This window comes from Sciurus carolinensis, chromosome 18 (assembly GCF_902686445.1).
Source record: "Sciurus carolinensis chromosome 18, mSciCar1.2, whole genome shotgun sequence".
NCBI lineage: Eukaryota > Metazoa > Chordata > Mammalia > Rodentia > Sciuridae > Sciurus > Sciurus carolinensis.
In genome coordinates, this window is record NC_062230.1 from 14,117,316 (window position 1) to 14,686,527 (window position 569,212).

At 50.1% G+C, this 569,212-nt stretch overlaps 6 protein-coding genes across 16 annotated transcripts; 3 read left to right on the forward strand and 3 right to left on the reverse strand.

Moving 5' to 3' along the window:
- Positions 1–1,860: 1,860 nt before the first annotated feature.
- Eif3b (eukaryotic translation initiation factor 3 subunit B) lies at positions 1,861–27,469 on the reverse strand. The gene is made up of 19 exons (XM_047533680.1): positions 26,939–27,469; positions 21,586–21,778; positions 19,629–19,748; positions 19,150–19,207; positions 18,832–18,960; positions 18,236–18,393; positions 13,891–14,022; positions 13,743–13,809; positions 13,277–13,323; positions 11,756–11,966; positions 9,973–10,045; positions 8,353–8,475; positions 6,722–6,800; positions 5,892–6,030; positions 4,275–4,400; positions 3,673–3,750; positions 3,129–3,237; positions 2,852–2,970; positions 1,861–2,358 (listed from the first exon to the last, which is right to left on the reverse strand). Exons 1-18 carry the CDS (start codon positions 27,399–27,401, stop codon positions 2,867–2,869), a joined length of 2,409 nt encoding a protein of 802 aa, XP_047389636.1. The 5' UTR covers positions 27,402–27,469; the 3' UTR covers positions 1,861–2,358; positions 2,852–2,866.
- Positions 27,470–57,667: 30,198 nt separating this feature from the next.
- On the forward strand, positions 57,668–103,117 carry Snx8 (sorting nexin 8). Of its 3 annotated transcripts, none has more exons than XM_047533141.1 (11): positions 57,668–57,768; positions 85,892–86,082; positions 87,448–87,565; positions 89,564–89,685; positions 91,533–91,613; positions 91,840–92,000; positions 92,466–92,598; positions 95,466–95,534; positions 96,649–96,786; positions 97,152–97,301; positions 99,738–103,117. In XM_047533141.1, exons 1-11 carry the CDS (start codon positions 57,687–57,689, stop codon positions 99,846–99,848), a joined length of 1,356 nt encoding a protein of 451 aa, XP_047389097.1. In that variant the 5' UTR covers positions 57,668–57,686; the 3' UTR covers positions 99,849–103,117. The 3 variants fall into 3 exon arrangements, with proteins under 3 accessions (XP_047389097.1, XP_047389098.1, XP_047389099.1); XM_047533142.1 differs by lacking the exon at positions 57,668–57,768 and adding an exon at positions 62,972–63,072; XM_047533143.1 differs by lacking the exon at positions 57,668–57,768 and adding an exon at positions 75,458–75,591.
- On the reverse strand, positions 102,550–113,056 carry Nudt1 (nudix hydrolase 1). The gene is made up of 4 exons (XM_047533145.1): positions 113,018–113,056; positions 111,625–111,790; positions 103,357–103,502; positions 102,550–102,822 (listed from the first exon to the last, which is right to left on the reverse strand). Exons 2-4 carry the CDS (start codon positions 111,774–111,776, stop codon positions 102,650–102,652), a joined length of 471 nt encoding a protein of 156 aa, XP_047389101.1. The 5' UTR covers positions 111,777–111,790; positions 113,018–113,056; the 3' UTR covers positions 102,550–102,649.
- A 27-nt stretch (positions 113,057–113,083) lies between these two features.
- On the forward strand, positions 113,084–117,732 carry Mrm2 (mitochondrial rRNA methyltransferase 2). 2 transcript variants are annotated; one of them, XM_047533144.1, is made up of 3 exons: positions 113,084–113,117; positions 114,890–115,179; positions 117,093–117,732. In XM_047533144.1, exons 1-3 carry the CDS (start codon positions 113,110–113,112, stop codon positions 117,533–117,535), a joined length of 741 nt encoding a protein of 246 aa, XP_047389100.1. In that variant the 5' UTR covers positions 113,084–113,109; the 3' UTR covers positions 117,536–117,732. The 2 variants fall into 2 exon arrangements, 1 of the variants encoding a protein (XP_047389100.1); XR_007106075.1 differs by lacking the exons at positions 113,084–113,117; positions 117,093–117,732 and adding an exon at positions 113,249–113,418 and having other exon boundaries at positions 114,890–115,023.
- A 1,564-nt stretch (positions 117,733–119,296) lies between these two features.
- Positions 119,297–462,880, forward strand: Mad1l1 (mitotic arrest deficient 1 like 1). 4 transcript variants are annotated; one of them, XM_047533482.1, is made up of 18 exons: positions 119,297–119,379; positions 121,959–122,121; positions 125,121–125,261; positions 127,874–128,053; positions 130,726–130,850; positions 131,553–131,634; positions 133,411–133,541; positions 133,651–133,765; positions 135,694–135,755; positions 180,084–180,170; positions 245,315–245,459; positions 294,026–294,166; positions 305,454–305,510; positions 330,219–330,307; positions 349,383–349,473; positions 367,313–367,520; positions 400,688–400,878; positions 462,330–462,880. In XM_047533482.1, exons 2-18 carry the CDS (start codon positions 121,972–121,974, stop codon positions 462,486–462,488), a joined length of 2,154 nt encoding a protein of 717 aa, XP_047389438.1. In that variant the 5' UTR covers positions 119,297–119,379; positions 121,959–121,971; the 3' UTR covers positions 462,489–462,880. The 4 variants fall into 4 exon arrangements, with proteins under 4 accessions (XP_047389438.1, XP_047389440.1, XP_047389439.1 ...); XM_047533483.1 differs by having other exon boundaries at positions 119,326–119,379; positions 121,962–122,121; XM_047533484.1 differs by lacking the exon at positions 180,084–180,170.
- Positions 462,881–501,539: 38,659 nt separating this feature from the next.
- Positions 501,540–565,891, reverse strand: Elfn1 (extracellular leucine rich repeat and fibronectin type III domain containing 1). 5 transcript variants are annotated; one of them, XM_047533667.1, is made up of 3 exons: positions 565,490–565,891; positions 528,750–528,896; positions 501,540–504,694 (listed from the first exon to the last, which is right to left on the reverse strand). In XM_047533667.1, exon 3 carries the CDS (start codon positions 504,401–504,403, stop codon positions 501,917–501,919), a length of 2,487 nt encoding a protein of 828 aa, XP_047389623.1. In that variant the 5' UTR covers positions 504,404–504,694; positions 528,750–528,896; positions 565,490–565,891; the 3' UTR covers positions 501,540–501,916. The 5 variants fall into 5 exon arrangements, with proteins under 5 accessions (XP_047389623.1, XP_047389622.1, XP_047389625.1 ...); XM_047533666.1 differs by having other exon boundaries at positions 501,540–504,697; XM_047533669.1 differs by lacking the exon at positions 565,490–565,891 and adding an exon at positions 565,046–565,155 and having other exon boundaries at positions 501,540–504,697.
- Positions 565,892–569,212: the final 3,321 nt, after the last annotated feature.

A 569,212-nucleotide genomic window follows, 5' to 3' on the forward strand; every position in this document is an offset into this window, starting at 1 on the left:
TGACTTTCAAGTTTCTGATCTATCAGGATGCAATTTTTCCCTTCTCCCACACTGTTAGTCTGCAACCAGGACCTGATTAGAGGCTGCTCGGGCTATATCCAATACTTACACTGTGCTCAGCTTTTCCACTGCAGTCCCTGGGGAGGGCACTGCCTGTGAACCTACCCAGCACAGCAGACACCACCTGCCAGGCCACACAGGTAGCCAGGTTGCAGAATGGCCCAGCCCAAAATCCGGGCAGGTGGTGCAACAGGACAGTGTCTTGCATGCTGATGTAAGTCACAAAGCCAGGGTCTGTGAAGGCCAAATCTGAGCCCACCTTCAGGGTTCATGACTAAAGCTGGACCCCTAGCTAATCAATCCCTCAAGCTCACCATGAGCTCTCAGGCTCTCCTTTTTCATGAACCACTGTGCCGCTTTTGGAAAACCACTGGGTGGTTTGTGTGAGGGCAGAGTTCACATTCAGTCATTTTCCTCTTCTCTTCTTGGTCCAGATACTCTTGCCACACCAATGAGGTGAGAGGAAGATCAACCCTTTAAAAGCCAAGTCCCCCAACCCTCTTTGCTGGAAGTGAAAGCCCCAGCCTGATTCACAAAACAAGGCACTCTTATGACCACCTCTGCTTCATGGAGACAGGACCAAGATGAGGCTTCAGAGGGCCCAGGCCCACCCAACCAGCCCCTGAGCAGTGAGTGTCCTCCTTTGGGATGGGTCAGTTGCTTCCCCTACAAACTGTCACCCAGGGAACTCCATCTCTACTTCAGAAGAGCCAGCACCAGTGTTTCAGAAATTCTTTTATTTACAAATCATGTAAAACAATTACAAATTAAAACAGTGAAAAAAATCTTCAAGTTTTAAAAACCTGTTAATGATAGGACAGTGTGCCTTCTCATTGCTATGAAATTAGAAAAGAGCATTCTAGAGTTTGAAGCACGGAGAGAGAACAGGAATACTATAAAAATGGGTGCTGAGGGGCATGGGATGAAACATGGCAGACACAATTTCGAGACACCAGAGGGGAAGAGGAAGGCTCATGAAGGGAAAGGAACGAAGCCCCCTGCCCAACCCAGGGAAACCCAGTCACCCTGGAGCCTCCACAAAAGGCCACAGATGAGCTTGGGGCACAGCTCCACTGAGGACAGTCAGTGAGGAGCTTGGGGCAAGGCTTCATTTCAATCTCTCAGGAGCGAACTGAGCATCTCAAGTGCAGCACTTTTTCTGTCCCTGCCCTGTAATCAGTCTATCCCACCACCTCAAGCATGCCTTACATTTGCAGATGTCACATGGCTGTGGATCCTAGAAAATCCCTCCCATGTGTCCTGCTATTTTAGCACAACTTTGGGCTCCATGAGATGCAGGGAAGGAGGTTGGAGAGACAGCAATATCACAAGGCACAGATGGGTGGCAGGACACTGCAGAGAAAATGACTAAAACCACAAGGATCTGTTCACTCCCTTCTCAACAGTAAAACTAAATATTCTGAGGATATCACAGTGGCTGAACTGATGCACTCAATACAAACTTTCTAACTTGTCTAACCCCAGAAAGACTAAAGGGTTCTCATCAGGAAAAAGACATGCATTCTGCCCCCCCACCCCACACAGAAATGAAAAAACTGAAGAAACTATTTTGAACCCACTGGACCAACACATGGCTGGAAAGGCAACAGAGCTGGAGGGAGACCGGGTTCTCCGAGCTGGCCACCAAGCTCCCTGCAAGCCAAGTGTATGTGTGGAATGACTGACTGCCAACTCCCCTGTGGGCACCAGGCCTGGCTGCAGACCCTTAGCACTGGGAGAGGGGAATAGAGGCATCAGAGTCAAGACGCTTACCTACATGCAAAGAGGAGAAAAGACAGCTTTTTCATACAGGGTTGCTTTATTTCCACATTCAACCTGCTGAGAGAACCTGCCACACCTGCACTGCGGAGTCCATGGCCATGACGCCGCTGAGCTTGGTGGGACACAGGCAGTGTGCTGTCTCCCTGCCAGTCTCCAGGATGCACCCAACACTGGCCCATGTAGCGAACAGTGAGTCCTTGAACTAAAACCCAGTTCAGCTGCAGGTGGAACCCCCGGAACACCACCGCAGCAGGAGAGGAGACGATAGGAGCACCGCAGCGAGTCTGCTCGGCGAACACTGGTGGTTGACAAAACCCAGATGAGAAAAACCAAAGCAGTGCCTCGAAACCTCCCCACTGTGCACACCAGGGGTTTGAAGGCACAAAAAAGTGTCAGGATGGAAGAATCCCAGGTGCATTCACAGCCCAGAGTGAGAGAAAGCACAGGTGCAGATTCAGAGTTGTGCAGGCTCTCTGCAAAAGGGTGGCCTCTGCTTCAGGGCACGATGTGGTGATGCTGCAACAAAGGAATAGGTGAACCACAGGAGCAGGCACCTCGGTAGCCCCCAGTCAAGACTCCAGCCTTTGAGTCCATGGCCCACTGCAGTTAGCTACATAGCAACAGAGCACAAAATCACTGTGCAGCTTAGTACCTCTGTCCCTAGACAGTCATGAAGCAAGAACAAGAGAGGTCACTAAGCGGTTCTGCCTCAACTGACAATGACTTGCATAGGGAGGTACAACTGCTGTGTTCAACTCTTCTTCCTGTGAGCCCTCCAGAGATGATCAGGCTGAACTCCTGCCTCTTCCCATCAACCTCATTCATAACCCAAGGTGTCTGATGACGCCTTCACCTAACTGGCCAGGCAGCTGTGGTCAGGTCCCTAGAGCAATTCTGAACTTGCTCTCCATGCTGCACACACAAAAGTCCTGGCTGACCCTGAGACCCACTCCACCTTCAACAAAGCACTTTCTAACACGGGACAACAAAGCAACAAGGATGGCCTTACCACACAGTGCTCAGGTCACTCTTGGTTCCCAAGAGGAATCACCTCCTCAGTAACAAAGAACTCAATGGTCTCCTCTTCCCAGTCATCCACGTTGCTGTCCAGCTCGTCAGTGTCCACACCTAAGAGGACAAAGTGTGCTGACCCTGGATGCTCACAGAAAGCTGCGGAAACTACAGCCACAGCCCGGCGTAGGAGAGAGGCACTGCACTAAGGAGTCACACCACCCATGGGTTGGGAAGTCCTCTCCACTTCTGGACACCCTCAGAACCTTTGTTACCTCCTCTCAGTTCCAGACGTTCATTTTTCTGCTTCATGTAGAGTTCTTGGGCCGCTTTTCGGTATTTCCGGAAATCTTCCATCATGGTTCTCCTCCTCTCCACCAATTCCTAAGTACAGTTAGGCGGAAAGTCACAGAATTAACACTCATCTTCATGCTTTAGCTTAACCAAAGTGAAAGCATTCTGCCACAAGTAACCTGCATCTTGTGCAATGTACCCACCACTCCATTTACAGAGAACTCTCCATGCAAGGAACATGTCTGTTCTCAAGGATCTTCCTCTGTCCTTGCTCCCTAAACCCAAACTTGAAAAGTCAGCCAGCAACAGGGCAAAGGTCAAGCATCTGTTCTAGGTGTGGCACCAAGCCCAAAGCTACTGGCCTACACCACTGCCTTGCCCCAGAACAAGTCAGTGTCCAGGGGAGAAGCAGTGCCCTCACCTGTCCCACGGAGACAGACACACCCTCCTCTCCATCCACACTGGTTCCCCCGTGCCATGGAAGCTGCCTTTAGCATTTCTCTCAGTTCTAAGAGTGAGCCTTACCTTTGATGCTTTGGACTGGCTCAAACGGTCCTTCTGTTCAAAGATCTTGGAGTATTTCTTCAGATCCTTTTTAATTTGCTGAAACAAAAAGCAAGTAACTCAGGGTTTAACATTCAAAGCAAGAACCACAAATGCAGCCTTCAAACCTGCCAACATGAAACAACTCCTCAGTGATTTTAGAATACAGCATCTGGGGCACTGAGGCACACTGGTTTCCCTTTCACTTCATCCTGAGTGACCTTTTCCTTGGATTTCTATTTTCCTCTTAGTGTTGGTTGAATACCATTGGCCTACTTCACCACAATTATGTAAATCCCAGAAGTGAATCTTCTAATCCCACAAAGGCTGTTAAAAGCCCCTGGCATCTTTGTCCACCCATCCCAGTTAATGCAGAACTTCCTTAAAACGACCCCAAAATTTATGTTGACAATCCTGAAACTACTCTTTTCCATCTAGTCTCTACTGTTCTTGCATCTCTTCAAAGGACCATCCACAAATATTCTGTTTCTACCCTCCACTACCACCCCAGCAATTGTAGGAAAAAACAATTGTTTTCCTTTAATGCCACAGTTGCTTCCACTGAGCCTGGAGAGACCCCACACCTTTATCTGTTCCTGGCTGAGAAGTGTGGGGGGCCGCGGTCTCCAGAGCAGCTGGCAGAAGCGATCTTTATTATTCTTCTGCAGAAGGCGTCCTTGGAATGTCCACAGCCAGTAAGCATTGTCAACCTACAACACAGTGTGTGCTGTGAGTCACTGCTCCAGCAGGGAAACAAAATACCCTAGAACCTTCACTGCACACAACAGCAACCCCAGCAGCTACACAATGACATTCTGGGTACCTAAGATCCAATAGGGAAAGAAACAAGGGCCCCTCAGCAGGAGTAAACAAGACAGCGAACAAACCAGAGACAGACAAACTGTAGGATGCACTATACAGAGTACTTAAGAAAGCATAAGCCTGTTTATTCCTGCTGCAACATGAAACTTGCACCAGAATGCAAGTCACCTATCACTGGTCACAGTGTGCCAGGATGCAGTATAGAGAGTACTTAAGAAAGCATAAGCCTGTTTATTCCTGCTGCAATATGAAACTTGCACCAGAATGCAAGTCACCTATCACTGGTTACAGTGTGCCAGGATGCAGTATACAGAGTACTTAAGAAAGCATAAGCCTGTTTATTCCTGCTGCAACATGAAACTTGCACCAGAATGCAAGTCACCTATCACTGGTCACAGTGTGCCTGGTCGAGTTTTCATTCCTCAATGCAGGAAGCAGTGCCTTAGCTCATGTGCTGGTGTGACTCCTCACTGTCCCATCACTCTGGAACTAAGTGTTACCTAAAACAGTGGTCAGCAGTTTACAAGGACCTTAAGTAGGTGTGGAGGTGGACCTCACTGTGGTGACAGTTGAACAGGTCTGAACACAGATCATGGGCCAGGCACCCTAATCTGAACAGAGACTGTAACTCAAGATGTTATTCCCAGAGAGATCTGGGAAGTTGGTGTTCCTAACGTGTTGTTGCCTCACTAAACAGAATCACCCTCTTTGACTGCATGGGCTCCATCTGTATCAAGTGGGATAGATGTCAATACGTCAACAAAAGAGAGTCATTAAATATAAACAGAAGTCCTTGGAAGACCTGGCACAATGAACTTGAGAGGTGAGATGTGGGGAATCGGAGATTCTGCAGAGAACTACTTGTGCTCTTGCAGACAGGCCCTGCAGCCAGAAATGCTCCTTGAGAAGTCCTCAGGTTATGGATCTTTTGTGAGACTCTAGAGGAAACTGCTTGGCTGGTATGTACCTCAGCGTAGAGGGTTTGGGTATGTGGGAGGACCTGGATTCCAGCCCCAATATGGGTTAAAAAAAAAAAAGAAATGGCTACTCTCCCCCCAAAAGGTGTGTGAATAACACAATCTCACCCGTCTCCAGAATCCCAGGCCTAGGATAAGATTCTCCCCCAAACAGGCAGATGGTGCTCCTGTACCAGGCTCCACCTTTTCTATAATCCCTGAACCCTTCTTTCACTGACACCAACCTTAGCTCTTCTGTCAAAGACAGATCATTTCAGAAAGTTAAAAACAAGAATCCCAATGTTCTCTGATGAGACTGGGAAAGGAGCTGGTACCAGACTCAGTGCTCTTTCCTTGAGGCCCGGGATGCAAGCTTCACAAGGTTCGTTTGGTTCTGCTACTGAGGTTTCTTAGCCCCCCTACCTTATGGCTCCACCAGGACACAGAGGTGACCACATAGCGCCCAGTTGGATCCCACTCGACGTCAGAGGCCATGTAGTGCTCTGCAATGTTCATGACAGTACAGTCGGAAGTGTCGACAAATGCTAAGGCACCGTTCATACTGCGGAGACAACATAGCAGTCAGACTCCACATAGTCATCCCTGCTTTCCTGCTGTGAGAGGCAGGAGGGTCATGGTGACATGCAGGAACTGGAAGTCAGGTGATCGCTGCTGGTTGTGGAGTTTCGGCACCCCCAAACTTTCACCTCAGCTGTCTCATCGTTGACAAGGAAGTGACCAGAGTAACAATCTCCTAAAGACACTACACTACTGTTTCTAGAGGAAGTGCAACAAGGCTAACCACACTTCCCAAAGTGGTGTAACAACTCTGCAGTGCAGCAGGGGAAATAAGCAACACAATGATATTAACTGAGGCGCAAAATGCTAAATAAACATCTTTACTATTTCTAAACAATCAACTGGTTTGACAGGGAAGTGAGGGAGACATTTAAAAATTCTCATTGCTAAAAGATAATCACACAACTATCTAATTAAACAGTAGTCCTGCTAGGAGATGTGAGGCTTCACATGAGGATAACTAGATTGCTGTGAAGGTCCTTGCTCGATCACAAAAGAATGTTCACACCCATCCATGAAAGTATCTGCCTGGTCTCACCCAAGTCTGGGACAGTGACAGACACAACTGAATGATAGCACTCCATCTCTTAAGCAAGAGACCAGAGGACACAGCTTGCTGCGACCCACAGACCTGGGTCAGGGTGCAGATACAGAAACAGGACCTCTGGACCCACCTCCTCAGACCAGCCAACACGACGAACTGCCCCTGGGGGCTCCAGAAGATCGTGTTTGCCTGCTGCTTGTCGAACACTTCTGAAAGGAGAGAAGGTGCCTGTGAGGCGCCTATGCATGGTTCTACAGCCCAGACACATCACTGCTGCTCTAGGCTAGGTCTGATAAAAATGGACTCATCCAGAATCCACACACACACCATACCGCTGGTCATCTTTGAAAAACTGTTTTAGAAAATCCATCATTTAAGTGCATCTAAGATGTGATTCACACTTTTTAAAAAAAGGAAAATAAAAGAGCACAGGGGTTCTTTGAAGGTACTTTTTTTTCCCAGAAGGCAATTAGTTGAAGAGTTGCCCTTACTGTAAATGTTCATCATCACGGCTCAATATGGAGAGTCCATGGTATCCATCAGATATCAGAGACATGACCCCAAGACCAAAGGTTATTCTAGTGACTCCAATAGCTTCTAGTTGTGTGTTCATAAAACTAGGTTTATCATCTTCCCAACTGTAATCCCAGTTGAGGTTGAGGCAGGAGGATCGAGAGTTCAAAGCCAGCCTCAGCAACTTAGTAAGGTCCTAAGCATCTCAGTGAGACCGTATCTCTAATAAAATATAAAAAAGGGCTAGGGATGTGGCTTGGTGGTTTACTGGCCCTAGGTTCAATCCCTGGTACCAAAATAATAATAATAATAATAATAATAATAATAATAGTAATAGTTTGTAAATAATTAAAAGGGCTGGGAATGTGGCTCAGTAATTAAGTGTCCCTGGGTTCAATCCCTGGTACCCACCCCCAAAAACGAAAGAAAGAAGGTAGACCACACCTATCCTTGTGTCTTTTTAACAAAGAATAAGAAGCCTCCCGGTAGCCTGTAATCGCCCATATTTTTTTAAGTTGTCGATGAGACCTTTATTTATTTATTTACATGTGGTGCTCAAAAATCAAACCCAGTGCCTCACACATGCTAGGCAAGCACTCTACCAGTGAGCCACAAACCAGCCCCTGCCAAATTTTTTTTATATACAAAAGAAAAATACAACCAGTTTTGAAACACACAGCAACTAACCCTAGCAAAAACACTTTAAGCTGTGGCAAACTGAGAACTAGACTTTGCAAAGAATTGTCCTGAGAAGTTACTCCTAGGGCAGAGGAGATAGCTCAGCTGGTAGAGTGCTTGCCTTGCAAGCACAAGGCCCTGAGTTCAATCCCCAGTACCGCAGAAAAAAAAAGAAGTTACTCCTAGGTACAGAAACCCCTTTAAGTCCTGGGATACAGTCATGTGGAGGGTGGTGCCAATGGAGTCCCTAGTGTGCTGACCCCCATGCAAAGCACTAAAAAAGATTCAAGGATGTAATTTTATTCAGACCAATGAAAGAGGATAGGGTCTTAGAAACCCCAAGTTACAACAAAAGCCAGGGGCACAGAAGCCTAGGCTCTGTGGACAAGTTCCCTTCCATAAGTCATCCCTGCCTCGCTAATCCACAGCTGCCTTATTTATATCAAACTCAGAAGGGTGCTCAGAAGGGTGCCTAGGTCAGTCCATCACGTACTCTTGGCAAAAACCAAATCCTATCACCTCTGCTCATTTGTCAAGACAAGGAGGCCCAAAATAGGTCAGGCCACTTACTGATGAGCTCAATCTTCCCATTGCTCTTCACGTGGTAGAAGGAGACAGATATCCGAGGAGCTTCTCCATGTAACACAGCAAACTTGCTGCCATTAGGTTCCCAGGCAAAGGCTATGATGGTTTCTACAACCAATTTAAAAAGTTAGCATCCTCTGTGATCATTTATGAGAACATTCTAATCAGTTAAGATGTTCACTATTCAGAGGCTGGGGTTACGGCTCAGTGGTGGAGTGCTTGCCCAGCATGTGTGAGGCCCTGGGTTCGAGTCCCAGCATCACATATAAATAAATAAAATAAAGGTCCATCAACAACCAAAAAGATATTTAAAAAAAAGATGTTTGCTAATCAACCAGATAAAAGCCCCCCCAAATTCTTATATTTATTTGAAGGCCCACAGAACAAGTGATGACAAGAAAAAGGCAATAGTTCATTACCAGAGTTGAAAAGCAACACACTTAGCTGGACCCAGTGGCACATGCCTGAAGCACTCTAATGCTGAGGCAGAAGGGTCACTTGAGCCCTGGAGTTCCAGGCCAGACTGGGCAACACAAGACTGGTGTAGGCAACAAAAGAAGCTGATCTAATCTGTATGAGATGCTTTAGGTAAAACTCTACCTCTGATCCCAGGAGCTCTTGCTTTCCTAAGAGTCACACCCACAGTGAGACTGGCCAACGTCTGGTAGGCCTGAGGACATCACCTTCCTATACTCACTGCTACACCTGCAGTGACCTTTTTGCCCTAATACAATGGTCACATTTCGCCATTTTCTCATTTCTGTACGTTCTCCGTGGCAAAAAAAAAGAACGTGATAAATTTCCCAGCTAACAGCAAGAAACAGCACTAAATAGTTTCCATGAGTCGAAACCTCTAATCTTAAAAGAGGTAAAGTTAGCTTTGTGAAAATCACAAGTTCAAGGGCAGCCTCAGAAACTTAGTGAGACTGTTACAAAATAAAAAAAAAATTAAAACAAGGACTAAAGGTGTAACTCCATGGTAAAGTACCCCAGGCTTAATACTCAGCAACAAAAAGAAAAAAGGAAATAATCCTCCATACAGCAAGCAACTCATTCAAGAAACCAAAGGAGGAGCTGAAGATTTGGCTCCTTTTGGAGAGCGCTCGCCTAGCATGCCGAAGGACCATGCAGTTCAAATCCCCTGCCTAGAGAATGGGAGGGGGGGAACCAAAGGATACACATGTATCCTTTAAGGTTACAAAAAAACAAAAACAAAAAACTCTTGCCTCTTCTTAGCTCAAGAACAACTTTTGTTTCTAAGATGAGACACATTTTGTGATGTGTCTGAAATGTGGAATGAAAATCCATCCTTCACACATTCTTTTTTAAGTATGAGAACAACTAACCCTTTTGGCTTTGGTGCTACAGATCACAAAGATGTGGGGGGAAAAGTAGGGCAAGTTTTAACCAGCACTTATAAAACCTAAATGCTGTTTTTTATTAAAAAGGACAAAACCACTGTAATTCCATGTGCTCAGGTCTGGAGCTGTCTGTTCAGAGTACATCATCTCACATTGCTCAGGGGGTCAGTTGAATGCTGCAGAAGCCAAGGGCAAAACAGCACAGGAGGCCCACCCCACCACAAGACAGTAAAATGAAGCTTACCCTTCATCTCAACCACATCCACAGGTACCTGTTTCTCTCTCATTCGGAAGATTTCAAAATTTGTGACAACACCCTGAATTGGAAACAAAGGGGGGGTGACATTCTGGAAATTAAAAGCATGAGAAAGATTTAAACCTAGTGAACCACCCCCAAACACCTAATGGGATTAAAATTCTCTCATGAGGAAATGTTCCTGAAGGCTTAGGAGTATAAACTGGCAGTTACAGCAGAACAGTGGAGACGTGCACTGATGCTAACCCAGATTCTACTTCAAGGAAAATGCCCTAAGGGTCATACTCACTGTGGCTTGTCTACTGAAGTTCCCAAATGCCCTAAAGGTTCATCAACAGGGACCAAACTATTCTGATACAGTGGAATAACCTGCACCGGGATCTTCAAGAAGCAGTGTGTTCAAAAGCAGGGCACTACACTACTCACCAGAGCCAACAGCCACAAGTGTATAAAAGGAGTATTACTCAGCCATAAACGAGAATGGATGCTGACACATGCTCATCCATGCCAAAATGGATGAAATGTGAAGATGCCAGGTAAAAAAAAGCCGACAGAAGACCACAGACTGTGTGAAGCATCCAAAACGGGAAAATCCATAGAGCCAGAAGGTAGACTAGCAGGTCCTAGTAAGGAAGGGTATGGAAAGCAACTGCTAATAGGTACTCCGTTTCTTTTCTGAATGAAGATAATGGTCTGGAATTAATAGTGGTGACTGTATGACCTTGTGAATACACTAAAAGCCATTGAACTGGCTTACCACTAAGGATTACCACTAAAAGGCAAGTTTTATCATGTGTTAATTGCATCTTAAGAAAAAAAATTAATAGAAAGGGAAGATGAATAATTCCACTAAAAGGAACACTCAGGTAATTTTTTGATAAGGCAAATAATAAAGTGATGCAAACAAAAAATCTGGGTAAAACACTATGTAAAGAAAATGTTTGTGTTTAAAAATAAAATTATACATTCCTGTCAACTGCCAATGTAGAAAGAGGCTCAGTGTCTGTAGTCTACTGTATTCCTGTGAATGCTAAGCTGAGTGTATTATCTATTAAAAAAAAAAAAAAAAAAAAAACAGGCTTAAAAGACCAAAGGGTACAGTGGTACATGCCAGTAATACCATCGACCCAAGAGGCTAAGGCAGGTGAATCATGAGTTCAAAACTAGCTTCGGCAATTTAGTGAGACCTTGTCTCAAAATAAAATATAGGATGTGGCTCAGAGGTTAAGCACCCCTGGGTTTAACTCCTGATACCATCCCCCTCCCAAAAAAAGACTAAAACCTCCATTTCCCCCAGTGTTTCCACGTCAAAGACAATAAACACAGACCAGAAAGTATTTCATGGAGAAAAGAACTTGTATTTCTCAGATAGACTGTGTCAAGAGTTCTTATACCATGGCATGTCAGCTAACCACTTTCGGTCTCAAGTAGGGCTGAAAATTACCCAAAAATCTGAATAAACATATTCTGCTAACATCCTCCAAATAAAAGAACAGATAGGCCAGGTGCGATGGTACACGCCTATAATCCCAGTGGCTCAGGAGGCTGAGGCAGGAAGATCGCAAGTTCAAAGCTTCAGCAATTTAGCAAGGCCCTAAGCAACTCAGTTAGACCCTATCTCTAAATAAAATAGAAAAAGGGCTGGGGATATGGCTCAGTAGTTGAGTGCCCATGGGTTCATTCCCCAGTAGGGGAAAAAAAAAAAAAAAAAAGAACAGCTTATTTACAACCAAGTGCAAGAAATAACCTGTTCCCTCTCATGTTCACTTACCTGGGTTCCTTTTGGAGTCCTATCTACTTTAACACACAAATAATCTCCGTTTTTTTGCCAATGCAGCTTGCAGTCCACAACATTAAATAGATTCCTAACTCGTATCTCTTGTCTGGTAGGAAGCTGCATCAGGGTTACCCTGGCTGGAATGTCTTTGTCTTCAGGGACCCAAAAGGCTATTATGTTACCACCAGGAGACCAAGAAAAATCTCTGCAGGACAAAGAAAATAAAAATGTTATATAAAGATTAAATGATTATAAAACTGAACAACAGAAGAGAACAGAACTCATTTATTCTATAAAAGCTCTACACTAGCATCCTGACCAGCTAACACTAAACTTATAGCTAGTTCACTGTGCACAGTACTGTTCCAGACTGTTATAGGCACTGTGTGTACAATTTAGCTGTCCTTATGACTCTGAGGTTTTTTTGTTATACTCATTTTGACAAGAAGAGACACACATATTACTAATCCCACTCAAGTACTGCTGCAACAGGGCCAAGTAAAGCCAATTTTAGGCTAATGGATTTAGCCATATGAAAACTAAGTGAATTAAGGCAAATCCCTCTTCCCTATAAATCACTCCATAAGGGGGCTATTGTAACAGATGATCCATGAGTTTGTCTATGCTGAAAAATTTTTTTACATGCAAAATTCTGTTTTATATTTAACGGGAGTCAAGTCCTGATTTTACTTTTAATTATAAGCCCAAATTACACCAAATGGAAAAACAAAAGTAGTTAAGATATGTCAATTCTTGGACCACTGGTAGTTTACAGTGGCAAGAACATTCAGATGAATAAAAACATGAATGCTCGTCTATGACAATGAGAACAAACTGTGGTTCACTGGTGCCTACATACTCCACCTCCCAGATCACTGGACCAATAGGGAAGATCTTTCATCCAATGTTCATCCTTAAGAGGCCAAAGTCTCTGAACCCCAAGAGTCTCCAGTTCAAAGACAGGTACGGTCCAAGACTATTTGGGCTCATTATGTGCACAAGAATGGGAAAATACTGTGAGTAAGAGCAATGGTTTAAAGTGGAAGTCCCAGAAGAGACAACCTATTAGGCTGTCTCCCCTTCCCCTGCTGTTTATAGCATCGAGTGGAGTCCTCCAACTGCCCAAGAATGGAGTGCTAAAGAAGGGGGAGCAAGGCAAGCCAGCTGTGATCCACTATAGGTTTCACTCCCCAAATTCATGTATTGGAAATGTGAATTCCCAAGGGGACAGCATTAGTTGGGGCCTTTGAAAAGTAACTTGGTCAGGAGGGGGGCCCTAGTGAATTAGTTTAGTGCCCTTATAAGAGGCCCCTTCCACAAGGCAAAGTTAGGGAGTAGACATTCATCTATGAGGAAGCCCAGACACCGAATCTTTATGTAGGTCCCTTATCTCAGACATCTAGTCTCCAGACACAAGAAAAATACAGTTCTGTTCTTTGAAGCCACCCAGTCTACAATGTTTTGTCAGAGCAACCAGAGCACACTCACACCAATCTAACAGAAATTTTCACTTACTTTATTCCAGAGATCTTCAAACTCTTCTTGTCCAAAAGACCCATAGACTGCCCAAAACAAACAAACAAGGATTACAGTTGAGTCAGATCATGCCAATGCCTCAATGATATACACAATTTTTTATAAAGGTTCAGAGTTCTCACTGTGAGTCTGCCTGGGGAATAGTGTAAGCATCAAGGGTAACAGGCAGAATAGCAAAACCACTTCCCACCTACCCAGAAGCAAAACACACACACTTCCAAAGCCACTGCCTATAGCACAATAAGTCATGACAGACACCATTCAAGACTTCCATCCAGAACATGAGCAACTGGGAAAGCACAGCACCTGGTATGTGTGTTAAGTTCCGCCCTCTACTCACTACACCAGGTTAAGGAAAAGGCACTATATATCCTTGAGCAAGAGTACTGACAACTTCAAGCAACAGACACCCTAGTCAGTCTTACAGATTCTTAAAATCACTCACAGGAGTTTCATAGATGCTAAGAGTATCAAGCGTCATTCTTGCAAAGAATTTACCATCATGGCTCCACCTAAGGAGAAAAAAGAAGAGCTAGGTTACCTCAATGAAAAAAGAAAAAGCTACACACAGCTTACTCCTCTGGTCTACTCACTTAAAAATAGGCCAATGGGCTGAGCTTTCACAGTGAAATCCTCTTTTTTTGTGCCCAGTAAGGATATCCCAGATGATTATGGCCTGAGGGTCATCCTGAGTGTCCATCAAGGGGCTAAAAGTCACCAGGTATCTGAAAAAGAGGGAGACGGCGTAAACAGCTTATGTGAAGTTTACAACTCGATGTACAATGAGTGTGTGTCCCCCTCCATGGGGCAGAAGGCTGAGTTCCAGCACAGCTATTGGAAGTCACAAGCACAGGACACCCAGAACAAGCAGTCAAGACTTGTAAGAATCAGCATTTTTCCCATATACCACGCTCCCCTGAGAATGCTCTCTGATCCCTCAAAGAGCATTCTCAAAGGGAGGGAGAGAAGACAGCCTCTGCAGGTGTGAGGCATTCATCCACTTTCAGTACCAGTGGTGCAAGAGACCCCAACAATAAGATCCCCACCAAGATCAGCACAGGGCAGACTACTCACACCCCAAATGAGAGTCTGCTTGAGTGGGTTGGCCCAGAGGAAGAAGTAGTATGCGATTCCCATGGCATCTTTAACACTGTTAATTAAGACCAACCAGGTAAGCAAAACACACGGACATGGGGTTCAGAAATTAGGTACACCTCCAAAGGGAATTAAGTATACATCCAAAGGGAAAATCTGTTCCTGGGGTTCCCCCAGCAATTATTCACCTGACTGCTGATTTGTCACAGTCATAGTACCTGGTCCCTGTTCACACACAGTGAAAATCTCCTAACCAGACTGTCCTTTACAACAAGCAGTAGGAAAGCAGGAGTGGTAGGAAAGCAGAAGCAAGCAAGCACAATGAGAAAGACAGGGCAAACATTTTTTTCAGGGTTTTCAAGGACTGCATCTTTTCCTGGTGTGGTTCTGACACCAGATTAATCAGCCATATTAAAAATGATGGCTTGAGGAGCTGGGGTTGTGGTTTAGTGGTAGGGCACTTGCCCAGCACATGTGAGGCATTGAGTTTGATTGTCAGCACCACATTAAAAAAAAAGTTTTATAAAAAAATGTTAAAAAGTGTGACAGCTTTAGTCACCTCTACCATCAGGTATGACATTCTTTAAGGACTTTTTGGACTGTTCTTAAACTACAGCAATCAATGAAGACCTTAACTAAAAATAGACTTTTCCCACTGCAATCTATATAATAAAAGAATCCAACCATCCAAGCATTTTACCAATAATGAATGAAAAACTGTTCAAGTGGATATAGACAAACGTGTAATCAAATTAATTATAACTTAACATGGCAAGTTACAGGAATACAGGTGGAACTAACTGCCTGAAGGAACTGAGAAAGGCTTCACAGGAGATGTATAAAGACTCATACACCTGTATGTCTCAAACTAAATGTCTATCAATTTGAACATACTGCTACTGAAATGAGAAACATCAATTATCTTGTTCCAGACACACTTAAATGTTTAGGAATGAATGGGTACTCTAAATACACTATGTAAAAACTATTTTATCAATTTTAAGAAATATCCATCAGAACTCGGTTTACAGAAAACATAAGACTGAATAAGTTAAATGCTGCCTGAAATAATCAGACTGATTCAGTAGACAAAAAAGTTTTCGGGGTATCTAATTCTGTCTTAACAAGTCAATATGAAAACAAAACCAAACAGGGAAAGATGTCTTCAGAGACACAAGTACCATACACAACATTTACACCTTAACTGGGTCCAGGTACAGAGTTTGCAACTATGTTACTAAGTATGCACTGGTGCTACATGTTATTAAGTAATAATGTTGTTAGATGTCATGGTTTAGATATGTGGTGTCCCCCAAGAGTTCAGGAGTGAGACAATGCAAGAAAGTTTAGAGGTAAAATGACCATGGGTAATGAGAGACTTAACCCAATCAGTGAATTAAGGACCTGATAGGGATTAACTGAGTAGTACCTGTAGGCAGGTAGGGTGTGGCTGGAGAAGGTCCCTGGGGGCATACCTTTGAGGTATATTTTGATTTTGTTGAGTTCTCTCTCTGCTTCTGTGTTGCCGTGTCCTGAGTTGCTTTCCTCCACCACACTCTTCTGCCATGATGTTCTGACTCACCCCAAGTCCCAAGGAATGAAGCCAGCTATCTATGGAGTGAGACCTCTAAAACCATGAGCCCCAAAACAAACCTTTCCTCCTCTAATTGTTCTTATTAGGTCTTTTGGTCATAGCAGCAAAGAAGTTGATGTTAATAACAGAATTGTGGGGGCTGGGGAGATAGCTCAGTCAGCAGAGTGCTTGCCTTGCAAGCATAAGGCCCTGGGTTCGATACCCAGTACCGAAAAACAAAACAAAACAAAACAAAACAAAACAGAATTGCAACTATATAGAAAAATATCTTTATAATATACTGATGAATATTAGATGTCCATTACTTTAAAATATTTTTTAAAACTTTGAATATGGCAACACAAGAAACCATTAAATATAAATAGTTTTTACTACAATTCCTCATACAGTTGGAGTTACCTCTAATCAGAATACCTAAAATCTAAAATGCCCAAAAATCTAAAACTTTTTTTGGGGGTACTGGGGACTGAACTCAGGGGCACTTAAACCACTGAGCCACCCACATCCCAAGCCCTATTTTGTATTTTATTTAGAGACAGGGTCTCACCAAGTTGTTTAGCACCTCACCATTGCTGAGGCTGGCTTCAAACTCTCAATGCTCCTGCCTCAACCTCCCAAGCTGCTGGGATCACAGCCCCGTGTGCCACCGCACCCGGCTCCAAAACATAAAACTTTCTGGGCACCAAAAGAGGAAAATCCCACACCTGATCTCTTGTGACAAGTTGTAGTCCAAATAAAATCACATTGAAAAATGCTATATAAAATTACCTACAGACTATGTGCACAAGGTATACAGGAAACAAATGATTTTCATTTGTTTGGGCTCCAAACCCAAGATATCTCATTATGCATACACAAAAATATTCCAAAACCTGGAAAAAAACAACAAACAACTTTGAAATCTTAAACACTTCTGAACCAGAGCATTTTGGATAAGGTACAACCTAAGGCAGTTTTCTGTGTTAGAACATTTCGACACTAAAAGTGCAAAAGAAAAAAAGGAATGAACTTAGCACAAGCACCAGGACTCCTGGGTGCTCTTAGCAACCCACAGTGAAACAAGCTTGCCTGCTGCAGAAAGTAACAGCTGAACTGCCACACTAAAGGCCAAGAAAAGACTGAGGTGAGCTCTGAGAAGCCTAATAAGGGTTCCTTTAAGCTTTCCTTTCACTCCAGCTTCTGACACAAGCCTCTGCCACATGGACTATCTCAGACATGAGAAAAATTCCATCCTAGGGAAAAGGATCTGCAAAAAAACGATTTAAACCTTGGACTAGATCCTGAACTTATCCTTATATGAGGCATTACCATACCAAAAAAAAAAAAAAAAAAAAATCACACTGAAATATGGTACTCTCTAAAATAAAAAGTCTCAAATCAGTGTTCAATTCCCCAAATTCCTGACATTAGTAACTAACTGCAATGAGCTAAAAGAATTTTCTATTCCTAGGGATGCACATTTAGGGTAGAGATATGTGATACTTCAACTTATTGCAGTACTTCCCTAATTTGCAGGTGATCCATCCAAGACAATCCAGTGGATGCCTAAGGCCTCACACCAAACCACATATATATATTTATCTTTTCTATGCACAGTTATTTATGATAAACTTATAAATAAGACAGTAACAATAAGAATAAAATAAAACTCTAACAGTGTGAAACTACAAATAAGTGGAAAATACTATATTTCCAAATAGTTCAAGTAAAAATGTTTTACATACACATACACATAGAAAACGACAAGGTAATAGTAACAGAATGCTAACTGGAGAATTCCAGTAGAGAAAGTATATAGGAGTTCTTTGTATTCTTCCCACAATTTTCCTTTTTAATTGTGAAATTACCACAAGATAAAAAGGCTTTGAAAATCATTCCTAGAGCTGGACGCACGCCTGTAATCCTAGTAACTGAGAAGGCTGAGGCAGGAGAATTCCAAGTTCAAGGCAGTCACAGCAACTTAGCAAGCAAGGCGCTAAACAACTCAGTGAGACCCTGTCTCTAAATAAAATACAAAATAGGGCTGGAGATGTGGCTCAGAGGGCAAGTGCCTCTGAGTTCAAACCCCTGTACACTCTGCCCCCCAAAATAATAATAATAAAAAATAAATAAATAAAAAGGGCTGGGGATGTGGCTCACTGGTAGAGCACTCCTGGATTCAATCCCAGGTACCCCCCCCCAAAAAAAGAAGTTAGCCATAGAAGGCTAATGAGGTAAAATATAAAAACTGCCTGTTTCTACCAGCTTACCTTTCACAAGGTGAGAAGTCAATGAGCTGAACTCCTTGGTGGCTGAATCTCTGGATTTGCTTGAATTTCTCTCCCCCCCAAAGAGCAATGCCTCTCTGATGAAAGGTTGCCAGGTAAGTGCCCTTAGGAGACCAACGCACATATGTCTCTGTCCATCTCTGTGGAAAAAGGTAGGGTCAGTGAATCTACCATATACTTCTCAGGACTTGTTTCAAAGCTGGAAGAGGAATAAAAGAAGTTGTTCTCAAAGAGTTAACTCAAAGAAAAAGAAACATCACCTGCTCTTCTGTTAATTTCTTTTTTTGAGGGGGAAAACTGGGGATTGAACCCAGGAGCGTCCAGCAAATGAGTCACATCCCAAGTCATTTTTTTACATTTTATTTAGAGACAGGGTCTCACCAAGTTGCTTAGGGCCTTGCTAAGTTGCTGAGGCTGGCTTTGAACTTGCAATGCTCCTGCTTTAGCCTCCCAAGCCCCTGGGACTACAGGCATACACCAAGGTACCCAGCTCTTTTGTTAGTTTCTGATGGAAACAAAGTTCTACTTTGTTAAGGAAATGCAAAAGTAAGTGCCACCCATGGGATGCAAATACACACTGCTCTTTCTTCAATTGAGACAGGGTCCTTCACATCATTCCAGAATATCGATGTACGGTCTCCACTCTCAAAAATCACACTGTACTGATCTCTACATTCTGCCTCTTCCAGCCAGTAACGTAAATTTCCCTTAAAAGAAAAAAAAAAGGGATTTAATGCACTGTGTTAACTTTAATCAAAGAAAAACTCATTCGTAACCATTGCTCCTAGAGAGATGATAACCTCTGTGAACATCTTTAACTGCCACGGAATAAAACTTCAAATCAAGATATCCAGTATTCTTTTTAACTATTTAGATATGGATTTTATACAACTTACCAGGTCTTTGAAAGGCTGTTTCTCTGGAATATCCCATTCGTCACTGATCGTCATATACCTGGAGAACAGACACTGCTGAGCAGCACACACTGATGACTGGGTAGGGTGAGAGAACACAGTGCAAGCCCAGGCAGTGCTGCACCCCTCCCAGCCCACCCCAAAGGTGGGGAAGGGATAAGTGTCTGCTAGTGTTAGCACTGGTTAGGGGAGCTGCTGGACATGAGCATGGTACAGACTCAAGACTTCATTTTGGGGCTGGGGATATAGCTCAGTTGGTAGAGTGCTTGCCTCACAAGTACAAGGCCCTGGGTTCAATCCCCAGCACCACCAAAAAAAAAAAAAAAAAAAAAAAAAAAAAACTGTTCATTTTGTTTAACCAATAAGACATTTATGGCCTGAAAGGCCACTAGCACCCACTGAGGAAGGGTGACTACACAGGCACATTAACATCCATGTTCCACAGTCAAGTCTAAACTTACTTGTCAAAATCGGTGAAGAGGTTGACCCGGAATGTGTGCTGCTTATCAAGCTTATAACCATCAGCATTTTTTACAGCATCCACAGCATGAGCAGGAGACGCATATTCCAGGAAGATATACCTGAAGCGTGAAAGTGAGCAATTTCAGCTTGTGCACTCTATAGCCATACACTGTGGCACAAGCTTGCAGTTCCAGCAACTAAGGAGGCTAAGGCAGGAAGATCACAAGTTTGAAGCCAGCCTCAGCAACTTAGCAAGGCCCTCAGTAACTTAACAAGACCCTGAAAAATAGTCAAAAATAAAAAGAGCTGGGGATGTAGCTCAGGGGTAAAGTGTCCCTGAATTCAATTCAAAAAAAAAAATTAGGCAGTCAAAAGAGAAACCAAGTACAATTGACAGGCCGAATAGTTTCCTCAAAAAGAATGAAATCCTAACTAGAGGATCCAAAGTCTCTACCTTCAAGGTCATAAACTGTAGAAAAATGAGTAAGCTAATACAGAAAATGTTTGGTGGTTTCAAGATGTGTATACCTATGTCAAAACTTATCAAATCTTATACTTTAAAATGATGTTAAGTTTGCTGGGTATCAATTATCTCAATAAAGTTGTTAAAAAAAAAAAGTCTACTATTATGCATGAAATGCAAAATTAGAGGACCTCAGAGGATGTTCACTGTAAGTAAACATACAGCACAGAAACTCCTGGTCAAAAAGGTTATCCTTCAGCCTACTTCCCCAAAACATAAAATGTCAGCAGCATTACCTGTACTTGGTATTTTTTCCAGAAACAAACTATCCTAGGTAGTTTTTAAAACGTCAAAACTTTAATAAAAAAACTGAACTTCATCATCCTCCCATTCCCATAAGATGACTTTGTGCTCTCAAAGGCTGACATTTACACGAAAGATTGGTGGAGAAGATCTGACAAAACTGGGAAGCAGTAAACAAACTCCCCAAAACTGTTGGCAGCAGACACTGGACCACACAGTACATCACCCAGTGAATCAGGGGCAGGCATTCTACAAAGTTCAAAAATCTTGACTCCTGGGTGTAACAGTGATGCACACACTTGCATAGGACACAGGTAGAGGACACAATTGTTAAAACATTATGTTAATCAACAGGAAAATGAGCAAGTCATAAAAGAAAACAGTATCACAGTGTTTAAAATTTGCCAATATGGAGGGATAGGAGTACGGATCAGTAGCAGAGGGCTTGGCCTAGTGTGCTCCAGGCCCTGGGTTCAAGCCCCAACACCACAATAAAATAAAATAAAATGAAGGAATTAGAATACAACTTATCAACATGAAAGATCTAATTTTGATCAGAAAAAGCAAATTACAGAACCATTACTTTTAAAAGACATAGCACTTTTTTCCATAACACTAAGAACTGCTAATTAAGCAGTGACACCACACTTTCATCTCGATTGCAAGAAGCACTGCATTTCAGAGATGTTAAAAAAAAAGGGTTGGTGCTACAGCTCAGTGGTAGAGCACTTGCCTAGCACATGTGAGGCACTGGGTTCGATCTTCGGCACCACATAAAAATACATAAATAAAATAAAGGTGTTGTGTCCATCTACAACTTAAAAAAAATTAAAATGTAGAATAAAGGAATATCGACATAAAACTCCACATGTAAAATTTTCTTGAAACTCTGCCAGCATCCAGATCAGCCAGACCCTTACCCTTGTTACCATTGAGAGGAACAGTGATGGGCTTATCAGCCTGATTCTTCCCAAGTCAGCAGCCAATCCAACAGTCACTTTGTATGTTCCTCCTCCATGATGTCCCCAGGACTAAAATCCAGCTCCTGAGAGTTTCTGGCTGGGGATGGCCTGAGTATGAACCCCCAGTACTGTGGCATGCATTCACAGTGAGCTCCCACAACAGGTTATGATCACATGTGGACACCAAAATACACACATGGCACTTCAATGATAAGCATACAGGCTCACCCTTTTGTCTTTCCATCCTCTTCAGGATAATAATCATTTGTGATTTTCCCAAACTTGGAAAAGATCTTGTGGATGACATTTTTGAGCTTCTCAAGTCGGTCAGGGCCCACCTGAGGAACATTGTCCACTACAATCACTGAATCAATTCCATCTGCTTCCTGGGGACGATCTTTGAGTACATCACCAAGTAATTCTGTTTGAGTAAAAGAATTGTCAAATGACCTTTCTAAAACCAAATGCACATTAATACATTAGCTTACTGAAAAGACTGCCAAGTGGGGACGGGAGGAATCAACGATCTAATCTAAATGCTTTTATTATGAACACACGAAATCATGACCCATCTTGCTTCAAGATTTAAATGTGGAAGAATCACAAAGACTGTACGCCTTTGATTGTGACTATAAATAGTCAAGATCTGTTCAATGATTCTGGCAATAATGGAAGACTTGAAAATAATTTTTAAAAAAATTTTAATAATGCAAAATGCAAACAAGGCAAAAAACTTGGAAGACCTAATACCAGATCTTCCAAAGATCCCTTGATTTCAAAAGGTTTCTAGTAAGATCTGGGCAAAATTCCATTACAGTGTTAACAGCACAGGGCTCTAAAGTGGGATTTTCACAGAAGATTTTATCAAATACACAAATACTGAGGTGCTAGATATATCCACACTTTTGTTTCAATGAATACAAATTACTAGAAAATTGAAGGAGGAAAAAAATATCTCTTTAGTGACCTGAGGTAGAAAATAATTAAAAAGAGAAATAAAGAGGCTGGATTTATAGCTCAGTGGTAGAGCACTTGACTAGCATGTGTGAAGCACTGGGTTTGATTGTCAGCACCACATACAAATAAATAAAGGTCCATCAACAACAAAAAAATAAAAAAATAAAAAAAATTAAAAAAGAAGAGAGAGAGAAATTTGTGAAAACAACACACTACCCCTTCCACCTTCCGGTTCCCAGACCAGTGCCTGCTATCCTATGCAGGTGAGCTATCTGGTCTTACACCAGGGAATCCAATAAGGATTCGCTAGGGACTGCTTGAGTAAGCCCTTCTTACCTTTCTAGTCAGAACCTACCACCAAGCACTATTTGCTAGAGGTGCTCACAGAATCCAGAGAACACTTAATGTTTATAGGTTTGTTATAAAGGATATTACAAAGGATACAGATAAAAGGATGCATAGGGCACAGTCTGTGGGGAGTGGTGCAGAGCTGCCATGCCTTCCACTGAGTGTACCACCCAGTTGCAGGCAACTCCACAGGCCCAGCTTCGTGAAGGCTCTCTGGATTCTGTCCTTTTAGGTTTTTGTGAAGACTTCATTACACAAGCATGACTGATTGGGTTATCAGTCACTAGTAAAGGACTCAACCTTCAGCCCTTCTCCCTACAATTACATAGTTGGGTTTCTCTAGCAACCAGCACCCTCACCTCAAAGTTCCCCAGGAACCCCAGCCAGTAGTCATCTAATTAGCATACAAAAAAACACATTGGAGATCCTAAAGTTATTAAGAGTTGTATGCCAGGAACCAAGAGAGCAAATGCTACTTCCTATTACTTCAATATCTCAACAGCCTCTTGAAAGACAGTACTAAGGGAGACAAGCATTTAAACCAGGAGACTTCAGAACACAAAAAAACCCTGAGAGTTTAATTAGCAATTTTTCTTTCTTAGTAGTACATTTTCAGTTTGGCAAAATGTCTGACAGGGTTGCTGGGAGGCATCAAACATCTACAGACATTAATTCTGTAAGTGCTTAGCATGGTGTGGAAGACAGTAAGTAAGCAGTATGCATCGACTTCCCATGTGCTCCACACATTAACAACTTATTTCCATAACTGCACCACAAACTCAAAAATTTATTACATTCCTGCCACCTGTTTTCAAAACCCAAAACTTCAGTACTCAAATTTCTTAAGAATTAATTCATTTTCATAAAATGGTCAGCAAGAATAAAAGAAAAAGAAGGAAAAATGAGTGTAAAAAGTACTAGGGCAAAAAAAAAAAAAAAGAAGAGAAATAATCACAAACAGGTCCCAAAAAGCAGCCTGGAGCCCACAGACTGTTATTTTGTATGAGTCTTATCTCAGGACCTGAGCCCTTTGGACCATAAAGTTCCAGTGCCAATAAAAATACCTGACTGCCTGCGGAGATGGGCACAAGGGAAGTAAAACTGAGTATCAGACAGAATGAAGCAAACCCCATATTTTTTAAATTTATTTTTTTGTGGTCCTGGGAATTAAACCCAAGGCCAGGCGCATGCTAGGCAAGTACTCTACCACTGGGTTACATGCCCAGCCCCAAATTCTATGTTTTTAATATGCATTCTATATAAACCCTAAACTCAGGTAACTTGCCTAGAAAGCAGTAAATTACTAGGAATTGGAAAATGAAGATACCTTTTAAAGCTGCCATCAAAGCATGCTCATCAGATGAAACCACATCAGCGAAACAGTCAAAATGAGATGAACAGGTGATTTTAAACAACACCTAAAGAATGCCTTCTTATGCATATTTCTAGTTGTTCTGAAAACTATACCCTAATTCTTTATTATACTCAAGAATTTCAACATGCTAAATGTGACAGATGTAATAAAGTATTCCATTCTCAAAAGTTAAAGGCAAATTCTTTCTCCACTTCTGTATGTGCTCTAAATTTTCCACAAAAAAGTTAAAATGTCATTCAAGGAAAAAATATATCTTTAATTTCAAGGGGCAAGCTCCATTATAAACCATTCCTAACTAATTCAAACACTTTTTTCAATGATATTGAAAATCTTACCTTAAAAAAGTAATTGATGGGGGGGGTGTATAGCTCAGTGATAGTGCACACGCAAAACCCTAGGTTCAACCCCAGCATTGCCCCCTGCCCAGTGAAAAGTAGCTGTCACCTGAATTTCAAAAAGACTAAAAGGAAGACCAGGAAAAAAGTTGTAAAGAGGCACCTTGGAGAAACAGCAATGCCAGAAATCTTTACTGTAGAAACTGTAGTGTAACCAAGCGAAATTCAGTGGTTTCAAAACAGAATCAAAAAGACCAATGAGAATGAACAGAAAATAAAAATGGCAATAATTTAAAAAAAAGAAAGCAACTATAGTAGAATCTCTTGGTTACTCTTAAAACATGCTCACCATACAATTAAGAGGCCTGTTAAGCTGGATATGAACTTACAAGGCTTATAATAAAAACCTAAGCTTTTACAAACTATGGCCTCCTTCCCACAAGCTCAAAGCATCTACCTAACCTGTAAAAATCTGCCCTTACCTAGGAAGGGAGTAAATGCAGTAACTATAAAATGGGAGACCTATCTTGATCAGTCTTAGTTATTCCTGGTTCTAGGATTCCCCATCTGGCTCCAGGAAAAAAAAAAAAAGAATTTCAAAACTAAATAGCAAATATTCAGGTAAATAATATTTCATGACTCAAAGAAGATGACATTAGAAGACAGAAATTTTGTTCACATTTTTGAATGGTCAAACACTAAAGGCAGCTCAAATTTTAGCCAGAACAGAAGATAAAGTATGAGACAGGCGTGGTGGCACCTGCCTATAATCCCAGAAGCTTAGGAGACTGAGGCAGGAGGATGGCAAATTCAAAGCCAGCCTCAGCAACTTAGCAAGACCCTGTCTCTAAATAAAATGTAAAAAAAGGGATGGGGATGTGGCTCAGTGGTTGGCACCCCTGGGTTCAATCCCCAATACCCAAAAATAAATAAATAAAAAGTAATCAATTAATTAAAAAAAAAAAAAAATTAAAGTGTGACTGTGGAACAGTGGTGCAGTTGAGGCACTGGCCTGTCATCCCAGCTATTCAGAAGGCAGAAGCAGAAGGATCCCAATTTCAAGGGCAGTCTGGGCAACGTAGGAGACCCTATCTCAAAACAATAAAAAAGAAATAAAAATATAAAAAAGGACTGGGGATATACCTCAAAGATAGAGTATTCCTGGGTTCAATCCCAAGCACCACCAAAAAAAAAAGATTCTAACTCCTCAGGACCAGCAGCCCCTCTTCCCTCTGGACAACACTGTACACATCAGGATCATTCAGGCTCCCAGGAACCCACTGTGACTTCACCCAGCCTAGCTGGCCTTGCACTGTTAAGCACCCCCTGTCAAATCTGAATTAGGTGGTCTTAAAGAATGCTTTAAAAAAAAAATTTGACTGCAAAGTAAATAGTCACAGTTCAAAATGAGCCTATAACCAAAAGTTAGATTAAAAAAACAAAACTAGTGTGTTAAAAAGATCACTAGTCTGGGCAAAAGTCTGGTAAGAATCACCTGAAGAGACACACTTCCTCAGGGGTGAGGGGCAGACTAGATGCTCCCAGTCTTCATAATATGTGGTGTATATTCTGCTTCTCATACTAAAATGTCTTATCTCATCAAAGTGTTAAAAAATAATGGTGACAGTAACTGTTAGTCACTTAAAAGTGTTTAAATTGTAAGTTGACAACACTTGGTTCTCTATATTTCCTTGGGGTACGTATCACTGGCTACATCAACAGTGATGTTCTTGCTCTTCCCACTCTGGTATTAACCTAGTCAATACATACAGAAATTGGTTGATGTGTTCCCAGCTTTAATAATTAAAAATGGCTAAACACACATGATTAGCTATCATCAGAAGTCACTTAAGAGAGCCTTGGCACAGTGGTGCATGACTGTAATCCCAGTGACTGGGAGACAGGATTCCAAGTTCGAGGGCTCAGCCACCTGAGCGAGATCCTGTCTCGAGAGAAAACATTAAAAGGGTTGGGGACGTGGCTCAGTGGTTAAGCACACTTGCGTTCCATCCCTGCTACCTCCCCGCCACCAAAAAAAAATTAAGGAGCAGATTCTTAGGTTGAAAGCTGAAATAATCCCTGTAAAGCCAACCACGGTGGGAAAGGCAAAATATCATCAGAATCTGAAAAATTAATGGTCTGCTCTATATGTTTAAAAAAGAGAAGAACAGAATTTGGCAGGTTCTGCCTAGCACTGTTCTAAATTTGCTTCCGGAGACAACACTTCTGGGGCCTGGAGACAAAGGCACCAAGTTCTGCACCACCTGTCCCTCCGAATCGGCACTCTGAGGTCTGGTTGGTCAGCTCCGGGGTCCTGGACCCGGGAATTGGAGCATTTTGCTTGGCTCTGTCCCAAGTTGCTCCTACTCATATACACCCAGGTCCTAAAAGGTTTCTGGCCCTTCTTTGGAGAGGAGAGAGCAGGGGCCGCACACTCGCTGCACGCAGACAGCAGCTGTAGGCGAGCACCCCTCCCGCCCCGGATGACTATCGCGGACACACTCACCGGATTTGTGCCCGGGCAGCGGAACTAGCCAAAAGGTTCCGCCATGCTCACGCGCCTTACCTTCCTCGCTCACGTCGTCCACAAAGTCCTCGGGGTCGCTGAAGGAGGGCTCGTCCGCCTCGCCGTTCTCCACCACACGCGGTTCAGCCTCGGCCGCGCTGCCCTCGGGTCCGCCAGCCTCCTCCGCCGACGCATGAGCCGGGCCATCAGCAGGCGGGTCGCGGACCTGCTCCGCCAAGGCCGAGGCCTGCGCGGGGGCGGAAAGTTCGGCCTGCGGCGCGGGCTCCTGGGAGGGCGGCGGAGACGCGGTCGGGCCGGGGGCCACCTCCTCCGCTTCGGCCCTCAGCTCGGACTCCCGCCCGGCCGCCGCCTCCTCCTCGGCGTCCTCCACCCGCACCGCCTCGGGTGTGCCAGGCCCCGCCGGCTCCTCTTCCGGCGGCGGCTCGGCGGCCGGCTGCTGCCGCGCGGGCTCGGCCCGCTCTTCGGCCGCCTCGGGCGCCGCCACGTTCTCCGCGTCCTGCATGGGCCCGCGCTGCTCCTCGCCCGGCTCCGCGCCGCGCTTCCGACTCCCAGGCCACCCCGCGCGCCCGCTAGCGCCCAGCCACGTGCGTGCGACAGGGGGCCCAACCAAACTACAGCGGTGGGGGGCGCCCGCACTGTAGTTCTCACCTCAAGCCCGGAGGAACGCAGTTACGAAAGAAAGTGTTCAGAAACGAGCGTAGCACGGTGTCGGTGACAAGAACGTGATATCTCCCGAGTAACACAATCGCATCCAGCAGTCCACACACTAGCCGGAACCTACAACTACCCCATTCTTGAGAGCGGATGGTTTCGCCCAAAATGGCAGCCGCTCCCTTCCTTCTCCCATCCGGCAGCGGGGGAAGACTGAACTATTAGAGGCGCCGAAGGCGGAATCCAGAAATCATTTTAATATGCGGAATTGCATGAAAATATGATGTAACTCAAAAGTCAGTACCATGGAAAACTTTAAGCTCAAGAAACGATTCTGCTTGTGCTATTTTCGTCTTTGAATAGGCAAACTACTTAGCTTACGTGACTAAAACCCCCCTTGTGTGTGTGTTTTAGACTCGTCTACTGACGGGGCAAAAGAACAGACGATTCCAAAATACACAAGGAATTCACGAGAAGCCACGGAAGGCCAACACTACGACTGTCTGGCGCGATATGAAAACGTATGACGGTGGCTGTAGTCACTTATGCCCACCTTTGACGCAGCAGCCAGTACAGGGCATTCGCGGGGTTCTGACAATTACTATGGTTCGGCCCGCCGGAGACCGCCGCCCTCACACGCAGACGAACGCGGTCACGTGGTGGGCGTGGCCGGTCACTCTGGCTGTGTAGTACCCCGCGGAGTGTTTTGAGACCCCACGGGTTGTAGGAAGGGTGTTAGGTATTTGCCTCTGTATCTTTTTTTGCCAGGCTGGAGGGCACCTGCTTGTTGTGTGATATTATTTATTCTAAAAAAGGACCAGGCGCTGCCCAGGGTTGGGAGCAGTTGGTGCTTATGTGGGGGCGCCAGAGTTTCTGCCTAGGAAGATGTGAATTTGGAGGTGTCCCAGGGATTGACCGCATCGCAATGTCTCACGGCTCCGCACTTTTGAAAGTGGTTAAAATGGGTCAGGACCTAGTGTGGTGGTGCATGCCGGTTATCCAAGCTGTTGGGGAGGCCGAGGTCAAAACTTAAATTCAAGGGGAGCCTCAGCAACTTAACCGAGATCCTGTCTCAAAATAAGAAGGGCTGGGCGTCTACCGCAGTGGTAAAGCGCCCCTGGGTTCACCCCCAGCACCAAAATAACAAATGAATACTGATAAATCCATACCAAATTTTATTCTTCCGATGCAGTCAGTATTCATTAGAAGAGAAACCTGCTTGTGCGGCCGGTAAAGGGGAGGAAAGAGCTTCCCTTTGCCCAGTGAGGGCCCCGTGACTTAATTCTTGAAACCACCTGACCCTCAGGCACACAGAAAGAAATGTAGACAGACTTATGATGGACACCATGCATTACAGGAAAAAGAGTGAATATGCAAACAACTAGTAGGTCTGGGAGATGATGAGCTCTCTTTAGGGAGGTGGAAGACTTGTAGGAAACTCAGGAGAGCAAGTGATGTGGGGCAGAAGACTAATAGGCCTTAGAAAAATGAGTGTAGAGTCCTCTTCCTCCTCTTCTGTGATGCTTAATCTTCCCAGGGTTGATGAAACTCCTTGGAGGGAATTTTTGTCATCCAATTCCTCTGTTCTGAGGCAGAAAGGAAGTTTTGGGACCTAAAGACCAGCATTTGTTGGCTTTAACTTGCCTTCAGCTCAAAGTGATCACCAGGCCAAAGAAGCATGTTTGGGGTCATGTTTCTTGAACTCCTCTCAGTTAAGGTCTCTGCCCTCCAGAATTGCCGCTGTGGTTGGGGAGATAGAGTAGACAGGTAAATGTCATAACTTCAGTAGGATAATTGATGAGATACATACTGTTAACTGTGATACCTGAGAGTCATGGAGCTAGTATCCCACTGAGGATCAGAGAGACCTCTCTGTGAAGCACATTCCAGCTGAGACCAAAATGCCAGTGAGGAGCCAGAAATGGAATGATTGGCTTGGGAAGATTGGCACAGAGCTGGGATAGGCTTTCTAGAAGGGGAAAAGGAAATGCAAAGGTCCTGAGGCAATAGGGGAGGAATGTGGCAAAGCTAAAAGGCCTCTCTTGGGGCACAAAGAGAGAGGGGAATAGTGGGGACTGACCTTAGAAAGAGATTGGACCAGAAACCCTAGGGCCTTGCAGAGGTGAGGTTTGCTCTCAGTGGAAGTATTAGGGAAGAGTGGTTTTTCTACACTGTTTGAATTTTTTTACACCAAGTATCAGTCCTTTCAAAATCAGCCAAAGCAAATTAAAAAATGGAAAATGAACACAAGTCAAGAGTAATGCTTTTTCATGCCTCTCTAGCTACTGTTTTATTTTCTGACCTCTGTCATGGGACCTCAGAACTTTCTTTAGAAGTCTGTCAGGTAGGCCCTAGGGTTGCTAGAGCAGCCCCTCCTAGATCTGATTTCTGGAACAAGATTCTCCCAAAAAAGTAATTTTGACAAGAAGTTCTGTGGTGCGTCTCAGACAGCTGCTGCTCCACACTTGGGTCATCATTCAAGTTGCCTTGTACCCCAGAACAGCAAGGCCCAGGCATTGAAAGCCAGTGACATTTAGTAGTACTGTCAGAACTGGGGTGGTCAGTGTTAGAAATACCTGTGTGCCACAAGGAATCAAACACTTGCTCAAAAGTAGCTTGGCAAGGCAAACTTCACTTCTGCAGGAGGGTGTGCTACCAAACCAAGTCTGGCAAGCAAGCACACTTGGGTGGGAGTCTGCCTGTTTTTATCCCTAATGCATCACTGCCCCTTGCTCTGATAGGAGGAGCTCGGCGTTACAAAAAAATTAGCTTTTTTTTTTTTTTTTTTTTTTGCGGTGCTAGGGATTGAACCCACGGCCTCCTGTTTGCGAGGCAAGCACTCTGCCAACTGAGCTATATCCCCAGCCCACAATTGGCTAATTTTAAAATGGAGTGGGGTGGGGGGGATGAAGGAATGCCTACAATTTGGTCTTACAACCCAAGTAAGGCTAAATACTATATATGTATATTTTTTAAAGACTAGTTTCTTTTTTTAGTGTTGATGGACCTTTATTTAATTTTTTTATATGTGGTGCTGAGAATTGAACTCAGTACATGCTAGGCAAGTGCTCTACCACTGAGCTACAACCCCAGCCCCTAAATACTATAGTTTGAAAATGGATCACCAGACTCCTTCTCATAGTGTTGGGACCCCCTGCAGTGTGATCAGTTCTTGTATTCATGTCCCTGTCTTCTTATACCAGTAAGAGTTAAGTCTGGCTTTTGGAATTAAACTATCTAAAGACACAACTTGTTTCTCCCCAGCAGTGGGACAATAACCTGCTACCTTTGCAATAGTGCCATAAACCTCAAGTTATTCCAAAGTTACAAGTTTGTTTAAAATACTATTGAAGCTTGGCATGGTGACACACAACTCTAATCCCAGCAGCTGAGGAGGATGGTAGTTCAAAGCCAGCCTCAGCAACTTAGGGAGATCCTAAACAATTTAGCAAGACCCTGTCTCAAAAAAAAGGCGGGGAGTTGGGCTGGGGATATAGCTCAGTTGGTTCAATCCCATGCACTGCAAAAAAAAAAAAAAAAAAAAAAAAAAAAAAAAAAAAAACAACTGGGGTAGGGGGAGTGCTGGGTATGTGACTGACCCCTGGATCCAATTCCTGGTAACCAAACCCCACCAAAAAAAAAAAAAAAAAAAAAAAAAAAAAAGGTACTATTTAGCTAGGTGACCTTGCCTGTAATCCCAGTGACTGGGGATGCTGAGGCAGAAGGATCACAAGTTAAAAGACAGCCTGAGCAGTTTAGCGAGTCCCTGTATCAAAATAAAAAATAAAAGGAACTGGGATGTAGCTCAGTGGTAAAAAGCATCCCTAGACTTAATTCCAAGTTAATTCCCAAAAATTTGTGCACCTATTTTTGGAGCTGCACTGTTCATAGTAGCCAGAAGAGGGAGCAATCCAGGTGTCCATGGAGAGATCAGTGACTACACAAAATGTGGAATTTACATACAAGGGAATATTATTCAGCCTTAAAAAGGAAGGAAATTCTGCCTATATGGTGGCACTCACCTTTATCCCATTGAGTGGGGAGACTGAGGCAGGAGGATTGCAAGTTTGAGGCTAACCTGGACAATTTAGCAAGACTGTGTCTCAAAATAAAAAATAAAAACGGCTGGGGATGTAGCTCAGTGGAAGAGTGTTTGCCTAGCATGTGTGTGGCCCTGAGTTCAATACCCAGTACCGCAAAAGAAAAAAAAAAAAAAAAACTGACACATGCTATATATATAGTTGACCTTTGAAGACATACTCAGTGAAATAATTCAGTCAGTCATAAAAGGACAAATACTGTAGGTGTCCACTTATATGAGATTCATGGGGACGGCAAGCAGAATGGTAGTGCTGGGAAGGTGGGATGGGGAGTCAGTGTTTAAGGAGGGCAGAGTCTTGATTTAAGAAGGCAAGAAAGTTCTGGAGATGGATGGTGGTGAGGACTATACAACAATGTGAATGTGCTTAATACCAATGATTTTTTTTTTTTTTTTTTGTTACAGGGGATTGAACTCAACCAGTGAGCCACATCCCCAGCCCTATTTTGTATTTTATTTAGAGACAGGGTCTCACTAAGTTGCTTAGTGCCTCACCATTACTGAGGCTGACTTTAAACTCGAAATCCTCGTGCCTCGGCCTCCCGAGCTGCTGGTATTGCAGGCATGTACCACCCTGCCTAGCAATGCCAGTGCACTTATACCATTTTTTTTTTTTTATATCAGCAATTGAACCCAGGGGCACTAAACCACTGAACCATATTACCAGTCCCTTTTTAATTTGAGACGGTCTCGCTAAGTTGCTGAGGCTGACCTCTAACTTGCTATCCTGTCTTAACCTCCCAAGTCACTGGAATTATAGGCATGGATCACCACACCCAGCTGAATTTATACCCTTAAAAGTGGTTAGGATGGCTTTTTAGATGTTTATTTTTTCTGCAGTGCTGAGATCAAACATAGGGCCTGATGCATGCTAAGCATGTGTTTTTCCACTGAATTACAACCCCCAGCCTGAGAATGGTTAATTTTATGTTGCATATCCATTACACCAATAATTTTTTAGAAAAAGAAAAAAATTATCAAAAGCAATAATTTCTGGTGTTAATTCTCTTGCTATCTCACTGGTAACTTTAAGCAGGCCACTGCACTTGAACAGGCCTTGGTGTTTTCCTGGGTGACCTGTGTGGGCTGGATGGGGCCCTTGGGTGTCAGAACTGGGATGGGGGTAGGTAGCAGAAACAGCTCACCTACAGATGGCGATCTTGGCCCAGCCTTCCCAGTTCCAGAAGTAGGAATGTTTTCAACTCTTTTTTTAATTTCTAACATCCTAGGAAGTCAAGAGCTCTCTTTCAGAGAAGCATCTTAGTAATTTCTCCAAGACGTTTTATGTGAGTGGGTCTGTCTTTAAGATCCCAGAGCACGTAGAGGAACAAAGAGGGATGAATGAATCCAAAGGGTCAAATGCCTCATGCAATCTTCTCTCCCCACCTCTAACCAAACTGCCCACCTCTGCCCTTTCCCTCCTGCCCTCAGCTCCAGCTCTGGGTTCCTTGACTTTCTCCGTGTTGATGTTCACATCTTCAAACACAGGAGTGGGTCACAGTTCAGAATCAGACAGGCCTCCTTCAAACCCCAGCTGCTCCCCCCAACATCAAAGGCTTGGGCAAGTTATTGATCTCATCTGAGCCTCAGGTTCCTCAATAATTTGAAAATAATTGAAACAAGATGGGGGGGGTCCCTAAAGGTAGGACCATTCTTCCTTGGTCCTGGCCATTTCCTTGTGTAGCTCAGCCTCAGCTGCCAGGCACTATCTGGGCACTCGGCACATTTCTGCACATTTGATCTTTGGGGCAGGCCTTTGGAGTAGGAGCTTCTGTTACTCCCTATTCTGTGGAGGGCAGCAAACCAATCACCCACTTCAGACGCTGAGTGCACTGCTCCCCTCCACACTCAGCCACTTCTTTCCTAAGAGTGACTTTCACATTGTCCTTCATGAAGAGGGGCGATAAGAATTGGAAAGTGAAGTCAGAGAGGTATCCCCAAGCAGAAGGGAAGAATGGGTGAGTTGAAGAAAAATACACTCCTACGGTGGTGGGCCAAGCACCACTAAGCACTACTGTCAGCCAATAGTGTCCGTGAAGATCAAGATTGCTAAGATTTATTGAGCACCTCTTATGAGCCAGGCACTACCTCATATACATTATAAACATCACCTCATGTCTCTTTAGCATGAAGAAAAGAGCTAAATAGTTTACACCTACATTCTGATTTTTTTTTTAAACCACTTAACCACTGAGCCACATCCCCAGTCCTTCTTAATTTTTATTTTGCAGCAGGTTCTCACTAAATTGTTTAGGGCCTTGCTAAGTTGCTGAGGCTGACTTTGAACTTTTGATCCTCCTGTGTCTCCTGAATTGCTGGGATAACAAGCATGTGCCACAGTACCTGGCTCAGATTTTTAATTTATTTTTTTGGTGCTGGAGATTGAACCCAAGGCCTTATATATGTTAAAAATATGCTCTAACCACTAAGTTACATCCCCAACCCCAAGATTTTAAAAATCAACATTTTGTAATATTTGCTTTGGGGGAGGTGGGGGGAAGTGGGAAGCCCACTTTATATCTCTAAATTCCATTTCTTCCTCTCCTCCCAAGAGAAAGCCATCAGATGCCTATAGATAATATGTTCCTTGGTTTTTGTTTTTTGTTGTTGTTGTTGATATTGTTTTTGGTACCAGGTATTGATTAAACCCAGAGACACTCAACCACTGAGCTACATCCCCAGCCCTTTTTAATTTTTTTCTGAGACAGGGTCTTGCTGATTTGCTGAAGGCCTCGATAAATTGCTGAGGCTGGCTTTGAACTTTCGATCCTCCTGCTTCAGCCCTCCAAGCCACTGGGATTACAGGCATGTGCCACTGCACCTGGCTTGTTTGGTGTTTTTAAGATCTTTATTGCTTTATAGAAGTGTCACAGGAAACAGAAACTGAAGCTCCAAATTTTGGTTCTTGTGTTCCAACAAAACAAAATTTAGGGACTGGGTTTGTAGCTCAGTGGTAGAGCACTTGCCTAGCATGTTGAAGGCAGTGGGTTTGATCCTCAGCACCACATACAAATAAATAAAAGTATTGTGTTCATCCACAACTAAAATAAATTTTTTTGAAGAAAATTTAAAGTCAGACACCAAAAGCTATGCAAGAGAACTTTATTATAAGTAAAGGAAGACTCAAGCAGAGATCACTCTCAAGAGACAGTGAGTTGTCTCTGAGTAGAGAAGACAGAGGAAACAGTGCCATCTCCAAATTGGTTGCTGTTTTACGGTTGCCTTGGGAACTGGGGTTCACCTTCTGCACTCCTTGCCAATCAGGTGTTTAACTCTTCCTTCACATGGAGCAGTGGAATTTTTTACCTTTTTCCAGCTCTGGAAATGTCACAGTGGCCACCTTATTCAGGGGGGCTTAATCTGCAAGTCATTCCTATGTTAATGTGGGTATTGGGGTCAGTGGCCAGAGAGAATTTGCCTTAGTGCACCTGTGTAACTGAGAAACCCCTCTTCTGAGATAATTGAGAAAACTTTGGTCATAAATCCTAGCTTTGTGATGACCCCAGTAGGCCTGTTAAGAGTCAGTCCTCTTAATCTTTCTTTCTTGACATAGGTCTTGAATGGTTCCCTCTGATTCTATTAATTAATTAAAGCATCTATAACGTCAGGGATCTGGAAAGCTGGGCTCTCTGAGGTGTGTTCACTCTCAAGGTTTGTGCATCCGGTGTTTTTCTATAAAGTATTTGGTACGAGTTATTTACTCATTTGCCTTGAAAGGAAGTTGAAGAAAACTTCAAAAGTAACTTAATGAAAACCTGTGACCTTGCCATGCTATTGGTGTGCATTTCTCTGCTCATTACTAACTACTACCTAACAGAAGTTTCCCATCCAGTTCTGAGAAATAATACACTTTGTCCAGTTTTGCTTCATCATGCAAAAACTATAGTATACCACAACCAGCATGTTGACAGGATACAATCCACCATTTTGCTCAGGTTCCCTCCGTTTTCCTTGTCCTCATTTGGATCGTGTTATGTCTTTAAATGGACACAGTGTGGTATACACATCCTTCTGCAGTTTTCTTTTTCACCCAAAATTACATTTTCAAGAAATATCCATCCAGAGTTGGGCATGGTGGCCTATACCTGTATTCCCAGATACTCAGGAGACCGAGGCAGGAGGATTGAAAATGCCAGCCTGGGCAATTAAGCTTTGAAACCCTATCTCAAAATAAAAAGGACTAGGGATGTAGCAGTTGCCTAGCCTAGGCCCTGGGTTCAATCTGCAGTACTGCCAAAAAAGAACAAGAAAAATATTCAAGGGACCCGGAGTGTAGCTTGGTGGTGGAATTCTTGCTCAGCATGCATCATGCCCTGGGTTCCATCCCCAGCACTGCAAAAACAGAAGGAAAGAAAAGATCCACGCATCCTGGTACATGCTGTTCTAGTTTATACATTGTATGAATAAGCCACAATTTATTATTCATTTTGCATTGCCATAAAAATGGGGGGGGTTTGGTGTTATAAATAGTAGTACAGTGAAAAGCCTTGTTTGTCTCTATGAGCTATAGTTTAGAGAACATGACTAGAAATGGAATTTCTGGGTCATAAAATATCTTCATTCCAATTTATTAGACATTAATAAATTGTTCTGCAAAGTGTCTGCACTGATTTGTACTCCCTCCAGCAGTGTCAGAATATTCCTGTTTCTCCTTATCTTCTGTGCCTAATAGTTGTTTGAATTTGCATCTCTCTGATGTAAGTTGATGTCCAATGTAAGCAGAAAATGAAATTAATAAAAACATCTGTAATGTCCAAGAGAGCTGGAAAACCAGGCTCTGAGGTGTGCTGTCATGCCACGGAGTCGGCAGTGATGAGGACACTGTCCCACTGCAGAGTGCTGGTGTCTCTGGTACAGACCCTGGATGCTGGTAAGACTGCCCGTTAGACACTGAGCTTCAGCCACACCAAAGGCCCCTGTGTCTTCAAGGTGAGCCTGGGTGAGTAGGAAGACTCTCCCTCCAACCAAGGGACCTCCTCAAATAGCTGCTCAATGGTCAAAAAATAACAACAAGTATTTTTCTTCCTAATCTCAGTGTTAGTGAGTTTATTGGCCACTCAAATTTCCTTTTCAGTGAATTATCTGTACACATCCTTTACTTCTTTTGGGTGGTTCACCTTTTTCATATTGAAATGTACATATTCTTTATAAATCTGGCTTCTACTTTTCAAATTTATCATATGTGTAAGAAATATATTCTCCCAGTGTGGGCTGATTTCACTTTATTCATGGTGTCTATCACAATTGTGTCATGATGTATTAGCAAACTATCAATACTTATAAGTATCATTATTTTTCTTTATTATTTGCATGCTGCATGCCTCCCTGTTTCAAGCATATGGCTAGATGGATTATTTGGACCCCTTCTTATGCAGAAAACAATCAAAATGCTGGAAAAATGTAAACATTAAAATCAACGAAGGACTGAGCATGATGGCATATACTTGTAATCCCAGCAACTTGGGAGGCTGAGGCAGAGGATCACAAATTCAAGGCCAGTTTTGGCAACTTAGAAAGACCCTGTGTGAAAGTAAAAATAAATAAATAAATAGGGTTGCATGCTCAATCCCCAGTGCCAAAAGGAAGGAAGGGAGAAAAAAAAAATCAGTGAACAGCTGTCAAGATGATAAAGTATTACTAGTCTAAAATCTAAGAGATGGGGCTGCGAGTGTAGCTTAGTGGTAGAGCACTTGCTTAGCTTCCGTGATGCCCTGGGTTTGATCTTCAACATCACAAAAATACAAACATACATAAAATCTAAGGAAAATAAGCATTTGCCAGGCAAGGTGAACGTAAGTTTAAATTTCAAAGTTAAGAAATGAATGGGGGGATTTCAAGACGGCGGACTAGAGGGCGGCTGCATTTCACGTTGCTCCAGGACGCAAGATTCAAAAGAGGAGATAGTGAGAGACTTGGGACCAACTCAAAGCCGCCGGGTGAGTCTCTCCCGTTGGGGAGGCGTCCCGGATGGGGCAGTAGCCCCGAATGCAGGGAACTTTGTGAAGTAGAGTTGCCCGGCGAGACCCCCCTCCCCCCACTGGAGCGGTAAACACGGACAACTGGGATCATTGTAGAGGAGGCGGCTCAGCACAGCGCTTGGACTCGGAGCAACCACTGGGGCTCCGGGCAGCTGCCTGAGGAGGAGCTGCGTGGCGAGCTGTTTGAACAGGTTGCCCGGAGGAAGAGGAGGAGCGCTGCAGGTCGCTTGGTCTAGGAGTGATGCATCAGAGCCACAGGCGGTTGCCAGAGGAGGAGCTGCGTGGCGAGCTGTTTGAACTCAGAACGACTGCTCCTGAACACCGGTGGCCTGCCTGGAGGAGGAGCGCGGTGGGTCGCTTGACCTAAGAGTGACTGCATCAGAGCTACAGGCGGTTGCCAGAGGAGGAGGCGAGTGGTGAGTTGATTGGACTAAAAGCGACCGCTCCTGAACACCGGTGGCCTGCCTGGAGGAGGAGCGTGGTGGGTCACTTGGTCTCGGAGCCACCGCTCCTGAACACCCGGGGGGCTTCCCCGAGGAGGAGGGGGAACAGGGCGGGTCACTTGGACTTGGAGTGACTGCCTAGGGCTACGGGCGGTTGGCGGGAGGAGGAGATGCGAAGTGAGTTGCTTGGACTCCTAGTGACTGGTCAGAAACCCGGTCGCTGTCCGGAGGAGGAGGTGTGTGGTGGGTCTCTGGGTCTCGGAGCTATTGTACGGGGCTCCAGTTGGCGGCTCAGAGGAGGGACTGCATAGCCAGGCGATTAGGTGCAGAGCAGGATCCCAGGAGCTAGGTGGCTTCTTGCTGGAAGAGCCGCACAGAGACACGCCTAGGGGCGGAGCGGAGTTCCAGGGCTGCGGGCAGATTCTCTGGGAGAGGCAGCCTAAGGAGACTCGCCTGCGGAGGGTGAGGCTCCCAGGCCCAGGGCGTAGGTCCGGGCCCCTGGGAACATTGCAGAGGAAGACAGCCCAGCCCAGGTGGTAGTTGTAGATTGAGGGGAACCTCTAGGAGGGCAACTGACCAGCGAGACGTCCCCACCGAGTGAGTCTTCCCTGCTGGGGGAGGTTTTCCCACAGGGACGGTAAAACCAGAGACACAGGCACAAACAGGCCTTGCCTCAGCCCGCAGCCTAGTTCCCCATTGGATGACCATTGGTCAACAAGTGGAGGCACCTCTGCCCACTAGCAGGGAATATACGCCACCTGAGGGTCACCACCCCTAGAGAGGCAGCTTCTTCGTGGAGCTCCGCATAATCAACTTCCTCCAAGACTTCAGGCTACTGAAGGATAAGAGGGGATATACTAGCAATCTTCAGGGACATTATAAGTCGATAGAGGAAATCTGCAATATCTTAATGACCTACTGATTCCTGAACAATATGAGAAAACAAGGGAAGAAAATGCCCCAAACAAATCTAGATGTTACATCAATAAAATCCAACGACAGCATGGCAGAAGAAATGACAGAAAGGGAGTTCAGAATGTACATAATTAAAATGATTAGGGAAGCAAACGATGAGATGAAAGAGCAAATGCAGGCATTGAATGATCGCACCAATCAACAGTTAACAGAGCAAATTCAGGAAGCAAAAGATCATTTCAATAAAGAGTTAGAGATATTGAAAAAAAACCAAACAGAAATCCTTGAAATGAAGGAAACAATAAACCAAATTAAGAACTCCATAGAAAGCATAACCAATAGGATAGAACACCTGGAAGACAGAACTTCAGATATTGAAGACAAAATATTTAACCTTGAAAACAAAGTTGAACAAACAGAGAAGATGGTAAGAAATCATGAACAGAATCTCCAAGAACTATGGGATATCATGAAAAGGCCAAATTTGAGAATTATTGGGATTGAGGAAGGCTTAGAGAAACAAACCAAAGGAATGAACAATCTATTCAATGAAATAATATCAGAAAATTTCCCAAATCTGAAGAATGAAATGGAAAATCAAGTCCAAGAGGCTTATAGGACTCCAAATACACAAAATTACAACAGACCCACACCAAGGCACATTATAATGAAAATACCGAACATACAAAATAAAGACAGAATTTTAAAGGCTGTGAGAGAAAAGATCCAAATTACATTCAGGGGGAAACCAATATGGATATCAGCAGATTTTTCAATCCAGACCCTAAAAGCTAGAAGGGCCTGGAACAATATTTTTCAAGCTCTGAAAGAAAATGGATGCCAACCAAGAATCTTATACCCAGCAAAACTTACCTTCAAATTTGACGATGAAATAAAATCATTCCATGATAAACAAAAGCTAAAAGAATTTACAAAAAGAAAGCCAGCATTACAGAACATTCTCAGCAAAATATTTCATGAGGAAGAGATAAAAAACAAAGAAGCAAATCAGCAAAGGGAGGAATTATCCTAAAGGAACTGTCAAATAAAGGAGGAACCAAGATGTGTCAAAAATTTTAAATATGAACCAAATGACCGGGAATACAAATCATATCTCAATAATAACCCTGAATGTTAATGGCCTGAAATCATCAATCAAAAGACATAGACTGGCAGATTGGATTAAAAAGAAAGATCCAACAATATGTTGCCTGCAAGAGACTCACCTCATAGAAAGAGATACCCATAGACTAAAGGTGAAAGGATGGGGAAAAACATACCATGCACATGGATTCAGCAAAAAAGCTGGAGTATCCATCCTCATTTCAGATAATGTGGACTTCAAGCCAATGTTAGTCAGAAGGGATAAAGAAAGACATTTCATACTGCTTAAGGGAAGCATAAATCAGCAAGATATAACAATCATAAACATCTATGCCCCAAACAGTGGCTCATCCATGTATGTTAAACAAATCCTTCTCAATTTTAGAAACCAAATAGACCATAACACAATAATACTAGGTGATTTTAACACGCCTCTCTCACCACTGGACAGATCTTCCAAACAAAAATTGAGCAAAGAAACCATAGATCTCAATAACACAATCAATAATTTAGACTTAACAGACATTTATAGAATATACCATCCAACCAAGAGCGAATACACTTTCTTCTCAGCAGCACATGGATCCTTCTCTAAAATAGACCATATATTATGCCACAAAGCTAATGTGAGCAAATACAAGAAGATAGAGACACTACCTTGTATTCTATCAGATCATAATGGATTGAAGTTAGAAATAAATGAAAGAGTAAAAAACAGAAACTACTCCAACACCTGGAGATTAAACAATATGCTATTATATGATGAATGGATAACAGAAGATATTAGGAAGGAAATTAAAAAATTCTTAGAGGTAAACGAGAACAAAGAAACATATCAAAATCTCTGGGACACTATGAAAGCAGTACTTAGAGGAAGATTTATTTCATGGAGTGCATTTAATAAAAGAAGTAAAACTCAAAAAATAAACGACCTAACACTACAGCTCAAAGCCCTAGAAAAAGAAGAACAGACCAACACCAAAAGTAGTAGAAGACAGGAAATAGTTAAACTGAGAGCTGAAATCAACGAAATTGAAACAAAAGAAACAATACAAAAAATTGACAAAATAAATAGTTGGTTCTTCGAAAAAATAAACAAAATTGATAAACCTTTAGCCACACTAACAAAGAGAAGACGAGAGAAAACCCAAATCACTAAAATTCGGAATGAACAAGGAAATATCACAACAGACATGACTGAAATACAAAACATAATTAGAAGCTATTTTGAAAATCTATACTCCAACAAAATAGAAAATTTTGAAGACATCAACAGGTTTCTAGAGACATATGAATTGCCTAAACTGAACGAGGAGGACATACACAATTTAAATAGACCAATTTCAAGTAATGAAATAGAAGAAGTCATCAATAGCCTACCAACAAAGAAAAGTCCAGGACCAGATGGGTTCTCAGCCGAGTTCTACAAAACCTTTAAAGAAGAGCTCATTCCAATACTTCTCAAAGTATTCCATAAAATAGAAGAGGAGGGAACCCTCCCAAACTCATTCTATGAAGCCAATATTACCCTGATTCCTAAACCAGACAGAGACACATCAAGGAAAGAAAATTTCAGACCAATATCCTTAATGAACATCGACGCAAAAATTCTCAACAAAATTTTAGCAAATCACATACAAAAACATATTAAAAAGATAGTGCACCATGATCAAGTGGGTTTCATCCCAGGGATGCAAGGTTGGTTCAACATCAGGAAATCAATAAATGTCATTCACCATATCAATAGACTTAAAGTCAAGAATCACATGATTATTTCGATAGATGCAGAAAAAGCATTTGATAAAATACAGCACCCCTTCATGCTCAAAACACTAGAAAAAATAGGGATAGTGGGAACATTCCTTAACATTGTAAAGGCCATCTACACTAAGCCCATGGCTAATATCATTCTAAATGGTGAAAAACTGAAAGCATTCCCTCTAAAAACTGGAACAAGGCAGGGATGCCCTCTTTCACCACTTCTATTCAATATCATCCTTGAAACTCTAGCCAGAGCAATTAGACCAAAGAAATTAAAGGGATACGAATAGGAAAAGAAGAACTCAAACTATCCCTATTTGCTGATGATATGATTGTATACTTAGAGGAACCAGGAAATTCCACCAGAAAACTTTTAGATCTCATAAGTGAATTCAGTAAAGTAGCGGGATATAAGATCAATGCACATAAACCTAAGGCATTTTTATACATAAGCGATGAATCTTCAGAAAGAGAAATCAGGAAAACTACCCCATTCACGATAGCTTCGAAGAAAATAAAATATTTGGGAATCAATCTCACAAAAGAGGTGAAAGACCTCTACAATGAGAACTACAGAACACTAAAGAAAGAAATTAAAGAAAACTTCAGAAGATGGAAAGATCTCCCATGTTCTTGGATAGGAAGAATTAATATTGTCAAAATGTCCATACTACCAAAAGTGCTATACAGATTCAATGCAATTCCAATTAAAATCCCAATGATGTACCTTACAGAAATAGAGCAAGAAATTATGAAATTCATCTGGAAGAATAAAAAACCCAGAATAGCTAAAGCAATCCTCAGTAGAAAGAACGAAGCAGGAGGTATCGCAATACCAGATCTTCAACTATACTACAAAGCAATAGTAATAAAAACGGCATGGTATTGGTACCAAAATAGAAAGGTGGATCAATGGTACAGAATAGAGGACACGGACACAAACCCAAATAAATACAATTTTCTCATACTAGACAAAGGGGCCAAAAATATGCAATGGAGAAAAGATAGCCTCTTCAACAAATGGTGCTGGGAGAATTGGAAATCCATATGCAACAGAATGAAACTAAACCCATATCTCTCACCATACACGAAACTAAACTCAAAATGGATTAAGGATCTCGGAATCAGACCAGAGACCTTGCATCTTATAGAAGAAAAATTAGGTCCAGAGCTTCAACATGTCGGCTTAGGACCAGACTTCCTCAACAGGACTCCCATAGCACAAGAAATAAAAGCAAGAATTAATAACTGGGATAGATTCAAACTAAAAAGTTTTCTCTCAGCAAAGGAAACTATCAGCAATGCGAAGAAAGAGCCTACAGAGTGGGAGAAAATCTTTGCCAATCATACTTCAGATAGAGCACTAATCTCCAGAATCTATAAAGAACTCAAAAAACTCTACACCAAGAATGCAAATAATCCAATCGACAAATGGGCTAAGGAAATGAATAGACACTTCACAGAAGAAGATCTACAAGCAATCAACAAACATATGGAAAAATGTTCAACATCTAGTAATAAGAGAAATGCAAATCAAAACCACCCTAAGATTCCATCTCACCCCAATTAGAATGGCGATTATCAAGAATACATGCAACAACAGGTGTTGGCGAGGATGGGGGGGAAAGGTACACTCATACATTGCTGGTGGAGCTGCAAATTAGTGCAGTCACTCTGGAAAGCAGTATGGAGACTCCTTAGAAAACTTGGAATGGAACCACCATTTGACCCAGCTATCGCACTCCTTGGCCTATACCCAAAGGACTTAAAATCAGCATATTACAGAGATACAGCCACATCAATGTTCATAGCTGCTCAGTTCACAATAGCCAGATTGTGGAACCAACCTAGATGTCCTTCAATTGATGAATGGATAAAGAAACTGTGGTATATATATACAATGGAATATTACTCAGCCATAAAGAATGATAAAATTATGGCATTTGCAGGCAAATGGATGAAACTGGAGAATATCATGCTAAGTGAGATAAGCCAATCTCAAAAAACCAAAGGAAGAATGATATCGCTAATAAGTGGATGATGACACATAATGGGGGGTGAGAGGGGTTAGTGTTGGGGTTGGAGTTGGGTTTAGGGAGGGGGCAGGAATGGAGGAAGGAAGGACTGTATAGAGGGAGGGGAGGGGTGGGAGGGGTGGGGGGGAAGGGAAAAAATGGCAGAATGAATCAAACAACATTACCCTATGTAAATTTATGATTACACAAATGGTATAACTTTACGCCATGTACAGACAGAGAAAGAACATGTATCCCATTTGTTTACAATAATAAAAAAAAAAGAAATGAATGGGGCTGGGGTTGTGGCTCAGTGGTAGAGCACTTGTGTAGCATGTGTGAGGCAGTGGGTTCAATTCTCAGCACCACATAAAAATAAATGAATAAAGTAAAGGTCTATCAACATCTAAAAAATATTTTTAAAAAAAGAAATGAAAATCACCTAACTTGCAAAAGGATATGCCATATAAACATTAGTCATTCACCCTCTCAATAGTTAACGCCAGTGTTTCTAGGTGTCACTGTATTTGAAGCCAGAGGTGTTTGTACCTAGTTTAGTTACCTTGGGTAAGGACAGTCACCCCAGCAAAATTTAGGAAAGTTTGAGAAGGGTGATGTGAAAGGAAGGGAGAAAAAGAGAACCTACTTTCCCATTACAAGTTTTAGAAATTTTTTCACCTATTAGGGTCTCACCGGTTTGAGGATTGCTCCCAAAGCTCACACATTTATCCTGGGAATCTCCCAGTGACCTTCACAGCAGCGTGAGTCAAAACCAGAGAACACCCACGCGTCCACCAGCAGGAGACTGGATGCATCAAACTGACGTATAATGATAAAACATAAAACAGATGATATGGATGATAAAATAAGAACATCTCACATGTCTAATCTAACAGTTGCAGAAAAAAGAGGAAGAATGAAGAAGAGGCAATATTTGAAGAACTTTCGACTGAGAATTTTGTAGAATTGACTTTAAAAAGTCACAAATTCAATAAGATTAATAATCCTAAGTAGAAAAAGGAAATATAAATTGCTACTTTCTAAATATATATTAATTGTCTTTCACCTGAAACAACCTGGTGAAATTGAAGAACACCAGCGTCAGAGAGCGTGTTCTCTGTGTGTGTGTGGAGGGGCACTGGTACAGAACCCAGGGGTGCTGAAATCTGAGCTTCATCGAAGCACTTTTTACTTTTTTTGTTTTGAGATAGGGTCTCACAAAGTTTCTGAGACTGGCCTTGAACTTTTGATCTTCCTTCCTCAGTCCCCTGAGTCTCTGGGATTATAGGTGTGTACAACCACACCCAACCAGGGAGTATCCTAAAAGCCACCAGAGGAACAAGGGCAATTATTTCAAAGAAGCAATTTAGAATGACAGCTGGGTGCGGTGGCCCATGCCTGTAATCCCAGCGGTTGGGGAGGCTTAGATAGGAGGATTGCATTAAAGTCAGCCTCAGCAATGGCAAGGTGCTGAACAACTCAGTCAGACCCTGTCTCTAAATAAAAGGCAAGATAGGATTGTGGATGTGGCTCAGTGGTCAAGTGCCCCTGAGTACCAAAAAAAAAAAAAAAAAAAAGACAGGTGGCATTAACTGCTCAATAGCCACAGTACAGGAATGATATCTTTAATAAAGGGAAAGGAAAACTGCCAGCTAGAATTCTATACCCAGCCAAAGACTCTTTCGGGAATGAGGGTGAGATAAAAATATTCTCAGAAAATCAAAAAGCATGGTGATAGCCATGGGCAAAACCTGACTAATGGAGATTCTAAAAGATGAATATATTTTATTTACAAATTAAGCAATTCCAGGTAGATAGTCTAAAATGAAGAAAGAAATTTTGAATGCGGAAAGTAATAAATAGGTAGAAAAGTCTGAAATCAGCTACATAAATTAAAAATCTCTTATGATTTTTTTCAAGATGTAAATAGCTGAACATGGTAATCCCAGTAATTTGGGAGGTGGAAACGGGAAAATCACAAATTTGAAACCAGCCTTAGCAATTTAGCAAAATCCGTTCAAAATAAAAACTAAAAAAAAAAAAAAAAAAAAAGAAGAAGAAAATCTTGGGGATGTAGCTCAGTGGTAAAGTGTCCCTGGGTTCAATTTCCAGTATATATTATATAATACATTTTATTATGTATATTATGTTTATATGCTTTATTTTATGTGTATGAAATAAAGACAATTAAAATATATGATAAAATATCATATAAGTAGATGAGCTGTAGCTCAGTGGCAGAGCACTTGCCTAGCATGTGTGAGGCACTGGGTTCCATCCTTAGCACCACGTAAAAATAAACAAAATAAAGGCATTCTGTCCATCCACAACTACAAAAAAATTTTTTTTTAAAGTAGAGATGAAAGAAGATAGGAGTATATTTATGGTCCAGGACAGAGGGTGACAAACTATAGCCCATGGACCAAATATGGCTTCCCTTTTGGAAATAAAACTTCATTGGAACACAGCTACGCCCCTTCTCTTTCATACTGTCTCTGGCTTCCTTCCCTCTACCAGGGCAAGGGCTGAATGACTGTGACAGAGGCAGTGTTTCCTGGAAAGGCAAAAATATTATTTGGCTCTTTACAAAAAAAAGTTTCCTGAATTCCGGTTAAGAAGGGTTGGAGTATTTGATGAATTTTAAATTCAGGTTGGAATAACTATCAGAAGCATGGAAACCGAGGGGGAAATAGAATAAAAACAGTCCAAGGCTGGGGATGGTAGAGCGCATGCCTGGCCTTGTGCAAGGCCCTGGGTTCCATCCCCAGTGCTGGATGATCCAAAAGAGGGCAAGAATGGAGGGAAAAAACCCCTGCTTTCCTGCTCTCTTGTCATAGAGCTATTGTCTTTGAAAGTATTATAGTTGAGCATTTTACATTTAGATATAATATAGTCCAGTTGGAACTGTTTGTGTAGGGCATGCAATTATTGGTCTCATGTTTGTTTCTGGATAGCCAGTTGTAGAGCGACGTGTTTCCCAATGAAACTGAAATGCCATCTGATTATACACTACATTACCTGTTCTGGGGTCACTATTCTCTTCTTTTAAAAATATAAATATCTATGTGTTCTTATTTATCTGTTCTTACATATCTCAATTCTGTCTGTTTTAAATACGGCTTAATAATTTCTGATATCTGGGGCTGGAGCTGGAGCTCAGTAGTAGAGCACTGGCCTAGCATGTGTGAGGCACTGGGTTCTATCCTCAGCACCACATAAGAATAAATAAATAAAATAAAGGTATTGGGTCCATTTACAACTAAGAATAAATTTTTAAAAATAATTTCTGATATCTGATAGAGAAAATTCCCCTTATCTTTCTTCAAATTTGCTTTGAATAACCTTGATACTTTACTCTTCCATATGAATTTAAAATTACTTTGGTAATTTCCTGATGATTTTTTTTCTACTGGAATTACATTAATTTTATACAATGGGGACGACTAACTTTTTTTTTTTTGTACCAGGTATTGAACACAGGACGCTTAACCACCGAGCCACATCCCCAGCCCTTTTTTATTTTTGAGACGGGATCTCACTAAATTGCTTAGGGCTTTGATAAGTTGCTGAGGCTGGCTTTGACCTTAAAATCCTCCTGCCTCAGTCTCCCAACAATTGACATTGTTAATATATTGAAGCTTCCTATCTATGAATAAATTTGAGATCCTCATTTCTTTAGATCTTTGTGTCTTTCCATGAAGTTTTGTAATTTCCTTTGTAAAATTTTATCTTGGACTTGGTGTGTAGCTTAGGGGTAGATCACTTGCCTAGGATGCTTGAGGTCCTGGGCTCCATCTCCAGGACTGAAAACACAACAATAAAAAAATTTTAACAGCTTTGATTCATTTTTGTATTTGTAATATGTAATAGATTGTTGTTATTGTGAATGAGATTGTTTTTTACTAATTATTGCTGACATACATGGAAAATATTGATTTTTTTGTATGTTGCTCTTGAATCAAAAAATCCTGGTTAATTTTCTCATTCTAACAGTTTATATTATTTATAGGATTGATCCTGGGTTATCTGGATTAGCAATCTTTTTTCCCTTTTTCTTTTTCTTTCTTTTTTTTTTTTTTTTTGGTACAGGGATTGAACTCAGGGTCACTTTAACACTGAACTACATTCCCAGTTCTTTTTATCTCTTTAAATTTTTAGACAGGGTCTTGCTAAATTGCTTGGGCTTGCCTCAAATTTGTGATCCTCCTGCTTCAGCCTCTGGAGTAGCTGGGATTATAAGTATGTGCTATCATTCCTGGCTCATTGTATTTCCTGCTTCCTGTTATTTATACAATTTTGTACTTGTCTTCTTGCATTAGTTAGATCCTCAAACACAGATTAATAGCGTTCACTATAACGGGCATCCTTTTTTACGTCCTCATTTTAAAGTGAATAATTTGCAGTTTAAGCATTCAATATAATGTTCGCTGTGGGTTAAAAATTTTTTATAGGATATCCTTTAATTGGTTAAGGAAATTCTTTTATATTCCTAAGAGAGTTTTTTGCATGCTTTTTAAAAGAAGTATTAATTTACTGTTCTTTTTCAAACATCTACAAGTGACCCTTGAGCTAATTTTCACTCTTTCATGTTTTCTTTTATGTGCACTTAAGATTAAGCATTTCATTTTAAACAATGATTTGTCCGCTTTCCTTAAATTCAGGTTAGTAGGTTGAGGATGGTGGCGCACACTTGTAATCCCAGTGATTTGGGAGGCTGAGGCAGGTGAATCACAAGTTTAAAGCCAGACTCAGCAGACTCTGTATGAAAATTTTTAAAAAAGGAAAAAAAAAAAAAAAGGACTTGGGGATGTGGCTTAGGGTTAAGTGCTCCTGGGGTCAATCCCTGGTACAAAAAAAAAAAAAAAAAATTCCGGTTAGTAGTACTCTCTTTTTTTAAAAGTAGATTTTTTAATAATTATTTTATTTAGTTTTGTATGTGGTGGTGAGGATCAAACCCAGTGCCTCATGCATGCTAGGCAAGCGCTCCACCACTGAGCCACAATCCTAGCCCATGATTAGTAGTACTTTTACTATCAATTTCAAATTGTCTGCTGTAGATTATTTTACATTTCCATATGTAGAGGAGAATTTGGATAGCAGTTTATTACTTTTTTTTTTTTTTTTCAGTTTCAAGGATTGAACCAGGGGTGCTCAACCCCTGAGCCACATCCCCAGCCCTTTTTCACTTTTTATTTTGGGGCAGAGTCTCACTAAATTGATCAGGGCCTCGTTAAATTGCTGAGGCTGACTTTGAACTCTTGACCCTCCATCCTCAGCCTTCTGGGCCACTGGGATTACAGGTGTGGGCCACCACGCCCTGCTATTACTGATGTGTATGAAGGTGTAATTTACACAAGGGAAGTGCATGGATCTTAAAAGATCTTTGATCTTAAAGATCAAAGAATTTTTAAAGAATTTTTTGGAATGAGACAGTATTATCCTAAGTATACATATATGATTATATGAATGGTGTGAATCTATGTTGTGTACAACCATAGAAATGAAAAATTACACCCCATTTGTGTACAATCAAAATGCAGTCTGTAAAATAAAAATTTAAATTAAAAAATTAAAATAAAATAAATAAAAGAATTTTTTCATTGTTGATGGACCTTTATTTTACTCATTTATTTATATGCCTTTCTGAGGATTGAACCCAGTACCTCACACATTAGGCAAGCGCTCTACCACTGAGCCACAACCCCAGTCCAAGATCAAATAATTTTAATCAGTGCATACACTAGTGTACCTGATATTCTTATCAAGAGAGAACAGATCCCCTGAGTGTGGTGGCTCATGGCTGTAATCTCAGCAACTGGGGAGGTTGAGGAAGTAGGATTGCAAATTCAAGGCTAGCCTCAGCAACTTAGGCCCAATGTAGCTTAGAGAGATATAAATAAATAAATAAATAAATAAATAAATAAATAAATATTCAAAATAAAATATTAAAAGGGCTGGGGATATAGCTCATTGCTAAAGTGCTCCTGGGTTTAATCCCTACTACAAAAAAAAAAAAAAAAAAAAGGGAAAGCGAGAACATCTCCATCTCCATCACCCCCTGAAATTCTCCCCAGGCCCTTGTCCACAATTGGCAACATTATCATTATCTTTCCTTTTTCTGGAACATCATACAGTTTTTCTTGTTGCAGAATTTTATGTAAATGGAACCATTTATTTTATGTCTGACTACTTTCACTTAGCCTGATATTTCTGAGAGTCATCCTTCCTATTGTATGTTCTTTTTTATTGCTGAGTAGTAGCCATTGTATGAATACATAACAATTTGTTTATCCATTTTGCTCTTAATGAGCATCTGGATAGTTTCCAGTCTCTGGTTATTGTAAATGAAGTTGCTGTGCACATACTCCTACAAGTCTTTTTGTGTAAATATGTTTTGTTTCTCTTGGGTATAAAATATGTAAGAGTAGAATTGTTGGTTCATAGGTTAAACAAATGCTTATTTTTATTGGGCATTGACAAATGCTTCCCCAAATGGATGGAACCATTTTATACTTCTCCAAAGGATGTTCCAGAATTATTATTGCTCCAATCATTGTCTTTGGTCTTGTCAGTTTAATAATTGTCCATAATGATTCGTCACTGTGGACTGGAATCTCACTGATGATTTAATTTACATTTTCTTAATAGTGGTATTGATCTGTGAGGTTTCTACTCAAGTTTTTTTGACCACTTTTATTGTTTGTTTGTTTTTGGTACTGGGTGTTTAACCACTGAGCCCCCTTTTATTAAAAAATATTTTTTTAGTTGTTGAAAGACTTTTTTTAAAATTTACTTATTTTGGTGCTGAGGATCGAAGCCAGTGCCTCACACATGCTAGGAAAGCGCTGTACCACTAAGCCACAACCCCAGTCATGCCCCTTTTTTATTTTGAGATGGGATCTTGCTAAGTTGCTTTGGGCCTAAATTACTGAGGCTGGCCTTGAACATGTGATCCTCCTACCTCAGCCTCCCCAGTCACTGGAATTACATCTGTGTACCACCACACCTAGCTGGGTTGTTTGCCTTCTTAATATTAAACTTTAGAATTCCTTATGGGTATACCCTTCTGGATATGTCTTTTATTAGTTATATGGACAACACACATTTTCTGATAGTTTGTGCCTTGTGTTGTCACGTTTTTATTAAGGTCCTTGGAAATTCAGAAGTTTTGAAATTTCTATAAAGTCCAATTTTTCATTTTTTTTCTTTATGGCTCTTGCTTTTTCTTCTCAATTTAATTTTAATTGGCAAATAATAATTGTATGTATTTATGTAGTACTTTGTGATGTTTTGAATGGATACTTAAAAGGCACTTGCCTGAGAAGGTATCTTATAGTTTTTTTTTTTTTTTAAGAGCACTGGATATTGAACCCAGGTCCTCATGCATGCTACATAAGTGCTGTACCACTGAGCTACATCCCAGCCCTTTTTAAAATTATAGTTTAAATTGTTAAATTATAATTTTAATTATGATTTTTAGTTACAAGTTTTCTCTTCTTTTTTTAAAAATATTTTATTTCAGTTGTGGATGGACCTTTATTTTATTTATTTATTTATTTATTTATTTATTTATTTATTTATTTATATGCGGTGCTGAGGATCAAACCCAGGGTGACACACATGCCAGGTAAGTGCTCTACCACTGAGCCACAATTCCAGTCCCTCATTATAATTATGCTGTGGATCCTACTAAGTTTCTCAGGATTGCCTTGAATTTGTGATCCTCCTCAGCTTCCCAATTAGCTAGGGTTGCAGGTATGTACCACATGGCTAATTTCTATTTTCTTTCATTCTTTCTTTTTCTTTTTGTCTTATTTACTTATTTATTTTTGTACTGGAGACCGGGGATTGAACCTAGGGACACTTTACACTGAGCTACATTCTCAGACCTTTTTATTTTTTATTTTGAGACAGGTTCTAGCTAAGTTGCTGAGGTTGGCCTGGAACTTGTGATCCTCCTGCTGGAATTACAGGTGTGTACCACTAGGGCCAGCTGTTCTTACAATGTTTCCATATATGTAATCATTATGGAATGATTCCATTGAACTACACATATCCTCACATAATGTGTGTGTGTGTGTTTTGAAAACATTTAAAAGCTACTCTCTCAAGGTGCGTTGTGTGTGGCTTAGTGGTGGAGCACTTGCTTAGTACTCATGAAGTCCTATGTCCTATCCATAGCCAAAAAAGAAAGAAAAAATTAGAATCTTCCTTGCTTAACAGGTTTAACTATGCACTAGATTATTATTAACTACGGTAATCATGCTTGCAATTGATCTCATGAACTTATTTCTCCTGTATTTCTGACACCATGTACCCCTTAACCCACCCGCAGGGCTGAGGGTATAAAGCAGTGATAGAGCACATTCTTAGCATGCTTGGGCCCACGTTTAATCCACAGAACTCAAATAAGAAAAAAAAAAAAATCAGTTCCCTTCATGTGCACCAGTAGCAATCAACTAATGAGAAAGTCTCATTCACAATAACAATGAATCAAATGTATAGAAAGAATTCTAAAATAAGATAATTTTTTTTTTTTTTTTTTTTTTTTGGGTGCTAGGGATCGAACTCAGGGCCTTATGCTTACAAGGCAAGCACTCTATCAACTGAGCTATCTCCCCAGCCCCTAAAATAAGATAATTTTATGGAGAAAATTATAAAACTTTAAGGAAAGACATAAAAGAAGATCTAAGAGTAGGTATGGTGGTACACTTCTGTAATGCCAGCTCTTTGGGAGACTGAGGCAGGAGGATTGCAAATTCAAGGCCAGCCTCAGCAACTTAGTGAGACCATGTCTCAAAATAAAAAATGAAAAGGGCTGGGAACAGGTTGGGGTTGGGCTGGGGTTGTGGTTCAGTGGTAGAGCGCTTGCCTAGCTCGTGTGAGACACTGAGTTTGATTCTCAGCACCATACATAAATAAGTAAATAAAGATCCATCGATAATGACAAAAATATTTTTTAAAAAAAGGTCTGGGTTTGTGACTGTGCAGTAGAGTGCCCCTTGAGTTCAATCCCCAGTACCTAAAAAAAGGTAGTGGGGGGAGCCTGGGAACATAGCTTAGTGGCAGAGCACTTGCCCTCATGTGTGGGAGGTCCTGGGTTCCATCCCCAGTACTGCAAAATAAAACAAAGAAGCAAAAAAAAACCAAAGAAATGAAGACCTAGAACTTCTTCAAAGATAGGAAGATTCAATGTGTAAAAATGTCAATTATTCCTAAATTGATGTATAAAATTAAGGCAATTTCAGTATCAAATGAGATTTTTAGCTGCGGGTTCAGCAGTTCCCTGAGTACCTGCTGCGTAGTGTTTGATGAAGCTTAGGGGCTACAAATGTTATTAACAAAAGTATTACACTTTTCTCTGGTTTTAGAGTCTCCACTCAATTTGACTTACAGACCCACAGGCAGCTTTCATACCAAAACACCTAAAACAAGAGCTTACAGTTAGAGAAGAATTTCCTGACTGAGAGACTGGAGAGAAATGCTCTTTGCCCCAGGACAAGGCTAAAGCCACAGGGACTGAGATGGTGGCCTCTGGCACCTGGCAGTTTGAATCCCGCATGTGATCTTAGGGTGTTGAACTATTCTGGCCTGTTTGGAAACAATTATTCTACTACTTCATAACTTTATTGGATCAGAGGAGTTTCTAAAGTCACAGCATTCAGAAGAGAGCTCAGGCCACAGGAGACATTCAGTAAATGCGAATTTGGTTAGTGTGGAAATTAGCAAGTGCTGCTCACTGCACATTTCTGACTTTCTGTCTTCCTAGCATGAAGCAGTATTACCCTTCTGGTCCTCTTGCAGTTGGGTGGAAACCTCCAAGAGACTCAGAGGTTTTCCCTTGTCAAAATGTCAGATTTTAAACTGAGAATTGAACCTAGCGGTGCTTAACCACTGAGCCACACCTGCAGTCCTTTTTTAAATTGTATTTTGAGACAGGGTCTTGCTAAATTGCCTAGAGTCTCTCTAAGTTGCTGAGGCTGACTTTAAATTTGCAATCCTCCTTCCCCAGTGTCCCATGCCACTGGGATTACAGGTGTGTGCCGCCACGCCTGTTGAGCATAAGCCCTTGGGCATTTCAATCCACTGAGGTTTGCGGATGTTACTGTGGCATAATAAAACCTCTCCTGACTAGTCCCCTAGTTATAGTTAACATTTCCAGGATGTGCTCCTCAAAGCATCTTCCAATTCTTTTTGAAAGGTGCTTATCAGGACTTGGAAGTTCTTGCATGTTAGAAAGACAACTAATTACAGTCTCTCCTGCATGTCCACGGTGGCGATTGTTGATGTCAGTGTTTTGTATTCCAAATTCTCTTATTTTGCCTTTATCCAGTAGTTCTCACTTTTCTAAATGAAAAACAATAAACCTGACTCAAAAAAAAAAAAAAAAGATGAACAGTCACAATATAAGTGGATTCTAAGCAAGATGTTAAAAGGTTAGAATCTGTCCTTTTTACTGTTCCCTGAATGAAACAAGAGATGGTAGACAATTTCATATTTCAAGGCACATTTCTGAAAGTTTTTTTTTTGGTTTTGTTTTGTTTTTGGTTCTGGGGGTTAACCCAAGAGTGCTCTACCAATGAGCTATGTCTCCAGTCCTTTTTACCTTTTATTTTGAGGCAGGGGTCTTGCTAAATTGCTGACGCTGGTCAACAACTATAGATCCTGCTCAGCTTCCTGGGTTGTTGGAGTTACAGGCTTGCACACTGTGCCAGTCTTTCTGAAGAACTTTCTAACTATTAGAAATATCTGGTTAGAAAGCTCATGACTTGAAGGACTGAACTCCCTCCCCTGGAGGTGTTCAGAATTAGAGCCAACTGCCCTTTCCCCTCTCCATCCAGAGTCCTCCATTTCCAGCTGTTACACTGATTTTGCTCTGTGTGGTATGAGAATTCTGTCATGTTCTGCTTCCTAAGTAAAATGCTTAGGAAATGTTTTGGGAATCAAGCAAACTTTTGAAGCTAGAACATTGGTTTTATTTTTTTTCCCACCTGGGTTGAATCATCTGGGGAGTTTTGTAAGGAAAATCTCAAGCCTTTACTGTACCTCAGAGTCAGCGACCCTTCAGGGAAGAGAGGATATGACTTCTTTACTTCTTCTTTTTTTTTTTTTTTGGTGGTGGTGTTAGAAATTGAACTCAGGACCTCACATGTGCTAGTCAAACACTTAGCACTGAACTACATCCCAGCCCCTTTCTTTTTCTCCTCCTTCCTCCTTCCTCCTCCCTCCTCCCTCCTCCTCCTCCCTCCTCTTCCTCCCCTCCTCCTCCCCTCCTCCTCCTCCTCCCCTCCTCCTCCTCCTCCTCCTTCTTTTTTTTTTGTTTTGAGACAGGGTCTTGATAAATTACTCAGATCGGTCTTGAACTTGTGATGTTCCTGCTGCTACCTCAGCCTCCAAAGTCTTGGATTACAGGTGTGTTCCACAGGACGCAGCTCCACTACCCAGAATGCAGAACCCTGGGTATAACAGGCAGAATGTCCCTCCAGAATTGCTCTTCAGTTATATTCCCCCTCTCACTTGTATCTATGTATGGGGAATCATCTAAGGACTCTTGCTGGGCAGAATCTGTAGGGATCAGCTCCCGGTGAATATTTTTGAATGTTCCCCAGGTGATCAGAATGTGCAGTTAAGTCAAAACCACTTAAGGAGGACATGTGACCATCTGTTAGGGGTGTTAATTGAATATGCTATCATTTTTGAAATATATATATTTTTATAATTGTATAATGCTTTACAGTTTTCAGAGTACCATGAGCTTTTAGAAATTTAATAATGATTTAGAGCTGGATGCAATGCCATGTATCTATGGTCTCAGCTACTACAGAGTCTGAGATAGGAAGAGTACTTGAGTCCAGGAGTTCAAGGCCAGTTTGTGTAACATAACAAGATGAAGTCTCGAAAAAAATTTTTTAATAAAGCTCTTATGATCTAGTGGGAGACAAAGATATGTACCAAATAATACCAGGAAGTCAACAGAGTATGTGTGTGTGGTGCATGGAGTCAGGGAAAGTGCTGAGTATGTCATTTGGAGGCAATAGCTGCTGAAAGGAAGCCCAGGGTGGTGGAAGGAAGTGGCCACAAATGGGGGTGGAGAGTCACAGGATCCTCTGGGGTCCACTGCAACTTGGGAAAACTCTTACATGTTCCTCAGCAGAAGAGGGACTGTACTTTGTAATTTATGGTCAGGAGAGCATCGTTGATTGTACCTGCTTGCTTGGAGGATGTATGTTCTGGTGTGAATAATGGGACAATAATGTGTCTTTTTTTGGGGGGAGGGGTGCTGGGGATTGAACCCAGGGCCTTGTGCTTGCACGGCAAGCACTCTACCGATTGAGCTATCTCCCCAGCCCCCAATAATGTGTCTTAAGAGTGGAGAGAGTTAAAGATCAAAAACTTAAATTTTAAAAAATACTAACATTGTTATCAGACTGAAATGTGATGGTATCTTAAAAAAACTAATGATTAGCCTGGTTGGGGAGGCTGAGGAAGGAGGATTGCAAGTTCAAAGTCAGCCTCAACAATTTATCGAGGCCCTAAGCAACTTCCCCAGACCGTCTCAAAATAAAAAATAAATAAGTGGTTAAGCACTCCCAGGTTCAATCACTGGTACCAAAAACAAAAACAAAAAAACAAAAAACAAAAAACAAAAAAACCCAACCACACAAACAAAAAAACAAAACAAAACAAAAACCAACCAACCAAACAAGCAAAACAAATGATTAAAAAATAATTATATTCAAGCATTTGAGCCTTTTTTGCATAGCAGATATCATTCTAGATACTGGGATGTAGAGGAAAATAAGGATCGAAGTACTGGGAGAGACTGAGACCCTTCCTAGAACCCTGACCAGGGGGTTTGTGGCCAGTTACTGTAACCAACTCCCTTAACTTGGCTAGGCATCACTGTCAGGAGGTGCAAGATCCTTACTTTGAAACAAGGCACTCCCTGATGGAGCCCTACCAATCTCTCCAGCATTCTCCTTTTAGCTCTGTGAGGATTTGGGCTCTTAGAGCTGAGGTCTCCTTTAGGCTCTTGTTAACTAATTCCTCCTTCCTCCAGCACCAGCTTTGACATGGTCCCTGCCCTGACCCTGAATGTACCCACATCCTTGTTCCCCTCTGGGGATAAAACAACTGTTCCACGCAGGCCAGTTGTTGGTCCTCCAGATTAGGACCGAACCAGGGCATGTGCGCGTCCTAGCGCCAGGACCTGCCAGGCCTCCGGGTGGCAGGCGGCCAACCTGAGCGCGCTGCGGAGAAGTTGGGAGGGCGAGTGATTGAGCGAATGACGGTTGCATCAGTGGATGTGTGGGGTTGGCAAATGAGCAGATGGCAGGGTGGTTAAGCGAGGGAATGAACTAGTGGCGAGTTGGGGGGGTGAAGAGCAAGAGCGTCCATGGATGCCATGGATGAGGGCAGGCGGGTGGGTGGGTGAATGGGGAATAAGTGAGCACCAGGTGAGCGGATGACCTGCTGAGTGATCTGGAGTGGCAGAGCGCGAAGGCGGCAAAGAGCTGGAGGGCTGTGGAAACTCGAAGCGGTGCGGGAAACTGCTAGCTGAGAGCTCCGACAGAGGCTGCGGAACTCCAGCCACGCTGGGCCACGTGGCCGAGGCGGGGCCATGAGGCGGGGCAAGGCCTTGCAGGGGCGGTTGATGGGCGGGGTGAGACCGACAAGGGGCGTGGCCACACTGAGCTTGGCGCGACCGGGCGGATCGAAGGCGTGTCCCTCTCGCTTGTGGGCGGGGAGAGCCCGGCGGGGCGGGGCGCGGGAAGGCTGCCGGCGGGCGCGGGAGGAAGTCACGTGGGCGAGCGGGCTCACATGACTGGCCGCGCTATGGACCCGCTGCCTGCGGCGGCATCTGAGGCGGAGGCTGAGGAGGAGGCGGATCCCTTGGCGGCAGGTACGGTGCGGGTGGCTCCCTGTCCTTGGTGCTCCTCCGAGACCCTCTGTGACTGTCGCCGGGCCGCTCGGGTCACTTCCTGCCCGCTCTCCTTCCCGCTCTGGAGAGCGGCGCGCCGCAGCGGGGCCACCTGTCCCGGGCCATACCTGCCAGTCCCTGGCGTCCAGAGCTCTTTACCCCTTGGTGGAGCACAGCCTCGCTCGCCCCGATTGGGGTCCTTTGGGCCGTATCTCCGCGTGCCGCCGCTGGGGAAGGCGACGCTCGCGGTCCTCAGCTCTCGGTCAGCGCTGGGCTGGGGAGGGTTCCGGCGCGGGACCCGGGTTTCTCCTCTGAGCGTGCAGAGGTGCGGCCGGCGTTCCTCTGAGGGATTATGTTCGTGTCTGAGTTTAGCAGGACGACCCTTGTTTTGGATGTCCCTTCCTGTGACCACTTCTCTGTGTAGGCTGCAGGTGGTGCTGGCGGGAGGTACTATCCTTGGCGGGGCGACGTTGGGGGCTCGGCCTGGCCGGCTTTGGCTGAGTGTCACCGAGAAGCTGGTCCAGGTGAGTGAGTTTTGGAGGTTTAGGAGACGGGTTCTTCCCTAGGGGAAGGGCAGGGGGAGCAGCAAGAAAGCCCGGGGAAGAGATGGCGAGACTACATTTGACTTGGGGTCTTTTTAAATTTTTTTTGGTACCAGGGATTAACCCTGGGGCGCTTTAGCACTGAGCCCCAGTTCTTAATTAAAATTTTAATTTTGAGACAGGATCTCGCTAAGTTGTTGAGGCTGACTTTAAACTTGCGGTCCTCCCCAGCCACTGGAATTACACGGGGGCGTAGCCCGGTCAACTAGGGGTCTTTACGTCAGTTAATGGTCAAATGCAGCCTGGCGCGTGTCCTTAATTCCAGCGACTGGGGAGATTGAGGTAGGAGGATCCCAAGTACCAGACCAGCCTCAGAAACTTAGGGAGGACCCTAAGCAACTTAGGGAGACCCTGTCTCAAAGTAAAAAGGGCTGGAGATGTAGTTCAGTGGTAAAGTGTTCCTGCATTCAGCTCCCAGTACTGAAAAAAACAAAACAAAAACCCCTTAAGTCTAGGCCGATCGCCCTGCCAGAATAGCCTTTGGTTATTTTTTTCCTCTCACTCGAGTCTTTGTCAGGGGAAGCATGTGACACCTCTTGATGAGTGTTCATGAGGTCATATGTTGGATCTCAGTGTGGGTCCCCACCTATACCAGGGCCCTAGTCTGGACCCCTGGGGAGGCTGTGCTTGGACTGGACTGGGAGCTTGCTTTTACCTGACTTGTGAGGCCATTCAGTGTCTGCAGGGGAGGTAATTCTGTAATCTCTTTGCAAATAGAGGGAGTGCCATAGGTGTTTCATACTGGACTCACTTAATGACTGCCATTATGGTGTGATTTGCTGATAGCTTGAGCTCTGGACTCCCCTGGAGCTGTTTTCTCTTTGACTTTCCTACAGGTAGTTGTCCTTCCTTGGGGTGGTGGTGATTGTATCAGGAAGGCTCATTTTGTCCACAGCCATGTGGCACTCCACCGTGTACTGCTTCACCACTTACCCAGCATTCTTTTAGTCAATTGGGTCTAAAAGTGGGATTCACAGGCTTTTGGGTCATAGCCTGTCCCTTCATTTCCATTTGATTCCTGGCACTCATCCTGGCAGGGAGGTGAAGTAATACAAACCATTTTTACCTTGGGAAAACTAACCCAAAGGTCTGACTTGCCCAAAGTGGGTAGTGCTATGGAGTGTATCTTGATGGGACCCTGCTGGGTGGACTTGGGTCAGGAAACCTGAGCCTTTGAAAACCAGTGATAATATGCATGTTTCATACTTCGTCAAAGTTCTTTTGATTTCTTACAGAAGTACTTTGTTTTATAGGTGTATAGTTAATTTTCTCTTCTGTGTCTTCTACCTACACCACCAAAGCCACTGATAATATTCATATGTGGACTGTGAGGTCTCCATCTTTGTACAGCCTTTGAGATGGGTAGAAAAGATTGTAGTGTTTAATGTAGTTTTCATTTCTTGAGTCTTACCATGTTATGATTATTTGAAGCGTAAGCTGTGAGTGCTTTTCTTAAAAACATAATGTTTAATTATGCAATACATGGATGAACACATTTTCTTCAGAATAATATAGAACATTGCAGTTCAAGTAAAAGTCCCTCTTCAGTTGCTGTCAACTCCTTCCTTCTCCAGAGAAGTAACTGGAGTTTTCAGTTCAGGATGGATTTTTTCAGTTCTCTTTTTATATTTTATGTGTACTCAGAAATTTATGCTCCTTGCTGGGTGCCATGACACATCTTGTAATCCTAATGACTAGGAAGGCTGAGACAGGAGGATGCAAGTTTGAGACCAGCCTCAGCAACTTAGCAAGACCCTGTCTCAAAATTTAAGAAAAGGGCTGGGGATGTAGCTTGGTAGTAAAGTGCCCCTGGGTTCAATTCCTACTACCATAAAGGAACAAACAAACAAACAAAACAGAACAAAACAAAACAAAACAAAAAAAAAAAAAAAAAAGGAAAAAGAAATACTTGTACATATCTGCCATTTCCTGAAGCTAGTAAATTCATTTTCTGTTGAGTCTATAAAAATTATCACAAACTTAGTGACTTAAGCATCTCACAGTTCTTGAGGTCAGTAGTCTAAAAGAAGTTCCACCAGGCCAAAGTCCAGATGGAATCTGTTTCCTTCCTGCCTTTCCAACTTCCAGAGGCACCTGCATTCCTTGACTGATGGTCCCCTTTCTCCAGCAAAATTGTGCCAAATCTCTCATGCTACCCCTTCTCTGGTTCTCTTCTCTTGTCTACTTTTCCCACTTTTAAGGACTCCTATGATTACATTGGGTCATCTAGTAATCAAGGATAATCTCCCTAATTTCATGTCAGCTGATTAGCAACCTCATTTTCACTGCAACCTGAATTCCCTTTACCCTGCAAACCTAACAGTCACAAGGATTAGGATGTGAACATCTTTGGAATCTGTTATCCTCCCTGCCTTTGGAAGATGCCCTTGGAGAGGACTTTTTCAGTCATTTTTTTTTTTTTTTTTTTTGTGGTGCTGGGGATTCAACCCAGGGCCTTGTACATGTGAGCAAAGCACTCTACCAACTGAGCTATATCCCCAGCCCCCACTCCTTGGTTTTTAAAAAAAAAAATTTTTAAATTTGTGCTGGAGGGGCTGGGGTTGTGACTCAGTGGTAGAGCGCTTGCCTAGCATGTGTGAGGTACTGGGTTTGGTTCTCAGCACTATGTACAAATAAACAAATTAAACAACTAAAAAATTTTAAAAAAATTTGTACTGGAAATTGAACCTAGGGGCACTTTACTACTGATCTACATCCCTAGCCCTTTTTATTTGTATTTGTTTTTAATTTTGTGACAGAGTCTCACTGAGTAGCTGAGGGTGAGTAGCTGAGGGTCTTAATAAGTTTTTCAGGCTGGCCTTCAACTTTCGATCTTCCTGTATTAGCCTACTGAGTCACCGAGATTACCTGCATGGGCTACCACAGCTGACTCCATTGTTGTTCTTACCAATTTGTATCTGAACAGCAATGTATTAAAAGGATCCTTTCCCTGTAATCTCACCAATATTAAATGTCTTTTTTTGGGGGGCGGGGAGTGGTGGGTACTGGGAATTGAACCCAGAGGCGATTGACCACTGAACTACATTCATAGCTCTTTTTATTTTTATTTATTTATTTATTTATTTATTTGGTGCTGGGGATCAAACCCACGGCCTTGTGCTTGCAAGGCAAGCACTCTACCGACTGAGCTATCTCCCCAGCTCTCTTTTTATTTTTATTTTTGATACAGGATCTCACTGAGTTGCTGAGATTACACGAGTGCACCACCAAGCCTAGCTAAATATCATTTAAAAAAAAACTTCCTTTGAATGTAGAAAAAGGTTTTTATTTTTGATTTACTTTGTATTTTATTGATTGAGCACACGGTTAATTTCTTTTTTTTTGTAATATTTTGTTGTCTGGTGTCTCTGACTTGGCTATTTCTCTTTTGCCCATTTTATTACAGGGCTGCCTTTCCCCCTTTATTTGTAGCAGTTCTTTTCCTTGTAAGTAGCTTCACCACATAGCATCCTGTTCTGAGGGTGCAGGGTGAGTCCATTGCAGGACCATTCAGAGTTCTGAAGCTCAGCTGTTGTGACTTAGAATAGAACAAAGAGTGTGGTCTGTGTGCTTGATCATCAGATCTGATCTGCAACTGCATAACACACAAATAAAAATATATGCAAGTTACCACTATGTGTCCTAGCGCTGCTTCCTACAATCCTGCGGACCTAAGTTTTATCTTGAAAATCAGGGAGAATCACGCCTCGCTTGTGTTGGTGTGGCTCTCTTGATGGCATTCCATACATTCCATTCAGCTGGAAGCTGGGGGATCCTTGTATTCTCTGTGGTCAGGTCCCAGGGCTTTGCTGCCACCAAGCTCCTACCCAGCTGGCCTGTCCTTTCCTTCTCCCCCAGGCTCTCACACCCTTGACTTAGAGTTCGTCACCCATACTGTTGTTCCCCTTCTTTGGATGTATATATTTGTCACAATTCATTGGGCTGTCACTTAAGATTTATGTAGTTTACAGTGATTAAATCATGCCTCAAACAACTGTTCATGTTAAGGGAGAAAAACCTGTGCATCCTGCTCCCTGTATTTTACACATTTTTTTTTTTTTTTAAATTGGCAAGGACTTTTTTGTGTTTTTTTTGATTGTAGATGGACACAATACCTTAATTTAATTTAATTAATTTATTTTTATGTGGCGCCGAGGTGCTAGGCAAGTGTTCCTCCACTGGGCCACAGCCTTATTTTACACATTTTTAATTTGAACATCTGATGAACAGAAACTTGTTTTTCTTCACCTCCCTGTATCTAGAATAAATATCGACTGGAAAAGGGGCTTAAATTGTTTTTTTAAATGATTGGATCACATTTTAATTTGGTTACTTGGGTATTTTAAAGTTTGAATTTTTGGTCTTTAACCTGTGCCAGTGCTCCCCCCCCCCCCCCCCACAATTTGCAAGGTAAAATGTGTCCATTTGAAGAAAGAGGAACTAACTGAATCACTATTATGTAGAACCGATTTTGCCAGAATTTGTGGTTAGCAAGAAAATGATGTGTTCTGGGTGGGGGAATTCTGTTTTGGTATTATTTTTCGTTCCTGAGAAAAGTGAAGTACAAAAAGAGATGTTTGCCATCCTGTGTGCCTGGTGGGCAGGTGTTGGATGCAGCTTCCCAGGACCTGCGGTGCTGTCAGGAGCCCAAGGTGCAGACCCCACACAGCCTGGGAGGCTGCAGGTAGGGCCCAGCGGGGCGTTGCTGTCCTCTGAGTCACACTTTCTGTGTTTTTCTTGTGGAACCACTAAAAATCATAATCTGAGTTAAGGGGGAGAAGTTCCTTAAAAAGTGTCTTGGGATACATGTCAGTATCGAACTCTCAGGTGGGGCCCCTGGGGTTCTCCTGGATCCATATGTCATGTGTTCCGTGGTCATGCAGTGGGCGGCTGTTGAAGGCATTTTGCTGTTGGGTTGTGGGTAGGTGTTTGGGGATCTTTTTAGCTCCCTGCATGTTTTGAAGTTTGTGTTCAGCAGATCTAAAGTGAAATGACATGCAGTTTGGTTAGCCCAGGGAAGTTCTGTGTGGACTGGAGGAAGTTGGGGTTTTCTGTGGCTCTGAAGGGCAGTGAGATTTTGCACCCCTACAGTCTTCCAAAGCCTGGTTTGTGCTGGGAAGTGTTGTCTACCAGGAGTCTCACAAATGAGTTGAGGTCAGATGTAGTACAGTTTTATTGCAATATGTGAATTGGTGCTTTGAGAAAATGTCATATAAATGATGTAACCATAAATGCAGCGTTGGTGAGGGCGCCTCAGCCACCCTCCCACCACATTAGCATAGCTGTCCATTCGGTGCCTTTCCTTTCTTCCTGTGGACTTGCTCTGTAGTTCTTGTTCCTGTGTCCTGGATGTACTTTCTTAGTCTGTTCCTTTCAGATGATGATTTTCTGCACTGCTAAGTAGTTTAAATAGAAATTTTCTATTTAATGTCTGCGTAATTATGCAGCAAGGAATGTAATATTTGTATTTCTAAAATGCTGGTGTGATAAAATTTGAGTTAAGATGCTCTTGCCACTTTTTCCAGAAACGGTTCTCCCAGTGAAATCCATATACAAATTGTCCTCACTCTTGCACTTTTTGGTACAAAAGACATAGTCTCCCTCACCTCTCTCTTCCCTGTCCCTCTCCCACCAAACTAATTCCATACCCTAGAGGTGACCATGTTATCAGTTGTGTGCGTTGATTCAGAGTCTTGGCAAACAAAATTATTAGGCTTTTAGAGCTGGAGAGATGTCCTTTGATGACCTGAGAGATGTCCTTTGATGACCTGAGAGATGTTCCCTTCTGTACCTTCTTATATAAATCTGAGACTGGGTCCCCTTCCCCCATAGTGAGGATGTTGAAAAAACATCTGGCACAAAAAATACAAACTGTGAGACTTCAATGTCTGTAACGTCTGAAATAGGGTCTGTTGTGTGGGTGTGCTTACGGGGGTGATTAAACGATAAATGAAAAGCAAAGAAGATGATACCATAAAAATTAGGCCAGTGGTCACATCTGGTAGGAGAAAGAAGGTCTGATCTATAAGGGATGCAGTACAAGAGTGGTTTCTGGGGTGCCAGAGGTTATTATATTTCATGTTGGTTGCACATGGATTTGAAGTATAATTTTGTTCAACTGCCAGTAGAATTTTTTTTTTTTTCATGCTGGTGATTGAACCCAGGGCCTCATTTATGCTAGACTAGAGCTCTACCATTAGACATCATCCCCAGTCTTCCCATAGAAATTTTATACCCCTTTCTGTACGTGTGTAATACGTTTCACGATACAAAGTTTTTTGGGGAAAACTCTAGATGATAAGTAAAGGTAGCTACAAAGGATCCTGTCTCCAGTCTACATTGGAGTTATTTGGAGGGAGATGTGCTTACAATGACATGTGTCTGATTGTATCCTCTGCTCGAATGAATTGTCCCTTGGTTAATGAGCAGGAGTGTCCCTCTGGCTTACACTGTTTGAGGCATTGTGCTTGGTTGGAGCCAGCTGTTTGAGTGGCTCCTGGGGACACTGTAGGCAGGAGGACCCAGACCCTCAGGCCATGGCACCTTTGGGATGCAGGAGGATGGCACACACCTCCCTGCTGTTGAAAGCACCCCCTTTGTGAAAGCCATGTGAAGCAGGCTTGGATGAACGTCAGCTTTGTACAGCGAAGTACCTTCAGCACCAACACTTCCCCTCCAGGCTCCTAGTTCCCAGCTCCAGAGGGGTGCCAGGCACTGCTCTTCTTCCTTAGAGGAGATGAGTAGGCTTGAGTCCTCGAGGCAGGCACTGAGTACGATTTCAGGACTGCGGGTCAGCAGCAAGGGAGAAGGGAGGCTGGGACCCAGTGTGCAGTTTGGGTTTACTGTACTTCCCAGTAGAGATGGGAAAGGAGGGACTCGGACTCTCATGTCAGTTCTGCAGAAGTTTAGTGTTCAGCTGTGATGTGTGTAGGCAGCACCTTCCCCACCCCAGTGCTAGCTAGTGAGTAGGAACACTCCATCTGCTGCCTCCTGGGGTGCCTAGTGAGAGCTGTACCCTCTGCAGCAATGGGAGTTGTTCTGACACCTAACTCTTGGAGACTGACTGAGTGCCACGTGTTGTCCCTGGTTCTGTACCTGGAAAACAGTTTGGGCCTCACCACAGTTGTGAGATGTTGCATCTTGCCCTGCTTTTTTTTTTTTTTTTGCGGTGCTGGGGATTTGAACCCAGGGCCTTGTGCTTGCAAGGCAAGCACTCTACCAACTGAGCTATATCCCAGCCCTCACCCTGCTTTATAGTGAGGAAACTGAGGCATGCTCTGGTCAGTGGCAGTGTCTGGCTGCAGCTGGGGAATGTGCAGATGTTCCCTCCTGGCTGTTGTCACACTGGCCAGCCTCCTGCACCTCACTGTCGTGACTTCCTTTAGCTGCAGTAACCACTCTCGTCAGCTTTTCCTGGCATGGAACTTTGCCCTTCAGCTGGCTCTCCTGATGGTGACATGGTGGCATAGGTCTCTTCTCATCCTTACAGCCTAGGACTTTGTGACATGCATCTCTCTTCTAGGATGGGAATGTGCTTTAACACAAGAAAGTTGTAATGAAGGAGCATGTTAATTCAGGGCAGTTATTGGTCACTGGCCTCTGGGCTTTTGCTGTGTTCTGTGTTCCCTGAAGCACATGGCTCAGTTTGGACAGTGGGGTGCAGGGCAGAGCTGGTGTCCCACTGAGTCACGTGCAGATCTCCTTGAGTAACCAGTTCTCCTGAGCTTTGTGAATTTTGTGAGGCGTAGACTGAGTTTCCTTGTCCTGGTGAGCCTATGTTGGAGTTTTCGGGTATCTAGATGCCAGATAAGGTCGAACTTCTTTGCATAGAAAACTAGGTCTCTAGACTCAGCATAGATTTGGTTGTGGGGAGAAGCTGACTAAGTATTTCTCTTCCTCAGATACCTTTTTCAATTCCTGGCTCCTTAGGGCTGACGTCCTAGGCCTTGGATTCTGTCAGTCATATTCCCTAGGGCAGTGGAAGGTGGGGACCTTGCCCTAGTCCTGTGATTCTTACCGTAGATGGATTCAGTTGGCTCTCTGGGTCAGGTGATTGCTTGGCATTCTAGTAGAGGCACCTAATGTGGTTGCTAAGGCAGATCCCCCACTTTGCCCACACCAGGGTTAAGATATATGATGCTGTCAGATATTTTATAATATTTTCACATGGATGTGAGGAGATGCTAGGAAACCTGAGTCTCTTCCAGACTAATCCATCCAGAGCTAGGAAGAAGGTTTTAAAAAATGACCACCACAACAGAAACAAACCAACAAACTGAAAACTGATTCAATCTTGTTAAGTAGAGGTGAGGATTCTTTTTTGGAACTTTGAACTCCTACTCTGTCAGTTATTCCAAGATTCCCCAAATTGGCCAAAATAATTTTTCTTTAAAACTCTGGAAAATGTCATTGGGCCTTCCCCTGTGTAAACATTCCCAAAATGAGAGGCCTGGAGGGCTTTGAGGCACGGACTGAGGCTGAATGGGTTCTTTCAGAAGCTGCTGTGGGGGTTCATGGAGAAGCCGGGTCTGGAGGCCCATTGCTGTGCCTTTCCCTCAGTCTGAGTCAGCCAGAGTCATCTGGGAGGGAGTTGTTTTCAGCCCTGCCCTTTAGTTTAGTGATGTCTTAGGCACACTAGTGATTTTTCCCTCTTGTGGTCTGGTTGCTCGCACTTCCCTTGGAAAGAATCAGTTTCCTCCCAGCCTGAAAATGGCGTGTGTCCTGCTTATGTATGTGCCTGTGTGTGTATGTGGTTCCTGTGTGCTTCCTTGGGTCTCAGGATACTCCTTGGTCTGTTTGTGATTGTGCTGGGAATTTGGGAGTGGTTTTGTCCTTGATGAGCACACTATGCTGTTGACAGGTCCAGGGGCCCAGTCCTTCTGGGAACACCAACTGTGGTGGCTCGCCTGTCCTTTGATCTGGGTCTGATCTGCAGGCCCATTCACCAGGAAAAGCTTGGGTACTGGCCCCTGTGCTTGATGTGCTTCTGTTTTCTTGTTTGATTCTTGCAGTGAAGTCCCTCATTTTGGAGAGGGGACTACCTGTTGATGTTTGCAGACCAGTGGAGCACATCTGACCTTTGCCCCTGCTCACAGTGGTTTTGGGTGTTGATAAGGCAGTGGATAAGAGATGGAGCCTGTTTTGGTGTCATTGGGTAGATTGGTACAAGTTCTGGCATGGGGCTGTCCAGATGACTATTACTTCGCCCCTGCCTTGGAGCTCACGGGAGGAGCAGGAAGAGGGGGCTAAAGCACCCATCTTGCTCTGTTGCTTAACATTCAGTGACTGCTTCTAGCCCTTGATTTGTAGCTTCATGGACCCGGAGAGGTCCCTGGGGCATGAGTGTGGCCACTCAAAGTGTTTGTGGCAACACTACCCACTGGAATCTGTCTGCATCTGGAACAACCAAAGGATTTCAGAGTAGAGGTGGGTGGTGTTTTCCCCTTTCAAGAGATAACTTCACTTCAAACTTTCCAGCCGTCTTGGTTCTAGGCCTGGTGCTGTGGTAGGAAAATAAATTAGTGTGTGTTCATGAGAACTGGAGAGAAGAGAGTAAATTCATCAAAAAAACAAAAACAAAAACAACAACTTTTTTTGAGATGGGTTCTTGCTGTGTTGCCCATCTCAGATGACCCTCCTGTCTTAGCCTCCTGAGATTCTACAGGTGTGTGTTGGCACGTCTGGCTTATCAAATATTTCCTCCTCCTCTTCTTTTTTTTTTTTTTTTTTTTTTGTACTGGGGATCCAACCTAGCAGTGCTTTACCACTGAGCTACATCCATAGCCCTTTTTATTTTTCAAGAAAAGGCCTTGCTAAGTTGCTGAGGCTGGCCTCAAACTTGCAATCCTCCTGTCTCAGCCTTCTGAGTTGCCGGGATTACAGGTGTGCACCACCACACTGGCTCAAATATTTCCCAACAGCTTTATTGAAATATAGTGCGTGTAGTATACAGTTCACTCATTTGAAGTGTACTCTTCAATGGCTTTTAGTATAATTCACAGAGTTGTTTCACTGTCCATACATTTTAGAACACTTCATTGAGCTCAGAAAGAAAGCCCCTACCCTTTAGCAGTTACCTCTGTTCCTCCCTTCCCCCCATCCCCTGGCAATCACTACTCTTTTTTTTCCCCCCTTGGGATTTGCCTATTCTGGGAATTTCATATAAATAGAATCGTATTATGTATGGGTTTTGGTGGCTGGCTTCTTTCACTCAATATGTTGTCAAGACTCATTCACGTTTAGCCGATGTCAGTGCTGCTTTTTGTGTGTGTGGTACTGGGGATTGAACTCAGAGGTGTCCTACCACTGAGCCACATCCCCCGCCCTTTTTATCCCCCGCCCTTTTTATTTATAGAGTCAGGGTCTCACTGAGTTTCTTAGGGCCTTACTATATTGCTGAGGCTGGCTTTGAACTCGTGATCCTCCTGCCTCAGCGTCCTGAGCTGCTGGAATTACAGGCGCGTGCCACACTTTTCACCTTCTTTCTTTCTTCCCTCCCTCCCTTCCTTCCTTCCTCCCTTCCTTCCTTCCTTCCTTTTTTTGGTACTGAGGATTAGACTCGGCACTTGACCACTGAGCCACATCCCCAGCCCTATTTTGCATCTTATTGCAGGTCTCACTGAGTTGCTTAGTGCCTCCCTTTTTCTGAGGCTGGCTTTGAACTCTGGATCCTCCTGTCTCAGTGTCCTGAGCCTCTGGGATTAGAGGTGTGCACCATTGTGTCCGGCACCTTTTTCTTTTCTTTCTTTCTTTCTTTTTTTTTTTTTTTTTTTTTTTTTTGTGCGGTGCTGAGGATTGAACCCAGGGCTCTGTGCTTGTAAGGCAAAGCACTTTACCAACTGAGCTATCTCCCCAGCCCCCTTTTTCTTTTTTAAGAGTCTTTTTAAAACATTTGTTCTAGGGCTGGGGATATAGCTCAGTTGATAGAGGGCTTGCCTTGCAAGCACAAGATCCTGGGTTCAATCCCCAGCACCGCAAAAAAAAAAAAAAAAAAAAAAAAATCTAATTGTACAGGACAGTAGAATGCATTTTAACACATCATAGATCATTGGGAGTATAACTTCTCATTCTTTTGTTTGTACATAATGTAGAGTTAACACAGGTCATGTAATCACATATGCTTATAGGGTAATAATGTTTGATTTATTCTATCATTCCTACTCCCATGTCCCCTCCTCTCCCTTTGCTCCCCTCTGTCTAAATACCTCTGTTCTCCCCCCACCCCCTTATTGTTTAGCATCCACATACCAGAGAAAACATTTGACCTTTGGTTCTTTGTGATTGGTTTATTTTGCTTTGCATAATATTCTTCAGTTCCATCCCTTTACTGGCAAATGCCATGATTTCATTCTTCCTTAATGCTGAGTAATATTCCATTGTGTATATATACCACAGTTTTTTAATCCATTCATCTGTTAAAGGGCATTTAGGTTGGTTCCATAGTTTAGCTATTGCGAATTAAGCTGCTATAAACATTGATATGGCTGAGTCACTGTAGTATGCTGATTTAAAGTCCTTTGTGTATAAACCTAGAGTGGGATGACTGGGTCAAATGGTGGGTCCATTCCAAGATTTCAGAGGAATCTCCACACTGCTTTCCATAGTGGTTGCACTAATTTGCATTCCCACCAGCAATATATGAGTCTTTTCACCTTCTTTTTAAAAATGTTTTTAAAAAATTTTTTTTGATATTGACAGATCTTTATTTTACTCATTTATTTGTATGTGGTGCTGAGAGTAGGACCCAGTGCCTCACACGTGCCAGGCAAGTGCTCTGCCACTGAGCCACAGCCCCAGCTCCTTTTTTCACCTTCTTGATGGTTTTGTTTGAAGCACAGCAGTTTTTAATTTTGACAAAGTACAACTTATTTTGTCCCATTGTTGTTTGTGCTTTTTGTGTCATATCTAAGAATGCTTTGCCTAACCCGAGGTCATGAGGATTTACTCCTATTTTCCTGCTAAGTGTTTTGTAGATTTAGCTCTTAACATTTAGGTGTATGATGCATTTTTTTTGGTACTGGGCATTGAACTCAGGGACACCTGAGCCCTGAGTCACATCCCCAGCCCTATTTTGTATTTTAGACAGGGTCTTACTGAGTTGTTTAGTGCTTCACCATTGCTGAGGCTGGCTTTGAACTCAGATGCTCTTGCCTCAGCCTCCCGAGCTGCTGGGAATTCAGGCGTGCACCACCATGCCTGGCTTTGATGCATTTTTAATCAGTTCCTGTGTAAGGTTTGAGGTAGGAGCCTGACTTCTTCTTTTTTTTTTTTTTTTAATTAAAATCTTTTTAATTTTTACAGACTGCATTTTGATTCATTGTACATAAATGGCATACAACTTTTCATTTCTATGGTTGTACATGATGCAGATTCACACCATTCATGTAATCAATCATACATATACACAAGGTAATACTGTTTCATTCTACTCTCCTTCTGTCCCCCCACCCCCTCCCACCCCATTTTCCTCTACACCACCCAAACTTCCTTCATTCTTTTCTTCCCCCTACTCCCCCCCCCCCATTATATATTGTCATGCACTTATCAGAGAAAACATTTGGCCTTTGGGTTTTTGGGCTTGGCCTGTTTCACTTAGCATGATATTTTCTGACTTCATCTATTTAGCAGCAAATACCATAATTTTATTCTTTATGGCTGAGTAATATTCCATTGTGTATATGTACCACAGTTTCTTTATCCATTTGTCAATTGAAGGGCATCTCGGTTGTTTCCACAATCTAGATATTGTGAATTGAGCTGCTATGAATATTGATGTGGCTGCATCACTGTAGTATGCTGATTTTACTGACTTCTTTTGCATGTGGGTACCCACTTGTCCATTGTGAAACCTTTTGTGGGTGTGGGCGCTGTGCGCTCCCCCCCCCCTTAGATGGTGAGGGGAAAGCAGAACTCTACATATTTGTATGTTCTGATTTGGGAGAAAGCCATGAATGGCAGATTGAGGAGGCTCAGAAGGGAGACTGAAGCCAGTCATGAGAACATGAAGAAAGAGTGACAGACCTATTAGGCTTGGAAATACCTCCCTGTTGGAGTGGTGTTTGAGCTGAGTGTGGAGGCTGGAAAGGATTTGGTTCAGACATCCTCAGCTAGTAAGTACTGATGCACTCTGAGGGAGCTCATGACGTTAATTGATATTTTGCTTTGAGTTAAGAGCTCTTAAACCATTGCAGAAGACAAGCAGTGTTCTTTTCTCATTTTGTGGGTTAGCTGTCCATGTGGCGTGCTACAGCTTTACATTGTCGTGTTCTTCCTTAGCTAGGTGCGGTGGCGCATGCCTGTAATCCCAGTGACTCAGAAGGCTGAGGCAGGAGGATTGCAAATTGAAAGCCAGCCTCAGCAATTTAGTGAGGTCCTAAGCAAGTGTCATGGAGAAGTGTCATGGAGAAGGTGATGCTGAGCCAAGATCTGAAGGTGGCTATGTGGGGGCAGAGTGTCCTTGGCAGAGGAGACAGCTGGCCATGGCTTCATGACTGGGAGGTGTCTGCTCTTTCTGAGGGACAGTGAGGAAACTCGTGTGACTGAAGAGGTGAAGGAGGGTCCAGCACACAGGATGCATGCTGACTGAAGTGAGAAAAGAACATTTTGGGGGTGGCGGTAGGTTTCTAAAGGCCTGGCTCAAGGTCTGGTCTCCTAGAGAGTATTCTCTGCACCTCTGTGGGAAGCCACGGTTTTATTGTGTCCTTTTAACACCATGAGGATGGCTTCACTAGATTACCAGGGTGGCACCCCTGTGCTTCCCAAAGAGCATTTCTGAGGACGGTCTTGATATTTTTCTATGTGTGATGTGACCTTGTTCCTGTGGACCTACAACAGCCACTCGGGGGCTGGGGGTGTGACTCACTGGTAGAGTGCTTGCCCAGCATGCACAAGGTCCTGGGTTCTACCCACTGTGGGTGGGGGAACGGTCAGGAAAAGCATGCATTGGCAGGGAAACAGATGCGGAATTTTCTCGGAATCTACCCTAAGAGCATAGTTAAAACTTGCCAGGTACTGTGGTGCCTACCTGTAATCCCAGCGCCCTGGGAGGCTGAGGAAGGAGGATCACAGGTTTGAGGTCAGCCCGCAACTTAGTGAGACTCTGTCTCAAGATAAAAATAAAGAGGGCTGGGGTGCAGCTCAGAGGCAGAGCACTCCTGTGTTTAAGCCCTAGTTATCCCCCTCATCCCCCAAAATTAAACACAGCAGTATGTCGTGTGTGAAGCTATTCTTCATGCCAACTTGAGAGAACAGCTGACAGGCGAGTGGCTCAGTGACATTCATCTCAAGTCTCACATGTTTTGCACTTGCCACGGGGACTTGTCCCAACTTCATAGGAATAAGGAGCAGTGGTTGCAATGTAAAAGGCAAGTGGTTGAGATAAAACCAAGAATTCACTGGCCACAACTGTTAGAAGAGGCATTGTCTCCCAGACGTTGGGAAAAGGACAGAAAATGCTGAGCATGTGCCTCATGGTGAGGCAGCTGGCCGCGCGCTGGTGGGAGTGTAAATTGGCTCCGTCACTTTGAAAAACTGGAAATATTTACTAAACTGAACATATGCAAAACCTATGATCCAGCAATTTCACTTTTGGCTGTGCTCTGTGCCCAACAGCAATGCCTGCATATGTCCACCAGGAGATGTGTTAGAATGTTCATAGCAGTGCCAGGAGTCTAGGCAGACACTGGAACCACGCAGGCGCCTGGCCCTGGTGGAATGAACGAATGGTGGTGGCACAGCTGCGCAGCAGACTCCACAGGAACGAGGAGGGGTAGTCTGCAGCTCCGTGCAGTGACTCGATGTCTCCATAAGCCATCTCACTGTGTGGAGAGATCGGAACAGGGATGCTGTGATTCCACTTATGTAGTAGGCAACACATGAGCTGCCTGTGGTGTGAGAAGGCAGTGGTGACTTTGGGGGGGACTGGCCGAAGAGAACATGGCAGTGTTGGGTGTTCGTTTTGGTCACGTTCTTCACTTGGGATCTTTCACTGCTGTGTGCATTAAGGAATCATGGAGCCAGTGGTTTTGGACATGTGGACTTTTCTCTATGTGCACAGTATACAAAGTTTTAAAAACCAGTGGGGGTGGGCTGGGGTTGTGGCTCAGTGGTAGAGGGCTTGCCTGGCATGTGTGAGGCGCTGGGTTCTATCCTCAGCACTGCATATAAACAAACAAACAAATAAAATAAAGGTCCATTGACAACTAAAAGAAAAAATTTTAAAAAATGGAGGTAGTTTTATTTATTTATTTGGTGCCAGTGATTGAACCCAGGGGTGCTTAACCACTGAGCCACACCCCCAGCCCTTTTTTATATTTTATTTAGAGACAGGGTCTCGCTAAGTTGCTTAGGGTCTCACTAAGTTGCTGAGGCTGGCTTTGAACTCGTGATCCTCCTGCCTCAGCCTTCTGAGCTGCTGGGATTTCAGGCATGTGCCACCATGCCCAGCAGTTATTTTTATTACGTGTAATTAAATATAGTATTTGTGTTCATTTGCTGGACATGTATGTGGAGGAGCAGGAGAACCTGCTTGGGAATGCCAGCATCAATTCCGGATGGTGGTCCTTGAATCAGGGAAGGGCCAATGCACATCTATAACATTTTATTGTTTTTTTTGGGGGGGTGGTATGTGACTAATTATTGTTTTCAGTTTGATCTTGGTGCTAGGTACATAGATTCTGGTATTTTCTGTACTTTATGGTTTTTTATTTTTTATTTTTATTCTTTTTAGCTATGCATGACAGTAGAGTGTATTTTGACATATTATACATATTTGGAGTATAACTTCCCTCTCTATGGTTGTACATGATGTGGAGTTTCACTGGTCATGTATTCATATATGAACATAGGAAAGTGAAGTCAGATCCATCCTACTGTCTTTCCTATTTCCATCCCCCTCCCCTCCCTTCATTCCCCTTTGTCTAATCTAGTAAGCTTCTATTCCCCCACCCTTTTGTGAATCAGTATCTGCATATCGGAGAGAACATTTGGCCTTTGGTTTTTTGGGATTGGCTTATTTCACTTAGCATGATAGTCTCCAGCTCCATCCATTTACTGATAAATGTGTACTTTGTTTGAAGTGTTTTACAAAACAAGTGTAAACACATTTAAAAGTCATATAGAGAAAAAGATCCAATGAGGGGAATGTTAATAGTGATTGAATGAAAACTTAAGCATTTTTTTATTCTTTTCACAGAAAATTTAGAGAAATGTGGTTTGGTGGATCTGTGGAAGCATGCTCGGTATTTGAAAAATAGTCCTTACAGCATAATTATAAAGCTTTGTGCATGTGGGAAGTAATAGAAAAATTAATATGGTGTTTACAGATTGTAGGTTACAGTGATTTTTGTTTCAAGTGTCATGTTACATTAAATAAGTTATTAAAAGAAAAATAACCCTTAGGGTCAGCCAACAGAGGTGTTTCAAGTCTGCCACCTGTAGGTGTTCTGCCAGGCCATGGCTAACGTGGGCAATCCCATAGATAGAAGCACTGCTTCTCGCATTTGAGGGGCACCTTGGTGTCCCCCGGCTGAATTCTCGTTTCTGGAGCCGTGGCCATGACAAGGATTGCCTGAAAATACCTGTTAATTTCAGAATGTAGTTTAGTGGAGTTTTCAGTCAAGGGCAGAGTCGGTTTCCCAAGTGCCAGGAGGGCTGTGCACGTTGAAAGCAGCTGACGTCTGCTGGCTCTGAGTCCTTCTATTTCAGTGGGCGGCCTGTGCCCTGGAATGCCGTGCTCATCTTCCCAGTCTTTGCCCAGTCTGGGTGAATAAGTCAAAGCAATGCGTGTGTCTAGGCAAGGTCCCAAATTCCTCTCTGCTTGCCCTGTGACTGTGGTTCTCATGCTGACCATGACCAGCAGCAGCTGCCGTACCTGGACACTTAGGAGAGGAATGCATGTTCTCAGGTCCCACCCAGACCCCCTGGTGAGAAACTTCAGGTAGAGGCAGCCATCTGTGTTTGAAAAAGCCTGCCAGGTGGTTTTGCCACAGGCTGTTTGGAGATTGGAGCCCTGTGACTCCCTGCCATCCCTGGCTGGGCCTCACCTTCGCCATGTTCTGATGAGCTGGCCGCTGAGGTGGACAGCCTCACATAGTCATGGAGCACTCACTGTATTCCACCGGAAGATGCATTCAGTCCAGTAGGACTCTTGCTCCTGCTTGAGAATGCCAGGTGTCTTGCAGTGGTTCTAACAGCACTTTACACGGTGAGGGACTCTCTGCTGGGATGGGGAGAGCCCCCCGAGGGCTGGACTGGGGGAATGGGATGTCTCTGAGTGCTTCATACAGCTCCTCCACTGGGCCAGCATGGAACGGTGTGGGGTCCAGGCTGGGCTGGGGTTGGCCTCTGGGTGATAGAAGCAGGGGCCTGCAGCACACCTGTCCCTGTGTGCTGGGCAGAGGGTCTGCCAGGCTGTTACTTCTGTGTAGGTCAGCATTTATAAAAGGTTTGCGTAAAGGAAGGCATGTGCTGCAGTGTGGTTTATTGGCAGATCCTGTTTGCTTCCTAAAGCTTTGGACTTTGCGATTGCTATCTCAAGATTCTGTTAGAAGAATGTTAGGAAGGAGAGTGTGTGTGGGTGTGGGTGTGTGTGTGTTTGTGTGCGTGTGAGTGTATGTTTGAAGTTTCATTTTTGATTTGTGGATTACTGACTTGGAGAATGACAAAATTTTGGAGCCAGCAGAATCCCAAATGTTGCTTATTGACTGTATCCCTTTGTGTGTTGTGTGGAGTCACAATGGGTTAGTGCTGCCTTGGGGATGACTTGGTTCCCCAACAGCTGCCCAGCACTCTATAGCCCCCAACTCTGACAGTGGTACCCCTGCTCTCAGGGTGCAGTTTTCCCGAGAGGAGCAGAGTGTGAGCCCCATACTTGGCACCTGGACAAGGCATTCACTTGTGGACCAGCCTGGGGAGCCAGATGGCTACTGAAAACCTGCTGTCATGGGCAATACTAAGTTTTTTTTTTTTGTACTGTGGATTGAACACAGGGGTGCTTAACCACATCCCTAACCCTTATTTCTCTTATTTATTTAAATTTTTTTTTTTTTTTTTTTTTTTTTTTTTTAGTTGTAGAGGGATACAATACCTTCTTTTTTTTAAATTTATGTGATGCTGAGAATTGAACCCAGTGCCTACTCATGCGAGGCAAGTATTCTACCACTGAGCTATAGCCCCAGCCCCCTTTTTATTTTTTATTTTGAGAGAGGGTTTCACTAAGTTGTTTAGGACCTTGATAAGTTTCTGAGGTTGGTCTTGAATTTGTGATCCTTTTCTTCAGCCTCCTGAGTCACTGGGATTATAGGTGTGTGGCACTGCATCTGGCCACCAGTACTAAGTTGTTGTTGTTGTTGTTTTGGTACCAGGGCACTCAACCACTGAGTCACATCCTCAGCCCTTTTTTGTATTTTATTCAGAGACAGGGTCTTGCTGAGTTGCTCAGGGCCTTGCTAAGTTGCTGAGGCTGGCTTTGAACTCATGATCCTCCTGCCTCAGCCTCCTAAGCTGCTGGGATTACAGGCGTTTGCCACAGTGCCCAGTTTAGTACTGTTTTAATTGGTGGATTTACAAATTGAATTTCAGCATAATAAATCTGGAAGGAAACCAGAAACATTTATTGAATGTTTTCTTTTTGCTAGTTAATCTACTTCTACAGTCTCATTTAATTCTGAGGTTCTTCTTGTGAGCCAAGAACCCCACAGTAAAGTAGTTTTGTGCCAGAAGGGTTAGAACAGGGAGTGAGTGACATTCAAGGAACCCGTAAGGGGTTGTTGCTGTATCCAAGGTGTGGATGGTCCTGACTGGCCAGGGTGGTGCGTGCACCCTTGTGCCCACATTATGGGTTACCAGGGAGAGCTCGGAAGCAGCTGCTTGCTAGCCCACACAGCTGGGAATTGATGCAAGCTAAATTCTACCCTGTATCTCCTCAAGTCTGATCCTGACCTCTGTCTGTAGCCCACCAGTGTGGGGCCTGGCTGGCTGTTCATCTAGTCTGTCCATCTTAGCTCTGTGGGTCTGGGTTGGTGTATATCCCAAGCGCTGTCTTATGGGGCCACCTGCCTTGAAGAGGGTGTCAATTTGATGTTATTAAAGTACATAATATTTATTCCTGAGAAAACCAGACTCTTCCCCTTTGTGTTTCTGCCCTTTCTGCAGTGTGGCCCATTACATGACACTGCAGCAATTTGAAATGATCATTTTCTCCTTTTTGTTAGATCGTTTTGAAAATACCGGTGTCCTGGTTTAGTGAGTTGATACTTGGAATCATACACTCTTGTGATTGGGCTTGGAACTTTCACAGAGGGTCATTATGACGCTTGAGAACAGTTAGGATTTGGAACAATGCCTTTGCTTTAAAGTGTGTTCTTTGGAGTTCTTTTAGATTCTCATGGGATCAAAGTTCAGATTCTTCACCAGCATGCAATCATTTGGTAATCATTACTGAGTTCACATGCTGTCTTGGAAGATGATCTTATTAGTTACTGTGAAAATTAATGCATGATTAAGATAGAAAACTTTAAAAGATTTTTTTTTTTTTCAACTGGAGGTTGAACCTAGGGGTGCTTTAGTACTGAGCTCCTCCCACAGCCCTTTTTATATTTTTATTTTGAGATAGGATCTCGCTGAGTTGCCCTAGCTGGCCTTGAATTTCTTGCCTGGACCTTCAGAGGAGCTGGGATTATGGGTGTGGCCACTGAACCCAACTTTTTTTTTTTTTTTTTTTTTTTTGGTACCAGGGATTGAACTCAGGGGCCCTCGACCACTGAGCCACATCCTCGGCCCTATTTTGTATTTTATTTAGAGACAGGGTCTCACTGAGTTGCTTAACGCCTTGATTTTGCTGAGTCTGGCTTTGAACTCAAAATCCTCCTGCCTCAGCCTCCTGAGCCGCTGGGATTACAGGCTTGTGCTACTGCACCTGGCCTTGTACCAAACTTTGTAAAAAAACACTTTAATAGAAGACCTCTGGTGCTTTCCCATTATCTTTGTTCTCTTAACTTTTACCTTTCCTCTATTTTTCCATTACTGTCTTCTTTTGTGTTAAGTCTAGAGTATTTTCTAACAGGAAATTTTAATTTTAATTTCCTTGTTTCTTTTCTTTTTTAGTGTTGGGGATGGAACCCAGGGCCCTGTGCATGCTAGGCAAGTGCTCTCTCACCAAGCTGCATCCCCAGCCATTTATTCTCTTATTTCTGTTACTGTATTTATTATTTTCTTAGTTACTGCTCTGGGAGTTTCACTTGACGGTTTATATCAGTCTGGTTGAAGCTGGTACCTGTTTAGCTTCCACCTTGTGGGAAAGCTTTGTTCCTATGTGTTAAGTCGACTTTCTGTCTCTATAACAAATATCTGAAATAACCTATTTATAAAGAGAACAGGTTTATTTTTGCTTACAGATTTGGAGGTTTTGGTCCATGATCAGGTAGATTCATTGCTCTTAAGTCTGGGGGGAAAGCACATCATAATGGGGAGCATGTCACCAAGAAAAACTGTCCACCTTGTGGCTGTGACACAAAAAAGAAAAAGAAGAAAGGACTGGGGTCCCATTCCCGCTACTGGTAGCATGCCCCAGTGACTTGAAGAACTCCCACTAGCCCCCACCTTCTGGTTCCACTCCCTCAGTACCCCCACCCTAGGGAACAAGTCTCTAACATATGGCCTTGGGGGGACATCCCTATCCAAACCAGAGCATCCATCATGGATCCCTTCCTTCTTTCCTTGTCATATAAATTAAGCCTCTGAATGTTGTGTTCAGATTTGTAATTATTTATCATTATGTAGTTGTCTTTTACATCAGCTAGGGACAAAAGTTACAAATGAAAATATGTTCGGGCTGTGTGTGATGGTGTGCTCAGGAGGCTGAGGCAAGAGGATTAAAATTTGGAGGCCAGTCTGGGCAACTTTTACTTTGTCTCGAAATTGGAAAATTAAGAAAAAAAAGGGGGTGGGGTGGGGACGAGGGTGTGGTGGTGCACTCCTGTAATCCCAGTGATTTGGGAGACTTAAGGCAGGAGGATCACAAGTTCAAGGACAGCCTCCTTGAGACTCTAAACAACTAGGTGAGACTAGGTGAGACTCTAAACAACTTAGTGAGATCCTGATTCAGAATAAAAAATAAAAAGGTCTGGGAATGTGTGGCTCAGTGGTAAGGCACCAAAAAGAAAAAAAAAAAAAAAAAAAAAAAAGAAGGGGGAGGTGGTGCCAGGGATGTAGCTCAGTGGTAGTGTTTGCCTAGCATGTGCAGGGTCACGGGGAAGAAAAGACCCCCCCACACTTCGTTGTAGTATTATATTTACCTATGTAGTTACTTTTACTGGTGTACCATATTTCCTCAGGTGGTTCAAGTGGATTCATTTCTTATGGGACATGTCTGTTTGCAGAAAATTCTCGTCAGTGCCTAGTTATCCTGCCATGTCTTCATTGCCCCTCTGACTTTGAAGGGTGGTTTTCCTGACTGCAGCGTTCTTGTTCGACTGCCTTTCAGCACCTTGATTGTCATCCCATTGCCTTTTAGCCCCCATGGTTTCAATGAGAAGTGGCTTCAATGTCAAGAGCTGTGTCCCCCCTGGTGCTTCCAGGAGTCTTAGTCTCTCCCACTGGCTGTAGTGGTTATGTTGTGTTGAGCTGTGATCTTTTGAGTTCATCCTGGTTGGAGTGTTTGAGATGTTGGAGTAGTGGGTTTTTTATTTTTTATTTTTTTTCTGTTAATTTGGGGATATTTTTGTCATTAATCACCCAAGTTTCCTAACTCTGTCTCTCCTTTTGAGTCTCCTCTATAAGTAGCTGGTGTCTTGATGGCATCTCCTCAGGTCTCTGACAACCATTTCTCCTCATCTTTCTTTGTTCTCTTTTCCTTGTGCACCTCAGACTGGATAATCTCAAATGACTTACCTTTGAGTTTGCTGATTCTTTGCTCACTCAAATCTGCCATTGAGCTTCCCTCGTGAATATGTCATTTTATTTATTGAACATTTCAACTCTGGACTTTTTATCTGGTTCTTTTTTATAATGAAAGTTTATTGATATTTTCTATTGATGAGACAGTCATTGTTCTTACACTTTCCCTTAGTTCTTTGGGTGTGGTTTCCTTTAATTCTTTGAGCATGCTTAAAATAACTGAAAAAATGTCCTCGTCTTCTAAGCCCAATGTGGAGGCTTCCTCAAAGATGGTTTGTATTGATTGCTTTCTTCCTGCTGCATTTGGGCATGCTTTCTGCTCATTACATGTCCTATACATTTTTGTTGAAACTGAACATTTAAAATAATATAATGTAGGGCTGGGGAGATAGCTCAGTCGGTAGAGTGCTTGCCTTGCCAGCACAGGGCCTTGGATTTGATCCCCAACATTGTGGGGGGGAGACGAAAAATAAGAAAAATGTGGCAACTCTGGAAACCAGGTTTCCCTCTCCTTAAGGTGTTGTTACTATTTGTTTATTTGTTTAATAAATTTTCCAAACTAATTCTATAAAGTCTTGGAATATTATTCTCCTAGAGTTGCTGTAACAAAGTACCACAACCCGTGTGCCTTAAAATAGCAGAAATTTATTGTCTCACACTTCTGGAGGTCATAAGTCTGAAATCCAGCTGTTGGCAGGGCTGTGGCCCCTCTGATCCTGAAGCAGGGATTCTTCTAGGACCCCTTCAGCTTCCGGGGGCTACTGGCAGTCCTTCGCGTTCCTCAGCTTGTAGACATGGTGCATCCACGTTTGCATGTCTGGCTTGCTCCCCCCTGGGCGCTGCAGTGTGGCTGTGATGTCTTACACAGACTCCATTACATCAGATTAAGGGCCTGCCCTGCTTCAGCATGACCCTCTTTTTAAAATAAATTTTTTTTAGTTGTAGATGAGCAGAATGTCTTTGTGTATTTTTACTTGGTGCTGAGGATTGAACCCAGTGCCTCACACGTGATAGGCAAGTGCTCTGCCACTGAGCTACAACCACAGCCCAGCATGACCTTCTTTTTTCTCATTTATATCAGTAAGCGTACCTTGGGCCACTGCAGGTCTTAGGGTAATTTCTGGGATTCTAAAATAGCCAAGTCTTTCATTAATTTCTGGAATTCTGAAGTAGTGGATTCTGGTCATTTTTACCAGTGTCCTCATTCCTTTAAGGGAGGAGTGGGTTTTGGAGGCCCTTCCTCTGCCATCCTTACGGATGTCACCTGCCTTTTATTTGTGAAGCTTTTCAGAGGTAGCGTTTACATACCATGCGGTTTCCCCACTTAAAGTACACAGTACAGTGGTTTTAGTAAACTCAGTGTGCTTCGTATATTCAGAGCTGTGCAGCCATCGCCGTGATCAATCTTAGAGCTTTTTTGTCATTCTGTAGGAAAGCACTGCAGCAGATTCTCACCACTCCCCCCACCTTCCCTCCCAGTCTGATGCTAGCACTAATATACCTTTTATTTGCATAGATTTACCTTTTCTGGACATATCATATTGATACCTGTAATAATCATCCTGTACCTGACTTTAACGACTGACTTCCTTCATTTGGCATCTCGTTTCTAAGGCTCGTTTTTGCTGCAGTGTGACTCTGTGCTTCATTCTTGTTTAGGGCTGAGAAACATTCCATTGTGTGCATGGGCCACATTTTGTTTATTCCTTGATGAGCATTTTGTTTTTTCCACCTTCTGGCTGTTCTGAATTTTGTTCCTGTGGATACCTGCGTGCAGTCTTTTGAGTGGACATACATGTGGTTCTTTTTCTTGGGCAGTTACCTAGGAGTGGAATTGCTGGATCACACAGTAGCTCTGTATCCAGCATTCTGAGGACCTGCTGACCTTTTTAAATTTATTTTAATTTTATTTTCAAAATTTTTATTAGATCCTAGACTGTTTTGAAGGCTGTGACACCATTTCCACATCTGTCCCAGGTGTGAAGGGTTCCCTTACCCTTACTGGCACTTAATATTGTCTTTTTTTTTTTTTTTTTTTTTCTTTTGTGGTGCTAGGGATTGAGTCTAGGGCTTTATCTGTGCGATGCAAGGACTCTACCTCCTAGCTACATCTCCCAGCTCTTTTTATGCTATTTTGCATTTTGAGATAGGCTTTTGCTAAGTTGCCCGGGCTGACGCTAACTTGATCTTCCTACCTCAGCCTCCTGAGCAGGTGAGATTACCCCTCCTGGAGTTGTTGTTATCCCATGCCTGGTGGTGGTGTCTCTGTCTCTGTGTGTCTCTCTCTCTTTAAAAGAAACCATTTTATTAGCACACAATAAGTTTCTGAAGAGACCTGATGGAAGTGGTAAACAGTGGGGAAAAGAGGAGGCTGTGCCCTGAACATGTGACGAGTCCTGTTTTTTTTTTTTTTTTTTGATTCATTGTACACAAATGGGGTACAACTTTTCCTTTCTCTGGCTGTACACCAGAGTGTTGTAGAGTCGCACTGTTCATGTAATCATACATGTACATAGGGTAATGTTTGTCTCATTCCACCATCTTTCCTTCCTCTCCCCTCATTTCCCTCTACACAAACGAACACTCCTCCATTCTTCCCTTACCGCGCTTATGTATCAGCTTCTGCTTATCAGAGAAAACATTTGACCTTTGGTGTTTTGGGATTGGCTTATTTCACTTAGCATGATATTTTCCAACTTCATCCATTTACCTGCACATGCCATAATTTAATTCTTCTTTATGACTGGGTAATATTCCATTGTGTATATATACCACAGTTTCTTTATCCATTCAGCTATTGAAGCTAGGTTGGTTCCACAATCTAGCTGCTGTGAATTGAGCTGCTATAAACATTGATGTGGCTGCATCACTGTAGTATGCTGATTTTAAGTCCTTTTGCTATAAACTAAGGAGTGGGAGAGCTGGGTCAAATTGTGGGTCCAACCCAGGTTTTCTGAGGAATCTTCATACTGCTTTCCAGAGTGGCTGCACCAGTTTGCATTCCCACCAGCAGTGTATGAGTGTGCCTTTTCCCTCATATCCTTGCCAACACCTGTTGTTGCTTGTATTCTTGATAATCGCCATTCTAATTGGAATGAGATGAAATCTTAGGATAGTTTTGATTTGCATTTCTCTAAGTACTAGAGATGTTGAACATTTTTTCATATATTTGTTGATTGATTGTATATCTTCTGTGAAGTGTCTGCTCAGTTCCTTGGCCCATTTATTGATTGGCTTATTTGTATTTTTGGTGTTAAGTTTTTTGAGTTCTTTAAAAATTCTTGAGATTATTGCTCTATCTGAAGTGCATGTGATAAAGATTTTTTCCCACTCTGTAGGCTCTCTCTTCAAATTATTGTTTCTTTTGCTGAGAAGAAGCTTTTTAGTTTGAATCTATCCCATCCCGTTTATTGATCCTTGATTTTATTTCTTATGCTTTAGGAGTTGTGTTAAGGAAGTCAGGTCCTAAGCTGACATGGTGAAGATTTGGGCCTACTTTCTCTTCTGTTAGGCATAGGGTCTCTGGTCTAATTCCTAGACCTTGATCCATTTTGGTGGTGTCTCTGTAAACCTCTTTAATAGCCATCATGGTGGTGGTAGCTTACTGTGGCTGCCATGTGCATGTCCCTGTTGCTGAACAATGTTGGGCATCTTTTCATGTGCTGTTAGATACCTTTAGAAGAATGTCTGTGTAAACCCTTTACTTGTTGTTAAACTGGGAGGTCGTCTTCTTCAATTAAAAAAAACCAAAAACTGAGTTGTAGAAGTTCTTCATAGAAACAGGTCCAGGTCCAGATACTGTGGTTCCTTACCAGACAAATGATTTCGCAGATACTTTGTCAGATAAAACTACCTTCATGCTGTTTATGTTTCGACTTCCTAAGTTCCTGTTTTTCCACATATTCTATACTCTAGAAAAAAAGGACTTGACTTTTCCCCAGAGATGCCCTACTTTTCAATCCTACAAATTGACCATCATCAAATAGTCATTCAGCAAATGTCTCTTGAGCCATTACTAAGTGCCAGGAGTTCCCAGCCCTCTGGGATTCATCAGATAATATGGCAGATGAGCTCCCCGCCAGGGGAGTGTGTGTTCCAGTTCATGTTCTGTGATCGTGTTCTGTGATCAGGATTGTGTTGGTGCTGTGAGGTGGTCCATGCTCTCCCTGGAGTGTAGCTGTGTGTAGCCTTGGCCTGCAGAGGGGATGCAGGAGCTGCTTGCTTAACAAATAGGTACACTAGGGGACCTTCTGCATTGCTGTGTTCCCTGGAGCAGGTTCTTAGGAAATGCTTGTTGGTTTGTTGACTAAGGATGCTCCAGTCCTTAAGGACTGTACATGTTTTTTTTTTTTTGTTTGTTTGTTTTATTTCTGGGGATTGAACTCCAAGGTGCTTTTACCACTGAATCACATTCCCAGCTCTTTTTTGTTTATTTTTTCTTTTGAGATGGGGCTTCCCTCTACCCCTGAGCCACAACCCCAGCCCAGTTCGGTCACATTTTAAATCCTCAATGCTGAATGATTTCACAGAGGGAAAGAATCCAGTCCCAGTTTTGTTTTAGAACATAACCAGCATCCTGCACTGAAGAGTTGCTTTCAGAAGAAGTCAGTCACGTGGACTGAGTGCTGTGGCGCACCCCTGTGATCCCAGCTATGTGGGAGGCTGAGGCAGGAAGATTGCAAGTGCAAGTCAGCCTGGGCAGTTTAGTGAGAACTGTCTCAAAATAAAAACTAAGAAGGGCTGTTGAGTTCAGAGCTCACTTGCCTGGCGTGTGTGAGGCCCTGGGTTCAGTCCCCCAGTCTCCAGTACAAAAATGAAAAGAAAAGAAAAATCAGCCGTGAAGTGATACCACCGTGAGGTACACAGTCCTACTGGAGTAAGACCTTTCCCCGTTATATTGTCTCTTTATTTAACTGAAAAGAACTTTTTTCTATTCAGAATTCCTTCTGCCTTGAAAATCAAATTGACTTTTTAAAAGCATGATTTCCTTGTGTGTGTGTGTTTTGTTGCAGGCTAGCAGGCCTTATGTTTTTCTGCATTGTGAATAATGTGTATGTGATTTTGTCCCTAAGGATGCTGAAGTTTAGAGCTAATAGTTCTTTGGTTTGTAGGATCAGGATTTCTAGCAATAAGTTAGTGTGTAGTCAACCCCCCTACCCCCGCCACTGGAAATTAACGTGGTTATTTGGCCTGTGAAGATAATGTGCTAATTGTAGAGATATTGGTTCATGTAAAAGTCGTACACCAGTTTCCTTTTCTGAACCTCTTCTTGGCTTGAGGGGAGAGGACGGTTTTTACATATAATTTATAAATATTTCACTTTGTTTTCTGAACCCAAGTTGAAGACTTGATTTGACTGGTCATAGAAATGTGGTCTACTTGCTGATTCACAAGCAGGTGAAGCCTCTTGCAAATTCACAAGGTAGTGAATTTGGGGGCAGAGGCACATGTCCCTCAGTACCAGATCTGTAGCATGAAGAATGAGGTGGCTTGACTGGGGCTGGGTTCCGTCTTTGTGGCCAGAGTCCATGTGCTGAGCCAGCACGGGTGCAGGCCACTCTGATTTCTGAGCAGCAGTCTTTACCTGGCATTTGCCTTTTCTCCTGTAGGCTCACCAGTACCCCAGGTCATTGATCGGAGGGACCCAAACCCCAGTCGAATGCAGATGCCGCAGGGGAACCCGCTGCTGCTGTCCTGTACCCTGCAGGAGCTGCTGGCCAGGGACACTGTGCAGGTGGAGCTCATCCCGGAGAAGAAGGGCCTCTTCCTGAAGCATGTGGAGTATGAGGTTTCCAGCCAGGTAACTGGCAAGTTACGTGTGAGACTGAGTGGGCAAAGGGGATGGAGAGCTAGGGACAGTATCAGGCCAGGGGGTAGGGTAGGGATGGAGTGTGTGCCTGACTCAGAGAATGTCCAAAACCTGACGGCTCAGGCAAGCTGCTGAGCAGGCTTCTGCATGTTGCTGGGCCTGGCTCCATCTCCACCTGGTCCAGTCCCGCCTCACCATCACTGTGCTCTGGAGCCCTGCTTCTTAGGAATCTTACAGTATACGAGCACAAACCCTGGGCAGAAGTGAGTTTGGTGGCAGTTTTGCAATGAATTCCCTGAGGGTTCGAATGTCAGCGCCATAGAGCATAGATCCCAAAGAGTGAATTGAATGTGCAGGAATGATCGTTCTGTGACAGCTGATCCCCTGGAGGAGCACTGCCTCCCTGCTGTGGGTGCTGGGTACCTGAGCTCATCACACACGGGTGTGGCAGCATCTTGGTGCTTGAGTGTCAAGGTCTTTCTGTCCCTTTGCCCGTTGTCTTTTAGGATCTTGGTTCAGTTAGGGTAGAGTTGGGGGTCTACTCGTTGTCCTGGGTTTGAGTGTCTACAACCTATCTTTGGGAGCAGTGGAGTCCGTAGCGTGGGGGGATTTGCTGAGAAGGGCAGGCCTGTGCTGCAGGGGAGAGGGTGGCTGGCACTGTCAGGGCGCCTCTGAACAATCTTCCGAATGTTTTGCTCCAGGAGAGAGGTGAGTCCTGGGACCCAATGGGCTAGTGCCTATTACTGCTGCCTGCTCTTCCGTACATTTAAGAATTGCTAGGGCTGGGGAGATAGCTCAGTCGGTAGAGTGCTTGCCTTGCAAGCACAAGGCCCTGGGTTCGATCCCCAGCACCGCAAAAAAAAAAAAAAAAAAAAAAAAAGAATTGCTGGCTCTGTTTCATTGTTTTGAAGCCTGTGACGAACTGTTCTGCGGCTCCCAGTGCTGCTGCTGAGGGGGAAGATAGAAAGTGGAGTGGCAGGGGTTTCCTCGAGGACCACTTCAAGGACAGCATGGCTCTGGCATTGCCTGGGTCCTCGCCTTCTCGCACAGTCACAAGGCTGAGCTGTGACTGGCGTGGTGCCCTGGAATGAACCAGCTTATCCTGGGTCCACCAGCCTGAGAGCAGGTGCTACCCCCACCTCCAGTGAGCCAGCTGCTGGCCTGCACTTACTTTTTGAACTGCCTCCCATGAGCATGGGTATGAAGAGGCCATTTTGCCCAGGGCCCCCGATTGTGTGTGTAATTGGGAATATTATTTCTGTGGGATCTCTTTGGGGCAGAGGGAGGAGTTGAGGGGAAATGATGACCTGCCATGATTTCTGGTCTCGTCTGAGCACTGATCCCTTTTCTTCATAGCGCTTCAAGTCCTCTGTGTATAGACGGTACAATGACTTTGTGGTCTTCCATGAAATGCTGCTGCACAAGTTCCCATACCGCATGGTGCCAGCCCTTCCACCCAAGAGAGTGCTGGGAGGTAATGCTGGGCACGAGGAGGCCTGGGGTGGTGGGAGTGAGCCCACTCCCAGGATGACACAAGGATGGATTCCTAGAGTGGTTCAGCATGCTGCTCTGGTCTCAAGGAGGGGGCTGGCAGCAGGACTCTACTGCATGTGACCCCCCAGGCTGTCCCAAGCTCATAGTTATTGCCCAAGACCCTGGGTTCAGTCCCTAGCAGTACACACACACACACAACAAAAACAAAAATAAAACAAAAACCCAAACCAGAGTCATAGCTGTGACAGAGACAGCCCAGGTCTGTAGGGAGGGTAACTGGCACACAGCACCCTTGGTGTACTTCAGCCTTTGACTGAATGACTGACGTGGAGGGAAGGCCCTGATGGTGCAAAAGTAAAAGAGGTGACCCTGGGTCTGCTCTTGAAGCTTAGGGTCAGGACTTCAGAGCTCTCAAATCTCAGCAGTTGGATTCTCCTGCTTTGCAAACCCCTGTGGGCCTGAGCGGTGGGTGCCATGGTAGCACTGGGTGAACTTGTGGAAGAGGACGGAGGCAGAGCTAAGGTAGAAAGTCTACTCTGCAGTGTAGAGGACAGAAGTCAGCAGTTGGCTGCACCTGAAGATCGCCTTGGGCTCAGTGGGGGGTCACAGATAACCTGCTGGCCAATTCCTTCTAGATTGGCTGTTTCTTGCAGATTTCCATAACACAGGGATCTGCTGTTTGGTATTCCTGAATCTCTCTGATTGTGCTTCCCACAGCCATTTTCTTAAAGTCTGAATAAAACTTGATGGTAGGTGGGTGCCTGGAGCCAAGCAGTGCATGTCTGCCGTGTCCCGCCTCCCAAAGTGGCAGTGTGCTTGGATGGAGGAAAGCTCAAGCTTCACGTAGTAGTCCAGCTCCCCCGTCCTTAAGTCTCTTAAAATGGACATGAGTACCTTTGTCTCCCGTGGCCTCCCAGTAGCCCAGAGTCTGATAATGTCTACTGGCTCTTCCTGCGCACCGTCGGGCAGACCGTGCTTCTCGTGTTGGGGATATGAGGAATGCCAAGGGCAGCTGAGGCCAGCAGGCGTACTGGGGAAAGTGACGCTTGCTGCGTCCAGCATCAGAGCTGGTTAAGTGCAGCAGGGTTTAGGACTTGGAAGCTGCAGGTGGATGTGTGCTCATGTGAAGTGGCACGTGATGGGCATGTCAGGAGTGGGGCTGCAGTCACATGCGGAAGGCCGAGGAAGCGCAGCCTTCTAGACATCGCACCGTTTTGAGTGAGGGTGGAGGTGGACTTGGCTGACTGTAGTTTTCAATGACTTAGAACATTTTAAAGACCATTTCTACTTGTGGTCAGATTTAAATATCCCTAACACCTTGATATATGTTTGCTTTTTTCCTTGAAGTGAAAATATTTCCCCAAATGAAAGTAGTTAATAATTGGATCCGTCACAGTGAAAATTATAAGTGAGGTGAACTGGAAAACTGAACTGCGCTGATTTATCAGCATTGCAAAAACCCCTCTGTTCATAGAGAGAAGTGCCAGAAAGGGACGTTAGAAGATGCCTTCAATGTAGATGACCAAAGCGAGGAATCAGATTTGGTTCCCAAAAGCCAGGTCTACTTCCAACTGTGGTCCCAGCTTCCCTGTGGTCCCAGCTGCTTGTGAGGCTGAGACAGAGGAGCTCTCGGGCCCCGGAGTTTGAGACCAGCCTGGGCAACACAATAAGACATGTTTCAAAAAAAAAGGAAAAGGAAAAGAAGTAGGCGAGCCCTGGTTGCCAGTAGTGTTGATTAGAACCTGTAGCCCTTGGTTCTCCTTGGCAGTTCTGGACCCGAGTGTGTGGGCGGGGGCACGGACCAGGTGGAGCTCTGACGCTTCTCGCAGTCCCCTGGGTCTGCTGTGGTTGTGCAGACCTGCCCGTTGCTCTTGGCCAGCCATGTGGCTGCTCTGACCCTCTGTTGAGATGCTTGGGAACCTGCTCAGAGTGGGGCTTCTGGTGAATGCTGACTGCGTGGTGACTTTGTGTTCTTCAGCGGACAGGGAATTCATCGAGGGCCGAAGGAGGGCCCTGAAGCGCTTCATTAACCTGGTGGCCCGTCACCCCCCTTTCTCTGAGGACACCATCCTCAAGCTGTTCCTTTCGTTCAGCGGCTCAGTAAGTGTGTCCTCAAGGGTCTTGGTGTGGGCGGGTTCTGAAGTTTCTAAAACTCTTGCTTCCATTTTTGAATCTCTGACTCTCCTCCTGTCTCATTTACCATGTTTGGATGCCTGGGATGCATTCATTTTATTGTGATTGACAATATAAGACTTCTTTTCAAATGACAGGTTGGGTATAATTTTAAAAGGCATCCATGGTTTTGACTTTGAAGGATATATTTTATGGAAATCAGGGGTTCCCAGTATGGTTGCTTTGGGGATTTAGAGCTGATACACAGAAGCCTGGATAAATGGTTTGGAGGGTCTATAGATGTGTATTTTTTTGTTTTGTTTTGTTTTGTTTTGTTTTGTTTTGTTTTTTTGCAGTGCTGGGAATTGAACCCAGGACCTTGTGCTTGCAAGGCAAATACTATACCAACTGAGCTATATCCCCAGCCCTGTAGATGTGAATAAGTATTCACCAAAAAAAAAAAAAAAAAAAGGTATAAGTGGGCTTTGACTAAGGACCGTTGGAGAAATAAGCTGAGTGTCCTCAGTAGAGCTACAGGGTCAGTCCACCTCTGGAAATGGCATCTGTGTATATCCCTGTCAGGAATCGCAGCAGTTTTTTTTTTCTCCAAGCTGTTTTCACTCCATCTCACGGGAGTCCAGAGCTAGAATATAGCTCCTGTGTCCAGTGGAGTAGGAAGAGGGTCCTAACCCTTCCAGAGCAAGGAGGGCTCTATGATTGATCTTCCTTCCGTCCCTCGGGAAGTGAAGTGCCTAGGTTCTCCTTACAGGGAAACCCCTTTATGAACAGGCACTTGGGGGCCCTCTACCTCCTGCCCTTTACCTGCTGAAGGGCAGGGGACATGGGACACAGGGGGAGTCAGCCCAAGTTTTACTTTCTCTGGCTTTTACTTCCTTGAGTGGCAGGAGGGGCCACTAACCTCCTCAGGAAGGCTGCAGGCATTCACTGGTGACCCCGGTGTGATGGTCAACTCGTTTGCCCTCTGCCTCAGCAGAGTGACTTGTGAGTCTCCAGAGTTTGAGTAGAGATCTTGTTTGCCAGCAGAGGAATGCAGCAGGCTGGAAACTGTTGCACTCCAGATGGAGGATGGGGAGGTGGCGTTTAGAGGGGGTGGCACCCCCATTCTGGTGGTGTTACACTCCCTTGTCTCTTGCCTTTCCGTAGATAGGGTGTTTGCTCCTGTGGCCTCTTTGAACCTCAGTTTTCTTTTCTAATAAAAAGATTAAACTTGGACAAATGACCCTTGAGGTACTTCTGACACCCTAGAATTCCTCAGCTCTAACAGCTGTGGATTAACTTTCTCCTATACTTACTGGGTGGCTCCTTATTTTAAGATGTGGCTTTGCCTCTGGTCAGGAGGCCTCTATTCAGAGGCTGGGCTCTGCGTAGAGTGCTGCCCATTCTAGGCCCACCAGTTGTCCCAGACCCTGAGTCCCTGGGCCTGAGGGTCTATTCACAGGAGGAAGAAACCTCAAGTTCCCTCTGCTGCTCCATTTTGGAACCCCTACAGACCACTAAAGGGTCTAATGTCTTGGGGGTTAGTGGCATCCCTAGTTCCCTATTTCTGGAGAGGAACTTTGCTTGGTCATGCTCTTGTCTTTAAATTAGACTTCCTATTGTTAAAATTCAATGAAAGAAAATCTAAGGACAGCAGAGTTTCTGGGATGCTGAGGGGAAGCAAACGCATGGAAGCAGATTTGTCTCAGGAGAGACCATGTCCTCCTCTTCACTGACGTGGGGTCTCTCATGGCATCTTTTGTGCTGATGTGAAGTGCCTAGGTTCACATCAGGTGTGAGGTGTGAGATGAGGTGCAGCTGTCTCTTCCTTCTTGCAGGACGTGCAGAACAAGCTGAAGGAAGCAGCACAGTGTGTTGGAGATGAATTCATGAACTGTAAGCTGGCTGCTAGGGCCAAGGTAGTTTTCTAATTTTGAGTATTTCTTTCCCTCTTTGCCAGAGAGATAGTAATTTTAACATGTAATGGTGCTCGTGCCCTCTGCTTATGCCAGGGATCACACTGAGGCCCACTGTGTGTTCTCATTGCACCCTCTTTGGCTGCTCTGAGATGGGGTTCTGCCTGTCTTACTGGTGAGGCTCCAGCTCTGAGCAGCAGGGCCATAGTCTCTTTCTCTTCGCTGCCAGGATTTCCTTCCATCTGACATCCAGACTCAGTTTGCCGTGAGCCGGGAACTGATTCGAAACATCTACAATAGCTTCTACAAATTGCGCGACAGGGCCGAGAGGATTGCATCGAGGGCCATCGACAATGCTGCTGATCTTCTCATATTTGGGAAGGAGTTGAGGCAGGTGGCCTTTGGGGTTTGTGGGGGTGTCAGGTGGTGATGGGCTCAGGGCAGACCACATTTCCTGTGCTGCCACCCTGACCTGTTTCACTACAGAAGGGAAGAAAGTGGGCTGGGCGAGTGGGGGATCAGGTTTAGGAGAACAAGGTGGGAACTTCAGCCAGAGCAGTGTGTGTCCTGAGTGCTCACCAGTTTCCTAGATGTCATCCCGTTGGCCTTGGGAAGGAGCCGCCTGTGGCTGGCTGCGCTTCCTCCACAGGAATGGCAGGACCCCACACCTCTTGCACACAGACTACCTGGGGTCTTGTTGGGAAGAGAAATGTCTTCTTGCACAGACTGTAGTAGGGCCGAGATCCCACCTTCTTCATTGCCTCCCCAGTGTCCCCACGGACCCCTCCAGGAGCATGGGTCTGAGTGGGACACACAGGTGAGTGTCTCCTATCTTATGTGTTTTGCTTTCCACAGTGCTTTAGGGTCTGACACGACCCCACTGCCCTCCTGGGCCGCTCTGCACCTCAGCACGTGGGGCTCCCTGAAGCAGGCCCTGAAGGGTCTGTCTGTGGAGTTCGCGCTGCTTGCGGACAAAGCTGCGCAGCAGGTGAGTGCACTGGCTCTCCAGGCATCTGTCCCAGGATGTTCTGTGCCTGTGGGTGTGGGGGCTGCCTCAGCCCAGCTTCAAAGGGCCGACTTCTAATGAAGGAGCAGCTGTTTCTGGGTGGGAACTGCCTGTCCCCATCTGTTGTGGGTGGCTCCCCACCAGCAGTTTACTCTTTGGAGAGGGCTGCCAGTGATGGAAACAAATTGGGTTCTGGTCTCTTGAATGTTGGCTCTGCTGAGATTAGAAGATGGCGTCTGTTCTTGCAGTCATAATTAGATGTCGGAGCATGTTTCTGGGTGGGCCAGATAGTTCCGACTGTGCCATCCGAGTCAGCTAGAATTTGACAGAGTAACTCAATTTAGATTAATACTCAGAATAATAACTAAGTGCCCAGCACCCTGAGACACTCCCTCCTTCCACAGTGATGCCCACTTAACTTAAGGAAGTATTTCTGCTGTATGGGCAAGAGCTGTTCTTAGAAATCTGCTAGCCATTGGGGATTAATTTGAAGGTACAGTGTTCATCGTCAAACTTAAAGGTTCACCTGGGGCTTTTATGTTACAAAACTACTGCCTAATTTTGATGGTGAAAGTCATTCTCTACTTTGTGGGGAAATAGTCTTGAAGCTATGGGTGGATTGTTTTGAGTGAATTAATGTCCTTACTAAAGCTTCACTCCCTGCCTGACGCCTGGAGTTCTATTGTCTGTGTGGTGGATCTGCCTGCCAGGGACCTTGGGGCTCTTCTTGCTGGTGGTTGGCACTCAGGTATCCATGATGTTTTTGTGCCCAAGAGGGAATCTGATCTCCTTGCTGGTGCCCAGAGTCCTGGGTTTTCTAATTCCCTTTAGAAACAGGGTTTCAGGTTGTGCAGGTGTCTCTAGATCAGCATGGTGCTGGTTCCTTTCTCAGGTCTGTAGGCATTCATTCTCCAGGTGACGAGGACTGAAAATAAAGTTTCAGTAGTGTGACTGATGGAAAGGTCGGGGGATTTGGAGCAGGCCTGTGCTTTGCATTACCTGTGCCGGGTCTTTGCAGCACTTATGTTGGCTTCTGGGCATCGGCTTTGCCACTAATGAAACACAGGTTGGACTAGGTGGTTCAGACAGCTTAGTGCCTGAGTCTGGTTGCACCTTTCCTCCAAGCTTCTGTGTAAAGCAGCAAGGCTGTTCCAGGTGCAGGGACTCGGGCACCAAGAATCCCTGGGGCTTTGCAGAGCACACGGTGACCTCCAGGTCCCTAAAGAGGGGGAAGGGCCCAGGTGTCCTGATAGGTAGAAGCTTGTAGCCTGAGGTTCTCCTTAGCTCTGTGGCTCTCTGATATGTCATGAACTTTGTTTTGAAATTTAATGTCTGGAGAAGTACTTCTTCCTGAACATTCCTCCCAGTCCTTGGCATTATGTAATTACTGAGTTTTTAGGTGAAACTGGATTAGGCCACCCACCAGGACTTTGATCCGATAAGGCTTAAGATCTCTCTGACCCTTGCTCTACTGTTAAAGGTCTCTTGGCATGATTTTCCCTAATTCCATTTTTACTCATACCAGTTTTATTCTCCGCAGGTCTATTGGGAGACATACATATAGTGTCCTAGCAAGACCAGTGAGACTTGAGGCAGAGGCTGTTTTCTCCATGGTGATGGGATGGTGTGCTTCTCTTAAAGGCATATGCCATGATGATTTGGGGTCTGATGCACTGAACCACAAATGGCAAATGACACGAGCAGGGAGGAACCTTGAATCCCTTTCCTTCTGGACTAGGGAACAGGGCACCTGTGCCCAGCTTGTGTTTCTTTTCCAGGTCTTAAAATCCCATAACACACTTGTTATTTTCCTGGAACTCACTGGCTAGAATCTGGATTGGCTGCAGGTGTGGGAATGAGTGGCCAGAACTAACTGGCTCAGCGGTCCAAGGCTTGGAGGGTGGAATGGGGGTTCCTAGGGTCCCTGAGGTGGCTGCACCTTTCTGCTCCTTGTCCAGTGCTGTTTCCCAAGCCGCCTCCCTCCTGTACCCACCCCCACACCCAGTCTGATGTGCAGCTTCTCTCGCTGCCACAACTGGAATGCTGGAGGCCATAGGCGCGTGCTGGTTGTATTGTATGCCCATGGGCTGCCCTTGTATCCCTGCAGAGTGCTGCTACCTCATGTATGCTGGGAAGTCTCTGGGTAGTGATGGGGCTGTTGGTGCTCACATGTGTCCTCAGGATGCTGTGAATGAGTACGGGGCTGGGCTTTCCCTGTCATTACCAGGAACCCATTCCACTAGCAGGGCCACCCATGCTGCTGTGGGCTCAGTGTGCACCTGTCCACAAAGTCCTGAGCTGAAGCCATGATGTGTTCCTGCTCTGGCCCTTTCTCATCCTGTGTCAGCAGAAGCATGACAATGTCTCTGTTCCTTTATCTCAACTTGGCCCTCTCCCACATGCCCTTCCCACAGCAGCAGCCCCTTTCCCCCGCCTCCCCGGCCTGGGCCTGTGTTCTTCCTGTTGATCGAGCTTGGAGGATGCCCCTTGTTCCCAGCAGTCTCTCCTGATCTTCCCTTTTTGGACACAGCCTCCAATAAAACTATTTTCTGCAGTGCTGGGCAGAGCTGCTGGGGTGGGTGTGGCTGCTGCCTCCTGGTGTACGAGTGTGGGTAAGAGGGGTTCACAGAACCAGAGGAAGACACATTGATGTTGAACAGCTGGAATAGAACTGTGGGAGTCAGAGGTATTTCTGCCTGGTCTTAGGGTGCTGTTGTATAAAAAGGGGGGTCTTCTACAGGGCTGGCTGGTGGCTCTGGGAGGGAGAGCCCACCCAGGCCAGGGTTGGGTGTAAGTTGCTTGGGTGGGTCCTAGGTCCTCTGTTGGTTAACTCATCCCTTGTTTCCTAGGGCAAACAGGAAGAGAATGATGTGGTGGAGAAGTTGAACCTTTTCCTGGATTTGCTCCAGTCCTATAAAGTGAGTCTCAGCCGCTCCTGGGTCAGGGTAGAATTTTTCAGAATGATCTTACGATCTTTCAAGAGTGTGACTCCAAGGGAATGGGAAGAGTTGAGAGCCAGGGCTGCACTTGGGAACCTGGGTGGATCTTCCAGATCTCTGGCGTTTCCTGGGCTGGCTTGGGGCTCCTTGGACCAAGCTCCAGTGGGCTGTCCTGGAGCTGAAAGTGGGAGGATGATTGTCCTGGACAAGAGAAGCCCTGGGAGTGTGTGTGCTTGTGCTGTCTTTTAAGTGTCTGGGGGCCTGGCCCACAAAGAAGGAATTCATGTAAGAGTGGGTGGAGATTCCAGGAATTTGGCTTTGCACAGAGTGGGGAAGCTTTCTAAGTGTGGGAGCATCTGTGGTGGGACAGCTTGTGATGGAGCACCACGTGGAGTCCTTCCTATTGAGGAGCCCAAGGAGAGTGGACCCAGTGCTTATGGGGGATGTTCTAGAACTGATTCCTCTGTTGAATGGGATGGTGTAAGGTGGCCTCTAAAATCCCTGCACTGATTCTATGGCTTCTATTTCTGCAAGGATTCTGATGGGGTTTGTTTAGGGTCTTGCTTATTAATGCCAGTGTGTCTTCCTTTTAGGGCTTCGTGGTCCTCCTACTGGTAGGACACTGGCTTTCTGGAATTGGGTAGTGTCTTGAGGCCCAGAACTGTCCTAGGGTTCTGGACTGTATATTCCCACCTTTAAACTGAGATTCCGTGTGTGGGTTTCAGGTTGGGAACCTGGGGTGGTCTCTGTGGTGGGCCCTCGTGCAAACCTAGTATATCTCAGACTGAATCTGAACGGGGTCTGGCTCCTGAACTGCTCTATTCCTTGACCGTTCCCTGGGCGAGGACTAGTGGGACAACAGGTCTTATGGAAGGGCCTTGGTAGCTTTCGTATTCAGCTGTTTGCTGCCAGTTTGCATGCCCCAGGCTCCCTGTGTCTGGACTCTTCACTGTCCCCTTGTGCTTTTTCCTGGTGGTAGGTGGGAGGACTTAAGATTGGCCATGTGAAAGGGGCTCCAAGGTGTCCCTGGGTTCCGAGTTCCTCTGGGTCAGCTGCTGAGGGCCAGTGGACGAGTGCCCCTCCCTCCTCTTAGGATCTGTGTGAGCGGCATGAGAAAGGTGTGCTGCACAAGCACCAGCGGGCCCTGCACAAGGATGGCCTGATGAAGAGGCAGGCGGTGCTCAACCGCGAGCCCGAGTCGGTGGAGCAGCTAGAGTCCCGTATCCTGGAGGTACGTGAGCACGCTGGCAGGTGGCTGGGCCCGAGATGGCCCTGAGGAGCAGGAGGTGGCAGCCTTCTAGTGGTCCCTCTGGCACCTGGAGCCCATCCTCATGGGCTCTTTTTGGTTGGCTGGATGAGCTTGTGGAATGTTGATGCCCAGAGCTGGGGTGTAGGGGAGGCAGGAAAGCTGCCCCAGGTGCCCAGAATGATGTGCTTCCTGTACATGGTGCTCTGTGTCCCTGACCCTTCATCCCCTGGAGTCTTGCTTCAGTGGTTGCATGGAGGGGGCGGAGCCCCTGGGCTCAGGGCAGACATGGTATGTGGGCAGGGGTGCTCTTCTTCCTGGTGTCTGTAGGAAGACTCTCTTCCTTGCAGCAAGAGAGTGTGATTCAGACCATGGAGCTTCGGAACTACTTCTCCCTGTACTGCCTGCACCAGGAGACGCAGCTCATCCACGCCTACCTGCCCCTCACCTCCCACATCCTTGGGGCCTTCGTTAACTCTCAGATCCAAGGGCACAAGGAGGTGAGGCCTTCCCTGTCCCACCCTTGTCCTGGCCAATGCCCTCCTGTTTCTAGCTGCAGCCCCTGCAGTTAGTGACCTTGGGAAATTATTTAGGACAGTAATGGAGTTGGGATACAGAGGGATGTGGAAACATAGTTCTTGTTCGCATCTACTAATGTCACATGTGGCCAGAATAATTGTAAAATTGTTTTCATGGTTCTTAGTGTGGAGAGGAGCAGAGAGAGAGATCAGAAAAAAATAATTTCTTTCCTTCTGGAAGAACTTGGAAAGTCAGGAAAACATGTCCAGGCCCCAATCCCTACTGTTTGGAGATGACAAGAGGAGGATGATAGGAATCAAATTTGAGGGGTCAAAAACACCGTTACAGGGCTGGATATAGTGGCACATGCCTGTAATCCCAGGAACTTGGGAGGCTGAGGCAGGATGATCATAAGTTTGAAGTGAGCCTCAGCAACTTGGTGAGACTGTCTTAGGATGGAAATTAAAAAAAAAAAAAAAGAAAAAGGAAAAAAAGTCTGGGGATATACCTCAGTGTTGAGCACCCCTTGGTTCAACTCCTTTTGTTTGTTTGTTCAGCAAACAAAAACCCTAAAAGAATCCATTGATTGGACATTTTTTCTGGAACCCCCTGGTCAGCTTCCTTCAGATGTTGGCTTTTTATGTCTTGGAGAAGCAAGACTGAATCATCCTGAGTCATTACAGATTGCAGGGACGCTCAACTGGCATGAGTGATCTGGAGCTATGTGACTCCAGTGTGTGTCTTGGGCCCTCGCTCCCTTCTCAGCCAGTGACGTGTGTCTGTCCTTCTCTAGACAGCCTGGAATACCTGTGGGTCTGCTAAGGCAATAATTAAAACATGACGCTGTCTAGTTCCTCTTTCCTGGTCCCAGCATAGTCCCTGGGCCCCTGCTTTCTGATATCTCTGGCCTGGCTTCCTTCCTTTTCAAGTAACTTTGCTTCTTGCCAGCCCTGGTCCATGAACGCTTCCTAAGAGGAATGTGTCTCCCTGTGGCCACCCCCAGCCCCTGGCAGCAGGGGAGGAGCCCAGGCTCAAAATTTGTAAACCTCGACCTCAAGTTCCTTCTGCACAATTGTTGCAACCTCTTCTGACCTCTGGATTCAGTTTCCTTGTCTGAAAAATGGTGTGAAGTTTGGCCCTGCCATTGTCCTGTGGTTGGCTTGGGTATTGGTGGGTGATGGGCTAAGGCAGCAATTGCTGCTTGGATGCACCTGGCTGGGCTCTGTGGTGTTGGGCACAGCTTGATTGGAGCGTCCTCCTCATCAAAGAATACACAGAAAGGTAGGCCAGTCAGTGAGGAACAGGTCTCACTCTGGCAGAGGCTTGTCAGGCCCTGGGAGAGGAGGCAGGCATCAGTGCTTCTGCATGGAGGGCCAGGAGGCAGCATGTCACAGGAACTCAAACCTGCAGTTCTGAAAGGTCTCTGCAGCTGGTGGGGGAGGTGTGAAACATGGAGATTATCAAACAAGCTGGGAATAATTGTAACTGACCAAGTCAGTGGCCAGTCTAGACTGGAAGCCTTGCCAGACTGTCTGGGTGTTTGTGCATGACGTGGAACAGGGGGTGTAGAGCCTGCTTAGAACTAGAGTTCCTGGTGCTTCTGGTGCCCAGGAGTTTCACAGTACCCTTGAGCCAAAGACAATTTTTATAGTCTGTTGATTGAAGGGCTCAGACAACATCACAGTAGTCTGTGTATTCTGATGAGTGGCATTTCCTGGGAACATCTGAAATGCTCCGGAGGTTTGCTGGGGAGCCTCCTAGCCAAGCGTTGGGAGGAAGCAGCACACACATTAGGAAGCTGACTGCACGACTGAATTGCTGTCCTAGGTCAAGGTGACATCTTGGGTGACCAAGTCTGGGCTTGGACACCTGAGTGGCTGGCGGGGACATCAGTAAGGGAGCATGTGACTGGTGGGGGTACCACACCCATCTGAGTATATTGTCATGACCCAAAACACAGATTTTCTTTATTGGTGTTGCCTCACTCATCCCCATCTTACTGTGCTGAGACTGGAGATGTTGGGTCTAGTGATGATCTCATTAATATGTTCCCAGGGCCACATGCAGATCTGTCATCACATAAGCCCCCACACCAGAAACGTGGGTCTCTACCCCCTGACCAGCCAGGCTTCCCACCTTGTGCTGCTACATCTGGACACAAGAGTGCTTGTCGTCCTGGTGTTTGACCTGCTGGGCCAGTTAGAACAGCGCTGGGAGTGACAGCACTTACATACCATTTTGAGCAGACTTCAGGCCCTTTGGTCTGGTGTGCAGGGGACAGATAGGCCAGCCTGGGACCTCTGTGGAAGAGGGGCTACCATAAGACAGTGGGAAGGGGCCAGTCTACCCTCACTTCCAGAAGCTCTGTGGTGGTGGCCTGGGGGAAGTGTGTGCCCATCCTGTTTCCTTTTCTGCAGATGAGCAAGGTGTGGGATGATCTGAAGCCGAAGCTCAGCTGCCTTTTCGCTGGACCACATAGCGCGCTGACGCCACCACGGTCCCCACAGGACGGCGTGTGTCCTCACTAGCACCTGAGGCTGCAGCACAGTTCCCTGTGGCCTCACTAAAGCCTCTTTCCAAATGCTGTGTCCCTGGCCAATTCCCTTCAGGTGGCCACTGCCACCTGTGGTGCCCTGGTGGGTGAAAGGGAACTCACATCCATCTGAACCTGTGGGTGTGGCTGGCGGTCTCTCTCTTCCCTGGGTGGAGGGTCTGTGCCCCGCAACCCCTGCCCAGCCTGCCCTGTGGCTGCTAGCCCGGTGCTGAGAATGGAAGTTTCTCATGACACCCAGAGCCAGGGTTGCTGAGGCTCATTTTCACACAGCAGATAATGCCTAGAGGAATGTGACGGGGGCTCTAGGTGCTAAAACAGTCCAGAGGGCTGACCTGGGGCAGGGGTCAGCTGAGCAGGGCAGATGGGTAGATGGGACTGTCCCATGGCCAGGCAGCTTTCGGGTGAGCAGATGGCTAGTCAGACAGAGGTCTGAATGTTGACCAGTGTCTGCAGACATTCCAGGCTGGATGCTCACTGATGTAGGTTGCTGGAAGTAGTATTCGATGTTCTAGGGGACATCTGGGGATGTTTTAGTGGGTATCTACAGAGCCCGAGTATGGGGTCAGGTGTCCTCAAACTGCTCCCTCCATGTGGGTGTACATTGTGATCCTGAGTGTAAGACAAAGGCACATTGAGATCTTTGGAGGTGACCGTGGGTGCCTCTGTCTGTCGAAACCGCTCTGTTCTCCTTGTTTTGGGGCATCCAATGTTGGACTCCATGTTGTGGGGCACTGAGACTTTAGGGGTGGGTAGTGGACAGTGTGGAGGAATGTGTTGCCTTCAGCTGGGGCTTTAGGGGGAATATCTGTGTGAGCGGACTTAACCCCTTTTAAAATGATTTCCTTCTTTTGGGTAACTGCAACCCCCACCCCACTCCTGTGCTCCCCCAGGAGACTGGCTATCTCAGGCGACTTCCTTCTTCTGGTGAAGAAAACCATTCTCGGAGACCTGGATTGCTGCTGCTTACACCCCTTCTGTGGTGAAGGTGGAGCCTTCCTTGAGCCCCTGTCCTAGTTGCCCAGGGAGAGGTGTAGAAATTCCTTTCAGTGATGCCCGTTAGACACTGAGGGGCAGGACTCAACCTCCCTGGACGTCCATGCAGCTTGCAGGCCTGGAACAGGGAGCCCCAGCATCCTGTGTACCCTGAGGGTGGGTAGTCCTTATACTCAGGCCAGAGCACAGAGTATTGTGACATGGTGGCTATGGGGATTTGATCTTGTCCCTGCTATGGAAGCAAGTCTTGGTTACTGTGTGGACCTGTGTCACCTGCAGGACTTATTCCTTGACACCAAGACACACATGAGCTGTAACACCTGGCCCTGTTCGTGCTGAGCAGGCCACAAGGCCTCTTCTGTCCTGCCAGGATTCAGGAGCCTGGCCTGTCTGGCTGTGAGACTGAAGGTTGTATGGGGCTGAAGGCCTGTGTCTCCTGACTGGGCAGGGCTGCACTCCTCAAACCAGCCACTGGGACTTCTGGTCCCAAGCCTTCAAGATGAACTTTTCTGAAAATAACTTCACTGGCAGGGACCCTGGGTGAGTGAGAGAGTCCTGGTCACATTCCTGGTGCCTCCTGCTTGGAAGGAGATCTCAGGGTCCTTATGTTGTTTTGGAAATGTGGGCCTATGGGAGGACAGCCTGTCTGCTGTGCTTCAGTGCCCATGCCTCGGGAGCCAGGGTGTAGGGCTGTTTCCTACATGGCGACAGTTCAGTTTGGATGGGCGCTACCTTCCTTCATCTCCTACTCCCAGGAAGAAGATCAGTGGGACAGTGGATACCTGCTAGACCACAGAGGCCATTTTCTGTTTCTCACATGGTCACTTCCAGGTCCTGGGTTGCAGGTGTACTCCCACCTGGGGCGGTAATGGCTACTCCCAGTTCTGGGGTGGAGTTCTTGTGGTGGCAAGGACCAAGGGTTCCTATACATTTCCATGACTGTCCTGCTGCCTCAGCCTGCGTGCCACACTGCAGCCATGCCTGGCCTGGAGGAAGAACTGCTAGGTGTAACTCCTGGGCAAGGGAGGATGGGTGGGATCTTGGCTGCCACCTAAGTTTGGACAGCCTGCATGGCCAGTAGGAGGGTGACTGTGCAAAAAAGGAGCAAGTAAAGCGTTTTTGTCAGGCCCACCTTGCTCCAACCAGCTCACTCAGTGGTAAGGAGCTAGGTTGTCCAGGCCATGCAGAAAGGGAAGATGGACTATAGGTCACCTTGGGGACACCTGGGACTCTGAGCCGATAAATTCAGGATTTTTTCTTAGTGTCTGAGGCCTTTTTTTGTGCTTTGCGTGAGCCAGTCCTATGTATGAAGCACTTTACTCAGCTGCAGGAATCAGTTACTACTACACCCAATAAACTGGAACTGTTTACAGGTGATCTGTGTTTTGTTTTTTGTTTTTATCAATGAACTCAATATGTCTGAAAGTCACAGGTCTTTTGTGCAGTGGTGATCCAGCTCTCTCTCTTGCTGGTGGTCCTAAAGGGGAAAGTGAATGGCCCATCCTCCTGTGGCAGGGCCTGTGACTGTCTCAGTGTCCCCCACCGTAGAAGGTGATGGTAAAAGAACAATATGTTCTCATCTGCCCACAGCCTGCACACTGGGTAGACAGAAGGCCCTCCTTTGTCCCTGTCTCCTCAGCCTAGCAGGGTGGGTCTGGCCCACACTGCTGTCTGACGAAGACTTCAAAAGATGAAGACCTTTATTTTCCTTACCAAACAGAAAAAGTGAGCCCTGACTCTTGGTGCCATGAACGCGGCTGAACTGACAGTCTCGGCTCTGTGCTAGATTTCCTCCACCTCGTGCAGAGAGTAGTCCAGGATGGTGTCCTGACCCTGGAACTTGAAGTACCCCTGAAACTTCTTCTTCTGGAGCAAGAGTGGGAACCAGTAGCTGTCATCAGGCCACATGTCACCAAAGGGGATCTGGTCCAGCTGGAACCATCGAGGGCGCATTTCTGTACCAAGGAGCAGAAAGGAAGTACACCATGTCAAAGCCGATTTAGCCTGACCTGTGAGGAGTTACCCAGCAGGGTTTTACTTGAGTGGTGCTGGGATTGAACTGGGGGCACTCTACACTGACTACATCCCCAGCCTTTCTTTTTATTTTGAAGCGTGTCACTAAGCTGCCCAGCTGTCCTTGAACTTGCAATTGCCCTGCTTCAGCCTCCCAAATTGCTGGGATTAAGGTATGGCCACTGTGCCCAGCTATTGCACAGCAGTTCTGTGTGAGGAATTTAATTTACTTTTGTACTTAATTGTCACGACTCTTTTTCCTGTCTTATAGAGCAAAGAAAAATGGGCTCAGAGCTGCAGGCTGCTGAGCTGTGTGGTGCCTGGGTAGCCAAGGTTCTAAGGCTCAGCCTGTGTTCAGTGCTTCCTTGTGAGATGGGGAAGGTAGGTGGGCCTGAGGCCTTTCTCCTAGCCAACTGAGTGGGACTGGATGCGCTTCTTCCCCTGCTTTGGTGGGGAGCAGGCACCCCAAGGCTCACCGTCGCTTTCCTGGGGCGTCCCCTGCACACTGTCAGTACAGAAGATGTGCACATCCATCAGCTCAGGGGTGCCCACGAACTCGAACACAATGTGGCCCACCTTGTGCAGTGTGTCCACTGTCAGACCACTCTCCTCCTGCAGTTCCCTGCAGGCAGAGGAGACAGGAGGAGGAGGAGGGAGGGTCAGAGCTCGATGACGGCAGGCGAAAGGCCAGGGGAGCCCAGAAGTGGGGTCCATGGGCTGCAGACCCCAGGAGGATGCCATCCAGGTTTAATAGGTCCAAATCTGGCCCAGCCTTGGAATTAACTTGAACTTTAAAAAATTTGGAGTTTGTGGCACATGCCTGTAGTCCCAGAGTCTCAGGAAGTTGAGGCAGGAGGATCACTCGTACCTGGGAGTTAAGAGACCAGTCTGGGCAACATAGTGATATCCCATCTCAAAAAAGAACAAAATCCTCTGGAATTTGGTTCAGGGGCTCTGGGGAGGGGCTGAGAGATGGTAAGGAACTGTTTGGGGAGCATGGGTCTGAGCCACCCTCTGTGGGGTGCTGAATCCCATGAGTGGATGGCAGGGCAGGGCCCACTCCCCTTTCTTCAGACTGAGTCCATGCTCTCTTCTGTGTTGGAACCTTGGAGCCACCAGTGTGGTGATGAGAACACAGGAGCCCTTTGCTCTAGGCCCTTCTCCCTAAGAATGTGCTTCCAGCCTGACACCCTTGCTCTGAGAACACAGAACCAAATCACAGGCTCCGACAGTCTCCTGAAGGAGGGGCTGTTTTCAGTTCTGCCATGGAGCCAGCTCCTCTGGGCAGATCCTATAGGACAAATGCTCTTGGCCTCGCCCTTTGCATCCCCTTCTCAGGACACGTTCCCAGCAGCTCAGCCAGCTGTGCCTGGAGGAGGTGTGAGGGGATTGTCTAACATGGAAGGAGCCCTCTGATTCACTGGATAGAGGCGGAACACCTCCCCGTGAGGGGTTTGGTGCTGCTGATTTAAAAGTATTTTAAAATTACCTGTACACAATCCAGGAAACAGAAAACCCACGAACCTACCACCCAGCAAGACTCGTGTTGCTGTTTCAGTGATTTCCCTTGGGCCTCTCCCTGTACATCTGGGAACCGTGCAGACACAAGGCACGCAGTCTACCTTGCACTTTCCACCCAGTGAGCAAGGAGCATGTAACATTCTGCCCTCGAGGAGCCTGGCCAGTTTTTCAACTGCTGCGTCTTGTGGAGAGTAAATAAAGTTCAACTTTTGGTCATTGTGAAAATGCTGTGCTGAGCACGTAGGTCTGCACACCTTGTACCACCAACCCATACTCAAGTGCACACAGTGCTCAGGCCCTTCAGAAGGCACTTTCCGGAAGTGCTTGGGACCCTGAGGACATATGAAGCTGTGAACTCCACCTGCCCCTCCTGTCATGGAGGCTTGTCTTCCCATTGCCTTGGAGTTATTTAAAAAAATTTTTTTTTTTTTTAGTTATTGATGGATTATTTTATTTTTATGTGGTGCTGAGAATCAAATCCAGTGCCTACGTGCTAGGCAAGTGCTCTACCACCGAGCCACAGCCCCAACCCTGGAGTTACTTTTGTTTCTCTAAAAGTACCATCTGACCATTTATAGCTGTAATAAAGTCTTTTAGCTTTGATCTCCAAGTCGTGTGGGGAACATGGTACTGTCTGTAGTAAGCAGTCGGGGAGCCACTTTGCTCATTTGCAAAACACACACGCATTAGGTTAAGTGGTCCTCTGCTGCCACTGAAAAGACACTACCTTTTGCTTCCAATTCATGTACACAGCCCAGAAATCGGCACATTCGTTGAGATGGTTAATTAAAACTGGACTGGATCTAAAAAAAAAAAATGAGTGTTTTCACTTGGGGTATGTGTACAGTGGCTCCTCAAACGTCATAGAGCCGCAGCAGGGCCTCACCCACTTCTTTGGCAGTAGACTGCCAGTTCTCCCTTTAAAAAGCGTCACCTACTGATGTAATGTTTTGACTGATTTTGGTTAATCCTCCCCCAGTCTGTGGCAGTGCACGAGGTATCAGTAATCTTGGTGACAGAGCTAGGCTTCATTTCACAGGCTGGGATAATTAGACAGATGAAGACGACCCTGTTAGTTTTGCTAAAGAGTCTGCTTGTATCTGTGATGCAGACAGCAGATGGAGAACTGGATGAGCAATGAATTAGACGTAAACACGGAGCAGAAACTGTGCTCTGTGGTGCGGGAGGTGGAGGTGGAAGGCCCCAGGACTTGGCATTAGCAGTTCCCTCCACATGACTCTGCATCCTGGCAGCCGAGGTGGTGTCATTGGGTGCTGGCTACAAAAACTGGCTCACGTCATGCACCACAGCCCAGACCCGAGGCCTAAGGCACTCCAAGTCCCCAATGCCTGCATGCTCCCCAGGCGGAGGAGGGGGCGGTGGGTGATACTGGATGTGATACTTCTGGCTCCCTACCACAGTCGTCCCCATGGGAATGGATAAGCACTTATGCTCACCCCCTGCAGGTGAGGAGGGGGACATGTTCCCAGCTCTGGGACCCGCCTGACAGGGCAGGCAGTGTGTGCAGGAAGCACACAGAAGAATCTTTGGGAGAGGCAGCTGCCAGACACTGAGAGGTCTCCCAAGGAGCAGCTCCATTCAGATGTGCACACAGGGCCCAAGTCAGCCTGGCCAGCTCTGGTGCCTCCTGACCCACACCTGCATTCGAATGTCTGAGGGGCTGCAGCTCTTTGCTCTCCTGCACGCCCCTCTTGCCTCACAGGCAGAGATGGGGCACAAGGGTCTGTCAGATGGTGTCCCTTCCTTCGACTGTGTTCTGCACACTGCACTCTGGGCTGGTGCCCAGAGAGAAACTGCTCAGAGCTAACCAGGGACTCCTAGGAACCAGTGTGGTGCCACAGTCCACAGGGCTGATGGGTCTAAACGGCAGTGTGTGCCCCTTGATGCCGAACCTCTGACCTTAGTCCAAGGGTGAGGCCAGTCTCTGCCTTAATGCAGTCCCTGAAGCACGGGAACCACTCCTACTCTGTGACTACCGGGAGGGTGTTCTCTGCAGGAGCTGTTGCCTCCAGAGGCAGTGCACAATCCTGTGGATGCCAAGTTATGGAAAGGGCTGGGGCAGCTGGGACCCGCCTGGGCCCAGGCAGGTCCTGGGCTGAACAGCTCTGGTACAAATTATGATCCTCGACTACTGAGACAACCTCCACATTGCCACTGGAGAGTGACCCATTTTAGAGGGTAAGTTGGTCTGAACAACAACAGTCATCTATGGTAAGATCAGGACCAGGAACGTGGCCATAGGCTTGCAGGCTGGGTCCCCCATTAAATGGACCAGTAGGCATCCAGTTAGCTTCACTAAGTGTGTATGTCTGCCCTCCCGTCTACTGCCCTATGCCAGTGCTGCATGAGGTGGAAAGGAAGCTGATGTGGTTTGCACTGCACTCTCTTTAGCTGTGACGAAGGTAATGTCAGTGCAGGGGAACATGATCTTTTTAGTAAGTGATGTGCCATCTAGAGAGCTTTGGGTGGGGGGAAACCCGTCTTAACCCCTTGCCTTATCATTTGTAAAAACTCAATTCTGCATGGATTGTAGATTAGGGTCCTAAATTTTTTTTTTTTTTTTGTGGTGCTGGGGATTGAACCCAGGCCCTTGTGCTTGCAAGGCAAGCCCTCTACCAACTGATCTATATCCCCAGCCTCAGGGTTCTAAAATTCTTACGAGAAAACTTAGGTGATTGTCTTCCTAGGCTTGGGATAGGCAGATTACCTCAAAGGAAATAAAAAATTCTAACCATAAAAAATTTGTGAATTGCATTAAAATGATGAACCTCCGTTTATTAAAATATCATTAAGAGGACCTTGGAATCAGACCAGAGACCGTGCATCTTATAGAAGAAAAAGTAGGTCCAAATCTTCAACTTGTTGGCTTAGGATCAGACTTCCTTAACAGGACTCCCATAGCACAAGAAATAAAAGCAAGAATCAATAACTGGGATAGATTCAAACTAAATAGCTTTCTCTCAGCAAAGGAAACTATCAGCAATGTGAAGAGAGAGCCTACAGAGTGGGAGAATATCTTTGCCACTCATACTTCAGATAGAGCACTAATTTCCAGAATATACAAAGAACTCAAAAAACTACACCAAGAATGCAAATAATCCAATCGACAAATGGGCTAAGGATATGAACAGACACTTCACAGAATATCTACAAGCAATCAATAAACATGAAAAAATGTTTACCATCTTTAGTAATAAGAGAAATGCAAATCAAAACTACACTAAGATTTCATCTCACCCCAATTAGAATGGCGATTATCAAGAATACAAGCAACAATAGGTGTTGGAAAGGATGTGGGGAAAAAGGTACACTCATACATTGCTGGTGGGATTGCAAATTAGTGCAGCCACTCTGGAAAGCAGTGTGGAGATTCCTTAGAAAACTTGGAATGGAACCACCATTTGACCCAGCTATCCCACTCCTCGGCCTATACCCAAAGGACTTAAAATCAGCATATTACAGAGATACAGCCACATCAATGTTCATAGCTGCTCAATTCACAATAGCCAGACTGTGGAACCAACCTAGATGCCCTTCAATTGATGAATGAATAAAGAAATTGTGGTATATATATATATATATATATATATACACAATGGAATATTACTCAGTTATAAAGAATAATAAAATTATGGAATTTGCAGGCAAATGGATGAAATTGGAGAATATCATGCTAAGTGAGATAAGCCAATCTCAAAAATCCAAAGGGCAAATGATCTCATTGATAAGCGGATGATGACACATAATGGGGGGTGGGAGGGGGGCAAGAATGGAGGAAGGAGGAACTGTATAGAGAGAAAAGAGGGGTGGGAGGGGTGGGGGGAAGGAAAAAAATAACAATGAATCAAACATCATTACCCTATGTAAATGTATGATTACACAAATGGTATACTGTTACTCCATGTACAAATAGAAACAACATGTATCCCATTTGTTTACCATAAAAATAAATTAAAAAAATATATCATTAAGAATCAAAGAGCAAGCTACAGAGTGGAGGATATTGGCGACACTCCCAGCTGACAAAGTATAGAATGAAGTTGGGTGCAGCGGCTGCGCCCGTAATCCCAGCTACTTGGGAGGTGGAGGCAGGGGAATTATAAGTTTGAGGTCAGCCTAGGCAATCTTAGTGAGACTGTCTCAAAATAAAAAAGGGCTGGGGATGTAGTTCAGTGGTAGAGTACCCTGGGTTTAACCCACACCAGCAAAAAAATTGTGTATAATGAACTGAAAATCAAGAAAAAAGCAACCCAATTAAAGAAGGGCAAAGGCTTAAGTCGACCCTGGAGGACGTGCCAGTGGAGCAGATGCTCAGAGGCTTAACATGAGTCATCAATCAGGGCAAACAACTCACAACGGGATGGCACCACACTTGCAGCATGGTTAAGAAAATAAGTGTTGCTGAGGGCTCCAAGGAACCTGAACTCAACCCCCCCTGGTGGGAGTTTAAATGAGTGCAACTGGCACTACTACAGCTCTACAGCTAGTTTCCCTTCTGAGTGACCTACCCACCAGGAGAGAGTACAGTGGGCACTGGAGGACACGAAGGGGGCTGTTCATGGCAGCACTCCCTGCATGATGGCAGATGCAGCATATTCATGTGCTGGAATACCATACAGCAGTGAGAAGGAACGAGCGCTGCTGCACACACATGTGATGTTGGGACAGAAGCCAGACAATAACAGAGTGCTTCCTAGCTGGGCGAGGCTGTAATCCCAGCAGCACGGGAGGATCACAAATTCAAAGCCAGCCTCAGCAACTTGGTGAGACTCTAAGCAACTTAGCAAAACCCTGTCTCAAAAAGGGCTAGGGATGTGGCTCAGTGGTTAAATGCCTCTGGGTTCATTCCCTGGTACCCCTGACCCCAAAAGAAAAGGGAAAAAAAAAAAAAAAAGGGTTGGGCACAGTGGCCCACGCCTGTAATCCCAGTGTCTCAGGAGGCGGAGGCAGGAGGATCGCAAGTTCAAAGCCAGCCTCAGCAAAAGGGAGGTGCTAAGCAACTCAGACCCTATCTCTAAACAAAATACAAAATAGGGCTGGGGATGTAGCTCAGTGGTCAATTGTCCCTGAGTTCAATCACTAGTAACCACCCCCCACACACAAAAAAAGAAAAACCAGGAAAAAAACTTTGAAACATCTTTAGACCTGGCTTCATGAGAGGCTTCTGGGGAAGGAGCTGGGAAGTGAATAATTAAATATGATTAGAAAGATTCACAGTGCTGAAGGAAAGAAACAGGATGAGGTGTATTGAGAACTGCAGGGTGGGGAGAGGCACCTTCTTAGATGTGAAGACTGAGGAGATGTCTGCCAGGTGAGGAGGACGGCAGTCACTGGCGGATCTGAGGGACAGTGGGGAGAGTCGAAGCCAGGTCCTCGGGGGTGCTTGGTGGACGATACAGGGATTGGGGGCGGATTTTAAAAGCACTGGGAACTGCTGCAGGGTTTAGTGTGCATGTGTGCATGTGTGCATTTGGACACTGGGAAAGGCAGAAGCAGACCAGTTAGGGGGCTGCCGCACCTGTTCAGGTGAGGGGGCTAGTTTGGATGCAGCAGTGGACAGGGAAAGTTACACAGAGAAGAAATAGCATGCTTCCTGTTCCATCCACTTCCTTCCCTGCCTCAAACCCCAGTCTGAGGGAGGGCCACCATCATGACTGGCTTATGGGTCCGAAGTGATTGACTCTCAGGTTTGTCCTTCTAGAAGTGAATATTTACCCAGGGTAGGAAGAAATGATCCTGAGGTTCTAAGAAACAAATCGGCTGTTGAGGGCACCTGCCAGTCTGCTTGCAGCTGGCAGGACAAGGAGCCACCTCTGCCTACCCTCAGTCCTTGCCACCAAAGTCCAGGTCTTTGGGGAGTTCTCCCTGTACCCAGTCATCTACCCTCCATTTTTATCCTGGTCACTTAGGACCCTGGGTGTGGACAGGTCTCTTTCCTGTACACATCTCCTGAGCTCCACAGTGCTCCATAAATCAATGACTTAATGTGCCATCCAGGCAGATCAAGGGCAGTCAGTGGATGGCAAAGGACCGTGTGTCTCTGTCCTCTTTGCACACCCTGTAGGCTACAGGCTGAATGCTAACGCTCACCAGACCCATTTTCTCCTCATCTGTTGTCCAGGCACAGGGTTGGCTGCAGAGCCTGGAAACTGCCAAAATGACACTGAACTTGTCAGCTTGGTGGCAGCCTGGGTCCCAGGCCTAGGCAGGTATACTTTTTTTTTTTTTTGGTGGTACTAGGGATTGAGCCCAGGGGTGCTCTATCACTGAGCAACATCCCCAGCCTTTTAGTCTTTATTTTGGAACAGGGACTTGATAAGTTGCCAAGGCTGGCCTTGAACTTGTGATCCTCCAGCTTTGGCCTCCCAAGTGGCTGGGGTTAGAAGTGTATATTCCTGCACCTGGTTCATGCAGGTCTCTTCAAACTGAAGGCTGTGACCCTGCTGTGCCCTGTGAAATCATATTAGTATATTGCCACCAGTGATTAAAAAAGATCAAATGTCCATGGGTGTCATCATCTTGGTGGCATATGTGCCCTTAGTGTATGTGCTACTGTTTACTGTGGGTTGAAATTCAAAAAAATAAATTAAAGTTGCTGGGCTTCAGCATCCCAGTCTCTCTCCTCTCCAGGGGCCTCCGATATGTATTTGGGCTTTTCCTCTCTCCAGTGGCCTTAAGGGTGCCAGTTATTTTCAGAACAAGAACATGAGCTAAGGTTTGTGCAGGGCTTCACAACACTTGCACTGATGATCTCTTATCCTCACCATTGTGTGAGAACAAGAAGAGCAAAGAGGTTGACCTCTGGAGGATCATGTGATCTTGGGCTCAAACTCTCTAGGCTTCAACTCCCTGCCAAGGGAACCTGGGCACAGGATTGAGACTGTGTGCGAAAGGTTTTAGATAAAAGAAGCCATCAGCTCCTCTGAAGGAGAAAGCCATGTGGCTGAGGAGCCCTGTGCCCACACGGGAGGAAGCCAGGACTGTCCAACTTGAGCCAAACACCCTGAGCAGGGCTCACCTGGGAGAGCACACACATTCAGTACACACTGGCCAGCGGCTCGAACACCCTCCATGCACTTTCTCAGTCTTCCCAACTCTCCTGAGAGGTGAGTACTGCTGTACATGCTCCGGGTCACGGCTCCCAGCAGTGAGGTCGAGGGTGTGGCTCTATAGCTTGAATTCTCGTTCCTGACACTTCTCACCTCTTGGCCCCATCCTCAATGGTCTCTCCTTCTTGTACTTTGCCCCCGAAGCCATTCCAACGGCCAGCCCCAAAGCCCCGCTTCTTCATGCCCAGCAGAACGCGCTGGGGCTGCAGCACCAGCACCAAGGTATAGAGCCTGGAAGCAACCATGGTCCCCTGGGGCTCTGTGAGGAAGGCAAGAGGCCAGAGTCAGCCCTCACTGGGTGTCTGAGAAAAGGGACTAGAGGCTGTTCATGGGTGGGGCTAGACAAGCAGGGGAGGTGGGCTTGTGGCTGGGTTTCCCAGGATGCCAGTGTCCTTTATTCTCACATGGACCTGTGTGTGAACAAGGCTTGGCTTCTAAAGCAGCTCTGATGATGACAGTAAGTGATGGCAACGCCAGCTATCACTTATTAGACAATGATTATATACATCCATATTTCTGTATCTGTGGGGGATTAGTTCTAGGGACCCTTCAGGTACCAAAATCAAAGCATGCTCAAACCACTTAAGTAAAACAATATATCTGCATATAATGATGAACATCCTCCTGTATACTTTGTTATCTCTAGATGACTTATAATACAGAGTGCAATATAAATGGTTTTGCTAATTGTTACACAGTATTCTTTGGGGATTAAAGACAAGTTTGTATATATACAGCACAGAGGCAATTATGTTTTCTGATTATTTTTTGTCCACTGGTTGAATCATCTGGTGCTGAACCCAACGTCACAGAGGGTTAATTATAGTTATTTTCAAAAATTTTCCCTCTTAATAGACCTAACTGCGCTAAGATTTGCATTCAGAAAAGGAAACAAGCTCAGTGAAGCTAAGTTTGATCCCAAGTCAAACAGCAGAGCCAGTAACCAAACCTGGGTCTACTGGATGCCACCATCTAGTGTGCCCACAGCTCCCAGTACTGCCCTAGGTAGTGAATCTAAGGGGTCATCAGGGGCTCCCTAATGCTAGGGGCTGGGGTGCTGGCAGGCTGCTTAGCCACAGGCGGAACTGGAGGTCACTTGTAAACGGAGGTTGTTATCAGGGTTGCAGGCAGTGCACGTGGGGTGAAGGATTCGTTCTTGCAATGAAGTAGGTTTAGCAAATGCTTGTTCCCCAGTCACCCCTTTCAGGGGCTGTGCCGGGTATTGGATCCCGGGTATTGGGGGGTCCTCTCCCCAGCCTACACCTACCAGATCCCTGGGCCCAGTTCACCTCACCCAGGATCCCCCATTTCCCTCCCCTTGCGCTCCTATGTTCCGTCTTGTCTTCCCCTAGGCCCCGCTCCTCTGGTTTTTCCCATCTCTCCGACTCCCGGTCTCCTCCTCTCCCCCACCTCCTCTTTTCTTTGTGTCCCTCGTGCCCGTCTCCCCAGGTCTCTCCCGCTCCCACTCCCCGCAAACCATCCGTACCTGCACGCCAGTCCTGGATCGAGGGGGCGGGGCCTCCACAGGAAGTGGGACTGTGACTTCCGGTGGCGAGCGGAGGTTGCGAGCGGACTCCCATGGCCGGGTGAGCGGGGTGGCGTCTTCAGTCTGTACTAATGGGGTGCCTGCTGCACGCGTGCGGGGAGGCCGGAGTGGTGGGAGCCCTCAGTTTCCCCATCCGAAAGGGGGAACTGGCCCACTCCCGGCTCGGCGTTTGCATCGCGAGTCTGGACGATTAACCCAGCTCGCGGCCCCAGCCTGGGGCTCCGCAGACCTGAACCCCGGCGCGCGGACAAGAGCGCACGACCTGTGCGGAGGCAGGTGGAGGGCTACAGGTAGAGGCTGGAGAGGCAGGTGGGGGCTGCAGGTGGAGGCTGGAGAGGCAGGTGAGAACACTGCAGCCTCTAAAGATGTGGCACAGGGCTTCCAAGAAGCCAGGGGGCCTGTGTAGCTAGAATTTAGCGCATGGGATGGGATTGGAGAGATAGGTGCCCCAAAACAGGCTGACGCCGGGGTTTGTGGGGGAAATCCTCATTTGTGGACCTGTGAAACACCACTATCTTCTTCCCTGCTGCTGAAATTATATCTGGCACCCTGGATGTGTGTGCCATTTTCCCATGAGATTCCCTAAGCCAGTTGAAGCCAGGATTCACTATTCACCCTCCCTGTCCTCACATTTTGTCAGCACACCTTGGTGTTGAAGGAGCTTTGGCCTCAGAGCTGTGGGAACGATAAAAACTTTTTTTTCCTTCAGAGAAATGATCAGAACAGTAAAAAGAAATGTAAGAAATGAACAGTAAGATTGTTTGAGAGTTAAACGAGGGGGAGTTATGTATAACTTCTGCCATGCCAAGCTACTTTTTATGTTTAAAAGCATAACTTTTTTAAAGAATCTTGAAAATTGTCCTTCACACATTCCCCACAGGTTGGGTTCAGTCTTAAGAAATGTGCTGGCCTGACCTGTGCTAGAGGTGACAGGCAGGGACCTGTCTTCATGGGGTTTTCTTGCAGTTTCTCAGAGCATTATGAAAATTTGTGCCAGATAAGAAAGTAATAATTTTCATCATTTTTATCAGTACTGTTAACCAGTACTGGAAAAGTTTGGGTTATCATAAACAAGGTGTTTAATTTTCACAGTGTTTAATTTTCTTCTGAGGATATCTTTAGGGAGAGCACTTCTGGTTGGGCATGATGATGCACGCCTGTTGTCCCAGCAGCTTGGGAGGCTGAGGCAGGAGGATCTCAAGTTCAAAGCCAGCTTCTTCAACATAGTGAGGCCCTAAGCAACTTGGCAATAACCCTGTATCAAAAAAAAAAAAAAAAAAAAAAAAAAAAAAAAAAAAAAATAGGGCTGTCCATGTGACCCAGTGAGTAAGCACCTCTGGATTCAATCCTGGGTACCAAAAGAAAAAAAAAAAAGAAAAGAAAAAACACTTCCCTAGGAAAGGTGCAGCGTCAGTTTGTTCAGCTGCTGTGATTTAGTATGCAGACCAGGTGGCTTAAGCACAGTCATTTAGTCTATCCTAGAGGCTGGAAGTAGGAGTTCAAGGTGTGGGAAGTAAGGACACCAGTCAGATAGGATTAGAACCCACCCCAGTGATCTCATTTTACCTTAATTATCTTCTTAAAGATCATATCTCTAACTACAGTCATGTTCTGAAGTCCTGAGAAATAGGGATTTTGGGGCATGTAATTCAGCTGATGGCACCTCTGTTTGGCGTGTGGGCTTGTCAGTTCACCTATCCTCTTGGGCCTTAGTGCCTCCATTCTGGAAAGGAGTTGAGCCAGGGGCTCCTCCGCACCTGTGACCTGCTGCTCTGTGTGATGCCATCCTCTTCCTCTTTTTTCTCCAACTAGGTACTTGAAGCTGGTGTGTGCTGCCCTTCAGCGTCAGAGCTTCCACACTGCAGGGTGTTACTCTAAGAGCCGGACAGGCGCTGAGCACCTATGGCTGAAGCGCCATTTAAAGGACCCCTTTGTGAAGGCTGCGAAGGTGGAGAGTTATCGCTGTCGAAGTGCCTTCAAGCTTCTGGAGATGAATGAGAGGCATCGGATTCTGTGGCCTGGCCTCCGTGTTTTGGACTGTGGGGCAGCTCCTGGGGCCTGGAGTCAGGTGGCGGTGCAGAGCGTCAATGCCACAGGCAGAGGTGGGACCCCCACACTGCTGTTAGCACTTTCTGATCACAAGTCTGAGGGAATGAGAGTGAGCTGCTCTCTGCTGTGGATGAGTCAGTTGAGCTACTTCCTGAAGGCACATCTGAGTGGATTGATTAGTAGTGATATTGACCTTTTCAAAGTAAAAGACAAAGTGGAAAGGTATAATGAAAATCACTGGAAATTATACCACCTGGATATGACACTAACATATTGGTGTACACCCTTCCAGAATTTTTTGTCTGTGTGCCTACATAGGTACTTTCTTACATTTTGAGAAATTATGCCATGTGTTTTGGAGTCTTTTCACTAATGTTATACTGACATCTATCTATGGCAGTACAGCTGAATCAACCCCAGAGGTTTCTAAGTCCTGTTCCTGAAACCTTAGGGTTTCACGGAGGCCCCAGGGGTGCTACTGCCTCTAGGACCTCAGGAAAGGTTTCATGGCCAAGGCTGATCCGTTCTGGGTCAGCCTGAGAACTCAGCCTTTTTCTTTTTATATTTTAGGGTTTTTGACAAAGATTTTCTTTGTATGGCAGTTCCCATGATTAGGAAAGAGATAAATCATTCATCCATACAGCTTTAAAATGTAATGTTGGGACCTCCTAATAGGGACCTCCTAATGACTGATTTTAGTGATTTCTGTTCCCCTGATTACTTTTTAGAAGTATGAAAATGGCCCAGTTTAATTTGTAGGAAGAAGTGACAGGGCAAAGGATGCATGGGTAATCTGAGCTTTCCTTCCTGTTGTTGCAAAATTGCAACCAAAGCTGTTTACTTTCTGTGGAAACTTCCCAAGGATATAATACATGGGCATGATAAAGGAAAGAAAGGTCAAGAATGTAAAATGAGATGTGAGGTGTCCCACTTTCCTGGGCTGAAAATAGGGTTTTCACCTTTGAAAAGTGAGGTAGTCTTCAAAATTCTAATTTTATCTAGAAATAAAATACACATCCTCCTTGCTCTGAGTTTTATTAAACAGACTGAACTTGAAAATCTGTGACTGTGCCCTTGATTTATCACCACTTAACAACAGAGCTGAGATCCTCTGCAGTGCCCATAGGGATGAGGTACTGGGCATGTGGAGGGGGGCTTTGCATATGGGTACAGCATGGGAAGAGGAGGTGGAGGCTGACAGCGGGAGTAGGCAAGAAGTTTTGTTTCAGGTTAGGTGAAGTTGCCATCTTTTGTTTTATAAAACATCTTGTCTGTTTTATAAGTAGTATCCCTCAAATATGGACAGTTTGTCATTTTTTGTGTCTCATTTTATATCTGTCCTTTCTTCCCAACTCTGGCTTGTTTCCAGTGACTTCTACATTGAAAGGAATTGGCTTAACCTGTAGAATGGATTTAGTGATTTAATCCAGAGGCACTGGTGTATCAGCATCTATTTTGGTTTTTCAAAAAGACCACCAAGGAAGTCAGGCACAGTGGTGCATGTCTGTAATCCTAGAGGCTCAGGAGCCTGAGATGGGAGGATCACAAGTTCAAGGTCAGTCTCAGCAATTTTCTGAGGTCTTGTCTGAAAATAAAAAATCAAAAAGAAAGGGCTGGGATGTCGCTCATGGTAAAGTGCCCCTGACTGAAATCCTCAGTACCAAAAAAAAAAAAAAAAACCCTTCCACAGAGTGAGGTTGAGGTAATGTGCCAAAAGCAGGAGACGGAAGTCCTGGCTGTGGTCTTAGCTGTGCCTGTGATTAAGGATGACTGGCCTCAGTTTCCTCAGCTGCCAGGTGAAGGGCTGCCCACCACCTACTGTGTGTCTACATAGGCTGTTTAAATAGTGGGAGGGCTCCTGTCTACATGTGTGCACATCTATTCTTGGTCAGGGTGTCTTTATTTTGTATTTCTATGGAAAGATTTAGGATGTAAATAAATAACACATCTACTGTTCCCTCTGTAGATCCTAGCTCTCCTGTTGGCTTTGTGCTTGGGGTAGATCTTCTTCACATAACCCCCCTGGAAGGAGCAACTTTTCTGTGCCCTGCTGATGTGACTGACCCGAAAACCTTACAGAAGATCCTTGAACTGCTTCCTGGTGGGAGGGCAGATGTGATTCTGAGTGACATGGCACCCAATGCCACTGGGATCCGGGATCTTGATCACGACAGGCTTATCAGCCTGTGCCTGTCACTTCTGGACATGGCTCCAGATGTTTTGCACCCAGGTGGAACGTTGCTTTGTAAGACGTGGGCTGGAAGTCAAAGCCAGCAGTTTCAGAAGAGATTGACAGAGGAATTCCAGAACACAAGAATTGTAAAACCTGAGGCCAGCAGGAAAGAATCATCAGAAGTGTACCTCTTGGCCAAACAGTACCGCAGAAGAAAGGGCTCTGTGAAGCCATGAGAGGATCTGCCATTCTTAAATGGTCTTAAATGCTGGGTCTTTTTAAATTGTGGGTATAACCTGAGTGCTTTTCTGAGGAGTGACTGGGAGCTTTGCTGTGATCGGGAGATAAGCAGGCCATGTAGGTCTTTGTTTTAAACCAAACAGAGATGACATATTTAAGGGCCATGAAAAATTAAAACCAGACTTCTATATCAGATTTTTTTTTTTTTTTTTTTGTGGTGCTGGGGATCAAACCCAGGGCCTTGTGCTTGCAAGGCAAGCACTCTACTAACTGAGCTATCTCCCCAGCCCATATATCAGATTTTTGAAGAGAAAGTTATCAGGAGAAAGATGTGGAGACTGAAGGATATGATGAGATGGGAGGATGAAAATGACTTTCTGAGACAGAGCCAGACATACCCATAATGTCTCTATGGACCTTTCTCAGCTGATAGACTCTTAGCATATTACAGAGAAGCAGGTGTTCCTTTATGGCTTTCAGAACACAATACATAGGTTCCCAGTTGTTATTTTGGCTATATAGTGTAAAGTAGAAAAATCTGAAATTTCCATCTGGGGATTAATTTCTACCTTCCTGGTGAATAATCTGGAAACACATCCATTCTTAAAGCAGTGAGAACTCCCAGAGCAATTAGGAGAGACATTTGGTATGGATTTATGCACAGGGTGGGTGTGCTTTGGTTTATACTGGAAGTATGTATTGCTGTAATACAGCAGACTCTCAAGAGTATAAATTGCAAAGCCAGCAATGATGTGGTGTGTTCATTTATTTTACTTTTCTAGGAACTACATGTAGCTTTATAAAAGAATATAGATTGCATTATTTTAAGGGATTTCCACGACTTTAAGTTTTGTTTCTGTTTTTCAAAACTCGACTGATTTCTTACAAGCCATTTCATGAAGGGGTGGGTCCCTGAGGAGGGGTGATGCCAGCGGCCAGAGAAAAGACTGGGTGCCCTGGAGCCTGAGTGCTAGATCCTCCTCCAGCCCCCTGAAGTGAGGTGCTGATCAGGTGTTTTGACTTTCCATTTCATTTGTAGTTGTAGTCAGGTAAAATCCACAGCAACTCCCGCTCATCCCCACTGCATTCCCCTCCCGTCCATTTCTTTCCCCAACACACAAACTGGGTCTTGTTACCTCTGGGGAAAGGAAACATAAGTGCAGACCCTTGGAGCAGCACCTACCAGCTGCGGTTGGAGGGAGGTGGGGAGAATTCAGAAATGAGAAAAACACGTTTACGGGTGGAAATGTTCCCATACTCGGGCTCCATCGGATTTTCCCTGCGCTGAAAGCTGTTCAGGCCCGTGCTGCGCACTCTTGAGGGCAGACAGAGCGCTGGGGAGCAGCATAAATACTATGCATTGACGGTGGTCCCGGAGAAGAGGAAAAGAACCAATTTTAATTCAACCAAACTACTAGCAAGATTAGGGGAAGAGTCAAAAATGCAAAGAAGTTTGTCCCTAGGAAGCCACTGTGGGTGCTGCTATTCAGAACATTACGACGCGAGGCGGTGGCCGCAGTACAATCGCGTCCGGTGGGGTGCCAGCGGGCCCGACCGTGCTATGGTCCAGTCTTTTTTTTTTTTTTTTTTTTTTTTTTTTTTTACGAAGATGGGTATGGTCCAGTCTTGCTTCCCTGTCTTCCTCTGCGCTGGCTCCTCGGGTTGGGTGGCTCTGGGTCCGGACGCGGAGCCCAAGGACGTGAGGCGCGCAGACTCGGTTCTTTACGGCAGGCTTCCAGTCGGTCTCGCGAGAGCGCAGGCTCATGTCTCGCGATAAGTGGGCGCGGGCGGAGCGGAGGGAGATCTGAGCGGCGGCGGCAAGCGCAAGCCGACGGCTGAGGTGAGCTGTGGTGGACTGGGCGCGGGGTCGCGGGCGCAGGGTCCTGGGGCGCGCCGGGGGCCGGGCGGCGCGGCGGCGAGGGCTCTGACCCGGGGCTGACCCGCGATCGGCGCGGGTGCCACCCTCTAGGTCCCAGCGCCTTTGAGACCCCACACCCAGTTCTCATCTCTAGAGATTGGGGCGCAGCCCCTGCTGTCCTAGAGGGGTCCGTCGTTCTGTTGGGGTTTGCGCATAGGCCTGCCCTGGAGACCCCTGGTCTGCCTTCGCCACTTCTAGGACGGTCCCCTCTCCTGTTTTTGACGGGGTCTGTGCGCGCTTCGCCCGGGAGATCCTCGCCTGCACTCGCCCCTTAGCCGCTCCTAGTGACCTGGGTCAGTTAGGTCGCAGCTGTTGCTCCCTTGAGCATACAGTGGCGGGAGGCCCCTAGCGATCTAGAACCAGCGTGTGGCCGAGCAGTGGTGGCTGCTGTCCCACTGAGCCGCCCCGGCTGTCTGCACTGGCCGAGCAGTCATAGTCGTTGCTGCTGCTTCTGGAGGCACCGTGTGCCTAAAGTCCTGATGTTGGAGGATAGTGACGGGGATAGTGTGTGTTTAGAGAAGGCAAGATTCACCAGCGCCTCAGGGCAGTGAGTTTCTTGGTCACTTCTTACTTTTAGTTATATTTTTTTGATATTGTAGTTTGAACCTAGGAGCGCTTTGCCACTAAGCTACATCCTCAGCCCATTTCATTTTTTTATTTGAGATAGGATCTCCTTAAGTTGCCGAGGGTCTTGCTGAGTTGCCCAGACTGGCCTCTGCACTTGCAATCCTTCAGGTGCCTGGGGTTACAGGCTTGCACCGTTATGCTTGGATCTTGGTCACATATTTAAATTTTCTCTGCCATCCCTTTTCTGAGGCTGGAATGGTAGTGTGTTCCTGACTCCCAGATCAGGTCTGTCCAGAGCAGTTGGGTTCCATCTCAGGTGGTTGGAAGGTTTGAGCCTCAGTAAAGAGGGTATATGTGGAGCAGCCTGGTTCCAGGAAGTTGAAAATACAGTGTTCTATTCTTTTTAGTATATTAGTGGGTCAGTTCTCAGGGGATGGTCTTTGGAGAAGAGGTTGGAAAGTCTGAGCTTGCAAAATGGATTTAGGCTTGGAGGTAGATCTCTGCTGTTTCTGGCCTGGGTCCTCCATACTCAGAGCAGAGAGCCCGGACTGCCTTGGTGCTCATCCAGTTTTGTTTTGTGGTGTGTATGAGAGGAACACACCCACGCCCTTGTAAGTGGGAAACTTGGAGACAAACTATATTATTAATTTTTTTTTCTAGAGATAGGGTCTTGCTTAGTTGTTCAGGCTGGCCTCAAATTTGAGATCCTCCTTCCTCAGCCTCCTAAGTATCTAAGATTACAGACAACCACTCAAAAAAAAAAAAAATTGAGGGAAATTAACTAGCACTACCCCTTGCTAAGGAGAGAAACAATATTCATCCTTGGGATTTCAAGCCACTTGGTCATAAATGTACCTGGGATGTTCCACACCTCTTGGCTGGTGGCAGCGGGTGCGAGATATAGTAAGCACAGGTGTTGAGGAAGCAGTTCTTTCACACATGGACTTGTGAAATGCTTGCCTTCAGAGCTTCTGATCTTTTCTGTATCTTTTTGTTTTTCCATATTGGGGATTGAACCCAGGGTTGCTTAACCACTGAGTCACATTGGCAGCCTTTTTTATTTTTTATTTTGAGACTGGGTCTTGCTAAGTTGCTGGGGCTGACTTTGAACTTGTGCTCTTCCCATCCCACCCTCCAAAGACTGGGACTATAGGCATGCACCACTGCGCCCAGCTCTTCTGTACTTTTTTGCAGCTTTAGTTTCATCATCTGAAAAATCTCTAAGATTGAATTCACCAACTTGTTTTGAAGATTGAGCATGTAAGCAGAGTGCTGGTCAAATGTGAGGTGACAGTGGACAGTTTACCATTTGGGTGCATGTGGGATGCCTCTCTCTGGGACTTGGTTGAAAGGAGTGATGGCACTTACTGCTATTGCTGTTAATGTGGAGTCATACTCCGCATTCCTGTGCCCACCATTGCCTTCATCATGCTGTTGCATGCTTTGTTTCTGATTTCCCAAAGGCCGCTGGCCTGCTGAGCATCTGCTCTGGAGAGCCGGCTGTCCATTTGGTTTGTAAGCCTATACTCAGATAGTGACTTGGTGGCTTTTCCCCCGCCCCAGTATTGGGCATTGAATCCACGGGCTTGTGCATGCAAGGCAAGCACTTTACTACTGAGCTATATCCCTAGCCCTTTTTATTTTGAGATAAGATCTCACTAAATTGCTGAGACTGGCCTCAGACTTGTGATCATCCAGGCTCGACCGTCTAAGTCATTGGGATTACAGGTATGGCTACTGAGCCTGTTGTTGGCATGCTTTTATGCCTCATATCCTCTTGGTAAATTGGCAGTGTGAACTTTTCTATTTTCTTTGAAGAAAGTAGTTGTGGGCTCTGAGAGGACATGAGGGCAGTGTGCTATCCAAAAGCACTGTGGAGGGTGGCATCTGATGGTGTGTGGGAAGGCTGACTGTGACCATTTTTTGTCTCCCAGAAGGAAGGTGGCCATGGAAGACCTGGGGGAGAATACCACTGTCTTGTCCACCTTGAGATCTCTGAACAACTTCATTTCTCAGCGAGTGGAGGGAGGATCTGGCCTGGATGTGTCCACTTCTGCCCCAGGTTCTCTGCAGATGCAGTACCAGCAGAGCATGCAGGTGAGGGGCATGTGCTGGGTGGGGTCTCTGGTTAAAGACACCTGGGCTCAGGTGGGACCTGTTCAGGTCCCACATAGTTGAGGCAGGTCAGTATTAGGTAGGCCTAGCGGCCAGTTGTGGTCTTCCAGATCTCAACCTGGGCACTCATCATTTGGGGAACTAGTTGGAGACCATGGCCTGCCCTGATCTGTCATGGTTAAAGACCTGTCTCGTTAGCACCCCAGGAGTAGATGTGGTCCTTAACAGAGTATTCATATTGATGGACTCGTGAATACTAATGATAGGATTCAGAAAGGCAATCTGTTCATTTAATTGAGGACAGAACCCAACTGTGTGGGAGCATGGGTGCCAAAATTACCCAGCATGCTGTTCCCCTTGAAGGCGTAACGCAAGGAGGCCATATTGTAACATTGGTCAGCCTAGTGAGAAAGCTAGGGCAATGAGCGGAGGGACTGGATATTCCTGTCTTAGCCTGTGGAGGGCAATTTGCAGATCCTGGTGATTTTTGCAGTTTTTTTTGATTGTAGTTATGTGTCACTCCATTCTAAGTTCTTGGGAATGCTCGCTATGGATACAGTTGTAAAGAGTTCAGGTCTCCTGAAGGACCTTAGGCCCTGGAGAGTCGTGCACTCAGTCCCAGTCTGGGCTGGGACATCTGGGCCCCCAAAGAAAGAAGTGGTGTCTTGGCCTTGCCTGAGCCCTGTCATTGCACTAACCTCCTGGCTGTATAAGCCTCCTCCCTGTCTTCCCTGCTTGTGTCTTTCTTTCCTGTCCACCCTGCATGTGCTCTGGATTCTGTGACCTGTGTCAACTGAGCCAGTGAGGCCCATGTACTGATTGGCAAAAGCGATGGTGTATGTTTGTGCTGGTTTATTCAGTGATGGAATTACTGTTTGTTAGAGCACTAAGTTGTACACTGCCCTTTCTTGGTCTTTATTCTGAGATTAGACCTATTTTCTTTTTTTCGGTAAGAAATATATATTTTTTTGTGGTATTGGGGATTGAACCTGGGGGCCACTCTCTCACTGAGCTACATTCCCAGCCCTTCTTAAATTTTTTTATTTTGAGATGAGGTCTTACCAAGTTGCTGAGGTTGACCTTGAACTTGGAGGTTCTCTGACCTCAACCTCCCAAGTCACTGGGATTATAGGCATGTACCCCAGGAGTAGACTGTGATTTAAATGCTGCGATTTAAAAAAATGGTATAATTTAATTGATGCAGATGTGCAGGAAATTTAGCTTGTCAAAGTCCATGCAATTCTTTAATCAAAATTGAACCTTGGACGTCCTCATTGTTTACTGTTAAGGACTTCCTCAGGTAGGGATCAGTGACCAAGTGCTGTACCTGAGTGAAATAGGTAGTAATCGTGACTGCAGACCTGTCTGGGGCCTGACCTTGGTCATGTCCTTCCCTGGATGCCAGTCATGGTTCTTTTTCTTCCTGTCAGGGCCCCCAAGTTGTATGTGAGCAACCTGAGGACAATCTGGGGAATCTGGAGGCAAAGATTGGGATGGCATGTTTTATCTGCCAAGTTCCTCTCCCCTCTTTAGCTCTTGTTTTAGTTGGAAGGGCATATCATGCACTTTGTCACACCTCAGAATGTTTAAACATGAAGGAAGGTTTAAGTTATTCCTGACACACAACCAATCAAGTGTGCCTGGCACGCTTGGTCCCTGTGTGGTGACAACCCTGTGGTTGGAGGGGTACCTACTTTCTGAGACAGAGTGAGAATGAGAAACCTAGTGAGTGCAAAGGATGGACTTAGGAACCTTCAGATATCAACAGGTGAGAGTTAAAATGAGTTAAATATAATAGTAGAGAAAGAACCCAGGTGGGAGGGCTGGAGGAGAAGCCTTGCTCTAGTCGTGGACCTGCGTGGGGCTGGACACTTTTATTTTGCAGGATGTTCCTGGGCACAGTGGGATGTTTAGCAATATCCCTGGCTTCTGCCCATGTGTATCAGCGGGCAGCCAGGACTACTATTGTCCTTTTGTAACAATCAGAAGTGTCTCCAGACAGTGCTAAATGTCCTGGAGCAAGATTGCCCCCATAGGGGACTATGCTAGCCCAGTGGGTTGCAGACTTTATTGTGCATGTGAGCCTCTTGGGAATGTGTCTAGTAGTGATTCTGATTCAGCTTAAGGTTCTGTGTAGGTTAAGTGTTCAGGAGGTGCTGGGCAGCAAGGCTCTGGCCCCAGTGAAGTCAGTGACTCTGAGAGACTGTTGGCATTCCTCTGGAGCCATTGGAGCCATTGGAGGCTTGAATCACCTGCATGTACCTACGTCTTGTGGGCCTACTTCTAAGATGGCCCCCAAATTTTGGCCCCATGGTAGATGCTAATCTCCTGGTTACTCAATTGAATGCTAAACTTGGTATTGTTGCAGTGGGATTTTGTAGGTCTAATTAAGGTTGCCAATCAGTGGACCTTAACTGAGGGAGGTTCCCTGGGTTTCTGACCTAATCACACAAGTCCCTTAAAAAGATTTGAGGTCAGATGTTAGAGTCAGAAGAGCTGGACTCAGCAGGAGAGGGAAAGGGGCATGTGGTGAGGGAGGTAGGCAGCTTCCAGGTACTGACAGAAAGCAGAGAAACGAATCTTGTCTCCACCTGTGGGCTAGCCAGGGGTTCCTGCCAATTCCCTTGATTTTAGTCTTAAGAGACCTTGATCCAAGAACCCAACCATACGTGTCTGCACTTCTGACCTGTAGAGCCTACAACCTATAAATGGGTGGTGTTTTTAGCTGCTGAGTTTGTGGCTGTTTGTTATACAGCTATAGAAAATGAACATGCCTTCTTTCCTAAAACAAGCTCACTCACTGTCATCTTAAAATTCTTCTCCTTCTGATTTTCTTAAACTTTCCTTGCTTGTTGCTTCACCCATTTCCCACCGGGGGACCCTTGCTGGAGTGGCACTTGGGGAGTGCATTGAACTGAGGAACTTGCCTTGCTTGATGTGGCCTCTGAGCATTTCTTTCTCTTTGGGTGTGACCTGCTCAGTTGGAGGAAAGAGCAGAACAGATCCGTTCGAAGTCCTACCTCATCCAGGTGGAGCGGGAGAAGATGCAGATGGAGCTGAGTCACAAGAGGGCTCGAGTGGAGCTGGAGCGGGCAGCCAACACCAGTGCCAGGAACTACGAGGTGGGTCCAGGCAGGGTTGGTTCAACTGGTCTCAAGAGGCTGGGTGCAATGCCTAAAGGCTGTAAGAAATCAGAGACCAGTCAGGGCAAGTTGTGCATGCGGATTACCAGGGTGTTCCTCCGAGGCTGCCTTTGATGGGTCAGATGTTAGCTGTGCTGGAGAAGGGTGGCTTGATATGGGGACAGCTACAAAGTGGGAAAATCTCTGGCTGTGTTTATTGCTCATTGAGGCCATGGTGCCGGTTTCCACTGGGTCTCTTGGTTTTCTCTTTCCCCTGGAGGAATTGGAATGCAGACTTGGCAGATCTACTAGGTGGTGTGGGGGCAAGACTTAGAATATTACTGGGTTGTATGAATGTCTTTTTTAAAAAAAATATTTTTAATTATAGATGGATACAATACCTTTATTTTATTTACTTCTTTTTATGTGGTGCTGAGGATCAAACCCAGTGCCTCACACGTGCTAGGTCAGCGCTCTACCACTGAGCCACAACTCCAGCCCTTGTGTGAATGTCTTTTTGGGGTAGTTCTAGGGCCTCAGGAAAGTGCCCTACTCTGTCTGCTGTGCTTGCTGTTGGCTTCCCAGGACAGTGGGACAGTGCAGCTTTGCGACTCCAGGAAGGCCAGCACGGGAACCCTCTGTTTGCATTGCTTTGATTAACAGACCTTTGCCAGGTTTTCACTAAGTGCTGATCAGTTGTGGAAAGGCTGCCAAGATTCAGGCAGTGCCCCAGACCAGGGAGTCTCTTGGGCCTTCCTGCCCTGTCTTTGGGGACTGAGTCTGGCCCCATCTTGCCTTGTGTATGTGTGCACACGCTTCCCCATCCCTGTTCAGATAGGTGACCTCCTCCAGGGTATGATGCAAATTGGACTGTTTAAGCCAAGAACGCAGATTCCTGCCTTGGTGTGTTGTCTGGGCTCATGAGCCAAGACTTTGAAGTGCCCTTTGTCTGGGGGAGCAGATGATACCAGGGGCCCTTGGACTGCATGAAATGTGGTGCTAATGGCATGGTCCTGGCTCTCAGGCAGAAGGACAGGCCCTGGAACTACTGGAGTTTCTCTGGGCAAAGTCCCTTGAAGGCAGGGCCTGCTTGGCTGCCCTGGGTCTCCAGTGCCTGGCACAGTTGGTGGTGCCTTGTGGGCACCTGAGAACATTTGAGGAGTTGCTGCAGGGTCTGTGAAGGTCCAGGGGCCCAGGGTGACAAGCTTGGGACTGGCCCTGTTGAACTTGAGCTGCCTTCTTAGAAACGTTTCATGCCCACAGTCATGCCAAGGGGGCCCCAGGAGCCAAGGCAATTAGTTGTTTTCAGATTACCCATTGGAGTCGTGATCTCTACATTGGTTTTTTCAGGGATGGCCAGTGTGGTGGTAGGTTGGTAGGGAGGACAGGCAGTTCTCTTCCTGGAAATATTGATTAGGTGGTGAGACCTAGGGTCTGAAAGGCTGCCTGAGCTCCTCGTCCGTGCTTGGGACTGGCAGCAGTAGTGATCTGTGGGAGGGCCTTGTGCTGACAGAGTAGTTTCTTTATTTTGGGGTGCTGGGATCAGGCCCAGATAGCACTCATATGCTCTACCACGGAACTGTACCCCAGTCCTCTAATGGAAGATTCTTGTTCTGCTTTGCAGAAGGATCCCCTGGCTATTTTGAGGCTGCACTTATAGTTGTGTCCCCTTGAGTCCCCTTGCGGTAGAGAGCAGCCTTTTTTTCCAGAAGGCTTCAACCTTGTGTGTGCTTTTATTAAGCCCTTCCTTGGTTTTGGACTGGAGTGTCCTAGACAAGAGTGGCATAAGCCTTTACTCTAGTAAGACCTGCTGGAAGTTCCTAGTGGCCTAGGAGGGAGCTGGTGCTGGCAGCTTCCTGCCGAATCAGTTGGGGTATGCTAGAAGGCTGGGTGGGTGCTGGATGGCTAGCACTCAACACCTTTCTTCTTAGGATCTGGCTCTTACTTTCTGGTCCTTCTTCACTGTTTGATGGTGAACCCTTCAGGCCCTCATAAGTTGTCACAGTGGCATGTGTCCTAGTTCTGTCCCTTCCTCACCAGCATAAGCAACATGGCCTCCCTGAGGGTAATGGTATGCGGTGGCTCTGAAGGACTGCGTGACCAGGTATACTTGTGGCAGATCTAGCTTTGCTGTAAACTGTTTCTGTTTCCAGACTGACTTCCACCCCTCCTGTCCCTGCTCCGGTCATTGGCTCGTTGGGGAGTGCAGACTCATTTTAATGATGGCATGAGTGCAGTTGGACAAGATCTGCTGGTGCTGCAAAAGCTCAGCTTTTTTCCAAGGTCGATTCTGAATTTTACATTTTCCATGCTCCATCTCATCCCTGCAAAGACGATCATTGTGAGCAGTCAGTGTAATGAGTGTGTGGTGTCATCCATGCTGAGTGCCCTCTGAGGGCCCTGGTTTCTTTCAGTGGGAGCTGTGGCAGCAGCACTGGCAGTGCCACTGGGGTCCCAGGTCTTCACCTGGTTTTGCTGGGGACTTGACTGATGGTTCTGTCCAGCTCTTCCGGGGGCCCGAATGGCCTGTCTGAGCTGGGACTGGAGTGTCCTTGTCCTGACACTCCCTTGGGGTTTCAGCTCACTCTGGCCATGTTCTTCCCTCTCCATAGCGCGAGGTTGACCGCAATCAGGAGCTCCTGGCACGGATTCGGCAGCTTCAGGAGCGGGAGGCTGAGGCTGAGGAGAAGATGCAGGAGCAACTGGAACGCCATAAGCTGTGCAAACAGAGCCTGGATGCTGCCAGCCAGCAGCTGCGGGAACAGGAGGACGGCCTGGCCACGGCCAGCGAGGTAAGCACAGGCCTGCACACAGGCTCTGGGGGTTGCCCTCTTGCCTTCAGCCATTTTCCAACTTCTATCTTGACTGTGGTAGCAACAAGACATCCTTTAAGTGTGCTCCTCACGTGTGCACCTGCAGTTTTTGCATGGTCATAGTCAGTGTAAATAAATTAATTTTCCATTCTGTGGTTTTCAATTAGTAAGTGGAGCCCTTTTTCATTCTTTGTAAATATGAATTTTAGTGGTTGACTAATCCATTTTTGTCATTTTTCCAGTGTTTTGTTTCCTTGTGTTTGCCCTGATATCCCCCTGGCAGATCGCTTTGTGCATGCAGCCTATTTGTTTCTAGCACGTTATTTTGTCTGAACAGAACCGAGGAGTAGGGTGACAGACACTGTCATAGCTCTGTGGTTGTTGCTGCCAGTTGCTGGGTTGTGCTGATAGCCACCATGGAGTATTTGGTGTTGCTGTAGCCTTCCCTATTCACGGATGGTGGTATGTTCTGGAAACACTTTTTTCTTCTTTTCCAGAAGATGTAAGTAGGTGCCTCTGGATTTGCATTTCTTTGATTATCAGCAAAGTCTGTTAGCATCTCCCAACATCAGAGAGTCCCTTTGAACCAGGATGTATATGAACTGTAGTCCCAGGGACAGCCGTGTGCGTTATAGCAACAGCCCGAGCATTGGCGCTGGTGCGTACTGGACTCCTCTGACCTTCCTTGTCCCTTTTCTGTGGTGTTCAAGATCACAAGTGCCGAGAGAAAACAGATGAGAACCGCCTGAGGGGGGGACGCCATGTCACATCATTGGTATTCTGTCTCCGCGTGGCTTTCTCCACTTGATAGATCCTCAGGAGCAGGCTGCAGGTTATTTTTGCCTTGGCAGCGCCGGGGAGCATGTTAAGGTTGTTCCCACATCTGTCTTCTGAAGCGAGTGTTGGCAGGAGCGGAGGCGTGATCAGCTTCCAGAAAAGCTGGCTCCTGCCTTGCACGGGCTGTCCTGTGGGTCCTGGGATCTATGTTCTGGGCCGTGTCGTGTTCTGTGTCCAAAGGAAGCCATACCTACCCTCAGTGAAGGGCAGAAGAGGCAGTCGTGCGTGGGGCCACGTCCTCAGAGAAGCCCTCTCTTATCACTCAGTTCAAAGTCACAAGTCTTCCCTATTGACTTCATTCTCCTATCACAGTGGCCCAGTTTATGTTACTTGCCACTCTGAAGTTCTCCCTTTCATCTTTTTACTTGCCGATGGTTTGACGTCCCCCATGGTATCTGTCTTCCATCAGGGCAGGCTGTCTCTGGTGTAGTGCTTGGTGTGCAGTACATGTTTACTGAACTCCTGAGGTCCTCTTGGAGGATGTGCTCATTGGTTGATGTGTTTTTAATACTTTTCTTTCTTTTCTTTCTTTTTTTTTTTTTTTTTTTTTAGTACTGGGGATTTAACCTTAGGACAATTTAACATAAAGCCACATCCCTTACTCTTTTTATTTTTTGTTTTGATACAGTTGCTTAGTTGCTGAGGGCCTTGCTAAATTGCTGAGGCTGGCCTTGAACTTGTGATCCCTCTGTCTCACCTTCCTGAACTGCTAGTATTATAAGCATGAACCACTGTACCCGGCAGCTGCATTGTTTTTTGAGTCCCAGTCTGATGCTCACTCTTGTGATAGAGTGAACCATGCAGATTGTTGCGTGTGGGGTGCCTGAAGTATGTCTCCCCAGTTGGTCATGCTGTGAATAGTGCCAGTGTATTTTCCTGGGTTGGGTGCAGGTCCCCAGGAAAAAGGAAGGAGTGTTGTGGCTTCTCTGTAGGGGGTGCCGCCTGAGGAGGGACCCCTGTCCCCTACATATCTACTCTGCGTGAGGTGAGGTTGCCAGACCCACTGTCATGCCCTCTGTGTGGGCTCCCTAGGTTTGGATTCAGGCCACGTTCCCCTGTGCTAGTTTGCATGACATAGAAGAGGGCTGGCTTTTTGTGTTGGTATGTCCAGCATGCTCTTCCCTTCAGGAAGCGGGAGGGTGATGGATGAGGTGCTGTCAGAGCTGAGGGTGGTGGTTCCTTCAAGTGACTGTTCCGTGGTGTCAGATGGACTTGTCCCTCCTGGAGGCTGCTGGATGGGCCTTGCTGGCTTTGCTCTGGAACTGTCTCTTTCTGAGTACCATGGCTGTGCCAGCTGGTTCCAGCCCAGCTTGCTGGCCTGGGAGTTCTGCATCCTTACTGATGGTTGGAGTTGCCGTGCGAGGATGGTTAGAGGAAGAATTCTGGGCTGCGAGCATGATGAGAGCCAAAGAGTGGAGGAAGGCTAAGGTGGATGCCTGGTGGCCAGGGACACTGTGGGCATGGTGTAGTGGGCATGGAGGCCACCAGGCGTGAGAGGCTAGGCCCATTCTGGCTAGTGGCAGCTTTGCTCTGGAAACCCCCCCCCCCCAGTAGGACTAACTTTCCTCAAGGGACTGACTGTAACCCAGATCTGTCTGTTAGCTTGTGGGGAGTATGACCCAGGGTCCTGGCCTGGGATCCTTCTGAGAGTATCTGTCTCATCTACTCAGGTGTAGGCTCCCCAGGGGTGGGCTCTGTCCTCTCCCCATGGTAGCAGACCATGACTCTTCCTTTCACTGGATCTTGCTGTGAAGTCATGCATCTGTGCACGGGCTTGGCCTCAGTGTGCTGCCTGGAATTCCTTCTGCTTTCAGACCATCAATGTGTTAAAGGGGCGAGTCTCAGAGCTGCAGTGGAGTGTGATGGACCAGGAGGTGCAGGTGAAGCGCCTGGAGTCTGAGAAGCAGGAGCTGAAGGAGCAGCTCGACCTCCAGCTCAAGTGAGGGGGAAGGGACTTGGGGATGTGGGGCTCTGCCCCTGTGCCTGGCCCTTGAATGCTTTCCTTACCGCAGGACACAGGAGGGACTGATACAGAGGCCCCTGAGCTGGGACTTTGAGTGCAGGATGGGGGTGTGTTAAATGTTTTTGAGCCAGGATGAGGGGCAGCAGCTCCTCCTTCCTGGAGTGGCACACCTTTTTAGAGCAGACTTTCAGAGAAGACGTTATGTTGAGTTAGGATTTGAAGGGCATGCAAGATGTCCCCTGGGGTTGTGTGGGCTGTGGATGGGAAAGGACATTCTAGGCACAGGGGACATGATAAACAAGGTAGATGTGGGACCACCTGGAGGGTGTTGTGGTCAGGAGGCTTTGGGTTCTCTCCCGAGGAGTTGACCCTTCCCTTAGTGTCTGTAGTTTCAGTTCTTTGCTCCTTGGGGCGTGGGGTAATCAGGCCTGAGTGGGTCCTTTCTGGTCCTGGCTGCACCAGGTCTGGGTAACACTGGTGGGGGTGAGCAGTGTGTGGAGAACTCTGTGATGCTGTAGGTGACCAAGGCTCTGCTGCACCATCCAGGTAAGAGCCACTGCAGGGGCTAGTCCAGGACTTGGGGGTACTTTTGTAGTGGGCATGTGGGTCTGTGCCAGGAGCTCAGGTTGAGGGTGTTCTTGAGGTGTTCCTTCATGCCATTTACTCTTCTCCAAACAGGAAATGGCAGGAAGCTAATCAGAAAATTCAGGAACTTCAGACTAGCCAAGAAGCAAGAACAGATCAAGAACAGAAGATTAAGGTGGGTTGCTCTGTGTCAGGCCCTGCCTGTGTCCTACAGGCATCTCAGGGGTGGTCTTAGCCCTCCTGCCACCTGCCATTTGCAACCTTTTCTGAGTTGAGGTGCCCTCTGTAGATGTTGGCCACTGTCCCATCTTCTAGGCACTGTGCTGACTGCCAGGGAGGCCAAGGTGAGTGAGGTAGCCATTTCTGCTCCCAGGAAGCTTGTGTCCTAGTGAAGAAAGGTTCACTAGAAACACGAGGAAAAAGGTGACATTGGAGATGGTATAAAGTAGACCTACAGAGGTTGAAAGCCTGCCCACAGTCACGTGTTGGAGTGTCACTGAGCTGGGTCTCTAAGCCAGGTCCATCGGATGGGCACTCAGACCACATACTTCGCTGTGGATGGTGCTGCTAGAAAGACAATGCTTTGAAATCCCTTCCATGGACTCCTGTAGCCTTTAGAGTAACATCCAGCCTGCAGGAGGCACGCGTCAGTGGCTCCCCATGGCTTTCTGCTGTGCGTGCTTGGTCAGGCCTGTGAGCTTTGCTCCTGCTCTCCTTGACTGACAACTTGCCTGGCACCTCCACTTGGCCCTCACAACTTACCTTCTTGGTTAGCTTCTCCTGGACCTCGTCCTTCCCTCCATGACCCTTAGCTTGCCTCTCAGTGTCTACTTGCCTGCTTTGTATTCTGTGTCACTCTGCCTCTGCCACTTGACTCAGCACCTGGACAGAACTGAACTCAGTGGCACTTATTTATTGAATTATTATTATTTTTTAGTTGTAGATGGACACAATAACTATATTTATTTAATTTTTTATGGGGTGCTGAGGATGGAACCCAGGGCCTCACACATGCTAGGCAAGCACTTCACCACTGAGCCACAACTACAACCCCAGTGGCACTTATTGATAGACTAATTTGGGCCTGATTTTGTACTCAGCCTGTTTGGTCACTTGTCACTAAATGCCAGTGTGCTCCTGTTGAGTCCTAAGGTGACAGATGTTGTAACAGGTCTGTCCTTGCAGTTGAAATGGACTCAGTTGCTGCAGGAATGCCACCAGTGCAGAAGTGACTTCACATGACGAGAAGGTTGTGTCCTTGCTGAGTGTCTTTGGGTCAGGTGTTCGATTTGTTCCTCCTGGAGACCTGAGGGCAGGATAGTGGTGTGGGTGGATGCTGGCACAAGTGGGCAGGGCTAGAGGCAGCTGGTGAGGACACAGCCCAAGTCACATCAGGTGCAACCACAGGAGGAATCTGGGATTGGGGCCTAGACCAGGGAGATTGCCGAGGTCCTGGTCCTGGGACAACTTAACAGAGGAACTTTGTGGTTCCCATGAATATACTTTATATTTTAGAAAAACTTTAGATTTATAACCAAATGGAACAGAGGGTACAGAGAATTTCCAGACCCTTTGTCCCCCCACCCTCATCTCCCGCAGTCAGCATCCCCTGCAAAGTGGGTCATTGCCCCAGTTGACTCAGCTACATTGGCTCCTTATCACCTAGTCCACAGCCTACATCGGGGTTCACCCTTGGTGGGCATGTTCTGGACAGATGCACCCAGATGTGTCCCCCTTTGAAGTGTCATGCAACCCTCTGTGCACGTCCTCCTCCCCTGAGTACCACTGCTCTCTCACTTCCCCATCCTGCTCTCCAGAGTGTCCTGCAGGTGGAATGCACCGCATGTGCCTCTTCAGACTGGCTTCTCACTTAGCAGAGGCTCGTATTTCCTCTGTGTCCCCTGGCTGCTCACTCTCCTTTCCTTTTTTCCTCTCTGCCTGCCTCCATCAGGACCTGGAGCAGAAACTGTGCCTGCAGGAGCAGGATGCGGCCGTGGTGAGGAACATGAAGTCCGAGCTGCTGCGTCTTCCCAGGATGGAGCGGGAGCTGAAGCGGCTGCGGGAGGAGAATGCACACCTGCGGTGAGGAGCCCGGGTGCGGCTGAGCTGCTTCCAGATGCTATTGGGGTTCATGGGGTGGTTTTGTCCCCAGCATGTGTGGCTGTTGGAGTGATGGTTTCTGGCCCTGCAGGGAGATGAGGGAGACCAACGGGCTGCTCACAGAGGAGCTAGAGGGGCTGCAGAGGAGGCTGGGCCGACAGGAGAAGATGCAGGAAGCTCTGGTTGACTTGGAACTGGAGAAGGAGGTAAGGGTCTTAAGTGGGCAAACTGTGCCTATGGGTCTGTCCTCAATCCTCCCGGAGGACCCTGGCCATCTCCATCTCATGCAACAACTGGTCACCTGAAATGTGGTTACTGCCATGGTGGGTGGTAGGAAGAATAATGACCCTCAAGGGGTTCCACATCCTAATCCCAGAACCTGTGAATGCATTTGGTAAGGTTGAATTTGCTATTCAGCTGACCTGCAATGGGGGAGGATCCTGGGTTGTCAAGTAGGCTGTGTAGTCTCAGGGAAGTGGGAGAGGAGGACTTGCCTGCCATTGCTACCTGTGAGGATGGAGGAATGGGATGTGGGCAGCCCTAGAGACTGGAAAAGACAGTAGACAGACTCTCTTGGGAGCCTCTAGAAGGAATCAGCTGGCCCACACCTTAATATTAGCCCAGTGAGAATCCAATTAGATTTTGGGCTAAAGTATAGTAGGAGACTGACCGTATTGAACCCCTGAGTTTGTGCAGTTTAACTCAGTGACTGTAGAAAACTGGCACAGAGGGTGTGCCAAGGAGGAGATGGCACATGGTATCTATGAGTAAGGACATGGTGGAGACCCATGCTGGGTGTTTCCTTCCTGATGTGTCTTTGTAACTTACCAGTGGCGCTGTGTGGGAAAACGCCAGTGTTGGACGTATCAGATCACCTTGTGGTTGGAAGAGGAAACTGAGGGTCAGTGTCCAGTGAGTTTGAACCAGAGCTGAGGCCTCCTGGCTTCTACCTGGAGTCTTTGTCCTTTTTACTGCTTCTCCTCAGTCACTCTGTTGCTGTTCTACCCTAGTTTGCCTGGCATGCACCAAGCCACTGTTCCCCAGACCCATCCCAGAAGGAGTGTCAACGTCTGTCCACCATCTTAACCGTCTTTGTCTGCCCCAAATTGTACTGGCCACTTCCTGACCTGGCATGCACTCTTTGTCCTTTTTGGAGCTTCAAGACAGCTCAGGGCCTGTTTGGGCCACAGAGCACTCTGTGAGCAGCTGCTGTGGCTGCTTGCTGTCAGGGGGGTCTTCCAGGGCGGGCTCCTACTCAGAGGCAGCTTCTGTAGGAGTGTACTGGAAAGACAACTCCCAGGCTAAGTGCTTTTCTCTTTTTTTCTGGACATAGTTATTTTTGAAATTGTTTTAAGATTTGGGGCTTTCGAATCACATTGCCTGTAGTTCAAAGTCCTGCTGTGGGTGCTTGCTGGCTCTTTGACTCTGGGCCAGTTCCTTAACCTGTTTGTCTCTTCATCTGCCTCATGTCAAGTGCTCAGAGCAGGGCCTGGTGCATAGTAACTTCACCAGCATTGATTATAGGAAAGTTAGCAAGCAAGCATGTGCTTGGCACATAGAGGGGATCTGGAAATACTTGATGAATGGTTTATAACAGCATTCCGCTGGTTATGGGAGGAGGAACAGGAGGTCAAGTCCAAGTGGTCCCTTTCTTCCAATTGCTTTAATTACAGAAGGGTAACTTTCTAGGGTTTGGGCCAGAATTGAACAGGCCCACTCCCATAGGGCCTGCTGGCCTCAGTCTGCCATAGGATTGGGGAAAATTTGTCTGTTAGACTGAGTCTATCTGTCTGGGGCTTGACATCCTGAGAGGTACCTGGAAGTCCTTGGGACTCAGCTGCCCAGATCTGCACGCTGGGCACAAGCTACTGCAAAACCTTTGCTCACATTCCTTGTAGCTTGCAGGATTCATGCTCAGATCTATGGGTCCAGGAAGGAATGAGCTGTGTGCTGCATAGCTTAGCAGTTGGGGAGTAGCCTGATTGCTGTGGTGCATCCTTGGAGCAGCCACACATCTGAGCTCAGAGATAAGGGGAACTCCTTCCCTAAGATCTGGGAACTTAGTGTCATGGTCAGTTTTTTGTGACAGTTGTCTGGCAGGTTGTGATGGGGAACCTGGTTGTACCTTTTTCAGAGGCTTCTGGCAAAGCTGCAAAGCTGGGAGAGTCTGGACCAGACCATGGGCTTGGACCTCAGGTAGGTAGGCGCTGTCCTCCATTCCTGTCTCTCTGGGAATTGGCTTCTGTATCCACAGGCAGTCCTGTCTCCTTGTTTGGAGTCCTTTCCAGGTAGGGATGGGAGGGTTGGTCCCATACTGCCTGTGTTTAGGGAGGCATTTTACAGTGGGAGGGAAAGAGGACTGAGGGACTCTTCCTGCTGAAGTCTTACTTATGCCTTCATTGAAAACCAGATGTCTACAGCTGAGCAGGGGCAGCTGTCCAATAGCCCTGCATTGTCAGACTTTGTTAGATGACTCTGTACATGCCGAGGAAATAATTGCTTACGGAGAAATTATTTCTTTTGGGTGATTGTAACCTAGGAGTTTGGGGATGAATTGGATTTAGGGTTAAACTCATGATAGTGGTTATTGTCCTAATTGGGCCCCTGTAGCAACCTCTCTGTCTGGTCTGTGTCAAGCTCATTGCCAGTGAGTGGGTAGAGGGATGCAGAGTGGATTGCAGGTTGGAGCTGCTGGCCATCATGTTCTGACACATAAAAAGGGCAGAGCTGTTCTGTTACCAATCCCATCTGTCTACTGCCCCATCATTCTGGGGACCACTGCTCTTCCTGTATAACACTGACTTTGTGGTCATCTGCCCTTTAGCTGCTATGGCCCCCACAGACTGACTGCCTCCCAGCCTTGGTCCAGCTGCCCACTTCTCAGTTTCCAGTGTGCTCCAAGTCTCAGGGAGAGTGTGGATTGATCCTTTTGGATGAGCCACTGGAGCCCAGAACACAGGCCTGTGGGGTTTAAGGAACCTTTTGTTGTATTTGCTCAGGGGATTGTAAAACTTGCAGTTTCCTGGTTGTCTTTCCTGCTGCTCTGGGAAGTGAGGCCAGGATTGAGACTTACTGAGCTGTCCTTTGCTATAATTACACATTGACTGCTGGCTCTGGAATCTGCCACCTTCTGATTGGCAATGTTGGCTTTAGTTCTGTTACTTGACAATGCCTCTTGATTTTCTTTTTGTCTTGAGAAGTCACAGAGGACAGACTTGACTGCTGTTTCCTCTTGAACTCCACCTGCAGAATCCAGGCTCATGGAGAGCTGACCCAGCAGGGCCTGATGCTCTCTGTTTCCTTCTGTTCTCTGGGCTTGCTAGGTAGCCAAAAGAGTCCCTCCTGCTCCTGGATCTTCTCTAATCAGATGAGACATCTCCATGATTGATTTCTTATAAGGAGATAAGAAGCCCCTTGTGCCTGATTGGCTCTGTTGGAGAGGTCTACCAAATAGCATTCAGTATCAGTCAGACACGTGGAACTGATGTGACTGACTGCCACTCTTAACCAGAATGGCATGGACTTCTGTGGTCAGTTTGGAATATCTAGGTGCTCCTTGAGCCCTTTGGACCATTCCTTCATGTCTTGGGGCCCTGCTTTGCTTTGAGTGTGGCTCGTGTGAGGATGAACTGGTCCTTGGGGGCCACGTGCTGTGTGTGTTGTTCTCCCTGCTGTCCCAGGGCCCTGGCAGTGGTGCCTGTTGCCAAACCTGAGGCTGGGCAGGAAGGAGTGGGCACTGGAGGTCCTCTGTGTCCCCATCTAAGCAAGTAGATCAAACCATTGCTGCTTAACTGATGAGACCCTTACCAGGGGCTATACCACTCTGGGCCCCTCATTAAGAGGGACTGAAAAGGAACACATGTTTCTCCCAACTTAGTGCTTGTGAAGATAGAGCCAAATCACGTCCTTAGGACATGACTCAAGGTGTTACTGTCCGTTTTGGAAGGCAGAGGGGTGCCATTCTCATTGTGGTGGATCCCTTGGTCTCCTGAGATTCCCTTGGTGAGGGCTTTCTGTGTAGGACAAGTCTTCCTCCTGCTTCATGTGTTGTGCCTGGGTCTCCTTAGGGCTGCTCTGGGTGCCTGATATCTTGGAAGCCTCAGTACTACTTGCTTATGTTCATGAACAACCCCAGGGCGGCTGTCTGAGCACCTACCCTCTTGGGGTAGACTTTGAGCTCAAGTGATTTGTGTGCCTTGGTTAGGCATGTCACGAAGGTCTGGCGTGGAGATCAACTGCATTAGATGTGGCCCCTCATCAGAATCACCTGGAGCTTGGGTCCTGGGGTGCAGCTCAGTGTTAGAATGTGCAGTTAGTATGCATGAGGCATTGGGATTGATCCCTGCACCAAAAAAAAAAAAAAAAAAAAAAAAAAATCTCCACTTAAACCGGGTATGGTGATGAGCGCCTGTAGTCCATTAGGCAGGAGGCTAAGGCAGCAGGATCTCTTGAGCCCCTGAGTTTGAGGCCAGTCTGGGCAGCATAGAGACCCTGTGTTTGAAAAAAAAAAAAAAAAAAAGATCTGGAGTTTGGAGAAAGTACAGATTCCTGGGCTGGTTCAGACCTAGTAGGTCAGCATCCCCAAAAACTGGACTTGAGTATTGAGGTGACCTTGAAAAGTGCCATGCTGAGGATTTTGGCTTTCCTTTTTTTGCTTTTCTGGGGAAGCAGATTTTGGGCAGTAATGAGGGCCTTCTGTGCAGGGAGGGTGATGGCAGAGCCTGTACTTCATGAGATGGGAGCTGGTGCTGGGAATGGGCACAGGGGAGCAGGGGAGAGGTGGAACCCAGTGCTATGACTCGGGGTCCCTGCGGAACAATTGTATATTTGTAGGTTTGCGTGTTCATGCAAAGACACACAGGACTCAGTACCAGTTTAGAGACCCTCTACCTGGAAGCCATCCAGGGATCTGAGATGGTCAGCCAGCTCCCACTGACCAGGCAATGAGGAAGCAGACACTTGAGCGTGTGGCAGTGGGTTTTGGTCTCTGACCTTTAGACTGAGGCTCTGCCATGATTTTGGGACACGATTGTCCCTGGCTCTGTGGGTTCTGGCCACCACTAGGTGGCACCACCCCCTTGGCGATCTGACTTTCTTTTTGGAGCCCTGTGGGCACCCTTTGTCGCCTCTCCTTGGGCCATTTGTCCTCCTGTAGGGACTTTCTCATTAACACCAGAGGTCTGACTGACCAGTATGTGAGAGGTCTGTGGTCCAAGTTTCTGCCTGTTCTAGTTGGGCAGTCAGCTGCACTCACCTGTCCCATGCCTGCCCTGTCCTTGACCAGTCTCTCTAGGGGTCTTTAACCTCCTGGGATCTGTGTGCTTCTGGTGCTGAAAGTAGACACTCTCAGCGTGGACTCTCTTCCGAGAACCAAGTTCTGGCTTTCCTGAGATTGTCAGGGAATGTGTGGCTTCAGGCTGTGGCATAACATCAAGTTCCCTACAGTGTAACAGTGGTGACCTTCCCAGTTTGGGATTTTTTTTGTCTGAGAAGCCCAGGGATGGGGCTGGGGCTGTAGCTCAGTGGCAAAGCACTTGCCTAGCATGTGTGAGGTACTGGGTTCGATCCTCAGCACCACATAAAAGTAAAAAATAAAATAAAGACATGCAGTCCATCTATAACTACAAAAAAAAAAATAAATAAATAAAAAGCCCAGGGATATCAGGAGGATGGCTAGATGAGTTGGCTGGAGTGGGTCAGCCAGCGCAAACCATTAGGAAGACAATTTGGGCCAAGGTTCCTTGTCTGTCAGGTGATGATGTGTCCAGTGCACAGGGTCATGGGGTCTGGGAGCAGATGAACCTGTCCATCTTGATGTGTCCAGTGCACAGGGTCACACGGGCTCGGTGCAGATTAGGCTTCCAGACTGAGAGTTCCAGGGAGGGAGGAAATGGCGGTGTGTGTATGATGCTGTGGCAAGGGGTGACAGGGTCCTGTGTATAGGCAGGGGTGGGCTGCACTGGTGCAGGGAAGCCCATGAGCATGGGGCCCTCCTCATTCCCAGCGCTTTGAGAGTTTGCTGAAGGATTCAGCACAGTGTGGGGTGGCAACATGATGAACTTGGTCTTTCAGGAGCTCTGTCTGTCTGGGGAATGACCGGAAGTATGGAAAGTGCACAGTTTGAGACAGCAACCAGGCAGGAGTGCCGGGCCCCTGATGGAATGTGGAGACAGGCTGGTAGGCAAGATGCAGAGAGTGGAGTTCATCCCAGGAACACAAGGGTGCTACTCTTTAGAAAACGATTTTAATAGAATAATTAATAAATTATTTTAATAGAATAATGCTGTTGACACATGAACATCTCAAGATGAACAGAAGTATTTGTGAATACTTAGCATTTATGATTAAAATTCTCAGCAAGCTAGGAAAAGAGGAGAAATTCCATAAGCAGGTAAAAGTCATCTATAAAAAACTACAGTGAATGTAAAATTGATAGACTGACCACTGCCCTGACACTGGGACGAGGCGGGGCTGTCATTGTACTGAATGTCCTCGCTGTGCAATCAGGTAAGAGAAAGAAAAGGTTAGACAGGCTGGATAGAAAAAATGAAACTGTCTCTGTTTGGAGACAACATAATTATTTATGTCAGAAGTCTCAAGGAGTGAATAAAAATCTATCTGGGGCCAGGCAGAGGGAGGCTGAGGCAGGAGGGTTGCAAGTTCAAGGCCACCCCCAGCAACTTAGTAAGATCCTATCTCAAAATAAAAAGTACTGGGGGTGCAGCTCAGAGGTAAAAACACCCCTCAGTTCAATCCCCCATTCTACCCCACCCCCCAAAAAAAGCCGAACCAATTGGCGAGGTTAAGAGGGTCATAGAATGCAGGAACAACATACACAAATAGATTTGATTTGTGTACTAGCAGTAGACTATTGGAAATACTGTTTGTGTTGTATGTTTGTGATAGCATCAAAACCCAATGATGCATGCCTCTAATCTCAGCTACTGCAGAGGCTGAGGCAGGAGGATCTCAGGTTCCAGGCCAGCCTGGGCAATTTAGTGAGACCCTGTCTTTAAAAAAAGGCTGGTGGGGAGAAGTGGGCACTGGGAGTATAGCTCAGTGGTAGAGCACTTGCCTAGCATGTGGGAGGCCCTGGGTTCCATCCCCAGCACTGCAAAACAAACAGTCCACATGTAAAATACTTGGGGATAAATTTAACAGTGTTTAAGATCTGTACTCTGAAACCCATAAGATGCAGCTGACAGTAATTAAAGATGACCTAATAATATCGGAAAATGGAGAGAAACCATAAGAGGAAAAAATAAATTCCCTGTGCTCTCAGCACAGCACTCTGACACCAGCTGTGGTTTTCCACACAGCAAGCAGTCCTCCATGGACACCAGTGAGTGGCCTGCAGTTCAGTTGAGACACTGTCTGCTTGGAGTTAGTGTCAGACTCCCCCAGGTTAAAGGCTCAGGAACCTCCAGGTGTGCAGCTGTCTGGAAGCTCTGGATCCTCGCTGGTATTTTTTTTTTTTTTAATAGTTTTTAGTTGTAGATGGACACCATACCTTTATTTATTTATTTTGTATGGTGTTGAGGATCGAATCCAGTGCCTCACACGTGGTAGGCCAGCGGCTCTGCTACTGAGCTATAACCCCAGCCCTCCTTTTGGATTTTTATGGGGGCTTCCTCTGTAGGCATGACTGATGACATCATTGACCATTGCAGCCAACTCAACCTGCTGCCCCTCTCCTTTTGTGGAGGGTGAGAGTGCCAGCCCTCTCATCCTGCCTTGGTCTTTCTGGTGAAGAGCCTCATTCTGAAGCTTCTTAGGGTTGCCAGTCACCAGCTGTCTCATTAGTATACAAAAGACCATTGTCACTCTGGAGATTTCAAGTGTTTTAGGAACTGTATGACAGGAGATAGAAAGACCAAATATGTTCCACAGCTTCATGAAGTTATCATGTTTGTAGAAGAAACAATATTATTTAAGATGGCAGTTCTCTTGAATTAATCCTTGTATGCAGCACAATCTCAACATACTAATTTCTAAAATTTGTATCGAAACATACAGGACCTATATTAGCCATAACAATTTCAAAAAAGAGCTAGAAGGCTTATACTGGCCAGTTTCAAGACCAGCTACCAGCTGCATTAAGAGAGTGTGGTATTGATGTAAGAATAGACAGGTAAGTCATTGGAATGGACTGGAAAGTTCAGAAATAATTCAGAATACAGTATCAGTAGACTTTTGTTGAAAGTGTCAAGAAAATTTAGTGGGAGATGCTGGGCACAGTGGCGCATGCCTGTAATCCCAGTGACTCAGGAGACTGAGGTAGAAAGATAGCATGTTTAAAGCCAGCCTCAGCAAGTTGCTTAGTGAAGCCCTAAGCAACTTAGCAAGACTGTCTCAAAATAAAAAGGGCTGTGGATGTGACTCAGTGGTTAAGCACCCCTGGGTTCCATCCCTTGTTCCCCACCCCAAGAAAAAGAATTTAAAGGGAGAACAATAATCTTTTTAACAAATGTCTGTAGAACAACAGGGTGTCGGTGTGGATAAGATGTGAACCCTAATGCTCCCTTCATACTGAAAACAGAATTTAACTCAAAGTGGGGCACAGACCTATGCATTAAAGCTAGAACTTCTGGAAGCTTGTATTTGGCAAAGAGTTCTTAGGACATACAGTGCATGAATTATACATGAAAAAATTCGATAAATTAGACTTCATTAAAATTTAAAAACCTCTCAAAACACACAAGAAAGTAGAAAAGCAGATCATGGACTAGGAGAAAATATTTGCAATACATATATCCAACAGAAGACTTGTGTCTAGAACATACAAAGAATACTTACAAATCTATAAGATGACCAGATTAAAAAGGACAAATGACTGAACAGATGCTTCATATGGGGAGATACATGCATGGTAAATAAGGATGGTGGGAAGATGCTCAGCATCATTTGTCATTAGGAGAATACAAATTACTCTTGCTGAAATACCACTACGCACCCAACAGTCTGCCTAAAATTAGAAACACTGGTTTTCCCATCAGTCGGCAGAGATGTGTTATAGCCAGACCTCGTAAATGTTGCTTTTGGAACTAGGAAATGATACAGCCATTTTGGAAATGTTTTGGCAGCATTTTGTACACTTATAACATGACCCAGCAAGTCTACTCCTAGATATTTACCCCAAAGAAGTGAAAGCATGGCTTTATGAAGACTTGTACAAGGGTGTCCTGGAATCTTTGTTCTGCTTGTCAGTAGGAGAGGGGAGAGTGGACCATGGGGTGCCCCACACAGTGGAAGGCCACCAGCAGTGAGGAGCACAGAAGCATGAGTGAGCCTCTGGCTGAGTGAGAGAAGGAACCTCACCTCGGACTATATGGCTGCATTTACTTGCAGTGTTAAAAAGGCAACGCTGACCAGTAGTGACAGAAATCAGGCCAGATTTTTCTTGAGCGCCCCAGGGAGTCTTAGGGTGCTGGAAATACTCTGGCTTAGTGGACGTGGTGGCTGCATGGGCATTTGCAAGTCAGGACTTGTGATGATGCACCTTTAAAAAGGGTGTATCATTGGGTATAAAATAGACCTCCAAGAAACTGATTTCTAAACTGAAAAGCCCTCGGAGGTTACTTGGTCTGGACTAAAGAGAGGATGGAGATGCTGTTTAGAGCCAGCCTTGTTTTGGAAAGGAGTCCTTCCCTTAACTTGTTGAAGACCGTGGCAGCCTGGACCTCCTGGGTGGGCCTTTAGCATCAGCTCCATCAGTCTACCTGGGTCTTTGGGGCTTAGGGCACTAGTACTGTCAAAGTGGCATTGGGCAAGTTGTGGCATTGTGTGAGTCCAGGTGTTGGCTGCAGAAAGGCAATTTTGCATGCCTGACTAAAATCAAAACAGTCGCATGGTAAACCTAAGTGGCTAAAATGAAGAAGTGCCGTGTGGTCTTCACCCCTCACCTCCACCGGTGAGCTCACCCAGGGCTGGCTCTCCTGCCTCTCAGCTTCCTTGTCCTGGGACATTGTGTTCAAGTATGTTCATGGGTACCAATCATACAGTAGAATGCACAGTTACCCAGTTCATCTTGCCAGGTAATTCCTGATAACTATCTTATCTGTCTTTCTAGAAGCATGTGCAGGTACACCTAGCTCTTTATGCATTCCTTCTTTTTCAGTGTTTTTTTTTTTTTTTTTTTTCTGTTTTGTTGTGCATCTTTTTTCACTTAGTTTTTGTATTTCTGTGCCAGCAGTGAGGAGCTATCCAGGATTCCATGGTATGGATAGACTCTCATTTCCTTCAGTCCTCTGTTGAGAGACAGGTTGTTTCCAGGTTTTCCCCCAATCAGCAGCACTGTGTTGGTTGGATAAATTCTTAAAGGCAGAATTTTTAGTTCAAAACATATGCACATTTGAAATTGATAGCTGGTGCCAAATTGCCCTTCAAAACTGCTGTACATTTCAATCATCATATGTGAGTATCATTGCTTAATTGGGGTAGTGTGCTTTCGAAGGTTCTAACAGATTCAGAGCAAGTCACAACAAAGTGAGAGGAGCAGGCATCTTTGGTGGCTTGGCTTTTTAAAAATTTGATTTAGCAATTCTTATTGAGGGGAGAGCCTTATTAAAAAGGCATGGAGTGAGTGTTGGGTCCCTCTGTAGTCAAGCCTCTGCTTTATGGAGAGAACAATTTGCCTGTGGCCAAGATGCCTCTGTGGTTTGGCTCCTGTCCCTGTCCCTTTGTGCCTCAGCCTGGCTTTGTTTCAGATCCGCTGGTGGGCATCATACCTGTCAGTGTGCATGGGGCTTGCTGGGGATTTGGGAGGTTGTGGAGGATGCTGGTGAGGGAAATGGAGGCTCTGAAGCCTGGCAGCTGTGTCTGCCTCAAACTGCTGACCCGTCACCTGGAGTCAGAGTGGAGAACCTGCAAGTGCTGACCTGGACATTTCCCCACAACATTTGTAGCCTGGCCAGGTGTCAAGTTTTGGGGACTGGCTTCCCTGATGTGCAAGACCAATTAGGAGGAGAGCAAAGGGGAGTGCAAGGTCTCCTTCTAAGGAAGGAGCTAATTGACCAGCCTGGATGCTGTCGTTCCCTGATTTGTGTGTTTGTGCTACGTAATTACCAGGGCTTTGGGTTGATTAGTGCAAGGAGCTCTGTTGGTGCTTGAGAAAGTGGGCAAGCTGTTAGGTGTGTTGTCCCATTGTCCCTAATCTTGGCTTGGTTTTCTTTGGGGTGTAGAAGAAGAGGAAAGAGAAATGTTTGACTCCTGGGTGCCTGTGGCCCTTTTCCTTGCTTTTGTTTGGTCTTTATTTCCTAGTTTTTAACCATGAACTTTTCCTGTTGATTCCACAAAATGGAGAGGCAGGGACCCTTCAGGCTCCTCTGTTTGTGATGGGCTCATCTGCACACCCAAGAGCCCCTGGTCCCTCTCCCTGGGTGAGGGCCAGGACTGAGGGCCTTCTGAGCTGGTTGACAGCTCCTCACAGGCTTAGGTGCCTTAAATGTCAGCCTGTTCTCCTGTGGTGGAACAGGCTGCTTTCTGCCTTGAACTTTGGTTTTCTTTAAGTGCTATCCTTTCAGTCCTGAAGTTTGGGACTGCAGGGTAGGGCTTGTCCTCAGAGCCTTGGTGTGTGTCACACAGCAGACACTCAAGTCGTGTTGGGGTGCTTATGTGTTAGGTGTGGTGTAGGCTGGAACCCTCATCTCCCAGTGGGAGGCAGAAAGCAAGGGGAGTCCCGGTGAGGCAGCCCATCTGCTTCTCTGCCCCTTGTGAAGTTTGAGGTGGGTGTTCTCATGACATTGGTGGCCACCCTGATGGGCTGATGGCTTTGAGAGAGGAAGGATAGGGGAGGGCTGCTTTGTTCAGGTTGGGTTGGGCAGGCTGGGATGGGGCTGTCCCCTCTGCCTGTGCTGCACCCCAAACAGGTGTAGTGGCAGTGTTACAATGTAGAAGAGAAGCTGTCCAGGAGAGATGCCACCTGTGACCCAGACAGCTGCATGCTCTGCAGGGTGAGTTCTGCCCTGGAATTGCTTTGTGCTTCTTGCTTTGTTCCTGGCTTTAAGCTCTTTCTGGGACTTTCCTCCATGCTTTAAAGATAGGGCTCTTCTACTGTGTCTGCTTTTAAATTGATATAACAAAATCTAAAGCCAGATGGTGAAAGGATTTATCTCCTTGAGGCTAGGATGATTCCCAGGGGATTACACAGGAGGTGGCAGTGGCATCTCAGGTGTCCAGGTTGGTTTTGCCTCAGCAGGCACCTGCTGGGGTCCTGCCACCTGCTGACTCTTCCTTGTCGGCCAGGAGCTGCAGGGTGCTAAGATTCCTCTGCTCCAGGCAAACATGGAGAGCCTTGGAACCCAGCATGAGGAGAGGTGGTTCACTCAGGGAAGCCGTGTGTAGGTGGGACTATGGGCAGTTGATAGAATGCTGAAGCCAGCAGAGCACAGGCTGGTGCAGGAGTCAAGGCTGCCTGCCCTGTGCCCGTGTAGCTGCTAGCAGCTGTGCGGCCTCAGGCAGGTGCGTTTCGGCTTGGGTTTCCCTTTATGCCCTAAGACCGAGGGTCACTTGGGATCACAGGACCCTGAGCCGTGGTGTCCTTCCTCATGATTCCCGATCACGTACATTAGAAACTACAAGTCCTGCTCATGCTGACCTGCCTGTCCTGACTTCTTGTGCTGTCCTTCCTGGCAAGAAGACATGCTTCCTTGCTGTTGAACCTCCTAGAACCTGGTGCCCAGGTCCTATTCCTCCTGAGCCCTTGTACTGTTTTGCCTGGGAATCAAGTTCTGGTCCTGCTGAGTCAGGCGGGAGGTATGGTGGGGGTTGGAGGGTGGACTGGCCACTGTGCACACTGTGATCTGGCTGGAGAGTGAGAGCTGGTGCAGACTCTCCTTCAAGAAGAGCCCTTTGTGCAGGCATATATCAGGGAGAAGGGGTTTGCATTAACAGCAGTGAAATGAAATTATTGTTTAAATGACAGGCACAGGACCATCTGGGAGGCTGCAGGGCATTGATGGTCTTTCTGTTCTCCACCCTGTTCTTTGTGATGTTTCCACTGGATCTGAGTACAGATGCTGAGGTGTTCACTCATGCGTAAGCACTGCAGCCCTGAGATGCTGCGGGAATCTAGGAAGGAAGTGTAGGCCTTCTGTGTGCAGGCTCTTGCCAGGCATTGGGGCCTGGTGAGGCCATGGGACTCTTTTTTCTAGTGAGGAGCCCTGAGGGTTGAAGAGGAGGTGGATGAGGTGGAGGGAGAGGCACCTGGCTGTAGGGATAGTGGGAAACAGCATGGGCAGGTGTGGAGTAATGGGGTGGAATAGTGAGTACTGTCCCCAGCTCAAGTCAGTTTGCTAAGTCAGTGTCAGGCATGGCCTGGGTGAAGCTTTGCTCTCATGGAGACCTTCTGCCTCCCATCATGCTGGCCAGTGGGAACACTGGGTTTTACAGGGGCTCTGGGGACTTTGTCATCAGTGACCATAGCAGAGTTCTCTGTCTTCCTTCTTCTGGTGCCATTGGACTCTGATTTAAAGTACGTTGCATTCCTGAGCAGGTCAAGCCATCCTGTGTTGGGTTCTTTTTGTGGCCTGGGTGTTTCTGTGTGTAGCCTCCTGCTTTAGTGAGCTTTCTGTCACTGTAACAAATACCTGAGATGAACAGCTTACCAAGAGTAAAGGTTTATCTTGGTTCATAGTTTTATAGGTTCCAGTCTGTGATCATTGGTCCTATTGTTTTGGGCCTGAGGGCAGCACATCATGGTGGGAGCAAATGATGGAGTGAAACCACTCATGCCATTGCTTGGAAGCAAAAGAGATGAAGAGGAAGCGACCAGGGTCCCACAGGTCTCTTCAAGAGCATACCTCCAATGACCTGACCTAAGGCACTTCAGATGGACCCTGCTTCTTATAAAGTTTCCACCCCGACCCCTGCATATAGTGCCACCCTGGGGTCCATACCTTTAACAGAGCCTTTTGGGGGACATTTAAAATCCAAACTATGACACTGCCCTTCCTTGTGTCCTGCATTGAGTTCTTTTTGTGGCCTGCACAGGCAGCCATGCATCCATCTTGGCATTGTAGACTCAGGATGTGGGGGTCATTGGGGTGGCACTTTCAAATTGCCACTCCTGAAGGCTCTGGTGTGTCTGTAGAGGCACAGATGCAACATGTTTTTTCTCCCCTTTGACCATGCTGGGATGGAACCCAGGGCCTGTGCATGTGAGGCAAGTGCTTGACACCAAACTGCACCCCAGCCCAAGAGTCGTGCTTTCTAAGGCACCAAGACAGAGAGGTACCAGAACAAACTGGCACCTCCCTTCTTAGACTTCTGAGATGGTTTGTCATAGTAACTCCGGTGGCATCCAGACAAAACTGAGCCAAAGTGGCAGCTCAGCCACATAGGCAGGGTGTAGTGTGGCTGTGGTCAAGTACAAATTCCTGTTGAAGAAGAGGAGAGGGGCTAATCTGGTGGTCCTTGCAGACCTGAGATCATGGGTATGTAGCAGCCCCTCTCATGTTGTGTCCTGTGCTGGTTTTGCCTTGACTTGCTGCTGTGGTCCCTGTCCCTGCTCTCGTCTAAGGAGAGATTGTGTCTGCAAAGCCACCTCACTCCCAGTCCATGGGGGTCAGGTTCATTGCGTGTGCATTGATTACCATGTTCAGTGCCAGTATGTGATGTAGCAGGTGCTTGGGGGTCAGTCTTGGAGCCTCAGCACTATGGGGCCAGGTCTGGAAGGCACAGTTGCCTTCAGGTCTGGACCCCTTTGTTCAGGTTCTTGCCCAGCGTGATGTTGGGATGCATGCGGGTGGGTGGTGGGTTAGGTTGGATCTTCTGTTGTGAGCCAGGGCTACAGCTGCAGAGGCCACCCTGCAGGACCAGGACTCAGGAACAGGAAGTCATGGGAGGTCCTGCAACTTGTGATGTATCTAGAAGATGCATTGAGAACTTTTTTGATTATTGTGCAGATTTTGTTTTCTCTTAAGAGTAAAATCCCCCAACTTTGGGGGTCCTGCTTTGACAGATCTGTTCTTAGGTGTTTTGGGTGAGGAGTCTTGATCAAGAATGAATTGTGTTGGGGTGCCGTCAGGCTGACACCATACAGGTGTGCTCTGGCCCAGAGGGATGCTGTGTGGAGGACTGTGGACAGGAGACCTGTCTCTTGGTTTCTACATGCACACATCACAGTGTATCTGTCCTTAGTCTGTGAGTGCTGGCATCCTGTGGCCCCTATGTTCTCCTGGTGGCCTGAGCTTCAGGGCAGCTATTCTGTAACTTGGAGTTAGAGAGGGACAAGAGCCTAAAGGAAGCCAGATGGCCTGTGCTTGTTGACTGTACATGGGACACATCTCCAGGGCCCAACTGACAGGTGACCATGAGAGCCTGTGACTCAGCCTTGCTTCGAGTGTCACACAGTGGGCAGGAGGGAAAGCCTCTTTGGCAGGAGTCAGTGTATGCCTCGTGGATCATGTCTGCCTTACAGCCTGGGAGAGGGTCCCAGTGTTTGTGGCCAGCACTCTGGACCCTTGGGGATGAACTTGTGGATGTTGAAAGGACTTTGGTTGCTCTTGGGCCTTCTGCAAGTCATTTATGTATCCTGCTGTTTAGGGACAGCAGAGTGTCTGGTATTTGTTTGCTCAGTAATAGGAATGATGGGCAGGCCTGGGAAGGAACTGGGACTGGGATGAGCAGATGCCCTGGGATAGACTTGGAGGGGTTTGTCGTATGAGTGTGCTTTAGGCCTGAGGACAGGCCTTGTCTTGCCTGCATCTGACTCTGGTTCTGGTTCCTTGACTGTAGGAGGAAGATGGCATCTAAGCATGTGGCATGTGTCATATGTCTACAGAGTGATTGGTAGCTGATGGCTGCTGTGCTTGCCGGTGCCTGTCTCCTGTTGGGGCGACGATAACTCTAGTAGCAATGAACCCTGGGGACATTCCTGGATCCAGCACCTCAGGCAGTCCCTACGTCTCCTTGAATGGACTTTCTTTGTGCCTGTGTTTGGTCTGAAGAGGAATCTTCTTTCCTGTCCTGCTGTTTACCTGCATTGTTGAAAGTGAGAGGTGCTAAAGGTCAGGGAGAGTGAGTGAGCCAAAGTGGGGGGCTATGGCTGTGACTTTTGGAGTTTGAGTAGGAGGGACTGAGACCTAGAATGGTATCTCTGTCCAGCTAGCCCCTGAGTCTGTTAACTTCCTGGGGCACCTTGGCACCCTGACCTCCAGCTCCTCTGGGGCTCTTGGGTGGATTGGAGGGTCAACCTCCTGCATTTATTTATGTAAGTACCTGAGACCTGGTGAACACCACCCACTGCTGCTGCCAGGGGTAGAGAGGTTCCTGCAGGCACAGGGAAGCCCCAGAGCACCTGTGAAATTACCAAGCTGGATCCTGTCTGCCTAAGGCCCTCCACTTCCCTGCCAGGGCCTTCCATGTGGGTCCTGCTCCCACACACAGGTGCTCGTGTGGTAGGGGTAGGTGTCTGAGGGGACAGTGGGGTTTGCCGTCAGGTTGATGTCAAGATTGCATTGTGCTGCCTCACATGATGCATGACCTTCTTTTGTCCACAAAAGAGTTTTTTTTTTTTTTTTGGATTCAGGATGTTGCAGGACTTGTCCTGGATACCGGAGATGCAGCTGCAAGTCAGGGTTTGTTTCTGAGCAAATTATCAGCTGGGGCAATGGTGCCTCCCAGAAGTCATGAGGTTTGAATGCTGGGTGGATGTTCCAGGCAGGATAAGTGGCTTAAGAGACTTGTGTGTTTGGGATATGTCATGTGGTTCCAAATGGTTGTAACCATAGTGCATGTGGAAGTGAATCAGGAAATAGGCAGGGATCCATCCAGAAGGTGATGTTGGTGGCACGGGGATTCTGGGCTTTATCCTGCAGGTGATGGGGATTGATGGAAAGTTCTGACCAGGGAATTTCATGTGTGATGTTTGGACTGAGTCCTTTCCCTGGCTTCTCAGACTGGGGCCTTGCTGCCTGGCGGGGGCCCTGTTGTGGATCCTGGGTTATCCCACTCATTACAGGTGCAGCAACCCTGGTGGCCAGGGGAGGACAGGTGGTGCAGTCAGGGAGCCTTGGTGGCCAGAGCAGTGTGTCAGTGATGGTGAGGACTGAAGATCAAGGTGGGCTGTTTCTGACCATGACTGTCTTGTTTCTTTCCTGTTCCCTCCTGACCACAACTTCTGTTGGTAGAATTGTGGTTTTGGAAACCTCACTTAATTCCCTATCCTTTGTGCATTTGTTTGGGTTCCTGCCACTTGCCAGTCCACGGGGATATGGTGATGAGCCCATCATGGTCCCTGTCCACATAGTAGGAGAAACAACTTTTCTAAATGGCAGGAATGATGGGACTCCTCTGAGGCGTGTGAGTGGAGGAAACTGCAGGGGACAAACTGAGCGAGGCCTGTTGTGTCTTTGCTAGGTTTGATGTTGGTGGGAATGAAGGCCAGGCATTTTCTCTGGTCTGAAACAGGTGTCTTATAGAACACACTGTGTTCATTTGCCAGCAGGTCAGCACCGTTTCCAGTGGTGGTTGCTCTAGCGAGCTGCTGTGTAGCCCATTCCTAATTAGTGTCTACTTGCTCTGCCTCCAACTTGTGGACTAGGTGGGGATAGCTCTGATACTTCATTTGTCAGGAGAGGGACCAGAGGTTCTGAAAGGGACCAACTGGCCCAAGGTCATCCGAGTGTCTTTTGTACCCTTGCTAGGTTGCTTGGCTGGTCTGGAGCATGGTGGGCTCTGCCCTCAGTAACCTCCATCCATCTGCTGGCTGCATGGTGCCATGCAGCTGGTCCTGCGTCTTTGTGGCTGATCAGCCCAATGCTGGCACGTTCAGGCTCCTGCTGGGGGCTGCCCATTCAGTTAGCCTGAGCAGAACTCAGCTCACTGTGGCAGGAAGCCCACCAGCTGATGGCAGCTCCTGCTGACCTGCAGACTCAGCAGCACCTTGGCATGGAGGGCCTTCCAGCCTGCGGGAGGGCTGACCCACCCGCCTTCACTTGGGGTTGAAGGGCCTGGGCTTGTGCCTTCGTACAGGAGGCTGCACTGTTGAGCAAGAGTCAGTCCTCGGGAGAGGAAGCATTTAACTTCTGAGGCAGCAACACAATACTGTCTTGTTTGCAGAGGCGGCTGAGGTAGAAGATTAGCAATTAATTTTTTATTATGTGCACACTCCTCTTCAGTTCCATGGAATCAACAGCCCTCCCACGAGCAAGGAGGGGCAGGCTTCCACCTCGGTTAATTTTTCAGCGCACTGCTGTTTGTCTGCCTCTGAACTGATAGGAATTGTTTACGAGTCTGTGGAAGACATTTAGACACGTAATTCTCTGTATTCCCATTTGCCCCTTCTAGTTTTTACTTTTTCTGTATTGCTAGAGTTTATTGCACTTTGGTCTCGGGAGTATTTTGCCTTTTATTGGGATTGCAATTACAAAATGCAGGTATCAACCATCTTTTAGAATAGACAAGTTATAGCATGTTGGTTTTGGAGTAGTTTCCTATGAATCAAGGCTTACTTTTTTTATTACCTTATAAGAAAATTAGAGTTAAGAAGAGAGTCACTGGTAGCTACTGCTGGTGTTTCTTACTGTTGGGGTGTTTTTATTGTTTACTGCAGCTTAGCTGCAATGTCGTAGACATCCCAGTAGGGGTCGCTACTAAGTTATCTGCAAATGACCCAAGCTTGGTTCTTTAGGTACAAAGACTCTGTGATAGAAGATGTACTTTCCCTTGTTTCATCTATTTAGTAGGTTTGGTTTTCTTTTTGCATTTTTGTAACTGAACAGTTGGTAGCCGTGATGGGAAGGGTTTAGGGCAGGAACTAGCCAGTTTTTGTCTATCAGACTAGGTAGTAAGTTTTCAAGATTGTGTGGGAAATAAGATCTCTGTTGGTTACTCAGCTCTGCCTTTGTAGTGCATATGGGACCACCAGCCCTCTGGTTTTCCCAACTAAGGAGTTTTGTCTGGAAGGTGGGACTTCACACACTGAAACTGGGGTGGCCTAGGACAAAGCAGGATCATTGGTTTTCCTAGTTTAAAAGCCACCATGGACACTGTGTGAGTGGATGTAACTGTAAAACTCTTATGTTTTTGCATGCTGGAGATTGAACCCAGGGGTGCTTTACCTCTGAACTACATCCCCTGCCCTTTTTAAAAAACATTTGCTACAGGTTCTCATTAAGTTGTCCAGACTGTCTTTGAACCTGCAAGCCTCCTGTCTCAGCCTCCTGAGTAACTGACTTAAGGCTACTGTGCCTAGCACTAAAACTTTATTTTTAAAACAGCGCTGGAGGTATTAGCTCAGTGATAGAGCACTTTCCTATCACATGGAAGAGCCTGGGTTTGATCCCCAGTACTGCAAAATAAAGAAAAATAGAACTGTGAGTAAAAAAAAGTCTGTGGTAGATTTGGCTTGAGGGCCAGAGCCTGTTGATTTCTTTCTTTCCTTCTCTTAGCTGGGGAGAGTAGGCTGTCAGGGTGTGTCCTTGCTTGAGAGTGGGTCCAGTGCGGGACTGGTGCCCCCAGCACCTGCTCTGGCTGGAGTCTTGACCTCAGGCAGAGGTCTCATGCAGGGGCCTAGAGTTACCTGAAGGATTCATCACCCTTCCATGAAGAATTCTGAAGGGTAAAACCCTTGTCTGCACTTGAGAAATGCTCATTTCTGTCTTGTCTTTTTCTGATAGCTAAGTTCCCAGGAATGGGTCTGGTGACCATAATCATTCTATTCAACAAATATTTGGAGAGCTTACAGTGTGACGTGGAGTTTGAGTTGCAATAGAGAATAGGAATTTGTGGCTCCTATACTGGCAGCTGACGCAGCACTGTGGTGTGGGACTCTGGGAGCTGAGAGTGGGAGGACCTCCAGGGCTCTGGACCTGGAAAGCCCTTTGGAAGGGAGACATTTCTCCTAGGAGGGGGTGGCTCTTGGAGCTGGGGTGTGCAGTGGCCATCTCACCCCCATGGTTGACAGTGGGTACCTGGAGCGCATGTCCAACTGTGGGGAGGGGCTGGCTGGGAGGCTCTTCCCCACATGCTGGGCAGGTGTTCCTGGGGCTCTTCTGGAAGGTGCAGCTCACCCCATTTCCCTGTCTCTTCCTCCCAGGCCACCTAAGCTCTGTGGCCGAGGGTTGGGGAGAAGAGCTCCAGTCTTCCTGTCCCTCCTGGGTGAATGGAGAGCTTCACGTTTGTCTGTACAGTAAGAATTGCTTTTGTTTCCGTCAAAAACACGAACCAATGTTTGCAGCGTTTCCATTTACTGACAACCCTTGCCAAATTAATTTTATTTAATTATCTCCCAGGGCTAAGCTTGAATACATTTTGTGTTAAATTCACAGTTTTTCCCTTTTCTAAACGAAATGGACTTAATATCCTTGTTAAAATCTGATTAAAACTAAAATTGAGTTTTTTGAAGTCTGATTATCCCATGAAATGGAATTTTTAAACCTAATTATGGGTGGATTTGCATATACTTTTCAGCACCATTGAAAAGAGAGTTGAAATAAATTTATTAATGACATCCTTTTCTCCCGCTTCCTTGGGGCATGACGTTAGTTGGGAACACGAGGGAGACTGGGAGGAAGACTGCTCTTCTCCCCACCCTTCCTTGGGAAGAACTGTTTTTAAGTCTGATTCCTGGAGAATCATGTCCTGAGGAGGTTGAGCTTTTCTTGTTTTCTGTCTCTCTGCTGCCCTGCCAGTGGATGGTTTCTCCTCTTCCCTATTTTCTTGTGTTCAGAACTCTGGTCTTTAATTAAGGAGGGGAAAGGGTACCTGATTGCATCTGAAGGGCTCCTCCAGCCCCAGATAGGACTTGTAACTTACCACTGCTTCTACCCTCATTCTGGATCACATTTGTATTATTAAAAAAAAAAAAAACAGACTCACTCCTTGTGCCATTGTGTGTGATGAACTTGGGATTTCTAGGGTCACAGATGGTTATTTGCTGTGTCACATTTGAAGTCATAGTTCCTGCTCTGCTTTCCTCACTGCTAAGGGAACAGATGGCTTGGCTTTACCTGCCCTCAGCCTGTCCCTTGCTGTAGTTCTTTCTGTCTGAAATTATACAGAAATGGGGTCTTGCAGCATGTTGTCATCCAGTGCATGGTGTTTCCTCAACAGTACTTGCCAGTGTTGTCGCCTGGACCCATGCTTTCTCCTCCTACGCTGAATGGATGTACCATAATTTTTTTTAATCCCCTTTTTTGCTCTTATGATAAAGCTTCTGTGAGTATTTGTGTACATGTCTTTGTACATGTTTTTTTATCTCTTGGAAAAGCACCTAGGAGTGGGACTCCTGGGCAGTTTGGTCAGTGTATTTGCAACTGTGTAAATGTTGCTGAACCCTTTCCAGATGACTGCTCTTCTGTCTTCCCACCAGCGCCTGCATGTCCATGGTCCCCACCCTGGGCCTGTCCTCTCCCTTCTTCAGCTGTTTTGCAGGAGGGAGTGCGTTGCACTGTGGTGTTTCTCCCTGGGCCCTGTGACAGGTCATGCTGAACATCTGGGTGTTATATGACATCTCGCATCTTCTGGCACGTGACTTCTAGTCTTCGGCCTGTGTTCTGGTTGGTAGTGGTTGGAGTATACTCCTGATGGATGGCTCCTGTCTGGTGTGTGGGCAGTGCTTTCTCTCAGGCTGCAGCTTGCCTTTTCATTTGCTTAGTGTCTTTTGAAGAGTAAAGAGTTTTAATTTCATTCAGTCAAATGTATCAGTTCATTTCTTTTGTGGTTTCTGCTTTTTGTGTCTCCTGAACTCAAGCTTCTAGAGACTTTCTAGGTTTAGCTTTTATGTTCATTTTGAGTTAATTTTTGTGTACAATATGATGACAGTTGAGGGTCACTTTTTTCAATGCAGATGTCTTTTACCTCTTTCAATTACTCTGCACCTGATGAAAACCAGCGAGCCACGTGTTCATGGGTCTGTTGGCAGCCTGTTCTTTCTGTTGATCCCTGTGCCTGTCCTTTGCTAGTTCGTGTCATAACAACTGTAACTTAATAGCAATTTAAAAAATAAGCAAGCTAACTTTTGGAGGAAGCCCCTCACCTTTTTTCTTCTCTGTAAAAATGGTTTTGGTACCAGGTATGGTGGCATATACTTGTAATCTCCGTGGCTCGGGAGGCTGAGGTTTGCAGGAGGATTGCAGGTTCAAAGCCAGCCTTATCAACTTAGTGAGACCCTTAGCAACTTATCAAGATTCTGTCTCAAAATAAAGACAACTGGGAATGTGGCTCAGTGGTAAAGCACCCCAGGGTTCAATCCCCAGTACCCCCTACCCCGCCATGGTTTTGGCCATTCTGGGGATTTTGTATTTTCATATAAATCAGCTTTTAATATTTTTTTCTGCATGTTTTTTTCTTTTCTTGCCCTTGTGCACTCACTAAGACCTCCAGTACAAGGACTGGGATGTAACTCAGTAGAAAACACATGCCTGGCACACACAAGGCCCTGGTTTTGATCCCCAGCTCCATAGAGAAAAAGACTTCCAGTACCGTTTTGACCAGAAGTGGCCAGAAGTGGCGAGAATGGTGGTTTTTTGCCTTGTCATGGAAAGTGCTTAGTTTTTTATCAAGTATGATGCTCTTTATCAGGTTGAAGATAATGCCTTTTCCTCCCCATCCCCCCCCCCACATGGTCAAATTCATATAACAAAATCTACTGTCTTGACCATTTTTAAGTTCAGTGGCATTAAGAGCATTCACATTGTTGTGCCACCATTACTGTCATCTAGCCACAGGATTCTTTTCATCTTACAAAACTGAAATTCTAAACACATTAGACTTTAATTCCCCAACTCTGGGCAACTCCTGTTCTGTTTTCTGTCTCTATGACTTTGACCGCTCTAGGGACCTCACAGAAGTGGAATCATAGTATTTGTCCTTTTGTGTCTCTTATTTCATTTAGCATCATGTCCTCAAGGTTCATCTGGGTTGTAGCATGTGTAAGAATTTCTTTCCTTTTTAAGGCAGAAAATAATTCATTGTATGGACATACCGCATTTTTTTGTCTATTCATCTGTCCACGGGCACTTGAGTTGCTTCCATGTTTTAGCTGTTGGGAATAATGATCTGACATGGGTTTGTAAATACCTCTTCAAGATCCTACTTTCAATTCTTGGGTGCATGCCCAGAAGTGGAATTGAGAGATGATGTAGTAATTCTACCTTTTTTTAGGAACCACCATTCTGTTAGCTATAGTGCCCAGCTGTGATCTAGGGCTTCAGAAATACTCCCACACAGGCCCAAGTGCCCCCAAACTGTGTGACAGGAAGACTTGGGTCTGGGGTGATCTGGTACTTAGATGGCAGTGGAAACCTGTGAGTGAAGTGGAGGACACATATTTGCGTTACTATGGTTGGGAATGAATTCCAAGTCCCACCTGTGTCCTGGATTAAAGGTGTCATCTGCTTTAAAGAAACCAGTTTCAGAAATCTCAAAGTATGGAACTGGGAATATAGTTTGGTGGTAGAGCTTGTGATTAGCACTCTCAAGGTTTGAGACAACCTCAAACAAACCAAAACCAAAACAGAACACAGAAATCTTCAAGCATGGGGATAACTTCAGAGGATGTGCTCATGCTACCGAGGCAGCTCTCTTGCTTTAGCTTGACATTCAGTGTGCCTTTAAACAGATACGAATGAGGTTGTTTCAATTTCCTTGTAAATTTATATTTATATTTATATTCATTTGATTTTGAAACAGGGTCTCATGTATTGCCCAGCCTGTCTCTGAACTCCAGGGTTTAAGTGATCATCCCTCCTCATTCTCTTGAGTGCTGGGACTACAGGTGTGTCACTGTGCCTGGCTTCCTCTTTAAATTTTTGAGTCGAGATGATAATTCCATGCAGTAAAATGGACAGATCCTGTGATCCTAAGTTTATAATTCAGCAAGTGTTGAAAACGTGTCACCTTGCAGCCACATCCTCAGGCAGGGAGCAGAACATTCTCTTACACTTTCCTGTTCCTTCCAGGCAGTTCCTGTCCCTGGGAGATGAGTTGTCCTGATTTCTGTTACCATGGATTAATTTTGCCTGTTGTAGAATTGTAAATAAATGGGATGGCACTGTGTTTATCCTTTAATTGCTGCTGCCTTCTTTTTCCTGGGGCTGGGACTAGGTCAAGGCCTCAGAGGCCTGGTCTGCTGCTCCTCTACAACCCCAGTATGGGATCTCGATGTCCCAAGTCAGTGCCTGGCATCTCTCTTGCATCAGCCTCCTCCTGGCTGTTCTCTGGCTCAGCATAGACTTTGAAATTCAGCCATTGTTCGGGGTATACCGGTGGTTCATTCTTCTTTGTTGTTGAATAACAGTCTGTTGTATGAATATGCTTATCTGTGTAGCCATCCATCCTTTTTTTTGCATTGTTTCCATTTGTTGGCTATTGTGAATCTAGATGCTATTAATTTGCATCCAAATATGTACACGGGTGTCTTCATTTCTCCTGAGTCAGCAGATAGGAGTAAAGTTGCCAGGCCATTTAGTAATAAGCATGGGTCCAACTCTATAAGAAGCTGCCAAACTGTTTTCAATGAAGCTGTATGATTTTATGCTTTTCCTGCAGTGTGTGAGACCCATTGACACAATTTTTCATCAGTATTTGGTGTGGCTGTTTATTTTTTAATTTAATTATTCCCATGGTTTGAAATGCTAGCTATTTTGAATTTTAATTCACGCTTCCCTGATGATTGATTCCTTAGTGACTGTGTTGAGCTCCTTTCCTGTGCTTATTGACTTTGCATATGTTCTGTGGGAAATGCCTGTGTTTTTATAAAGTTGTTTTTCTTTGTTTTTGGTGCTGGGGATGGAACCCAGGGCCTTGTCCATGTACCATGGTGTTAGGCACTCTAACACTGAACTGCATCCCCAGTGTTTTTAAAAATTATATTTTGAATGTGCATGTATGAATATGATGTAATGGAGCCCACTATTAAATATAATTATAATGTACCAATAAAAATTTAAAAAGTAAAATTATTTTTAGAGACAGGGTCTTGGTAGGTTGCCTAGGCTGGCCTTGAACTTGTGACCCTTTGCCTCAGTCTCCCAAGTAGATGGCATTACAGGTGTGCACCACCATGCCCACCTTTTGCAGTTTTATTGAGTTGTTTTATTTTTGTTATTGATTCTTTTGTGGTTCTTTATTTTGGATACAAATAATTTATTAAGTATTTGTCTTGGCAACACTCTCGATCAGCTTGCTTTTTCTTATTTTAAAATTATTGTTGAAATATAATTTATAATCTGTAAAATGGACAGTGAAGGTACGTGGTTTAGTGGTTCCTAGTATATTTATAAGGTTTTACAGCTGTAATGACAGTCTGATTTCTGAACACTTCATGATACCCAAAATCAGATGTCCCACTCGCTCCCCTCAACCCTGGGTAATTGCTGACCTGCTTTCATTAGCATGCACTTACCTCTGGTGGGCATTTCATGGGAGTGCAATCATATGACCTGTGGCCTTTGTGGCTGGCTCCTTTCACTCAGTGTGGTATTTCCAGGTTCTTCCATGTTATAGTGTGGATCAGGTCTTCATTCCTTGTCCTGGCTGAATGATAGCCATCCTGCGGATAGATCATATTTGGTTCATCCATTCATCAGCTGATGGGTGTCTGGTTGCTTTTGCTTTTTGGCTGTTTTGACCAATGCTGCTGTGAACATTCATGTATAAAGTTTTGTGTGAACATATGTTTTCAGTTCTCTTGAGTATATCCCTAGGAGTAAAATTACTGGATCATCATGTGGTAACTGTATTTAACTCTTTGAGGAGCTGCCAAACTGTTTTCCACAGTGACTGCACCATTGTAAAATTCCTTCCTGCAGTGCATGACAGTTCTAGTTTGTCCTCATCAGCACTTGTTATTATCTGCTTTTTTTGATTACAGTCATCTGAATGGACATAAGTGGTACCTCACTGTGGTTTTAATTTGTATTTCTTATAACTAAACTGAGTGGAGATATCAGTTGCCACATGTGACAAAGATACTTTTTTTTTTTTTTTTTTTTTTTTCAAAAAAAGTCACAAAGCAAATAACAAGTACAATTAGCAGCCACAGCCATAAACCCCAGGGAGGGCAGAGAGTCTGATCTCCAGAGTTGCCACAAAAATTTTGAGACATCCGAAGAACCAAAGAACCGAGAAAGTATAATTCATACATAGAGGGGGAAAGCAGTCAGTAGAAACATAATAGCCATGAAAAGAAATTATAAAAAGAAACCAAGTACAAATTTGGCAGTTACAATATAAACTACCTGAAGTGAAAATTCTGTGGATAAGCTTAGCATCAGATTCAAGCCTCAGAGAAAGGAATTAGCAAACTAGAAGGTAGATTAGTTGAGATTATCCAGTATGAGGAACAGAAAGAAAAGAATGAAGACGAGAGAACTGATAACTTTGCCAGTTTGGTTCAGCTCAGTCCTGGAACTGCTGTCCAAGGCCTTTGTGCAAGTCAAGACAGTGGAAGACAGCTGGACTGGGAAGGAAGGAGGAGACTCCATTTGTAGATGACCTGATTTAAGATACAGAAAAATCACAAGAACACACACACACACGACTATTAATAAACAAGTTCAGTATAGATGTAGGGTACACGTCACTTTTTTTTTTTTTTTTTTTTTTGGTACTGGGGATTGAACACAGAGGCATTTTACCACTGAGCCACATCCCTAGTCCTTTTTATTTTTTATTCTGAGACAGGGTCTCACTAAATTACTTAGGGCCTTGCTAAATTGATGAGGCTGATCATGAGCTTGTGATCCTCCTGCCTCAGCCTCCCAGGTTGTTGTGTATTACAGGTATGTGCTACCGCACTCAGCATACAAGATTAGTATTTTAAAATCAGTTGTATTTTTCTTCACTAGCAATGAACAGTTCACTAACAGTTGTTATCCTTGGAAATAATTTTAAAAAAAATTTCTCAATTGCCTTTTTAAATTTTTTTCTTTTTCTGTCCTGGGTATTGAACTCAGGACCTCACAAATCCTAGGTAAATGCTGTACCACTGACCTACATCCCCAGCCCTTGTTTTTATTTTATTTTGAAACAAGTTCTCACTCAGTTTTCTGGGCTGACCTGAAACTTGAAATCCTTCTGCCTCAGCCTCTGGAAGTTTGGGATTATAGGTGTGTAATTGCTCAGTCTCTTAATTCCCTTTTGATTTTTGTTTCAGAAACCATAAGAACAACTGAGTTTCCCTCAATAATTATGTTGTTCTTATTGTAAAGTCACATCAGGCATTTCACATTTGAAAATTATTTTATACAAAGTTATCCAGATAGTAAGTGTCTATTTAATCTATTGATAGTTTTTATTTGACTCTGATAATTGACTGAAAGCTCTTTGTAAATGATAGGCCAAGGTCAGTGTTTTTAATGCAGATGTGTCTCAAAATATTAGATTTCCTGAAATGCTCATCTTTGACACTTTGGTGCACATTGGGCCATTGAAGCTCTGCCTTAGTCCTCACCTCCTGCTGACTCAGAGCTTGCAGGTGAGCAAGAGCCACCACAGGTCCTTCCTGAGCACATGCATGGCCTCGTGTGTGTGCGTGGCCCCTAAGACCCCGGAGCATACTGGAGCATTTGCCATCTCCTGTGCACATCTCCTTTCTCAACTTCTCCTTTTAAGCTTTTATGTTAGTCTTTTGTTTGCACCTGCTGTTGTTCATCACGTCAGGCCTCTCCCTTGTCTGGTCCCTTCTGTCCTCTGAGCTGGTAGCTCTAGGTTGGGTCCAGTGAGAGCAAATGAAGACGAGCTGTCAGCGGGGTCTCACACAGGTCAGGGGCTGCTCTCTTTTGGGAATGATGTCTGAAAGATGCCAGCCCCATTCTGCTGCCTTTGTCCTGGGTATGAGTTCTGTGGTTTTTCTAGGCCGCTATGGGGATCTGGAGTGGGTGCTGGGACTGGGCTGGATTAGGATACCAAGAAGCTGTGTTCTCAGGATTCAGCTGACTTATTATTTTAAAAAAATTTTTTTTGTAGTTGTAGATGGACAGCCTGCCTTTATTTTATTTCCTTAGTTTTGTATGCCATGCTAAGGATCAAACCCAGTGCCTCACATGTGCTAGGCAAGCACTCTGCCACTGAGCACTAACCCTGGCCCTTAGCTGACTTATTTGACTAGATATTCCTTGAACTGCCATAAGCCTTCAGTTAGTTTGCAGAGTTCAAAAAGTTGATTCTGTCAGTTTTTTTTTTTTTGTATATCTTGTGTGGAGGAGTGAATGTTCATAGGCTCTTACTGGCTAGGGTCTTTTTTAAATTTAATTTTTGAGATGGGGTCTCACTAAACTGCTGAGGGCTCACTAAGTTGCTGAGACTGGCTTTGAATTTGTGATCCTCATGCCTTAGCTGCCTGAGTCACTGGGATTATAGGTATGTGTCACTGTGCCTGGTTTGTTATGGTTGTAAAGGTATTTTTTGAGAAGTAAAAATATTTGATTTTGATGAAACCCAGTTTATTATTATTATTATTATCATTATTATTATTTTGTGATAGTGATGTCTGTGCTTTAGGAACTCTTTTTTTTCATGATTGCAAAGTTATTTTCTTATGTTCTCAAAGCTTTATGTTTTAATCAGTTTATGATCCATCTTGTTTGTGGCTTAAGGCTAGGGTTAAGGCTCATTTCTTTTCCCCACTTTTATCAAATTTTTGGCAATGGTTTTGAGAAGTTGCTCCTTTTGAATAGCATTGAATATCTTTGTCACTGTTGTCAAGTAAATCTGCTGTATGTGCGGTGGTCTCTTTCTGAAGCCTGTCTCATTGCATCAGTACATGTTTGTCTTTAGGCCATTCTGTTGCTTCTTGGTGGCTGGAACTCTAGGCTGTCTTGAAAGCTGGTGTTGTAAGTCTCCTAATTTTTTTTTTCCCTTTAAAGATTGTTCAGCTGTTAGATTCCTTTGCTTTTCTGTGTACATTTAGAAATAGGTCATTGATAGCTACAAAACATTGCTGCGGTTTTTATTGAATTCTTGGACCAGTTTGGAGAGAATTGACATTGTAATCTTGATCCTTCCAATGTGTGGGTATGGTATACCTATTTGTTTCACTTTTCTCAGAAATCTTTTGTAATTTAAAATATAGTAGTCTTACAGTGATCTTGTAAGCTGTGTTTATTTTTTTGTTTATAAAGTATCAAATATTTTACTTATTAATTAATGAGGAAGCTAGTGGTATGGTCTTCAGAGTGGTCCAAAGGAGAATTATAGGTACCATGTATTTATCATCAGATAGGGTGTGCTGAAATTAATTCATGAGTACACTCCAAACTGGGGACACAGGTCAGTATCCTCAGGCCTGTAATCATTTGCATTCTACAGGATAGAATGTGTGTTTGCGTGGGAATGAGTCACTTGCTGTGTTTCCTTCAACTTACCAAGTTGTAAAATAGCTTTTAAGGTGATGAAAGTTAGAAATAACCATGTGCAACCTAGACCAGATACCAACTCATCTTTTTCCCTCCATGAGTTTTTCATTTTACCTGCCTTTGTGTGGTTATAAGTCTCAGTAAAGATTATTCTAGGTCACAAAAGAAGACTGATAGATATGAAATGTAAATCTAAATCTCAGTAGACCTGACCTTAGTTTTTATGTAGGTATATTAAGAGTATTAATATATCGTATAGACTTTTTATTTGGCTTTGCAAAAATCCTAGGTCTGTGCAGTTGTGATCAGTTGCACAATTGACCCATGGAAATGTTTATAAGGAATCTTGGCGTGGATTATTAAAAGCTACTGTTATTTGAGCTCTCAAGGCTAGGGACCCATGCCCAATAAACTCTTTATCTCAGTTCATCTGCCATTTCTATACATTTGGGTGAATTACCCTCTTCTTGGTGTCTCCCAAACATCTGAAACTCTCTGGCTTTTCAGAATGTGTCCTTACCACCTGTGAGGCTAGAACCCTGGAAATAGGCACTAAGGCAGTTTTTCCTGGGAGGTAGTATGTCACAGGCTGGCAGTGCAGCCATCTTGGACCCTCAGAAGCAACCTCTTGTGCTTCCTTGAGCAAGTGTTGCTCTCAGTGACACTCAGGGGAAGGCAGTGGTTCTTGTTCAGCTGTACAAATGGCTATGCTGCCACAAAAAGGGGGAGACTCAGAAGGATGCCTGAATTCTGGAATGTAAGTAAGGGTTAGATACCACTTAGAATGTCTCCCTTTATTTTTATTGAAGCTGAGTTCACTAAATTGTTGTAGGTTAAAAAGCTTTAGAAGAAAGCATAATTGCTCCCTTATGTATCCAGAAAATAGAACATAAAACCAACATCCACAAATGACCTCAATAATATTTCTCTCTTTAGTTCATTCAGTTCCATATAATTAATTCTTACTTGGTTACATCTTGGGTTAACAGTCTTCTAAAACCATGTGCTTCTTAACTAAAAATTGCTCAGAAGTCCTGACTCAGTTTGCTGGTATGTCTGGAGACAGTCTAGTGTCACTTCTGCAGCCCGTGCCCTGTGTCACTGGTCCAAGGCCTATGGTGTCCTTGCCTGACTGAGCCTCTGCATCTTGCCCTTCCCTGTTGACAACATGAACCCTGGTCTGCTGTTAACACTGAACAAGCGTTGTCAGAGCAAAGCAAAAACTGGCTAGCGATGACAGACTTACTGACAATGGTAATTTATTACTGATAATTTTCAAATGTGAAATGTCTGATATGGTTTTATAATAAGAATAATATGAGTAACAAGGAAATTGAGTTGTTTCTTGTGGCATCCACAACAAAGATAAAAGAAGGCAATTAAAAAATTAGACATAATATCACTAAGGATACTGATTAAGCCTGTTTCAAAGAAGTTTTATGGTTGTTAATGTCTGCTTCATCAAACTGGATGAATATAATTTTTATAGTGAAAACAGTCTTGAGGTACAACAAACACACAATACTGAGAAAAAATATTCCAGGAACATATGAAAGGATATCAAAGGAAGAGATTCAGCAAGCTGGGGTAGTCCCTAGCTCTCTCCACCGTTTTTTCCCACAGAACTTCGGGGCCTAGTCTGAAAGACCTCCCCACTTGACCGTGAGCCTAGATTATGCTAGATTTCTATTAAAGGAAGATAATAGCCCAAACTTCACCTTTACCTTTGCACTATCCCTGGTATCATCTGCAAGAGCTTGTGGTCTCTGACATGGAAAAACTTAGCCAGATTATTTCCTGAAAATTTTGCTCAGTGCTTTCCCTGAGATTCAAATGGATCCCATGATGTGAAGGCATTCACAGGCCTCCAGGGACTCTCAACTGAAGCGCTATTTTGGAATATGCATTGATAACATTTTGCCTGTGCCAGTCCAGCCTTGAGCAGGCTGGTGTCTCTCTTGATCTTACGACTCTTACCATACCACTCACTGAGCAATTGTTTCTTGCATATCTTCTTATGAAGAGATCTTGCATACCTTTGGATAAATTTAACCTTAAATATTTTGCATTGTTAATGCTATTTTCAATAGAAGTTCATAAATGCTGCTAATATATGAGAAACAATGTTTTTAAAAATATTTACTTTGTATCATGACTTTGCTCAATTGCATGCCAATAATTTTCTTTTTAGATTCCTTAGGAATGTCTGTGTAAGCAATAATGATATTTGCGAATGGAGACAGTTTTGCATCTTTTCAATCTCTGTGCCTTTTGTTTCCTTTTTTTTTAATTTTTGGGGATTGAACCCAGGGCCTCACTCATGCTGGGCTAGTGCTCTGCCACTAAGGCATATCCCCAGCCGTTTCCTTGTTCTTATGTTACTTACCCACTGGTCAGGACCTACCTCCAGCAAAGCGATGAATGGTATTGGTTTGTGGTGGTGAACTTGGGGGATGCATTCTCTGTTTTACTGTTGTATGTTCTATGGATACTTTTTTCTTTTAAATATAGAAAATTTCAAGAAAACTATAATAGATTTCTTAAAATTAAGAAAATAAGAATGATCTGTTATTCCAACATACAGGGAATCTCCCTTAACAACTTAAAATACAATAGTGTAGGTGAATATTTTTTAAAAACATTATAGGTAGGTGTAACACAAAAGTAAATATTTCTTAACCCAACTTCCAGTTCTTCCAGACAGAAGTAACCTACTTTAATGGTTCCTTCACTTTCCGGACTTCATGTTTAACTGAGACATTGTAATGCATACATCTGGATTGCATCTGTAGTGGCCATCTTTTTTTCTGTCTGGATACTGGCCATTGTGCTGTCTCTTTATCTTAATTATTACCTGTAGACATCGTCAGCTTTACTGGACTTTTCAAACAACTGAGTATTGACTTGGTGGACTCTCTTCATTGTGGTTTTTTTCATTTCATTTGTTTTAACCTGTGTTTCCTGTGCTTGGGTTATTTTGTACACCTCCTAGGTGATTGTGGGGTTTATCATGAACTAGAAGGACTAGGGCCTTTGAAGAAGGAATGACCTAGTCCCTGTTTCATGGGAATTCCTAAGCTCTGTCAGGTTCTGGGTGGGCCCTTACTTGGGTGGTCATTATATAGACCTAAGGAGTAGACTTACTGGTGTTAGAAATACCAAGGAGCTCAAGAAGTCCAACATGTGCTCAGAAGTGGGTGGTTAAGGCAGACTACTTCTGCAGAAGGGCATGCCTCTTAACCTGGCTAGCAAGTGCACTCGGGCAGGCAGTTGGCCTGCTTTTATCCCTAACACAGTGCTCCCCCTTGCCCTATCGGGAGGAGCTTAGGGTCACAATCTCTGTGATTGGCTAATTTTTTAAAATTAGGGTGGGCAGAGGAAAGCACTCTAGATAAAAATGACTGTGATTGGATCTTTACATCCCAATTAAGGCTAAATACTATATTCTGAAATGGATCACTGAGCTTTCTCACAGTGGTAAAATGTGAAATTGTGTTGTCAGATTTTTTTTTCCTAGGACCAATTTGGGGGGCAGAGAAGGGTACAGGAAAAACTAAGGGAAACATGGTGAATTGGATATAAATATGTGTTCCTCATCTTCCTGAAACCTAACCCACAACAGTGAAGAGTCTGTCATAAAAGGCAAAAGCTCAACTGGGCTTGGTAGCACATGCCTGTAATCCCAGTGATTTGGGAGACTGAGCAGGGGAATTACAGGTTCAAGATCAGCCTGAGAAACAGTGAGATAATATCACAACATATAAACAAAAGGACTCTGACTGTAACAGAGCACCCCTGGGTTGAAATCTCTGTACCCCCAAACAAACAAACAAGCAAAAACTCATATGAATAGGGAAAAAGTAAAGAAAGCAATAGTGTCTGTACTTGGGAAGGTAGAATGTGTATTCAAAGAGTTGGTGATGAACTTGAGAAAACCATATACTTACTTGAGGGAGGCGAAAGTTGAGAGCAACTTGATTTGTGCCTCTGAGTTTTCCCACAGCTCAGAAGCTGCAGCACTGTGTACCTCCAGACCACAACGAACAAATAAGAATGATTTGTGATGGACTTGGTCAACTGTAAGGTGGGCAGTCCCCCAGGGTTCTCCCCAGCTCAGTGCCGTGGCCAGGCTGCTCCGCCCAGCCCAATGGAGACCAGAAGGTCCTGGGCAGAGGGTGATACTGCTATCCCTTGAAGATGCACTTGAGGATGACCTGCCTCTTGGAGGTTGGGGGAGGAGGCGAACTGCATGTGACTGATGCTGAGGTACCAGCTCTTGCCCTGCTTGGCCTAGAGCCCTGGCAGGCAGGGGGTTGTCCACTGAGCAAGAGATTAGACGACATGGCCTTCTCTCAGCTCTCCTGTGGTGAACTCTGCTTAATCTGTGCCTGGGGAGGTACACCAGAGGTAAAGGAACTTAGAGGAAATGGAAATTACACAAGGACAAAGCTTGAAGGAAAAAACCTTTTGTAAACATCCCCCGAGAAATAAAAAGTCAGGTATTTTAACAAGCCAAGAATTCTCTGAAAGAAGAACATTCGGTGAACCAGGAGAGCTCTGGGAAATCAACACTGAACAGATGTGGGGAAGAAAATCAACGTACGTGTTGGAAAGCTGAGGAAATTTCCCAGAAAGAAAAGCAAAAGGATGGAGTGAGAAAAACAGAACCTGAGGGTGGGTCCAGGTGGACCACGTTTGGATAGTACAGCAGAGAAATGGGAAGCACTTTCCCTGAAACAGTTCACACATTGCCTGGAACTGAGGCCTCTGAAGACTGAAGGGGCCTGTCCAGCGGTGAGAGTCAGCGCTGTGGGCCGTCAGCGAGCCACGTGTTGTGAGGTCGTGACTGCTGGGCTCTCAGAAGATGAGAGTAGACCGCAGACCCATCCGGAGTCAGAGTGGCTTCACCCTTGGCAGCAGCATCTTGTCTGAGTCTAGTGGAGTCTGGAGCAATGCCTTCCAGGGCTTGCAGGAAAAGAATTTCCATCATACTTTTCATTTTTTATTTTTTTAAAAAGATGTGGTCTTGCTAAGTAGGTAAGTTGTCCAGGCTGTCCTTGAACTTGAGATTATTTTGCTTGGGCCTCTGGAATGTGGGACTATGGATACATGCCTGGCACTCAACCAGTCAGATTAACAGTCAGTGGGAGAGCAGATCGAAGGAACATGGAGATTTGCAAAGTCTCAAAAAAGTGTTTCCTAGGGCTGGGTATGTAGCTCAGTCGTAGAGTGCATGCCTAGCATGTGTGAGGCACTGAGTTCGATTCTCAGCACTACATGTAAATAAATAAAATAAAGGTCCATTGAAACAAACAAAAAAAATAAATAAAAAAAAAATTAAAAAAGCGTCTCCCTCACATCCTTTCCCAGAAAGCTCTTGTTGGAAGAGCTAGTAGCTGATGACGAGGAAGGACTTGGGTGCAGGGGACAGGACCTTCCTAACCATGGGGAGTGAGACTGAGATGCTGCTTGTGCCCCTGGCAGAGGGTCCTCAGTCCTTGGAGCAGAAGGCATCTCTGGCATCTCTGACATCTTGGGAGCAGATTTGAAAAGTTCACAGAGCTCAGGGGGGAATTGGTAGTAATTACACAGACCAGCAAACGAAAAGCCATCATTGGTTTTAGAGAAGACACAAAGTAGTGCAGGAAGTGGAAATAATCAGTTTGCCTTGTGGCCTTCTGTATTAGTGGGTTGACTCTGGAACCAGACAAGAACTCTCCAGTCGGGGGCGGGGAGTTGTCATTGATGACAGTGATGGAGTCCATGTGTCCAAGGTTTGAGGTTAGTGGTGAGGAGCAAGAGCTGAGTCCTTCATCCTGGGAAGTTACAGATGATACCCCAAAAAGCTGCAGTGCAGCCCGAGAGGAGAAGTCATTCCCAGTGGAATGGTGAAGGGGACTCCAGTTTTTGCTTCCAGGGTGGGGACCTGGCACAGGAGATACAGGGTGGCAGGGGCTACTGTTCTGTGGTAGACCTAGTAGACTGACTCTTCACTGTGTCACTTGGGTAGAAATGGCTCTACAAATGGGAGGATGGGAGCGTCTGCCACCAGTGTTGGGGTGCCAGCAGGGGTTGCTGTTGCAGCCAGAGTTGTGCATTTAGGGTGCTGTGCTGCCTCTTGTGTCCCTGGAGTCTCCTGTGTGCACAGACCATGGAGCACATGTTCCTGTGAGTTGCCTGGTGCCACAGCCTGTATCTGTCCTGCTGAACTCACCCTACAGGGCCGTGAAGGTGAAAGGCAGCGTGGTGAGCACCTGTAGGTGCCTGTTGCTGCCCTGAGCTTGGTGGAACTGTGCTGTTGTCAGACTTCAACAAGTGAATGCAGTGAGGATAGTTTGCAGCCTAAGGAAACAGCTGACCATGACAGGGTGGGAGCCAGGTCCTGAGTGCACTGCCCACCAGGGTCGAGGAGCTGCACCTTTGGTTTGCAGTTGCCTTGTTGGGGATGACCTAGCTATCCCAGGCTGTGTGAACCAACAAGATAGTGCTTGTAGGCCCGGGTACCTGGTGCTGGTGCTGAGTGGTGCTCAGTAAATGGAGTCATGCAGAGTGCCTCACGTGGCCTTTTTTGGCTTTTGTATCTTGAGGAGACCAAGAGCTTCTGGGGAACGCCTGGCCCTGAGCTGCACAGTGCAGTAAGCAGATGATTCTGGCTCAGCATTGCTGGAAAGTCTGCAGGATACTGCCCTTCAGAGCCTTCTTAAGGCCTATGTTATTTGTTTTCCAGAATGTCCGATGTTGGGGAGACAAAAATGTGAAGCCAGGCCCACAGAGTTAACTGTGATTCACCCTCAGGGTGAACAAGCGGGACTTCTGTGTTCACATGCAGCTGGGCCCACACCCTCACACATCTGTTCGCCCAGGACACACAAGTAGTCCCTTCTCCCTGTGCAGCCCCCTCTGAGCCCAAGCAGTGTGATGGTCATACCCTGTTGCGGTCCATCTTGTTGTTACCCTGAGGCCTCCATGTCACTGGGAGAAGTAGATCAGGACCTCTGGAGCCCCCATGGCCTCTCCTACAGGTCCCTCACTATCCCATGAAGCTGGGATGGTTTTGCAGGACCTTGGTAAGAGTTGGTTCCCTGCTTCGGAGGGCAGTGGTGTGGTGAGCGCACCCTTCACATTTAGGTCGTACTCTGCGCAGCAGCCACCAGTGATGTGCCACCCAGAGACTTGGTTGTCTCATTTGTCAAGCAGCCACAACACCCCTGTTCTTCCTGCTTGAGGCTCTGTGTGGCTGGTGGTGTTTGTGAACGTACCAGTAACTGAGAACTCTAAGGATGTGCTTTGGGATTTAGTAGTTGAGTTTCAAACCCTCGAGGTACCTTGGACCCTGCCCCCTGCAAGTTTCCACGGGGGATAGGGAGCTGCTGAGTAGCTATGTCCTCCTGAAAAGTATCCGTTCTGCTTTCATCTGCCTTATATTTGTCAGTTTCTCTTGGATTTGAGGAAAGCAGTGCCTGTTTTGGTTGCAGATGTACCAAGGGCATGTACCTGGGCGAGCGTCAATGCTGTGCTCACTCCGCTCAGGCTCGGTGTGGCGAGTGGCTGCAGTGGACCTGCGTTGCTCCCTTTCCTCTGGTCTCACACCGTGTGTTGCATGTGCTCTTCGCAGTGTGGTAGGGCGGGTACTGTTGTCTCACTGAAGCCCCTGGAAGTGCCTCAGCAGTGGAGCCTAGGCCATGCAAACCTGGGGACTGCTCACTTCAGCCGCAGTGCCTTTCTGCCTTGTTCATGTGGCAAGGGGACATGGAAGCATTTCCCCCCATAACCAGGGGGTGCTCTCAGGGGCAGAGTGCATGTGCGTGCATGTGCGTATGCACACGCATGTGTCTGCACTTTAGTTCCGGCATCCCGGAAGGCAGGTTGGCCTTTTGGCTTTCTGGTTAGGAACCTGGTTTGATCTTGGTGCTTCCTCTTGGCCATGTGAGCGCAGGCAGGTTGTCGAACCTCGTCTGTACAATGGGGACAGAGGTAGCTCTGGCCTCAGGAGGCTCAACAAATAACAAATGCCCTGCTTGCTGTTTCTTTTCAAGTGAGTGTTGGGATTCTTAGAGTCTTCTCCTTATTCTCTTCCCCCTGGAAAGCGCAGCAGCGAGCAACACAGGCCCCATGGAGGCACCATTGAGTTCTGCCTGTCTTGGCAAATTATCTGTCTTCCAACAGTGATCTTGGAAACGCTGAGAAAAGGAAGCTGTTCTGCTATCGCACGCCTGTGCCTCTGCCTGCTGTGGCCATGGGCACGTTCTCCTGCGGTCTACACTGGGCTTGGCTCCGGTGCTTGTGCCCAGACAGCTCCCTAGTCTTGTCCCTGATCCCCTCCTCCGTCTTCCTGTCACCTGGTTGATTCTGTCCTCTCAGCTTCTCTCAGGTCACTGCTCTTGGCCCACTCCTACTGCTGTCACACCATTCACAAGCCCTTCCAGTGCAGAGGCCACCTCATGATTCCTGTCTCCCTTCTGGGACTGGCAGCCCCCTCCGCACTCCACACAGAGGGGCCTTGAGGAGAAGCATCACGCATGCAGCTCCACACAGAGCTTTTGGTTGGCCCCCGTCTTGCAGGAAGTCCTCGACTCAGCCCAGCTGCCTGCGCCTGGCCTCCTTCCCCTCGCTGGGTGTTTGGGTCGTTTTCTTCTCTCTGTTACAAGCAGCACTTGGGTGAACTTGAGTGCACATATGGCCACAGAGCTCAGCAGTCTTCCTGCCTAAGCCATCAGTCCATTTAGAATCAAGTCTGGAATTTTCACTATAGTCCCGCCCCACCATGCACCCTGTGCCCTCTGCCTCTTCCTGCCCCAGCCTGCTGTCTCAACCTTCCCAGAGTCCCCCTTATGTGGCTCTGCCTTGAGACTTTGCCCTCGCTACACCCTCTGCCTGGAGTCTTGTTCTCTCATATCATTCACATAATCAGAGGGAACAGACTCATAGGCAGCTTTTGTTTTTGGAGAGAATCACAAATCAGGATGTGGCATCCTAGTTCATTACTCTTACTTAAAGATGCGTAAACCAAAGTTCAGAAAGGTTAAGTAAGTAGCCCAGGGCCAAACAGCAAGCTCAGGGCCAACTTGCAACCACAGTTCAGGTCTGCCTGTATGTGGCTTTTGCTTTTCCATAGTTCTGAGACTTGTTCTCTCCCTTTATTACTCAGCAAGTTCAAAGAGAGCATCTCACTAATGATGGCTTCTCTCTGAGTTTCTGTATCTGGTAACATCCTTTGTTCGCGTGCGTTGCTTTGATTGTTTCCCCAGCAGCCAGATTGACTTGATTTTTAACTCACTGTTCTCCCTACAATTTCTTGCCTCTCCCTGAAAGAAATCCTCGTAGGTAGAACAGGTGGGCTGCATATATTACAGGAGGCCTTTTCTAATGCTTAATGTTAAAGGCATGGTGGAGAGTGGGACCATTGGGAATGGTGAGTTGGGATCTCTGAAGTCGCAGTGTGATTGGTGTCCCCGACCAGCTCTCATGCCCACCTCTAACCACAGGTGTGTTGCCCAGAGTGAGTCACCACTGTATGGGACGTCTTGTCTCACCTTGTACCTTGGATACTGCTGTCCACAGTGGGTGGCCTCCTGTTCTGGGCTCATGTGGCTCTCCCAGGTACTTCATCCTGGTGAACTGTGCTTGCCCCTGGTGGGTTCAGCCTGTTCTGCTGACCCCAATCTCCAGCAGCTCTGGCCATTTCTGTACAGGTGCTTCGTGAGGCACTATTTGGTTGGGTGTCAGGGATGTTCTCCAGGGCAGGTTATGCTTGCCCTTAGGGTGTTCTTCCCTGGGGATCCTCTGTGAGATCTGTGTCACTGGGGTTACCCAGGCTGAGGTGAAGTGAGAATTCGGTATTTTGCTCAGACCTTTCTCCCAGCCCAGCTGGCCTCAGAGCAGTGCGATGGCACTGTGTAGCCTCCGGCCACCAGTGCTGTTCTGGGAGCCCAGCTTGTTGTGTGCAGTTGCCCAAGGCCTCTGTCCCTGCTCCTGTTCTGAGGTCCTTGCTGAAATTGTGTTTGGGGCTGTTATCTAGCTGCTTTCTGAATGTTTAAAGCATTCAGGGATCAACTTTTCCAAAGAGTGAGGGAAGTGGGAGAGAAATTACAGCATTTGTTTGAGAGGTTCTAAGAGCTTTTTTTAGCACGAACAGTTCAAAGCGCGCCTCTTGTTAATCAGAGGAGTGTTCCAGCATCCCTGCGGTGGTCACACTGGCTTAATTGGGACCCAGGCTGCTTTGAAGTCCTTTTAATCCTTCCTGAGCCGGGAGAAAGAATTCGAAGGCAGCAACTGTAAATTTGAAATTTCTTCATTTTATTTACATGTGTCTGGGGACCCACGAGGCTCGTTTGCCTGAAGCAGTTAAGCCGCATTGCTGGCTTTGGACGGCTGATGAGATCTGGACCTCACGACACAGGGGGTGGGAGGCCAGTCCCTGGCAGAAGAGCTGCGAAACCACAGCTGAGTCAAGGCAGAACAGCAGGATCCCCCTTCCTTCTTGGCCCTGTCGCTGTGCGCCTCCCTGTGGTCCCCAGAGACACTCTGTCTTGTCCCGCCTCCAGCAGCCAGCCCTCGACTGCAGAGGCTCCTCAGGGTTGGGAATTTGCCACCTCACAGAGCTCTTATCTCCATCCTGTTCCATCCTGCAGAGCTGAAATCCACACGTTTGTGATTTTGTGCCAAGGCTAGTGGCGTGGGTTCATTGCAGAATCACGTGGTGCAGAATTTGCTCTTCCCAAGGTCATGTGCCGACCCTGTGTTGCCGCCTGCTGCTCATGGTCTGGTTCTTCCAGCTCCACAGAGGCGGCATCCAGGTGATGGAGAAGGAAGGAGGCGGACACAACGGTGGCAGGGCTCTCCTGACTTTTCCAGGCAGTGTCTTTCCTGAGCCATCTGGGTTGTTGGTTTCTCAACCAGCAGGTGACTGGGCTCAGACCTGCGTCTAGCATTCCCTGAGCCTGCCAGTGTGGGCGCTGTGCATTTGCATACTGAGAGCCACACAGGTGTGGGCGTGGCTCTGTGAATCTTGTGGAGTGCTGGAAGGTCCTCTTGAGACAACACATGTTCTCTCTCCAGGAAGTTCTTTGTGTGGAATTCTCTGTCACCTTGCAACTACAACTCAATTTCACTTGACCTGGCGCTTCTATAAATTCTTTCCCCTAAGCTTGCACTGCTCACTTCTGTGTCCTCTCACTGTGTGGTAGGTGTCACCTTTTCAGACATGGTTCCTGACCTCCTGTGAGGAGTGCACTCTTCACTCCTGTCACCTATCATCCCACCCGGCTGTGCTTCCTTGCTGTGCTGGTCTCAGAAATGTAGTGCACGTTAGGTTCGTCACAGTGACTGCCTGCCTGCCCCAATAGGTAGGAAGTCTCCAGGGCTGGGCTGCCGCTGTGTGTTGTGCCAGAGGGTTCTGCGGGGCTTGGGACTAGACCACCAAATGGCAGTGCTTGCTGGATTTGAGTGAGATCGTCTCAGATGCAGGATGCCCAAGTCTGTCCACGGGTGCTGCTCGTGAACCAGCATTGCCCTTCCCATTATATCCCAAGAGTTGATTTTTGCTTTGTTTGTTTCCCTCACTGCAGGGGTTTTGCATCTTGCCTACAGTCCACTGTCCTTCCTGCTTCTCTGTGTGGTTTTAGTCTCTGGTACTGCCATTTAACAGATTTACCCTCTCCTTTTTGTATTACTAGAATCGATAGGCCTGTAATCCGTCAATTCCCAAGCAACTGGTAGAGGTTTGTGGGGTTGATGTTGGACACTTTTCTAGAGACACAGGAATCATTACAAAGGCTCCCTGGGGCTTGGATGTCCCTAATGTGGTGGGCAGGTTGGGAGGTGGAATCCTAGTTCACAGACTAGGAACCTGAGGCTGGGCTGGGATCTGAACTCGGGCCTGACTGACTCCAAGGCACAGTCTTGCTGCTGAACCTGGCTCTGTCTCTTGACTTCCATTTTCCCAAGGAGGGGTTAAGACTTGGAGAGGTCTGCTGATTGATCGGAGGCCATGTAGTTGATAACCAGTGGAGTCAAAATTTGAGCACTGGCCTGATTTCCAAATCTAAGATATTAGCTCTGCAGCTCTTTTTTTTTTTTTTAAATGCTTTTGAGGTTTGTGGAGTCTACTTTTTGAAAATGAGTGCAGCTTGTGCATGTGTTGTTCTCTGTATGGATATTGCAGTATGGGGCGGATGTGCCTGGGCAGCAGCTCTGGGAGGTCCATGCCCTTGCCTGACACATGGGCCTGACCAGTACACTCTGGTCTCAACTCTGGAAAGTTCTGATTGATCCTGTAGCACTGTGACTCTCATACAGGGGAGCCATTCTTAATTTTTTAAAAGGTTGAAGTGTATTCCATGTGGAAAAGCATGTCTTTAAAGGCTTCAGGTGGTCATCTATGTGCCCACTCTCAAGCTAGGGGCAAGAGCAGTGCCTTGCAGTGTGGCCCCCGCCCACAACCCCACTGGCCAGTTTGGGGGTGGCCATTGCTGTTGTCATCACTTTAGATCTGGGGAGGCTGATGGAAAGTGAATGAGTAAAGGAAGTAGTATTTTTTTGAATATAAAGTTGAGTCCTTTGGAAAGTTTAATTCTTGAAAAATTGCTGTTGAATCAGACTATGAAAGATTAAGAGGAAAAGATGTAAACTCAAGGAAGACCGTAGGTGTCCACTACAAAGAAACCTGAAAGTCATGAGTTTGGTGTTGTGGGTGTGGTTTGTGCAAAAATATAAGAAAAGCTGTAGTGAACCTGTATTTGAAGAAGACATTTGCAGCTTAGGGAATAATTGTGGTTTTATGTTTTAAGTTAAGATGTTTGAAATACATATATATCATTCGATTCCCCTTAAACACCTTTTGGGATCAGTTGCCAGTCTTGATTGTTTTAGGTAGGAGGTCTTTCACCATTACATCATTGCCCCATTTATAATGCAAATTATTAGTGGTATTATCCACACATAGCTGAACATCTTTTAGAAATGATATGATTGTTTTGTTGTAAACAGTTATAGATTTGTATCCATTAATTTGCTGTGGGAATAATTTGTTTTCTTTTTACAAAATTTTCATATAGTATCAGATTCTACAGTACAAGGTTACAGTGCTGAGCTCTGAGAAATTATTTATTGAATAGCTTTTATGTTTCCTTGGCACAAAATATTTTACACATTTTAAAGGTGTCCAGAGGTAAATCTCTCAGCCAGTTCTTGTCCTCTTCCTCTGGAAGCTAGTGTTATTTCTTCTTCATCCTTGAGGCATTTTTAATGCTTGTATAAGCCATACAATCATGCATATTTTTTCTTTTATACAAATGGCAGCATAGAACACTTACATTGTTTTTCGTGTTTTTATTTAGCAGTGCGTTTTTGGAGAGCTTTCATTTTAATATTTTAGAAAGATTTTGTTTCCTTTTGATTTTACACAGATGCCATTGTATGGGTGGCTGAAGTTTATTTAATCAGTAACCCTGGACTTGGAGTCCAGCGATCTGAGTTCAGATTTTTCAGAGCTCAGCTGCATGGTATTGCTCTGGAAAGGGGTCATGGTTTTTCCTTCATTTCACATACATTTCTGGAAGCCTATAATTGTACCAGAGAAAAAAACAGAGCAAAATGTAAAATGCCCCTTCCTTTAGGGAGCTTTCAATGTAATTGAGGGAGAAAGACGATAACCTGACAGGTGGAGCGAGTATCTGAGGGTGGTGGGCTGGCAGGGGAGGGATGCAGGGAGAAGTGTGGGCAGTGGGATCCACAGTTTCAGATGGGATGGTCGGGAGGCCCAGCTGGAGACTTGGCGTCCCATGACCTGGAGGTGGATGAAGGAGCCAGGTATGTGGGTATGTAGGGGAAAGTGTTCTGGAAAAGGGACACGAGGGACCTGAGACCAAGTGTGACTATGCTGTTGGCAGCAAATCTGAGAAGCACCAGCCTCCTTGTTCTCTCCTTCTTAGTTAATTGATGTGACTTTGTTTCCACCTGAAAGTGCTTTGGACTATGGGGGAGCGTTGCCATGGGGTGAAGGGCTTCCCGGCCTTTGTTCCTGGGGCCTCTGGTCTGTGAATGGGCCTGGAGGGAGGCATGGCAGGCCACTGTGCCTGAGACAGCAGCCAACCCTGGACTGTCCATAGGGCAGGAGTGTCTCTGTGCTGGAGGGAAAGGATGCTGTGGAAGATTTGTCAGTGACATTGTTTACCAAGGCCCGGATGTTACAGTGCAACTCTGCACTCAGATGGTGAGGTGGGCTAATGCCCTCTGTGAGTCTCCTGAAGCCTGGGTGGCTGTTACTTCAGGACCAGATTGTGAACTCCTACTCGGTGGCCTTAGGGCTGTGGGCCTTGCCAGAGCTGGCCCAGGGTGAAGTGGCTGCACTGCTTGGAGTTATTTAGATCCTCCTCTCCAGGAGAGCAGTCGCTGCCTCTCCTCTGTCCTGGGCACCTCATACCCAGCCACATCAATGTCAGTCCAGGGTGACCTGCGTCCCTTTTCCCAAGCAGTTGTGTTATATTATTGAAAAAAGCCCCAACCTCCCTCACAGGTTTGCAGCCCTCAGCACTTGCCATTCCTTTGGTTTTTAGCATAAGTATTTGCCGTCTAATATTTTCCATTCCTGTTTAGGCATACTCTGCAAAAACAAAAAGCCCATCTTGCTTGTGTTGGGCTCCCTCCCTTCGGGTTTGGCCCTGGCTGAAGTCCAGCCCCAGCAGTATGGTGGTTATGCCCTTGGGTTCCTATTCTTTGGGGGGGAAAATGTAATAATAACAACACCTTGGGAGAAAGCTCAAGGTTTCTCATTTGGTTTTGTGGCTGTTACTGTTTGATCCACTTTAGACTCCAGTATCCTCTGGATCTGGTGTCTTTCAGACTTGGTGAAACTGGCACTTAGGCTTCTGTAAGTGCTGTGGCATCTGCTGTAGGACCCCAAAATAGCTGCGGCTGCAACTGCCTTTGCCTCAGGGGTAGATCAGTGGGCACGATCCCCCGGCCCTCGTCTATTCTGCACACAGCTGAGTTTGCGTCAAAATTCAGCTGCAGATGGAACAAAAAGACTTTTTCCCTGAAAGCCCCCGTTAGGATGTGAAAGGCTTCGCAGCTGAAGCCAGAGTTTTCCGCAGCAGGTGTCACAGCCTGGGCTGCAGTTGGAACTGTCACTTTCCTGTCATCTCTGTGTCGGAGGCTCCCGAGGCCCCAAATGCCTCCCACTTTGTAGTTGTGAAGCACGAGTTTCAGAATGGACTGTCGGTGTTATTTTTAGGCCATAATGGCACTTGGCATGACTTCTTCTAGTTCCAAGCACTTAGCTAATCCCCGGAGCGCCCTGGGTAAGCATCTCTGAGTAGCTTTAACTACACACAGGTCAGGAGGCTTCCGGAAAATAAACACTCTTCCTGCCAGTTGGAGGTGTGTGGGCTTCTGGTCTTCGGTTTGAGATGCACCGACGGCTGTGACTGTGCAGAAATCCTCCATGATCCGCAGCAGCTCTCACGGCTCGCCTCCTTATGTGGAGCCAGGACAGGTGGCAGGAGACCGAGCTCTGTGCTCTCTTCCCGCAGCACTGAGCCTGTTCCTGAATCCCAGGGCTTCTCGTGGTTTGTCTCCCTCCTTTTCTGAATGCCCTTTGCCCTGCATCCCTGTCTGGGCTTGTGCTGGGCTGAACAGTGTGTGGTTGGCACCCTGTCTCGTCCAGGCTCCCCAGGCTGGGTGCTTCTGACCTCTTTTCTCACCACCTCATGAGCTTACTGCTTACTGTGGCTTTTGTGGCTTATCCTTTTTTTTTTTTTTTTTTTTAATATTTTAGTTGTAGGTGGACACCACAATACCTTTATTTTACTTTTATGTGGTGCTGAGGAGTGATCCCAGGGCCTCATGCATGCCAGGTGAGTGCTCTACCTCTAGCCACAAACCTGGCCCTTTCCTTCATTTTTGTTTATACTCATACATATAGTACATGAATTTTCACTGTAAGAAGTCTACAGAGGCATGTGAAGTTAAAGACACCTCCATCTCCAGCACTAAGCCCTGCTTGACGTGGAGGTGACCTCCAGGTAAATTTGAGGTGAAGCTCTCTCCATGATTATAAGTTCATACATTGTACTTATTTTCTGTGTACTTAGAAATATGAAGTTGTGCTTGTGGGTTGAATACCTAGTTGGAGTTATACTGGGCCTCAGCCATTTCCCGAGTGTCTGTTACTGGCCCACTTGTGTGGCCCTTCTGCCAGAGCAGCCTCTCAATGTTGTTGGGCTGCTGTGACAAATTCACACATGGGGCTTTGGAGTAGGAGTTTATTCCTTGTTGTTCTGGAGGCTGGTGTGCTGCCTTGGTGAGGGCCCTTTCTACCTTGCAGATGGCTGCCTTGCTGTAGCCAGAGTCATGGCCTCCGTGGCTCCTGCAGGAGCTTTTCTCACGCACTTAGTGAAGCATTCCTGGTGGGGACAGGGTGATGGGTTGGCTTACACCACATGGCCCCATAGCCCTGCTCTGCTTGCTGTGATAGGCGGAGAGGAAAGCAGGATGTGTCCCCTGCCTCTGGCTTGCTTGCCGCCTGATCATGCCATGTTGGGAGTGCTTGCTGAGCGCCCCACATGTGTGTCTGGAAATGTTCATGCTACTTATAAATCTCCCATGAAATTCTGGTCTGTGTTCTGCTATGGGACTAGTCAGAAGATGTGGCCCATGTTGAGTGCAGCTGAGCTCCTGGGCTGAGTGGACTGTGCATGGCCTGATGGCCTCTTTAGTTCTCCCTTTCTTCATTGAAATATGGAAACGTGAAGAACAGGGCTGCTGTGCACTGACTGGGACAGTCAGTCTGGAATAGTTCTGAGAATTTCGCAGCAGCATGGGTGTGGGGCTGTGCTGTTACAACTCAACTCTGTGTATGTGCAGCTGTTTTGGAGGAAAAGCAAAGACAGGCGTTAAATCCTGCTGTGCATCAGTTCCATGCCAGGCACTGAGTGGCGCTTTGTGAACATCCTTGGCATGGTGACACCATTATGTGTCACCCTGTTTTTATAGGTGGAATAAAGTTAAGGCTTATGAAGATAGCCTGCTACTGTTGTGTGGCTGTGTTGGGGGCTTTGACTGGACTTGTTGTGGTGAATGCTGTCTGCATATGGGCCACATGATGAACTTGTCCTGGTCTCTGAATTGCCAGTGGTTGGCGTGGTTTTGGACCGCTATACCAGATGTGGAATTAGGCCCACTTCTGGGAACAGGTGGAACTGAGTATGTCTTTTTTATCCTTCAGGACTCCAGAGGACCTCTCCAGATTTGTTGTTGAGCTGCAACAGCGAGAGCTTGCCCTGAAGGAGAAGAACAATGCCATTGCCAGCAGGTAGACCAGGTGTCTGTGGGGATGCATGTGCTCTGGGCACTTGGGATTAGGCTGATGGGTGTTCTCCTGTCTCACTCAGTATAGTAGTTCATTTTCATTGCTGTAGCAACTTACCTGAGGGTGGGTACTTTTTAAAGAAAGAGGTGTGCTTACAGTTTTGGAAATCAAAAGACCTGGTGTGACCTTGTCTTGGCTGTGGTGAGCACCTCATGGGTGGTAGGGGTGTGTGTGTGTGTGAGGGAGAATACATTGCCACACAGGAAGCCAGGAAGAGCACTGGAGTGTGCTCCTTCTATGACGACCCTCATGAGAACTTGCCAGGGGTCTTGACAACTACCTCAGTCCCTTCTGAGGACAGTGTATGTGTGACCCGAGGACCTTCTGCTAGACTCTGCCACTAACACTGCTGCACTGAAAAGCCCTGGGGAATAACCTCAAACCACACGTGCAATGTGGCATTTGGGAGTGACTGTGGTTTACTGTGGGGTCTGCCTTGGCCTGAGATGGTGGGGGTTTGAGGCTCCAAGTTTCCACTGTGTGGTGGTGTGACTCAGTGTGGGATACTGTGACAGTTCTGACAGTAGGCACCTCTGGTTCCCTGGTGGCTCATCTTTGACTTGGGGATCCCTGCTTGGCTCAGGACCATTCTCATCTTTCTAGCAGTTTGTGGGCTCCGAATGTCCTTGTCATGGTGTAGAAACCTGGCCCCTGGGGTGCAAATGTATGTGGACTTGTGTTCTCTAGAACATCTACAGAGAGTTTGCCAATCATCTGAGGCCTTTGTTTGTAAGTGACAAAATTCTCAGCCAACTGGCTTGAGCTGTGAAAACGTTCTTTCCTGGCCCAACAGGAAGCCCAGAGGTGGGTGGCTCCAGGACTTCACCCAGGGCCTGGTGTTAGGTCTTTCCTTCTGATACCAAATGTGTGTTCTTTTCTACTCTCCAGCTCTGACACTACCTCAGGGTCCTATGATTCAGTTCAGTTCCAATACGACCTGGAGTTTGCAGGTTTATACAGAGGCCAGTCCTCTTATCCAGTCCCCAGGTTATCTACTGTGTTCAGGGGCCCCTGGCCCCTCCTCAGTTTTTTTCTTTGTTCTTTTTAGATATACATGACAGCAGAATGTATTTTGACAAATTGTACATACATGGAGTAGACCTTATTCTAGTGGCTTGCTAGAGCTCAGGAAAGTGCCTCATTTACTATTCCTGATCCGACTCAGGAAAGCCAGACAGGAGGTGCATAGGTCAGGGCTGAGCTTCCCTGCCTTTACCAACCGCACCCCCTTTGAGTACCTTCTTTCCTCAACCCAGTCTTCAGTCCCCCTCCCCAGGCTGGTGAATGGGGCCTAGAGTTCTCAGAGTTCTCAGCTCTGTTCGCTGGTCTTTCTGTGACCAACCCCATTCTAGGTATGCAGGAACCTGTCCTTGTCACCTCATTAGCATAAACCCAGCTCCTTACCAAGAGAAGACTCCCATCACCCAGGAGATCCCAAGAGTTTTAGAACTTTGCCAGGAACTGAGACGAAGGCCAGAATATGTTCTGCGCTGCTTTTTATGGTCTGTTTGTTTGCTGGCTGGCCGCTCAGGCTGGTTTCTCTTTTGGCTTCGAGCTTCCTCTCCAGATTTGGGTGTCATGTCCAGAAAAGTGAGGCCTCTTTCTTGGGTCTCCCTGGAACAAGGAAACCTTTCTAGGACTGCTGTCCAGAAGATTCTTCTCACTGGCCATAACTGGGCTGCATGCCTACCCCAGACCAGTCAGTGATAGAGAAGATGGGGTTGCCTCCATGGGTCGTGGGCTGTCTGGTTCGTGCTTACATCAGGCAGGTGTAGCTCCATATGTGACCGGTCTCCCGCCTTGAACAGAGCCACAGGGAGAAGTTGCAGTGACCACGGTGAGAAGCCTAGGTGTCCCGATGGACTGCCATGCCTGGCAGGCGAATCTGTGGGGAGAGCCTGGAGCCAGCCTGTTCACCATTGATTATCAAACATCAGTCTTGTCATTCTTTGCAGATGTGTTTTAATAATTTATTAGTAGCCAGAAGGAAGGGTTTCTTATTTTGGGGACTGATGTCACTTTGAAAATTGGCTTTTAGAGGCATTTGGTTATGTTGGACATAATCACATCAATTTACTTTAAAAAGCTCAAATGATAAAGATTGCCTTTTGCTTTCAAAGCCACTGTCAGATGAAACGGGCATGAGAAGTGATTTGGAATTAAAGCTTTAACACTTTGCTGTTCCATCCTCTTCATTACACTCCATGAAACAGAATGGACTACTAAGGGGAAGGGCACTTGCCGGCATCCTCCTTTCAGCCATGGAGCACTTTCTACTTTTACCAGTAGCCACAAGACCGTAGCTACCCAGAGATCCATGAGGAAGGGGGAACCCCATCTGCATGTAGCACAACACCACATCTGTTTGTGGGTGTGATGTGGATTTTCTTTTGGATCAGTTTGGGATGGCGTCTGTGTCTCAGGAAGCTGCTTGTGCCACGGGCAGGTGGTCTGCAGGGCTCCTAAGTTCTTCTGAGAGTTAATGCAGCTGCCCTGGGAGGAGAGGTGAGTCTCAGGGCACCCTGTAGAAGTGCCCGGTGCTTCATAGCGTGAGTGCCGTGTTGCCTTTGTAGCAGTGTCTCAGGGAGGGGAGATGAGGCCCCAGAGCTGTCCCTGCCTGTTTGGAATGTTTTTTGAGGATCGATTTATTTCTGGTTTCTGTATGCTGTTCTTTCATACTCTGGCTTCACGTGGGACATGTGATATGGCTCCTGTTATGGTTTGGTTGTGAGGTGTCCCCCAAAAGCTCACATGTGAGACAATGCAGGAAGGTTCAGAGGAGAAATGTTTGGGTAAGAGTCTTAACCCAATCAGTGAATTAATCCCTGATGGGATTAATTGAAGTGGTAAGGTGTGACTGGAGGAGATTAGAATTGGGGTGTGGCTTTGGGGTATATATTTTGTATCTGGAGAGTGGAGTTTCTCTTTCTCTCTGCTTCTTGATGATGTGAGCTGCTTCCCTCTGCCTCACCTGGAGCCCCAAAGATGGAGCCACCTCTGAAACCTCAAATAAACCTTTCCTCCTCTAAAGTTGTGCTGGTTGGGTCATTTAGTCACAGCCGCGAAAAAGCTAATACAGCCCCTTAGCCCAGGTGTTAATTTTGAATGGGGTTGGCAAGCACCTCTTCTTCTTGGCTTGATAGTTGTGCCTAGAACCATGCTTTTGGATGGCTGAGAAGAGGGATGTGGGTAACCAGCAGGTATTGAGGCTGCCACTGTGATGGGGGTGGACAGTTCCCCACAGGGGTGACTTGGGACCTCAGGCACTCAGGAGATGAACTGAGACCCTACATGCTAAGCCTTCTGTTCTGGGACTGAGAGGTCCTGCCCTTTGTTCACTCCCAGATCCTGGGACAAAGGTGGAGGGTGGCACCGGCCTTGGTGATTGAGATGGCTTCCTCCATCTCTGGCCTCTGCCCTGTGTCCTGAGCTAACTGTGTTGACCTTAGGTGGCAGATCTCCCTTGTGTTCATGGAGACCTTGTAAGGCTAATATGTTTCCATCCATCTCTTAGAGGCAATTAGGTAGAAATTCAGATAAAATGGGAAGGAGGTAATGTGGCAGAAGCCAGACAGGGTGCCAGGCCAGTGCCCAGCAGGCAGTTATTGGTTCTGGAAGGGGCTTCTTGGGGTGTGCTTTGTCTTCCTTGGGTGACAAGACATCATCATTGCAGAGCTTGGTCCTACCTGAGACCATGGTGTTGTGGGGCGTGACTGTTCGCGTGCCTTCCATGGCTGTGCAGACCAGCAGCCTGGGCTCCCCTCAGGCGGGTATTCTTACCACTGTTGCCCCCAAGCCATCAATCATGGCTTCTCTGTGAATGAACTTTTATTCATATTATTTTGGTAGCTTTTTAATATGCCATTACATGGCTACCCTGTACTTTACAAGCCCATTGCTGGGTGTTTTTCTTCTTCTTCCTCTTCTGTCCCCTCCCTGGATTTTAGATGTCATTGTCATAGACTTTTGTAGCATGGTCCTTGGTTCCTTAGGATGAGTCCCTGCAGTGGGACAGTTGGTGGCATGCAGATCTCCGGGAGGTTGGCCTTTAAAAGACATGTTGTGTATCACCCTGTGCATTGTTCTGCCACAGGCAGTAAAAACCTGTCCTTCTTGAGCAGCACACACCTGGGTGTCACGGTTTTCCTCCTTTGCCTGTCTGACAGTAGGCTGCTTCTTCCCGTGTGTGTCTCAGTAACTTGGTGTCTGTCAGTGTGAACCTGGAAACCAGAGAGTGAGTCAGCGGGTCCTACGGGTCTGTCTCCCACTTGAGGATTTCACTGTGCTGCGGTAGTTCAGGCTCTGTTGGTCTCTCTGTAGTTATGTAATAGACTCTGGCCTGTTTCCGGGCAGAGCTGTGACTCTCCCAGCAGGAAGAATTCTGAGTGGGGATGGCCACTAAGCACGGCTCTGACCTGAGCTCGGTGTGAATGAGGTGCAGGGACATCGAACATCCTGCATTAACGGATGCTGAGGGAAGATCAAATGATGTTGTACCCCAGAGCCACCTGCTGGCCACCAGCCAGCTAGGAATGAAAAGCATTTTCTAGCATTGAGTCACACATGACTTCTGACCCCTCCATACTGGTGCAGCACAATTCTGAACTCTACATTGGACTGAAATTATTAGTACTTTTTGTGGTGCTGAGATATAACTCAGGGCTTTGGTTTGCTGCCACTGAGCTACATCCCCAGTCCTTTTATATTTTTTATTTTGAAAGAGGGTCTCCCTAAGTTGCCAGCTGGCCTTGAACTTGTGATCCTCCTGCTTTAGCCTCCTGACTCCTGGGATTACAGGTGTGCACCACTGTGGAATTCTCTCTCTTAATGTTCTGGGTCCACAGGGCTAGGGTCTGGAAAGCCTGATGGTGGGGCTTGTGCTTCTCCTGATCATGTCTGGCATTGAAGGGACAGGAAGCTTCATGAGTCCTTCCACACAGCAGGAGATGGGAAAGTGCTATTTTGGGTAGGTGTGGGTTTATTCTAGTGCATTGCCTTATCTCAGAAGGGAGTGTGTGTCTTTCTGCAGGGCTGTTCTGAGGGCTACAGACTTGGTGTCTGATAGCTCATGACTGTCAATGATGGTATGGCAGTATGATAAGAAGGGTCCTTTGGCTGACTGTGCAGCCAGGTGTGGGGGTAGATTCTTACTCTGCAGTTCAGGGGCAACCTGTTCATGGAGACCTTGCAAGGCTTTTATGCTCTGGCAGTGGGAAGTGCTTTAAGGAGACCTGAGTGTTCATTTCCGTGAACCATCAGTCCACACACTCTGTTTTTCTTTTCTTCTCCCAACTTGGATGGCTCAGGGGCCCCAGCAATCATGGATATGAATAGGTCTGTCAGGGCCCGTCTCACAACCCTCTTCACCTTTGGTTGGAATCGGATTTAGTGCAGGGAACCTTGCTCTTTTTGCTGTCCTAGTCTTGGTTTTGGTTCTTGGAGTCTGATAACATCCTCCCAAGTTATGGGGCTGAGGACAAGGTGAGTGGTTTAGAGTGAGTGGAAGATCTGGATGCATCTTCTGTTCTATGTCCTTGCACAGGACTCCCTAAGGGCCCTGGACCCCCTCTTCCCTTGCCGGAGTTTGCTAGTGTTCCCAGAGGCTCAGCACTTGACTACATACCCCTGACTGCTGCCCTAGCTTTGCTGGAGGGTCAGGAGGCCCACTGTGGCCATGCTGTCATTGTGCAGACCCTGAAGAGTGACAGTTTGCTGTGTTCTGGAAATTGTTGAACAACTAGGATTGAGGATTCTAGGGGTCTTGCTACTTGGGGGTTTTCTGCTTTGCTGGAAATAAAGGTTATGCTTTGAAGAGGTGTGGTGGAGAGAATAGGGCTTCTCAGGGTCTGTCAGAGTCCAGGGTTCTGCTTCCTCATCTATAATCATGACAATGACAAGGGTGATTATGAGAGCAATCTGTATTGATGGCATTTGCCTGAACTGAGCTTGTGCCAAGTGCTTCCCATGTGGTGTCTGACTTGAACCTTAAGCATAGCTCTGGAGCAGTCATTTCGATAAACCCTGTCTTGCAGATGAGGCACTTGAATGTTGGGTTGATGCATAGAAGTAGTGGAGACAGGACTTGAATGCAAGCCTGTTGTCTCCAGAGCTCACATTCCAGATCTTTGAGCAGCACCTATGTGCCCTTAGGCCCTTGTCAGGGCCTAGGTTCCTGAACACTGTCCAGACAGGACTGCCCAGGTCCCTGAGCAGCCCTTGGCATGTACTATCCAGACCCTTCTGACTTTTTTTTTCCTACCTCACTGGGGCTCAGGATTATGAATCTTGTGCACTCGGTGTTGTCCAGCTTGGCTGAAGCCTTGGTCATCTTCCTCGATTCTGATTTAAGGCAGAGCTCGCTCTAAGGCCAAGCAGAGAGAAGCTGCTGAGCATGGTGGACACAGGGAGCTGGTGCCTGTCCATCTGTTTTGGCCACTTCAGCTGGCTGGGCCAGGCTCTCGGGGCTGATGAGCCCTTTGTCCCATCAGCCATTGAGTATTTCCTGCTCTGCCCCAGACTCGTGCTCACTCTGATGGCTGCAGTTTGGAAGGTCATGTCTTGTTGCCTGTGGGTAGTAGAGCCTTTACTCGTAGTTGCCAGGGTGATGAGGCTGGAAGCACCTGCATCACCGTCCTTCCTGGGTGGCCACAGAGTCTCTTGATCCTGGGGTGGGCTGAGCTGGTGCACTTGCTTTGGGGCCTACTTCCCCTGGGACCTGGGCCCAGGCAGCATGTGGAGGAGATGCCTTCTTATATAGCAAAGAGACTAGAGTAAATCGGTGGAAGGTTGTCACCCTATATGCATCACAGACTACCCAGTCGGGCACTGGTTTCTCTGTTGCCTCTTGAGAGTGAGTTAAGATCAGCATCATAGTCACGATACTTTTTTTCCAGTGGTACTGGAAATAGAATTTACAGAGCTCTACCACTGAGATATATCCCCAGCCCTTTTTATTTTTATTTTGAGATAAGCTCTTACTGAGTTGCCAAGTCTGGCCTCCAACTTGCAATCCTCCTGCCTCAGCCTCGAATAGCTGGGATTACAAGCATGCTCCACTGTGCCCAGCTCCTAGTCATAATTCTTAATGTGGCTCTTCAACTGTTTTTTGTCCAAAGTAGTTAAGCCATCCTCTTAAACCGTCTTGGAGTTTAATGAGGCCATGTCACTTTAGTCAGCCAGTGTCTCCATGAGTTATGGTGCTCTCAAGCTGTTCAGAGTCAGCAAAGCCAGTGACAGGCATGTGAGATTCAGGGTGCTGGTCTGTGTGCTCCGAGCATTGAGTGGATGTCACGTTATACTTGCAGTACTGGCAGTGATGGTGAGCAGTTCCCGCTGACTCCAAACACGGGCTGCCTGTGTTCGAATATTAGCTCTTTGTCCTTGGACAATTTAATTAGCCTTTCCACGCCTCTCCTGTCAGAAGGGTGACGATGAGGATGACTCTAGTGGGGTTGTGAGGATGAAGTTACCTCTAAAGGATACAAGCTGGTGCCTGGTGCAGCAAGCAAGCTTTTGGCTAGTTGCTATAGTCGTCTGTTTTTGTCTTCAGTGTTAGAGGAACTGGGAAGAATGGCACCTGAGAGTGTTTGGGGTATAGAACTGGGCGTTCCCAGTAGGTGCCATAGGCAGCAAGGTAGGTCTGTGTGTGTGGCCAGTGGCAGCGGTCAGATTGGGTGATGGGTACATGTCACAGGTGGAGAGGATAGAATTTGCTTTGGGAGATATGGTGGGCAAGAGGAAAGAGTTAGCTATGGCATTGCCCGCCTGCGCCAGTTTGGATTGCCCGTCAGGTCTCATGTTCTTCAAACCAGTTTCTGTCTTGGCAAGGGCTGGCCCCTTGGGTTGTCAGAGATGTAGTCAGGAGGCCTCATGGAATCCATTCGGCTTTTGATAACACTTGATATAAATGGACTTTGGCAGGAGGTATGGGCCAGCTTGTGTCTGATGGGTTGTTTTCTTGTGTCCTTGAAGTCATACCTCTGCCCCCCAATAATACATGTTTTAGGAACACAGTGGAGCTTGCTTAACCATGAGCTCTGCATGAGTCTTTGGTGGTGCCTGGCTAAGCACTTACAAGGGATGCTGGTCTTGAGTCCCAAAATACTGAGCCCAGAGATCTGCGGTGAGACCCAAGGAGGACCACCCAAGAAAGCCCACACCTCCCCTTCTCCAGGATGTGGAGAGGAAGTGACCCAGCAGACGGGGCTTTCTTTCCACCCATGACTTGACATGCTGATAGCCATCCCTGTGCTGACTGTTGCCAAGCTCCTCCTGGAGTCTGTGCACATTGAGACTGGTTGGCTCTCTCTCCTGTTGCTTCAGTGCAGTTGCTGGGAATATGACCCCTTTGGTATTTTTGATATTCAGCACGGGCTGGCCCCTGCTAGGTTGGTTCTGAATGAAGGAAGAGTCCTTGACTGAGTACCCCTGCCCCAGAGAGATGCTGCCCTGCTCCCTTGGTTTCTATGTTGCTACCTCTGTCTGTAATGGCCACGGCTCTTAGTGGGCAGCATGGGTTCCGCTGTGGGCACACTGCCTCCCAGCCCCGCTGACTCCTTGCACTCCCCATTTCCACACTGGTCTCCTTACTCTCTGGACACCTGCTCTACCGTGACTCTGCCTTCCTAGCCTGTCTCTCTGATTGGTACTTATACTCTTTAGTTCTTAGGTTTTTATTTCCTGTGGTGACCTTTGCAGACCCCATCTAAATGACGCTTTTCATTAGAATGTGTATTATGTAATTAAGTTCGCCTTCATTGTATGTTTGTCTAACTTCCCTCTCTTGGACGGGGACCATATGTGGGTCATTTTAGTCAGCATGACTGGCAAGAGCGTAGTCATGGTCCACGGTCCATAGTCAGTGAGGAGTGAGCCAGTGAGATGACAAAAGTGAATGGTACGAATGTTCTTCTGGATATGGGCCTTGAACTTTGTGCCTTCCTTGACTATTCTGCCTTTCTCACATCCCCATCCAAGCCATCAGGAAGTCATTTGGGTCTCCTGGTGGAGGGGTGCACCATCGGCCCTGCAGCCCTTGGCCAGCATCTGGCGGTCTCCTCCAGAGCTGCTCTGTGTTCAGCAGAGGGTTCTGCAGCAGCAGCAGCAGCAGTGAGGGGACACACAGGTCACCTCCCTCTCACTCCTTAGGCCCACAGCCATGATGCGTCCTCTAACGCTTTGTGGTGCTGCAATCTCTGCCTCACCTGCTGGTCCCTCTTGCCATCTTGGTCCATCTGTAGTTACAGTAGTCTAAAGGGTGCTGACCCTGTTCCTGCCTTGGGGCTTTTGTCATGGCTCACCTTTTTTGGGGTCTCTGTCAGGCAGTAGCTTGTTGGAGACCCATATGTGTATTTCCTCCAGTGAGGATGTGAACTCAGGGTGTGCAGGGACTGAGCTCGCTGGGTGCCTGTGCCTAATTCATGCCTGGAGATATTTGTTGAGTGACTAAATGAACATCTACTCTCCTCCTAGATGTCCCATAGAGAGTGGGGGTGGCCCTGTGAGTCCCCGTATGGTCCACCTTGTTAAAGTGGCCCTTGGGAAAGTGGCCACCTTGTTAAAGTACACCCTTGGGAAAGTCATTTTTTCTGGTGTGTGGGGTCATCATCTCTCTTCCTCCTGCTTTGCCTTCTGTTCTCCTCCCAGCACTGGGTGGCCTGTACAGGCTAGCAGCCGAGGTTGTCTGTGGGTTGGCACTTGTGTTGCCTGTGGCTTGTCAGCATTGGCCCCTGTGGCTTCTGTCCTCTCTGTAGTATCTCTCAGCTCTTGGCCACCCGCTGCCTGCTTGCTCTGGCCGGTGGCAGGTGAATGGTTAGAACTGTTAGTGCGGTGTCCCACTAGAGAATGTGCTTTCCCATTTTGCTCTGTGCCTTGGTGATGAGTTGTCTCATTTCCTCTCCACTGTACCTGGGAAGTTGCTTCTGCTCACGTCTCTGGCTATGCCCGAGAGGAAGGGCCCAGTGTCCTGCTTGGTAAGGACTTTGCTGTCCACTTGTCCCCATGGAATTTTGGGGGAAGACCTGAAACAAAATAGAAAGCTTCAGAGGTGAGCTATCTGTGAAGACGGCGCCTGGGTGAATCGGCCCTGTCTCACCTCCTGCAGTGCTAAAGCTCACGTGACCTCTGATGGTGCTGCTTGTGGCACCAGCCCAGGTCCTGTGGGGAGGTGCCTACTGCTGTTAGCCTCAGCCTGTGGTCTTCTAGAACTGCCAGTTCCTGGGCTGCAGTCAGGCTCAGAGGCCCAGGTTGCAGAAAGGTGGGAGGGCCACTCCTGGGAGTGAGACTTGAGCCCTGGTGCTGCTCACTGCCTGGTAGTGGACTCTGTGGTCCCCTCCTGGGGGCGCTCCAGCTGACTGTGGAGAGCCTGTGTGATCCGTCTCTGACCTGCTTCTTTCCTGGCCCTTGTCATTGGTGCTGCAGGAAGTGAGACCAGGGCTTTTTGCCTAGTCTTTTTTGCATCTGGGCTGATGCCAGGCCTGTCTCCCAGGAGCCACCTGGATAGTAACTGATGTGCCTGCCGGGTGTGGCAGTCTTAGCTGCCCAGGTCAGATTGCTCTGGGGCCCAGGCAGAGTGGGGTGCAGAATGTGGCTGGGCCCAGCTGTATTAGTAGCGCCCAGCCTGGGCTTGGGACTGGGCCTCCTCCTAGGTGAGGGCACAGACTTTCCCAGGATGGGGTTAGAGGACGGCCCTCGAGCACAGCACCTGGCCTCTTTCAGGAGCTCGGTGCAATGGCAACTTTTGTCAGTCTCAGTACACCCTTGGGAAAGTCATTTTTTCTGGTTGGTTTCCTCTGCTGTAGGACAGACCCAGTGACCCACTATTCCCATGCCTACTGTCTGACATCACACACATTCAAATGGTCTCCTTACTTAGCATATCGAGTGCCCCAAGACTGCAGAGCTCAAGGGAACATGAGGAGCAGACCACACCTGTGTGGTCCTACCTGGTAGCTGTGGCAGGGCTGCTGCCTCCCATCATCCAGACCACAAGGTGCTACGCACCCTGGGGTTCCTGGCCCATCACTCTAGATGCCTGTCCTCTTTGTTCTCCAGCCACTCCCTTATTGCTTAGGACTTTTGACAAGAAAAGAGAACCCAGTGACACTGTCCCAGTACCTGGTTGTGGGGAGAGGTGGCCCTTCCTCAGGCCTCAGTGTGGAGCAGCTTTGAAGGGTGCTGGACCTGCTTGCAGTGCCCAGATTGGACGTGAGATGGTGCCTGCAGCATTCCAAGCTTCTTCTGTTCTCTCCTAGCAGAGCCTCTTTCCATGGCCTTCCCAGCAGGAGAGTTGGTATCAAGCCTATATGTTTTGTTAATTGGAAGGAGGGAGCAGAAAGACCTTGAGGTGAGTGGGCATCTGTCTCAGGTGCCTCCCTGGGATTGTTCTCACTGACATCCTGCGCTGTACATTCTTGGTCGTCCAGTACTTTCCTGGTCAGTGCTAGTGAAGTGCAGGGGTCGGGGACATGGACCCTGGGGCTTGTGCTGCCTATTCTTTAGGCAGGGAGGGGCTGTGGCCCTGTATGGTGGCAGGCTTCCCCTTGGCTTGGTCCAGGTTCTATCTGAGTTGTCTTCCTGTTTCAGTATGCAACTGTCCTGTTTCTGGACCTGAGATCAAGCCCAGGTCCCACCTAAAGAGAGTTGAGCTCATCCTGGGCTCCAGGGCAAGGTGTAGGCTCGTCAGCACACTTGCTGGATTCATGTCTATGAAGGCCTGGCGTGGAGTCATACCCGCAGGGTGGTGTGGTGCTGGGGATGGGGTCTGTTTGGATGAGCTGTGAGGTAGAGGCCCTGGGTTGGCCTCCGTAGGGGTGGAGGCCAGCTGTGGGTCGAGGTTGGCTGTGTGTGCAGTGGGTAGATGCATACGCTTCCTTCTCAGGACAGGGATGCTGCCCTCCTGTGACTGGGTGGGGTCCACTCTTAGCTGTCCTGGGAGCAGAGGTGGCCAGGGTTCCTGAGCCTACCACCTCAGCCAGCTCCTGTTCTTTCTCCTCAGCCAGGCGAAATGCCATTAATATTTCACACCCAGACTGTTGCTTTGCATGTTTTGCATTTCCATATTTAAAATGGCATTTACATATTCATGGCTTTTTAAATAAGTTCTTATTGTTAAGGGATGTGGAAGTGGATAAAATGTGAAACTCCCCCTTTTATTCAAGCACTGGAAAAAAATTCATCCCAAAACGCAGTCACTTTCAAAGTGGTTAGTTCTGTCGCAGTTGCCATAGGAGATGATCCCTGGAGTGTGTCCTGCCCTGCTCGAAGTGCAGAGGCTGGTGGTGCCCTCACTGTTTCCCACCTGCAGCTGGGCTCCAAAACTTGTCAAGTCTCAGGGCATCTCCTGGTGTGGACTTTACCTGCTGCTGGGACATAGGGATGGGAGTTGCCCATGTCACCCACTTCCTTTCTTTTGGACAAAAGATCCAAGGGACATAAAGCTCCTCATTTTGGAAGTGGTGACGCCAGTGCCTCCCTTCTCCTCCTGGTGGTTGTTGTTAGAGGTGCTTCTGTTACCAGTTGTCCCTGCACCGTCTGCAGACATGGCTCAGTTGCCACCAGCTGGGGCTTTGAAAGACCAGGCAACCTCCACACTGTGATCCTCTTCTGTAGAGGAGAGAGGAACCTGCTCCTCTCTCCCTGCAGGGTCCTTCTGAGGGCCACAGGTCAGGGCATGGCTGGGGCTGCTTACGTAGCTGTTGGTATTATATGTGGGTGCCAACTGAGCCTCGCTCCTCAGGTGTTTGCCAGGTGGGGAGCTCAGCATTTGTGGGTTGCTTCCGACTTGGATCTTGTGTGGGTCTAGCACAAGCCAGAGAGTGACCAGGTACTTCAGGGCAGAACCTGAGGGCCTTGAACCTACAGAAACATGCTGTGGTCTCCTGGCTGGTGGATGGTACATGCAAGAGGTAGGTGCAGGCTTCTTTAGAGTCTGAGCAATGGATGTCAAACTAGAAGAGTCATCAGAGAACCCCAAGGACAGACCAGAGCAGGGAAGAGACTCCACCTACGTCCATCATGGATGTAATCAGATCTGGAATGCAGATTTTTCCTGATCACCTGTTTGTTTTTATTTTTTTTCTATTATATCAAATAGTAACTCACAGCACCTTGGAAAAGAAAAGGATAAGTTTGACTATGTTAAAATTTAAAAGTTGCAAGAAGCACTATGTGCAGAGTGAAAAATCAAGCTGTGTAGTCTGTCTGTTTTTGAAGTCATCTTTAGCTCTTTCAGCTGCAGTTATAACTGTAAGATAGGTCTGCTGTGTCTTCGGGGACAACTGGAAAGCAGGGCACACAGTGCTGGGCTCTTGAGGATCCCTATGGAGCAGTATTACTTTCTCACCACCAGAAGCTAGTAAGTGCTGCTGGGTTTTGTCTTATGTGTCCTACAGTGCTCGGGTGGGGATAGGGGTTGACCTTCTCCATGCACCAGGTGCCTGGTACACTAAGGCAGAAGCACCCTAGGGGTACCCTGCTAGTGCAGACCAGAGCAGTTTTTGGGGATACAGAGGGTGTGGATGTCCTGGGTCGTCTTGCCATGGTGCCAAGGGCCTTAACCACCAGTAGTTAGTGTCTCTTGTGAACGCTTGGTCAAGTTCCCTGGTACTCTGGCAAGTCCTGAGTCAGAGAGCTTCCTCCTAGCCATGATGCCCACAGCTTTTTCCATGATCAAGCCCAGGAAAACACGCGTGTTGATTCTCATTGTACGCGTGTAGTCAGCCATTCTCTGAAGTTCTCAGGCAGTTAAGTACACTTTCCTTCCTTATTTGGAAAAGCACAAAACCAGTCTTGTGGCCTCAGCCATGTGAAGTGTTGGGGATGGGGCATGATGGGCAGATAGAGCTGGACCAGCCCCTCCTGCTCAGTGCTTGTTTGGTGGCCTCCCGTTCCTGGGTCCCTGCCCAGGGCCTGCCTGTCCTTCTGTCTGTGGGTGGATTTGGCATGAGGCGGTGTCAGGACTGGTGCAGGACTCCTTTTGGTGCCATGTACTTCAAGGAGTCTCTAGATCCTTTTACGACACTGGAGAGAGAATGGGATCACACGTTTATGAAGCCCCCGTGGGTACCGGCAGCTCACAGATGACCATACTGGGGTCCTTGCACAAGCCCTGAAGGCCAGATAGCACACTTCTTGTTTCAGAGAAGTCTCCCCAGTGTCACAGGTCAGGTTTCCACGTTGTCTGAACACAGGGTTGTCCATTTCTAAAGCCTGTACTCACCCTCATCACGTTGCCTCTTGTGGGCGGTGCTTTTTCAAGTTTGCATAGTGATGGATCACTTCTTTGAGTCCTGAGAAGTGTTTATGACCTGTTTAAAATACTGCGGCCAAGAAACACAGTTGAGCAGTCAGTAGAGAGTGGCATTGATGTAGCCATGACTGCTGACTCTGGCCCACATGCTGGTGAGCACCGGCTGCCTGTGCACACATCACTGCAGGGTAGGGAACTGGGCTCCAGCTGGAGTAGGGAGCATGACCCTCACCAGAGGGTGGCCTTTGCTTGGGAGGATAGGCCAAGGGGACTCGTTGGGGACTGGAGAGGTAGAGTTGTGGGGTCCTGTTCTTGACTCTGCTTTCTGGAAGCCAGAACCTCGGAGGTTCCCCTACCTGCTAGAGGATCACGAGGCAGTGTCATGAGGACATGAGGAACTCAACCAGGACTCTGCTGGTCTTCCCTCTTTGTGAGCTCACTCTTCGAAAGGTGTGCATATAGGTGAGTTGGTGGGTGAGGATGCAGCATGGACCCTAAGCCCGTGGACACCTTCTTTCCCTTTCACTGGTGTTGCTCTGTTGACCTCAGGACCTTGTACTGAAAACAAAGAACTTTATTTGTGGGGGTCACATCAACAGCATTTTGCCATTTTTAGAAATAAAAGTCAAACTTGTAGTTGTATTTGTTAATTTTATAGCTTTGTTAAAAGCAACTCATTACTTGTGAATATAGCTATGTTTTGAGAAATGTTTTCTAAAATGCTTCAAGGTTTTTGCATCTTTCCTCAGAGTCTGCTTGAAGGGAAGGTCGGGGATTGTCCACATCTGGTCTGCCTGTTAAGAAATTCTGGCTTCATACAGATGTGCAGGTGGCTGATCCAGCACTTGTGCCACCAAACAACCCTCCCACCTGGGCAGTGCTTAGCTTTGTCCTCATGTGGACCGATAACTGCCAAAGGGAAGACCACTGTTCTTTTAAGGCAGGTCACACTTTTCTCTACTGTGTCTACTTAAAATTCTGACCTGAGTTAGAAAGGATTTTGTGGTGTCCCTCCACCTGGAATTCAAGATGGCCCAGTTCTGTTTTTTCTGGGAAAGCATTTTTGCTGTCCAGGAAAGGCCCATAGGCAGTGTGCTGGGTGGCTCAGTCTGTAGGAACAGGGTGGCTTTTCTTCAGAAACTCTTGTCCCAGGGGAGCAGTGGGCCAGGCCCCTGGGTGTGAAGGTTACCCCTCTGATTTCGGTGGAGTCCAGGACTCAGGCAACCTCAGCGTGCTCTCTGGAGCACCATGGGGCCACCTGGGAGTCATAGGTTAGTCTTCACTGAGTGCGGATAGCCTCCCTAGAGACGTCCACAACTGCAGAATGCACACTGTCTCAGTGATGACTGGCATTGCTTAGGTGGCAGATTTTCTTTTTGTTGTGTAGAGAAGCAAATTTCCTACTGCTTTTCAGATATCTTGGAATCAAATAAGAAACTAAAATTGTCACTAATTCCTTGTTCAGGAACAAGGCAAGGATGTCCCCCGTCTCACTACTCCTTTTCTGCAGCTCACTGGAAGTCCTAGCTAATGTAGTAAGACAGGAAAAGGAAGTAAAAGGTGTGAGGTTGGGAGGGAAGAAATAAAAATCTTTGTTCACAGGTGACATGATTGTCTATGCAGAAAACCCCAGAGAATCAACAACAACAACCAAGCCTTGTGGAACTAACAAGTGCCTCAGATCACAGGATAGAGATCCAAGCTGTTGCATGTGGGGCTGACATGCACAGGTCTGCTGCTTTCCTGGATGCCAGCAGTGAGCAACTGGGGTTTGAAATTAGAAACACTACTATGTGCATTAGCATCAGAAACACTGGATACAAATACATACAAAGTCTGTATGAGGAAAATTCAAAAACTCTCATAAAAAAATATCAAAGAGCTAAGTAGTTGGAGAGAATGTCATGTTTATGGATAGGAAGATAAATCCTTGGAGCTGTCAGTTCTTTTCGAGATGATCTAATAGATTGCAAATCCCAGTGAGTTATTTTGCGAGAGACTCTAAAGCTTGTGTGGACAGGCAGGAGGCTTAGAATGGACCACATGTCCCTGAAGAAGAATGAAGCTGGAGGACTGACACTACCCACCTGCAGGACTGGGTATGGAGCCAGCATTTGTACCGGTGAAAGAACAGACCAGAACAGTTTAGAGAGCCCAGAAATAGACCCTCGCCAGTATAGTCAACTTTGGCAGCAGAGCAAAGGCAGCTCAGAGGAAGAGCAGGCCTTTTAACAAAGGGTGCTGGAACAACTGGACACCACAGGAAGAAAACCTAGGCACAGACCTTCCACCTTTCATAGAAGTTAGCTCAAAATGGATCAAAGACCTAAATGTGAAGCACAAAACTCTTAAAACTTCTAGAAGGTATAGGAGGAAATCTGACTATTAGAGTTTGGTGATGACTTTTTTTTTTTTTTTTTTTTTTTAAAGTCACTGAGCCACAATCCCAGCCCTAATGATGACTTTTAATATACAATGCCGGAGGCACGATCCATGAAACAAATAATTGAGAAGCTGGACTTCATCAAAACTGAAAATTTTTGCTCTGCAGAAGGCACTGTCAAGAGAATAAAAAGAAATCACAAGCTGGGAGAAAATATTTGCAAAAGACATTTCTCATAAAGGAATGTTAGCTAAAATATGTGAAGAACTCTTAGCGAAACATCCAGCTAAATAAGGGGTAAGCGATCTAAATAGACACCTCACCAAAGAAGACACACAGATGGCAAACAAGCACATGAAAAGACTCTGAGCATCGTGTGTCTTCAGGGCATTGCAGATTAAAACGAGACACCCCTGTATGGTGATTAAAATGGCTAAAATCCAGAACACTGACCAAACCAAGTATTGCAAAGGATGTAAATAAACAGGAACATTTTATTGGTGGGAATAGAACTTCGGAAGACAGTTGGCTGTTCTTAAAATTTTTTTTTTTTAATAAAACTAAACATCCTTTAACCATATGATTCAGCAGTTGCACCCTATGGAATTTATTCAAATGCATTGAAAACTTATGTCCACACAAAAATTGGCACCCAAGCGTTTATAGTAGCTTTATTCATAACTGCCAAAACCTGGATGCAATCGAGATGTCCTTCAGTAGGTGAATGGATAAATAAACTGTGGCACACCCAGACAATGGAATATTGTTCAGTGCTAAAAGGAAATGAGCCATCAAGCCATGAAAAGACATGGAGGAGTTTTAAATGCTTATTGCTAAGTAAAGAAGACAATCTGAAAAGGCCATCCACTGTGATTCCCACTGTGTGACAGTCTGGGAAAGACAAAACTATGGAGACAGGAAAAAACAGTGGTTGTCTGGGATTGAAGGGAAGAAAGGATGAATGAGGGGAGCCCAGGGAATTTTTAGAGTACTCTATGTACTCTAATGGTGGGCACATGCTTGTCCAAGCCCATAGAACATATGACACAAAGCAAATCCCAGCGTAAACTGTTGCTATGACTTTAATTAGTAACAGTATATCTGTGTTGGCTCCATAACTAACAGATATACAACAAGGCAAGGTGTTGATAATGGGGGAAAGCCTCTGGGGATGAAGGGCAAAGGGGACTCTAATTCCTGCTCAGTTGTTTTGTAAACCTAAAATTGCTCTAAATAATAATGCCTATCAATGTAAAACGAAAGTAACAAGTCACCAAGTAAGATAGAGCTAGAGAAAGAGCCACCCAGGGCTTAGATTCTTGAGACAGATGCCCACACATCCTTTCTCCTGTCTGTGGGACCCTCTTGGCAGCATGGAGGACTGAGATTGCTGTGCTGAGCACCAGGAGTCACATGGTCAGTTCTGATGCTGACGCTCATTAGCACAGGCAGGCCCTTTCTCAGAATCACTCTAGAAACAGTGACCATCCTGACCAGGACCTTGGGCCTGTGGGCCCCTGGGTCCTGTGGATGGCACTGCTGGCTTCTGAAACTGCCAGTGGCTTCTCAGGGGAAGCAGACCTGTTTTGTGACCCAAGGGACTGAGGTGAGGAGCTGCTTGTCACCTTTGCTGCATTACTGGCCCCACTTGGAAGCAGTTAGAGCTAGGGTGAGGGGCACCATCTGGGGCCTTCAAGGAGGTGGGTGGCACAGGAGGTCACCCATGAGGCCCTGTAGTCCTCCAGCCTGGGGCTCAGCCATGGAGGCAGGGAGATTCAGAACAGTCTCTGGGTGGCACATTCGTGGGAACACTCGGGACCTCAGCAAGGATGTGGCAGTTCCTGGACAACTGTCCTCAGGGACTTAGCAGGGAGGAAGAAGTGGTACTATGAATTTTAAATTCATTTAAATTCCTTTTTCCTTCCGTTTAGTACCCTTTTTGTCTGTTTCTGTTGGAGCGCCAAGGATGTTTAGTGTCCTCTCATTTTTATGCTCTGCTAATTTTACTGCCTTTCCATATTTTCTTGCTATAAATTTAACAGATTTTATTGTGTTTAAACCATTTTAACACAGCGTCTCATAAAAGGCTAAAGAAGTGAGGGGCTTGTGACTTGCCAGACCTGGGAACTCTTGTCCATTTCTAAGTCTTTGGACCTGGATGCCTGAGGAGAATTCTAGAAATGCCCCTTGCTTGCTGACTCCCTTGCTTTAGTGTCCACCATGATGAATGTACATAAGTGCTTGACTGGCTGTGAGGACCCAAAGGGGACTGCTGTCCTCCTTGCCCTTCAGTAGCTCCAGGTTCAGGAGGAGCTATCAGACACACGGGTGGGGTTTCAGAGAGGGAGTAGCTAGGTTGTGGGACACAGGTCTCTGCCAACTGCCAGATCACAAGGCAGAGAACTGCCTCTGGAGTTGCTTTTTAGCTCCAGACTCCCCAGTCTGCTCACTCACCGACCTCTGAGGAGTTCTTGGGGGAGGCTGTTAGAGAATGGAGGGGCTCGGTTTGGAGAGCCGGCCCGATGACCTGTAAAACTGGGCAAGACCCTCTCTGGCCCCAGAAAGTGCTGATACAGTTGTACAGCCCAGGATGGAGCTGCATGGCTTGTCTGAACTCCATTGCTCAACTCAGCCAGTTGCCTGCCTGGCTGCCCAATTGGGGCATTTTATTTCCTTCTGTGATCTGTCTTAAGCATCTGTGACTTCTTATGATTTACTATACAAGGTACTTTAGTGTTAATTTAACAATAACTTCAAAAGTTAGTTTTCAGAAACTAAATGTGACCTTCTAGGATTCTGTGCTACATTTGGCATTCCATCCCTCTGATACCAAGGGTGCCACAGTGGGCAATCTTGCCCATACAGTGCTGCTTCCACCTACCTTTAGTTTTCATCCTTTCTGTCCTGGCATCTCAGGTTTCCTTGCTATCTGTCAGGCTCTTGGTTTCCAGTGAAGTCCTGGGCTTTGCAGGCAGCGGCAGGAGTTTGCATCTTCTGGGACCTTGGAGTTAGTGTAGGAAACAGGATGCTAGGTGTGGGCTGAGCCCTTACTAGTTGTACCACTGATCAAGCTGAACTCTGCCTGCCTTGTGACCTCCAGCAGTCAACAGCCATGGTCATCTTGGGAAGCTCAGTCAAGACACATGTACCCATGTGCCTGCTACCCTAAGGGAGCGGAGCCACCAGCAACAGGGAACCCTGGAGGAGGGAGGGTGCCTGATGACCGGAGGCATGATGCTGGGTCTCACTGACAGAAACTGAGGTGGTCCTGGAGGCCATTCAGCAGGGTGACGTGCAGGCCCTTTGGGGTCTCAGTGGGAGCTCTATCCCCTGACACTAAGAAGGTGCTTCTGAGGCTGGCAGGTCACTGCCAGGCAGCATCTCCTCTGCTCTTGGTGCCTGCTCATCTGCCAGCCATCCTGGGGCTTACCATCCCATAGGGAGGTGTTTTCTTCACTTGGTGCTGGGCCCCAGAAGGACAGCTTTCCAGACTTGTCAGGGCTGCCCTGGCAGCATGTCCCATAGGTGCTGTGAGTCCCTCTGTGCCTGTTGACCTGCCATCTGCCTGTCTACCCCTCTGACAGTGGAGGGTGTGTTGAGCAGTTGTTGTCTCCAGACAGGACCCTGGGGGAGGCTGTCAGCGTGCCTGGGCTGCACATCCAGCTTCTTGGATCTGCATTTGTTTTTGTGATCCGTGGGCAGAGGTGTGGAGCCAGCAAGTCCAGCCACGCATTCTTTTTGCTTGTCTTCCTCTCGGCAGGGGGACGGAGGTTTGCCTGCCACCTTCCTCACACAGTGGCCTCTGTAGGGACAGATTGCCACATGCCCTACTTTCATGAGAGGCAGTGCCTGGGCTGGTATTTGAGTGTTTTGTGAGGTCCCTCAGTATCCTTGTCACTGGCAGGTGAGAGATTCAAACGCATAAAGGCAGGGATGTTGCCAGGCAGCAGCGGGTGTCTACGGGGAGCCTCTTTGGAGCCTTTGGAAACAGCACTTGACCTGTGTGCATGACATAGTCCCATGGAGATGAACCTTTTCCTTCCCCACCTGTTACAGCACACACAGCTTTCCACAGAGCTGGGTACTTGGCTCTTCCCGGGTGGCGGGTGACTGCCTCCTCCCTGCCCTCCTCACCTCCTGGCCAACCCCATCCTGGTGTCTCCATTATCTCAGGTGTCTCTGGTAGCTGGCAGTGCCTCTGAGGGTCCTGCTAGCATTGTCACTTTGATGCTTCCCAGTCCTGGTTTTTTGAGACTGTCGAGCTGAGGGCCAGGCTCTGGGTCTGGAGAGAAGGTCAAATAATCGTCAGCCACAGATCCAGTCCAATACCCTTCTATAGGGGCCCCTTTGTCTTGGTCTCCATTGTGGCCTTCTTTGAAACCTGGTGGGGTGGGGTTGACATGCCACCCTGATCTGGTCAGGTGGTTGGTGCTGGGTAACTGGCTCCCTTGGAGGGACACCAGCATGTCCTGTCTCCCTCTCCCAGTGGCCATTTTTATGAACTTAGTCCTCCCTGACCAGTGGGAGGAAAGAGTGCAGCCTGGAACAGAGCAATTCAGCCCTCCGTGCTCCTGGGCCCTGGGGACATCAGGCATGACCACAGGGTCTGCAGGGAGTTCAGCTGGATCTGGATCTGGGTAGTTCCAGCTGCTTCTGGTCCTTCTTACTGAGTTGGGAGAACAGGGGGCTTCAGAAGCTGGTAGACTGGCCCAGGGCAGAGAGAGTTGATTTCAGTGCCCATGCTGGGCAGCTAGCTGCATCTGACCTGGTGCCCATGCCAAGGACTCTGCAGTGGCCGAGGTGCCAGGCCAGACCTTCAGCCCTCTCTGACAGAAGGTGATCATGTTTTGTTGGCTCTTGGTGGTCTGAGGGAGGTATGCCTGGCGTGCTGTGTGCCAAGGGCCTCCTGATTAGGCAGCTCCCCTCACAGGTGTCTGCCTTGTGGAATCAGACTGGCTGGGGCTGTTCTGAGGGTCATTTTCTTTGAAATAGCCTTCAGGTCCTGTGCTCTTTGTGCTTCCGCAGCTGATGAGCAGATTGTTTTACGAGTGCGGAACTGCCTGGTGTTTCATTGTGGCGTGGCCTCCTAGCCACCTGACCCAGGGCAGTGGTGAGGATGACTGCCAGGTTCAAACAGAGCCATTGGTGTGGTGAGAGTTGATTGAGGAACTAAAGAAAATGCAGTTCAATGACAGAAAATGTGAAATAATTAATCTGGGACCAGAGAAGTGTAAGGACTGTTGTGGAATGGCATGATCAGCCTCAGGAAAGCCACATTGACTGGGGAGTCCTGAGGGTGGTGGCTGCCTCAGCTGGAGTACCACTCACTGTGGGCCAGCCAAGCCAGACTCCAAATTATCACAACCTGGAGTTCATCACAGATATATTGTGATAGTGTGTGCGACCTAGAAGCCCTTTTTTCATTGAGTGCTGCTGAGGTTCAGCACCTCATCTTCCTGGGTTCCAAGAGGGAGGCCCTGTCTTTCTCTAGGCACAAGTCAGTCTCTTGCCTGAGGTCATGTGGCCAGAGCTTAGAACCTGTTCAGACTGGCTCTCAGACTGCCCATTCTCTCCCTCTCACTGTTTATTCTCTCTCTGTCTTGCAGTGTGCACACATGGGCAGTGGGTTCTTGGGGACCCCATGTCCCCAGACTTTGTCATCCCCAGGGGCCTTTTGCCTGACCCTACCTCTAGAAATTGGTGCTGAAACTCACAGTGACCAGCCAGCCCTCCTGCACTTCCCCAGTGTGGGGTGGGTTTCACTGGGCATGAAGACGTGGATCCAGGTGTCTCCTGTGTACCTCAGACCTTGCAGCTCAAGGCTGTAGTTGTTCCTTCTAGACTATGATGTTGACCATGAACTCTCTGCCTTCTCCCTTCCTGAGCTAGACCCTTGAGCATCATTTTTGCACCCTTCCTCAGCACTCACCAGCACTGCTTGGGGCTTGGCCTGTCTTTCCAATCTTTGCCCCTGACCTTGGCTAGTTCACCTGGCTCTCTCCTCACAATAGCCAGAGGTGACTTTTGTAAAGGTTGACTCTCCATCGCTTCCAGGATGGAGTGCTAGATTCTTCTTCTTCTTCTTCTTCTTTTTTTTTTTTTTTAAATGTTTTTAAGTTATAGATGGACCCAGTACCTTTACTTTATTTTTATGTGGTGCTGAGGATTGAACCCAGTACCTTGCACATGCTAAGCAAGTGCTCTACCACTGAGTCACATCCTCAGCCTTAGATTCTTAACAAACATCCCAGAACTACCTCCTCCTTAGCTGTCTGCCACCCCCTGTCCCCACCCCGTGCCCCAGGTGTCTTAACCACAGATGTCATCCTGTAGCTGCCCTGGGCACCTCTCCTTGCTCCTGATGGCTACAGAACTGTCTGCTGGTATGTCTGCTTCCTGTTGCCGTAGGCATGCCTGGTGAGGGTGGGGACAGCCCTGCCCCATTGCCCCCTCTGGCACAAAGAACCAGGGCCCCACCCATCAGCACTGAGTGAACCTCTGCTGGGACAAATGTGCAGGCCCATGGCTTCCTCTCTGTTGGACAGTTCCTAGAGGGGTGATGGGATCCCCTTTAGGAGCACTTGGGTACCCTTGTCCTGTGTACGTGTTTTCTTCACTGGGCCAGTTCCTTGGCGTGGAGTGTCTGTTGGCTGGCTCTAAAGTGTCAACACTCACATTGACCGCTAACTTGCCTTTGTTTGAAATGCCCTGTTAGGTGCAGAGCTGATTTGCCCCACAGTGTGGAGGGGGTCGTGGGCTTGAGGTCTGTGTCTGAGGAAGCCCAACTCAAGCAGAGACAGTGTGTTGTTGAACACCCACCTTGAACCTGCTGATGATCTGAAACAACCTGAGTAATTGCCAGTTCACTTCCTTGCAGAGGAGCTGGTTAAACTGCACATCTACCCTATAAGTGGTGAGAACAACCAGTCCTGAGAAACCTTCCTGAGATTCTTGTGCCTTGTGCCTCAGGATTTTAGAACAGTACACCTGTACAGCAGAGTCCTGAAGGGTTTCCCCATCCCTGGCCCAAGGGGCACCCAGGAGGTGGCAGGAACAGTTCTGCATCTGTTTTGGGGCCACTTGGTGTAGTGGTGCTTGCTATGTCTGGTGGCCTGGTCTGCTGGGCCAGGATGCTCCACTTGCCCTGATCCTCCCCTGGCTGTGGTGCAGGTGGACCTCTGGGTCCCGGTACTTGTGTTCATAGGGGCAGGGTCTCTCTCAGGAACTTGTGCCCAGTACAAAAGAATCCACACCTGCTCCCTTGGCAGGTGTCTGAGCGCTGGTGTCTTTATTTGAAAATGGAATTTGAAGCTCTTTATTTCCTGATCTTTTAGGTTAAGTCTTTTTTCTTTGACCAGCAACCCCGGAGCCTCTGGGTGATAGAAGTTTCCGGTTGGTGGTGTGCTCTGTAAGCCCTCATGGGTTCCATTCTTGGTTTCTAGCACACTGTTCTGTCACCATTCTGCTAGGCAGGAACCGAGCCATGCAGGTGCCATTGTACTTCCTGGGTGGGGAACCTGTTGTAACAGCTATGCTGTGAAGCAATGAAGGCCACAGCTAAGCCCGTGTTATTGTGTCCACTGCTTCCTCTGCCCAGCAGCAGTCACACTTGTGGACAGCAACCCAGGAGGATCTTCCCTTGTCCTGGGACTTGCTGACCGCTGCTGCTTTTCTCATCCAGTGTTGTAAATGTCAGGCGGCCAAGGGACGACAGGCCGCACGCTAATTGGCTGCTCTCTTAGAAGCTGGGAGCTGGCTCACATTTAAGTGGCTTTACAGGTAGTCTGTTTTCTTGAGATTGTAAAGCTGGACAAATGTCAGGAGTCTTTTTCGATATTGTCTGTCTTTTTCAAAAGACCCCAGGAGGCCATTATTAGAGATGAAGGTGGCCTCAGTCCAGTCTTGAGAGTGTTCTAGAGAACTTGTGTGACTTGGCCTCTGGACTCACCGAGTGCACTTCCTCTTCCCTGGAACAAGATGGCCAGCAGCTAGTTATTGTCCAAGTTTGGGAACATTCATCAGTCTCAAGCCTTCATGACAGGTGCTTCTTACAGTATAGGAATCCAGTGAGCCAAACTATCCCTTGGCTTATCCAGGTGAATGAGAACTCATAAATATTCAGAGGATATTTGAAACTCCATGTCAGAAATCTTGTCCTAAAAAGACAGGTGGAACCTCATTTCACAGGCTGGGGAGGGCATAATTGCCTAGCTTTCTGAAATGTTGCCAAGTGTCACAGGGTGCCAGTGGACAGGGGTGAAAGGCTGTCACAGGATGTCTTGGGTTTGGTGGTCCCCAGAGGGTCCATCCCAGGGTAGGCTATGCCTCCTGTCTTCCACTGATCTGCAAGAACCTCTGCCCTGCACCGCGTAGGCGATCGCCCTCTCTAAGTCTAGGATTTGCCAAGAGCACCAAGGGATACCTGACTGACTATGAAGGTAGTCTTTTCCAAGTTGCACCCCCTTGAAGTTCCTTGCAGCCCTGCGTCTTTCCTCTCTGCAGCTTGCCCCTGCTCAGCCTTGGTTTTCCATCTGGGCACCCTGCCCCTGGTTGTGGTCTGGGCCACTGGGCTGGTTCTAGGCATTGCTTTGTTCTGGCTTTGTGGCTGAGTGCATTTGCTGTGGCAAGCTTTTCTGTGTCAGGAGTTCTCAGGTGGCTGTGAGGATTAGATACACTGGTGTATGAGGTATGCTCGCTTGGCAGTGTGCCTGGCTTACAGGAAGCACCTAGGATTGGCTTGACAGTTATATCCACCTTGCTGAGGGCCCCCATACCCTTAGCCTGCTCATCCTTGACTTGACATGCATGCGAGTCCTGTGAGTGGGTGCTCCTCTCCTCCCAGGCTACTGGTTCACCTGGGTCTGTACTCACCCTCTGCTTCTCTTCCCTCCAGCCTCCTGCCCTCCTCACTGGGGATGCCTCTGGTGCAGTGACACCTGCGTTGTGCCAAGGAAGGCTCCAGGTTCAGAGGTGCCCTGCTTCACTCTTGTGTGTGCCATGGTGCCCATGTCAGATGGAATTGATGGAGGTTTCCTGAGTGAGGGGTGGCTGGTGGTGCTTCCCTGGATGACATAGGCCCTGGGCAGTGTGTTGCATGGTCACATGGTTGGACTGCATTGCACTGGGGGAAGTGTGAGACCCTGGAGACTCCTGCCCTGCAGAGGGGCTTCTGCTTTTCAAATCCCGAGTGCCATCTGTTTCTGGTTGGTCCTAGCATACTGCATGCCCCTGAAGACACAAGCCCTCCCACAGGCACTGCTTGAGTCTTTGCTCAACTGTCACCCTCCAACCCCTCCCCTATGGTTATTGGAGCTGTCAGATCTTCCTTGGGGTCTTGAACTGAACCCACATCACATGCCCACATCTTCTCCATTTTTGTTTGAATGTTTTGCTGAAGTCACAGGGCCTTTGGAGCCCTGGGTCCTAGACTTGGAAGAGCAAGAGGAGCATTGGTGGTAGTTTGGGGTTTTCCTTCCAGAACTGGCCCGAGGGGTCCTGGCACTCTTGTTCTGTGGACTGCCTGTGTACATTGTCTGTGGTTCTGTCTCTGGCTGCATTGGGGAGTGAACATCACTCCTACTTGGCTTCAGAGCAGATGGCATTGGTTACTGTCCCTGTAGCCCCTGTGTGGTCCCAGACTCATCTGGAACAGAAACTCTCAGGTCATGGTGGGGTTTCTGTCTGTTTTCTGATGTCTTTTTGTGTGAGGTGGACCTGTGCAGGCCCCCTAGGGACTACTCTGGTGGAATAGATATGCTGCCATTTTGCCTGAGTGATAACTTCGTGCTTTCACTGAAAGGAAAGCTGATGGGCTGAAGGAGGCCATAGCAGTGGGAGATGAATGAGGGACTGAGGATGGGAACTGGCACCAAGTCCTGAAGACACTCAGCTCTTAGGGGCAGAAAGCCAGGTTCCAGATCTGCCAAGCTGTTGGACTTCAGGGTTCTGGAGATGTGGCCTGGGCTACTGGGGCTTCCCATTGGCTTCTAGGATTATGTACTTGGGCTGCCCTCCCCACTGTATCTGTACCCACCCTGCCTCTTTCTCTCCCGATCCCTGAGCATGCCTCTGTGTCTTAATGGAAGGCCTCATGGGGGTTCCGACTTTTTGGAAGTAACTTAAAAGCTCTTGCCAGAGAGACAAAGGGTACTGACTAATTGGTGGCTTTATTTATTCATCTCTAGGCCTGAATGGTAAACAGCTTTGATTCTTGGCTCAGCGGGAACAGGTTGGGAGGCCTCGGCTGATTGATTCCTCACCTGCAGGGGCGCACGCAGGAGGGGGCTATCGATTTGGCACCGTCTGCCGAACCCACTCTGAAGTCAGCTTAATTGCCTCAAGACCAGCTTCCTTGTACTGAGTCCCCATCAGTCTTTGCGTGGAGTTGTCACTTCGCTGAGGTTTCTGCCCCTCCCTGGAATTGAAGTCTCTGTCCATGTGTCCTTGAAGGAGCCAGACTCCTCCTGGGTGCTGTCCTATTCTCTGGTCCTGAATGTCCAGGGCAGGAGTGTCACTCCTCTGGTTGTCAGAAAAAAAGGCACAACTGTGACCACCTACACAGGACAGGCACAGAGCATGCTGGGGCAGCCTTGGCCACAGGTAGAGCCTGGGACTGACCAGTGCCCCTGACCTTCTACCCTTTCCTGGTTTCCTTTGCCACCAGCTTCTTGCAGTGGCCCCGTGGCTCTCCTGAGTTCACATGCATTGAGTTTCTTTTCGGCTAAGCCCTCTTGCTACCCCAAGAACCAGTTTCAGCCACAGGGGGCGGACACCATACCCATCCATCTTTTCTTACGCTCAGCCTTGTGGTCCACCATTCTCACCAGAATATGGGGGACTGAATAGCGAGGACTGAGAGGAGAGTGTGGGGTGGACACAGACAGGTGCTGCCTAACCCAGTGGTGGTTGGATGTGCAGCTCTGGATCTGAGCATGGAAATTCTGCTTTGAGCAAATATCTGCATCTTCCCTTGTGCAGGTGGGGTCAACATGTCCCTTACCTACTTCTGCTTGCCCCCATGGACGGCACTGCTTCTTGGCAGCCTGCATCCACACCTCTTTCCTCAGGTGCCACATGGTTGGCCCTCATCCTTGGGTGGGCCTGGGGCCAGGCTGTTTCTTCCTCTGACCTAACAAGGCAGGCCAGGACCAATTCCCTGGCTTGTGGTTCTAGGACTTAGTGATTGGGTATTTTTAAGTGGCAGTTGTCAAAGAGCTAGAAAACACATTTTAACCATCTTGTGTAAAATGCAGTGAGGCATGTGAGTAGCAAGTCCCAGTGGATGGCTCTGTGACTCAGGACAGTGCCAGTGTCTCCTCCACCTGTGAGCACGGCACGCTGCTGGTCCTGCTGTGTGTGCAGAGGTGGCGCTGCTCTGGCTTCTCCTGGTGTTGGAGAGGTGGGCTCAGGAGACCACTATGTATGAGGTGGAACTTTAACCTAAGAGTGCAGGCTTGGAGCCGGGATAGACGTGAGTGTTTCCTCTCTGACCTTCCATCATGTCGATGAGAAACAGAAAGAATCTCAGTTGCAGCTAAATTTGCATACATTTCTTGCTTATTTAGCTTAAAAATAAGCCCATAGAAGTCAGTCCTTAACCTGCATTTATGTGTATGAGACCGTCCCTGTTTCTTCAGTCTCATCACAGGGCAGTCTTTTAATGCCTGGGAATATCTTGACTCTCCCCATCTTCTCCTGTGATCTGTGACTCTCCTGCTGCTCCCGTGGGTGTCCATCTGTGCCTGTCTGGCTGCCTGCTGCTAGGGCCGTGCTTACCTGTGGCACCAGTCTGTGCCAGGCAGTGTACTGGGTGTGGGAGTGAGCAGAGGACAGGCCACAGGTCCAGCGAGGGAGGTGGACAGAGAAAACCCTTGTGCTTTTGGAAAGTGCCACTTTGTGATGTCCTTTTCCCTAGACAGCCTCCTATATGTCCTCTTGTCACTAGGACTCTGGTGCTAGTGGCTGATGTCCTTGGGCCTGTGATGGCCTCGTGCCAATGACAGTTCTAGGCCTGCCCTAATACCCAGCGTAATCCTGCGCCTCCTCCTTCCACATTGAGCTCGGAGATGCTTATCCTGAAAAGCAAGAAGATCAATGCTTCTGCTAATGAGCTGCCCGCATGGAGCTGTGGAGCTGCGCCAGCCTTTCAGGGAGGGTCCAGGCAGGGGAGTGCTCCTCGACTCCGAGGGCTAAATGGTGTTTGGTACGTCCACAGCTTCCTCTTGTCCTTGCTGCTGTCTACTCAGGCCTGAGCTGTGTGGGTCAGGAGCAGGACTCCAGGTGGGAGGGCGGATGCCAGATATGGGCCTCGACCTCTCAGCTGAGGTGAAAACAGGGAGCTAGTCAGCCAGGAGTTTCACAGCTGGAGACCAACTGGTCCAGTTGATCCATTTGGTCCAGTTCCATGTTACGAATGGAGCCTGTGGTCTCTGGAGTGTCTGTGGAGCTGGGGCATGAATGCCCCTGCAGGACCCCTGCTGTCACCACTGTTGCACTTGCCCTTGAAGCCCCCAGGACCCTGTGTTGTGTGGCTGCACAGTCTTTGTGGGTAGCTTCACTCCATGTCTGGCTTTTAGTGAGACAAGTGCCGGTGACAGGCTGTCCTATCTTCCTGGCTCAGCCTCCCCAGTCTGGCTTCCGTGTCTGGCACATCACAGGTGAGCTGCAGTGCCTGTGAGTGGGACAGGCCCTTGTGCTCTGCCCTCCATCATTCCCATGTTGCAGCCCTGGAGGCACCTCCCTGCTACTGGACCCGGTCATCATTGTGTGGTTGTGGCTCGGAGGCCTCTGCTGTTCCGCTTCTGTTGCTTCAGGCTTGTCTTCCTGGCACAGGCTCCTTTACAGAGCTCTTGAAATGATTATGGTTATGTCTTAAACAAGCTTGGTGGTGTGGTGTTGGGAAACAAAGCACAAAGACATGGTTCCTGGGGTTGCAAAGCTCTGCGGCGGGAGCATGAGCTCAGGAGATGGGGCCTGGGGAGCCTGGTGGTGCCTGCCCTGCAGGTGCCTCCTCCTGTCCTTGAGGAGGGCCCGGCAGAGTCTCGGGGATGCAGCATTGTACGGAAGTGCCGTCCCATTGCCCTGTGCTGTTGGTCCTCAGGCTCAGGCTTGCTTGGAGCGGGATTGTGGCTGGTGTGGAGCTCTGTCTGTCTGGAGCACTGCCTTTCTTATCAGTCTAGAAGTTGTTTCTGAACAAGGGAGTGGTGTGCTTGGAACTGTACCTCATTGAAGTGTGGTTGGGTGTGCTAGCCAGGATGCATGTTGGGGTCAGTGGCAGCCAGTGGGGATATAAGTGGGAGAGCAGTGATTTGGGGCAAGACAGGCTATAAGGGATGTCCCCTGTGGACTTGGGGAGGGCAACCTGTCATTTCTCAGAATGGCTTGCAGGTGGTGTCATGGAATTCTCTATTTCCTGTCCTTGAGGCCTGACTGCTCTCACTTGTCAGAGCACTGTGAAGTCCATCCTGGGTTGCGTAACCTGGCTGTGCCCTCCTTTATCACTGTGTGCGTGCTTCTTGCTGCGTGGGGTGTATGTTGTTTATTCTCCAGTGGAAAGACATCCGGGTTGTCCTGGGTTTCGTGTGAACAGAACTTCTCATTTCCTGAGAGATACTTGGGCGTGAGATTGCCGGTCATGACACATTTTAACTTCATGAGAAACTGCAGACAGATTTGGGCATGGGTGTGTCCTTCTGCATTTGTGCTGCAGTGTGGGCGCCCCACTCCTGCACCCCCTTGCTCTCACTGGTCTCATCGGGGTTGGTCGGGCAGTCGTGGCAGGGGAGTGTGCTGCGTGTGGGTTTCCTGGCCAGCACGCACTCCTGGAGTTGCTTTTCCGGCAGTTCTGGTGTTGTGGCCTGTTTGCTCCGTCTGATTCCTGTACTTCGTGCTCCAGTCTTAGGCGTGAGGTTTTGGTTCCGTTTCCTCTCGGTGTACGTCAAAGCCTTGCAGTTGTCTCCCTTATCTTCCTTGGTTGTCGTTTTCATTTATTTCACTTCTCATAAGATGTGAGGGGACATTGTCCGGAGTTTGCAGAGGTGTCGACTGCTGACTGGAGCAGAGCAGTTACTGGGCAGTAATGGTCCCAGGTGTTCCGGGTGCATGAAGGGATTGGCATCTGAGATGGCACATCAGGAGCCAGCCCATGGAGAGGGAGGGTGTGGGGATGCTGTGGCTCTGAATCTGAGCCTTGGCAGGGGCTGCTGGCTGGATGTCTCTGAGCCCATGTCTGTGTCTTCAGGCCAGTCATACTGCCGTGCAGCATGGCATGAGGTGCACGCTGTGGGTCTCTGTGTGTGTCCCTCCTCCTGATGTCTGTCCTCTGCTCCTCTTGTTTTCTCTCTTACTCTTCCTCGGAGCACAGCGTCATGCGCCCCATGGACTTCATACTGAAATTCTCTTCTGTTCTCTCTACTCTGCCATTTCTTGTTCAGTTGTTCTTTCCTTCAGTTGAGGGAATGGGGTGGAAGGGGAAACTCAGGGGCCAAGTGTGCTGCCTGGAGAAGTGTTTACTTGTTCCACGATTCCCTCAGTTCTGTTGGAAATCTTGTTTGCAGGAGACAGGAGTGAAGGGTCTGGTGAGGCCCGGTGTCTCACTGGGGCTTTGTGGACTGTGTCAGGTTTTGTGTCACGGTACAGAAGCAGAATTTATTGATCAGGGACACGCACATCATGGAGTCCTAAAGTGTTGTAATATCTGAAATGATATATCCTGTGAGATGAATTTCCATTTGGGCCAAGCAGGAGACACTTGAGACAAAAAACCACCACCTGCCCTGAGGACGGAAGAGGCACTTCTAGGGCTGTGTTTCTGAGCTGGTGCTAGGGACTGCTTCTCAGCATGGTGCTGGCTGCAGAGGGAAACACTTGTCAGACTGCATCACTAAAGTAGAGGTTCGTAGGACGAGAGTGACAGTGCTTCTGTCCCAAGAGTCATAAGGCCCCAGCCACGGTCTGGTGTATGCTGGGGCATGGCTCTTGAGAGGGACACTGGGACACTGGGGCACGAGGTCAGACTGCAGTCCCTTGTTGTGGCCGCGCGTGAGGCTCCGGGGTGCAGCTGCATGGGAGGACGGCATGGTCAACGCCTTACAGTCTGGCAACTGAAGACGGCTTTGAAGCCCTGGGGTCTGGGGACAAGGTGGACCTTAAGCTTCCGTGCCACTTTGATAAACTGCAACATCAAGCAGAGGAGGAAGTCTTAGGAGATTAGTCTGTGTCTTAATGCACAGAAACGTCTGTCGCAGCTGACGAGCCCAGCTTGGACCACCTCTGGGGCTGGAGGGGTGTGTGGCCTCCTGACATCCCTGCCAGTGCTGCTCTGGGCATTGTGGATTTCATAGCTGAGCTGTGCCCATGCTTGTACCCTGTAAGTGGCCTGACCTCTGCCTGTGGGACCGAGGTGGATATTATTGCCAACTATGGGACTTTTCTAGTGTGTGCTCAGAAAGTTCCCACATGGATTCAGAGGATAATTAGTATCCTGTAAGATATGAATCTTAATTCCTAAATTACATATTTAGCAGATGGTCCAAAATAGCACTTGTAATGGCAACATTCAATTAGTGAGTTTAAAAAATGTATATTATTGCAACATTCTCCATGGGTTTTATTTAGAGGTTTCTAAATATAGTGCTATAAAAACACAGAAGTGTTTAAAACTATTTAGACCCACACAGCCGCAGTGGGCTCTGTGCTAAACTTCCCGTGTTAACCAGAGATGATCAGAGAGAAGCCTCTGGTTTATTCCTTAGAAGCTGAGGTAAAAGCACTGTGTAGGTGGTCAGCAGTGTCCCTGGAACCCACAGACCTCGCACCTTGGTGCCTGTGAGTTCTGACCTTTGTGAAGTCCTCGGACCCTGTTCCCTAGCTCCTTCTGGGGTCGATTTTTGTGGGGCCTGCCAGGGCAGTGTTGTTCCCTCTGTGGCCAAGTTGGGTGCATCCTGTGTGTGTTATGTGCCCTTGGGATCATTGTCTGTGACTGACTCCATGGGCATCTGGAGGTCTCTTGGGTAGATCAGCATATTCATGTGGACAGGAAAAAACTGAGATTTGAGAATTTTTCCATCTGAGTTTTGAAGGATAGCTGTGCTTCAGAAGGAGGAGCAGAACTGGGGGCTCTCTCTAGACTGCCTGGTCCAGGTGGGATATAAAAGGTGATGGGCCTGAAAGGCAGGGCCTGTCCTCTGGTGGGAGTCAAAGTGCAGTAGAGGATGTGTCCCTGTGTGGGCCCAGGGACACGTCAGGAGTGGCCGGGACCCTTGGGGGTGCCTGTCCCACAGTGACTTTGCAGCTTCCAGGAGCTACTCAGAGACATGTGCCATTGGAAGCAGGAATGGAATTTGGTCAGGCCAGTTTCCTGGAGACGATGATGGGGATCAACTCCTGGCAGCTGCTTTTGGCAGCTCTGCACCTAGGAAGGAGAGTCTGGGGCTGAGCAGTTGCCCTGTGGTGTCATTGTCATTCCCAGCCTGAAAGGAGACCCAGTTCTCCTAGTTCTCCGATGCAGAGGCAGCAGCTCCCACCCTGCGAGCCCTGGTCCCGCCATGCAGGCCTTCCTGGTAATCAAGTGTGCATAGAGGAGGCTTTGTGCAGCCCTTTCTGGCTCTGTATGTTTAAACAAAGAGCTTTTTAGACCTAAACACAGATGTTCATTTGAAAATGAAAAATCAAATTAAGCGGAACCAGCCTTTGAAAGTTAATGCCCTGTAGCGAGTAAAACAAAGGAGAAGACACTGTGTGTAAATTTCACTTAAATAACTTCTTATCTTAAATAAAGTTTTAAACTAAAAAGTGTCATTTGAAAGCCGCTCATCATCCCCCTGTCCGCCAATGGAACATCTGTGCTCATTCTGACGCGATGAAAGACAGGAATTAGACGAGCCGCTGGAGTGCTCTCCACCATAATTGCCCCTCGCTCCTCTCGGAGACACAATGCGGGATGAAATGCCAATTAAGCTGGTGTGCTGATGAGGTGCAGGCTGAATAGGGAGCAGGGCGCACACGAGTCCCACCGAACGGATCTGCTGTGGCCCCAAGTTTGTTCCATCTCCGTAGAAATGTCAGCGTACATAATGAAAATCTCCAGCACTCGCTTGTATTTTAAAATGGATCTACTTTGGAGTTTTGTCAGCATGTCTTAAAATAGGTGTTTTCTGCCCACCTGATGGGTGTTTTTGTCCCTGGGAACATCTCAAGGACCCAGTCCAGGGATGGCTGCAGTGCTGCAGAACATGCAGCTTAGGCAGTTCCAGCCTCAGTGCCAGGCAGGCTCCAGGTGCCAACTGCAGGTCTGGTCAGCCGAGAAGCCGAGTTCTGCCCACGTTCTGTGACTCCCTCTCCTCACCCTACCCCAGTGCCTTCTAGCGAGAGCATAAAGAGAACGACAGGGAGGAGTTCTCAACTGTTGAAGGACTGGTGTGTAGTTCAGTGGTAGAGAGTGCATTTAGGACATGCCAGGTCCTGGGTTCAAGCCCTACCACTGCAGAAGACAAAAAGGAAAATTGTGGAAGAAGTATCTTGGGTGTCCAGAAAGATAGGGTGGGGAAGGATAGGTGGGGCAGAGGAGTACCTCTGGGCAGTAGTGTCTGAGTTAGCCCAGAACTGTTCAGCAGCACCCAGACTGGCACTGGGTGAATGAGGTGGGTGGGACTTGGGGCTCTGTGACTGTGGTGCTCAGCCACATGCAGATTGGAAATGTGTGATTGATTAGTTCATTTAAGAGGAGGAATCTAAAGAGGCAGTTTTGGGGGGTTGGGGAGCAAGAAACTCATTGGCGAATGGGGACATGGGGCACAGTGGGAGTATGTTGGTAGTTCAGAAGGTTGTGCTGGAGGGACAGAGACCATTCCTGCAGTGACTAGAGTCCTCGGTATCAGTTCATTCTGCTCCAGGCCTGCTGTCCTGACTCTCCCAGCTGCCTCTGGTCAGTGTTCTTGTCACCAGTCACTGCCTTGCAGAGGGAGCTCATATCTCTGATGTGCCCCTTCCTGCAAAGACTCAACACCACCTGGAAAGGAACACATGGCTTCCCTGCAGCTTGAGGGGTGTGGGCCCAGCTTTGTTCACAACTTTCTGGTGCCTCACTATCCTCCAGACCTTCCTGGCCAGTCATTGAGTATGGTGGTCTGTGCATGGGACCCTTTCTCATCCCTGTGACCTCCCAGATGCCCTGGTGCCAGCCCTCTGTGAAGATGCACAGCTGCAGGCATTGGCTGTGATTCTCTCTAGACTGAGAGCTTTGTCCTGACTCTAGGCCCTGCCCAGGACCTGTACCCTGCTGGAGCTTGGTCAGGGCCTAGATAGGGGTCTCCATCAAGAGCCCTGTTGTGGACTGTGAGGGCAATTAGCCCCTCAGCTGAGAGAGAGAGCCCATCCTCAGATAGAGGAGTCGTGATTGAAATACTTCCTGACAGCTCATGGGGCCAGCTGTTTGTTTGTTTGTTTGTTTATTTGTTTGAATACTGGGGATTGAACCCATGGCTGCTCTACCACTGAACTACATCCCCAGTCCTTTAAAAAAACATTTTTTTTTTTTGAGACAGGTTCTCAATAAGTTGCCCAAGCTGGTCTTGAATTTGAAATCCTCCTGACTCAGCCTCCTGAGTTGCTGGGATTATAAGCCTGTGCCACTGTACCCGGCTGCAGTGTTTTACCAACTGCAGAAGGAAACTAAAGTGACTCTTCCTCTTTTTGTTTTGACTGAGGCCCTAAAAGCTACAAATAAGGAGTCCATATTCTAGAACTTGGCACCTAATGTCTTGTGCAGGACTTGCCGAGGACGCCACTTGGAGACCAGCTTGCCATCCTGGCTGTGGGCTGAGCTGGAGCGGGAGGGGAGTGCTTGTGTCTGCCTGGCCCCTCCCTCGCAGGCACAGTGGAACCCAGCACTTCATCCTCAGGGGCTTTAAACTGGGGGCGGGGACAACTCAGGAGAACCCACATAGCTAGGCAAGTGTTCCCAGGAGGGTTAAAAGTTGGGAGAGAAGCAGTACATGTGTTGGGGAAACCTGGACGGGAGGGAGGGGGCATGAGTGAATGCCTTCACCTTGGGAGCACCCAAAGAACAGTGCGCACAGGGACGAGTAGGGAGGGGCAATGTGGCATGTAGACCCTGCAGGGGAGAGGCCTTGCTCTCACCAGGTGCACTGGTCTGTCTGGCAGAGGAGAGCTGGAGGCGTTCCAGGGCTGAGGGTCCTGTTCCCAGTGCTCGGCCTGAGAAGGTTCTGGCCCTGTTGTAGGGGCGGACTTTCTTTCCCTTTCTATTGGGGAGATCCCGCCTGCCTCCCTTTTCAGTTCTGTTATCTCTGGGGCCCTTGCTGCCGGTCTCATGGGTTTGCTCACTTTGTCAGTAACTCACTTCCTGTCACCAGAGACCTCCTGTTCTCGTCTGTTCACTGCCATTCCCAGTGAGACAGTGCCCTGTGGGTGGTCTCAGAGATGGTGAGGCACCCCCATCCCCCAGAGTTCTCAGGGGCAGAGTTGGCTTATCTCTATCAGATGGCCTTTCTGAAAGGTCCCTCCCTCTTGCGCCCAGCACCTGGGGTGAGGCAGGGCTCTGTCCTTAGGTGGTGATCTGTGTTCTAGACTGAATGCATGTAGTCCTCATGGTCATTTTACTCTCTGGGAGGTGATCCGTCCCTTTCCTGTTCTCCAGGCAGTCCTGGAGCCTGGGGATCAAATCTTGCCATTTGCATCCAGTATTGGAAGTAGAGGCAGCTGCAGGCCTGGCCTGCTGGGAGCTGAGATGATTTATGTGACCTGAGCTTGGGTAATTAAAGTGGGATTTGGCAGTGACGTCTTTCACAGAGGAGGCATTAGGGGTGTCAGAATGAGGCATGTCAGCACAAAACAGTTATGTTTTCAGGTTAAGAATTTAACGAGGAGTAAATTCATTTAAACCGGCTGCAGGGAGCATTCTCCACAGAAAGCCTATCTTGTCGCTGTCCTTGCTGCCTGCATTTCATTCTCTCTTGCACGAGTCCCAGGCCCTCTCCTAGGGGAGAGTGCAGCTTCTGCATCGCCAAGCGTCACAGCTGCCTCCTGGAGGCACTGGCGTGTTTGACATATGGATCGAGGATCAAAAGCAACAGACTCCTCCATGTGCCAGACTGACCCCCTGGTCTTTTGGCACTTTGTCTATGACGGGCTGTCCTTTGGGGCCAGGGAGGGGAGCGTAGGCTGCCATTCTGTGTGTCTTTTGTGGGGCTCATCTGTCTTCTGAAGCCTGTGTGGTGTCACTGACTGCCACTGCCAGGTGGGACTCTGAGTGTGCCTCTGGGTGGGAGTTGGATGTTCTCTGCCCTGCCTACTGAGGTGGAGAACTGGCTTGCACTGGTTTCAGTTGGGCTTTCTGGTAATCAAGTCACAGTGACTGTAGTAACAGGTATACCTGTCCTATAGTCTCCTGGGAAGCACTGGTGGGTGCCATCTGATTGGAGATGGCTTTGCTCAGGCTGTTGAAGCACACATTTCTTACCTTCGTGGGGCGTTTCAGATACTGGCTGCATATTTAGAGCTTGATTCATTCCTGGGGGTCCTCTTTCTTCCCTCTGGGAAGGATGCCAGTGTTTGTGGTGTGTGAGCAGATTTAGGGTTGTGTGGTATTCTCCCCTTTCCTTTCTCTTCCTCCACCATATTCCCAGGTCCCAGGTGCCATCTGTGAGACTGTCAGTCTGCCTGGGGATGCAGAAGGACTTTGCAGTGCCTTGGGCTGTCTGATGGTGCCACAGGAACCCTGGGCAGGAGGGCCAGTACCTACCATCAGTGCGGCAGCCTGTCTTCAGACCCCCTGTTGCTTACTGCTGCTGTCTTCTCAGTGGTTCCTTGGAATCTGGTCCGAATATTTTCTCTCTGGGGTTCATAATTTCTGAGAGAATACTGGAGCCATGGAGCCCATTCAGGGACCTATAGATCCACCCTGGTGGTAGGCTGTGCCCAAGTGCCCATCCAGCCTCTGCCGTCCTGATGGGAAGTGGCAGACCCTCTGAGCTCTCAAAGAGAAACATCCTGCGAGCATTGCTGTCTACCATCTGCTGAGGCAACACCACATACATGCCCCTGCCCTCACTGAACATGTCCTCCAGTAGGGAGCCAGGACTGAGCACGGCTCTTACAGAGTTCTCAAGCCCGTGCATGACACAGCTAGAGCTGGGGCCCCAGCGTGGTTGGATGACCTCCCAAGAAGGTATGGGAAAGTCAAGTGCAGGAGTATGAGTCAGAGTGTCCCTTTTAGGGGTGGAGAGGGCAGACTGGAGAAGAGTGTTCCAGGGAGAGGAATCAGTGGCATAAGAACCCCTACGCAGGAGAGTGTGAGTCAGGGGTAGCTGTGCAAATGAGATCCAGCATCTGACCCAGGTACTGGCAACTTCACGGAAATATGAGGTTGCCCCCTCCACGGTGAGAAGCTTGTTGTCCTGGAAGTGGGCACAACTCTGTAGATCTGTTGTGTACACTTGTTTTCCATCTGGTCCTGGTCTCATCCTCTCAGCCTGGCCTTTGGATTGAGAAGTAAACAGGTGAAAACACTATCTTTGGGAATTGGCTCTGGAATGAAAAGTGTACATGATGATTCTAGCTGTGGTGGTAAAGATGGTGGTGGTGGGTGGCAGTGGTGACTGTGGTGAAGGTGGTGGTAGTGCTGAGGATGGCAGGGACCTGGTGATGACTGGTGATGGAGGTGACAGTGGCTGTGGTGGTGCGAGGGTGGAGCTGTGGATGGTGGATGTGGTGACGGGTTGGTGTGTACTGACCTGGTGCCAGGACTGCTGTTGACCTTACCTTACTTCAGCCTCTTTTGCTGGGGAGACTGAGTTCCATGTTAGACAGGAGGGGCCAGCGGTCAGCCAGGTGAGGCGATCTGTCCACTTCCCTGGAAGAATCAGGACTCCATCTGGGCTCTTCCCGACTGTAAAGCCCATGCTCTTAACAGTGTCCCATGGGGCCCACCCTCCTTCCTTCTGTGTGTAGTGTGTATTTTTCAAGTGTCGATATTGTGCTGGCTCAAGAGCTGCAGTGGTGATGGAAGCAGCTGTGGCCACTTGTGCAGAGCTGATGGTCTAGTGGACAAGCAGGGCACCTGTTGTTCACTTTGGTAAATAAACAGAAGACAATGTCTCTGTTCATCCCTGTCTTTCCGTGACTGGGTGCACAGCTTTCCAGTTGGAGACTCTTGGAGGAACCAGCTCCCTGTCTCTTTCCAGGCCACAGTGGATGTGCCCCCTCTTGATGGCAGACCCTATCGCCAAAGGACAACATTGAAGTTGATGTAGTTAACATTCCCATAATTGGAAGGAGAATTTTCCTAGTCCCTTATGACCAAGGATTATAAATCTTTCCCATTAAAGGGGAGCAAGCTTCTGAAGGTAGGAAGAATGCAGTGGAAACAATTGGCAGTGCTCCCCCTTCCCGTCGCTGGTGGGGAAAGTAGTTAATTAGGTGATTTTTCTCTTCCTCTGACACGTGCAAATGAGACTTCATTAATAACGGAGCTGTTACATAAATGATGAAATTTTAACACCAATGTCAAGTTGTCAGGCGTGTCTGGACAGGGAAGGTGAGCTGGGGAGGCACTGAGGCCCACTGCCCAGGCAAGTGGCTGTGGTGGCCACTCCACAACCAGCAGGGCTTCCCATGGGTCCCCTCTTTCCCTCCCTCCCCCAAACCCCTTCAAGACCAGATTAGTTATTTTAAAATGATAATAAAAACAACAAGTTGCTCAGATGAAGTTATGATGTGCAGCCAGGACCTGAGGCTCAGTTACACCCAGCTTCCCAGTTTCTCACCTGCTTGCTGTGTACTGTTCTGGATGCCACGGTTTGTAAGAAGTTTTCTGTTTTGCAGCCAGAATCCAGGACCCTGGAAAGCACCCTGGGCTCTGGCTTTGGGGCAGCTGCTGATGGCGATGTGCCTGTGAGGTCTTGAGTCCAGAGGCCAGGCTGCTGAGCAGGGGTTGGGGAGGGAGCAAGCAGGAGCAGCCGCAGTGTGTTCTCTTCTGGGTGGGCCGGGCTTGCTGTGACCCCACAGAGCAGGATCCATCCAGACAGCCTTTGTGCTGCCAGGCGGGGGGACACACCTCACCATGCTCTGGGAAATAAGTGGTTTGTGCTCAGAAATACCTGACTGGGACATGCCTTTTAGTCTCTGTCAGAATGCTTGAGTCTGAAATCCTGCCTCCTTTCTTAGGGCTTCAGGGACACACCACGGCTCAGCGATCTGGTCAGGGAGGAGGTGTCAGCTCTGCTCAGAAGCAGGCTGTTTCCCCTGACAGCCTTGAGTAGAAAACACTTGGGGTCGCTGCTCTCGCCTTTGTAAGTGGGGTGTCACGTTTACAGCTTCGTCAGTTGCGGGGTTTGCTTGGCTCTCTCATCCTAATCTGTCGACAGGCCTGCATCAAGCATCGGGGCCCCTGCGAGTGTCAGGCTTCATGTGCCTGGGGGCAGAGAAGTATAAGGATGACTCCTCCCTGCAGGGAGCTTCCAGCCACCTGGGAAATGAGACATGTGCTTGGGTGGAGAACCCACGTGACCCCCTGGGCCCTTGGGCGCTCTCTGCTCTTCTAAACTGTATTTGGTGTTGAGTGGTGGCTCACTGGAGGCCGCTTCTCCCTGCCTGTGGTCAGTGGTCAGGGCAGGGGAACGGCCAGTGCTTCCTGAGAGGCTGTCCCCATGGGCTGGTAGCTCGTGGGGAACCTGTTCACTGGGAGCAGTGGTCCTGTTGTCCTCTGCCGCGGAGGAGTGCACCCCTGAAGTGTGGCTGATGGGCTTCGTGCTCCGTCATCTCCCCGCCTCACGCGCTTGCTTTCTTCCACGGCTCCTGCCTCTGGGTGGCAGATTGTTAGTGCAGTAAAGATCAGTGCCTGTCACTTTGGCAAATCTAAAATGAGATTTCATTTTTTAAATAAAAAGAAAAAAATGCTTTAACATTCACAGCTGGGAGATAGCAGAGATTAGAAATGTTACTTATCTCCATTGCACAAAAGGCGGCAGAAGAGAGAAATCTGTCGCCGTTGAATACTAATGAAGTGGGGGTGGCAGGAGGACTGAGGGGAGAGCACTCCCCTTCAAGAACTGGTGCAAGTTGGTCAGAGTTTCAAATCATGGCCAGTGTTGAGCAGTGCAGTGCACAGCGCAGGTGGATGTTAGTGTTGGGTGAGGGGGTGGCCTTGACTTTATGCCTTCCAGGCCCTTGGTTCCTTTGCAGAGCAGTCGCCATGCCACCACCACGCTTAGAAAGCTGTTCCTGGGGATGCAGCTTGTGCCCCTCAGTTCCCTGTCCAGTGTGTTAGCGGGGCTGCCCACTCCCCAAGTGTTCCATTTACTGTCTGCCCTGTCCTCTGCCTGGAGCTCTGTGCCCACTTCCCTTCTCTAGCTTGGCCTTGGGGTTCAGTTCAAATGGTGTCTTCTCTGCTCTGACCCCTTTATTTGACTTGTCTTCTGTTGCTCTGTCTCACTTGGGGGCAGAAGGACTGGATGGGCGATTGGTGTGCAGATGGCGTATTTGGTCTTCTTGTCTCCTTCCTTGCTATGGGTTGGCCCCTTCTTAACAGCATGGAGGGCTTCTTGGCAGGGTGACTTGTATTTGCCAGCCCATCTCTCTTCCCACAAGAGTAGAAGCCCCAAGAGCAGGACATGTTTTTGCACATATTTTGTCCCCTGTGGCCAGAGTTGTGTTGGATATGAGCCTACAGTGATGCACAACTGTGGGAGGTCCCCTTTAGTGTAACTCACTGTCCTAACCTGTCTAACATGTATAGACACACGTGCATGCAGGCATATGCGTACACCTGTATGGAAAGCACCATGTTGCCATTCGCTCAGCTACATCAGTCAGCACTTGAGTGACTGCTGCTTGCATGGAAGCAGAGTGGAGTGACTTCGTGGTTGAGGTTCCCTGTCTCTGGCCATGTCAGGGGTCACTGCTGCTAACGGGCCTGCCCAGGTCAGGGTGTTCCAGGGGTACAGATCTCTCGGTTTACACTTTAGGATCCTGAGGCTCAGAAAGGGAAGCAACCTTGCCCCAGGGCATGCACGCAGCAAGGACAGGAGTGCTCTTCACTTCCGTGACTTGCCCTGGGTCTGTGCTTTCAGCCCCCACCTGGGCACAGGACTGAGGGCAGAGGCAACCTAGTACTGACCCATTCCCTGGTGTCCATGGTGGGCTCCTTGGTGCGGCCTGAGTTTACCAGTTTGCCTGAGACATGCCTGAGAAGGAGGATTGCAGAATCCTCCTTCCTCTGCTAAGGAGCTTCCTGCCTCTTGCCCACCCAGGATAGGAGAGAAGGTGGCGATGGTACTTAGGAAACTGGGACCCCAGGAGGGCATTGAGTATAGAACCCCATGAGAATCAGCATAGGGGAAGATGTGGCCTTTGAAGTGTAAAGATCAGAACCATATTCAGGTTTGGTCAGGGTTCTTTGTGTCTGGAGCAGGGCAGCATGTCTCAGTTCACAGGTGACCAGGCACTTGGGGTCAAAACCAACTCACTGCCCAGGAAGACACAGGTTCTACAAGCCACTTTCCTCTTGGAACCTTTGTTTGACCAACTGGTATACCTGTGTGGTTGGTAGGTCTCTTGGTGGCTATCCCTTAATGCCTGGACTGCCCCTAGATCCTGAGCCAGTGTGCCACATTGGCTGCATCCCCACCTACCAGCTCTGCTAGCAGCTTACTCTTGCTTACTCTTATTTGTTGCCTTCAAGATGTTGGAACACAATTAAATCCTGATTGAGCTCAGAAGAATTTGGTCTCAGCAGCCCCAAGACTCCGTCTCACCTGACAGGTCTTTCTAGACTCTCACTGATACACTCTTTCCTCCTTCCTTCTGCCCTTGAGGAGATACAGCCCACCATCTTCCTGCTTTTGGCTGCCCTTTTACATGCCCAGAACTGCCAGTTAATGTCTCATAGATAGAATAGTTCCCCCTTTATCCACAGTTTTGCTCTCTGTGGTTTTACCTACTGCAGTCTGAAAATAGTAAATTGAAATTTACAGAATAAAATGATTCATAAGTTATAAATTGTGCAACATTCAGAGTAGCGTAACAAGACCTCATTCTGTCCTGTACAGAAGGTGCATCTTTGTCCAGCGTATCCACACTATTTATGCTACTCACCTGGAAGTCACTTAGCAGCAGTCTGGGTAATCAGATTGACTGTCACAGTATCACAGTGCTTATGTTTAAGTAATACTTATGTCACTTAGTAATGGCCCTGTGGTACAAGAGTAGCAGTGCTTAGAATATGCCAGAAAGAGAAGCCCTGAATGCCTCCTTTAAGTGAAAGGTGGAAATGCTGAAAAAAAGTTGTGTGCTGAGGTTGCTGTGATCTGCACTAAGAATGAGTCTTCCGTCCATGAAATTGTAAAGGTAAAGAAGTTTGTGCTAGTTTTGTTGTTGTACCTCAAACTGCAAAAGTTATGGCCACAGTGCATGATAGTGCTTAGTCATTCACCTCCCTCGGGTATTGCATCCTATCACATCAGAGAGACCATGGGAGAGAGATCATGTTTAGAACTTTGAGTACAGCGTATTGTTATAACTTACGTTGTAATAGTTACAGTTGGTAATCTTACTGTGAATAATTTATAAGCTAAATCCTATCATAGGTATGTGTGCATAGGAAAACCCGGGGTATACAGGGTTCTGTATCCTCTGTGATTCTAGGCATCCATTAAAGGTCTTGGAATGTGTCCTTGCCAGTAAAGGGGACTCCTGTGCTTCTTGTCCCCTCACTTTGCCATGGGTGTCTGTAGTTCTGCTGGTCTAGCATGCACCTGCAGATATTCCTGTGGTTCCTGCCCCACCCCGCCCAAGTGCTTCCCTGAACCACAGCCTTGCTAGCTCTGCCTCACCTGTGCGCAACTCTGTGCCTTTCACTCAGCAGCACACCTGCCTTACTCACCAGGTGTTACTGCTGTCCCACGAGCCTCCTGCTCACATTCTTTTCTTTTCTAGTGACAGCCAGTACCAATCCCATCTCTCCTGTGCCACAAGATCCTTTACTAGTGATTGTGGCTTTGGGGACCCCCTCTCTTCCCTTGTCTCCAGGCTGCATAAGGCTGGCCCTGCTTTGCATCTCCTACCTTCACGTGAAATTAAAGGGTGGGTATCCTATAAGAGGAATGTGTGCTGTCCCTTTTTAAATTTTTAAGTCTTTGCAAAAACATTTTATTTTGCAGACTGTCTTGCTGTTTATGTCATTTCAATTTAAGACTGTTTAACTGTTTCCCTAATACTTTACTGAAGAGTCATAGATAAGAAGACATGGATGACCAGGGAATACACACAGCTGAGTCACCAAGACTCTCCTGGTACCTCACCTCCTTCCTGGGAGGTCTGGCCTGACTTCTGGCCTCAGGGTGGTTTGCTGTGGTGATCTTTATGAGGAGGGGCTATAGGATTGCATTCCCAGAAGTCATCTGGCCTTAGTGTCTTCATGGGGGTGAGCCTTGACCGTTCCATGGCACATCTCTTGTTCTTTATATCTTCTCCCAAGTGTGACTTGGCTATCCAGCATGCATTTCCAGAATGTTCTCTCCCAAGTGTCCCTCGCCCTGTTACATGCAGCCTCTTCTGGGCATCTTTGGTTAGCAGTAGGGCATTTGCTGCTGTCTCTGTAGGTTTGGGGGTGAAGGAAACATAGTGCTGTCCTTGGGCGTCCACGTTCCTCCTCAGGTTCTCAGTATCTGCTTTCCCCACGTTCCTGCAGCTGCATCCTCACACCTGGGAGGAAGGGAAAGGAAGCGAAAGGATGTCAGCATTTTATTTGAATAACCTTTTTTGGGTCCAATTACAAAAGGAATCCAGTTTCATTTAGAACATTCGACAATGTGGAGGAAACAAACAGAAAAGATGAGAATAAAGGTTTCCCATCATCCTCCTGTCCAGTGAAAACCACTGTAAATGTGTTGGCTTATATTCTGCCTGCTGTTTATTTATATATATAGAGGGAATATTGTTTCCTGATGTAGTTTTTAGGAAAAATATAATACTATACTCATTGTTTGGCGAGTCTTCTTATTTTGTTTGATCTTTTGTGAGCATTTCCCAAATTAAATGTTCCTTTAAAACATAAGTTCTTGGGGAGGGGTGCAGCCCAGTGGTAGAGTATGTGCTTAGCATGCATGAGGCCCTGGATTCAATCCCCAGCAACAAAAAAATACCTCAAAAGACAACTTTTTGAGTGTAAACCATTCTTTTGAATATGTTATTTAGTCAAACTCTTGTTAGGTATTTAATAGTTTATTTCTCTGTTATAAATAATACTCTGATTAATATATGCCCCAAATCTTTTCTTGTACAATTGCTGATTATTTCCTCAGGAAGAATTGTTAAAAGTGTACTTGTTAAAAACGTATTCATATTCTTGAAAAAACCAACAATTTCTGAACATTCGACCTGGACCGTGTGCTTTCCTGTGCACTCCTTGTTAACACTCAGGGAAGGCCCTGCTGTCATCGCCATCTAGAAGAAAAGTCAGGAGGGACCTGCACGGCCTTGGGTTGTGTGCTGAGCTTCGGTTACTACCCAGAAGCAAATCAGCAAAAGAGAAAAACCGATCAGTTGGCCTTACTAAAGACAGCTCTGTGAGAGATGCTGTTAAGAGGATGATAAATGCGTCACTAGGTGGACTGGAGACCAACCCTGCTTGCGAGGAACCCCAGGTAATATAGGTGGTGCTCTCTCCTGCAGAGGTGGCCCTTAGTCCCTCCTCTTCTGCTGGGCTGGACTTCCCCACTTCTTCCAGAGAGCAGAGTGTAGACAGGAAAAGCATCCACTGACCCTGGAGAACCAGCAGCACCTTCACCAGGTGAGACTTGCTGTGATGTCACAGTGCCCCAGTTTCCACATGATGATGGGGATGCTCTGCACAGTGGAGTTTTTCCCAAACTGGCAGCTCCAGATAGTTGTGAAACATCTGAAGTGACCCTAGTTGAGGGACATGCTAACAATCTCTGACCAGGACTCAGCACTGTCAAGGTCATGAGAAACAGGACGAGGCTGGCAGAGGAGCCTCAGAAGACAGGAGGAGAGATGTAGTAGATCAGCGGGGGGAGGCTGGAGAGTCTGGAGACTGCAAGTGTCAGCAGCATCGGCCCTGAACTTGGTGCACACTCAGTGGCATTAGAAGTGAGCCTTGGGCTGGGGCTGTGGTTCAGTGGCAGAGTGCTTCCTAGCTTGTGTGAGACACTGGGTTCAATCCTCAGCACCACATATAAGTAAAAAGGTCCATTGACAACCAAAAGAATATTTTTTTAAAAAAGAAGTTAGCCGTAAAGAAGTTGTGTCTGGGGTTCATGGAACTCAGCATATTCAAGGGACTTGAATGGAATGAGAGAGGGTGGGTGAGAGACCTTGGGGACAGCAGGGGCCAGGGTGAGCATGGCCTGTGAGTTTGGACAGCTCATTCCCTGAAGGCTTGCAGCAGGGATGATGGGGCACAGGCGTGCTCTGAGATTCCACTGCTGTCACAGGGGTTCCTCCCTGCACCAGAGCCACGGCCCCTTTGCCGTCACAGCACATGCCCCCCTACCTTATTGCTGTGCGTGTGCATTCTACAGGGAGAAGAACTTCCAAAAAGTCTGGGTCAGACTTCTTAGCTTGTGACGGCATTGCTGCCAGCTTCTCTTGGAGCCCTGCCCATAGTAGATCTGCCCTTGGGACCAATTAGAAGGAATAGGCATCCTGGTTGATTTTTGACTTAATATTCGAGAACTCAAGAATATGATATTAAATTCATCTTTCTTTCACATACAGTGTGGTTGTTTTTTCCCCCTTAACTGCCAGTGGCTCTTAGGCTGACAGAGGTGAGGGATTTGTCATTTTTGAGAATCAATGGGCTATAGGACCAACTTGGCCAGATTGCTATGGTTCCAACCACTGCCCCTCTCTCAGCCTCCTGTGTGGTTTTGGTTCAGTTAGTTGACATCCTTGTGCTTCCGTTTCCTGCCCTGTTGGTGGGAATCACTGCAAGACCTGCTGTTGGGGTGAGATGTGAAGGAGGGCATGTTTGACCTGTGTGCTCTTCTGTGGTAGTCCTTGCAGCTCTTCAGTAGGGCCCAGGTTCTCACTGCATGGTAGCACGTTTGCTGGGTGCTGACATCTTTTGGATCAAGCTGTTACCTGTAGACAGGTAGTTTCTAAACCCATACTCCCAACTTTCAGCTTCCTGTTCTTGGTCAGAGGACATCATTCCTCTTAGAACAGAGATGCCCGTGGTTGATTCTTCTGCCCTAACCAGGCAGGAAAGACCTTAGCTGCTGGACTCATGTCATGACCTTTGCAGGGTTGTGTATATGGGACAAGTTTTAGCAGCCATTTGTGTTCCACCTCAGCGGGCCCTCATCCTGATTACTTTTTATCTCCTAGGAGTGAAACTCTGCTGTGTATAGTTTTATGAGTCTTGACCAATGTGAGCCCCGCACCAGGACCACAACACAACAGCATCTTCTCAGGACATCCTCCTCTCAGCTTACCAGTCTGCATCTCCCTGTCCTCTTGGCCTTCCATTCCTCTTGTTCACCCCTCACGTTAAGTGTGAGAAGATAAGAGCAATTAGGGCCCATCCAGGTCTAATCCATCACCCGCGGCAGTGTTTAAGGGGCCTCTTGACGGCGTGGTGGTGCTGGCTGTTCCCCGATGGTCTAGGCCGCCCCTTTGGTCTTTGTCCTGCTCCTCATCACTGGCTGAGCGATTTGTGGGGCTCTCGTTAAAGGATGCTAGCAGCTTTTCTCCTTAATTATCGTGTTCTAAGGACTGTGTTAGTTTTGTGGCTGTGGCATGAGTGAGGTTGCATCAATACTCTAACGATTCCTCACCAAGCACCGAGTCCTTTTTTGTTGTCTTGACTTTGATTTGAAGCTTTGGGGTGGAGGAGGGAGTGTTAACTCCCTCTCTGTTAGGTGCCCTGCCTCGTGCATCCCCATGGGGAGGCTCCCTCGTAGGAGCGTATGTGCCCGCTCCTGGCCACAGTGCCTGGAAAGGAGGTGGTGGACTCGTGTGCTGGGTGGTCACGCCGGGCCTGCAGAGCCGGTGTCCACAGAGAAGCCTTGGACTTGAGTGCCATGAATTACGAGAACTAATGCATATTGTTTCTACAGCCTGTCAAAGCAGGGTAGAAACCTGTTAGGTGAGAATACTATATCAGTGTGGTCTTTTAAAAAAGCCAGTACCTTCTTTTTTAAAAAAATTTTTAGTTGTTTTGTTTTTTTTGTTTTTTTTGCGGTGCTGGGGATTGAACTCATGGCCTTGTGCTTCAAGGCAAGCACTCTACCAACTGAGCTATATCCCCAGCCCTTTTTTAGTTGTTGATGGACCTTTATTTTTATTTATTTGTATATGGTGCTGAGGATCGAACCTCACACATGCTAGGCGAGCGCTCTACCACTGGGCCCCAACCCCAGCCCCAACCAGTATCTTCTGGAAGTCTGATTTACAGATAGTGAAAAACAGAAGCCTCACTGTTTTCCATGAGTCTGTACCTGGTGTCACATGAACAGCGTGACCAGCACCCCGGAAACGAGGGTGCCAGAGCCCCACATGCAAATGTGACCTCTGTTGGTATCTCCTCCACCACAGATTTCCTGCCTGTTCCTGAACTCAGCAGGCAGGTATTGTACCAGAAAAAAGGGGGACAACCTCCCATATGACCACCACAACATAGGTGACCCTTGAACACAAGCAGAGGAAGCTCGTCTCCGTTGGGGCAGGGCCAGTGGTGACGCAGGTCCTCCCATGGCAGAGTGGTGTTCTCAGTGCGAAGGACCATGGTTTGTGTGCATTCTCTTGCTCGTAGTCCTCTGCTCATGTCTGAATTTCAACCTCCTGAGTGAGGGTCTGTAAGTATGTTTCTGTGGTCACTTGAGGACTCGTGTGCTTGCCCCTTGCCCTCAGACCTGGGAACCCAGTTGTGTGATGAGCTTTGTGAGGCTGCAGGCTTCCACCAGCAGCCTGGGAATTCCAGCTGCTCCCTGTCCCCACCAGTGCTTGCTGTTGTCAGCCAGCAGGCATGAGGTGTGTTATGCGTGGCTTCACTTGTGACTTCTTAGGAATGGTGTGTGGAGCACCTGTCCCTGTACTCATGAACCATTTAGGTAACTGGCAATGTGTTCCAGAGATCTTTTAGTTATGTTTTTTCCTATCTGTAATCTTTGCCTATTATTCTTTCTTTTTAAAATTAATTTTAGAGAAGGCTTTAATAGCTTAAGGAGATTAGCCCTTTGTCTGAAAATATGACTTCCCAACTTGACATTTTCCTTGTTTGGTTACAGTTTTCTTCCAGATGCCAGCTTTTGATTCTTGGGTAGTTAGATGCAGAAGCTGTTTCTTTCACTGCTTCTGTTGATTTTGTTTTTGTATGAATGTAGAAAGGCTTTCTTTTTCCTAGATCATTAAAATTTCCTTTTATATTCCCCCTTTTATGATTTCATCTTTCATGTCTAAAATCATTGATCCATCAAGACTGTCTTTTGATATAAGTGGTGTTGTAGTATTTTCTGCTGCTGTAACAAAAATATTAGAGCCTGGGAGGCTCATAAACCACAGAAACCCTTTTCTCACAGTTCTGGAGACTGGAAGTTCAAGTCCAAGACCAAGACTCTGGCAGACTCAGTGTCTGGTGAGCCATGCCCTACCAGCATCCTCCCCTCAGGTCATAGAACCCAAGTGGGTGAGGCTCTTTCACTTCTGTTCTTGATTCCCTGAGGTGACAGATAAAGGATTGCCCCTCAGGAATGTACTTTGGTAGAGGAGACTCACTATTTACCACTCCTCTCCCATCAACCCCTTGTCCACAAGGGGCTGATTATAACACTTCACTTGGGGCAGGAGGCAGAATCAAGTGACACAATATACATTAAGAGATGAGGACTGATAGGTGTCCCGAGAGTTTAGTTGGCAGTGAGGATCTGTTGTCTGGTAATCTGACGTGATTCTTGCAGTTACCCAGAATAGCACCCCTTTGCTTGGTGATGGGGGAACACTGTCTCTGTCTCTTGGCTTTGTTTTTGTATGCTTCTGTACCCCTAGAGCTGTCTGGAGTCTGACCACAGGAGGTAGGAGGAGCAGCTATTCCAAGACCCGAGGTACATTCTGAGTCCTGGTAGTGAATTGCCATTGAGTGATGAGGATGAGCAGCAATGGAAGTCATACGGTGGCTCAGGAAATGTGTTTAGTTGTTGTGTGCTTGCTGAGCTGCATTTCCTGTTTCTAATCTGTGCTCAGCAGACGGGCCTGGCAGGGCATTGGCTCAGCAGCAGCTGCCCAGCTCTGCTCTCATGCTGCTCTCCTGCCATCTTGGAGGTGGGTATTTGGGAGGCCCAGAGTGCACTGGCCAAGTCCCTCTGCTCCGTGTAGTCCTTGTGTGCTCAAATCCTCCCTTGCCCTGCTCCTCACCCTGTGGAGCTGGCAGGCACACCCCTGACCCTCCCACTAAGTTCAGGTCACCTGGACCTCTTCCTTGCTGACACTAGGGCCATGGGACACACATGTCACACCTGTGGTGGCCTCTGTGATTGGTCGGGGCCATCCTTTGTAGCCAGCTTCCCTGTCCTCCATGGACCTTCAGAAGATGAAATAGATGTGCATAGTCAACAAACCTTGATTTTCTTGCACTCCATTCAGAAACATTTAAAACTTTCTGAATTTTTGACCAAAATCTCCCAAATACTGTTGAATACCTACAATCGTCCCCACCCTTGTCAACACTGTTACCATAAGGCACCTTTGGCTCCACGGATGATGTGCTGCTCATTAATCTACAGTGAGAACTAGGATTGCTCCATCAGGTCATTGTCCTTGAGGTGACCCTTCCCCTGGTTGGGTCCATGGGAGAACCCAGTCTTAAGGAGAGTCCACATCTAGTCTCTAAAGCTGGTCAGGTGCTGGGCCTGGCCACTTCCTCCTATGATGACTTCCTGCTTTGTACCCCTTCCTGGGGGCTGGGCACTTTGCCTGTGGCCTATGCTGGTCAATAGGTGGCTGGCCAGTGTGATTCAGGAGCTTTGGTTAAAGTTTGCTGCTGTGCAGAAATTGCCATCCCCCCACCCGCCATTGCCTTTTCTTTAGTCCTGTGTGGTTGTGACTCCATCTTGTTTGTGAATGTCCCATCTCCACCAGGGGCTGCCTCTGTTAGGCTGTGCTGTCCCTTACCTGCACCTAGGGTGGGATGCTCATCTCTGGCACTGGGCTGGGACCTGCTTTCTTACAGCCTCTGAGCAGCGCCTCTGCCGGGAGCCCCTCGCCACCCAGAGCCTGCCTGCCTGCCCTCCATGCTCACTCTTTCCTGCCTGACCTTTGCTCTTGGCTCTTGGACAGGATGGCCTCCTGTGTCACTAAAGGCACTGTAGATTTCCTCAAGGCAGAGATGTCCTATTTCACTGTGCAGTCCCCTGGAATACCCTATAGCCAGGCCATAAGAAGGTTCCCAGTGGCCACTCGAGAACTGTCAACTAAAATTTCCAGGAGGCTGGGAAAGGGCAGTGTCAGGAAATATATCTGCTTTTTCATCAAGAGCTTTTCTGGGAAGAATTTGAGAAGCAGATATTGGCCTCTCAGTGTCCATCTTGCTTGCCACTAGTAAGTGGTGGGGCCCACTTGAACCCACTGTGGGAGGGGTTTGCTGCATTTGGCATCGCTTCTCTTCAGCCCTCGCCCCACGAGGCATGATGTAGTTGGCCCTCTTGGCGTGTTTGAAGTCTCCGGATGGCTGGGCCCCCTCAGGCCTCCTCTGCCGCCCTGCCCCACCCGCCCCAGTGCCCCTGCTCCTCGCTGCCTGCACTCACGGGAGTTTGCCCGGCTCCTCTCATGTCGCGTACGCAGAGAAGTGCTGCGGCAGTTCCGACAAGCACTAACCCTGCCTTTTAAAGGTCACTTCTGTCTCAGTCAGTTCTTAAAGTTCAAGAGGAAATAAAGTGCTTAGAGCTGGCATTTCTCAAGCCAAGTGTCAACTCTCTGAGCCCGAGCCTGGGTGAGAGGAAGTGAGATTAATAAATGAGTGGCTGTGTTGACATAGCCATTGGTCAGCACATGCCTCCCTCTGCTCCCAGCTCTCACTAAAAAGAGTGGAAGAGAAACTAAGAATTCTGAAAATCTAATTTTCCCCTTTTGTTTTTATTTTTCAGTGTGGGGAATATTCTGGAGTTTTTTTTTTTTGTTATTGACAGTGCTGAATCTGTCAGTCCTGGTCACCCACAATTTCCCCCACATAGGGAGAAGGGTCTCTGTGTTGTGCATATCTGATTGACAAGGCCTGGGGACACTCCTCACCCAGGGAGAGACTGCAGAGGCCCTGGGAAGGTGCCTCACCCAACAGGGTATTGATGTTCAGGCTTTGGGTCGAGCACAGCGAAATCAATGGCAGAATAAACAGGCAGAATGGGCTTTGTTAATCAGGCTCCTCCAGGCAGCCGGAAGGATTATGATGGAGCACAGGTGCCGATCGAAGCCGGTCGAGTGCAGGCAGGCCATCCCGCTCTGCTGGCCAGCGGGCGCTATTGATCGTGCGGGTGCTGGGAACCTCGTCATCAGAGCTACTAATTGGGCTGTTGGGTGATTCCAAAGAGAGTGATGTTGCCGAGATTACTCTGTCTCATCTCTTAACTGCTTGTCCGATTTGACTCACAATCTCAATTAAATGCTGTGCCCTCACTCCTCAGAGCGCTTCTTGTCCTGGTCCTGCAGCATGATGTGCCACTCTTTCGCTTGTTATGTGAACTCTCGTCCCCAGGCTTGGAGATGTTGGCGTAGCTCTGTGCCAGCACACTCTGAGCGACCTCCTGGGTGGTGGCAATTGCTGCCTTGACAGGGACTCTGGCTGAGCTCCTCTGGGCCCCTCTTGCCTTCCTGTATTCCACGTACATCTACTCAGAACTCACTCACCATGCAATGGTCCCATTGCCCCCTCTCCTCCGAGTCCCCAAGTATATAAGTCAGCTGTCGCTGTAATCAAATACCGGAGGCAACTAGCTTAGAAAAGGTTTATTTTGCTCCTGTTCTGGAGGTTCCAGTTCAAAGTGGGTTTGGGCCTCTGGCAAGGATGGCACATTGTGGCAGGAGCATGTGGCAAAGCATATCTATGTCATGAGCCAGGAAGCAGAGAGAAAGACTGAGAGCCCTGCGTCCCACAGTTCCCTTTGAGGGTGCACCCCAGCTGACTGAAGGACTCAGTTTGCCATCTCCCCCATAAATGCTGAGCCCCTGCCTGGGTACCTCTTAAGGTCCCATCACCACCCAAGGACCAAGCTACTAACTCATGAATCCTTGGGGGACAAAGATGAAATCTGGACCCAGGGAAGCTCATTGCTTCTCCACCTCCACATACACCTCCATTTCCTTGGGTCTTCCAGTTCTGGAGCTGTCATGTGCAAGATCCCCTGGGCTGTGCTGGCTCCTGAATCTTGTGTGGCAGATGGAGCAGCACACAGAGGAGGTTCAGGGATGCTGGCCTACTGAGTGAGAGGAGGAGGAGAGGAATGGTCCCCAACTGCATTAGCACAGGGAACTGTTCCTCTGCCACTCCGTGTGTGGGGTGTGCCTGACCCAGGGTAAGAGTTTTCTGTGTGTTCTCCTCAGCTGTGGGGACAGCTCTGTTCCTTCTATACTCCCTGCCCTACCACAGGTTGTTTCTTCCATGTAGGACTCGTCATGAGGAGACAGCTTGGCCAGCACAAGGGTGCTTTTAGAATTTGAGAAACATTGAGAGAGAGGGACTGACGACAGATGATTAGAGCTTTGTTTCTTTGAAGGACTGTTTGAGGGGAACTTGATGGATTTTTATTAGAACTCATAGTCCAGATGAGGAAGGGGCAAGGAGTCCAGCCCAGAGACCCTGGCTCCAACTGCTGTCCATGTACCCATTGTCCATTGAGCGCCAGAGCCCCTACCTGGACCCTCTCTGAACCTTCTTGACCATTGCTGCTATTCGTTTTTCTCCTTTGCTGTGTCCCCGGCCCTCACCCAGGTTCTGGTCTCTCCTGAATGGTCACAGCAGCTCTCCCTTCTTTCTCTCTGCCTCCCTGCATCTACTCTCCAGGAGTTTGTGTCCAGGGAGGGAGATGGAGTCTGGATCTTGGAAGACTGGGAGGCAGGAGAGGGGGTGAGATAGCGGAGGATTAATGAGCCAGGTAGGGTGAATTGTGCCAAGGCCCAGGTCATGTCCCAGCCATGCCTCCAGGAGCAGTGTCCCCAGGGAATGTCACACCCCCAGGTGTCTATGGCCTTAACTGGAGCATGAGGTGGAAACTCCTCCATCCCAGGCAGGGGCTCAGTACTTCCGTTTCATCAAACAGACCTTCTTGGAGAGAGAGGGAGGAAGAGACCTCTCTGTGCTTCCTGATGTCCTCTGATGGAGTCCTGTTTACATGTAGAGATGGGACTCCCTGGAGTCTCGTTGGGATTTTTACAAGAAGGTGTTGATTCATGTATAGATGAGTTGCCAGGCAAGAGGTGGCAGTGGATTATAGGTTAGTAATTTTTTGTTGTTGTTGTTTTGTTGTTAGAATTCATGCATTTGTGGGGCTATGGGTCAGGGCAGCAGGAGTGTCTGTGGCTGCTCTCCTGCTGGGGTGCTGGCAGTATTGGGATGGGCCCTCAGTAAGGTGGAGCTCATGTCTTTATGTCAGTTGCCCTGTTGGTAAACTCTGCATCTTTGGTGTAGGCCACGGATTGATAGTCTTTCTCTCTAAGGGGCAAGATGGTAAATATTTTGGTTTTTCAGATCACACAGTCTGCCACACAAAACCAGCCACATACAATATGTCAGTGATGGGCATGGCATGTTCTGATAAAACTTTATTTACAAAAGCAAGCAGAGGGCTGTTTTCTGACCTCTGGTGTATGTGAAAGAGCATAGCACCTTAGTTGGTCTTCCAGCCTGGCTGTGCTGCCTGCTTGCTATGTGACTCTCTAAGATAAGGCCATGTGCTCAGACTCCAGGCACGTCAAGGCTGAGATGATGCATGTGAGAACTCTCCTCCTCTGCCTCCAGAAGTTGGGGCTGGGTGGCTCCAGGACACCTGCCATGCGTGTCTGCATCAGCCTAGCTTCAGATTTCTTAATTATCTGTCTACATCTTTTTTTTTTTTCCCCAAAAGTTGGGCAGGAGGATACTTGGTAGTTCCTCAGTGAAGACTTGAGCCACTCATCAGCAGCCTTGGGGGCAAGCTTACTGTTCTGCTCCTGCCCAGTGCCCTGGCTTTGGAGGCAGCCCCACCAATGAGATTACAGGTTGGTTCCCAATCAACTAAACTGGGTTATGCATTATGTTTGGGATCGAACTGAAATTGCAAGGGGCGATTTTCCTTCTCACATTTCAAGGTCAGATGAGAGTATTTACTGTGTGGCCTCTGTTTATCTGGGAATGCAAATTGAATTTGGTGATTCGAATTGATGAGATGTTAGGAACAGAGCACTCATCAGAGGCAGCATCGGTGCAGTGACCGGGAGGCCAGACTAGAGCTTCGTAGCCTGCTCCCTCGGCCATGCAGTTGATTGGTAATTATTTCAGTCTTTGCTTTTCTCATTCTCTGGTTTTGTTTCCGCTGTTTGGATTTTTTTTTTTTTTTTTTTTTTTTCAGAGAAATGTGTAATGACACTTGGAGGCATTTAAGATTGGAATTAGATGGCGTAAATAAAGACAGCTGCGTGCCAGGCTGAGCCCAGGCATCGAGGGCGCCAGGGGAAGCTCGCTGCTCTGAGTCTGTGCCTGGGCACACAGTGTTAGGAGGTGGGGCAGGGCTGCCTCCGCTCCCTCCTGTGTCTCTGGTCCCATGCTTCTCCCCACTCATTTCAAGGCAACCTTGTTACAGTCATGTGGACTGTGACTGGCCATGTGGGAGTGCCCTTGTGGTTAGATAGTGCTCTGGATGTGAGTCCTGCCTGTGGCCCTGGCCAGGCTTGCCTCCCATCTGAGCTGCTGAGGTTCTTGTGGGGACCACACCAGAGTATATGTGCAGTGGCATCCTTTGACCTGAAGGGCTTTGCTCAGAGGTGAGGACAGCATACCTGTGCAGGAGAGCCCTGTTGACCACCTCTGCTGCCACCTTTAGTTGTGCTTAAAAAGCCCCTTAGTTGATTCAAAGAAGTGGGTGGTGATGTGCATCTACACCAACTCATTACAAAGGAGCCTTCAGGCACAACCGTGCCCTCTCCACCCTGGCTGGACTCAGATGGATCTACCCATCTCATTAAGGCATGTGAAAAGAATTAGTGCTTGCTAAGTACTTACCTGCTTTCTACTTTACCTATGTGACTTACTAAGTTCTGTGTAACCAGTTGGGTAGGGTTGATATCAGTGATGCTGAGTTGTCAGTGAGAAAGTACAAGGTTGGAGAAGTTGGTCAGTGTGTAGAGCCTCCTTAGGCACATGCTGTGAACCTTTGTACCCATTTACTGGACCCCTTGCTCCAGTGGAACCCCAGGGCCATGCTATTCCTTGCTTCTCTCCAGAAGCAGCTGTTGATTTTCCCCTCATAAGTACCTGAGACATGGGCTCCTGTGTCAGCCACACTGCCTCTGTGTAACTGCTTCCATGGCTGACCTGACCCACTCACCACAAAGAACAGGTCTACCTCCCTGGCCTTCTGCCATGGCAGGGAAGGGATTTAGGAGCCTGGCAACAGTGCAGTGCTGCCTTTGTCCTCTGGAAACCTTTGCCTGGTTTGTGCTCCATCTAAAATTTTACTACCATGTTGCCCAGCTGCCACGTTGCTCCCTCCAGCCCCTGTAAACATGACTGCATGCATTTCCTGTGGTTGGGAGCATGTGGTATGGGAGGTTGTTCTGGTAAACAGTGCTCTCTATCAGAATTGGAGGATTCCTCCAGACCCAGGCCAGGTATATCTGCTGTGGACAGTGTTCCTCAGCTCCCACCAGCCTCCTGTCGTCTGCCTCCATGGACATGTGCAAAATGCTTCCTGCTTTCCCACTCTGCACTCACCTGGGCCACCCAACATGCTCCTGCTCTTGTTCCCCAGATGGGCCGTAAACTCTCCAACCCCTGCTGTCTTCACTTTTCTCTTGAAGCCCAGGAGCTCTGTCTCCTCTGCCTTGGCTTCTCCAGGAGTAGCCTACTATTCTGTGAATTGCTACGGGCCACATTCCATAATTCCACTTCTTACAGATGGCCTGTTGTTGGCCTGTCGTTGGTGTGAACCAGAACAACACAGAAGAGCCACTCTGCACAGCACTTGGACCTGGAGTGGGAAGTTGAACAGTTGCCACCTCTGCCCTCTTAGCATGTGGAAGGGCAGGATGGCATTAAGCAGATAAACATGTTAATATGGCAAGTCATGACATGGGGGAAAAGAACAGGGGGGGGCACGAGATCAAATAATAAAGGTGACTTAAACCAGGTGGTAGGCAGGAAGGTGCTGGTCTGATAAGGGCATCATGTGAGCCACAGTATGCTTGTTAGCAGGTAGGAGAGTTCTATAGGATGCATGCGCAGCCACCCAGAGCCTGAGGTGACAGGAGTGAGTGTGTGGAGGGGGGAGCGTGACCATGGTGTCTGGGAGGTGACTGGGAGGCGGGGCTTACCCGACCTGGTGTTTGTGCAGTGTGTGAGCAGGCGTCATGGAAGGGCTCCAGGGATGTGAATGTGCTGAGTTTATATTTCAGGGTATATTTGATAGTTAGGAAGGTGAGTAGGGGCCATGCAGGGCAGTGATGCAGCAAGGAGGCCATGGAGTGGTCACACCAGAGCCTGGAATGGAGCTTGATCTGGATTTGCTCTGGTGGCTTCTCTGCACCCTGGATGTGGTGGGAAGGGAAGGTCAGTGAGGCCCGTTGGTGCCGCCTGGTGAGGCTTGGTGAGTAGCAATCCTTTCCCAGGGGTAGGAAGATTTGAGGACAGGCAGAGCCTGGCTGGGTCCTCTCCCCAGCACATGGACTGGGTAATGTTTCCCTAACTGGGAGCCTTGAGTCCTTGCTTTAGTCCCTGCTTTTCCCAGATACCATTTCTGTGTCCCTCTGGCTGTCTGGGCTGTGTGCTGGCCTGGGTAGGTTTTTCCTATCTGGAGAGTACTGTTCAGGCTTTACCCTTCACTGTCTGTTCTCCTAGTGCCTCTTCAAAAGCATGTGATCTGGACATGCTCTTGATGGGCTTTGCCCTTCCTTGGATTGTGATCCTTAGAAACCTCTGGCCTCCCTCCTGTCTGCTGCCAGCAGGAGGGCCCATAGGGGCATGAGACCTGGGAGTGAGACAGCATGACTGACTCCAGGTGTCTGTGCATTGCTTATGGCCAGGACAGGGCAGGACCACGGAGTCTGTGGCCCTGCTTTCCTGACTGCTGTGAGACCTCTTGCAGTGCAGGCTTGGGCCACTGAACCCTACTGCCCGTAGTACTTACGAGCTCCTCTGTGCTGGGTGTTGTGACCTTTTCTTTATTGATAATACTTGGAAACTAAAACTTTTCTTGGAGGCAGCTGGAGAACAGGGAGCCCACCTTTAACTAGTAGGTTTCATCTGGTGGGCATAAAGGAAGTCATGTGGCCCCTTACTCTGTCCCCAGGCAAGTGTCCACCTGGGAAGAGTGTGATCAGCTTCTTCCTTGTATTTTGTGGAATGTTTAGTCTCCTGTCCATGTGTTACTTGTTTGTCTGGCCATACCAGCCAGAAATAAAGCCCAGGTCCACCTAGAAATCTTAAGTCTCCTGGAATCTGATTATCAGCAGTATTGACTCTCTCTGGGGTCCCACCCCACCCCAGTGCTCAGCTAGCCTGTAGTGGTCCCTTTGTTGGGGAAAGTCTCACCAAGTAGTCTTCTCACCTTGGAGGGCTCTGACTGAGAGAGTCCTAGCCCCTTGGACCTAACTGCTGTCTCCATTGCTTTTGTCTGTTCCTGAGACCGCCCTGAAGCCAGTGCAGCCCTTTCCCCATGCATCCCTGACACCTCTTATCTTATCTTATCCTCTCTCCTCTTATCTGTGGCTCCTGTTCCTTTGACCTTTCTTCAATTGTTGGGGGATCCCCCAGCACCCTTTGCCTCCCTTTTCTGGGACTCTGTGCTTATTGTCTTTGTCCCTTCAGGCTCTGCTGACAGACAGGGGTCCTGGGATCTCATCTGTTGCCCCAGAGCATCCTAGCACCCCATCCCATTGGACTGCTGATCACTCACTGTCTATTAGACCCTGACATCCTTTTATTTGCCAGTGCCCATGTTGATGGAGTGTGTGGCTGTCTTCTGCGTCCAGGATGGGAACCTGGCACACACTCCAGGTTCAGTTCTGTGGTGGGACCAGCTGACCCTCACCCTGTTGTCCATTTCTGAGACCGGAAATCTACCCTAATCCTGCCCGTGATCCTTCCTGACTTGATTCTTCTGCTCACCAGACAAGCAGAGTTCTAGACTTTTCTTTCAGTTCCTGGAGATTTCCCGATGAGCTAGGAGGGAACCATGTCACAGTCTCCTGCTCCTGCTCTGCACAGTGGGGACTGTGTAGGCAACAGTGCAGCAGATCCAGCACAGAGACTTGGCTCTGGGGTCAGGTCAGCACCCTTATATGGCCTGGGAGGTTGGGGTGTTGTATCCCTGAGGTAGACAAAGACATGGCACGGTTGGTGGGTGACTTGACTTGGGTTGACTCTGGCTGTCTGCCATCAGTTGCTGTGGTTTGCTCCACAAAGAGCACTGAGAGGCTGTGGAGGGCAAGCAGTTGCTGTTTCCTGGTGGGGACACAGTGGCCTCACTGAGGTGACTCTGTCACATGGGTCTGCATTTACCCCTTTGCAAAATGGAGAAAGTAAAAAATCATTTGTGTTACTGTTTTTCTTTTTTTTTAAATATTTTGTGGTGCTGGGGACTGAATGCAGGGACTCAAGCATGCTAGGCCAGCACTCTACCATTGAACCCATCCCCAGTCCTATTGGTGGGGACGCTTTTCTAATTTAAGTGTCAATATGTCTTTTCCATATTTTTTTTATTGGTGCATTATTGTCCATAATAGGAGGACTGTTAGTGGATTTTGATCTGTGTCTGTCACTAAGAATAAAGATGCTTTATGGATTTTGCAACAGTTTGAATTAAATTTTATCAATATTTTCCTGCATAGTTTAATGCAAAAGAGCAATTACTGAAAGCAATGTACACATGCAATTATATTTGTAACAACCAATTGGAGACCACCGACAGGTTGGCATGTGCTGTCAGGGAAATGCTTTGAGCAGCCATCAGAAAGCTTCTGTGTCAGCTCTTGTCCAGGTGTTATGGATGAGAAGGTGGTTGTAGAGAATTCAGGTCCCTATCACAGAAGTACCAGAGACTGGGTCTCAAACAGCAAACACTCTTCTCTCAGTTTTGGAGCTGGAGATCTGTGCCTGGTGAGAGCTGTCTTCCTGGTTCAGTGTTTCTCACAATGAGAGACTGGAGATGGGGAGATAGCACTCTGGGACTTCTTACAAGAACACTCATTCCAGCATGAGGACTCTTCCCTGGTGACCTAGTTGCCCAGAGCCCCACCTCCAAACATGATCTTGTTGGGATTTGGATTCAGCATATGCATTTGGTGACACAGACAAATTCGGTCCATTGCAGGGGTGTTGCTTAGTTCAGTGTTCTTGTTTTGGCTTTGGACCTGGGTGTGGCTACTGAGGCACCTTTATGCCCCCTGGATCTGCATGCCAGGTAGGGCTCAGGCACCGTGACCGTGCAGCCCTCCCTTATCCTAAGCATCCAGGACACACTGTACTGCCTGCCCTGTTCCTTTTCAGAGGCAGTCCCTTGTGGTGGCCATGTTGTCTGGGAATCTCACAGAGTTCGCTTGCACAGATGTGCTTTCCTTGCCCTGTTGGTGCTTGGGCTGCTGATCTGGAGCTGCAAGAAGGTAGACGACAGAGCCTGTGACATGCTGGGTCGAGCAAGGGAAGAACTGGAACCAGCAGTGTCTTGGACAAGGTTGTGAAAATGTCTCCTGCCACTCTGGAATCTCTGTGTCCTTTCCTTATCCTTCAAGTAGATATTCTTAGCCTGCGTTTCTGATGAAGACTTCATAAAAGTAGACTGCAGTGGCCTGCCACTTACAAAGATAGGTTCTCAAAAGCTCAGACTTGTTTCTCTCACTAGATGCTGCCTCAAAAAGGCATCGATCGATAAACATGCCCAGCTTCTCCTTGAAGCACCAAGAGCTTTGTTTTGAACTCCCAAGGTTGCATGGAAATACCGCCGACCTTAGAGTTCAGCTTGGCACAGAGCTAGAAGTTTAATTTTTTATGAGCTCTCTCTTCTTCCCTTAGAAGAAAGGCTGAGAGTGAACAGAGAGAACCTCCCGATGGGGATGGATCCGCAATCTGGAACTGGTGTGGGTTGGTACTCTGGGAATTGGCCACCTAAATTGCTTCTAAGCCAGGGAGACCCTCATCGGACCTGTGGGACAGAACAGAGGTCCCGTTCTGACCCATGGCCACTGTTCCACTCATCTGCATCTTTGGGTTTAGTAGCACTTTGAGAAACTTGCCTGGGAGCCTTTGGGCTGCCTTCCTGGTATGCACTCTCTGGGGGAGGGGGAGCCAGTCTCCCTCTTATTCAGCATATTCTAGTCCTTCTCCCTGCCTGGGGTCTTTAGGCGAAATTGCCCCTCCTCTGTGCACAGTAGTCTGCCCTCTCCTGCAGGACTACACTGTTTTCTGTTTTTTAAACAAGAGCCGGCCTCTTCTTGACTTTGCCCTTCTGTTGACCTGGTTTGGCTCTGTGGCCCAGCAAAGGTCCAGAAAGGCTGTCTCTGCTTTCTGACTTTGCTCCCTTTGGCCCTCTTGAGTCTTTGTGTAGGCCCTTCCCTGTCTGCCCTGTGTCTCCCTTCTGATCTTCTCCTTACCTCCTATTGGGCTTCGAGTCCTTCAGGGGCTCCTACTTCTGCAGCGCTGCTGCTGGACTGAAATGCTTCCTGATGTGAATACACCCCTTGCCCGCCCTTCTCCTGCCACCCGCATGTGGTGCCCCTCCACCCTTTGCCTCTGTGCCTTCACTACCTTCCTGCGTGCCTCCTGATGTAAGAATAAAGCACTCATTTATCTGTCTTCCACCACTGCCAGTTGCTAAGTCCCCTCTTAGCCCCAGTTCTCTCTCCTGTGCTCAGTCTTGCAGTGCTGGGACCTGCAGCCCTCGGCAGCTGTCTGACTAGTGTGTCAGCCCATAGTGGGTACGAGAGAGATGTGACCAGACTGGAGGAGGAGGGAGGCCCTGCCCCTGGCTTGTCCTGCCTGCAGCCTCCTGCCTCTCCTTGGGACACTTCCTCATCACCCCACAGCAGCTGTATCCAGTCTGCAGTGTTTCCAGGTCTCACAAGCACCAGCCTGTGCAGGCTGGGCTCTCTTCAGAGGCCCAGGCCTGACCCTCCAGGGCTCCCACCCAGCTCAGACACCAGCAGTGCCCTATCCTGTGGGGCCTTCTTCTGATTTCGGTCTCTTCCCTTTGTCCTGCAGTCCAAGGAATCATAGCTGTTCAGTAGCTGCTTCCTGATGTCTTTGGATTGTCCCTTCTGTCCTCTGTCACCCAGTTTATAATTTTATGTCTCGTTTACTGTACCTTGTGTTACTAAACACAAGCACATATCTTTGTGCATGGGATGCTTGTGGATGAAGTTCACGAGGGCAGGCCCCTGGGCGTTCACTGCCTCTTGTTTTTCTAGTGCTCCTGGCCTCCAGCGAGGTTCTGCAGAGAGTGCTCAGGAACGCAGTCTCACTGTCACCTGCTGAAGTGGGATTTTTAAGTCTAGGTCTGTCCTTTGGAAAACTTGGAAACCAGATCCACTGTCCTAGGAACTGCCTGATGGATGTGGAACTGTGATTGCCCAGCCTGGTGGCTCTTGGGGTTTCATCTCGACTGCCATTGGCAGGGCATGGGCTGCAGTTGGTGCTCTCTTGCCTGCTGCTGGAGTCTCCTGGAGGACTGAGTATTCCTGTTGTTTATTTTTTCCCTCCTTACTCGAGGAAATGCACTGTGCTCTAGAGAGAGCTCAGGTTTTCTTTGTGACCTGGCGAGTGAGCTTTTCCAACCTGGGCATAGCACCACACTCCTTAGAGGCTCTCTTCTGTCTTGGGGGGCCATGGAGCATAGCTCCTGCCACTGCCTGTAGCTGCTGTGTACTTCTGGAATCTTGAATCCGGGTAGAAGGCTCGGGTCAGGGCATCTCCATGCCCGGTGTTCTTGCCTCCCTGCAGTAGCCGGGGCCCAGTTACATCGTGCTGGTATCTGGCTCAGACTTAGCACTGAGTACCTGGTGTCCAGTCTTGCTACCTGGCTCTGTTACACCAAGCGCACATGCTCAGGGCCACAAAAGAATAGCAAATATGGCATGGCCTGTGTCCCTTTGTACCTGTAGTGGGTGGGGAGGTCCCCAGCCCTGAGGGTGACCCCCAGACAGATATGAGGACATTGTGCTTCTAGTGCAGGACTTGGGGTTTGTCGTTCTCCCTTTGTGTCTACTCCAAGCCCCTTGTGCTAAGGACAGCTTCTTGGAGTGTTCCTTATCCCTCAGCCCCACTCAGTGTCATGCTGTGCCCTGTCACCTTACCGACGCATGGCCACAGTCCTTCCTGTGTGTACGTGACTCTTCAAACAGCAACTGGAGTGCTGCCATTCTTCTAATTGAATTACCCACTTAGGAGTCGTGATTTAAGGCGCTTGTGAACCTCCCCACCTGAATTCAATGATTCAAGAGTCGATTTCACAGTTCTTGATTATTAAATTGGTCTATGAATAGTTTTAAATTGAACTGGATCTCAAAATAGCCTCTTAATGTGTCTGTTTCCAATGAATATTTGTACTTGTTTTATTCTGTGACTTTGGTTACGGAGCACCTAGAGGTGCAGGTGGCAGCGGCTGATTCTGCATTTGGATTAGATATTAGTGCCAGGCTTTCCAAGTTGGCTTATTGAATGAAATGCCAGAATCCTTGATTCTGAACCTTGGTTCCAGCTTCCATGATCTTGAAGGCTTTTGCTTGACCTGTCCTGGGCAGCCTGGAGCAGCACTCCCTGCCACACTCAGCTGGACTAGGTCCCCTACCAGGTCTCTTCAAAAGTTCTGTAAATGTTTGAATCAAATTCTCTTTCAAGTTATATTTCTGCTGCTTAAAGCATTTTACTAAATTTTAGGGCTGGGGAGATAGCTCAGTTGGTAGAGTGCTTGCCTTGCAAACACAAGGCCCTGAGTTTGATCCCCAGTACCGCCAAAAAAATTTTTTTTTACTAAATTTTAATTTAGAAAACCCAGTACTCATGTGACAGAGAAAAAATTTGCAGTAGAGACCACCTCTAAAGAAAGCATTATCTGCTGCCCTCATGAGTTGAGCTTTCCTTGAAATCATGTAATCAAAGCAAATAGAAATAATTGGATGCTAAGGATAACCTAAGACTGCAGATGTCCTTCACAGGCCATCCCCAAATTTCAAAATTTCAAAGAAGCCACATTTTTCTCATTGTCACCTCACATAAATGTTGCAAATGTCACCTTATAACAGAACCCTAATATTCTGTTCATGTTTTACTTTCAAGGTTTAGTTAGGATTTCCTTCGGAAGGAAATCTTTGCCAGTGAACGGGATGACCCACTGTGCCGACACCTCACGTGCTCACGTGCCCTCCTGGTGCGCTGGCCCTGCCTCCCTTACTTCCTTTGTCAGAACTTCTCCTCCCTGACTTTTGTGTGTCCCTCCTTGGTGGATCTTGGGAACCCTTAAGCATTGACTGGATTTCCTGGTGCTGACTGTACTCACCAGGGTCCTGAGCTGGCCTCTGAAAGACCAGCCAGCATGGTGCCTGTGCCAGGCACGGATGAGAGGACTTGATGGCATTGAGAAATCAGTGTCATGACCCTCCCAAGTGCACTTTTGGAGGTTGGCCTCTGCTTGGAGAGATCCTGCCTTCTCTGGTCTGAAGGATGGACCAGAAGTAGTGTGATGCAGGGGAGCTGCGAGGGGGCAGCAGTTGTGGGGATACAAAGGGAAAGGGGATGTTGAAGCTGGAGGTGGGCAGGAAATATTAGCTGGCTGCACAGAGGCAGGGAGAGGGCTTAGCCTGGCTGTGCCCCCCGGGTCTATCCCATACTACGGGTCCAGTGCATGGCTGCTAGGGTTTTGATGGCAGAAATCTCAAGGACTGTGTAGCCCCCTCCACACTGCACATCTGCGCCAACTGTGATTCACATGGGAAGTGCTTGTGCTGGCAATTTAGCTCATTCAGAAGTCCCGTCCTGAAGCGCTGCGTGGCTGACAATTTTTCCCATTGTGTGTGGAGTCGAGCTTCCCTCCCCCTCCTGCCGTGTGCTGGGATCACCCTGGGCGTCTATTTGAAATCCAGAAACTCCTGAAAGGCGTTAAGTAGCTATTCAGGAGTGAGGAAATGACAGCGAGGCGGCTGCACGTGCAACTCTATTTTAGGGCATCCTGGTGGTGCTCGCTATGGGGGCTCATCCCTGGGCCTTGGGATGGTCACATCAGGCCTTATCGCTGCCCTTTTGCCTTCCTTGCACAGTGCCCGGGGGCTGGAGAAGGCCCAGCAGCAGCTCCAGGAGGAGGTCCGGCAAGTCAGTAGCCAGCTGCTAGAGGAGAGGAAGAAGCGTGAGACCCATGAGGCGCTGGCCCGGAGGCTCCAGAAGCGTGTCCTGCTGCTGACCAAGGTAGGGGATCACTGAAGTGCAGCCAGACCTGCCCCACCATGTGCACTTCTGTCCTTTGCTCTCTGGCACCAAGCCTTTGTGCGACTTCTGCATGGTTAAGTATGCTTAGCTACTGCCAGTGGTCCACGCCCTTATGTCTCCCAATAGCGTAGCATGCGATTGCCTGGGAACCGCAGGCCTGGGGCAGCACAAACTCTTCCCCCAAGGGGATGCATTTTGGCAGTTTGATCATGCAGTTTGGTTAGGCTGTGTGCTCCTAGCCTGAATTGTCAGGAGAGTCCTTGGAATGCCAGAGTCTCCTCAATCTTCTCTTTCCAGTGGGTCTTGCTTTTCTCTGTATCTCTCTAGCAACCTGTGTCTCCTGGCCTGGTGCCACACCCTGGTAGAGCCTTTGTGTAATTGCTGGTCTTCTGCAGGGGCCCACACTGGGGTCAGCATACTCAAGACCCAGTGGGCAAGGTAGCCTTCCCATCCTTCACTGTCAGTGCTAAGGAAACTGAAGTGGGCTTTGGTCCAGGGTTCAGAATGAGGATGGTCACCTGTTGGCAGCTGTGTAGGGTAGGACACACTCCTTTTCCCTGCTGCATGGTTTGGCTGGCTCTTGTGCCTATTCTAATTGTTTCTGCCTGAAGGGGTTCCAATATCTGGCATGTTAAACCAATGTTACTTGGCATGAATGGTTTTTGGTGAGTATTATTTAGTAAAACGTTGCCAGGGACATTGAAATTTCAAAAGACAAGGAAGTTGAAATGCCAAATCTGTCCCCAAGCACTCTCTATGCAAGGGCAGGGCATCAGATTGCTGGGCAGAGACTCCCCACCTGTCCTCACACTGATGTTGAGTGGGCAGAGGGAACCGTGTTCACCTTTGCTCTGTTCCAGGAAAGGGGACGTGCCTGGGAAGTACCGAAGCTGTGTCTGAGCAGTGTCTGCTGGCCCTTGATCATGTCTGGTGAAAGCCAGGCTCTTTGTCTCTGGACCTCCTGCTTATGAAGCCTTGACCACATTTCAACTGCTACATGCTGCTGTTCCCTGGCTGCCTCAGCTAGCTCCTTGGCAGCACCTTGATGTCTCTGTAAAGAAGACCTCATGTTTCTCTTGGCATCATACAGGGTTTCCCAGGACCTGAGTAGAGGCCAAACACTCTCTCCAGCCTCAGGGGCTAATTTGGGAGCCCTGGCCTTGCAGGTGGATCCCAGGGAGGAGAGTTCCCAAAGCATCCTCACAGGTAGCTCAAACCAAGACCTCACTCCTCGAGAGAAGGTGCTCAGCCCTTGAGTGGCCATCCTGTGGCCTCACAGGGCAACGCTCTGGGCCCCAATCATCCTCTCTTCTTCCCCAAAAGTCCAACACTTGTCCTCTGGTATCAACTTGAGGTGTCTGTGATGTGGCCATAGGCCTCACAGGATTTAGTCCAGTGGGAATGAAGCAGCAGCAATGCTCACCTGCCCCTGCCCGCCAGCCTCATGAAGACACTGCTGTGAGGATGCGGAGGAGTCACCTGGTGTGAGGTTTAAGTGAAGACCTGAAGGCTGTACTGTTCATGAAAGCATGTGTGGACCAGGGGAGAGAAGGGAGGTCACCTAAAAACTGCTGCTAGTGTCAGCATGCAGACGTGTGAGGCAGGCCCAGCAGCTGTGGGACTGCGCTCCCTGCCGTCCCTGCAACATGGCTGCCAGGCAGTGCTAGCTGTTGAGGGGCTCTGGGCCCTGAGAGTGGGATGGGGAGCAAGGCTGTGTGGTTGTGGGGTAGGCACCTTGACCAGGCAGCCTTCCTGTGGCATGGAGTGTGGGAGGTCAGGCCTAGAGCCTGACTTTTCCCTGGGATCCAAAAGCACTGGGATCTCAGTCTCTCTGGATCTCAGTTTCCCCTCTCAGCAGGACGGCCCTGGGGCCCTTGGAATGTGACCACTGTGCGTCACAGTGCATCAGCTTACCCATTCTCACTTGGGCACCTCTTTCAAGGCACTGACAACAAAGTCCATTGTTCCCTCCCAAGGGAGGCTCTGTGGGACTCAGATCCAAGAGACAGAGCCCCTCCTATGCCAGCCAGTGAGGAAATGGAGTAAACCATGGGAGTCTGCCTTGTAGCAGTGACTGTGAGCTGGGCAGTGGGCACACAGCCCTTGGGAGCAATGGCAGCTTTGGGATGGTGTTTTAGTTTGCCTAGCTGCTGTAACAAAATAGCATGGGCTTACACATCTCCAAAAATGACTGCTCACAGTTCCGGAGGCTCAAGAGCCCAGAGCAGGGTTCTGGCAGGCCGGACGTGTGTGAGGGCTGCTGTGGCTCATGGCACCGCCTCTCTGTTCTCTCTTGACAGAACGGGTGCTCTGGGGCCTCTTCTATAATAAGGGCCCTGCTCCCATTCCCAAGGGTGCACCCCCTGACCTAAGCACCTCCTCCTGATGCCATCACTTGGGGCCAGCACAGGAATTTGGGGAAGACCCAGACTTTCAGAGCATAGCACAGGTCTGCCAGGTGTGTTTGGTTGAGGAGGTCATGGTGGTGGGAGTTTGTGGGCTGCTTGGATTTCATCTTGTTCTCTACCAGGTCTTTTTAGTTAATGCTGAGCCACCCATGGCCTTCCTCACAGGGAGCACGGTGGCCCCTTGGCATGGCCCAGCACCCCTTTGTGGGCCAAGGTCTGCTGCTACCACTTACAAGCCGCTCACTCTCTGTGATGTATGTGGTATGCAGGAGAGCTTAGAGCAGCACCAGGGCAGGCTGTGTTGGAAGCTCCGTGTGCGCACCTGCTCACCTGGGCTGTGTGCGTGTGTGTACCTGCTTCCCCAGGCACAGCTTCAGTTTTTAGAATGGTTTCTCCCCCCCCAGTTTTAAAAATTTGTTCATTTTGGTTATACACGACAAGAACAGTTCTTGATTTACAGAAAAATTGAGAAAATAATTTAGAGAATTCCCTGTACCCTGTATACCCTAGTAACAGTTTACATTAGAACGGCACATTTAATATAATTAACCAGCATTGATACATTATTATTGACTGAAATGGATGCTTTCTTTAGAGTCTCACAATTCATTCCTAATGTCTTTTTTCTCTGTCAGGATCCCATCCATGATACCACATGACATTTAGTCCTTCATGTCTCCTTTGGGTCCTCTAGGCTATGACAGTTTCACAGACTTTGTTTCTGATGACCTTGGCAGTGTGGAGGTGTGTTCCTCTTTGGGGATTTACCTGCTGTTTTTCTCACAATTACCTGTGGTTGTGGGTTTGGGAAGAGGACCACAGAGATAAAGTTCCATTCTCATCACATCACATCAAGAGGATGTGCTGTCAGTGTGACTTGCCACTAATGATGGTGACCTCGAGCCCCTGCTGAGGTCAGGTTTGACAGGCTTCTCCTCTGTCAGGTTCCTGTTTCCCAGTTTCTACCTTTGCTCTTAGAAGGAGGTCACTGTGCACTGCCCCCACCTAAGGGGTGGGGAGTTAGCATCCCTTCCTTGAGGGCAGAGTCCCTACCTAAGTTATCTGGAATTCTTTAGCATGGGTGTTGTTTTAGTCAGCTTTTGCATTGCTGTGACCAAAATACCTGACAAGAACAACTTAGAGGAGGAGAGGTTTATTTTGACTTACAGAGGTTCAGTCCATGGACAGCCAACTCCATTGCTCTGGGCCCAGAATGAGGCAGAACATCATGGGAAAGAATGTGGTAGAGGAGCTCTTAGCTCATGGGGCCAGGAAGTGGAGCCGGAAGGGGAAGGGCTACAGGGAAGACCCTCCTCCTCCAGCCACCCCACTGGTCTCCAGTTACCACCCAGCCTACAGCTCCCACAGTCCCGTCATTTCACCTCTGAGCATTCCTGCATTAGCAGGAGCTTTCAGGGAGCACCTCATATCCTAACCGTTACGGGGGGTTTGGCTCTTCTCCCTCATTTATTTACTTATATCAGATGGACTTTAGATATTGATTTTAGGTTTGGAATTTTAATCCATTACTACTTTATTCTGTCGCCATAGTGCTGGGGTCTTTTAGTTGAATTCTGGGTCCCTTTGTCATGTCCCTGTCATCGTGGGTTTGTGTGTAAGTTTTTGTTTGTTTTGAGCATTGTCCTTCTAGCCTTGCAAGATGCTCTGGACTTGTCCTGTATAATTCCTGTCGTAGTCATAGAGTCAGCCATTTCTTCAGGGGTCCCTGGCTGTTTTCATGCAGCCTGGTGTTGGGAAGCAAGGTCTGGATTCTGCATGTGGGTCTGGCTACTTGGGTGTTATCAACTGAGACCTCTCAGTCAGAAGAGCCAGGAGATGTGTGTGAACTTGCGTGTGTGCACGTGTGTCTGTGACTGCTTCTGTGGGACCCATCTGTGTCACACTCACTCACTGAGTTCACAGTGGAGTCCTTGACTTGCTCAAGCCCAGCCCCACGTGGGCCACTCCGGCTCCTCCCTTTTCTGTAGCCCCTACCCCAACAGCAGGAAACCTGGCTTCCACTGTGTGTTTACTTGGTCGAAAACGTGTAGCTGCATTCCAAGTGGTAATCCCAGTTGGGGGCTTTTAAATTTTTATTTGAAATGTACATCATAGGAAATTGCAAAGTTAGCTCAGAGAGGTGTCTTATACCTGTTACCTCATGCCCTGGTGGTTACCTTTCCATGCCTACAGATGCTTTTTGACTTAGGAGGGACTCACGTGCCAATAAACCCATTACAAGTTGAAAATACAGTGAGTCAGAAATGAATTTAAGACACTTCACCTACTGACAGCCCCAGCTCAGCCCCGCCTGCCTCAACGTGCTCAACTTGCATTGGCCTGCAGTCTGGCAGAGTGATCTGCCACAAAGCTTGCTTGATAATAAAGTGTTGGATAGCTCATGAAATTTTACTGAATACTATACCGAAAGTGGGAAGCAGTGTGGGTAAAGTCCTGATGTCCCACATTCTTAAGCCTTATGATGGTAAATCGGGGACTGCACAGACCGTGACGGCAGAACGTGAGTTTAACCCTGGTAGCATGTGTGTTCTCTGCCAGTCCTCCTGTCCCTGCCTGCTCACTCTCTAGTCACTTCTGCCCTCCCCTGGCACCTGATTTTGACAGCTTCTGATCTGCTTTCTACTTCTGCAGTTCTGTTATTTCAAGAATGTTACATAAACGGAATCAGAACATCCCCTTTAGAAATTGGCTCTTCTCATACAGCGTGATGCCCTTGAGAGCCGCTGGAGTTCCGGCATGTTCATTGTGTGTTCCTTTGTCACTGCCGAGTAGTATTTCGTGGTAGGGTGCACCATGGCTTTTTAGCCTTCACCTATTGTAGGACATTTTTGTTGTCTCCATGTTTTGCTATTACAGATATAGCTGTGGGGAGGGGTGACCCTGTCTTGCAGGCCTTGACTTTCTGAGCGCTTGCTAGAATCCAGATTATCAGTGGTCACTGAACACCTGGGGAGAAGGCTCCTGGGAAGGCTAGAGTGATCTTTCTTCCATACCTCACCTTGCCTTTGTCTTGGTTTTCTGGGGCTCAGCAAATCCTTGCTGGATTTTCAGACCGATGCCCCTGGTTCCTCTCAAGACAGAAAGCCCTGGAATCTGGGGGCTGCAGGAAGGGAGTTATTCCTCTGGCACTGGGTTGTTAACTTTCTATCACTGCTCTGGTACCCCCAGACCCTACAACTGAGACCTCACATATTTATCAGACAGATGTGTGGCTGGGGCAGGCATGGCTGGTTGCTGGACTCTGGTAGGACCTACATGATATGATCAGGGTATTGACTTAGCCCCTGCTGGGTACTCACCCGGGGCTTTGTGGATCCTACTTCTGAACTCACGAGGGTGGGTTGGCATGATCTGGTTCCTTGTGACCATAAGTCTGTAGTCCCAAGTCCTTGTCCTGGAGGCTACCAGCTTGTACCCTTGTGTTTCCCACCTGCCTGTGCACAACATAAAGGGTGGTGAAGACCCTCCCAGCTTTCAGATCTTTCTAGTTCTTTTCTTGTCACAGTCCTCTATCTCCACTGGAGACAGCACTGCTTTTTAGAGCTCCTGGGATTATATTGGCCCACCCAGATTATCCAGGATAACTACCCTATTTGAGTGTCTTTTAACCATAGTTGTATCTGAAAAGTTCCTGTGCTTTACTAGGTAACCCGTGCACCCATACCAGGGAATAGGACATGGACATCTTTGAGTAAATGTCATTTGGCCCCCTATACCAGGGGTCAGGGATGGGAGATGTATAAAAGTTGTATTTTGAAAATACAAATGCCTGCCTAGGCTGGTGGGGAAAGTTGGAGAGCATGACCCATGTGGGTAGGAGAGGGTCATATTTTCTCAGAAAGTTAGCAGCCTGGATGTGTATATGGAATGTTCCCATGTGTAAATCTCTATGGCTGCAGCTGTTCTCAAGACCTGGATCTGGCCTGTGACTCTGTGTGACCTCTGCTCTGATTTGTGACCTCTAGTCCATGTTATCAGAGTTACTTTGGTTCTAGTGGCTATTCGGACCCCCTCTTAGGTTGGGACTCAGTCAGAAAGAGGACCTGCTTATGATGGCATTAGAATGGCACAGTCTCCGTCCGCTCTGGAGTCCGAGCTCCCTGTTGTCCCAGTGGAATCGTCTGGGTTTCTAGAAGTTTGTGCCTGACTTCTTTCTTGGGGAGTTTCTGTCCTTGACATTCATATCTCAAGCTCTCATTGCAGGAAATTTCCATTTTCTCCTCTACTTAGCAGATGAGAAGCCTATGGCTTTTGGTCCAAGTCAACCTCCCAGACCCACGCTGTGTTCATGGGCATCTCTGAGTTAGCAGGAAGGTAGGTATTGATTGCTTGACACTGACTGATTATTTATACTGACTTTCTGTGCAAGGCATGTTGCGATGAATCGATACCAATCGCCTGCGCAGCCCCTGGGCCGGGGATGCAGGGATCCGTCTTGCCAGCTAGTGTGATGAAGCTGTTCATCAGGCTGGTCTGGGAGGGTGTGGTGTGCTTTTCCATGTGGTGGCTCATACAGGTGATGTCTGACTCCCAAGGACCCTGGCCTGAGCACATCAGACCCTAGCCTGGCTTGCTTGTGATTGGGGAGTGCCCCCTCTCCAGGATTCCCTGAGGTGGTTGTCATGGGTCCTAGGGGTCTTTGGAGGCTGGTATTTCCCTGGCCTTGTTGGGGAGGGATCCTTGCCCCTGTGCACCTCCAACTCACCTCCCTGAGGTGAGAGCATAGCACACCCACCACTGGCAGGACCTGGATGTGACCTGTGGAGGAGCCCAGCTGATGGCTCTCAGCGTCAGCATCCCCTCTGAGGGGCCTGTTCGTGTGCTTGACATTTAAATATTCAGTGCTTGGAATGCGCAATTTTATTTTGAGACCTTTATTAAGCGGCTCTGGTCTAAGGAGTTAATTGTTACTGATAGCTAAGAGTATAATTACCTTGGTAAAATATCATGACTATTTTAAGCAATTGAAAATTGGCTTCTAGAACTGGGTGAACACAAACCATTTTCTTATTTGAAATGAGCTATTTCCAGTGTGCCCTAATATTCTACAACATGGTTGCGGAATCTTATTTATAGAATGTAAGCAGTATAAGCTAACTTTTAGCAAGAAATATTTTTAATGAAATGAAACCTCCCTCCTTTTCTCAACCCCCCTCCCCACCGCCCCGTTCAGGTGGAGTGGTTCCAGGGACACCTGTCGTGGAGAGTGCTGCTGAAGCATTACTCCCTGGGCCCTTGGCCTCAGGCACCTTTTGCTTACGGGGTGACTGTAGAACCTGTCACTAGGTGGTCGTGGTACGCTCTGCCCTGTGACCCCTGTGCGTGGGTTTGGTGTGTCTGGAATTTCACAGAGCTGGGCTGTGTGTCCCTGGGAGTGTCTGCTCTACACTTGCTGCCCTGTCACTGCGAGCATGTTAGCCTGAGTCAGCTTCTCTGGAGGTGAGAGCGGTCATCATGACCCTTCCCTTCTCTTTGTCCTTGCTTGCTGGGAGGGTTAGAACACTCATTTCTGTAAAATGTCCTCAGTAAGCTAGAGAACTGCTCAAACATCAGTGATTATCCTATGGTGTCAAGACCGCTGCTCTGGGAGGCTCACGTGGTGAGCAATGCCGTGCCTGCAGCTCCTTCTGGAGCAGAGTAGCCCCGACCCAATAGCTGCCCCAAAGGCCAGGGAGAGACATGGGCAGGGTGGTGCTTATTCTGCAGGGCACGTTGTGACTGGTGTCAGTTTTTGAGGGGGATTGAGATTCAGATAAGACTGAGCTGCTGCTGCTGCTCTGTGAGAAACAGCCAGATGTGAGGTGGAGGCCGGCAGGTGAACTTTGAGAACACCCAGGCAGGAAGCATGAGTGGTCCTCAGGATGGGCTCTCCTGTCATCGTGGTTTGTCCTTTGGCCAGCAGCAGGTGGTGCAGGCCTCAAGAACCAGGAGCAGACATTTTTACCGTCATTGCTGCGTCCTGGCACCTTCCTTGCTCTGGCAGACACCGGGGTGTGTTCTGGGCCTCTTTTTTCCATAAGGTACGGAAATGTACTTTCAGATCTCTGGGATTCTTCCAAGCTGTGGCTGTTGAGATCCCACCATTCCTTTCCAACTAGCAGGGATGGCAACTGGTCCCTCCTTGTGTATGGAGAAGTCACGGTGTGATGGGGCAGGAGTGGGGAAGCAGCCTGGTCCTGTGAGAGCTGGACACCACAGACCATTCTGGGCTTGAGGGGCCCTGAATGTCTTTGAAGTGCTGTTCCAGAAGGAATGTGGGACACACGCCCTATCCTGTGGCCTGTATTGCAGGCAAAGGCAGAAGTGCTGTGGATTGGGTCGGGGAGCAGAGCTGGCACCTTGCCCAGTTGCTCTTTGCACTGTGGGGGTTTGGGTGGCACACACTGCTGCAGTGTTTTTGAATGAATTATCTTCTCTTTCCTCTGAAATAATGTAGTGAAGTCACCTCTTACATTTGATTGAGCTCCTGTAAGATAAGTGAGTAAAGGGGATGTGGAGAATTAGATTCTATCTCCATCTCTGTGTTGTCTTACTCAACATGGGAAGCTCACACTGCAGCCCACCCTGTCGAGGTCCAGCTTAGCCTGCACTTTTCCTGGCATTGGACGCAGTCACCATCCTCAGGAGACATTGCAATAGTAGGCTTCATGTGTCTTTAGAGCCCTGACCTATACCAGTGGTGGCTGGAGTTAGTCAGTGGGAGTGGCATGAGGCAGAGCACTGCACCCTCTACCCACCCTCCCTTGTGACCTTTGTTTGGTGATGTGCTTGTGAAAAACATTCATATGTTTTTCACAGAGATGATATAAAACTGACTCTTGTCTGGCCAGTCCCTAGTGTAGGAAGCAGAAAACAGTTCTGCTGAGGAGCTTGTCCACCACCTCCTGGATATGGCATTTTCAGATTTACCGTGTGTGTGTGTGTGTGTGTGTGTGTGTGTGTGTGTGTGTGTGTTTCTACATCCCTGCTTAAACACTGGTCAGCTTTTCCCATGTATTTTATATGAAAAGAACTGTACGTCTGTGGTTTCCTTTGTATCTTAACATTATACTTTTGACATTTGTCCATGTTGATGACATTCATTCATTTTCCCTGCTCCTGTGACAAGTGGAATATCCACTTGAACTTACCCCATTGGGAACTTATAGTTTGGAGCCCACCCTAATGGAGACCACAGCTTAGCCTGTGTTTTTCCGGGCCACCATGCATTTTCATCCATTCTCCTCTGAATGGGTGTTTGGCTTTTTCTAGTTTTGCTGTTTCAGACAATGCTGTGGAATCTTCTGGAACTTCATGTATTTGACTACATTCTGCCTCATCTCTGCCACGTGCATTTTCTTCCAAGCAGTCCTTGTGTTGAAGTCTTTGTGTATACACTGCTGATACAGGATAAACCGAGAGGCACATGGTCAGCAGCCCCCCGGGGCTGTGTGCCCATTTCTCCTCATCAGCCTCTGCTCTCAGGGGAGCCCCTTCCTGACTTCAGTCCAGCCAGTTATGGATTCACATAAGTGGAGGCATTGGCTTGTGCTCCTTTGTGTCTGCCTTTTGTTACTCAGTGCTGCATGTTGTTATGTGTACCTGAAGTTCTGTAACTTTTCTTAACTACTCTGAGTTTTCCACTGTGTCAGTATATTACTGGTTTTTTCCACACATGATTCTACACGATGTCTGGGCTGTTTACAGTTTGGATGTTACAAATAGTGCTGTGAATACGTCACATGCACATTGTATTTGGGACCCTGGAATCACTAAGGTGGGTTCATCTGAGTGTGGCACTTGCTTGCTTTTAGTGGGGAACCCTTGCCACCTGTTTGCTGCAGCAATGTGTCCACTTGCACCTGGGCTGGGAGTGTGGGGTTGTCTGCTTACTCTTGGTTTGCACTGCACTCAGGACCTTGTGCCTCTAATTTTCCTTACTAATATATAGGAATTCTCTGTTCTAGAACGAACCTTTGGTTGGAGGCAGATACTGCAGGAACTTCCCTAGTCTATGGCTTGCTTTTTCACTCAATTGTGTCTGTTGATGAACAGACACACATATTTAATTTTAAAGTAGTCCAGCATTTTGCTTTTTACCTTTATGCTAGCACTTCTAGCATCTTCATTAAACATCCTTGCCTGAGTCATGAGGACATTAAAGAGAGTTCCTTGTTTCTTCCAAGTATTCTGAGGTTTTACCTTCTGTGCTTCTATCTGATGGGCTTCTGTCTGGAATTGGGTTTCGAGTGTAATGTGAAACAGGTGTCTGGGCTGTTGTGTCCTTGGTGAGCTCTGCAGTCGACCTGGCACTGCTTGTGGAAGGAGCATCCCGTTGCCCTGGCCATCAGCCAGGTGGCCACTCTGGACAGCACTACATGTGGGGTCTGTCTTGTTCCTCTGCTTAGTCTGTCTCTACTGCTGCCACACTGTCTTCACTTCTGCTTCAGGGTACATTTTGATATCTGCTAGTGAAGTCCTCCAAATTTGTTGTTCTTTAAGTTCATTGGCTATTTTTGGCCCTTTGCATGTCTCACAAAATGCCCTGCTGGGTTATGATCAGGATTGTAATAAATTTATAAAGCATTTGAGGAAGAATTACCATCTTAGCATTCTTTCATCTTCTAAACCTTGAATGCTGTATATTCTCCCTTTACTGAATAGTCTTTAATTTCAGCAAGTTTTAGGGGTTTTAGACTAGAAGTCTTACACATCACTAGATTTTTCTTTTCCCTGAGTATTTTCTGCTTGTGATGTTTTAAAATAGTGTCTTGTTAGATTTTTCTCTTCTCTTTGCTGGTTATTGTCAGGCGCGGCACGTGGATGCTTCCCCAACAGCCCTGTTGTAATGACGTCCTTGCCCCACACTGTCCTGTCCTCTGTGAATGATCCGGTTGTGCTGGTTTTTCCAGTGCTGGTGCCCTGACTCTGGAGGGCTCCAGGCATGGTGGGGTGCCTTGTCCCACGCAGGTCTCAGGGAGCTTCAGAATTCATCTGTAGGTGTGCTGTGTGTATGCTTACTATTGAGTTGGTGAAATCTTCCTCTTGTTTTCTAAGATTTTCTAACATGAATATGTACCCCACATGATTTGATGTGGGTTTTGTTATTATTCAGTTCAAAATATTTTCTGATAATCTTCCTGGGAAGACCAGCCTGCACACAGGATGTAGCATGTTCCAGGCACGTTGTGTAGGCAGATTGAAAAGCTGGAAAGGAAGACCCCAAGCACATTCTTTTAGTTGTTTATTCAATTTTCATCCCATAGGTGCTTCTCCGGCACCTGCTTAGTGTGGCACTGCCTAGGTGCTGTTGAAGATGGAGCTCTCGCTGCCGGGGCTCTTTTTGGGTGGGACCAAGAGCAGCGCTGACCCTGCTATGAGCCTTTTGCAGGGGAGGAGGGGTGAGCAGCGCCTCTCACCTGAGGATGCCTGGGAAGGAAAGGGAACAGCATGTTGAGCCTCTGAGGCTAGCCTGTGGCCAGTGAGGTTTTGTTTTTAGAACAGCTTTGGAACCATAAAGTAGTGATAGTAGAGAAGTCCCACATGTCCCTCATGAACTTCCCCTGTGGCAGTGCCTTTTTCTGTGACCAGAAATGTGTATGGCTAGCTCTCTACCATTGTGCTGCCTGGGTAGGTTAGTGTGGCCCCATAGCCAGGGACACGCAGGTGTGTACCCTGCCACTTGGAATCCTCCCATGCTGTCCCTGGGAGCCATTACCAGTCCCTCACCCCATCACCTCAATCTAGTTTCTGTTTCTGGCGATTTGGGCATTGTAAGAATATTGTAAAAATGGAAGCATACAGAATGTGACTGTGTACATTGTAACTTTTTTTTTGATTAATGAACTTTACTTTTCAGAGCAGTCTTAGGTTTATAGAGTTGAGCAGAAGGCACAGAGTTCCCATGTGACCTTCCCTCTTGTTCCCCTGCTGTGGTCTCCCCTATTGCTGATGTGTTATCAATCTGGTATACCGCTGTGATTGGTACATCAGTGTGGATGTCATCAGTAAGCCTGAGGGTCGCTGTTGGCCTTGTACCTTGTGAGACTGGCCAGGTACATGATTGCAAATGTCCACCCCTACAAGATTGTACAGTGTGCTGCCTCTGCCCTGAACTCCCTTGGGGCTCTGCCTGCCCCTCCTCCCCTCCCCAACCTGGATTCCTGATAGCTGCTCATCCTTCCACTGTCTCCATAGTTGTCCCCTTTCTAGAATGTCACTTCTAGAATCCTACAGCATAGCCTTGTTAGGTGGGTGTCTGACTTAGGAATATATTTTTAAAATTCCTCCATGTTTTTTTATGGTTTGATGGCTTATTTTTTCAAATCGCCAAATCATCTCATTGCCTGAGTGAACCACAGCTTATCTTTTGTCTGTTACTGGACATCTTGGTTGTTTCTGAGCTCTAGCAGTTTTGGATAGAGCTGGGTTTTATGTGTGTGTTTTTAGCGTCTTTGGGTGAGCCTAGGACCATGATTGTGGATTGTATGGTAGCACCACGCTTGGCTCTGGGTACTGTTCATCTAACTTGCCCTGCTTGAGGGGCTTTGCTCACAGTATTTTCTTTGCCTTTTGTAAAGGCTCTTTGAGGCTGGGGACTTGAGCGAGGAAACTAGAAAATCAGAATAGCTCTTTCCCTGGCCTCCTGTGGGCCTTCCCTCTGTCACTGCTGTGTTTCTGGTTTTCTTTGCACTCAGGCTTCCACAGAGCCTCTTTCTGACCCCCTCTTCTGTCCTGGAGGTACCTGTCTCCTGTCCCCTGGGCAAGCCAGGTATTGGGTGGGAGCTCCATTGTGCAGTGGGTGCGGGGAGTACTGTACCCCCACATCATGTGCAGCCATTCTGAAAAGAGCCGTCCCACTTCTTTTGGGACAGCTCTTCTGTTGCCTCCTTACTGTCCTAGCATGGACCTGTCTGGCAGCTGCTCTTCTCGTACTGGAGGGTCTGAGCTCTGGGCTCTCTGCCGAGGGCTGTGATGACTGTGACAGCCAGGCCTCTCACCGTGGAGGAAGGTAGATTATGTCTGATTCTCTATAGAAGGGCAGAAGTGCTATCAACCCCCATCATGATCCTCTTCCTCACGGCCCTGGGAGTGGGGATGCTCATGTGCTCCTGTCAACCTCCTTCTTCATGCCGGCAATTCTGGGTCTCATGGAGCAGGGAGCATACTGAAGGAAGTATGTAGATGCTTAGCAGCTGCTCTGACTTCTGAAACTCCTCCTCATAACCTCCAGGCCCCAGAGTGCTCTGTTCCTGTGTTCCCTCTGGCAGTCACTCAGGCTGCCCCCCTGCCCCTGTCTTTAAAAAAATTGTTTTAGTTGTAGATGGACACAATATCTTTATTTATTTATTCATTATTATATTTTGATTCATTGCACACAAATTGGGTACATCTTTCATTTCTCTGATTATATACATTTATTTAATTTTTTATGTGGTGCTGAGGATCGAACCCAGTGCCCCACATGTGTGAGGCAAGCGCTATACTGCTGAGCTACAGCCCCAGACCACCTCTGCCCCCTTTTTAACTCTGCAGATCAAAACTTAAGAGTAGCTCAGACTTGGCCAAGGCTGCATAGTGGAAATTGATGCTGGATTCTTTCTCTTTTTCCCCTCATGATGCTGTGCGCCCCACCGCCCCCACCTCCAGTCTGAAACTAGCCTCCACATGGTTTATTCCATTTGTTGATGTTTGCCTCTACATGTAGGTAGTGAGAATATGTTCTCTTTGACCATCTGTTTAAATTTGGGAACCTTCTTCTTTACCTTTTGTCCTGGAATGGGGTTGACCTGACTGAGCAGGTGCTTGGTGCCATAGGCTGTGGTGTTACAGCAGCTCCCAAAGTCACAGCCCTCGCAATACTGTCCCTGCTTGTCTCCTTCTTTGGGGAGCCAGAGTGTCTCTCTGGTGTCCTGGGCCTGCCAATCTGGCATGGGTGTGCTGAGCTGGGTTTGACTCAAGGTGGCCTGGATCCCTGTTGCAGGCCCTTGGCTAATATCCTCTGTGGTCAAGCCTGAGCTGTTCCTGGGTGAGCTCAGGATCTGCTGGCCCCTCCTGGGGCTTTGGCTCTCAGTGGGTCCCTCTTCCCTATCTTGATACCCCATCTGTTTTCTCACTGTGCTTGATGACAAAGCTTATGGGAAAGTGGCTCAAGATGGGACTTGGGACAATCTCCCTCTAGGGTCCTAGAGCTCTGGCCTTTGGACACCTGATCATAGGTGAGTTGCTGGAGTAGCTGTCTTGGAGATTTCGAAGAAGCTGAGTGGTGCGAACACGAGAGCTGGTGTTGGAGATGCACTGTGGCCTTGGCAGCATGCAGAGCGTGTGTGTCATGACCTCTCTTGAAGGGTAAGCCATCCTCAGGGTTACTGATCAAGGTTCCTAGTGATCTGTACTTTAGAGCCTGCACTCTGGGCTGCACCCTCAGGTCACTTAAGGAACAGATCAGAATGTACAAGGTCCATGAAGGTCTTAAGATACAGTGGTTGACTTAGTATTCTGGGTTAGGATCTACAGTCCTATGAGTGTCCCTATGCTGATCTGTGGCATGGATTGAGTAGCAGAATGTTGTCCTCCTCAGAGGTGGGACAGAGACTATGTAAGTGACCATCCTGGGGTTATGCTCTGGCCAAGACAGACTGTCTGAAATGTGACTTTCTAGTAGAGGCACCTGATGTGACTGACTGGCTTGGCATGTCATTGATCCAGTAGGAATGTGCCACAGCTGTCCTTTCCCACCTGGCACATCAGGCTCTGGCATCTGTTCACACCTGCCCTGGTGCCACGGCCTCCACCTCTCCTCTGCCTCTCTTCTGTGTTTGCTCCCTCACATATTGCTTTCTACAAACCATTGGTTAGGTGCACACCAGATGTGCAGATGTGGCTCTGCTGTCTCCTGCTCCCTGACCCTCCTTACCTTTATAACTGAGCTCTGTGCCTGCACCAGGAGTGTGGCTTGGTGTTGTCCCTGGATCTCTTTATGCTGCTCGGCCGCCTCTGGCATTTGATCTGGACTGGGCTTTGCTTCTTGGTGGGTTTGAATCTTGGAGTCCCTGCATCAGGCTAGGCACAGCCCCGAGTGTGTGTCCCTGAATAGCAAGGCAGGGTGAGATGCAAGGCTGCCTGCAAAGTTCAGACCCCAACCTGCTTTCTTCATACAAGACACATCCTCCTGCTTCTGCTTGATGTTGGTGAACCGCCTGGAGCAGGCTGGTGGGTCCCCAGCCGTGGCCCCTGGGTTGAGCTAGCTGTGCTTGGCACGAAAGCCCTCTGTTTCCACAGCAGGTCCCTCTATGCTATGAGGCCTGGCGATCTCACGCTCAGGTCTTTCTTGGAGGCCCTTCCTAGTGTCCATGAGGAAAGGGTTTGTCTGTTGAGCTATGGAAAAGTGCCATTTGCAGGTACTAGAAAGCCAGCCTTGTCACCATATTAGTACTTTGCCCCACCAGGAGGGCAGCTGGAACTAGGTCATGGCAAGAAAAAAATTTCCAGGGAGAAAAGCAATTTTATGAAATAAAGTGAAATAAAAACAAAATGCCTTTTATCCCTCTCCAATTGGAAGATGATTATTAAGATAAGGGTTGGATCGTGGGCGTGTGGCAAGAGGTGCCCGCAGGCTGCCTCCTGCAGCTGTGGGAGGGCTGGAGCGGAGCAGTAGAAGCAAGGCCACCTTGAGTTTGCTGCTTGTGGGGCCATGCTGATGCCAGGCCACTGTCCCCAGAGTCCTCCCTCTCTGTGTTTCAGGGTGGCAGATAAGATGAGCTCAGCTTTATTCACTCTCAGATAAGGCCTGGTCTGGTTGGCCCATCCATAGCAGGGCCCCCTGGGCTGTCCTGGGCAGGGCTAGGGACTGATGTGCCCTTTGGAGGGATTGATGGGAGCAGTAGTGGACCCCCCAGCCGCCACCCCTCTCTCCCAGTCCCCAGCATTCTCAGAGGTGTGTTGTCAGAAACCCCAGTAAGTTTTTCTCCTTGGTGCTTCCTAGATAGCTTCACTGAGATGAGACCTTCTCAATGGGTCTCAGCACAGAGGCGGCAGCTTTAGTCAAGTGGCCTTCCAAGGGAGGCCCTGCTCATATAGGACGTGTTTTCTTTTGCCGAGTGATGGCCCATGTCCCCTTCTTATGGTTGCGAGTTACACTTGACTCGTGGATACCATTGGAGCTGGGAGGTGGTGCTTTATACCCTAGGGCCATTCCAGCCCTACACCATCTGTCTGGGGTGCCCCAGAATCTGTGCCTCCTCCTTCCCTGGCTGGACAGGGCTGTGAGGGGAGGAAGCAGTCGCTGTGAGTGGGGTTGGGGTTGGGGGTGAGGGTGGAGGTGGCTCCCATTCACTCTCTTGCCACCTCAGGGCCTCAGGGCCTTTGCCTGCCTTTCCCTCTTCCTTTAGTTTGGCCCTCACCCTCCACAGCTCTGGCTCACCTGGCTCCTCCTCTTTTCCTGCCATTGTTCCCTTGTGAGGTAGGGCTCATTCCTCTCTTATCCATTGGGCACAACTCCTTGCATGTCATGGGCACTCAGTAAATCTTTGGGAAGTGTTGGGTTCCTTCATCTGAAGGGGGAAGAAGCTAAGTTGCAGAGAGGTCCACCTACCTGAGGTCACACAGGGCCAGGGAGTAGCCCTACCCTGCAGTGAGGTCTGCCAGCCCTGCCCAGCTCTGCCCACTGCTCCCTAACTGCCACCTGTGCTTCTGCAGTGCCTGGCAGGCATGCAAGGGCACACAGGCATTACCCTGGCTCCTGGGACAGGTGGCCTTGTGGCAGCCATCCGATGGGATGTGGGAACATCTGGAGGTTCGTGCAGGAGGTAGCAGATACAGATGTTTCTGATTTGTGATGCCATGAGTTATAATTAGCAACTTGGAACATGGTTGTCATTGTCTTTTAACTTTCCCAACAACAAAAGTTGGAAGTGTGACTGTCATTGGTGGTCTGGGGAGGTAGGTGGATGGGGAATAGGGTACCCTCTCCCTGACTGTCCCTGCCTTTGCTTATCCTTCTCTGAGGTCAGTGGATGCATCTGGAGTGAGGTGCACAGCCTCTTAGGGCCTACTATGGCTTGTGCTCATGGTATGTGGTACTGGGTGGTGTTGATCCTGTATGGATGACACCTTTCCCCCTTGCTCTTCTTCCTGCATGCTAGTGTGCTGCTGTTCTCAAGGATACCAGTTCTTCAATCATCCTGCTCAGTCAGTAGTTAAGAATCCTAGTGTCTTAAGTGCTACAGTGCCTTGGAATTCCCCAGCTGGGGACTCTCACCTTACAAAAGAGCCCGAGGCTCAGAGAGCAGCAAGGCCTGGCCTCAGAGGTACGCAGAGCCTCCCGGTCCAGAGGAGTCTGCAGGAGTCTGGGAGGTATGGGGAGGAGCAGACTTGGAATCCCTGGCCCTGACTTTCTGGTTGCATTAGCTGGGCATTGCCCTTGCTCTTGCTGTGAAGTCTCCTCTCGTCTTTGGTGGAGACCTATTCCCTTTTAACACAATTTCGAAGAAATCCAAATCTTTGAATAACCTTGATCCTGAAAGGAAAGGCGGCTGGCTGCAGGTGAAAATGGATGGTCGTGCTCAAAGGCATGGTTCCCTGCCAAGGCAGCCTCTGGAGTCTTACTTCCAAAAATAGCCACAGTGTCGTGGTGGTGTTTGAACAGCAGCCAGGCTCCTCTTGGAGACTGTTTTAAAGTTGTCGAAGATGCCACCCAGCCTCCTCTGCTGTCCCAGGCTTAGGTATATCTGCCCTTGGCCTGCTGATGCCCAGGTGAGCTCTGGGTGGCTGTTCCTCTGCACCCTGTCGAGTGACCCGTGTCACCGACCTGGGCCCCTGTGCCCATGTTATGAGGAGGTCCCTGTGCTCACAGTCAGGGGCAGTCCTCATGCCCACTGTCTGGCAAGGTCCCTGACCTCAGAGGGCATTGCAGGCTCCAGCCTGTCTCGAGTTCTGTCAGCCTCTGCCTCCAGAAGAATGAGAGAGGTTCCAGGGCCTAATTGGGCCCATTGCTGGCTTCTAGTCACTGCGGTTTTTGTTGACATAGACTTGCATTTGCAGGGAGGTTTCTGTTGCCACAGAGTTTCAACCACTTGCTGTGACCCCAACCAGAGAAGCCACAGTGCTCGTCATCAAATTAACTTATTTTCATTAACTTAGGTATAATAATCTCACTTACAATCATTCTGAAAATATAACTGGAGCCTGAGGCATGATGGTGTACACCTGTGATTCCAGTGACTAGGGAGGCTAAGATAGGAGGGTTGAAAGTTTGAGGCCAATCTCAGCAACTTAGCAAGACCCTGTCTTCAAAATAAAAAAGACTGGGATGTAGCCATGGTAGAACACCCTGGGTTCAATCCCTAGTACCAAATCAAAACCAACAAGCAAACAAACAAACAAACAACTAGAATTTGCAAACTCCCATATTTATGGAGGAGGAATCTGTGACTGGTCAGGTTGAGGAGTGGCATACCTGGTGTGTGGGTGGCTCCCAGTCAGCTGTGTTTGGCTCTAGGTGGCAGTTCCTTCCTCCCTATAGTGCCCTCCACTACATTACTGCCCCCTTGTGCCCTGGAGTTGGTGAGTGAGAGTGTTTGCATGTTTGTGTGTGTATGTATATGAGAACGCGCATGTGAGGAATGAGCATCAGTGTGCGTGTGCATGTGAGTGCACTGTGTGTGTATATTTTCACTCTGGAAAGCCAGTTGTTTTAGCAGTTTGACTGCTTTTCTCATGAGACCCTTATGGAACATTAAACCCAGTAGAGGAGGCCCTGCCCTCACCATTGTAATAGTGATTAAATAGCAATAAAACAGGATCAGTATTTACAGACCTAGGGTGCTCCAACTGGAGGGTATTAAATAGCATCCATCATCAAGTGGAAAACAGTTAAAAACATGGATGCAGTTTGGAGTTGATGTCCTTTGGTTAACTTTGCCCACAAAGCACCAGACTGCCCCCAATAAAATATCAGGAGGAAGAGAGGAAGTCCTGCTAGACCAGAGCATCACCAGTGTGCTCCAGAATTTTGTCTGTGGTTTTCATCATCGTTACAGGGACAGCTGTCATTCCCTGCCTCATGGCACCTTGTGCTTCTCTCTCCTGGATGCTGTGCTTATCTTGCCTTAGGTCAGCTTATGGCCCTTTCTGGAGAATGGGGAGAACTTGGAAATGATGCTTGCCTGCAGAGCCTGGGGTCTTGGGGTGGGAGCAGCAAGGCTGCTTGCCTGGGAGGGGGCACAGTGTGAAAGCCGAGGCTCAATGTGGCAGGTCCGTGTTGGAGTGGACCTCTCCCTAGGGGCCTGCTTTTCCACAGAGCTTTGGGCCTTCTGTGTCTGAGAGTTGGGGTGTGTCCACTGGGTGTGGACAGTAGGGGGCAGCAGGGTGTGGTCAGCCTGGTGTGTGTGGGTGCATTTCTCAGGTGGCTTAGGTGAGACTGGAGCATTGATGCTTTTTCCTTAAATCAGCAACGGGGGTCCAGAGGCTGGAGGTGCTTGGAGAATCTGTGAGGAGTGACGGTGGGTCAAGGGCCCTGCCTCCTCTTTTCTGCGAGTGGGATGTTGGGTTCGTGGTCCAGAAGCTCTTGCTCCTTGTTGACTGACACCTCACTGCATAACTTTTTTTGGAAGTCTGATCTTATGGGGGCTGGGCCTCACTTGCACATGCAGCAGCCTGTGTAGGTGTTCTCTGCATCCAGGACTCAGTTTCTGGAAAATAACGAGACAAGATGAATGTGGACAGTTCCTGCACTTTCCCCTTCCAAAGCTCTGTCAACCATTTTAGAATAAAAGTTTCCAATGTATTTGTAGTGTTTCTTTCCCCACAATCCTCTGTATCTGGCCAGGGAGGTGGTGGTACGGGCCTGGTGTATGGGTGGATGCACTTGCCTCCGACCAGGAGGAGGACCTGGGTTTCCTGGCTCCAGCCAGCTGTTCTGCAGGTGAGATGGTAGTCTAGCATTCTTGTCTTCAAGCTTCCTGGCTGGTGCCCTTTCAATTGAGAGCAGCCTGGGACACTGCTGTATGCGGGCTTAGGAAGGGAGGGTGAGCGGGTAGGTGGATACTAGCCCCTTGTGGGCAGTGCCTGCTAGTGGACCTCTGGCATCCCAGGATAAGGCTGGTCAGAGGACCTGGGCTTTCTCATGGGACACCCCTCCACCCAGATGTGCTGGGGCTCAGCACTCAGCTGGCCTTCCCAGGGGAATGTCTTCCCTTCAGGGCCTTTGACCTCTTTTCTGTAATAGGGCAGAATCGGGAACTACAACTGTGGTGTACCAGGTGACAAGGGACCCTCCTTTGGGTCCCCAGGAAAACGTGGACTTCATTCCTACTCGGGTCTTGTCTTGTGCTCAGGGGCAGGCCTGTGGCTGATGACCTGGTCTTGAGTGTCTGCCCAAGGCTGGGCTCGTTAGGTGACAGATTGGCTGCCATTTGCTCTCCCTTTCCCTCCTGTCAAGGGGGTCTGTTAAATTTTTCACTTTGCTCTGGGGCCTGCAAATCCCACTAAGTGACTGTCACTTTCCTGTGGCTTCCTCCGGCGCAGTAATAAGCTTTCATAAAGGGCTTTATCCACAGTCTTATGAAAGTCTCTAAATAAATTAGATCCACTGGTTAGCCTTCGCTGGTGATTTTTATTAACCTCCGGTTAAAGAAATATTGCTGGTTACAGAAGCGTGATTTATTCTTGTAGAAGCCAGCCTCATTTAGCCCCCGTGCACTCCCATTTAAATAAATGCAAAACCCCAGGCCGATATGAGAAGCATGTATAGGAGTGTGCTAGGGGCTGAAGGGGTGTCCTTTTTTCAAGCAATGACCTTGGGGACAGGCGTTATCATCTCATGGCACAGCTTGGAGCCTGCAGCCTGATACTCTTGTCTGTGATTGGCCAGGTACAGAGATTCATAGCCTGGACCCATTACCTCTACAGGAGAACAGAGCACCTGGGACTTGGGTCAAGATGGTGCAGCCATCCATGTCCCTGCCAGCTCGTGGAGGCAGTAGCTCCTTTGCTAAGGATCCTCAATTCCTGTGGAAGGTGCCATTCTTTCCCATTCTGGATCAGTGTCAAGCACCTGGCAAGTCCGTGCCTGTGACCAGCCTGTGCTGCTGGCCTCTTCCTCTGGCACTGAAGCAGAAGACTTCTGTTCCTGGTTTGCCTCTTTTCATCCCAACTGAGCCCAGCACAGCTGAGCAGAACTGGTTTGCACGCAGCCCCTCACTGCTCAGGAGGAGGGAGCAGCCTGCCCAAAGTGCCCTGTGACTTTTCACATTCTCGGATCCAGGTCTCAGCTGGGTCTGAAGCCGCTGAACTGTTTTGAGTAGTGATCTGACATTGCTCCGCCCTCTTTGGGATGTAGTGCTGTGTGTTTAGGACAGCTTCCAGCATGTTTGTGGCAGCCCCACCTCCTTCTAGTATGTGCTGATGGCTTGTCTTAGGCGTCTGTTGCTCCACATGGCCAGGCCTGGGATGCTTCAGTGGTTGAGAGCGTCCCTTAGGAACCAAGTGTGTATGTTTAGTCCTGGCTCTGTGTCACTGCTGCAGAAGGCCTGGCTGAGTTGTACAGCTTCGTCATTGGAGAGATTGGGGGCCTCTGGGTACTGCAGAGGCACCAACAGGTGTCCCCTGGGAGCAGGGCCACAGTGGTAGGCATGTACTGCAGTACCATTCTAAACTGCCCTGGTCTCTCTACTGGGGCCCACGGTGTTGTTTAGCTTTAGTCAGCCTTTCTGTTCCACTGCTCTCCCTTGTCATCCTTCCTGCCCTGCTCTTTGGTCAGGCCTCTGCCACCATACTGGATACTGCCTGTGCCCATCTCAGTGGCCCTGTACCAGCTCCTTGCCTGTGAGCTCACATTGCTGTGCTAGACCCTAGCTGTGCTCAGGTCGTTTCTGAGCCCCCATCTTCACCGATGCTCTGCTGTCTGCAGGATGAGGTGGGCAGCGGTCTTTCAGGACAGACACCTTGGCCTGTCCCTGTCCTGGGTAGTGCTGATACTATAGTGCAGGCACGAGGCAGAAGCACTGACCTTAGATTCCTAGCCGTCTGACCGGAGGCCTGGGCAGTGCTGTCTGCCTTTAGAATTTTGCAGGGTTGTCTACAAGGATTTGGAGTGACAAGAGTTGGTGCCTAGCAAGTGCGCGCCCCCACACCTGTGCCAGGGCCTCCCCAGATGCCAGGGAGCAGTCATTACACAGTGTCTGTCCTAGCCCACTGGCCATTGCAGCCCCTTAGTCCTGACTGAGCCGAGGGCCTCCTGAGGAGATTGGACTTCAGAACAGATAGCTGCATGGATTTTCAGAGGATTGAAGTTAATTAAAGAGCTCTTCCTTGCTTTCATTTTCTTGTATCTGTCAGCTATTTACATGCTAATGCAGCCCTGCCACTGAGGCCAAGGAAGGTGTCAGCTCCAGGCCCATCACCATGCCAGAAAATAGTGGGAAAAGGAGATGTGCACTATTGTATACATTATACTGTGTCCCTTTGGAGGGGGAGGGTGTTCGAAACACACCTGGAAGTCAGCGCACAGCCTTTCTCCCCCATGTTCCCGAAACGTCTGTATGACTGACTTGAATTTTCTCCATTAAGGCTACATCTTACACTGTATAATTGAATGCATTATGCATGGCGATATCTTCGCATAAGCAATTTTGTAAATAAGACGATGCATAGAGGAGGAACAGACTTTCCAAGTTCAGTACTGTCTTTCCCAGAAGCCCATCTTCCTTGGTGAAGGAAGCTGTCAGTTGTGGGTCAGCTGTGGCCATGTCCTCTGGCTCAGAGGACTCTGTCTGGGTTTATGTGGCATCCTGATGTGCAGAAGGCGTTGTGCTGGGGCTCACGAAGCATTGGTTGAATGAATAAATGAATGTTGATGCCATTGTGGGATGTACTTTACCTGCAAGGGTTTGGAAGCCATGATGCAGGGGGGTTGGGGGGGTGGGCAGTGGCTATCAGGTGCCCTGCTCACTTGCCTGTCTTCTCTTTTGCAATAATAGACAGTCCCTTGCTGCTATTCCTGGGAGATATTCTCTCTGTGCTTTGCTGGTGGAGATGCAGCTCGACTTTGCCTCCCTGGGCAGAGCTGGCACATGTAGGGAGCTTTGATGGCAGATTGGCTGGGCAGGTAGGTATCAGAGTGGGTTTGTGTTCAGCATCCCCTCCCACTATGGCCCACCTTGGTGTTGCTTGGCACTTTGGAACTTGGAAGTAACCCTGTCTTGATGGAATCCTCTACTCTCTGCAGGCAGAGGGTATAGTGACCTGTGGCTCCATTCTGTCTTCAAAGCCCTTCCTCAGCTGGGTTAATTCATCATGCATGGAGTGTCACTTGTGAAGCATGTCAAAGGAATACACAGCCAAGTGTTAGTTCCAATGGTGAAAACAGGTTTTATTTAGTCACTCCTGACAGTAGGGGAAAGGACTGAGCTTTATTTTGATTTGTGCAGAGGTGACTGGCCCTATTAAAGGGAGGATGAGGGAGTTGGTGCCCAGTTGGAGTTAGGGAAGGGAGAAGTACAGAAACAGGTAGGGTCATTGCATGAATGCAGCGAGGCTGTCTGTGCCTTCCCACTGACCGACACAGAAGGCAGGCTACCACCCTCACACCCAGTCTGGGGGACAGACCTGTCCCACCCACTGGTAGCACTACAAAGAAATGCTCTGAGCTGTGGGAGACAGGTACACACAGACGAACATATTTTAGAAGGCATCATGGGCAGAGGGAACTGTTTTAAAGAACAGTGAATGCTTCCGTTTGCAGGAAGGAGTAGTAGACATATTTTTCCTTGTAGCGTTTCTGAAGTACAAGTAAAAACCCTGGATACTATTGATAAAGCAAACATGAATATCCTCTGGCAGGTGGAGTCCAGGGACCTTGGGAGAACATGTGGTGAGTTCCCCTCTTACATTTCAGACCTGGAGCTGAGGAAATAGCTTTGAAATGCCAGCAGCTCAGAGGCAGAGAAAGCTCCAAGGTGCCAGTTTTCTAGTTGGAGGACTAGGGAAACTTGTAACAGGAAAAAATGAAATGCAGAATTAAATGGAAAGGTCAGTAGTGGAATGGAGGGAACAGAGGAAGGAAGTAGGGGACTAGAGACAGAGCAAAGAGCATGCACCGGGCAAAGGGAACAAAGCACCAGGCTGGGGAAAAGCTCTAATGCACTGATGGGAGCAGCAGCAAGACTGGCAGGTGGACCTGGAGAGTCCTCAGAGGTTCCCGGAAGCATCTTGTTCCTTGCTCAGGCTCTACCTGCTGTCTAGGTTTGTTCAGAGTTCCTAGTTTTCTTGAGTCAGTTTTGGAACCTTGTGCCTTTACTTTGGTTATCTAGTCTAGCATCCAGTTGTTCATGGTATAGCTTTATAATCCTCCTTAATTCTGTGAGGTCTGTAATAGTGTCTCCTCTTTCATTTTTGATTTCATTCCAAATCTCCTCTTTTTCCCTTGGCTGTTTTAGATAATATTTCTTGTCAATAATTTTTACTGATCTTTTCTCAAGACCATTGTGGCTGGGTTGATTTTCTTTCCTGTTTTCTCTTTCACTTATTTCTTCTCTTTTCTTTACTCTTTTCTTTTTTTTTTTTTTTGCTTGCTTTGAGTCAACTGATTTTTGAGAAAGTGCTAAAGCAATTTAGTGGAAAAAGGTAGCCTTTTCAATTACTGGTGCTTGGAGTAATTAGACATTGATGGACCAAAAAAAAAAAGCCCATGCATCTAACCCTCATACCTTACACCTGCAGATTGAAATATGAAGCATATAATGATAAACCTTTCATTGAGAAATAGGAGTAAGTATTACATTCTACAGAGTCCCTACACTTGACACCAAAAGCATGATCCATAATGTGAACATTGACAAATTGATTTCACAAAATTAGAAATTTTGGCTCTGTGAAAGACCCTGTTCAGAGATGACATGATGAGGTTCAGAATTAGAGAAAATATTTGCAAGCCACATGTCTGACAAAACTCTTATCTATAATATATAAAGAACTCTCAAACTCGATAGTAAAAACACAAAAACAGAACCTAATTAGAAAACCAGCACAAGACATCTGCAGACATTTTTAGCAGAGAGTGTCTATAGATGACAAGTCAGCTCTTGGAATGGCGTTTGGCATCATTAGCCGTTGTGGAAATGCGAAGGAAAACCACAGGGAGGTGTTACCGTACCCCTGTCAAACATCATGCAGTAAATGTAGTGACACCACCAAGTGTTAGCAAGGATGTGGAGAACTGGATCTCTTGTCTGTTGCTGGAAATGCAAAGTGGTGCAGCCACCCTGGAAAAATTTACAATTTACCCCAAACTAAATTCAGCCACCATTTGACCTACCAGTTGCTTTGTTAGGCCTTTATTCCTGGAAAGAATATTTGTATTTTACAAATAATATATAGGACATGCTCTTTACATGTGCATAATAGATCAGGACTGGAAAGGACTCTGCTGTCCTCCAAAGGTAAAGTGAGCAGCTGTGTGCTGGAGCAGTACCCAGAACGTCAAGGGACAGACTATAGGTGCACTGAGTTCTAGTGGATGTCTGGGCCCTTGAATCTAGAGAAACGCCTAGGCCCTAAAGGTCACACACCTCATGATCCCATTCATGTGACATTATTGAAGTTTCAGGAAAGGTCTGGATGTTGCTGGGAGGGGGCTTGACCCTCAAGGACCAGATCCGTCAGCTCTGTGGTGGAGTGTTCTGTCTTGACTCCATCACTGTCCTTGTCTTGGATGTCATGTCATTCTCTTGTCAAGCGTGACATCACCATTGGGGATACTGGGTAAAGGATAAGTGTCATCTCTGTGTTGTTGTCTATACTTGTGTACCAGCCTATGATGCTGTCAGGATAATACATTTACAATGTGACCAACAGCAGCCATGAGAGGAAACAGTGTCGCCCTTCCTTGTGTAGAGCAGAGGACGTTGCCTTTCCATCCAGATCAGCAGTGTTGACCACCTCTGTCACTCCCGATGGGCTTGGTCCACCTAGTGCTTTAACTGACCACCACAGGCACCTGTCAGGAGTGTTTATCAGCATGTCCGGCAGCGTTCAGGGAGGGGTGATGACAAAGGTCCATCTTACCTACTGCAGAACTTCCAAGACCCATCGCTGTTCAAGAATGCCCTCAGGGACTGTGCTGACCACTCTGCAGTATGCTCTTGCCCGCCATCCTCCAGTTGCCCCACCCCTCAGGTTTGCAACAGCCGAATTGCTTTTGGTGGATGATGTTAATATATGCTGAAGATTTTTTAAGAAACAGCCTATAACTTGATCATCTACCGTAAAGACATTGTGAAGGCTGATGTTTCCCACGTCACAACAACCCTGAAGGTCCTGGGAAGAATTGCAGTCTGGACTTCATGAAGAAGAATTGTTCTTTCCTGTTCAACTAACCTGTGTTGAGGTTCACTGACTTGGTAACCAACCATGTTTCTCTTTTCATCCTGCATACTAGGAGACTTCAGTCCAAATCCGTGACCTGCCCATAGCAGCTACAGCTCATCATAGCTATATTTTTTTACTGTGTTGTTACTACCCTGGAGAAGACAAGGTGGTCATTAAGAGTACTATGACCATACCCAAGTGTCCTTTCATACCTCAGTTTCCATCTCTTAACTGAATGGAATTAGAACAGTACTTCCCTCCCTTTCCCCCTCCCCTTTCCGCCCCTTTCCTCCTTTCCCCTCCCCTCCCCTCCCCTCCCTTCCCTTCCTTCCTCCCCTTCCCTTCCATTCCTTCCCTATCCTCCCTCCCTTCCTTTCAAATCCCGGGGTGCTTTTCCATTGAGCTACATCCCCAGTCTTTTAATTTTAATTTTAAGACAGGGTCTTGCTAAGTTGCCCAACCTGACCTCAAGTTTGCAATCCTTCTGCCTCGGTGTCCTATGTCTATGAGATTACAGGTGTGACCACTGCACCTAAACAGATAGTGTTTTTCTACAGGGTTTTTGTGAAGACAGATTTTGTTGATATTTGTAAGGTACTTGAATAGTCCCTGGCACCTGGCTAGCACTCAGATATCAACCATTGTTGCTTTTGCTCTTGCTCTGCCGATGACACATGCTACTTTACTGCCCCCATGCTTTTTAAAGTGATCTGAAGTCTGTTTTTAAGTGAGTGGGTGATAGATAAAACATGATGTGTCCTAGCACATACAGTGCTCTCGTTCCCGGACAAGTCAGCAGCCACTGAGGCGTGGCACCGGGGGTGGGAGTGACAGCCTCCATGAGGGAGGAGCGGAGTCTCTGAGGCTGTGACAGGCAGCGCTGCACCTGAGTGCTGCACTCTGGTGATAAAGCTCCCCAGAGCACAGGTTATATCACAGGAAACTGCTGTGCCCTTGTGCTAGAGTTGAATAATTCACCATGTGGACAACAGGTGGTAGAAGCAGGTAGAAGCTGGGGTTCTCCCAGCTGGAGTCCAGGTGAGGCCAGAGTGACCCAAGAGGCCCTGGGTTGAACTAGGAGGCATCCTGTGAACTCACCTTTCGATTGCTGACGTTGCAGTTGGATAGGTATAGAAATATTTATAAGTAATGGCAACCCACGAGTTTGTCCACACACACACACACCTCCTTGGCGTCAGCTGAGAGGGCCTGCATGCAGACACCCCAGTGGTGACAAGCACTGCCAGCTCCTGGATTGTGTTCTCTCTTAATGATTCTCCAAGAAAAGCAATCGGGATCCTTGGAGATGTGACTGACACTAAGTCTGGAGCAGGAAAGGTTGAAGTGACCTGGGATTCTTATAGTGTCAGAAAAAACAAAAGCCCACGAGCAATCCTGCAAGCAAATTGGGACACATCAGAGCACACAGGAGCCACCTGAACAAGCAGCCAGTGGCCAGTGTTGGAGCCCCTGGAGGAAGGAAATGAAGCCGTGTTGGGTTATCACTCCACACAGAAGACACTGTTCCGCCAGTCCATGCTGATAGAAGTCAGAGGAAAGTCAACAAGTTGAGGAGGGAGGCACGCCTCCTGTCCTGAAGAGTTCCAGGTAGTTTTGTGACTATCCACCCTCAAGCAGTGGAACAGCTTCCCTCTCCTGTGGTGTGGCTTTTTGTGGTGACTTCCTTCCACATTGTCCAGAATGGAAAGAGAGGGACGCCTGACTCCACCTTAGCCAGGCAGTGGAGCCATTGTCAGGTCCTACATCATTCTGCACAATGTGAACCTTGATGCGTGACGGCCATTGCGTTTGTTTTTGTCACCTCCTCTTGGTAACACAGCCCCTCTTACCATGAGCAAGACACAGAACAAGTCCCAGGAGTGGGACATCCTACTGAATGCCCGACTGCCCTCAATGTCATCAGGGTCATTAAGAACACAGGAAAGAGTGAGAATTGGCCCAAAAGGCACATGACAAAGTATAATGGGCGGTGTGGATGGAGCCTGGAGAGAGGCTGTCATTGTAACACATGTATCACATGGGTGAAATGATGGTCACAGGGGCATTGGGAAATAAGGGGAGCCTGCTGTCTTCCCATTCTTTCATAAATCTCATACTGTTCTAAAAAATAAAATCTACTGCCACAGGAACGAATAGGTGTGGCTCCTGTCTGTCCGGAGGCTCTGGGAGGTACTGTCTGTTGCATGCTCAGCCTGGTCCATGTTTGCTGGGCCCACATGCTACCCAGGGAGCAGGGCATATGGGAGCATGAGTGAGGGATGCATGGACTGGGCTGTATCCCATGGGTGACCTTCTACCAGGTTGGTCCCCATCCCGAGGAGGCCCGGCTCTTGCGTTTGTGGACTCACAATGCCACTTCCTACATGTGCTTGGCTCTAGGTGTTATTGGGGTCGTGCGTTTCTGTGGAGACAGCTGCTCTGTCTATAATGCCTCCTACCAGGAACTTTTGTCCTGGGGATGGAGGACACACCTCTGGGCCACAGGTTTCTTTGGGGCTGGTTCCTCTTCTTCTTCCTTTTAGGCTCTGGCTGCTGCCCAGAGGACAGCAGGAGGTTCAGACCTTTGATTTGTTGTGCATGGAGCTGTGGGAAGCCTTGGTGACTGCCTGTGCTTCTGTGGCCTTAACAGGGTCTGATACACAATGTTTGTGTCTGAGAAGAAGCGCCCTCAATCAGGCCAGAAGCTCGTCACCAGGGAGGGAGCCAGGCACCCAGCTCAGGCTCTTTAGGCTTGGAGCTGTAGTTTCTGGGCGGGTGGATGCTCAGTGTCATGCCCACAGGACGGGAGCCCCTAGGCACATGTTTCTCAACATGCTCTTGAACTCCATGGCCTGTGTCTTCAGTGGCTGTGCATTGCTTTTTTTGTAATGTAACTTTAGATTGACTCTGATTTTTTCATCATTCCTACTAATATGAGTAATGTCCTTGATTTGACTCTGAGTCATTTCTTAGAATGGGAATTGCTGAGTTCAAGGTCTGAACACTTTTAGGACACTTGACCAGGGTTACCAACCTAGTTTCCAGAATAGGCCTGGGACTACTCCCTCCCACAGATGTGTGTGTGACCCTCATAGTCTTCAGCATTGTACCCTTGCTACTGTGGGTAAAAAATAGGTTTTATTGACTCTTTCCTGTGTTTTCTGTCAGTCATATTTTTTTCTGTTGAAAGTCTGCTTATTTTGACCAGTTTTCTATTTAGGTGTTAGTGATTTTCTTCCTGATTTGTAAGAAATGTTTGTATATTACTGGCACATATTTCCCCTAGTTTGTCTCTTGGCTTTTATTTCTTAATGAAGTTTGGGGACACACGGTGCTTCACATTGTATTTGTCCTTAGTATTCCTCCTGTATCTGTGCTTGGAGTTGCCCATGTCCTTGAGGGCTCTTGAAGATTCACCTGTTTCCTTTTCGCTCTGATCCAGGATTTCAGCCAGCGTGAGGGCCGTGAAGCTTGGGTTGGCATCTGGATCCTGAGGGGGTACCTGGCTGGGCCCTTGTGGGACTTCTGCCCTGTGACATCACATCACAGTTATCTGACTTATACAGATAGTGGGGAGTGACAGTGCCTGCCATGAGTGTCTAAGTGTTCAGTGCCGTGCTCTGCCTGGTGGCTTGTGTGTGGCACCTCCCTGTCCTCTGTACCTCTTCTCTTAGGTGTCAGGGAAGAAGCAGCTTCCTTAGCCAGATGTCCCACCCAGGGAACCTTCTTTTTCTCTCTGGTTGCTGCTCTTGGGGCCAGTCATGTGTTGCTACTGGGGGCTTCTCACTGTCTTCTGGCAGCTATGACCTACCGGGAACTGCCTAGGACTGTCGCTGCAGTGTCAGGGTGACTTTAAGGGAGACTAAGGAGTCTTGATGATGGTCTGATTCTGACTGCTGCTTCCAACACAACTCCTTTCCAGGGTCCAGGCAGGGGGTCCAAGTTACTCTCTGCACTCTCTGTGGTTTTGTTACAATGACAGTGACAGCAGTAACGCTAGGAGCACATGCTCCATGCCGGAAGTCTCTAGAAGTCCCTCCACGTTTATTCTGCTCTTATCTTGGGCAACACCACTCTTACTGGGTCTTAGGAGCTTGTCCAGAGGGGCATGTTTGCAGGAGTGTGGCTGAATTCCCACCTCTGGGGTCCAGCCCACTGCAGGAGGAGGCAAGAGTTAGGGTCACTACAGGTAAGCAAATCAGATAGCTGCAGAGCCAGATTTGCATAATAGCTACCTTAGGGGCAGATCCTTGTCTTTATGGAGAGCTCTGGTCTGTGACTTTTTTAAGTGACAAGGTCATATCTTGCATTTATTGCTCTTTGAGTCCGTGGCAGTTCTGTCTATAGCTTTGCATGTCCTATTTGCCAGCTGAAGGAGACCCTTGAACTTGGATTTGCAGTACTGCTTCTCAGTTTTGTAGCAGTAAAAGTTCATAGAGCTGTTCCGTCAGATCCTTCCGGGCCCTGAAAGCAGTTCTCTCACAATCTGCATGAGCTTTCTGCTGGCAGACTATGTGACTTAGCTCTCTCCAGGTGGACTTCTCAGATGTCCTTCTGCCTTCCTCAGCAGCAGGAACCTTGCCCCTGAGCCATTCAGTGGGAGGATCCTCTTGCAGAATGTTTCCAGCCTGGTTTGCCCTTGTCCCACCTCCCCTTTATTTTAGCATCTTTATGCAGCACCAGGCACCAGGCAGCAGGAGCAGGTGAGCAGGGCTGCTTGTGTGTGCAACCACCACCTTCTGCTTCTGTTTGCTGATGTACTTCTGGAACCTGCCTTCACACTTCACAGCAGTTGAGCCGTGACCCTGGTTTTTTTTTTTTTTTTTTTTTCCGTACTAGGGATTGAACTCAGTGGCGCTTAACCACTGAGCCACATCCCAGCCCTATTTTATATTTTATTTAGAGACAGAGTCTTACTGAATTGCTTAGGGCCTCACTAAGTTGCTGAGGCTGACTTTGAACTTGAGATCCTTCTGCCTAAGTTTTTCGAGCTGCTGGGACTGCAGGTGTGTGCCACTGTGCCCAGCTGAGACCCTGGTTTCTTACCAAGGAATGCATGAGTCTGTTTCCTTGTCCTTCCTACACTTCTCTGTGATGGATTTTTTTTTTTTTCTCCAAATATTCAGCCATGTTGGGTAGAACAGCTCTGTCCTGTGAGGGTGACACAGTCCTTTTCATGCTGATTTCTGGCCCCATCAACAAGCAACACTAAAAGGAAAGTCAGGCTAAAGCAGCCCCTCCCTGAGGTGTGAGCTGGGTGGGCTCAGAGGGCCCAGGCCTCTCCTGGGTGCCTGTCCCTTTGAGTTGAGGCTGGGCCCTCGCAGTTGGTCAGAGCAGATGGATGGTGCCGCGTGTCCCCTGAGACCTGGAGTTCACGCAGCTTTTTAGGGTACTGTTGCCCTGGGGTCTTTTTGCTGTCCAGTAGTCAGCAGGTGTTTGTGCTTAGGGCTGGGATATGACTTTGGTGTATTAAGCCCTTTGCCATCAGAGTGTAACATTAAGAGCTCAGACTGCTGCCTCATGCAGAGTATGGCCCTGCCACTGATTTTTTTAAAAAATATTTTTAGTTGTACACAATATCTCTGTTTACTTATTTAATGTGATGCTGACAATTGAGCTCAGTGCCTCACACATGCGAGGCAAGTGCTCTACCACTAAGCCACGATCTCAGCCCCCTGCCACTGATTCTTGATGACCTCGGGGGCCATGCCTACCTCTGAGGTGGTTCTGAAGCCTGATCAATGGTTATTTTGTTCATTTTTCAGTCCGGCCAGTATTTACTAAGCATCTATTATGCTCTGGGCCCAGATCTGGGAGCTGGGTTTGCAGTAGAGGGTGGAACATCAGGGGAGTGAGCGCTGAAGAGATTGGCATGGAGACTGTGGGGTGTGTCATGTGTGAGCCCCCTGTGATGCTTCCCCTGTGAGGTAGCCACTAAAGTACCATGGTGTTCCAACACTGAGCTGCAGTAGACCCAGTCCAACCAGCCTTGCTGATGTGGAAACTGAGGCCTGGAGAGGGCACAGCCCCTGCCTGAGGCTGGTAGGGCGAGGCTGTGAACCAGGGCTTTGACTCTGTTCAGTAGACCAGGTCTTAACTCCAGGTCTCAGGTCTTATCCCCTGTGTCCTATCAAATAAATGGTGCTTGAACAACACCACCCTAGGCCCATGGGCCCTGTCGAAGCATGGTGGTCTCCTCACCTTTGTGGTGGGGACACTCTGCGCAGACCACATGTGGGCTGCCTCTTCCTCCCTGTGAGGACCCTGAGGCAGGGTCCTGCACAGGCAGGCAGGTTGTTGGCATGGCTTCCCTTCAGGGTGGCCCTGGTACCTCCCTGGCTGTTCTTGTTACTCCAAGAATGCCAACTCAAATGTAGCACCCATGTCATCATCCTCGCAGGGATGAGGAAGTGCTGTTAGGAACTGCTCTGCTGGCTCAGGGTGGGTGCTGGGACTACATTATACAACTAACATAAATGAAATGGAATTTGTAATAGAGCAGTGTGAAGTCTAACTAAAATTGCTTCGGGAAGTCTCAATTGATTCCCACTCGTTCCTACAATAGGTGTTGTAGAGCTTTTTATCAGGAGGTTGAAATTGCGAGAATGTGGCTTGCTGGCGAGAAGTGCAGAGCAGCACGCTCATCCTTCTGCCCCCTCCAGCTGAACATGGGAGGCGGAGGGGTGGCGGGAGGGCAGAGCAGGTGAGCAGTGACTCACACTGCGGCCCTGGGGGCGCATGCTCTCTGCACTGGGTTGTCTGGCAAGGTAGAGGGCAGGGGAGCGGAACAGGGCCTGGAGAAGACCTTGACCCTCATGGTGATGGCCGTGTTGGCCTCCTGCTTCCTTGGGGAGTGCTTGTCCAGGAGAGTGTGCAGTTGACTGCTAGACTGACTTGTGTTTTGGAGTCTGCTGACCGCTCCTCTCCTATGGGCTCTGCCAAAGCCGGTCACCCAGCAGATGGAGCTCAGCCAATAGTACACTTGGCTTATTGGCTAGATAAGATCATCTCGTAATGAGACTTAGGGAAATTAAGGGAATGAAATAAAACAGAAGGAGGTATTGGAGCACAGTGGGGTGTCATTGAGTATTTATCAAGGTTGACAATTGTGGACGCAGGGCAGTGGGCACAGCAGAGGGCTTGAATGTGACCCAGGAGCCCTGCCACTGCTCCTTCACCAACCTCTGGGGACAGCCTTTCAGAACGTGGTGAATGACTCCTGTTAAATCATAAGCCAGTTCATTAGGCAAGGCTAAAGTTTCTCATAGTTCTCACTTTCCCCAGCCCGAGTGATGTCTGATTTGTCTCAGAAGCATTTTCATCAAGCAAGGTTGACAGCGTTTACCACTTTTAAAAGGGTTGAGCTGCCTTGCATGGGAAACCATCTCTTCTAGAATGTACCACATACTAAGGCTGGCCCAGACCTTGTTTATAGTCTTTAATTGGTCTAAGCAAGTGGTGTGTTAATTCTAAATTAGCCTTATCTGCTTATAAAAGAAGCAAAGCAAGAAATGCATTGGTAATACTTTGTTTGCACTTTGTTCAAGTTACTATGCAGAAATTAATAGAATTGCATTCTGCTGAAATTATCCTCTACGTCAGCCATCATCAATGGAACTGCTTTTACCCAATTAACTGCAGTTAATGAGCTTTGAGAGCTCTGAACAGTTGTGTCACCACAGAGTTGTTTGCACCCATGTCCACTCTGCATCATCAAGGGACCGTCCCTCTGCCTGCTCTGTAGCTTCTGCCGAGGTGGGTGGTGTGTGGAGGAGGCACTGTCTCCAGTCCAATGTTTCTGTCCCTCTCTACTGGTTGGGGCACTGTGCACAAACAGGACTGGGTTTACACAGATATCTGTGGCCAGGAGTTTGAACGAGTTGTCTAAGTTGTTATTTGCTCTCATGTGTCCCCAGAGACTCCAGTGTGTTGAAAGCCTCACACCTAGAGGGCCAGTATTCTTGGGACTTGGCAGGAAGCGGTACTTGTGCCAGGCCCCAGTGACACAGCTGAACTCGGGGCTGAGCTTGTCTGCCTTCGGACTCTGTGTTTTCTTCTGCTCCATCTTTCCTTGTCTCTCTCCTTCATGCCATTGTAATCACAGCTCCTAGATTAATTTTTCTAGATTATACTCCCTGTTCATGTTCCGTGCCAGAAACCTCTTGGTTCTCCATCTTTGCATCTTGGGGTCTGGGACCATGTGCTACCTGCCACTTCTAGCTTCTCCTTGGCCCTTCCCGAGATGGGCATGCTCAGGTGGGAGCCATGGGCCCTGTCCTTCAGACTCTGGAACCATGGCTATTGGGTGGGTGGCCAAACAAGCTTCCTGTAAGCTGTAAATGTGACTGTAGCCAGTTTCTGAAACCATGAATTACTCTTTTTTTTTGTTTTTTTTAAGATTCTTGTCTTTCAGCTGCTTTTGGGGTCCAACACACATATAGAAAATGCCCTTCCCTGAGTCTAAGCTGTGATGTCAGTATGTCTCTGATCCCCTCTAGGACCAAGAAATAAGCATTGTTCACACCTGGTGACCCACACCACCCCCAGTCCAACACCACTGTTAGCGGTGCCAATTTTTAAGTGGACTTATGCAGCATGTAATTTTTGTGTTAGGCTTCTTCGTTCACAGTTAAGTTGCTGTGCAGTTATTTTATTTCTCTTGTGTGAGTGTACCACACTTTATCTTTTCCTCCTGTGTTTCCCAGCACTTGTGACTAATGCCACCAAGAGCGTTCTGCACTCTGCGCTGGTACGTATGGATTTGTGTCTGCTATCCAGGAGTGTGGCTGCTCCATTGAAGGATGTGTTATGTGCTCACCCTATGTGTTAGTCAGGTTTTTATCGTTGTGATCAAATACGTGAGAAAATCAGCTTAAGGAAAGATTTATGTTGGCTCATGGTTTCAGAGATTTCGGTCTTGGTTGGCTAGTTCCATGCTGTGGGCCCATAGTGAGATAGAGCATTGTGGCAGAGAGGGTGTGATGGAGTGGAGCTGCTTACCTTATGGCAGCTAGGAAGCATAGGGACCAACTGAGCTGTCACACTGACCTTTAGAGATCTTGGTGCATAGAGTACATATAGGAAGGAGATCTGTCCTATCACTGGGGGTCTCTAATCTTCATTGGCTAAGAGTGTTGTTTTATTGTAAATAGATATTGAATTTTAATCAAATGCCTTTTCTGAATATATCAAGATGATCAGATGATTTTTCTTCTTTGTTCTGTTGAATTAAATTAAGTGATTTTCAAATGTTGCATGAAACTTATATTCTAGGAATAAGTCCACGGGATCTGTGCAGGGTGCTTTGTGTGCAGTGCTGCATTAGTTTGCTGGTGAGTTAACTGAGGATCTTGTATCTGTGAGTATTGGGGAGTTTCATCTTTATTACTTGGACTGTCCTCATCAGGATTTGGTGTTGTGGTCTTTCAGGCTGGGGGAGTTGGAAACTCTTGTAGTGGTATTATTCCCTCTTAGAAGTTTGGTAGAGTACTCCAAAGAAGTCCTCTGGGTATGGGATTTTCTTGTTGGGGAGATTTTAAATTTGGGGTTTAATTTTTAATAGCTTTGAAACTTCACATATTCTTTTATTTTTCCTACGACAGTCCATTTTATCTAAACTTTCAAGTTTACTTGTGTCAAGTTTTTCATGTATCTTTATATTTGAAATATTTTATGCTCTGTAGTTATGTCTTCTTCTACTCTTGTTATTTGGTTATTTTTTCTTGATTGCTATCACCAGCTGCTTATCAATTTTATTAGTTTTTGGAATGAATTCACTTTTGGGTTTATTGATTCTTTCATATCTAGTCTGTTACATTAATTTCTCTTGTATATTATTTCCTTCTGTCTTTGGGTTTTATTTGTCATTGTTCTAATTTTTCGAGTTATACTTGTAGATAATTCATTCTTATCCTTTCTTCTAACATGTATTAAGGTTAAAAATTTAGTTGCATAACGTATGTTTTGATATGGTATATTTTCCTAGTGTTAGTCAGTATTCCATACATACATACCTGATATATTCAACTTATAAAGAGAAAGGTTTATTTTGGCTCACAGTTTTGGAGGTTCTAGCTCATGATCAATGGGCCCTGTTGCTTTGGGCTTATGGTGGGGTAGAACATCATGTCAGGAGAGTGTGGTAGAGCAGAACTCTTACCTTGTGGCCCAGAAACAAAAGAGGTGATGAGGAAGGGCCAGGGTTTCACTGTTCCCTCAAGGGTACATCCCCAGTGACCTACTTCCTTCTCCTGGGCTGTACCTCCTAGAGGTTCTACCATCTCCCTGAAGTACCACTGACCAAGCCATCAACACCTGGACCTTTGAACACTCATAAGGTCCAAACTGTGGTATTTATCATTCAGTTCAAATATTTAACCATTTCCATTTTGTTTTTATTTTGACTAATGGGTTACTCATAAATAAATTTCTTAATTTCCAACCATTTGTTGATTTTTTAAAAACCTCTTATTATTGATTTCTATTTTCCTGTGCTTAGCCTATACATTGAATGGCATCAGTCCTTTAAAACTTATCAGGCTATGCCTTATGACCCCAGTATTAGTCATTTTATAAACCACCCATGTACACTTAAAAATAATGTGTATTCTGTGTTTGTTGAGTGCAGTGTTCTCTAATGTCTGTGCCAGTTGTTAATTGTTCTGTTCGAGTTTTCTATATCCTTTATAAAGTTATCTTATGTTCCTTAGAGAATTATATTGAAATTTCCCATCATGATTGTATGTTGTCTATTTTTCCTTTTAATTTTCTCAATTATTGAGTATATCTTTGGATGCTGTTTTATTAGGCACATACAAATTGAAAAGCATTGTCTTCCTGGTGAATTTAGCCTTTTATTATTATGAAATATTCTTTATGGATTCTTTTAATCATTAAATCTCCTTTGTGGATTTATCAGCTTTTTTTTTTTTAATCGTTTGTACTTTGCTTCTTCAACTTTCACTGAAACGTTCTTCATTTGTTTTATTATAAATGTTTCTCTTATGTACAAGGTAAGATAGATTTTGTGTTTTTGTTCAACCTGAAAATCTTGTTTTTTTTTTTTTTTTTTTTTTTTTTTTTAGTTGAGATATTTATTTTGGTTGCCCTTAATGTAATGATACATTTGCATTTAAATTGTCCTTCTTATAGTTGCTTTTGTTAGTGTTCTTTTTCTTTTCTTTTTGTGCTTGTAGAATAAAAAACAATTTTTTAACATTTTGTCCTCCTCATTATCTTGGTAACTATGTATGCTTTTATATAGTTTTTTAGAAGCTACACTAATGATGATAAGATAGGCTCTTTATTTATCAAAGTCTGGTAAAGGTTAGTACACCCGTCTCATCCCAGTGAGCCAAGTGCTTGAAAACCCTTGATTCTGCTTCCTTTTGCCTGGCCTGGAGGCTGTTACTATAGGCTGTGGTGCACACCTGTTTGGAGGTTTGAAAAGACACTTTTTACTTAAGTTAATCTTCATTTTAGGTTTACACTTTTGCCTGTATTAACATCCTGTGTTACTGTGATACATTTGTTACAATCAATGAACCAGTACTGACAGATAACTTATCACTAAAATCCATAGTTTACATTGACATTTCTGTGTCATATAGTTCTTTGGTGATTTTGTTGTTGTTGTTGTTTGTTCATTTTTGTTTTTGCTTTTTAACAAGATGGGATCTTATGGTGTTGCCCAGGGGATGGTCTCAAACTCCTGGGCTCAAGTGATCCTCCTGCCTCAGCCTCTCAGATAACTGGAATTATAGATGTGCACCACTGTGCCTGGCTAGTTATATGGGTTTTGACAGATGCTGTGTGCATTGCCTGAACAGTATCATGCAGAATAGTTGACTGCTCTTTTCTGAACAGATTATAGTGAATTAATATCATTTCTCACTTAAATATTTGGTTGAATTCATTAGGAAAACCATGTGAATCTGGTGTTTTCCTTTTGTGTAGGTTATTAATTGCCGATTCATTTTCTTTCATAGATATGGGCTGTTCTATCTTACTGAACCCATCACTGGAGTAGCCCCAAAAGTAGCAGCAGGAGAGTTCCCACAGGGATAGCCCCAAACCATTCCTAGATTGGGTTACTTGATATTCCAAAAGAAGAAGTCTTCAATACCAGGGTGGGCAGTGCAACAAAGCATTCATTAGGGGGAAAGGCATACAGGGGGTCTGCAGCTTCCTTGTGACAGACAGCAAGAGGTTGGATTGTGGAGTTATTTAGAGGAGTTTGAGGAATTTGGCTCAGAACTGGGACTGGTTTCTACATGTTCAGCAGCATGTTTGATCTTTCATTGTTTTAGTCAGCAACCTTAACACCTTGTCAGTTCTTGCTGGGGTTCACACCTGCAGGAAAGGTGAGCAACTGACTGAGTCACAGAGCAGCAGGGCATGGTGTGTTTCAGAGTCAGGACAGAGGCAGAGGTGGTGCTGGGGGCCTTGTGGATTTTGGTAGTTTATATATTTCAGGGACTCAGCCCCTTTCATGTGACTTATCAAATTCCTAAGTATATAGTTGTTCATAATGTCTTTTTATTATCCTGTCATTGTACACAGAGGATTCAGTGACAGCCCCTTCTCTCCATGTTAGGAATCTGTGTATTCTCTCCCCCTCTCGATTAACCTAGCTAGAGGTTTATTCACTTCATTGATCTTTTTGAAGAACCAAATTTTTATCTGGATTTTGGTGTGTTCTCTCTAGATTTTCTGTTTCCATTTCACCTAACTTCTGCTCTAATTTTCACTATTTCTTTCTTCTGCTTGCTTTAGGCTTACATTTTTCTTCTTTGTGTCGTTTCCTAACTGGAAACTTGTCGTTTTCCTAACTGGATGGTTTGTTTTAGGTCTTTGTTTCTAAAATAGGCACTCAATGCTATAAATTTACCTCTGAGCCCTGCTTTTGCTGCATCCCACAAATTTTGAAAAATTGTATTCATTTTCATGTTCAAAGTCATGATTGATTTTTCTCTTGAGACTTCTCTTGAGCCATGTGTAATTAAAAGTACATTGATTTCCAAATATTTTGGGACTATATGATTGTCTTGTCATTGATTTCCAGTTTAATTTAATGCAGTATGATCTAAGAACTACTCTATGTGATTTGTCCTCTTTACATTTGTTCAAGTGTGTTTTATGGTCCTGCATGTGATCTCTCTTGCGAACATTCCTGTGAGCTTGAGAGGGGGGACATGGGTTCTGCTGTTGGCAGATGAAGCCAATTAGACCCAGGTGACTGATGGTGCTGTTTGACTGGTCTGTATCCTTAATGATTCTCTCTGTGGATCTGCCTATTTCTGATAGAGAGGTCTCAGTCTGCAATACTGGTTGAGGCCCTGTAAGATGGGCAGCTGTGCTCTTGTAATATTGGTAACCGTCTGGATTTGTGCACATAGGTTCGTGGCTTTGCTCTTTATTCTTATCTCTGATCACAGTCATTTCTTCTGAAATACATCCTTTTTGCTTTTGTCTGGAAAATCTTGTTGGTGATAAGTGTTGATCTCCTTTCCTCCTAACACATGGACCCAAACACCTGTCATGGCGGCACACCTGCCACAGTCTGTCCTTCCTGCACTTGTCTCTGGGACCCGCATGACTCCCAGTCTTGCTCTAACTGTCAAGGTGTATCAATTTCCTGTCCCCACTCTTTGCAGTATGGGTGACTTGTTAATCTGAAGTTGGTTATGGTTATTGATTCTGGAAGGTTCTCAACCATTGCACCTTGATGACTGCCTGTCTCTTCTTTCTGTAATTTTTGGTGAGACACATTTTAGACTTCGTTGTTATACCTTGTGTGTCTCTGAGTGTCTTCATATTTTCTGCGTTTGTTTTTTTCTGTTCTTTCTGGATAATTCTTTAGATTTATCCTTCAGTTTACTAAATCTCTTCAGCCACATCTAAACTGCTGATTTACCTTGTGACATTTAAATATTTAAGCATTCTATTTTAATTTTATTTGTCTTACTTAGTTCTTTTGGTTGTGATCATTTTTATTGCTTATTTCTATTGACATACTGAATAATTTAAATTCCTTTATGACCTAAACATATTAGATATACTTATTTTCTGATTATTCTAGTACACTGTGTGTTTCTGTGGGTTTCATTCTCCTAAATTTCGTGTTGTTGGTTCATTGTCATTTACATTTTGTGAGTTTTGATGAAAAGCTTATACTCTTAGAACTTTGTCCTTGAGGTTTATTCACTGCATGGAGTGAATCATGCTGTCTAGTAAGGACCTGTATTAGCCCCTTGCCTCCTGTTTGTGTCTGGTCTTAGACATTGCATGTGTTTCTTCCTGGGATTATCCAGCTCCTAGTTTTTATGAGTGTAGCCTTGTAGTCACAAATTATCAGCACTAGGATTTTATGTATTTTTTCCCCACCTAAACAGCCTCCAGGCTAACATGTGTGCATATACCATTGGCAGTGTAGTGGTCTGTTTAGATACAAGCCTGCCCACTGTGAATAGTGGCTGTTCTGTCCAGGTTCCATCACCTATTGTTGCTCAGACACAACACTTGGGGCCTTTCCTTGTCTGCAAGCCCAGGATCTACACTCGGGGTCTGTGTCACATACATCCTTATGTGATGCTTCCTAGGGAGTTTACCTGCTTGGCCAGGGCTCCCACCAGCCCTGGAGGTTATGGGTCAGTCAGTGTGATGTGGGTGCTTGTTGCTCGCTTGGGGCAGAGTCTGCCTGGCATCTTTGCACATCAAGGCCTGTGCAGTATGCAAGGCCTGCTCTGTGGGCTCAGGAGTGGACAGCCTGTCTCACAGAGATGTGCAGTGCAGACATCATGAAGAAGGCTTTAGATGTGTCTTGTCACCTCTGATGTCTGCTGTCAGGGTTGGGCCACTGTGGAAGGCAGATCTTCTGACCCTGAAAATAGGTTTCCTTCTGCCCAATGAGTCCTTTTCCAAGAGTGATTTCTAGTTCCTAATGTGTGCCAGAAGGAAGCAGCCAGATGGAGGTGCTCCAGGAAACCCTCCTAGGACTGAGCCCTGCCCAGGCTGCACATGTTTGTCTGGGACCAGGCTCTGGGTCAGAACCCTGGCACCCAAGAGCTGAAGGGCGGGCTGGAGTGGATCAGAGAGGAAGCTTCGGCATCCTCTCCCCTGTCCTCCTTTTTTCCAGAGCTCTTCCTGGGCACCTGTCGAGCAGTGTCCTGTGCTGGGGTAGAGCTGCTCATGTCCTGGGCATCTGGGTCCTCCACCTTGGGGGCTTAACCTTGGGCTGGGATGCAGGAGAGGTGTCTGGGTTCACAGGTGACTGTGAAGCCTTGCAGGTTCCTCATGGGGGAGGCAGGTGAGCAGAGCTATCCACATAGCAGCAGACTGGAGGGCACAGCTAGAGCCAAAGGGGCCTCACAGCCTGGAGCAGGGAGCCATTGAACCCCCATCTGATCAACTCATCATGGACAGCTGCAGCCAGGGCCCCTCAATGGAGCAGCTTTGAGAGCAGAGGCCTCCCTGCATTCCCAGGGGGAAAGGAGCCATGGCACCTGACCCAGGTGCTGATTTGGTTGTGGAGCGGCAGCACCGCCCCTGTTCACTTCATGTGACCTTCTCCCCTGGGGTTGCCTACCCTCCTGTGGGGCAGGTGTGGGAAAGGAAGTTTTGCTTTTCTGAAATGCTGCTAGTTTGCAGAACATGCAGGTGATTATGTCGTTTGTTCTGCTTCGACTGCTTTCTTAGCTGGCCAGTGTCTGTCCTGCCCTTTGCATGTTTCTAATGGAGCCGGGCACCCCACAGCCCCTGGTCAGTGTCATCCCCAGGGGGTCCTGCTCTTCTGGTGCCAGCAGCCTCCTGATAGTGTAAGGGAAGACCCTGGAAATCTTCCTACTTTGTGTGGCCAAAGGGTCCTGCTACTGGAGACCCTGGGGATCCCTCTGTGCACCAGGGATGGGATCTGAGAAAAACTTGGTTGACAGAAGAGGGGGCCTAGGGTAGGCAGAGCTGGCAGTCTCCGGTTTTTTCTGGACTCCATTAAGCTGCTGGTGATTCCCTGTGAGGGGAGGTAACTGGAACAGGGCAGCTACTCATAATCCTAATTCCTTTTCTTAAGAAAAACCTGTGGAGGGACCAACAGTTGAGTGCAGGTAACCAAGTTAGGTGAGGGGTGTCGGGGGTGGCCAAAGGGCTGGGCAGCTTTCCTGCATGCTGTGGCTCCATTCTGAGAGCCCTGGGAATGCATGGGCGGCCCCAGAGGGCAAGGCAGACCCAGTGGCCCTGGCAATAGAGGCAGGGAGGGTGAATGGAAAGGAGTGAATGAGGGGCCACTGCTTTGCCCGGAGGAGAATCCGAGGAGGGACCTTCCTGCCTGTAAGTGCTTGCCAGCCCAGCTTGGTCTCTCTGGGCTCACCCCCGCTTCCTGGGAACAGGAAGGAACAAGGGGACCAGGGGACCTCCCCTGGCTCATGATCCTGGGCAGGCTCTTTCTCCTCTCAAGCACTGGCTGCTTCACCATGAGATAGGCTCTGCAACACTTACTGTCTCAGCAGGGCACCTGGTGTCTTCTCCCCATAGGAGAAACAGAAACAGTGGCAGGAAGGGTCATGAGGACAGCAGTGACAACCACAGTGGCCAGCAATGACTCAGCACCTAGCAAGTGCCAGAGCCTGGTGTGTAAGTCACATGTGAACTTGAGACTGGCTGGGCGCTTTGTCCCTTTTGCCTCACGATTGAATGTCCTGAGGCTCAGGGAGCTGATTGTTTTCACCAAGGTCATAAGCAAGTTGATGTCCAGCCAGGATTTGGGCCTTTTTGGGCCTCTGTGGCCTGGGAGCTCATCCTGGGTTTGCACACCTCATGTCACTGGAGGGATGATGGGCTGCAGTCTGGGAGGTGGGAAGAAGGAAGCTCAGTGACAATTGTGCTGACACCTGTTCCCATGCAGCACCTGAGGTGCGACCAGCCTTCTTGAATTCTCTGTTTCTTGACAGGCTCCCTCCTGACTCCCCTTCCCAGGCTGGGACTGTGGCTGCCACTCTTGGCTCCTCCATGCCACTGCTCTGCCTTTCTCCAGTCCAGGGTGTTCCCAGCAGAAGGCAAGCTCCTCCCCACACTGCTGTCCCCCACTGTCTCAGCAGGTGTGTGGCATCTCACTGCCCAGGTGACCTACCCTGTGGCCATCCATGTATATGTGGAGGGTGTCTCTTCATTCCCAAGCCACTCCTCAGTGTGTTCTGGGACTGGTCTCAAGAGCTCAGTGGAAAAGGCCTCCTCTTGGCAGATGGTGGCCGAGGGGCAATCACCACTTCTCCACTTCTCTGTTGTTCTTACACTGGGGACTGCCCACACTGTACCTTCTGACTGGTGTGCCCTTCCCTCCATGCATCAGCTGGAGTCTGTATGCTGCGGTCACCTGTGTCCACCTGGCATCTCTCCAGTACTTGGGCCATAGGTCTGTTCTGGGTTCTCGAAGGCCTAGACTTCCTTCTCTCCACTTTCCCTGACTTCTCTTCATGGAATCCATGTGGTGAATATATGAACAAGAGGATAAAAGATGAATGTACTGGGTCCCTAGGTAGCCGAGGCTTCCGGAAGCCCTTGGTGATTACACAGGTTCTCCTGGAGACCTGCACCCCTGCAGGACTTGCCCGGGGGCTCCGGGGCAGCAGTAGGACCAGGCCCATTAGGGTGGGGAGTGTCAGCAACATGGCTCCTGCACTCTGCTGGCCACATCTGTGTTGCCCAGTGAAATTTATTATGTGCACTTATGCTCACACAGTTATGCACTTGTGTGACACGTACTGTCTGCAGAGAAGTGCACCCTCTCTGTGTTCTGTCTTGGTCCTGTCATCTACTGGAACTCTCTCTCCCCTGATGGCCTGTGGTGCTGCCTGCTTGCCCAGAGCCATGGGAGTCTGGAGTCATGGAGCCTTTTCCTCTGCCTGAAGAAAGGGCTGGAGTGTAAAAAAAACAAAAAACAAAAAACCTTCCCTCCAGGCCACTGGTTGTAGTCCTACAACTGGGAGGGAGAACCCTCCCTTAGGTCCTTGGTTGGCTCAAATGAACCTCAAACTGCTGGGCAAGGGAGATGAGGGTCATGACTGACGTGGGTGCAGACTCTGTAGAGAGGGTCTAGGATTACGGCAAGCCTGGGTGCACTGTGTGTAGCAGTGCTGTATCTGAAGGAAGATGGCCCCATCCTATTTCTGCTGGAGGAACTTTCCAGGCCAGCCTTGAGGCAAACAAGAGCCTAGCATCTGTGGGCAGTGGAGGGGCGGAAGGCAGTGGCTATCTAGGGGGGCTTTGGGTGTCCCCTGGGAGCCTGTTAAGAAGCCAGGGTGGATCTGGGGAGGTAGCTCAGTTAGTAGAGTGCTCACCTTGCAAGCACAAGGTCCTGGGTTCAATCCCCAGCACTGCAAAAAAAAAAAAAAAAAAAAAAAAAGAGAGAAGCCAGGGTGGCCAATGAGGCAAGGTGGGAAGTGGGGTCAAGAAGGGTGGTTTCATGTGGAGGGATTGGCAGCAGATGGGTCCCCAGGGCAGGGTCAGGGGTGCTGGGCTCAGACTGCTTTGCACCCTCTACTCGCCTGGTCTGTCCTTTGTATTTGTTTCTATAATGGTGTCAGCCTGCAGGTTTCTCCTTGACCTCCCACCCCACTCCCTGAGCCCCCAGCTTCCTGCCTCCCAAGAGCTCTGTACCCCTGCTTGCTGCTGTCTGTCTCATGATGGTAGTCATGCCCCCTGCTGGCCTCACTGCCTGGTGTGTGCTCAGCTGGGACAGGCTCTCACTGTGGAGAAAGGGCATTGTGGGAAGCTCAGGTACTCATGAGCTGTGAGCAGATGCCCAGGACCAGCGACAAGTAATTCTGCAGTTACGTGTCTCACTTTCCTTCTAGAAAATCCCTGTTTGGCCTTGATCTTGAAATTCTTTCCTGCTTTATGGTTTTCTCTTTCTTCACCACTGGGCACTCCCAACTCCCTTAGCTTTCTTGTTGAGGGGGACCCAGGACTAGGATGGCCTCTGACTGGTCACCACAGGCATCGGGAGCACTCAACATCCCTTCTGGTTGGCTTAGGGGTATCCAAAGGCACACGACCTCAGGTCCTCCACTGACTTCTTCAAAGGTGAACCTGTCTCCCAGCATTCTCTCCGAGTTGCCATTAATTAATGGAGTGACAAGCCAACTCCTTTGCTCACAGACAGGACCATTCTGTACCCAGGAGAAGCACCCAGTGGAAAGTATTGTTTTGTTTTGTACTTCTCAAGCAAGTCTTTAAGGCTTCTGTCGACAGAGCCTGGGTGCCTGTTTGTGCAGCGATTAATCGCCTGTGTTTGCTCAAGTGGAAACGAAGCGAACTTTACCACAAGTGGAATCAGTCATTAAAAAGTCGTTACCACATCACACCAGCACAGTGCCTGCTCTTCTACTAATGACAAAACAATTTCTTGAAAAGGTACAAACAACAAACTTTTCACTTTACATTTTTCTTCTTTGCTAGCCTGGAGATGTAATAGAAGAGAGCCGTAGTGAAGGGCAGCATTTTGGAGATTTATTGGTCAATAAAGGAGACAATTGTAGCTTGTTTATGAAAGGAGATCCCCCGCCCCAGCCTTGCGCGGCATCGACACTCTGGTAATGATAACTTGGGTAACCAGCTTGAGACGATAAAAGTCAATGGGAAGATATAGGATTTCAATAAAATTATGACACTCCATAAACCTTCCCGTGGAAACAAATTTTCCCCGGATATGTGACCAGTTCCAGTTGGATTTGTAACTTTAATTTCTCACTTATTGAATTTTTTGTCATCAACTAATTACAAAGTCCACACTGGGGTGACAACTGTGTCCCTTGCCATTGAATGCAGAGAGCCTAGACACAGCAGCCCGAGGCTCTGAGGGCCCCATTCGCTCAGGAAGGAGAAAGAAGGCAGGGTTTCCTACACCACAACACCCTCGCCTGTCTCCCTCACAAGTGAGGGGCCTGTGTTCCTGCTGGAGGTGACTGAGCCATGGGCCTGGCCTCTCCTGGAGACATGGTTGGGCAGCAGGCTGTGGAAGCACACACAGAGATTGCTGCCCTTATGGGGACCTTGGCAATCATGTAGACCCTGCTTCTGTGTGGGGATCTAGTTCCCTTGGGGGTCTGAAAGAGCAGGTCTCCATCAGGGCCATTTATTTGCCCTTTGAGCCAGTGCTGGGTGGGAGGGAGCTGCTGGCCAGGGCACAGAGGGATGTCATGAGGGGCTGGTCTGATCTCTCCCCTGCTGCTTTCCCTGAATATGTTTTGGGAATGGGTATGTGCCAGGGAGTTTGTAAACACTGCTTTCTGGCTTCTTAACGCTAGTGTTCACCAGATTGATATAATTCTGTGAACTCATGAGCACCAGTTGTTTAGAGGGCAGCTCTCTGGACACTGCCCATAACAGTGTTGAGATGTGTAACTGTTCTTAATGACTTCATCTTACTGGGAAGGAACTGAGACTTGAGGGAAGAGCTGGGGTTTGAAGCAGGGTCTCACAGAAGCCATCCCCTGGGCTTATTCCTGGGCTGTGCTGCTCCAGAATCCTCACCACTGACTGTAGGAGTGGGTGGAGCCAGAAGAGGCCACCGAGCACACTAGCAAGACATCTGCAGTGCAAGGTGGCATTGCAACCAGGCCTGCGTGACCTGCAGGATCTGAGTCCACCTCCTGCAAAACCTTCAGGGTGTTTGCATGCACAGGCACACCCGGGCTTCTGAAGGAGGACTCTGCTGCCCCTATTTATATAGACCACTGGGTGTAGAGGCAGCGGGACAAATTGGAGGAACCCCAGCCTGGTCCTAGATCTGTTGAGGATGGATCTTCTCCACCTAGGTGCAGAATCTGAAGCCAGGAGAACCCCATGACCCTGTGGTCTTAGGTTCACATCTGAGAGCCTCAGTCAAAGGAGGAGAGGAGGCAGTGAGCAACTCTGGGGGAAGACCAGGATTCCCTATAAGGCATGGCCCTTTTTAGCAGCTCAACTCCCCACCTGGGGGCATCCTCTGTCTCTGCAGGCCTTCTTGCTGACTTAGCCAGACTTTTCCATTCAGACACATGCGATGGATCTCTCCAGCATCAGGAAGGAATCTGTGTCAGTCCTGGCTGGGGAAGAGCCACCCATTTCTTCCAGGGTCCCTGACTTCCTGACTCACACTGTCAACCTTAGCACTTCTGGCTGGTCATAGATGAGCAGTGATCTCTGTCCAGACTGAGACTCCTGGCTCTGTGATCAGTCCGTTGTCTCAGAAAACTTGGGTCACTGCTTCATATCATTCCCATCTTGTGCTGAGAGAGGAGGCAGGTTGTTGGGCATGGCTGGTGGCCTCAAGCATTCATGAGGAGTCATTTGCTGATAGACCTTGCCTTGTGTTCAGGGTCAGGGTAGTTGGGCAGAGCAGTGTTTCTTATCCCAGTGGGTTGCTGCAGTGTCCCTGGTTGGATGAGTCTGTCTTCACCCACCAGACTGCTGGCTGATGTCCTTGTTCCAGCTGTTACTGTCAGAGACCTGGTCAGAAGTCCAAGCAAGGGGGTATTCAGCCTGGCACAGGGAGAGTGAGCACTGAGACCAGGCCATGTTCTTGGGATGACTGGCCTAGGTGGTGCAAGGTCTGGAAGTTCTGAGTACCTGGGTCTCTGGGGAAGGAGCTCTGGAGGTGGATGCTGTTGGCAGGTAAGTGTGAGCCTGAATCTTGAACTCTTCCAGGTACTGTCTCCGTGTTCCTCTGAGCCCATCACCAGTGTCCCCTCTTAAGCCCCTGCCCCACTGGTCCTGACCAACTCTTCTCTATGCCCACAGGAGCGGGATGGCATGCGTGCCATCCTGGGGTCCTATGACAGTGAGATGACCCAGGCTGAGTACTCACCACAACTGACACGGCGCATGCGGGAGGCTGAGGACATGGTGCAGAAGTTGCATGCCCACATCCCGGAGATGGAGGTGGGTCTGTGCTGCGGATGGGGGTGGGCATGTTCCCAGATGGTCATCCTTCCTGGGCCAGGGACTGTCGGGGAAGGTATGGTCATGACTGATTGTTGCATACATGGTCTGCGGTAATTCTCTTCATGACACAATGTATTCAGAGGGATCCTAGATAGTCCTGGCCAGCAGGCAGGTATCATAGGGGGTCAGCATGAGGGGTGACCTTCGCTGAGTAGGGTTGCCTCAGAGGTCGCCCTGGGACCTGGAGTGTAGGCTGTGTCTGTTTTGCCCATGTGCTGCATCCTTGGGCCAGCGGCACTCCTTGCTGTGTTTTCCCATCAGGTCCCGGTCCTGGGGTGCTAAAGGGTCCTCTGGGTAGAGGGCAGCTTCAGCCTGTGGCTTCTTTCTCCCTTTTCCTGATGTCACCTGCATCACTTTGTGGGCCCTCTGTGATGCCCTGTGCCCTCTTCTAGTGGAACATGGGAGGAGGGCAGTTCCATCGTAGTGTTACTCACTGGCTCCCGAGGCTTTGTGCTGATGGGTGTCTGGGCTGGTCAGAGCCCTGCATGGCCTCTCTTTCCCTGGATGGCCTGTGTCTCCTCTGAGCTGGAATCTGCTTGATAAGCCTGGAGCTTGAGGATGCACCATTGTGTGCCTGGACATGGCTTCCCAGCAAACCATCCCACCCTGAGGGAGAAATGCCTGTCTCACCAGCAGAGTGGAGGAGGGGTTTGCTCCACTCCCCTGCAGGGGCACACAGCCCTTGTGGGCGTGGTGCAGTGCCTTTTTCCTCTTGGATAGGAAAACCACCACAACCAAGTTGGCCAACATTGCCAGCCCTGCTCTGTGCTTTACTCCCACCCCCAGAAGCATGTGCTGTTGTTATCCTGATTTTCTTGGGGAGGATGCCGAGGCCAAGAGTGGCCCAGGGTTGTACACAGGATACTGAGCTGGTATGGGACAGTGGCAGACCTGGAGGCCACAGCACTTGCTCTGTAGCAGTGCACTGCTACTCTCAGAGGCCCCAGATCCAAGCTTCTGTGTTGTCCTTTGGTTTTGGTGGTCACCGTCATCATGCTGGGCCCTGACCCATGGTGTGATGGAAATGCAGATGAGAGGTGTCGGTGTGGCCCATCACACCTTGCAGTTCACTGTCTGCATTCCTCATTTAGCCAGTGTTTGGGGATCATCGCTGATGTCCCAGCTGGGCAGATGGCCTGGGTCTAGCATGGGAGAGCCAGGTTTCCTGTGTGACCACAGTTGCTTCCCACTGGGCCTGTCTCCTTCCAGGGAGCATTCAACAGAGTTCCTGCCCCTTTGGAGCTGAGCTGCTAGATGAGAGAGATGTCTAATAAACAACCTAATCTGTTTAGCAGGTTAGGAGGTGCTGTGTTGTGAGGAGGTTCGTGTGAGGGAATGATCTTGGACCGCCTTGGTTCCCCTGGAGTCTGGCATATTCAGGGAGATGGGGAAGGTGGCTGGCAGATCACCCAGTATGTGAGGGGGTGCAGGGAATGCTCAGGGTATTCCATGTGGCCATTTTTGCCAGCTCCATAGCGGGAGGCTGCAGCCTTTCAGCCTCTTGCTTATGCTGGGGTCCCAACAGGCACCCTGGGGGCCTGTACTGTGTCCCTGCCTGGGAACAGCCCTAACTGGCACTCTTCAGCAGAGTGAACTACATGTGAGGAAGACCTCTGGTTCTGTACTGACCTCCAGACCCCATTGGCGGGGAGCTCATTCTGCTGCTTCGGTGTCTGTGCCCAGGAGCAGGGCTCTCCATCCTTAGCGGCACAGATTGAAGCCAGGAGTAAAGCCATCGTGGACATGAGTGCGTTAATAGCCATCCTCTTTCCACGCATTAGGCTCCATACGAAATGCTAATGAAGAGAGATATGCAGGGAAGGCTCCTCTGACACCTTCTGTCATCTCTAGCATTTCTCACACTGAGAGATCCCCATCTGTGCTGGCCACATGCTCTGCACAGGTCATTATGAGCCCAGCATTTGGGCACAGCCAGTGCCGTGTGTTCCAGAGTTCTGTGTCATGGCCCCAGTTGTGATCTCCACACTCACTGATCAGATGTGCTCACTGTACTCCCTGGCGCAGCTTGGTGGTTCTCAGCCATCACCCAGCTCATGGGTGTGTTTCAGGAGACCCTTCTCCTCCCATCATGGGACATTAAAGGGCAGGTTGGCCCTTGCTCATCTGTCTCCTGACAGATGAGAGATTTGACAGATGGATCAGAGGCCCAGCTAGAGTGCAGTTTGCCGTCACCTACGCCAGCTGTTCCTTCCATCACTGTGGGTTCATGGGGGCCACTTCAGGTGTGGAGTGGGGTCTTAGGAGCTGCTCCCTATCCCTTACCTGGGATCTTTGACATGACTGTTTCCTTCAGCACACAGCCCTGTGGGCCCCCAGAAGCAATCTGACCTCTTGCTAGCCTTGCTCCTCTGGGCCTGGGCTGCAGCAGCCCATGGCTATGTTGGGGGAGAACCACAGGCAGTACTCTGGACCTCTTGGCCCTCCTGTCCAAGTCCATCAGTTGCCACCTGTTGCCTAGAGTCAGCAGAAGTGCCACCTGCTCTAGTGTTTGAGGTGGCCAAATGTTCTGGCTTGGCACCTCATCTCTTTCAAAGTTCTGTGTGGTAGAGGGCAGCCTCCTCTTGTAGAACCTTCCCTGGGGGCCATGCTGCTGCTTGGGAGGGGCAGCAAAGCATGGTGCAGTGGCAGCCCCAGCCCTTGGGAATGCAGCAGTGGTTAGATTGAGTATCGGCTGGGAAGACATCCTGGGTGCCTGTATGAGTCCCGCCCAGACTAGATCCACTGAGGTGGGAAACTGGGGGCCTCCTGCCTCCACCAGGTGGCAGCAGCGGCAGCCTGGTGGCCTGCTTCTGGGCCTGGGGCAGGTCTGAGAGTCCTCAGCTATGTCTGTTGAGGGGGTTTCTCCTCAGCCTTGGTTTTTCCTCCTGGTCAACCCAGAAGACCCCTTGTGTCTTTCCCAGCCCTGACTGGGAGCCTTGCTGGGGAGAAGGCTGCCTCTCCCCTGACCCCACTTTTCATCTTTCCATGGACCTGACCCTTGTGGCTGTGCTGAGTCAGGTGCTATGGAGTTCCTTGTCCATTGAGGTGGGAGACAGGTTGCAGCCCACTGCTGGGCAGAGGGAGTGAAGTGCCCAGAGCCTATGCTTGCGGAGGGAGGAGCTGCTCTGGGGACACTTGGGGAAGCTGAGGAGGAGCCACCTGGGCTCTGTCCTGTGGGAGGTGGGTGTGGGATCCCAGAGTCCCAGTGAGGCCAGAGGGTATCTCTGCCTAGCACAGCATTGCTCCTAAAAGGCACCCAACGGTTCTATGCTGGCTACGGCCACTTGTGTGGAGTAGTTGCTCTGAGGTAATTTAGGACCAAATGGGGTGTGAGCTTGAGAACTCCCTAATTTCCTGAGTGATCTGCTTTCACTCACAGTGAGGTGAGTGTGGTGACACAGCTTATCCTATAGAGGGATAGATTGTCCAGATGCAGGCTAGGGGTTAGACCAGGTGTGGATGCTGACTGAGCAAGGGCCTGGAAACTGAGGGACTTCTCCCAATACTGGTAATGTCGCAGAAGTACCACGTGCAGAGAAATGCACAGGCGGTCAGTTGTTTTCCTATAATTTGTTAAGGGTGGTGCATTTTTAGTGGAAACCTGATGTGGTAGTGAAGAACTGGGGCACGCAGGTGAAATGCTGGTTCCTGCACCTTCCAGCCAGCGGCCTCCTCCAGGGATGCACACGTCGCTCCCTGTAAGCACAAACCAGGTTGTAGGGGCACTTCTGAGCTTGGTTTCAAGCGTGGCTCCCTAGGCAGCTCGGAAACAGTGTCCTCAGAGGAAGGGCCTCTTAGACGTTCTCTGTCCCCTACCCCATGTTCCAGCCTTTAACGCTGGCCCTTTTCCCTGCAGGGCTTGGGAAGGGAGTGTTGCCCTCTGCAGCTCCACTGGCCTGGCAGAGCCTGTGTCCTCCTGTTCCTGCTGCAGGCAGCCCTCAGTGGGAGACTAGCTGGGGGTCACTAGCAGGCCACAGTGACTTTTGGGGAAGTCCCAGGCCCGTGCATTTGCCTAGGGAGCCCCTATGCTTGGTCATCCCCACAGACATGGCACAGGTTAGACTTCAGGAGAATATGACCACAACAGGGTACACCAGTAAGCACATTAACAAGGAAGAGGAAGAGCCTGGTGGAAGGTGTGGGGTCCTAGTGAGAGTTGAGGCAAGACTCCGCCTGAAGTGGCCGTGTCTCCTCTTCCCCCAGTTAAGGCCAGTCTTGGGGATGGGGTGCTAGTCAGAAGACTCAGGGTTGTGTCCACATCTCAGCAACCACTTGCTATGACAAGGCCCTGATGTTCTGTGAGGTCTGGTGGTTGATGTGGGCCTGGTGAGGAGGGCCGTGGGGCAGAAGTCTGACCTGGGTCCTCTCTCCAGCCATGGTAAGGACGACTGCTGGTTTCCCACACAGGAGAAATGGAGAACCCAGAAGGTGTCTATGTGGTGCAGGCTGTAATGGCTGAGTCCACCTGAAGGTGGGAAGCTTCTTTGGTGGGTCCAAGCCTCACGGGCTCCCATGTACCATGGAGTTGCCCTGTGGCCACAGAAACCCCTGCCCACTTCAGATGAGGTTGTGGGTTGTGGGGTCAGGGCTGAGCTTACTCTCCACAGGGTTCTGACTTCTGGTGCCAAGGCTGCTGTGGCAGAACCTCTGGGGTGTTCTGGGTCCTGTTACCAGGGAAACTGAGTAGAATCCTGAACTGACAAGGACCCAGCCAGAGGCCCAGAGCAAACCAGTTGTGGGGTTATAAGTTACTCTTCCTTGTGATCTGCTGCCAGCCCACCCACACTCTGGTCCAGAGAACCAGTACTCAGCCCAGTCGGGGATCCACAGTCAGAACCTTGCCATTTCCAGCCTGACTCTTAGGAAGTGTGCCTCTGGGCAGGTCATCTGGCAACCTGGACCCTGAGCCCATTTGCTAAGGTCTGATGTCTCCATCATGCTGATCCTGTTAATCAAGATGATGGACATCACCTGCCACTTCCTGAGTGTCTGACCTGTGGGTACCATCCTGTGGCCTAATCTCCTTTAATTTCTTGCCATCCATGTGAGGTAGGGGTGAGCCTGTCACAGTGAGGACACCTAGACCTGTGGTGGAGGAGGGTGGTTGAGGCAGACTTTCCTGCTCCTCACCATCCCTATGCTGCCTTGCCCTGCGGGCTGTGCTTCAGACACACCTGGTCCCTGTCCTGGGTCCGAGTGCTGCACCTCTCACCAGGCCCTGCCCTAGGGACATGGGCACTGAGGTGGGGGCAGTGTGGGGGTGTTTGTGCTACTTGAGCTGCCTGCTCAGGTTGCACTGCTGGGCAGCAGGGGACTCTGTAGTCCTGAGAGTCCAGCTCAACTTCGCCTGGCACTTCAGAGCAACTGGACACTGACCTTGGCTGCAGGTGGCAGAGCTAGTTCCCTTGGAGGCTTTGCTGGGTGGGTTTTTCAATTGTTTATGGAATAGTAAAATTTCACAAATTCTAAGCTCTGGAAACCACCCACCCTGGAGCGCTTTAAAAGTTGTTCCAGGCTGCCTTTCAGGAGCGTGTTGGTTGAGGGTCCTGTACTGATGCACAGTGAAGTCTTGTGACTTTATGGAACTCACTCAAAGGGCCTCAGGGCCTCTCAGATGGGTGAGCATCACTTGTGACTGAGACTCAAACTTCTTCCAGGGTGTAGGGCAGCTTGTAAATGAGGCCTCACATCTCCGGTGGTGTTCAGTTGTCATAAAGAACCAGAGGGTGGCTGAGGTGCCTGTGGGGACACTCCCTACTGCTGCAGGGATCTGATTGGGTAGCCAGATCCTCAGGCAAGGAACGAGATGTGTGTACCCCCCCAGTATCGTGGTCTGAGCGGTGGGCTCCGGGCAGCAGGTGGAAGGATGCCACTGACTGGGGGGTTCAGGGGTCCTGTGGGTGTGGGGCTGCTGCCCCCTCCCACTCTCCGCCTCTGCCCCAGCTGACCCATCTCATTTCTTCATTTGTTTCCCGTCTTCCCTTCCTTCCTTCTTTCTGTTCTCAGATCTGTCTGATTGTTCTGCTCTTCCCACCCCATCTCTCACCCCAAGCTCCTCTTTGCTGTAATCTGGGGTCAGCAGGCTTTTTTATTGGCTTGTGCCCAGCAGTGTGCCCTTGGGGCCTGTGCGAGAGCACAGGGCACAGGGCGCATGTTCACAGATGGGTAGGGCCAGGCTCCAGGCCTGGCCGCCACGGGGAATTCGGTTCCCCTCTTCTAGTGCTCCCCTCGGCCTTAGTCAGCTCTAATGCGGGTAAAAACATTTCAGTAAAACAAACTGGAAATGTCGAGCTGGGAGAATCCCAGGAGCCGTCTCTGGTGAGGTTGGTGCCGTTCTGCACGGATTTTATTTATTCCATTTATAAAGCAGCTGCAGAAGTTGGTAGCAGATGTCATGAGTCCTCTGTCGATGGAGCTATAAATATAAGTTTGTGACACCTTCATTCCACTCATCGGCCTGATCTGCGTTTCTAGTTTATTTAATTAAAACAGATTACAGTGCTGCTGGCTTCGGCGTGGTGTGTGGAAATATCCCAATTTCAGATTGCAGGGATCTGGAGTAATTTCTGACGTCCAGCTTAGGAAAAACAGACATTCCATCTCTTCCTTTCCTCCCCATTACTTCTGTGGGGCTCAGACGGCACTGCCCTCTCGGAGTGCTTTCCTTTCTTGTGAGTGTGTTTATTGACTGCTCTGCCGTGTGAAGAACTTGAGAAGATTGCACCGTGAGAGCAGGGAGGCAGCACTATGGGAAACCTGGAAGCATTAAGAGGGCGAGTCCGGAAAATAACACCTGAACTCTGGGCTGAGGGCGGCCTCTGTGTTGGATCACACCCGTGAACTTGGGGTGGAAGGGCTGGTCCTCAGCATGTAGCGGAAGGCTCCAGTGCCTGCTGTGGCAGAGGCCCGTGCCAGGAGGTGAGGCCTGTGGGAGCAGGCGGTCTCCTCACGGTGGCTAGTCCTGCCCCACAGGTGGAGGGTGATTCTCCACACCGCCTTTCAGCAAGGACACCTGTCTGCTGTGTGTTGGACTGCCAAGTTCTCACGTATGTTCTTTTCAGTTCTCAAAACAGCCCCATGATGTGGGGGATGGTATGCCCATCTTATAGATGGAAAAATAAGGTTCTGCAGGCTCAGCTCATCAGAACTTGTGGAAATTGCCATTTGTTGAAGATGACATTGTTGACAGGAAGAAACATTAGAATTTGAACTCTGGTTGTGCAGCTTTAAATTCAGTCTTTCCGGCGGCAGCTCTCAGACTTGAGCCTGCATCAGCATCCCTACTAGGCTTGCCAGAACACGAGGCCCTCCCTCAGCATCTCTGATTCAGTTCATGTGGACTGGGGCCTGCGACCCTGAGCTTCTGACAAATGCCTGGTAATGTGGGGAGCTAACCCAGGCCCACACCTGGGACCCAGTGCCCTGCAGAATCGCTTACAGTGAGCCGAATGCGCTAGGGCATTCCAGGGCAGGGGTCACGTCCTCCACCTCAGCAAAGCCCACTCCTGCCCACTAAGCTTCTAAACTGGCAGCCTGCGCCCTAACCAGGCTCTGCAGAGTGCACACCTGGCCACAGCAGCTGCCTGCTTGTGGGTCAGCTTGCTCTGCAGCCAGTAGAAGCTGTCCTCCAGTCCCTGCACCCATGGTCATACCCCCAAGGCCACTGCCTGGCAGAGAAGGCATTCAGCCTCCAAGGAGACCTCATTCTGTGGCCCAGAAAGACCTCTCAGGACTGCTGGCTTGTCACACATTGTCACAGGTCTGTGTAAGCTAGCCTCGGAAAGTGGGTAGCCTGTGGCTTGGGTCTCATCAAGCCCCTCCCGTGTTAACTGTGACCTTGAGGGGGATCTGCCCACTTGGGCTACAGACTCCTCATTGGGCTTACTCCGCTTTCAGATCCTCCCAGCCAGCCATCTCGTGATTGGGTAGAAGCTATTGCCAGCCCCCATCAGGGCTTTGCGCTGTCCTATCCTGGCTTGCGTCCTCCTGCAGGTTTTCTTGCCACGTCCTGGGCTTGCTGTGTGCTGGCAGGGGTGCGAGATCATCAGGAGCCACTTCACACTAGAGGATAAAAATAGCCCGGTTGAGGTCTTGGCACAGCATCCACGTGTCACAAATGATGTGTGTGTCTAGGGCTCGTGTCCGAGCACACGCAGCATCCCATCCAGGGCCCTGCTGGCCACGTGTGTTTCTGTGGGGGATGCTGTACTGGCAGTGTGCCACCTTTACCACGTGGTCCTAGAGACAACCCCTTCACACTGAGACCAGCCCAGTCACATTGACCCTGAGATTGGGGACAATGTGGCCTGGGCCCAGGTCTCTTTCCCCTCAGTAGGCACCTCTCACCCGCATTGTCCACCTTTCCAGAGACTAAACAGGCTGCTGTGGGGGCTCCAGCACCCTACTCTGGAGCCCCATCCTCCCCTAGTTGCAGCCTTAATGACAGGTCTAGCTTTCTTCACGGTGGTGACATCTTGGGCAGAGCAGGAGCTTTCTCAGCATGAGTGGAATGGACATAACAGATGACCAACACCAGGCCGCTGGCTCAGATGTGCAGGTCAGCTGTGGCATTCGGGAAACAGCTGGTTGGGAAGATACCTTGGTGGAGTTTTTCTGCTTAGAAGGCAGCCTGGTTCTAGAAGGAAGTTTTAAGGAGAAGGCAGCAGCAGATGGGCTGTGTGGCCGGCTCTGTTTCCCGAGGTCACTGAAGAGGTAGCAGGAAGAAGCCACACTGATGCCCCACAAGAGCATGGAGGAGATAGTGTGGCAGCTGAACCTGCTCCCATTGTCTCTGTTGTCACCCGACTGCATTGGGAGCAGCCTTTGCCAGAGTCTCTGCTCATGACCAGAAGGAGCCTCACCCTATCTGTCCTCTCCTGACAACTGCTGCTGTTTGTCCAAGATGAGGGGGTCTTTATTGCAGAGACGCTACAGGGCTGTTGGGGTGATGGTCTTGAACCTGTTGCTCAGGTCTCAGGTGAACAAGATCTGGGACCTCAGAAGGAGTCCAATGTCCAGATGTGGAGGTGGTGACTGACAGGGCCAGGATGGGCCCAGGTGTCCTTCCCCCCAGTAGGCACCTCCAGCCTGCTGCTTGCCCAGGCCACATACTCAGGAGGCCTCTTTGCCAGAGCTGCTTGACTGAGCCATGAGATGTGACATGTCCCCAGTGGTCATCATGTATGTGCATGGCATGCACACAGGTGTTTTGTTCTGGTTGATTGTCCTACAAGGCACGGCTGTCTGGAGTTGGCAGGATCAGTGGAACAGGTGTGTTAATTTGGGGGAGCTCCCTGGGCGTCTGCTGGTGCTGGCATTTGAGCAGGCACTGGTGGAGTCCCAGCGCCGCCCTGTTGTCTCTCAGATGCAGACACTACAGTCAGAGAAAGCAGCTCACCATTCTTCAGCGGCCAGTGGACAGAGGTAGGGGTGGCCAAAGCATATGTCATCGTTTCTGTGAATATGTATCTAGGGGTGGAATGACTGACTTATAGGTGGTGCAGATTTGAACTTTAAGGGAATACCAAATTGTCTTCCTAAGTACTTACATCCCCCGTCCACACAGACCAGACTCCGTCGATTTCTGTCCTTTCCATTCCCGGTGTTGCAACTAGGAGTTCTTAATTTTTGCGGTTTTTGTGTTTCATCTCATTGTTGGTCCTCATTTGCATTTTCCTCATTACTGCCCATGTTAATTACCTTCCTGTGTGTGTGCGGACGTATGTTTCCTGTTCTGGGAAGTCTGCATCTTGCCCACTTTTCTGTCGTGTAGCTTATGTTTTCTTACTGCTTTGTAGGTGTTTGGAGTGTGGTGGGGGCGTCAGCATCTGCTCTGCTTCCCTTGCCCAGGATTCAGTGGCGTCTTCCTCTGGCAGAGTGGAAGGTTGTGCATCCGAGAGCAGGCCCAGGGTTTTGGCCCTGCAACTTACCTGCCCTGGTCACTGACCAGTGGTCAGACTTGGGGTGGGACTTGTTTCTAGGCTTCAGTATTTCCTTCTTTCTCAGGATTGTGAAGAGGTGACTAATGGCAGTCAGGAGTCACCGTGCTGGGAGCTTCCACAGGTGCTTGGCTGCCCTCTGTGTCAGCACGTGCCTCTGGCTGAGGGATCCTGGAGGAGGACATCCAGTTGGTGCTGCCCCTGAAGGGGACTTCCCAGGAGTCAAGTTGAAGGGTGGTTCCTCTAGTGTCTTGCAGAGCTCCCAGCGGAAGCAGTCTGTGCCTCTCTGGGCTGGGCTTTCTCCCTGGCTCTGTGAAGATGACCATATTCTCTGCTAATATGTTCGTATGTGGTTGACTCACTTTGTGGTGGATTTAGAGATGGAGCCCTTATGGTCGCTTCAGGGCAGGGGATGTTCCCTTACCCGCAGTCTAGACAGAGCCTATGGAGTAAGTGTGATCTTACTCAGATCTGATGACGTGGCCAGTGAGGAGGCCACGTGTGTCTCTGGAGGCCAACCATGCCCATGGGACTGGGTCCCTATGCTGCTGCTCTGGAGTTGGTCTGTGCTTCTTCCCAGGCAGCCTTGGGAGCTGCTGCTGGGTCTCACATAGCCAACTTCCTGTTGCTGGATTGTTCTAGCAGGTTCCAGACAGCCTCAAGGATGCTGCTCTTAGCTGGAATCTGAGCTGGTGACATCAGCCCCATGGCTCTGGCAGACGTGGTGCTTTGGTGCTCATAGGCTCTTGGTCAGGAGGAGGCTGCCAATGCTCAGGTCCAACATAGTCACCCTTGGCTCACATGGTTAGGACCTCCTGTGCTTCTTTGCATGCCCTTTCTAGGTAACACTCAGAGCTGGCTGTGTCAGAGCTTCAGGTTTGTGTGGCATGTGGCCCGTCAGTACAGCCACCTCAGTCAGCTCCTCCAGAATGTGTACCTTTCAGGGGGAGGTGGATGCTTTCCTCCATCAACGAGGAGGCATCCCATCCCAAGTGCCTCCTATCTCCACCCATGATCAAGCAGCAGAATTTGGGACAGACTTTGGGTTGTAATGTTACTGGACTGTCCAATCAGTTCCCTTCACCAAACAGGGACCGTAGCCTGTCTGGAACCCTAACCTGTCTTGCAACTAACCTTGACTGACCTGGTCTGCTGCCTGCTGCCCAGCTCCTGACGCTTCAGTGGAAGGAGAGTCTGCAATGGAGGTGCAGGGAGGGTGCCTTCCTGCAGCCCCAGGAAGGGAGTGCTCACACACAGCCTCTGACCCTCTTGGTCTTGTCTTGCAGGCTCAGTTGACGCAGGCCCTGGAGGAACTGGGAGGCCAGAAGCAGAGAGCTGACATGGTGAGTCCTGAAATGGTGCTCAGGTGTCACTGGGTAGCAGAGGGCAGCCCACAGTTTACTGCCTTGAGTCCTGGGTCTCCTGTCCCCTTCCTATCAGGAATGAGTCCTTCCCTGTTGTTGGACATGGTGTGGAGAATGGAAGGGTCATGTGATAGAAAGCGAGTCCCAGTTCTGCCAGTAACAAACTGCAGGGCTGCATAGGTGTCCTCCACTGCCCCACGTGTGCAGCAGGGGCTGAAGGGTGTGCGATGCCAGAGGTGCTCAGGTGAGCTACGAGGGACTGCATTGGGGGCTGGGCCCCAGCTGGCCCTAGCAGCACAGGTGGGGTTGGCCCCTGGGAGGTCTGGTTGAGTCTCTGGCTGGGCGGAAGCACAGATATGGGACTGAACAGGGCTGGAAATGTGAGTCTTGGCGCATTCGTTGTCCACTCAGCAAGTACTGAAGGACAGTCTTGTCCTCTCTGGGGATGCAGCAGGGAGCAGCACAGACTTCTGCCCTCCTGGCTCACTTTGGGGGGGTTCCAACTGTGAATTCATAGAGAATAAACAGCAAGATATGAGCTGCTAGCCAAGGCAGGACTGCAGGGAAAGGAAGGGGGGCCGGGGGCTAAGAGGCAAGGGATGAGGATGGTGGGAGGGTGATTGTAGAGGCCACGGCAAGCAGGGACTGGCTTTGGCTGTTGGAAAGATGGCCCATGCTCTGTGGAGAACTTGAGGACCTGCGACCAGGTCTCAGTGGAGTCCTGTGCTCTGGGTGGTGTCCTGGAGCAAGTGTGAAGATGGAGAGAAGACATGAACTGAGCCTGTTTCAGGGTATTCCTCCTTCCTGGCATCTGATCTGGGCAGCAGCTGTGAGCCAGGGCTCCAGGGAGGGCACTTCTGTTTCAAGTCCTGGAGAAGGAAATGTTTCCAGGGAGAGGGGCTGCTTCTCAGACCCTGCTGGCGAAGCTGTGAGAGGAGCAGGGCGCCTTTGGCTCTGGAGCCGGCCTTCCCTCGGAGGTCCCCAGGTGTGCCATCCAGGGCAGGCAGGGCTGATTTTCTGGATGCGAATGTGGGCAGCAGCATGCCGGTGATAGCCCTGAGGACCCAGGAGATCAACTGTAGAGGGACAACAAGGGGACCTGGGAGGACTCCCTGCCCCATGGATGGTGAAATAGCACACTGCTGTGTGCTGGGCTGGGGTGCAGGCTGCAGGACTACCATGTCAGGGCGCCAGTAAGGAGGCAGGTGGCAGGCACCAGCACAGCGTGGCCTCTGGAGCCTCGTCCTTTCGACCTCTTCTGCAGCCCCCTCCAACCCTCTCTGGCTGCTGGTGCACCATGGTTCACAGTCTGCAGCATCCTCCCCACTCTGGCTGCCAGTGACCCACACCCCACAGTTTGCAGAGTCTCCTTCCTGCTGTCGCTTCTGGTACACCAGGTTTTAGCACCATGGTGGGCAGCTCCACCCGCTCTTCTCTAGCCTGTGGACATTCCACACTTTGTCCTCAATAACTGGGTCCTCCAGGCAGTTCAACAAGGGCCTGTTTCCTGTTGACTTTGGGGAAGCCAGGGTTGAGGTGGGGGTGGGTGTTCTTTGAGGACTGTGCATCCATTTGCTGAGCCCCAGGGAGACCCTGATGTTCTGTGTGTCAACATGCATGGTTTCCTTGGTGTTGACCTGAATTGAAATGAGCCCCAGGGCCTTGTTTTCATAATGTACACGAGGCCAAGAGGAATTAGAAATGAGTTGTGCTAAGCACATGCCAGGCCTGTGACTTTATGACTAAGCAACTGGCTGGTCGCCAATTGCTGCCCTTGAATTTGGACCCCCAACTTTTCCTCAGGAGCAGGGGTGCCTTGACCTTGACCCCTGCCCTCCCCTGTCTCCATGTGGCTTTGGAGAAACTACTAACCTTGGGCCTCTTCTCAGGAGTTGAGAAGGCAGAAGCTGGCCTTGGGCCCTCAGGCCAGGATGGTCATGGGCAGCCCGGTGGCCCTGGCCTCACAGGGGCCCTGTATTCTGTCTGGGGCTGTGGGGTGCACTTAGTGGGCAGAGCTGCCGGCTCAGCACTTCTCATCTCTGCCCGCAGGTTTCTGTTCCTTTCTTCAAATTCCTGGGAAGCCAGGTGCACTGGTGTACATCTGTAATTCCAGCTTCTCAGGAGACTGAGGCAGGAGGATCACAAGTTCAAGGCCAGCTTCAGCAACTGAGTGAGACCTTGTCTCAAAAAGGGCTAGGAATGCCCCTCAATGATAGAGCACCCCTGGCTTCTATCCCCTGCCAAATCCTGGGAGCTATGAGGTGCTGATACCTGGTTCTCTACAGTGCTGGACCGAGGATTTGGGGGACTGGGAAGAGAAGTGATTTTACCTTCATTCAGGGGTCCACCCAGAGGTTGCTGGGGCCTTAGGGACAGGCCCAGCAGAAGCTTTGGATAAAATGTAGTTGCTTCCACCCTGCAGAGTTGGTCAGATGCTGTAGGCTCATCCCTGGGCATGTCCCTGCATATCCCTCTGATGCCATGGACAGGGTACTGGTTCCTTGTGTGGGTTTCCTTCAGGCTTATGTTGGGAGCAGGTTTCTATCTCTGCCTCTGATTGCCCAATCTTTAGCCTATTTCTTCTTGTTTATTTCACTTCTCTCTTCTCCTTTCCAGTTAAAAGGAAAATAAGACATGGCAGTGCCTGGGGACCAGGGGTACAGAAGGCAGCTCTTACCTGGTTGACTGTGAGCTTCTGTCCTTCCCACCAGCACACCCAGGGCCAAGGGATGCCTGCTGCTAAGTAAGCCCTCATGCTGCCCTTGGTGAGGCTGTGGCGGGGAATGGGGACCCAGGACCTGGCTATCTGTGTTCAGATCCTGACCCTGCCACTGTTTCCTGTGGGCTTTGTGACTGGCCTCAGGCTCCTGTCCAGCAGGGACCTTCTGTCCTCACTGAGCCAATGTAGGGGTTTTCCCCCTTGGCCATAGACCCCAGGCGAGGCAACACCATCCCATGGAGCAGTTTCCCATGGGAACTTGCTTTATCTGTGCCGGCTGTCATGGGAGGCTCTGGTCTTGAGTGTTACTATGGCTAGTTCAATTGCAATTCAAATTGATTTTTCAGTTTTATTTACTTTAAGTAGCCACGTGTAGCAGGTGGCCACCATATTGCCCAGGCCGCCTGGGTGATCCACGCACAGGTTGTGCTATGTCCTTCCTCCTCCAGGCCCCTCTCGGTGAGGCTATGTGAGATGCTGTCTCCACCCTCCTGCTTTCTGCACTGCCGGGTCCATTTGCCTCTGGCTTGCTCTGCTCCTTTTGTGTTGTGTTCCCAGCCTTGTCCTTTTGTTCTTACTTGTGGTCCCTTCTGTACTGGCTCCCGGGGGATGAGGTTGACATGTCTGGCTGGCTCTGGTCCCTCCTGCTTTGTGCAGTGCCCTTCAGAGGAGGCTCTAGGGAGAGACGTGCCAAGCAGAGGCCCATGGGGACCACAGTGGGACTGGGGGCCAGAGCTGTTGACCTCAAGCCCCCCCACCATCCTGCTTGCCTTAGGTTTGCAGCCATAGCCAAATACCCTCTCTCTGGGTCTCACTTCCTTGACTAAACCAGAGCCATTCTTTCCTGGGATTATAAGTAAAATCATACCAAAATGCTAGTGCCAAACCCACCATACCAGCTCTTCATCCAGAGACAGGCATGGATAAAGGCAGCCAGAGTTCACTGTGGGACCGCAAGAGCTGGGACCACCAACTCTGCCCCTGAAGTCCCCACACCCTATGGCAGAGATGGCCTTTGGGGTGCTATCTGGCACCTTGGACCCTCAACAATGGGGTCAGGTGGGCTGTCTGGAGAACTCCTCACACAAGGTGTCCAAGGCTGTGGGGGTCCCATCCCCACCTCCTGTCTGCAGCTTCTCTCAGTGTGCCTGCCAGGAGGAAAAGGAGAACTTTAAACATCCCGAGCTAATTGCAGATGACAAGACAAAGGCAGTTTGACTTCCCATTATTAACCAGCAAACCATGCTAATTAGTGAACATAAGTACAGTTCATGCTTTTTCTTTAAGTGCAATTAATATCACAGGGAAAGAAGTCCCGGGCCACAGTCCTGTCACTAACACACCTCGTACTAATTAGACATGGCTAGCAGTGGCTGAAGAGATGAGAGTTTTGATTACAAGTATAAAAAGTTCTCAAATATTTTATGTACTTGAGAGAGTGAGAATTGAGAGTTTATTTTCTGGTTTAAAAGGCACGACACCCCTCATAGTTTGATGTAAATAAGCAGCCATTTCCCTCAGTTCCCATTTTCCCCCAATGGGGTTCTTCCTTGGCCCCTGCTCCTCGCTCCCTGGGGAGCCCTGCGTGGGTCAGTCTGTCCCAAGAAAGTGCCATGGCTGCGGCAGAGCCAGGGCTCAGCCAGACCTCCCCTGCCACCCTCTTCCTTTCCCTCCACAATGGGCAGCATCACAGTCACCATCATGTATGGAGGCTGCTTGCCCTGGGTGGTGAGTTCTCTACAGAGGGTCCTGCATCTGGAACCCCATCTGGGCAGCCCTGTGCCTGTGTGAAGGACCTGGACTTTGAGGCCCTTGTGTGTAGGAGTGTGCGGTCTCTGGAGTCCACTGAGTCTCTTGGAGCCTCAGGCTTCTTGCTGTGGGCTGCATGCAAGGAAGGGCTGGGCCCACCCCAGGTGGCTTTGCTGGTGCTCTGTCCTTGGTGCTGATGCCAGGCTGGGTCATGGAGCAGAAGCAAGCTGGTTCTTCAGTGCTAGTCACTGTTATCTGCCCATCACAAGTCTGCTCTTGCTGCCTTTAGCTTGGCCCTTGCTGTCCAGCAAGCGACTGTGAGCCCTTCCTGGTAGGGAGACTACAGAGCCAGTTACTCTGTGCACTGGTCCTACCATGTGACTGGGCACCAGCCTGGAGGAAATTGATGTGGGGCAGACTTGGGAGGAGAACTACCTGCAGGGACGGAGGGGTGACTTTGAAGGCTAGGGACTGTCCCCTGGTCTGGGCAGCCAGTTCACTTTATGCCACACAAAGTATGTCCCAAGCAGGTCTGGGGAAAGGTCTGAAGCCTGAGTCCCTGGCCTCTTTCCACTGGCCTCCCTCCCGTCCTTGATTTGGCTGACTTTATACCCCGGAGCCTTTCACATCCTCATAGGCGTAGTCTCCCTGCTGTGTGACAGGCACTTTGCTTCCTTAACTTTTGCTGCCTCATCCCCAACTTGGAGGGAGAAAAGATGGGTTCCTTGTAAGTCTGGCAAGCCTCGTGTGTGTGTTTCAAAAGACCTAGGCCTCTTAGTGCAGTGTTCCTGGGGGAGACCAGAGCCTGGTCCTCAGTGGGCCCCATGGAGCTGGTGCAGAGCTCTCTTCCTGCGCCTGTTACACCTGACTTCTGCCTTATTCCCAAGGGCACATGGCGACGAGGCTCCTCCATTCGAGGGAGGACTCTTGGAAACCAAGGCGGACACAGATTTAATTTAGGCACCTCTTGCATTCAGGCTAAAACTTACCTAATTTAGTCATTACCAAATGTCTCTTCTGGGTCTCATTCTGAGGGTTCAGGGAGGCTGTGACTGTGTCTCAGGACTCTCTCCCTGCTATAACAAAATGCCACACATTGGGTGGCTCAAAGAAATGGCACAGCTCTGAAGAGCTGAATGTCCAAGGTTTAGTGTCTGGTGAAGCTCCTCTCTGCTTCCCGCTGTTGCTTAGTGTGTTGAGAGTGGTGATCAAACCCGCGGCCCCTTCCTTGAGGGCACTGGTCACACTTCAGGACCTCATCACCATCCCAGAAATCCCTCCTGAGACTACCACCCAGGGTGAGATTCATCAGCATGTGGGTTGGGAACAGCCTGGCATGTTCCCGTCTCATCCTGAGTGTGGACCACCCTATGTCTTCTCCCGACTCCTTGGCACCTGGCAAGGGCGTGCCCATACACTCTCCCTCTTCTCACTCTTTCACTGACCCCCAACCCCTTGTCAGCTCTGAGCAGCCCTCTTCTCACGCTTCATGTGACTCCTGTGCTGTCCCTTCTCTTGGAATGTGCTGAGTCGTCAGAGCCCAGTTGTCCCCCTCAGGTGAAGATGCACTTCACCATCCCTCTTTTCTTCATGCGATACGCTCTTTTCAGGCTGCCTTTGTGGGGACAGGTGATTGTCATCACCACCACATCAACTCATTGTCACATAGTTCTAGGCCTGGTGACCTTAACATACACAAGTGTTTGCTGCTGCGCATTTTGTTCCAAGCACACGTTCAATGCTTTGTGTGGCTTGTTCACGATGACATCCCAGCAAACCTGTGAGCTGGTCAAATTGTGGTTCCAGTTATTCTGAGGAGGGAAGAGGCTCAGTGAGGACTGTGACATGCCCATGTTTATGTATGCTGAGGCTCAGTCCCAGGTGACCCTGTCCACAGCCACACGATCCCACCTGCAAGTGTCCAGTGAAGTCCACAGAAATGGGGGATCTAGGGATCTTGGCCTCCAGCACTGGTCAGGGCCAGGCAGGCAACTGACCATTTGAAGTGTTTACTGACTGACTAGATGTGGACATTTAGGAGGCAGACTGTCTAGGCTCCTCTGTCCCTTCCCATCTGGTCAGCAAAGATCCAAATGCTATCACCTTTCAAGGGTCATCTGCACTTTAGAAACAGTAGCCTGAAAGTTGATGCCCTAACCCAGAAAAATAAATTTCCAGTAGCTTAATTTCTGGCCCCTAGCCATAAAAGATAGGTGGATCCCCACTCACCTCCAAAAAAGCAGAAGAAAAGTCCCAATGTGGAAGGAACACTATAGCCTGTTTTTGTCTGTGCTCCAGGACACAGGTTCTGAGTTGGCAGAGCCCTGTGCCGTGTGTGGTGTCTGATTCTGAGAGGCCTTTCTGTGGGTTTCTTTTGCAGAATTCCCTAGGCACCCTCATGTTTTCTCTTTCAAGTAAATTTCAGAGTCAGCTTCCAAGTTGTGTAGCAACTCTGCTGGAATTGTGTGACCCATGGACTGATGTGGGAACATGCAGTCTTTGCAGTATGGACGCCCCATGTTGCCTGTTCCCCATGTTGGCCTCCCTGTCCTTCCCTCCAATTAGAGAGTCTTGCCCCTCTGTTCGGTGTATGCCTGGTGTGTGTCCCTTTGGCAGATGCACGAGGTGTTTGTAGTTTGTTGCTGGCAGGTTGCTTGTTTACAGCCCGTATTGAACTCAGGGGAGGGAGAGGAGGAGAAGTGTGTGCTTTAGATTTGAAGCAGAAAGAACCCCTATGGATTCTACCCCACAAAACGCAAAAGATTTAGTCTATAATCACAAAAAGAAAAAATTGGTTAATTTATCTTTAAAAAACGTGGGAGTAATTCCACATAGGGGAGGGTCTTGCCCTCACTGGTTCTAGGTACACAGTGCTTTGTGTTTTGTAAACTTTTTGCATCTCTGTGGTGGCTCCTCTGCTCAGCTCTTTTCCAACTATTAGTTCATGCTGTGTCAGCCTTCAGCACTTCTGCTTCTGCTGTGCTGCTCAAACCCATAGGCCCCTCACCGTCGCTGTCCTGAGCTCCCTCGGGGGGCAGAGCGGCCAGCAGATAGGGCAGGCATGGCCCCTGCCTGCCGCAGGAGTTTTGGAGAAGCTCCCTTTCTCTGAAGAGCCTACCCTACCAGCTCTTCCAGAGTTGTTTGCCTTCCTGCCCAAGCCCTGCCAGCAGCTCCTCCTGGGCACATCTCGCCCTCCAGGCCTGCTCTGCAGTCTTGGTGTTGCTCTGATCCTTGCATGTGTGGGCTTTCCCTCCACCAGGGAGCATGGGGCCATGGGTTTGCCTGTGTTGGCTGCCCCTCAGCTCCAGAGAGCCCCTGCCAGGGTAACCTGCACATGCAAGTCTTGCAAGGACAGGGAGCCTCCAGATTGGGGGCAGCTGTATGGTGGGGAGGGCCCTTTCCATAGGGACCTTCCTGTTCGTGGAATGTTGCTGCTTCTAAGCAGGTTTCATTATCCTGTATCCAGCAGGCACAAAGTTATCTGCAGACCCTCACATCTCACCTTCTGTTCTGGGGAGGAGGCACCTCATTGATTCTGGTCAAGTTTCAGAGCCAGTGGGAAGCATGTGGGCACAGTCATGGCTTACCAGGCCCTGGTGCCATCTTCCTGCAAGGGAAGTTGGGCTGGGGTTGCTCCCCAACCAGAACAGGGTTTAGGGTGGCAGGAACCCCCTTAATGGGGGTTGGCACTCCTCCATGCACTCAGGTAGCAGGAACTGCCTGCACTGCTTCTAGATAAGCACTGCTTCTGACTTCCATGAGGCTTTGGGGCTAAGGGCACAGTTTTACATCTCAAATGCTGAATTCCCCACATCATGGGCTGCCCTGCCTTCTCTCTCTCTAGAGTGAAGGCACAGTTGGCTCAGCACTTAGCTGTCAGTGGCCATGTAGCTACCCTGGACCTTCCAGCCCTGACATGTAGCTCTGCTCATCCCTTTGGAGGTTCATCACTCTGCTTTGCAGTGGCCTCCTCCTTAGGGTGGTTACTGAGGACCACTTCAGAGTGATGAACTGGCTGTCCAGGGGGCAAACTTCTGGACTGCACACTCCAGCTGGGCTTCTTTTTCTGAGGAGCAGTTGTTTCCCAGCTCAGGGGACTGGCTGTGCTTAGCAGGTGGTGACTGGGTGAGCTGTCACTGGCAGTACAACCTCTGTACCCATGCCTTCCTCCAGGCTGGAGTGGAAATGTGAGAGAGGACTTAACTTAATGTCCCTCCCTCCACCAAGAAGCAGCAGCCACTTTAGAGACCCTCCTGGGTGCTGATGTGTTGAAAATAGAGCAGAATGGTGGCCTTTGGGCAGGGTTCCCATCCTGATCTCAGAATCACCTCTTGGAGACAGCAACCATTTCTTCCCAGATTGTACCCTAGAGAGCCAGTTACGGCCCCAGAACCTTCTAAGACCCTGCACTCAGCGTCATCAGCACTCCAGAGGTGTTTATCACAGATGAAGACCCACGTATGTCGAGTGAATGAATGATGAGACTGCGTGGGTGTGTGCACATGGAAAAGCGTGCTGTCTCTGGTTCCCAGCAGTGGTCACGTTAATTAGAATTGCTGTCGGGTGGTGGGGGGAGCAAGTTACCCAGCTTTTCCTCTGGTTATTACTTTGTGGAATTAGGTAAAACCTCCGGGATCAAACCATGCATCCTCTCAAATTAAACTAAATACAGTCTCTATTTAAAGATTTTGCCATGCTGGGTAGGCGACCATGAGCACTATTAGCATTAAAGTTCCATGAAGCTTTGGGGCTCAGGGCACAGTTGGCAGGCCAGGTCTGCACAGACCTGTAGGTGCCTGTGGACAGAAGCACAGGGCAGGTTTCAGGGTGCTGGGCTATATTGACCCAGGGAGGTTGCAGAGCTCTGTGCCTGGTGTGGGCAGCTCTTACAGGAACCTGTGCCCATGTTTTAGTTGCTTTTTTGCTGCTATGACTAAATGATCTGACCAGCACAACCATAGAGGAGAAAGTGTTTATTTGAGGGCTCACGGTTTCAGGAGTATTAGTCCATAGAAGGCCGACTCCATTCCTCAGGGCTCATGATGAAGCAGAACATCATGGTGGAAAAGTGTGATGGAGGAAAGCAGCTCACACAGTGAACAGGAAGCAGAGAGACTCCACTCTCCAGATACAAAATATAAACCCAATAGCCAGGCCCCCAGTGAACTACGCCCTCCAGCCACACCCCACCTGCCTCCAGTTACTACTTAGTTAAACCCATCAAGGATTAATTCACTGATTGGGTTACGACTCTCACAACCCAATCATTTCTCTTCTGAACCTTGCATTGTCTCACATGTGAGCTTTTGGGGGACACCTCACATCCAAGCCATAACAGCCCAGTTCTGCTGCAGTCTGGATTTCATGCCATCTGCTTAGAGAGCTACATCTTGAAGTGTCAGGGGTTTCCTCTCTGGGTATCTGGACTATCCTGACCTTGGCCCTGCTCTCTGCTCGTCTCTCAGAAAACTGTGGCTATCCTGCCTGAAATCCAGTTGTTTTCATCTTATTCACACTTACCTTCAAATTGTGTAAATGAGATTCAAAATCTGATTCTATAAGATCAACCCAATTGACAAGCTCTAGCCAGACCAATTGGTAAACAAAATGGGAAGACAGAAATTACCATGTCAGGAATGAAAGAACTAACACTAACACTTGCTTTTTTTTTTTTTTTAATTTTGTTTTAGATTAGAGCTACCCTAGTGGGTGTGAAATGGTATCTCATGGCTTTGATTTGCACCTCCCTGATGGTTAGTGATGCTGAGCTTCTCTTCACGTGTTTATGTGGTCATTTATCTGTCTTGTCTATCTTTGGATAAGCATCTGTTCAAGTCTGTTGCCCTGACTCCCTGCCTTTTTTCTTTTTCTTTTCTTTTGGGTTTTGTTTGCTTGTTTGTTTGTTGGTCTATTTATTTGTACTGGAGATTGAATCCAGGGGCACTTTACCACTGAGTTACATCCCCAATCATTTATTTATTTATTTTTTGAGACAGAATCTTGCTAAGTTGCTGAGACTGGCCTCAAACTTGCAGTCCTACTGTCTCAACTCCCAAGTCACTGGGATTATAGGTATGCGCCTCCATTGCCCATTTTTAAACTGAACTGTCTTTTTGTTGATGCATTGCAAGAGTTCTTTATGCATTCTGAATACTAAACCTTTATCAGAGATATGATTTCAAATACCTGCCCCTGCCTGTGTGCCTTTTTATTTCTTGATAAATTCCTTTGGTAGGCGGAAGGTTGTAATTTTGATGAAGTCTCTTTTCTCTCTCTCTCTCTCTTTTTTTTCTTTTCAGTGGCATATCTTAAGAAATCATTGCCAGGTCCAAGGTCAGGAGGATTCACTCCTTATGTTTCCTTCTAAGAGTTTTGCAATTTAGCTTTTACATCTTGATTTTGATCCATTTTGAGTTAATTTTAAATATGGTGTGAGGTAGGGGTCTACGTTGATTCTTTTGCATGTGGATGTTCAGTGATCTCAAAGCCAATTGTGAAGAGATTCTTCTTCCCTGTTCAGTAATCTTGGCATCTTGCTAAAAAGCAATTGAGCCAAGCACAGTGGTGCACACCCGTAATCCCAGTAACTCAGGAGGCTGAGGCGGAAGATCGCAAGTTCAAGGCCAACTTTGGCAACTTAGGTTCTAAGCAAATTAATTTAGTTAGACCTTGTCTCAAAATAAAAACACAAAAAAAACTGGGAATGTGTTTCCGTGGTTAAGTACCCCTGGGTTCAATTCCTGGTACCAAAACAAACAAAAACAGTGATTGATCATAGGTATTTGGGTTTGTTTTTGGACTCAGTTCTCTTCTGTTGATCTGTATGTATATCTTCCCTTATTCTGTTGCCTGATTGTTTTAATCACTGTATCTTTGTAAGTTGGGGTGAATCTTTCAACTCCGTTTTTTCCTTCAAGTTTGTCTTGCCTATTGAGGGTCTCTTGCAGTTCCATATTCTGCAATTTTAGGATAAGTTTTTCCTATTTCCAAAAAAAAAAAAAAAAAAATGTTGTCATTTGGGATTTTGACAGGGATTGCATTGAATCTGTCCATAACTTTGGGGGGAATCTTACTGTCTTAACAGTAATAGTGTTCTAACCTGTGAGCATGAGCACATAATTTCTTTTAGCAATGTTTTATAGTTTATAGCAGTACAAGTCTTTCATCTTCTTACTTAAACATACTTGCATTTTATTCTCTTTGGTGGTGTTATAAATGAAACTGTTTTCTTAATTTCCTTTTGATGTGTTCATTGCTAGTCCATAGAAATGCCCCTAATTTTTTATATTGATCGTGTATTTTACAGTTTTGTTGAATTCATTTATTAGTTCTAATATATTAATTTATGGTTTTCTACATGTGAGATCATGTCATCTATAAATAGCTTTTGCAGTTTGAATGCCTTTATTTCTTTTTGCCAGTTACCCTGACTGGCTTTCAGGACAGTGCTGCATAACAGTGGTAAAAGTGGACATCCTTGTCTTGATCCTGATCTCAAGGGAGAACTGTCAGGCAGTTTTTCATCATTGAATATGGTGTTAGCTATGGGTTCTCATCTTTGTCCTTTATCGTGTTACAGAAGTTCCTTTCTATTTCTACTCATTGAGTACTTTTAAAAATGCATTGGATTTTGTCAAATGCCTTTTCTGCCCCTTTGTATGATCATGTGGGTGTTTTCCTTCACTCTGCTAATATGGAGTATTATATTAATTGATTTTCATGTATTGAACCACCCTTACATTCTTGGTGTCATTTGCACTTCATTTGCAAGTGTGTGTTTTAATCAGCTTTTTTTTTTTTTTTGCTGCTGTGATTAAAGAGCTGACAAGAACAATTTTAAGGAGGAAAAGTTTATTTGGGGGCTTATGGTTTCAGAGGTCTCAGACCATAGACAGCTGGCTCCATTCCTTGGGCCTTGAGGTGAGGCTGAAATCATGGCAGAAGATTGTGGAAGAGGGTAAGTGGCTCACATGATGATCAGAAAGCAAAGAGAGACTCCACTTGCCAAATACAAATATATACCCTAAAGGCATGCCCTCGATGCCCACCTCCTCCAGCTACACCCTACCTGCCTTCAGTTACCACTCAGTAATTCCCCATCAGGGGATTAATTCACTGATTGGATCAAAACTCTCAAAACCAAATAATTTCGCCTCTGATTGTTCTTGTATTGTCTCACACATGAGCTTTTGGGGGGCAATTAATATCTAAACTGTAATGTGGTGTATGATCCTTTCAGTAAACTGATGAATCCAGTTTGTTGATATCTTGTTGAGGGTTTTTACATCTATAGTCATCAAGGTTACTGGTTTTAAATCTTTTTATGTGATATCTGGTTTTGGTATCAGGGTAATGGTGACCTCAGAGATTGAATTAAGGAGCATTCCCTTCTAATCTTTTTGTAAGAGTTTTTAGAAGAATTAGAGTTGGTCCTTATTTAAATATTTGGTGAATTTACCAATTAAACCATCTGGTCCTGTTATGAACCAGATACCATAGCTTATTTTTTGTGGGAAAGTTAGATTACTGATTTAGTCTCTTTCTTACTACAGAAATTTTGTTTCTTTGTGGATCTTAGAAATTTGTCCATTCCATCTAGGTTTTCTAATAATTTTTTGGTGTAATTGTTTGTGGTGTTCCCCTATAATTTTGTTTCTGTAAGTTTGGTAGTAATGACCCTTCATTTCTAATTTTAGTAAGGATACTTTTTCTCAGTATCAAAGATATACTATTTTTAATTTTCACGGTTATCGTTCACTATTCAGGGCTTTAAAGATATTGTTCCATTGATATCTCACTTGCATCATTTCCAACAACTCATCTGCTGTCATTCTTATTGTTTGTCCCTTATGTAATGTCTATTTTTCTGACTGCTGTTAAGATTGTTTATCAACGGGCTTTCCTTTTTTTCTTTTTTCTTTTTTTTTTTTTAATCTATATTGAGGACTGAATCCAGGGGTGCTCTACCATGAAACTACATCCCCAGTCCTTTATTTTTTAAATTTTTAGACAGGGTCTTGCTAAGTTGCTGAGGCTGACCTTGAACTTGCTATCCTCCTGCTTTAACCTCTTAAGTCACTGAGACTATAGGTGTTGCCACCGTACCTGGCTTTATCACTGGTCATAAGCAATATTATTATATATGATGTGTATCTTCATGTTTCTCATGCTTAGGCTTTTGGGGTTTCTTAGGTCTATGTGTTTGTTGTTAATATTTGGTAAGACCCCCAGAGGCCTTTTCAACTTCAAAGATAATTTGTTTCTATTTTTAAGATTTTAATAATTCCTATTGCTGTGTCTTAAGTTCTCTGTAGTTTTGTTGTCCTTTAATAGGTTTTTTTTTTCCAGCGTGAGGGGGAGGGGGTTTGCTGGGTATTGAACCCAGAATTGCTCTACCACTGAACTACATCCCCAGTCCTTTTCACATTATGTTTTTTTATTGAGACATGGTCTCACTAAGTTGGTGAGACTGGCCTCAAACTTGGGATCCTCCTGACTCAACCTACCAAGTCTCTGGGATTACTGCACTTGACTAGTATCTAATTGTTCATTAAAATAATTTGTGGCTCAGTGATTCGAATGCTTGCCTAGCATGTTGAGGCATTGGGTTCAATCCTCAGCACCTCATAAAAATAAGTAAATAAATAATGAAGTTAAAAAAATTTTAAAAATCATTCATTTAATTTTTTAATTTCACCCATTGTAGTTTTCATCTCTGTAATTTGATCTTTTGTGTATTTTTTCTTCCATGTTTCTTTTGAACTTTTGAAAATATAGAATTTAGTTATAGTAGCCATTTTAAAGTCCCCCAATTCTAACTCCTGTGTTGGTTCTAAGCTTGTTTTGATTCATTTTTTATTTTCTATTTTTCTCCTTTGCCTTTTGACATTTTGTTTTGGTGCCAGGCATTATGAGTGCTATCTTGTTGGATGCTGGATATTTTGCACTCCTATAGGTTGTCTTTGAGTTTTGGGTAAGTGTTCAGCTCAGTTGCTTTGACATAGTCAAAACCTTCACAAAATTGGTGCATATGATGTGGTGGGCTTTTCTGGATAGTCCTCATGCCAGGGCCAGTGTCCCTCACTGCTCACTACCCTGACTGACCCTGAGGGTTATGGGGATTTTCCCTCTGGCTTGTGGGAGTAGGCCCTGTATGATCCCTCGAGTCCTCCCCGACACACTTGTCGGCCACCGGGAGTTTCCTTTCCACATTTGTTGACCCACTTTCTGTTGAGTACTCAATGGGGACCCTGCTCCTTCCCCTGGCTGTGTCCCTGGCTACCTCAGCCTCCCTATGGTCCTGGCCATAGCCCCTTGACAAGGTCTGTGTGTGTCCTGGGAACACAGGTCGGGTGAACTGGCCTTGTTGCCTTCCTGGGACTGGGCATTGGGTTTCTCCTACATATTGGAAAGCACTCAATCAAGACTGGCAGATCTTATCATGTGACAGTTTCTGGTTTTCCAAGGGAATTTCTATCTTGCTATGGGTATTTCATTGATATTTAGAGACCGCTGGTCTGAAGAAAAGGGATTTTTAGGTGCTATCTCCTGTGCTGGAATCAGCCTCCAAACCCCGACCGCTGCATTCTCTGCGTGGTCCTCATGTGCCCGACCACCATGTGGCCAGCCCTGCCCTCGTCTTCTCACCATGCCTGTTTGAGATGGGTCTGCAGCAGTGAGGCAAGGCTTGGGGTCTGGCTAGGGTGCTCCAGCCCCCTGTGTCCCATCAGGCTTCACCTGTTCTCCGACAAAGTGAGGAGCTCTCTGGGATAGGGTCTCAGTGCTTGATAAGAACAGGTCCCTTTGGTCTTCTAGTGTGCTTTTCCCACATCTCTAGACTTTGGTTCCTCCCTGCCTTACCCACACTGCCACAGGGCATTCCTTTGCCTTCTGGAAAACTTGCTCTTTGCCCCTCCTCACTCCTTACCAGCTCCACCCGTGGTGCTTGGGTTAGATAGCCTGCATGTCCCTGCTGCACCTGCCTTTCAGTTGCCACCTGGTTCCCTCCCTAGGCTTTAGAGGTTGGCCTGCCAGAGGTCCCTGAGCCAGCTGAGGTGTTTCTCAGGACCCTTGGGTTCTTGGTAGCCCCCTGGAAACCTCAGATGGAGTGGGAGGTATAGGCCCCTGAGTCACTGTGTGTTTATAGCTAGGACCTGAGAGGGTGGGAACAGACTGTCATGCACAGTGAGGACAGTGTGGGCTTTACTCCTGAGTTTCTTTCTCCTTGGAATAGTCTAGTTGGAGTGGGAAAACTTCCAACATGTGATTCCCCACCTTCTCTATGATTTCTTCCTTGTGTGTAACTTGGCCTGGCAGGGGACTCTCGGTCCTGTTGGCCCCACCATCCCTGTTGATAATGATTAAGTCATAATGTCCCCTTCCTTCCCTGTTGCACCTGCAGTTTTAGAGGTAGCAATGTCTGGTCCTGGTCCTAAGGGTGGGGTGAGATAAAGAGGAGCATGATCTGTATGTGCTGCGTGTGTCAGTGTGTAGACCTGGGCACAAGGACATGGGGACATGTGCAGCTGCTCTCAGGACTGCTGGCTCAGTGGGTTGTGCGGGAGCTGCCGACGCTCGCACCTCCTGCCGTCCACCTAGGTTTCTGCAGGGATGAGCAGCTCTTGACTGAGTTCTGAACAAAAGAAAGTGTGGCACTTCCTCAGCATGACTACAGCTGCTGCTCTAAGGAATGTGCTGATACTAGCAGTGCACAAAAAACATTTTGTGATTTCACCAAAGGCAATGTTTCTCAGGCTAGTCTCAGATAATTATAAATAGCTTTGGAACTGGTGTGAATGTTGTCAGGACATTTGGAAGTTGTGCTCAGTGCAAGACAGGTCTTCCTTCCGCAGGTAAGTCCAGTGCATTTTGGGTGGACTGCTTGAAAGTGCCAGCAGACAACCTCCTTGTCTGGGTGAAGCCCCATCCTGCAAGCTCCTGTGTCCTGTGCATCCAGGTTTAGGGGTTGTTAGGAAGGCTGAAGTGTGGAGCAGGCTGGGTAAGTGCTGAGGGCTGTCATTCCAGCTATTTCCACAAACCATGCTCTTCAGCTTTTTGGCCATAGTCCTGAATGACATTTTCTCATCCATATGGTATGGTTTGGTCTGGGTCAGGAGTGAGCAGACTTTGGCCCACAGGCCAAACCCAGCCCCGCTGCAGTCTCTGGGATTGAACCCAGGGCCTTGTGCTTGCAAGGCAAGCACTCTACCAACTGAGCTATATCCCCAGCCCTTGTTGCAGTCTTTTGTAAGTAAAATTTTCTTGGAACTCAGCTGTACTGGTTCACTTACTTTTACCCTAGCTGTTTGTGCAGCAGGAGCAGAGACCATGTAATCTGCAAGGTGGAAACCATAGGCCCTTTCCTGCAGAAGCAGTCTGACCCTGGTCTAGGCGATATGTCCAGGCAGCAACACCTTCAGTTCTGGGTTTGATGCATACCTGGAGCCTGGCCTCTTGGGTCTGAATCTGGAGCCAGAGCCCTGCCACCTCTGCTGCGGCTTCCTGAATGGAGCCCCTGGCCTGATGAGACACTGCCTGCCTCCCCACACAGCCCAGTGTGGTGGGGGAGTGGGTGCCCCAAGACACCCACTCTTGGTAGACCCAAGGGGAACCCAAGAAGCAGCACTTGCCGCTGTTGCCCTGCACACACCTGGCACACCCTTGCCCAAACAGAGGCTAGGGGTGAAACCGGAGTTTGAGATGAAACTAGATTCTCCACCTCTGCTGGGTGGGTTGGGTCTGTATAAGCTGCAGGCCTCTGTAGCTGAGAAATATTTTGTAGTTCTTAAATGGTGGGCTCTGCCCTCCAGAGTTACAGCAAACCCCAGTAGCTCACTACTGATTTCTTTATCAGTTCTTGTCTTACTCATTCGGAGAATGAAATCCACGGATGAGGATGAGTGCATGTAAGAATAGGATTTACTTATGTCTGAGTAGAAACAGAACTTCCAAAGGGTGGGAGGGGACCCAAGAGCAGTTGCTGCTTGCATGTGCTAGTCTAGGGGTTTATATACCCTTGGGGCAAGGCTGTTGGTCCCAAATTTGTGCTAATCAGTGTTTGGAAAAGTGCCAATGCTACTGGTTAGCCCTGCAGTCCTGTTCAGGTCTGGCCCACTCTGTTTTCCTACCACTCACGGGGAAGCGGAAGGGTTGAGGGTCAGCAGATGGTGGGTGCTCAGGAGTTCTGAGCTATGGTGCTGTGTGGAACAGGTGTCTGCACCGGGCCCTGGACTGGTCTTGCTGTGCCTCGGGTCTGCTCTGGCATGGTGGTCTCTGCATGGCCACAACCCATGCTCCAGCCTACGTGGGCCACCATTCTGCAGCTCCATCCCTGCTTCATTGCCACTTTTCAGTGGGGATTAGTAAGCTGGTTAATGACTTGGTTGCGGGGAGCCACAGCAGAGGGATACCTTTGCTTCATCCTAGTTTATGAAACAGGTGCACAGAGGAGATGAGGGACCCTGCTGATATCCCCTCCCTACAGTGTGGTCAGAATCCACAGAATAGGCCAAGATTATGAGGCTGCCCAAGGTCCCACCCCCGGTTACATCTGCTGCATGCTGGATGCAGAGAAGTGAGGTGGTGAGCTGGCTGTAGGAGCCCACCATCCCACAGACGCAGCCTGAGGGGTTTCCTCTCCCGGTATTCTGCTGCTAAGAAGCAGCACAGGAGGTGTCCAGGGTGTGGGCTGCTGTTGTTGGGTTTCTGTCCTTCCTGTGAATGTGCATTCTTAATGTTTACTTACTGTTTGAGCAAAGAACACATGACTTGGTGCAAAGTGAAGAAAGTAAGAGGCGAAGTAGTAACAAGTGGTCTTCTGCCAGCCCCTCCAGGGTCTCTGGGTGTTGGGCTGTTAGGTTCATTTTCAGGCCTCTTCGAATTGCCATCCTACTTCTTCCTTAAACAGTCCCGTGGTAAGTCTCTTGTGACCTGTGTTAGCAGTAGACAAAGCAGAGGCTCAGAAAGCTTTGTGTAGTTTGCCTCTGGGTGAGTGGTGGGCCAGTTCTCTGTGACTTCGCTTTTTCTGTCATTTCAGAACCCAGCCTGTGTAGGCTCCCTGAGCCCTTCCTTGGGGATGGGCACTGTCCTTCACACACTTCTGTGGGGCCTGTAGCCCTGCAGCCCTGCATCCAGTGTGGCCTCCAGCAGGGGCTGGACATAGTGTGGCTGAGGAACCCTGGCAGTGGAGCACATGGTGCCTCCACCCTCTCCCCTGCAGCCAACCTGGGGTGAACGCCTGCTCCCGGGCCAGAGCTTTCAGCACACGTAGCTCCTGGTGCAGGCCCTGGGTGCACCTGCCCCGCCCCGTGCTGGAGCCTGACCTGCTGAGGGACATGCTGCTACCAGGGTGGCTACTGCCCCAGGCGTGGTTCATTTGGAGCAGGCACTGTTGGTAATTATGCCTCTTAATCTAGAAGAGCCAGCCAGAGAAAGGAATATCAATTTGTATATTAGCCTCAGAGATTGGAATTGGGCAACACAAGCCCTCTCTTTAGGATGAAATTGGAATGAAACAGGCGACACTTAGGGTAATGTGGAGAAATTGCTGTTGGCTGTGGCAGGCGGTGAGCTCCTGCCCCCTGCCCTACCCACTGTGCCCATGCTCACCTGGTGGCTATGGGCAGGCCCACCCTGCTAAAACCCTAAGAATACTTCTTCTTTGGGGCCTTTTGCAGGGAGAGCTTCTGTGTGGAGCTGCATGGTTTTACGGCAGTTGGCAGGGTTTCTCAGAAGACGCAATCCAATTAGTCCTTGTGTTCGCTGTTCTTTTAAACCGACTCTAAACACAAGTTTTTCTCAGTGAAGTATGAAATAGGTAGTCGCAGCCTGCAATATTAATGCATTTCCAATTTTCTCTTTCCTTCTTTTTGGCCAAGTAATAGTGTGGATTAGCTTGGTCTGTCTGAAAGGGAGCTGGTAATGGATGCTCTCCTGGCTGGCCTGCAGAGGGAGGGCAGGTCCCCTGGGACCCATGAAGCCTCTTGTGCATTGGACTGGGGCCCAGAGAGGTGGAAAGACAGGCCACAGCCACAGTTGGCGAGTGTGAGTTTGACTGCATAAGTGTGAAAGCAAGACAATGAGTGAGTGTGGGAGCGTGTGTTGGGTCAGGGAAAGAAGCCTGGGTTGCCATGTGAGACAGGGCAGGTTCAGCATTTGTCCACCCCCTGACTGGCCTGTGCCCTGGCCTAGGCAGTTACCCACTCCACATTGAAATGTCAAGGACAGATGGTCTCACTGCAGGTTGAGGAGTGGCGGTGTGTCTACGGGAGCGACCTCGTGTTTACCCTGCACCCATATGCCCAGGTGTGGGTATCCAGCTGGCCTGGTCACAGCCTCTTGTGGCCCTGCCCTGTGGAGCACCCATATTGTTGCTCAACCTTAGTGATAAAGGGATCAGGAGGAGGACATGGGGCAGCTCAGGGCTTCCTTGGGTGGCCATGGCTGCTCAGCCAGCAGAGCCTTATGGCCGATGACAGGTAGTTAATGCTGTGAGCTGCTTGCGGGTCACTGGGAACCCTCCTCAGGTTTCAATCTCAGTATCCTTCCGCACATTGCCTCCCTTTACAAACTAGTAGGTTTAAATTGTTTCTTGAATGGGGCGGCTGGCTTGTAAGAAGTCTAGGTCCTTTCTTCCAGTGCTGGCTTAACTCTCTGCACGTGTCCTCTGCCTGTCAGAAGCTACTGAGGGAGCAAGGTAGAGTGTGTGGGTGCCCGGCTCCTGGGAGGAGCTGGTGTCCCCGTGCACCCAGGGGCTGGGCGGGAAGTGGGCTTCAGGTGGAAACCTGACCCATGCATATCTTGATGGCCAGTCTCCCACTGAGGGACTGAGGGAGGGCAGTAAAGGTGTGACCCAGCACAGAAGAGCAGCAGGACAGCCCTGGGCAGGTGGGCCTGTGGGTGTATCAGGTGATCAATTACCTGACAGGGCTTGGGAAGCAGTTCTGGCACAGGCCCGGGGGAAGGGAATGGCCCAGTGAGAAGAAGAAAGTTGAGCGTGTGTTAGTAGAGATGAGCCTGAGGTTGCAGATTAAAATTAAAGAGCTCAATGTTTGCTTTGAACATTGTGGCACAAGTCAACACTTCTCACTCCATTCCTGATAATCATTCAAAAGTAAGAGGAATGAAAACCAAAATGACAAAACAGAAATGGAGGTAAGCCCAAACCCTAAGCAGAGGCAGATGGCCCGCAGCAGAGGAAATGCATGCTGTGTGTAGATGTGGGCACGGGGAGAAACCAGGGCTTGGTCCGCAGGAAAAGAGCTCAGAGAGGCCAAATAACACCCGCCTTGCTGGCCAGGGCCTCATGAGAGGCAAGGCCTGGCCTTGGTGAAGCTGGTCCTGTGTGGCTTACAAGACAGCAGGGAGCTGTGTGAGGGACCCCGGCACCCGTGCCTGAAGCAGAGAAGGGCAGTTGTCGCTCTGATGAGAGTTCACAGCTTCCCCTTCTTACTGGAAAGAAGTAGTGACTCTTGGCTGAATTCACAACACGACCAGCAGGTTGTATTTAAGTAAAGAAAGTGGCCCTGTCTACTCCCCAGTGTGGCCTCATGCTAAACTGGATATGATAAAAGTCCTCTTTCATGATGAGCAATGAAAGTCAGGATGCCCATTTATGAGCCAGAAGGAGAGAAACAGGAAAGGAAAATTCACAGAAAAAGAAGTAGATCTCGAGCACATGATTGTGTGCACATGTTTTGCCAAGAAATAAAAACTCGCAATCGAGCAGAGTATGTGTGCCCCACCCCCAGAGTCAGAGGAGAAGGCCATGGAGCTGAGGGCCTCAGACAGGAGGGGGCAGGAAGGCAGGAAGGAAGATGGACTGGAAGACCACGGGAAGGAAGTTCTCCTGGGAAAGCCAGCCACGAGAACCGCATGGAGTTAGGAGAACAGTAGCAGTGTACCTGTTACACGTTCTGGTGACATAGGACTTGGATATTTAGTAGGAAGTATTAAGATAGGAGAGAAAGGGAGAAATGGGTTTCTTGTCATTAGTAGCTGAAATTGAAAACATACCCTATGGAGAGCATTAAACTGTTGAAGTGTGTTAACTGGGTGTTAGTGTTCTCCAGAAGAACAAAACCTGTCAATCCGTCTGTCTGCCTGGAGAGGTTGGTTGGTTGGTTGGTTATGAGGGATTGGCTCATGTGATATGGAAGCTAAGAAGTCCTACAGTTAGCATCTATAAGCTAGAGACCTAGAAAAACTAGTGGTGGAGGAACTCAGTCCAGGTTTGAAGGCCTGGACCATGAGGCTGAAATGTCCTAGCTTAGATGGGGAGGCAGGAAAAGAAGGAACCTCACATCGTTTTCTTTATGCTGTTCGGCCCTTGGGTTGGATGCTGCTGCCCACGTCAGTATTGGGGAGGGCGTCTCCTGAGTCCACTGATTCCAATGCCGAACTACCCAGAGGTCTCAGAGACACACTAGGAGACGAAGTTTCATGCAGGCACCTCTGGCTCAGCTAAGTGATCACGTGAAATTAAAGTCATGGACCCCACAGAGGTGTCCATGACAATGAGATGGGACTAGTCAGACACTGCACAGGACTGTGATCAGCACAGCCTAAACACAGGGAGGTATGGTCACAGAACCAGAGCCTCTGCTATAAGAGCAACCGGTAGGAAAAGTACAAACTGTTCTGAGTATCAAGAGACTTAACACATAAAACAGTAAACAATATTAGAACACCATAGAGTGATATAGTTTTAAAAACTACAAGACAGGAAGCAAAAGAACATATACAGAAATAGACACACATTTCAAAATATAGGTGGGTTAAACTCTTCTACTAAATGGAAAAGACTTTCTAATGAATTATAAAGCAGAACCAAGAGCTGAAACGTGTGCACTGTGGGGCCATCTGTCAGTCCTAAACACGGAAGCAGGAGTTGTCGTTTTGGTCATGCTCAAGTCTGAATTCCAGCCATAAAGCAGGTAGAATCAGGGTGGGTATCTGTGTGCCAGAGAACAGCACCACTGTTTAGGAAACTGAAATATGGAGAGGGGCGAGGGGAGAGGTCAAAGATACTAGCAGCAGGGGAGTTTACTTCCTTGTCCGTGACATAGCATGTTTTTGTGAGTCCCTGGTCCCCAGAACTAGAGGACTCATTCTCTGAAGAGTGCTCGTGGAAAATGTCCATGGATTACTCACACGTTATGTAATAAAGAGAAGCTTTATAACCCTTATAACCCTTATAAATTCAAATAAAACCTTTTCTGATGGTGATGTGACGAAATTTGAAGTCACAGACAAAACTAGAAAAAGAAAAGGCTCCTATTGCTTGGAAATTCAAAAACAAAACAAAGACAAACAGAACAAAACATTCTGTCTTAATTCTTGGTTCAAAGAAGAAATGCAATTCAAAAGTGCGTAAAATCTAGAAAACAATTGTATTGAAGCAGTCCTCATCAGAGTCAGTGGAAACATCTAAATTCATGGTTTAAATATTTATACCATGGGACAAGAAATCATGAATATACATGGACTAACCTCCAGCTGCAGAAGTCAGAGATGCAGTAAAAGAAAACCCCAGTAAGACAAAAGTTAGGAATCCAGTGGTCAAAGCAGTGGTTAATAGGAGAACAAGAAGTGGTAGAAATAATAAGCGTCCAGGTGCCTGTTAGTTGAAATGAAGTCAACAAAATGGACAAAATATTCACAACTCTAGTAAAATGTAATAGCATCACCACCCAAAATAAGAAGCAGGACTAATTACATTCACGCTCCTGGCTGGGGAAGGCGTGAAAGAGCCTCCGGGTACAGAGGATTCTGTGTGGCCAGGTGGGGCCCCCACACCCCACACAGAGAATATTCCCAAGCTCACACCCACAGCTTAGACCTCACCTCATGTGTCATACCTCCACAGTAAGTTAAATGACAAATAAAAAATAACCCTAAAAAGAATATGATTTCTAAATGACTTCTGTGGAAATAATTATGAATCATATTGCAACTCCTTTTGAATAAACCCAAACATCCAAAATGGATTATATTTTCCTAGAAAGTTTCTCTTCAATACTGACTCCAGAAGAAAAATCCTAAACAGTCCACTATGGAAGAGCAAAGTTGTCACAAAGTGGCTCTGTCTGTCTTGCTGCCCTCTCCCAACAAAGAGAAATGGAAGCTGCATCAGGCATCAGTTTCAGGGAAGTTCTACCAGATTCTCAGGATAGGCGCGTGCAAGGCGGGTGGGTGGTTCCCAGGTGTGGAGGAAGGAGGAGGGCTCTTTGGAAGTGAGCACTGTGTCAATAACAGCTGCAAAGATTGTACAAGGCCTTGCACAAGTGCATACCCCACGGAGGAGCCGCCCTAGTGCTTGTTAGTGTCAGCACACTAGAATATCAGTGGTGTGTTGAAATACACTGCCTTGGTCCATCTTTAGCAGCTCCCACAGAATAATAGAGGTTGATAATTTATAATAAACAGTTATTTCTGTTCACATTTCTGGAGGCCAAGGCGTCCAAGGTTAAGGGACCACAACTGGCAAGGGTGTGGGAAGGGTGAGGGGACCTGAGGGCTGCACTGAGGAGGGACCAGAGCTTTGTCAGCAGACAGCCACTGACCATGAGGCCTCCTGGGCAAGCCCACGTCTAGGTGGAGGGAGGAGTTCAGCTCTGAGTGCATGTCCTCTGGCTCCTGGGGCCCTGGCCAGCAACTGACCATTGACTGTGCCCATTTTCAAGCCTGAAATTACTGTGGCTCCCCATTTCTGCCACCCCAACCCCTCCCACTGCGGCGCATCAGAACTTTATAGTTCACCTTCCTCCTGGGCGAGGCCTGCAGATTGTGCATTGTGTAGAGGAATCTGAAGTAGCAAACGAAGTAAAATAATGTATTCATTCAAAGCAGTGGCAAATTTAGAATATGTTCTTTCCAGTTACTATGTCCCTTTTTGCCGGAGAGATTTTGGTGTCTCTCCTTGGCATTCCCAGATGACTGTCTCCATGGCTAATCTGCAGGCAGAAGTGCTAAGGAAGGGAAAGGGTGGCTTTGCACGAGGTAGAAATGTGATGACCTTGTAGCTTCAGGCTTCTGGGCTTCCCAGGAAAGCAGCCCCCATCTTGTGTTCCTCAGCACGAGGAAGGGATCCTGCCTGGAGGACCTTTGGATGCCGTTTTTGGGATCTCTGGGGCCAGGCAGGGCCATGTGCTCTCCATAGGACTGCACAGGCCCTGTACCTGCTGACCTCAGGCCACCTCAGGCCCTGTGTTTTCTTGTAGTTGGAGATGGAACTGAAGATGCTGAAGTCCCAGCCGAGTTCTGCCGAGTCGAGCTTCCCGTTCTGCAGAGAGGAGATGGACACACTCAGGTACGCTCTGTTGGGGCTCCGACTGCTGGCATGGGAGTCTACGAGAGCCCCTTTCTCCACTGCCTCCTGGATGGCATTTTGTTCCTCAGTTGCATTCTGCCTGCTTGGGTTCCTCTGCAGGGACACTCAATCTCCACTGGGCTGGACCTTTTCCAGTATCCTTTTCTTGGCCAACACTGATAGACAGCTGGGCCTCGCAGCCTCCCCCACATTCAGGAGCATGCAGAAACTCCTGTCAGGGCATCTGGTGGGACCTGCCTTTGCTGCCAGCAAAGTGAAGCAACAGGCCTATCCTCTTGGCTGGTGCAGCTCTAGAGGCAGCAAGGAATTTATGAGCTGTGGTGTGCTGGGGGGTACAGATGAGGCCCTTTCAGATTATTGCTTATAGAAGCAGAAGCCAGGCCAGATGTGCTCTCTGCTGCCAGCCAGGCACCTCCACTTTCAGGGCGTGCCCACTCACCCTGAGCTGCTGTTTTCCTAGGTGCCTTCCCTCACCTTCACCATCCAGCATCCAGCACTTCTCAGTAAGCAGAGACCACAGGCTGGGATTTTTCCCAGATCTTATTTCCTTCTCCCCAAGATGTAGCAGGGTCTTGGAGGAGATCCAGATGTGTGGTGGGCTCCTGAGCAGCCTCTCCTGACTTGCCTCTGGTGCGTGCTTTAGCCCTGCTGTTCCGTTTCTAGTCGAAGTGGCTGTGGCATGTCTCGTGGGAGGCGGCCACTGTGGGTGCGGAGTGAGCATGGTGGAGTGGCCATGCCCTGTGCAGCCTCCCTTTTGCCTCGAGTGTCTGCTGTGGACCGGGTACCTGGCATCCAGGGCTTCCTACCCTGGGAACTGTTTCTGGTGGATGAAAGGAGATGGGACCTGGGGACCTGGACAGCCCCAGTAGACACCCTTGGTGAGTCCACTGGAGCTGGAGTTGGAGCGGCCCTCCCTGGGTTATGCAGCCAAAGCCCGAGCAGCCTTGGGCAAGCCCTGGTTCCCATGGCTAAAATGACCTCAGCCGTGTCTCCCCCTGGGTTTCGTTTTCTTGTGGGTAGTGTGTGGATGACCCCAACTTTGCAGGGTTGTTGAGAGTGATGGCAGGAAAATGTGTGTGATGCCTCTGGTCCAACCAGGCCCAGAAGTGTTGAGCGAACAGCAGTTATGGTCCCTTCCAGGTTTGAGGTTCTCTCCCTCATTTCTGAAGCATTTCTAATATATGGACAGAGGCCTTATAAATAGCTCTTTGGAGACCTGCCAGATTCCAGGCTGTTTGCTTTGCGCTCGTTCCGTCATTCACTCGTTAGACATTGCGTGTGCGCCGTGGGCACCATCAGGGCTCAGCACTGAGGATGATGGAGTGGTGAGTGAGATGCACACTCTCTGTCTTCATCAGTTTTGTGGTTTAATGGGGACTTGGGGGGACATTATTCACAGGGAATTGTGACTCTGTAATTGTGGATGGAGAGGAGTGAGGTGGTGCTGTGAGAGCGGTGTCTGGGTGCAGGGGTCTCCCCTGGGACATGCATCTGTGTGGTCATGGATTGACAGGGTCGGAGGGGGAGCTGGAGGCCAGACCTGGGCCCCAGTGAGGGTTTGGTTTTTATCCTCCGAGCAGTGGGAAGCCATTATGTGTTTTAAAGTAGAGGAGCGACATGATTTAATTTGCAGTGGCCAGCACTCCTGGTCTCCAGAGTAGGCAACTTTCCTGACTGAGTGCTGGGCAGCATCTGCTGTGGGACACCCTTCCAAGCTGAAGTGGCTGTTCCCAGCCAGAGGAGGGCTGAGCACATCTCCTATACGTACCCCCAGCTCATGGGCAACCCCAGCTGTGATGAAGACCCTTATCCAGGGGTGTGAGTGGTGGGGGTGTGGGTTTCAGTGCAGGGGGCATTTGAATAAGACGGGGAGGCACCAAAAGATGTCTGGCAGCTTTGGAGCAGAGGCAGCCAAGAACTGCAAAGCAGGCGAGCTTCAGCTGGTGTCTGCCGTGAGAGGAGCAGGGCCAGGAGCTGGCCACGGAGGAGGGCGTCCAGAGAGTGCTGGGCTGGGAGGCCCGGGCTCGGCTTTCCTGGAGGAGGCATGAGGTGCTCATGGCTGGCCCCTCACCCTACCCAGTCCTGAATACCATGCAAGACAGGAGTGTCCTGTGTCCCCCAATCCCTGGGAACCCTGTCGTCAGGTGGTGCAGTGAAGGGATTGGATTTCGGTGTCGGCAGGTGCAGCCTTAGGGTGTTAGCCAAGGCTGCAGAGGACAAGCCTGCCCCAAGGGCCCAAGGCTGTCACCATGGACCAGCACTGTGCCACTCAGCTCTCCTCTCACAGGCAGGCATCCCATCCTCTGCCAGATACTCGCTGCCCGCAGCCTCCCCTGCTGCGGCTGACGGGAGCATGGCCAGGCGTGGGCTGGGCTCGTGTGGGCTGGAACACTTTGGATTTATTTTTTAAACCTCAAGAAAGGACTTTATTGTTGACATCTTTTGCTCAACGATCAAAGCTTCTCGTCCCCATTGTCACACTTGGAGAACGCAGCAGTGGAAAGGAGCAGCTTCGTGGTGGGCCTCTGGGAGCGGGTCGGGCTGCGTGGTGAGGCTGTGGTGGAGACAGGCGGCCTCCACAGTTCTGCAGCACTTCTGCCCCAGCCAAGGAGCAGCTGAGGGTGGAGACGGCTGTCACACAGGTACCTGCATCTGGGTGGCTGCTCTGGACTCAGGATGTGTGTGACAGGCAATCCCAGGTGAGCAGGGGCTCCGCTTGGTGCACCCAGTCAGGACTCACGGAGCCCAGGCGGCTCCTCTGGCTTCTCGGGACAGATTCCTGTGCAGGTGGGTGAGCCTTGCTTGGCCAGGGTGCCGATCTGCCCCTCACTCCGCAGGCCCGTCTCTTCAGGCCTATCTCTTCTGCTGGCATCTCTGGAGCCCCCAGCCCTTCAGCGGCACCACCTCTGCACCTTCTCATTTGCTCACGGTGGGCTCACGTGGGGTTGTATTGTGCCTCAGTCTCCCACCGCATCACCGGGGGATGACTGTGATGCGGTGGGGGGTTGGTGCTCTTGAGATGTCCACATTGGTAGCTCGCTTTTGTCCTGAACAAGGGACATATGTTGTGGTGAGTTTTCTTGGGACAACATCAGGCAACCCTCTGGCTGTGAGGTAGTGACAGAGGGGAGTGGGCCACCTGAAGACCACCCTGAGGAGCAGGGTCTCCAGACACCAGAAGCATCTGCTCCAGCTCCCCTGGGGAAGACACTGGTGATGTGGAGGCCAGAGGCCTCGTCGTTATCTCCCGCAGCAGTGGAAGAGAGAGCGGAGACTTAGGTGACCCCCTTTGAACAAGGGCCTGTTTCTCCTTTTGATTCTCACTCCCGAGCGTGAAGTGCTTTTCCTTCAGTCCTCTGTGAAACTTGCTGAGGAGCGGTTTTTGAAGTGGTTGGTTCAGAGGAAGACAGCAGACACAAGAGCCCTGCCACTGTCGGCCAGCCTTTCCCCGTGACCACCGTAGGCCAGCTGGCCACAGGAGAGCTTGGGGGTGGGGGACAGCACTGTCAACCCGGGTACTGGGAGTTCCTGTGCCTGTACCTTTACCTAGGTTATATTTGCTACACACAAGAGTAGACATACTTATTTGTTGTGTATAAGCGACATACATCCCTCACACCACATCATCTCTCAGCACAGAAAACGGAAGTGTCAGTGCAGATTTAAGTAGCAACAGCTGAGGCCCTTTCAAGTGGAACAAATCTGGGTTCGTTATTTTCTGCTGTCAAATAGAAGCTCTGGCAAATCCTAAATGTTGTCTGTGGATTTAGCAACTGGGTAGACTTTCAGTGATTCCAGAGGCTCGTGTGTCTGTGCCAATCCCTGTTAGTCACACTCCGGAGCCCCTCCTTCACGGCCACGCTTACTGCCTGCCAGGTCCCGTGGATGTCCTGGCTAGGTCCCAGCCCACGTGGGTGTCCCCAGGCTTTGGGGGCTGAGGGAGCCTGGTTGCTGATGCTGGAGACGTTGACCCACTTGGAGGATAGTGTGGTACTCTGCAATACCCACTTGTACCCAAGAGCCCGGACTGTGCATGTGGGAGTGAGTTTCCAAGCAACTGGCTGGAAACCTGGGATTTGTCCCTGTGGCTTTGCTAAGAGATCCCAGCTGGGCTGTTTCACTTGGGGCCCTCAGAATTACTTGTCTTTGTTTTCTGCTCTTGGTCTGGCCTATCTTTGGAGATGTCGGCCTGGTAGATGTTGACCTGTGTCACCAACTCCTGGGAGCTGAGGAGGGCACAGTGCTGGAGGCTCAGCATCATGGTGGAACTTTAATGCCTTGCTGATGGTGGGGTCATCCTACCCTACCTCAACTGAGGACTCATCCCCAAGCCCAGAGACACCATTCTCTCAAGAGAAGGGACCTGTTGTACTATGCAGAGATGTAGCATCACTGGCATGAGATGAAGCTAGGATGAGGTGCCGCTGGTTTTCAAGAATCTTCAACATCTAGTTCAGTTCCTCAGGCAGTCCCCTTCCTCCCAGGTCCTACTCACACCTGCAGAGCTGGACACACACAGCCGACTAGAGGAGGAGGTCTGCATGTTGGAGGAAGGCAGCCCAGCAGGGACTCCAGGACTGAGGACAGTGAGGTGGTGGTCCCCTGAGTTCCCAAAATGCCACCTGCATGTCCTGGACATGGAACCCTCAAAAGCTTGAATGGAGAACCAACCACAGATGCAGACCAAAGTCTCCAGAGAAAGCCACCCCAGCCACAGGGGTGCCACCTGACAGCAAGGAACTTGAATGTGCCCTTCTGACTTTGGCTGGTGTCAGGGAAAGAACTGTCCCCCACCTCCCACCCCACAGAGTCCCTACCCAGTGAGTGTACTTCCTGCCCCAGCCTTCACAAGTGCCCCTGCCCAGCAGTGTAGCAGGGCTGAGCAGGTGGGCAGGCTGTGTCCCTGACCAGGAGAGGTTGGCACTCTAGATTGTCCTTGGTTGAGTCAGGCTGACCAGGGAGCTGAGCTTCTAGCCCCATCTGGCTTTGGAGAGATGAAGAAAGACACATGGGGTTCCTTACTGCCCCATGAACCATGTCTGATGCTAGCAGGTGTCTCTGCCCCCACCCTGTGGCCATGAGGATGGGAGGCCTTTGTCTGCAGGGATCCCACTTTGCCAAGTTGGTGTCAGCAGGGCCCCTGGCACAGCCCTGGACCTGCCCTGCTGCATGTATACATGCCGTACAGCAGAACTCCAAAATACAGGACATAGAAGCAGATACAACTGAGTGGAGAAAGGGACAAGTCCACATGTATGGTGGATACCCACTCTCTGCTCTCCACAATTGGTAGGATGACAACAGAAAAGCAACAAAGACCTGGAACCAAACATCACCATCAGCTAACAGGCATGCTCGGCATTTACAGAGCACCATTCATTCTCCTTTAAAGTCCACTCGACACATTTACCACAGTAAACTTTATCTTGGGTCACAAACCTTAGCAAAATTAAAGGAATCATATTCACATATAATACATTCTCTCGCTACATTGAGCTCAAACCAGAGGTCAATAACAAAACAAAACAAAACAAAACACAAAATCTCCCAATGATCAGAAACAACACAAAATCTCCAAATGTGCTTCTGAATCACCCATGTGTCAAAGAAGAAGTCTCAGGAAAAATTCACACAACTGAGTGATAATGAAAATATAAAACTTTGTCAGATACAGCGAAATCAGCACCGAGAAAGAAACTTTCAGCACTAGGCGTTTGCATTAGAGAAGAGAGGACTCTAATTGTGCCAACGGTAAGAAGCTGAGGAAAGAGAAGAAGCAGCTCAGAATAAGCAGAAAGAAATACTGAAGAGCAGAAAGAAGTGAAATTGATTAAAAAGAATAGAGAAAAATCACTGAACAAAATACTGATTTAAAAAAATTCATAAAATTGATAAACTGCTAGCAAAACTGACAACCATAAGAAGCCACAAGACATACATCATGGTTACAGAGCTGAAGCAGGGGCTGTAGTGTTGAAGGATGTCACAGGGTATGATAGACAACTTCGTGCTCAGAGACTCATTCACTCAGAAGCAAGAGACCAATTCCTCAGAAACCTTAAACTACCAAAACTCAAATAAGATGAAATAGATTATCCAAATAGTCCTGTGGACGTTCAAAACCTGGAGCCATTATTAAAATGCTCCCAAGAGAGGTCTCTGCAGGACCCTGTGGTTTCCCTGGGGAATGCCACTAAACATCTAAAGAGCACTTGATGGCAGGTCACCCAGCGTCGTCCAGGAGACAGAAGAGGAGAAGGCCAGGGTGGGGTGGGGTGCCCATGTCTACCAGAGACAGACAGGTGAGCCTCCTGGCATCTTGCCGGTGGGGGTGCTGTTCTGTACAGGTGACAGGAGCCTGAGAGCCCCTGACTGGCACCGTTGAGGTGGATACTACGCAGGGAGCTGAGTGACGAGGGCAGCAACCTCCTTGGACTAACCTGTAAGCTCCTATGAATCACAAATATTTCCTAAAAATTTACCTTAAATGAAGGCCTTCACCCATCTTCCAGCTCCAGCCATGCCCCCCACTTCCTGCTTCCTGACTTCGCTCCCCAGGGGACACCTCCTAAGGCTTGCTGGCATAAAGCCTTTGAGCTAGTCCTCTCTTGGTCAGGGACTCAGCTTTTTGGGGTCACTGCCACTCACTGTCTGCTTTCTAACTTCTAAGGCTTTTTGATGTTGTCTCTGTTATTTTCTTGTCTTCAGCTGTAGGTCTGAGAAAAATGAGAAAGCCTTTACTTTTGATTTCACAGCATTTTGAGGGACTGTGTGTTAATGAACCCGTTCAAGTCACTGTCTTAAAGCTGAAGGCTTTGTTTTTCCATTTCCGTGTATTTTTAAAAAGCGAAACACAATTGAAGGCTGTTTCTCCACCTCGTGTTACAAGCAGGCACCTTCCCCTGTGTTCCTGGGCCTTGTGTTTTGATGTACAGTCTGCTCTGCTGCGTGGTCCGTTAACCCCTTCTGCACTTCAGTGACTTCCAGCTCTCAGCTGATAAGGAGCCGTGGCATCTTCGTGGGCAAACTGCTGGCATGTTGGACCTAGGCGCAGGAGAAATCTGTCCTTGGAGACTGACTTTCTTTGCCTGTGGGAGTCTGGTTACATCCAGGATTCTGATCATTCTGCTTCTGGAAGTGGTGACAACTACTCACTTTACTAGTAGTGGTCAGTGGCACAATCGTGGTAAGAGGCTGCTGACGTGCACTCGGTGCATCCTGTGGGCCAGACCCACACGAGCAGTCTCGCCTTCTCACAGCATCCCAAGGAGGTTTCTAAAGATGCTCACTTCACTGAGGCCTGGTTTCCATATGCTGGAGTGCATCCATTTTCAACTGTGGTTTAACGTGCAGTACTGAGAGTAGACTGTGGCAGTTGACTGTGAAGGAGCAAGTCCTAAGACGTGTATCATCTTTTGAATTCTAAAACAATGAGAAAAGCAGCTGGGTGTGGCATGTGGTGTGCATGCCTGTAATCCCAGTGACTCAGGAGGCTGAGGCAGGAGGATTACAAGTTTGAGGCCAGCCTCAGCAATTTAGCAAGACCTGTCTTTAAAAGAGCTGGGGATGTAACTCAGTGGTAAAGCACTCCTGGGTTCAATCACCAGTCCCAAAGAATGAAAAAAGAAAAGTTAACCTACCTTTCCCTATCACTACATGCCTCCAGTTCTGCTGAACATCAGTGATCACTCTCCTCCCAACTCCACCCACACCATGGTCTTGCCAGACAGATGTGTACAAGAGTATGTGATCACCACACTAGGTATAGGACTTGTCCTAGGAGCTTCTTAGGGTTTTTCAATTATTATGTAGTAAAGTTATCTTTATTCTTTTTTATTTGTTCTATTTAGTTATATATTACAGCAGAATCATTTCTATTCATTATACACAAATGGAGTACAACTTTTCATTTTTCTGGTTGTACATGGTATAGTCACACCATTTGTGCAATCATCCATGATATCTGTCTCATTCCACCATCTTTTCCATCCCCTTCCCTACCTTCATTTTCCTCTGCACAATCCATAGTTTCTCCATTTTTCCTTTACCTCCCAAACCCTGTTAGGTATCACCTCCCTTATCAGAGAAAACATTTGACCTTTGGTTTTATGAGATTGGCTTATCTTGCTTAGTGTGATATTCTCCAACTCTTTTTTCTTCTTTAAGGCTGAGTATTATTCCGTTGTGTATTTATATACTAGTTTCTTTATCCAGTCATCTATTGAAGGGCATCTAGGTTGGTTCCACAATTTAGCTATTGTGAATTGAGCTGCTATAAAATTGATGTAGCTGTGTCACTGTAGTATGCTGATTTTAAGTCCTTTGGGTATAGGCCAAGGAGTGGGATAGCTGGGTCTAATGGTGGTTCCACTCTAAGTTTTTAATAACCCAGTCAATAAATGGGCTAAGGAACTGAGCAGACACTTCACAGAAGATATATAGTCGATCAACAAATACATGGAAAAATTTTCAACATCTCTAGCAATTAGAGAAATGCAAATCAAAACTACTCTTAAGATTTTCTCTCACTCCAATTAGAATTATGAAGAATACAAGCAACAATAAATGTTGGTGAGGATGGGGGAAAAAGGTACACTCATTGCTGGTGGGACTGCAAATTGGTGCCTTTATTTTAAATGGTGAATTTTAATCATCCCGTAATCAGGGAGCAAAATAATTCCATCACCTCTCACACCCATGCTCTCCCTTTTGCTCACCTAATGCACCTCTGCTCTGCCCACCACTGCTCTGCTCCCCAGCCCTACCGTTTATTGAGTGCATCCTGGGAGACAAATTCTCTGCTGCCATCTCTTGAAGTTTGCAACTGCCACACAGCATCATGGCATCATGTACTGCATTGTCCCTGGTTGCCAGTATGTGCAAGTCCACCCTTCTTTTTTTTTTTTGGGGGGGGGGTGCTGGGGATTGAACCCAGGGTCTTATGCTTACAAAGCAAGCACTCTACCGACTGAGCTATCTCCCCAGCCCCAAGTCCACCCTTCTTGATCACTAAGACTGTGCGGAAGCTTTGGGACCAGACGGCACGCATCTTCCAGATTTACTGCTCTTTTCTAGATTGTTTTTCGACTCTGACATCTCTATAAGTTTTCCTATCCCTGAACACGGGTGTCTTAAATTTGTTTGGGTTTTCTTTAATTTCTTTTAGCAGTGTTTGTAGTTTTTTGGGTATCCACATTGGATAAATTAATTCCTTAGTATTTTGTTCTTTTTGATGCCATTGTAAATGGAATTTTCTTAATTTCCTTTTCAGATTGTTCATTGCAAGTGTATGGAAATACAACTGATTTTTTGTATGTTCATTTTGAATCTTCCAGCTTTGCCAAATTCTTTGATTAACGGGGTTTTCTTTTTTAGCAGAGTCTTTGGGGTGTTTGTATGGCATCTGTGAATAGGGCAGTTTACATTCTCTTGTGCCTTTTATTTCTGCATCTTGCCTAATTGCTCTAACTGTGTTGAATAGAAGTAATGGAAACAGGCCGTTTTGTCTTATTCTTGTTCTTAGGGGAAATCTTGCAGTCTTTTGCAGTTGGGATTGATGTCATCTATGGGTTTTTGGGAAAAAATGCCCTTTATCATGTTGAGGAAACCCCTTCTATTCTTGTTTGTTGTGTGTTTCTTGTGAAGGGGTGATGGGTTTAGGTGAGTGCTTTTTTCTGCCTCTACTCATTCTGTTGACGTCGGGTGTCACACTGGCTGGTTTCCAGATATCAAGACAGCTGTGCATATCTGGTAGCACCCTCTCTATTTTGCCGAGGTAGGGTTAAGGATTCCACATCTATATTCATCAGGGTTGTTAATCTCAGTTTTCTTTGGCATCTTTTGCTTTGGTGTCAGCATAATACTATTCTCAGACCAAATCAGGAAGGGTTCCTCTGCTTATCAGCTTTCTGAAGAGTTGGGGAAGGATGGGTCTTAATTCTTTCAATGTTTGGTGGAACTCACCAGTGAAACCATCTGGTCCTCTTTTGAGTACTATATAATCTCCTTATTTGTTATGGATCTGTTCATATTTTCTATTTCTTCTTGTGTCAGTTTTGGTAGTTTGTGTTTCCAGGACTTCATTGTGTCTCAGTTATCCTATTTGTGTGTACATGTGTTCACAGTATTCTTTTATAATCCTTTTTATTTCAGTGAAATCAGCGATAATATCCCCTCCCTCATTTCTGAATTTCATAATTTGAATCTTCTTTTTTATTAGTCAGTCTGAGTAAAGGTTTATCAATTTATTGACCTTTTCAAATCATCAACTTTTGGGTCTGTTGATTTCTCTGTTGCATTTCTGTTCTCGGTCCTAGTCATCTCTGCTCCGATTATTCTTTCTTTCCTTCTGCTGGATGTGAGTTTAATTTGCTCTTCTTTTTCTAGTTTCTTAAAGCTGTACTGTTTGGTTATTGACTTGAGAGCTTCCTTTTTTTAATTTAGGCATTTGCAGCTCTAAGTTTCCTTCTTGGTTTTGGTCTCCAGGTATTTTCTAATTTCCCTTGTGATTTCTTCTTCAACTCATTGTTGTTTAAGAGTGTTAATTTTCACCTACTTGTGAGCTTTTTATTTTCCTTCTGTGATTGATTTCTAATTTCATTGCAGTAATTCCATTACATTAGTAAATTTAACTTAAGACTTATTTCAAGGTCTTACACGTGGTCTGTTCTGTAGAATATCTACATGCACTTAAGAATGTCTGTTCTATTGTTAGGTGTATGTCTTTATGATCTGACTGATTTATAGTGTTGTTCAGTTCCTCCCTCCCCTCCCCTGCCTTTATTGTACTAAGGATTGGAACCAGGGGTGCTCTACCACTGAGCCGCACCCTCAGTCCCATTGATTGATTGGCCCTGGGGAATGAACCTAGGGCTTTATGCACGTGAGGCACTTGTTCTCCACTGAACAACATCCTCAGCCCTCTTTTTTATTTTTTATTTAGAGACAGGGTCTTGCTAAATTGTCCAGGCTGGCCTCAATTTGTGATCCGGCTGCCTCAGCCTTCTAAGTTGCTGGGATTACAGGCGTGTACCACTGCACCAGATTAGTTCCTTTACTTTTTTACTGATCTGCCTGGTTATCTTTCATTCCTTTTTATTGCTAGGTAGGATTCCCCCAACACACCCTTTTTGCGTGTGTGTGTGTGTGTGTGTGTGTGTGTGAAGAACAGTTAGGATCTGCCCTCTCAGCAGTCTTCTGGTGTGTGTGATACGTTATTCTTGGCTGTGGTCATGGTGGTGCATAGTAGGTCCCTGAGCTTCCCCTCCTGTGTGACCTTTGTTCCTCCCCTCTCCCCTGGCAACCACAGTTCCATTTCAGGGCCTGCTGCTCTGGATTCAGTTTTATTTATTTATTTGTACCAGAGTGAACCCATTCTTCTGTTGAAGGGCACCTAGGTTGCTTCCATAGCTTAACTATTATGAATTGAGCTGCTACAAACATTGATGTGGTATACTGATTTTAAATCCTTTGGATATATACCGAGAAATGGGATAACTGGGTCAAATAGTTATTCCGTTCCTATTTTTTTTTTTTAGGAATCTCCATACTACTTTCCAGAGTGGTTGCACCAGTTTGGTTCCTTCCATTTCTTGATGTGAATAGTCCTGTGGTAAAAGTGGACGTGCAGATGTCTCTATGGCATACTCATGTCCTTTGCTTTGGGCATATTCCCACTGATGGGATTTCTGGGTCATATGATAATTCTATTTTTAATTTTTTTAAGAACTTTCTTACTGTTGTTCATAATGGTTGTACTCATTTACATTCCCACCAAATAGTATACAGGAGTTCCTTTTTCTCCACATCTTCACCAGCAATTATCTTTGTTCTTTTGATAATAGCCATTCCAACAGGGGTGAGGTGATGCCTCCTTGAGGTTTTGATTGGCATTTCCCAGGTGCTTGCTGATGATTGATGAACATTTTCTCATACACCTTTTGGCCATTTATATGTCTTGTTTTGCAATCTGCAGTAGAAACTTCTCTCTCATTTCGGATATCTTAACTTTGTGTTTCTTTTCTTTTTCAGCCTTATTAGGACTTTACAATTTGATTGATCTATTAAAAGTAGTAGTTTTCGGATTCTTTGATTTTTTTTTTCTCTATTATTTTTCATTTTCAATTTTATTGATTCTTGTTTTATATTATAGCATTCTTTCAGCTTGCTTTGGATTTATTTTTTCCCTTTTAACTTTAAAAAATTCTTTTGTTTTAATTAGTTATATATGACAGTGGAATGTACTTTGATACATCATATATAATGGAGTATAATTTCTTGTTCTTCTGGCTATACATGATGTAGAATCTCACTGGTCATGTAGTTATATATGTAATAAGGGTAATAATAATGTCTGATTCATTCTATTGTCCTTCCTATCCCCACACCTCCTCCCCTCTCTTCAATTCCCTTTACCTAACTTTTAACTTCTTCAGGTAGATGCTTAGATTGTTAATTTGATATCTTGTTTTCTTTTTCCCTTTTGTTTTTGACAGTCCTGGAGGTTGAACCCAAATCCTTACACATGCTAGATAAGCACTCTGCTGTTGAACTACATCCCCAGCCCGTTTTGTTATTTCTTACTTTGAGATAGGGTCTTCCTAAGTTTCTGAAACTGGCCTCAGCATCCTCCTGCCTTGGCCTCCAATTCCCCTGGAGATTAGGGTGCCTGGTGCCAGTGGTACTTGTGACCTCCTGCAGGTACAGGCCCTCCCCTGTGTGGGGTGCTGAGACTTTGGGGCCATGGGGCAGGGAGCATGTTGTTTGGAGTTCTGTACAGCAGCCGTGTCTTCTGAATGGGTGCATATAGATTTCCTGTGTCCTTTCACAGTCCAGGCCATTACGGTCTACTCTGTTTGTGGTTTGCTGCCCTTCAGCCCCCTATTTTGTCTCCTGGGCTCTTCTTCCTTACCTTGGTACCTCAAGGACCCAGGCGCCTAATGTCCAGATGCAGGAGCAGCCCCTTCCTTGCAGGCCTACATCTTCTCATTGCAGAGGGTGCTTGGAGAGCCCGATGGGGTGCCGGGTGTGGGGGCATCCAGGCCTTCTCAGCCAGCCCATGCTGCTGGTGTCTACACAGCATAGACAGTTCCTATCCTTGTGCCCGGTCAGTTTCTCTTTGGATGGAGTACCACACAGAAACCCATCTTGGCACTCATGCTTAGAGCTATGTGTATTATTTGTTTCTTCCTTGCTGCCCGCATCTGCTCCTCTGCTCATGCCTCCTTGCTGCTCGGTTATTTGAGCCACATTGGGCATTCCATTTCAGTTTTACCGCTATGTCCTGGACTCTTTTCTCAGCTTAACTTTTGTGCTGCTCTGGGGCTACAGGGACCACGCTGTGCCTCCTGCATGGGTCAACTCTCCCACTTCAATAAACCACAGAAGCTGCACCCCTCATCGGTACTTCACCCTCAAACTTCAGCACTGTACATCTGCCTGCACTGAAAATCTCAGCACATGGGACCAGTCTTGTTTTAGTCTATCATGTTCTTAACTCAGTAGGAGACAACTTATTGTATGTAACAGGTGGCCAGGGCCTACAAGGAGGAGGCCAGCCAGGCAGTGTGACGAGCTTTTGAACAAATGTGCACATATGTATCACTTAGTGACTGGGCATGTCCAGAAAAACATGTCATCAGTTGTCTTATCAACATGTGAGCCTCAGGCTGTGTTTCCATGAACTAGGATACTATGATGTCACCAGGTGATCTTATAGGACCACCACAGGGTGCATGCCTGTCACTACACAGCATGTGACTGTACTTGTTCATGCATTCACTCTTTTGTTCCCTCTCTCTCTGTGACATAAATACTTTTCCTAAAAAGGAGGACAGCAACGCAAAGCACACCCTTTGTAAATGAGCAAATATGATTTTTGTGGGTCTACCCTCTGACAGCTCACTAGGATGGATTGTGGCCAGTCATTCTGTTCAAATATGTCTGTAGCCCAGTGTGGCCCAATGGCATTTAGCCTTCCAAAGCCTTCTGCTCACACAGCTTCAGAATGCACACTGTCCAATTTTAGCATATCATCCTGAGGGGTCCTCCTCAGCCCCTCCCTGCAGAAGTTCCTCCGTGGAGTGGCCCCACAGGCTGTTTGTGCCACACACCTGTAGAGTCATAATGGGAAACCCTGCTGGTGGCAGCCAGAGGGTCAGCCCGGGGCCATCTGCGAGGACTTCCTCACTAGCTTCGTGATCTGCCCTGCCACATAACCTCACAAGCCTCAGTTTCCCCTTTTAAGCTGGGGGACGATGGCAATGACCAAATAATGTATGTACAGCCCTTTGCACATACATGAATCTGTATGTAACTGTCGCCTGCAGCACACAGCACACCCCACCCTGCCTGCAGCCAGGGCTACATCGGGCTACAGCCAGTCATCTGTGCTCAGGGCACTGGAGTGAGCAAGAACCGCCTCTGACTCATCGGGAGGGTACTTGGTGAGGTCCATCAGATGACAGGCACACACCCTCTGACTAGTGGTTCTGCTTCTAGAAGCACATCCTGGGCTAGATGGTGTGCTGAGTTTTCACATGTATGCACCACACTTGGGACAGGGAATCTGCTCTCGCCCCCAAATATTTCCTCTTTCTTGGTTATAATCCCTCCCCTCCTCTTTCTCTCCCGTACCCCCAGCACCTGCTGATCAGCTTTCAGTCTCTGTAGATTGATTGACATTGTGTGAGTTTTTTAGCTGAATGGAACCATGTGACGTGTTCTTTTCTATCTGGCCTCTTTCACTCAGCATATTGTTTTGCATTATGACCATGTGCACATATCAGTGATTGTTTTTATTGCTGAGTAGTATCTGTTGTATGGATGTACCGCAGTTTGTTTATACATTCCTCTGTTGATAGACATTGGATTTCTCCCAGTTTTTTTGCCAGTCTTCCAAAACTGCTTTATATTACAAATAAAGTCCTTATATAGAAATACTTTTCTCTAGTGCAGATACCTAATTGTGGAATGGCTGGTGGTTATGTGTTTAACCTAGGAAACTGCCTGCCTGTCTTCCACAGTGGTGGTAACCTGTCTCATTCCCACTGGCACTGGGTGGTCCAGTTGCTCCTCACCAGCTCATGGTGTGGTCCGTCTTAATTTCAGGTCTTGTGACAGGTGTGTAGCAGTGTCTCACTGTGGTTTTAATTTCCATTTCTCTGATGACTAGTAATGTTGAGCATCTTTTCATGTATTTATCTATTATCCATACATCTTGGAGAAGTGTGTTCAAATCTATTGCATATTTGATTATTTGTTTTATTATTGAATTAGAGGAGTTCTTTATATATTTTGGATAGAAGTTCTTTATACGATACCTATTTTGCTTTTTGAATAGTTTTTATTTATGATGAGGTTCAATTTTTTTTTTTTTTTTGGTTGTTTTGGCTGTTTTTTTTTTGGTTTGGTGTGTGTGTATCTTTTGTTTTGGTACTGGGGATTGAACCTAGGATTACTTTACCACTGAGGTACATCCCCAGGTCTTTTTTATTTTTTGAGATAAGGTCTTGCTCAGTTGCTGAGGCTGACTCAAACTTGGGTTCCTCCTGCCTTAGCTACCCTAGTCAATGGGATTACAGGTGTGTGCCACTATGCATCACTCAGTTTTGTTTGGTTTTGTTTTGTATTTCATTTATGTATGATGCTTTGGGTTTGTAGCTAAGAAATCTATGCCAATTCCAAATTTATAATATTTTTCTTTTGAAAATATGTATTTTAGCAGTTTTCAAATTTTTTTTGCATGTAGGTTTCTTTCCATTTTAAATTTTTTTTAGATATTATACATGGTATGGATTTCAGTTCTTATTTTTCCCTGTATAGAAACTCATTTACCTCAGAACCATTTGCTGAAAAGACTATCTTTTCTACATTAGATTGCCTTCAACTATTTATTTTGGTGACTCAGTGGTACAGCATATGCCTAGCATACCTGAGGCCCTGGGTTTAATTCCTAGTACTGAAAAAAACACACAAAAATAGATTGTGTGTGTGTGTGTGTGTGTGTGTGTGTTTCAGGTCAGTAGCACACTGTTTTGGTGACTTAACTTTAATGTAACTCATGAAATTAAGATAGCCCTCTATTTTCATTTTCTGTGTTTTTTGATTAAGTTCATTAATCATTTCCATATGAATTTTAGAGTCAGCATATTGGTTTGTACAAAGAAACCTGTGGGATTTTGATTGGCACTGTTGTTATTCTGTAGATAAATGTAGAAAGTCTACTGCTAACAACAATGATCTTCCCACCTGTGAGCAGGTCTTTCTCTCCAGATTCATAGGCCATTGTAGATTCTTGGCAGCACCTGCAGTTGTCAGTGTACACCTTCCATGACCTGGTCATGTTCTCTCTTTAGTTTTCATAGTTTTGGATGGTTATGTAAGTTATGTTTTGCAGGTAACTCTCTGGTACTGGTTTCTGGGAAATATGAATATAGACAGATCATACTAGAGCTATCAAATCCCCCTAAATATATTGAGCCTTCTTTTATGGTTCAGTATGTAGTCTAACTTGGAAAATTTTCAGAGAACACCTGACAAGAATGTGTATTCTGCTGTCACAGATGAGTAGGTATAAATGTTATGAAGGTCAGAGTATTGATAATATTCTCAAGTCTCTGTCCCCTGATTTTGGCTACTAGTGTTGGTGACAGTGACTGTGGATATGTTGGTTTCTCTCACTGCCCTGTTGGTTTTGCTGCATTTCTTGTGAAGTTCTTTTGTTTGTGCTCATGTGTTCCAGATTATACACCCTCTCTTTCAGGGGATCTCTTCATTGTTAGGAATCAGCCTACCTGGCAATGAGTCTCACTCTGAACTATACTGTCTGCTTGAAACAGCCTGTTCACTTTCACTTCTTGGTTTCCTAGTGACAGCATTACTTCATTTTGCACTTCATATTTAAAGTGTGTTTTAGTCAACAGCCTGTAATTGGTGATACCTTTTAATCCAATTTCATGGTCTCTGCCTTTTAGTTGGGGTGATGGGAGCATTTACATTTAGTGCAATAACTGATATGATTAGGGTCCATCTTACCATCTTTCTTTTTCTTTCTCACTTGTTCCATCTCTTCTTGTTCTTGTTTTTCTTCCCTTTTAAAAATTGGTTGATTTAAAATTGATTTTCACAGTTACTCATTTTTTTTTATTTCAGGGTCTTAGCGTACATCTCTGACGTCATGCAGTCCACTGTCAAGTGATGCTGTATACCTTCTCACATATCGCATAACCACCATAACTGCTATGTGGCTTCATCTCAAACTGTATGCTGTTGTTGTGCATTTTACTTCTATTGTCTTAAACTCAGTATGTTTTGTTAATGACTTAAGTATTTTTTAAAAAGCTATGAAAACCCCCAATATTTGCCCTGTTTCCACTGCTCCTCACTCCTGTGCTTGGATCCTTGCTTTCATCCATTGCCTTCTCCTGTCTGCCTGAAGGTTTGCTTGGCAAAGAGTTCCTCAGTCTTTGTATGTCTGAAAGTCTTATTTTGCTTTTCTCTTTTAAAGATTTTCACTGAGCATAGAATTCTAGGCTGATTTTTTTTTTTTTTTTTTAATTCTCTCGGTACTTCAAAGATCTCTGCTGTCTTCCAAGGTGCTTTGTGTTGGGTGAACCTCCTCTGCCCCCATACACGCCCCATGGCTTTTCAGGTGTTGCTTCTTTATCACTGGTTTTGGCTGTTTGACTATTCCTTGCCTTGGGTCTGCCACCTTCGTGTCTCTTGTACTGGGCTCCTTTCCTGGCTCTGGGCTTGCAGTTGCCAGGCTTGGATTGCAGGTAGTTTTTCTGCACCTCCTTTCCTCTCCTCTGGGACTTGAGTTGCAGGTCCTTCATGCCTGGTGAAGTTGTCTGCAGGTCTGCTGTCTGGAAAGGCTCTCCTCCGTCTGTGTTGTGCTCTGGATGTTCCTTTGCTGTTCTTAGACCTTCCTTTTGCCAACTGGTCTACCATGAGTCCCATAGATGTTGTAACTTTCACCTCTAGAAATGTAATTTGGTTTTTCTACATCTTTCCTGTCTGTCCTTAATGGTTCTGTTTTCCACCAGTTTAAATTGCTGCTTTGGTGTCCTTGTTGGCCAGTTGTGATGTGTGTCGTCTGTGTAGGTTTAGCTGATTGATTACCGTCCTCCTTGCAGCCCATGTTTCCTGCTGCTTCTCTGCCTGGTAAGCTCTACTTGGATGGCAGGTGTCATGAATTTCAACACGTAGGTTCTGGGTAATTTTGTATTCTTATATCTTCTTGATCTACTTTCAGAGGTGCAGGAAGTTTCTTAGTTGTGATCTTAGTCAAGTCTTCTTTGTGATTTACCAGATGTCCTGAAGCAGGTCTCAGCTAGAGTAACTGCCACTCTATGCACCAAGACCTCCTTGAATTTGAGGTTTCTGTGGGGCTGTGGGGACAGCACTGCTGCTACTGTGCCTGTCCTAGTAGTTTCATCACTATGAGCTTCAACAGACTTCTTGGTTTTTAAGCCAGGTGGGTGTTTCCTATGTTTTCAAAATAACAGTGAAGACAAAGCAGACAGTCCTAGGTGGAGCCCAAACTGCCTTGTTCGTGTCTCACACCTGGTCCTTATTTTGCCATCTGGATCGAGGTCACTGCAGAACCTGCTTTGGTTTGTCATCTCAGTTCTTCCCCGCTGGCTCCCAGTCATCAGCTCCCTCCACACCCCCATATTAGGAATTTGTCCTTGACTTTTCACCCACTTGGAAGACTTCCTGGAGGCCAAATTCCCATTTCTCAGTGTCCTTTCCACTCTGCACTCACACCTCCAGGAGTGGAACTGGGGACCTAAGACACACTGGACTCCCGCCTGTTTTTGCTTGCTTCTAGCCACATACTAGTTGGCAGCCCCCCACCTGGGCAGGTGATGTCCAGAGCCCTGCCTGTGCCTGGGTAGTTGTGCATGCTTCTTAGCATCCTCCCTGGCAGCCTGGAGTCTCATGTGTGAATTTGGAACCAAAACATTACAACTGAGGCTCCTAACGCACAGCTTCTTGTTGGCCCACGGGCTGCAGTAGCTGCCTTGCCACACAAATCTTGCTCTCCTTGCAGGTTGAAGGTTGAGGAGCTGGAGGGGGAGCGGAGTCGCCTGGAACAAGAGAAGAAGATGCTGGAGCTTCAACTAGAGAGGCGCACCTTGCAGGTAGGCACCAGGACAGCCACAGGCGCATATTCTACCCCAGAGACACCCAAAACTTCCTCCTGTACAACCTTCCTTAACTGGATGGGAATCCCAGGTTCCTGAGTGACATCCTGTGCCACTCACCAGCCTCCTAATCCAGGGTCTTCCTTGTGTCCTCTTTTCCTGTTCTTCTACGCTGACACAGCATCTGGAGCCTCAGCATCTGGTGTGGGGAGAGCCCATGGGTTCAGTGTCAAGGGAGGCTTCTCTGCGCGTCTTTACGTTGGCACCCCCATACATGCCCATTACTTGTGGTTGTGACGTTGGACTGCTGTCTGTACTATTTCAGTTGACTGACTTTTTAGCTTTCATCCTCCCGACTTAAATTGTTCCATGGAGGAAACCCGCGGGTTTGAGATTGCCCAGTTTTTAGACAGGCTGTTGATTTTTTTTTGGCACCTATTAGAGGCAATCAAATCCCCTTTCTGTTACCAATTCCTGGTGATGGGAGAGGTGACAACTTTGATGAAGTGAGGCACTCCAAGCTGCAGCTGGACTGTGTGCCTGGCCCTAGGACCTGTCATCTTCTGTTCTAATTGGGCCACAGTCCTCAGCTGGGGCGCTGCCGGGTCGATCCCTGGCTGCCTGGCCGTGGTGCTGTGTCAGAATGGATTTTCGGATGTCTTTCTGTGGAGCTAGTTGAATAGAACTTGAGCTCACAGCTCGATGACTCCCCAACCTTCCTGCATGTTGGGGCACTGTGTGTCCCCACCAGAACTGTTCATCCCCTTTTTTCTGCTTCTGGGCTTCCAGGCCTTTCCACAAGGGGTCCTCCATTGGACTTGGAGAGGTTGTTGAGGAGTAATGAGACAAGGTAGAGGTAAGCGCTGTGCCACGTAAATCCTGAGGGATGTTGGGCACCACCATCCTGAGTTGGAACGCTCTGGTATGGTTACCCTGAATGTCCCTGATAGGAGTTACAGGTCAGCACATCTGGTGAGGGCCAGTTAGTCTATGCACCCATGTGGGTTGGCATGAGAGTGTACCTGGCCAGGTCCTCTGTGATTGTAGAACCCCCCACGTGCCCTTATTAGGATGGTCCCCTTGCTGTGAGGTGCTGCTCAGAGCTGATGGGCTGGGCACTTGCCTGGTAGGCCACCACTGTCACCTCATGTCCACACCTGCTCTCTGAGCCCAGGTCTCTCACTCCCACAGTGCAGTGGAGTGGGGACCCATCACGCAAACAGGTGCTGGATGCACGTGTAAGTGATACCCACAGTGTGGCCAAGGGGGCAGTAGAGGGCTAGGGCTGGTGTCCTGAAGAGCAGTGTTAATACCATGGCAGGATGGCCAAGAGCCCAGCCTGGGGCTGCAGGGATAACTGTCCAGGTCAACAGGGAGGAAACAAGCTCAGAGGCATGGAGGGAGGCTGTGTTTGGCCCTTGCCATGGAAGAAGCTTCTAGACAGCCCTGCTGCCACTGCCAGCTGTGATTATGCTACTGGAAGCAGATTTTTTAGAGTCAAACTGGGAGAGGAAGCCACACGGGCCCCGTGGTGTCCTGATCTTCCCTGGCACAGACCTCTGCCTGCCTGGGCTTCCTCTACCTGCTCCGAGCCAGGCTACTTGCCATCTTGCAGCCCTGCTCTCCTTCAGACCTCAGGCCACAGTGGCCAACTCTATGCCCCAGGATTGAGCCACCCCCACCTCCAACAGCACTAGAGCTCAGCTGGACTCCAGGGGGACCCAGGGTTGTGCCTGCCCTACACATGGGTGCTATTGAGGAGGGTTGAGCAGTGGTACAAATCCCCAGACCCCACAGTGTCATCCCTTTGGTGACCACATACCTCTGACTCATACCACACCCACTGTACCTTCCCCTGGGGTAAGGTAGTGTGGCCCTCCTTCTCTGGTGAGGAGACCTCTGCTCAAAAGTTGGGCACTTTGGTCAAGGGTGCCTGGGCAGAGGAGCACAGCTGGGGTTGAGCTGGGCCCTGTCTTCCTCCCTCTGTGCTCCTGGCCTGTCCCTCTGCCTCTCTCACCCTCCTCTCGGGCATAAGCACTTCTTGGGAAGGGAATCCTAGAGCTTCCTGTGGCCCAGGTGGCCTGACTCTGTCTTGGGGGTCACCAACTGCAGCTTAAAGTTCCCATGCTGGCTGCAGGTGGTGGCCCCTTGGGTTGCATCTCCTCTGTGTGGCTCCAGCTACACCTGTACCAGGGTGGTGAAAGGCATCTACCCAGGGCTGAGTTAGTCCTGTCCCATGGTGTTGTCACCCATAGTAAGAGAAGTTCCTGTCCAACCCGGACAGATGAGCTAGACTAGACTCATTTTCTCATTGCCAGAGCTAGACTCATTTTCTGTCCACTTGGTGTGAAGGAGCACCTGTCTGAGTAGTGCATCTCACTGAGCAGTGACAAAAGCCTATCACAGGGACTGCTTCTGACAGAAGGAGAGCAAAACATGGCTGGCTCAGGAGTGGCCCAGGTGGAGTGAGTGGATCGGAAGGAGATTCATACATGGAGAAAGAGAAGGGCCACCAGCCCAGGGTGTGGGCCGTACTGGGTATGCTGGACATGTTAGACTTTCTGAGTCCCAACACCTCCTTCATGAGATAGAGATGATGATACCCACATGTTGGGGCATCACATGCCAGGACTCTGCCACCACCCTTGGCTCAGGTTTGGTGTTCAGAACATGCTCATATGCTTCTCCTTCTGTACTTTCTATCCTTGAGGGCAAAGGCTACTTCCTCATTACATCTCTGCCCTGAAGCTGGACACCTCAGGAAGTATCCCCAGACTTGTGATGCCCCTGGATGCTGGCCCTGGGTCCCACCTGGCTTCCCCAGGTGGCCTGGCCATGGCATCTGATGCCGATGGCTCCTGAATACCCAGACTTCTTTGCACAGACTCCACACTTGCAACCTGCTGGTCTTGGGACAGGGCGGAGGGACTGGAAGTGCTCAGTTAGCATCTAGCCCACCCAAGAGCATTGCTGATGTGCTCGTTCTCAGCACCATCTCCTGCTCCCTGCTCCCTCTGAAGGAGGAGAGCCTCTCCAGGCCGGGGCGCAAAGAAGATTGATTGGAATCAGCTGCAGCATGGCTTAATTGGGAACATATGCTTGAGAGGGGCCCAACTAGTTGGAACTTTTCATAATTAGTTTGCAGCTGGTTGGTGCGGAAGCAAATCTCCAGTTACTTCTTGGAGCTGGGTTTGTGGGCGCACTTGTGTGCTCAGGGGAGATCAGTCATTGCAGTGGCCTGTGTGGGGGTTGACTGCAACAATGCCGTCCTCTCTGAGGGTCATCGGTTATTTGCACACTGGCCGGGGTGGCACACTGCATTCCTAATGTAGCCAGGAGTGGGAGGGGTTCCGAGCCTACCTGCATAGGAGGATCTCCCACCAGTGGTCAGGTGGATGCAAGCTCAGGCTGCCGCTGACAAGGCTGTGAGAAGGCCCCATTTGGAGATGGGTGCTGAGGCCCAGGTCGCTGGCATGTGAAGGATGAACTCAGACCTAGCATTTAGAGCAGATAGGTGGAACCTGTGGCAGTGTTCTCAAGGAGGACAAGAATTGGGTGTAGCTGGTGAACCTCCAGAGCTGTGGGCCCCAGACCGTTTCTAGGGCTGTTGGTGCAGCCACAGGAGCAGGGCATGAGGAGACCCAGTCATGTCCCCCAGGTCTGAAACCCAGGGCTTCCTGCCCACCCAGGAGTGTTGGCTCTCCTATCCTGGAGCCTCTGGGCCAGTGGTCTCCTGTTCCCTGCCCTAGGCACTGACCTGGGACCAAGAACCTGGCAACAGGGGCCCCAGTGTCCTTTTTTGCTGCCTTTAATTCTAATAGACCCCCATCCAATGCCCCTGTTCATGGTGGGTGGGCCCTGGCCCTTGAGGGCTTAGCCTCCAACATCTGGGGTTTTGTCAGCACTCTTCCCAGAATGTGGGCCTTCCCTGCAGGCTGTTTTGGGAGCATGCAGCTCTAGAGGACCCAAACTGCCCCTGGGAAGCCAAGCCAATGCTGTGGCTGTTGTCATTATTCATGGTAACACCATAGGCCTCACTGTCACACATTGGCAATAAGGTACACGGTTTTCCACCTTTGTGGTCTGCAGGGCTAGGACCAGGGTCAAGTGCTCATATCACCTGGGGCACAGTGGAGTTTGTCCATGAGGTGACCTGACTGCTGGACACTGACTTCCCAGCAGGATGGGCCATGTCCCCACTTGGCAACAGCAAGTTTCCATGAGGACATTCCCTGGTACTCTGTGGGTGCCCCCTTGAGTTATTGTCACCCATTAGTGATGGGGCCAGCGTTTAAATCCAGTCCTGGATTTCCTCAGCATTTTATTATAAGCATTTTCAAGTGCACAGAGCATGTTACAGTGAATGCCTTCTTATCCACCACCTACCTCCTGGCATTAGTGCTGCTCTATGACATCTCTACCCATCCCTCCACATCCATCAGTCCATTTTATTCTTTTGATGCATTTTAAAGTAAATTGCAGACATCTGTACACTTTTCTCTAAATACTTCAGCATGCATGTAATTAAGCAGAATTCATCTCTGGGGCTCTGAAGCCCATGCCCCCGACACCCCTCAGTGTTGTCTAATCAGAGTGCTTCTCCAGGAAAGTTGGTGGTCGGGATGGAGGGACCCCTCCTCTGAGCCTTCCCCCTGCCCTCCAGAGTGAGGCCCCTGAGCTGGCTGCCCTCCGTGGGTACCTCCATGCCTGGCCTGGCCTGTTCCTCCCTTCGTCTGGGTGCAGCCCGCCTGAAGTGTTGCTCAGGAAAGAGCCCAGACAAGCTGCCCAGTGACATTTAAAATAAGTATCTTTTTTGGAAACGGAGTGGGTAGAAAATTGCTGGTTTCCCTGTGAGCAGGCTTCCAGTGCCTAGAGACCTCTCTACTCCTGTCTGCGTCACAGGAAGTAGCACCAAACTCCCAGTCTCACCTCCTCCTTGTCCCTGAGCCTACCCCCTGTTGATGCCCTGACAGCCTAAGTCCACCTTCCCTGCAGTGCCAAGGAGCTGCCCACCCTGGGCCCTCCTGGACCCCACTGGTCCCACTCACCACTGGCTGTTGCCCCATGGGCAACCTATTTGCCCTGGACGTGTGCCATTCCCCTGGCCGGCCTGCCAAGCCTCTCTGCACACTAGAAGCAGCCTCAGCCCCCGCCTGCAGACCCTAAGGCAGAATGGGCTCTTCTCAGGAGCCCTCATACCTCTGGTTCTGCTGTTGATCCCCAGTCTTGGTCAGGACAGTTGACTTCTTGACAGCCCACTGCACATACTTCTGGAATGTTCTGTGGGCATCATTCCTCACAGGAGTGTGGGGTGAGTCCCTGAGATGGCCCCGAGGTTCCAGGGCTTATTCCATGGAAGAGCCTGAGCTCTTCCTTAGAACAGGTGAGTGCCAGGGCTGTGTTCCCACTTACACCTTCCAGGGACACCACAAGGAAGGGATATTATTGCTTCTGCTATGCCAAAGGCCGTAGAAGCTGGTGACCCACCACACAGCAAGGAAGTGACACAGGCCACAGTCCAGACACCCACTGCCCCAAGTCATGTCCTTCAGTAGTGTCCTAGGCTGTCCATCCATGTCAGCCTCCATTTCTGCCCTGAATGCCTGGAATGACTCATGTGGGAGCTACAAGGAAGAGAATCAGGTACCCTCCTTCTGGCTGCCCTAGGCCCCTGCCCAGGCTTTACCCTGAGACCCTACTGACCCCATGTCATGCTCATACCCCTGTTGGAAGCTCTGTGTGCTGGTCAGTGTGAGCAGCAGCCCACTAACTTGAAATCTTCACCAGGATCATGTGAAGTAAGAAGATGGACTTCAGGAGATTCAGCATTTTCTCTTGCACAAGAACTTCAGTGTCTCCGCTTGTCAGGGACCTCTTTGTATCTCGTTGGAACATGTTACAGATGCATTTGCACCTTTCTTGTGAATTCACTTCCAAGCTTTGTATCTTGTATCTTGTTGCTTGTTTCCTGGGCTGTAGTCGTAACTTCAGTCACGTGTCCTTGCTGAGTGCTGCTGCTGCTGGCACGTGAACACTGGACTCTGTGCATTCAGTTTGTGGCCCGTTGTGGTGGCTCTCGTAAGTACATTCACATTTGCAGGGAGGACAGGAGTATATGCGCGTCCCGGCTCCATCCTGTCTGTTGCTGTGGCAGAACAGGGCTCAGTGTCTCATCTTGGCCCTGCTGCCCAGGCCTGCCCTGCTGGATGTTTATGTAAAATAAGACACTTATAAAGCAGAAAAAAAGCCCAGACCCACCGAGGTGAACACAGGCTGCTCATGTTTATTAACGCCGAACACTAAAAAAAGCCAGCTCGCTGATGTGCATTTGTGTGGTGAAATTTCCACATTGCTGATTTCTTTTGATTTTTTATGAGAAGAATGATGTGTCCTGCATGCTAAGCCCCTTCTCCCATCTCCTCCCGAGGAGCTCAGTCCCTTGGGCACGCCAACCCTGGGCACCAGCTGGAGCACCAAGCACACTGGCCTCCTGCTTCTGCTGCCCTCTGGCTGGGGGGCCTCATTCCCCACAGACATGGACCAGCAGATGGTCGGGAGAGGGAGGCCATTCGGCCTGCCCACACGTTGCCCACAGTCCCATCATGCGACAACTTGGTGTCTTTTTTGCTCGTATGCATCAGGACACTCATTGTCTTCACCGCCCTTGCCCTTAAAATGCAGAAAGCAGGTGGCACAGGGAGTGGCAGGATCCACGGCCACAGGCTGCCTCCCCCTGTGGCCTCAGCATCCACACTGTCATTCTCAGCTCTCAGCCTTGGTGATGTGCTGATGTGCTGCGGCACCTTCCCTTATTTCCATGTGGTCCTTACCAAGGTTTTAGGTGAGTTGAGTTCTTTATAGTCAGTCCTGTGTCACCTCACAGCCAGGCTGTGGTAAAGGTTGGGCGCAGCATGGCAGACCCAGGCAAATGCCCAGCCATGAGACATGCTGTCCTTCGCGTGACAGTGAAGCCAGTGCTCTCCCCTCAGGTGATCTCCAGGAACTGATTGGGCCTGGCAGGGAGCAGGATGGCAGCGGAGGAGCAGCACCCCCAGGGACCCTGCACAGTGGGCCTCGCCAAGCATCCCTCTCACCATCTATGTCAGAAATGGGCCAGCAGAGGCTATGTGGAGTCTCAGGGTCTCGAGCCTATTCCATTCTTGGGCCAACCTTACCAAGCAAAGGAATTTCAATGGCCGAATAACTTGGACTTGGCAGAGATAAACCGACTGGTGCCACAGACAGAACATATTGTGAGACGCATCCCATATGGCTTTATGATGCCTTCATGGGTGCTGTGTTGATCTTAGAAAGCATGTTAGCTGTGTGACCTATCAAGTCCACTCCTAGGCCTCAAAAGCAGGGACTCACAAACATGGATACCATGTTCACAGCAGCCAAAATGCAGTCACTCCAAGTGTCCATTGACAATTAAATGATAAATAAAATGTGGTCTGTCCATACTGGGGAGTTATTATTCAGCCTTAGAAAAAGAATGAAATTCTGATACAAACTGCTGTACTATGGGAAATAAGCCAGTCACTAAGGTCATACTAAGTAATTCTACTCCTGCAAGATCCCTAGAGACAAGAAGTAGGATGGTGGGTACCACAGCAGGAAATTGGATGTTAAATGGACGCAGAGTTTCAGTGTAGGAAAGTGAGAAGGTTCTAGAGGTGGCTAGTGGTGATGACCACACAAGGTGAATGTGCTCAATGCCTCTGAACTGTCCACTCAGAAATGGGAAGTTTGTTGAGCATCTCCTGGAGTGACTCAGGCCCTGGACAGGGGAGCCAAGCTCCTGGTGTCCTTGGCAAGGTGTTGGAGTGACCCATGCCCACCAGGTCCCAGTCAGTCCTCAGTGTCCCTTGGCCCTCAGACACTGCCATTATACCTAGGCCATCATTCACAAGCTGATCCTCCATTTGCCAGCCTGTTTCTGAGGCCTCCTGCCAGCTCAAGAATTGGGTCCAGCGTTTTGGACTGTAGCCATTTGCTTTCTAATGGAGAACTCATGAGAGCAGAGGCCACCTGATTTCCAGAGCTGTTTTTGGGGCCTGGCTCCCTGACTCCATAGTGATGCCAGGGAGAGCAGCCCCTAACTGTAACAGAGACACACTCCTCCTCCTTCAAGAGTAGGGCCTGGAACCAGGCTGGCAACGTGAGCAGCTATGCGGATCTGTCACCATAGTCAAGGAGCACTGGCCACTCGCTGCCCCTCACTCATCTACATTTGCTGCCCTCACTTTGAGTTTGCTCAAGTCCCTCCAGAGCAACGCACCCACAGGGCCTGCAGGCAGTGTCGGTCCCGGGAGGCAGTGGGAGCTGTGCAGGGGCAGGGGCGGGTGTTGAGAGGACCTGGGCCAGGATCTGGGCCATCCAGGCTGCCTTCAGCCCTTCCCGTCAAGTAGGTTTTCTTTGCAACTCTTCCCTCCAAATTGTTTACATGCTGCCTCCAATATCAGATCACCAGGAGCACCCTGGGGAGTTTCCGGGTGATTGCAGCTTGCTAAAGTTGGCTGTGCTGATGGTCCTCCTCTGCTGACAGAGCTGAGGTCAGGGAAGTGCTGACGAGAGCGCATGGTCACCAGGTGGCACTGGATGTGTGGGAGGATGGCAGACACATGAGATGCCCAGTGGGAGGGAGTTTGTGCTCTCATTGCTCTGCCCAGCCCTTGCCTCCACAGTATGGCAGTGCCCACCATGGTGGGCTGTGGGATAGGATGGCTACCTTCATCACTGGCCAGTGAGACAGTTGTCCTCACCTCTGGGCATCCCAAGAACAAGATTGGGGTCCCTAGAATAGGCCCAGAGTCATGCAGTTGGTAGCCGGCAGAACTGGGACCTAACTGGGCTCCACTGGGTCACATCAGCCACCAAGCCCAGGCATGAGCCCACATGTCTGTCCAGCATGGATCTTATGGCTTTGCAAAGGCCATCTGCCAGTCTCCTCTGTCCCAAGGTGGAAGCTTGCCTGGGGATGGCCACTGAGTATCATGCCCTCCTTTCAACCTGTCTCTTCTACCCTGCCACTGGGTGTCCAAAGCTGTGGTGTGCTGGGGTCGGAAGCCAAATTCAGATGGGGGAGGGAACGCTTTGGTTTCCTTCACCTTGACAGCTGTTGGGTGGGGAAGGGACACAGGGCCAAGATGTGAAGACAGGTCCCAGCTGCACCTCTGGTCCTGCTGCAACAGACTGGCCCTGAGCTCATCCCCAGCCTCTGGAGACCCAGGCCCCTCTCCTTGGATGGTGCCATCCTTCCCACAGGCACTGATGTGACTGTCCAGGTATAGCTCCTAGCCTCATGTGGCTTGATCAAGGTGTGTCCCCAGGTGGGCACTGCCTTGGCCCCTCTTTATGGCCTTGAGCATTCGATTTGGCTTTGCCCTCTCTGGAGTCGTTTTGCTTTTTGAGCACCTTTAGGAGAAAAATGGATCACATCCCGCTTTTTTCTAAGTTAGGATGTAAAGGAAAGCACAGGTGACCTGCAGGTACATTGGGTTTGAAAGAAAAAATGCAAAGTAGATGAGAAGGGGTCCTTGGAGCCTGTCAGGGTTGGGGGCAGTGAGGTCTCCCACCCGCCCCCAGCCAGAGCCTTTGCTCCCCCGCCCCTGGGGAAGAGGTTTTGCTGTTTCTTTGGAAGACTGGGTTTGTACCCAGTACTTCAGTGCACCTGGTTTGCCCCACACCCCTCAGCTGGATCTGGGGGAAGACCCAGGTCCTCAGACAGTCCTCAAGGAGGCCCAGGTTGTGCTTCTGAAGTGAGTAAAGGCCAGGCCTTTGCTGTCAGGGCTGGGGTCGGGGTGGGGGTCTGCAGCATCTGTGGTAGCCAGATCTGTCCTTCCCCATTGGGTCCCACGTGTCTGGCACAGCCATTCTCACTGGGCAGTGGGAGGGCCCTGCTCCCCCCCTCAGAGCTGCATGCTCCACCTCCCTGCAGAACCATCCCAGCGGGCAGCAGGTGTGGGCTGGCGATGCTCAGGAGGACGCTGGCATGGTCCTGGAGGCCAGACGTTCAGCCCAGGTTAACCCAGTTCGAATCTAAGTGAACCATAAAGGAGGCACCTTTCTGTCCTGCCTGTGGACTAGCAGAGGGGGCATGTGGGCTTCCTGAGCCAGCTGCCCAAGCCCAACCGCCTGTCCCTCTTCTTGTCCATCTCTGGGAACTCAATGCTCACAGTTCATCAGCCCAGAGGATGGTGAAAGGCCTGAGCCAGGAGGCTGAGGCTCCCCCTGGGCTTTGTCCCCAGAGTAGGCTGCTGCCTGTGGAAGCCTAGCATTCAGCTCTTCTCTGGCTGAGGGAGGCTGCTCCCTGGTCCCCTGGCCCTGGTGGTCTCCCTCTGTCTGTCATGGTCATCTTGGTGACCTGGGGTTCTAGCATGGGATTGGTGGTGGACAGATAACGCTCCATTCCACATTGTTATCTTCCTTATCGCTAGGAACTCAGTAGACTCTCATCCAGGGGATGTTGTGAGAAGAGTCCCCAACCTGTGCTGGGTCCTGGCAGGCCCTTCCCTCTTCCAGCCCTGCCTTCCCTTGTCCTCACTATCTCAGAGCTGTGACCCAGTGTGGACTTGGGATACAGGAAGGTTCCACAGGCTGGGCAGTACGGGGAGGTCACATGCTGGCCAGCAGAGGACCTGGTAGGGCTAGGTTCCTGGCCTCTGCCTTTTTCTTGGTTCAGTTCTGCCCCTGCTCCAGTCCCTGACCCAGCAGCCACCAAAAGCTGCCTTGCTCCTGTTGCCAAGCTGTGTCTCCTTCTGCCAGGAGGGGTATTGATTTGGTTTTGAGGCTGGATGATTTATAAATATGCATAAGGATTGGCGGTTATTTAACTGTGCTTTTTAATTCTCCTTGCGTTGCTGCCTCTTCCCAGCAGGGTCTCTTAGTATGCGAGTCAGATACAGGGTGGCAGGCGGCCCTCCCTCCCTGCTTGCTGCCCGAGACCTTCCCAGGGGCAGCTGGTCCCTGGGGCAGTCACCTGCCTGGCAGGGATGCAGGAGCGCCTCTGAGTGGATGGTCCCATGCCAGGCACTCAGGGAGGTTTTGTATTTAGAAAAAAAAAGGTCCTTAAAGATCAATTCCCCACTCACTCTTCATGGAGGGAAACTGAGGCCCTAAGAGATGAGAGGCCTGTTCAAGGCCACTAGCACATTAGGGGGCAAAACTTACTTTAGGAACAGAAACGAAGCCCATGCTGATTGCACACCCAGGGCGGCTGTTCATCTGAGTTTACGTGGACTTAAGTGAGAGACAGAAGCCCTCGCAGTAGACAGGCAAGGGGAGGAGTCTCAGGGCTGCACTGTGCCCCTTAAAGGCCCCGGCTTCATGTTTCCTGGGACCTAAGGTCCATGCTCCCAGACCCCCTAAGCAGATTCTTCTCAGTGAGCACAGTCCACAGACCTGGCCTGGGGGGAAACTGGACCAGGATAGACACCAGGGAGGGGCATCCCCCTCCCACTGACCGACTGCTCCTGTTTAGTTGCCATTGATAACAGAAAACGTCAGCCCGCTCACTCAGCAAGTGAAATGTTTTTGTTTAGTCAATAATTGCACCATCACATCAAAGGAAGGTTCCAAACTTTTCCTTTTGAGATTCTTGTCAGTGTCTCAACAGTTTTCTCAGCTGTGAATCAAACAAGGCGACAAATTTTAGCGGAAGATTACAGCCATTTCCCCCTTTCTTCTTCAGCGCTGTCGTCTAGCGGCGATCTCAGCAAAGCCATCCACACTCTCCCATCTGCTCATTCTACGCAGCACCAGCCCCCCGCGTGGCGCTCCTTCGTGTTGGTGCAAACATCCCTAGGCCCGCTATGGCAAGATGGTGCCTGGGGTGGGGGCGGGACTCGAGATGGAGCTGGGTTTTCCCTTCTCTGTGACTTGAGCCATGGACTGAGGAGTGGGCCTTTCACTCATACTCCTCTGGGTGGGGTGGTCTCTGTTGCTTCCATGTAGAGTAGGGAGCATACAGCTGCTCAGTCCCCTGAGATGTGGACCTGAACCCCAGCAAGGAGCAGATTTTACAAGCAGGAGGCACCTGCAGAGAAGACCACAGTGGGCTGTCCTGGGGTAATATCTGATGGCCAGATGGTGGGTGCGTTTGGGAGGACACTGACCCAGCACCCTGGGCTGCGGAGGCCATCTTGTCTACCTGACCTCTACCCAGCCTCCCCATCCGTGGGGTGCACCTATTGACTGGTCCTTCCTTGGAGCAGAGGCCTGGGTGTATCTGATGGTGTGATCCGTCTGTGGGAGGACTGTGTAGCTGTGCGGGCCTTGATAATCGGTGACACTGACAGGGCTCCCCTCCTGCCCTTTGCAGCCCCGTTGTCTCTGAGGCCTGGCCACACTTCCCACACTAAGCTCTGAAGCCCTCCCTCCCGTGAGCTCAGCCTCGGGCAGGGCCTGCTCAGGTTTGACCCCAGAGTGTGCGCACCTTGGGCCCCAGGCAGTGCCACCCCCATACAACGAAGCCCAGCAGCAGTGGCACCGCACTGCCTCCCACTAGACCAGGCAAGTGCAGAGGGACTGTGGCCAGTCATCAAAGAAGAGAGGCTGGACCCCTTTCTCAGGACTCATCAGACCTTACTTCACATGTTATCCTCACCAGTTGGCGGTCTGATTCCTCAGCCCGTAGGAGTAATCTCGGCTTAGGAGATGTTACGCCTGTCATCCATTCATTCAGCAGACTCACAGTGGACACCATGTGGCAGGCATTGTTCTCAGCACTGGCAGAGCAGCAGTGAACCAGATGTAGCCCCTGTCCCTGTGGGCTGACCTCCTGGTGGGAGACAGTCAATACAGTAAATGTCTAAGATGATGTGGCTGTCTTAAGGTGCAAGTGGAGGTGCGGTAGCTGTCACCATTGTCACTGTTCGGGGGCAGTGGAGGAGTGGTGGCTGTCCCTGTCAACAGTTCTGTGCAGTAGGTCTTTGTTGGGTACTGTCACAAGCAGGTACTGCTGCATCGTGTCACTTCCCTGGTCTGTGGTGTAGGGTGAAGGCCTGTCCCCTGGCAGCTCCCATCTGGTAGGAGGGTCTCATGTGGCTCACTGTCTCCTTCCCCTTCCAGGAACAAGTGGGGCCTCCGCTTCTGGGGAGGGCGATGGTGCAGGGAGCAGGGTGTACACCCTGAGCCCAGCCCTTGCTGCCCAGCTCATATCCTGGCCAGTTACACTGTCGCGACTAGGCTGCGTGTAGGGGGAGGGAGTTGATGATCACGTGGTCCTTAGGACACCCAGGGTTTCCCACTGGGCACCCAGAGAGTGCACTGCTTTAGCTGAATTTACCTGCTTGTTCCTCACACTCCCCTGTGTCTCCTTTTGGGAAGCCCCTGTCTGGCTAGGATTCTTCAGGACATGGTGTTCTGAGGGCAGCATGGAAGATTCTTAGAAACACCATCCCCTGAAGGACCTCACGGTCTCAGCCAATGGTTGCCGTCCTCCCCTTAGCAGTGTGCCTGTCGAGGAGCCTCACTGTGACCCCCAGTGCCAGGGTGTGGTGGTATCATTATACCTGACAGCAGGGAGTGTGACACTGGGCCATCCCTGCCTGTCCTGTCCAGCATCCCCCCAATGGCATCTCCTCAGGACTCTGCTATCTCTAGGCATTGCATAAGGTCAGTTTAGTTTAAGGAAATAGTTAACATGTTCACGACCTCGCAGTCCACAGAGCACTTCAGTATCCCTAGTTCCTTCGGCCCACAGCCTTCCCGAGGGCTGGATTCTCATATTGCCCAGGTGCAAAAGCGAGGTTTGCTCCAACCAGTCAGCAGTGCAGCCCCCTGGTCACTCTGGCCCTGCCAGACTCCAGACGAGGGTTCAGTGACGCTGTGCCTCCCTGCTTGAGCTGGAGGCAGGCTGCAGAGAGCTGCCTTTGACCAGCTTTACCATTTTTGCCCTGCTTACCAGGCTCTTCCATCAAACTGCTGCCTTTCTGTGGGAGGCAGGATGTGGCAAGTTCTAGGTGTAATGAGGACAGATTCAGGAGTTTGATCCCAGCCTGGGCATTGTGTCTTTGCACAAACCAAACTCCTTTCCCCAGCCAGCCTAGCCCAGCAACTAGCCACACTCTGTGGGTGTGGGTCATCACCACCCCGGGGAGGGCAGGGAGTAGCCAGAACCAGGAGGGAAACTTCTGTACCTTTGTCCCCAGGCCTGAAGGCACCATCATGTCAGATGTATACAGCCTGGACACACACATGCCCTGGTGTCTGATGGCCCTCTAGTACTTTGCTTACTCCTTTAGACGTGTATAGATTTTACAGAAATCATCATTTTCTCCCAATTCATCAGATTTTTAAGAATTTCTGTTTGTTCTCTTCTGTTTTGAGTTGGTTTAGTTGAACCCTTTTTTTATGGGGGAAGATATCAGGGATTCTACCCAGGGCACTTAACCACTGAGCCATATCCTTAGCCCTTTTTAATTTTTTATTTTGAAACAGGGTCTCACAGAGTTGCCTAGGGCCTTGATAAGTTGCTGAGGCTGACTTTGAACTTGTGATCCTCCTGCCTCAGCCTCTTAAATCCCTGGTATTATAGGTATGCGCCACCATGCCTGGCTTGGATCTCACTTTTGACCTTTAAGTCCCCTGATGCACAAAGGGGACTACCTCACTACAATTTGAGGCTTCCCTCCCAGGGGGTCAGTGGTGTTGTGTTTTAGGGAAGAAGAGGAGGAGGAAGCCAAGGCCCCAAACCAGACCTTAAGGGGTCTTGTGCTACTGTCCTGGGGGATGGGAGCATTTGCCAGAGTCAGAAAAGGGACCAGTGAAGGCACCATCTCATCCTCAGCCAGGGCTCAAGCAGACATGGCCAGCCAGTCTGCTCTGCTCAGCCCATCAACTAAGAATTGTTTTTATGTTTATAAACATTTGGAAAGAAAGATCAAAAGAATGTTTTGGAACGTGTGAATATCGTGTGAGACTCTGGTCGTGTTTCCACGTTGCATTGCAGAATGAGTCACGCTTATTCACACTCCTGCCACCGTGGCTGCTTTCCCCTCACAGCCAGTGTTGGGTGGTTAGGGCAGACAAGGGGACCTGCAAACATAGCCCAGTGTCCCACTGACTGCACAGGGGTCACTAGCCTGGGTCTCTCCACCCTGCCTGGCTTCCTAAGCTCTGTGTGCTGAGGGAAGCTGACTTGGGTCCAGCTGCCCAGGCTCCAGAAGACAGGCCCCAGAGTCTGCCATCAGAGGCTCTCCTGGGCTGCTTGGGTGGTTGAATTTCACACGCTTGGTTATCTCCCCCAGACTGTTCAAATTGGATGAACTAATCCTTTCAACCCTGACATGTGTGATTCAGCTGAAGTTCCAGGGGTCTCTTCATCCTTCAGGGTTTTACAGGGTTTTCAGAAAATCCATAAAGAGCCATGCAAATCCTCTCCTGTCCTGGCCTTCTGTGGCTCCCTCCTCCCTCCTTTCTGCCATGCACTGGTGGTGGCCTCTCCTGCCCTCCTGCACTGAGGGAGGCCCCAGAGGCAGGCGGGAGCTGTGTTGCAAACCCAGTTTGTTCCTGTGGAGGCTTCTGCCATCACTGTGGTGTCCATGAGTCTCTGGCTCATGTCAGCATTTCTGTCTTCACTGACCTCTTCTGCAAAGGGACTTGAGGGTCAGCAGTTTGCTGTGTGAGGTGACAGCAGAATGTTTTAGTTCCAGGGGGTGGTGTCCAGGGTGGGATTTTGCTGGGTCTTCTCCAGCCCCCTGATTTTCTTTGGAGTCACATCCTGTAGGATTCTGGGAGGCTAGCCAGGAACTGGCAGGTTTTGGCCCCTGGTGAGGTGCCTGAGGGGTACTGCCCAGTTTCACCCACACTGTCCTTCAGTGAAGGAGGGACAGTGACCCACACAGCTTGAGCTCCTGGGAAGCTGAAGGCTCCCCAGGCTCGGGCTGCCTGACTTCTCCCCCACCTTCTTTCCCCAGAGCATTTGCTGGTCTCTACAATGAATGCTGTTTCCCCTGCGGAGGCAAAAGGGACTTTGGGCAGGAGGACAAGGGTAGGGAGACTGGGAAGTCAGGACAGAGGGAAGTCCCTGTGTAGGGAGCAGGGAGGAGACAAGCCTAGACTCCCTCCGTGGGCCCAGTGTCCCTCACTGAAGGAGCAAGGTGGAATGTGGCTCTGGCCCAGTTGCACACTGCTCCTCAGGTGGAGCATCTCCCTGGCCTTCCCCGGAACAGGTTACAGGGCCTCCCTCAGCCTAGGTGGCAGCTCTCTGCAGGGGTCCAGGCAGTGCCAGTTAGAGAGTCTCAAAGAGACTTTGAAGCTTCCTCCTTGTTCTCTCTGGAGTAGTACAGCCCAGGGACACGATGGCCTGAGAGCACAACTTCTGGGCATGACTTCGTGAGTCACCTCAGACCCACAGAGGTTTGTCCTGGGTTCAGCAGGGGCAGCATGGCAGTCTCCTGGTCTTCCTAGGCAGCAATTTGGATTTCTCCAGAGGATCTGCCACTTGCTGTTGCAGAGTTGTGCCCACTCACACTGCCTAGCCACTCTGCCCCGCTGCCAGGAGGCACTACCCTCCATGTGTGTGGCAGCTATTGGCACCCCACTGGCTTCCATTTGCGATTCCCTTGTGACCCATGTGTGCGCCTCTCCATGTGCCCTAGTCCCTCGGGTGCCGGCATCTGTTTGTTTTTTTTGCCTGTTTTCAAGAGAGGAGTCACCTGACATTTCTTATTTACTTTTTTTTTTTTAAGTTCATAAGTATATTTTAATTTTTGAATTGTTTTTTTTTGTTCTAATTAGTTGTACATGACAGTAGAATGCATTTTGATAAATCATACATAAATGGAGTATAATTTCTCATTTTTCTGATTGTACATATTGTAGGATCACGTCAGTCATACAGTGATATATGTACATGAGGTTTTTGAGTTCCTCATGTACTCTGGATTTGAGTTCTTTGTCATGTGTGTGTGTTTCTGGTCACCTGCACCTTGGATGAATGTCCTGAGTCTATAGTTGCTCCTCCCTTCTTAACCCTCTTGAGCCTTGTTTACCAAGTTTACTGCTCCACGTTTGTGAAGATGTTTTTCTGTGTTTTGGATAAAACTTTACGTGATAACAAGAATTTAGTCCCTCTGGAATTGTCATCTATGTGACGAGGTCAAGGTCATGTTGGTCCCACTGACCTTGCTCTGGCACTGTGTGGTCTCAGGGATTGAAGACGGTGAGGTGTGGTAAAGCCTGGTGGACTTGGGCCTTGTCCTCTCCTTAAGGCTTGCCTGGCTGGTACTGGTCTGGCAGGTGGACTGTGTTCCTAGGAGAAGTTCGCCACTGGTGTGTGTTGGTGGGGACGCTCTGTACTGTGCTCATGGGTCCTCTATTAGTCTAACATGGTTCCAAATCCTGGAGGTGTTCGACTTTATCATTGTGGCCCCTCCTTATAGTCTTGTTTAGACAGAGGCACAGTACGGGGGTAGTAAAGCCCAGTCATTTAAGTATGTGTGTCATGGTTTGTCCTTTAGATTGGATTTATGAAGCATGGGCAGGGGCATATGTGTGACGAGGACCTGCAGTATCCCAAGGGGTGTGCCACCTTCTTAATTCAGTAACTCTTCAAGGCAGGTGACAATGTGATCCCTTACTGGTAAGACAGCAGAACTCAGAGAAGTGAAGGGACTTGTCTGTGCCACACAGCAGTCCTAGAGTCCTGAGATTTGGGCCAGCTGTGTGTCTCCCTGGCACTTGGCGACATGGTGCTCAGCAGGACACATCTCAGCTATGGACTTCTTGATCCTCACACTCAGTATTCATGAGCCTCTTGTCTTCTGTTTTCATCCCAAGCCTCATGGTCTGGCCCACACCAAGATGACCTGTGCTATGTTTGGTCCCCCAGGGTGACTATGACCAGAGCAGAACCAAAGTGCTGCACATGAGCCTGAACCCCACCAGCGTGGCCAAGCAGCGTCTGCGTGAAGACCGGGACCAGCTGCAGGAGGAGTGTGAGCGGCTTCGGGGACTAGTGCGCGCCCTGGAGAGAGGGGGCCCCATTCCTGCCGACCTGGAGGCCAGCGCCAGCCTGCCCTCATCCAAGGAGGTGGCAGGTAAGCCCCTTGCCCAGCCCCTGGCAGCCAGTGGGCAGTGTCTGTTACATGGGGGCAGCCAGGCCTTGGGGACAGAGCATAAGGACCCCCATTGCCCATAGAAACTTCCCTGCAGAGCTGTGCAAACAGGGTTAGTCATCCACATCTGCAGGCGGCAGGAAATAACTCAAGCAGCACTGGAGAGGTAAGCAACCAAGCTCTTCTCAGACCCCTGGAACAAATTAATATCATTTATCAGTTTGTGTGTGCCCCATTAATCATGAGTAAATCCAATTCTCTGTGAGAACAGGGGCCATCTTTCACGGGTCTAAGTACACTTCACAGAGCCCAGGGGCCCTTGCAGCAAAGGCCTGCGACGCCAGGGAGGAACGAGGCCAGCGCCAAGCCAGTGCCTCTCACCACCCTCTCCTGCCTGTAAACCAAACAACCCTTGGAGACAGTGCTTGTCACCTCCGATGCTGGAGCCTCTTTATGGAGAGTGCTTGGTGTTGCTCTGAGCAGGGCCTCAGGCTGACCCGGGAGGAGCATGACCCTTCTATTCCTCCACTTGGGCATCTGGTGGCTGCTCTAGTTACTCTACTCTGGGGGGCACTTGCAGGGGTGTCTGCACTGGGCTGGGGGCTAGGGGCTGCTCTTTCATTGACATTTGCATCTCGTGTTTGCTCAAGCTACTTTTCACCCTACAAGCCCTGTGCTTACTTCTCCTGCGTTTGTCACCTCATGCTGTGCAGGTGCTTGACGTTCCCCATGAGAGTCCTCTGTGGGCAAGGGGTAGCTGTCCCAGGCCCCTTCCTGTAGCACTGAGCCAGTCTGAAGCTTCAAGGCAGTTGCCCTCATCCTCCCCCTCATTCCTGTGTCGTCTCCCTGCTGTTTGCTCCTACCCAGGGACCAAGGTCTCCAGTCTGAGCACAGTGGCACAGGGCCTCATGTCTGGCAAGCCCTGGGGGCAACCAGGCCTGACTCAGGGTGATGGCCGTGCCATTCCTAGCATCGCGACCTCCCACAGCTTTGGTCTCAGCAGTGAGACTGAGACCATGATGGCACTGCAGAGTGCCTGGCACACAGCTGGCACCAGTAACTGTTCACCATCTGTATTTTATTGTCCCTAGTCTTGTTATGAAGTTCTTGTGACTGTCCTTAGCACACTGTGGTGGTTTCAGGGCACCCCCAACCTCGGAACCTCCTCTGGCAGACCTCCAGGCTGTCAGTACCCCTTATGTGACGGGGGCTTTCTGTACCGCTTCCTATGGGATTCATCTGTGAGCTGGGCAGCATGGGAGGTAGTGGGACACCCTGCCTCTCAGTGTCTGAGAGGATCGCGTCTCCGTGCGTGACTGCTCTCCCATGACCTCGTGTTCGGCATGTATGTGCAGTGTATGCTCATGCACACACTTCCTTCTACACCTCACCCAGCCTCTCCCATCTCGGGTGTTTAGAATCAATGTTTGGGGTCTCATGTTGACCCTTATTAGGTCTCATCCCATTTTCTGTAAATCAGCGTATCTAGACACCCTGAGAAATGTGCTAAAACCAGACCTGGAATGCATCCCTGGCCATTCCTGGGCCACTCCCTTTCCTGGGTGGAGCAGAGCAAAGGAGTGCCACAGTGCAGGGTGGGGACAGCCAACCCCTGAGGCGCTCCCTGCCCCTCATGCTTCTGAGTTGTCTTCACTCGTGCCTTTCAGTTCTCTTTGGCATCACCTGCTGAGGCTACGGGAAAGCAGCCAGGCAGGGACACTCCTGGCCAGTCACTAGCCCTGGCAGCACAGTCCCCAGCCTGTCCATGAGCTGTCCTGGGGAGTCTGGGGCAGAACATTCTGTGAATGGGAGGTCCCCTGCTGGCCTGAGGGGGGCTTTGTGACCCCTAGCCAGGCCTCCAGGATAGCCCAGGTAGGAGATAGGCAGGAGAAGAGGAAGCCTCTTGGGACCACCTGGCAAGCTGGTCAGCTCTGGGCATCTTCCCAACTCCCACCATGCAGGCATCTTCTTCCACACTATGGTCATGACAGTCTGGTCATATACTCCTTCCAGCCATGGATTCTTCTGCCTTGTGCCATCTATGTATCTTTGGAAGATTTTATATCTGATGTAACAGTAGTCCCTTGAGCGTTTGTCCATTGACTGTCGATTCATTTTTCCGGTAAGATGTGCTGAGTTCCTCCCGCTGGCCAGGCCCTGGGCTGGTCTTGAGCACTCGGTGCAGGGAGTCTGACTGTGACAAGTGTTGAAGGCCACAGCAGGCAGATTCTGTGATATTTAGGGGTTTGAGAGACCCCCAGAGCTTCCCTTAGAGAAGAAGGGCAAGTCCAAGGTTGCCTGGAAGCTCAAAGGTGTGGGTCACAGGCCAGACGTGGGGGCAGCCTGTCAAAAGAATGGCTGGAGGTAAGGGCAGGAAGGAGGCCCTTTGCATGAGGTGGGTAACTGGACTTGCGTGTGTGCTACGCCTCCCAGGTCTCTGAACTCACAGCCAGGCAGGCTAGTTTACACCCACAGAGACAGTGCAGCAGCTGACTTTCAAATCTGCTCAGAAGGGCTGGGCACTTAAGGTCTGAGTGCTCAGGAAAGAGGGTTCTAAACCAGTGCCTGGTTTAAGAGCCATCTGCTCATGCCACAACATTCCCTAGAGGAATGAACAGTAGCAGGTGACACTGGGGAGGAGTACCTGACTAAGAGGAGGAGACTTAGGATACTTGATTGAGAGTTTAACAAAGAGATGGTCTCAGGTCTTCCCCCCACTATGTGCATGGGCAATCGCCTCTCCCCCAGGAAAGATAAAAAAATTAAAAATACACAGCAACCTATTCTCTTGCAATAGTGATTCCTGAATTGCGGACCCCAGGCAACTCTGTGTGGAACCTGAGAAATGCAGATTCCTGGGTCCCATCTCAGACTGAGTCAGTCCTGCCATGGGCCCTGTGGTCTGCTCACATGCCCTGCACGCCACAGTTGGCAAGGGAGAGAACTCTCCATCCCAGATACCAGTCAGAACACAGGGGCTGAGACAGGCAGCTGCAGATGGATCCTAAGGTGACCCTGCAGCCCACAATGAGAACTCTTCCTGGGAGATGCTAACTAGCCTGGGAGGGTGCTGACTGGAGGTCCCAGCTGCACAGCTCTCTCCATGGTGCAGCCCACAGAAGACAGGCTTTCCTCTCCTGCTCAGAAGTCCCCTGGTGCCCCGTGGCACACCTCCTGATAACAAAGGAGAGCCAGAGGTTGAAAGATAGCCAGGGATTGTCAGAACTCTAAAAAGCCTGGATGTGAAAAATACAGAGTAAAGAAAACATGTACAAAGTGCCCGCTGAGGGAACAAGCCTCCAGAGCAGAGGAGAACCCAAAGAGGTGTCCCGAACCCGACCGTGAGAAAGGCTTTTCAGTAGCACCATGAGAACAGGCGCCTGCAAGCAATCCAGAGAGAAGAGAACGAGCTCCGGGAGTCTAAAGGTATGGAGAGTCTAATGGAAGTCTTAACTGATCATTTTTAAGACGAATTTGAGGAGCCTTCTCAGAAAATTGCACAAAAAGACAGTGAGATGAAGAAAAGATGGATGTGAGAAGCAGGGAGGGCCAACCCAGCAGTGCAGAGGAGGGGCTGGGGGTGCAGGAAGGTGTACATGGAACACTGCGGGAGGTTTCCCTGCTTCCAGGGAGTGACTCCCCATGGAAGATGCTCACAAGGTCCTTTGCACAGGTGAGGGCAGGTCCTCCTACACACATCCTTATGGCACTCCAGAGCCTCACAGACAGAGAAGACCCTGTGAGATTCCAAAGGAAAACAACACATCCTTTCTCTCAGGATCAGGGACCAAAATGACTTACATGCCTCAGCAATAGCATTAGGAGGTAGGAGGCACAAGCAGTGTCCTTATATTTCTGATGGAAATGACTTGGAGCTTAGGACCTATACCCGCCCCCACTGTCATTTCAGATGGTTGAGGTCTTTAAATTTTTACCTCTCTTATGTATCCTTTCTTGGAAAGCTAATCCAGGATGTGCACCAATAAAACGAGGGAGTAAACCAAGAAAGAAGATGCAGAATCCAGGAAGCAGGAGGGAGTTCGCAGGGCATAGAGCCTTGGGAGCAAGTGGCAACTGGTCAGAGATGAGACTGACAGCGCATGACGTGTCAGATGTCTAGAGCAGAGATACTGACCAGAGTCCTGCATAGCCATGTACCAGGTGTGGGTTGTGGTAGATGTTGGTCCCCTGGTCCCTGGATTACCACTGATGACACATAACTGCCTCCTCCCACCCTGTGCACCAAATGCATTTGTCCTGTTTGTGTTTACTGGCCCTCAGAAAAGGTCAGGAAGCTCTGGCATTGACCACCAACAAAGAGGTATTGAAGTCAGTAGTGAGTATGTAGGACACTAAGCAAGTGGAAGACCCCAATATTTGTTAGCTACAGGAAAACAAAAAGTTGAACCAAAAAGTGTCATAGTTTTCTACAAATGTCCTAGTTCTGACCAGCAGCTTGATTCCAGCAAAACCATGAGCCAGCATTCTGGAAGGAGGAGCAAGAACATGTCCATGGGGAAGGGAAGAGCTGCATCCTCATTTTCCTGGCTGGCCAGAAGGCAGGAGATGATGCCCAGGGTGTCAAATCCAGAAGAGACCGTGGAAACATGCTCTCAGAGGCTGGAGAAATGTTCAGTACCAAGATGGAGTCTGGACAAAGTGAAAGCCAGGATCCCAGGGAAAGGGTGGGCAGGTGGGAGGCAGCTTCTCTCTGACAGAGCTCTTGGCATTATTGGACTCTAAAGTCTAAAGTTGACAAGAATAAAGCTGACAGCAAGTTGTAGAAGCCTGTTGACAGGCCCACCAGGAGCCTGAGCAGCCTCTGAGGATGCTACGGGCATGGGCAAGGTAACTGAGCACTGCTGTCCAGTGGGCAGGAGGATAAAGTTGGGTCACCCTTGGCAACCTTCTTGGAGGACCTTCTTGAGGTGTTCAAACCATTGCCTAGCAAGGGGGCACCTGGGAGGAGTTCCAGGGGATGCATTTGGAGGAGTGAGGCTGCTTTGGGGGGCAGATCTGCTCCCTGCACTGTTCATGGGCTCACAGCTGGAAATGGGAGGATGTGTCACTGACAGAGGAGGAGAACCATGGTCCTGGCAGCCTCTTGTCTGTCCCCCTGGCTTCTGGCAGAATTCCTCAGAATTTCTTGTGGCTGCTCTACACACCTCAACCTGTTTTTGCGTGCAGGTGAGGAAACTGAGGCACAGACAGATGAAATTGCAGGCCAAGGCCCAGTGGTCCAACCCAGACTGGGGACACTCCTGCCATAGTGCCAATCTCCCCTGCCAATGGCAGCCTCACTCCTCCCAGGGGCTTGTTAGAGCATCGAGCACCTCGTCATGGCTCCGAGGCAGCAGGCAGGTGGACAGCTGTGGATTCTCCATTGCTGTGTGGATCGCTGGCCTCCATGGAGGCTCTGCCTCTCTGAGCTTCAAGTTGTTGGCGTGGTCCTTCCCAGGTTCCTAGCCCCCTGTGTTTGGGTTTCAGGGCACAGGCTGGCAGGTTGGTGGGCAGCAGGACTGTCACCACCAAGACACCTAGATCATAGACAGTCTGCCAGTTCTGTAAAAGAGGCCAGGAAGAGCAAGTGGGTGAAGTGGACAGTGGAGGCTGCGCTGGCTTCCCTCTTGGGCAGGGCACCCTCTTTTGGCCTCCAATTTATGTTTACCATGAGTTTCTGAAGCCTTTTGTTCTCTGGCCTAGGCCCTGGCTCTTCGGGCCAGAGAGGACAGAAACAAACTAGGTGGCCCCTGCCCTCGTGGCCCCTGTGTAACTTCCTGGCTTCTCTGACCCACACCAAGAGCACAGCCCTGTTGGCAGGAATCTAGGCCGCTGCCTGCTGGCTTCCTGCATGGCCCCTGCTGTATCCAGACTGTGCCAGAGAGATTATTAATCGCAGTTTAATCAGGCGATGCATTAATATTAAAACAATCTAATCTTGTCAGGGCGGCACTTTGAAGGTGATCAGTTTTTGTCACTGCCTGACTGTGTGGGCACAGCAGATTCCAGGGGTGCCTCTGGGGAGGAGATGAGAGGGAGCAGGCTGTGCTTAGCTCCCCTCCCCCAGCCCTGGGAAGGAGCACTGGGGGCCTGGTTCGGGGGCCACACCTCAGTACTCCCCACCTAGAGCTGAAACACAGAGGGCAGTACCTCTGTCTCGTTCACTCCTGGGCTACTTCCCCTGTGGACTGACTGCCCTCTTCCCACTCCCACAACCCTGGCAGCGGAGTCCACCTCAGCTATGGTGGCAGGGAAGGGCAAGATGCCCAACCCGTCAGTGCCAGGAATCAGTGCACTGGCTCCCATTTACTGCAGACCTATCCTAAGTCACAGTCCCTAAGCCCCTGGGGCAGGGCCGCCACCTCCCAGGCCTCAGGCTACTTATACGTCAAGGCAGGTACACCAGTGCAGGTTGGTAGCAGGAAGTGGGATGTGGGACTTTACCACTGGTGGCCCTGCATGGCAGCTTGCCCATTCCATGACTGCTGCTGTGCTCTGAGCCCCAGTCCCTGCACCCCAGTACTGCAGGTCCCCAGGACAAGGCTGGCTAAGCAGGCAGGTCCCTCCAGCAGAGCAGTGAGGCTTCCGTGCTGGGGTGGAGGTTCTGGCCAGCAGGTCCTTTAGCCCTTTACTGATCAACAGTGTCTGCTTTCCTGTGGCCTCTGAGGTTCCTGGCGAATAATCTACATTCACTCCAACGGTTTCCCTCCATGTAACAGGTAGGATCTTCACAGTATCAGTAAGGTGAAATTCGTAGATTAGAAATCAGGGGTGGGAAAGACACACCCTGCAGGGCCAGTGCTGTTGGGTTCGGTGTATGTCGGTGTAGCAGTGTGACATCTGTGGGGTAAAGGGGTACAGACAGGGATGTGGATTCTTTGTGCCAGTGTTGCTTCTCAGTAGACTGGAAACTGAGGCCTCTAAAGCATCTGTGAATGTTGCTTTAAAGATACCAACATCTCTGTCATCTTGGGTTTGTGTCTGAAGGTTGTGTCTTCTCAACAGGTCTGTGTTTTCCTGGGTTCTCATGTGCAGCTTAATTCTGGGTTGTATTTTGGACGTTTTGAATGCCATGTTAGGCCATTTCAGGTCTTTCTAGACTCTGTACAGAACATTGGTTTCTGATGCTTGTCACAGGCAGTCTGCCTGGGTTCCTCATGGCAATCCAGCCCACGGGTCTCTGCCAGGCTTCTCAGAGCTTCTGATGCTGTGCTCTGGGTGGGCCAATTTCGGGTCCGGGGCAGTAGGCTAGCCCAGAGTCCAGTTCTAGAGCCCTTGGCGTGCAATCTGGGTGTAACTCCACGCGCTCAGCTCAGGGAGGTCCTCAGGACCCCTGTGAGTTCCTTTGCAGCACTCTGCTGGCCTTGCCCCGCCCTGCCTTGTGGTGGTCCCCCACTGCAGCAGTGCTCTTGGCCAGTGAGAGGAAATGCAGCGGGGTTTGCCCCCACCTAAGGGGCTCCAGGCATCTGTGCCGCTATAGCCCAGGATTGCCTGGCTGCTGAATGGAAGAAGAAAGGAAAAAAGGACAGATTTCTCCCACTGGCTTCTCAATCCAGAAAGCAAAGGCAGCCCTTGACACCCTGTCTGTGGCCCCCTCAGACCAGGCTTCAGGTATCTTCACGTCTGGGCCAGGTAGAGCCAGAATCAGACAGATTACAACAAACTCCGAGCTCAGGGCACAGCCACGGGACTTTCACAGTGCGAGATCATCTGATAGACTGAACCCACGACCAAAAAGCTTCCAAGAAAGAAATCTCCAGGTCTAGATGGTTCACCAGCAAATTCTACCATACACATGGAGAAAAGTGAACAGCAATCCCACACAACTCTTCAAGAAGAGGGAGGTGTCCCAGCGGACCCCAGGAAGCCCGTGCTCACCCCGATTTCAAAGCCGATGACAAGACTAAAGAGAAAAACCACAGGAATTTATTTATTCCAAGAACACAAGCCTGGTTCAGTGTTAAGCATCAGATGATATAATCTAAAAAAGAAAACTCACATGATCAGATCAATGGATACAATAAAAGCATTTGTCAAAATCCAAAACCCATTCGTGACAGAAACTCTCAGCAAACTAGGAGAAGATAGGAACTTCTTCCACATAATAAGACCCACATCTGCCTCAGACCTGATGACACAAGCAGCCCCCCAGGACAGAACAAGATAGAGAGTTCTTTGCAGCACCCCTGGTACACATGTCAGAGTCCCACAGAGGCAGGCAGGAAGGAAGGAGAAGTGCAGGCAGACAGGCTGGAAAGTGGGGGTTGGTGCATCCTCTTTTGCAGTTAGCCCAACTGTCCATGTGGACAGTCACACACAATGAAGAGAAACCCTGAGCAGGTGCATGTATATGTTGTGAGATACCGGGTTCTAGCAATGAGCACATAGAAACTGAAACTCAAAACAGCCCCATTTCTCTTCACTGCCCCCCAAATGTAACCCACAGGTGCAAATCTCCCTTTTTTTTTTTTTTTTTTTGTAGTTGTAGATGGACAGCATGCCTTTATTTTATTTATTTATATGCGGTGCTAAGGATTGAACCCCCGTACCTCACACATGCAAGACGAGTGCTCTACCATTGAGCCACAACCCCAGCCCCTTAGGCACAAATCTTGACAAAGCTGTGCTGACAGCTACAAAACACCGCAGCCAGCAATTGGAAGTATAAATGGATGGACTCATGCTGAACTCACGGGTTAGAGGTTCAGCTCTGTAGACCCCAGCTCTGCCCACCCAAGCTCCAGGTCCTGTGTGCTGGGAGGCAGATCACTCAGGCTCCCTCCTCAGCCAGCCTCCACCTTTCCCACTTCCCAGGGTTCTCAGGGAGGCAGAGGTGGGTCTCACCCATGGTCACAAAAGCCCAGCAGTGAGAAGATGCACATCATAGCTTGTCATGGCAGGTCGCTGCCCAGGGAGGGGCAGACTGCTCACACCCTCTCTGGGGGAGCTGGACATGGTGCTGCCAGAGGCCCCCACAGGCCAGGAAGGAGCAGAAGTGCAAGTTCATGGGATGGACTGGGCAGCTAGCCTGGCAGCACAACCAGGGCAGAGACTTTCTCTTCAGGGTGATGGAACTGTTCCAAATCTGGATTTGGGCCATCACACTAATCTATACCTGTGTTAGACTAGAATGCCATCTTTCTGCATGATTTTTAAAAATTATAAATTAAAATGGCACCTTGTTTGTACTTTTCCTTCATCACGCCTTGGAAGACTATTTTACTTTCTCTGTTCAGAATGGCCTCACCACAGGGCCTAGACAAGCGCCTGGAGTCCTAGAAACTCCAAAGGCTAAGGTGGAGGTTTGCTTGAGCCCAGGAGTTCAAGACCATTCCCTACCCCAAAAGAAAAAGAATGGTCTCATTGAAACCACTATGTCTTGACCTCTTTTTATATTGTTTATGTAGAAACTTAACTTTTAGGGTCTTTTTTAAAATGATTACTCTTTATAGAATCTGAAATTTGTTTGGTCTCATCTATTCTGTTACTTTGAAGCTTTTAGTGATTTGAGAGGCAATTCTCTTTTCTTATGGGTGTTTTGGCTTATTTTTAATAGTTAAAGATTTAATCTCAGAACCTGTTTTGGTCTGTGGTATGTGGTTGTCATCTAAGTTGATCTTTGTCCATGTCACTCAATGATTGCCCTAGTGTTACTTTCAGATGTTCCTTCTTGCCCCATAGGCTTAGATATGTGTCTCGTGTTTATTAAGTTTTTACACATAATAGAATCTGCATTCAGATGCTTTGGATTTATTTCATGTATCTATATGGTATTTTCAGAAATTATGATTTTAAAAGGTTTTAATATCTGGTATAGATCAGGCATTAATATTTTAACTTAAAGATATTCTTACCTATTATTCTAAATGAGTTTTGGAATTACTCTTATCAAGTTCAAGAAAAATCTGTTGAGGCTTTATTTTTAAATGATGTTACACTGAAGTTCTCAATTAATTTGGTAGAAGAACTTTCATCTCCTCAGGGTGCTACTGAGCAGGCAGTGTCTTGGACCCGTGTGTGGCAGCATCCTAGGCATGGACCACCCTCTGGTTCAGGGCAGAGAGCACCCCCAGCTGATGAGGAAGGTGCTTACCTGGCCACCCTGTGCCACGTGGGCCTCCAGAGTCAGCACCCCAATTGCCTGTTTGCCTCCATGGGCAGGTTCCTTTGGTTGCTCTCATGCTACATCCAGGGTCTAGAGTTGAGATTGTAGGAGTCGGGAGAGGAGTCTCCACCATCATGTCTGGCAGGAAACCCTTGAATCTACCTGGAACCAGCTCCACAGTGACTGTGGCATGAAACCAGGTACAGGGTCTGTGGTCACTGTGATGAGGCCATCAGTTGGTCCTGGCCTTCTGATTTCCATACCCTGAGGACATGCTCCCTCCTTCTTCCCCTCCTGACAGTACCACAGTGCCACCTGGTAGACAGCACACACTGGGCACTCTGTGGGTCAGTTTCTCCAGGGCAAATAACCAGTGGGATGTGCACACATGCACACCGAGATGCTTACTGCTGTGCAGGGAGTCAGCTCACCCAACAAGTGGTGGAGGCTGGCAAGTCCTGAGACATGCAGGAGTGTGGGCAGCTATGACCAGGAAAGCTGAGGGTCCAATTTAGTTGGAGGCACTGGGCCTACAGCCCAGGAAGAGCCAATATCCCAGCTCAAAAGATCAGGCTGGGTGCTGCCTTGCTACTTGGGAAGGGCCCGCCTTCTGTTGTGCCAAGATCTGCACCTGATTAGATGAGGCACACCCCATTGGAGGGCCATCTGTTCAATGTGGCCCACTGATTTAAATGTTATGCTCATACAGAAGCACCCTCCAAGGCACACCCAAAATAGTGGTTAGCCAAATACTTGGGTACCCTGTGGCCCAGTGAAGATGATGTGCAAAGTTAACCAGCACACTGGACATCCCCATAGATTGGGCACCAGTTGGTGGCACAAGGGTTTCAGAGCATTTCCAACCAGGGTAGGGAAGGACTAGGGTTAGGTGAGGGAGTCTGGGCCCACACGAATACGACTCTGGAGCTGTTGTCTCCTGCACTGTCCTGCCCACTGCATGCCAGCCTTCTAGGGTCTGCTGTGTCCCCACACTGCTCTGCCTCTCTTGTATGCTGGCTTCCTGGGGTTCCTTTTGTGGAATGTGGGTGAGGCTGTCACTGTTCTCCCCAGCAAGCAGGAACTTGAAAACTTTGACCCCAGTTTTACCTTCACAAATTTTTTTTTTCTTATTGAAGTTAGATTTTGGTTCGAAGGAAAGGGCCTCTAGAGCTGGTGATGAAGCTGCCTGGCTTCAGAAGTTCTTAGGGTCTGTGGGTTTGTAAGTTTGGGAATTGGACAGCATTGGGCCAGTCTGCAGCCCCTGGCCTTGGTTCTCACAGTTCCAACATGAAACTGGACTGAGCTCCATATCCTGTGAAGCCTGTGTTTTGAGGCTGGTCATTGTGTTGTCCTGTGACGCATGACGCTTAGTGACGGTGATGGCAATGGAGCCTGTCCAGGAAAAGCCATTCTGGACTTATGGGCAGAGAAACAGAAATGTCTCTAGAGTGAGCCCTCTCCCCGTGGCCACAAACAATATCTGGGATCCTTAAACCCAAGCAATGATCAGCTACTTCGATTTTTTGGTAGGAAAAGTCCTGCCAGCCAAGGCACCCTGGCCTGGGAGCACTGAGCCTCAGCAGCAGCAGGTGGCCCAAGGTCAGGGGTGTGGATGGAAGTCCTACCACATAATGGCTGGGCTCTCGCCTCTCGGGACTTTGACTTCCCCTCCTGAAGTGGATGGTGAGTCCACCCTGGTCAGGTGCTGAGGGTAAGGGGGCAGGCAGACAAGTTCTGCAGACTACCCAGCACGAGCTGGGAGGAAGCCATCATCCTGGCTGGAGTCAGCCCAGGCCATGGGCCCCTGGGCACAAGGGACACATTCTGCTGGCAAGAACAACCCAGAACTTGCAGACAAGACTTTATCAACACAATGTCCTCTCCAGAGGCCAAGCAGGCCGCAACTCTCGTCAGCTTTGCCCACCTGGCTCACTGACTAGGTACCTTGGTGTTCTGGTCCAGGAAGGCCTCAGAGCTCTCAGGCCAGTGCGGGAGATAGACCCTGAATTGCTGCCCCCCAGGATGTGGGTTATTGAGGGAACAGCTCCATGAGGCGAGTCTAGAATCTGAAGCACTGTCAGGACTCAGCAAAGCTGTGGGAAGGGCATGCTGCTGGATTGGTCCTGGGGATGCAGAGGTGACTCTAGCACAGATGATGACGAGGTACTGGGGGACACCAGAGCTTCATCCAAGGCTGCAAGTGTCCTCTCTGTTGAAAGGTGGCTGGGACTCAGAGTGGAGGACCAGCAGGTGGGTCAGAGCAGGATGGTGCCGTAGACAAGGCAGAGGTGGAGGAGCCGATCTGTGAGGGGAGGTTGCTGCACCATGAGAGCCCAGAATTTGGGTTGCAGAAAATGAGGTTACACCTCAGGTAGCACCCAACAGGATCAGGGCCCCTCTCTCCATGCCCCCATCCAGCCCATCTCACCGTGCTCTGGAGGCCAGCCGGAGCGTCATGCAGTGAGAGCCAGAGGCTTCGCCATCCCCAGGGCAAGGAGAATGTCTTGGGAGAGTCTGGCTGCCTCAGTGGGTCTCAGCATAGTCCAGGTCCTGCCCTGACAGACCTGGTGGAAGCAGTCCTTCTGCCTGCCTCCTCTCAAGTGGGCACCCTCCTGGGCACTGTGTCTTCAGGCTGTCAGACCTCAAGGCCTCTATCCCTCTGGCTCCTCTTCAGAGCAGGGACAGCCCCACCTCCTCTGGAGCCCCAGGACAAGCCTGCTGGCTTGTCCCCACAATGGTGTGTCACCTTCCTATATCACTTGCTGCCTCACCAAACCGACCCACTGAGGTGACTAGCCCTCCCTCAGTTCCTAGGGCATTTGAGATTGAGCCCCATGCTTCATTGTTTCTGGTTCTGAATACCCCATGGCTGAGGTCAGAGCCTGCCTCTGCCTGGACCCTGTGGTCCTTGTGGTGTCTGAATCCAGGAGGTGTCTGTGGCCAGAGACTGCTGAGTAGCCACCTTGTGCACACCAGCTGGAGAGAACAGGCTGTCTTAACTGTGGCTTATTTTCCTTTTCCTCCTGGCATGTCTGTAAACTTTGCTGGGTAACTCAAGCCAAGTACCCAATTAGGGATTTCTGTATGACTTCATTTAACCACTAATTGAAGTGGAAGCTCTTTAGTGCCTGACAGTGAACAAGTGTTTGCCCTGGAACCCCTGGTCCTGACGGAGCATGACAGCCAAGGACCTTCCCGCTAGCAGGGAGTGGCCACGTCCAGGCCCAGTGGACAGGTAGAGAGAGGCACAGCCAGGAGCTCTCAGGGCCTAGCAGTGGTGTCTCTTCAACTTGGGTTGGCCAGGGTCCCTGTGGGAGGAAGAGGTAAATTACTGAGGCCTGGCTTACCAGTGTGGCCAGGACCACCTTGGCCAGTCACCACCAGCATTTTGGTCTTTTGTCTTTGGATGGGGACCTGCCCCACAATGGGGGCTTCATGAAACTCATGAGCCTTTAGTCTTCAGACTCCTTAACCATGTCACAGTGGTCTGTAACCCACAGAGTATGACAGCTGAAGCTGGAGGAGCCCCTGGCATACAAGTCACCATGACAGTCCAGCAGCAGCCCTCCCCTGGATACCCGCATTGACCCATTCAGCCTGCTCTGTCTAGCTTCTGTTCCTGAGGATGGCCTGGCACCAGGCCCTCAAAGCCTGTGAACAGGACAAAGCAAGATTTCTGCCTTGCCTGGGGTCCTTGATGTAGAGGGCAGGGCTCCTGGTGAGGTGACTGGGCCCTTGAGGCACTGAAGAGTCCTAAGGGAATGGGACCCCCACCTCTGCCCTGAAGATGGCCTTAGGTATCCTGTCCTGGAAAGTGGGGTTTCCCCCTGCCCTAAGGAAGGCCCTGGGAGTCCTGTCATGGAGAGCGGGGAGGGGGAACCATGGAAGGGAGAAAGATGGTGCCATGACCGTGTCGAGCCATCTATCAGGTCACAGCACTCAGGCTGACCACAGTGCTCTCTGCTCGGCCTCGTCGGGTTTGGTGCATCATGCATGATGAATGCACAGCACTCAACTGGCTGTGTACTGAGCTGCATTTTGGGGAGCAGTTCACATATTGCCCCACTGGTCCCAGTCCCACAATTAGGACCATTATTCCCCCATTTTATGGGTGAGGAATGGGAACCTTCCCTCAAAGGTGAAATAGCATGCCTGAAGCAGAAGGCAAGATCTAAACTCAGTGTGCCTCTGGTGTCCGCCATCCCTCACCTGCCCTGGGCAGCTGTTCCCCATGAGGTCCCCTTGCCATCATAGAAGTCTGTCTCTTGACTGCTCTTACCTCTTTTGAACTGAAGTCTGTTCCCTGCAGCTTCCTCTGAACTTCCTGGCTCTGCTTTGCAGCCTGTGAGCTGATTGCTTATTCCCCTATGTTGTTGTCCTCTGAAACTGGGCTGCATCCACAGGGGTGTTCTCCTGAGCTGGTTCCCATTGGAACCCCCCATATCCCTGAGTGTGATGTGTCGCCCCCATCTTCTGACTGGGTATGATTGAAGCTGTGGGCTCCTATTCTATGTCAGGCTACCAGGAAAGCAGGGAACTTGGAGACAAAGTCCAGACAGTTGGTCTTGGGCAAAGGAGAAGACACATGCTCACAGGTATACCGTCAAGGACATGAATGTATGTGCCAGGTGTGTTCACAACCCAGGCAAACTAGCAAGTTTGCCAGAAGCTTCTAAAGATAGGCCAGGCACCCCCACCCCAATCAAGAAGCAGCTCAAGTCAGGTTCCTCCAGACTTCTCCTCTGGAAGTTACTTCTGAAGAGCAGGGTTCTAGGCTTCCACTCAAAGAACTCACTAGTGGGTTACAGGGATGACATGGCATGATCAGGTAGGACCAGCATGCAGGTCTGGAGTCAGACCGACTGGTTTGGGCCCCTGCTTCCCACTTACTAGCTACATGAGTGTGTATGAACCTTGACACCTCTGAGTCTTGTACTCCTCAGCTACCAAGCCAGATGAAAGCCCCTGCCTCAGGGCTGTTGTGTTCTGAGGTTATGGCATCCAATCCTGACCCAGAGGGTTGACCTGGGACCCTGAGCTAAGGTCTCTGCTTGATACCTCCACTTGGATAGCTCTTTGCTTTATAGAATTACCATGTTTAAAAACTGAACTCTCAGTTTTAAATGTGTAGTTCAGCAATTATTCATAAATATGCAATGCTGTGAGCCATCACTACAGTCTTATTTTAGAATGTTCCATCTCCCAAGATTCCACACTCCAATTTGCAGTTCACCTCTGTTCCTTCTCACAGTCCCAGTCATCTTTCATCTTTGTTGATTTGCCTTTTTTGAACATTTCCTATCAGTGGGATCTTACAATAGATGAACCCTTATTTGGGCTTCTTTCACTGAGCACAGTGTTTTCAAGGTTCTACCATGTTGTAGCATGACAATGCTGATTTCCTTGTATGACCAAATAATATTTCACTGTACAAGATGGAAGACATTCTATTTATCCATTTTTCACTTGGTGGACCTTAGTTTGTTTCCACTTCTGTCTGATGTGGAGTGCTAAGGCTCTTTGGACATGTCTTTGGACCTTTGTTTTCATTTCTTCTGGGGGTGAGGTGGAATTACATGGTAAATTTGTGTTTATCTTTTTAAGAAACTGCCTAATTGTTTCCGAAAGCGACTGCAGCCTCTTTTATTTCCCTTATGAGGGTTCCTGATGCTTCCCATCCTACCTAACATTCGTCATTATCTGTCTTTTTGATTATAGCCATTCTAATGGGTGTAAAGTGGTGTCTTATTGTGGTTGTATTTCCCTAATGACTAATGATGTTGAGCACATTTTATTGCTTATTAGCCATTCATATATCTTCTTCAGTGAGATGTCTGCTTAAATCTTTGCCCAGTTTTTAATTGGATTGTTTGTCTTCTAATCATTTTCTTAATGCTTTCTTTTGATAAGCAACGTTTTTAATTTTGATGAAGTGTAATTTATCAACTTTTCCTTTGGTGGTTAGTGCTTTGTCCTAAGAAATCTTTGCTTACCCAGAGTTTCAGTCGCCCTCGTTTTTCCCAGAAACCTTTACATTTAGATCATGATCCTCATCGAGTTAATTTTGGATATGGCAAAAAGATGGAGGCAAGTTTCGTTTCCCTTCATGAAGTGATTCAGTTGTTCCAGTACCATTTGATGGCAAAATTGGCCTTCCGATCATTGAACTGCTGTGACTGCTTTCTTGATCATCGATTCATGGTTCAAGTTTTGTTGTAGATTCCCTGTTCTGTTCTGAGAATATATTTGCTTGTCTCTACATCAGTTCCAACCAATCTCCACAATTAACTTTCCTGATAAGATGACTTGAACCAGACTCCAACCTGTCCCTGGGCAGCCACATTCTCATTCTGTGATTTCCCTCAAGTTGTCCGGGTCATCTTCTCAGTGAGGGCTGCCCTGGCCCTCTCCTTGCCTAATATCCCATCCCCTCCTCAGCTCCCTATTTCTTTATTCCACCTTCTGAAATGCTCCCTCTTTTTCTGACTTTGTTTTCTGTTTGTTTCCCTTTGTTGTACTTTGGGTCTCTAGTACTAGAATTGAATTCTCTGGCCAGGTCATCGCAGCAACATTTACTGAGGCCCCACCAGGAGCAGCCTAGTGCCTGGACTTCAGATACACTTAGTCACCATGTGCTACTGCACAAGTGAGCACTGAGATACATGTGCCTGCCTCCCCTGTGATCTCAGGCTATGGGTGGGGAGTGGACAGACAGATAAAAACCTCTGCCCCAGGCAAGATGACCATCCACCCAGAAGTCAGCTTTCTGTCACTATAATGAAATACCTGAAATGATCGACTTGTTAAAAGGAAAGGCTTATTTTGACTCATAGTTTTGGAGGTTCCCATCTATGACTGGCCCTGACACTATGGGCCTGTGATAGGTGCATGTAGCAGAGTAAAACCACTCACCACATAAACCAGGAAGCACAAAGAGAGAAAAATGGACCAGAATCCTACAGTCCTCTTCAACGGTGCTCCTCCAGTGCTCTGGGTGCCTCCTAAGCTAAGCTAAGCTTCCTCCATTTCATAGTGTCAGCCTTTAGGGCTTTAGGGAGGACGTTCAAGATCCAAACCATAGCTTCCTCCCTGGCCCCAAAGGGTCCTGCCCATCTCACAGTGCAAAAAGCAGTCCATTCAGTCATCAAGAGCCCTCAGAATTGACTGTCCCTACAGCTCACATCCAAAGTCCCCTCAGATTCTAAGCAAACTCAGCTGTGAGGCCCTGTAAGAAATCAAGAAATAAGTTCTGTACTTCCAGGATATGATAGTGGGCTAGGCACAGGACAAACATTTCTGTTCTAAAAGGAAGGAGTAGGAAAATAGGAAGGACCAACCCAAAGCAAGACCAGAACCCAGCAAGGCAAACAGCAAATCCTGTAGCTGCACATCCATCAAGCGGTAGCATGATGTGAGCCCCAAAGGGCTTGGGCAGCTGTGCCCCTGTGGCCTTTCTGGCCATGGCCTGCCCATGTTCATCTCTCTCTCTCTCTCTTCACCCCCACCTTTTCTTCTTCTCTCCCTCTCGCTCCCCGGGTGATGTTGCATGCTGTCTGCAGCTTCCCTTGACTAGTGCATTTCACATTCCTGGCATCTCTTCCTTCCTGGGGTCTCATTGCACCTTGACCTTCACTCTCACTCGGAGCCTGTGGCACCCTGCCTGTCTCCCAGGCTTTCTTTTGAGATCTCAGTGGAAGTTACTGTGTTCTTATAACTCTTGCATTCTTCATGCTTGCAAAACCAGTATCACAGGAATGATACCAAATACATCACCAGCAGAGACTCACCTGGGTCTGCTTGAACTAGGGCTGCAGCAGCCTCTGAGTGAGTTGCAGCTGAACATGAGAAGCAAATCCCTAGGCAGTCCTGGGTGCACAAGGCACCCTGAATCTCTCTTCTGAAAGTTCTGTCCTGAAAAGTCTTTGAAAACAAATTTGCATTTTTGCATCTCCGAGCCTGTGATGACAGTGTCCTTGTCGATTTCTGAAATGCCCTTGAGGCATCCTTCATATCTCCTGGTGCAAAGCATTTAACTTCTAAGGTGCTAGCAATCGTATCCTCCTTGAAAGTACCTTTACACACACTCCTTTTCTGGCCAAGCTGCAAATTTTCCAAGTCTTCTTGCTCTGCTTCTCTTTGCTTCTGATTCTTGCTGTAAATTTGGCTAAAAGGATCCCACAGCCTGAATCCTATGCTGCCTTGAAATGTCCTCCTCCAAATAAACTAGTCCATCCTCAGCCTTCCACAAAGTGTAGAGCATAGACAAAATGCAGCCAGATCCTTTGCCGTGGTGTAACAAAGATGGCCCAGAGAAGGGGAGGGGAGGGCATGCTGTGGGGAGGAGGCAGAGCTGGGTTGATATGCCAGGCCTGGGCCTCATGCCTTCCTTCTTCACTGTAACAGGCTACAGAACACAGAGCCTGCTTCTGCTCTAGAGCATCAGGTGGGTCTTACTGAAACACAGGTGCAGAAAGACTGGAAGGAGCATTCCCTAGTTGGGGACTCCTGGGTCAAGGGAACTCCACTCCTGTTCTACTTTGCAGAATCTGGGAGACCTCCACTACAACCCAGGCTTTGCTCCGCTCCATGTACTCTGTCTGTCACCTCTCCTCTGTGAGCTTGGCCTTGAAGGCCATCATAGGACCTGCTCTGCCCGCCTCACTGAGCAACTGGAAAATACGAAACAGGCTCATTCATGTTATAAGCCAGGGTTCTCCATCCTCTCCTCCAGCCTGGAGCTCCCTGTGAGGTCCTGAACTGCTGACCCCACATGGACCCCTGGTTGCTACAGCTGCCTCCAGGCCAGTGGTAGCAGGACGATCTTGTTGCTACTTTCTCCTGGAGGTGACTGTGTCACACCTCAGATTCTGCTGGGACACCCCGTCCCTTCTCCAGGCTGGCTGTGTACACTGGGATATGCTCCTTACCCCTGGGCTCCTGCTCTGCCTGGGGAAACCTGAGGGGTCCTTGGCCCAGAACTAAGGCCTCTTTGAGTTTCCTTTCATTGCCCCACCCAGCAGATCCTTGGCCTTGTCCTCCTTCCAGAGCCTTCTCTCTGGGCTGCTCCAACTGCTGAACCAGTGTTATGGCCTCTTCTTTAATCTGCTATCTGAAGAACTGGTTACATCTCAAGTCCAAGGCCACTGCATGCATTAGCGGGTTTAATAGACTGCTACGTCTCGAGGAGGAGGAAAGAAGATTTAAAACTCTTGTCTTGCCGAAAGCAGACAGATTGACTCCAAAACGACTGAGTCAATAAAAGATGAGCTCTGAAAAGGTTTCCCTCTCCTCAAAGGGAGCTCGCCTTCCAGGGAATTAGTTTCTGTAAGCCCACTGTCAGAAATTAATAATACATCCAGCATGCAGAGCGCATCGAGAGCGCCCAGCCTCACATAAATGCGTCTCTAGCTCCGTGGATGTGACGCAACTCACTGCCCTCACTGTTTCTGCCCAGTGGCTCCATCAGAGCTTCTGCCCTAACCAGCAGGCTGCAGGGTGCCAGTCTGCCCCAGTCTCCTCTTGGCAAGCTGCCTGCTGGGCTTGTCTATAGAAAGAAGCTTCTGGAAATGGATTAAACTGCTGTGTTCTCTGCTTGCATCTGGTGTACTTTATGCTGTGATATAGGTGTGTACAGTTCTGTCCTTGGGGCATTTCTGGCTCTGGAGAGTGAGTACTAAGCTTATGTTTATCCCACTGGGGTCTGGATACCTGCCCATGTGACCAGTGTACCTGGAACCTGTAGGACTTGGAGGGAATGGGCTTCAGGGCATTGCCCCTTAGGGACACTGAGGACCCTCACTGGCTCTCCACCACTCCCCTTGAAGCCATGATGTACATTTCCGGGGGAGCTTCTTAGCCCCCTGTCCAGCCGCTCATATGCAGGAATGGATGGCAGGCTCTCTGTGAACTCTGTGCCAGGAGCCCTCTGAACCACACCGCCTCTGAGCCTGTGCAGGTCAGGTGGGGTTGGTGACAGTGCTTGCCTCACCCTTTTTGGTAGCCATGCATGAGCGTGTGCACTGCTGTTCAGGACTTGGCACCAGCACTTGGAGCCTTTGCTTCAGCTCTTCGGGACATTGGCGTGAGGACAGCACTGAGGTCATGGATCAGTTGCACCTTAGGGATTCTAAGAACTGAGAGCTCTGTTCTCCCCACAACTGTGGGTGGCAGCCTTCTGTTGTGAGGCAGCCCTGTGGCCGCGTGATTGAGCCATGGCTTCTCCCTAGGTTCCAAGACCCTCTGCTCACCCTGGACCAAAGATGACCTTCCCAGATTTGCCCCCAAAAGGCAGCCCAGAACTCCCAGAGCTGTTCAGTGAGACCCCTGAGCATCCGCAAGGAGACCCCTGGAAGGGTAGTGCAGTTCACCCTTGGGTGTGCAACCAGGTAGCTCTGTCACCTCTATGGCACAAGCATGGCCTGACATGCTGATGAGGCTTGCAGGCAGTGTAGATGGGCTGCTGTGCCCAGAAGAGGAGCTGCTAGAGCCCACGGTGCCCTCACCCTCCAGGGGATGGTGTCTCTACCCTCCAGGTTGCAGCCAGCAGCTTCTTCACTGGCCGTGGAATTATTCTTCACACCTGCTTCTGGCTCTGGCTCGTGGCCTCACCCTGACTGTGATTCACCTCTGACCTTTGCCCTCTCTTCTTGTCCACTCCTGTTGGCAACTTCCCTGAAGATTCTACCCCTTCACAGTCCCCAAACAGAAGCTGATAGGTTCAACTTGCTTTCTGGAACAGCCTTGGGACAGACAACAGCTCATAGCCCGGCCAGCCAGGACTGGAAAGGAGGTGCATGTGCTGCAGAACTCATGGCTGCTGCACCCGAGACCTCATGCAGAGCATGGCGGCTCCACAGCTTGTGCCCTCCTGTCATCTAGGACTTGCTTCCAACCTAGACTTTCCTTTGCCTAGTGCTCTCGAATCCCATCCCACAGCTTGCACGTTAAGAAACCTCAAGTGGGGCCACAGGTCATTGCAGACCAACAGCCCCCAAACAAGCTTCCAAGGAGAGCTGTCCCTGCTTTTCACTGCTAATGGTCCCTGTTCCAGGGCCCTGGTTCCCAGGCAATGTGTATGTATTGGGGTTGGGGTTTGGTAACTAAGGTGCTGTCCCTGCCTCAAGGGACTTGCATAGCAAAGGAAGCAGGCTCTGGCCAGGGGAGGCATGTGCACCCTCCAGAGATGCAAACCCAACTCAGGGGTGCAGAGGGACCAGGAAGGTCAGGAGGGAAGGCTTTCAGCAGTGACATAGAGCTGGGTGTTGAAGTTTGCCATTGCATGTTATCCCCTAGTAGTAGGCAAAAGTTGAGGCCATGTTGTGGCAGCAAGAGTGAGGATTAGATGCCCTGAGAGTGCACATCAGGTGCACCTGCTGCTTGCAGTGTGGCACTGAGGAAAGCCTTCCCGTGAAGAGGGCCTTCAGTCCTCAAGGACTGAGTTTTGCCCTGAATGGGAGGAAGGGGACCCATGGGGACCTCTGAGGAGGAGTAGGTAGACTCTGGCAAAGGACAGCAGCAGTGGCAGGACAGTGGAGGGTGGCAGCTGAGCTCAGGACCCAGTGCTCAGTGGGTATTGATGCTGATTTACAGGAGTCTGGGCAACTTGGTTTGGGGTTTGTGGGTGACTAGGGAGCTGGCAACGGCAGTCACTGGTAGGAATGGTGGCACTGGGTTCCAGGTAGGGGTGGGTAGCAGTTGCCCCTGCTGGTAGTGGGGGTTGGGCAGTTATAACTGAGGTACACCTGGAGTTATAGGAGACGACAACCTGTCAAGGTTGTGGGCACCTACAGTGGCTGATGTGCCCAAACAAAGCCCTTATGGGCCCAGGTCCAGGAGCTGGTGCAGGGTGGGGATGAAACTGAGGCCCTGTGGGGCTGTGCTCATAGCCAGGTGGAGGCTCTGTGGTGAACGGTTCCAGTTGTAGACCCAGAGTCCAGCCCCAAATGGGGCTGCAGGCAGCTGGCTCCCAACCTCTCTAGCCCTCCATATCCTGTTTATAACATGGAGGGAGCGCAGGATTCTCCTCAGTTGGTTGCAGAGCACAAGAGGGCAACATGCATGACGCCCTTTACCACCGCTGACAAGCCTCTGCCAGGTACCTGCTGCCCGACTGCCCAGCAGGTGTGGCTTTCCCTGGGGAGGGTGCTGTGATGGAGGAAGGCCTGGCAGATAGGTCAACAGTTAAAGTCATAATATGAGATCCAGTGGCACCGAGGTCTATGCAGGCAACACGACCGGGGCAGCCGGAGCCCTGCTTCTGGCTGGACCAGGTACCTTTCTGAGCCCAGGCCTTGGTGGCATCTGGGTGGCACCACCTGTGGCCCTGTTGCCTGGCTTCTAGCAGATGTTTGCAAGGCCCCTCACCTGGGACTGCTGAGGTGGCCTGTGGGCTGGCTGGCACATCATAGAGTCACTGTGACCAACCTGCCCTGAAGACCTAGCCCATCTGTGCCTGGGATAGGTGACACTGAGCACACCTCGTGTTACGAAGCCTGTCTCCATGTGTTCATCAGGTGGTGTAGCGTCTGTCCCATGCCTGGTCAACAGAGGCTCCACACACACCAGGGGCTACTAGCTTCTTCCCCAGGGCTCATCTGGTCGCTCTCTGCTGAAGATACTGTGGGGGCTGTGATGCCTGGCGCCCGCGGGGCCATCCTGGGAGATGGGGGAGGGAGTCTTCCTGCGAATATGATATCAGCACCCGCTTGTCACCCCAGGGCTCTCCCACCCCGTAATCTGGTGGGCTGTAATTGCTGGTGTCTTTTCAGATCATTTTTGTGCAGGGTGACAAGCTGCTTGCTGGAGTGAGCAGTTAATCACACAGAGATGCCCTGTTTGAAAGCCGCACAGAGCTTACCCAGGGGGTGTCTGCCAGCAGCCAGGCGGTGGGCACACGAGCTGCTCATCTGCATGTAATTCCAGGGCGAGTGTCTCCTCTTTGGTGAAAAACGTGCAATTTCCGGCCCAGCAGGGGAACACAGGCTTGTGATGGAGACTGAGTCTTGGGGCCTCTAGTGCCAGCAGAGTCGAAACCACCCAGCCCATTCCCCATTCCCCATGGTGCCTGGGGACATGGTGGCTCTGTCTTAGAACAACCACTCTACCTAGCACTGTTCAGGGTGGGTGCAGTGAGGGGCATTCCAGAGGGCACAAGCACATGCAATCATGTTTGCCACCCACTCAGGCTCGTGCCCTGAAGGTTGGACCTGGGGCAGGCACACAGCTTCTGACACTCTGTGTCACATATAGGCAGTGACTCGGCCTTGCTTTGTGTGGTGTCCTGTAGGATTGCATCTATGGCAGGCCCAATGGGCCTCAGCCAGCCCACTGGGACAGCTCCCTGCCACTCCCCAGACAGCCACCAGAAAAGGCTGAGGACCTCAGCATCACCACACAGTGCCTGCCTTCCACAGCTGCTAATAAAATTGCATAAATATTTGATGCCTAATTATTAAATATTTAAAAATGTAAAACTGGAATAGTTTAGAAGTTAGCAAGACATGAATAATTCAGCCCCTGGAAGCGTGCAGCTTGTCTTTGGGTCTGAGTCGGGCCAGCACCTTCTGGTGCCTGCTGGAGTCCCAAAACCTTTGCCTTGGGGACTCCTCAGGCCTCTGACCCTGCCTCAACCTGGAAGCAGCACATGGGGACAACCTCAATCTCTCTCATCTAAATTCAAGCTGGGGCTTGATGTAGGGGCCTCTGCGTCACCCACCCCATCTGTCAGCCTGCGCCCTGTACTCATGAGGCAGGTCCTGCCCACCTGGGTAAATCTGGGGTGCTTCCCTTCTTCATGTGTTCACAACTTTGCAAAGACCAAACCTCTTCTCTGACCAGCTCACTGGATCTAGGAGAAAGCCCTGCTGGCCTGCCCTGCTGCCTCCACAGGCCACAGCCTGTCTGTGGCTGGTGCTCATCAGGGAACCCTCAAAGGAGAGAGCCATAGAAAGTAGGCACCCGGGTGAATAGCCAGGTGGGGAGCCTAGGCCACACCCTCTTCTCTGGCCATGCTGCTCTTTGGTGAGGCCAGGCAGGTGCCAAGTTCAGAACAGCTTCCTTGCTCAACCTGAACTTGGATGGCTTTTTTTGATGGCGAAGTATTAGTCCTGTTTGTGGCTTCTTCAAAGCCTGAAAATCCCAGCATTGGTTAAGTGGATTTTATTCACTTTTTCGGAAAGAAAAATGGCTCTGTCCCAAATCCCCAAAGGAAAATTTCTAAAGCTGCTTTCAGTGTCTTAAGAAGGAGCTGCTCAGGTGCCCGGGGTGGTCAGCCTGCAGGCTCTGGAGGGGCCACATCCTCCTTGTGGCATCTGCCTGTAGGCAGGTAAGAGAGTGGGAGCATGGAGAGCTTGGGGGACTCTTGGCAGGGCAGGCTGGGTCCCTCCATAGGGCAGGAAGTGCTAGTGTGATCCTGAGCCATTCCTGGTACCTGGGCATCCTCACATGTCCTCTCACATGGAAGCCCATTTTAGCCTGTGGTCCACGCATCCTCTAATAGAGAACTTCAGCCATAGCAAAGATGGACATGAGCATCTCCTGCCAGTCTTTATTGTTGTTTGTTTTATTTTTTTAATGTGATGGGCATTGAACCCAGGGCCTCAGGCATGCTAGGCAAGTACTTTACCACTGAGCTGTGTTCCTCAGCCCTCCTCCCTGTTTTGATGCGAGGGTCTTTCTAGTGCATGGAAGCCCATCTTCTCTCCAGCATGGTCCCATTTATGTTAAGATTATCTTTTCTTGAATGTCCATTGTGATAAGAAATCACATGCTGCCACAGACCCACAGGACGGATGGTGTCTGCTGCTCTCCCCAAACCTGTGCTCACTGCACCCAGATCAATTCTCAGCAAACCAGCTTTGCCCCTGTTTTGACCTTTTGTCAGAAGTAAGGCTTTCGTTCTTTCTCCAGCATGAGCATGCATGTGTGCACACATGCACGCGTACTCACGCAACGCCCATGCACACACCATGTGCTTCCTGCCCTCCCTTTCTACAGAGGGATCAAGCTTCAGAGGAATCAAGCTTCAGAGGAATCAATGCTGAGTCTTTGCAATGCTGTGACCTCATAGGGTGTACACACAATGGCCTGAGGTTGTCCTGGTGGTCTTTCCTACCTGATGTTTGAGGAGTGGGTGTCCTAGAATGTACAGTTTTCTTTCATTTGCTTGATTTCCTGCATTGACACGTAGTTCCTTCTGGAAGTTTTTGGAGGAGTTCTTAGATTCCTCTCAGTGCTTCGAGACATGGCAGGCCATCTGTCAACTCTGCCCTGGATTCTTCTCCTTGACCATGCCCTCTTGGGGCCCTTTTCCCAAGGTCAGAACTGATCCAACTCAGGTGAGGATTGTGAGGGTCCTTGCCACCTGTGGGCACCTACCCCACACTTCCTGACCCTCTGCTGGGTGTTTCCTGGGTCTCCCTCCCTCCTCCACCTCCCTCCTCATTTGCATTTTTTGGGGGGGGTTAGAGCTAAGGACAAGCAGGGCCCTCTGAGGTGCCCTGTGTAGCCTAGACTTGCCTGGCCCCTGCAGTGTATGTGCCCTATGCTGTCATTGAGAACCAGACACCTGCCCAGCTTCCCAATTCCATGGGAGTTGTGCATGCTTTCTCTTGGGAGGTGTGTGTGTGTGTGTGTGTGTTTGTGTGTGTGTGTGTGTGTGTTCCCATGTCCCAAGGTGTCTATTGCTCTGCCTGACCCAGCCCTGTGTTCCCAAAAGCTCAGTCCTTGTCCCCATACCAATCCAGTAATGAAGACAAAGTTTTGAGGAAAAGGTAAAAGAGGTTTTAATGCTTTGCTAGCAAAGGAGAAACACAGGGGACTTCTGTCCCAGGGACTGTGATTCTCCCCATTAGGGAGAACAGTGAGTGTTTAAAAGGTGATTCAAAGGCTCCATTCCACATGTTCTGTGTCTGGAGTTAGAAATCACTTGTAAGTTAGGGATTGTCCTTTTTTAAATCTCTTGGTGCCATCTAGAAGTCAGACTTCATCCCTGTGGTGGATGTGTGCTATAGGACATAAAACTCTGCCTGGGATGGGGAAGAAAGGAATCCTATTTCCCCGAGATTAGGGAGGGGGAAGGAAAGAAAAAGAAAAAGAAACATATCCATTTAAAAAATAAGCTACAGTGGCAGAGCCGCGTGGGCTATATTCAAAGCCTCAAGTGGGCCAGTTACACTGGTGTTCACCATGCTGGGCATCAGTGAGCCTGGAGATGCCCGCCCCTCGGTTCTGAAACTTGCCTGTGACTTCTTCCTTCCTGTGTCCTGCAATCTCTTCTTATAAAATTCCTGTTACTTGTATATTGGTCTCTCAGAACCCCTGCCTTATTTCTTCTTGTTTTCTGTCTCTGATGTTTTGGGGGGCACTTTATGGGAGATTCCCTTCTCTCTACCCTGTGATTCCTCTGTCAAGCTGTTCCACGTCTGTGACGGTGTGTTCTTGTTCCCGTCAACAGCATCATCGTGGCTCAGGTTTCTCTCTGGGTCTTGCTGAGTTGCCTAAGTCCTTGCTTAGTTGCTAAGGCTGGCTTTGAACTTGTGATCCTCCTGCCTCAGCCTCCCAAGCAACTGGGATTACAGTCGTGCCCCACTGTACCCAACCGTGTGGGTTATGTGGTGTTTTTTAAACTGTTTTGTTTCTGCTCTTCCTATCAGAAGTCTTCCTCCTCTGTCCTGTTTGTTTCTCTTTTGGAACAGGGGATGTGACATCTGAGTGGGTGTCTCCGGGGCTGGTTGGGCTGCCAATACCTTCATGGTTACCGAGCAGGCAAGGGTATGGCGCCTGGCTGGTAGCTCATAGGCTCCTTCCACACATTGTCCCTTGTGAGCACCTTGCAGTTCTTTGTGTTAGTCATCTTTTCATCACTGTGACCAAAATACCCGACAGAAAAAAGTTAGAGGAAAGATTTATTTGTGTTCCTGGTTTGAGAGGTTTCATCAGTTGATAGTTGACTGGCACCATTACTTTGGGCTTGAGGTGAGGTGGAACACCATGGTAGAACATGTGGCCAAGGAAGGCTGCTGAGTTCATGACAACCAGGAAACAGAAGGAGAGGGAGAAGGGCCAGGGACCAACCCTGCCAGGGCACCACCACCCACCCAACCCACCCTAATGACCTACTTCCACTAACTAAGTCCCACCTCTACAGTTTCCTCCACCTCCCATTGACCATTTCATCCTGGTGGATTAATCCTTTGATGAAGTCAGCACCCTCATGATCCATCCATCGCCTTAAAGTCCCACCTCTGGACATTGCTGAATGTGGGACTTTACAGATCCAAACCATAATAGTTGGCATCCCAGGAAGAAAACTGCTGAAGTGGAGACTGGAAGGCAGCAGCGGAGGTCCCTGGGGACCTCTGGGACTTCTGTGGTGTGAACCTAGAGCCCCTTCTAGAATCAGCAGCAGGGTTAGTCCTTAGCGCCCACCACAGCACCTTCCTTTGGCCCAGCCAATGCCCTGAAACAGAAACACACTCTTCTCTCTGGGAGGCCTCTCTGCAGACCCTCAGGCTCAGTTGGTGCCAGCTCCATCTGCCCCGTGCCTTGCCATGTCCCCAGGCCCCCAGGCTTGGCCACATTGTATGTTCGCATTGGAATTGGCCTTCCCACCCTCCAAGAGTGTGAGCTTCCTGCTGTCCCAGGTCTGTCAAGTCCTTGTCCACTCATCGCCCCCTTTGATCTTCTGAACACTGGTTCCCTCAGTGCCTCAGTCCCTGGTGCTGGTGTGGGGGTGGTGCTGCTGCTTCCTCCATGGCACACCAAAGAGAGGAGCACGAGCACAGTGCCCCACGCCATGTCAGAGGGAGAGCCCACGAGTGCCCAGGCTTTGCTTAGACTGTAACACTCTTCTCGGGGTGACAGACGAGCTTTAGGGAGAAATGGCAGTTTCTCTCTTTACTCGCTCAGTGCTCACAGAGCCCATCCATGGCCCAAGCTCCTTGGGGTGCATTGTGGGTACAGCAAAGACACACAGACCCATCGCAGTCCTTCCTGAACTGTGTCTGTAAACACTAAGCTAAGACTTTTTACACTAAGCACTAAGCTAAGGCTTTTTTCCTATGAAGGAAATAAAGCGGATCCTGCAGGCACACAGCGAGGGGGCAATGTGGTTGAAAGCTGGAAGGTGTAAGAGTTCACTGGGGAAGGGGGAGCATTCTCTAGTCATGTGCAAATTTTGTCTGGACATCTGGGGTCTTCATGCACACTGGGGGATGGATGTGGACCCCTGGTCCAGCTGCTGCAAGGGCCAACGGTGAAGAGCCTGCTCAGAGCTCAGTGACCACCACGGGAGGGTCTCTGCCCATTGTCTGGGATCATTTCATTTGTAGGGTTCAGTCCAAAATCCTCCTGGGAGTGCAGACATGTGTAGGACCAATCCCCCAGTGGGAGCATTCCTTGAGAGGCCCCTGGTGGGGGTCATAGAATGCATGGGGCTGCAGTGCTGGAGGCCTCCCCTGACAGAGGGCACCCCAGACCAGCACCCAGCCATCTCACAGCAGATCACTGCAGAGCAGTCAGCAAGGCCGCAGCCCAGATCCAGCAGCAGCATGCCACCAGCAGCCGACACTCCACGCCCCCTAGCTGACCATGGTCCACTTGGTCTGGCCAGTCTGGGACCCCTGGAAGGGAGGGAAGTGGACAAGTTGTCTGTGGAGTGTCTCCTGAGGGCCATTTCAATCTTTAGAAGGGTCTCTGCATCTGTCTTGTTTGTGTGGTCCTCAGCACCCAAGAGAGGAGAGTGCCGGGCTTTCCTCTCCTCCCCAGACTGTCAGAATGGCCAGTGGTACCATGGGCCTCACAGGAGCTGGAGGGGCCACTGCTGGTGCAGCCCAGGGCCACAGTGAAAGCAGCCAGGTGCAGGCAAGTATGAGGGTCAAGGACAGCTCACCTGTGTCCCACTGTTCCTGACTCCTGTACTTCGCCAGCAGATGACATGAGGATGTTGGTGGCCACGAGCCCTGTGACCATCTTCTGTCTGGTCTCATCTCCACTGTGTCCCTGCACCTGCCTGCCTTGCACTTGCCACCTGCCCCACTAGCATCAGCCATTCTCCAAATTTCAGGCAGTGCGCTGGGTCTCCAGAGATTCGAGCCTGTAAATGCTCCTTTATCCCGACATCTCCACTCTCAGGCAGGAGCGCTCTTCCCTGCTAGCCTTTATCTGACAGAGTGCAGGTTATTTTTGTCCTGTGTCCTTCCCACAGAACTTTCACAGCTATCTTTTGCAATTCCAGGAGGAGCCAGGTGTTGGGCTAAGATGCAGAGGTGGCAGGTTAGAGCTGTCCTGTAGCCTCTGTGGATGAAGCTGGGGACAGCCAGCAGACCCAGGCTGAGCTTGCACAAGAGGGCAAGTAGCAGAGGGCAGAGCTCAGGAGTCAGGCCTGGCATGCCCCAAGACCCCTGTGGCAGCCCATCTTATTCTGCACAGCCGCTTCCACCCCTATGCCTGGCTTTGGGCTCTGGACAAGTAGTCACATCCCTCTCTTCAGACCCTATTTGTCACCTGCCACACTTGTTCCTCTGCTGTCCTCACCAGGACTTGCTGAGAGGTAGGCCTGTCCCAGTGAAGTTCAGTAGGAGGGGAGGGAGTAGGCTGCCTGCCTGGAAGGCTGGGGGGTATCTGGAAGGTGTCTGGTACCTGGTGCCCAAGGTGCTGGGCACAGAAACATGGGGGACGGTGTCTAGGGCAGGAGGAGGGTGGAATTCATGGCACTTTCACCTGGTCATAGCATGGCTATAGCCCAGGATTCAAGGGCAGGAGAGGTTAACCATGGAGTGGGGGAGTGGCCTGACTCGGCCTCAGCAGCTTCCTCATGGAGGGTGGACTTGGGCCTGGGAGGCTGGGAGGAAAGGGGATCCCCACAATGAGGCTGCCAGTGCCAAGGGTCTTAGTCCCAGGTGTCTGCATTTTGGTCTCAGCACAGCATGTGGCTGTGGTGTGCACATATCCTTGGAGGCCTGAGGTCGCTAGATCCAGGGGCACTCTGACTTTTGGCAGACTCTGATCAGGCTACACTTCCAGCCCTGCATGCAAGCTTGTGTTGTCATTGCACTCCAGGAGTGGGGTCACTGTGGACCGGGACCTCTGACCTCCTGGCTTCTGGGCCTGGGAAGAGCCTGTCCGGTGCCTGTGTCCAGGGCCCATGAAACCCAGCCCAAAGGAAGCCTCGCTCCCAGTCTTTCAGAAAGAGGCTGCATGAGAGCCATGGGCAAGAGAGCAGTGACGTTTCCAAGGTGGAAACCCATCTTTTATTTATTTAATCCAGACCAATGTGTGAATTATTCATTCGCGTTTATGTAAGCCATTGAACTACAAGAACAACAGGGAGGTCAAAACACTGACTTTGCAGTGCCCCAAATGGAGTGATCACTCACAGGTTTCCCTCCCTGGACCTGCCCACTGAGGTGGGCCTCACCTGCAAGCTGTGCCCCCCCACTAGGCCTGGCATGTTGATCAGGCTCCTTTGACGTGGAGAAGTGGCTTCCCCTATAACTGGCCAGGGTGATCAAGTCCTGCCTTGTTTGTGGTCGCAGACCACAGGTGCCTGGCGTGTGGCCAGTGCCTGGAGCATACACCTCCTCTCCTCGCTCACACACATTGACCAGCCATAGGTACAGATGGGCCTCATGCGGATCTGAGCCCAACCTGACTCCAGGGTCTGTGAACTGCACCAAAGGGGGCTATTTCCTTCTCCAAGGTCAGGTGCGTTTATTACTAGATTTAATTTTCCCATTGGATGTCTGAGATAGATTAAAGGTGGTGTAGTCCCTGACAGGACTGAAATATCATCTGTGAAGCATGGGCAGTGAGTTTTTCTTTCTGTATAAGCTTCCCTCCTGCTGATGGCTCCACCCTAGGGGAGACTGGCTGAGGGACACAGGGAAGAATATTGGGGTCAGAGCTGCCAATTAACCTTTTGATTTCATAGTCTGATCACTCGATTAATCAAGGACTCTGAGCCTCTTCCTGTTGGAGGGGCTCTTGGCTGTAGATAATGGTGTCCGCCAAGGCCTCTGCACCAGATGATGAATGGAGGAGCAGCCAGGGCAGAGCCAGTGGCCAGGCGGGCAGATGGCCACAGCCCCACAGGTGGACAGACTGGGTTTTGTCATGCCGCGTGCTTCTTACCCCAACCCCTGGTACCAGGGCGCCTCTCTCAGGGCATGGACTTCCTAGCAAGCTGTGTATTCCAGAGTGTGAGAGCCAGTGAAGTCAGCAACAGCCCTGCTAAGCCCCTCATGTTTGCAACCAGGTGGTAAAGTTCTTTGAGCCTCAATTTGTGAAACCAGGAACACATTTGTCTCCACATCACAGCAACATGGCAGTAAAATGAATTTGTGGGTGCGACTTTGAGGGGGCAGAGTGCACCATTAGTGTGGATCTTCACAAGTCCTGCACTGTCGGCGCTCAGCAGCCTCCAGCATGTGACCTGGCTAGATGCTCAAGATGATGTCTGAGGGCAGCCACACACCTGTGTCACCCAGTGGGGGTGGGGCTCGGAGATGGTAGAGCCAGGAGGGAAGCCCAGCCCTCCCTGCATTCCCGTTTTCCTTTGTCTGCCCCTCAAGGGCTTCTGCTTTCTACTTGCCTCTTCTGGGAGGCAGGCTGCCCTTCCCCACCCACGTGACTCCTTAAACCATGGCCTGGACCTGTAGTGCTATGGGGCATAGACTCCTTCATGCTTCTTTTGGCTCTGAACTGGTGGACAGGTGCTTGGACTTGTACCTTTTCTCTCACTTCTCTGGTCCTCGGGCTCATCCTTTTCCCTGGGCACTGCCTAGGATACGACTCCTCAGAGGGGAATTCCCTCGGCCTCTGGCTGTGCAGTACGGCTAACATTAACTTCCTCTCCCATGTCCCAACTGGGGTGCTAGCTGTCCTTTGCCTTAATGCAGCCTGAGGAGGGGCTCTCAGCCCTGTCCCAACAGAGGGAGGCTGGTGGCTACCCTCAGCTCTCACCATGGGTAATACCCACAAGTAGAGTAGGGTAGGGCTTATCCAGGTCTAGCTGACTCTGGGCCTTGGAATTTCTCCAGAATCCTGTTGCCAGTGGGGTCACCCCCTCCCAGGGATCCCAGCCCTGCAGGGCTTCCTAGACAGGACATCCAGAAGTGCCAACTCTGGAGGCGACTCTGTACGTGTTTAAGTGGAGCCAGGCTCAGTAATTAATGGGGATAAATCAAGGCTTAATTACTCGAAAGGCACCTTGGGTGAGAGATTCATGGCAGCCGTGCATCCTGCTGGTGGCTTCACACAGCCCGTTTCTCCCCAAGCAGCTGTAAACCACGGCGGGAGGTGGGGATTCTGCCCAGATGGTCTACTCAGAGCCACGTGGGGTGTGGGGGCCCCGGGCAGGGCTGGCTGTCCTCCCACAGCAAAGCCATGGAACCCACCTAGGCCCTTCTGCAGAGGGGGACCCCCCCCGGGGGTGAAATGATCCCGAACCTGCACGTGGCTGCCCTGTCACATGCCTTGTGTCTGCTGTGTTAACTCATGTGGGGCAGGCATTCAGGCCTGCCAGGACTCTGGCTGCCGCCTTGCAATGTTGGTATCACCCAGGGGTGCATGGTGGATCCAAGCCTTCCATTCAGATCTAGATTATTGGTGTTTCCTTTTCCAGAACATTCTCACCTGGAATCTGCTCATGCCGAAAGTCACCACCAAACCCCCCACACTTCCTAACAGTGACTTGGGGTGACTGTGGGTATTACCCATGGTCATTTTGTCAGCTGAGAGCTAAAACCTGAATGTCTAGCTCCAACTTCTGGTTTCAGAGCCAGTTTCTTTAGAGGGGCTGGAGTAATACAGTTACTATCTGAGTGCCACCAGGTCAGACTGCTCATCATTATCTGTCCTTGTCATTCAAATTCTTCTGAGCACAGAGTGGTTCTTGCTTACGTGGTGCTACCACAGCCATCCCCAGACAGCTGAGACCCTGGTGGGTATGAGGCATGTCCTTGCACCTGACTGTCCTCTGTCCCTGTCCTCTGGGTCACATCTTCAGCCCATGGCGAGTTCACACCCTCCTGCCCTCTTCTTGCAGAGCTACGGAAGCAGGTAGAGAGCGCCGAACTGAAGAACCAGCGGCTTAAGGAGGTTTTCCAGACCAAGATCCAGGAGTTCCGCAAGGTCTGCTATACGCTGACAGGCTACCAGATCGATGTCACCACGGAGAACCAGTACCGGCTCACCTCCCAGTACGCTGAGCACAAGGCTGACTGCCTCATCTTCAAGGTAGGCCTCTGCTCTGCAACTGCAGCCGTCATCCACAGCGTGCTCTCCGTGGCCATGGTGGGCCTGCACTCCCTGCTCATTGGGAGGGACATCAAACTGTTACCCCTGGTGAACAGCATCGACTTCAGCCACAGCAGTCTCGTTTCACCACAGTGGGGTTTACAGGGCAGGAGAGGGCACGCTGGCCATTTTCTGTTCAGCCCTGGGTGGCCCTAGGCCACCTCCACATGACTCCTCAGCCTTGGACCTTGCCCTGTCCTTTCTTTGTGCTACCCTCTGAGTTTCCACCTGGGCTCTATCCTGTGGGTTGGAGGCCCCGAGGCACATGAGTTTGTCTAGAAACAGTAGCTTCCCAGAGGATTCAGGTGCTTGTGGATGAGCTGGCACCTTCAGAGCTGCCAGACCTCAGCCAGAGGTCAGCATGGCACACAAGAGGAAAGGAAAAGCTGACCGTGCCTGCATGCTAGACAAAGGGACCAACTTCTACAGCTGGCTGGGGAAGCTAGGGCTGAGTTCCCAAATGGTGGGGTTGGTCCCTGTAAGCAGAGGAGTCAGCCAGTGGGCCAAGTACTTAGTTGCCTGTGTGAGTCCTGTGCACAGTGCAGCCTATGACAGGGTCAGCCAAGGGCTCCCTCAGGAGGGGCCCCTCCTGCCACGGGAGCAGTGTGATGTGGTGGAATTGTATGTGTTTTGTGGCTGGGGCTTCCAGATCCCTGGGCTGAGACAGACATGAGGCTGAGGTGTCCTTAGGCAGCAGTTCCAGCCGCGGGAATGGGGTTACCTTAGAGTGGTGGCCCCATGCAACCTCAGGCAGCTGGAAACCTGGCTTGACGAAGGCTGGTCTGACGTTGGCCTGACAACCCCACCTCCCATTTGTGGAGATGGTGCTGCTTCCCAGCTGTTTCAGGAAGGGTTGACCAGGCATGGCCGTGGGAGGACACGACAGCAGAAACAGCCTCCACTGTGGTGCGGCTGGGCCATTTAGCCACCAGCAGCCAGCCTGTCTCTGCATGTCTGTAGAAGCAGGAACCAACTTTCGTTTTTATTCAAAACCTGTCCCCAGTGTGGCCTGAGTGTTTGGAGCAGAAGTTAATGGAAAACAAGCAGAGCTTCCCTGTCTTCATCTTATTTAGACTGGCGCTCACATTCCTCGCCCCCAGCTGTCCTTCAGCTGCCCCTCTGTGCTTTGCTCCCCTGCTGTGGCCAGAGCCATACCCAGGCCTGAAGCCCACTGTCCCCAATTTTCACAATGTGCCTTCTAGATCCCCTAGGCTTCTCAGATCATGTTCATCCATTTTTAGACTTCTTGAAACTCTCAGACCTTTGAGTAAGTAAATAAATATTCAAACACTCAAAGTCTTTAGATAAATAAGCCATCAGAAATGTACGTCTTTGCTTTTGTATAATCCTGTGTACTTTTGAATAACTCAGGATCACTGATGGGTGTTTAATTTAATGCATTGTAGAAATTTGTGCTCTTTTAAAAAGATTGGGTAAATAAAGATGTGCTTATGAGCAGTCGCCATTTAACATATCACTTATCAACATTTATAAATTACGAGGAATAGTTTTCACTGGATTCTTGATATTCTTTGACTGAAGTGATTGTGATCTTATGAAAGCTACCTCCAGGGACACCTTGGGAAACATTCCAGAGTATCTCATATTTATAGACTGTTGAAAATCCAGAAGAGCACGATCCACTCAGACTCCTGCCTCCAAAGGGCAGTCATTAGCATCTTGGTGCTCTCACAGGAGAGAGCTTGTGGGTGCTGACCCATCACCCTCTTGCAGCTGGTTCTGGTCCCCACAGGCTCAGGAGTCCTACCACAGGCTCAGGAGTCCTACCTCTTTCCCTCCAGGCCCACTACAACACCCTGCACAGGTGGTGGCCCCAGTCTCCACTGGACACACGCAAGGAAGGGTGGGAGCACCCACCGACTCTGCCTGACCATGCTGTCCCCACTGTCCTGGTACATTGCTGGCCTATGTTGGCTGCTGAGGTCCCTGATACCTCCTTGTCTTGCCTCTTTCTACCCACCAGCTACCCCAGGGCACTTGGAATCTCTGTGCAGCCCCAGCTGATGGGGAAGCAAATGACTGCTTACCTTGAGCACTAGCCACTCCTGGCCACAGGCAGCTACTTCACCATGGCTGGAGGGCAGAGGAGGCCCCATGGGGTGTGCCACTGACCATCTCCCCCAGCTGGTGGCTTAAGACTGGAGGCAACCTCTTCTGGGAGCCTGGGCCCCACCCAGGTTTGGCACAGCCCAGCACCTCCATGCCAAGATGGCCAGTAGGCAGTGCAGGCCCAGATCCACAGCTGACCCCTAGGGTTTGTGGGGCAGAACAGTGTGGCAGCTGTGAGTCCTCCCAGGGCCTGACACCAAAATCATTGCAGAATGTATACAGGTTCCAGGAGACAGAGAGGGTCTCATAAGGGGCTTTGTTGCATGCTGGCCTGGTGAAGGTCGCCTGTTGCCATGCTGGCCTGGTGAGGGTCGTGTTTTGCCATGCTGGCCCGGGTCCTATGATCATGGGTAGGGAGCTGGATGCGGTGACTTGTCTCAGGGAAGTGGGGACTGCATAGCCCCTTGTCCCTCCACCAAGCGCAGTGCTTTGCAGACTATTCTTGTGTGCTTTGATTCAGAGGACAGCTGCCTCCCACTGTGAGGTCTGAGACATCCATGAGGGATGGGACCCCTGCCTCCTACCTGCCCAGGCCCATGTGGCCCACCTCACTCGCTGCAGACAGCATGAGGCTCACTGGCAGAGAGGCGTTTCTTCCCCTCTCCTGGCCTCCTACCCCATTTTCCTCCACAGCTTCACTCCCTGCATCAGCCCGCTGCTGTCTGGCCTCAGCCTGTCCCTCTACCACTTCCCTGTGCCCTTCCCATGTCCCCTATCTTCACCTTAGCACACCTATCTAGCTGTGGAGACTTTGTTCTGGAAGCATCTTAAATCTCAGACTGTTCTATAATGAGGCCAAGGCTAACCAAGTGACCTACCTTCTCTGATCTCAGTTGTCTCATCTGCCAAGTGGGATAATTACAAGCTCAGACTTGGAGGATTGTAGGAGACGATGCTCATGAGGTTTAAGCCCAGCCCTGAGACCCAGTGAGCGTTCAGGTCGTTGGTGGGATCCCACTGGCCGACTCAGCCTCAGCCCACAGATACTTCTCACCCCTGTGCAGCCTCTGCTGACACCTGGGTCCTGCCTGCCCCTCCACCCCTGCAGAGCTTCATAGCATTTCACCTGGCCTTGCCCCCAGTAGGCCTGACAGAAGGGACTGGAGTCTGCGCACCACGGGCTCCTGGCCCTTCTTCCTCCCCTGATAGACAACACAGAGCCCCTGGGAGAGGCCTGAAACACCATGGTCTCTGTGGACTTCCAGATGGCCTGTGTTTGTCCCTTCAAGGCCTCCCTGGCATCAGGCCTTCTCTGTGGGCCAAGACCTCACTGGTCTTGCTGAGAGCCTCAGTGGGGCAGCCTTTGGCAATGGTTCCCATTTAGGTAGGGACAGGACAGCTTGAGGCTGTCCAGCCTTCCAGTAAGAAGTCTAACCAGGATGCCAAAGCTGGTCTGCCCCATCTGGTCTGTCGTCTTTGGCCATACCATACCCTCCAGAACACTAATTTCAGTGGTGAGAGAGACCATGCTGGTGCCATTAATGGCAACCTTTGTTTACCTCTCAAGACCCAAATATGGAGAAGGCACTTGTAAGATCTGGACAAATGGGCAGACTGGATAGAAAATGGAAAGATAAACAGAAACTGGACATAGTGGCACATGCTATAATCTGGCTACTCAGGAGGTTAAGGCAAGAGGATTGCAAGTTCAAGGCCAGCCTGGGCAACTTATCTGTCTCAAAATAGAAATAAAATGAAAGGAACAACTGGGAATGTAGCTCAGAGGTAGAGTGCTCCTGGGTTCAGGCCCCCATACCGAAAATATAAGGAAAACAAGGACCAGACAGAGAGCAGACTGGCCTAGGTCTGGCCTAGCCCCCCATGGGGGCTGTTGCAATGTTGTGGCGGCAGTTAGACCAGGCCCTGGTGATGTCCCACAAATCCCAGGTCCCTGACCCCTTCCGTTTATTTTATTTTCCCAGAAATGATTTTTCTGGCAGGAGGGGTCTGAGACAGTCAGAAATAGCTGAGCCCTGTTTCCAGTCGAGCAGGTTCTGTAGATGTGTGCTGGGATAATTGAGGGTTTGCTCCCAGCCCAGCCCGGACCCAGGCTTTCGTTACTGTGTGGGTGGAGGGAGCTGCTGCCCGGGACTGCCATTTGGGGGAAAGCAAGAGATCTCAGCCCCAGCTCCTCCCAGCAGGAGCCTGGCGTCCTGCCCACTCCTCTCCCTCCTCAGGGGAATCAGATCCAAAAGTCTGAAGAGTTCCCTCGGAAGGCCTTGCCCTGCCCTGGGACTGAAGGGAGGGGCCTATCAAGCTGTCCTCAGCTGCCAGGACCATGCAGAAGCTCCCCTCGTAGCAGGGACTTATTCTGAGCTCCTGGTCTGCTCTTGCTGATCTTACTCTCCATGGTTCTCAAGGACCCTCTTCCCAGAAGGAAAGCTTCCCATCACAGGAGTCACACAGCAGATATAATTTGCAACAAAACCATGAGATGTAGGCCATCCTGTGGGCCTCCTTCCTCCATGCCTGTCACCGTCCCACAGCCCAGCATAACCCAGGGCAAAGAGGGAAGCAGAGTCTGGAATTGCACAAACCAGCATTGAGTGTAACCTAGCAGCTGCCTGTGTGACCTAGCTGTTGAGCCCAAGGCTCCAGGTCTGGAAAGAAGGACTGCAAGGACATTTGCCGAAGGGGTTTGCCAGCCAGTGAGGGAAGATCATATGTGTATAAATATGAATTCATAAATCCACCCAGTGTGGCTGGGCCTGCCCCTGGCTCGTAGCACATCTTGGGCAGGTGGCAACCGTCGTGGATTCTTTCCTTTTGAGTGGCACACCTCTCTGCCTTCCCCATTGTTGAGATCTGATGGCTAGGGTTGGTGCTGAGGGCCCCACCCCATGCCAGCAGTGGGCCAAACTGAGCCCCATGTTTCTCCCTGCAATGTGGGGTGCTGATGCCACACCGAGGAATGTGTTCTGTGGATTCAGGTCTGACTTGGCTCACAGTATGACTGGCTGTCCCCTTAGGGGCAGCCCCTGAGGTATACCATGGTAATCACAGGAGATGCCAGCATCGACCTGCTTCCCTGAAGGGTGGTCAGCTCCAGATCATCCACCACAGGGCCACGTGCAGGCATAGGCACTTCCGTAGCACAGCCAACCTCCACACAGGTGCGACACTGCCTGGATGTAGGCCTCCCACTGCCTTGCTGTTCCGGAAGCTGACGGACCCACGCACAGAGCAGGAGGGCAGGGAGGAAGCGCCGGCTTCTCCTGCACCTGCACCTGCTGCACCAGGCCTGCCAGAGAGCAGCAGGTGCAGAAGCAGAAAGCAAAACCTCTGATGTGCAGCATCCCTGTGCCCAGGACCCTGTGACCCCGCTGCACCTGGGGCACTGCTAGGTAGTGCACCAGGAGGCCTGGGTTCTCTGGGTGTCTACATCCATAGAATAGCTTACAGAAGGGTTGTTTAGAGCCTTCAGAGATGGTTTCTTCACTGTTTCCCCAAGTATACCCCTTAGAGGAAGGGAGTGTATGTTTGCTGAAGCTGATGTGCGGGACAGCCTGAGGCTCAGACTCCCAGACCTCATGACCTGGGGGCAGTGACCGGATTCCCCCATTGGGAAAGCTAAGGCCTGCCTCATGGTCCTGGCTGCCTATCTTCTCCAATGTGTGCCCTGAGCCCACAGCCACCACAGTCTGCTCACCCACGTCCTTCCCTACCCCGGGGCCTATAGCCATCCTCCGGAAAGGGCCTTGCAGCCCCAGTCCTGGAACTCAGCCAGGTGGCTGTGTTCCAGTGAAACTTTATTTGTGGCACTGAGCTTTGAATTTCATATAATTTCTGTAGAGCACAAGATATTCTTCTGGTTTTTTGAATATTAATTATTTTTTAGAACAGATTAAGGTTTAAGAAAAATTGAGCAGAAAATACAGAGTTCCCTGTCTCCTCACCCCGCCAGCACACAGTTTCCTCTGCTGTTGACGTGTGGCATCAGGGCAGCACGTTTGTCTCAATGAGACAATACTGTCATGTTACGGTTACCTGTGAAGCCTATAGTTCACATGAGGGTTTACTCTCAGCGTAGAACATTCTAGGTCTGCAGAGAGGTACAGTGTCTTGTGCCCACCATCATGGTGTCACGTGGAGCAGTTCCTTGCCCCCAAATCCTCTATACCCATCTCTTCACCCCAACCTGTACCCCTCAGACCTTCTCTGTCATTTTGCCTTTTTCAGAATGTCCCATGCCTGGAATTCTGCAGTGCTTCTTCCACTTAGCAGTCTGCACATAAAGTCCGCTGTGTTTTTTCCTGCCTTGATCACTCACTTCTTTTCATCACTAAGTAAATCTTGCTGTCTGGGTGAACCACAGGTTATGTCCATTCACCTGCTGAAGGACATCTTGGTTCCCAGTTTTGGTCATTATGAACAATGCTTCAACTTTAAAATGCAAAAGCCATTCTTTGCTCATAGACCACACAAGCTGACTTGAGGTAGAATTTGGCCCATGGTCTGCCATTTGCCAACCTCTACCTCACAGAATATTCCCTCCTTGCACTTTTGCATGTTGGATTGACCCTCACGTTCCCTCCAGGGAAGCAGAAGTAGCCTCAAGCACCCTTTGTCCTTGCGTGGCCTGGTGCCCCCTGCCTCCCCACCCTCTAGTCCTCACTGCACCCACAAGCCTCAGCCAACACCCCCTGGCCACACAGTGGTCTGACCTGGGCCTGCACTCATCCAGGTCTGCATTCCCAACAGCTGTTGGAACCTCGGAACTTCTAGCTGGGAGGCCGTGCACAGTCATGGGAAAATCAAGATCATGGGCTTCATTTGACCTCAGCTGCAAAGTTGGCCTGAGGCAGATGACTCTAGCCTAAGTTTCCTCCGTACCATGTGACTCAAGACCTTCCTTCTCAGGTGTCTGGAGGTAATGAACAAGGAGTTCAGGTGGCCTCAACTGCCTGCCTCAAGTCACCCTCCTAGTCTCTGCAGTGTACCTGTGGTACATGCACAGGCCTGGCCCTCCATGAAAGTTGATGAAACTGGGTTAGGGAGACCTGGGGCAGGTCAGACTGAGGTCCTGTCACTAGAGGTGAGCGGAGCCCTGCCTGCTGCAAGGAGTGGGGCTAGGGCCCTGGTGCTGTGCATCAAGAGAGCAGAGGCATTGCCCCCTTCCCAACTCCATGCCCCTGCACGTTCACGCTCACAGATGAACACAACACACACTCGTGTACGCACATGCTCCTGCCTGGCAGTGTTCCACTTTTCCCCCTGAGCCCATCATATCCTCCTCCGCCTCCCCCACACCCAATCTCAGACTGGGCCAGGCTTTCATGACCTTGGTGCAGAGGTATAAACTGGTAATCAAGGGTCTGGTTCCGCTGGGACATGTTGACAGTACTGGAACTTACAGAGGGTCTGTGCCTCCCCAGCAAAGTGTTGACCTTGCCACCCATGCATGTGGCCACCCATGTAGATGTGACCTTTGTAGCTGCCCTCATCAATAAGCAGAGCACATTTGCCAGGCTGCCCCACCCTCCATGCATTCATCTTGCACAGATGGGGCCTGGTGCTCTTGGGTCTTGGGGAGAGGCATTTGCTTACAGAGGAAGCTCCTCCAGTCCTCTTGGTCCCGACCCTGAGCTAGCCATCAACCTTGACCCTCCAGACATTCCTGGTCTGATGAGCCAATAAACAGTCCACAGTTCTGCAGTTCACCAGACAAATTGTCCAGGTCTGTGGACAAAGGTTAGTGAGAGAGAATGACCCCATGGTGGGGTAGGCAGAAAGGCCTTGTTAGAGGGACAGGAAGGAGAGCAGTTGCCTGAACCAGTAAAGTAGACACAGTGTCCTCCTGAGATATCCTCTGCCTGGCCCCACTCAGCACCCCCTTTGTCCCTCTCCTTCCTACTCGTTTCTCTGCTAAAGGAATTGGCTGTTAAGGGAGAAAGCCCCACCTTGTCCAGGAGTCACCCCTAGAGTTGAGGCTGGAGCAAGAGAGAGGGGGGACTTGAATGAGACCAACAGGGACAGGAGCTCCAGCTGTCGGGGATGTTGCAGAGCTCTGCTTGGTGCCCTTGGTGGCCTTGTCCTTGCTGGTAAAGAACTGGGGCCAAAACATCTAATCCAGGCCAGTGGGCACCATGGGATTGTTGCAGCAGCAGCTCTCTGTCAGAGGTGCACAGAATTTGGGGATGGAAGGTCAAGCAGTCCTGGCAGATGATGGGAACAATATTGGGGAAACTCAGGTGGTTCTGGACATGTGTTAGGACCACTCAGGAAGCATGAGTCACCACAGCCCACCACAGGTGGCTCCTGTCTTCTGGACCTTACCCTTACAGGTCCTACCCCTATGCAGCCCGCAGAAGCCCAGAGTCTGGCAGACCTGGACTTTTCTGCATGCACTCGCTTGGCCTCCGCCTGGTACTCACACTGCAGGTGAGGACTTGCCCTGAGGAGAGTCCTGCATCTTCCTCCATGGCAGAGTTGGGCCAAAGACCATGTGAAGATGGACTGAGAACAGATGACCTGAGAAAGGATCACTATAGCCACCCCCTGACTTCCTGTGGTGGGCAGAGGTGGGTTTGAGACAGCAGGCACATAAAAGGCAGCCCCCTGAGAGCTCAGGATGGAGAGGCCCTGCAAGTGTTTCCACACGTCAGGGCATCCCTGTCTCAAGGGGCCAGCTGGCTGCAGCAGTCAGGCAGACTTTCCCCTTTTGTCCTGCCATGACTCCCACCGTCATCTGTCCTTAGACCCTTGTGTTAGGTACAGGTGCATTGACCTGGTATTTGGTTGTCAGGGAAACATGCTTGCCACACATGAGTCTCCTAACATAGTCACTTCCAACTGTGTTGTCTTCACACACTGTGGCCCTGATCCAGACTAGAGTGACCCAACGTTTTCTAAGGGTTTAGCTCTACCAGGCAGAGGGTGCCAGGGCAGTACCATCCACTCTCCAGAATGTTCCTGGCCTCCTCACCCCACCCACCTCTCTGTTTCATCTGAGGCATGCAGCACCTCCCAGGATGCTCAGGATGCCCTCACTGCTCTCCTGGTGAACACGGAGATAGGGAGCAGGGCTTGGCACCCTGGGGCCTAGTCGTGGTCCACTGTCTCAGCTGCTGCTGTGGAGCCAAGGCCGTGTCTACTTCATCAGAACTGAACCCCCTCTTAGTGCTGTGCAGACACCCCCATTCACCAGCCTCACTCTTGGCTCTCTTGCCCCCTGACCAGGCCATGCTCTGGCTGGTCTTTTAGGTGACATTTGGAAATTGAAATAAAGTTCCTTGGCAACCAGGCTGATTAACAAGAAGACATGAGAGTATTGACCCAGGGAACAGACACTGGTCCATCACTGCTACTCAAGTCTATCAGGCAGCTCCTGGAATCTGCCGATGCTGGTGGATGTGGGCATGAGTGGAGCTGAGAGCAGCAGGTGGCCCGAGGATGGCAGGTGTCCCTCAGCCCTGCCCCTCATCCCACTGGCTGCCCCAGAGTGGAGGCCAGTTAAGGGGTCAGTCAGCACCAGGTTTCACCCTCCCTGTCCTCAGGATGGTTGCTAACTCCTCTTGTTGGCCCCAAGTGTTAGATGAGCCACTTAGCATCTGACCCTGGTCTCCCCAGGAAGGTGACTGTGAGGACCAAAGGATTGAGGGCAGGTGTGAGGTGTGAAGAGTGTGGCCATTGGGATGATCTCAACCAGCCTCTGCTCTGGTGGTGTCCTCTGGCTAGTCCAGGTGTTCAAGAAACACCCCAGCTTGACCCTGTATGTCTGATTTAATCACAGGTCTTTCTAACTTCCTATCCACCCGGTTTTCTCAGCTTTCATAGAATCAAACCTGTGTTCTTCTCATTCATCCTGTGGGTTAGGGGACAGAAGTCTTGAGGGTGGAGACTGTCAAGTCTGTTACACAGAGGCTCCAGGCTTTTTTTGTGTTGAGCTCTAGAACCCAGAGGGAAGCTGTCTGAACAAGAGAGACACAGGAGTGCCAGCTGTTAGGAATGTAGACCTCTCCATGTGGCCTTCAGTCTCATCGCCCATCCAACATGCCCTGCCCTGTCCTGCCCTACCATGGGCTTGGTAGACCTTGCCCATGCCAGGGTCTTGTTCCCAGTAGCTAGAGCAGTCCTCGGCAGGGGAGCTGTCCCTTCCCATGGTGCTGAAGCCACTTCACCCCAAACAACCATCAGAGATCCCTTGGCATGGAGAGCTCTCCACAACTCACACCCCCAGCCTTCCAAAGATGCTACTGCTTTTGAAAGGAGTCAATGACTGGAGTCACCTGTGAGGCAGGGTTCAGTATCTCTCAGACCTTCTGGTTCTCTGTGCAGCTCTCTTCATGGGATGGCACAGCCCATGGTTCCTCACCTCTGCCCCCACCAAGGATCAGAACCCCAGGCTCGGCAGGAGGGGAACTTGGAGATTGGGCCACAGCCCTATCACTGGATAGGGGTCCAGTGATGGGAAGCGCAACCATCCATGTGCCATCCTCAGAGGAGGCCCCAGGCCTGACCAGGGAAGGAGGGCCAGCAGATGGGGCATCAAGGGTGGGCCTGCTGGGAAGTGGTTAGCTGGCAGGCCCAGCTCAGTAGTGCCTGGAAGATGCAAGAGGGTGAGGTTAGAAAGGAAGCAGCACAGGTTGAACCAGGTGACAACTTGCACCCAAGATATCGAGCCATTTCCTTCCATGAGAGCCAGCACAGACCAATGGAAAGAGCTGGTTTCGGTTCCTGCAGTATGGACAGGGGCCCTGTAGTCAAGGAGGTCAGCCTACTCAGAACTTCAGGCAAGACCCTGAGCTGAGCCCCAGGACTACAAGAAAATTACAGCCTAAGGCAGGCCCGGAGTGGGTAGGGCTGGGGTTGGCTCTTCATCTTGAGAGCAGCAGTTATCTTTAAGAAAGGGGTGGTGATGTGGGGTGGAGCCTCAGGTGAGGCAAGGTGAACCCTCCTGGCCTTATAGCTTCAAACGCAAACCCACTCTTGGACCTTCCCAGTGGGGGTGGGAGACACTTGTGGGGAAGCTGCCAGCTGAGGCCCTGGAACAGTGCCAGCCCTTAGAAGAAGACCAGGCCTGTGGTTGGGTCACCCAAGGACATTGGGCCCACCTGTAACCCAGATCTCCCCTTCCTAATATAACCATAGCTTCACTTAAATCGATGGTGTTGACAGTGTTCTGGTAAGACTGTAACCAAGCAGGCAGTAGGCCAGAAGTGGCTCATGGGCCATAGTTTGCCAACCCTTGCTTTAGTTTTACAAAATATGTGATTAACATCACAATCTGCCTTCAGGTAATATACTACTTGACATTAAAAAAAAAAATAGCAACTGAACTTTTCCAGTTTTTTTCTGACTTTTTGTGTGACTTTTATTATATTTTACTTTAGAGAATCCATTATCTTTTGAATTTAAATGATTCAAAAATGACTTTTAAATGTATACATATAATTGACTATTTCTGGTACTTTCTTTGTGTTGATCAAAATTTCCATCTGGTATAATTTTTCTTCTGCAGGAAAAACTTCTTGACCATTGTTTAGGTTGTAGGTCGGCTACTAACACATTTTCTAAGCCTTTCTTTGCCTGGAAATATTTTTGATCCATCTTCATTTTTACTGGATGTAGAATTCCCTGCTGAAAGTCTTTTTTTTTTTTTTTTCTCTTAGCATCCTAATGATGTTGGTCTTATTTTCTGACTTGCCAGAGTTCCAACAAGAAGTCTGCTCACAATCTTATCTTTGACCCTTGTACATAATGTCTTTCTTCCTGTGGCTGATTTTAAGATTTTCTTTATGTTTATATTGAGCTCCTTGGAGATTTGGGTTTATAATTGATAAAATTTAGGATATGTTAGCATTCATTTTTTAAAATATTTTTCCTCAATCCCCTTTTTTACATACTTTTGGTCACATGGTATTATCCTTTTGGTAACTGAGGTGCTGTTCCTCTTTCCCCCCATTTTTCTGTGCTTTTGTTTGGCTAATTTCTGTTGCTATCCTAAATTTACTGACTTTTTTAAAAAAAAGTCTAATCTATTAATCTCACCCAGTGGATTTTTCATTTCAAATACTGTGTTTCATTTCAAACACTGTTTTTCATGTCTGTTTGACTCTTTTTAAAAATATCTTCAGCTTCACCTTTATTTTAGTAATCTGCTGCTTTGTAACAGATTACTCCAAAATTCAGCAACCTAAACCAAGAAAGGAATTTGAAGTTGGATTCAGGGTGGCTTACCATGGTTCTGGCTCAGGGTCTCCTGAGGGTGCCTCCTGGCTGTCAGCCCAGGTTAGTCTTGTGCAGCGTGACAAGGACCTCAGCACCTGCTTTCAGGTTCCTAAGAGGTTCTTGGCAGGAAGCTTTGCTCCCTGCCCTACCCCCACCCCTGCTGCCATGGCGCTTTCCTCATAGCTGCCTGGCATCCTGACAACATGGCCGCTGGCTTCCCAGAGGGATTGTGCAATGAGAGAGCACCAGCCCAAGACACAGGCCTTTTATAAGTGCCAGCCATCACTTCTGCCATTTTCTATTGATTGTACAGACCAGTCCTAACTATCATATGGGAGGAGACTGCCCTGGCATGAGAACACCAGGAGTCAGGGCCACCCTGGAGCCCATCTTTCAAACTTGGAGCCATGGTTATGTTTTAAGTCTGTGAACACATTTGTAATTTCTGTTTGGAAGTCTTCGCTAATTCCATCATTTCTGGGCCTGTTTCTGTTGACTGATTTTTATCTTGGTTATAGCTAAAAGGTTTTCCTTTTTTTTTTTTTTTTGCATTACTTAGTGATTCTTACTATATAATGGACTCTAGGAAGATTGTGTTGTTGAGGGCCTGGATTTTGTCATCTTCCTTTGAAGAGCATTGGTTTTTCCTGGCAGGCAATTAAGTGACTTATGGGTTAGCTTGATCCTGTCAAGACTTATTCGCAACCTTTCTCCTGACTTGTCTTGATGAGCATTTTTTGTGGGGCCACTTTAGCCCCACTACTAAGACATGACCCTCCTGTAAATGCCAAGTGATCTTGAAGAATGCTCTGGTCAGAACTGAAATGTCTCCCAGGTCTGGTCACCTCCGGGAACTGTTCTGACAGCTGCCCGGTTGTGTATCATTCAGCCTGGTGGAGTTGCACCCTGTATGTGGAGAGCTCTCCTAGGCAGCCTCAGAGGGTCCTTTCCAGTTTGTTGGACACTTTTCTCTGCTCAGCTCCATCCTCTGCAGATCTGTGCCCTCTACTCAGTGACAGGATCACCTACTTGCAATATGCCCCCAGCGCTATGTCTGGGAAGGTCATTGGGCAAGACGCACGTGAGATTCACCTTCCTCCTCCTCCTCCTCCCCCTCCTCCTCCTCCTCCTCCTCCTCCTCCTCCTCCTCCTCCTCCTCCTCCTCCTTCTTCTTCTCTCTCTCTCTCTCTCTCTCTCTCTCTCTCTCTTTGGTGCTGTGGATGGAACTGAAGGACCTGCACATGCCAAGCAAGATCTCTACTACTGAGCGGTACCCCCAGCCCTTTCTTCTGTTTTGTTTTTTTCTATTCTTCACATGCACACACATCTTCTTTTCTGGCAAGAGCTCCAGGCCTATTGGATCAGGGTCTAACCCATATGACCTCATTTAACCTGATTTACCTCCTTAAGTGTCCTCTTTAAAATGCAGTCACATCATGCCAGGTGCGGTGGTGCATGTCCTAGCGGCTCAGGAGACTGAGACAGGAAGATCACGAGTTCAAAACCAGCCTCAGCAATGACAAGGCACTAAGCAACTCAGTGAGACCCTGTCTCTAAATAAAATACGAAATAGGGCTGGGGATGTGACTCAGTGGTCAAGTGCCCCTGAGTTCAATCCTCAGTACCAAAAAAAAAAAAAAGTTGTCTCATTGGGGTCAGGGTTTAGCATCGCAATTGGGGTGCACTGTCCAGCCCTTAACAGCTGCAGCACATATGCCTTGCTCATTCAACTCAGTGGACATGTGAGCCTGTGTATAGGGCTGGCTGTGTAAGGAGTGCATGTAATTGTACACAAATGGGATCATACTGTACCTACTGGGGCTTTTCCTAGAATAACATGCTCTTCATGCTCGGAAACCTTGCCGCGTTGCCCCTCCACCCACCGCAGCCCGTGTGAGCTGCCTGCTCTGTACCCACGCGTTCCTTTCCTTGCTGTTCATCTGCTGGAAGGTTCAGAACAGCAGGACATTGGCAAGCAGCCAGCAGAGGATGCTGAGTCCATGCTTCAGACTTGCCCACAAAGCCAGTGTCATCCTCCTTCCCTGGGTGGTTCCCAGGAGTGTTTCTGGGCCAAGACAGAGGGACTTCTTGGTCCCCTTCTCCTGCTTCCCTGTGAGCTGGGCATCTTCAGCCAGTTCCTGAGCCAGTGTTCCACTGGCCTCAGTGGGCATCAGGACTGCAGTGAAAGCAGAATAAAGTTCCCCCCAAATAGCAGAGTCTACAGGGCCATGGGTCATGGCTCCTCTGGGGGCTCCAGGGTTGCAGGGTAGCCTCTGACTGGACAGGACCAGGCCTGTGGCACTGGGCACTGAGGACCTTGTCCTGGTTGTCCTGCTCAGCCTGCTCTGCAAAGGGGAGGGAAGTACAGGCCTCCTTGGGTTTAGCCTTGACTCTGCGTACATCCTACCCTGAGTCCTTCTGGCACAGGCAGCCTGGGATTCGTTCTCAATGGCTGGACCTATCAGTGTTCCCACTCCTGCCCTCCCCAGCTGGCCCCTCCACCTGCCCCCACTCCTGCTGATTGCCAAGTGCTTCGAGTGCCAAGCAGGAGGCCCAGGCCATGCTGATCCGCACGAGGCCCCAATTGAACTGAGAGCAGGTGCTGTGTTGCAAGATGTTTTTCCCTTCCTAGGTCAATTCCTAAGCCCACCAGGCAATCGATGAAGAGTTGCCTGTCTCTGGGTAATGCTGATCAGTGTGAGCAGCTCAATACCCCTTTTATTTTTTAAGGGACCCGTACTCAGTCCCATGCTGTGTAGAACACTGCAGGATAGTCAGGATCAACAGGCAGCCAGAAGCCTCCTCCCATAATTTGTCCTTGACCTTCCAGGCCAGAACAGCCACTCTGTACTCTACAGTGTCCTGGTCCTTGCTGCATGATGGCACTATTGTCTGCAAGCATATGCCCCTTCCCCAGGAAGAGCACCATGGTGTCACCGGATCTCACTGACTTCCTGCTGTGACAGCTGCCCTGCATTGATGTCCAGCATGTACAGTGGCTCCATGATGGCTGCCATGGCTTCCTTCAGACTCTATTCTCACTCCGTGGAGAGGCTGCAGACCCAGGCAGGAGGGTCTGGATTGTTGAGTGCTGGGGTCCCGGATACGTGCCCTGACCTCTCCCTCCACCAGCCCCATGGTAGGACTCCCCCATGTCCCAGCTATCCCAGCCTCTGTCTCCATGAGCTAGCTATCCAGAGATCCTGTGGGCAGGATGTGGCCTTCTGTTTTCCTCCATCAATCACATCAGTGACACACTGTCTGCTAGACACAGCCCTCATGTGGGACATCCAGAGAGGCTGACCAGGTCCCAAACATGACCCCACCACATGACCCTCAGACCTCACCCAGCACTGAGCTGACTTGCTTGGTATCCATTCATCCTCAGCACCAGAAGGGGCCCTGCCTGTTCCCCTTATGCACCTTCCTGCTGGCACAGGGGCCTGCTCTGAGGCTGTGTGACTGTGTCTCCTGGGGGTGAGGTTCACAGCATTTGTTAGCTGTTTGTTTGTTTTATGGTACTGGGGTGCTTAACCACTGAGCCACATCCCCAGCCCTCTTTTATATTTTATTTAGAGACAGGGTCTCCCTGAATTACTTAGGGCCTCACTAAGTTGCAGTCTGACTTTGAACTTGTGATCCTCCTGCCTCAGCCTCCTGAGCTACTGAGGTTACAGGTGTGCAGTACCACACGTGGCTATTCATTAGTTTTTAGAGGAAGATGTCTCTGAGGCACTACCCTGGTAGGGGGGACAGATGCCCAGTCCCCAGGGCAGACAAGGGAGTTTGCAAAGGTCAGCTGGCATGTTCCTGGGTCTGGCCCAGCCTCCTGGAATCTCTCACCAACTTAGAGCCTGCCCAAGAAGGCTCCTTGTCCTTGAGGAAGACTCCAAGTGGCCTTGCCCACACTATTTGGCTCACCCAGCCCAACCCACACCTACACCCTAGTACATGTGCCACGTACTCCTCCTTGCCAAAGCAGTGTTTCATCTCTGGTACAACCTCTGTCCAGCCCAGCTTCCCTCTCACTCCAGCTTCAGGTTCATGACTACCCCTGTTGTCTCTCTGGCATCAGGAATGAATGCCATGCTGAGAACTCTGGAGGAAGCTGCCCGTCTTGTTCAGGAAAGGCACCCTGGGTCCTCCTGGGCTGCATGCAGCAGCTGTCTGTCCCACCTGTGGTTTCCTTACCTGTGGGCAGCATCAGAGCCTATGCTGGGCACTTCCCTCTCCTGCAGAAGGCTGGAGCTCACTCACCAAGAGATCCAGACTCCTGGCCTGAGGTTAATGGCCTCTTGTCTGTGGCCAGAGCCAGGAAGAATGCTCTGCCCCATCAGCTTCATGATGGCTAGGAAGAGCACACTCAGACATTCTGCCCAGCTGAAGGCGTTGGAAGCATGCCATCTCTCTGCTCAGAAATGATGGGGGGGACTCACCTTGGTCCTGACCCAGCGAGAGTCAGTGTCTGTAACGAGAATACATGAGGCAGCCAGAGCCCATTCGTTCAGCAGCATGCCTGCAGTGACAGGTTCTGCCTAAAGCTGCTAGAGGACCCGTGAAAGGTGCGATCATGCGCTCCAGCACAGCGAGGTGGTTCACCCTGACACCAGCCAGCAGTCATCGCGAGCCATGAAACTTAAGCATTGATTGCTGTCCACACTGCAAGGCTTGGACCTCTGCCACAAAGCCCCAGCTCCACCAGTTTCCCAGGGCACAGCTCCCCAGTAGGGACAGTGGCAGGGCTGTGGTTAGGGCATGCAGCTCCTAGAGAGTGGGGAAGTACTCTCAGAGCAATCCAAGAGCAGTGCGTGCCGGAGACCTGGATCTGTGGTAGTGCTTGTCAAAGGGACTCTCTCCAATACACAGAGAAGCCCTACTCTTCCTCCTCTTCTTGGCAGTTTACAAAGGACTTTTTCCCTATTTTCTCACTTGTCCACAGGCTTGCCCAACCACCTGCTGGGCTGGACCCTGCTCAGCCACTGGCTTCATTTGGGAGACCCCCAAGTGTATAGGTTAGGGCTGTGACTCCAAGGACAGTGCCCCAAATGTGATCAATAAATGCCATTTCCTTAACACTAGGACAAATCAGGGCTCCCTGGACCAGGTGTGCACAGTGTAGCCATGAGCTGCCTGTCTGCACAGCCCCTTCTGCTCACGGAGTGGCATGTGGCATTCGTCACTCTTCCCCAGCAGTTGGCTCAAGGTCAGGCCTGCACCAGGTTGGGCCTCTAACACTTCACCAGCCAAGTGTGGGCTTGGCTGTCACAGTAGTACCAGGTGTCAGAGGGGCCAAAGAATGGAAGTAAAGATTCCCTTCTTAGCTTAGTGACTGCTGGCTCTCCACCCAGACACCTACTGGTCACCTGGCTCTTTTCTGGAGCCCTGTCCCTCAGCAAGACGACCCTGGCTCTTTCTGGGCTGGCCCCCAGCTCCAAAAACTCAACCTGAATGTCTCCAGTTCACTGGGGGCACTTGATGGAGCCTAATTTGGGTCTTTTGGCATCACATACTGCAAGAACATCCATTGAACGTCCATAGGGGCCTGGTGATTTGTGGAGATGGCTCTTATAATTACCAAGATGAACTGTGGTCTTCCCGGCTCCCCTCAGCTCGTGTTAGCAGTGATGGTGCTAATTGGCGATTGTAACTCATTACAAACTCACTCTAATTAAATTACTCGTCGGTGCTAGGAGATTAATGGTACAACCAGGTTACAGCATGATTACATTTAGTCTTGTCACAGTTTCTGTTGTTGTTGCTTTTTTAAAGTCCCCATTGTGATGAAGGCCAGAGAGGAGGAGAGGCTGAAACCCCCCAGGTGCCCTTGGTTGTGTATGGACTGTGCTCTTTTTGACAACTGAGCAAGCCCAGTCCTGGACTGGGAATTGCCTAGGAGTTAAGGGACTCTGGATGTGTCTTCTGCCCCTGGGGGCCTGAGGAGCAGGAAGTGCATGCAGGAAGTGCATTCCCCCATTAGGAATGCTGTGCCTGATGGGGGTGGGTGGCAGGTGGCACAGCCAGGGTGCCATGAGGGTATGGGGCAGTCTGTGTAGGGAGGCTTGGGTGTGTGAGGTCACACACACTGGATGATGGTTGAGTTTCTGTTACCCACGAGCTAGCCTGATGGACTTTTTCCCATGATCCTCCACAGTGGGTAAGATAGACTTTAGTACCACATCATCCATTCTTGTCTTAGGGGTTTTCCATGTGTAGCTCATGAACCTAGAGCTTGTTAGTGATGCAGTGTCTTGGACCCCATCCCAGACTTGATGCATTTAATGGGGTCTAGGGAGGGCACCCATATATAAGTGTTTGGAAAGTACCAGGCCAACCAGCTACCTACCTCCACCACTCAACTTCCTTGTGGAGTAGGGAAGAGACCCTGTGTCCTCCTTGTGAAGTGTAGGTTGTGCCACAGGCCACAATGCTGGGCCCCTTTAACAGAGGTCACACTGCTAGGGACCTGTGGCCAAGGCCTGTTGGGTCTTGGTGCATCCTGTTGGGCAGGCCAGGGAGCCACCTGATCTGCAGAAAGGACATTCTAGAGCAAGGTGACCATACTAAGCAGCCATGTCAACTGCCCACTGGCACCACCACAGAGGGTGTAAAAATCCCCAGTGCATCAGGGATGCTGGATGGCTCCCAAGTCACAGAGATTATGAGAACTCTGCAGAGCAAGATCTAACTTAGTGCCTCCTACTTCAGTTCCGGCATAAAATGCTAGTCGAGCTGTGCTCTTGCCAGCCTGGCAGCCAGTGCTTTGTGTATTATTTCTGCAAACACAGGCCTGAGATGAGCCCTGGCTCACCCTGCAGAGGAAGCACCTCTGATGAGGGACCCTGTATCTCAGGAAGAATCCACTGGCCATGGGGGCCGAAGACCTGTCAGTGGGACTAACCAGTCCTCACTTAAGGTAACCCTGCCCTTGTGCCACATGAACCCACAGGCAGAGGCCCAGAAACACTTCCAAACAGTTCCTAACATGAATGCATGTATCGATTCAAGTACATCATTTCGAGGGCCATGAAGAGAGCAAAGATTGACCTGTGGAGACCCACTTGGGCTATGCAGACCCCGTCAGGCGATCATAATGACTTGGCAGTGGGCACAGGAGAGGCTCAGTGGTCAGAAAGAAGAATATCTGAGCCCCTAAGGGCATAGTTGGATCAGATGGCATGAGATCAGCATGGCATGTGTGCCCACAGGCAGGGCTCGTTGCTCACACTGCATTGTTCTTCAAGTCCTGCCCAGCTGGCGCTCAGGTCTGCATGGAGCGTGGTCTTTACTCTCCTTGCTCCTGAGTTCACCCCTGTTGTCTGTCACTGCATCCCAGCTCTTTGGACTCCAGTTAGCCCCTTGGTGCTCTGCAGTGTTCCCAATGTAGGAACATTCACCTCTGGCCGAGGGCAGTTGCTCCTGTGGGTACATGTGCTGCCGACCTCAGGTTGGTCTCAGGTGCTCCATGTAATGAGAGAAAGATGGTCCAAGGCACTGAGAAATGCCAGGCCCTCCCCAGCAGCTGCATTGGCAGCTCCAGGTCACGTGTTCTTGTCTGTTGCTCCCGGCTGAGCCTGGAGGAGGCCCTGAGCACTTCCTACGCATGGATCATCAATGGGGGATTCCAGATGGGAAGGAGGCTTTGCTGAGGAGCTGCCCTCAGCGTTGGCTGCTGAAGGACAAACATGGCAGTGTGCCCACCAGCATGAGATTTGGAAGTCCTGTCCCATAGGAGCACAGCTGATAGCAGGGTGCTGGGTGGCACCAGAAGCCAGCGAAACCTGACTGCCCCTAGTAACAAGGAGTTGGGGAAGGAGTAACGTAATATCTGAGATGATCGCACACAAATCCAGAAGGTTCTAACCACCTCAGGCAGTCAGAAGACAGAGTTTGGGTTCCAGTTTTGCTGCTGTTTGATCTCAGGTAAATCATCTACTCCCTTGGTGCCACTATGGGGAACATGCGCCAAGGTATGGGTGGCCCCATACACACACCAGAGTGGTGTGCATGGTGGGGCACAGTCAAGTCCCACCTGAGTTTTAGAATGCAGTGACCGAATGCCCATGAATCAGGACATGGAACATCCAGCCTCCCTTCTGCTGTGCTTGGAGTGGGTGCAGCAGAAGTGCCAGCCTGTGAAAGATGGGACACCGGATTTCTTAGAGCCCAGTGTCGCTCCTTATTACAAGAGGTAGGGGAGAAGCAAGCAAGGACAATGTTTTAATTATGTGATTCTTATCTGTGCAGAGACTCTCTTAAATGCATTGTAATCTATTTTTAATAAGTCATTCAAACAAGCTCAGCTCCAGTTAATGTCCAGAGCTGATAGCTGGGCCCACCATGCTAGCCCTGCCTGGTTCCTTTCATGAAGCCTGCCCTTCACGTCCCCTTCCCAGCCATCCTGAGGAAAGAAACCTTGGTCAGAGGGAGAGAAACAATGGCCTTGCAGCCCTTCCGCCTCTGCCTCTGGAAAGCCTCAGCAGCTGAGGTGCCCAGAATGAGAATCGGGCTAGAGCAGCAGGTAGAATTACAATCAGGGCCCCTCTGAGATGCGCCGGGCGGGTGGAGATGGAGATGGCATTGCATAGCCCTGCGCCGCAACTTCAGCCCTGTTCGCTGAGCACCGCAGGGGACAAGCTGCCACTTGACTTTCTGCTGAAGAACCCAGTGGACAGGTTCCCAGGGTCTGTCCAGGCTGCTTGCTGCTTCCCCCAGGCCCTCAGGCGCAGGCCCCACCTCCCATGTTTGGTGATGGGAGTCATTCCCTCCTGCATCTCCCGAGACTGTCTGTAGCAGAACCTGCTGTTCTAGGCTCCTGCATCCCCCCGTGCTGGAAGCCAGCATCGTTGTGTGTCCCTGGCACAAGGCCTAGTGATGCCAGCCACCAGAGGGGACCCTTCATGACACCGTGCTGTCAGCAGCACTACTGCCCTATCAGCCTGCGGGCTTCTGCCTGCCTCAGTCTCCCGCTTCCCACCTGGGCTAAACCTCCCAGGTTCTCGAGCTTCAAGTATTGTGGACTGACCCACTCTGTTCAGGAGCCCAGACATCAGAGGCAGTCACACTGCTGCTGATGACCTCCCACCTCTTCAGCCTCATTCCCTGTTTTGGCAAGTGAAGGTTTAGGAGGGTGTGGTGAGATTGTATCCCAGCACATGCTGGCCCTTGGCGAGTGCTTAGCACCTGGGCCTGGTGTCCTCCCAGCTTGCCCTCATCCCCAGTGCTACGTGGACTCGCACCTCTGGCTCTTGATGGCACAGCTTCCCCTGCCTCTTCTGGCCTGCTGGCTGGCCTCCTCACTGAGGGAGAGCATGATGCTCCCTGACTGAAGGCCCTTGGGCTCCCCGTCAACCCATGGTACAACTGGCTGCTTTTCACAGCAAGTCATCCGCTGCCCCTTGCCCCTTCTCTCACTCAGCTCTGTCAGTTGTCAGACATGGCACAGGCTCAGCTAGCAGCAGGTATTTGTAAAAGCTTTAAAGAACCACTTAGGCTTTCAAGTGCAGGCCCTAAAAGGACCTACCCACTGGTCAGTCTTGTCTTGGAGGATGGGAGCCCCAGGGACTGCTACATTTGGGCTCAAGTGTCTGCCCTTCTGCCCTGGGCTCCTGGCTCCCAGCATGCACCTGGGCACCTGCCCTTTCACCCTGGGCACTGCTCCCAGTCCTCAGCCACAGTCCATGTCTGGCACGATACCCCTGTTTTCCCCAAGAGCTTAGCTTAGAAGATCCCCATAACCAGCTGGATTCCCAAGCTAGACCTACCTTCCCATGTCACAGGAAGAGACTGTACCTGTGTCCAGCACTCTGCCTGGACCAGTCCAGCTGGGATGATGCTCAGCACACAGGTGGACTGAACCACAGACCCTCTAAGGGTTTAGTGGGGCACTAGAGCCATTGTCTTTCAGTAGAGCTGCCAAACCCATGGACTGGCTGCCTTGCAAGAGCATCAGGCTCTGCCATGAACCTGGCCTCTACCCGTAACTGGAAGCAGGAGGGGCCTTGGCAGGGGATGACTGGCCTGGGCAGCACCAGCCTGCAGGCAGAAGGGCTACCGTGAGATAAAGAGAGCAATTGCTTCAGAGCTCACAAGGGCCTGTCTCTGGGTCTGTGCGTTCTGTCTCCAAGGCAGCCAGTCCTGATTAACTGTGCAAACTTAATTAGTTCACATCCAAGTTTGTGGAAGGCGTCCCTCAAGGGAGCTTGCGTGAACAGCCTCCAGTTACCAAGAAGACCAGACTCCACACTGAGGTGTTGGTATTAATATTGAATATCCCATCCTCAGGTTTCCATTCCTCCTGGTCATGAAAAGACTCATCTTTCCTCTGGCTTCTGAGGCGCCGCTCTTGTAAATAATATTAAAGCAATTTCTTCCGAAGAGTCAGAAGGGAAGGGGAGTGGGTAAGGTGTCCTGAGGCCCCAGTCTCTGCCCTGCCTGGTCAGCTGTGATGCAAGGACAGAGGGACACCCCATGGTTCCCAGAAGTCCCAGGAGGGCTGGTCTGGGTCACTTGCACTTACAGGGCAGACCTCAGCAGGGACTCTCCCACCCCGTCATCATTTGGAGGATATGTGTACCATAGGTGGGCATCAGGTGGGGACTCCAGACCTGTGGGTTTGGTGGGCAAAATGGACACCAGGTACCAGAAGTACCCTAAATGCTCAAGGAATCAGTCCTCCAGTTGGCTCGTTTGAATGGTCCAAGAAGCATTTCTAACAAATTGCTGGGCTTCTGGTGTGTCTTGGGAGTGTTTCAAATTCACCCTTTAAAGACTCTGCCAGCAGGGGGGGTGTTCAGAAGCCAGAAGCAATTTGGATAATGACACATCCTGTTCTGAGCAAGGCTCAATCAAAGGGAATGGCCAGGTCTTTGATCTTCAGGTTCCCTGGAGCTCTGGAAAGATAGGCCCCCAGGCCCCACCCAGAACAGGGGCCCAGACCTGCCTTGCAGGGGCCAGGGCTGGTGCTGGACAGGAGCTTCCCAGTCCTTCTCAGAAAAGGGCTCCCTGCTGGTGATCCTCTTGCCCTGGCCCTGGGGACCTTCTTCCAGGCCCCTGCCGACTCTGCCAGAGCTCCCTCTGACTGGCCTCCTCACTGATTTATCTCTTGGGTTCCCCTTGGGCTTTCTCTGCATGGCCCCCACTAACTGCAGTAGCCAATGGAATGTGCAGCCCCTAGGGCTTCCAGGACTGGGACCCTGCCCAGTGGGGCTGTAGGGCAGCAGGGATATGGCCCCAGGAAGGCAACATCTGTCTGCACCTGCATCTTCTCCAGGCTGTTTGTGGTGAGCGTAGCACAGAAACACTGTTCAGAATGCAGTGCCCGCCCTGTGCTCTTGGGCTCCCCCTGGGGTGGGGGGTGCCTGGCAGGCCATAGTTGGGAGGCTTGTTCCAGACCCTCCCCAGGACCGCTCACCTCCCTCCTCAAGTCTGCCTTGGGCAAGGAAGCTGTCTCATGGGTCCAGTGATGGCTATGCAGCTGGCCCCAGGCCTGCCCTCAGCCACCCAAGGCCAGGGTGAAGGCTGTCATTGCTGCTGGCCACCTTTGCTTTTGCTGGCCTGTAATGGGCTCCCTGTGGACCCTTGACTGATTTTAACTAGATACCAGCTCCTGTTCTTTCCTCCCTCACACTCTGGCCTGATAAACTGTGCCAGGCACTTCCCTGCCCATGGTCTTCGGTCTGGGTACCTGTCGAGCTAGCTGGTGTCATGGAGGGGCGGGAGGAGTGTGGCCTCCCCGCCACCAGGCCCTCCACAGGACCATCTGTGACCAGTGCCCCCACATGACTTGAGGCCTGATCTTATCCCCTAGGACTCTGCTGTCTGGCACCCGCCTGGCCTCAGCCACTGCTGGGAGAGCCTTGGGCTCAGAGCCCATCTCAGGCCAGTGGAGGAGAGTTTTGCTTTGTTTTATTTCCATTGAATTTATTTTCATAGTTACTCTCTATTTATAGCAAGCAGTGTCCGCTTTGTTTTACAGTAGTGATATAAAGCTTCCTTTTACATGAAACTTTACATTATTAAGGGTAGTTGGCTTAGAGAAAAACACTAAGTGACTAACAGCCTGTGGGCAAAGCTGCCAGCTGACTCGACTTGTGAACTGGCCTAGGCCAGCACTTGGCTGCTTAATGACCAGCCCAGCAGATCTGGTTCGTTTCTGTGTACAAAGATTCTGACACTTAGAAAAATCTAGAAACTCTCATATAGAAGGAGAAGCAAAGCAGATGCATCCCAGCTCCATCCTGCTGGGAACAGATCCTTCAGGGTCCCTGCCAGGCTTCTGACGGTAAATGGGACAGAGAGACAAGGGGGTGCTATGTCCTGAGCTTTAATTCCTCTAGGGCAGTGTTTCTAGGCTAGGACTCCTTCTGCCTTCCAGGAGACATTTCTGCTGTCACAATTGGGGCAATTAAAGCTGATGGTTTCTAGTGGGTAGGGGCAAAGCTGCTGCTGAACACCTTACAGAGCATCAGAGATTCCCCACTTCCCCCAGCAGAGATCGACCCCAGCCCCAGTATCAGGGGCCAGGACTGCAGCCTGCTCTTGGGGAGACACCAGATTCTCCAGCAGCTCTCCAGGTCCTCTGCATGAAGCTGGTGTGGTGGCCACTCACAGCCAACACTAGGGCTCCACAAAATCTAGAGACCTTAGAGGTGGAGGACTTTGGTGTGTGCAGATCCAGAGCCTGTAGGCATGCCCTTGGCCTAATCACTTGCTCCCAGGTGGGCAGGAGGCAGGTCACTGCCTGAGCCAGTGGACGGGGAGTGGTCAGGAGTTCCTGTGTAGGAGCACAGCCCAACCCTGCCTTACTTGATCTTCGCCTTAGCCCCACTGGCAGCTGAGGAAGTTCAGGTTCAGAGCGGCAGAGCTTCTGACCAGGCCTCTGCAGGGAGGTCAGAGCCCAGTGCCTGCCTCACCTGCGCTGCCTGCAGCCCAGCAGCTTCGCTGCTCAATGCTCTCCAGCCTCCTGTCCCACCTTGGTGCTCATGGGGTGGCCTGTCCAGCAGTGGTGGGAAGCAGCAGCCTCTGGCCTGCACACAGGGCCTCATGCAGCAGGGCCACTCCTGCTGGCCTGTTAACCTGCAGAATGGTGCCAACCACAGTTCCTCCCTGACAGGGTAGTGCTCACCCCAGGCCAGCTGTGCTCCACAGCCATTTTCAGTATCTCAAATGCCCCTCTCAATGTCCCTCCGAAGTCCTTTCTGTGAGACTGTTGTGAACCACTTAGGATGTCTGGCTCCCTGTGTGGGGCCAGAAGAGCTACTTGGTCACTGCAGACAAACAGGAATTTCTTAGGCTGTTATATTTGCAGTTTAGCAAAACAGGAAGACAAATGAGTTTTCACTTCATGTGGCTCATGCAGAGCATCACATCTTTCAAAGCAGGCGCTGGGGAGGAGGAGCATCAGCAAGGTTTCCTGATGGCACCAGCCCTGGGCTGCTGATCCCGTGGCCAAGCCCCACCAGAGGGACTCCACAGCCACGGCTCCTCTACTCCCCCTGAGAAAGACTTCTTCCCTGCCCCACCCCACCACTGTCATCGCATCGTACCGACACACATGCTTGATGACAACCAACTGAATTCTGGATACCACTGTGGCTTACTGGGCCCTCTGCTAAAGTCATGGCAGATACTGTTGTCCCATTTTACAGCTGAGACCAAGGCTCAGAGGGACAATGACCCAACTCTCACAGGCCTCAAAATGCAGAACTCCACCCACATGGCTCCCTGTTCAGCAAGGACCCCAGGGAACAGCCTGCCAGGCCATGAATGCCGTGTATCTGGGGTCTGTCTTTGTTGACTAGTTGCTGCTCCAGCCCCGGCCTCCTGGGCTTGTCCTGCACCATAGCATGCCATGGTGACAGTGCTCAGTGGTGACAAACTAGGCAGTCCTCTTCACAATGGGGCCGAGCAGGCAGCTCCTGATGCAGAGGAAGTGCCTGAGAACAGGCCTAGGAGTGCCATTTTGACCAATCTATCTCATAGGAGACACACCTGACCTGACACATGTCCACTAAGACTCCACTTGGCCTTGGCCAGCCCTCCAGCCTTCTCAAGTTCACGTTTTAGCAGCATACTCAAGCCACCTTCCATGGGCTGGCACATGGGATGATGGTTCTCCCAGGAGGTGGGCTTCAGGCCTACAGGTCCCCATGGTGGCAGTTGGCACTGTGTGCAGGTCTCTGTGGACCTGGTAGCATATCTGTGCCACTTGCAGCTTTAGCCACTCCTACCTTCCCAGGATGCAACTCTTTGTCAGGTGTGGGTGTTGGTGGCCTGGAGTCAGGGAAGAGGGTCCACATGGCCCCAGAGGAGAGCCAGCCCCCATGGTGGAGGCAGGGCTCCAGAAGGCCTGGAATAGCCCAGAGGTGGTATCCATCCTGAAACGTGCTCCTGCAGGGCATCCTCCACATGGTGTCCCCACAGTGTCCCCTGTGTTGTCCCTTGCGTGGCCTTCCTCACGTGGCTTCCCCTGTGGTGTCCCCAAGACAAGTACACAGAAGCCAAGCTTGCTGGTGTGCTGAGGGACGGTCAAGCATACAGACTGCCTTGTCTGCGGACTTGTGGGCACCTGGGTGTGGAATGTCATGAAGACACTGAACCTGATGGAGGACAGGAGGGAACCAATTGTGTAGAGTCTGAGGAGACCATTCCAAAAAGTTCTAGGAGGTGTCAGAATGCCATTGTGGCCAGAGCAGGGGGCTGGGCAGCAGTGGGGCTCAGATACTCGCTCCCAGCCCTCCTGCCGTGAGGCTTCCCTCCTGCCCTTGCTGACTCACTTTTTTCAGTTTGGACAGCTCTGCCCTGCTGACCATGTTGTGTCCAGTGTTGACCCTAGTCCCTCAGCCATGCCCTGGTGATACTTTGTATGCTGTCAAGTGGCCCACACAACTCCCAGCCAGCGGTATGCGTGGACCGCTCCCTCAGGAAGGCATCGGCTTCTTGCTCCCCAGAGCCCTTTGTGAGGAGTCCCTGGGAGCTCCTCTGCCCTCAGTGAGCTCCAGTGGAAATTGCAGCACCCCTGTAGACTGTCAGTGGCAGAACAGAAGCGTGGGACCAGCCACATGTCCCTGCCGTAGCCCAGGGCGTGGGTACTGAGCCAGGGCTGCAGGGGTGAGGGGGCAGGACAGCAAGTGTGCACAACAGGAAGGCGCAGGGCTTGGTGGCCCTCGTTTGGTTTGGATGTTACTGGAGGTGGAACAGTTAGAGAGGACGTTTCCCACCAGGTCATCAGATGGCATTGCAGAAGCACCCCAGTAACCACTGTTTAGGAGTGTTTTATATTTTTATTTTCTTTTAATTAAACTTTTAGAACAGTGCATGTTTGTACTTATTAAAAAATGCAAAATTGGGTACTTGGAAAATCCCCAGGTTCCATGGGCAACCATGGCTACTTATTTCCTAAACTTCTTAAAAAATACTGTGGGCCTGTGCAAGCATGAGTGTTAAAGTAGTTGCAGTCAACTGCAGCCCTCCTCTGAGCTTTAACTTCCCGTGAACAGCACTGCCCCTTGGCACACACCATGCTCTCTCTCTCTGACACTGCATCGTGACCATGGGAGCCAGGGTTGGTTTGCTCTGAATCCCCCTACTGTGTTCGAGGGGTCTCCTCCCTGGCTTGGGTAGGTCCGTGAACCCCACCACCACCAGCCATTACAAACCATCATGTGAATGTATTTCACTGCGTTTTCCTCGGTTTGTCTCAGATCTCACGAGAACTTGAGGCCAGTGCAGGATGGTCCATACCCTTTGGCTATAGAGGGAGAAAGAAAAGGAACTCCTGAGTCCTCTGAGTCTTGGAGGGTGCCCTGGGTCTCACTTTGCTCCTCCCTCATTTGGAGAGGGCTGGGGTGCTGCTGGCATTCAGTTCTTCTGTGCTGGCAAAATCCTCCAAATGGGTACTTTGGGGTCCCCAAAGAAGCCCTTGAGCCTTAGGGTGGAGGCCGTAGGGTAGGGAATACCTAAATACCCCCACACACACCTGGAGGCGCCCCATAGCCTGCTCTCGGAAGCTCCAGATAGGACACACTCTGCCTCAGGGGCAACCTGCCCTGTCATTGGCAGTGTTGACTTGGGAGTCCTTTAGCAGTCACCTGAGATGTGACTCCTTGTAGTTTATCTTCCTGTTCCTTGGGGTGGCACAGAGTAAGGTATAATCCCTAGGGAGATGCCAGCAGGAGGTAGGTAGCTGCCGACTAAGTGCCTAGTTAGTTCTGCGCTTTGCACACCCTGAGCCCCACAGCATCCCAGTCTCCCAGACTCTGTGTTAGCATCCTCCTCAGCTGCAGGGCCTGGGAGGAGGCAGGGGGAGACCCGGGAGTCTGTCTGGGCACCTCCCTATTCTAGTGTCCTTAGCTTTTTGCTTGCTGGTGTTCCATGGAGTGTTGGCTCTTCCAGGACAGGACTCAGTCTCCCTAGTTCCCCAGGAAGGTGTTCAGTGTGCGTTGGGAAGGGAGGATCTCCAAGTCTGACTGGCTTTGTGCACCTGGATCTTACTATCCTGGACCCTCTGCCCTGCAAGTCTTGGTCTTCACGGGTGGAAGTGCATGAAGCAGGCCCCAGGGCTGCGGGTGCTTTGCCCTCTGGGCTTGGGGGAGTCAGGTTCTTACCCCCACAGCTGATGGAGCAGATGTTGGGCCCAGACCGAGGCTGTCCTCACCCTTGCCTGTGCATTTGAGGTTCCACCCTCAGTCTTTCCTTCCCCACTGGGAGCCTGCTGCCCTGAAACCCTGTGTTCCATCCCACCACCTTTACCACAGTTTCAGGTCTGGCTTCAGTCTATTTGGTGGCATGTGCCCATGCCATCCTGTCTGGGAACAGGGACCACTTGACTGCAGTATCCACAGGACTCAGCATCTGCTCTGTCCCTTGGAGCTGCACTGGCAGGATGAGGTGGGAGTCCTGGGGCCAAAGACAGCTCAGAAGTGTGAGCAGGAGCCCAGTGAAGCTTCAGGCTAGGAGGGGCACCACACCGCACTGGCCAGCCTTCCAGGAACCAGCTCTGAACTGGGACAAAAGCAGAGACCCACCCCCTGCCATCTCCTTGGGGTGACTGTGCCATCCCTGCCAGTGTACAAGGGAGGAAACCAAGCCACAGCATGGCTTCCCCATCAGACGGTGGACCCGCACTGGCAGCAGGCACGAGTCCCAGGGCTGGGTGGTCTAGGGCAACATAGTGCAGGGCAGGCCTGGGGCAGATGGAGCAGGGACGCAGCCACCTGGGAGGCATCAGTGCCCCACAAGGGAAACCCTCTCCATGGGCACTGTGCTCCATGGGCACCACCTCCCACAGTTCCCTCGGCCCCCTTGGCATCTTGTCTGCTACCCTAGGGCAGAAAGTGATTCCCAGAAAGGACTGCAGGTGCTCCAGCCAGTGTCCCTTGCCAGTTCTGGTGTGGAACAGGAAAGGCTTCGAGGTATAGCCTTGGATGCAGCTCCCCCACCCCCTGGAGCTGGAACTCAGAGGGGGCACCTGTGGGGACAATCCCTGCCCCTCTCCCTGGTCTGCAGCAGGACAGCTCTGGCACCCAGGGGACCATGTGCGTGCTCTGGGACCCACGCTGGCCACTAATAATGGCGCTTCAGTAATGATTTCCCCACTCACATCCTGACCTCATGCTGAGGAAAAGTAAGTTGAAATTAAGTCAAATTTCAAACGTTAAACCAACCAATTAAAAAAAAAAGCAATCACATAGAAACGTGCATTTTTCAAAACAGTGTTGTTTACCCTGTCAGAATTAATGTATGCATGGAAGAGAGTCTGGGCTCCACAGAGCAGCCGGCTCCCATGTGGGCTGTGGCTAGAGCCCAATGACACGCCCATGGTCCCATTGTCCCAAAGGACAACCCCTGTGGGACTGTGTGGTGGGGGCAAGGGCCTTCCTGTCCTCTAGACCAGAGGTCCCTGCTCTATCTTCCTTCCTAGGCCCAGTAGAGGCAGAAGACAGGACAGGTATGGGAGGCACAGAGTACTGGAGGAGGGATCTTGCTGACACCATGGTCTGGTCCTGCCCAGAGCCTCAGCAAGCCCTGGCTGCCACCCTGTGCCACCTCTCTGCAGGGCCCCCAGCCTCCCCCCTGACCACTCACCCTGCTCCCTCCTCCTCTCTCCAGGCCAGCTCAGCCATGACTGCTAGGCACCTCGGCCTCTTCCCAGCAGGGTCCTGGGCCTGTCTGGCCACAGGTGCTTTCTACCTGTGCCTCTCTCCTGGGCAGGGTACTAGGCCATCCAGCCACCTAGAGGTGGAAACAGGCCAGACAGTAGCCAGAGGATGTCTTGCTCCTCTGTGAGAAAAACTTAGCATCACAAGTAGGTCCTGGAGCCCATGGTAGATGGCATCTGTGATGGCAGAGGCCTTTCCAAGGTCACGGACCCGTGAGAGACAAGGGCACAGCATTGTAGTGCCTGGCCATCCTGAGCTGCCACAGAGCTCACCTGTGGGGCTGGGACAGTTAGCCAAGCGTCAGGAAAATTGAGCTTCACCCCCTCTGTGAGGGAGATGGGTGCACCTCCCACACGGGGCTGTTGATGGAATAGCTCAGCAAAGAGCTGGGGCGGGTCCCTTCTCAGCTACTGCTGAAATAGCAGCACTGGACATGGTCCCAGGGTGCCACGAGGGAAACCCAGCTCTGTGTGATCTGGTTTCTCTTCACAGTTTGCTGGGAAGGTGTCAGTGACACTTGCTGGAGGCCACGTGCACATGTGCAGGGGTGGTGGTGATGTGACCAACAGAACTGGGAGGCAGGGCACTGCCGGTGACCAGAAGGAAACAGCAAGCCACCATACCAGCATGTCCATCTTCTCATCCCAAAGGCCATCCTGTGCCATGTCTGGGGACTCCCAGGGAGGGTGTCAGAGGTCCCATGAGCCTTCACCTTCAGGATGAAGGCAACAGGGGTCCTAAGTTCCGTCCAGCTGCCATGGTCTGAATTCAAGCAACACCAGAACATTCCAGGACCACCTGGTATGCCAGACCGAGGGGACACGGGGTCCTCTGTGGTTGCGACTACAGGCAGGACTGGCTTGTCTGGAGCGAGGCCTGTGCTTTCTTCCCCTTAGTGACTGTTGGGGAAACTTGGTGGACTTGGGCAGGAGCCACCAAAATCCTCTCCTGAACTTTTCTTTATTAATGACGCTTATCTCTGTTCACACGGAGCTGTCGATGCAGACGGTGGGTAATAAACAGACAGCAAGCAGACTGAGATGATGAATTATCTGCTCAATAATTAACAAATTAGCCGACAGATGGCCGGGTTGTGCTGTGCGCGTGGCATTCGCTGTGTGCGAAGTGCCTGCTCCTCCCTCGACCCCCACCCCCACAGGGAGGCCGCCCTGTGGGGAAGTGCTGTCCCCTCCATGCTCTGGGGCCCTCCAGCCTGGGCTGGGGCTGGGATGAGGCCTGGGACAGGGGCCACTGGAGGCAGGGTGTCCTTCACCAGGGCTGGGTTATGGGGACTGGTTAGTTCTTCCCTGAGCATCCTGTGAGACTGTGTCCAGAGCGCACCCAAGGCTGATCACCTGGACCACCCTCCATGGACATTGACCCCATCTGCCTCCACAGCAGAAGGCAGGAGACTCAGAGAAGTCAAGACACATGGCAGACATCACACAGTAGTGAAGGAAGCCCAGCCAAGGACTAATCTGGGACAGAGATGGGACCTGACATGCCTTAAGTTGGGGCTGAAACAAAAGGTCCTTTCCCTTCATGTCCCCACCATCACTCCCAGTCAGAGCCACCATCCCCCACCCTTCCCCATCTTCACACCCCCTGGCCTGCTACCTCCTTCTAGAAGTTGCATTTGAAGGCAATCACTGTTTTCCATGACTCCCAAAGACCCTAGGACTTCTGGGCCACGGAGTTCACTCGGCCTGCTGTGGGCAATATCCATCAGCCAGGACAGCTCCCAGGGATCCACCCGCTGGCACCTGCCATATACACACACTCCTCCATCAGGCATGGAGGTCCCTGTGGAGGGCTGTGGGAAGCAGCAGGGGTGTGACCTGCACATGGATGGATGCCTGTATACCCCAGGATTCACATATTGAAATCTCAGGCCCCAGATGATGGTGAGGAAGCCATTCAATGCAAGGTGTTTTGTTACAGCAGCTGAAAGGGATCAAGGTGGAAAATTGGTATCAAGAAGTAGGGTGAAGGTATGACATACACCTGGAAGATGGAGGTGGCTCCAGACCTGGGCTGTGCAGTGGCTCGAGGGCTGAGGCGACCTAGGAAAAGCCCTTAGTGCCCAAGTAGACCTTTGAACGCAATTCCAGTGAAGGCAGGGAAAAGCAGAAGCATATGGAGAAGTTCCCTCCGTCTTGAGAATACCCTGGTGATCCTGAAGAGAATCCAGGGAGATGCACATGGGAAAGGCCACCCCGGTGGCCTTTTCTCAGCTGGAAATGAGGAGCGCTGGTGGAGGGCAGAGCCCTCGGCCAAGTTGTGTTCATACCCTGGGGTTTTGTGGGAAGTAGAACCTTGAGCAGAGCCTGGATGGTGTGGCCTGGCTTCTCCTGGGTGCGGGAACAGGAGCAGAGGGAACAGATCGCACCCAGTAAGTCAGCACAAAGGAAGCAGAGTGTAGACGAGAAATCCTCATCTTCACTGTGGTTAAAGATGACGGACTGTGTACAAGACGCACTGAGGGTGTGGCCAGGTGCAGCCCGCGTGGGAGCTCTGTGGACCCCAGCGGGAACCTGCCAACTGGAGCAGAGGGAAGCGGCTGGAGCCTGAAGGAATTTGGACTTCTTGGATTTGACAGAATGGGGCGAGGAGCTGGTTGGCTGTGAACATGCGCAGCTCTGGAAGCTCTGGGCCCTGCACGAGGTCCAGAAACTATCAGAGTTGTCTCTTCTACTCTGCCCCCATGCTCTCAGTGGCTAGATGGCCTGTCTGGAGCCAAAGGGCTGGGCTCCCAGGGCCTGGGAGTTTGAACCCCCATCCCAGCGAGCTCAAACCAGGAAGAACAGTTCTTGAGCCACGAGGTCTGATGGGACTGGCCCCATCGATTCTGGGCTTGCTCGGATCCACTGCTCCTTTCTTTTCCATTTCCCCTTTGTGGAATGGGGGTGTGCATCCCATGCCGGTGCCGCTGTTACACTTCAAAAGTGTGGGCCTTGCCTGGTTTTATGCTGGAGGGGGCTTTTCCTCTGGGCGAAACTGTCTTGAGATTCACTCATCTCTGGTTTAAACCATCTCAGGTTTAGACCAGGCTTAGATGAGACTGTGGACTTGTTTTGAGTTGTTGCTGGAAGGAGTTGAACTTCAGGACTATGAGGATAGAATGTTTTCTGCATGTGAGAAGGACATGGATTTGGGGGACCAAGGGCAGGGTGTGGACTAAAGTTTATGATACCCCCTCAAACCACCCCGCTTCTCATTCAAGTCTACTCCCTAGTGTGAAGGTGTGGAGGTGGGACCTGTGGGAAGTGATGACATCAAGGGAGTGGACCCTTACTAAGGGCCTCAGTGAACTGTGTCCCATGAGGTTCTTGGGAAAAGGGCCATGTGGGAGCAAGCGGGCCTTGCCAGACATCTGTCTGCCAGCCCCATGGTCTCAGACCTCCAGCCCTCAGAGCTGTGAGAGGAATTTCTGTTGCCTACGAGCTGCCCAGTGTGTGGTGTTTTGCTTAGCTAAAGGGACTAAGACGCCACCACGTGGAAGCCACCGCAGGCAAGGCAGGGAGCCAGCTGCCTGGGCAGGGGTGGCGTGCAGCCCCTCTGCTGGCGGCCCACTTGTGACTGATATGGCCTCCGCTGGCGAGTGAATTGAGTGGATAAATGTGCCTGGCGCCATGATGGAGCTGGTAATTACACTTCACAGTGAGTGATATTAATCGTGAGAGGCGCCTCAGCACACTGCTTGAGAATCAGGGCGAGGAGCTGCTGGCAAGAAAAGCCATTTATTAACCTGATAAATTGCCAAAGGATGGACTTTGGGCCAGCTCCTGGCAGAGCTTCCTGGGGCTCTGATAAAAGGGCTAAGCTGAGTCCTGTCAGGCGGCCCCTGTCCTCAGCCGTCCAGCCATGCCGGCCATTCAGAACCAAGTCACAGGTGGACACTCCCAGTGTCCCCTCAGCCATCTGTTCTGTTACTGGCCTAGGTGAAAGGGAGGCCAAGGAGAGAGGAGCCCTGCCTGTCCCAGCTGGAGTAGCTGGGGTAGCTGCTGCACCTGTGTGATCCTCAGGGAGGTCGAGGTCGAGGGCAGCTGCATATGTACAGAACCCTCTCACCAGGCTGGTCCTGGCAAGGCTACTGCCCATGGTGAGCTCCCATCAGGGCAGGCCATACCTGCCACCCTTAGAAGAAGGTGTCTCTCTGGATGAGGGCTAGACTCCCCACCCACCCACCGTTATACCGCACCCCCACATCCTTGGGGCTCAGCCCAAGGGCTCCTTCCTGGGGGGCCCCTGTTGCCTCATGCTAGGGTCTGACACATGGTCAGTATTCAAAGCCCCCATCCAGTGAAGGAATGAAGGCAGGCCAGCACCTGTGGCTGTGCGGGAGGAGCTGCGGCCTCAGGGACACCCTCCCCTGTGGGCTCCGCCCGCATCCTCAAGCCTCCAGTTCTCATTTTCGCCTCGTGTTCGCTCCACGGTCTCCCTGGGGGCAGTCTGCGCACCAGCCAGGGCAGGGGCCAGGGAGCAGGAGCAGGAGTCATTAGGAAGCCTGGCGCAGACACCGGTGATTTAGCGACATGATTACTTCCTAATGCAATACCTCACAAAGCTTTTTATTAGATTTTCCCCCCTTTTCCTTCCAAATACTCTTTGGAAATAAACACCTGGGGCTGTTATACTTTATACCACTCATTTTAATTAACTTTTAAATCACATCACGTCCCCCAGACCTCTCTCAAATGTCGGCTCTGGGCCAGGGTGGGAGAGGCCTGCTCTGCTGCCCCCACATCTGAGAATCACCAGATCTCAGCTTTGAGGGCCTCAGAGTAGACTCTCCAGTGCCAGATCTAATGAGCTGGGCACCCAAGGGGCAGCTGCAACTCCCAAGGTTCCCCAACCAGCTGTTGCAATTCTGAGTCTAATGGTGGCAGAGTCCAAGCAAAGGGTTGGGACCCTCCCTGTCCAGTGGTCTCAGTGATCTCTGCTGTCTGGTGCTGGCCCCAGGGCAACTTCTTGAGGTAAGTGGGGGTGGGGTTCAGCAAACTGCCACCCTCAGCTTGAGGAGCCCTCTCCAGATGGTGTGGGCAGCATCAGCAAGAGCCTCACCTCAGGGCTGGGCACATGCAGATGGGCTGCATTCTCCCTTGGGGCCTTTTCCCCACTCCCCTGCCAGCATTCAAATGGTACAACGATGTATCTTTAAGTTTCACTCAACACCCAGCCTAGGCCCTACCCATGGCCAGGACACCATGGAAACTGGCAGACGAATGTCAGGTCCAGTCCTGGGAACATGGACTCTATGTCACCTTCCACATGACTGACAGGGAGATTTTCTAGTGCACAGATGTGGCGATATCCACCCTCTCCTGACACTGTCGAAAGTGGCCTCTGACCCCGTCTGCCTGCCCCACCGCCTATCCCTGCCCTGAGCAACTGATGTCCTCCAACTGCCCTGCCCCTGCTCACATCCTGTTTCCAGGAAGCTTGGCTGCCCATCAGCCTGTTAACTCTGTGCTGTCCTCTCTACTCTGATGTCATGGGCAGTAGGCAGCATCCAGACGGGTTGGCTCTTTCTAGGTTGTGCAGGATGTAGAATAGGGTCAGTAACTTCAGAAAAGACAGGTGCCACCTGGCATGGAGTGTCACCTAGCATAGATTCTCGCCCTCTTCTTGTGTTTCTGCTAATGGATCTGCTTGAGTTTCCTTCTCAGGACAATTCTGGTTGATCACTTGGAACCATTTCCTTCAGGTTTTCAGATGAGCTCTGTTGTCCTGGCACACAAGGAGCAGGTCTCTTCTCTAGTGCTAGGTGTGACCATGGCAGCTTACTATGTGCCAGACTCTGCCATCTTGTATCTACGAGAGACCCCAGGCCCAGCCCATGCTGTCCTTGCCAGTATGGTGTTGGGTATGCTCCCTGGGGCAGCAAACCCTGTGCATCTGAACTGCCAGCAGGGCCTCCCTTGGTGCCCTGGGCATTCTGTCCTATGGGGCTCCTGTGCCATCGAGGGCTGCCAGCCAAGCCATGTCAAGCTGAAGGTTCAGGTACCCTCACTGCCTCTACCCCTAGTGGCCAAGCAGGACTTCCATGGACTCTGATCTCTGACTTCCCAAGGGCACTGGTCCCCACATGCATGCCAGCCCTCCTGCTGGTCACAGTGGGTAACAGGTTGGTTGGTTGGAAGGCCATGGGAGCTTGTGCGTGTGCACAGTGGGCTCACTCCTGCCCTCTTCACTCACTGGCTATGAGGCGAGTCTCCAAAGCTCAAGGCTGGTTGCATCTGCATTCTCTGCCCTCACAAGTGGGACCCAGTCTGCCTGGGCACTGCGGGCATTCCTTCCACACTTGTCAGGGAGTGAACAAATTAGTGCATCTGGAAAGCCCTCGGCACAGGGCCTGGTGCTGCACATGTGTTAGCTCTTATCAAAGCCACTGTCACAGCGGTAGAGAGGGCAGGCCCACAGTTGGGGATGAGCAGTGCAGTGATACCACCGGGCCTGGACCCTGTCTCTCTCCCGCGCTACTGAGTCAGACAAGGTCTGACTTAGGCCAAGGCCACGGGTTCCTAGCCCAGGCAGGTTCTGCTGTGTTCACATTTGCATCTTGGAGGAGCTGGGCAGCAGGCTGAGCTATACAGACACCTCCCCAAACCCCTGGTCTCTCTGTAGCCCTGCAGGCATTTGGGCTGATCCAGGGAAGGGAGAGTGCAACGGCCACTGCAGACCCTTCCCTGGCCAGACTGCCAGAGGGGTGGGTGCCCATGGGCAGAGTTCAGGGTCCTCGGTGCTTTGCCTCTAAGCCCAGGCACTTCCCTATGTCAAGTGGGGTGTACCCCACATGGACCCGTTAGATCAGGTGTGGGTGCCACACCCCGCACAGGCCCCTGCATGGATGGCAGCAATCGCAGTGAATTTTCATGACTACCCAGGCCCAGGGCAGCTGTGGCCTGGCACAAAGCGGGGAGGCTCTTGGAAGGCAGTCAGTGCCTCAGAGTGAAACTGTCCCCAGGGGACATCCAAGGCAGATTGTCCAGGCATGACTCACAGCTGATCCAGCTGCCCCCAGTTTTGGAACCCAATGGGAAGCCCATTGGGAAGCCCCAGGGAGGCCCTGCCCTGGCCGCTGCTTGTCCACAACTGCTCAGATTCAGGCAAATGGGAGGCAAGAGAGAGAACGCCTAGCAGAGTTGTTCTGGAAATTGGATTTTCCCTCTTAAGGTCACACGCTGCACTAGAAAATTAACCAATATTTTCCTAATCAAATGGGGCTGCTCTTTCTGTGGAGAGGCAGCCTTCTGTCTAACCTTCCTCGTTTGTCTAGATAGCAGCAACTCCTGTGCAGGCTCTTATTCTATTAAATATGCTTGCTCTCAGCCACCTCGAGGTGCCCATGGCCAAGCACTGGCTTCCAGGGCAGAGGGGACACCCCCTGCTCCCTGAACCCTGGCAGGTACCCTCAGGTTGATCCTTCTCTCCTCTTCATGCCCTGCAGACCCGTGTAGCTGCTCTTGGTCTAGACTCCACTCTAACCAGGTGGGGACACCATCTTAGGGGTCCTGCCTGAGGTGCCACAGCTTCCAAACAGAACCTGGACTTGTCAGGCCCCTGCATGCAGCATGGGCTGAGGGAGGCATGCACCTGGCCCGCAAACCTCAGTGAGTCGTGGTGCATGTTCTCCCAGCAGAGCTCCTGCCTACCTCCCAGCATCTCTGCATCAGGGCCCAGCACAGGGCAAGGTGTCTGTGAGAGAGTACAGAACTGTGACATGTGAGAATAAAGCACTGGAAGGGGCACATGCCTGTAATCCCAGTGACTCAAGAGGCTGAGGCAGGAGGATTGCAAGTTCAAGGCCTTTTTCAGCAACTTAGTGAGGCCCTAAGCAACTTAATAAGACCCTGTCTCAAAATTAGAGAGAACTGGGCATGCAATTCAGTGGCTAAGCACCCCTGGGTTCAATCCCTGGCACACACACACACAAAAACCTGAAAGGCACAGATGAGCCACACCAGAGGTAGATAGGCAAATGTGGCATATCTCCATCTTGATGCTTACATAGCTCTACACAGAACAGTACTTCTCGAGTGCTGCTGAGAGAAAGGAAGTGGGACTCTGCATGGAGTTGGCTCCCTGATGGCACATATATGTCTAGTCCCGCTTAATGTTCCCATCATGTAAGACATGTAAGACACTGACCCCTTAAGATTTCATGGCCTGGTGACATTGCTGGCTTGTGTGAACACACGCAGATGGTCAGACAGCGCTGAAGTCACCTAACTGCATTTCTCAGCATGCACCCTTGTCACTAATGCAACTGTGCAAGGGAGAGTGTGCACAGGCACGCACACGCTGCTGAGGAGACGAGAGCTGTTGCTGCTCCTGCCGCTCTGGTGTGATTCTGTGTGAGTAGGTGCTAGAAGATCACCGTCTCCATCTTTATGTTTTTTCTAGAGCAACAAATTGTCTGTCAAATATTATTTCCATATGACATCAAATGTGCAGTTGACTGTCCCATTGAGGCAGAGCCAACACATCAGGACCTCCAGCCATATTTTTTTGTCCATTTGCTCCTAACAGGCAGCAATCCAGTGAGTGACCTGGCTCCTGCTGTGGGAACATGTATCCCCTGGGATGCTCTGGACAGCGAGGTCACCTCCAAGGCCCCTGGACTCATCCCGGAAAACTGAGAACAAAGTGGCATCTTCCCACTTCTCTGTCCCCATTGCTACCCATGTAGTCCAGGCAGACTTAGTCCCAGGTGACCTCCAGAATTGGGTCCTGGGCTTCCTGTTGCAAAGGCAAAGCCTGTTTCAGGGCACAAAACCTGGGGACAGTACAGGAGGCCAGCCACACAATGGCCTTCACACCTCCCTTGCCCTGACTTGCACACCCCAGTCTGCCCATCCTGGACTCCCCCATCTGCCCCCTCTCACATGTCCATCTGCCCCATCTTGTGTTCCTGTGGCCCCTGCAACACAAGAACATTGTTCTCCACCTGTGAAGAGCAGCAGCAAAAGCACAGTGAGCAGTACCAGCCTCAGCTCAGGATCAGGGGCGTGAGGTCCTGCTCAGCTGTGTTCATTGCAACCATTGGGGCGTGTGACCCAGAACTTCTAGTGTCCAAAGTAGCTGGAATCTCCAATTACTATATTAAATCTCCTGATTTTAGAACTCTGGTTCAAATTTTTAAACAACACTCTAGACGAAACAAAATACTCAGAATGAGGTTTGAGGTTTAGGCACGGGTCACCAGCGATGTCCCTGGGCCCTTTGCACCTGCGTGCATGCAGACCATCCAGAGCTCTGTCCAGTGCATGTCTGGTCAGTTGTTGACCACACACACTGGGACACCCCCATCAACTGAGGCAAGTCTTTGGCTTCTGGGCCAGCAGCAGTGCTGGTGGGTCCACCATAGGCCACTTGCTCATCAGTGTCTGATGTGCTCAGCCCCTGAGCCCTGCTCAGGCTACAGCAGGCGTGAGGAACATCTGCAGGTGCGGGGAGGACAGGACAGTCAATCCACTGAGCTGGTCGTGAGGGTAATGTTAGGTTTGAGTATAGCATGTCTGACTTGGGGACTGCTCCTCCTCTGTTGCTGGTCTCTGCAGAGAGCCTGACCCCAGCCCCAGCCCACCATCCCCAGACAGGACTCCCATCCCATTCTGTTCACTATGAGCAGCTTCTCCTACGGGAGCCCCACAGTTGACTTTAAAACCCTTGCAGACGGGCCTGGGGCAGTCAGCGCTGGCAGGGCTGTTCATCCTGATGAACACGCCTGGGTGAGAGAAAAAGCACAAGAAGACATGGGGGCCACCCTTGACTCTGGGGAGATCTGGACCTGAGCAATGCAGGGTGTGGCTTGGGCACTGGAGGCAAGCTCTGGCTCTTTGAAGCAGCTTTATTGGGTACATGCTGTGTTCTGGAACCAGAAGTGATACAACTGGTCCTACTGCTCCTCATGTCCCAGACTGAGTTTCTGAGGGTTCAGTGACCTGCCCAGAGTCCATAGCTAGAGGTGCTTCCATGGCTGTGTGCTACCCAGTGCTTTAGGGGCACAGATGGATAGGGGCTACTGGAGGGTTAGGGCATCCAGAGGAACCTCCTGCAGAACCTCACCTGCCTCTGCTCAGAGCTGGGTCATAGGGATAGATGGCTCCTCTGTGGTGGCCGTGTTGGACTCCCACAGCTTCTTAACCCACCCGTGCCGAAGGATCATCCTAAGCCATTGCACACCCGCTGTCCAGGCCCCAGACCCCTGCCGGCCATCTGGTGCCTGGTCTGCTACTGTGTGAGTCAGACAGCCCCGGTCATTCCAGCACATTCGGATGTGTCTGGAAAGAAAATTGGTGCTTACTAAATGGAAAATGACAAACTTAACTTGGAAAAGATATGTGCTCTTCAAAAACTCTAAACGAGGGGGCAGTTCCCTTTCCCAGGACAGATAGGAATGTTAGAGTTCTTTAACAAACCATTTCCGAAATCAAATCACAGGAAGATACCTGCCGGATGTGAGATGATTAGTATTCTATTCTTGGGGCCAAGGAGCAAATCAACAGCAGAATATGTTTTGTAATTTCTTTTTAAAATGAATATGGTCAATAAAAATACAGCACTATCAGCAGGACACGAAATCCCCCCATTGCAAGATGAAGAAAATCCCATAATATAATTCGAACCCCATGAAACGGGTCTGAAAGCAAACAGCAGCTCCACACAGGCTGAGGGTGCTGATGAAATGGAAAATGCACTTCACACATCTTGCACACGCAAATTGCATCAGGCGAGTCTTTTTTAAAGAGTGAAGTGCTCCCCCCATGGCTGCCTTGGGGGCAGGGAACTCTCCGACCTGCGGGTGCACACGCAGCACGCCTGCCGGAAGCCAGCTAGCAGCCGGGTGGAGCCCGGTCAGCATTCCTTCAGCAGGCTCCTTGTTGGGGGAGAGCCCCTCTGGTTCCCATGACCTCTCAAAGACAGGCAGGAGCTCCCTGGTCCCACATCACCTTCATGAAGGCTGGGTCCCCCTCAGTTCCAGAGCAGCCCCATGGTCCACATAGCTCTTCAGTTCTGGAGGGTGTCTAGGGCTCCCACGGGGACCCTGGGCTGTATGCACTCTTCCCCCGCTGGCTTTGGCAGTGCCCATTCTGGTGGTAGTTTTTGGCCTCCTGAGTCCCCCAGTGATGCCTCTCACAGCCTCTGCTCCGCCTGGAGTGTTGCATGTCTTTGCATAGCTGGAGGGAGGGATGGCCATGAAAGCCACAGGGTAGGGATGCCACCAGTGGTGTCCAGGGCCCCAACTTTGGGAGTGGCTTTCTGCCTGAAGTGGGGGCGAACCCCTTGGGAAAGGGAGGCTGAGGGTCAACCTGAGGATAAGAAGGTTCCTGTAGTTGCAGGTGCTCTCTGGTCTGGAGAAGGGGTGGAGAGGGCCCCTCCACCCTGACCACTAGGATTCCAGCCACAGCCCATGGCAGCAGTGACACTGAGCGTAAGTACAGCTTCTCCGTGGCCGGCACCCTCCTGCCGGCTCCCAGCCCTGGCTGAATCCGGGATGCCAGAGGTGGCAGTTTTCTCGGACATGGAAGATGTTTCATCTGCTTGGGATCATTTCCTGGCCCCTGAAGGCCCAGGAACTTGAGGACAGAGAGCCAAAGGCAGCCTGGAGCTCATCCATCTCCCAGACCGCACACTCCTTTCCTGAACCGGAGAGCTACGTGCGCGACTTGGTTCCAAGCCAGCTGAGGGAGATGGCGAGGACCGCGTAACTGACCAAGGTCAGAGCCGCGGCCGCTTCTGCTTTAACATTCTGTGCACCGCTCATGTGCAATCAAGTCTCACTTCGGAGCAGGAGGCCCTGCCTCAGCCTCAGAAAAGCTACAGAGGGACTGGGAAGAGTGGGGCCTCCTGCCCCATCCTGGCCAGCGCACAGGACACAAGCCTCCCCACTTCTCCCTGCGGGCATGCTTGCCCACTCACCCAGGGACCTCAGGGCAGCTCAGCTCTGCAGCCCATGCCCAGTGCAAGTGGCTGAGCCCTGGGTGTCACCACCCTCTGTCATCCTGCACATGATTTGGGTGGTACCATGACTGGCTGCCTGCCTGTTCGCCGGCTAAGCACATGCCATATACCTAGTCCTGAGAGCAGTACTGTGGGGCAGACTTTCTCGCTGCATGCAGAGGAAGACCATCTTAGGAGGTGAAGTGACATACCTGTGACACACAGGACTGAACCTCACGCCATCTGAGACCCAGCCTGTGCTCCCTCTCCAGAAACAAAGATGGACTGTGGGACCAGACCTGGCACCCTCTGCAGTGCCAGCATGAAGGAACCCCACCAGGCCAGACCTGGCACCCCTGCCTCCAGGGAAAGGTTGGGAGGGCTCAGCACGTGGCAAGCTAGGGCCTTTCATCTCAGGGTCTGCCATGAGCTCCCATTGGTAGCCTGCCTGTGAGAAATCCCACCTGATCCATCCTGTCCAGTGGGAGCATGTACATGATCACAAGGTCCCCATGCTCTGTGTCAACTGCAGGCTTCTCTTCGCAGATCGCAGAAGGGAAAGTCAGTCTGTGGGGAAGTGTCTACACTATCTTTGTCTTTAGGGAGCTTTGACAGTCCTGCCATGGCCACTGCAATTTGTGTGGCTTGTGACAGAATGTGAATTGAGCAGGGTCAGTGACCACAGCCAAGACACATCCAAAATTGCTGACTTTTTTTTAATTGCCTTTTAATCATGGTGAAATTGCTCTGATGTGCATGACATTCCAGCTGCAGACTCACTGGCCACTCTCCCAGTGTCCTGTTCCCTTCAATGACCTGTGCTCATCCCCCCAAAGAAACCAGACTTCCCAAGTGTTCCCCTTCACTGTGGCTGCAGAATCACCATGGCTGAAAATGGCAGAAGTTCAGAGACTTAAGACCGATGGGAGGTTTGACCTACTGAGGTCCAGGGAAGTCAGTGGGTGTCATGAGGCCACACCTGCTGGGTGGGAATCCACTTAACTTCTCCCATGGCGGCCTCTCCTTAACACTGCCTCCTTGGCTTTCTCTGAGAAGCCTGGGCCGGGACAAAGCCTGCCATTTCAGAAATGAGACTAGAGCCCAGGTCTCCTCCCTGATCTTTGTTTTTGACTCCTTCATATTAGGAAGAAAAAGAACTCCCAGTAGGAACCATGCACTTTGGCAATGAGATGTTTTAATTGCATCTCAAAATAGCATTGCAATAAAGAACATTAAACTGTGACTAACCAATTGTATTTAAGGCAGCCCTAGCACAGGCAGAGGTGGGCCAGCCGATAAAACCTGCTCACTCATGGAGCCACAGAGGCATGGGGAGTTGCTGGTGACAGCACAGTCTGGCACCCCACCTGGCTGCCTTCCTGTCAGCTTGGGCTGTGCCCCACACTGCGGAGGTCCCTTGGGCCCACGCTGCCTGAGTCTTCTGACAAGATGGACGAGCCTTACTGTTGGTTGATGCATCACCATAGAACCTATACGGCCCAGGAAGATAGACAAGAGACCAGAAAGGCATCGTCCTGCTGTGCTTCAAGCAGAGCCAGCTAATCATCAGCCTGACCACTGGAAGTGTCCAGACCCTCGTTGCAAAGATCTGGAAGCTTTGTCATCAAAGATTCACGGGTGGACATGGTAAAACGTGACCAGATCCTCCTCTTCCAGCCCTCACCCTTTGGGAGGGTCCCTGAGAGGCACACACTTGGGAAGACTGGGCGCTGCTTTGTATTAACCACCTGATGCAGACTTCGCCAGAGAGACCATGATGGAGCTGAGCATTTCACACAAAGGTTGTCTTTCCCCTGGCATCTTGAATTTTCCATCAGCTAACTGCTGAGCCCTCTCCAACCCAAGGAGGAAACCCTGAATCAGCGTGTGTACTGAGCCACAGGGAGGCTTAGATGGACGAGGGGCCCACCTGTGTGCACACCACCCTTTCACCCAGGGGCCTGGCCCTGCCCCCAGGAAACAGATCAGTAGGGTCCTGACTCTTGACCATCTTGTAGGGAGACAGGTGAGCAAGGGGCACAGGGAGATCCAATTCAGGAACACAGTTACACATAGGTGCTCAGTGAATGTTGACGTGGGACTGATAAGAGGCTTCACTGGGGAGGGGCCTAAAGGGGCTCCAAGTGCCTGTCCTGTGCAGGGGACATGGCTCCTTCCCAGTGGCTGTAGTAGGAACTGAGCTGGGAGTGGAATAAGCTGGAGCTGCAGGAAGCAGGAACCCAGTGCGGTGGGTCCTCCCTGCGGAACACTGGCTTCCTTTCCAGCTGCCGGGAGTCTGTCACAGAGCGGATCGCAGAGCAGCTGAGGCTGCAAGGCTGGAGCAGGTCCTCCTCAGGCCCCAGGGCTAACACCCGAGCTGCTGGGTTTCCATCGGCTTCCAGGCAAACGGAAGCCGGGAGCCAGGGGAGCCAGGTGGGAAGGGCGTGTGAAACGTGGGATCCGCTGCCGTTTCCTCTCCTGCTTAATTACCGGCAGGGCAGTTGCAGAGTTGAAATGCAGCTCTAAAAGCCTTTGTGAGTAATTAGTGTCAGAAACACAAGATCTACAAAGCCATAAACTCACAGCTTGGTGATATTACCAAGTACTAATTAAAAAAGAAGAAAGAAAATTCCCTTTCATGATCAGATTCTCAATCCTGCAAAGATGAGAAACGAAGTCCTCTAGCTGAAACTGGGGTGAGCGACTGGCCAGGCAGGCTGGCAGCACAGGCGCAAGGGCGGCCAGGGCTGTGAAGATGTCCAGCCACAAGGGAGGAGGTAAGACCAGAGCTCTCGGCCAGGACAGTACAGCTGTGTCAGAGACCTGCCTGGGACAACCACGTTGGATCCCCCACAGAGCTCTCCATCCTGTTCTGATCTCATGTATGGTGGAGGAGTCAAGCAGGGTGAAGTGGCTTCTGGGGTTTAGTGGCCTTTGTACTTGTGGCCCTCCCAGCTGCCTCGCCCATTCTGGACACTCCTCAGGGAGCTGCTGGGGCAGCAGATTTCTGACCAGAAGTCAAGCAGCCTTCAGAGCAGTTGGCCTGGAGAAAGGCGGATTCTGTGACCTGTGTGGTGGCAATGTCTCTCTTGCGGGGGGTCACGGGGAGGGGCTGCCCAGCAGCTGCACCCCCAATACCCCGTGCGAGGCATCAGGACAGAGGCTTCTGGTGTCTGAACTGGTGCGAAACAGACAAGTCCTCTGCCAGGCGCCAGCAGCTGTGAATAGCTTCCGTCTGTTTTCCTGAGAAGCTGTGCGGCCCAGCCCAACGGGCCTCCTCCACCACGCGTCAGACGCAGCCATTTCAGGCGGTGAGAAGTGAAGCCGAGGACGTCCTCGCCCCACCAGCTCTGCAGAGTCACCTTTGAAAGTCATGTCTTTCGCGGGGATATTTTTAACCCAGAACCAGCAATATGTGACTTTGGGAATGGCAGTGGCGCATTCTGGCAGCTTGGGCAGCAGATGGGCAGCCATGCTGTCACACAGGTTCCACTCGCCCACCAGGAACCCCAGAACCACCCCTGCCACCCATGAAAGCCACCCTGGCGAGACTTGCCGGAGCCTCATTGGCCACATCTGCTCCCTGCTAGCATCTAGCCCATGAAAGGCCACAGCAGGATTCAGAGATGTGCACATCCACACTTCAGACCACTCTGCCCATCTACAGCCACCAACTGGCCCAAAAAATGCTGCGTTTGTCTAGCCTAGTGTCCTTTGTTCCTCCCTTGGATAGTCCACTCCCCAGGGTCTGCCATCTTGTGTCTGAGTCTAGTGTGGGACCTCGCACACAGTGGGGACACCCAGCCTGCCCTGTCGATGAGGCCAGGCCCTCTGGGCCTCAGGGTCCCCACCACAGAACAGGAAGGGTTAGAATGAATTTCCTGCAGCCTTTGCCCTGATGGACTTCTACTGTGGACTGTGTGGCAGAGTAACAAGTGTCAGTTCCCCAGGAAGGAAGCCAGCCATGAGTGGAGATGGGGGTTCCTCCCCCAGCCTTTTCTCAGAGGATGGCTGTGTGGTGACAGGTGAGCAAGACGGGGCTGTGGGTCTCTGCGCACACTCTGAGCTCCCAGCCCACAGGGGTGCCTGTGCCTTGGGTGATTGGCCTGACCTTCTAGTGCCACCACTACTCCTAAGGGATGAAGGACAGCAGGGCCTTTGCCCTGTGGTTGCAGGTAGGGCCTGAGCAAATTCAGAGTTGTGCATCCATCACCATGGGCCATTCTAAAATGTTCTCATCACCCCAGAAGGAAATCCTGTCCCTTGGCCATCACCTCCCAGCCCCTCCAAGCCCTGGGCCTAGGCAGCTACTCTGCACTGGACATTTCAGAGAAATGGAACCATTGAGTGTGTGGGTTTTGTGTCTGGCTTTTTGCTGAGCACAGTGTTTTCAAGGTCTCCCCATATCGCAGCGTCTCGGTGCTTGCCTTTGACTGACAGGTAGCGTTCTGTTGTGTGGGTAGAGCACATTTTATTTCCCCATTCATCAGTTGATGAGCGTTGGATTTGCTTCCGTTTTTTTTTTTTTTTTGTTTTGTTTTTTTGACTCTTACAAATACATGTGAGGTCTTGTGTGTGAGTGGTTTCTGTTTCTCTTGATGCCTAGAAGTGGAATCCTGGGTTACATGGTAATTTTATGATGAACTCTTTGAGGAGTCGCCTGCTGTTTCCCACGCCGCCACGCCATCTTACCTCCCCATAGCAGTGACAGGGCACCGACTCTCCATGCCCCGCTCACAACGTCTCACGTTTTAACTATGGTGACCTCAGTGGATGTGGGGTGGTGATGGGTTGAACTCTTGAAATTCACATGCAGAGTGTCAAGCAAGCCTGGCACGGCCTTCTGGCTGGAGGATCCATGGCTTCTGTCCTGGAGCAGGACCACGCTCCCAACAAGGTGAAGAATGGGCTTCCCAGTCTAGTTAAAACTGGCCAAGAGTCACCTTGAGAAGCCCAGGAGTCCTAGAGGGACTGTGTCAGAGGGACCCCTGGGGACAGAGCAGGAGCCTGCCCCACCTCCCCGTGTTGCCCTATGACAGCCAGACCCACCCTGATGCAGCCCCATTGCCATAAGGGAGGATGCACCTCCTGCCATGACTTCTTTGCCAGCAGCTCTGTGGGGGCAGTTTGGTGTACTGTGTGCACCCACAAGACCATCACCACAATTGCGGTAGTAGTCCCCACCCATCAACTGTTTGAGTACCACTGTCTGCCTCCTCACCAGGTCTGATATGATCAGTCTTCTCCATTTAAACCATTCTAATGAGAGAGTAGTGACATCTTATTACAGTTTTGATTTGCATTTCCCCAATGACTAATGATGTTGAGCACCTACCTATTCGTGTGCTTATCTGCCATGCTTTGGTGAAGTGTCTATTCACATCTTTTGCTCATTATTTTATTGGATTGTGTGTTTTGCTTTTGAGTTTTGAAGGTTCTTCATATATTCTGGATATAAATTCCTTATCGGCTACACATATTGTAGTGTTTTCTTGTGATCTGTTTGTGCTTTCATTCTCTCACAGTGTCTTTTGAAGATGCTTTTGAAGTTTTAAATTTCGATTAAGTCTAATTTACCAGTGTTCCCTTGGCTTGAGTATACTTTTGGTGTCATATCTAAGAAATCTTCACCTGATCCAAGGTCACAAAGAACCATTTTTTTCTTCCAGAAGTTTTATAGTCTGTGAGTTGATTTTTGTATGTGGTACAAGATAAGCAATTGAGTTTGTCTCCTGTTTTTTATATACTTATAAGTGTTCAGAGACTCCAGTGTCGTTGATTAAAGACCATCTCTCTTCACTAGATTACCTGTCGCCTTCTGGGGAACTGTTTGTCTCTGTGCCAGTTCCACCTCAACTTTGTTACCGTCCTGGGTTCCAGTGGCTTTAGCCCTCCAGCTTTTTTCTTCTCAAGAGTTGTTTGGGGATTCTAAGTTCTTTGAATTTCCACATGAACTGAGACTCAGCTCTTCAATTTCTATAGAAACAAAAACCTGCTAGGATTTTGATTAGGATGGCATTGACTCTATAGATCATTTTGGAAAGAATTGACATCTCGGAGAATCTCCCAACCTCTGAACACTTTCTCCCAGCAATGGCTTCTCATTTTCAGTGCGCAGGTGTTTCACATCTTTTTTCGATTTATCCCTAAGTATTTCATATTTTGATGTTATTATAAAAAGTCTTGGTTTTTTGCTTTAATTTTGTTAGTTGTTAATATATAAAAACAGCTCACTTGTATATTGGCCTTTGTATTTTGCAACCTTGCTAACCTCGTGTATTAGTTCCAGTTGCTTCCTAGTGTATTTAATTGAATTTTCTGCTAGGCAGTGGTGTCTGTGAGCAAAGGCAATTATACCCCTACCTAGCCAAGCTGGATGATTTGGGGCTCATTTTCTCACTCTGTGTCACTGTCTAGAACCTCTGGAACATTGTTGCATAGAAATGGTGTGTGGCCAACCTCATCCTGTTTCCCATCTGAAGAAGAAGTTGTCAGTCCTAAACTGCAGGGTGCGACATCATTCACATGCACCCTCTGCCAGGCTGGAGGGATTGACTATTCTAATCCTATCATCTGAGAGTGTTTTTGAAAAACATGCAGAGTTTTTCTGCATTTATTGGGATGATCATATGACTTTTTTTTTTAACTTTGTTAATGTGTTGGGTTACTTTGAGTTTCTGATGATAAAGCCCGCTGGTATTCTTGAATAAACCCCACTGGATTTTGGTGCATTATCCTTTTTATATGTTATTGAACTTGAGTTGCTTACCATTCTGTTTAGAATTTTTACATATTACATAGTTTTTGTTTTTTCCAGGTAATGTCTTCTGATCTGGGTATCATTGCAGGGCTACTGGTCTCATAGAATGTGCCAGAAAGCATTCCTCCTCTTCAGTTCTTGAACAGCTTAGTGGAATTGATCTTATTCCCTCCTTACATGTTTGAAAGCATCCACCATTAAAGCCATCCAGCATCAGAGTTTCCTCATGAGAAGTTTTTAACTACAAATTCATTTCTTTAATAGGTATATGATTGTTCAGCGTCTCCGTCTTTTGTGGTGAGTGTGGGTGGTTTATGTCTTTCAAGGAATGTGTCCATTTTATTGAAGGCGTAAGTTTATTGGCATCAGTTGTCCGTGATTTTCCATTTAATGTCTGTGGGCGTCTGGCCACCTCCCTGGTGCTGACGTTAGTGATCAGCCAGACGAGCCCAGGGTTCATCAATTGTGTCGATCTAAAGAAATGGCTTTGTTTGCGCTTTTCTGTGCCTTCCTGTTTTCTTTCCACTGATGCTGCTTTGCTCTTTGCTTCCTGTCTTCTATTGCATTGGCTCTAATTTGCTTTTTTATTCTAGTTTCTCCAAGAGGAAGCTGAAATCACCGATTTGAGGTGTTTTCTTTCTGATGTAGACATTTGGTGCTCTCAGGTTCCCCCTAATTTCTACTGTAGTGGTATCCTCCAAATTCTGACATTCTACTTTTATCCTCTTTTTAGTCATTTCCCTTTTGATTAATTCTTTGACCTACTAGTTATTTAGATGTAAGTTATTTAATTTCCAAATAGTTTGAAAATGTCTAGATATTCTTGTTATTTGATTTCTAATCTAATTACATCATGGTCATGCAACATACTTTGATGTGAATCTTCAGATATATTGAACTTTGTTTTAAGGTCCAGAATGTCATCATCCTGGCAGGTGCTGTGTGTTTTCTTGGAGAGAATATCTGAAATGTGCTGTCCATGTCAGTGAAGTGGCGTTTCTGATAGTGTTTTCCAATCTTCTTATATCCTTGCTGATTTTCTATCTTCCTGGGCTGTCAGCTATTGAGAGAAGGACATTAACAACTGTGTCTGTGGTTATGGATTTGTCTATTGGTTCTTCGTTGCTGTCAGGTTTTGCTTCATGTGTACATCGATCCCTTCATCATTATGAAATGACTTATCCCTTGTATTATTCTTTGCTCCAAAATCTACTCTGTCTGATATTAGCAGAGCTCATCCAACTTTTGGCTTCTTACAGAATGCTGTATTTATTTTTCACGTTTTACTTTACTCTTCATATTTAAAATATATTTCTTACAAGCAGTTTATAGTTGAATCTTGATTTGTATTCAATCTGACAATCTCTGCCTTTTTACTGAGGTGTTTACACCATTTACATTTAAGCTAATCACTGCTTTGATTATATTTAAGTCTATCATCTTGTTTTCTGTTTATACTGTTCTTTGTTCCTCCTCCCCCACCCTTTTTCTTGCTTAGATTAATTGAATACTTTTTATCTTGCTATCTTACAGATTGATGTAGGTTTTGTAGTGTATATCTTTAACTTATCATAGCCAACCTTCAAATGATGTACCACCTGCACGCAAACAGAATAAGAACGCCACAGTCTCTTCCTTCAACTTTCTCCTCTCTGCCTTAGTCTTCTTCCTGTTATGCTTCCTGTTATGCCCCACATTACATTGCTATTTTGTTTTGGTTAGTCATTTATCTTTTAAAGAGATTTAAATAATAATTTAAAACTTTTTACAGATCTGCACATCAGAAGGACCCAACACTTACTGGGAGACAGAGGTGTCTTCCTAATTTGTACTGCTCACATTTCATCTTCATTTTCCCTCTGTCCGGAGGACTTCCTTTAATATTTCTTGTAGTGTGAATTACCTGGTGACAAGTTCTTCCAACCCTTGCTGTCTGCCTTTATCTCTTGAAAACCATTTTCTGTGGTGTAGAGTTCTTGATTGATGATTTTCCCTTTGGTTCTTCAGAGTTGCTATTCCACTGACTCCTTACTTTCCTTGTTTCTCATGAGAAATCTGCTGTCATCCTTGTCTTTGTTCCTTGGTAGAGAAGGTTTCTCTTTTTTCCCATTTTTAAGGTTTTATCTTTTTCTTGGTTTGAGCAATTTGATTATGATGTATTTTGATGTAGTTTTCTTCATTTATTTTTGGTGCTTGAGATTCATTGAATTTATTGGATCTCTTAGTTTACACTTGCTCTTGCATTAAGAAAGTTTGGGACCATTATTTTCTCAAGAATTTTTCCATCACCTGTATTGGTTATGTATCACTAAGTAACAGATTAGGCCAAACTCAGTGTGGCCCTGCTCAAGGTCTCCCAGTCTGCCATCACCTCAGGCAGGGCAGGAGCAGCTCCAGGTCTCTCATGGAGGATTCTATTATCTTGGGCCATTGGATTGACAGCCTCACATCCTTGGTGGCTATTGACTGGGAGTCACCTTCAGTTCCTGCTATGCAGCAATGCCCAGCATAGCCCTTGGCTGCATCAGAGGCCTGAGAGCCAGAGTGAGAGCAAGGTCATCAGAAGTAGGTCACACTGAAGATGGGGGACTGACACAAGGTGTGACACCTGAGGCAGGGCCACTGGGAGCTGTCTCTAGACTCTCCTTTGGGGACTGAAGTTACATGTGGAGGCCATGTGTTGTGGTCCCACTGCTCACTGGTGAACTTTCTGTGTTTTGTTTTGGATGGCTTCTCTTGCAGTGCTTTGGGTTCACTAGTCTTCACACAGTGCCTGATCTGCCCTCCACTCTTTCCATTGTGCTTGTCATCTCACACCTGTCACCCTCATCTCTAGGCAGTTGGCTTTTGTTTGCTTTCGACTCTCTCCTATCCTTTGGACACAAGGGATGGAGAGCTCCAACTCGGTCATCTGCTAGTTTGAACCATACTCTACTCTGGGTTGATTGTAGTTGATTGGCTTTCACTGTGAGCCACTCTTCTGACTCTAGGACCATTGGATCCAGGTGTCATGGGTCGCACCTTTTCATGCTGGACATTTTTGTTTCCCTATAAGTGTCCTTGAGCCTTGCTCAGGAGTGCAGTTGTTACTTGAAAACAGTTTGAACTTTTGGTTCTTGGTTTAAGATTTGTGAGATGGGACCAGAATGGCTTAGGGCTCATTTTGCCCTTTCACTGAGGCAGGACCCTTCTTGGGGTCTCCCTAAGCCCCATGAGCTGTCAGGTTTTTGGTATAACTGGGGAGATGGGCACTGTTTTCAGCCCTGTGCCAGCTTTAAATACTGTTTGGGGGGAAGTTTTCTCTCTAGTCTTTGTGAATTCTTCCTGGTCTCAGGCAGTTTTATTGTACTTGGGCCGATGGTTCTCTGACCAACACTCACAGGAACATTCTCCATGGTCCTCTCTGCTCTTCTGCTCTTGATGGACTGCTCACAGCCTCTGACCACCTCAACCACCCAGGCTCAACCCTATCCCCTAAACCCAGGGGGGGCTGCTGGATTCTGCGCTTTGTCCCCTTAGATCCAGTTACTTGAAGAGTGTTTTATATCTTATGGCTATTTCACATGGCGTGTGAATCTGTCCCTATTACCTGCCTTGGTCAGGAGCCTGCCAAACACTGGACATGCATTGTATCATCTGAGCTGCCAACAGTCCTTCAGGAGGGCAACAGGCATTTGTCCCCATTTCATGTTGAGGAAACTGTAACTCAGAGAAGACAAGTTATGTGTCCAGGGCCACTTAGCAAATAGGAGGGACAGTCAGTTTGAGCCCAGGTATTCTGGATCTTGGTCACTGCCCTTCCCTGCCCCATCCACATCTCACATCAGATGATGCTGTAAACCCAAGTGTAGCAGCTTCTCAAGAAATCTCTCCCAGTGGCCATGTGTCCTGTCAGGGTGGAGACAAGCAGGTGTAGAGGCCTGGTCACATTTTCTCCTGCTCACCTCCTCACTGGGCATGGCAGCTGGAAAGGGTGATGTAGTCCAGCCCTTTTCACTGATGAAACATCTGAGGCCCCAAGAGCAGAGTGATCACACACCTGGGCTTCCCCCAAACCCTAGTGCTGGAGTGGGGGAGTCCAGGCTATCAGGATCTGCGTCCTCCATCTTGCTCCTCCCTGAGTTCTGAACACCTGCTGTTCTAACTGACCCGCAGGGACAGTCTCTTCCCTCCCACCTCTAACAGGTTCTTGTGTGTTGTGGCCTCTCCACCCACTGGGGACCTGGGAGAAGTCCTGGGCCTCTGAGCCCTCTGACTGTGATGAGCAAGTCCACCAGAACTGACCGCCAGGCTCTGGCCACCCTGCCACGCACCCGCTGATCCCCTTCTCCCTTGCCCCCCTTCCATGACTGCAGAAACAGCTGCAAGCAGCTCTAAAATGGAGGACCCACGTGGAAGACGGTGCACTGCACAAATAGAGAAGGGTAATAATAATAATTGCAGGTTTGAGATTCATCTGCGAGTGCTGGGGTGCCTAGCCTTGCCCTCCCTGCACGCGGCTCTTGAGGGAAAGGTCACCCCTAGCCAGGGCTGTAAATTCCCATAATGTGTGTATAATTAGCGTGTGCTGTGTTTGGATGCTTTCCTTGGCACAGTTCAGCAGGGTGCTGGACGAGCTTTCTCCCTGCAATGGACATGCCTCTTTTCATTTCTACTCTTTGAACTTCATGCTGGATATTTGTTCCCAGTTCTACCTGGGTCATCCTGACTCTGTCATTGCCATGTCCCTCTACTCAGTCCCTCATGTGCAGCATCTATCAAGACCTTCCATGAGCCTGGCACATCCCCCACCCTGAGGACACCAGTGGTAGAGACAAACCAGTAGCATGAAAATTCCCCTGGGAATATACCTGGACTACTATAGCCCTGCCTGAGGTGCCACATGGCCTCACCCTTGGAGTGGGGGCAGGCAGAGACAGGGGACACATGTCCTGGTGTCCAGTGTGAAGGAAGCATCAGCCAGGCTGTAGTTCCTAGAGAGGGACCCAAGACAGCAGAGCGTCTCTGGGACTCTTGCAGCCAACATGCCATGCACACTGATGGGCCAGGGTGGAAACAGCTGCCACCACAGTGTCCTGATGGTCACTGCTGGCCCCCATGCTAGGGAGTGGAGTGGGATAAGCTGGACTAGTGACTGGACGTGAGCCTAGGCAGTCCTAGCTAAGGAATAATGGCCAAGTACAGCCCCCGTCCTCTGTGCTTGCTTCTTCCCTCCTTTTCTCCCCAGAGTGGGCACAGGCTTTTCCCCCAGGCCTGCCTTCCTGTGCAGAAGCCCCTCTGCTTCCCAGGCCAGGAGCCACAGGCTTATGGGCCCTAAAACTGGAAGTGATTGGGCTTTGGGGAGATGGACACCTGAACCATGGTCTAGTTAGGTACATGGTGCCTGCAAGTCTGAACTTGGAATTTTCATGCAGGCACCATGTACCTGACCCTGGGTCCACGCTGCAGCTTCTCTGGAACCAGAGTGACTTCCTCTCAGGAAAACCAGTGGGAGTAGTGAGCAGGTATGTGTCTGAGGACACACAGGCGAGATGGGGCCGAGGGCCTGAACTGCCCATCTTCATAGTGGTCCTCTGACATGGTGGCCCCTAGTCTCTACAACTTATCACTCTAACTCAGCGAGACCTGTCCTGGGAATAGGGTGAGAAACCAGACAGATGAGGCCCTGCCCTTTGAGCAGGCAGAGAGAGGACAGACCATCCTCAGAGAATCCCACGCAGAAACAGGCCTGCACCTGTGGCCACTGTGCCCATGCCGCCTCTCACTGAGCCACCTGTGTGCCAGGCTTAGCCGCGGTGCTGGGATGCTCATGGCCTCACACTCGGGGGAGAGTACTGAATCAGTTGTGTCGCCTGCGTACACTTCCTCCCATCTACCTTGACTTCACCCTCTTCAGTGTTCACATTCAAGGTGTCAATTTATCCACTTTGAGGTTATTATCTGGATTGGGCTTTTGTTGTCAAGTCTGGGATCTCTTTGCCTAGTCCTAGATCCTGAAGATTTTCTTTTTTCAGTTTATTTATTTATTTATTTTAACTACAGATGTCCAACCGCTGAAGCACCATTTGTGAAAGGACCTTCTCTCCTCCACTGAGTCTTTTGCACCTTTTGCCCAGATATGCTTTTGTGGACTCGCTTGAGTTCCTCTGTTCTGTCCCACTGATCTGAGAATCTGTCCCTCCACTGAATCTGTTGCCCCACATCTGTCCTCTGTTGTGGCTACTCAGTGCTGTCCTGTAGCCACAGCACACCTTCATGTTGGGAAGCGCAGTCCCTCCACTTAAGTCTTCTTTTTCAGAATTGCTTGGCTTCCTGGAACCCTTCCCTTTCAATGTAGATTTTAGAGTAGCCTTGTCTATGTTGATGAGAAAACTTGAGATTTTGTTAGGAATTATGGTAAATCTACAGATCAGTTTTGGGGAAAATCGATATATTTTCTACATTGAGTTCCAATTTGTGAACATTTTCTCTATTTAAATACTTCTTTGGTTTCTTTCATTGGTCTTTTGCAACTTCAGCATGCAGACTTCTAGGTTTTTATGAATAGTATTATACTTATTATTTTGCTTTTCACTCATTTGATACTGCTTTATAGAGATGTGATTGATCCTTGTGTATTGATCTTGTTTCCTGCAACCTTGTTAAATTCACTAATAGGTTCCAGGAGTTTTTCTGTAGGATTTTTTCTACAGAGATGGTCATATCATTTGTGAGTAGAGTCAGCTTTCTTTCTTCCTTTCCAATCCATGTGCTTCCTATTTCCTGTTCTTACCTAGTGCCCTGGCTGGGACTTCCAGCATGGTGCTGACTCCTGACCTTGGAACAGTCTCTTGTCTTGAAATAAGGGGTCAGCTTTAGGTTATTCATGAAGGCTTTGTATTGAGGGAGTCCCTACCCCCACTTAGAGTTTTTAGTCATGAATGGTTGCTGGGTTTTATCAAAAGCATTTTCTCTGCTGATTGATGGGAATTACATGATTTTTCTTCTTTAGCCTACTGATACAATGGATTGCATTGACTGATTGGCATATATTGAACTAGCCTTGCATACCTGAAATAAATACTGTTTGGTCAAGGTATAGCATTTCTTGTTACAGATTGCTGGGTTCCATTTGCTGTGGAATTTTGCTTGTGAGTAATATTGGTCTGCTTGTTTCTGTGTGTGTGTGTGTGTGTGTGTGTTTACGTGTATCTGTGTGTATGCATGTGTCTGTTTTTATGTGTATTCATGTATACTTGCATGTATATGTCTGTGTATAGTAGTGTATGTGTGTATATACCATCTTTGCCAGTTTGGGCACTGAGTTAGTAGTGAGGGAAGAGGTGTTTCCTCTCTTGTTTTCTGGAAAAGATTATGAAAATTGATATTTATTCTTAACTAAATGTTCAAGTAAAATTCTCTGGTGAAGTCATCTGGGACTGGAGAGGAATTTTCAGGAGCTTTTTAATTACAAATCAACATTTTTAGTGGTTATAGCTGGTTAGGTTATCTCTTTCACCCTGGCTAAGCTTGTGTAGTTTGTGGTTTTTCAGGGAATTGGTTCATTCCTCTAACTTGTCAAGTCCGTGAACCTGCAGGTTTTTGGTTTTCCTCAGACAGCTTCAGGTCTGCTGTGGGCTTCCAGGGTCGGTCTTCCCTCTCTGTCGATCTTGCTGGAACTTCACTGGTCTTCTTGCTCCTTCCAAGGACCAGCTCTTGGTTTGATATTGCGCATGCCTGGGTTTGTTTTGCTCTTCTCCCCCCACCCTTCCCGCTTTCTCTGGGCAGGGCTCACTCGCTGATTTGAGGTGTTTTCTGTGAGCATCTCCCATGGTCTCCCCCGAGCGCTGCCTGGGGTGCATCCCACTGGTGTTTGCTGCATTGCATTTTAATTTTCATTCAATTCTATGTATGTTTTATTTCCTCTGAGACTTCCTCTTTGGTCTTTGGGCTCTGGAAGGGGGTTCTTTAATCTTCCTGTGTTTAAGGATTTCCTGTTGTCTCTCTTATTGGCTCTGGTTCCTGCTCCCTTCTGTGCATCCTCCTCCTTTTTGAGCACATCTGTACTTCCTGACACAAGAAGCCCCAGCTGAGCTGGAGGTTCGCTGCTCTTCCCTGGAGTCAGCCACCTCAAGAAGCCATGGGGATGTTTTTGCTGATCTAACCACTGTACCACCGTCACATATACTAAAATAGCTCCCCACCATCTTGAAGTGGTAGGAGGTACTTTTCCTGAGTGTTTTATAATGCAGGTGTGTTATTTCAGTTTTGCTTGTATGATTCAGGATTCAGGACCCCACGTGGGGCAGTGGGTTTAATCTCTAGCCTCTTCCTCCATGGGATTTCTTCATTTATGGAACTTCTGCTAATGCCCTCTGTAGAAGGTGCCCTTGCCCTTAATGGGAGCTTGGCACTGCACACGCCTCTGCCCACCCCACCTGCAGTCGGCAGAGGCGGAAGGACACGGGGGATGTCTCTTCTCTGTTCTCTGAGGGTCTCCATTATCCCCAGTCATTTTCCCACAGGGAGCCCCTTTGACAAAGGAACACTAGGAAGCTCCTGTTGTGTACGCTAGTGGGGACACCGTCAGGCCTGGGATGGTGAGGCTAGAACGTAACAAGCCCCTGAGACATGGGCACACATTTCCCATTAGAGTGCGGAACTCGCTTGCCCCCTGCCCTCAGCCCTTGGCCTGCGGGACCTGGGCTGGAGGTCTTGGGAGCAGACCCGCCCAAGGCCAGGCCATGCAAGTCTGTCTCCTGCTGGACAGTGGAGCATCTTCATTGAGGCTGGTTGCCCAGGTCTCCCCCAGCCACCCGCTGGCCATGGGGCTGCCTGTTCCCCCCAACACAAGGGGAAAGAAGGGAGAGAAGCCAGAGGCGGCACACAGGCAGCCCATAAATATTTCTAGACACAGCCAACACGTCTTACTGGGCAATTTGCTTTTTAAAAAATTGCGCTCTAATTTTAAGTGAACAGCCCCTAATTATGGTGATTTACAAGGCACCTGGGGACCGGGTGGTATTTGAACATGGCAGAGGCTGAGCAGAGATTGATCGGCAGGGCATAATTCAATCTGCACATTCTGATAAGACGTGGTGGCTGCCCAGGCGCATCTGAGTGGGGAGGTGGCCCCCTGCCAGGGCGAAGCAGGACGGGTGCAGCAGGGAGAGCCAGTCGGGGAAGCAGGGCTGAGAGCCCTGGGGCAGCCGTGGATGGTGGTCCCTCAGGGCCTGCAGGATGGCCGTGGCTTGATGGGGGCTGGTGTTTTACACACACGGATCTGCCTTTATTTGGGATTTTTGCTGAGGTTGGCATGGGTTGCTCCTGCCCTGTGCTAACTTGGAGGGCAGGGCTGTCAGAGGTGGCCACCTTCTCCCAAGAGTGCTAGAAAGGAGCTGCCAGGACCTGTACCCAGCCCACACAGGAGCTGTGCATGAGCCAGGGGAGCTGGGGGCACCTCGTGGGCTCCGAGCTCTTGCCCAGTCCTCAGAGCTGCAGTTAGTTAGCTGCATTCTTCAAATGCAGAATGACCAGGACCTGGGGAGAGGCTGGGGAAGGCATGGCACCTGGGGGACATTGTCACGCCAGGGCTCTGGGTGGGGGGACCCTGGAGACTCCTTCCCAATCTGCTCCTGCCTGCACCCCGCCCTGCAGCTCCCTGCTTCCCCGACAGCTGCCGGAGAGTCAGCCCTTCTGACATTTAGGGGAAAACATTCATAGTCAAGAGCAGAAGGCAGAAATGAAAGGATTTTCTTGGTAAAAGGTCAGAGTGGTTTCTCTTATTTTTGTTTAAAAATGGTTTGTGTTGAACTATGACAAGGCTAAATGTATTAACAGGGCGCAGGAGCAGGAGGGGGCCAGGGGTCGGCCCAGGTGAGAAAGCAGGAAAGTGCAGGTAACGAGCTAGACAGGCAGCTGAGGGGGCAGCAGGACGCAGAGGGCACAGGGCAGCTGAGGGCTGTGCACTGGACTGTGAAGGTCACATGGTGGCAGAGGGCGGCGGGGGTGGGAGCAGACTACCCAGATAGCCACGTCCAGGTGAGCATGGAGGAGGGCACTGGCCATGCCCCCCAGGTCCCCTTGCCCAGGTGAGGAGTTAGCTGGCAGGTGGGCCGCGCTCTGTTAGGCTGGAGCATGCCCACGTGAGCTCCTCAAGGAGGCACTGCCAGGACCCACGGGCAGCCGCCTCCCCATCTGGCAGGACAGCTGGGCAGAAGGGAGCTTTTTTAAAAATTTACTTTGTGGTCGTAGATGGACAGAATGCCTCTATTTCACTTGTTTATTTGTACGTGGTGCTGAGGACGGAACCCAGTGCCTGACACACACTAGGCAAGCGCTCTGCCACTGAGCTCCAGCCCCAGCCCAGGAGGGAACCTCTTAAAAGAAAAGTGTTATGGAGACATCCGGGTACCACGCACTTCACCCACTGCAGTGCACATTTGGTTCTCTGTAGCATCTTCACGGTGCCCAGCCGCCACCAGCCTGTTCCCAGAGCATTTCCATCGCCCCACCAAGGAACCAGGTGCCCAGCAAGCACCCCACACCCTGCCCCACCCTGCGCCTGTACCTTCTTCCTTGGACCTGGGCAGGACACACACATGCTCTGGGCCTGGCCTGGTGTGTTTTCCAGGCCCCTCCTGTGTGGCTCACTTCAGGCTCCGTTCCTTGCTATGAAAGCACAGTGTTCCCTTGATGGACACACCACACTTTGTCCCTTCATCAACCAATGGCCTCCACACTTTGTTATGAATAATGTCACTGTGGACATGTGTCAGGTTCCTTGGGTGCACTCCTGGAGTGGAGTCCCTGTGGCATGACCACTCTGAGGGAGCCCAGGCTTCCGTGGTCACTGAGTCATTTTATTCTTACTAGCAGTATGGAAAGTTCCAGTTTCTCCCCATCCTCAGCACACGTTTGTCTTTTTTACTGTGGCCGCCCTAATGGGTGTGAAGTGGTAGCTCACTGTGGCTCTGACTTATGCCTCCCTCGGGATCCAGCTTTGCATCTGCTTATTGGTCATTTATGCATCTTTCTTGGAGAAATGTCCATTCACACCCTTCACCCAGTGCTTAATTGGCCATTTGTCTCTCTGGCTGAGTAAGAGCTCTGCATTCACCTTACTCCACCTGGCCAGTGTGGGCCTGGCGCATGGACAGTTGAGGCCACAGGGTGGTATAGCTGGGGACAAGGGTAGTGGGCACTGCTAGTCCCTCTTTGGAAGTTCCTGGGTGCATTGGAGTCCCTTGCCAGCATGGGGTGTCTGTCCACTCTACCCAACCCAGATGCCCCAGCTGGCTTGCACCCCCTCTCCAGCCCGTGTCCCAGGACAGTGCCAGGGCAGCTTGCCCAGACCTACCAAGTAATCTGGGCGGGCCCAAACTCTCTGGGACTCTGTCTTCCCCTTTGTGCCAGAGGGGTCCTGCCCTCATTCCCACGGTAGCTCAGCGTTTGGAGCATCTGTCCTGTCTGGAGGCTTCCCTTGGTCACTGATGGTCACCCTTATTGCCCTTCCCCTGGTTGTAAGTGGCATGCACATAAAGAAGCAGTAGAAAGGATCCATCTGGGCTCCAGAGTCCCTGGAACCAGGACCAAACTTCCACTGTGTCCTCCCAGACTGCCTGGCACCCCTCCCTTCCCAGCTCCCAGGCAGCTGGAGGGAGACTGCTGGTCCCAGGGTCACACGCTGGGAGACTATGCTAGGTAGGGAGCCCTCACTCAAGGCCACAGGGCCCTGCAGTCTGGAAGATCTTAAGGGTTTGCCCTGGGCCCCCCTAGAGACCTCGCCACTATGAAACCTCCCACCTATGGATTCAGTTTTCCTTCTGAACTGAGGGCAAGGGAGGCCCAGGTTCCCTGGCATCCTGCCCACACAGCAGCCACCCAGCTGGCCAGAGGAGGGATTGGAGCCTCGTCTGCTGGCTGTAAAGGAAGCCCCCTCCCACCCTGCTGCCTGTCCAGTTGACAGACCCTGCCCACCACACCCCGGGCAGCAGCCCTCTTTGCTGGTGACCTTGAACCAGGCCTCTCTGAGTGCAGAACATGCAGGACGGTCCCTCCCCAGCTCCACAGACTGAGGGAAGCTGCTGGGGACAGCAGCCTGAGACCCACCTGACAGACCTGAGCTCCACCTCTGCCTGCGGCTGTGTCCCCTCTGCCCTGCCCTGCGGTTGGAGGGGATGTGGGTAGGGAGGGAGGGAAGGCCACCTGCTGCCTGTTGCTGACTGTCCCATGTCTCCTGCTTGCAGGCCACAGGACCCTCGGGCTCCAAGATGCAGCTGCTGGAGACGGAGTTCTCCCGCTCGGTGCCCGAGCTCATCGAGCTGCACCTGCTCCGGCAGGACAGCATCCCCGCCTTCCTCAGCTCCCTCACCCTCGACCTCTTCAGCCGCCAGACGGCCGCCTAGCCTGCAGCGCGGGCCAGCCCCGCGGCGTCCCTGAGCCCCTGGGCCAGGTGGGGCAGCGTCATGGTGTCAGGCTGCCTCACAGCCTGGGTGGCAGTGCTGAAGTAGCCCAGGCAGGTGCTGGCCCTGCCTGCCCCCTCTGCCACGTCACCTGCCAGGAGAGGACAGTGTCTTCCCTGGGTCCCGGTCTCCCTCCTGCCACTGCATCCTGCTCTGGTTCAGGCCTGAGGCCTCTGCTCTGTGGCGCTTCTGTGCCCTCTCTTCAAATGCCCTCACACCAGCCACCCTTCCCTGCTGCTGTGCTGCTCAAAGTCCTGTCTGTCCTGGAGCCTGGCCGTGGGCCTGAGGCCAGGAGCCCAGTTCATCGCCTTGTGAAATAAAGTTTCTCCTCCATCTGCCCTCCTCCTGGCTCTGCATCTGAGGCCCAGGCTGCCTGGCTCCCAGCTGTGATGTCCACATCCAGGCCATGTTCCCCCAGACAGCAAAGATGGTCCCCACTCAGGTCCAGGCCCAGGAGGCACCGGGAGGGTGGGCGAGAAGCCCTGGCCGGCAGGTGTGCTCTGGAGGAGGGGTTTTGTCAGCGGCACCTGCTGTTTTATGCAGCTGTGGCCTATCTCTGGAGCCTGGGTCACAGGCATTGGTGGGATGTGAAGCTGGCTGGGCGAGGGAGGGTATGCTTGAGGTGGCCGAGAGCGAGGCCCTGGAGCCAGGCTCCCCAGGCCTGGCCCCAGCTCTGCTACCTGTGGCTCGTGACCTCATGCAAGTTGCCCACCTAAGTCTCCCTCTTCACCTGTAGGCCAGTACAGTCCCTCCCCAGGAGGTTAGAGGTGTGCTCCTGCACATAGCAGGCACTCAGGGGTGGCCAGAGCCGAGTGACCAAGGCCCACCCTGCCCTGACCACTCCCTCTGTAGGCTCTGGCCAGCCCTGTCCCTTTGGCTGGCAGGGCATCTGTCCCTTCGGCTCCAAGCCTTCCTCTTGTCCATGGACCTGGCAGAAGATCCTTCATGGTCAGGGTTCTGGGACATGGGGATTGGGGGATGTTGCTCTTATTGACCAGCCTGTCACATGGGAGCCAACCAGGGGCTTGGGGACTTTGGGGGAGTCCCCTGCTATGCTGCCACAGCACAGTCCTATGGACGGATGGTGGCAGTGAGGGCCACAGTGGTGGTGGCAGCTCTTGGCACTGAGCCATCCACACCTGCCCGTGGCCACAGGCAGCCATGCTCAGGTCCTGGAGAGCATGAGAAAGGCCTGCTGGGCCTTTCAGGCTGCCTCGATGGAGTCACTCATTGTCCTTCATCTGGACAGTTTTTGAGCACCTACTGTGTGCTCTGCTTTGTTCCAGGTTCCAAGGATGCAGAGGAACAGCAGGGTTCTCTGTCCTCTGCTGGGTGAGCTGTGGACCCCAGCTCTGTGCTGGCCTGCTGTTCTTCCATTTAGGAGCCCCAGAGCCACCATGGGATGGGGGTGGGTCTCCATAGTGTCATTGGACCCCACGTGGAGACACTGGACAGAGGACCAGGTCAGTAGCAGGCCCAGCTCCCCCTCAACCCCAAGGCCTGGACCTGCACATTGCGAGTGAACCAGCTGAGGCCAGGGGCCACCAGCAGTGACAAAATGCTCAGATTAGAACCTGACACAAAATCCTTGACCCGGGAATTCTTGCAAGGCACGCGCGCACGCGCTTGTGTGTGTGTGTGTGTGTGTGTGTGTGTGTTTTCACATGTGCATACATGATCCAGGGAACAGATCAGTCAGAACCTCCAAGCTGATGTTCTTGGAGGCGTGGCCAGAGCCAAATCCCAGCCAACCAGGGCAGGAACGGAATTCAGAGAGACTTTGGGATAGAAGCCGAGGACTGGGGCTCAGAAGCCTGGAGGAGCCACGGCCCCACAGGCCTCATCACCAGACACGCGCCCCATGGCAGGAACCCACAGACACAGCCATGGGACTCCACCAACTCTCCCCAAGCCATTGTCACCTCAAGAGTCAGGGTCGCTGCCCTGATCTTTCAGCTGACTAGCCTGGACCACCTGCCCACACCTCCCACCCCAGCTAATGTAGAATCAGTGGATCCTGGACAGCTAACAGGCCACAGGGCCCTTCCCCAAGTACCACCTCATAGAGTCCCAGCCTGGGTCTCCTTCCTGCCTCAGTCTCCCCACCCCCCTCCCCCCCAGCCAGAGGTCCAGGGACTGGCCCTGCCCTGCTCATCTCCCCCTTAGTGTCCCCTCCAGGCCCAACCCACCCACCCAAGGCGCTCTGCCAACAGCTGCTGGATCATGTGGTTTTCCTGGGCAGAGGCAGAGGGACAGCAGCCCCAGCCCCAGGTGCAGGCCAGGAGAACAAGGTGCCTGGTCACCTATCTCAGGCTAAAGGAACCCACCTGCCACTGGAGTTTGTCACACCTCTTCGTGCACCTGCCAGGTGGGAAGGAAATGAAGGAGTGAGGGGTGGGTACGCACAGGCCTTGGTTCCCCCGGCCCCTGGCACCCCGGCCAGGGAAAGTTCTGGGTCTGGCAGATCCCTGGCTTCCTCCAGCTCCTTAGTGGGCGCTGACGCTAAATGGTTCTTAAGCTGCTAATGACTAATTTTAAGGGATTAGTGCCGCAGCGATAAACTGTAATTGCCAGGATGTAACAGGATTTGCTGAGTCCAGGGCTGCTCCAGCTCCCCCGGGCCAGGAGGACAGCGCCGCCTACTGGGGCCTCCCGGGGACCCTGGCTGCCCACCCAGTGCAACCCTGCCAGCCTCCCGCTGCCCAGGACAGCCAGGCCGGGCCCTGCGGGCTGGTTACTGCTCCTGTCCCCTCTGCATAGCACAGAGTGAGGAAGGAAGTGAATCACTAGGTTTTTTCCAGCTCCTGCTCCTCAGAGTGCACTGTGGGACCCCAGCCCGGCTGCTCAAAAAGGCGGGTTCACAGACGCAGCCCCCAACCGCATCTGTCAGAATCTGCTGCAGTGGACCAGGCGTGTGGACCCCCGCTCAGGTTTGTGGAGTTCAGCTGATTGAAGCTTCCCGACTGAGTTGTCCCCGCCCTCCACACTGCAAGTCGGGTGGCATCAGGGCTCAAGGACCAGGGTAGAAAGGTGGGGACTCCCATGGTCACATGCAGGTCCTGTCAGACCTGGACTCCAGCCCAGCAGCCCCTGCTGCAGATTCAACCCCAGCTTCCGAGTCACCCTTGGTCCACTTCCCCTTAGGGGCCAGGGGCTTGATAGGGCCCCACCTCCAGGAGTGTGTGTTCATGTGTTTGTACACACAGCGTGTACATGGTGCTTGGTCACCTGTGTCAGGCTGAAGGGACCCACCTGCCACTGGAGTTTGTCACACCTCTTCGTACACCTTCCAGGTAGGAAGGAAATGAAGGAATGAGGGGTGGATACGCACAGGCCTTGGTTCCCGTGTATATGTGCACACACACAGTGTGTACGCATGTGCAAGAATGCTTCGGGCCCAGAGAGGGAGATGGCCTCCCCCAGTGCACACAGCGAGAGCTGGCAGTGATGGGTACCCAGTGCAGGCACCAGGAGCCCAGCCTCCCATCTGTTGTAGTTTATGTTTTTCTCTCTTTGCTTTGTCTTTACATAATTTAGTGCATTTTAACATTAAAACAAAAACTCCCAACAGGAGTTTTTAGAGTGGAAAGAAAAGCCTCAGTCGGCGGCACACGCCTATAATCCTAGTAGCTTGGGAGGCTGAGGCAGGAGGGTCAAGAGTTCAAAGCCAGCCTCAGCAACAGTGAGGCGCTAAGCAACTCAGTGAGACCCTGTCTCTAAATAAAATACAAAATAGGGCTGGGGATGTGGCTCAGTGGCCAAGTGTCCCTGACAACCCCGGTACCCCATCCCCCAAAAGAAGAAAAGCCCCCTCCTCTGTCCCCATCCCAGGTCTCCGCCTCATAGGTGGGTTTGCACGTGGAACATATGGACGTGTGAAGATCTGGGTATTTCTTTTGATTGTGTATGTGGTTTTTAAAATAACTGCGTTTCATTCTGCCGCTTGGTTTTTCTCAGTTAACAGTACGTCTTGGAAATGTGCCGTGAAAGCATCGCCCGTCTATTGCATTGGCTTATCTCGTTGTGTCCCAAACCCTGAAGTCTCATTGAGAACCATGTCGCACATGCACTAGATTCTCTGCTAAAGAAGCTTCCAGCACCTTCCAGCTATTCCATAGTTCTGAACCCTTCATGTGACGGTATTTTATTTTAGGTTCTGGGAATCGAACTCAGGGGCACTGAGCCACATCCCCAGCTCTTTTTTGTATTTTATTTAGAGACAGGGTCTCACTGAGTTGCTTAGGTCCTCGCTAAGTTGCTGAGGCTGGCCTTGATCTCACAATCCTCCTGCCTCAGCCTCCCGAGTCGCTGGGATTAGAGGATTGCACCACTGCACCTGGCTCCTGTAACTGTACTATAAAGCAAGCAAATGAAAGCTAAGTTCCAGGTGCAAATCGGCAAACGTCTTGCTCGAGAACCTTCTCCTTGTGGACCTGACCCCACTCACTGCCCTGTGCCAAGCACCGGGGCCTTTCCAAGGGGGATGCAGACGACCATCTGGCTGGTTGGCTTTTAGCAGTTGCTGTTTCTGAGGACTGGACTCCTCTGGGGACCGTGAGCTCACCAGTGTCATCCCCGCCTCGTGCTGTCTTTCCTCATTGGAAGCTCTTCACCCACATCCTCGCCAGGCTAGCTCTCTGGAATGGGCTCTGCCATGACCCCCGAGTTCACGGGTTGAAGTCCCCCATACCTCAGAATGGGACTATTTGGAGATGGGCCTTTAAGGAGATAATTAAGGCAACCGAGGTCACTAAGGTGCCCTAGTCTAATCTGACTAGGGTCCTTATACAAAGAGACAAGGACACAGATGCACAGAGGGAGGACTGCATGAGGACACAGGGAGAAGATGGCATTGGTGTGTCAAGAAGAGAGGCCTCAGGAAGAGCCAGCCCTGCCCACGCCTGGCCTTAGACCTGCAGCCTCCAGGACTTGGAGAATAAGCATCTTGTATAAGCTGCCCCATTGCGGGGCCCTGTATGGCTGGCAGCGAGGTCCTGCCCCTACCACAGTGGCCCCATTCTTCCTCCTACCTGACGTTTCTTTCGTCACAGAACTGACGAGTACATATGCACAGATATTACAGTACATGTCGTCACGCATTTTAATCAGTCGAGTGTCTCCTCACCCATGGAAATGTCATGGGAACCACATATGTAATTTGAAATTTTGTAGTAGCCACATTAAAAAGTAAGTCAGCTAAATTAATTTCAAGAATGAATTTTATATAACCCAATATGTCCAAAATTTCATTTTAACGGGTGATCAATATAAAGTATTAGTGGGACACTTACAATCTTTTAAAAATTATCTTATTTGTTCTAATTAGTGGTTCGTGACAGTAGAATGCACTTACACAATCTGACAGATCATACGTAGATAGGGTGACCTCTCGTTTTTCTGGTCGTACGTATTTTGCAGGATCCCATCAGTCATGCATGCAGTCGTGCCTCCACTGAGTCTTGGACATTGGTCTTTCCGCTTTCTGCCCACCTCAGGTTGGACTGGCCTCATTCAAGGCCCCATGGCTCTGGAGTGTCCACCCCCAAAGGCAGGAGGACCCTCCAAACATCCATTGAGTGAATCTGCGGCTTTGTGTTCACGTTGACTACCTATTTAACTAAAGAGGAACCAGAACTCAGAGTTGTCCGTCCCTGACATTCACCTGTGTGGCAGTGACAAAGTCAAGCCTAGCTCCCTCCTGGTGTAAGGGCCACCATGGACAGGCACTGGGGTCCAGGAAGCAGAACTGGATACTTGAGTCCCCTCTGCTTCCTCAGGGCCCCCTCCTCCCGATGATCCAGGGTCCACCAACCAAGTGCACCTTGGCCTGGACATCAGGAGCCTCAGCTCAGTGCTGGCTCAGCCCAGCCTGCCAGGTGGCCTGGGGCAGGTATCCCCCTGGGCCTCAGTCTCCACATCTGGGAAATGGGCTGATAGCAGGACTTGCGGGTGATGTGGAGGGCACCCCAGCCTGCAGCCTCTTCAGAGTAGCCCCCGATTAACCCCAGTGGCAGCACCCCCAGACCTTTTGGCTTTTCTTCTTCAACTTAAAATGGAAATCAAATGTTGCACCAGGTTTACAAGCTGTTAACGGAATTCACTAATCAAACCCCAACACCTAGTCCTTGAAATGAGAATTAAAAAAGGTCTAATTTGCATATTCATGTTTTTAATAGGGTTCAGAAGGTATATTTGCAGCTGATGAAAAGGATTAATTAAATCTAATTTGCATTGGAGGAGCATCTTAACCCTTTCTGGGCTGGCCACAGACCCGGTGACTCAGGTGTGGTCCAGGAAAGGGACTAGTCACGCCCCTCTGGCTGCCCCTCCCGGATGTTTCTGTGGCCCTGGATGCAAGTGGAGGAGGCCCCCTGGCTGAGCCCAGGTCCCTGCTGGCCCCACAGCCGTGCTCCGGAAGCCACGAACCTCCAGGCTGGCTCCACAGCAGCTCAGACAGGAGGCAATCCCGGTGGTTTTCACCTAAAAAACAAACATACGCAGGGACGCCTTTGCTTCATACATCACACCCAGTCCTTGTAAGACTTCAGAAAATGTAGGAAAGTCTCAAGAAGAAAGAATCAGGGCGGGGTTGTGGCTCAGTGGTGGAGCACTTGCCCAGGCTGTGTGAGGCCCTGGGTTCGATTCTCAGCACCACATAAAAATAAATGAGTAAAACTAAAGGTCTATCAACATCTAAAAAATTTTTTTAAAAATTCAAAATAAAAGAAGAAAGAATCACCTTTGACCCCACTACTCAGAGATCACCTCTGCACACTTTGGATATCTAGTCTTCTGGAACATTCTGTATGTGCATGCACTTTACCTTATGTATGTTCGTGTATGCATGTTCACATGAATGCATTGTGTGTGTGTGTGTGTGTGTGTGTGTGTGTGTGTGTGTGTTCACATGCCTACCCAGGCCTGCAGCTCTCTCATGGGTCTCAGGCAGGCTCTTCACTGCTGTCGTGGGCACTCTGCTGTCAGGACACCCCCCCACACTCAGCTCTGTGACACCAGAGGATAACCCCACTGCTGCTCAGAGCCCCCGCACATCTCAGCCCTGACCACCAGTCACATGGACATTTAGTATGAGGTCCAGCGCAGCATCTCCCCCCGCACCCCAAGAGCTGTACCTGCAACACATATCCACACGGGTACAGGCCCAGCATGTTTACACATAGTTACATACATTACATACAGTTATAGATACATTTACACACAATTATAGATATGTACACTTGAAATATACATGTAGTATGTACACTCTAGAGCTGTGCATTTATATATATAGGTATTGATACGACATGCACATGTGGAGTAGAAGGTAAAACTTGCATTCACATGGTTACAGACACAGTATACACACGTGTAGTTATACACACAGCATATATACTGGTTTTTAAAACGTATGGGAGGCCCAGAATGGAGTCAGTCGCACCAGATGCCACCTAACCAAACTGAACTTAGAATTGGGCCAGTTTCCCAAGACACAGGAGATTCACAGTGACCAGTCCTGTGGGACCTGGTCAACCTGAGCGATAGGACATGGGCGCCCCTCTGCCTCAACCCTAAAAGAGAGGGTTCCTCCTGGAAGCACTTCCATTCCTTGTTTCCGCTTCTCTGGCCTCTCTGCCCTCCAAGCCAACCCTCGCTTCAGAGGGGAGAGAACTACAACCTCGTGAGTCACTCAAGGAAGACCAAGCGTGTGAGGACAGCTGACCCAGTTTGGTTGTGACAGTGCACACTGACATAGATACACAGTAGGTGCACATATTTTACACATGTGCACAGAGAAATATGTACAATCTATATGTGTATTTGAGAGAAACCTGCAAACATGCATGTATTTTATATATAAGTAGATCAATGCGCACACGTGCTGATGTAGGTGATATATGTCCACATACATAGATGAAGACGCAAACGATTTTTAAGGCATTAGGCTAATATTGCAGGTGCTGCTTTGAATTACTTCTGTTTTTACTAGAAATCGTAGCTCGGGATCGTTCCCCGTCATTCCATCTCTTCACAAGTGCCATCTCGATGGCCGCAGGTGCTCCACTGTGAGTCTCACTGATTCTTTTGTTGGGAAATTAGTGTTTCCCTTTTTATTAAGATTATTTTTCAGCAATTACTGCTGGCGCTGCCGCGGGCCTCCAGGGCCTCCAGCCAGGCTGCGTGCAACCCTGCAGAAGGGTAAGATGTGCTGAGGCTCCTGGTGCCTCAGCCAGGTTACCCAAGACCCAAGGGTGCCTTCCCGTCGCAGAAGGGAAACTGAGGCTTGGTGGGCCAGCCAGCTGGTCAGCAAGAGAAAGGGCTTGTGATTTACCTACCATTGGTAGGTATTCTGTATGCTTTCATATCCATGCAAAACATGGGCGCGTCAGGAAAGAATGGACAGCACTGGACCTGCCCAGCAGGTGGATGAACCAACGTCCTGGGAGGAGCACCACCCTACACACCACCTCCCTCTGCCCTCCCTCTGGGACATGCTGCTGAGGCTGTGCCGACTGATGAACCGTTGGTCATTCTCAATCACTTCTGGTCCTGCCGCTGGTCCAGGTCAATATAGCAATCACAGGCCACGGAGCCCGAGCAACAGGTAAAGGCAGATCCCAGCAGCGCTGCACTGGAGAAGACACCAGGCCCAGAACCAGCCCTGCCCACGGGGAAGGAGAGGGCTTCCCCGTCCAAGTGGCCAGTAGCTCACACGGCTACACAGGTCACTACTGGGCGGCTGCCACACAGAGAGGCCAGAGCCTGCCTGCAGCCTGCCAGGGAATCGTCCTTTCCCTTCTGTTCCTAGGAGACTGTGGTCACCAGAGGGGTAACTCAGGGTGGGATGAGAACACAGATAACCAGGAACCCAGAAGGACTTGGGAACCCATGCTTTGCAGCTGGTCTCGGAGCAAGCAAGCACCCAGCCCCTCTTCCTTCCTTCCTTCCTTCCTTTTTTCCTTCCTTCCTTCCTTCCTTCCTTCCTTCCTTCCTTCCTTCCTTCCTTCCTTTTTTCCTTCCTTCCTTCCTTCCTTCCTTCCTTTTTTCCTTCCTTCCTTCCTTCCTTCCTTCCTTCCTTCCTTCCTTCCTTCCTCTCTTTTTTCTTTCTTCCTTCCTTTCTTTCTTCTTCCTTTCTTTCTTTCTTTCTTCCTTCTTCCTTCCTCCCTTCCTTCCTTCCTTCCTTCCTTCCTTCCTTCCTTCCTTCCTTCCTTCCTTCTTCCTTCCTTCCTTCCTTCCTTCCTTCCTTCTTTCTTTCTTTCTTTCTTTCTTTCTTTCTTTCTTTCTTTCTTTCTTTCTTTCTTTCTTTCTTTCATGATTTATAGGCAGCACGGAGCATCCTTTGTAGTGCACTGTCCTGCTCATTTTGCCCAACGTCATGTGCCCACTGCTGCACTGTCCCCGACCCCAGCCTCTCATACTTTTTAAGACCTTGTGATCATTTGTGTGCTGAGTCAAAATTAGTCTGACAAAATATCACAAACTAGGCAGCTTGTCAGCTACTGAAATTTGTGGCTCACGGTTTTGAAGACTGGGCAGAACTTGGGGGTCTGGGGAAGAGGGTAGGGAGGATGGGGAGAGCCCCTTCCTCCTGCCAGGCTGCAACCCCATCCCATCGGGCACCACGCTCATGCCTGGGCTTAACCCTAATGGCCTCCCAGGGGTGCTATCTGCAGGCACGGGCTCCTTGGTCAGGGCTTTGCCGTGTGTGCTTGGGGTGCATACAGTTCAGCCCACGGCATGTGGATATTACCTATTTGCAAAGGTGTTTGAAGTCATTTAAGGAAATCCAATATATTTAGCTTATGATTTTAATTAAATAGGAGCATTTGATTAAAGTTTGTAAGCAACATCTAAATATCCGGAAACTTTATCGGTTCATTTCTTTAATTGAGATTCATTCACTGTGCCACTGTGTTTGAATAGTCAGGGGATATGATTAATAGATTTGTAAGATTAGTGACTTGATCATTAGATGAAGCGCAAATAAGGGTGAGCGATCCTGTCAGTTCGGAAGAGCCCCTGAGGAAAGGACGAACCCCAACAGAGACAGGAGGCCAGGGTTTGTGTTGGGGGCTGCGGAGCCCCTGGGATGGGGCTTCCTCCACAGGATGCTGGCCCCAGGGGGATGGCTTAGGGAGAGCGGGTACCCCTGGCTGCTCTGCTCTCTGCTTTTGTGAGCACCATCTCCCCTCCAACCAATGAGGGTTGGAGGGTCCCTAAACAAGTCACTCTGAGAGCCTGTCCTCCCCAGGACTCCCGCCAGCCACCAGCCCTGGTCTCTTCATTCCGCCCAGCAAGGAGCTCTTGAAGGCCCAGTTGCTGCTGAGCGTGAGCAGCCAGAAGAAACCTCAGGTCACCAAGGTCACCCAGGAGAGGAAGACAACGAGGTGGACGCCAGAGGAGGCATCAGGGACTAAAAGCAAGAGTCGAACGGAAATGCTGGAAAGGCTGCTCTGAGCAGCACATAGTGCAAGAGGAACCACAGGGGTGGGGACACAGGAGACCCCACCACCCACAGTGGGGGAGGAGGGAAGCACCAGAGGACACCACAGGCCAGAGGAGGGGGCGCCCTGAGTATGTCCCAAAGTCCAAGGATGAGCGCAGAAGGAAGAGTTGTGGTTTGGGGGACACTTTGTAAGCAGAAGAACATCCACGGCACCCACCCAGAGCAGCCGAGGCAAAAAGGGACTGGCCCTGCAGAGGACATGCCGGGTTGGTCTCAGACCTCGCCCTTCTGAATGGGGTGCCGGTGGCCACCAAGCAGAGCACCCTGTGCTGATAGGGAGGCCGTGAGCCTAGACATAGGATGCCCTGCACCAGAGCCAGCCACAGGCTCCCCGCGCCTGGGAAGTCACGCTGGTGCCCGAAAGTGAGCTGTCCTCAGGACCTTCCTTAAGGTGCCATCCAGGAGACGGGAGCACAAGATCAGGGCAGGTGGTCTGTGACCTGCAGGTCCTGGCGGGCAGCACTGAGGTCCTACTCAGCAGAACCGGGGCTATGTACTCTGCACGCCCGTTTATTAAGCTGATGACTGACACCATGGTCATTCTTGAAGGAGGAGGTGTGGGCACCAGGCACGATCAGTCGATCATGATGCTCAGGCCTAAGATGTGCTCCCAAGGTGAGTGTGTATTACGGGCATGATGGCCAGGTGACCGCCGCCTTACCTTCCCCCCCACCCGGGGCTGGGATCCTTCCCAACAACCCTGCTCCTTCCCCACCCCAGAGCCAGCCACCTGTGCTGTGGTACCTGTTTCTGCCACACACGTAAAATGCTCAACAATGCTAGCTTCACCAGCTTTTGAGTTTATTCTGTGTAATCTCAGGCAATGTAACCTTTTCTCAGTCAATGTTATACTTCTAAGATTTACCTGTATTGTTGGTGGATTGTAGATCATTTCCATTACTGTGTAAAATTCCACTGTATGAATATACTAAAAATGTATTTATCCATTCATCCATCAAATGGACATTTGGGCTGTTTCCAGTTTTTTGCTACTAAAAACAGTGTGCTATGAATATTCCAGTACATTTCTCCTTGGGTTCATCTATGATACTTCTTTCTTTCAGAGTCAACTGGGAGAAGAATTGCTAGGTCACAGTTTCACTGGACAGGGGTCTGAGGAAGTCCCTCCAAGGGAGCTGTGGGACCTTTACTCGCCCTGGGAGTGGTTCTTAACATTGCTGAAAAGAATTTCAGGATGTGTCAAAAGCAAGGCATAAGCCAAGATTTATTAAAGGACAGCAAAATAAAGATATACACCCCCGAAGGCAGGGGGCAGGCACCCCCTGTCTCTCAGATAAGACAAGTGCCCACCCAGAGTTGAGCTCTCTGACTATATATCGGATTTCCCTGGGAAGAGAAGTGCAGGCTCCCAGGCAGGCCTTTGTGAAAATCAAATTCCACATCAATTGTTGGATATTTGGGGTTCCAAATGTTTCTTCATGGTTCAGCAAACTAGCCATGAAACAGTTGTGGGCACACTGTATAGGTCTTTTGAATCTGATGACATTTACATTGATGTTTTTGTTCTAGTTGATCTGGTACGAGAACCCACTGGGGTGTTGTTCATTAACTAAATGGCTGGTCATGCTCTGAGATCTGGGTCTCCCTCTAGTAGGGGTGTCTTTCTCTCTCCCCGAGAGTTCACTTATCTCAATAACACCTGCAAATGTTCAGCTTTCTGAGATAAAGTCTTTGTTTTCCAAAGTTCCTAGACCGCTTTACATCTCCACCAACAAACTACAAGAACTTGATACACATCACCAGCACCACACCATCAGACCCTCCAAGTCCACCAGCCTGGCGGGTACAAAATGGCAACTTGAATATGCTCTTCCCAAATACCAAAGAAGCTGAATATCTTTTCATGTGTATATTTATATTGCCTCTGCTTGTTCCCATCTATCATCTGGTTCTTTCTACTGGTTTGTGGGAGTTCTTTATATACTGTGATACTAATCCTCTGCTGGTTTATGTGTGGAAAATCTCTCCCATTCCATGATGTGCTTTTCTACTCTCTTGATGTTATTTTTGATGAGCAAAGTTTTCAGTGCTAACACAGTGAAATTTATCAATCTTTTATTTTACAGTTGGCACCCTGCACCTTGTTTAAGTATGCCTTCGCAGCACAGCGAGGACATAAAGATAATCTCCTACATGGTCGTCCTCAAGTGACTTTTATTTATGATGTGAGGCAGAAATTCAATTTCATTTTTTCCACATGAATAAGGAATTGTCTCAGCAGCATCTATTAAACAATCTCCTCTCCCGTGTGGTCTTGTACTGCCATAAATCAGGCTTCCATGTGTGAGCAGGTCTGCATCTGGCTTTCATTCTTTCTTCTTGGTCACTGTGTCTGTCCCAGTCTCAGTGCCAAGCTATCTTAATTACCTAGCTCTAACCTAAAGGAATGTGGTTACCCTGGGGTGGTGACCGGTGACTGGATGGAGCCAGGAGGTTGGCCAGGTCCGTGCAAAATTGCTGTTTATGAAGAGTGTACATGTGATGTCTTAACTGTTGTAGATTATGGGTGAACATTTTCATCAGGAAAAGAAAATTCCTATCCATTTCTATTTCCCTAAGAGTTATATCATGTAAATTTTTACTTGAGTTTAACAAATATGAATAAAGGTAAGCAGCTCATGAGGGTACAGATCAATGAATTTTCTAGTTCCTTAGCATCCAACACAAAACATTATCAGGACCTCTGAAACCATCTTGTGCCCCCTTCTGGACCCAACAGGGTGACCTCTTACACCATAGAGTTTGCATGACTTGGACTTTATAGCGTGCACTCAGCATTTGGTTAGTGACATATTCAGCCAAGTGATTTCTGCTCACGATCATGACCACTTGGGATTCCACTGTATGAGTAGTTCACAGTTTATTCATTCTGCTGCTGATGGCCACTTGGGTCTTTCCATTCTTGAGCATGTCTTTTAGTGAATATATGTGAGCATCTCTGTGGGGTGCACACCTTGGAATGGAATTGCTGGGCCAGAGGATGCCCATGTCCTGGGCTTGGCAGCTCTCCAGAGTAGGCAAGTATCCCTCCTGTCCACAGTGCTGGCCCACTCTGGTGCTTCTACACCCACAAGAGTGCTTGGGGCCTTACCCTCCCCTTCTCAGCCTGTCTGGTGAACATGAGGTTGAATCTTCTGGTTTTAGTTTTTGTTTTGCTGGTCAGTGATGATGTAGATTCCTTCTTCATATGTGTGCTGGCCACATGGATACTCTCTATTCTGTCCATCTTCCCCTGTGTCAGTCAGGCTCTGACAAGCCCCAGCAAGTGGGCTCTGGCTTACCATTTTCTCCCAGACTCAGGCCTAGGTAAGAAGAACAGAGGCCTCTGGTTCAAAATATCTCCTCTTTTCTTCACCATGAGAATTCACCATGAAAACCTGTTCAAGCTTCTGGAGGCAAAACTCCCAAAGGCCCAGAGCCCCCAGGACTGGTCCTCCTCCACCTGTCCCCCAGGCCTCCAGCAATTCATCCAGGGCAGTGCTGGTTCCCCCACCTTGCCACAGGCCCCACAGAGGCTCCTACTCAGCTAAGTCGTGATTTCTGTCCTGCTGCTTGTCCCTCCAATTTGGGGGCAGTGTTTCCCTGTGACCTCACTTTTCTACGGAGCGAGGAGAGCTGTGGATGGTCATTTTCTCAACTTGTTCCTTGTGGTTAGAGTGGAGGGGTGATGTCCAAGCTCCTGACATACTGGGCCAGAAACCAGAAGTCATCTTCTTCCTCACTTTTTAAAATTTGGTTGTTTCCTTTTTTCTCATTTAATTAGTAGGCACGCTTTATATATTATGCATGTGAATTCTTTGCCAGATAGATGCACTACAAATAAATGTCTCGCAGATTGGGGGCTTGTCTTTTTGTTTTTTTAGGACTGTCTCTTGATGAACAATTATTTCTCATTTTAATGAAGCCAAATTCACCATTTCTTAATGGTTAGTGCCTTTTGCACATTGTTTAAAATATTTTTTGTTTAACCCAAACTCACGAGATATTTCTTACAGTTTATTCTAGAAGTTGTGTAGTTTAGTTTTTTTATGTTTAGATATACAATTCACCTCATATCAATTATATGTTGGTATGAGGTCAAACTTCAATTTTCCCCATCCAAATCCCCTGGGGTCAATGGTTGAACAAATTGTCCTTTTCCCTCTGGATCATAGTTGTGCCTTTGCCATAAACCAGGGTGCTATGCACATATTGTTCTTTTTCTAGACTCTGTGTCAGTTCCAATTATCACTAATTACATGCTTGCTTTATTACTATAGCTTTATGTTAAGCCTTAAAATATGGTAATAAAGTAAATCATCCAACAATCTCCTTCAAGATTATCTCAACTATTCTAGGCTCCTTTATTTTAAATCCTCATGATAAAATTTAGGAGAATTTTAACAAGTTTTATGTTGAATATATAGGTCAATTTGGGGGAAATTGACATCTAAACATGTTAGGTATTCCAATCCATGAATATGGTATATGTCCCCACTTAGTTAGCACTTCCTTTTGTATTTCTCAGCAATATTTAATGGTTTTTAGTATGAAGATCTTACAAAATTTTCATTAAGTTTATTCCCAGTTATTAGATTCTTTGTGATACTATACAATTTTCTTAATTTCATTTTCTAATTTTTGTAACTGTGTACTATTACAATACAGTATATATTATGCAGTTAATTTGTTGATTCCTTCAGATTTATCATGCTCATAATCATGTTGTCATCAAATAAAAGCAATTTACTTTCCCAAATCTGATTTTTATGAGTTTTTTTCTTTTCCTTGTCCTACTGTCTTGACTAGAATCTACTGTCCCATGGTATGTGGAGGTGGTGATTGTGGGTGTTTTGATCTTGTTTAGAAAAGGGGCAAGCATTCGGTATTTCACTATTTATATGATGTTATCTGTAAGTTATTTTGATACTCTTTATTGACATAAATTTCTGTTACATATGTCACTTTGGGGGAATTTAAATTATGAACAATTGTGGTTTTAGCATATGCCTTTTCTGCATCTATTGAGGTAATCAAATGATTTTTCTGCTTTACTCTGTTGACAAGTGAATCACACTGATTTTTTTAAAATGTGGAACCAACCTTTCATTCCTGGGATGAATTCCACTTGGTTGTGATGTACTATTCTTTTTAGACACCATTGGATTTGATGTTCTAGTTTTGGAGAAGGATTTTTCAGGTCTGTGTTAGTGAGACATACTGTTCTGAAGTTTTCTTGTAATGTTTTTGTCTAGATTTGGTATCAGGGTGATGCTGGCTTCATAAAGTGAGCATGAAGGATTCCCTCCTCTTCTACTTCTGAAAGAGTTTGTGTAAAATTGGTGTTATTTCTTCCTTAAATGTGTGGTAGAATTTGCCAACGAGACCATCTGGCTCTGGAGTTTTATTTTCACAATGTTTTAAAGTGTGAGTTTAATGTTTAGATATATATAGAACCACCAGTTTATGTTTATTTTTAATTTTTAGTGAGATTTTATAGTATGTATGTAGCTTTCAAGTAATATGTTCTTCTAAGTTATGGGCACAAAATTGTTCGTAATATTCTCTTACAAGTCTGTAGGGATTGTAGTGATGTTCCCTGTTTTATTCATATTGGTAATTTATTTCTCCTCCTCTTTCTCTTCTTCCTTCTGCTCTCCCTGATCCTCTTCCTCTTTTTTCTAGATAAATATTTATTAATTTTATTGATATATCAAAAGAATTAGGTTTCTGTTTCATTGATTTTTCTCTATTGTTCCTCTATTTCAATTCATGATTTCTGCTCTTTTCTAATAGTTTCCTTCCTGGTGCTGGTGCATGCTTCAGGTTTAATTTGCTCTTATTTTTAAAGTCAAGATTCAATCAGTAAAGAGAGGCCATTGATTTTCATATCAAACTTATAAAATATAAAACGTTAGTACACTAGGATAAGAGAGGATCTACAAAGATGGCACGGAATGGAGGAGAGCAGGAACAGACTGCTCAAGCCTCATGGGGAGGGTGAGGTGACCGTCACTGGGTGGTAGAGGGGCCTCTGGGCTCCCTGAGTGAGAGCTGTCCACAGTCCCTGGGGAAGCAGAGCAGCCCTCTGGGATGTAGGCATACAGATGCACTCAGAAGCACAGTGAGAGCAAGGCTTACAGCTCACGGTGTCTGCTGCAGGAAGCACAGGTGAACCAAGGACGATGGAACAGAGGGAAGGAGTCAGGCATAAGGAGACAGGGCGAGTCCTCCAGGCTTTCTCTGCTGGACCTGTAGACTAGGAGGGCTCTGCCGTAGGTGACCCAATGCACTTGTGTGCATGGTATGGACCACTCCCTATAGAGAATGCTGGTGGAGGGCCACCTTACAAAGCAACGAGCTCTGCAAGACACCCAACATGGTTTGGTTTGGGCTGAGATGAGAATGTGCCAATCTGAGGCAGCTCGGGGTGGCTGTGTGGTGGAATTCAGTTGGCCAATTCAACACGTGACTGCCCCATGGGATCCCCAGAGCGTGAGCTCACAGATGTGAGCAGCCAGCAGAGAACAGTGACCGACTACCTCAGACTCCCACCTGGGCCACCACTGCTATGCTGACAGCTGGGAAAAAATGTGGCAGCAGAACACTGGAGAGAGCTGAGCCTGCAACAGCTACATGGGAGAAAACCAGGAGCAGGAGGAATCGAAGAGCACTCCTGGGAAAACAGGCAAACCACCAGAATCAAGCATGAGAGAAGACACGCCACTGCATGTCACCTCGGATAGACTGAAGACCGACATTTTCCCACCAAGAAAAGAAGAAGGAAGCCAAAAAGCAGAGGGAAACTATCTTCAAAGTGTAGTTGGAAAGGAGCTGTTAAAGTTGTATAATTTCACATCCCATAAAAACATCTTCATTGTATAAAAATGAGAAAGAAACATGACTCCAGAAGGCCTGAGACACTCGAAGGAAAGGCTGGTCAAGAAAGCAGCTAACCCACAAGTACCTCTCAACAAATATAGATCCAACTGGTTACATGGACGTCCAGACCCTGGTGAGAAAGTCTGCTTTGTATGGTCCACAACAGAACAGAACACAGCAGTCCCCAGAAGAATACAGCAGAACTCAGCAGCAGAACACAGGCAAACTCAGCAGAGCACAGGAGAAAATAGAAGAACTCAGCAGAGCCCAGAACTCACAGAGCACTGGAGAACTCAGCAGAGCCCAGAACTCACAGAGCACTGGAGAACTCAGCAGAGCCCAGGAGAACTGAAGAGAACTCAGCAGAACACGGGAGAACTCAGGGAATGCAGGAGAACTCAGAGAAGCACAGGAGAACTCATCGGAGCACAGGAGAAGTCAGTGGAACACAGGAGAAGTCTCTGGAACACAGAACTCAGCGGAGCACTGGAGAACTCAGTGGAGCACAGGGGAACTTGGTGGAGCACAGGGGAGCACAGGAGAACTCAGGAGAAGTCAGGAGAACTCAGCAGGCAGCCAGCACTTAAGACATGACAGCCCACAAGCTTCAGGGCATGAATCATTGTGAGGTTCTTGAATGTTTTTTGGAGAAGGGTCAAAAGCATTGTTTAATTTAATATTTTTTCACATCATGTATGCATTTTCAAGAATAACCCCTGAACGAATACATATTTAATGGGAAAACCAGTACGTTAAGGAAGAAGAAAGGCATAAGAGGGGGGAAAAGAACCCCAAACTCTCAATCAAGACACAGAGTACAAAGAAAGGAGATCAAAAACTACAGGGAAAGTGTGACAGACAGAGCGTGACATGAGGTGGAGGAAGTAAATCAAAAGACGTCAACGTTCACCGCGCACGTGACCTTCCAGCTGGAAGGCGGCAGACGCACCCACCACCCAGCTCTACAAAAAAAGAGACACCTCTGAAACTTCAGCGTGGGGATAGGTTGAACAAGAAAAGAAGGACGAGAACATTCTAATCAAAATGCAAAAAACCTTCCTAGGGGTAAAAAGGGTCACAATATAATGACACGTTCGATTTAATAGAAGCATATAATAATTCTGAACGTGTATACATCCATTAGCATAACTTTAATTTTGTAAAGAAAACAATTTGCAGGAGAAATTACTACAAGAAAAAATTGATACCTCCGCCAGCACATTGGGAGATTTTCAACACGCCTCCCTCAGTCATTGACAGAACAAGCAGATAAAAATCAGTCAGGATTTAGAAGATTTGAACAACAAAGGAACACACTTGATCTACAAGAGATTTGCAGAATTCTGAGTGTGATAATTGGAAGGCATGCTTGCTTCTTAACTGCATAGGATGCATGAAATTGATTACATGTTAGGCGCTAAATCAGGTCTCCCCAGACACCGGAGACACGGTGTCATAGCACCAAGGTTCTCTGTCACGACATGAAGGGACTGGAAACTAGTAATTAAAGAAAACCCTAAAGCCCCCAAATCTTGATAAATTCAGAAATTTAAAAGCATATTTCTAATTACTCATAGGTTAAAAAAAAAAAGTCTCATACTGGAAATGTTAAAATGCTTAAAATTAAACCATAATGAAATGCCCCCAAATGATAATGGACATAATACTGCTGGTGACCAGAGGGTACTTTTAATCATACATACACATATTCAAAGAAAAATTAAAGATTCATAAGTACATCACTTAAAAAGTTAGAGAAAGAACAGCAAAAGAAATATACAGAAAATGGGGAGAAGGTAACAAAGATAAACCCAAAATTAATGACACAGAAGGTAAGGATCCAACCGGGAGGAACCACACAGATAAAGCTAGTTTTTCAAAAAGACAGATCTAGTGGACAAACCTCCAGCAGGGCAGACCATTTAGGGAAAAGTGCAGAAAACAGAAATGAGCATCAGATTTTGAAAAGGGGGTGACTTTACTCCAGACAACAGTCGCACTTAGACAGAAATTAATACAGGAAGATCACAAACAGCTCTTTGCAAATAAATACAGAAACCGGGATGCAATGGACAGATTCTTAAGAAAATATGAATTCCCAAACCAGATTCAAAGGGAACAACCTGAATCATACTATCACAACAACACAATTGAATCGATATTTTAGAACACTTCCCACAATATAAAAACTAGTCTCAGCTTGTTTTACTGGCAAGTTCTAGCAAAACATTCCAGACAGAGACAATTCCAATCTTATTCAAAGTCCCCACAAAAGAGAACAAAAGAAGACTCTCCCTACTAATTCTGTGACATTAGAAAATCTGTTTGCCCAAATAGACAAAGACAGCAAGAGAAAGGAAAATTAATAGTAATCTCTCCAATAACTATACACGCAAAGTCCTAAAATCATTCCAGCCACCTAATAGCATGCGTGTGTAGACACGTACATTGGGTCCTAAGGGGCTTTATATATATAATTGGGTCATCAAGTGATAAGACAATATCAGTATATGTATATAACCCTTTGTGCCCAAATCAAGTTTATCCCTGGACAGAAGAGATGATTTAACATCAGGAAATGTATTTATGCATTTCTCCATTGAAACAGAATAAAAGAGAAAAATCTTTGGCCAGCGCAATAGGTGAAGGAAAAGCATTTAAAAAAATAACACGCATTTATCCATAATAAAAATGCTTAGCAAAGTGAAACATGAGAAAATTCCCTTAGTCCGAAGCCTTGACTACCCTGTCCAGTGAACCTCTGGCAGCACACCCAGAATCTTCTTGAAACTTGACAGATTCTAGAACCTAAAGAACAGAGGGTCTGGAATGATCAATAGCTCTTGAAGTAGCAGATCCCACCTCCTAGATGATTGAGATCGTAAATCAATAGTCACGAAGATAACAAGGTGTACTACCCAGGTCAAGGGACAGAGTTGTGTGTGCCCACGTGCTGGTGTGGTCTTAAATGCAAAGGGAATAAACAACTGTGCAGCAAGGGCTCCTGGCACTGCTCTTATCCCTATGGGGTGGGGACAGAATGGTGCTATGGCTGGGATCTGAAGTTTCCCCCAAAGGCCACGTCTTAAAGGGTTGTTCTCCAGCTTGGCACTATTTAGAGGTGGTGGAACCTTAAGAGGTGGGGCCTAGTGGGAGGTTAGGTCATTGGGGGCGTGTCCTCAAGAGGGATGTTGGGAAGCCCAGCCCCTCCTCTCTCTCTCTCTTTTGCTTCCCAGCTGCCATGAAGTGAGTTTTGATCCGCCCCGTGCTCCTATCCTGATGTGCTACCTTGCCTCAGGCCCAAAGCTACAGAGCAATTGACCATGAAATCATCAAAATAATGATACCATGTAGACCTTCCCTCTTTGTAAGTTGGTCATCTCAGGTATTTTGTTTCAGTAATGGAAAACTGACAAACACGATGGCATTCAATGATTACCTCATACCAGAAACAGAAACCAAGGCACAAAACTGAGATAGGAAAAGCACAAGGCACCAGAAGTGCATTGTGATACTACAGACACATCCCCCCAAGAGAGAAATAAACATATTGAACATGTTAAAAACCACAGTAATAACGCCAAGAAGGCAAATCGAAGGTCATGCATGGAAGATATTCACAATGCATGCAACTAAGGATTCATATCCCAAACGAAGACCTTCAAAACCCCAGAGAAAAAAACGGCAGGAATACAGGCAAATGGCTCAGGACAGCGACTCACAGCCAAGAATGCTCCGTCCCATCTGCACCCAGGGAATGTGAGTGTGAACCTCGGAGGGCCCCAATCTGCACATGCCACTGACACACATGATCACCGGGGGCGATGCCAAGCCTCAGCAAGGCGTTCACGGCAGACATGCTCCTGCACTGCTGGGAGCCTGTGGCCATGCCACTCTGAAGGCCCTTTCAAGGGGGCACCAGGATGTGATTTGGACCAGTGGTCCCACCTCTCAGGCACAAGCCCAAGAGCAGCTCGCACACAGTGCCAGGACTTGGGCTGGAAAGGCCACAGCAGCACCATGCCCAGGAGCAGAGCCCCAGGAGCGCCTCAGTGTCCAGTAACAGATGAATGAATTAACAGATGGACGATTTTTTACACAGTGGACTACAACATAGACTTGCTGACACCATGTTTATGTCTAATTAAAATAATTAAAAATAAACCCCATTGATGGATGCCTACACTAAAGTAGTCCATCTGTAGGAGTAGCAACAGAGTGATAATAAGAATTCCGGTGAGCCAGGTACAGTGGCACACACCTGTAATCCCAGCAACTCGAGGCTGAGGCAGGAGGACCTCAAGTTCAAGGCCAGCCTCGGCAACTTGGCTAGGTCCTAAGCAACTTAGTGAGACCCTGTCTCAAAATAAAAAAAAAAAAATGGCTGGAGATGTGATTCAGTGGTAAAGTGCCCATGGGTTAGATCCCCAGGACCAAAAAATAAAAACAAAAAATTAGAGTGACCCTAACCCAAGGTGTCCCTGTAGGAAGAAAGGGACACAGTCAGACATGCACATGTTGCAGATGAAGGCAGATGGGGTGCATCTTCTATAAGCCAAGGATCCCCAAAGGCCAACTGCAACATTCAGAGCTGAGAGCTGTGGGACAGAGGCCCTGCCAGCCCCGCCCGCTCTGCCCTGACCCTGAGACCACACCTTCCCAGTGAGCTTCGGCCCAGCAGGCCTTCCTCGCTCTCCCTTCGCCAGCGCTGCCTCCCACAGGAAGCCGACCCGGGAGCTCCCGGTTAGACCCTCAGCCCTCACGGCAGCAGCCAGGAGAGGGCTCCTCACATCTCTCTGACCACAGCTGGGAAGGAGCCTTCAAGGATCCTGCAGTCAGACTGGGCATCCCTGGGTAATCCAGGTAACCCCTCCCCAGCTCGCATCTGCAGAGTCCTGCAAGGTAACTGGATCTGGGGACAGCAAGGACACCTTTGTGAACACCATTATTCTGTCCACCACGTGGTCAGTGTAAAAGCAAAGAAACTTCATTCTCTGGGATGACTTGGAGATTTTATTTGTGTTTAAAATTTAAAACTTTCCAATGGTTCCAGAGGCTGAGGCAGGAGGATCGTGAGTTCAAAGCCAGCCTCAGCAAAATAGCGAGGACCTAAGCAACTTAGTGAAACCCTGTCTCTAAATAAAAAATAAAAAGGGCTGGGGATGTGGCTCAGTGGTTAAGCACCCCAGGCTCAATCCCTGATAAAAGTAATAATAATAATAAAATTTTAAAATAAAATAAAATTTAAAACTGACAGAGAGTGAATTGCAGATTATACTATTATGGTTTAGTAAATGCAAATCAAATAAAAAATACAACTATTATTTTTTAATCTAGTAAAAATAAAAAGTATTTTATTTATAGTATTTATTTTAGCATTTAATTTTTATCTAGCAAAATAAAAAGTATTTTACTAGATGTGCCTAACATTTTTTAATGTGAAATGTATTCTTGATTATTAAGTTTTGTTTTAAAACTAAAGAAGGAATCAAGACAACAAAGAAGTTGCCCAAATAGCACCTTTGAAGGTAATTTGGTTTTATAAAATTCACCTGTGTTTTACTGGTAACATCACATAAAGTTCAACGGAAGAAAATGTCTACAGCTGCATTTCTCTTCTGACTGTTTTGATTATCCATTTCATTTCATGCTTACAGAGGAGGAGTTGTTGGAGATTGGCATGGAATGTTCCAGTTGGCCAAACCTTGGACCTGTGCAGATCCATCTGGGAAGTAAAGGGCAGGGGGGGCCAGACAGACGGCACCACATGCCCCCATGCCCTTGGTGGTCCTGCACACTCTTGGGCACACCCCACCCTCACCCCACCCTCAATTCAGCCTCAGAAGCCCCCTCGAGGAGCGAGACACCCTGAGGTCTCCTGAGGATTCTTGTAGCCCCTAATGCCTGGCGATTCTGAGTAGCTCGGAGAAGGCCGGGGTCGGAGGGCCGCTCAGGCTCTCTTCCCTGTGAGCAAAGGTCTCCCCTCCCCGGAGCACAGTTCGTTCTGGCTCCCGGGGTGACCTGCCCCGCCCTTGCTGGCTCTCCCTGAGGTACAGACTCGGTCCCTGAAGCCCTGCTGCCCCTGCCCGAGTCTGGTCCCACAGTCAGTTTGACTTTTCTTATGGAAGGTCACAAGGAAGCCACCACTGTGAGCGCATCAGGTCTGTAGCCAGAGGCTGTCCCAGTGGCCACGAGGGTCCATCTCCCAGCTGCAGCCACAGGGTGAGGATAGCTGCCCTCCAGCTGGGGATGGGGCCCTTGGTCCCTCCACACACTGCCGCCCCAGCCAGTTCAAGGTGGGGACTGTCAACTGAAGCAGTCACTCCTGGACACTTTCCAGGTTTAGAAGGGACTTCAGGTCACACCCCTGGCCAGCTGTGAGACTCCCCTGCAAATTCCTACCCTTCTGTGAGCCTCAGTTTGCTCAGCTGTACAATGGATGATGCTGGGCTCAGAGCTGAGAGGCTGCAACACCCGCCAGTGTGGATGCCCACAGGTAGGGCTATAATGGGGTCCCCCAGGAGTTCAATCTGTGACTGTCACCCGGTCTGCCCACTGGTGTCATTGTGAGGAGACACAGGCGAGTCTCGTGAAGCTTGGAGGGACAGTGCCTGGCCTGTGTCTGTCTCCCGTTTCTGTTGTGCTTCTACTCAGGCAGGGCTGCTGACGGACACTGGGAACTCTGGATGACGACAGAAACGAAGCGAAGTCACATGAGTACAAAACTACAGGCAGAGACTCTACTGGAGCGCCCACTTGGGAGACCTGGCAAGAGTGTCAGGCTGGCCCTCTGAATGAAAGAGGGACCTCCTTCAACTGGTCACTCGCAGAGTGGGTGTGACTTGGCTCCGGGTGTGCCCGACTCAAGCATTTTGCCCTGAGACAAGTTACTGCAGCCGCTCAAGAGAACACGAACGGGGCGCCCCAACCTCGGCCACGCGAGGTTGACACTGGTTGGCAGTGGCTCCCACCAAACCAAACCTGCTGGAGGTGCTGTCCAGCTGTGAGCCCAGGCCCAGAAGCACATTTGTCCCTTGTCCCTATGGGGGTCCCAGACCTGACTTGTTCATTTGGATGATAATTCCAGAGGAAGGGAGGTGTTCTCTCTCCCAGCTCCACGTGTCAAACCTCATGAAGGGACCTAGGCTCTTCCTGTGTCCTGTGTCGACCAGTCACTGTGACCAGAACACATTGTGGACAGAACACACGTCTTCCCTCCGGCCCAGAGAGAGGGCAAGGGAAATGGTGGCTGGGCAGATAGCACTCGGCAGGGTTATGCGCATGCGCAGCACACAGGAGAAAAGAAAGGAGCATTTTCCACCCCGGGGGCATATAAAAAAGACTTTGAATAAAAGGCAAGAGTTACGATGTTGCTGCACTGTAAGACTTAATATTGTAAAGATGTAATTTTCCTCCAAGTTTGTCTATAAATTCAAAGCAATCCCATACAAAAGCCCAGCAAGACTTCTGGAATGTGATATAGTGAGTCTAATGTTCATCTGGAAAAATGTATGGGTGAGAAGAGCCAACGAAAATTTGAAAATATAAAAGAATAATGATCTCTGATAGGCTCACCCTATCCGATGTTAAATGCATCACTGACGGAGCTAACTGAGAATGGCGTGGATGTGGAGAGGAGCAGACAGCAGATCAATGGGCAAGAACTTCAGGTCCCAGAGCAGATGGGAGGAGGACTGGGGGTGGGCAGGGTTCCAGGCAGTGGGAACAGCCTAGCCAGGAGCCAGGGTCAAGGCCTACGTGTGTGGGAGGGTGAGTCTGCAGAGGTGAGGAATGGACCACACCCCAGAGGAGCCCGGATCTGCCTGCTGCCTCCTTGCAGGACCCAGGAGAGTATGCCTGGGCATCTCCAGGGCACTGCCTGTGGGGTGTGGGGTGCAGAACGGACTGAAGGCCCTTGCACACCATGCTCGCATGTCCCAGGACTCGACGCCCAGGCAGGGAACTGAGGGTTGGTCTCAAGAGCAGGCATGTACTTAGAGGCTTAGAAATCGAACAACCCACTTAAATAAATGCCAGAATCGATATGCCAGTGTGGCAGAGAGTGAAGTCCTCTGCAGTGGGCATGCTGCAGGGGGAGCCAGGAGGCTGCTCCAGGAGCCAGGAGCCAGGAGCCAGGGCCACAGCCCTGCCCTGCACAGGGGCCTCCCCAGGGGAGCCCAGCAGCCCTGTGCTGTGAGCCAGGGCCCTGGGCAGGGGACAGAATTAGGAAGCCAGCTCCCCAGAGCCAATGGGATGGTGGGCTTTTGGAAATGCAGAGACCATGTGGAAGCCCTTAACCAGCAGGGGCAAGAAGGGAAGCCAGGGCCTGACCCACGGGACATGCCGCTCCTCAGGGCGGGAAGGGTGGGCAGCCACTGGATGATCAATCTGTGTGACTGATTGATCAGTAGGTTGGTGTTGCCCATCCTGAGAGAGAGTCGTGATCCTTGGCCCAGATGCTATCCAGAGCCATGCTCACAGCCTGATCTAAGGGAGAGGGGACAGGACCCCGTGACACCAAAGCAAGTTATGTAGTGGTTATTTCCCCTGCCGGTCTGCAGAGGCGCCTGTGGACACTTTCCTGGGCAAGAGTTCACTGCGGGAACATGATCTTTCAGAAGACCTGGGATAGAGTCCAAGCCCATGTCCACTGCCGGGAGCCACGGGGCCTCCTGGCCTCCCCGTCCATGTAGGGCTTCGGGTCAGGTCTAAGCGGAGCCATGACTGGCTTGCTCAGGCTCCATAACAAACACCACAGACTTGGCAATGGCAGAATCTTCTTCCTCACGTCCTGGAGGCTGGAGTCCCAGGTCAAGGAGCTGCAGGGCAAGTCCCTCCTGAGGCTGCCCTCCATCGCTTGTAGACACATCTTCCCCTTGTGTCATCACAGGGCCATCCTCTGAGTCTGTGTTGATTTCTTTTTTTCAGAACCTCAGTCACATTGGATTAGGGCCCACCCAGTGACCTCATGTTACCTGTGCATGCTGGGCAAGTGCTCTGTCACGGAGCTAGCCCCAGCCCTTCACTTCACCCTGATTACTTCTTTTAAGGCCCATCTGCCCCTGGGCCCAGTGGTGCACACCTGTAATCCCAGAAACTCAGGGGGCTGAAGCAGGAGGATCACAAGTTCAAGGCCAGCCTCAGCAACTTAGCCAGACCCTATCTCAAAATCAGAAATAAATAAGGGCTGGGAATGTGGTTCTGTTGTATATGACCCTGGGTTCAACCCCTAGGACCACAAAAAAAAAAAAAAAAAAAGGACTTGAGTGTAACTCAGTGAGAGAGTGTTTGCCTAGCATGCATGAGGACCTGTGTTCACTTCCCAGTACCAGATCAAAAAAGGCCCAGTGTAGGGGCTGGGGAGATAGCTCAGTCGGTAGAGTCCTTGCCTTGCAAGCACAAGGCCCTGGGTTTGATCCCCAGCATCAAAAAAAAAAAAAAAAAAAAAAGGCCCGGTGTAGCTGGGCATGGTGGCTCATGCCTGTAATTCTAGTGGCTCAGGAGGCTGAGGCAGGAGGATCACAAGTTCAAAGTCAGGCTCAGCAATGGCGAGACCCTAAGTAACTCAGTTATGAGATCCTGTCTCAAAAATAGGGTTGGGAATGTGGCTCAGTAGTTGAGTGCCCCTGAGTTCAATTCCTGGTACCAAAAAAACAAAAAACAAACAAACAAAAAAAAACAGGCCCTATGTTATAGTCTGGATATGAGATATCTCCTGAATATGAGGTGTCTCTCAAAATCTCTTGTGAGAGACAACGCAGGCATGCTAATTAATGCACTAATATGGATTAACTGGGTGGTAACTCTAGGCAGGTGGAGAGTGGCTGGAGGAGGTGGGTCACTGGGTGTGCCTTTGGGGTTGATGTGTGGTCCCGGTGAGCGGAGCTCTCTCTGTTTCCTGACTGCCATGTCTGAGCTGCTTTCCTCCAAGCCACCCTTCCGCCGTGACATTGTACCTCACCTCAGGCCCAGGGCTTTGGAGTCAGCCAACCGTGGACTGAATCTCTGAAGCTCTGAGCCAAAGTAAACTTTTCCTCCTCTGCATTTTTCTTGTCAGATCTTTTGGTCACAGTGACAAAAGACTGACTAAAACACCCTGTTTCCAAATACGGTCACGTTCTGAGGTGCAGGTTAAGGCTTCAATAGGTGAGTTGGGAGGGACCCAGCTCAGCCACTAATGCTGGTCCAGGTTTGCCTCCTCATGGATCCAATGGGTCATTCCCCTCATGTCCCTCGGATGGACATTCTCAGTGACTGAATGGTCACAAGATGGTCCTTGACTGTGGGATGAATATTACTGAGGAAGCAGCAAGAGAATCCTGTAGTCAAGACACCAATCAAAAGGCCACCCCCAGACTGGAGCTATAGCTCAGTTGGTAGAGGGCTTACCTGTCAAGCACAAGGCCCTGGGTTCAATCCCCAGCACCACACACAAAAAAAGACCTTCCCATCCCAGAGGTTGGGGGAGCCACTACCATCCCCAAAGATGGATGAGGGGCAGTGGGGCCTGAGATTCTCCCCTGGGATTCGCCTGTCACAAACCAGATGGGCTGTGGCAGATGGCAAAGGACACCACAACCCTAGTGGAGTGGAATCCCCATTGGATCTGCTGTGCGTCTGGTCTCACAGCCTCGCAGAGCACAGACAACGGGCCTTTGGATGCCCACAGGAAGGAAGGTGAGAGGCACTCCCTTCCCCTGGGATGGATGACTGCGCTCTCACAGTCTCACCTCTTCTTATCCCAGGGCTGTCGGGAGGGAGGTGGTGGCCCAGACACCCATAGGACATCATGACATCAATTGGCCTGAGAAGCCAGGAGAGGCGTGGACTCCTACAGAGAGTCAAGTGGCCCGCCACAGTGACGGTGTCGAGACCTGCGGTCTGGAGCTGCTGGGACGTCCCTGCCCGGCGAAGCACTGATGGACCTGCTGCTTCTGCTGCCAGGAGGGAAGGGTGAGGCTCGGCAGCCCTGAGCCATGGGAGGGACTGGGGGACACCTCTATCACAGGGCATTATGGTTTTGGATAAGCTCCTGCACTAATGCAGGAGATGTGATGATTAGGTCATGAGACCTGTCACCTGATTGGTGGATTAATCCATTTGATGGATTCATAATTTGTTTTTTCCACATTTTTTATTGGTGCCTTATAGGTGTACGTAACGATGGGATTTGCTGTCACATTCTCATACGTGCATGCAATATAACAATATAATTTGGCCAATGTCACTTCCCAGTGTGGATTTATAATTGGTGATACCCAAGGGCAGGTGGAGAATGACTGGAGGAAGTAGGTTACTGGGGACTTTTGGTTTATATTTTGTCCCTGCTCCTTGTGCATGCGTGTTCTCTCTCTCTCTCTCTCTCTCTCTCTCTCTCTCTCTCTCTCTCTCTCTCTCTCTCTCCCTCTCTCTCTCTCTCTCTCTCTCTCTCCCTCTCTCTCTCCCTCTCTCTCTCTCTCTCTCTCCCTCCTTCCCATCTTCTGCCATGCCCTTCTGCCATGATGTTTGGTCTCACCCCAGGCCCAGAGCAATGGAGCTGGCCCACCATGGACTGAACCTCTGAAACCACAAGTGGAAACAAACCTTTCGTCCTCTGCCTTGTCCGTGTCAGGTATTTCAATCACAGCAGTGCAAACCTACCTGGCTCACTGCATGGAAAGCTGCCCGTGGAGTTGTGAGTATATGCAGCTCAGGGTGTCAACAAGTCCTGCCCCTTGGGCAGAGCCGAGAGCTTGAGGCACCTGTGGCAGGTGAGCAGGCTGTGCAGGACACCAGGCAGGCCCGACCCAGAGCGGAGTGCTGGAGCCAGGTTGCACTGTCTGCTGCACAGAACCACATGCAGATTTCGAAAGGCAGCTGCTGGCGTGGTCCGAGCCTGGTAGACCAAGCTTCTACCTGGCTCTGCCGTAGGAAGAGCAGTTGGAAGCAGGGATGAGAGACACAGCGAGCCCTGAGATCGGGTCCATCCTCCTGAGTAGACCTGTGATCGGCAATGGGGCTGACCAACATGGAGCTGACCAAGAGACAGCGCTGAGGGGACCGCTGGGGCAGAGCTCACACGTGCTGAGCGTAAGAGTAGACTTTGACTCTGCACAGTGGCACATGACTTTGGATGGGAGTGGAAGGAACAAGATTGGAAGACTGGAGACACAAATATTTGGAAGAGGCCTGGATGGATGGATAGGAGCAGGCACGACGTGTCCATATTGCACATTGGCACCCACCAGAGCCTCTGAACAGACAAGGTGCTCCACAGCCCAGTGGAAGGGACACCAGCCTCAGTCACCCCATGCTGGCACAGCAGGCTCTGGTGGCAGGGAAGTAGGCCCCTTTTCCATGCTAATTGAGCTTCTGCAGACCTTTGGCAGGGGCCATCTCAGACCAAGCAACTCAGTGGCCAACTAGTTACATTGGGCTGCTTCTACCCTGGACTCCTCTGGACCAGGGCTGATCCATATTTGGGGTCTAGGTGGCCATTCTCCCAGAAGTGACTCACCAGCACCAAGTCCAGGGCTGACAGGGTGTCTGACTCACCAGTGTGGAAGCCCACGCGACCTCGCTTTGGATGCAGGGAGGTGTGCCGGGGGCCTGTGGCCAGGGGAGCCACCGGTTCTTCCACATACCACACCAGCCAGCACTGCCCGCCTGAGACAGTGGTGGAATGAGAGAGCGGCTGGACATAGTGAGGATAGAACAGAGGGACCTACTTGGCGACAATACACAGTGAGGAGGGGCGTGTCCCTCAGTGTGTGGTATGTACCTTAACCCGACGCCCATTGTATGGCGCTGCTGCCCCATGAACAGAGGACAGAAGAGAACCAGGGGAAGGCAGGGGTGACCCACTGCCTATCACAGCTCCCAGAGGCAAGAGCTTCCCCATGGGGACACACAAGGATCCCAGTAAATTTAAACTATGTCTGCCACCTGTTTATTTGGATGCCTTTTACCAAGATAGAAGGAAACAAAGAGAGCTGTCACCATATTGGCAAGTCATTGACAGTGATTGGCGATAGGAAGTGGGGTTGCTGCTGTGCTGTGTGGACAGGAGGAATGTGTGGGCACTCTGGTGACACAGGGGTATCTCTGTACTGCAATGCCCGGTTTTAATGTAAATGACACCATTGGCAGTGTGTGTCTGATAAAGCGTTCAGACGGGCTCATTTCACTAGAATGAGAGTCTGAACTACCCATCGGGTGAGCACCTGGCCCAGTGTCAGAGGCCAAGACAGATCTAGAAAAGGTGGGGAGGGGGATGCTGATGAGCACCAGTTATGACCGTCACCACTGGTGTTAAAGTTCAGCCTCGTCCTGCCTCTCCTAGGTTTTCTCAGTGATCGTCCCCACGACAGTCCAGTGGAGCTGTGTTGAGGTAGGAAAGCTGTAGCGTGAGCAGCAAATGTGTTGGAGTGGTGGGAGGGTCATCTGTACCAGATGCTGCTGGTTCACATCCTGAGGTCCTGGGTCCCTTCCCATCCAGTGCACACGCCCAAGACACTGTTGCAAACATCACACCCCTGGCCTTTGCTGGAGAGCCAACCTCGGTGGATCTGCATCACCTCTCATGTGCTCCTCGCCCTGGACCAGCTTATGGTCAACAACCAATAACAGCAGTATAGAAGCCCCCTCCCTTGCCTTGAGGCAGGACAGGGTCCACCACCGCCTTTCTCCACTGATGGTCTGGACAAGAGTTAATCCTACAGAAAATGATTTGAGTGACCCTTTTCTCCATCTCCCAAGGATGGTTCAAGAAGCACCTTTCTAGATGCATGGGGGAGAAGATAATTACACAAGTGCAAATCTTAGGGCTAAAGATCAGAAGACTTCCTTGATTCCACTAGTTTAAGAAGCAAAGCCATAAGCACCTCTCTTATTTAGAAGCTTAGTCACAAGAGAGGAAGAACCACAGAAACTTTGAACTTAGGGGTACACATGGCAGGAGGTGAGAGTCCTATACTGAAAACAGAAATCAAGTGAAACCTCTTACGAGAACCAACAAAATGCCTGTCTCTTCCCTTTCCTACTCGTCTCCCATATAGAGAAACTCAAGAAATTAGGGGAATCATTTTTGGAGAAACTGGTCACACATGAAAACTGACAGTTAGGTCTCCATTAAAAACACCCTGCCAGATTTTCTGCATGGCCCCCAAATCAGCAAATCCTGCCTGGGTACAAAAGAGCCCATTGAGTTTGCTGAGACATCCCTCCCAAATAAAAAGTGGAGACAAGATGCACCAGACAGCTGAGCATTATATCAAATGGCAAAAACTAACGTGAACAGGAAAAGAACTCATTTTAAATTATCAAAGGTTTAACAAATATTTTCAGAGAGTTAAAAAGATTTCTTTCCAGTGCTACCTGTTAGGCTATATGAACTGGTATAGACGGTCTCCTTTACAGTTGACATTCTTGCCAGGTGGGCTCTAATTTTTTTGATTGGCCAATTCTATACTACCCCAGTCACTAAGGATTATGACTATTATTGGTTTTTTTGCATGCTAAAAAAAGAAAAACTTTCAAAGAACATAAATTATACAGACATAAAAAAAAAAACACTCATCATCTTAAAAACCAGAAAAATCCCCACTTGCTTAAGAAAAGACAACCAATAGAAACCAACACTGAGATGACTCAGATATTGGAACCATCTGAGACATTCCAGAGCAGCAATCATAAAGAATGCTTCAACAAGGAATTACAAACACTCTTGAAACAAATAAAAAAATAGAAAATGGAAAAAAGAATCAAATGAAAATTATAAAAACTAAAAAAATACAATAGCCAAAAATTAAAAATTCAGTGAACAAGCTGAATAGTAAATTGGAAAAAATAGATGAATCAGCAATCCTAAAGACAGATTATAAAAATTACTCAATCCGAACAATAGAGAAAAGAAAGTATTAGAAATGGATCCTTAGAGATCCATAAAATAATAACAAAAAGATCTAAAATTTGTGTCAACAGATTCTCAGGAGGAGAGGACTAAGAGTGTTGTGGGACTGAAAATGACTAAGATTTTAAATGTCTAAATATTTTCTAAATTTCATAAAAATTAATGCATAAATCTGCAGATTCAAGAAGCTGGGCAAACTCCAAATTAAAATTAAAAAAAACTCATGTCAAGATCATGTCATATCATAATTAAACTTCTTCCCTAGTACCAAAACAAAAACAAAAACAAAAAATAATATTAAACTTCTGAAAACTTAAGACAAAGAAATAATAGTGAGAACAGCTAGAAATTTAGAAATTGCTAGGAATAACAATTTGAATAACAGCAGATTTTTCATCTGAATCCTTGGAAGACTGAGGAAGCATTTTCAATCCCAAATTCTATGTCAAGCAAAATCACACTTCAGGAATGTGGAAGGAATAAAGATGTTCTCAGATGAAAGGGGACTCCATCTTGAAAAAAGAATTATTTTTAAATTTTTTAAAAGAATTTATTGGGCTGGGGTTGTAGCTCAGTGGTAGAGTGCTTGCCTAGCATGTATGAGGTGCTGGGTTTGATCTTTGGCACCACATATAAGTAAATAAAATAAAGGTATTGGGTCCATCTAGATTTATTTATTTATTTCCCAAATGAATTGTGAAAAATGTTCAAGGAAAGAAGGCAAGAAAAGGGAAACAGAAAAAAGAAACAGACAGAATAAAAGACAAATGTTAGCCCTAAGTCCTAACACATCAATAATTACTTTAGATTTTAAAGGTCCAAATATACTAATTAAAAGACAGAGATTTAAAAAAAAAAAAGACAGAGATTAATAGAGTGAACTTAAAAAAAACAGCTCAGGAGACTGAGGCAGGAGAATCACAAGTTCAAGGAGGCCAGCCTTACCAACTTAGAGAGACTGAGCAACTTAGCAAGGTCCTGTCTCAAAATTAAAAAAAAAAAATTAAAATAAAAAGGGTTGGGGATGTGACTCAGGGGTTAAGTGCCTCTGGATTTAATCCCTGGTATCAAAAAAAATTAAAATGAATAATAAATAAATAAAAGATTGTCTTTCTCAATTATTATTATTTTGGTATGGGAATTGAACATAGGGGGCTTAAACACAGCCCCATTCCCACCCATTTTTATGTTTTATTTAGATACAGGGCTTCACCACGTTGCTGAGTCTGGCTTTGAACTCTCAATTCTCCTGCCTCGTCCTCCCAAGCTGCCTGGATTGCAAGCATGTACCGCCACACCCGGCCATCTTTCCCAATTATATATGACCTACAGGAAACTTATTTCAAGACTAACTACACAGGCAGATTGAAAGTAAAAGAATCATAAAATAGAACCAAGCAACCATTAATATTTTTAAAAGGCAGGCATGGATGTATTAATACCAGATAATATAAACTTCAGAGCAAAGGAAATTATCAGGTACAAAAAAAGACTCTAAGTGAATCGAGCAAGGTCAAAGCTACTGGATTAACACGTAAAAGTCATTCCCATTTCTAGATCTTAGCAAGGAACATGTGGAAACTGAAATTTAAAACAGCCCAGTAATTGTACTCCTGAGCATTTGAGCCCAGAGGACTGAAATTCTGAGTTCACCCAGAAACCTGCACATGGATTTTCTTGCAGCTTTATCTGTAGTCGCCCCAGACTGGACACAGCCCAGGCATCCCTCAGTGGTGAGACAAACCGCTCTGCCCCTTACAGCACACAACTCAGCAATAAAGAGGAAAAACCAGAGACTCATGCAGCGGTGCCCAGGGTCCCCAGGGCCTTCTGCTGAGTGGGGGAAAGCCTGAAAGGCTATGTGGTGTGTGATAACCTTTCATAACAGAGCAGAGAAATGAGGTTTGAGGTTGCCAGGTAGCAATCAGGATGGGGTGGGCAATGGTCAATAGGTAGCACCAGGGGAACTGAGGCCTGTGGGGATGGGTCCACTGTCCACTCTGTATCTCAAAGGCAACAGTGGTTACACATGTTCATGAGAACTTTGCAAAGGAACACACGTGTGCCTAGAAAATCTGGTGGAAATGGGAAGAGCCTGGTAGCCCAGCAAACAGAATTATACCACGTGCCAATACTGTACTCATGTAAGGAGTCACCCTGGGGGAAGCCTGTAATTCCAGCAGCTTGGGAGGCTGAGGCGGGAGGATCTTGAGTTCAAAGCCAGCCTCAGCAAAAGCAAGGCACTAAGCAACTCAGTGAGACCCTGTCTCTAAATAAAATACAAAACAGGACTGGGGATGTGGCTCAGTGGTCAAGTGCTCCTGTGTGTTTCAATTCCTGGAAGAAGAAGAAGAAGAACAAGAAGAACAAGAAGAACAAGAAGAACAAGAAGAAGAGGAGGAGGAGGAGGAGGAGGAGAAGGAGGAGGAGGAGGAGGAGGAAGGAGGAGGAGGAGGAGGAGGAGGAGGAGGAGGAGGAGGAGGAGGAGGATGATGATGATGATGGAGTGTAGGGGAGCTGGCCATGTGGCGGTGACTAAGAGCGGGCCAGGCCCCAGCCTGGGCTCCAGTGGGGCTCTCCTGATCTGGTGGAGGAGGAGCTGTCCATGGTACCGTCCAAGCCACACTCCTGTCCAGCATCACTGCCGCTCGCTTCTGCGCAAGGGCTTGCAAAGGGGTGTCATCTCTCCTGTCTTCACGCACCACACCCTACTCCCTGCCAAGGGGAGCAGACGGTCCCGTGCAAGGCACTGGGCTGGAGAATCGGGGGTCCCCCCAGTCCTTGAGCCTGCTGCAGTTTTAGAGAAGCCCTGCTGGGACAGATGCCAACATACAGCCTGCTTGTCTCGGGGTGGTGAGATTGAGTGGTTTCTATTTTCTTCTTTGTGTTTAACTATTTCTAAAGTTTATGTAATAAAAGGATTACTTCGGAGATAAGAAAAATCAATAGAAGTTATTATTCTTTAAAATGCCATCGTTGGAGCCAAAACCCAGCTCTGACTTCCTCAGGCTTGCCCGGCAGGCCTGGAGCCTGGCCACGCCCACCTCCCACCTGCCCCTGCGGCCCTGCTTCTGGCCTTCAGCCGCATCCGTCTTCCTGGGTAGAGGGGCGGGCTGCACAGCCGCCTGCCCATCCCTGAGGTCCCCTCTGGCACAGGCCCCTTCCTTCCTCCCAGCTCTTTTCTCAGCTCTGTGGGTTCCTGCTTGTCCTTCAAGTCTGCGAGCAATCTCCTTTCCTGAGAAGCGTCCCTGTCCCCCGCAGACGTGACAGCTCCCTCCACACCTCACCTTTGCACACCGTGGTCTGGGAGCCCCTGCCTCCTTCCCAGCCCTGTGCTGGGCCTCTCCACCACCTCCTCTTCTGCGGCACTGCTCTACCTGCTGTCGGTGTCCTGCGTGGCTGGGCTCCCCACCTCCTGGTTCCCTGGAAGCCAACAGGTGGAGATTGGTGTCTGGGGAGGCAGGAGGGAGGGGAGCGAGGCTGGCAGGCACCTCCTGCCAGGATCAACTGCACTCTCTGCCCCCTCCAGGGTCTCTGTGGCCTCTCTCTCCTTCCATGTTTGCAGGAAGTTGACTTCCTCCCCTTGCCCCAGTGTGCTGTCAGCGTGGCTGCTGTGTGCCCCGGTCCCTACCCCCTCTCCGGAAATGGCCCTTTGCAGGCAAGCTCTCTCAGTGTGTTCCATGTGAGCGTTGCCTCTTTCTCATTGGGACCCAGGCTGATACACTCTCACGGGCAGGGCGCAGGCTCCACTGCTGTCTCTAGCAGATCTGGTACACAGTAGGAGCTCTGTAATCGCATGCCGAGTGAAAGGTTAAAACCTCAGAAGCTTCATCTCTGGTTTTCTGCTTTCATGCTCTGCAGCTTGTTCTGGAGACAGACGGCCTAGGGCTTGGCCTCCTGTTTGGTCTCTGTGTCCAGGTGCCCTGTTCTCTACCCTACCCCACCCTGTCCAGGCCCACGGCCCTGAGGCTGGGTTGGACACCCCTCGTGGGCCCAACACAAAGCCTGGCACATAGTAGGTGCTCCGTGAACGTGTGTGGGCACTCCTGGACGCCTCGTCAGCACCCTCTGACCTCCTTCAAGCAAGGGCACACTGACTGGGCGTCAGGCAGGTACTCAGAATGGAGCCAGCTGCCAGCCCCAGCCCTCCTGAGAGGCTGAGCCACTGGCTGGGTGTCCTGCTGCTGAGGACCACAGTCCTTCTGCCACTTGCCTCCTTTTCCTCGTCTTTCTTCAGGCACTGACTCTCCCTTCAGGCCCCTGCTGGACAGCAGCTCTCCATGCCGTCCCTTCACACGCCTGCCCTACCTGGCCAGCTGCCGGCACCTCTACTCTGTGTCTTTCTCCCTAGTCCCCTATAAATAGTGCATTTTATCTCTTCAGTGAAAGAGCCCAGCCACCTTCTTCTGTCCCATGACCAGGACGGTCATCGAGTGACTGTGCGACCTTGAGCAAGTCCAGCCCCTCTCTGGGCCTCCACCTGCAATTCCTTGACCCCTTCCCTGCTCCTGACCCCACTCTCCTGGGAGTGACCGCATCATCTTTAGCCCATTAACAGGTCCTGGACTCCCTCACCATCCTCTAGAGGTGCTTTAGGAAGGTGCAGAGCCACCCAGAGCTGGGGGAGGGGACATGGAGGTGGAAGTCTCTGCAGAGACCTGACCTCTGGCCTGTGGGGTCAGTTGGAGAAGTCCAGGACATGTGGTGTCCTTGGGAATGGACCACCTTGGAGGAAATCAGTGGCAGGGTGCCTGTCGAGCCCACCCAGGTTGGAGGCCCCTGAGGTACCTCAACACCAGGGACCAAGCTGGGTCGGCCTGCACGTGGACTGCAGGATGGGGCCAGCCAGCCTGGAGGGGGACAGTGTGGCCCTGTCTGCAGCTGAGTTTCCCCTAGGAACCACTGTGGGGTTTCTACTCAGTCTGAGGAACGTCTCTAAAGCTGGAAAGAGCCACGAGAGGGGTGAGTTCCTATCACTGAGGGTTTGTAAGCAGAGGCAGCTGCTCCCAGCCCCAGCCCTCCCCACTCCCCACTCCCTGGGTCAGGCTGGGGCCCCAGATCTTTCTCCAAGGCCCACAGGCCTGCCTCCACCCCTGTGTGGCTCTGCCCTTGTGTCCTCGGCCCTGGTGCTTCCAGGACCCAGGTCCAGCCCAGCCTCCTGTCTTGCGGGGCCTTTGTCAGAAGCTCAGATGGGGAATGGTTTGCCCGGGAAGGAGTGGCGGTGGGGCGGGTGCCGGGGCCGGGGCCTTTAGGAAGGGCAGGGGAGGGGCCTCCCAGCTAAGTAGGGAACAGTGTAGTTGGGAGATGTGGCAACTGGCTGCCTGGCTGCAGGCAGGAGAGTCCCCTTGGGCCTTGAAGGAGGGAGAGGACAGAGTAAGATACTCCCCGCCTCACAGAGAACCCAGGACTGGGGCTGGGCACATAGCCTGGCTGCTGCAGGTGGACACGGCTGGAAACCGAGGCTGGGCCCCGTGTCTCGCTCAGCTGAAGGCAGGATGAAGGGTAACCGGTCTTGGCAGCAGGAAGTACTGGAGCTGGCCTCAGGGAGGGACTTCCTCCCCTCTGCTCTGAAGGTTCTGGACAATCCAGTGCTCCTCCCAGGGGGACTCCAGCCACCCATTTGCTCAGCAGAGGGGGCACCAGGACGGCTGCCTGGAGGCAGAGGTGTGGGCATGGGGAGAACAGTGTGGCAGGGCGGGCTGGTGGGTGGGCTGTGGGCTGGCTCCAGAATGCAGGAAGGGTCCCAGCAGCCATTGCAGGCCCCCATGCGGACACAGCCCATCTGTGGCACGCTCACACTCACTCGTGCAAACCCAGCCCCGCCTACCCTCCCCCTCCTGCATGTGCACAGCCAGACCCACGGGGCCCTGGAGAAGCCTAGGTGCCTGGGAAGCCTTGCATGCCCAGGGCTGGCCTGCTCACCCCACCGCCACCTCTGACACTCGGCTCCTTCCTGCAGTCCACGCTGGCTCTTGCCCCCAAAGCTGCTGGACTCTGCTCCACCAAGGGTGGGCCGCCCAGTTCCCCAGGGCTCCCGCATGCAGCCCCTCCCTGTGGTCACCTGCTCTGGCTGCCACTCCACCCCAAGGCCAGCCCCAACTGGACATCAAAGAAACTCCCAATCTTCCCCCGAAACCCAAGTAAAAACCCAGCACAAACAGGTATTTGGGTTTTTTCCTTTGCAGATATTTTTTTAGTAGACATAGTCTTTTGTTGTTGTTGTTCTTTCTCATTTTACAGCAAACATTGCAAATATAGAAATATTTTTTCTGTACAATGGAACGACTAGAGTGTTCACCAGGGACCGGGCTGGGGGTGCACAGTGCTGCCCAGTCCAGCCCCCACCCCCACCCCAGCCCGTCTGCAGGCACAGCCTCCACCTCCCCACCGAGTCCGCAGCTTCAGGACGGTCCTGGAGGCTGCTCCACCTGCATCTGCTCCGTCCCTCTGTGGTGGCCTCCAGAGGTGGCAACGAAGAGATGGACTGGACAGAGTCCACAGAAGACCACAGACTGGGAGGTCCTGTGGGGGTGAGGGTGTGAGGTGACCATGTTGGCCATGCCCCCCATGATAGGGGTTATATTTTTGTAAAGAATTTCACTTTTATTATTTTTTTTAAAAAAGGAAGAAAATAAAGAGAAAGAGAGGAAAAGGAAAAAGGCAGAGAAGAATCAAGAGGAAGGATAATGAAAAAAAAATCCCCCACCCCCACCCCTAAGACACAGTTTTCCAAAGTCCCTGGTGTGCATGTGTGTGTGCGTGTGTGCATGTGTGTGCGTGTGTGTGCATGTGTGTGTACATGTATGTGCATGTGTGTGCGCGTGTGTGCACGCTGCTCCCTCGGTCTGTGGCGAGCACACCTCAGCGCAGGTGCTACGCCTCAGGACAGGTGCTTGTCCTGGTTGACGGCCCCTCCCCACTGCCCGCAGGGCCCGGCTCTGACAGTGACCTTCCTGTGTTGTGCGCGTGCGTCGGGTTCCTGGTGAGAGTCTCTGAGTTACAAATAGCTGCGGTGGATCTTGTATCCTTTTTGGTCCAGTGGGCATCACGAGTTTCGGGGTGGGCTGGCGAGGCACGGGGTGCCCGACCGAGGGCTCAGGACTTGTGCTGGGCGGACACGCCCTTCCAGTAGTCCAGGATGTCATGCAGATCCTCGTCTTTGGCGAACTGGACCTTCTTGCGCAGGGCGTGGCCGGCTGCCATGAACTCCTCCTCGTCCTTGTGCCGCCGGCGGCTCAGTCTGAAGCGCTCCCAGATGCTCTGGGTGGCCCTGCAGGTGTACTCGGGGCTGGAGGAGTAGCTCAGGTTGTGGTACTGAGGGGACAGCTGCGAGTAGGCCAGGTCGCGAGGCCTTGGCCGGGTCAGGGGCTCCAGGATGGACGCCTTGCGTCCACCCAGGCCCTCGTGGGCTGGTGGGGGCGGGGGCGGCGCGGGTGGCTCGGCCGGGTGGGAGCCGGGGTAGGAGTGCCGGTGCTCGCCGTACTGGCGGCCCTTCTCGGCCTCAGCCCGCAGCGCAGCGGCCGCGGGCGTCACAGTGAGGATGGTGTCGGCTGCTGGTGAGCTCTTCTCTATGTACTTGGCCTCCGCGGCGGCCTTGTGCACCGCCGCGGCCTCGGCGCGGAAGGCGCGGGGGCTGCGTGTGGAGCCGCCGCTGGACGAGGTGCTGGCCCGCGGGGGCCCCGGCGCTCCCTCCACGCTGTGGTGCCGCTGCAGGCCGTGGCTGAAGGCGTCCTTGTACACGGGCGACAGGAAGCTGTGCTTGCCGGCCAGCGGCTCGGACAGCAGCACCAGCTGCGGCTCGGCTGTGGACACGGCCCCGGACTTGACGCCCTGGAAGGCGGTGGACTCGGACTTGAGTGCGTCGATGCAGTTGTTGATGATCTGGTTGACTTTGTCCACCTCCTTGGCGATGGTGGAGATCTCGGCCACTGAGCTCTGGCTGTCGGGGCCGGGCCGGCCCAGCTCGCAGTCCCTGCGCTCGGGCGGCTCCCCGGTGCGCACCTCGATGTAGTTGCCCTTGCTGGCCTTGGGCGTCTCTCCGCTGTCCACCAGCTTGTACTGCTCCACCTCCCCGGTGGCCGCGGGCAGGTAGGGGATGCGGGTCACGGCCTCGGGGCCCAGCAGCGGGCCTTGGGACAGCGGGGCCAGGCCGGGCGCCTCCATCTCCGGCCCGTACTTGAGCTCGATGATGGTCTTCTTCAGGCTGCCAGCCGCGGCCGCCGCGGCCGCCTGCTTGTGCTTTTCCTCCTGGCGCCTCCGCCGGCGCAGGCAGTAGTACACGGCGCCCAGCACCAGCACCATGCCGAAGAGGCAGCCCAGGATGGTCATGATGTAGTGGGTGGCCGTGGAGGGGCTGGGCACGGGCCCGGGCGGGCTGGGCGGCTTGGGCAGGCAGATGGTGAGGCATGTGTGGTTGTGCTGGGTCCCGGAGCTGGTGGACACCACGCAGTAGGTGTAGTTGGTGAGCGTGTACAGGTTGGTCAGGCGGATCTCCTCCTGGGCCTGGGTCAGCTTGGACACGGTGGAGGGCTTGCTGTTGTTGTACTGCTCCAGCGTGTACATGCGGTTGAAAGGGCTGGGTAGCTGGACGGTGATGGTGGCTGAGTTCTGGGTCAGCTGCTTGACCTTAATGAGGGGACGCGCCTCGGCCTGGGTGGCCAGCGTGGCCACCAGCGGGGTGGTGCCGTCGCCCGAGAAGCATTCATCGTAGGCACAGGGCGCATCGCTGGGCTCAGGTGGTGGCGGTGGCGGCGGCGAGTGCCCAGGCTGGGAGCGACCTGGCACCAGGCGGGGCCCGGCTGCCTCAGCCACGGACCCATAGGAGTCCTCAGTGCAGACGGACTGGAGCTTGCTGAGGATGCTGCGCTGGCCTTGGCGGCCCTGGCCCAGCAGGTAGTAGCCGGAGTAGACGGGCGGCGACTCGCACTGCATGCGGTCGTAGGTCTGCGTGGCATTGGTGAAGGCCGCCAGCCAGCGCAGGAAGCCCAGCAGCTCGCAGGAGCAGTAGAAGGGGTTGCTGTACAGCTCGCACACCGACAGCTTGGCCAGCCCCGCGAAGGTGCCGCTGCTGAGCTGCTGGATGCGGTTCATGGACAGGTCGATGTTGACGATGTTGGGACACTCCCAGAAGGCGCTGGCCATGACCACCTCGATGAGGTTGGCCTGCAGGTACAGGTACTCCAGCTTGCTCAGGCCGCGCAGCATGCCCTCCGTGAGGTTGCGCAGCCGGTTGTAGCCCAGCTGCAGCACCTGCAGGTTGAACTGGCCCGAGAAGGCGCCGTCCTCGATGTAGCCGATCTCGTTCTTGGTGAGGTTGAGGTACGTGAGGTTGCCGAAGCGGCTCAGCGAGGCGTACTGCACGCTGCGGATGCGGTTCTCGTTGAGCCGCAGGTCCACGATGGTGTTGTTGATCTGCTGCGGGATGGCCTCGTAGGGAGGCTGGTTCTGGCTGCAGATGGCCAGCCACACGAACCCCTTGTCTCCCTCGATCAGCCAGCAGTCGCCGTGGGCCAGCCCTCCCGCGTGCAGCAGGGTGGCAGCCGCCACGCACACCCACAGCACACCCCACCCGCGCCCGGCCATCGGGACCCTTGCGGGAGACCCTGCTCAGCCTACCCAAGGGGACTGGGTGGGGGGCTGGGCGGCAGCTCCCGGAGGGAGAGAGGGGTGGGACGGGGAGCTGCCTGCACTCTCAGCCGTGTCCTGTCCCAAGCCACATGGCCACACGGCGCAAGTGCTGGGGTGGGGGGACACCTCCGTCACGGCCCGCCGCCCCTTGTCTTCTGTCCCCAGTCTGTGGTGGCCACAGCCTCCTTCCCCATGGGCCTGTGTGTCCTGGCAGCTCCACCTGGTGCCTCCGTTCCGTAGAAGTCACTGCTGAAGACAAAAAAGAAAGAAGGTCACGGAGGCCTCCTCCAGGGTCCCCTGCACGAGTGTGGCTGGGGCCTGGCTCCCGACCCTCCCGAGCCTCTGCTGTAAGACGGGCCGGAAGCCTCCCCAGAGCTTGGGGGAGACCAGGACCCTGGAGGGACACTCGGCTCCTCCAGCCTCTGCCTCAGCTTCCTCATCTGCAGAGGTGACACCACCTATGTGGCTGGGCTCCAAGGTATTGTGGCTGCTGGGAATCGAGACCCACCCAGCTCCCTCCACACCACACATAACCCTGGGCAGATGGGGAAACTGAGGCCCAGAGATGGGGCCCAGAGTCACCTGGCCAACAGGTGACAGGGCTGCTCCCGTGGAGACAGGGACGTGTCTGAATGACACTGCTGAGCTGTGTCCTCCACCTGGGAGCAAGGATGACGCTTCTGCTCGGGAAGGCCCAGCACAGCACCCTGCGAGCTGTCTGCAGGAGCCCTGAGCATGTCCTGGACCTGAGACAGAGAAGCCTTTTGGAATCTGGCCCCTCTCAAGCCCCTTCAGAGGCAGGCAGGGAGGGCTGGCCCATCTGTGGCCCAGGACTACCTGGGCTTGATCTGAGCTCTCTGAGCCTCAGAAGGAACAAACTGGAAGGTCTCTGAGGCCACCACCCCACACCCATGTCCTGTCCCCACCCTGCATTGGTGGAGTCTGGCCACGAGTTCTGGAAGGAAGGGAAGCCCACTCTGCCAAGAAGTCCCAGCGTTCTGCAGGCCTCCCAGGCTTGGGAAGGACGACTCTGCAGTCCCCGGGCCCGAGCCGTCTCCCTCCATCCCCACCCCATGGCTGGGCCTGCAGCCCACCAGCTCGGGAGCCTCCTCCCTTACCCAGCGCCTGCCGCAGCTGAGAGTGAACCAGGCCCCAGGCTGTGGGGAGCCCCACAGGGAGCGCGGCAGGGCTGAGAGTCCCCGAGGTGTGACCCGACCCGCCCAGCACAGACAGGGACCCTGCCGCCCACCCAGCAGGACGCGCCTCTCTGCCCCCTCGTGTTTTCCCCGCAGGAGGGAGAAATGGGTTTGTGTTTGCTTGTTAATGTTTGGATTTACAGCCGGCCTCTGTCCCTGTTCTCTGGCCTGGCGGGCAGCCAGCCGAGGGTATTTCACCAAGATTGACGTCTGCAACCAGTCCGCACTGAGGCGGCTCAAATTAGGAGAAAAAATATAATGATGTGAAATGGATTTTCCCCTCTTTGGAAACTTCATAAAGAACAATTTTGATCTGGCTCCTGGGAAGAGGCTATTTCTGATCTAAAGACGGGGAGAGATCAGAGGGGCTGGGGGCTGCAGAGGGTTCCTGGCCGGACGAGGAGCTGCCCCCAGGGCTGGGCCCAGCCAGGCCTGGACGCCTGGGGTCAGGAATGGCTCAGCAGGATGGGGCCTGCTTGGGTCTGGCTCCCCAAGCCAGGGAGCCTGCCAGGGAGGGCAGCACGACGCAGCTGGTGATGCCAAACCCCATCGCAGGAGAGCTCAGTGACGTCCAGAAAGGGCTGAGGGCTCCTCTGTCACCACTATCGTCCCCAGCATTGCACAGCTCTGGGCACCTGTGATCTGCGCCCCCGAGGGCACCCCCTCCCTCCCCACCAGAACGTCCACCCGTGATGTCCCAGAACCTGTGCCAACCTGTGGTCTGTGTTGCCTGGGCCTCCCGAGGGCCGGAGCCCAGCAGAGGTAGAGGGCGCGAGGTGGGGGCTGGGCAAGCACAGGACTGTCCCCAGGCTTCCAGAAGGGGGTGCTCAGAGTCTCCGCAGGCCCAACTAGGAAGTGTGGCGCCCCAGCAGTGCGATCGTAATCACCTTAATCTCTTGCTCAAAATAACCCAAAGTCAAGCTAAGGAGGATTACAGGGTCTAAAGAGCCCTATCACAGGGGCCGCGCGTCTCCCGCCACGCGGGCTCCGAGGGCCGGGCCGCCTGCACCGGTTCATGCCTGGGGCCTGCACACGCGTGTTGGCTGCATGTTTGCACAGGGGTCCACAAACACACGTCACCTACACACGTGTGCACGTGTGGGAACAAGTCCCAGGAGTTGCAGTGGCCCCTGTGGGGACTCCCCTTCCTGCCCACTTCAGCCCCCCGCCCCCCCCATTGCAGTCCATTCAGGCCGCAGAGAGATTCTCCTCCCTCCCTGCTCTGCAGCCTCCTCCATGAGGCTGGGCTGGCCTGTGTGAGGCGGGAGGCAAGGCTGCGATTCCAGCTTTTGCCAAATGGTTTTTGTTTTGGGGGTCCTGGAGGCTTAACTACATCCCCACATCCCCAGCCTCTCCTGCGTCACCCCACATTTAAATTTTTTTTTTTTTTTTTTAAATTTTGAGACAGGGTCTCGCTAAGTTGCTTAGGGCCTTGCTAAGTGCTGAGGCTGGCTTTGAACTTGAGATCCTCCTGCCTTGGCCTCCAGAGTCACTGGGATTACAGGCGTGAGCCACCCACCACACCTGGCTTTTGCCAGCTTTTGCACCTGTTCCCACCTGGCTTCTTCACCAAACCACCCAGGTGCAGGGATGTGCTAGACTAGGGCACGAATCTGGTGGCTGTCCCCCAGTGTGGCCGGCAGCCCTGGGGTGAGGAGGCTCGAACCCACTCCTCCCTCGGGAGGCTTGGCCTTTGTCCCTCTGTGGCCCTACAACCTCAGCCTTGGAGGAACCCCAAAGTTCTCCTTCCACACCTCGATTTGCAGCTGGGGAAACTGAGGCTGCAGAAGGACCTGTCTAAGGTCAGGACAGTGAATCAGCCAGAGCCTCCCCTGTCAGGGACTGGAGATGGGGGGCTGGCTGAGCAGCCGCCTCACAGGCCTGACGTCTCCACCCAGGAGCCCCAGGAAAGAGTGCCCCCCACAGGGGTCTGGGGGTCCCTGAGGGCAGAAGCCATGGCCTCACGTGAACGAGGAGCAGCTGCTGTGGGGACAGGCCAGAACCTGGGCGGGTTCTGAAGGGACCCTGCAGCTGGGCTCCCTCGCTCACGGGTTCGAGATTCCCTCATTCTCCTGACCCCTCCCCACCCTGGGCACCCCTCACTGACCACCGTCCCTCCACCCTGGGCTCAGGTTGCCATGGTGGCGCACGGGGCCTGGCAGGACCTGGGCTGTGGACTGTGCTCTTGGAGGGGTGAGTGGTCCTTTCCCTCCACCTGCTGCACCGTCTCCTCCATGCCTCAGGCCTCAAGGGACACGGAGGGGTGGGTACCACCTTGGCCCCTGTGAGGCCCTCTCCCCTCCGTGGCTCCCCGTCCCAGGGCAGGTGTTCCACAGCTCTGTGTGTGCTGCTGCCCAGTCGAGCCACCGCTGGTCACATGTGGCTACAAGCACCAGAAACGTGGTCAGTGGCTGCGGTGTTGGACCACATAGTTCTAGAACCTTCCGTCAGAACAATCAAGTGACTGGACTTGAGCGACCTCCACCCTGTTCCCCCCATTCTCCTTAATAGCAAATCTTCCCAAAAGAGTGGCCAGCAGTTTCGGTCCTGTCTCCTCACTTCAGCTTTGCTCAGCCCTTCCTGCCCAGCGTCCAGCGTCCACCCGCCCCCGGCAGCTCTGGAGCCAGCTCCCGTCAAGGTTGCTGGCGACTTCCTCCTGCCGTGTTCAGAGGGCACGCTCCTATTTTTATCTTGCCTACCCTTCAGCAGCACTTGGCCCAGGTGCCTGCCCGCTCCCTGCTGAGGCACCTCTGCTCCACGCTGCGGATCGGCCACTGTCTCCTGTCCCCACTGCTGGTGCCTCACCTGGACCTCTGGCTGTCCTTGGAGCCCAGTTGTCCTCAGGTCCCTCCCCTGTGGTCCCCAGGTGGCCTTGTTCCTTGTGGTTTCCATGTTGACACTCTCAATTCTGCAAAGGGTGTGCTGACCTCTGACCCCAGTCAGGTTTTGGAGGTCAGACTCAGCACGGGGGACGGGTCTGGGGTGGGGACCGTCGCTGGCCCCTGCAGAGAGAGGGGCACTCCAGGGGACCGAGCGAGCAGCTCTGTCCAGCTAGTCCTGGGAAGTGGAACCCCCACCCCGATCACCACGGCTGTTCCAGCTGGAGCTGGGAGCCGAGGGGCAGGGCCACCTGTCCTGGATGGAGACGGTAGAAGATGCCACATCCCTGGGGACGGCTGGCCAGTCGGACTCTTGCACAGGGAGGGAACATTCAAAAGACCCTGGGAAGGAAATGCATTTGACTCCCCTGAAGCACTACTGCCTGGGTGGGTGGCAGGGGACACGGTTAGCACCTAGAGTGGGACAGCTGGCCACGGGGCCAGGCTGCCACGGGCTGTGGAAACACTTGACACCCCATGATGCCCCCGGCATGTGGGGCCAAAGCCAGCCAGCCTGCACCTGCCCTGCTGATGGGCCTGGACGGCAGGACAGCCTCGTGGTTTTGCCCTAAGCACACTGGGTGGCTTCCACTGCAAATGGGTGGCCAGGCAAGACACTAGGGGCAGTAGGACTGCAGGGTGTGGTGGTGCACACCTACAATCCCTGTCACAGGAGGCCGAGGCAGGAGGATTACAAGTTCGAGGCCAGCCTCACCAACTTAGCAAGACTTTCAGCAACTTAGGGAGACCCTGTCTCAAAATAAAAAAAAATTACCTCATGTACAGACATGACTGTCTGATTGATGGGATCCTACAATGTGGACCATCAGAAAAATGAGAAATTATCCTCCATTTAGGTATGATCTATCCAAGTGCAAGAACGCATCCTACTGTCATATGCAGCTAATTAGAATGAATAAAATAATTTTTTTTAAAAGGGCTGGAGATGTAGCTTGGTGCTAAAGTGCCCCTGGATTCAATCCCTATTAATAAAACTAAACTAAAACCAGGAACAGCGTGCTCCCTGAAAGTCTCCCGGGCGGGGTAGAGGAGACCAGCAGGAAAAAGGAGGCCCAGCTCATCAGGGGAGGCCGGGCAGGATCGCAGGAGGTGCTAGCAACTGAGGAGTCTGTAAGCAGAGAAGAGGGCTGAGGGCATCCCAGGCAAGGAGGGTGCCAGGCGGGCAGCAGGAGGCAGGCAGGTGCACTTCGGGAAGGCCCCTCTCCAGGGACTGCGGGGTGTCCAGGGTGTGAGCAGTGGTGGCCAATGCCAGGGGGTGCCAGGCTGCAGGGGCACTGGGGCCAGGCTGCAGGAGAGGAGCCTGAACTCTGGTCCACTCGTGCCCCCTGGCCACCTGCATCGCCTGGCGGGCAGCGCTTCCCTCCCTGCCTCCCTACAGGGAGAACTGGCAACAGCAGAGCAGCAGAGCCAGGCTCTTCCCCAACCCCTGTGCCCAGGTCCCAGTGTCCCCACCCCCAATCACTGAACCAGGTGTCTAGAAGTCCAGGACCTCCCGTCTGTCTGGCGCCCTTGTGACATCCCCTGGCCCCCACGACTGCGCACATGCAAAGGTGCGTCCGCAGGGGTCGACCCACACCAAGACCCGAGCCCACGTCTCCTGGCCGCCCGGGTCCACACGCACCAACCCATGGGAGAGCACCTCTGTCACCCAGGGGACGATGGGGACAGTGCGTAAGGCTAGCACCAAGTTCCCTCTGCCACATTGACTCTGTGGCCTGTCACTGCTAATGAAATAAAGAAATACGGTGTTTCCGGGCTTTTAAACTTCTTATGACCAGATTTGCATAATCGCGGCAGCCGTGCTGGGACGGAGCACATCTGTCTAAAAATATCGTTCCTCTCCTCGATGGCTGAGCCAGACGGGAGGCCTCGCTGGGCTGGGGCTGGGGCCAGGGCTAGACCGGGCATTTGCTGATGGACTTTCTTTCCACCTCCGGGGAAAACGTGGGCCGAGGGCCAGGCGTGGGGAGGCGGGGAGATAGGCGGAAAGTTATAGATCGATAACTTTTCACCGTTCCAATGTTTTGCCGATAGATCATGTTTACTGCTAATGCTCGCCCGCCTCTGCAGCGTGGCTCTCGCCAGCACGGTCTCCCCAGGCTCTGCCGCAGAGCCCACGGGGGTGTGATGGGCATGTCGGGGCAGCTGTGGCCTCAGGCTGCAGGGCACAGCAGCACCAACCTAGGTCAGCCAGGAGCAGCTGCGGCCAGCCTGACTCCTGCTTTGTCAAGAGGCACGGGACCATCTCGGGCCAGGGTGTGAATGTTGGCTTTGCTCTACCCTGGCTGTGTGACCTTGGACAATTCATTCACCCTCTCTGAGCCCACTGTCAAATGGAGACAATTGTGGCATCTCCTTGCCAGGGTTTTGGCGGGTACATGACCAATTACGTAAGGCTTCGGCAGTTGCCTGGGGCGGGGTTTGCCATGGACAGTCATCTCTGGCTCCTCCAGCTGACCCTTGGCCTGGGGCCATGGGGGAAGGGAGCGTGGGTAGATGGAGCCGTCCTCTGGAGCAGCGTGGCCACTGTTCCAGGTACCCACCCGGGGAAAGCCCCAGGAGGGCTCTCCGCAGTCCAGGGGCTTCCTCACACCCTCCAAGGACCGGCCTTCTTGCTCCCGGGGGTTGGCTGTGGGTCAGGCCTGCCTGGCATCCAGGAGCGCTGAATCAGCAGGCCTGGCTCCCAGGACTTGGCCACAGGGTCGCGTTTGGCATGCACTGGACCTTAGCCGGCCCTGATCTTGTCCTCCAGGAGGCCAGGCTGGGGAAAGGCTGAGGGGACCACTCCCTGTAAGGCACTCTCCTGTAAGACTGGGTCACCAGAGAAGATCTCCACGGATGCCTGAGGAGGAGCCCAGAACCTCGGCATCCCGTGACCTCCGCAGACCTCGCCCGCCAGCCTGCCGAGAGCGGAAGCACACAAGGCTGCACACAGCGAGCCTCGTTTGCTCCGCGGTCTGCATGTCCCGAGTGCCTGCTGGACACCTAAGCGCTCCTCTGTCCTGGAGACAGGCACCGGCCACCCCCAGAGGCAGGCACGGAAACAGACGCCAGCAACAGAGCCCAGCACACAACTTGCTAGAGATGGAGATTCCCGCCCCCCGTGTCCCCAGAGGGGGCCCTGAGCCCAGGCCCCGCGGGCGGGCCCCGTGCTGCGGTGTGAGCACCCCAAAGCCCCTGGCTCTGCTCTGGGAAGGCTCACGCCAGCCCTCCTCCCTCCTCCCTCCAGGTCGGGCAGCTCCAGGCTGCTCTCAAGTTAATTAGGGACCCAAACATTTAATGGTCCGTTGTGCTTCCACCGGGCATCTTTTTAAATTAAAAAACATGATGTATGGCACCGTTGGAGGGAGAAATCACTTTGCAATGGCTCCCCGCTCAGGCGCTGGCAGGGCTGCGGGGAGGAGGGTGCCTGGCTGGCCCCTGGAGATGAGGGACAGCGTGTCACCCTCCCCCCTGGAGATGAGGGGTGGCATGTGACCCTCTCCAGGAACACTGGTCCACTCCCTGCCCTTGAAAGCACATCACTTAACCCAGGCACGGGTCTAGGTGTCCAATGCATGCCTGGCACTGTCCCACCACACCCTTCTAACCTTGGCAGCTGGGAAGTTCTATCTTTAGTCTGACCTGAATCTCTTCAGTTGTTTTGAGGGATGGCTGGTTTGAGACCGAAGGTAGAGACCTGCTATTCTCTCCCTAGTAGTACCCTGACCTCCAAGAGCCCCTGAATTCTGGAAAGCCCTTTCTGATGATACTGAGCTCGAGGATTTTGTCCCAGTTCTGAGCTCCGATCCCAGCCTGGCAGGACAGCAGGATCTCATTGTAGGAGGTGACTGGGCCCCTTCGAGACCCTGAGGCCAGCTCCCTAGGTCTGTACCCCTCGCCCCAGGCCCAGGCACACAGGTGTAGCGACTTGTGAGCCCCTGGCCCGCCTCTCGCACACGGTCCTGCCCCGCACCACTGTCTCCGCGACTTCAATGGTGCAGCTTCCACCCCCGTGAATTGTGCTGAAGATCGTGGGCGTGGCTTCCGAGCAGGGGGGTGAATGAGCAAACAGCGCAAACGTCGCATTAATGAGGGAGATTAACCGCCCCCGGGCTGGCCTGGGGGCGTCTGCCATGGAGCGGGCACACATTGGTGCCTTGGGATGAGCTTCCCATGCTGGCTGCAGACGGAGCCCCAGGGAGGATGGGGAGGACCAGGCCAGGCAGGAACCCTCCGTCACCGTCCCTCAGCAACTGAAGCCTGTTGGTTGCCGAGAGCTTGGTCCCCTCCAGGGGTTCCAGGGCTCCTGCACGTCCAGCTGTGACGGTATCCATGACTCCCACAGCCAAGGGCAGGGGCACTGTCACCGAGAGGCCCTGTCCCTCCAGGAGGCTCCTCAGCCACCAGCCTTCTCACGTGCCACAGCAGGTCCCCCCACGCCACCCGTCAGGAGCTCTGCACCCAGGACTGGCCTTCATCTGCCAGGACACCCTGCTGGGGTCCCCTGAGCTGTGGAAACAACATTGCATGTCACATGGCCTTATTCCAAAGTGACCTCTCACCCTGTCCCCAGCTGAGAGACCTCAGCTGCCCCTCAAGAGAGAGGCTTCTGCAGGACAGACAGCCCCTGGGCCTCGGGACCCTCACCCTCCCAGTCTGCCAGAGAGGAGCCTTCCATCGCTGGCAGCCTGGGTAGCTCGGAGCGGCCCTGAGACTGGACACCTGCCTCCGGCTGCTTAGCGCCTTTACAGTCTGAATTCCCACACTTAACGTTCAATCCACCTGGAACATATTTCTCAGGTGTAAAGAAGGATTGAAATCGACTTCCTCCCCTCCCCCAAGCAGGCGACAAATTGTCCTGACACCATCTATTGAATAATCGATTCCCTCTGGTTGATTTGTGAGGCTCCAACCTCTCCCTCCTCCCCGCCTGGCTCCCGGGTGCCCTCAAGAGAGTCCACACGTCATAAAAGACCACGACGCCCTGCCAATGGTCCCTGTGTCCCTCGCCCGCCCGTGTGTACAGAGGCGCTTGACCTGGGTTTCTAGTGTTTTCTCGAAGATGCTGTCTCAGGAAGGCCAGCTCGCCCACCCACCACCCATCTCTGCTGGTCTGTGGGGCCCACAAAGCCCCACTAGGACCAGCGAGGACTGCGATGATCTGATCCACCCTCCATCTCGAGTCTTCTAGACGGGAGGCCCGTGGTAGGCGGGCGGAGTCTGGAGGTAAGCGGGAAGAGTCCAGGGTTTGCTTCCCAGGCCCAGAGCGAGCCATGGGTGCTGGAGACGGCTTCACCAGCTGCCAGTGACCGGCAGTGACACTTGGTGACTCTCGACTGTCCCGGGGGTGGCCCCTCTCGGCCATTTCCATCACAGAGACTATAAACAGCTGGAAAGACCCTCTGTCTGGAAAGACCCTATGCCTGCTTTCTGTGCTCTTTTGGCTGGAATGTTCTTTCTGAGGAAACCTTAGGACAATTTTCCTCTTGCTTTTCCATACCGGCCCCCCAGTTGCTGATGGGATTGTGCTGACCCTGTACACTAATTCCACCATAGTTTCCAGGCAAGATTCCAGCATGGCACACGGCTCTCTTCCTGCTTTCTCTTAGGTCTCTCAGGAAAACTTCATAGAGTTCTTCATAATGATCCTAAATTTTTCTTGTAAATTTATTCCGGAAAATTCCTTGGGGTTTTTTTGTTGTTCTTTTATTGTTGCCGTTGTGAGCGGGGACTGTTGATTTTATTACGCGTTCCGACGAGTTGTTCTTAGTACAAATGAAAATTATTGATTTGTATCATGTTTGTTTTATATCCAACCCAGCACCTTCATATTAAATTCTTGTATTAAATTATTTTCTCTGTTGGTTCTCTCGGGTCTCCAGGGCCTCAAATCATACTGGCTGCAGATAATTGCAATTCTTTCCTAGAGACACGCCGTTTAATTCCGTTTCGTGTCTTATTGCTTTGTCCTGCATTTCTGGACAATGAGAAGAGCACTGCTTTTTTAATAGAAGTTTTTGAATGGGTATCATTGAAAATTTCATCATTTAGAATGAGACTGACTGTTGAACTGAGAGAGATTCTTTAATGTGATAAAAAAAAAAAAGTACCTTTCTCGGTCTATTTTTAGCAGTCACTTTGAAGTCAGAACTTGGCGTGGGATTTTGTCAAATACCTTTTGTCATTTATCAACACGACATTCTGGCTGACCTGCGGCTACCATGTATTATATTAATAGATTTCTCTAATATTAAGCCATCTTTGAATTCTTTGTATAAATCCTACATAATCATGGCAGATTATCGCTCTAATATTCTGTGGAATTGGATTTGCTTGTGTCTTGTTGAGGACTTCTGATTCAATATTCACAGGCGAGACTGCTGTGGGGTTTCATTTCCTGGATGTCTTTGCATTTGGGGATTTGGGGCCAGGGTCACTTCCTCCTCCAGACAGTGGTCAGCAGCTCATCCAAGTGATGCTTCTGATGGGGACCCCCCCAGGTTCCAGGGGCATGAGGTCCATTCACAATGGTGAGCTGCCCAAAGCCACATGGGCAGCACCGAGCCACTCTGTAAATGAATGGTCATCCTCTGCAGTGGGAGGTCACCCTGTTTGTCCTTCATGCCTTCTGTGTTTCACGATTCAGGGTTGGCTCACGGGAAGGTAGAGCCATCTCCTCTGGGAACACCTTGGTAGCTCAGAAGGCATCTTACTCGGGGATTTCAAGCTGCAGCCCTGGAGAACAGGGCCACTCAGTAGGGGCTGCTGAGGGCCATGGAGGATGGGCCTGGAGACTGTCCCTAATGCCCCCACCCAGGGCCTGCTGATCTGTGTTCTGGGTCATCCACGTGTGGACTGTCGGACATTGCAATAGATGTTGGGGCCCAGAGAATGCAAAATGAGGAGAGGATCCTGCCCCAGGCCCCACAGGACATCCATCCTGAGATAAGTCACAGGGACAGTGGCAAGACCAGAGGCAGGCCTGTCCAGCAGATCCCGATTCTGAAAGGTGGCTTCAACTTCATGTCCCATTGCTCATCAAAAAATGAGCCCTTTGCCGGGTGCAGTGGCACATACCTGTAATCCCAGTGGCTCAGGAGGCTGAGGCAGGAGGATCATGAGTTCAAAGCCAGCCTCAGCAACTTAGCAAGGTGGTTAGCAACTCAGCAAGATACTGTCTCTAAATAAAATATTAAAAAGGGCTGAAGATGTGAGGATGTGGCTCGTGGTTAATCGCCCTTGGGTTCAATCCTCAGTACCAGAGAGAGAGAAAGAGAGAGAGAGAGAGAGAGCGCTTGCCTCCCTTTCCCTCCCCGTCAGAGCTTGGGTCAGTCTCCACAGCCTTGGAGCCCCTGGCCTGAGGCTGTCCTGACCAGCCCTGACTGAGGCAGAGCTGTGTCCACCACGGCCTCCAGGACAGCAGCAGCTTTCCAACATGAGATGCTGCGGCCCAGGGAGGGTCTCCAGGCGCGGTGTCAGCTAGAAAGAGGCCTCGGACCTCAGCACTGGCTTGGGAGTGGAGGACCCAGGACTGAGCAGAGCAGATGCCAGAGAAGCCCTGACTTGCAAAGCCCAGCACAGAACAGTGGGTCTGGGTGCCACAGGTCGGTGATGCCGAGCACAAAGTGAGAGGGGCAGCTGGTGGTCCCTGCTCTCCCCACGGTCCCTTCCCCAGTCTCTGAAGCAGCTCTAGCCTGAGAATCACAGGGAGGACCCATGAGCACCGAGGGCTCTGGGTTTGGGGTCAGGGACAGCTGTCCAATGCCCACCTCGCAGGACAGGAGCCTGAGACAGGGCTTTGACCCTTGCTGGCCTCCTGGCCCTGCCTACCCGCTGGGGATTTTGTGGAACTTTCTGAACTCTGAACCTCAGTTTCTTCTTTCTTTTTCTTTTCTTTTCTTTCTCTTCCTCCTCTTCTTCTATTTGGTACTGGGGATGGAACCCAGCGTGCTCAACCCCTGAGCCACATCCCCAGCCCACTTTTGTATTTTATTTAGAAACACGCTGAGTTGCTTAGGGCCTCCCTAAGTTGCTAAGGCTGGCTTTGAACTCTCAATCCTCCTGCCTCAGCCTCCCCAGCTGTTGGGATTACAGGCGTGCGCCACTGCACTTGGTCCTCAGTTTATTTTTCTGACAACTGGGACCGCAATAATGACAAGAGTCATTAATGGCAGCAGGAGAGTGGGACGCGAGGTGCTTGTGGACACACGGGCCCTCTGTGGCTGGCCAGCCAGCATGCCCCACTACCCTGCTGGACCTGGTGTAAGTGGGGCAACCCTGCACCCCGCCCTGGTTCCCGCAGAGCGCTCAGTCTTTCTCGGTCTCACTCTCCCTGTCCCGGAAACGGCAGTGGTGATGCTGCTCTGCAGGTCCACCCAGGGGTCTCGGGAAAGTAGGCATTTGCACAGTGCACCCTGCAAGCCGCCAGGTTCTTGTTGGGGGGTGTCTTGGGGGACAGGAGAAAAGGCAGGTGTGAACAAAGTCCAGCAGGTGCCACTGGCCAGGGGCCCCCGGGTCGGGGTACAGTTTCCTCGGGGCAGGACGTGAGTTGCAGCCAGGTGGAGGGTCCCGGGGTGCCGCGGGGCAGCTGCCTCTGCAGGCCCAGGCCAGCCCGCGACGCCCCCTCGACTCTCGGGCTCTATAAAACCTCACTCCAATGACAGCAGACACTAATCACAGCGGAAAGGCCGCAGGACGGTTGATCTGGAAGAGCACACACCTTGTATCATGGCGCCCCTTGGGGAAGAGGCCGGGGCTGGGGACCCCTCACAGGGCCTGGGGCTCCAGCCAAGGGGACGGAGGGGCGCAGTGGAGAGTGGGGGAGGGAAGCGGTGCCGGGTGGGTGGGGTAGAGGGGCGGCCGAGTGGGAGCCCACAGAGGCCCTGCTTCCTCCTGCCCTGCCAGCCCAGCGTCGAGAGCCTGGGCAGCCTGGACCGCTGGCCTCTCAGGCCCTCCCTGCCGACAGGTGGACAGGGGAGTCCAGCAGGCTCAGGAGTCCAGCGGGCGGAAACAGACTGGCGGACCAGGCCGGGCCTGCAGGCGGGCGGAACCCAGGAAGAAAGTGGAGTCAGCAAGTGTCCGAGGAGATGGAAGGAGCCCCCCGCCACCCTCAGGGGCTGGGAGACAGCCTGCGGCCACCCCAGGAAGGTCCTTGGCTGCTGCTGAAGGTCCCAAGGTGCAGCCCCCTCTAGCCGCTCTCCGGGGGAAGAGGCACCGGAAGACCAGCCAGGCAGCCCTCAGAGATGCCCCTGCCCGAATGACGGCCCAGGGAGGAGGCGCTGGCCGCATGGTGGGGGGATCTGCGCCTGTGACCTTGGCCTCCCGAGGAAGCAGCGGTGAGGGCCGAGGAGACCGGGCAGGACCCGCCCACCCTCCTGACGGCCACACTGGGGGACCCGGCCTCCAGCAAGGCTCTGGCCTGCCCTGCACATGTGCCAGCTGTTCAGGGACCGGGGTCCCTGGGGGTCTGGGGCTGCGACCTCGCCAGCTCCCCACGGTGAGCGGCAGTTTGCGGTCACCCGAGAGCCCCAGCGGGTCAGAAGCCCAAGCTCCCACAGCTGGACGTGGCTCAGAGTCACCCCAGCCCCACAGGCCACACCCGCACAGGGGGTCAGCAGAGTCAGCTCCCCGTCACCGCGGGGAGAAGGACGAGAGCAAGTTCAGGGGTGACCGTGGCCACCTGAGGGGTCGGCGCGCGGGCCGGGGACAAGGTGTCTGCCCTGCCCGGCACGGCTTGGCCCAGACCTCGGGGAGAGGACGGAAGCCCTGCTGGCCTGGCACCTGCCTGCCCCAGATGCTGTCCCCAGAGCTTCGCGTCTACCCGGATATCGACATGACAGTCACCCTGGACGCTGAGGCCGTGGCTCCTGTCAATCACCCTGGACACTGAGGCCGTGGCTCCTGTGTTACAGACGAGGCCCTGAAATGCTAGCTAATCAGCCGGTGTCCCTCGTGCTGCAGGGCCTGTGGGTCAAGCCCAAGCAGCCTGGCCGCAAGCCCCGGGGATAACCTTAGGTCCCCTGGCCCACAGGTGGATGGCACATGCCCCACAATGGGGGACAGGACAGCCCATGAGGAAAGGGAGGGAGTGGAGGGCCTGCGTGCAGGACTGGTGTGTGCAGAGGCCCCAGGCTGTGGGTGGACACTGACTTTTCTGGTGAGTGTAGCCCAGCACACAACAGCCAAGCAACATCTCGCAAAGGTAAAGATGTACAAGTCCATGAGCCCCATCCTAGCCTGGGTATATCCCTGCAGGAGCTGCGAGAGGTGTCTGAGGAGGTACACAGCAGCCTAGCTTATCATGACACTCGATGTCAAGTGAAGTACTATACAGCAGTGAAAAAGAACAAACCATCCAGCTACAAAGTAGGTCACCCCAAACCCCTGCCATACTGTCCCCGAATTTAAAGCCTCTGGATTTGTGAACAGTGTACTGTGTTGGAACTCATACAAATTTATTCCAAGTGTAAAAAAAAGTGTGAGAATAATAATCACAAAGTTTAGGGACAGGGAGGAGGACCAAAATGAAAACAAGATTTTCCCCAGCTATGAGAATAGGCATAACACTACTGAACTCTGCACCTAAAACTATTGCAGATGGTAAGGTTTATGCTATATGTATTTTACCACAATTATAAAATTGAAGAAGCTGGGCTGGTGGCCCACACCTGTGATCCCTGTGGCTCAGGAGGCTGAGGCAGGAGGATCAAAGGTTCAAAGCCAGTCTCAGCAAAAGTGAGATGCTAAGCAACTCAGTGAGACCCTGTCTCTAAATAAAATACAAAATGGGGCTGGGGATGTGGCTCAGTGGTCGAGTGTCCCTGAGTTCATTCCCAGGTACTCCGTCCCCCGCAAAAAATTGAAGAAAAGCAGGGAGGGACGGGGATCTGAGCAGGTGCCCAGGGAGCTCCGCTGTACAGGGATCGGTTTTGCCCTGGGAGGGGCAAGTGTTCAGGTATTCATTGTATTATTCCTCATACCTTTGGTCATATTAAATATTTTAGAATTAGTGAAATATTTATTAGGGATTCCTTAAATATTTGAGCCGTCGTGAATCTTTTATGGCACACGTTGGAGCGTTTTGAGGAGGATCGGGCTGCAGCGTGGGACGGCGCTCCCTGGCCACGCAGGGATGCAGGAAAGCGGGACCCACGGGGGCACTTTAGCACCGGGGGGAGAGGGACGAACACCACCCCTCAGTCGGGACAGCTGTCGAGTCCCTCAGGCACCAGGCTTCCAAGACTCGGCTCTGGGGTCCGGGTCCGGGAGGTCCGTGTCCATCGAGGCCAGTTCTCCCGCGCTGTTCTCTCCTGCCCGGTGGGGAGAAGGCCGGCCCCGCCCACGGCTGGGCTGAGGTTGTCCACCCCTTGGAGCCAGAGAGGGCAGGACTTGCCAGCTCCAGGGCGGGCGGCGAGTCCCAGAGCCGAAGGCCTTGGACAGTGTGACGCAGAGCCACGCTGGGCAGAGGGAAGGTGGGGACAGAGGGCAGGACCACTCGGGATCCCGGGCTGGGGCCGCGTGGTCCGGAGCTCAGGCCTCCTCCCTTCCCAGGGCTCCTTTGCGTCTCAGGCAGGGAAGGAACCACGACCAGCCTCAGATGGCCCAGGGGCAGCCCGCCCCTCCCATGCCCCCTAGCCCGAGCACGCTGGCCAGGCCTAGCCTCTGCTGCCCTGAGGGTCAGAATGGGAGTCAGGACAGGCGGCAGGTGCCCTCTGGGGCCTGGGCTGGCTCCATCTTCACCGTCCACACGGAGCCGGAAGCCATCTGCCATGTGCAAACAAGGCTGCCAGCAGCTTCCACTGGGCCCTTGAAACAGAGCCTTCCAGTATGCCTACAGGACACCTCCCAGCCTCAGCCTCTGCCTGCTCAGGGCTCCCACCCACAGACTTACACCCAGAGAGGGAAAGAGATTTTCCCCGAGCCACACAGCAAGGCTGAGGCAGAACCACTGTGTGGCTGTTCTCCTGATTCCCCTCCAGGATGACTCCTCTGTGCCTCCCCAGGTACAGTTCAGGGAAAGGGGCCTGGGGGAGGCAGAGCCACTGGCCCTGCAGCTGAGTCCCCTTGGTCCCCTGGTACCATCTGGGGGCACTGGAGGGAGGGCCAGCAGCTTGGGCTCTGCAGACGGGCAGACCCAACTTGCGGCCCAGCGGAAGAGAGCCTCGGGCAAGTGGCTGAATCCCTCGGTCCTCCAGCTCCTGGTGGGAGCCAGCGCCGCCCTGGAGACAGCAGACTAGTCACCGCGATGTTCTGAGGTGATGTTCTGAGGTGCTTTTGGGGCAGGTGCTGGGACCGAACCCAGGGTGCTCTACACCCAGCTGCGTCCCCGGCCCTTCTGGGTTCTTGATTTTTTTGTTTAGGAGACAGGGTCTCGCTGAGCTGCTGGGCTGGGGTCACAGGCACGGCCGCGGGGCTCAGCCCGCAGGTGCCGGCACAGTGGACACAGACCGGGAGACCCAGGCTCGGCCAGCGGGGGGCGTGGCGGTGGGCGGCACAGCCCCAGGTCCCGCCCCCGGCCAGGCCTCCAGCGCTGAGGGCGGGTCTGCATCCCCGACCCTCCAGCGCGGGTTCAGCCCAGGAAGGGGAGGGTGAGCCCCAGGGCCGAGACCCCTGCAGGGAGGCCTTTGAGAAGCTCGGCGGGGACCCGGGCGCTCGGCTCTGGCGCAGGATGTCTGCCAAGGGTCACCTGGTCCTCCTCCTGCCTCCAGCCCTGGCTCAAGCCCTGGGGTCCTCCGCTGGGGGGGCCGAGGGCCCTCAGGGCAGATCCGAGGTTGCGGCCTCTTGGCGGCAGAGGCAGGGGGCCTCTGGGAAGCCTTCCGGGGAAATCAAGGCAGGCGGGCCACTGGTCTCCCTTCCTCGTCCCAGCAGGTTGTGGTGCAGCCCGGCAGCAGGGTCCAGCTGGGCCCTGGTTGCAGGTGGCGGCCTCCTCCTAGGCCGGGAGGAGGCCGGGGGCGGGAGTCAAGGCAGGGGCAGCCTCCTGGGCAGCTCCGGCCGTGCAGAGAGGACGTTCCAAGGCCCCGACGGCCGAGCCTCACCTCTGGGCCGAGAAAGCCTCTGCTTTCCCTGGATTTGGTGTGGCGGTCAGGCTGCGGCCGCAGGGGAGAGGCCAGGAGGCCCAGTCCCGGGCGCTGGCTCCTGGCCTGACCCCAGTACTTGGACAGCAGAGTCTTGCTGCCTTTGGTTTCAAGACGGCTCCAGAGACCTGCAGTGACCGCGGGGGTCAGTGCGGTGGAGAACGCTGGTCGGGTCAGCCACACTGTGGGGCCAGGCCGTGGGGCTGGGGAGCGGCCATCTCTAAGAGGCGGGCACCCTCATGGACAGGGTGCCTGGAGGACCCTGGCCGAGGAAGGAGGCCCAGAGGGGGCCTCTCAGCCCAGCCTGGCTCTGGTGGGGCGGGGTCCAGCGACCCTATGCAGGGGCACCAATCCTTGGATGTCCGAAATCTGGGCCCAGAATGGATGCACTCAAGAGGAGAGGATGAGCTGGCGGCCGGGACCCTCTGCCCACGGAGGCCACAGCAGTCAGAGCTGAGGTCCACGCCGGCGCAGGAGGAGGGAATCGGCCAACAGGGCTGGGCAGGAGGCCTTCCAGAGACCTCCCCGGCTCTCTCATTAGCGTGAACTCGGCCTGGGCCTCGGCTTCCCCAGCCAGAGCACAGGCGTAAGGGTCTTGGGTCAGGCACCTCCTGGCCTCAGCGGCTCAGTGGGACCCTGAGCCGGCCCCCTCTGCCCAAGCAGAGCACAGGTCTGGACACTGGATTCTACACAGTGGCCTCCCTCCAGGGCCCTCCCCATTCCCAATGCGCTGCTGGTTTTCTCCGCCAGTCAGGCCGGGCCAAGGTGAGGCCCTGGGGTTCAGCCCCGTTTCCTGCTCCTCCCTCAAGGTCCTGAGGCTCAGGATGCCTAAGAATGTGAGGCCAAGACGTCTGGTCGCTCACCGTTTTCTTTTCCTCTCCCTTTAAATGTAAAGCCCCAAGCTCAAGCAAGGTCCACCTACAGACTACACTTCCAGCCGCCCTGGCGGCCAGGGATGACCTGTGGGCAGAGCCCAGCCAGTGGGATGTGAATGGAGTTGCCATGTTCCAGGGTCGAATCACTCCCTTAGAGAGCAGGCATGGATGCTTCTTGTCTACTTGGGATGAGGATGTGATGGTGGGAACTGGAGCAGCCACTTTGGTTCTAGACGTAGAAACCATAGGCGACTGTAACAGTCACCCTGGGTCACTAACCTCTGGACTTTTTTGTAAATAAGAAACAAAATTCTATCTTATTTAAACTACCTTATTTTTGAAGGACTTTGTTTCAACAACTTGTCTTAAAAGGGACTTCTTGGGGGAAAAGGTTATAAGGGAAGAGGCTCAGCAGGATCTGGAGATATCCAGTGGACAGGAAGGAAAGAAGCTGGAACACCGTCCCCAAGCTCGCCTGGGCCAGGTCCGTTCTTCCTCCTCCCACCACGGCACCCTGGCCTACTGTTCTGCACGTGTGCTGTGGAGACCCAACTGTTCACACCATCCCCCGCCCCTGGGGATCCTCCTCTTTGCCTCTCCAGTCCCCTCGGCCTCCCCTCCCCTCCTGGGCAGCTGGGAGCCTCAGAGTCAGCTGTGTCCTGGCGCGAGTCTGTCCGGGTGCCAGGGCGCTGCAGGGGCCACTGGGATCCCCCGCTGGGCCTCCCCCTCTGTCCCTGGTGCGGTGCCCACACCAGCCACTCAGGCGGGCTGGGCGAGGACCTGCACGCAGTAGGTGTTCGGGATGCACAGGACGCTTCCGCCCAGCGTGTCCTGGCGGGAAGCAGGACGGGCTGAGCCCTGGGTCGCTGCTGTAAGAGCGGGAAGCTGCGGGACTTCCCGCGCCTCCGCGTCACCCCAGGGCCTCCCCGCCTCCAGGCCCACGGTGGCTGCGGGTCCACAGTGGGAGGTGGGGCTGGGGGCTGAGGGGCGGGCCGGTCACCCGTGCATCGCGTGGACGTGCGCACGTGCATGTGCTCGGGCGGGGCCTGGGCGGAGCGCAGCCAGACACGGGGCGCGACACGCACGTCCACGCAGACAGCCGGCCCGCGCAGGAGAGGCCGCCAAGGCCGGGCCGGGGGCTCCCACACTTGCCCCGGGGCTGGCTGCCTCCCCCCGCCCCCAGGAACCCCCGGCACCAGCCAGGCCTCACCACGCGGATGCTGGCCCCGCGGGTGGCGCTCTGGGCCCAGGGAGCTCTGGACTGGGACGCTGGACCACCCCGTTGTGGCACCAGCAGCAGGGGACCTGGAGACGGAGGGAAGCCGAGGGAGGGGCGGGAGAGCAGGGCTGGAGAAGAGGCGCAGCAGGGCCCCTTGCCACAGGCCCACTTAATCAAGGAGAGCCACCAGAGCTGCCCCAGTGCCATCCCACCGAAGAAGAGCACAGAGAGGTTAAGCAACTTGCCTCAGATGGAACAGCTGCTTAGCAGTGGGCCTACATTTAGACCTGGGCCTGGGCAGGTCCCCTGCACTGGGTGCCAAAGAGAGGGCCAGAGGCCAGTGGCAGGGGCAGGTGTGTGAGGAGAGGAGCCAGTCGCGGCTGTGACAAGGGGCTCGCTCCCTGCTAATGAAGTCACAGGAACCCGGAAGTGAACCCCACAAGGAAATGAAAAGACCAATGCAGACCTGAGGCCAATGGGAGAGGGAGGAGCCCAGGCTGGTCCTGCTGGCAGCCCAGGAGGGCAGAGCTGGGTGGACCTGGACGCTCCTGCAGGGGCTCCCGCAGCTCTGGGTCTGGGTGGGGGACAGGAGGAGACTGAGCAGGGGCTGCCCCTGGGTGGGGACTTGTGAGCAGGAGAAGTGAGGGGTGGAGGGAAGAAGAGGGAAGGACATGGCTAGGGGCAGGGAGGCCCTGAAGGACGCCCCAGGGTGGAGCTATGACTCATCTCACAAATGCCAGCACGGACTGTGCGTGCCAGGAGCGATTAGTAGACGCCAAGCAGCTGAGTAACAGCAAATGGATGAACTGTTTGATGAGACCTGGTAGGCAGGAGAATGGGCTCGGTGCCCTCTGCTGTCCTCCTCATAACAAGGAACAAACTTGGCTGGCACACTCCCTTCTCCTTCCCCTCTCCCCTCTTCTACCTCTTTCTCTTCTGAGGTACAGATGCAATGGCTGGAGGGCAGCAGCCACCTTGAGACCATGAGAACAAATGCTACCAATGACACAACAGGAAGATACAAGGAACCTGAATCATTGACAACTTCCCAAAGCTGTGCATCAATCCCCCTGACCCTCTCTTTACATGAGAAAAATAAACCACCCCCCATGGGGTTCAACCACACAGTGGTTTGGTTTCTGCCTTACACAACCAAATTCAATTCCTAATTGACAAAATATAAAATAATGCTGGATCCTTTTACTCTCAATTTAATTCTTTTCAATGTTTCTGATCACATCAGAAAGAAAGTCTCATATTGGGGTTGGTGAGTCTTGAACACCTCTGTACACTCGATGTTCTTTCTCTCTCTTTTTTTTTAATAAAGCAATAGCAGCCCTGGGCTCCGAGCCTCCCCCAGGGCTGGAGCATCCAACTAGAATTTAATAACATTGTTTTCTTTCCACTGAATTTATTTTTATGATTATGAATTCTATTTATGGCAAGGGAGCCTTGTTTGCAATTTGTATAGTGCTATAAAGCTTCCTTTTTAAATAAATGTATTTAAGTTTCAAAAAAAAATAGATTGATTTAGAGAGACGCAGTCAGAACCCGTGGGAAGGGAGGGGGTCTCAGGGGTGCGCTGGTAGGGCCGGGTGGGAGCCTGCCCAGGCATCTGCCCCGGGCACAGGGCTGCACGGGTGAAGGGCATAACCAGCCCCGTTGCATTCTGGGGGCTGCATCTCCACTGTCCAGGGGGATTGTCCAGCCTGGAGAGGGGAATGGATCCTCCTGGGGCTGGAGAATTTCCAGAAGGCCGAGGGTCAGCGTCGTGGACTGAGCAATTAGGCAGTAAGCTGTGGGCAGGGGTTGAAGCTGTCCTGGCCACCGGAGTCCCCGGCTCCTTCCGGCCGGCCTGCGTGAGGAAGACTTCAAAGGTGGGACCTCCAGGAGCTGGCCTGACCTTTTGCTAATTAGCCTGGGCTACTTGCTCTGCAGCTGCCAGCTGATCTCTGGACAGCAGCTCAACAGGCCAACCACAGCCCCCGTCACCCTGGGCAGCAAAACAACTGTCCCGGAGGCAGGAGGGAGCCGGCGGGGGAGGGGCAGACACGGGGAGCCTCTGCTGGTGGCCTTGGGCAAGTCGCAGGACACTGCCCCGCTCTCAGTGGCAGCTTGCGGCCCTCTGCCAGGGACGGCGTCATCCCAGTTTCTCAGAGGAGACCAAGGTCCACAGAGGGCCAGTGTCCTGCAGAGTCCGGCTCCACCTCCATCCACACTTGGACTCCTCCTGTCTGTCTGTCTGTCTGTCTCACTGTCTCCTACCATGGCTTGTCCCTCTATCCCCTGGTACCAGACAGAGTGTCCAATCCAAGATCCCCTGGGGTCATCGGAAGGCAGATCTGCCCACTCCGGATTCTTAGTCACTGCTTCAATGAAAGCAGCTCTCGGGACTCAGAACCAGGAGGAGGAGGAGGAGGAACAGAAGCCCAGAAACTTCACTCATGGGTGACAAAGCGAGGCAGCTAGACGGGATCCTGGAAACAGTTCATCCCACCCCCAAGTTCCTGAGGAAGCCCTGGCAGAGCCGGGCGCCTCCGTCAGACCCGCCGCGGGAGCCCCGAGGGCCATCTGCTCCGCCACCTGCCTTGCCGGGTACCTGGGCTGGGAAGCGTCCCATCCATTCAACAAACATTTATTCAGCGTCTGCCACCTGCCAGGCTCAGGCAGAGCAGAGCGCCACGCGGTCAGGGAGGAAGGAAAGCCGGAGCCCTCTGGAACCCACGTCCCCGAGCCAGCGGGGCGCCCGTCCCAGGCTCGGGGCAGGCACGGCCCCCGCAGGGCCCCGGGCACCCGCGCATCTGGGCAGTTCGTGATTCCACCGGTGCTCACCCCGCAGGAGAGGACAGCCAGCCCCACGGACAGACTGACGAGCCGGAAAGTGACGTGCCGGCGTCCCGCATCCAAGTTGGCAGAGCGGGTCAGTCCGACTGCGCTGACGGACAGCGGGCGTGGGAGAGGGGAAGTGACTGCCTTGTGCCCGGGTGGGCCAGTGCGGCCGGGCGGAGCTGGGACCCCGCCATCTTACCCAGGTGCGCCACTGGCCTGAGGTCCGCACCGCCCCGCTGTCCACCTCCCAGACTTCCACGCTCCACCAGGCCTGTTCCCGCTACAGCCACATCCCACTGCAGCCTGGGGTTTATCTGAATGCCACAGGGGTCTCAGGGGACCAGTGTGGCCCAAGCTGCTGCCCCTCCCTCAGTCATGTCTGCGCCTGCCAGAGAGCCTGGACCCGGGTCTGGCAGATGGCTGGTGCTCTTTCAGAGTCTGAAGGGACAGTGACCTGGTGGATCCACGGTGCCTCTGCCCTGTTCAGAGCCCACCCCTGAGCGACACCCCATCTTCGCGTTCCCCGACCCCGCAGTCTTGCACGGCTTTCTTCTCCTGTGTGGGCTCTTCTGTCTGAGGGTGGTCACCTCCTCCAAGAGGCCTCCCTGGTCACCAGTCTCCCATCTCCTAGATGCAGGTTTGGTCTTGGGGCGCCTTGCTCCTGGGATGGGAGCAGCTCCTGGAGCTGGTCACTGCCCCTGTCCTCCCCGGGGCAGCACTCAGCTCAGAGGCTGTCCCACTGATGTGTGGACAGAAGGAAAGGCCACCGAGGCAGGAACCGGTCTCCCGCCCGGTGAAACCCCAGGGGGCTGCACCCGTGTGCAGGAGAAAGGAGAAAGCCAGGGAGCCAGAGCCAGAGACCCATCCCCAGACTGAACCACTGGGAACCCTCTGGGCCTGTGTCCCACCTGTAACATGGGGGTGGCATGGCTGACCCTGAGGGCTTCTCCCACTGGACCTGGCCCTAGGCTGCTCATGGAACCCACCCTGCCAGGCCAGTGGGGCCCCTGGATAACTTCTCTAACCACAGGAGCGAGGGGAGCAAAGCCCGCTGGGACCCTCCCAGAGCCAAGTCCAACCTGCTTTCCTGAGAAGCCTGGCAGCCATATGACCGCCAGTGGAAAAGACATGCCTAGGAAGATTCAAGACGCCTCTGTTCCCCATGCGACAAAAGAGAGAGCCCTGCTAAGTCCCAAGTTAAAACCAGCCATGATTAAGCCCTCAATCACTTTGAACAAATGCAAAACCCAGAAACCTCAGTGCTGAACACAGAAGCAGGCAACCCACTGGGAAAACCCAGAGCTTAAAATCCAAACTTTTCAAAGTATTGGCTGGGTACAGAGGGGCGCACCTGTAATCCCAGCAACTTGGGAGGCTGAGGGAGGAGGATCTCAAGTTCAAGACCAGCCTGGGCAACTTAGTCTCAAGATAAAAAATAAAAAGGGCTGAGTGGGATGTGGTTCAGTGGTAGAGACCCTGGGTTCAATCCCCAGTGCAGGGGTGTGGTGGGGGGAAGTACCGCATTGGTTCCCAACAGCACCTCCTCCTGGTCACATGAGGTATGACAACACAGCTCTGCAGGACAATATGCTGAGCTGACGCATCTGCATCTGAACCTAGTGTGAGTCCCAGAACTGGGCAATCAAGGATGGCCAGGAGGACTTCAAAGTACAGTCGTCTGAAGAGGCACATCTGCAGCCTGTGAGGAGTGTAGGAAGTGAGCCCCGCCAGCCACCTGCCACCTGCAGGTGAGACTCCCAGCAGACACATCACCACCAGGGCCCACAGCACCTGGCCTGTCACTGCCTCCTGGAGACTGTTCCATGAGAGAACCTGCCTTAGGTTCAGGACGAAGCCAACATCCACCTCGTCACCCGGGCCACGCCACGTGGCTCCACACTAATGCACATCGATCTCAGGGCTGTGCTGGTTTGTCAGGGGGGACTGTGACAGCTCTGAGCGAGACCCCACCTATGTGGACCCCTTCCAGCTCCCGACACCCCCAGCTGCTCTTGCTCAGTCCTGAGGCAGCCCTTCTGCCCTCGTCCATCTGTGGGGACAGTACCTCTGGCCAGGACTCAGTCCCTGAGCAACACTCCTTCCTGAAGGACATCTGGCTCGGCCTCGTCTCCTTCCGGGACTGCTCCCGCCCAGCGCCTGCCTCGCAGTCCCTCAGGAGGTGGCCCTGCCCCTTGTCGAGCGCCTGATGAGCAAGAACATCCCTTACCTGTGGGTCAGGGCCCGTCAGCCACCCGGCACAGCTGAGGAGTACAGGCCAGTAGGCTCCTTCCTGCAGGGGTCACGGGCATCTTCTCCTGGCTTCAGGACACAGAAGTACGGACAGCAGGACAAATGGTCACCAAGGCAGCGCCAACTGCAGAGAGACAGAGGAAAGGTCTGAGGCTGCACATTCATAGTGGTCTCAGCTTGCAGAAGGTCCTGTCCATCAGAGCCACCAGGTGTTGGTCCTGTGTCATTTTACTACTGTGGTCACACTTGCATGACAGAGGAGGGCAGGGGACTTTCTGCTGCACCAGGGGTTGACGCTTGGAGGCATGTGCCCTTGAGGCAGAGGTGCAGGGAGCTGGCTGAGGTAGCAGCAGGGCCGCAGGACACTGAGGAGCAGGTGGTCACCACACCAGTTCCATCCTCAGCCACTCTGCTGTGGCCAGGGGTTGGGGTAGGTTGTGGTCCACTTCTGGGCTGCAGCTCTGGAAGCTCTGAGGCCAGCAGAGTGGGGACATTCACGGCTCCCTGTGTCCAGCATTCCCCTGATTCCTTTGACCTCCATGAGATGGAAGCCAAGCTGGCTAAGCAATGACCCCAGGCTCTGTCCCAGCAGGTCCCTCCCAACCTCAGGACTTGCTGCTTGGGGGCAGGACACCAGTGTAGACCAGACCCTCCTGCACTGCTGGAGGAAACTGAGTGAGGAAACCTGGCCAAGGCCCAGCACGGGCAAGTGGCTGAGACCCTGGCCTGCCCAGGGGACGTGGCTTGCTCATGCATTCAGTGCCCCCACCCCAGGCAGCTGAGTGGCCGCACCTGTGCCAGGAGCCACCTCACATGGCTCTGCACTCCCTGGGAGGAAGCGTTCAGAGACACTGAGGCTGAGGAGGGGGATCCTTTTCCCCAGGGTCACGCGGCTTGGATGAGGTAACAGAGCCACATGTGGACAAGGCCCAGCCCCAGGCCTGAAGCCACCGCTCTGAGCGCTCAGTGAAGGGCCGCATGGGAGGCGCCACAGGGTGGGGGAGGGTGAGTGACCGGAGGAGGTGGCATCTGCCGGATGCAGTCTTGGCAGGTGGGTGGGGCCCCACTGTGCTGACCTCGGGAGGCCCTGGCGGGAGTCCCCAGCCCAGGCCTGCCCACGCCCACCCCGGCCCCCACCCGGGGCCGTGAGGTTGAAAGGCAGGCGAGGAGGAACCTGTCACGGAGGAAGTGCATGTGTGTGCAAATAGAGCAGTGACTGGCATGTAATTACCTAAAATTGTTGGTTAGAAGCGGATGTAAATAACCAAAAAATATGTGGGGAAGTGGGGGGATGTTCATCAATTAGAGCTAATTACTTAACAGCTAATTCAAATAATAATGGACTCTATTTGAATATGCTAATGAGGCTAAACCTGTCTTGGAAAAGGTAATTGAAATAAAAACAGCAGGAGGCTTCCAGGCTGAGGCTGAGCCCAGGGGCCAAGGACCACACGCTTCCTCCCAAGGCTTCTGTCCACAGGTCCCCTGCCTGGAGTGCCCCTGTCTGCTCTCCTCCCCGCCCTGCTCCAGGCCCCTCTCCGGGCCACCCTGTCAGCCCAGGGCTGCCTGAGCTTCCAGCACTGCAGGAACAGACGCTGGACACTGGGCATTGGTGCCCCAACCCAGCAGCCAGGGCAGCCCCAGGGGAGGACAGGACTGCCCTTTGGTGCACCCAGCCCAGCTTCGCAGAGCCCCACTTGACAAGGACAGAGAGTTCCGAGAACTGCGCGTGGCATGACCCCAGGCACCGGTTTTCAGCTCTCAGACTCCCCAGAGAAGCTGTCCAAGGCAGAGCAAGGAGGTCCTGCACCCCGAGCTGTGCCGGCAGGGGCCAGGTCACTGGGCGGGTCCAGGGCCTCGGGCCCTCCGGGGCTGGGGCCAGTTCTGTGTGGCTCACGGCCAGTGCCCGGAGCTTCTCACCCTCCAGCAGCACCACCACACACCATGAGCACAAGTGTGCACACGCACGTGGGCACACACACACAAGCATGTGTGTGCATCCGCAGGAGCACACACGCACACACATGCACACACACACCCGCTGCTCTCCACACCAGGCCTGAGCCTCCAACACATCCCTCGGCCCAGTCCAGCTTGAGTGCAGCACCCCGCCGGGACCTCCAGGGCAGGGTCCAGGGGGCTGAGCAGGAGGCCTCACAGGCCAGGGAGAGGCAGGCCCCTGCATCCACCCCCCAGGAGCCAGGAGGCAGGGGGGTCCTCTGGGGCTGTGCTGTCTCTCCACAGGAAGGCAGGTGATTCAAGGCGGCTTTAAGTTAGCACTCATATTACCACCGGAAATCCACGTGTCTGAAGCGCCTGCGTCAGTAACAGATGTGGACGTGTTGGCGGAGGGAGCTCAGTTGAAGCTGGAGTTGGGAAACAGGCCGCTGCAGCCCTGGGGACTCTGCTGGGACAGAGGCAGCGCAGGGTCTGCATCTGGCCTGGATCCAGGTGGCCCATGAAGGCAGCTTGAAGTGGGACTCAGAAGAGGTGGAGCTGTTGGGCCCAGAAAAGAGGCGTGGCCTAGCCAGCCACAGGGCGTGAGGTGGCACCTGTAGGCACTGGGATAGGACCAGGCTTTGAACCACACCAGCTGCTGGTGCGCCCCTGACAAGCCCCTGAAACTCCCGCCTTAGTTTCCCCTGATCTGGTCCAGAACCACAGCCGGAAAGCTTCAGAGGTCATCTGGGCGGCAGAGGTGACCATTCAGGACCCCCTGGAAATAACACAGCTGTGTGTGTTTTACTGGAGAAGGAACCCGGGGCCCCTACCACTGAGGTCCATCCCCGGCCCCATTAGGTTTTGAGACAGAGTCCAGCTAAGTTGCCAGGCCGACCTTTAACTTGAGATCCTTCCCGCCTCAGCCTCCCGAGCACCTGGGATTACAGGTGTGGGCCACCACCCCAGACAACACACACACACAGGTTTCTTTACGATATCGGGGGGCTAGTCAGGTCCCCCAGGTCCCTCTGTGAACTCCAAGTGCCTATTACAGATGGGAAAGTCACAGATGGGAACTAAGGCCCACTCCCACCAACCCAATCGCCTGGGGCCGGATGGGGCCAAGACAGTCCCAGGAACCAGCAGGTCGCATTACGCAGGGGTGAACTGAGGCTCCCAGAGGCCAGATGGCATAGCTGGTAGGTGGGAAGAGGAAGCAAGGGTTCCTTTCTCGGGCACCACTGTGTGCAGCTGAGAGGGGCCTGGGCAGCCACATGGATGCTGCCCGGAGGCCCCCGGGGGGCCTCAGAAGTGGGGGCACCCCAGTCTCCTCCTCCTGTTAGGATGGGGAACAACTCATCGACTTGCAAATGTCCGGGTAAGAGGGGTGGGAAAACCAACAGCGCCCAAACTTGACATTTGCATTTCAAACACTTATATCAGCAAAACAAATAACAGTAATTATACCATTTGCATATTTTGTGCAATGATTGTTTAGCGAGGTGGGAGGAGGGGTGCCTGCTGATGCCAGCAGTCCGGCCTCCCGCAGCTGTGCCACCCCGCCCCACGCCATCCCCACCACCTCCCGCCCTGCCCGCCTGCCCTGTGCCGACCCCCATGACCCGCCCACCTGGAGCTGGACTCTGGCCCCTCCAAGCTCAGTCCTCCACCACTGATGTCCTTCCCCCACCCTTCCCTGCACGGCTGTCCCCCTGCCTGGGAGCCTCGGTCCCAGATCTACCCTACTGGCTTCTCACCGCTGTTCACAGCCCAGCTACCGTGTCACCCTGTCCACCATTCCAAGGGTTCCACCAGGTCCCAAGCTGACCTGGAGTCCCGTTGGACAGAGCTGACACCCAGTGGGGGCAGGGCCCACCAGTCCTGGCTCTGCCACACAGTAGGTCTTCAGCCAGCAGGAGGTGCTCTGACCCAAGTCCCCGCCTGCCTTCCACTGTGCGCCAGACACCCCGCGGGGGAGGATGCCCAGGCCTGGCGTGGACCTCCCCGGGACAGCGTGGTGAGGGTTCTCCAACTCAGAGACATCTTCAGGGGAATCTTGGGGTGAGGGGGATAAGCCGGGCGGGAGAGGTGGGCTGGTGAGCTGATCTGTCCCACACCCACCCCAGGTTACCACCACAGTCCCCAGTCAACCTGTGCCGCAATTGGGAGGGGCTTTCCTGGGCACCCAGGGTGACCCACACCTGGTCTGACTGTGGCTCTTCTTGGGGGGCCTCAGGCAGGTCTCAAGGCCCCACCTACCTTCCTTCTCTGTGCACAGGGGCTCCACAGCAGCAGGGTCCTGGCTGAGACCCACTGGTCACACCTACCCCACCCTCTTGGCCACAGATGGTCTCTGTGCCAGAACCTGCTGTGCAGACCCTGAATACAGTATAGATGTCCCAGGGCTAAGAAGCTGGAGGAGGCCATAGACAGACCTCCAGGAATGAACCTGGCCAAGACAAGGAGCTGGGCCCTGTTGGTGGATAGGACATTGGGCAGTGTCCCCAGGAGGTCCAGGAGGAGCTGTCCAGGGAGGGTTGAGGCTGCAGCAGAAGCCAGGAGCCAGCATGAGCACGGCGTGTGTGGACGACACTGTCCATGACTTGTGCCTGAGTCGATGTGTCTAGGCGTGACCATGTGTAGACAGAGGCTCTGGTTACAAATCTGCAGGTGTGTCCATGCAGGTGTGTGAGGGTACACGCGCTCATGTGTGACATGTGTGTGTGCTCATTACAGACATCTCCAGGCAATGCCGATCCTGTTGCCTGGGTTAGGGACAAAGAGACCGCTGACCACCCAGTCTAGGGAAAGGAGGGACAGACACAGTCCCCTCAGAGTTGGGGAGAGATCTGGGCCCATGTGCCAGGACACTGGCAGCCAGTTCCCCTGCCCCCTCACAGCTGGTCCAGGGTCCAACGCCCAGAAACAGCGGGGCTAATGCAGGCCCTGCCTCTGAAGGAAGATCCTCACAGACAGCAACGGGGGTGCCGTGCTATTGGAGGGCCCCCCAGTGCCATGCAATTTCATGGGTTGTCTTGTTGAACCGTCCCCAAGTCCCTTGAGGTGGGAACAACAGTACTATTATCCCCTTTTCAGATTCAGATACCGAATCTCAGAAAAATGATGTCACTTGCCCAAGGTCTCACAGAAGAGCTGGGATTTGTCCCAAGTCTTCCTGGCTCTTGTTTTCTGCAGGACAGATCCTTAGCAAGTCCACTTCAGGGACAGTCCTCCCCAGCCCAGGTGCAATTAGATCCCCCCCCACACACTGAACAGATGACAAACTGAGTCTCAAACATGAAGAGACACCTGGGTTCCAGGGAGGTGACCAAGCTGGGTTAAGAGTGCTTTGCTTTTGATAAGCTCAGGCAAAGCAGCAACGGGACAGTCCCAATGGTAATTAGGCTCAACCCCAGAGCTGGTGGCACAGGACACCACCTCCTTCCCTCCTTTAATCTCTCCCCGCTCAGCACAGACGCAGAAAGTCAGACCCCAGAGACTCTGAAGTGCAAGTGAGGCCAGTCCCCTGCTAAACTGCACGCGGTAATTAACTCCTCACTTCCCAACCCACAGCCCCGTCAATTCCAGATGGAGTAAACAGTTAAATATGAAATATTAAGCCATTAAAAAAGCCAGATGAAAACAGAATCCAATACTTATCAGGCCTCAGGAGAGAGACAGGATTTCCAAGCTCGGAAGGAATAAAATAAATTGTAAAAGAAAAGAGAGGCAGATTTGACCAAATAAAAACAAGAAGAAGGAAAACTGAAAATCCACAGAAATGAAAAGCTATACAGTAGAGAAGGGAAACATTCATGGTGAACGTGGCAGGGGAAGGATCTTTATGTCTTCATCGAGCAGCAGACTCATTCAAACTGGTTAGGGAAGCTTCAGCAACAGTCGCCAAAAGGGTTCAGAATCAGACCCAAAGAAAGTACAGGTGATGAACAGATAAACTCCGCCTCTCGCCTCATCAGGGAATTGCAGATTTTTACAAAATACAGTGAGATATCACTTGGGCTCATCAAATAAACAATGACCTAAACAACAACAACTACAGTAAAAACGAAAAGCAAAACTGAAGGTAACACCCAGGACAGCTCTGAGATGTGGTAAAGTTGGCCCAATTCTTTTGCAAAGTCATTTGTCAAGACAAATCAATACGCCTCACTTACAGCAGTCAACACCCGTGATGCTGAAACTAAAGCTTTTCCTTTGAGATCAGGAACAAAAGCAAGGACACTTGCTATGAACACTTCTATTTGAAACTGTACTAGTGGTCTCAGCCATTGCAGTAAGGCAAGAAAACGAAATGGAAACTCTAAGACTCAAGAAGGAACGGAACTCTGGGTATTCACAGATGATCTGGTTGTGTACATAAAATTCAAAAAGAAGGTGAAATTATAATAATAGTTAATAAGAGCTTCCTTGGGGTTCTAGAAGGAAAATCCACATACAAATGCACATTGGGTTTCTATACATCTGTGATAACTTAAAAATGAACATTGATTTTATAAAATCAAGATTCTCCAAATTGATATATAGATTCCATTCAACCTAATGAAAATCCCAGTGGTATTTTTTTTTCTCTTTGTGGAACTTGACAAACCAATTCTAAAATTGATATGGAAGGGTAAAGAGCCAGGAACGACCCTAAATAAAAAGAACACAGTTGAGTGGTGGTCTTACTCTGTCATGAAATTATAATTGGATATAAAGCTAAGATAATTAGCACAGGATTAGATGAATAAACCCTTGAAACACAGAAAACCCAGAAACTGGGAACCAGCCCTTGGCATAACAGTTGAGAGACAACACATCACCAGGAAAAGGGGAGATACGTCGAACCCCTTCCTCACAACACGCATCAAACCAATATAGAAAAAGAAAGAGAAAAGAACTGTACATTTAAAAAAATAATATGGGAAAATATATTGATGATATGGGGGCAGGGAAAGATTTCTTCCCACCCTTGCAAGAATATATTGATAAATATCACTACAGGAAAATGAAGTATTTCTGCTCTTAAAAATGTGCCATAAATAGAATAAAAACATGAGCCAGCAAAATGTTAGAAGATATCTATCTTCTATCTATTCTGAGGCAATGGGACCTCATTCCAAATCTAGAAATAACTCTTATAAAATGATCGGGAGAATACAGACACCTTGGTAATTAAATGAGGAGAGGTCTGGAAGAAGCTCCACCAACATCCATGTGGCCAAGAGACCCCAAGAGGCTCAACCGCATTATGCATCAGGGAAATTCAAATTAAAAGGATACCCTGGAGACCCGAAGTCTACCCTGGTCCTGGGGTTGGAGAAAGTATGGAGCTGTAGGGAGCCCCGCTGTACCAAGGCAAGGAGTCTCCCACTGCTTTGGACAGTTTGGCACAAGGTTGCACATGCCTGAGACCATGATTTCTCTCCTGGAAATTAGCCTCAGAGAGACTCCAGCATGGGTAACAGAGCCCCAGACCGCACCAGCCCACAATCACGCCTACAGCGGAATATTCTGCAAAAAACCAAGCAGGCGCCATTCATGGTAGGCAGGTAAATTCCCCCAGATAATGTTGACAGAAAGAATGAGGTTGGAAAGGAATATGCACATGCCAATTACATTTAGATAAGAATTCAGACACCGGCAGCCAGAACGCATTGCTGGTTGCTCTGACCGGGAATGCCAAGAGAGGACTGGGACCAGGGAAGAGAAGGTCCCAGGCTCCCGGGGTTGGTGCTGCTGTCTCCCCTCGACAGGGGTCCTGCAACTCTTTCACACCAGGTCCCCTAATGATTCCTTCCCTTCTGCATACACAGTGCACTCCACTGTATACACTGTCGGCAACACCTGACAGTCCACAAGAGCACAGGGCTGTGGGTGCACCTGCCCTTGACCCAGATGTCCTCCTCCTGAGAATGCATCATAAGGAAATAATCCCAAAGAGAGAAAAGAGTGAGTGTTTGGCCCAAGAGTGCCATTGCCATTGGATATAGAAGAGGAAAACAAAGATTGAAAACCACCAAAGCGTTCCACAGCAGAAAGACGAAATCCATCACGGCACCCGCTTCTTCTTAAATATTGCATGATCACTTTAAGGATGCTAATGCATGTTTTTCAACCTGGGAATTTTGAAGATCAATGAATGAGCAGACCCTACAAGTCCATTCCCAGCACAGATGGAGATGAACGCATATCCTCAAATCACATGTATGAGGATGTTCTTAGTGACAGTATTCACAGTAGCCCAACTATAAGCCCCTGGTGGAGAAGGTAGAGTCAGCTGAGGGATGTCCTTGCTGGGATCCTACCCTTCCGTGAAGATGAAGCGGCTCTCTTGCATCCTGCAGGGAGAATGAACTTCACAGTCAACTGTGCGACAGGAGCGAGACAATGAACACGTGTCTGGGTCCATTTACACCAAGTGCCAAACCAGGAGCAGCTCTTCCAAGCCCATAGAAGCCAGAAGCAGGAACCCAAGGTACCTTTGGGGGTCGGACTGGTTCTTTTTCTAGATTTGGGTTCTACTTACACCTTTTGAGAAAAACTCACCAAGCTGTACGCTTAAGATTCGTGAACTTTCTTGCATGCAGAAAAACTCACAATTTTAATTCCTTATCAGTTTTTCTCGCAGGGTGATACAAACCCTGGAACAAACAGACCCTCAAAGGACGGAGCTACCTCTGAAGCTCTTCTCTGGATGGACAAACCACAGCTTATTGTTCCTTTCAGCATTTTCTTAATTTCCTTCAGTGAAAAAACACATTAGGTAGAGCATATATATATAATATATTTATATATCTTAAAATTAAAAAAGAAAATACACATCTATACGTATGCATCTTTAAATGCCAGGCAGTATAAAGTCTTGGTGCTAATTAGCATTTGGTGGCCCGGGATGGCACAGTGCTCTGGATGCTGTGGGAAAACTGCACTCGTGCTGGGGATGCCTGGGGACCCCTCACCCCACCCCTCCTCTCGCTGGCAGCCCAAACAATCACTCCTCGCCCCACCAGGAAGCTGATGTGCTAATTTGCTTAGCAAAGTCAGTGAGAGAGCTCCCCTCTGAGCTGCGCAAGGCAGGCGAAGAAAATTGCTACGGGGGGCGGGGGGGCAGGAATATTCCGAAGGCATTAACCTGACGAATCGCAGGTAAGAGCTGTGAATTTGATAAGTGCTTATTAGAAATATGAAAATGAGGCTTGAAATTTGCTTGTTTGCCTGAAATGAAGGCTGAGGTTTCCTTGGACTCTAATTGGCTTGGTTGAAAATTTGGTGAGATGTTCAAATGTAGGCACGAAATAAAAGAGACATCTATACAGATGCAAAACATCCCCAAGACTCTCGCTGGGGCAGCCTGAGCACTCCCTGGGGACAGGAAGGAGAGTCACCGGTGCCTCCTCCTGCTGTGTCCCATGGCTCCTGCTCCTCCCTCCAGCATCATCCAGACCAGCTCTTGCGGGAAGCCCGGTCCCAGCACCTCCAGCAGGGGCGCCTGTTTCTCTGCTCTCTTCCAGCGATTCCTGAGCCAGCCTCAGTTCAGCCCCACTGTGACGAGGACGGCGGGCATGTTGATGGAGCACTGACTATACGCCAGACCTTATTCCTCATCTCTCCACACCCCAACCCCAAGAATCTGCAGAGCTTCTCAGTAAACCCAACACACAGGGGAGGAAACCGAGGGGCAGAAAGTCACTTGATTCAAACCTGCCACCCTGCTCCCAGCAGGCTGGTGGCCTAGGGGAGGAACCTGTGTTCCACTTTGCATCCCTGTCCCTGCTGAACGTGGCAAAGGCTGAAGTCCCAGAAAGAGGACAGGGGGCCGGAGGCAGGGACCACCCTCGGGCCTGAAATCCTATTGGCAATGTGAACTGATTTGGGCAGAGGTGCCCCTGTGTGCGGTTCTCTCATGCTGAACCCTGGGAACAAGGTACGGGAGGCCAGACCCTGGGAAACAGGGTCAAACCCCAAATGAGCGCCTCCAGGAGCCAGCAGGGTCAGCCTGCAGGTGTCTGTCCCTCCTGGAGGGGTGGGGAGCAGTGGAGGCTGAGAGAGGAGGGGGGTTGCTTGGTGCTCCCAGCAGGTGCTCCCTCCTGCACACACCCCTCTAAGAACCTGGACGCCCCAGAGGGGCGCAGGGACAGAATCATCAGCAGGCCTGGGCTCTGAGTGCCAGTGCTGGGCAGGGGCAGGCAGAGTCTTGGGCCATCGAGGAGCACGGCTTGAGTGCCTGCCTCTCCCTCCTGGAGCCTGACTTGGGATCTCCTGGCAAGGGGGTGGGGTACGCTCTGCTCTGCCCATCCTCTCCTTTTCTCTGGTGTCCCTCCCCGCTATCCTTGACCCTGCTGGGAAGCCCAGGTCTAGGAGGACCATGGTTTCTCAAGGTCTCGGAGTTGAGTAGGGGAGCAGGCCTGGGCCTCCGCCTGGGCGAGCCACCTCGTGTCTTCTTCTCCGAGGAGCCTCCTCAGCCTGCTCCATCTAGAGGAGCCGCTACCTCCGCCAGTGCATGGCCCCACAGTCATTTCCCGGCACTGCCTTCTCCCGCAGTCACGGGGGAGGCCCGACAGTATTTGCCAAGTGAACGTTTGCTAATGAATGAACGTGAGGCCGTTCAGCCAGAGCACGCTTGGTTCTACAAGTGGGGAGGAGGCATCTGCTCTCTGCCTCCGGGCAGGATGCAGCCGGGCCTGTGACCACACCTGCCCTGTGCTTCTGAGGGCTCCCTCCCAGGGACATCTCAGCACCACAAGCCCACTGTGGCCACAGAGGTGCCTAAAGACCCCTGCCTGAGCCATCCTGTGGAGCGGCAAGGATGGAGGACCTGAGCGGAAGGTGCATGCATGCAAAGTGCCCTCTACAGCACTGCTCTGTGCTTCCATTTTTACAGGGAGTGGCGTTTGCCCCTGCTGGGCAGGGGCACCTGGTGGTCCTGCTGCTGCTATGGATATCAGGGTCAGGGTCTGATGGGGACCCTGTCCTACAGTTTCCTTTTCCTGAGACTATTCTTAAGCCAGCCCAAAGAGAAGCTCCAGTGTGGTCCCATGTGGCCCAAGGGCAGAGTCGGGTGATGGCTGATGGTCTGGTGAGGAGCCGTCAGCAGCCCTCAAAGCCGGGCAGTCCTTGGCAGGAGCAGTCGGGCCAGCCAGGCATGTGATAGTGACATCCCAGCATCTGAGGCTCATGCCTCATGTCCTTGCTCCTGCAAGGGACTTGGCACCTGGGCAGGAGGGGGTCCGGGTCCTAGGGAAGCTAATGGCTTCACAGAGGGGTTTTGTAACTCAGAGCAGTGAAGGGAAGAATGGGAACCTCTTTCTGGTGTCACAGCCCATGCCTACTGGGTGACTGGTGTCCAGAGTTTCATCTTTCTAGAAGGCCTGCGAGAAACCAGGAATTCCCTCCCGGCCTCACCCCAGCCTCCCTCCAGTCATCCTCCTCCAGCCCTTTGTGACGTCACTGCTGTTGCCATGGGAACCCTGCCAACTGAGCAGATGACTTCACAGGCAGATGGGAGGGGCTGGGCCCCGGGTCTTGCAGCAAAGGTCTTTAACAATTAGCCAAATGGCAAAGGGAAGCAGGGGAGCCACCTGGCAGAGGAGCCACTGGTTTTAAGGTGCTGGCATTTCTCCTTCACCTGAGCCTGGGGGCTGGAGCTGGAGCTGGAGCTGGGGGCAGTTCCTTTCCTCCTCCGTGGAGGTGGGAAGGGAAGGCGAGGGGCCTGTGTCTGCCTGGGTTGGGGGCTCACAGAGGCAGCAGTATCAAGCCTCAGTTTCCCTTCCCAGAAAGAGGGATCAAGACTACAGACCAAGGGCTCTCTGCTAGTGTGTCCCACAAGGGCTGGTCAGTGCTGAGCTGGCAGGCAGTCCAGCCAGACAGGGGTATGTTGCTCATCCTTCACAAATCACAGCCAGACAGGGGCTTCCGGAAGGCTTCCCCAGCCTGGAACCTCTGCCCAGGGTCCCCGATTGGCCCGGCCGCTCTGGGGAGCCCATCACGTGGTTCCTGGTACCAACCAAGGTCTCCCAGACACCTGCTCTGCGCCTCACCAGGACACTGCTGGGTTGCCATGGGGATGAGCAGGAGGGGCCAGTGTGGGTGCACACAGCTGTCTGGACGCATGGAGGACACACACGTGTGTAGATTGCAGCCCTGTGCGTTTGCACGGGCCGTGGCACCACCAGGGTGTGACACAACTGTGCACCCGGGCACATCTGTAAGTGTGCCTCACCTGTGCAGAGTCCGGATTCGTGTGAGGACACGCAGCTGGGTGTGCATCCCCCTGCCCACACAAGTTCATGTTCTACGTGGAGCATGCACCATCGGCACAGAGGCGGTGGAGCCCACGCCACGGGATTTGCATACGCCTGCTGGCTTGAGCAGTGCTCTGAGCCCTGGCAGGACTCTGCCCTTCCTTCCAGGCCAGCCCCACTTCTTCCTAGCTCTCCAGGGCTCTGAATGCGCCCCAGTTCTCCTGAATGAAACCATACAGCTGTAAACATCTCCAGGGCTTGGGCTCCCCGCCCCCCAGAACCTACCAAAACGCAAGAAGATGTGGAGGAAGGAAAAACCACACGTACTCAGAGCCCAGCACCTGCCCACCAAGGGACCAACAGCATGGCAGTCAATTCCTGAGGCCCCAACCCCAAGGCGGGTCAGGATGGGCCTGCCTGGGTGGGGCTGAACCCTCAGTCACATTAGCAGGGGGAGACTGACCTGTGCCCACTGTACAGATGACAAAACTGAGGCTCTGAGAGTAACAGCCCAGGCGGCAGGCAGCAGAGCAGGACTTCGACCCACGCAGTGCCCCACCAACATGGCAGGCAGCACCACTGTTCCCTACAGGGCCTTGGAAGGAAGCCACCCAGGCTTCCACCTTAATTCCACAACTCTGTGAGGTCAGTCGGAATTAAGGAAGCGCCTCTGGTTTCCAATTAAGGAAACAGAAGCTCAGAGAATGAAAGTAACTTGCCGAAGGTCACAGAGCCCTCAGAAAGTTCTGGAGCTGGTGAGGATTGAGGACAGGGCCCCGAGAATCAGAAAACTTCCTGCAACAGCCCTGCGCTCCAGCCCCACCCAGCCAGAGGCAGCTGCAGCCGGGCAGGCCGGCAGGTCGCTGGCCCCCAGCTGCCTGCTCACGACTCTGCAGCTGGTGCAGGACGAAGACCAGAGGCCAACGTAATGCAATTTTCCGTGTTTGGAGAGCCGTGGCAGTGGCCACCTCTGATGATTAGCTCTGATTTTTCCTGGCTGTCTTTTCCTGGCTCCATGCAGATGTGCCCCTCAGTCCACCTCTTGGCTCCCTGTCCTTGCCCCACCTGCCAGGCTGGGGGGCAGAAGCACCCCCAGATGATGTGTAGACTCCCAGGGCCCACACAGCAGCCCGGCCAGACCCTGCGGCCACTCGTGGTGCTAACTGGGCTGCCGGGGGCCTGCAAGTGGGCTGAGGCCTGGCCCTGCAGTCGTCTCCCTGAGCCAGGCTCCTGTGCCCCCGAGTGCCCCTCAGCTGCCGTCTGGGGCAGTTTATAACCAGCTCCCTCTTTCAAGAATTGAAGTGATACTTGGCACACAGACCACGATGGAATTACGGAAACTGAGGCCCAGAGTCGAGAAGTGACTTGTCTCTGAGGTCACAGAGCCAGTGACAGACAGCAGGAGGGTCCAACGTGGGCTCACGTCACAGCGCTTGGGAAACAACAGGAGCCCTGGAGCCCAGTCCTTCTGGCCCACCAGTCACCCTGCTCACCCTGGGCTCTGGGCTCATGGGCACAATGCACCCGCCCAAGCCAGAGCCTGGTACTGTTGGGCTCGGCAGGCAGACGCTGCTCGCTGGTCAGGAATGCAGAATCGGCCTTTAAATACCTCAGCGATTTCATGCCCTGGCATCTCGCTCTTCCCCAGGCCGCCGGGCCACGCTGCTGAGGCCTAATGAGCTGTGAAGGTCCATTTTTCAAAGTTAAACATTTCCTGGGCTCCCTGGCCCGGCCTTTAGACACAGCCTGGTGACATCCTGGGTGCAGAGCCAAGACAGCCCCTCAGGGAGCCGTCCTCCACGCGGGATCTGCGAGGCCCTCATTTCTCACTCTCGTCGCAGGCCAAGGGGACAGCTACCCCAGTGGCCAACATGTGGGATGCAGAGCTGGGGCTGGACAAGGACTGGGTGGCAGGAGCAGGCCCAGAAGGCTGGAGTCCAGCCCACCCGTCTGCAGAGGCACCGATCTAATCCCTGCCCCATTCTACAGCTGAACAGAGGGGACATGAAAGTCCCCAATGTCACAAACCACAAGTTGTCCAACTTGAATCCCTCAGGGTCTAGTACAGGACTAGGCACACAAGAGGTGCTCAATAAGTGTCTATTGCTGGGAGTTGCCCACCGAGGCTGACAAGCCGCCAGTGGCAGTCACGTACAGAGACCCCACACCCTGCATCCTCTAAGGGGTCTCTAACTGGCCTCCTGTCTGCTGGGTTCAGTCAGCTCCATGGGGCCCCTGACCTGGTTCAGAGCCCACTTCTCCGAGTAGGGCATGGTGGGAGAAAACTGGATCTGGCCTCTGGCAGAGCTGGGCTCAAGGCCAGCCCTGCTACTGCCTGACCCTATGAGTTTGGTCAAGTCACTTCTCTGGGTTTTATGATCTCCATGTGCAGATTGGTGATGTCAGTCTCTTGATTTGGGGGCTTCTATGCTTTCTTCCAAACCTGCATGCATAGCGATGTCATTTTCCAAATACCTGTAGGGACATCTACGTTCATCATTCATTCTACATCCTACGTCATTCAGAAATGTGTTTATTATGTCCATCTGTCTGTTCATCCATCCATCCATCCCAACCATGCACCCAAGCACCCATCTATCCACCCATCCATGCACCCATTCACCCAGCTACCCATCCATCTACCCAGGCACTGATCCATCCATCCATTCATCCATTCATCCACCCAACCATGCATCCACCTACCCATCCACCCACCCATTCATACATACATCCATTCATACACCATCTATCCATTCACTCACCAATCTGTCCATCCATCCCATTCACGCACCCATGCATTCATCTATCCACTCATCTATGCACCCATTCCTCCACCCAACCACTCACCCACCCACCCATCTACTTATCCATCCATCCATCCACCCAACCACTCACCCACCCACCCATCCACTTATCCATCCATCCATCCATCCACCCAACCACTCATCCACCCACCCATCCACTTATCCATCCATCCACCCACCCATCCCTTATCCATCCAGTCATTCATCCATCCATTCATTCACCCACCCATCTTTCCATCTGCCTGTTCATCCACCTACCCACCCATTTATTCATTTGTGAAGCTCATGTGCCAAGAATGCAGAGTTCTAGGGCTGGATTCCAGGTCCCCAACTCCTGCCCTGGTGCACTTTCCAGGAGGCTGGGTGCTTGGATGGCCCAAAGGGTCCTCATTTATCACTGCCTTGGCTCTGACCTGTCCTCAAAGGTGAAGGGATCACACAGCTGAGGTAGGATGAAGCTGCCCAGCTGAGCCTCTGCAGACCCTGGGCAGCAGGGTCAGTCTGCAGTCCCCAGATATCCCCAACACCCAGAAATACATGTGCCATTCATTAGCAAGCCATGCCTTTGGGGACTGAGCTGGGAATCTGTTGTTCCCTGCATCTCACTTGCACACACACACCAGAGTGTACCCACACATGTGTGTTCACTCTAGATAGAGTAGAGCATATAGAGAGGCCCAGGTTGAAAAATGATGTCACCACTCAATTATTTAAAAAAGAAGAAACTGTTGATAAGCCTAACAACTTGGATGAATCTCCAGAGAGTTTTGCTGAGTGAAAGCAAATCTAATCCCCCAAAGTTAAATACTGGATGATTTCATTTATATTTTACACTTGAAATGGCAAAATTACAGAAATGGAGAACACATTAGTGGAGGCAGGGTCAGAGAGGAGGCTGGAGTCAGGCAGCCATAAAAAAGCTCAGTGAAAGCAGCTCAGTAGTAAAGCACTTGCTGAGCAGGCTAGAGACCCAGCAGTGGGGGGAAAAGAGCAGTGAGAAACCTTTGTGGGATGGGACTCGCTGAATCTGAATTGACTGCTGTCAGCACCCTGGTTGTGACATGGTGCTATAATTTGGAAGATGCTACCAATTGGGGGAAACTGATAATGGGTACATGGAATCTCTGTATTATTGAGTTGGAACTGTACAACTATCTCAAAAAGTCTGAATAAACTAAGGCCATCAAACATGGATGACACTTTTCAATAAAAAGTAAAGGACCAACTGGATTAACAGAGATGGGAAGAACTGAAACTTGATCCCTACCTCATACCATAGATAAAAATGAATTCCAGGTGGACGGATGTTTCCAATGTCAAGTGTAAAACAACAGGGCTTCCAGAAAACTGCATGGAGGAGCATCTTCAAGAACATGAGGGGTAAAATATTTATGAGCTAACCAAAAGTATCTATCATGAAGGATGTACCTTACAGCAAAAAGCATCCTCTCATTAAAAGACAGAACTGCAGAGTGAAAAGGCAAACCAGGGAGTGAAGATATTTGCAATGCAAATATTGCAAATTTGCAATGCAAGAAAGAAAGAATTGAGAGAGAAGGGGTTCCTACAAATGTATCAGATAAAGACAGGAATGGAGGAGAAGAATAGAAAAGAGTTTTGAACACAAACTTAGCAAGAGAGGATATCCAAATGGCCAATATAATTACAAAAAAAGCCCTCACTAGAAGGGTTAAAATGGAAAGAACTGAAACTATCAAGAGTTGGCGAAGACACAGAACAATCAGAGCATTCACATAGTGCTCATGGGAGTGTACAAACATTTTGAAAAACTGTTTTGTGACATCTACTAAAATTGAAAGTGGAAATAACTTATAACCCTACTGTGACCCCCCTCAAGGTACTTGTCCAGTAGAATTGAACACGTATGTCCACCAAAAGGTAGGTACAGAGACGTTTATGGCACTATCAATAATCATTGAAAACCTAAATAACCAAGTGTCCACCAATAGTAGAATAGATAAGTGGAACACTACACAGCACTGAAAATGATCAGACTATATCTACAACATTTGACTCTCAGATACACTGTTCTGAGCAAAGCAGCCAGCCTCAGCAGAACACGTACCACTGTGGTTCCACCCATATCAAATTCGAAAGCAGGACTGCAAATCAGGATAATGTTTCCCCTTGGGAAAGGAAGAGGAGTGGGGATCAGCAGACACAGGATGGAGGATTTCTGAGACGCAGGTCATAATTTTATTTCTTGACCTAGGTGGTTCTTGTATGGATTTCATCTTGTGATATTTCATGGAGCTACATGTTATTTTTTTAAAAGCTTTGTTTCACTGGGTATGGTGGCACATACCTGTAATCCCAGCAGCTCAGGAGTCTGAGGAAGGGGGATCACAAGTTTGAGACCAGTCTAAACAACTTAATGAGACCCTGTCTCAAAATAAAAAATAAAAAGGGCCTGGGGATGTGCCTAACCACCTGGGGTTCACTCCCCGGCACTGAAAAAATAAAAATGTTTTTAAAAGAGCATATCGTGGAGGGGGAACTTCCAGCAGAGTGTAGTAAAAGATTGTCAAGTCCTCTTGTCAAAACACAGCTATAAAACTAATCAAAATTCTCAAAAATAATCATTTCATCATCCTAGAAATTGACAAAGATATTTATTCATGAAAAATGACTGAACTTTGGCTAAGACCAGGGGATCTTGGAACGGCTCCCGCCTCCTGCATCCCCTGCTCCCACCCCAGAGCAGTTCCTGTGGTCACATAAGCAGGGCAGGCTGTGAATGCTGGAAGCTTCTCTGCTAGGAGCTGACCTGGTGTGGAGCAGAGACAGAAGTCACGCTCAGCCACTTTGTCTCAGGGATGAGCAGTAGTTTCAGTGGCAAGAGCCGGGGGAAGGCCAGCGAGTCTGCGGGGCTGAAACTCTGATCCTGGCTGGACAGCAGTAGACCAGCAGAGCAGTCAGATGCTTGACGTGGAGAGACATGAACTGTGACAATCACAGAGCCGCATGACGGGCAGGGCATGCATACCCGCAGATCAGAGGCCACGCGGTTCACCCCTCCCGGCCCTCAGAGAGACCCGAGAGGATCTGGCAGGAAGTAAGCTTTGAAACCTGACTGATCTGTGCACACGCTCCTAGACCCGCCTGCAGATCTGTCCCCAGACAGCTGGAATCTGGAAGCTCCAGGTGTTTGACCCAACCTCCAGCCAGTCATGGACCTCAAAGCTACACATAGAGGAGGTCCCCAGGAAGCCGGATTTGCAGGTAAATGGATGGAGTGGAGCATAGCATGCTAAGTGAAATAAGCCAATCCCCAAAAACCAAAGGCTGAAAGTTTTCTCTGGTAAGTGGAAGCTAATTCACAATGGGGGGAGGCTAGGGAAAAACAGAGGTACTTTGGATTAGGCAGTGGGGAGGGAAAGGAGGGAGGGGTGTGGGGGCAGGAAGGACAGTAGAGTGAATGGGACATTATTACCCTTTGCGCATACATGAGGACATGACCGGTGGGATTCCACATCATGTATGTTTATGTATGTGTCCAAGTGCATTCTACTGTCACGTATAACTAATTAGAACAAATAAAAAATTAAAAGCAGGGATTATAAGGGAAGAAGAAAGACTTCGGTGGTCACTGATGGAAAATGGATCTGACAGCATTAGTCCAGGTAAATGACGAAACAAACAAGGAAATGGAGCAGTACTGGCAACTCTCAGGTGAAAAATCAGAATTCGAAGTCACTAGGATAAATTGCCAAACTGTCCATTTTCAACACAAATTTACATGACGTGGGAAAAACAGAAAAAGGGGAACCCTTACTGAGAAGGAAAAATCAAATAGAAACTGCCGGCACCCCCAGAGGCCGACAGAGCCAACACAGGCTTCCAAGCAGCCAGCATGAACATGTTCAAAGAGACGAAGAAAAGTGATTAAGGAAGGACAGGATGACAATGAGTGAAAACGCAGAACCTCAACGAGGAGACAAATTAGGTTCAAAATGGAAAATCTGGAGTTGAAAAATATAATAACTGAAATGAAAAGTTCACTAGCACGACAGAACTTTGAAACGGCACGCTAAATCTATTTACCTAATTTGAAAAAGGGCATCAAAGGAGAAAACGACACGGGACACAAAAATCAACCAAGAAAATGGCAACCCTAGGAAACAAAAATATTCAAACGAACGGGCTCAACAGCCCAATTAAAAGGCGGAGATTGTCAGGCGGTATTAAAAGAACAAGATCCAAATAAATACTGTCTAAGGAGACGCGTTTTAGTTCAAGTGTACAAACATGTTGGAAGCAAACCGATAGAAAAAGATACAGATGTCAACAGTGGCCCGAGGCAGAGCGCCTGCCCGGCACCAGGGCCTGGGTCCATCCCCAGAACCACAAAAACAACAAAGCAATCAACCACCATTACAGAGCCAGGAGAAGTCAAGGAGCGGCAGATAAAACGTACTTTAAGACAAGAAATACTGCCAAAGACAAAGAGAGACAATTTCATAATGATTAACATGTCGCTGCCTTGACAATCCTAAAGGCACATGCCCGTAAGGGAAAAAATCCCAAAATATACGAAGCAAAAACTGACGGAATGGGAAGGATAAATAGACCACTGGGCCACTACAGTTAGAGGTTTCAAAACGGCACTCTAAACAACTGAAAGAACCAGAAGCCAGCAAGAGAGTAAAGAATCGATGGCACTGTTGCCAACTCCACCCAAATGACACTCACGGACAGTCCACCCAGAGGGCCACCCGCACCTGGCAGTGCACACGGGAACCTGAAGGAGTATTACCCACTACTTTATGACAGCAGGGCGGACAATTTAGATGGACTGGACAAATTCCTACAAAGACAAAAATCAACAAAACAGTTTCGATAAGAAACAGAACATCTAAATAGACCTAAAATAAATAAAAATTTTTAAAAAGATCAATTAATTTTAAATCTTCCCACAAAGAAAAGCCCAGGCCCAGATGGCTTGAGGAGTAAATTCTATCAAGATGTCAAAAATAATAATAATAATATATCAATCCTTCAGAAACTTTTAAAGAAAGAAAGGGAAAATTTGACACATGTTCTAGGAGATCAGTTTTTTTTTTTTTTTTTTAATATTCTGTTTCAGTTTTAGGTGGACACAATGCCTTTATTTTATTTTTACATGGTGCTGAGGCTTGAACCCAGGGCCTCATGCATGCTAGACAAGTGCTCTAACACTGAGTCACAATCCAAGCCCAAGATCAGTGTTTTCCCTGATACCAAAACCAGACAAAGACGTCACAGGAACAAAAACTGGACCTGTCTCAGGAACAAAGAGGCAAAAATTCTTAACAAAGTAGCAAACCAAAGCCAGTCACACACAAGTAGATGCTATGGGTGGGATTTCTCCCAGGAATGCAAGGTTGGTTTGGTACCTGAACATCAACCCCTGTAACATCTGTGCTAAGAGATAGAAAGACTAAAGCCTCATCATCACCAGATAGATATAGAAAAAGCATTTGACAAAATCCAACACTCACTGTGGAAAACTGGCAAGCCAGAAACGGAAGGGAGCTCCTTCCCCAGTGTGATAAAGGTGGAGCCCACAGCTGACGTCATCCCTAACGGAGCGACCCAGCACCTTTCCCCTGCAACGTGGGAAACAAAGTATCTCTGCTGATCAACATTATTCTGGGGGCCCCAACTGGTGTGCCAAACCAAGAAGAAGAAATAAAATGCACGCAGTTTGAAAAAGAAGATGTAAACCCCTCCTTATTTGCAAATGGCATTATCCTGCAGGTAGAAAATCCTAAGCAAAACAGACAAAAGTCTACTAGAACTACCTACCTAAGAATCAAATTGGCAAGATTGTAGGACACAAAAGGCTCATTATACAAGGCTCAATTTTATCCTTCTGTACTGTCAACAAATCATCGAAAATGAAATTAAGAAAATAATTCCATTCATAGTGTAAAGACCCAAATATTTAGGAATAAATTTAAAGACAGTTAGTTGAACAAATTGCTGAGAGAAATTAAAGAAGATCTGAATAAACGAAAAGACCTGCCATGTTTGTGGATTAGAAGACTTAAAATTCCCAAATGGATCTATAAATTAAACATGAGCACATCAAAATTGCAGCAGGCATTTTTGTAGGAATTGACAAGCTGATCCTAAAATTTACACGGAATTGCAAGGGAGTTAGAAGAGCCACCGCAATTCTGAAAAGAAAAGACGATTCTGGAAGATTTACAACTACCTAATTTCAAAATGTAGCACAAAGCTATGGTATGCAAGACAGTGTGGTCTAACAATCAACGTCTACATCAAAGAAATGAAAGTGAGAATCCAGAAATAAACTCTTACATTCACGATTCCAAGAAAATTCAGTGTAGAGAAGATAGTATTTTTCAGAAAATGTAGGGAAAAAAATAAAATTTGACCCCGACATACTACACACAGACATTAACTGAAAACAGTCAATAAAACTGAGCATAAGAGTTCAAACTATAAAACTCCTGGAAGAAGACAGAGAGACATCTTTGTGACCTTGAATTAGGCAAAGAAACCAAAACCATGATCCATAGAAGAAAATAATATTGACAAAATGGACTTTAAGTCAAAAGGTGTGGTCCAAAGAGATACCATTAAGAAAAAGAAAAACAGGCTACAGTCAGAGACAAGACTGTTAAAAATCACAATCCTTTTTTTTTTTAAACCATGGATCGAATGCAGGGCACTAACCTCTGAGCCACATCCTCAGCCCTTTCCATGTTTTATTGAGAGACAGGGTCTCACTCAGTTGCTGAGGCTGGCTCTGAACTCGATCCTCCTGCCTCAGCCTCCCGAGCTGCTGGGATTATAGGCATGTACCACCATGCCTGGCTCTCGAAGTCACAATTCTGATAAAGAACTTGTATCCATAAGAATATGTAGCACTCTCACCCTCACTTTGAAACCCAATAAGATCAACCCATTAAAAATGGACAAAAGATTTGAAGGGACATTTTATCGAAGAAGAAACATGAGTGCCTGATGAACATAGGAAAAGATGCTCAGCCTCATTAGTCACCTGGAAAATGAAAATCAAAACCACCATGAGATACCTCTGCGCACCCGCTTGGATGCTGTTTAAAAAAAAAAGACCCAAAACAGCAAGTGCTAGGAGCGTGCCAAGGGCAGGAGCCCTTGTGCGTTTGCTGATGAGCATGCAAAATGGTCCAGCCAATTTGGAAGTCTGCCAATTTGGCAGCTGGTTAAGAATTTAAATATAAACTTACCAGATAGCACAGCAATTCCACCCCAAGGAATCTACCCAGGAGAAATAAAGACGTGTCTACACAGAGGCTGGTGCACTAATGTCACAGCCCGGTTCACAGCGGCTCCAAGCTGGAAACACGTCAAACATCCCCCCATGGCTCATGAGTCAATAGAACTTGGTGCGGGGATAGGAGCGGGTAGCGTTCAGTAATAAGGCAGGCCACTGACACGCACGACCACACCAAAGAGCTTCAGGCGGCTTTGCACTCGTGGGTTATGATGCTGACAGGAAACGTCCAGAAAAGGTAACTCGTCTGCAGAGACGGGATGCAGAGCAGTGCTGGTGTGTGTGTGTGTGGGGGGGGGGGGTCAGGGGGGCAGCTGGCTGCAAAGAGGCAGGAGGGACCCCTCTGAGGTGACAGAAGGGCTCTAAAACTGGTTTGTAGCCCTGGTCATGCAACACCAAAAGTGTATGAGAATTACTGAATCCCACACTTACAACAGGCACACACACTCAGACGTGCACGGATCACGCCCTCGTGCTGGGGAAGGGAGGAGTGAGTGAGCAAACACCCCGCCTGGCCCACAGTGTGAGCTGAGCAGCAAAGCCACCCAGGGTCCTCATGAGCCCCAAAGGCCAGCCAGTCACACAACGGTTCTCACTTGAAGCAGGAGGACCCCCAAAATCTAACTTGGCATTCTGTCCCTCTCACGATCTTCCTTGGATACGCTATAACTTCAGTACCACTCTGGGCCCCAGACCAGTTCAGAATGGGCCTTAGGAAGCCCAGGAGGAGCAGCAAGACCATACGATTCAAAGGATAGCATCTGAGTCCCAAAGCCGGCCCCAGAAGGTGTCCACCGCATGAACGAGGGAAGAAGCACCCTTGTCTTTGACAAGGGAGTCCTGGGTCCTGACTTCCTGGCTGGGAGCTGGTAACAATGACGTCGGTTATGGGTTCCACTGGGGAAGGAACTCTCTTCTGTTGCTGGCATGTGAGTTTTCCACAATGAGTGTTGGATTTTGTCAAATGCTTTTTCTGTATCTATCTGGTGATGATGAGGCTTTAGTCTTTCTATCTCTTAGCGCAGATGTTACAGGGGTTGATGTTCAGGTACCAAACCAACCTTGCATTCCTGGGAGAAATCCCACCCACAGCATCTACTTGTGTGTGGCTGGCTTTGGTTTGCCACTTTGTTAAGAATTTTTGCCTCTTTGTTCTGAGACAGGTCCCATTTTTGTTCCTGTGACGTCTTTGTCTGGTTTTGGTATCAGGGAAAACACAGATCTCATAGAATACGTGTCAAATTTTCCCTTTCTTTTCCTAAAAGTTTCTGAAGGATTGATTTTTTTTTTTTTTTTTTGACATACTTGACAGAATTTACTCCTCAAGCCATCTGGGCCTGGGTTTTTTTTTGTGGGAAGATTTTAAATGAATTGGTCTTTTAAAAAATTTTTTTTTATTCAGATGTTCTGTTTTTTATTGAATCTGTTTTGGTGATTTTTGTCCTTCTAGGAATTTGCCAGTCCATCTAAATCGTCCACTCTGCTGTCATAAAGTAGTGGGTAATACTCCTTCAGGTTCCCGTGTGCACTGCCAGGTGCGGGTGGCCCTCTGGGTGGACTGTCCGTGAGTATCAGCTGCCACGGTGCCGTCACTCTCCTGCTCTCCTCCCAGTGGTCCTGTCAGTCAGTGAACGCTCACTTGCTTCAGGTGCTGCTCGTTCTGTGTGGCCCTCGGTCTGGGCCCTTCCCTCCCCCTCCCCTCCTCTTGGGAACAGGCAGAGTCACACTGGAGCTCCCGGGTTGGGGACAAAGGAAGCACCCAGCTACAGAGGGGGCTCCTGAGCACGAACCTGGGGAAGAGCCCAGAAGGGGCGTCAGGAGGGCAGGGAGCAGGGTGGTCAGTGTGGAGGGAGGGGGGCCTGTCCTGGGCACGGCCAGCTGACCACAACATCCGGTGTCACTGGGTGAAAGGAGGAGCTCCTCAGGGAGCTCGAGGGGGCAGCGACCAGCCTGGGCCTCAGTTTCCTCTCCCAGCTGGGCCCTGACTCTTCCTCTCTTCCTGGGAGTCTTCCCAGGAACTCCCTTGGCCAGCTGGCTGGGTCCAGAAGCTACTGTGGGAACGGCAGGAGGGGGGCAGGAGGGGATGGTGTGTGTGCACACGCGTGTGCTTCATGGCTGAGCAGGTGCCAACCTCCCCCAAAGGAGGGCATTATCCCAAGTCAGGACACTCAGGGTCACAGAGCCCAGAGGAGGTGATGGGATACAGGATGGGACTGGAGTGCCCAAGGCCCTCCTCTGCCCTCAAGGCCAGCTCCTCTGGATAGGCACTGCTGGGAACCGGGACGGCACCACCCAATCAGTCCCTGATGTGTCCAGGTGCACATGACGGCCCCCTCCATGCTGGCTCACTCCTCGCTCTAAGGTACTGTGTCACTAGTGCTATGATGCTGACTCCCTCACCCACTCATTTTGGTAGTTGCAAAGAGGGGCATGAAAAGACAGGGTCACCCTGGTGGCACGCAGGGGTAAGGGTGGGAGGCACCTGGTGAACTGGACCTTGATGGGGTAGTGAAGCCATGGGGTGTGGGCAGGAGTGGGAGGGGCTGCCAGGGCGCCGCTCTGAATGCCGAGGGAGCTGGGAGGAAGCCCGGGTTGGGGAGGCACTTCCAGCAACTCCTGGGCCTGGGGGGTGGGGAGCAGCCTGCATCCTGGGCATGTAGAACCCTGGGCTGGAACGGAGAGTGTGGGGCTGGAGGCTGGCCCATGCAGGCAGCCTGGACCCCACTGGCCAGTCGCCCTCCACCCAGACAAGCAGCTCCTCCCTGCCATTCCCTGGTGCAGGGCAGACTCGCCAGTGTCAGCTCTCTGGTGTCCCTTCCCCTTGAGGTTCAGCTCTCGCTTCCATAAAATGGGAGTGGGGTTCAGAGACTGGCAGAGCTGGGTTCTGGACGTGTGGATGTGGGCCTGGACCAAGTCACTTCCCTCCTGCCTGCCTGTCTGTGAAATGGGCATGCAGTCCCTGTGTGGAGAGGCACAGAGGCACTGGCCTGCCATAGGCCCAGGGAGTGAGGGTCTGTGGCAGCAGGTGGCTGGATGGTTGGGGTGGGATAGGAGCTGAGGTTCCAGCTGGGAGGTGGGCTGAGGTTCAGGATTTTGTGACTCTGTGCACCTGTGCTAGTAGACATGCTGACACATGCCTGCCTGTGTGGGTGCATGTCAGGGCGTGGGTGACATGACCAACCGCATGCTCTAAAGGTGCACCTTTCCCTGTCTCCAGGCAGCAGCCCAGCGCCGGGGCTGCCTGTTCCAGGGGCCTCCCATTTGATCCCTGACTTGCGTAGATTAGGCCAGTGGCCGCCCTGGATTTCTGGTGAGTTGTTTTTCTAAAAGGCTGTCTCTGGCTAAGCACATCCTTCAGATCCAGCATGTTCTTGCTCTGTGGGGACACCATAAGGTGGGAACCAAAATAAGCCCAGACGTTGGCAAATGTCTGGAGCCCGGAGTCTATCCCTGAGTCCCACCTCCCCACCCCCACGGGACGGGGGAGCCAGGCAGCTCCCAGACCCAACAGGTGAGGGTCCATCGGGAGCCCAGGCAGCTCCACATGCACCTTCCTCTTAAACCTCCATCCGCTCGACTGAATTTGCAAAAAAAAGAAAAAAAGCAGGCAAGTTCATTTCACAGAACCGGAGCCCTCAGACCGAAAGGTCTCACATCCATCAGCACCACACAGAACCCGCACCTGCCACCTGCTCCAGTCTCTGAGGGTGGAAGGGGCCAGGGCCCAGGGAGGGCATGCAACGCACACACATGTGAACATGGGCACATGCGTGTGCATGTCCTGTACTCACATGGACACTGCTCTACACCCACACCCACCCGCAGCTAAGATCGGAGAGTCAAGTCCCCACATGCAGATGCGGGTATCGGGGGAAGTGGGCCCTGAGCTCTGCCCTCACTAGCACCCCCAGGGATCCCAAGGGGCTTGTCTCCCCCCAAAATAAATCTCTGAAATGTTAGTGGATGTCAAAGGGGAAACAGGATTTGCTTTATGCAATCTTACTCTCCAGAGCTGCGTCCCTCGTCTCCTAATGGATATAAATGGGAAAATGGGTTTTGCTTTACAGAATATTTTTCTCCGCCGGAACATGGCTCCAATGTTTTAAGCAATGTTGAAACAGAAGTTTCACGCCCCTGCGTCTCCCCGTCACCAGCCTCGTCACCCCAGTTTAGGCCACCCTCCCAGATATCAGCAGTCTTCTAATGAAGACTCGTAGGCCTTTCTTCACCTACAGCCAGAGGGACCGTTTAAACAAACACGTCCACTGGTCTCGGCTGCTACAAACCCCAAAGCTTCTCCAGGCAACTAGAATAAGACAGGCTCTTCCCAGGAACTCCGACACCCTGGCAGCCTGGACCCTGTGATTTCTCAGCTGGCCTCCTAGCCCTGTGCTCGGCCACACTGGCCTTGCTGTTCCTCCAACGTGCCCAGCTCCATGCCACCTCGGGGCTCTGCACCTGCCGTTTCTTGTCCCAGCATCCTCTTTCCCTGCCTCCTCATTCCACAGAAAACAGAGGTCTCCTGCCCACCAGCCCTGCCCCCCTCTGCTACCACAAGACACCGTCACTGCAGGTCTGAGCAAGGGTCCCCTGGGGCAAAATCAAAAGTGCAGGGAATTCTGCAAGCAGCAGAAAAGCTTTGTTTTTCCCAGAACATGTGTTGACAATTTCTTTTCGGTGCCGGGGATTGAACCCAAGGCCTTGTGCGTGCTAGGGAAGCGCTCCACCACTGCGCTACACCCCCGGTCTTCACCCTAAAGAGGGGAGGCCAAGGCTCAGGGAGGGGAAGGGACGGCCCCAGCCACACGTGCATCAGAGGCTCCACAATCTCAGTCTCCCTGGCCAGGGCGGTCTTTGAGACCAGAGCCCTGGCACCCAGGGCATGGCCACTGCCTTAGAACCATTTAACACATGGAAGCACCAAGGCAGGGGGAGGCAAGGGGCCTGCTCCCAGGTCATATGACTGGCAAGAGGCAGAGCAGCCCTGGACCACCTCCTGACCTGCTGCTGGGACCCCACCAGGGGCTTCTGTGGGCTGCCACACCTGAGAAAGGCCCCTCAAGGGGACGGCACTGACCCTCACACAGACCCCATGCAGGAAGAACCAACAAATAGAGGGTGAGGGTGACCTCTCTCCTGGAACCATAGCAGACCAAGAAGTTAGGGGTTCCTGGGGACACTGGACAGGAGCCACAGTACCCTGATGCTGGCATAAGTGTCCCCACCCCACAGAGGGCAGCCAACCTCACATGAGGTGGTCAGGAATCAAGGCGCACTTTTTCTGACATGCCCAGGGAGCTTCCTGGGCCACATCAGCTGGGTGCATCTCTCGGTCAGAGCTCTGACTTCCCAGATGGGGCCCAAGGAGGAGCCCCAGCACAGGGTCTGGCCCATGGTCCAGGTTCAGGAAACACATCCTGAAGGCCCCAGTCCCTCGGGCTTCCAGGAAGATCTTTGGAGGCACCTGGCAGAGCGTCCGTGCTGGGGCACATCCGGGGCACTGGTTGAGTCCCTTCCCCAGCAACAGGGGCCGTGAAGGCACACAGCTGTTGCTCACAGTGTCCGAAGGTTTCCTCACGACGCGTTCTGCATGCAAGGCCTCTACAGCGCCCACCGTGGGCTCGGGCAGGGTCGAGAGAGCCTGACAGGCGGCCCTGACCCCTCTCCATACAGGGTTCCCAGCCCCAGGGCCAGCCAGGAGCCGTCCTCTTCCCTCGTGTGGGGTAGGCATGCGGCTGCCTGCGCTTGTGTTTATTAAACTAGAAGAAGTTAATGACTAAGAGGTGCCTGAGTTTGATCCTGCTGAAAATAAAACTCAGAGCTGTCGGTAAACATGAGGGAGCCTCCTGGCTGTCAGTCATCTCCCGGGGTTCCCATCCTAGGCAGGATTCCGGCTGGATCCAGCCGCTTCCAAAGGTGGGGGCGGTGCTGGCCAGGTGTGTGCACTGCGTGGGGCAGGTCCTGGAGCCTCCGGTCACCCCATCCCTGCCCTAGTGACAAGCTCTCAACTCCCTCAGTGCTCTGGAAATGCTTACGATCCCGCTGCCCTTTACGGAAGAACCCCCGGAGGGGGCACGTGGCAGAGATGTGCTTCTGAGGGCTGGGGGCTCTAGAGGGGGTGAGCCACAGTGGACCTGTGGGCTACACACCCTCCCCTCCAGCCTGGGAGTCGTGGGCAGGGCACAGGGTCCCCATCAGTAAGGCAGAGGTCTAAAAAGACCCTGGCCCTCCCTGCGTTGAGGAGGGAGGTCAGGCGCAGGGGCAGAGGTGGTCTGGGCACGGGGCCGGGCCTTCTCAGCCGCCTGCTCTGACACTGGCTCACTGTCCTACTGGGCCTCAGTTTCCCCTCTGTCTGGTGGAGGGATTGCACCAGAGGCACTACCAGTTCAAAGGCCAGGAGCTGGTGGGCTGAGCTGATGGGTGCTTCCCGGCCAGGCTATGGCTCGCCAGCCCCAACCCTCACAAACCCAGTCATTCTGGGGAGAGAAGAAGCAAGGCCATGTCCCTGCCTCAGCATCCAAAGTCCTTCTACCAGGCTCTCCCTGCGGCTGCCAGCGACCATTCCGGAGCTGGCCGAGGAAGCTGCCTGCAGCAAAAACCCCCAGGGAGCAGACGCTCACAGTCCAGTCCTCGGGCCGGCCAGCACCCTCCAGCCCCAGAGGCTGGCAGAGCCCCTCCCCGATTCCTGCCTGCACCGTAAGGGCAGCCCGACCCCTCCTCGGCAAGGGCCCCAGGTCGGGGCAGAGGACCTTGGGGATAATTCACAGGGCAGTGGGCCCTTGAAGAAGAACTGGGCCAGGAGTCCTGAGGAGAGAAGGCTCATGGTCAGGGCAGGAAGGGAGGCTGAGTCACTGAGACTCGGGGCCCCCAGAACTGAAGAGCCCCAGGAGTCACACAGGTGGGCAGAAGAAGGGCTGCTGGAGTGGCTGGGTGCTCCACCCCTATGACTCAGTTTCCCCACCCACTCCTGCTCACCCCCAGGGCACTGAGGGAGCAGGGAGAGGAGCCAGGACTATTCTGTATCTACCTAAGAAGGCCCAGCAGGCCCTGCTGGGCTTCCTGCTGAACTTGGTCTTGTTCTGGCTCCTCTACACAGAGGCACAGCCTGCCCCGGGACAGCCCTGAGGGGAGCAGACAAGGCCTGTCCTGGCCACTCCGAGACCTGAATGCAAGCAGCCACTCCACCACTCACTTGCCCTTTGTCCTTGGGCAACTGATGCTGGACCCTTCTGGGAAACGGAGCAGGACCTGCCGAGCTCTGCCAGGAGGGAGCATGCGTGTTTGTGTGTCTGTTGCCGCCCCATCTCTGGACCATGGTGTTGTCCCAGGCTCCCAGCAGAGCACACAGTAGGCTCTTCCAGTGGCTCTTCCCCAGTGGTTCTTCCAGCTCAGATGTCCAGGAGTCCCAGGCTGGTCTCCCCAGCTCCCGCCCTGCCCACCCCTTCTGGGAGACCAACAAAGGCTCAGAGTCTCAGAGAAGTAACTGGGGATGGGACTGAAGAGAGGCACCACATGGACGCAGCTGCCACCACTTCTTTCTCCCCTCTGGTGCCTCTGGTTAGCACAAACTGCATGGGGGGAATAGGTGTCCCAGCAGCCAAGGGGACCCCTGCCCTGCTCAAACTCCTGACCTGAACTAGCACAGCAGGACACAGCTGAGCCCTGTCCACCTCTCTGCCCCTGCTCACTGTGTAACTCTGGACCACACCCGGCCCTGTTATGGCCTCCGTCTCCCCCTGCGTACCTTGGGATAGATGACATCAAAATCCCTGCACTGGCTCCCTCAACAGCCACCCAACAAAGAGCCACCCAAGGCCAGTTGACATCCGAGGCTCCAGTGGAAGAAACTGAATCCATGACAGAAAACAAAAGGGGAAGGGAAGAAGGGGGAGATGACAATGTATCCAGTGTCCGCGGCAACGCCACCATCCCTTCCAGGTTCACCGCCGGAAATTTATGGCCCCCGTCACCTGGCCCTGGAGATCTATCTCCTGCCTGTCACTTGCGAGCGCTTCTCATCCCTCTGTACATATTCATACACCACCCACCCCGGCGCCTGCAGGGTCTGCCTGTTTGTTTTCGTGGAGAAATATGAACACCCCGGGTCCCCGCATCTCTGCTCATAAATTTCTCCTGATGCTCTGGTATCCGTGTCTGGAGACACTCACAAATAAGGTCCCCTACTAATGGGGACAGTGTCCCTTGGGGTGAGGGAGGACTACAGGCTGGGGGCTATGACCCAGGGAGATGGGAGAAAGGTTTCTTGAGTGTTTGGAAAATTCTACTGGAATCTAGGGCTTGTGTGCACAGGTGCGTGGACACTGGGGACAGGCACAGACACAGGCACCGGGTCCCGGCAGAAGCTCTGATAGTACTCCATTGATCCAAGTCTCCATTGTAATTCAGGTCCCACTAATTTTTCTCTTTTGCACTTGGGTTCAAAGACTCAGGGTCCAGGGATTTAGGCCCGATGACTCCAATGCCAAGGTCCAAATGAGGGGCTACTCTGAACTCAGTCCTAGATTCTCCTTGGGGGAGGGAAATGGGGCTCAGCCTTTCCCCAGACCAGGTGTGGGAAGCCCATTTGCAGGACACTTCAGAAATTGCTGTTTTCTAGAGTCCTGTGGGGACGGAGGAAAGGGGCTTCATACTCCCTCTCTCCTCTGGCCCCTGCCATCCCTCTGGGTCTGTCAGGCCAGGGAGTGTGGCTCTGGTGAAGGTGCCCATTCCAGCCTCTCTCAGAGTCACGACCTGCCTGCGCTTGGCCTGCTGTATCATCCTGAAGGATTCGCAAGCGGCCCTGCTGCCGGTGCCGGGGAGGTACAGAAGCCTGAGGCAGCCAGAGGAGTGGGCTCGATCGCCAGTCTTCTGATCTGGAGACCCTGAGGCCTTCTGCTTAACAGGGCATCCAGACCTCCCTTGCCACCATAAGGGACCAAAGTACTGAGGTCCTGGCCAGGCTCCAAATCCCCTCAAAGGGGAGGTCCTCCTCTAAAGCTCTGGGTCATTTGGAGTTTGGTGAAGAGGTACAAACCTGGGATGGGACTTATGAGTCCATCTCCTCAATGCTTGTTCAATTAAAAGATGAGAGCAGGAAGGACCCAGGGAAGAGGAGGCCAGGGGGCCAGCTAGGCAGAAAAAAATGGTTATTTGTGGTTTTAAAGAGACACAAACCCCATTCAATCTGTTTCCTCTCAGTGCTGGGTAGAGGCTGGGAGGGTGACTCTCTAGGAGGCAGTTTCCACAAGACACAAAGGTGGGAAGTTTCACCCTTTGTGCTTCTAGATCTGCATCCATCTAGTGCTCCTGTTTCCAAGGTTCCCAGGAACTCCTGTAAACTTTCTGCACAGCCCTCTTTTAGAGTTGGGATCAAGCAGCACACACAGCCAACTGGTTCTGTTTGGACATGTTGGAAGACTCAGTTCCTTCACCTGAGACTTGGTGGGAAGGTATATACGTAGGCTAGGCTCCCAGCATGGAGGAAAGGTCTCCTGGGCCCTCACTTCACAAAAGGCATTATCATTATATTCCCATCTTACAGATGTGGAAACTGAGGCTCTATGTCACCTAACCCAAGGTCAAGCAGTAGATGCCTAGAAGGGTCTGATTTTGATCTCAGAAGCTATCATTTCCTGTGTGTGTTAGAGGGGGGACTGCAGACAGAGCCCCAGGGCACTACCCTCAGCAACAAGCAGGATCAAGTGGAGACCCTAGAGTCAGGCTGGAGGAAGTAGGTTCAGCAGCACACCTCCACACCCCACCCAACAGAGGAATGACCATAAGTACCACCAAGTTGGGAGCAAAGTCCCCCACTCCTATGCCAGGGTTTCTTCCCACTGGTACACACCGCAGAATGTGTCCCCTCCCAGAACGTGGCCAGTCCTGGCTGCTAAGTGAGGAGGCTCTCCAGATCTTGACCGGTGGCTGCGGGGGCAGGGATGGTAATGTGGGCAGGATAGGGGTCAGGGGCTCAGGGGCAGCACCACTGTTTCCGGGAAGAGCAAGGGCTGCCGAGGGTAGAGGGCAAAGGCTCTGGGGAGCAGGCTCGGGTGAGGCGACGAAGAGGGGAGGGGACGGCGAGGGGTAGAAGTGATGGGGAAGGGGCAGCTCCAAGAGAGCAGAGATTGTGCGGGCTGCGGTAGTGACTCTTAGGCGACAGCCCGACCCCAACCTTGGTCGGCTCTGCCTGGTAGGGCCAGCACCGGATCCACCGACAAGTTCTTCCAACTTTGCCCGCTGCGCTGGGATCGCGCGCCGGCCCGGGGCGCATCCGGAACCCGAGGCGCACGCAGAACGCGCGAGGTTGCACAGAGGCTCGAAGTGACGGGGCCTGCTCAATGCCCTGGGAGTGGCTGGGGTCCCACGCCCCCCGGCTCGGCGCCCGATCATGCTCCGACGCGGGCTCCACGCTTACCTGCCTGGCCCGGCAGCCGTTCCGGGGCTGCGCCCGCGGCCGCTGCCGCCGCCGCCGCCGCCGCCGTCCTTCAGGCTCTAACTTCGCTCCCGGGATTGAAATTCCTCCCCAGCTTCGCCCATCGATCTGCGCGCGCCCCGCCCCTCGCCGCGCGGCCGGGGGGGAATTCGCTCCCGCCGCCCTCCCCCCGCCGCCCGCCCTCGCTCGCCCGCGCTCCTCCACCCCCCTTCCGCGGCTCGAGTCCGGCTCCGCGCCGCGCGCCCTCCGCTCCCTCCTCCGCCTCCCCAACCCCTCTGCTCTCGCGCTCGGCTCGCCACCGCGCTCCTCTCCGCCGAGCCAGGGCTCGAGCTCCTCGGACAAGCTGGGGGGTGTTAGGAAGCACAGAGGGGCATCCTCGCGGTCCCTCCCACCACATCTAGATGGGGGGGGGCAGTTGTCGCCTGAACGAGCACGCACGACCCCCACCACTCAAAGCCAAGCCAAGACATTCTCAGGACCTTGGTGCTCCCGTAGGTCCGGCCCAAATCCCAGAGGACTGGGACCTAGGAGCGGAGAACCCAAGAAGCAGAGAGGGCTGTCTCCCCTCCCAGTCCTGGCCCCCTCCTTCACTCACTCACCCCAACCTCTGGGATGACTTGGGGGGAGGGCTCTCGAATACTCCTCCGACTTGGCCTGATACAACCTACGTGAGCCGAACCCCCCCCCGCCCCGTCCGCCTGTTACAGGAGGGGAAACGGAGGCAGGGGAGTTCCAGAGGGTTACCCCACGCCACACAGCGCATCCCAGAAGGAGAGGGCGGACCCTCAGGACCGAGCCCTCCGGACGTCTCACCCTGCCGGCATGCCTAGACTGCTCTGGACAAGTCCGGTTCGCCCCACCCGCGCCTCCGCGGGCTCCCATCCCTTCAGTCGTCCTCGCGGGGGCCCCTCCCCGCTTCCCGTCCCCCGCCCGCTTCTGATTCCCGGCCTCAGTACCCCCGGCACGCTCTCGCTCCTCGCCAGCAGCTGGGCAATTCACCGAGCATACAAAAGAGTTGACTCAATTCAAAGGCAGCAAATCAAGATAAATCCTATCGTGTGTGGGGACCGGAGAGGGAATGTGAATGAACGCCCACAGCACCAGCGAATCCTATATGGACTAGCCTGGCCTTGGGGGTGGCTCCAGGCGGCAGGGCCCGACCTGACCTGGGTATAGAGTGTTTGTCAGGAGCCTCAATGGGGTAGTGGGCTTTGACCTCCCCTCCCGCTGCCAGGACTTCCAAGTACTGGCTGGAATTTAGGAATTTAGGGCTTTGTGGCCCCCTTCTACCAGGTGGGTGGGGCTCCTGGGGGGTGTGGATAAAATCCATTGTGCCCCCACAGTTATATGTGAGTCCCAGGGGTTTGTGTCATGGAAATGCATCACACCCAGGGTTGATGAGGCAGACAGAAGCACAGCGGGGCCTTTGGGGGCATCGATGTGGCCTTTCTCCTTCAGCTACCCAGAACCTGGACTCCAGTCACAGCCAGGCCCCAGGCCAAGGGCAGGCCCTTGTTCATCTTCCAGATAGATGCTGGAAGCCTGTGATGTGCCAGACCTGGGCCCATGGACCCTGGGGTGGGAAGCAAGGGGGCATCCTTTCCTCCCTGCCAAGTCTAAGAGGCCTCCCCAGTTGCTGTTCCACCTAGGGAAAAGGCAAATATCCGCCAAATTCTCCCTGGTCACTCTTGCAAGGTTCTCTGGACTGGCCAGCCGTGGGAAGGGAATGAATAGGAGCGACCTGAGGGCCGGCCTCACCATCAGCCAGCCAAAGGCAAACCTCCGAGAGAAGTGGCTAGCTCCCAGGTCTGGCAGGCTCCCCCAGGCCTGAGCTGGCAAAGCACAGTTGGGGGTCTGGAAGGAGTCCTTGGGCTATTGAAGGCCGTAGCCTCTGTGCCAGGGACTGTGCTGGGCGTCTGGCCTGAATTACACCAGGACCTCCCCTATACCAGCAGGCACAGGGACTGAGAACCCATTTCTGTGTACTACAACAGAGACCGAGGTCCAGAGTGCTCTTGACCTGTACTCCCGGACCCCCAGGCAAGTACGTGGCCATTCAGGGTCATACATGAGGGGCAAGGCACTAGAGGTCAGCTACAGGAGAGAGTAGGGGTCCCTGCCGAAGGGACCGGGAACCCAGCTTGGGGCGGGGTGGGGGACGCGCAGGATTGGAGGTGGGGTCGACCGGCAGGGGGTCGGATCCTCCCTGCTGCGCTCCCACCCGAGACAGAGGCTGCTACCGAGTCCCCGGAGTCCCGGTTCCGCCCCTCCCCCGTGGTCGCGCGGATGGGCGGATGGGAGGCCTGAGTATAAGTCATTAATTCTGTTACAGAGGCGCCGCGCGAGGATATCTGTCACGGACCCAACACCTCGCTCCACGCCCCCTGCTCCTCCCCTAGACCCAGAGCAGCGGAAAGGATGCGACACTTCGCTTACCAAGCTGAGGCTGCTGGAGCCCGCACGCGAGCACTGGAGGGCGTCAGGGTCCCCGAGTTAACTGGGAGGGGGCGGGGCCGGCTACCAGCCCTGGGGACAAAGATCCCCGAGCTGTTTCGGGTCTGGGCTCTGCAGATCCCGAGACCGGAAGAAGTACCACGTACTGTTGTCCCCCAAATCCTAGAACCCACTAGAGCTCTGACCTGAGTGTTGGGTGGGGTGGGGGTGGAATCATCGGAACCTTCTCAGGCCCTCAGGCTGCGCGAAGGCTACGCTGGTCCGGGCGACATTGACTTGCCGCCTTCCTACACATGCAAGGGTAGCTGCACCCCCAAAATCCTTTGGGGAGCTTCTCAGGTCCCCTCTACGCTCCTTAGCCCCCTCGGCTGCCCCCGTTGGCTCCCCAGCCCCCTTAGATGGGCTGGATGTGACTCCACAGGGCAGGTGAATGTGTTGCGCCTGGGTGGTGGGTGAGAGAGACTGGTTACAGGAGATCCCCGTTCATCCTCGGCACGCTAGCCTCAGGGACTCACACCCATCCAGCCGAGGACTCGATTGGAAACCGTGCTCTGATCGCGCAAGTCGCCCGGGCCCCTGACGGGTGGCCACAGTCCAAAACAGACAGTTTGAAAAGAGAAAAAGTTAGGGGGCGACATCCCGAGACACTAGAGGAGAAAAAGGGAGGAGAACAGAGGGTGGGGAGGAAGGAAGGACAGCGTGAGGGACAAGAGCACTAGAGAGGGGTCACTCTGTCTGGGGTCTTGCACCAACCAAGTCCACCGCGCCGACTTCCTGGGACCGAGGTATTGGCGCCTATTAATAGCCGTGAGCCTGGTCTTTCCAGTTAGCTCGGCAGCGGCCCGCAGAACCCGGCAACCAGCTTAGGGTGGGGGTGCGAGTCCTGCAATACCTATCTCAGAGCTTCAGCAGCGCGGAGCCAGCCGCTGCTCGCCCCAAGTCCGCAGCTTGAAGGTTAGACTCCCACAGCCCACTCCCTCTCCACCTCCGACTATGAGGCCAGTTTCAAATTGCGGGGAGACAGTCTCTGGGCCAACTTGGGGCGCCGCGGCTATCCCTGTGCACTCAAAGGCGAGAACACACCCTTCCCTATCTCCCTACTCCGCCCACCTTTCGCTCTCGGAGCACTCAGGAAAGTTTCGGGGTCCCTGTGGCACCTCCTAGCGCGAGGGGTCCCAAGCCCTGGCTTTTCGAGCCACCGCGTCGGGGAGGGAAGTTTGTACGCCCGGAGCTCCGCGACCGAGAACTTCAGGTGCGCCTGCCTTCGAACCCGGAGGGTGGGTGGGGGGCGCCCGCGAGCCGCGGACTAAACGCGCTGCATGCAAAGCCCCACGGGCGGGGGGACTCGGCCCCCGGGCGGACGACCAGGGCAGGGCACGGGGGCTGGGCAGCCAGGGCAGCGAGAGCCGCTGGGGACCCGCGCCGCCTCCGCTGCCACCGGGAGAGCATCTTCCCCGCCCCCCAGGGGCAGGGACCTGTCGACCCTGCAGCTGCGGCAGAGTGGGTCTTCTCCCCCAACCCGGGGCAGCCTCCTCCCCGCAGGCCCCTTCCTACCTGAACCCGGGTGTGGGCTGGGGGCTTGAGGCACGGTCACCGGCGAGCACAGCGCGCGCGCCCAGGTCCCCGGAGCGCAGCAGCGGCGGCTTCCCCTGCTTCCTCCTCCTCTTCCTCCTCGGGGCTCGCTGGCTCCAGACAGACCTCCTCCCCCTCCCGTCCTGCCCGCCCCTCCCGGAGCCCGCCGGGCTGGGCTCGGCCTGCGACGGGGAGCCGAGAGAGCCGGCGGGAGCCGGGCTGCGGCGCTCACTGCGTCAAGCGCGGGGCGAGCGCGGGGCGGCGGCGGGGACCGCGCGCTCGGAGCCCAGGGCCGGCCGGGCAGGCGGGGCAGCGGCGGCGCCGGCGACGCCGATGAGCCGGGCGGCTTTGGCTCCCGCTCCGGCCCGGGCGCGGTGGCGGCGGCCACGGCAGCGCCGAGGTTGTAGCACATTCTTTCTGAGCGTGAGGAAGGTTTAATGTAGGAGTCCGCGCGGGGAGGGCTGGAGGAGAGGGCGGGGGCCAGGGGGCGGCCGGAGGCGCGGGCGGCGGGTGTTGCTGTCCGCACGTCGGTGGACGGAGGGGGTTGTCCGGAGGGGGACACAGAGGGGAAGTTGCAGGGAGCCGTGGGGAGGGCGTGAGAAGCCGAGAGGCCCCCAAGCCCTCTCCTCCCCGCCCGCTCTGCGCCCCCTGACCCCCCCGCAAGCCACCAGCTGTTCCGAGGCTTCCCTGAGGAACCGAAGCCCCTGAATGTCTAGGGGTTGGGACCCTTCGTGTCAATGGGAGGTGGATACGTGAGGCGGGGACGTGCACGCGCTTGCGGACACGGCTGTGCACACACACACACCGAGAACCGCGTGGAAGTTGACCCGAAGTCAGACCCCGTGTGGGCGCGCGCGTCCGTGAGTGTCAATGCACAGCCCTCAGGGGCGCGCGTTTCGTGGGGTGGGGAGGACCGGGCACATCCTGAGGGTGGGGCGAGAATGTAGTTAGGCCCTCTGGGGCCCAATGCCCTCAGGGACTCGCTCTCCCCCAAGGTCGCAGACCCCCTCCCACTATCCCTCCCCTCCTCATCGCCGGTCCCCACCCCCTTTCAGCCGAGAGAAGGGGGCGCGTGAGATCAGCCTGACACCTTCTGAATCCCGGAAGATTCGGTTTAGTGGATTTCCCTCCCACCAATCCTCTCTACATTTCTTTCGCCTCCAATTCCCGGAGGATCCGAAATCGCTCCCTCGGGTTCTAAGCGGAGGTGCCCTCCTGATCTCCCTGAGCACTCTCCAAGCGGCCACGTAGTCTCCCTGGGCGGCTCCCACTCCCCACCGCCCCTTCCTCAGCCGGCAGCTTTTGCGTTGGGTAAAAATTCCAAATCAGGCTCAGGAGCGCCCTCGCGGGGTACCGCCTGACCTTAGCTTCCCGAGCCCCGTGTGCGAAGCTGCAGAACCCCGGACCCCGCCGGCAACGCTGGCGCGACCCTCCGAACGCCACTCTCAGCGCGGCGGGGGCCGGGTTACCTGGACCAACCTCGCAAAGACGCGGAGAGGCGGCGACCCGGGCTGTGTGCGGGAGTGCGCTCTGTAAAGCGCAGGAGGCTGCCGGGGGTAGGGGGCTACCGCCTGGGGCTTCCCTCCCGGAGTGGCCCGGGACAGGCGTGGGAGTGGCGCAGGAAGCTTTTAGAAGCGCTATCAGAGGGCCAGGGATGGGATGCCTGGGAGCTCCAGTCCAGGGGCCGATACAGCGACCGCTCCGCAGCCCATAAACTCCGTCCGGCCTGCGGCTCCGGGCTGCACTAGCTCCTCGCACCAGACCCTGCGCCCCGCCGGTCTCTTCATTCCTGCGAGACTGAGGGAACGAGACCCAAATCGGGACCAGGGGTGGAGGAGGGTCCTCACATCTCCCCTGGACGCTGGTACCCGAAAGGTGATGATCAAGGACGGAGTCACTGCCTGCCGGCTGTCCCATCCTTATCCATACGCAGGGGCACAGATCTCCAAGGAAAGGGGACCTGGGAGGCCGCAGAGCCTGGCCTGGGGTCTCTTTGACCAGGTCCTTGGTAGAGCTAGCCTGCCCCTCTGTGGCCTGCGGTAGCCTGGATGGGCGCGCGGCCCTTTTCTCTTTCCCCTCCCCAAATCGCCGCTGAGGCGTCTGCCCAGAAGTCCTGCCCCCGGGAGGGGAACTATCCTGGACATCCAGGCCGCTCCCGTATTTCATCCCCTAACTCCCTCTGCGGCTCTTTGAGATGTTGTTTCCTTGAGAGGACAAGAGACCCGGTTGGGCCTGACTGGCTAGGCTGCTGCCCCCACAAAAGGCTGCGACACCCCAGGTTGGGAATGGGAGACAGGTGGCAGACCCAGCACAGGCCCTGTGATGGAGCTGGAAGGGAGGTCCTAATGGAGACCCTTCTCTTGGCCTTTCCCAGCCTCCCTCTCTCCCTCTCTCCCTCAGTGTCTATACGTGGCATTCTCTTTCCTCCTGTCTCTTTCCCTCTTTCTGTCTCTCCCTTCCCCCATCTCTCTCCCTCCTCCTCTTTTTTCTTCCTTCCTCCCTCTCCATGAGTGCCTCTGTCTCTCTCCCTGCTTTCCCTTTCCCATATACTCTCCCTCCCCCAAGTCTCCTCTTTCCTCCCAAGTCCCCCCACCTGTCTCTCCCTCCCCCTCTGTCTCTGCCTCTGTCTTTCTCGTTCTCTCCCTCCTACTCTCCCTCTCGATCTGTCCTCTCTCTCTAATGGTCTATCTCCTCCTGAAACCCCCCCCAGCCTGATTCACTACCCAAAGGCAATGTGTGATGAACACCATGATCCCCACACCTCTGGTGGACACACCCCCTGCTCACCCTCAGCCATCCCCCTATGAGGAATGGCAGCCACCTGGACCAAAAGAACAGGAGCCTCCACACAGAGGCCCTGCCTAAACTGCTGCTGATGTACCTGTTGCAGCTGGCCATGGTTGCACCCTGCCTGTCATAGGCATCCCGGCCGTGTGGGACCCTTGCTAACACACACGCACACACACTCACAGAATTTTAAGATTGGCCCCATGAATGGTGCTTTCTGCTTCATCCATTCATCCAGGTCTCACAACAACCCCAGAACACAGTTAAGATCTCCATGTCACAGATGGTGAAACTGAGGGGTTGAAGGGTGCTGTGCCAGGGTCATCAGAAACTAGGAACTGGCCAAGTCACAATTGAGATCCAGAGAATCCACAGTACTTAGTATTTCTTTCCTTACCTGCTCATGCTCACATTTATGCACACATGTCTACCCACTCATGCCTGCTCAGGCCTTTGCAAGGGTGTCTGCTGGGCAGGGCACAGACTCGGCAAAGGACCTGGACCAACCAGATGGATAGGGATAGCAGGGATAGTGGCTCACTCTCTCTCTCCTGGGCCTGAGGCAGTTTCCAGGGCTCTGGGAGTTCCATCTGCCTTTCTGATGCCCACAATCTCCTCCTTCAGAATTCGACTGGCCAGGTGGGGATCTAGTGAGCAGTCTTTGGGGGCATGCCTTTAAAGGGGGTTACCAGACTTGGCCCCTTCCTCTTCCTCTCTTTTTTCCTGCTCCTACCCCAAAGCAATGGGACCAACCAAACATGATTAAAATCTCCAAAACTGTGAGCCAAAAATAAATCTTTTCTCTTTATAAGCTGGAAAAAGAAAAAAATTATAGTGGCCCTACAGAGACCCCACTGGGAGGGAGACCAGGACTCCAACTGGGTCACAAAGAGTCTCATCTTTATGAAAATCAGCCTC

Excerpts from the sequence above, each read along its gene's own strand:
- Eif3b (XM_047533680.1), bottom strand. The coding sequence starts at position 27,401 with ATGCAGGACGCGGAGAACGTGGCGGCGCCCGAGGCGGCCGAAGAGCGG. Across the intron at positions 19,208-19,628 it reads CTCTTCACCGATTTTGACAA|GTATATGACGATCAGTGACG; the intron begins GTAAGTTTAGAC and ends TCTGTTCTCCAG. Across the intron at positions 18,961-19,149 it reads AACAGCCTTTCAAAGACCTG|GGAAATTTACGTTACTGGCT; the intron begins GTAAGTTGTATA and ends TTTTCTTTTAAG.
- Snx8 (XM_047533141.1), top strand. The coding sequence starts at position 57,687 with ATGACTGGCCGCGCTATGGACCCGCTGCCTGCGGCGGCATCTGAGGCG. Across the intron at positions 86,083-87,447 it reads AGTATGAGGTTTCCAGCCAG|CGCTTCAAGTCCTCTGTGTA; the intron begins GTAACTGGCAAG and ends TTTTCTTCATAG. Across the intron at positions 91,614-91,839 it reads AGCTGGCTGCTAGGGCCAAG|GATTTCCTTCCATCTGACAT; the intron begins GTAGTTTTCTAA and ends CTTCGCTGCCAG.
- Nudt1 (XM_047533145.1), bottom strand. The coding sequence starts at position 111,776 with ATGGTTGCTTCCAGGCTCTATACCTTGGTGCTGGTGCTGCAGCCCCAG. Across the intron at positions 103,503-111,624 it reads ATTGAGGATGGGGCCAAGAG|GGAACTGCAGGAGGAGAGTG; the intron begins GTGAGAAGTGTC and ends CTCTGCCTGCAG. Across the intron at positions 102,823-103,356 it reads GACGCCCCAGGAAAGCGACG|AAATGCGCCCTCGATGGTTC; the intron begins GTGAGCCTTGGG and ends TCCTTGGTACAG.
- Mrm2 (XM_047533144.1), top strand. Across the intron at positions 115,180-117,092 it reads CGTCAATGCCACAGGCAGAG|ATCCTAGCTCTCCTGTTGGC; the intron begins GTGGGACCCCCA and ends TTCCCTCTGTAG.
- Mad1l1 (XM_047533482.1), top strand. The coding sequence starts at position 121,972 with ATGGAAGACCTGGGGGAGAATACCACTGTCTTGTCCACCTTGAGATCT. Across the intron at positions 305,511-330,218 it reads AGAAGCAGAGAGCTGACATG|TTGGAGATGGAACTGAAGAT; the intron begins GTGAGTCCTGAA and ends GTTTTCTTGTAG. Across the intron at positions 349,474-367,312 it reads TAGAGAGGCGCACCTTGCAG|GGTGACTATGACCAGAGCAG; the intron begins GTAGGCACCAGG and ends TTGGTCCCCCAG.
- Elfn1 (XM_047533667.1), bottom strand. The coding sequence starts at position 504,403 with ATGGCCGGGCGCGGGTGGGGTGTGCTGTGGGTGTGCGTGGCGGCTGCC.